This window comes from Schistocerca piceifrons, chromosome X, assembly GCF_021461385.2.
Source record: "Schistocerca piceifrons isolate TAMUIC-IGC-003096 chromosome X, iqSchPice1.1, whole genome shotgun sequence".
Classification (NCBI taxonomy): Eukaryota; Metazoa; Arthropoda; class Insecta; order Orthoptera; family Acrididae; genus Schistocerca; species Schistocerca piceifrons.
The window spans coordinates 427276512-427815220 of record NC_060149.1 but is presented as its reverse complement, the minus strand read 5'-3'; the positions used below and the strand labels follow the sequence as shown (position 1 = coordinate 427815220).

At 41.5% G+C, this 538709-nt stretch overlaps 1 protein-coding gene and 1 pseudogene across 1 annotated transcript; one reads left to right on the top strand and one right to left on the bottom strand.

Moving 5' to 3' along the window:
* Nucleotides 1-51393: 51393 nt before the first annotated feature.
* On the top strand, nt 51394-366594 carry LOC124722947 (spectrin beta chain, non-erythrocytic 2). Its single transcript, XM_047248111.1, has 68 exons — nt 51394-51525; nt 104859-105016; nt 145739-145906; nt 151284-151400; nt 151898-152006; nt 152086-152250; nt 152335-152447; nt 152942-153129; nt 155771-155996; nt 159911-160042; nt 162776-162997; nt 164292-164494; nt 166676-166853; nt 175063-175263; nt 179737-179949; nt 182367-182567; nt 193143-193365; nt 194773-194873; nt 195013-195162; nt 196742-196932; nt 197045-197236; nt 198791-198872; nt 198970-199047; nt 199130-199257; nt 199755-199992; nt 200529-200668; nt 200809-201079; nt 203792-204055; nt 204142-204272; nt 207645-207930; nt 219966-220184; nt 226043-226339; nt 229634-229779; nt 232282-232350; nt 241080-241311; nt 244363-244536; nt 246414-246614; nt 254450-254602; nt 256179-256469; nt 257369-257531; nt 270506-270693; nt 274925-275127; nt 275376-275604; nt 279569-279841; nt 289310-289555; nt 290702-290965; nt 292362-292646; nt 292822-293078; nt 293189-293375; nt 297289-297489; nt 297577-297807; nt 299807-300181; nt 300340-300522; nt 300824-301014; nt 301279-301447; nt 306876-306995; nt 307139-307321; nt 311395-311517; nt 312905-313002; nt 317732-317820; nt 322192-322413; nt 322500-322638; nt 335500-335635; nt 336039-336288; nt 336638-336757; nt 340548-340670; nt 358832-358863; nt 365938-366594. The coding sequence occupies exons 1-68, from the start codon at nt 51438-51440 to the stop codon at nt 366154-366156; spliced, it is 12438 nt and encodes a 4145-aa protein (XP_047104067.1). The 5' UTR covers nt 51394-51437; the 3' UTR covers nt 366157-366594.
* On the bottom strand, nt 223081-223198 carry LOC124723995 (annotated as a pseudogene).
* Nucleotides 366595-538709: the final 172115 nt, after the last annotated feature.

The window sequence follows — 538709 nt, the reverse complement described above, 5'->3', positions numbered from 1 at the left end:
TACAAAGAAATGTGTTGGATAAGGGATTCGGGTGGTGAGGGAGGAGGGTACGAGGAAATTAGTATTTAACGTGTATCATCGGCTAAGTTGTCATTTGACAGAGCGCACGCTCAAATTGGTCAAAAATGGGGAAGAAACTGGCCTGTCTATTTTAAAGGAATCGTCCCAACAATAATCTTAAGCGAATTAGGTAAACCAAAGGAATCTAGTTATGGGCGGTCAGACAGGGAGGTTAACCACACTCCCCCTCAGTGCGGGTCCAGTTGCTTAACTACTACTCATAACTTATGATGGAGGTGATTGGAGTTGAGTCATTGATTGTATCATTTCAGGAATATGCATGTTTTTGTTTCATTGATGGATGACTTTTAAGAACTGAGTCTTTTTGTGAATAATTTTTGAAGGGATGTTGATTTTGCGGTGGGATTGGGCTAGCTATGACAACGTCTCATACACAGAGCGTACTGAGACTGCTATGATGATGATTCCGGCAGAGTCGAGGCCGGTTCAGATGAGGGAGAAATTGAGGCTTGTTCGGAGATGACTGATGCAGAGGTGTCTGATGTTTCTGTTGGTTGATTTAGTCCAAGTGGTGCGCGTTATATGATGTACGCTGGTGTTTAAAGTAGCTTAAAATGAGAGGCTATCGAGTTTGATAGCAGCAAAGTTCTTGGGCGACAAACTGAAGGGATCATCATAACAGGGTAGATAGTAGGCCTTAGTAAACGCAATGAATAAGAGATAGAGAACTGGAATACAAATGAACAAAGACAACTGTTTATGTTGTGTTATTGGGAAAATCCGTGGCTAATGATGGCGACAACCAGCGTGTGAAGTGACAATGGAACAGTGGTCGATAATGTAGATGACACTGGTGGTGACTGAAGTGACAGCAGGAGAGATGGAGTGGTCTGTATGCAGGGAAGACTACTGAAGTATGACAAATGAAGAAAATGGTGACAAGGTAAGTGGTACATATTATGACACATAAAACAGTTCAGGTGCTCCGTAATGCTGTAGACGATGATAGACGTAGCGACAGTTGGCACTTTGAGTGCTTCCAGGCCCACTCTGCATTGTTGCCAGTTTCCGATGACGTCCTCGATGATGTCATGGATTATCGCCAAATTTCCTCCTTCCCCATCCTTTCTGACGTAGGCCAATTTCGAAATTAATAAAATGGCGGGAAATTAAAAAATTGGCAGAAAATTTAGAATTTGGTTAAAAGCCAAAAATAGCCTAATTATGCCTTACAGTTTTCCCCCATTCCTATGACATCACTGTGGAAATGGGGCTGTTGTCCTAAGTATAAATCAGTGGGAAACTGAAAAATCTAATATGGTGATTTCTTCTGTTGGTGTGACACAAAAAATTCAGTGTGACTGAGCAGGGATATTGGCCAAGCTCCAGGGCTTCAGAATTCATTATGGCTACATTTGCTTACTAGGACAAGAATGGCGATCTTGAGAAGTAATCTGTCTGAACTTGTCAGCTTTTTATAGCTAACCTACTTTCAGTGACATGAAAAACCACTAACATGTTCTCCGCCGGCCGCGGTGGTCTAGTGGTTCTAGGCGCTCAGTTCGGAACCACGGGACTGCTACGGTCGCAGGTTCGAATCCTGCCTCGGGCATGGATGTGTGTGGTGTCCTTAGGTTAGTTAGGTTTAAGTAGTTCTAAGTTCTAGGGTACTGATGACCACAGATGTTAAGTCCCATAGTGCTCAGAGCCATTTGAACATGTTCTCCTCGTGCGGCAGAAAACTATTATTCACTCAAATACGTAGGGACCTGTACGGCTGTTTATATTTATAGCAGACATGATTATCCGATCAATTTTTCTAAATATAGAATTCAAGATGACCACTAGATTATCTGCTGAAGTCACATATACGCTTGTCCGAAATTAAAGTCCATTAGTGATATGTATGAATTAAATTAGATTTAAAAATCTGAAGCCCACTCTTCCAAAGTTTAAAAATGTTGCTAGTACAGCTGTCCAAAGTTTAAACAATGTCCCCTCTTCGTTAAAGTTTAAGCAATTATCTCGCCACCCCTCTGACAGCATAGTTTGAACAATTATCACCCAAAGTTTGGAGCTGACTTGCCTTAAATCCACTTAGCACACCGCTTTTGCTTCACAGCCCGCAGCAAACATACATGTAGGAGACCGGCAGACCACCATTCAGGTACTCGGGGTGACATGGGCGGATGACAGCCGCAGCCGCCGTGTTCAGGGCTGAGCCATGCTGGCAGCACGAAGACCTACTTGCCCTGGAGTAGTGCCACGATACGCCTGTGAGAACTCTGTGCACAGAGACGTTGCACACATACCTTCAACTGCCTCACACAAGGTGCAAAGTAGTAGTACCCGTTTCCACCACTAGAATGCTGTTTTTGATGGCGCTACAGCTGCAGGCCAATGTGACCTAACTTAAAATGGCGGTGACAGTCTGAAAATACGCCAAAATTTAAAACGACCTTCAGCCCATTTATACATTCTAGAGAGAGAAATCAAAAAATAGGAGATGCACACTAGTCCTCATGAGGGGGGCGGGAGAGGGGGCGGGGGAGTCTTCTGCAGCAGCCCAGAAGCCTGAAAAAAGAAAGGTTGTAGGTTTATAAAATTCACCACATAAAAATCTGTGTCTGATGGATGACAACTATTACACCACCTGTAACCTACCCGACAACCACAGATACCTCAAACTCGTAGAGTCACATGCACTAGACAGGCAGTATCAGCATTTGAGACCTAAACGCGTTCATGTGAAGTGACAAGTTGAATTGCAACCATCAAAAACGCGACATATGCAGATGACGGGGAAGAACGATATTTTTTTATGAGAGTAAGGATCGATATACTACTTGTACGCCACATTTCGATACGAAATAACTTTTCCATCATTTGCAGGAGAGTGCAACACCATACAGTGCACAACAGCTGCAGTCGGAAGTTCCCTTCTAACAGAGGATGACGTGACAGAGTGCTACCCGCAAAGCGAGAGTATGCTGATGCAAGAGCCTAGGTAGCACCATTGCCGTCAGCCAGCCATCGAGCTAGAGGCCACTGCCGGCTCTCAGCGCAGGGCAGTCCAGCGCTTCTGATTTGCGGACGGTTTTCGTGGCCGCGCCCTTAACAGGTCGGCGGCAAGTGATAATTCTATTTGCTAGTAAGTTTGAATGTATGCAGTATAGAGCATACAGCTAATCATCGAAGTCTTACATCGATTTTATGCTTAAATCAACGAATATTGTACCGAAATTAACGAATATTGTATCTACATCACTGAGTTTTTCATCGGTGAATATAAAATCCGTTCATCATATGAATAAACCTGATGTAAACAAACATAAGCGCGATGATTGGTCAGAAGCCGTAGCACACATGCACTGGTGGTGTTAGGCTCTTGGAAGTACAGTAGGTCCTACTTATGTATTATTACTAAGTTACGTTAAATGAAACTTTAAGATAATCAAATGTAGTAACAGCCATCAACGTTATTCTTAATCACGCTTTAGCTACGAAGTTTTAATTTCAAAAATCATGTACACTCACAGCCTCTGCAGCGGTGTGCTCCGATTGACGGGCTGTTAATGTGCAGTATTAAAATGGCTGAGGCTGCTTTCTCTTCCGTGGTGAAACACCCATGTGCAATGCGCTTAAAAATTTGCCAAGAAATAGGCTGTTCTTAACGGTTTCCATAAATTTACGGCTTTGAAGTTTTCCCAGCTACTGTATGTAATACAATTGATAAATTACACACAACGTACAACTAGCACAGTCGGTACCGTAATGGAATGGGAACCAAGTGTAGTTTATTGTTCGCTGCTTAAAATCCATTCAGTAACGATTATTTTTCTTGTTCAGCTTATTATTTTTTATGAATAATGCATGTGTTCTTGTTTCTAATTGCATATTGGACACGAAATTCCTGTTTTCATTTCAAATATAACTTCTTAATTATCGATGGCTTTGAAAGACTGTTCATAAAAGTTACTTAAATTAAGAAAACATAACAATTTAATTTTTTAAGGCAAAAATGAGAACCCAAATCGTCTTTATTTGGACTGTGTTCATCGTTTTATACACTGAGGTAGATAAGTATGTAGAAACATGAGAAACAATCATTTTCACAGCATCGAGCACATTATACAAATGCTGCATTTTTACATTTGCTACCGTACCATTATAGTATGAACCCAACAGAAGTGATTTGGAGCCAAGTTGCGGTATTTGGTCCGTAAAGTACCAAGGCTATTAAGCTGCCAGACGTTCTAGAACTAACGTACGCAGCTTTTTCACACGTCACTGCCGAACGCTGGAGAGATATAGAACGGCTCGTCATGAGAGAAGAAGAGAAAATGCGGTGCGTGGTTGGTTTCGTGGATTCTGTTGTTGATAGGCTCGTTATCAACGTAGCAGGTGACACTTCCAGAACTGAAATGTATTTCTCGGATTCGGATAAGGAAGGCGCTAAGAGATTACCAGATGACTAACTGTAATAAATACCTTCAGTTGCTTCAGTATTAAACAGTACGGTGAATTCCCTGCAGTTTGCTTTTGCATTACTCACAGCTCGCTCAGAAATATTACACTATGTTTAAGTTAGTAATTTTCATCACTCTTGCTATCCTTTCTTTGAGGAATGCTAGTTCTGCAAGGTTCGCAGTAGAGCTTCTGTAAAGTCAGGAAGGTAGGAGACGAGGTATTGGCAGAAGTAAAGCTGTGGGTACGGGGCGTGAGTCGTGCTTGGGTAGCTCAGTTTTCGGTCAGAGAGCCGGTTGGCCTCTGTAATAAAAAACTGAGTGGATCAACCACCGAACTTGAACAGGATGTTTTGCGACGTCCGCAACGACCAAACACAACGATCAGTAGTTGGTAGAGCACTTGCTCGCGAAAGGCAAAGGTCCCGAGTTCGAGTCTCGGTCCGGCACACAGTTTTAATCTGCCAGGAAGTTTCATCACTCTTGTTTGTAATTAGAATACTATGTCAGGTGAGAACGAGTGCATTTTATGCTTCCGTCTGGTCACCTAAGAAGCGCGTGGTAGTGCTGGAGTATTATTTCATTCTCTTTAAAATTTAAACGACATTGGAAGCTATATTATTTCTTTGCTCGTCACTTTTTTACGTCTGAACTGCAACTGCTCACATTGCAAGTTAGTTGGATCAGCTGGCTGGCCAGTGCTGTTCGAGTTTAATGCGCCAGTAAAGCTGTTGCCCGCATTTCCGCACAGTCTATGGGCATGTAACACAGCATAAAACGTGACCTTATGATCATACTTGACTATACTGGTATACAGCTTGGCTTCCACTCCACGTAAAACGAAATCCAATGAGAGTCAAGCAAACGCGGAAGAATACATGGCGTAAGGTTTACATCAGGTTTATTCTTTTTATGATTAAACGAGTTTAGTACCAAAATCAATCAATTTTCTATGTAAATCATAAAATTTCTGCATCAAATCCACTCCCCTACCATTGAACACGTACGTTGAAGAATCTAATGTACAAGGTAATGCTGAAAACTATGACTCCTAATTTTTTAATGCGAAAACTCTTGAAGCTTCTTAAATGAAATAAATTTTATTAACATTTGAGATCTTTATTCTCCATGTTTACATATTTGCCGTCGTCTGCCGCTAGAGGGCTCCGAATTGTAGGGTGTAACATGACGGTGTGTAACGTAACTATGTCGGTGCGTGAGAAACAGCTTGCTGTAATCGAGTTTCTAATTCGAAGAGTTCGCCCACAAATGAAGCAACCTCTCCGTCAGCATGAAAACGCAAGCCCACACACGAGCACTGCGATATCCGCAACAATCGGACGCCTTTTGTTCGCTGCCATCTTCCACTCACTCCCGACTTGGTCCCATTCGATTTCCATTTGTTTGCATAGCTTGAAGAACGCCTTCAAGGACTTCACTTCGATAGTGAGGAAGCGGTGCAAGCAGAAGTGAGGCTGTCTCCGTCAGTCAAGTCAAACATTCTATAGTGTCGGATCAACAAACTAGACTGTCGTTGCGAGAAATACGTTCGTCGCCATGGTGACTATGTTGAGAAATAAATATGTAGATATGAAGAATAAAGATGTAGAATGTTAATAAAGCTTGTTTTATTTAAAAAGCGTTAAGAGTTTACACACAAAAAATTCGTACGCATTACTTTTCAGCACGGCCTCGTAGTTACTCATTCAGCAAACGGCACATGACAACAACCATGTCACAGAACGTTTACATCTAACTGCTCCTGCTTCAATACGTGTGTTTTATGTTGTGCCCATAATATCAGAGTTCTCCATACGATTTCTAGATTGAGATAGCTGACTGACATACAGAAAATCATTGAATTTTCACGTCAATTTTATGCTAAAATCGACTAATATTGTATTTAAAGCAATGAAATGTGTACATAAAGCTGTGAATTTTGCGTCAAACCTGGTCCATATAATTACATTTTCGTCTAGGCTATATATAACTGTTATGATCCTAGCAGGGTGTGTCTGATTTCGTTCGATATCTGTTGTCATGCATACTCCATAAGCACGCCAAACAAACCTCTGGTATGGATCGTACTAGCGCCTTCTGTGGCGTCTCCTTTACAGTACTGGCATTCTCTGAGAACCATTCGAACAAATTAAGTCGTTCATCCGTTTCTCCCGTTCTTTACGAAGTTAAAGGATGATTTCAGCGTAACTGCGAGAGGTTTACCGTCATCGTAACTGTAACGGTTTGATATGCTTTAAATAGTTTCACATATTTAGCGGTACATCATGACTCAAGTACATTTTGTTTACATGTTTAGGTGGTAATGTACCTTTCAATTATTTGGAACTCCAGAGTATGATGCTGTACAGGGTGTTCATGTATTTCAAATTTGATTCTTGTTTTAATAACTGCTTGCGATAAGATATCACCTTGTCATTTGTCACAGTTAATTATCAGTCGTACTGACAAAAAAGGACTATTAAAAGTAAATAGACAGAAACATTCGTGTGCAGGACAGCAGCATTTGAGGTCTGAACTCAAAAGAGTATGCTGCTGATGTTGTACAAATGTCCCTAACAGAACAGAACACGAGCTCACCCCAGTTACTCTCTGACAGTGACTGTCAAGCACGTAGTTAGGGAAATGTATCCATTGCTGTAAGACAGAACTCAGTTAATTACATTGGACTGTGCATATCCCCCACACCACAATATACGTAAATGACAGACAGACAGACACACCAAATGTCCCACAGGATTTCTAAATAATTTCTGGTGAATGTGGATCCAGTTCCTTCAACAACACGGCTTGCTCTGGAGGTCTTTTGCTGGCCAAGGTTTGAGATGGTCATAATAGACAAATGGCTCTGAGCACTATGGGACTTAACTTCTGAGGTCATCAGTCCCCTAGAACTTTGAACAACTTAAACCTAACTAACCTAAGGACATCACAAACATCCATGACCCAAGCAGGATTCGAACCTCCGACCGTAGCGGTCGCGCGGTTCCAGACTGTAGCGCCTAGAACCGCTCGCCCACTCATAATAGACAAGTTTATTGTTACGATTTACACTACATTCCACATGTAAGCTTACGATTGCAGGTACATCGAGCACATGCAGATGAGTCAGTTCTGCAGCGGTTTCCTCCTAAGGTATCTGACATTGTAGGTTCACACGCACCTCCCGTAAATTACAGGTGTACTGATGTCCAATAGCGTTTCAGATGCATTCAAATCAGATGAATTTGATCGCTAAGACATCAGTGTGAGTGTTCCTGAAACAACTATAGCACAGTTGAGTCTTAGCCTTATACCACAGTTAATTGTAAGGTTGCTTGTGTCTGAAAATGCACTGTAGTAGTAGTAGTAGTAGTAGTAGTAGTAGTAGTAATTCGTAACCATACGTTCTCTAGTTACTGTACCACAATGACTACAGACTCTTTTGATAGGTGGCAGTGTTATTCTTCAACTAACAGTGATTTTCGCTGTAGGTATGCGTTCGTGTGATAGAAATTTGATATCGATGTAGATTTAACGTTAGACTCCAGTCATGCTTCCTATTGATAGAAAGTGATCAAAGGCTGAGACAAGCAGTCCAGCATTGCATTTTAGGTGGTTAATCACATAAACTGAAAGTGTTTTACATTATACATAAGACATCTAAAATATTCAGCAGATTTCTAAATAGGTGACAGTTGAGGAATGGTGTGTGAAGCGTTCGTAATCGACTGGCAAGGTAGTGGGACTTCAATTAATGAGCTTACATGCTTCCATATGATTTAGAAATCATTTTCCGACAAACGGCTGTGTGATTCCTTCAACAAGGGCGCTTATGCAGAAGGTCCTTCTGCAGGTCACGATATTGGGTGTCAGGAGACGTGATGTGAAATAATCGTGTGTGTAATATTCGGGGAAATTCTACAAGTCTGCTAGGTTGTAGGATACTGAAATATTGTAAACTGTAGTGAAGTACTTCTGCCAGTTTTGAAACGTAAGTGTTATTCAAGGTAGTGAGGAGTTCTATTTTATGAAGGCTGCTCTGAAATACTTCGGACGAAGTTTGGGCTTTGAGTATTCCGTATGAAGCGAGAATATAAACGCCTTCTCCACTGTAAAAAATTACCTCAAAATTGCAACAAATTGATCCTAAACTGTATACAAGATGAGTTATTTTAATGCAGTCAAAATTGTTAGCAACGCAAGATAGCTACCCAGAGGGTACTGGTGCAGTCTGCATGGTTCTCAGTGTAGGATTCAAAATAATGATCCTTGATATCATCAGTTACATCAGAATCCAAGATGGAGATCCAAGGTGGTGAACCCCGAGGTAGGGATGTAGCCTGCATCGTTGTCAGTCCAAAATAGTTGTTCCAGTTTCTGAAGTGCTGCGATTGTTTACTCCCACCACACAGCGTCCAGGCGTACTCGCCATCAAACAAACCCGCCATTCGTGCTCTGTACACCAAAGTGAAAGGTTCATCATCATCATCATCATCATCATCATCATCATCATCATCATCATCATGTGTGGTAGAGACCTACCACTTCCAGACAGAAAATACTTCATCAGTTAGATGAAAGTATTAACCCATTCATCCGTCTCAGTATTATTATTATTATTATTATTATTATTATTATTATTCATTGTATTTGTTTTCGTGGATTCTCACTCAGTTCAATAGCTCCCGGACATATAAGATGCCGTGTCTTGTAGTATTACAGCTTATCGATGATGCTGGAACTGGCGCTTCGATAAAGATTCCTGCAGGCGCCATGAGCGACGTTTTGAACATCGCCACCAATAGGATGACCTGACCAATGAAGAATCTCCAGGCCACAGACCAATGAAGACCGTTAGGACGGTGTTATAGTTTGTGCCGAACGTTCCACCAAATAGCTCGGCCAGCAAACATCCAGTGTACATAGACGCATGCCCTTGTAGCTAGCCACAGCTGGCACAAGTTGTGAACAGTGTAGCACTTCCTCAGCAACAAGTTGCGTAAAGTATATTTATTTAAAGTGCACTTGTGTCAACTAATCTTTTACTTGCTGTCCGGATTTCTGTGCTAACAGATCGCTTTCGCCACCTTTCCACCCATTTATCATTCGCAATGAGGACATAACATTTGACTCCTCGTAAGATAACAGTTGCCAACTCGCATCATAACATGCCTGATACACATGAAAAGCAGCAGCAGCGGAAATCAAGCCAGCATTTAGACACACTCCCTGGTGCAGCTCCCGACGCGATGGGGTGGAAATCAAGTCAGCATGCAGAACTGTTTCCAGACTTTGAATTTCCGCTATATCCATCACTATCACCACTAAGTCAGCACACAAACAGGCGCTCTGATGGAGCACTTGATATACTTAAGTAGGACACAGAATTGCTTGCAGAGTTTGTGTTCCCACTACATGAAATGCCTGCACCACTTATCAAGCCTCAGCTAAGTTGTTTCAGAATGCTGTTATTAAACACTGCTCATCAAAATGGATCGAAGCTTGGTAATGTTGATTTGGTGCCTGACATAGACCTCGAAGCTAAGGCAGAAATAGAGAACGTCCGGTAAGGTACAAAGATGCAGTTCGGTAATACGGAGTGGGGTCAGATGAGCTGCAAGCTCTAATACGTATAGGACTGGATGACAGCCGAGTACAGTTTATTCCCTGGAGACATCAATATCTTGGGCACCAACAGCTTATCCATCGTCAACATGTTTGGGGGCTGATATGATGAAGTTAACATCTCAAAATCCAACACAGTGTGTACATTTGAAGCATCTAAGTGTCGCAAACTGGTGTAGCTTGTATAGCTTGTAGGATGCTGTAGTCTCACTACAGAGAGACTTAGTCTATGGTGAAAGTGTGTTAAACCGCTCTATGATGATACTGTCAAGTACGTATAGGAATCTAACGTTCACGATGAGGAGGAAGACTTAGATGTATATGTAGGTGTGTGTACGTGCCCTATACTTAAGTGTTAGTTTATTACTTCTGTAAACATAAATTCCATACAAACTAAGTTTACAGATGGCATTCCTAAATCTATTAGTGCTTAAATTATTTTGCATCAAATACATGCTTAACATAAAGCACATAAGAAACAGTTATTTCGAAAATACTGCAGCGATGAATAGGGTTTATGTAGGAAAAGCAATGACAATATCTTAATGATGGTGATATCATTTTCCGCGGTTCATTAAGTACCAAAATGTATATTATCATTATAAAAAATTGTATCAGCATTTAGAAATAATAATAAATAATATTTTACAAGTTGCAATATGTTTTATTCGATCATACATATATTCCATGAGACTTAGCAATTCAGCTGTTTGAGATGGAGTCGTAGTAGAGTCTTAGATTTACAGTGTCAGAATGACTTCACAGTCCACATGTCCCTGTGTAGAATATACTTAGCACATTTTACATGAGATGATACCTATCAGTTCAGCTGTTGCAGTGTCAGAGAGAGAGAGAGAGAGAGAGAGAGAGAGAGAGAGAGAGAGAGAGAGAGAGAGATGGTTGGTTGGTTGGTTGGTTGGTTGTTTGGGGAAGGAGAGAGAGAGAGAGAGAGAGAGAGAGAGATGGTTGGTTGGTTGTTTGGGGAAGGAGAGAGAGAGAGAGAGAGAGAGAGAGAGAGAGAGAGAGAGAGATGGTTGGTTGGTTGGTTGGTTGGGGAAGGAGACTAGACAGCGTGGTCATCGGTCTCATCGGATTAGGGAAGGATAAGGAAGGAAGTCGGCCGTGCCCTTTCAGAGGAACCATCCGGGCATTTGCCTGGAGTGATTTAGGGAAATCAAGGAAAACCTAAATCAGGATGGCCGGACGCGGGATTGAACCGTCGTCTTCCCGAATGCGAGAGAGAGAGAGAGAGAGAGAGAGAGAGAGAGAGAGAGACGTAATGATTCCAGAATGAGATTTTCACTCTGCAGCGGAGTGTGCGCTGATATGAAACTTCCTGGCAGATTAAAACTGTGTGCTGGACCGAGACTCGAACTCGGGACCTTTGTCTTTCGCGGGCAAGTGCTCTACCAACTGAGCCACCCAAGCACGACTCACGCCGAAGTATCCGTAACCTAACTTCGCTGCAGAGAGAAAATCTCATTCTGGAAACGTCACCCAGGCTGTGGCTAAGCCATGTCTCCGCAATATCCTTTCTTTCAGGACTGCTAGTTCTGCAAGGTTCGCAGGAGGGCTTCTGTAAAGTTTGGAAGATAGGAGACGAGATACTGGCAGAAGTAAAGCTTTGAGGACCGGGCGTGAGTCGTGCTTGGGTAGCTCAGTTGGTAGAGCACTTGCCCGCGAAAGGCAAAGGTCCCGAGTTCGAGTCTCGGTCCGGCACACAGTTTTAATCTGCCAAGAAGTTTCAGACTTAATGATGATTGCGGTGTTGTTGCTACATCGCTGGTACATATAACTCGACGAGTTTAACAGATTCGTCGTGGCTGGCTGGGTTACTGCCGCTGTTGTAGCTGCCTTCGATCCCACACACAATTTTTTTGTGGCGAATTATATAAACATGGGACCGTGGTTTTTTTTCCGGCTTTTGGGCCGCGGCACATGTATTCCCCCTCCCGAGTACAAGTTTGCATATCCCTATTTTTTGGACTCTCTCTCTAGTGTGGACTATAGGTCGTTTTACATTTGTTGAATTTTCAAATTTCCACCGATATTTTAACTTAGGTCACATTGGCCTACGGCTGCAGAGTCGTCATAAACAGCGTGCTCGGGTTGGAAAGCGGCACTTTGCGTTAGGCAGTTGAATTGACAGTATGCATGGAGCCTCTCTGTGCACAGAGCTGTCTCCGATGGATGGTGGGGCTACTCAAGGGCGAGTGGGTCTTGGTGTTCGTGGACCGAACCGGCCCGCGGCAGCTGCAGCTGTCTTCGGTCGATGGTGGCGCGACTCCAGAGCACCTGGATGGTGGTCTTCTAATGGTTCAAATGGCTCTGAGCACTATGGGACTTAACATCTGAGGTCATCAGTCCCCTAGACTGAGAACTACTTAAACCTAACTAACCTAAGGACATCACACTCATCCATGCCCGAGGCAGGATTCAAACCTGCGACCGTAGCAGCAGCGCGGTTCCTGACTAAAGCGCCTAGAACCGCTCGGCCACAGCTGCCGGCAATGGTGGTCTGCTGCAGACTCTGAGGCAGTGGTAATGTGCTGAGTGGAATGAGGGAAGTCAGTTCCGAACTTCGAGTGACAATTGTTCAAAGTTTGGACAGCTGGACTAGTGACATTTTTAAACTTATGGAAGATGGGCTTCCTATTTTTTAACTGAAGTGAATTTAAACATAGCGCTAATGAACTTTAACTTGGGACAGGCGGTATGTGTGACTTCAGTGGATAATCCAGTGGCCATATTGAATTCTGTACTTACAAGGGAACCTCCCCATCGTACCCTCCTCACATTAAGCGGTGAGATGGCCCACTGTATAGCCCATCAAAATCCGAACACAGACCAAGCATGCAAACAGGTAGAAAATGTACTGAACTGTGAAGAAAGAAGCAAAGTAGAAACAGTGAATTGTCCGAGCTCAATATATACAACATCGAACGAACTAGAAAAACCATAGCATTGTGGTTAAGTGGTAACGGTGTTGGATTGGCTCTGAGCCCTATGGGACTTAACAGCTATGGTCATCAGTCCCCTAGAACTTAGAACTAATTAAACCTAACTAACCTAAGGACAGCACACAACACCCAGTCATCACGAGGCAGAGAAAATCCCTGACCCCGCCGGTAATCGAACCCGGGAACCCGGGCGCGGGAAGCGAGAACGCTACCGCATGACCACGAGCTGCGGACGGTGTTGGATTGAAAAGCGGGACATCGGTGTTCAAATCCTACTCGTGCCCCCTATTTCGCACACTCCTCTATTAGCAGCAGAAAGGAAGTGGCCCTCGAATTGGAACCGCAAAGTTTGATGACAAGGCGACATGTCAACCGAATCTTCCACCGGAAAAACACGTCTGGTGTGTCATACAAGACATTGGTGACAGTATATTATGTGATCAAAAGTATCCGGACAGTCCCAAAGACATAAGTTTTTCATATTATGTGAATTGTGCTGCCACCTACTGCCAGATACTCCATATCAGCGGCCTCAGTAGTCATTAGACATCGTGAGAGAGCAGAATATGGCGCTCCGCGGAACTCACGGATATCTAACATGGTCAGGTGACTGGGTGTCACTTGAGTCATACGTCTGCACGCTTGATTTCCACACACCTAAACATCCCTAGGTCCACTGTTTCCGATGTGATAGTGAAGCGGAAACGTGAAGGGACACGTACAGCACAAAAAAGTACAGGCTGACCTCGTCTGTTGGCTGACAGAAACCACCGACAGTTGAAGAGGGTCGTAATGTGCATTAGGCAGGCATCTATCCAGACCATCACACAGGAACTCCAAACTGCATCAGGATCCACTGCAAGTACTATGACAGTTAGTAGGGAGGTGAGAAAACTTGGATATCATGGTCGAGCGGATGCTCAAAAGCCGCACATCACGCCGGTAAATGCCAAACGACGCCTCGCTTGGTGTAAGGGGCGTAAACATTGGACGATTGTACAGTGGAAAAACGTTGTGTGGGGTGGCGAATCATGGCACACAATGTGGCGATCTGATGGCAAGGTGTGAGTATGGCGAATGCCCGGTGAACGTCATCTGCCAGCGTGTGTAGTGCCAACAGTAAAATGCGTCGTGGTGGGGGCTTGCACCCCTTGTTGTTTTGCGTGGCACTATCACAGTACAGGCCTACATTGATGTTTAAAGCACTTTCTTGCTTCCCACTGTTGAAGACCAATTCAGGGATGGCGACTGCATCTTTCAATACGATAGAGTACCTGTTCATAATGCACAGCCTTTAGCGGAGTGGTTACACGACAGTAACATCCCTGTAATGGACGGGCCTGCACAGACTCCTGACCTGAATCCTTTAGGATACCTTTGGGATGTTTTGGAACCCCGGCTTCGTGCCAGGCCTCACCTACCGACATCGATACCTGTCCTCAGTGCAGCAGTCCGTGAAGAATGGGCTGCTATTCCACAAGAACCTGATTAAACGTATGCCTGCGAGAGTGGAAGCTGTCATCAAGGCTAAGGGTGGGCCAACATCAGATAGAATTCCAGCATTACTGAGAGAGGGCACCACAAACTTGTTAGGCATTTTCGGCTAGGTGTCCGGATACTTTTGATCACAAAGTGTATATGTGTCATACGATAGGAACCTCCTACCGACACACGTAACTTGTACGCATGGTGAGTGAGTGATATTTGACTCCTTGCCCGATTTAGGTTTCCTATGAATGTGAATGCGATCAGTCTCAAGTAAATGATGAAAACATTAGTTCCTCACATAAGCTGCAACAAAGGAACGCAGCAGTTTCATGATCACACAGTTTTCCGTGTGCTCTATCAAAACATACGTTTTTAACGTTTTTCGAGTTTTGACTTTTGAGCGCCTATGTTGTAACATATTATTTGTTGTTTTCATTTCTGTTAGCGGCGTTTCGCCTGATCTCGCTGTTGATCACATTTACTTCCAACGGTAACGTATACCCAATGTATATCATGATAATTGCTAAGACTACAGAAAGAGAACAGACACGTCTATGTCCGGACCGACGGGTCATATGTTTGTGGAAGAAATAAATAATGTGCACGAGGGAGTTTTGAACACGGATCTTCTGCTTCACAATCCAACGCCATTGCACTCCCATTTCGTTTGCGCAGAACGTATAGACCTTGGACTGTTCACTGTTTCTATTTTGCTTCTTTTTTCACAGTTCAGTACATCTTCTTGTTTTCATGCTTGATTTGTGTTCAGTTTTCGACGGGCTATCCAATGGGCCATCGTACCCCTAAACATGAGGGGAGTGCGATTGGTAGTTTCCGTTGTTAGAACAATTGTTCGTACAACCATGATCGCTATAAATAAAAACCCCTACAGTTCCGTACATCCATACAGACCCCTACAGCTCCGTATCTGCATGATGAATACATGTTAAGTGGTTTTTCGTACCACGAAAAGTGGGTCAGCTATAAACAGCAGGCAAATTCAGTCAGATCGTTTCTAAAACGCCATCCTTTCTTTGTTCTAGTAATCGAAGGTCACCAGTTTGGATTTTGATGTCATAGAGCTGCACCAATATCTCTGTTTAACATTCTTCGATTTTTGAATGTCCTGCCGATTTATGCTTACGACAACAGCCCTACTTCTACAATGATGTCATAGTAGCGGAGAAAAGAAACCACATAGCACAATTGGGCTGCTTTGAATATACCACCAAATTTCAAATTTCTTGAAAAATTCTGAATTTTTCGCCATTTTTTTATATTGGGCAATTGCAATATATCAGAGAGGAAAGGATGAGGAAACCTAGCAACAATGTAGAGTTGGCCAGGATGCACTCAGTCTACCTACTAACGATTGACGGATTGGCGGCGAGGGTGGAATCCTTATCATGACAGTAACATTAATCCCCACAATGTCTCAGGCTAGCTACTTTTCCGGCTCTCGGAAGATAAATTTACAATTTTTTTTGGGCATGTAATACTAAATTTTCTATCACATTAAAGAATCCAAACCAAAGTAGCCGGGCTGCTTTTTTTGTCATCCGGGAAACAGGTATAGTGGTAAACGAGACAGACAATTTTCTGAAGGAAGTTTGTTTCTTCAAACAGATATACTGTACATTGATTATACGTTCCGTAGAATCGAAGGACTAGTCTCACAGGAGCTACTAGTGCCATTTACCCTTTCTTTTTTATTGCATCTCAAGAAGTTACTGGTTTGTGATGAAGTTCCTGAAATGTAATTTACATTCCCACTTAGAGTGCAGAAATAACGTTGGGAAACTAACTTAAAATGAATGAACATGATAGTCACTAAGCCTGGCTCACGAGGATAATTGATTCAGTAATTTTTAGTGTAAAAAAGTATTAAAGAGTTATAGAAGTATACTCAGCGGAGCAGGAGACTAAATTTTAGACGTTCGCTGTAATTGAAGGTACTTAACCAAGTACTCGTAAGCTGTTCATTTTATAATGAGGTTATCATGTAAGTTGCCGTCTTCTGTTGTGTGTCGCAAACTCGCAGTATTTTGAACACTTATCTAATACTTAAAAAGAACGGATTTGCGGAAACTGTGTCACTGATCATATGAGTAATCAAGTGGCTGTTGTGAAATCAATACTGTAGCTCTGTTTGTGAAGTATGTGAAAGGTTCGCATCGAAATCAGATAGGGATGACGGCGAGAAACTAATACAAGGCTGGGGTTAGTGAGCTACTTGATTTGTGTGGCTGTTACACAAAATATGAAAGTAACATTATTGTGGTGGTGGTGGTGGTGGTGGTGGTGGTGGTAGTAGTAGTAGTTTTATTCCGGGGTGGATCAGTTTTAAAAAGTTTAGTTTCACAAGGGCAGGACAGGTAACTGGCCGCTTGGGTTTTACAAAAAGGATTAACATCTATATGCATATCGAATGATCCAGGTTAAGTGCACTCAGTGCTAGGTAAGATTTAGTCTCATAGGTAATTAGCGTAGAGAAGCGTTCATGGATTTCGCTGTTCACCATTTAGTTTATTATTATTATTATTGTTATTGTTGTTATTATTATTATCATTAATATAAATGTTATGCTACCTCTTTTTCCTACAGCCATCCAAGGGAAGATTAGGGTTTAACGTCCGTTCGACGACGGTGTCGTTAGAGATGTAGCTGAAGCTCCAATTAGGAAAGGATATCGGTCGTGTTTTCAAATGGAACAATCTCGGCATTTCCGTAAGCGATTTAGGGAAAACACAGAATTGACATATCTGGATGGACGACCGGGCATTTGAACCACTGTCCTCCCGAATGCGAGGCAGTGTCTTATCACAGCGCGACGTCGCTGTCTTACAGCCTGTCATTAGCGCAGCATTGATAGTTCCTTCCACTTGGCGTCTGCACTGATTTCATGTTGTATGATGGTCTTCTAGCATAATTCTTTCTTTGGAAGTTAGATTGGATGAATCTCGTCGTGCCTGTAGCACTCCTAAGCTACACGTATCTTTTGGGCGGTGCTAAATGACTATCACCATGAAGTCAGAAATAGTTGTATGTGAATGTCCGGTGTCTCGCGATTGGATGTTCTCAAGGTCGTCAGTCCGATTACTGTTAGTTAAAAATCAATTGTGCGACTTCTACGGAAACTAATGTATTACATAATAAAAATAAAAAGTTGTCGATATACTAAGACAAGTATTGGAGGTTAAGTGGAGATTATTTGCTGTGTATGATTCCAGTTCAGTGATCGGATGTTGATTACTTTTGAGTGCTGTTACACGGCAACTGGTCTTAAATTGCCGGTATGTTGAGGTAACTAACATTACTTCTTGCGTCAAAGCGAAGCTGACTGTTCTTTGTTTAAAAAAATTCGCAACTGTATGAGGTTAAGTTGAAACGCGTACACCAATAAAATGTTTCATTTGCCGACCGTGGCATAAATTCGGAATTTGCTAAAAGAGGAGGAAAACTATCATTACAAAGCGATTCACAAAGCCGGTGATGAACCTGGTTACGACATTTGTAGGACTTCAGTCAGATGTTAGAAAGCATCGAACATACTGTTGTGCCTTTATGAAACAAGTATGGGGAGTTGACAGTTTGCGACTATTGTAATTTTACTAGCCTTGCGTTCGATCTCGACATCAGTCGGTTATAGAAAACATGGATCAGCGAGGCAGACGTGCGTAAATATGCTGAAGTAACAGTCTCTAAAGACCTCGAAGTCGACGGGAAGTTAAAACCTAATTTTCTTTCGTTCCTTCCTTAGTAATCGATGCACCTAGTGAAGTAATGTTTGGCAATAGCTAAATGTAATAAAATCGTTGAGACCAAGAATACCTTATGGGATTCGCTGTATCGTAAGATTTTGAATCTGAGCAGGAGCATATCGTCACCATGTCTAATGAAATATCCGGATTGATTTTAGAAATCTTAAGTGAATCACACACACATAATTACGATTTTTACGAGTTACAGTTCAACAAATGGAATTTGTAGCCAAAAATTTAATTTAATTTTGTAGATAATGAAGTGATATTATAGACACAAAAAATTCTGCTGATGCACTCGTAACATGTTTCAGTGGAGAGATATTTACATTTGACGTTTGTATACAGAAGAAGAAGAAGAAGAAGAAGTTACCAACAAGTTCTCCATGTAACTTTGTCAGGACATTTATTTCTTGACGAGACGCATATGCTTTGTACGTACGGCCACGCGAATGATGGTGTACTTGAGGTCCCACGGCTTTTTGAAAATGCATTTCCAGGCGGAAGACAGCTGAATCATTCGACCTTTGCTGCTATTTATCGTAGTGTTACTGAGAAAGCGTCAGAAACACAACAAACGGCGAGCTGAGGAAGATCATAATTCTCTTGTGCCATTGGCCAAGAAGAATACATTCTGCTAGCTGAAGATGATCCCGGTATCGGTACTCGATACGTTGTTGTATCTTGCGTGATGCATCTCGTAGTACCGTATCGAAGGTACTTAGCAGGCAGTTCATGTACCCGCTTTGTCTTCGGCGTGAGCGGGGTCTTTTAGCTGCCGATCATCTAACTTTAGCCGATGGTTTGTTGCGCAAACAGAGGATCTATTATTTCTGTTTTCAGTCTTATGTGTACATTGGGTATCATTTGGGAAGGTGGACTAGCAAATTTCCACAGCGAACATGTTTGAGCGGACGAAATCCTCGTTTGTCATTTAAGGCTAGACATCACCAGTAGTACGCTGGAATTGTTGACGAATGTCTGGTAGGTCTCATATGTTCTCTAGGTACTTTTTAAAGATGCTGTCTACAAAATATGTATTCAGAAAATTACTTCAGACTTAGTACATTATGTGACGCTGCAAGCAAGAGGAACTACACTAGTGTCCAAAATTAAAGCAACACACGGAAGTTTTGCAAGGTTGTGTTTTGTTTTCCACAAAACAGTAAAACGGGTGATAGTAACGTAGGAACAATATAGAGGGTACAGAACGTAAACAATTGCAACATGCACAACGGTGGACAGAAATGTTCTTCGCTTTTGCCAACTTAACGGATTTGCACATACATTCCGACAAATGGTTAATGTGCTCAGTATGGAGTGTGACCAAATCTGGCTGCAGTACAGGGCTGACAACGACTGGACGTGTTGTGAATGTTGTCATCAATCTCATTTTGAGGCAATAAGCCCATTCTTCCTGCAGAGCTGCTCGCAAGGCTTCGAGAATTGTTGGTGTATGCTGACGTGATGCAACCAGTCTCCCTCGTGCATCCCAGACGTGCTCTATGGGATTCAAATCGGGATAACGAGCAGGCCACACCATGCGTGCATTATCTTCCGTTTCAAAGTAAACATCAACCACACGTGTCCTATGAGGTCGAGTATTGGCGTCCATCAGTGCGAAGTCTGGGTCCATAGCATCTCGCAACAACCACACATGAGGCCCCAAGATCTCGTCACGATACCTGACGGCAATTATACCTTGCCGATTCAGCCGTACAATTTCGTGTTCGAGTGGTCAACATAATACCTGCCCACACCATTAGGGATCCTCCTCGATACTGATCCCTTTCCACAATGTTTGGGTCCCTAAATCGTGTTCACGTTCCCTCAAGATACGAATCTATCGAGAATCACTCTCCAGACCAAATCAGGATTCACCTTTGAAAAGAACATTGACTCACTGTTCAACCGTCCCGGCGGCATGTTGACGCCTCCACTGTGGACGTTCCCTTCCGTGATGACGCGTCAGAAATATACATACAGCAGGTCTGTGACAATAAGGCCCACTTTTCCAAAGCTTTCTGTACCTTCTTGGCTTCGATACAACACGTCCAGTTGATGCTGCGAGGTCATATGCCAGTTGCCGTGCAGTACTAAAGCGGTCACACGTGGTCGGTCCTGCCCTGGTCTTTGGGATACTATTTCGGTCTTTATAAAGTGTTGCATCTGAGAAACAACAGAAGCACTCACATTCAGCCATCGAGCGACATCAGTTTCCCACTGTCCTACTTCCATTCTTCCTATGGCCCTCCACCGCAGTGTGTCTGGTAGGCGTCTTCTCTGTGCCATACTGCACCGTCTGTGACTGTGTACACAGCGATTGTGGATGTGAGACGAGCCGGCAAACACTATCCCGTTTCATAGGTACCGTGAAATCAGCGTTGATGTGGTTGTCCGTGGACCGGAATGCCATCTTCCGTGCCGAACACGATCGTACAAACATCTGATCGACAGTTTGTATGATTATATTGTGAATTAGGCACAGGACGGGGAAATAGCGGTTTGTTGCTTTCCTTTTGGACACCAGTTTAGATTAAGTTCTTAGGCAGGGCGACTCGCCACTATGCGATGACCGCAATGTACATCTCTCTGTACACAACGTTTTAGAGCGATGTATTTCATTTTCTCAGGGGCTGTAGATTTCAGGTTTCCATAAATCTCCCACTAATTTTGTCAGAGAAAGTGAGTTTTATAAAAGTGTTAAAATGTTGAGTCGGACATCCTAGCTAAATTATTATATGACAGATTTTAGCATGTAACAGTTCAATGGTGCATAATTTTTATCAAATGATCAGTCAGGAACATTTACTTTTCTTTTTATCTTGTTATGCCTTTATGTATTACTCAGGAGCGTATGTCTGCAAATGTGTACGAATAAATAAACTGAATTTTTTTAAAAAACTAAACATATCGAATATTGACAAAAGGGTCCTGTTAATGAAGTGGTATTTGAACATAGGTCATCCTCATAATGACCACTACCACCACCATCATCTATCCTTTGAGAGTGCTTAATATGCGCATAATTTGGTTCCGAATTTTTTATGTGAAAACCCTTAAAGTTTTTTAAATAAAACTTTATTAACATTCTACATCTCTATTCTTCGTGTCTACGTGTTTATTCCACAACGTAGTCACACTGACGACAAACACATTTCTTCCACCGAGAGACCAGTGGGTTGATGCCGTCACTGTAGAAGGTTTGCTTTGTTGACAGAGCCACAACCTTACATCTGTTTGCACCGCTACAGTACTATCAAAGCTAAGTCATCGAAGGCGTTCTTTAAGTTTCGGATACAGATGAAAATTTGATGGGGCCAAGACGGGAGGGCATGGTGGATGATCCATGACAATGAACCCAACGGATCGGATTGTTGCAGATGTCGCAACGCTTGTGTGGTCTGGCGTTGTTTGGGGGAGAAGACCAAACAGCGAGGTCATCGGATTAGGGAAGGATGGGTTAAAAGGAACCATCCCGGCATTTGCCTGAAGCGATTTAGGGAAAATCACGGAAAACCTAAACCATGATGGCCGGACTCGGGATTGGACTGTCGTCCTCCCGAATCCGAGTCCAGTGTGCTATCCACTGCGCCACCTCGCTCGGTTCTCTGGCGTTGTCATGCTGACGGAGAAGGTACTCCATGTGTGAACGAACTCTTCGAATTCGAAACTCGATTCCAGCACGCTGTTTCTCACGCACCGACATTGTTACGTTACATATCGCGCCATGTTACATGCTACAATCAGGAGCCCTTTAGCGGCAGAGGTTCAAATGGCTCTGAGCACTATAGGACTTAATTTCTGAGGTCATCAGTCCCTTAGAACTTAGAACTACTTAAACCTAACTAACCTAAGGACATCACACACGTCCATACCCGAGGCAGGATTCGAACCTGCGACCGTAGCGGTCGCGCGGTTCCAGACTGTAGCGCCTAGAACCGCTCGGCCACCACGACCGGCCAGTGGCAGAGGGCTGCAAATATGTAGACACGTAGAATAAAGATGCATAATGTTAATAACGCTTGTTTTATTTAAATAAAAAATGAAGAGTTTTCACACAAATTGCGAGGCATTACTTTTCAGCACGCACTAGTATAAGTAAGCAACGGAGTTTTCGTTTCTCGGCAGATACTGATTATGTTGTTCTTTTGCTTAATGAGGTGTGTCAATATTTACCTACAATAAAAATATATTTAAGCTTTTTGTTTTAGTGCTACAAGTAATACTAATTCCACAAAGTTAGAAAATTAATTCTCTGTAAGTAATCTCCAGTGTAGTTGAAATTTAGATTCATCCGCCATCTTTTCTTCCGTCGCCACATTCCTCCTCTTTGCGCTACACAATACCAGTTCTTCTAGCGTCTCATATGCCTAACATCAATGAAATTTGAAAATAACACAGGACTCCATCCGACAAGGCTGGAACGATCTTTGGGGCAGTCTTGAAACGTTCACAGCTATCCTCATGTCCAGTGGCATACCGTAATTGTAATTTGTTGGTCAAATACGTAGATTGATTAGTAACAAGAATGTCCATACCGCATAAAAAAAAATTAACGCTGACACAAGATACAGAATTAATGAGAAGTGACAAAGAAAATGGGCATTACATGTACATAAAAGGACATTAAGAAACCTTCGTGTGGTATGGATGCTGACCAAGAATGACACCCGATTACATTACCCCGCCCTACCACGAGGCCGCCTTTTAAGATATGCAGGTTATAACTGGTTCTCTGTTCTCTCCAGACAATCGTGTGCTGTGAGTCATTCTATAACCTGAATCAGAGTGGCCGAGAAGCAAGATAACGTCCCACGACGATTTTCTGCAGTCGATCGTAACTGCTTAATATCGCGCGTGTGCGAGGATCGGCTGACCTACCAACTGTATTCGGCTAACGGTAGACAGCTGTCCCTGAAATGCTTGGCCCTGATGCTGCTGCTAGTTTTGATCAAAGTTGCTGGACAACGTCTTGCCGTTAGTTACATAACGGTGCTGCTAAGGGTCGTGACCCTTGGCCAAACGGGTGTGGATCGTAGTCGGACATCTCCGTTTATTTAATACATGTCCCTGAGACTGGAGAAAACAGTCCAATGCACACGTAGCGCTGGTACTCTCTACGACTTCGTTCGCTCTATTTACGAATGTTCGAGGTCCTGACCTGCAACACAGAGTCATTATTATATCATTTTGACACCCCCTCCTCCCCAACAGCGTCGCGCGCGCGCGCCCACACACACACACACACACACACACACACACACACACACACCACAGATAACACGTTTGCACTCAGAGTGCCGCGCAGATGAAATGTGGTCTACTAACATCTGCTCCGTGTCGCTCGATGACTAAGTTGATGTCAAACAACTAATCCAAAGTTCCGGGACTAAATCCTCATTCCATCACAGAAAATTTTTGGGTGACGTGTTGCTTCTGTCAGCCCTGGCAGTGATTTGTGTATGTGACAAATGCCAAATTTCATTGTGCTTAGTAGCTCACGTTAAACCATTTCTCCCTATAACGGGCTGTGTAAGACATTTCATAGGTCGATGAAAGGCAAGGGTATGCCACCTTCAACAGCACCCTGCCGAGCGCTGTGACTTTTTCAACTAGTGACAGTTTTACCTTTTTCGACACCATTTCATCATACGAGCTACATCCAAATCGATTTGTACAAAGTACGAATACAACAGTAAAAACTACGGTTCTTCTCGGGAAAAACTTCGCACTGTATATTAATGATCATGAGAGAAGTTCAGACATCATGCTGATTACAAACGTAACGATGTCTAAGTTTCCTTAATATGGGACCTGCGGCATATATTATGTCACAGTAGGCTATTATGCAGATAATTAGTAGACAGTATGCTGTTTGATAAATTATTTTTGTATATATACTTATTTCGGCTTAATTGCCGTCTTCAGTACATGTCCTGACGTCTTAAACGGACATATGTCTGCTTTGATTAAAGTACTGCTGCTGTCAGTAATTGTTGGGTGCAATATTTTTTCAGTAACGTTTTAAAGTTGTTCGATGATTTGATGCTGCACGTGTATTATAATACTTTTTTATAATTTTGACAGTTATAGAAATTCAGGTTTGACAGTTCTTTACTCAAAAGTAGCAGACAGGTACCGATGGGTTGCGTAGATTCATATCTTTGAGTAAACAACTAGCTGTGAAACTTGTATTTCTAAGACATTCAAAATTATAAAAGAAACTTATTACAATACACTTGAAACATCAAATCATCGAACAACATTAAAACTTTACTGAAAAAATACGCCACTCAACAACGAAGGACAGCAACAGTAATTTACTCAAAGTTGATATATGCCCGTTGACAGCGTCAGGACATACACTAATAAGGGCAATAAAGCCGAGATAAGCTTGTGTACAAAAACAAAATATCAAGCAACATAGTGTATACTAATTCTCCGTAACGATGTACGCTTGTCTATTGACAATTTAAATAAAACAATCTCCCAAATACTTCGTGTTGAAGTTACCCTAATTTTATGAACAAATAACAGTTGGCCAGTTCAATAAATTATTTTGGTTTTGGCTTCTGGGATGGTCACATTCCGGCATATACACTCCTGGAAATGGAAAAAAGAACACATTGACACCGGTGTGTCAGACCCACCATACTTGCTCCGGACACTGCGAGAGGGCTGTACAAGCAATGATCACACGCACGGCACAGCGGACACACCAGGATCCGCGGTGTTGGCCGTCGAATGGCGCTAGCTGCGCAGCATTTGTGCACCGCCGCCGTCAGTGTCAGCCAGTTTGCCGTGGCATACGGAGCTCCATCGCAGTCTTTAACACTGGTAGCATGCCGCGACAGCGTGAACGTGAACCGTATGTGCAGTTGACGGACTTTGAGCGAGGGCGTATAGTGGGCATGCGGGAGGCCGGGTGGACGTACCGCCGAATTGCTCAACACGAGGGGCGTGAGGTCCCCACAGTACATCGATGTTGTCGCCAGTGGTCGGCGGAAGGTGCACGTGCCCGTCGACCTGGGACCGGACCGCAGCGACGCACGGATGCACGCCAATACCGTAGGATCCTACGCAGTGCCGTAGGGGACCGCACCGCCACTTCCCAGCAAATTAGGGACACTGTTGCTCCTGGGGCATCTGCGAGGACCATTCGCAACCGTCTCCATGAAGCTGGGCTACGGTCCCGCACACCGTTAGGCCGTCTTCCGCTCACGCCCCAACATCGTGCAGCCCGCCTCCAGTGGTGTCGCGACAGGCGTGAATGGAGGGACGAATGGAGACGTGTCGTCTTCAGCGATGAGAGTCGCTTCTGCCTTGGTGCCAATGATGGTCGTATGCGTGTTTGGCGCCGTGCAGGTGAGCGCCACAATCAGGACTGCATACGACCGAGGCACACAGGGCCAACACCCGGCATCATGGTGTGGGGAGCGATCCCCTACACTGGCCGTACACCACTGGTGATTGTCGAGGGGACACTGAATAGTGCACAGTACATCCAAACCGTCATCGAACCCATCGTTCTACCATTCCTAGACCGGCAAGGGAACTTGCTGTTCCAACAGGACAATGCACGTCCGCATGTATCCCGTGCCACCCAACGTGCTCTAGAAGGTGTAAGTCAACTACCCTGGCCAGCAAGATCTCCGGATCTGTCCCCCATTGAGCATGTTTGGGACTGGATGAAGCGTCGTCTCACACGGTCTGCACGTCCAGCACGAACGCTGGTTCAACTGAGGCGCCAGGTGGAAATGGCATGGCAAGCCGTTCCACAGGACTACATCCAGCATCTCTACGATCGTCTCCATGGGAGAATAGCAGCCTGCATTGCTGCGAAAGGTGGATATACACTGTACTAGTGCCGACATTGTGCATGCTCTGTTGCCTGTGTCTATGTGCCTGTGGTTCTGTCAGTGTGATCATGTGATGTATCTGACCCCAGGAATGTGTCAATAAAGTTTCCCCTTCCTGGGACAATGAATTCATGGTGTTCTTATTTCAATTTCCAGGAGTGTATTTCATAGAAATAAGTCAGCAGGCTCTTCATAATTTTATCCCTAGGGCATGGGTGTGTGTGTGTTGTCCTTAGAGTAAGTTAGTTTATGTTAGATTAACTAGGGACCGATGAGCTCAGCAGTTTGGTCCCATTAGACCTTACCACAAATTTCCAATTTTTCTTTATAGTTTTTTCGTGTATGTCTTATCGTATTTGATTACTGAGAGACAAGATATCGGGAAGATATGCACTCAAGCTGTCAAGATACTGGATTCTCGTATATTCTATTTCGGTATCCGAGCATAGTACTAGTAACCCTTGTCGCGTTCTTGTATAAATAACACATAATTTGACAGTAGCAGACAGGTACCGATAGGTTATGTAGATTCATATAGGTCGAAACTGTCGTATTTACTGAAGTGATAGTCGTGATCAGTCATCCAAGACAGCGTGGTGATCCTACTCATTTTTCATATTTTGTTCGTAACGCAGTTTGCCATGGATTATAAAATACAAGTGAAAAATAATGAAGACGTGTATTGATATTGTGTCGATGAATTACGTGTAAAATCTGTACAGGCTGAAATTAGATACTTACCAAGAAATATGAAAAACAGCACCTTGCGCGGCAGTTAGTTTCCACACCTGCGTCAGGACATAGCGAGACGAGAGCCAGAGAAAATCCCGACGTTCCTTGCTTACGATGTTAACTCTTCTGCCAAACCAGTGTACCGCGAAATGAGACCTTTTGGTAGTAAGCAACCGAATAAGAAGTAAAACATCGAATACCCTTAGGGTGTAATGCGTGAAAGCAACGTGATTACTCACTTAAGCATACATTAGTACACCCTGGCAGAAACGTTCTTTTTTAAAAAATATTGTGTATATAGCTTCGTACTGGTGCCCAAGTCACTTTGGCAATAAAAAGCATAGACAATATAGTCAAGCCATCTTTACTGCCATGTTAACTTAAAAAAAAGATTCATGATTAATCTCACGTCCCAGAATATAGTATTTTCTCTCTGAATCGCCCTTATAATAATCCCATTCAATCCGCTGACACACTAGTGCAGAGACAATTTATTTGGCACACCTTAAACATTAATCACTTTCAAATCATCATGCTGTAATCTCGTAGGATTTCTATCTGCGTGTTTGGAGCAGCGTGTTTGAATGAAATAACGGCGCAGTTCGCGAAGCAGTGGACAGGAATTACTCTTATTGCGTGTGTAACTCTTTAGGGATAACTGCTAAAATGCGGCATCTTTTATGTTACTTCTCCCAGATGCTTATAATAAGACAACACTTCTTACTTCTGCTGTAGAAGTCTTTATTCAAACACACAAAATGCCATCGCTGCAAAGAAGCATTTACATGCACACTTTTTCATGAAATATCGTATCCGTAAATAATAACTATGGTTCCGCGTGTTCTTGTTGGGGACTTTTTTTGACTTGTAGGCAGTTTCGTTAGGTTGTGGGAAGAATGTGGCTTAACTTTTCCATCAGGGCACAAATATTTTTTCTTTCTACTTCTACTTCTTCTTCTTCTTCTTCTTCTGCTGCTGCTGCTTCAAGAGAACCTCACTCAACATAGAGGAACACTGCCACCAACAGCTAGTATTTGATAATAACAAATGGCAAAGGTGTCAAGGGACTAATGTTAGGAGGAGATGCAACCACAATATTTTGGGAATATGAGGATCTTGTTTAGATCACCCTCTCTATGTATCAGTTCTCCACAGCAGTCCCTAATATAGGGCAGGCTGATTTGTCAATCAAACACTGCACTTCAGGAGAAAAGCTCTAGAAGTGGTGTTACGAAAGGTATTCAAAATTCGATAGCTTCCGGATGTACCGTAGAGATTGTTTATATTCAATGAGCACAAACTGGCTCGTCACTATAACAGAAACTTACATAGTCTTGAAAGGGCACGAAAAGTCTGCCAAACTGATGGAACATTTCATCTCAAAAGTTAGACGGACATTCAGCATTGAAGAATCCATGAGTTTGTGTTTGTGCAGGCAGCACGTACTGCTCAGAGTATTACTTTCCGTAGTGGCCACAATAGCAATTTTTGAAGACGGCTAAATGGTAATGGAAAAACTATCAAGAATAATACACTCCTGGAAATGGAAAAAAGAACACATTGACACCGGTGTGTCAGACCCACCATACTTGCTCCGGACACTGCGAGAGGGCTGTACAAGCAATGATCACACGCACGGCACAGCGGACACACCAGGAACCGCGGTGTTGGCCGTCGAATGGCGCTAGCTGCGCAGCATTTGTGCACCGCCGCCGTCAGTGTCAGCCAGTTTGCCGTGGCATACGGAGCTCCATCGCAGTCTTTAACACTGGTAGCATGCCGCGACAGCGTGGACGTGAACCGTATGTGCAGTTGACGGACTTTGAGCGAGGGCGTATAGTGGGCATGCGGGAGGCCGGGTGGACGTACCGCCGAATTGCTCAACACGTGGGGCGTGAGGTCTCCACAGTACATCGATGTTGTCGCCAGTGGTCGGCGGAAGGTGCACGTGCCCGTCGACCTGAGACCGGACCGCAGCGACGCACGGATGCACGCCAAGACCGTAGGATCCTACGCAGTGCCGTAGGGGACCGCACCGCCACTTCCCAGCAAATTAGGGACACTGTTGCTCCTGGGGCATCTGCGAGGACCATTCGCAACCGTCTCCATGAAGCTGGGCTACGGTCCCGCACACCGTTAGGCCGTCTTCCGCTCACGCCCCAACATCGTGCAGCCCGCCTCCAGTGGTGTCGCGACAGGCGTGAATGGAGGGACGAATGGAGACGTGTCGTCTTCAGCGATGAGAGTCGCTTCTGCCTTGGTGTCAATGATGGTCGTATGCGTGTTTGGCGCCTTGCAGGTGAGCGCCACAATCAGGACTGCATACGACCGAGGCACACAGGGCCAACACCCGGCATCATGGTGTGGGGAGCGATCTCCTACACTGGCCGTACACCACTGGTGATCGTCGAGGGGGCGCTGAATAGTGCACGGTACATCCAAACCGTCATCGAACCCATCGTTCTACCATTCCTAGACCGGCAAGGGAACTTGCTGTTCCAACAGGACAATGCACGTCCGCATGTATCCCGTGCCACCCAACGTGCTCTAGAAGGTGTAAGTCAACTACCCTGGCCAGCAAGATCTCCGGATCTGTCCCCCATTGAGCATGTTTGGGACTGGATGAAGCGTCGTCTCACGCGGTCTGCACGTCCAGCACGAACGCTGGTCCAACTGAGGCGCCAGGTGGAAATGGCATGGCAAGCCGTTCCACAGGACTACATCCAGCATCTCTACGATCGTCTCCATGGGAGAATAGCAGCCTGCATTGCTGCGAAAGGTGGATATACACTGTACTAGTGCCGACATCGTGCATGCTCTGTTGCCTGTGTCTATGTGCCTGTGGTTCTGTCAGTGTGATCATGTGATGTATCTGACCCCAGGAATGTGTCAATAAAGTTTCCCCTTCCTGGGGCAATGAATTCATGGTGTTCTTATTTCAATTTCCAGGAGTCTACATGGCACTTGAAAACTCAATCTGATTAACGTAACTTCACAATTTCATACATTACGCGTTCTCTAGCTTTCACCGCATACGTGAGCAAAAGCCGTAGCATAGCAAGCAGCTCATCTTCTAGACATGTGAAATTACTCATTGGGCCATAAAGGACTGCAACCAAATGGTTTGTCCAGACACGTTACCGGTTGCTTAGAAATGGTGTTCAGGTTGTAGTAGATAAATTTGGGAAGTAGAACTTAATTTAAAACGCCACTAGAGGCTAGTGTTGATTACTAGTGGTTTTTTGTGATTGATGGGTGCTTTGAAAATAGGCTAGGGAACTGTTTGTGCTCGTTAACGCAGTTACAGTATCTTGACTACGTTGGAATGTGCACGCTCAATGAACAAGGGATATTCATACATGACTGAATGAGCATTTCAAACGGTGGCTTCATCGCAATGTTAGTGCCATCCTAACGAACCCAATCGAACATAGTTGAGACGTGATGGTGCACTGTCCCACTTTGACTGCCCAGCGACGAAATCTTGGGTTACCGGACTCGTTGCCACTAATTTTACCTGACAACGCCTCATCGGCTGATTTAGTTTTACGTTTTATTCGTGAGGGTGGGTTTTATCATTTGATCTAAGTTTTAGCGCATGTCCTTTGTCCCTCTGTGTCCTCCCCCTAGTGCTTCTAGGGTGATGGTTTTAATGTGTTGCAGAGTGGCTGGCTTCTCCTTTTTTGTTCTCATGGTCCACCAGCCATGGTAATCTGCTTTGTTGTTCTAATTTCTTCATCTCGTTTCTTGCGTTTCTGTGGTTTTCTTGTCCCCTTCTGTCCATTTTCATGTTTGTTTCCCTTCATCGTTCTAGTGGTTTTTCCTTTCATTCCGTTGGAGTCGTCAGTCTCGCATGTTTTATTCTCACACTTGTGGCATTGTTTTATTCGGAACAAGGGACTGATGACCTAGTAGTTTGGTCCCTTTCCTCCTATTTTAATCCACCCAAATTCTATTCATATTTTATATTAGATCCATAAATGTAGTCTCACATATACGTGTGACTTCTTCTGTTTTGTGTGTAGAATACGGAGCTAGCTTAGGTGCTGCTCCTATTACTACCAGTGTGATCCACAAAGCTGTTAATTTGCCTGTTCCAAAGTGTCCTTTCTGTCCAGATAGTACATCATCGTTAGACAGCATAAAAACATCTGAGACGTGATTTTCGATAACCTCTTCTGAGTTGTTCAAAATTTCCATATAAACTTCATAAAGCTTGTAGCCTGGCAGGGGATGTGAAAGCAGGAGACGAAATTTGCCTTGGTGAAAGGTCTGGCCATATCCAGCCATTGTCAGTTCCAGCATAAATACTCTTTCTCTGCCTTTACAGTTTATCAGCATAAGTTTAGTCGTTGAGACATCGTTTGAATGCTTGTGTCATAAGAAGTGTAAGAATTTCATCATTAATAATTCTTCATGCCGGAAACCATCAAAACAGCTCATGATAAAATGATTTTTACAAGATATCTGGAAAGTCAACTCCATTAAGTGTGTGTGTGTGTGTGTGTGTGTGTGTGTGTGTGTGTTCGGGCGCTAAGCCACAACTGCGTTACATCTGTCGTAGAGGCAAATCATTCCGAAAATATGAACTGAGTAACAACCAAGTACGCCGTTATGTTACCCTGAAAAACTAATGATGTAGCCGAAAGCCCTAACGCCGATGTAGTCTAGCTCTTACTACATCGATGACTGACGGGCTACGAAACTTACTCTCTTTAGTGTTCTCATATTCTACAGTGAAAGGAGATACTGCATCAATGTGCTTCGCTTTCGTTGCAGTTGTGCTTGCTTAAAGTGTAGGCACGCGCCGGACAAGTAGGCCAGTTGGCAGAGGACACCCCTAGAGTCCTAGGGCCTGCCAGGAGGAGGTTATTTGCCACTGGATGCCTGCACGTAGGAAAACAGAGAAAGCCGGACGAAGGATGCTACGTAGAAGAGCATCTGTGGACTGCTGTCTGGTTATTATGTAGGAACTTTTTTCCAATCCTGTACCGCGAATGTTCACAACTCGATACTTTTAAAATAATCCGTGGTAAATAATACATTTATTCGTCCTGAAACTCATTAGATAGTCGTAAAATGCTTTAGGAAACAACACTGTTCCTTCGTCCTTGATGGCTTTAAAATGTGACAAACGTGAGCAATTAGAAACTAATGTTTCAAGTTTTCGGTTATTGTGCGTACCAGTTCCATAGAAATACATGCCTGATAATGGTTCTTAAAACACGGACAACAAAATAATAGGCTTAAAAATTAAAGATTTCCTTGTACTCTTTCTATAGTGGCGCAAGTCGTTGCTTATTTATACCATTTTGTTCGGTGGAACATGAGATGTTATGAGTTCTTCTAAACTCGAACAGTAAACGATATTTTAACCTTGGTGGACGAGAGACTTTCCTGATCTCAATGAACAGGATTAGGTAGCTTCACAGCATGCGTGCTAGAAGAATAGGAAATAATTAAAAGTTTAACGTCTCAAAATAATGAACATGCTCACACAGAATTGGTTTATAGATATTACTTTTGTTCTCCCTGAGAGCTTAGGCCCCACTGTAAACCACGAAATGGCTCCTCAAACCCTTTGCTGCTACCTTTGCTTGCACCGCTTCATCACTATTTAAAGTGAAGCCCACGAATGTGTTCCTTAAGTATTGCAAACAGATGAAAATCGGATGGGCCCAAATCGAGATTGTATGTAGGATGATCGATGACAGTGAACCTAAGGCGTCGGGTTGTTACAGATCTCGCAGTGCTCGTGTGTGGTCGGAGCCCCTCTAGCGGCAGAGGGCTGCAAATGTGTATGAAGAATGAAGATGTGGAATGTGAATAATCTTTGTTTTATTTAAGAAGCTTTCAGAGTTTTCACATAAAAGATTCGGAGGCGTTACTTTCCACACGACCTCGTACATTGTGCAGGAGGGGGGAAAAGCTTTTCAAAGGCCTGCGGCGTGATGTCGAAGCATCGTGACCCGCCGCGAACATAAGGATCATTTTAAAATAAGGCGTTCCTTTTTTTTATCTCCGTAGATGAAAACGAGACAGATTGAAAACTGTTTAATATTTCAAAAGTAATCACTATAACTGTCAATACATGAGACAAGACGGCCGGTGCCTTCATTGAAAAAAAATTGCCGTCATCTACGAAAACATGGTTGTACTCAGATATGCACCTCTTCGTCCGAAGTAAATCGAAGCCCACGAAAGACTTTCTTCAGGGTTCCAAAATTATGATAACAGCATGGGGAGAAATCGGGACTATACGGAGAATGTGTAAAGGCTTCCCAGCGGAACTTTCGCAACATACTCGAAACAACCCTGTCAACATGTGGGTGGGCCATTTTTCCATGAAGGCATTGTCCGTCCTGTCTCACAGTGGGATATATATGTATTAACAGTTATGCCGATTAATTTTGAAGTAATAAACAGTTTTCGTGCATCTTTTCCATTTTTCTCGTTTTCATTTGACTGCCCCCTTATATATACTGTGTGAACTAATTTTATATTTTTAAAATAATATATAGGTGTGTATATATAGGGTTGATAGATCACATTATGGACAGCAGCTTGCGTTAGAAAGAAAGCGTTCGCTGACGCTTCCCGGCGACACAAGGCGTTCTTTAGTATCCGCTGGCCCTGGGATGACGGGATTTCATGGAACTTGCAGCGTCTTCTAACCAGATGTACTGCATACTACCTAACCACTAAATTGATAGAATGATTTTCAACAAGAAATCCGTAAGAATAAGTGTCTCTTGGCAGAGAAAGATATTTTATTTAGAAGTGAACCTCCTTTCATATGGAACAGATGACTGGATTATAGACAACGCATAAGGCATTCGAATAGGACTTGCCAGGGCATTACCAATACAAAAGGACACCTACCGTCGGTAGGAAACGGCAGCGAACATATTGTCTCGATTAAAAGTAGTTAACCATGGCATGATCTATCACTCCTCGACGTTTAATGCAAAGACTATGAAGCACTCTGTGTCTATATTGTTCTAGTGAGTGTGTTCTCAGATATATAAAAGGTAAACTCTTTGAACGAAACTACCTATTTAATTGGTAGGTAGTCCAGATTTTGTGCTCCATGATGAATGGTTTGTTTTCGCGTTCTTGACGCACTATGTTCGATGGCACTGTGTACTGCAGATGCTAATTAAACTCAGAAATTAGTTTCGTGGCAGTGGTCGTATTATTAGTGACAACTTTCGTTAGAGTCTAGATGACATTAAAAAGGATTAAGTGGCCGCGCTGGATTAGCCGTCATGGACTCACATCGTGAGAGAGCAGAATGGGGCGCTCCGCGGGACTCACGGACTTTGAACGTGGTCAGGTGATTGGGTGTCACTTGTGTCACACTCTGTACGCGAGGTTTCCACACGCCTAAACATCCCTAGGTCCACTGTTTCCGATGTGATACTGAAGTGGACACGTGAAGGGACACGTACAGCACAAAAGCGTACAGACCGACCTCGTCTGTTGACTGACGGAGACCGCCGACAGTTGAAGAGGGTCTTAATGTGTAATAGGCAGACATCTATCCAGACCCTCACGCAGGAATTCCAAACTGCATCAGGACCCACTGCTAAAGTGCTATGGCAGTTAGGCGGGAGGTGAGAAAATTTGAATTTCATGGTCGAGCGGCTGCTCATAAACCGCACATCACGCCAGTAAATGCCGAACGACGCCTCGCTTGGTGTAAGGAGCGTAAACATTGGACGATTGAACAGTGGAAAAAAGTTGTGTGGAGTGACGAATCACGGTACACAATGTGGCGATCCGACGGCAAGTGTGGGTATGGCAAATGCCCGGTGAACGTCTGCCAGCGTGTGCAGTGCCAACAGTAAAATTCGGAGGCGTGTTTTTCATGGAGGGAGCTAGCACCCCTTGTTGTTTTGCGTGGCACTATCACAGCACAGCACAGGCCTACATTGATGTTTTAAGCACCTTCTTGCTTCCCAGTGTTGAAGAGCAATTCGGAGATGGCGACTGCATCTTTCTACACGATCGAGCACCTGTTCATAATGCACGGTCTGTGGAGGAGTGGTTTCACGACAATAATATCCCTTTAACGGACTGGCCTGCACAGAGTCTTGACCTGAATCCTATAGAACACATTTGGGATGTTATGGAACGTCGACTTCGTGTCCGGCCTCACCGACCGACATCGATACCTCTCCTCAGTGCAGCAATCCGTGAAGAATGGGCTTCCATTCCCCAAGAAACCTTCTGGCACCTGATTGAAGGAATGCCTGGGAGAATGGAAGCTGTCATCAAGGGTAAGAGTAGGCCAACACCATATTGAATTCCAGCATTACCGATGGATGGCGCCACGAACTTGTAAATCATTTTCAGCCAGGTGTCCGGATACTTTTGATCACATAGTGTATATTGCAGGACATCACTCTCAATATTGGCCATAAATTAATAAAATGTGGCCATTTTCGAGCTTGATCTCCTGCAATATATGTTAATGATATAAAATGGCATAAAAGGGCCAAATCCTGGTCGTAATTAAATAAACAATAATATAGTCAAATGACGATGTGTTCATTTAAAAATTATTGTATGATTCAAGAACTGTTTGCAAAGAAATTGTTGTTGTTACCATTGTGATATGAAAACTACATTTGGGTAGTTCTATTATCGCTCTCTCAGGAAATTTTGCTTGTATTTTTGTAGTCTGAAGTCGTTTGAGCAAAATCACAAGCCGTAAAACAGTGGTCCGAATACTGAAATAACTACTGCACGATTCAGTTGAAGAGTTGGATGTGACTATTGTCACCTCGTACAGCAGGCTAAAGTAATTGCGGTAACTCGGACTGATCGACGCTGTTTGTCATTTTTCGCGACGGTGAAGTGGAGGGGGGTGGAATGTTGGAGTAAGAGCATTGGTCATGCATCTGCCGTGTCCACGGCAGGCTAACGGTACAGAAAGGGGACTGAGCGCGCCGCCGCATTCTTGCATATAATTGCTCTTTAAGCACCGGCTTTCGGTGAACAGTCTGCTCGTTTCCTCCGGACAGGCAGCAGATTGTTACACCATAGCCGGTTGCCTTTTTTCCTCCCTATTGCGGAAAGCCAAACGCGATCGTAGTGCTAAGATTTTCATATTCCTGTTGCACATTCCTAGCGATGCCTATCTTATGAAAACGTATTTTAAATACTGCACCTAAAATTCGATTTGGAAAATAATATTTTTCGGCTGGGAAAACAGCATTTATGAAAGACGGCAACGTGGCTCGTATAGAAGTTATTACGGGCAGGTATTCAGCTGTCCCTGGTGGACCGCCCCACAGGAATTCACTGTTTGTTTACGCTCTGCAGGAGGCCCCTCCTCTGTTGACGTTACAGCATAGTCCGCCTCACCGGCACGGATCTGGAGGAAATGATGTTTTGTCGTCACGGTTAACGGCCCCCTGGTTTCATTATTTTTGTATCGTCTCTGCTGACTGAAGGAGTGCAGTACAAAAACTCCCAGTTTATATTTTTCTGGATTCGACTTCGTTTCCTTTCTTACGTTTGACCTTAAGTTTTCTGTCTAATCCAGAGGTAACTCTCCAAAGTTGATTGAACAAATACGGAAAGATTGCTTTCGCTGAAGTATGTAATGAACTGTATTTCAACTGGGGACCGCTTGTATCTGGGTATGTGGAAGTACGTTATATTTAAGGCTGAACATATCAAAAATGGCTCTGAGCACTATGGGACTTAACAGCTGTGGTCGTCAGTCCCGTAGAACTTAGAACTACTTAAACCTACCTAACCTAACGACACCACACACATCCATGCCCGAGGCAGGATTCGAACCTGCGACCGTAGCAGTCGCGCGGTTCCGGACTGCGCGCCTAGAACCGCGAGACCACCGCGGCCGGCGCTGAACATATCGCTGTGCAAATAATGAACTTTTTTAAAAGTGTTCCTGTGCTGTTGGTTACAGCTGCGGTAAAGAAACTAATTTCGTTAACGTTCACTGGACGAAAGCCTCAGCGTATATTGTGTCTGATATTGTTTCTTTGAATGATAGTTTAGTATTGTACTTCTGTCGGCACTACGTAAATTTAAGTTTCCGCCATTACGAACGTCGTCTGCGTCTCAAATAAATAATGATAATAATAATAATAATAATAATAATAATAATAATAATACTTCTAGCTGCTATGTGTAGAGTTTGATGTTATAGCTAAAGGGATAAACGTAACAGTACGTTATATCTTGTGCTTCTACGAAAGAAATCGGCAATCGTGGAACTTACATACGCTAAAATCCGTCCAACACGATGTAAGCGGTGATGGTAATTTTTAGCTCGCGAGTAGGAATTACCATGTTAAGGACTTTCCTCGGTACCAGTTGCTGTATTGATTGCGAGCATCATCACATTTAGATTCTGCAACCAAATTGACTACCTGTGTAGCCTTGAGAATGTAACAGAGCTCATTTTTGTCGACGTTGATGTTAATTGACGACTGTGTCTAGAGGAAGAAAAAAAAGATTAAACGGTTTCATTCCTCTGACTATTCTCTACAGGAGGCTTTCCAAGTACGTGTGGCAAGAGTAAGCTATTAATGCTTATTTTTCCGTGGGCAGCAGGTCAGGTGTTAGTGTGGATACGTGGACGCAGAACGGTTAGCGTGTGCTGACAGGCGTAGTCCACTTAGTTGTGCAATACGGCCGTGCAGAAAACATCAGGTGGTAAAGTTTGTGAAGTGTTGGTGGGAAGACCGTTTCACACAGAGAAAAAAACAACCAACACACTGGTGTGTGTATAAATTAAGGTACCACATATAAAAATATCTAGACTTGCACCCGTTGTACTCTGCATATTACCAAGTGTAATCAGACTGAGTGTTGTAGAAATGTGGAAGAGCTGGATTCAGAAGCCTTCTAAGTCCATGCTGACAAGTTTCCGTGTTTCCCTTGCAGCATTATTTTTGAGTGCCAGTATGACTCCTTGTTCATGGCTGTAGGCGAGCCTTTCTTCCGTTATTGTTCAAACTGCCCTAGTGCTCCGTCTCTGATGGCCTCGTTGTCCATAGTGCGGTAGGCGTTGGATAATGCTTGCCACGTCTGTGACATTCCTGCCGCTCGTGCCCCAGTGCGTGCGGCTGAACGACGGGCACGACGCAGCTCGCACTAGGTAACTCTGCGTTCTGCAGCGTATCGGCGAAACGTTTTGTGTTGCAGTGATCACAGAGTGAGAATCTTTGGACCCTCTTCTGGATAGCTAGAAAGATGGTAATTTGGACAAAACAGGAACTGAATATAAAGGTAAACAAAGCGATGGGTAAATGAGTGTAGTTAATGGAGAACTAATCATTAGCGTGCAGTCTTAGCTACTCATCGTGCCAAGGAGAAGTCTAAGGGTCAGCGTTCAAACACTCGCAGATACTTCGGTAGATCAGGAAGTACTAATTTCCAGCCGACGCAAAGAACACAGATGGGTAGCCCTGCTGCAGAATCACATCGAAAGTAGTTGATCAATGATTGTGACAGAAAGAATAATGCTTGCTTTAAGATATCAGCTGAGTGCCATCCTCCTACGTGCAGAAGAGGCTTGAAGGAGTAGTCAGCTCGAAATCAGTTACGTGGTAAGAAATGAAACATCCTCAGTACTCGTAGACACAAATCAGATTTCAAAGACTAAAGAACGGCGTAGTAGTTCGGTTTATAGCACAACTGCACAGCATTCTGAATTTTATCATGCAGCATTGTAATGGGGAAATAAATTACAGTGAAGTGATAGGTATCTGTGAAGGATGTAGTATGACGGGCGTAAAAAAATGACCATACCTTAACTGGTTAAAACTACTAGAGTTTTTTCTGCCTTTTAATACACTAGTATTCCCAGAATATGTTGCTGTACTGTTCCTTCGCTTCAAGATAGAACCATGCATTCTGAGTCCAATGAAAAACTTTTAATGCCGGTGATTCGGCCACAAGATACGGCCGCGCAGGAGGAAGGCAGCTTTTGGCAAATGGAACAATGTGCAATGTGTCGTGTACTTCGACGACATTAGTGTATAGCAAGTCAGGAAATCTTGGTAATTAAGTGAATATCCTATCTTCGTTCTTATGGATGACAATGCGCGTCCGCATCGAACAGCGAAGGTGGAGCAACTCTTGGTACGAGAGATTATTGGAGCAGCTCTTGGTACGAGAGACTGTTCGGTGAATGGATTGGCTTGCTCGTTCCCCGGACTTAAATCCCATCGAGCACGTCTGCGATGCGTCGGGGAGACGTATTGCAGACCTTCCAAATGCACCAACGACCATCTAACAGTTGTCAACCGCGCTGGAGGGGGAATGGAACGCCCTACCATAACTTATCATCATCCTTGTGGCCAGCGTGGGAGCACATAGTAGAGATGCATTGCCGTCCGTGGTGATCACACACCACGTTGACCGAGCGAGGCGGCGCAGTGGTTAGCACACTGGACTCGCATTCGGGAGGACGACGGTTCAATCCCGCGTCCGGCCATCCTGATTTAGGTTTTCCGTGATTTCCCTAAATCGCTTCAGACAAATGCCGGGATGGTTCCTTAGAAAGGGCACGGCCGATTTCCTTCCCCATCCTTCCCTAATCCGAGCTTGTGCTCCGTCTATAATGACCTCGTTGTCGACGGGACGTTAAACAGTAATCTCCTCCCTCCACACACCCCGTTCAGAATCACGTTCCCCTCTTTTCGTAATGCCCAGGGGACTGTCGCTAATCTCGATGACTTCAGTGTAATTATTGTCTTTGAATAAAAGTGTCATTTCTGTTCCTCTCGTTGCGTGTTTATTTCAATTACCTTCTGTACTATATTGTAGCAGTTCTTTCAATGTCTGGTTTAAGTTTCATCGAGCTGTATTATTTGGCAGTGACATATCATGCGGAAGTTACTTTCGTTCTTAAGTTTTGCACACCAGTGTACTACGGTAAAAGTGCATCAGCAGTAAATCTGGGTTTCTCCTATTGGCCGCCAGCAACAAGTATCAACTGTACCCAGCTTGTACTATCCTAACACCGAGAGAGAAAGAAACCTACCAGCGTGTTCTAATGTACGAAATCTCATGCAAAGAAAAGCCAGTGGCTTGGAAAAAATGATGCAAGTCTATTCCATCCCGGTAGCTGCGTTGAAATTCCGCAGCGTTTCGAGGAGTGTCACTCTCGTCGAAACGTCGCGGAATTTCAACGCAACCACACCCGGTTGGAAACCCGAGAAGATTTCGTCACCAGTATACGCCAGAAGAGTGAACATTCACATGAGGCCCAAGTCATCAAAGTGTTCTGTATTAGTTTTATGTGATGATGTAGATGAAGACTAATCCGCAGAGGATATGAATGTCTGTCTCGTAGAAGGAATAAAAATATTTCCGACTGAGCAGCCCAGTATCGCGGGCTTTGTATATTGGCGGGAATATAATACAAAGCACAGATAAGATCTTGCCCTGTAGCTCACATGCTAATGCCGAATGTATGACGGTTTTGGCTGACAGTGGATAAATTAAACGTCTAAGAAAAGGAATATCTTAACGATTACATGTACGTAATTCGTGCAGCTGGTGCTTGATGAGGTTCCAGATGTTTTCAGTTGGATGTATAACAGATGAATTTGTAGGCCAGGACGCCAACTTCAGATCATCAGTTGCGATTCAGATATATATTACTTTCAGGCTACAGATACACTAGTTTAGGTCCATATTAGAACCTCTTCAGATCTCTTGTAGTTGGAGAACAACCTCTCAGTTACATGTGTTCGATCAGCCTCCATGAGTCACTAAGCACTAAGTGTTCACTGTTGACTTACAGAGACTGAACACATCAAATGTAACTGACGGGTTGCTGTGCAACTAAAATAGATCTGAAGAGATTCTAAAATGGGGCAAAACCGGTAATAATTATAAACACAGATAGACTATAAACAAAAAATTTAAAAAATATTAAAATAGTAGTCGTTGCTGACATACATATCATTTGTCATCGTGCCAAGATTTCATAAACTTACGATTCTGACATTGACAAATATTCTGCTAGAAAATGTACTGTCCGATGGAGAAAACCAAATAAGTGCGAGTTACTAGCATCAACACTGACGCAGTGAATGCAGCACATCCCAGGAAGACAACATTAATGTTTCGGAGGGCATGCCACAGTGCTGTTGGAAGAAGAAAATAAATAAATAAATAACAAAAGAGAGAGCGAGCTCGGAAACTCAGAAATTCGTTTGCAGTATCTACTGCGTGAGAGGCTACTGAAGTCTACTTTACACCTGAACGAATGGAAGCGAGTGCGAGCGAACGAGCATTCACAGACAGTTCGCCAGTGTTCACTGCTATTCGCTTGTAGCTTTGAACACTCGTTTATATCTGAGAGAACTGAAGAAAATGCGTATTGAAGCGTGCTAGCCCTACGAATACTAAGTTATTTCCGGATGAAGTCATGGGCACAAGGGTTTCTTTCGATGCAACGCAAGTGACAGTCGCGATGCAAATCTAGTAGCATACAGCCAGGATTATTTTGCATGTCGGACAGATGTTGGTGAAGGAGCAAGCGAAACGGTGTAGGAAAAGAGAAATGTAGGTTTCCGAAGTTTTAGGCAAGCGTGAAACGCGTTGGTTAGTACTATGGTGTGTTAAAAAAAAAAACGCGTACGATTTCTTTGTATGAAAACACTTAAAGCTTTTTAAATAAAATAAACTTTATTAACATTCTACACCTCTATTCTTCATGTCTACGTATTTATTTCTCAACGTAGTCACCCTGGCGATGAACACATTTCTCCCAAAGAGAGACCAGTTTGTTGTTACCGTCACTTGACTTTGTTGACTGAGTCACAACCTCACCTCTGCTTGCGACACGTCATCGCTGTCAAAGGGAAGTCCTCGAAGGTGTTTTTTAAGTACTGAAAACAAATTAGAATCGAATGGAGGCGGAGTCGGAACTGATAGTGAACCCAAGGCATTGGATTGTTGCAGATATCGCAGTGTTCGTGTGTGGTCTGGCATTGTCAAGCTGAATGAGAGGTGCTCCATATGTGGACAAAATTTTCGAATTATTAACTCGATTACAGCAAAAATGGATCAAATGGCTCTGAGCATTATGGGACCTAACTTCTGAGGTCATCAGTCCCCTAGAACTTAGAACTACTTAAACCTAACTAACCTAAGGACATCACACACACCCATGCCCAAGGCAGAATTCGAACCTGCGACCGTAGCGGTCGCGCGGTTCCAGACTGTAGCGCCTAGAACCGCTCGGCCACCCCGGCCAGCCGATTACAGCACGCTGTTTGTCACTCACCGATATAGTTACGTTATTCAGCACGCGGTCGTACTTGTCCACGAATTACAGCTCGAGTCTTTCTAAGCTTTATTTCAAAACCTTGCACATATCGCGGTAGAATGGCCGGACACGGATTGAACCGTCGTCCTCGTGGGTGACGTTTAGCTTTTGGAGTGGTAAGTCTAAAATGCAGTGAACGAAACACGGATCCTCACATTTTATCATTTCGTCTCGATACGTCGCCGCGAATAGTGAACAAATATATTGATGACTCTTTTTTGTTTTTACGTAAGACATCGTGGATTTTCCGCTTTGATGTTTGCCTTTTCGATGAAAAGTTCTTTCTATTAAGTTGTATGAAAATGTCAGTTGAACGTTATTTATTAGGATAATCTTCTTGCTTTGTAAAAATGTAGTTAGTTCTTATTACAGATGGGTGAATAAATAAGATAAAACTTAGTAAACAACTTAATATTCGCTTACTCGACGGCTCCCGGTGTCTTATAGGAATTGAGTGTGGTGGCTGTTCAAAGGTTTCTGTTCCTCCTGTTAGCGCCGTGTAGAATACATCTACTCAGTAGATGTAGCGGAATGATGGGTATTTTTCCAATCGGATAACAGAACACATTGTAGATAGGTTCTAAGTTGGGATTATAACCATTTGTTTCCGAATTTTAATACTAGATACTGTTTCGTATTTCTTCAGTGCTTCCAGAAGTCTATTGTGTTGTAGTTGCGTCACACATGTCATTGTTCTTGCCTGCTTTGAAAGTTCTTCCTCGTGTTACAATGTAGAGTGTCCGTGAAAGGCTCCCACAATTATTTAAGACGTCTGCAGTTGAAAATCTCTCTTCCTGTCGTCACGCTGGTGCAACAGCTCAGTCCTTAGAACGCCGTCTGTGCTGCTAGAACGCCGGATGCGTTCGGACTGTAACGAAATCAGTTCTAGGGACAGACGATGTTATTGTAGTTGTAGAGCGCATTAATCATCATTCATTCATTATCGTCTCATTCGGCATCAACTGCTGTTTAAAGACCTCACCTGGATTAATGCGTGCATTACGTTCTTCAGCTATATGCATCCACGTTGCACATGCATGTTTGCTAATGTTGCGTACCCACTTTTATTTTGGGCGTTATCTCGGTACCTTCTCGTGTCATGATATTCCAAAAAGAACTATATTGCTTAAAGTACCACTGGTTTAGTTTACCAAAAGCATTCAAACCACTCTTCTGTATATTTAATTTGTTGTCCATCCAGTCGTTGTTTCAACAGCCCTTGAGTTTATTGGTATTTTTTTTCTTGTTGTAGAATGAAGTAACTCCCTTTTAGAAATATTTATACACTGAGGTGACGAAAGTATTGGGATACGTCCTATTATCATGTCGGACCTTCTTTTCCCTGGCGTAATACCTCGATATCGCATGGACTCAACAAGTCTTTGGAAGTCGCCTGCAGGAATATTGAGCCAGGTTGCCTCTATAGCCGCCCGTAATTGCGAAAGTTTGCCGGTACAGGATTTTGTGTACGTTACCATAAACTTGCTAACGTAAATGAAAGGGTTTATGCATGATTGTCTTAGGATTCGCATGGACTTCGCAATGAAGGTCTAATTCTTGACTTCAGAATATACCGAACTTTTGCCAGTATTTCCACCTTTCATTCAAAATTAAGACCTTTTCCTGATTCTTAGAATAGTTACGTCGTATGCGTATGCAGATCTACTAAATAAAGCACCGCATCATACGAGAACACAGGAATTGCAGAACGTGAATGTAGAAAAGTGTAGAAATGGCTCTGGGCACTATGGTGAAAAGTGTAGAAGTTTCTCAATAAAACAAAAGAGACATGTACACTAAATTATGTACACATTATCACTACTGAAAATGTTTGTTGATTATAACGACAGCTGTTTCGGAAGCTTTCCATTTTCAAGTACTTGTACGTTGTCCTGACGTATATTTAACGTTTGTTATGACTGTATCTGGTAACTGGTCTCGTTATATTTCACGTGAAATTCTAAAATATCGATTTCACGTCGATATTGTGCTGTTTTATACCGTGTGGCGTAATATTTTGGTATAATATTGTAGATATTTCCTGTAATTTTTTTTTGCCGTCCACACCATAGATGCTACGTATTTACATATTGGCATATTATATTTATATTTACATTTATTTGCATTTAACTTTATATTTACATATCAATAGTTTAGAATTTGACCTGAAATATAACAAGAACTGTTACCAGGTAAAGTCACACCACATGTTGTACTGTATATACGTCAGCTCAAAATAGACTCAATTGAAAATGGAAATCTTCCGAAACAGCCATCGTTATAACCAATGAATGTTTTAAGCAGTGATATTGGAACCTCACTTACAATGTCCTTTCAAGACATATATTTCATTGTAGACCCAATCATGAAGAAACTTCAGGTTTACCTTTTGAGGCGTCCGAATTTGGTAGTAATCCGTGATTCTAAGGGAACCATTACCAGTCGGCAGTCCAGTCCTGTTTTGTGGTAGACTATTAACTTTCCAAGTTAATTAATCACAGAAACAAAACATAATTTGGATAAGACTATTGGCAATTACTATCTAACGTCTTCGCGTTGTCGAAGTCATTGCGAGCAGTGCATAAGCTCTTGTTGGACAAGGATGGGGCAGTAAATTTGCCACGGTCATAAAGAAGGAATCATCCCGGCATTCACCTTCAGTTACTGTAACCACGGGAAACCTAAATCATATTTTATTGTAATGCCATGACCGATTTCGGGCCATCATTCCCATCTTCAGGTGGCTACACTTGTTTGACTACAGAATTATATTCATTGCCAGCACGTCGTCCACCCCTACACTGCATAAGAATGCATTTGCGTAGTTAGCGCCACTTCATGTGTCGTGTGAATTACTTTAATAACAAAGAAAAAAGTGCTAATGAACTACACTAGGTAACATATAAAGTGAATGAGTTATATGCATTTACATTTGTACTAATGAAAGTCGTGACAAAAAAAAGTAAAACTTTCCGAAAAGTAAGTTTTACAAGTGACGTTCTTATGAACAAAATAACATTTAAATCACAGTGACCGAACAAGGATTTTAACCACACTCTTCCCAAATACGAGTCCTGTCTATTTAACCACTGTGCCACTTCACTCGGTTTGATTTATGAGACTCAAGCTTCAGCATTTCAGAAAGAACTATCGCAGATTATTTTCGTACTTATTTAGTGTAATAGACGGGTAATGAGGACGTTTTTACTTACTACATCTTAATTCTACGTTTCTAAATGAGTAACTTAACACACGTTATTTGAAAATGCTCTAAATGTCCTTTAATGCACTTCATAACTACCATGTCTCAGAAAATAAGTGAACATTAAGAGATGACATGTGACAAGATTAGCGTCGTATATTAACTCAATTCTTCATTATCTTCGCATGGGAGACGTAGTCCGAAGAGGAGAGTAAATACCATCGTCCTAGGTCTCTATTAGCCACAGCCTATTTTATCAGCAAAGAGGAAGGAACACTAGGATACAATGTTCTATCGATGACGAGTTTAAGCTGCGAATGGACCAGGGTGAGATAGTTAGGCCATCGTATCCCTTTCAAAGGATTCACACTGATATTTGCCTTAGTAATAAAAGTAGGGAAAGCCCAGAAAATGTAAATTTGGATAGCCGCACGGGACTTTAACTCCGGTCCTCCCGTATGCGGATCTAGTAAATGAAGCACTGTGTCATACGAGAACAGAGGATTATTGCAGAACGTGAATGTAGAAAAGTGTAGAAGTTTCGCAATAAAACAAAAGAGATATGTGCACTAAATCTGTATTGCTAGTTATATATTCCGATAAAATAGTGTGTGATAATAAACTACCCTTATTACTGTAATGTTTTCTTTCTGTAAAAGAGATTTAACAACCACCTTTCGTAATTCTTCGAAATACTTACCTGACGCAGTCCGACAAGTTTGGCGGCTCAGTTATCAAGGACCACAGCCCGGTTTTAATCTTTCAGTTTTTCACTTTGAGAGGAACGATTAAACCAGATTGCAGTCCTTGTGGATGGAGTTGTAATTTTGAAACGCTTTGGACGGAAATCATAACGACCAAAGGTGTGTTAGACCATTATCTGATTTAATGTAAAAGTACTGTAACGGGACGCTCACGAAGAAATGTTAATTATTAATGTGTGTCAATATCGTAATGTTCACGGAGCTATTTATTTGGAACTAAGACTACTCTTAACTACTTTTTCGCATTTCATGTATTATGAGAGTTTTCTGTCGACTTCTCTAGTTCCCAAATAAGTAATTTGCCACGATCACAGGATGGGAATTTCTCATAGGCTCTCACAGGAAGTTGAACTAATATGTTCTCGGTCTTGTGCCCGAGTGAGTCTGGCGAAGTGTTGTCGCTTTTTTTTTAGATGACATTCACTTCCGTCATCCGGCGAAGTTTCTGTGAACTAAGTCTGTATTTGTTACATGTTTGTTACTATAAAACTGTATATAATAAAATACAGTCATTGTAGTGTTTTCCCTCCTTGCGAGCAGTTGGGTATGGTGATGAAAGGCAATGTCATCAAAATGTCGCTCCTACTCGTCGGTCCCTCAGTGCTGGGATCCAAATATCTTTGTGATGCAGGTACTGTACAGAACACAAATAAGTGTTGGGGATAACGCTTGAATGATACTATTGAATCACGTACATGGTTGTCCTGTCATGATATTTGGCGTCAAGAGGAAATTGTTACGACTCGCAACGGTTCAGTATTTATTGGCGCGTACTTTGTTTTCAGTAGGAATGGAAAAAAAAAGCTAACTCCGAAGGTGAAACGGTATCCAGCTAACAAAGTTGGTCAGAAGACTTATTCTGTCTGCTGCTCATAAAAATAAGATAAACCGACATTTAACTATTTTTATTATTTCCGTTGGGAGATACTTGTCGTCGTCTACTTGTGATTTATTAGCCTCCGTGCACTTCGAGTTGGTGGTTGTCCTACGCTACTCTTGATGAAAAAGAAAGCATTGTATTTTATTTCTGACATGAAGGTTCAGAAATTGTAAAGAAAGGAATGCACGCACACGTTCTAAACACAATTCAGTTCAACAACCTGAAAGTTTTAAGAGTGCCGAATAATTTATTACATATAGGTTCACTCTACTGTCTTGGTTGGTTTCCGTCTTGGAACCCTTCACCCTTCTCTCGTTGTCTTCTCTGTTGCTCTTCTGTCGAGGTTTGGCTCTGAGCACTATGGGACTTAACATCTGTGGTCATCAGTCCCCTAGAACTTAGAACTACTTAAACCTAACTAACCTAAGGACATCACACACATTCATGCCCGAGGCAAGATTCGAACCTGCGACCGTAGCAGCCGCGCGGCTCCGTACTGAGCGCCTAGAACCGCTAGACCACCGCGTGTCGAGGTTTATTAGTGTTTTCTACTCAGTACCCTGAGCGACTACTTAACTGTTCCCTTACATTACCTCTACCCGTCAACAGCAGCTAGTTATAATTAAAAAAGCGAGATTTGTTTAAGGAAAAGTGAGACAGCGGCAGTTGTTAGGCGGCCACAGCTTGTGGACCACTGTCGAAGCATTTCTCTGTAGCGTTCCTAGCGTGGGTCCCTTGCTTAGCACTTCTCGTAAGTACGTTGTGTGGTATGCGACAAGTAGCTCTAATAGTTCTACAAAGCCATTGTAGATTGCTGATTGATCTGGAACTCGAATTCGTAGGTCTTTATTGAAGAGAACTTCCGCACGCACTTGGCGAGTAGGCGAATTCATATTTCCACATTCATTTTTAACAAATGTTCAACTTTTGTCAGTTCTTCGTCTTGGCATGTACAATTTTACAGCTATTGGGGCAATAGACAAACATTACTCTGGCTAAAAGTAAGGGTGCCAATTTGTTGGGAGGCTTAGCTTGTGCGTGTTGCTCGATTATATGACAATTTGGAGGTTCTGGGCAATTAAAACTACGTCTCCATAATCTATAAAAATTCTTAATAATTAGATATATTGTTGTTTCAGTGTATAAAGCAAAATATCTCTCTTTCCTGTGATTGGACAAGGCTTAATGGACATGAGGTTACGCTGATTTCAAAAAAGTTGAACTAAAAGTTCAGAAGAGCTTCCATTGAAATAGCCACACCGTGTGGTTCGTGTGTTTTACTATTCCATACAAAAATATTAACTATATGAATGTTTATAAATTAGTGAATAGCCGCTCCAGTTGCTAATACGTTCTATAATTTAATTCTCGACCCTTTTAGGCTATTGTATTTAAGTCATTTTCTAGGGGATCTGAAAATCAGATCATTTGACGTTGCATCACCACAGCACAGTTTTCAGATTCACCAGTAAATGGGTTCAATATAAAGCCGGAACCGGCCGAGGAATAAATTAATGAACGTATTAGCAACCAGAGCGGCTTTTCATTAATTCTGTACGCGGTTGCATAGTAACAGCGCGCTCTAAACTCAGGGACACTAATAATGATGAAATGTCAGATGAAAACAGCATCTCATATGATCTGAAATTCATTTTCCTTCAAATTTTGACTCGAGAGATAGCAGTAACATCACCCTCTTTTCCTTCATGACGAGCATTCCTCTATGGAATATATAAATTTTTGTCGGGAAGTAGTCAAGCCTTGTGCATTGTTAATAAAGGAGCCAGCTTCCATTCAAGTCATAAAAGAGTTAAAAATTGTTAGGAACTCTTCATTTTTATTGCGTTTTGTAGACTCTGGGGCTGAAGCAGCTTAGGAACAGATTGAATTAATCCTTCCACAGCCAACGTTTGGACAGTTTTTGTATATTTATTCACATGTCCGGTTTAGAGAGTTTTGCTGATGGTATCATTTGATAAAGAAATTTAATTTCTCGAAACTAGCCACATGAATAAACAAACAAACCCAAGAAATTTATTTTAGTGGTTGTAAAATAATTGTTGTCATTTATGAGTTTTTTTTAAAGAAATAAAGTCTTTCTCACTATTGCTCGTGGATTTTACCTTCCGATGACTCTTTCATTTCGAGCTGAATGAGTGGATTTGCTAAGGCGAGGTATGGTCTGACGAGATTGTGGCGCATACCATACTTCGGTTGCAACAGTCATTTTATCGAGATCAAAGTTCAGAGATAAGATTATTTCGTGTAACGCCAGTAAACAGCTTCTTTTAAGATCGCGTTAAGTCTCACACCACAAAAGTATGTTAGCCGACAGATTACCTTTCAGAATTGTTCTCTAGGCTCTAATCAGATGTAAGTGAAAGTAGCACAATAACTCAACGAGGCAATCGTCCATAATCTTCAGATACGTATTCTGGGTTGAATTTGTGCAACGGGAGGAGGTTGCACTTACCTTTCAGTCGACGTTATATAATTAGAGACTAGATGGGTCAGAATTGGTAAGGAAGCGACCGTGATCTTGTTCAAGGAATAATTCTGAAATTCGCATGCAACGACTTACTACGGGAATCTCGAGGAGCCAACATTAGGACGACCGTATAGGCATCTAAACCTTGCTTCACCTTAACTGAATTCCAGCATTTTTGTAGTTTCTTCAAGTGCCTGACCCTATTAAAACAGCAGCACTCACGTGAGACATTAGCAGCAAAACGGCCTACGGTATGCATCTCAAGATAGCAATTGCCTCTTCTAAATAACTTGCAACTTTTATAGCCGCATCCGACGTTGTTTCTCTTGAAACCATTCGTAAAACCGCGAGTTGTAAATGCGCAATAACAACTATTTGCTACGCGAGTCACTTTTTATTTACTTCTGTTACGCGTTTCGATGATCGTGTCATAAGTACTAGGTGGGCTTGTTTGTGTTTTTCATTTAGGATTGCAGTTGTGACATGATGTGGTTTTTACAGACCGCGATGACGCACATCAGATGTGTTTGTTTCTAATGTAGTCTCAGATTTAAAATAGAAGAAAGTCCGCCTAATTTCGCCAATACACGAGTCACTAGAGTTTCACCATTGTCAGTGGGTTAATTTTATTTACTGCCGAATGACAGGTAAACATTTGCATGATGAAATATACAGTTTTGCGAGCACGGTCATCACACTAATAACATTGTAACAAAGTATATGCCTTAATAGCACATGTTGATATTTAGGTATCCGTCTGTCCGCAGTACATTTTCGTTCTGTTCAACTAATGTACAGCAGAGAATTCCTCATTGGTTGCAAATGACAAAATTTTGAAGGTACAAGATGTACTGCAGACGACAGATACGTAAATATCGGTATGTCCTGTTAAGGTATATGTTACGATAAAGTGTTAAGGATATAATGACTGTAATTCCGTAACTATGTATATTTCCATGCAAATTTTTCCACGTTATTCAACAGGAAACAAAATGAACCCACTGACGATGGTGAAACGTCACAGAAACGTGTATGGACGAAAAATTATATAGTTGCTTGAAGGAAGAATCCTTTCCGAAAACACATTTCTAGGTACGAAGTTATCATTACAAAAATGGTTCAAATGGCTCTGAGCACTATGGGACTCAACTGCTGTGGTCATCAGTCCCCTAGAACTTAGAACTACTTAAACCTAACTAACCTAAGGACATCACACACATCCATGCCCGAGGCAGGATTCGAACCTGCGACCGTAGCAGTCGCACGGTTCCGGACTGCGCGCCTAGAACCGCGAGACCACCGCGGCCGGCTTGTCATTACAGTTTTCGTTTTATGTCAGTCAATAATATATCTCCCTTACCGAATAATTCGGCAGAGCATTGGTACATAGTTGCAATAGTATAAATACATCAGTACACAAATTCGACGTCGTGTTCTTCGAGCACTATGTGCCCGCTTTCCGAGTCAGTTTTTCTGACTGATACGGGTATGAGAGAGGCTTTCCCGGCTCTACGTTACTCATTCAGGAATAGTTGAAAAGCAATTGGTGACGGCAGCTCTGGCGCCGCCGAAAGGGGAGTCAACATAGCCGAGGCGTTCCGGAGTTTGTCGAGCCTTATGTAAGGCCGGACCGGCAGCGGATTGCTACGGCCCACACTCCGCAAGTGCTGCCGCGGCTGGCACGGTCGCGACTGTGCCAGCGACGGCTATGTACGGGTTCGGTCTGCCGCTCGGCGTACGTGTGAAACGCACCTCATTGCTTATCAGTAGATAAGATAGGCCTTAGTAAGCAAGCGCCTCTCCGGTGTCACTCGCTAAGTGGGCAGCGTGCAGTCTGCTGGTGGCTGCGGGAGCGCAGCGATGGACACCTTACCGAGGACGAGGCGGGTCTCCAGCTACAGGGAGGAGCAGGAGGCAGTCATTCGCGCTGCTTCCATGCCTGTGCCTTGTAAGTTCTTAATGCTCTTAGTCACTACGTGTCACGGTGCATGTCGTCTCCCAGATGATATCACCCATTCTTGTTGAACAAAGATATGATGCGAGTCTGGTACAAAGTGTGATACTATTCGCAAGCACATAATTTTTTACTCTAGCAGTCCTCTCCTGAACTGCGACTTTTGCGCCTTATTGTTTAATGTTGACGTAATTTATCGGACGGTTACAATGGCGCAGTTATCTCTAGTGGTGTACCGCATTGAGCTTGCCTGAAAAAGGAGGTCACATTGCAGAAAAGTTAAATTTATTGCCGTTTCATCTTGTGTCTGCGCCTTCCCTCGATTTATGTGGGAAAACCGTGGTACTTTCGCTCGAAGGACTCCTAGTTCCTATCTCGTGTCGCTCAGAAGTGTCTAATCTCGCTAGCGGCAGATAAGTTGCATGCTACCAGCTTGATGTAATTTCACGTGATCCTGGTATCTGTTTTATCTTGAGATCGAGAGAAGTGTCTGAGATCGACAGCTCAATCTGCTTTCAGGTTGTAATGAAATTGAACTCACTTTCTCTGTAGAGCATAAAAAAGAAAATGATGCGCTCAGAGAGATTCGAAATATGCTATTCGTTGTTGCAGCCTTTAGTTGTTCTGTGCTATCGACTTCAGGCGTTCAGGGACAACGCCCACAAAGAGATAAGGATAACGGTCGTGAGAGATTCGTTGGGGAAAGTTCACACTAGTGGTAGCAAATTTGTCTTTCAGTATTTCAACCACTGTTCATAGTGTTCGGCTTACAGTTAACCAGCTGAAACTGTTAGTGTGGCCTTGCACTTTTACAATTGCAGGGATGGACGTTGTTGACCTCGTATTACTTCATATTAGATAATATTTGCTCGTTTATTACGCACTCTTCTCCTGTCCTTTTTCGCCACTGCAGTGCAGCTTGCAGGCGCTTCCTATCTACTGTACATGCTGTCATGTATCGTCTTCATTGGCAGTATACGGTTAAAGACTTCGCCAATTGCATTCTGAAACCTTGTCTTACACCTCGAGTTAGTGATGGTCTGTAGGAGGGAGAAGGGGGGAATACAAGAGGAGATAAAGCGAGTTTTCGGGAGTAACGTATCTTATTCGTGGCGGTAGCATCATGATACAAATCCACCAAAAAATTGACTAATAAGTGACTGATTTTCCGTGATAATGGAAGCGTGGTGTCACCATAAACAAAACAGCCTGTGTGTGACGGAGAGTATAAAGTTATTTTAATCTGATTTTTGACATTTCTCTAAGGGTATTCTGCAAACTTGCAACACAAATTCATTGAAATATTCGTTTCAGAAGTCTAATGGACACGGTAAAACTAATTTATAATCTTACACAGATTCCCAAATATTAGGGATACGATTTAGGTACTTACCGTATCCTAGCCACTAAGGACCAATGCCTAACTCTTCTTGTGGTAAGCAGTTCACACAAAAAAATATCCTGTCGAAGAAATATGTGTGTCAGCGCAAGAGTATAAAGATCGGCGAACTAAAAGAAAAATGTACCTGCAGTTTTGAAGTTACGTGTAAGTCTATGTATATCGTTTTATCTATTGTGCTGTAAACTATTTAGTTTATAGTAGATAAATCGATATACTCACACACTTACACGTACATAAAATAGTGTGTATCATCGCTAGTACTACATTCGAGAAAACATCGTGGCTAAAGTAACATTTGGCAAAAAATATACCGTCAGTCACCACCAAACTTTGAAGATCTATTGGCACATTACCGAGCAAGAAGACTCAGTCGTTAAGGCACTGGACTCATTCGGGAGGAGAAGGGTCCAGTCCCTGCTCGATCACACAGATTAAAGTTTCTGCGGTTTCCATAATTAAGATGAATGCTGGGATAGTGTCCTTGAAAAGGACATGTCCGATTTTGTTCCTCGTCCTTATCCTATCCGCGCTTGTGTACATAATCTAATGGTGTCATCAAGCGAGGCTGAGCAGTAATTTGCTTCCTTTTTAATTTGTACAGCACTCGCTGTCCTAGGCATGTTAGAGATTTCGAACGACCTCCGTATATAAAACTACTTATTTAGTGTCTTTGCAATTCCATTAAAAATAAGCATATGTCGTAATCATGTATACGGTTGTAAACATCGCACCCCGTACCAGATATGAACCTTGTGATATGGATGACGTTTGCCTGCAACAGTTTCAGTCCTAACGCTCATTGTATATTGTATCATCGGATACAGTTTCTAACTACATTTCAAAGTCGCATTTTTATTTTATTTATTTTTTTGCTATTTCAATCCTCAACTCACAAAAATAATGTAACGTTATGTCGTTAGAGTCGTATTGGTGGTTCGTGATGTTTAACCGTTAACCCCATGGCCGAAGAACTTTACCGCTGTAAAGGATTCTAATCATCATGGCCCTTTTTTCAATTCTATGCTACCAGCTACTTTTCTTTGCAAACGTGACAATTTTTAGTACTGTAACATAGTATTAAATGACACTGGAAGGAATGAAACGTATATGTTCAGTATTACGTATTTTGTTTGTCTTCGAAAGTGTAATTTTGAATAACAAATTAGGTCCAACTACATATTCTGGATTTATTTTATGTAGAGTCTAAACACATCTTTGTCTCGTCTTTCTCCTGAAGTCACTGGCTTTGCACATCACTGTATCACCCGTTTGGAAACGCGTATATCGTATTCTTTCAACATCAGTCTGAAACCCTGCTGGGAAGAAGTGCTTCGAAATGAACGTAGGTTGGAATAAAACTTTTAGTTGGAAACAGCCGACAGAAATTGTAATTTATGTAGGTGTAGTTTGTGTGGGAGTAGTGCGAATCAGAATCTGCGCTGGCTGTAACCGAACACTGGGCGGCTCATCACACGCCCGTTGAGTCAGCCGCGTTGCTGCACGGGCCATGACCGGCTTACGTCAAGCATAATTTCCGTCCTGACTTCCCGTCTGCAACCCATTTAGCCTTTGCTAATTAGCCAATGAATCTGCAAATAACAGACAGACTTTTCTTTGTGAGACAGTTGGCCTGATTGTTCCAGAAGTCCCTTGCAAAACGATGTTATTAAGCATTCAAACAATAGCTTAACGCTCGGGTGATAAAGACTCAGTGTTAAGCGATTTAGACTTCGTTACTCCTTCCTCAGACTTTGACAACATGTTTAATAAACACGTCGCTCACTGCGTTATTGCTAGTTAATTGTTAGACAGGTTCCGTAAGTGCAAGGTAGCATGAGGGAGCGTGTGATTTGTAGCACTTTTTGAGGGCTGTTAGCAATTCCCGCATAGGATTGGTTACAGTGTAGTAAGTACATTGCAGACCTACAAGGCCTTGTAACAAAGGAAATAAATACCTTCGTAATTAGGCTCAGCGCAACAGACAGGAAACTATTAAAAAGAATCGTTAGTTCTTACAACAGTATCACAGCCAAGAAAGTGAACTTTGAACCTTGTGCACGTCTACAGACACTGGACCAACGGATACAGCCTATTGGGATCTAAAAAAAAAAAAAAATTGTGGTACAGCTGCGCATTGCTCAACCTCACGTAAAGTACTTGGCAGGGAAAAGGTGATTTCATTGGGGCAAGGAGCATAAAATCCAAATAAAAACATGTGATATTTTCACTGTCCTCTACTGCAGGACGTGTTTACGATTAAAGAGAAGCATAAAATCAGATTATCTTCTTTCGGCTTTTAAGGTGCTCATATGATGGTTTTAAGACGGTTCTATCGCTACGCAGAGAAGAAATAACTCTTCGTAGTAACGTCTATAACAACGTTGTAGGTGATAATGTTCATTAAGAGGCGCAGGTATTGTCTCCAGCAGGAAATTACATTTCAAAAGGTGCTAAATACCCCGTTTACGAAGTTGAGAGTGTCAACAGGTGTGATGAGCACGAAAAATAAACAATACATCTTTGCTGGCTTTTATGTTCGCCACATTTTAATATGGCGCCATGGTAATGTGGAATCAGGAACTATTATGGGCACGTTACCCTTCTGCCCGCTCTGGTGGCCGAGCGGTTCTAGGCGCTTCAGTCTGGAACCGCGCGACCGCTACGGTCGCAGGTTCGAATCCTGCCTCGGGCATGGATGTATGTGATGTCCTTAGTTTAGTTAGGTTTAAGTAGTTCTAAGTTCTAGGCGACTGATGACCTGAGATGTTGAGTCCCATAGTGCTCAGCGCCATTTTTGAACCGTTGCCCTTCTCCAAATGGTTCAAATGGCTCTGAGCACTATGGGAGTCAACTGCTGAGGTCATTAGTCCCCTAGAACTTAGAACTAGTTAAACCTAACTAACCTAAGGACATCACAAACATCCATACCCGAGGCAGGATTCGAACCTGCGACCGTAGCGGTGTTGCGGTTCCAGACTGCAGCGCCTTTAACCGCACGGCCACTCCGGCCGGCTGCCCTTCTCTAGCACGCCACTCGAGTACTAGAGCAATTAGTGAGAGAAGAATGGAATCAAAATCCGTTGATTTCTATTCATAATTTATTTACATCCATCCCGAGGAGGTGTCAGGTTGTTCTGGATGTCGTAAGTGGCTCTGTATCGAATTAAGGTCCGACGTAACAATTACTGGACGTAGGGCAGCGCCACACCCATCACAGGCGTACTTGTTGCCCAGACGGTGCGCTGCACGCAAGTCATGAAAGTAGCGGTTATGAAAGATTATTCCTGTTATTTTAACCAGAGCATGGATAGCATTATCACAGTAAATTGAACTTCAATAAAACCGCAAACAGATTTATTCACACGCCTGGTTTCGCTGCGTTAAAACAGCATCTCCAAATGATACTACAAAGAAAGGAAACCATCCTTGTAATCTATATATACTTAAAAAAATTAAGGACAGCCAATAATAACAAACCTAAATAGAAGGTACCTACAGTAGTGTGACATAAATTAGCACGTCCCCAACGTTCGTAGTCACAGAATCCAACCCCATGAAGAATGGAAGTAGTCAACAAATAATAACCGGCAGAGCATTAGGGCGAATAGTGCAAGGAATGAGGCACTATAGCAAAAAGAACCATGGTTAATGTAATAAATGTGATGAAAAGTATTACAAGCAGCGTAAAATAAGATACTGTGATAGAACGTCTGTCTGAGAATAGATGCATGTGTAGGCCCAATAGCCAAATTAACTTCTTACGTCCCGATTTTTAGTCTTGCATAACGTTTTCCTTCTGGAGTTTTTTATCCGTGTAGTAATGGGGCTAATGGATTACGTTTCTTACACAGACGCTCTACTAGTGTATCTTATGCGTGTTGCATTACATTTTAATCATATTTATTACATGAACTACGGTTCTTTCCGCTGTAGTGTCTCATCCCCTGCACTATTCTTCGTATTGCTCTGCCAGTTATTTGCTGACTACTTCTCCTCTTCAAAGGGTTGAATCGTGTGACTACAAACTTTGGGAGCGTCTTCGTGTGCTAATCTATGTGACATTGCTGTAAGTACTTTACATTTAGGTTTACTTTTATTGGGAGTGCTTAATTTTTTAATTATATATCTTGCAAGGATGCTTTCCTTCCTGAAGATGATGCTTTGACGCAGGGAAAGCGGTCGTATGAGTAAGTCATCAATTAACAGTTGTTCAGGGTTTTATTCACGTCCAATTTACCATGAATTTCAACGGCTGTAGCCCGCCCTTGTTACAAAGTTGTATACTGTAATAACGTTGAGCGCTGCTTTCACAAGGAAAGAAGAAACTATGTATGTGTGGTTTAGCCATATCCGTCATTTAAATGTTGATTTCGTCTGTCTTATTTATCGGCATTCATTCCGTGATTTAGATTTTTTTCCCATCCAGTTTTAGTTTTAATACTATCGTGGTCTGAAGCCAGGCGATACGAGGCTAAAAGAGAAACAGAGAGAGGCGCTGGTGGGTGGGTGTGCGCTAACTTAGCTTGCACGACGTGTCCTTGGAAGAGCGAGCCCGTTGGCAGTTACTCCTGGGGAAAATCGGCTCGTCCGCAGTTTCTCTGCCATAGTTACGAAGAAAGTCTACGGCACGCCTTAAGTTTGCGTACTAGGCATCACAAGACAAAATAAAGTTTTTTCTTTGTGAAACTGTATTTTGCGGGTAATTGTTATAACAAAACTTCATTGGAGCAGTCAGGAGATTTTAACGGAGGAGTTTAAGACATCAGTTGCTAAAACTTAACTCGTGTTTAGTAAATCACATATCGAATGCGCAGTTTGTCTTCTGTTCTCCTTGTCCACTAACCTTATCATGCTTTTTCAGTTTTTGGAGGCTGACTGTAAGCTGTGAGCGTTTCTTGTAGGAGTCTACGTTTGTACTCTTCAAGCAACCTCGTAGCGTGTGGTGAAAGGTCCATCGTACGCCACTACATACCACCCCCCCTCCACCTGGCACGCCGATCCGTTCAATTAAAGAAGGGTGAGCTGCAAGCGTGGCTGCGGCAAGCCACGGTATAAGCTCGAATTACTCAGTCATTTCTTGAGATACTCGAATTAGTCGTATTTTATTAACGCGTTTTCCACTTTCATCGGTAATGTGGCACCTTATTTTAATTCGTTTGGATTTGCTGCATGCATTTATAAGGTATTCGTTTTCCAGTAATTGTAATCTCTGTGTTGTTGGGAGCGGTACGTTACATTTGAACGTGTTTTGCCGCGAAGGATTAATGAATCGTGTGAGGACAGTGGATGTGTGTTTACCGGCGCAGCCGCAGAATGCCGGGGTTCCCAGAAAGTGCGTGCAGGTTGGCGGGCGCGCCGAGCGAGTGAACCCATTCACCTTGGCCGAGTCTGGGGCCTGCCTTGGGTACTGCCGGCCACGGAGCGCCGTGCTTTTGCATTCTGCGCGCTCGGCCGCCTTCACAGCAAAAAGGCTCTGCCGCTGTCGTCAGCGGAAATGCTTCTCGCGAATCCCCAAGCTCGAAAGACGTTCCGTCCGGTGTTTCCGCGTGTGCAGGGAACCTGGCTTCCAGGGATGTTTCTCTTTGGAATTATTTATGGGATAACATACCGAAGCTGACCCTCTTGTCATTGTTTGCCCACTGTGCATGCCAGCGACTCTCGTAAGTATATCTGATCAGAATGAGGCGTCGCCGAAGTGAAAGCTACAGCTGTAGCACCGGTCTGGAAGCCGCGCCCAGGGACTAGCTGCCTGCCGTTGGAATTCTCGGCTGCTGTGCCACCGTTTCAGATGTGTACTGTACCTTTATACGGCGTGACACGGCAAACTACTGCCAAGTTTTTTGGACGAACTCCTTCCTGTAAGCAGTATTTTCTGGCAAGAATTCTGCCATCTCCAATTATTTACTATCCACATGTGCAAGACGTTTTAATCATGAAGCTTGCCGGCTCAACTACACTGATGGGGGAAAAAAATGCAACACTAAAAAATAATTAACTTAGAAAAATTTATTCCGGAAGTTTCAATACTCTAAGTAACATATGTAAGTGATTAACGTTGCAAGATCAAAGTTAATGTAAGCGGGAGAAAAGCCATTGCGAATGTGAAATGTTGGTACATTAATAACCGCTGTAACGGTCAGAATGTTGAATGCAAGCACGCAACATTAATGTATTGTGTTTTACAGGCGTCGGATGTCAGTTTGTGGGATGGAGTTCCATGCCTGTTGCACTTGGTTGGTCAATAGAGGAACGGTTAATGCTATTTGTGAATAACATTGGAGTGGATGATGTATATGTTCTCGACTGGAGACTTATCTGGTGATCGAACAGACCATGGCAACATGTCGACACTCTGTAGAGCATGTTGGGTTACAACAGACGTATGTGGATGAGCGTTATCCAGTTGGAAAAAACCACAGGAGTGATGTTCATGAACGGGAGCCCAATAGTTCGATCACCAGATTGATCTGCAGATTTGCAGTCATGGTGCTTGGGATAACCACGAGAGTGCTCCCGCTATGATACGAAATCGCACCCCATACCATAACTCCAGGAGTAAGTACAGTGTGTCCAGCATGCAAAAAGGTTGGTTGGAGGCCCTCAACTGGCGTTTCCTACCTACACGGCCATCACTGGCACAGAGGCAGAACCAACTTTCATCAGAAAACATAACAGACTTCCACGCTGTCCTTCTACTAGCTCTTGTCTAACACCACTGAAGTCGTAAACTGAGGTGGTTTGGGGTTAATGGAATGCACACACAGGGCGTCTGACCATGTGGCCGTCCGGAGACAGAGCTTCTTGCGCCCATATAATATTCTCTTGACCACCGCTGCCAGAAATCATGTTCAGTGGCTGCATTACTGCCAAGTCTTTCTGGAGTATTGCGGAAGGAACATTAAGCTTCTCGCAGCCCTGTTACGCGACCTCGTTCAAAACTCAGAGATGTTGATAATGGCGTCTTTGTCGCCTTAAAGGCATTCTTCACTTTCATCAACTCACCACGTCCAGTCTCAAAGGTAACTAACGCTCACGACTGTTACAACGTGTATTTAAAGCAAACTTGATTTGGATCCTTGTAGTGGCGCTACTAGCGCCACTCTTATGTGACTGGCGCGAAATTTGAATATACATCTTTCAGATGTAGAAACACGCCTACTAACTTTCGTTTATGTCGCACAGCTCCTTGGTGTTGCGGTTTTTTTCCGTTAGTGTAGAAGCCCAGGTGTCCTGAATCCTTGAAGTGAAGTGCTTTTCTGTAATACCGTGAATCTGTCTGCTCAAACGATTATAAGCGCAGCTTATTCGCAGGTATACTAACGTATTATGCATGCACTATAGAAGCAAATTAAGGTAAATTAGAGCATATACAGGTTCTGAGAGGGCAAAACACTTTTTCCACGCACAATCTGTGGATGTACGCCTAACACGAATACGGAAAATGATACTAGTGTCAAGTTCACATAGCATTTTTTTTAGTATTATTGTGAATTATGCGGAGCTTATGGAGTAAAAATTGGAGATTGTCTCATAGGCCAGTGGTTTCTAGCCCTAAATAATGTAGCTCTACGCGTTCGGCACCCTTGGGATACACGGAGTATCCTTAGAGCGTGAGAAAGCACACCACTTTAAGTGATCGGTTTATCTTCACGGTTTTTAGAGCTAGATAAAGATGCGCACCTTTTCATTACATAAAGTAGATCTCATAGTGTAAACAAGTGATTCCAAGATTCATTAGATACACTCGAAAAATATTCGAGAAGAATGTAACTTTCAGGTACAGATGATATTCAGATATGTGGATGTCATCTCCCAATTCCCCCTTCCCCTCAAGAAACAAATTACTAATCCCACAGAAACTATGAGCTATGAGAGAGCCTCAAGACGACAAATCTATTTACGTTACCGTAGAATATTATAAAATCGTATTGAGTGATGTGTGTAAGATGCCCTTTTCCCCGAGGAAATTCTTGCAGAAACATTAATTCCCTCCCGATGGACAACGTGCTTATAACTTCGATTAAAATTATGGAACCACAGCAAAGTCTATCACATGAATCACAGCATTAGCTGCGTCCCCCTAGCTAGTACGTAGTACCCACGCAGGCACTACAAATGAATTTGGTTCAAGTTCTCGTCTGTACCTAGCTAAATTCAACAAACTTGAAACATTTTATCGAAGACGCTAAACAGCATTTTTTATGCTCCTGTGACCTTGAGGTCTCACAGAAACATGACGTCAGTTACTTGAAGTTATTATACGAGAACGATGGAAAACAGAAATCAGGTAGCCTAAGAGCGATTTCCTTTCTGCTCTCGCGAATATCAATTCAGTGTATTAAATCACAGAATTATTTCACTGGGTGTGTTAGTAAATTCACAATAGGTAGTAGTGAGTGAACGAGAAAAATGTTCGTCGTACTGAGAACAGTACAATTCTCTATCTGGATTGTACATCTTTCTATTCAGTGAATAGTAGAGGTTGTTATAAGACGAAACAAATGCGAAACAATAAGAAAATCAAGAAGGTGGAAGGAAGAGTGTTCTCACATTATAGAGGAAGTTCTATAGATCCAAATCATCAAGAACCAGTCAAAGAATTAATATTAAAAAAAAACCTAATGAACTTAAATCTGTCAGCGTCTCAGCCGGGCTATTTGTGTATGGGGAATAATAAATGACCTGAAAAATCATTTTAAATAGGTGAATACATTTATACAATTAGTAAAGCACGTGGACACGTTAGAAAATTAGCAATTTGCTGCCTATAAAATAATTAACATTAAGGAATAAAAGCGAAGATTCATTAATGTTGATCAGTTACAGAAGACTCACAAAGGTTTAAAGAGCAAAGATGATCCAAAAATTCATAACTCGCAAAACCGATATAGTATATGGCTGCCTAATTACAGTAATTCAACTGGTAGTTTTCCTTGTAGGCTTTCGTGGCGCAATCGATAAGACGGCGTTCCTGTTATCCAAACGGTTCATCGTTATCATGTTTTGCACAATATTTCGACAGCTTCCATAATCGTCATCTTTAGGTACTGTGAGCGATCATCACTGTTTCGATTACAGTGCTTGAAGAAGACGATTCGCGAAATTCTCAAAACGGTATGCGAAACGTAGAATTGGTAAGCCACTGCTCACCCAGAAACTTCCGCAAACTCACATGTGATTTTTTTAAAAAGAAAATGAGTGGCTGTTCTAAAATATTAACATTATTATATCCGTGCAGTTTTTTATTATGTCTATCAGACTTAAAAGAACAAATTGCGATTTTGAAACGCACAAATAACGTAAAATTTATACAGTCGCTTATTATTGTGAGACTACAGATGTTTTTTCAGAGACTAAATACGTACCAGAAAAGAAAGTTAAGCAAACGAACTTCACTTTTGCGGTATTTTCAAATCAGGATACCCAAAAGAGAAACGTCTTTGTAAATACGTATCTCAAGGCTGAAGGTGAATGTTTTTTCTTGGGAGTGTAACCGTTCGGCTCGATTGATTTATGCTGGATGGCAGCGAAGTACACAGTTATGTTTCGTTATTTCCATGCCATGAGAACTTCGTATAGTTCGCTCAAATACTCCTCAATTGAGCACATCTGAGTACAGAGATGGTTTCTTAAAATTGTTGGTTGACTATTCTTGAGGACCTCATTATGACGAGATTTTAAATGATGACCGTGCTATTCCTAAAAATTGCAGATCAAATAGTAGGCCCTCCCCCGCTTTTCCCCCACTTCCAGGGGAATCTTTCGTAAGTACGTGCGTGGCGAGCATGGAGCTCCAAGCTATTGCAGCACCTACTTCCTTTCTTGTGCAGCAATCTCTCATTTCCGGCTATTCTTACTTCTCTTACTCTTCACCCTGTGGTGTGGCAGTCTTCGACGTTGGACCGGATTTATCTCTAGGTTCTGCTTTCTTTCGTTTACACAGTCAGCTATTTCCTTTACATCACGTTTCGACTGAAGTAATTTTTGGTTCCCCTTTGGGTTTGACATCTTCAAAAACTTTTTTGTATTGTGGACCGACTGGGAAGAACCTCTTAAACAGCGCCTACTGACTTCAGTGCTGAAGATCCTCTGCGCACTGTAACTACTTAGCTCCATATATATGCGATTAAAAGCCAACACGGTAGTCTAAGTAACTTGGTGGGGTTATGTACCCTTACGGTAAAGTCCACTGACAATATAGGGATTACACTTCTGTTTTCTAAGATACTAACTCCCTACACATGCCAAGGAGTAGATGCCATCTTCTTAGGGCATCGAGATTCCCGGCATAGGCCGTTTTGCCAGATGACTTTTGGTGCGGCTCGGTGGCGCCCGTGGGAAAAGCCCTTGATCGGCGTAGGTGGCATCAGACCGGAAGTTTCGCTCGTGAAACGTATCGAACTAAAACCTCGGAATGACCATACTGATCTGGCTGTTTCGACAGATTGGTAGCGATATTTCAAAGCTGAGAGTTACAATCTAACTGGTTTCTCTACCCTGATTATACCATGGGAAGAGGGATAAAGGTTCTGTGCGCTTCAGTCCGGAACCGCGCTGCTGCGGCGGTCGCAGATTCGAATCCTGCCTCGGGCATGGATGTGTGTGATGACCTTAGGTTGGTTAGGTTTAAGTAGTTCTAAGTCTATTGGAATGATGACCTCAGATGTTAAGTCCCATAGTGCTTAGAGCCATTTGAACCATTTTTGAAGAGGGATAAGCCAGGAGACTGGGAACGAGACAAGTTTTGAACACCTGTTGTATATTAGGACAATAGGGGTTACTTTTACAGCAACGAATCCATTATTTTTCGTAGAACAAATAGAAGATAAATCTGAAATGTGTGTGTATTGATTAAAGCCTCCTCTGCTGTGCCATCTGAAGCATTTGAGACTTGTGGAAGAGTGGGTGACAGACCAGTGACTAATTCTCCTACAGAGAACTTATTCTACAGACAAATGAAGAGCTACGGGCTAATCTAACACGGCGAGACGCAAATTTTGTCCTACGGGTACAAAAAGTTCCAAAAGATAACTGAGTAGATACGGACGCTTCTATCTTAGCTTTTGAAGGACATGTGCTTCCGGAAAAAGTTGAAGCTACGGTGTGCACATGTGACGTGAAACCTTACGTCCCACCGTCCATGCAATGTTTTCGATGCTTACGTTTAGGACTCTTGTCATTCTGCAGCACCCAAAATGAGGAAACTGTGGGAGATCGTTTCATAAATGTCATTGTTGCGAACAACCGCCTTCCTATGTAAACTGTATGAAACACCATTCCCCACGTTCATCAGTTTGCCCAGTATTTAAAAAAAGAAAAGAAAATACAAGAATATCAAACAGTGGACCGTCTGTCATATCTTCAGGCAAGGAAAAAATATGAAAACACATACAATCGACATGACGACCAATTATGCCAAAGTTGCGGCTAGCACCTCACCTACCTCAACTTTTCCAAAACCAGATCTATCACCCTCTATAAACCAAGAACATACAACCAAAACGAAAAATTATGTGCAAGCGAGGTCGCCACCCCTCTTGAATCCGTCTTAGAGCCAGCAGGAACCTCCCAGAGGATACAGCAGGAGACAGCACAAGAGAGAACGATTGACACTACAGCTTATTCCTGCCAAAATATCACAAATGTTCAGTCAGCTAATAGTAGTTAAAAGAGAGTAAGCCAGTGGGCCCAATAAATATCCTGTCGTCTCCTTACCAAGACCTACAATCGCAAAAATTACACGGAGGAAAACAGAAAAAGAGAAAAATAAGGAAAAGACAGGAAATGAGCAAAGCAAAGAACTAATTCGTCGATTCTGGCGGAACCTGAAATCTCCTTGACAGCACAATTCTATGGATACTACGCCGACCACACAGGAGCGATTGGAACACCCTGCAGATCAACATAAGTGACCTTCGTCTTCGGTGACCACGCCGATCCCTTTGTGTGAATTTGCAGTGGAACTGTAATGTCAACTGTCTCCACATGGAAGAAATTTTACAGTTAATCATAATATATCCCACAGTATGTGTAGCAATACAAGAATCAAAGTTTGTGGGAAGACCATCCGCCTGCTCCTAGATTATATAACGTATATGGCAAAAATAGGATGAATATCAAACGAGCATGTGAAGGTGTTTGCACACTAGTCAAATCAAACACCTTCAGTTAACAAATACCTATGTACACTACACCCAAGCAAAAGCATTAGAGTACAATTGAGCATGAAAACCTGTAATATGTACATTCCCCCGGACTGAGATATTTCCATGAGAAAAATGAGAGACTTTAATGCCCACAATCACATGGGACATCGGAGGGAGCTACTACTAGAGGGATTATTCTTAGACTTTAAACTCTGCTTAATAAATCAGGGAGCCCAAACACGTTTCAGCCGTAGCTTCTGTGGCTCACATTCTCGAAGCTATAATCCAATGAACCGTTGATGACGACCTTTACGATAGTAACCATAGCTCGATTATTGTATCAGTCCCAAATTTACACCAAACTTATTGATTATGACATTGGTCATTGCGAAGAGTCTGTTGGAATGCTTTCACCGCGAAAGCGCAAGTCACAATAAATACAGAAAAGAGTATCGACGAAGTAGTACAAGACTCAATAGAAACGACCATCCAAGCTGCAAACACTAAGATATCATTCTATTCAGTTCCTAGACGGAAACCTGTTCCATGGTGGTGCAGATAGAGTGCAGATCTCATCAGATAAGGATGGAGGGCTCGACAAAGACATAGACGCCACCCTCCTACAGAAAACTAGATTGTATTCAGAAGATCAAAGGGAAAAGCACGTTACTTATTCAAACAGAAGAAGAATGTTGAGATAGATATGTTTCTTCAGTGACAGTACATAACCAAGCTTCACTAGTGTAGTCCAAATTATGGCGGATTAATGGATTTCAAGCCCCTAATAGAACCTAAGGAGTCGTTGACTAAGGGAAAATTAACACCAATTCCTCTGATTTTCTGCAGTATATTATGCAGAAATGTTGACATCTAAAGATTGCCATCCAGCTTTCGCGCAACATCGCCCTTTAACAGAACGTAATAGCCTATCTTGTATCTCAACAATCTATGTGAAAATATTAAAAACTCTCTTCTAAAAAAAATTAACAAGATTCGGCAAGGCGGTGAATTTTCGTCGCATTGGAGAGAGTGTATTTAATGCCTATTATACTGAAACCAGGATTAGACCCAGAAAATAGAAATTTCTGCAGACTGATCAGCTTAACAAGCAAAATATTATAAATGATGTTACTGCGCGGCTTTGTAGGTGTTTGAAGTATAGAAATTCCCTTTGCCAATTCCATTGCATATTCCCAAGAACTCGAACTACTATTGATCATCTCGTACGGTTGGAGTTTGCGACTAGAGACCTTTGTACGCCACCGACATTTGATCGCATTATTTTTTGATTTACACAAGGCATATGATACAACGTGGCGGCGTCACAGTTTATCAGCATCGTACGAGTGGGGATTTTCGAGGAAATTTACCTGTTTCTATCCAAATTATTTTATCACTTTAACTGTTTAGACCCTTAGTAACGAATACGTGAAGGAAAATGGCGTCCCGCAAGGATCAGCTTTAAGTACCACCGTTAATGCAATTGAAATAAATGGCATAGTAGACGCGGTGCGATGTACAGTTACATCAGCATTATATGTCGATGACCTTAATGATACAGCAGAACGCCAACTACAGACAGCTATATAGCAGACACAAAAATGGGCTCAAAGCCATGGGTACCTTTTTCACACCAACTCAGTTACACGTCATGCACTACTGTAGAATACGGTCTGCCCTTCCTCATCCAGAATTATACCTTGAAACTCAGCTGCTGGAAATAATAGCCCAGCACCGTTTTGTAGGACTTATTTTTGACCATAAACTAACGTAGTTGCCACATATACGACAATTCAGGACTTAGCTGTCCTCGGAAACAGTTCCTGGGGTGCAAATCGAACTGTTTTGTTAGCATTGTATAAAACGCTCATTTTATCCCTTTTGGATTGTGGGAACATTGTCTATTGGTCAACAGCACTCTCCATACTAGAAATATTAGATCTTGTCCACCCACAATTCGTATGGCAACTGGAGCTCTCCGAACGAGCCGATAGCCTTGTTGCAGGAGCAGGAATATCACCACCGAAATTACGACACCAAAAAAATTATTTAACTAAGAAATATCGATTAATCAAATGCCAAACCATCCCCGTCATCCCATTTTATTCCGCAATCCAGCTTACTCATGAACCGTCTTCGAATAGAATGACCAGCAACAGTACTACTGGAAGACCTCCGACGAGAACTTCAACTTCCTCTAGTTACGTGTACGCAATACTTTCACTTGATAATGCCTCCACCGTATCTTCCCCAACCAGCAGTATGGCTAGACCTACAGTGTGCAATTTATTCAGTCATCCAAGAGTCGATTATGCATACCTACACAACCAGTTCGAGAACAACGTTGTCTGCCAACAGAATGCGGTATTTATATTGCAGAGTTAATAGAAACCCATAGAGCATTATAAACCATAATGACTTTCCCTCGACAGAATTTCATTATACGCAGCGACTCCTGAGTGATTTGCAAACAATAGACAAATGCTATCCAAAACATCAATTGGTTGCTGCCATACATGACCAACTGTATGCCTTCCACAATACCGGGATATCCATGGTTTTTCTCTAGACAAAAGTCGCTTGAGCATTCTAGGTAGTGAGCTGGCTGACAAGCTAGCCAGAGAAGCAAAGGGAATGGAAATACTAGATGTTCCAAGTGCTGACTTAAGGACACACGTTCGATGCTACATTGTGAAGAAATGGGAAGACAAATGTCAAGATACAGGGTGGAGGCAAATAAAAGTGGTCCGGACGAATGGATAGATTGGACGTGAATGTATGCGTATAACATCTCGTGACGCGCACACTGCGTGTACGCCGGTTCAGAGCGTAGAGCGGGCTGTGTCAGTATGAGTGGAACATTGCAAAGGGGATGATGCTACACACAGTGGAGCAGTGGGTATTCGTTGTAGAAAGTTACGTGGCAACAACATCGTGGAAACGATGTGGTCAGTTCTTTGCTGAGAGTTTAATGGTGTCAAAGTGCCAGTAAAGAATGCCATGCAGCGCTTAGTCCGAAAATTGCGTCAGACAATCTTTCTTGAACAAGTCAAAATACATTCCAAAACGTGCCCACACGTCAGAAAATTTTGCTGCAGTACACCAGAAAATGCTTCAGAGTCCTACCAAATCAACCCGATACGTGTCCTAAGATACCGGCATATCACGTCGATCACGCGGACGAATACTCCACCTGGACCTGCACGTGCGTCCCTACCGATGCCTGTTGTTCGTGCATTAAAATCAACAGATGCTCCTTAGCGCCTACAGTTTTGTGAGTCGCTGTTCAGATAATAATGAATGGCTTGGACATGGATCTATTTACGTCTGTGATGAAGCCTGGTTTCACCTGAGTGATTATATTAACTCTCAGAATCACAGGTTCTGGGCAGCGGAGAATCCTCATAACTTCTACAGAACACCAGTGCATGATGAGAAGGTTGGGTTTTGGTGTGCAGTGTCTGCACGCCGCATTATTGGTCCCATCTTCTTTCATCAACCGCTGTGTTCGTCGCGTTACACTGCCAACATTTAGAAACCATTTGTGGCAACATTAACGGAGGAGGCAAGGACCTACATTGACTTCCAACAGGATGGAACAAGTGCCCATACAGTCGGCCGAACCTTGGAGCACATTTACACAATCTTCACGCCTGACAGTTGTTAGCACAGGTCAGTCTGGTCGTGGTCGTAGCTGGCCACCCAGGTCATCTGATCTGCCAGTGTGCGATTACTTTGTGTAAGGAGCCCTCAAGTCTTAGGTGTATCGCAAAAACTCTCACAGTCTTCAACAGCCGCAGTGCAACATTTCGGATGAGATTGCAGCAATTCCAGCAGTCCAGCTTCGATCAGCCTTCCAGCAACTTGCTGACGAGGGCCCATACGTGCCAAGAGATGAATGGTGGCTACTTTCCGCATCTACTGTAGTCAGGTTAGGACCGTATTTCCTTTCCTCTGCTGTGTTTCTTTGTACCCTGTAACTCTGTTCTCCTGGCCACTTCCGTTTGCCCTACCCTGCAGTACACACTCCAATAAACTACTGATCAACAAACACTACACCAAGAAATGGCAGACTTCGCTACTAAGCTCAAGAAGGGAAGGCATTGCCTTATGCGGTCTCAGAATTGGAAATATCAAAATAACTTACAAATTTCTACTGCGACAAAAAGAACCCCCGCGGTGCTTCTATGGAAAAATATTAACGGTTCGTCACATCCTCGAAGATAGTGCGATTCCACAAAATCTGCGAAGTCCGATTAACCTAGGACACCACCTATCAGAGATTCTGGCGCATTGTGAAACAGTTACAAGCCATCTGCTACACGTCCTGCAAAGGAGTAGATACTGCAACAAGATTCAGAAGCTAACTACGTTAAATGTCGGCTTAGTGGGAGGGGGGGGGGGGGTCGTGGATGGGAGCGTGGGTCGATACCCGCCCATTTAGTCCCGAGGCATCACATCTCAACCTGCCATGGACAACCAAAAACTGTTTATCTATCTCTGAACGTAAGATCTAACTACAAATAGTAGGTTGCCATTTAAACTTTTGCGCATTTTGGATAGTTGAATTTTAGTAGGCTAGTTACTCATTCATGTGCCTCGGACAAAACTACCATGTTTTATTATTATTAAACAAAAAGGGGGACAAAAAAGAGCTCGTATCTGTTTCTTCGGACGTCAAAAGAGGACCGAGGCATTAATAACAACGAAGTTGAGCCTCTTTAAATTTACAATCTTCATCATTACATTAAGAACGCCAGTGATAACGGAGCAGGACTGCAGCAATTAAAACAAAATCTCATTTCAGGTATTGAGGTAGACTTCTGGCTGAACGATTAGCTTTTAATTATATCCTTGAACACAATGGTATCTGTTGAGAATGCCGTGATTCTCACAAGTGACACTCTAGGCACGTAGTGTGAAACACAGAGCTACTTAGTAGTGCAACTGTAACACTTAGAATATTAAACGAAAGCAGAGCACTTACTGTAGGAACGCAGTATACTCTTTTGGAAAAAGATAACATCCATATCCACCTTCGAAGAGAGAGAGTGTGAAATTAGTAAACTGTTACTGAATAATCCATTCAGTCGTTTTATTGATGATATTTAATTCACATGATCGATTTCGAAAGTATACAGTCTTGTTTTCAGACATGCTATAAACAAAACATACGACATAAAGAATATAAACTCATTACAACGCACCAACATAAAAGAATATCACCGCGTGTATGTGTGGAGAAACTGCAATGGGTAATATTTTGCTCACACACGTCTGGAGATGAAACTGTATAGTTCAAAAATCGCTTATGTGAGCTATATACTATTACTAAAACAGAGGAATGGGTTATACAGTAACAGTATGTTGATGAAATAAAACTGTATGCCCGTAGCGTTCCATCTGTAAAGATGAATCACACAGGGTGGGAGGTGATTAAAAGTAAAGATATCCATACGTAGAGATTACGTATATAAGTTGACATATCAACACACAGTGACTTCCTAACCAACTGTTTTTTGCACTTAAGGACCGTTAAGTAAGTTAATAAAATGTAAATACGGAGTAATATATAAAGAAAAATAAATACACCCAGGGATTCACAGACAAGCTGTGTCGAAACGGCCGCGAGATTCTAGCATTGCTTTTAATTTAAAAAGTTCTTAAAACTTCTGCAATATGTACTTTTTCCGAAAAGACTTAGTTTTTCAGGATTAGGCTTGGTAAACTGTTTCTTTCTTTAAGATAAGTTTATTTAGGATACGTTAATCAATCACTCATATTAACTTAATCAACTGGGCGTTAAAATTTAACCAAAACAGGAAAAAAGTGACATCTCGGTCATACGAAACCACTCCTATGCTCTTCTGGCTAATGCAGTCTGTTCTTGCTGTCTTGAGAGGGACCCTCCATAAAAAGTGGAATAAACTAGCTTATGTTAGTTTCATACTCAATGGTTCTGTGTTACGTCAACAGAAGGGAGCGATTCAGAAGAATGAAATCTATTGTTCTCTGCAACATGGTGTCAACGCAACAGGAATAGTGGTAGTTTAAAAAGCTTCTGTTACCCCTTTTAAGTGAGGCCTCCTCCCTCTCCTCTCCCTCCTCCCCCCACCCTCCTAAAAGGAAATTACCCTCTACACTAGCTACTGCATGGATCTATAACTCATTAAAAAAAATCTTCAATTGTCTTATGGCAGCTTGGCACATTCGTCGTATGACTCCTGAAGAAGCTCTGTACTTGCTGAAAACCATCGTTCTTCAGCTGAGTCCTTACATCTGCATATATCTATATCTGTACCCCGCAAGCTACTTTGTTGACCATTGTTTGACCGCTAATGTCGCTTCCCCTTGTGCGTCTTTCCAAGTGTGCATTCGACTCTGACTTCATTGTTATGACCGCATCGAACAGTGCAGGTTGAGCAGCTCTTGGAACGAAAGGATATTAGGTGAATGGACTTGCCTGCCCTTTCCCTCGACTTACATCCCATCAGTCACGTGTGGGATGCGATGGAGAGGCGTAATGCAGCACGTTCACATGTACCAACGACCATGCAGCAGCTATCAGCCGCGCTTGTGGACTTATGGAGGAATGGGACGCCCTCCCACAAGAACTCCTTACTATCCCGTTTTAGAGGATATATTGCCGTCTGTGCTGATCACACACCCAATTAATAACCATGTCCCCTCGTTTTTAATGTCCAGGGGATCACCATAAATAGCTATGACTTTAGTGTAATTATTGCCTTTGAATAAAATTGTCATTCCTGTTCGCCTTATTGCTTATTTTTACCGTTACCTTCTGTACTATACTGCAGCAGTTCTTTTTATGTATTGTGCAAATTTCATCAGGCTATGGTACATTTCAGTGTCCCATCATTCGTAAGTTGCTTTCGACCTTGAGTTCTAGACACCAGTGTACTTTCAGCGCGATGCTATCGAACACAATGCGGGTCATCAACCTACCAGCTGCCAGTTGGTCGAGGAGGTACGCATCTCACTATTATATTCTAAAACGAGGCATCAGCGCTGCGTGTCTCGCAGAGATTCGCGATGTGATTGCTACTGATCATGTTATCTTCAATGAGGCCACCGCAGGTAAACGTTGTTACTGTAGACTGGATTTCCATTTGTCGTTAGGAGTGTCGCCTTGTCTTAAATGCACCATAAATATGAGCTACTGTGTGTGAGCAGGTGAAAAGAAAAAGGAAGTCTGAGGACGTTGGACTTAAGCGTGAAGTTAAATAAACAAAGAAAGTTGCATGGCATATCTACCGCGAGTGTCTGATTCTGTCGCCTAATTCGGACCATTTTCTTTCTTTGTGCTTGTTTGTACATTTCCTTTGCAAGTTGTGAGAACTGCGCCGTAAGAATAAGTGCTGAGTGTAGGAGACTTTAATTGCATGCAAAGTCGCTACTTAACTGCCATTAGGGGTCAGTTGTTCAGTGAACTGTGTATCATGTGAGGTGAAAGGGCAGTATAAACATAACTGCGCGCTGTGTCGGTGACAATTTCAATTCGTTGGAATGGTTAAGGACACTTGATGCATTTCTGAGAAAGAGAATGTTAAGATGCTCTTGTCTACCGTCGAAGAACAGTGATGAATTTGAGAGACCCTTGTCTTGTGGAGTCGAGTGAAGAGATCTCATGAAATTCAAAATGTTCTCCAGGATCCCTGCCATATAGCCCGGTGCAGTCGAAGTGAGAGTATCACACAGACATACTCCTCCATTGAATAGGAATATTTTGAAGATAGTTTGCGTTGTCTGCACGGAAAGCTGGTCTTGATACTTTGACAAGTAGCACTGAAGATTGACTTGAATTAGACTTACTGCTATCTAGCTCTGACAGTGCTGAACACCAAGGACAAAGCTCAAATGCATCGTACAGTACGCTTCAGACTGATATATGCCGAGCAAAGATGTGAGGGAAGAGAAAGACCAGCCGTGGTTTGACAACCGTGTTAAAAACCTGCTACGAAAGCAGACAAGAGCTAAACTGCTAATTTAAACGTATCCTAAGCCTCACAGACAACCAAAATTGAACAAACCCAAAATTAGCATAAGCTTCACAGACAAACAGAAACTGAACGAACCCAAAATTAGGGCAAGTACAGCACTGCTTGAAACGTTCAACGAATTCGAAAGTAAAATTCTGTCTACCTACTTGACAGAAAATCCGAAGAAGTTTTTGTCTTGCGTTAATCAGTAAATGGATCGAAGTCTTCTGTCCAGACACTCTGTGACCATAACGGCATCGAAACAGAGAATAAAAGGGAGGAGATCGAACTATTAAACGTCATTTTCCAAAACTGTTTCACTGAGGAAGATCACACTTTATTCCCTCCATTAAGTCGTCGCACGAATGTCAAAATAACAGATACCGAAATACGTGTCTAAGTGGGATAGAAAAGCAACTGAAATAGCTCAACAGAGGAAAGGCCATTGAACCTGACAGGATACCAGTACGATTGTACATAGAGTATGTGAAAGAATATGCCACTCTTCTAGCAGCTGTGTACCGTTGATCTTTGAAGGAGCGAAGTGTTTTTGATGGTTGGGAAAAAAAACGCAGGTCATAACCGTTTTTAAGAAGGGTTGTCGAACAGACGCAAAAACCTTCAGGGCTATGTATCTGACATCGGTATGTCGTGTAATTTTGGAATATGTTTTATGATAGCGTATTGTGACATTTCTGGAGACCTTAAATCTCTGTAGGAATCAACATGGGTGCGAAAACAACGATCGTGTGAAACCCAGTTCGCTCCGTTCGTCCACGAGGCCCAGAGAGCAGTAGAGACTGGCGCCCAGGTAAATGCCGTGTTGCTTGTCATCTGGAAGTCGCCCGATACGGTTTCGCACTGTTGCATAAGGAACAAAATAACAGCGTACGAAATATCAGACCAGCTGTGTGATTGTATTGAATAGTTGCTAACAAGTAGAACAAAGCATGCCAGTCTCCACAAAGATAAATCTTCAGATGTAGCTTCGGGCATACCCCAAGGGAGTGGTTACAGGACCATTAGTTTCCACAATATACAGGGCGAATCAGGAGGAAATATACATGCTTTGAGGGGTGATAGTATTAGTGATTCTGAACAAAAAAGTCCATATGGACGTATGCCCTATTCCGAATTGTTTCCGAGATAGAACACATTTAATATCACGTTTGTACGTTTTTCTTGTATCTCAAAAACCGCACCCTCCAGCGAAAACGTGTCGCAGTACAAAATTAAACTATATTAAATTTTCCTACAGAAAAGGTCCTATTCTTTTTTTCTCTAGACCTAACGGTTTGTGCGAAGAGAGCGTGAGAATGTTGAAATACTCGCTCGACGCGCATGCGCTGTAGCTTACGTAGTTTTTGAATGCAAATTTGAGGTAGCATATTGAGGTAGCAAGTTGAGACGAACAGTTCGATATGGGATACTTGTGGTCTATCAAGTCGGGAAATTACCTCAAATTGTCCTACAAAAACTACGTAAGCTACAACGCATTCGCGTCGAGCGAGGTTTTGAACATTCTCGCGCTCTCTTCGCACAAACCATCAGTTCAGGAGAAAAAATGAATAGGACCTTCTTTGTAGGAAATTTAATAGTGTTTAATTTTGTACTGCAACACGTTTTCGCTGGAGGGTGCGGTTTTCGAGTTATTCAAGAAAAACGTATAAAAGTGATATTAAATGTGTTCTATTTCGGAAACTATTCGGAATAGGGCTTACGTCCATATGAAGTTTCTCGTTCAGAGTCACTAATACTATCACCCTTCAAAGCATGTACCTTTTCTCCTGACTCACCCTGTATATAAATAATCTACTGGGTAACGCCGGAAGTTCCATGAGGGTTTCCGCTGGTGATGCCGTTGCATACAGAGAAAATTGTAGCGAAAAGAAAGAAGAACTGCATAGGATAGACACTTGGTTCAGGGACTGCCAATTGACCCTCAACATAAACAAATATAAAGTATTGCGAATAGACAGACTGAAAGACGCTTTATTGTATGATTACACAATTGCAGAACAGTCGCTTGGAGGAGCTACTTCCATAAAATATCTGGAAGCATGCGTACGGACCGGTTTGAAGTAGGACGATCATATAAAATTAATCGCGAATAAGGCAGATGCCAGACTGAGATTCATTGGAAGAATCCTCAGGAAATGTAGTCCACCTGCAAAGCAGGTAGCTTACAAAACGACCAATACTTCAATACTGACCGTCAATTTGGGATCTGTACTAGGTAGGATTGATTGGGGAAGTAGCGAATATACAAATAAGAGCAGCGCGTTTCGCTACAGGTTCGTTTAGTAAGTGCGAAAGCGTCATGGAGAAGCTCGGCAACTCCAGTCGCAGACGCTGCAGGAGAGACGTTCTGCTTCATGTTGTGGTTCACTGCCAAAGTTCCGAGTGAGTACGTTCCTAGAAGATTGCACGGACTTTTCAAACTCCCCTCGTATAAAGTCTGAGAGATGGCACCATCGGCTCGTATCGAGGCCATGTTCAGTTAGTTAGCATCTTTGGAAAGAACGCACACCAAGTTTCAGCCATATTGGTCTATTTCTTTATGTTTGTCATTCGTGTGAATCAAGGAAGTCGAATGATTGTCAAAAAATGGACGAAAAAGAATTTCGTGTGGTGATTAAACATTACTTTATGAAAGGCAAAACGCCTCAGGAGACTAAAGAGAAGCTTGACAAACATTACGGTGACTCTGCACCTTCGATTAGAACAGTTTATAAGCAATTTGAAAATTTTCGGAATGGTCATATGGGCAAAAGTGCTGCTGAACGTTCTGGACGCCCTGTAGAGCTTACGACTCCAGAAATCATTGATAAAATCCATGATATGGTGATAGATGACAGAAGAGTTAAGGTGCGTGAGATTGCTAGGCTGTGGGCATCTCGAATGAACGGGTACATAATATTTTGCATAAATATTTGGACATGAGAAAGCTATCTGCAAGATGGGTTCCGCAATTGCTCACGCTTGACCAAAAACGGAATCGTGAGAAGTGTTGCTAGGATTGTTTGCAGCCGTTCAGGAAGAATCCGCAGGACTTTAAGCGTCGTTTCGTCACTGTGGATGAAACATGGATACATTACTATACTCCTGAGACCAAACAACAATCTAAGCAATTGGTTACCAAGGGGAAGCTGCACCAAAAAAGGCGAAGACCATTCCTTCGGCCGGAAAGGTTATGGCGACTGTCTTTTGGTATTCGCAAGGGATAAGCCTAATCGACTATCTGGAAAGGGGTAAAACTATTACAGGTGCATATTATTCATCGTTATTGGACCGTTTGAAAACCGAGCTGCAAGAAAAACGACAGCGATTGGACCGCAAAAAAGTCCTTTTCCATCACGACAATGCACCAACACACATTTCAGCAGTTGTGGTCGCAAAATTAATGGAAATAGGATTTCAACTCGTTTCACATCCCAATATTCTCCAGAATTGGCTCCCTCAGACTACTATTTGTTCCCAAGTTTGAAGAAATGGCTAGTGGGACAAAGATTTTATTCGAACTAGGAGGTGATTGCAGCAACTAATAGCTGTTTTGCAGACTTGGACAATTCCTATTATTCGGAAGGGATCAACAAATTAGAACAGCGTTGGACAAAGTGTATAAGTCTAAAAGGAGGCTATATCGAAAAAAGAAGAAATAAAAAAGGTTTACCTCCAACACATAAGTAGTTGTTATTTTTGCACGAACGTTCCCATCCTCTCTCAACGATTATGAGCGACTGACATAAATTTTGCATTGTTGTGGACCGTGACTAATGATATCAACCACTCAGTATACCGCCATGGCAGTTTTACTGTACTGTAGATCAGGGTTTATGTGGTTGCTGCCAGTAGGGTAGCTTTGTGCATATTCCTGCCCAACTGCCGGTGTGCAGCGGAAGTCTCTGTCAGCCGTGTTTAGAAATGAGACACGAACGCTCTCACATTACGACTGCCGCCATATTTTGTCTCCGGCTTGGGAACGGAGTTGGGTGCTGTTGCGCAAGGCCTTATTCTCTGAAGCGGGGAGACTGAGGTTCATTACTCTGGTCAGCCCGTCTGGATTATCATTTCATTAACCGTTCTGCGAATCTAGCCAGACTTAGCAATAAAAGCGGTGAGTCGAATCCGTCCAGAAGAACTCTAAGGGAAGTCTCACGTGCTCTCAGTGCTAGTATGTGTGTGTGTGTGTGTGTGTGTGTGTGTGTGTGTGTGTGTGTGTGTGTGTGTGTTTTCTTGCTTAAGTTGACTTAAAACATTAACTGGTCGTAGCTGTAATACGTTAGTGTTTCATCTTCACTGCCATCTAGCTAATTCTTTTCTTCCGGGGGTAAATCAGGCTTCTTCGGAATGAGCACGCAGTGGAATGCATTTATTCCTGTAGTCTGTTGTCGCGTGTGAACAGCACACAAACAGTGAGAGAGTGTGTGTCAGTAAGCTCCACTCGAACACCCTGCAGAATCGCGAAAACGCGAGATTACAAAAAAATGGCATACTGGACGGCAATAATTATAGCTGTGCTGCAAATACCAAACAGGCTTGTAAACACCAACATGTAATAATGTGATAAATGAAATCCACTGAAGGTGGAGAAACTTGTCCGAAACATGTATTGGTAGTAAAACAAGAAATCTGTGTTTGTTCAAGGCAGAACCACATTTCCTTATTTAGGAAGCAAACACGGACAAGAGCTTCGACCACAAAATGATTATTATAATGTTTTTGCTAGTGTCAGAAAATTTCGAGTCTGCAATAATAAAAAAATAGAGATTACTGTGTAACTCCCCCATCCCCCTCCTTGAATACAACGCGCAGAACGTTCATACTACCTCGCGTCACATTGGCTTGAATGTCGGTTATGTTGTCAAAGCGTTGCCTTTCGTGCGAATTTCTGCAACTTGGTGTTTTGTGGTAGATTGGTTTTGAAGAATATTTTGAATACCTCATTTAGAGATGTTGCTCCATTACGATGTGTGGCGGAATAACGCTGACGGACTACCGCCGCAGGTTCACTACTTCACACTGCCTGTTTACGGTAGATAGTTCAAGCTGCCACCTTCGTTACCGTGCCGACGCCACTTATACGTCAGGAAATAAAATCAATCACCGAACGTTTGTAATGGTCGTTGTATTTCACAGAAGTAGCATTCGGTGGCAGCTTCTGCCTGTTAATGTGTAACTTGCCTCTTTGCACACCCCAAAAGGCTACGCGATGTGTATCCTACTGCCGTTTGATGGTAAGGACTTTCCCAGTTGCAACAGGGAAGGAGACCACCTAACCAAAAAGCGTCCTTTGCTTTGCTGCGTATCGAAGGGTTGCCCTTCTGTTCTCGCGTTTCACAGTTTTAGTTCTGACCACATAACTCTCCAAGCTGTTGTTTTTACCTGAGATGTCACATTTGCTGATGATTATAATCATTTTTGGGAACAAAGTAATCTTGGCACTTAGCGTCCTGCTAATTCTTTAGATGTATTTGGTTAATAGTACGATATCTGGGAAATGCAATGTTTGACGCAGATATTTTTTAGGATGGTGATTAAAGAGGTTCTACTTTCGACGACTCGTACGTTGTTTGTTGATCACCCTTCTCATGCTCCTTTGAGAAAAAGTGAAGTCATATCTGGACACGTTGAGGTTGCTTATCGCTTGTACAGTATGCCCGAGAAGTTCTCGTAACCTTCTTGTCTTAGTAGATTTGTTTAAGAATATTTTTTTAAAAAAGAGAACATGAATGTACATTCTTATTTGGATATGGTGCAGTCGTGATTAATACCTCAGCTTGAAAACGACAACAACACGGAACTTCAGCATACTTTCCTCTTCAAATGCATGAGTTCATCGGTACAAAATTTCGAGGCTTCTCAGTATCTCCAGTGCAATTAAAATGGCCACCACTAAGCCCTGACCTTACCACAGAAGACAACTCAGTATAGGGAATAATCAAGTCTCTTGTGACTTAACGTCGGTACAAGACTAATGGAGAATAACGCAGAAGTGTTGAAGCTTGAGATGACTGTGATGTCAATGATGACATTTAGGTGCATAGATAAGAGTTAGCCATCGTGGTGTGCACACGCAGTGGATGAATAGTTTGTGTATAAGTAATCCAATATACTGTTTTGTTTTAATATAGGGGTACGGGTACTTCTCAGTCACACTGTATAATTGTAGGTTTGCTTTGTTAGGGACGCTGTTTCTGAATATATAAAAAAAATCTGTGGAAGACGCGTGTTTGTTTATTCTTACTGAAAGCAGGTGTTGACAGATGTGAAAATTACCGAACTATGAGTTTAATCAGTCATGGCTGCAAAACACTAACGCGAATTCTTTACAGACGAATGGAAAAACTGGTAGAAGCCCACCTCGGCGAAGATAAGTTTGGATTCCGTAGAAATGTTGGAACACGTGAGGCAATACTGACCCTAAGACTTATCTTAGAAGCTAGATTAAGGAAAGGCAATCCTACGTTTCTAGCATTTGTAGACTTAGAGAAAGCTTTTGACAATGGTGACTGGAATACTCTCTTTCAAGTTCTGAAGGTGGCAGGGGTAAAATACAGGAAGTGAAAGGCTATTTACAATTTGTACAGAAAGCAGATGGCAGTTATGAGTCGAGGGGTATGAAAGGGAAGCAGTGGTTGGGAAGGGAGTGAGACAGGGTTGTAGCCTCTCCCAGATGTTATTCAATCTATATATTGAGCAAGCAATAAAGGAAACGAAAGAAAAATTCGGAGTAGGTATTAAAATCCATGAAAGAGAAATAAAAACTTTGAGTTTCGGCGATGACATTGTAATTTTATCAGAGACAGCAAAGGACTTGGAAGAGCAGTTGAACGGAATGGACAGTCTCTTGAAAGGAGGAATAAGATGAACATCAACAAAAGCAAAACGAGGATAATGGAATGTAGTCGAATTAAATCGGGTGATGCTGAGGGAATTAGATTAGGAAATGAGACACTTAAAGTAGTAAAGGAGTTAAGCTATTTGGGGAGCAAAATAACTGATGTAGAGAGGATATAAAATGTAGACTGGCAATGGCAAGGAAAGCGTTTCTGAAGAAGAGAAATTTGTTAACATCGAGTATAGATTTAAGTGTCAGGAAGTCATTTCTGAAAGTATTTGTATGGAGTGTAGCCATGTATGGAAGTGAAACATGGACGATAAATAGTTTGGACAAGAAGAGAATAGAAGCTTTCGAAATGTGGTGCTACAGAAGAATGCTGAAGATTAGATGGGTATATCACATAACTAATGAGGAGGTATTGAATAGAATTGGGGAGAAGAGGAGCTTGTGGCACAACTTGACTAGAAGAAGGGATCGGTTGGTAGGACACGTTCTGAGACATCGAGGGATCACCAATTTAGTATTGGAGGGCAGCGTGGAGGGTAAAAATCGTAGAGGGAGACCAAGATATTAATACACTTAGCAGATTCAGAAGGATGTAGGTTGCAGTAGGTACTGGGAGATGAAGAAGGTTGCACAGGATAGAGTAGCATGGAGAGCTGCATCAAACCAGTCTCAGGACTGAAGACCACAACAACAACTGCCCGTTCGTTGCGATCCTAGCTTTGGATGAGAAACATGCTCTACACTAAGGAAAAGTACATCCACAAACAAACAAATACTTCAGTGGCAGCATTGTCGTGTAATTCCAGCACGAACATTGTGTAGTTGCCGACTGGTAAGGTGTAGTAAACAGCCAGTTACGTACTCATCTGTGGAATTCAGTGAGAGTATTTTCCGTGGCAGTGCTCATAACAGTGGTACGTGTGACGCATGGAGAACGAGTGAGAGAAAAGAAGTGGGGCGTGGTGTGGGTAGGCAGAGGCAGTCTTCGGCAGCGAGGAAGCTGCAAGCGCGGCGCGCCAGCAGGTGTGCCACGCCATGCCGTTTCCGCGTTCTCTGGCTGTCCCCCGTCTGGCCGCTACAACTGGTTTGTACCGTTGTCTCGCCTTGCCGTAGACGAGCCAACTCTTCTGCCTTCCCACGTAGCGCTCTCTGCTCCCTCACAGAACTTCGTTAACGTTCCACCAGCCTGCGTGGCCCGAAGCACGTCGGTCGTAGACCTTCCGGAACATTTCTGGAACGTCGTCCCGATCCTGGCGCCGGAGACAAACTGGTTACATAGATGGCCTTTTGCATCCAAATTCACCGGATCGAGACGAAGCTGATGACCGCAGGGTTTCGGCAATAAATGGGACGTCCGCTACTCAGTCTGTCCACTGTCCCCATGTCCATTACTCTTAGGAATTAAATGTGGATTTCACACCAGGAATAAGGGCACAAGTAACATAGTGGCTCTGGGGAAAGACTGTTGCAGAGATAATGACCACGTTAATTTTCTCAAATCGTTAGTCAATTAAGGATGATTCCAGCTGAAAACTTCCAACTACGTAAACGCGTCAGTTTTAAAGGTGTTTGCGGTACTTCAGAAACGAAGTTCGGGAACTCCTCATACAAAAAGAGCTGCTTGCTTCATTTTTGAATACCACTACTGAACGAAGTGGAACTGTGGGTGACACGTGACTCGTCTTCAGGGAAATTGGAGTTCAAAAGTCAGTCAGGCCATCTCGATTCAGATTTCCGTGCTTTCCCTAAATTACTTAAGTTTATCGTCATAGCTCCTTAACAGGCAACGGCCGGCATTCAAACTTTGGAACTGTGATATTAATTGTTGCGTGGAGTGTATAATTTATAATGAATTCACGGTGTCATATTAAATTAGGTTCGGCAGCATATACTTGGCTTGTAATTTTCCTTGGCGTTGTGTGTGATACATTCGATCACGGACGTTTTCCTTTCAAGGTCTTGTTTGTGCACTCTTGCTTCACTACCAGCTACATTACTACGTAAAATATCGTTATTTTGTGTGTGTGTGTGTGTGTGTGTGTGTGTGTGTGTGTGTGTGTGTGTGTGAAAATTAATTCTGGGAGCTGCTTGATAGGTCACATGAACAATTCCTTGGTGGGGATGGCTTGCGATAGCGTCTTCGAGCCCAACCGACAATTCTTAAAGTTTGTGCCATCGATGTATCTTGCTGTCACTTGAGATAGACTTTTTCCAACGTGAGGCACTCTAAAAGTGTGTTGGGCAGTTCAGAGAACTTCACTTAACAACCACGTAAGAAATGTGAGAATGGATTCATTTGAAACATCTTTGACGCATGCCTCTGTCGTAATTTCTGGCCCTTCAGGTCTGCACCTTACATATGTGTAATTCCGTCTTAATAGTATTGCGTTCGCAGAATTTACATGTTTTTTAAATTCTTTTAAACATAATTTGCTTTTTTGTTAATGTAGACGCAATAATGTTTTATTCATAGGTAAAACGTAAGTCTTTTCTGCTTGGTTGTCACTTGGTGCGAATTGCCAGAGGTAGAAGTTAAGAGCAGTATTTAAATATGTGTGGGTTTCGTTGATGGATATGTGTAAACTGATATTTGTTGATAACTGTGAACGTTGTTTTCGTTTTCATTGTTCTAATGTTTAGGTTCTGTATCACCAGTTCCTGTACACTGTGCTATTTTCATGCTAGCGAGTCGTACTGTGCCTAGGGTTGCAAAAAGTTAGTGTCGCAATTAAAATCTCTTAAACTATTTTTATTTGTATCACAAAAAACTTCTACACAGCTTTTTTCTGCAGCTGTTCTTGACTATTTCGTCATCTTCTGGCAGACTTAAAAGTTTAAAATGGTTGTACCATACGTCCATTATTGCAAAAGTATTGTAAATGTAGTTAGTGGATTATTTTTCAATCATGTGTATACGATATATAACATTTCAGACTACATGGTGAACTACTCGAAATTTGTTTCAGAAGAATAAAGTTCTATATCATCTTTTTGGTGGTATACGTAAAAGATCTTGTATCAAAGCTGTGGAGCATAACGTAAAGAATATTTAATCTCTTAAACTACTTGAGCTACATGAAAAAAAATTTTGGCTCAGCGACAGGTGAAGAATTCTGGAAGGGGGCCAACTTAAATCCAGCTGAAAAGATAACTTCAGCCTTGATCGTTATCGACCTGAAACCACTCGCAATGCTGCCGAACGGTTTATTCGATTTCATGATACTTTTTTCGTCTGTATTTGATCATCTGCGTCCATCTCATACGAACCTGAAACTCACATTGTACGTGACATTAATTTTATAAGTTAGTACTTAATTAAACAGCAATGCGTTTATTTTACTGTAAAAGATGTAAACTGTAACATTCACAAACTATCAAAAGAACATTTTCCGGAAGTGGAAAAATGGCAGCCTGCTTGTTGAAGCATTATGAACAGATAAAAGGTTGGCTGTAAAGCTTCCAAATGAAGAGAATTTCACACAAGATTAGCCTACGAAAGATACGTGAAAGAGAGACATGATCGATGATTATGTGTGATCCCCAGTTTCGTTAGAAGTGTGCGGGAAGCGTGCACTTTCCTTGGTGGTGCGTTAGTCGGTCAAGCCCCTAACGGGAGAAACAGCCGTAGACGTTCCGGTCTGCAGAAACTGGCATAACAGGATTTACATTTCAGATAGTCATACTTCTGTAAAAGAGTCACTTTTTTCTTCTCTCAAGGCAGAGCAGTCCTTTGCGCTTCGGCTATAAAAGTTCAGAAAGCTTTGCAACATACTTAGTTTCTTCATTTGCCAAACCGTATTTCGTTTGTTTAAATACATTGTTTCATAATCATATAAAGAAAACATATTTTGAGGATTTTTTCGTCACATTAAGTTTCCAGAGTGGGCTCCTACATAGCGATTATATCAGAATACATTTCACGTTAAAATTCTTTATTCGATGATATTATTGACTGAAGTTAAATTATCGAGTAGGGATACGCGTGAGTCACAGATATGAAAACAATCACAGCTGTTAATGTGAGCCTGCAAAGCGTTAAGTGTCACTTTCAGTTCCGAAGGCCACGGGGCCTTGAAACCGAACTGCCTATACGCTGGAAATTATAATAAACCTGTTCGTGAAGTTCTGGAATGCTGTGAACGAGAACATAGCTGGCGATCAGAAGTGTAGAGCAGCAGATACACAGTTAAGCAATATAATCCCGGATTTGGTTAAGGTTGCAATGTGTTAAACTCATTGTACAGCCGTTTACCGATGCTCGGCGCTTTCCCTTCGTTATACTTGCCGTCTACGACAACGAGAACCCGAAACTTTTTTCCTTCACGAAATATATTTCTGCATTCGACGTGTGATGAACTAAGAAAGATATCTGCTTTGAACTACATTTATGTGACAAGTTCTCATTAATGGATATAATTATTCCATTTAACTGCTAACCACCTTTAAGGACATTGCCCGGAGGACTAATATTGTCAGTATTACCCACTATCCAATGAAAATATAGTAAAAATTCAGAGCAGTCGTATCTCGAGTAGCATTTGTTTCAAAGAAATATTGGTTTCGCTCTTTGCGAAGACAAAACGACTGTTTACTGGGTTCCCTTTCATTCCCAGGTATACGTATGAGGAGGAATAAACGAGTATTTGATTGAAACAGAATACCTTTCGTTTCGTAAGCCAGTATCAGAAATAGATAATACTTGAGTATTAATTGAAACTTCCCCTTTAATGACGCCCCGCAGACATCTCGTTTGACCACCTGATTGCCACGTGTGTCTGATTTTAGTGACTAGACGAATGCAGGAAGAATTTAAGGAAAGTGTGCATGCTTCTGCTAACTTGGTAAGAACCGGAGCGATGACTTGTAGTACATAAACGGAGTAAACGGTCTCCGAATGATTATTATTTCGTCAGCTTTTAACGCTAAGTTCCAGGAGGAAAGAACAATAAATTTTTTCCCTCTTTAATGAACACGCCAGAAATGTCTTTAATTTTCTACGTATTTATTTCCTTTTATGCGTCCAAACAGTACGAATTTCACGCAGTAGGCAGTCAGAACAGAATTAGACTAATTATTGAGGAGCCTATATTGTGTAGTTAGTGATAATGCTTACTTGAAGTCTCATCAAGAGCAAAACTCTGGTGTACGAGAAACACTCTTATGAACGGTGTTTACTGAGACTGGAGCAGGGAGAAATTGGATGTTTCAACTGTGCGTCGACTGCCTAATTTCATTTTCTGCTCAGCACATTAGAATACTCAAAACACATTGTGATGCTGATTAAAATGCTGTCGGTGTGAAATATGTTTCATGTTCCGGGACAGTGAAAACGAAAACCAGTTTGATTTTGAAAGTTATCATTCGGTTCATATAATTCAGTACCAGAGCAGGGACAAGAAATGCATTACTTCATTTCTTACTCTGTCCTTTCGTATTGTATATGCGTCACCACCCTTGTGCATAATGTACAGCGAGCTGGGCGCAGCAGACAGCACAGGTCTTTCTTCATCATTCATCACACCGTGTACTGTGTGAAGATGTCCAGCAGAAGAACAGATTTCTGGTGTAGTCATTATATATTAATTGAAATAAAAGCATTTTGGTTGAGCCTGTCACCTTCAGATCTTCATGTTGTTCTTCAAGCATCATGTCCATCGACTTGTTGCGAACATGCCCATCTTCTCTTTAGTCCATCGACTGGACTGTACCCTCTAGTCTTATACCTGTAGATCGATTTTGGCAAACGTACATTCCTCATACGTTCTATATGAGACCTCCAGTTTAGACGCTGTTCTAAGATTTTAGGGCTTAAGCTACGTGTGAGCGCCGCATGCCTTCATTTCATTTCCTGTCTGTCTTTGTCATCCCCACAATCGATTGAAGAAATCTCATTTCAGGCTTAGATTTCACTTTTGTCGTTCCTAATGAAGATCCACGCTTCATCCCAATATATAAGTGCAGCTACCGCCATAGTCTTGTAAAACTTCAGCATTATTTCCCTCCTTATTTGATTTCTTAGCGTTCTCCTTATTGTACCACTTATTGTGTTATATTTTTTTCAATTTTCTTTCCAGTAGCAAATTATTCAAAAGGTGGGAGTGTGCAATCAAGGAAAGTAAATGGGCTGACCGATTTAAGGATTCGTTATTAATATTCAACGTGCAGCGGACTTGAAATGGATCACAAATCGTCACGGATTCAGTTTTGTGCAGCGAATTTCAATTTTTTTACTACTTCATTACTTTATTCAGTCGAAACAGAGCTCGCTGCGGAACTGTATATTTTCAGAATCTGGAACTGTTACGTGATTGTCGGGAAACAAGTGCGTCAGGACATAGCTGTGGCTATTTATGTCATTGTCAAATCCAAACTGTAGATGTTTTCCAGTCTAGAATGACAGCATCAGTTGATAAATTAAATAAAATTGAACATAAGACAAAGCTGCTCTTTGACGTCATGTTACTGGATTCTGAAAGAATTTGTCTTGGCCTCTGCATAACACGAGTTTTTCAGTACTTCTGTGAGATGATTGGGGATTCCCGTTCTGTCAGTGATGTTCCATAGCTTGTTTCTTAGTGTTCTTAAATGTTGGTGCTGCGGCTCCACTCTCTTTTTACCCCGTTATCTTTAAATACTGACAGTAATTTAAGTAAAGTCCAATTTTTCAACCATAGAAACATATTTCTGCCATTTCCGTTTAATGGTGTACTTCTAGTCCGTGAAATGATGGCACGTGACTCTGTGCCAATTAAATTGAAATGTCTTATGATTGCAAAAGCATCGGCTAGTCTCGGTAGTGAAAAACTGCCTTGACAGTTGTACGAAAGTAAGGATGTGGGGTCTAGAATATCTGTTTCTATAGAAAATAGTGACTGACAAATAAAACATGTTATTTTTGGATTGAGAAAATATCCAGTGTCAATTATCAACGAATTCGTCTCCTAAGATACAGGGATGTGATCTCATGACTAGCGCTATTGACTTCTGAGCAGTTGAATAAGACAGCTGAAATGTTTTCAGAAGGAAGTTTTATCACCACTACAAATTTCAAGAGCGAAAATTTGTTTAAGGTAACGTTGACCCCATATGTACGCATCGGTAGGAAACTTCGCGGTATCTTCAAAGCGAACCGTACACATACATGGAAACGAACTAGTTTTGCAATACATTGGAATGCTGTTCCTCTAGACTGAAAGCTTTCAAGGTAGGTTTGTTCTGCTTGCAGCTGTCGCCGCACTGTCCTGATTCCACTGAAATAATGAGTGATTGTTACTGGTACAATGCAAGCACAGTCAATTTTTGTTAATTCAAAACGACTGAGTTTCTTGTGACTGTTGTGCATTATCTTTGCGTGAGCTTATGTATAAGCAAAACCAAAGGAATTCCTCATGTTTAATCCAGCTGTTGTTACTGATAGGCGTAATGCTGCACATAAATCTGATGAAGGCTTGGAAGGATGAACGGAATAGCACTCTATCAGCAAAATATTCAGAGGAGTACTGACCACTCAGAAGAATTGGTATTTACCAGTGCAAACAAATACAGATGGATTAGAAAACAAACACTAGAAATAAGGTGCCTATAACGTTATGTTTGTAATGTTTTGCCCAGTTCTCATATCTTCTGCCATGTACAGTGCAGTGACTTGAGAGTGACGATGCAGAAACTGTAAAAACTTAAATTATACTTCTGCTGCGTGGACGTAGTTGAGTTTATAAATTCTTTTAATATACCCTAATTTACTGATTAGTTGTGTGACCAAATAAGCGTCACTGAATTGTCGTGTAGAGTAAGGTCTGTATATAAAGTAATAATAATACTAACCATGAATAATCACACATGCATAAAAAATATTGTCTACAGAAACGATGTGAATGAAGATGGGACAGTTTATAAGAGATATTTGTAGCTATTTGTTAAGATGATACCTTTTTGTGGCAGTAACTATTATGTAACAAGGATTTCTTAGTTAGAAATTGTCATTTGGTGTATCATTCAGCACGGATTCAAAAAATACCGTTCTTGTGAAACTCAACTAGCTCTTTTTGGTATGAAGTAATGAGTGATGTCGACCGGGGATATCAGAATGATTCAAAATTTCTGGATTTCCAGAAGGCTTTTGACGCCGTTCCTTAAATTACGTGCCTATGGAGTATCGTCTCAGTTGTGAACTGGATTCGTGATTTTCTGTCAGAAAGGTCACAGTTCGCAGTAATCGACAGAAAGTAATTGAGTAAAACAGAAGTGATATCTGGCGTTCCCCGAGGAAGAGTGACAGGCCCTCTGCTGTTCCTAATCTGTATCTGGAAACAATCTAAGAGGGCTGCACAGTTTGTCTCCCAGACAATCTGTGCAGTCCTGATGCTGTCATCTAGTAAACTCACCAGAAGATCAAAACCAATCGCAAAATGACTTAGATACGATATCTGTATTGTGCGGGCAGTGACACTTGACTCAAAGTAAGGGAAAATGTGAGATCATCCACATGAGTACTAAAAGGAATCCGTTAAATTTTGGTTACACGATAAATCACACAAATTTAAAGACTGTCAGTTCAGCTTAATACCTAAGATATACAGTTACAAATAACAAAGTGAAACGATCACAAAGATCTTGCGGGGAAGGCGAACCAAAGGCTGCGTTTTATTGGCAAATCACTTAAATGATGTAATATGTTTACTAAAGAGACTACCTTCACTTCCTTTTCAGGAGTGTTGCTGCGCAGTATACGATTCTTACCAGATAGGATTTAGGGAGGACATGGATAAATTCGAAGAAGGGCAGCTCGTTTTGCATTATCGCGAAATAGGGAAGAGTGTTATGGATTGTTGTTGTGGTCTTCAGTCCAGAGACTGGTTTGATGCAGCTCTCCATGTTCTCTATCCTGTGCAAGCTTCTTCATCTCCCAGTACCTATTGCAACCTACATCCTTCTGAATCTGTTTAGTGTATTCATCTCTTGGTCTCCCTCTACGATTTTTACCCACCACGCTGCCCTCCAATACTAAACTGGTGATCCCTTGATGCCTCAGAATATGCCCTACCAACCGATCCCTTCTTCTATTCAAGTTGTGCCACAAATTTCTCGTCTCTCCAATTCTATTCAATACCTCCTCACTAGCTATGTGATCTACCCATCTAATCTTCAACATTCTTCTGTAGCACCACATTTCGAAAGCTTTTATTTTCTTCTTGTCTGAACTATTTATCGTCCACGTTTCACTTCCATATATGGCTACACTCCATACAAATACTTTCAGAATCGACTTCCTGACACTTAAATCTATACTCGATGTTAACAAATTTCTCTTCTTCAGAAACGCTTTCCTTGCCATTGCCAGTCTACATTTTATATCCTCTCTACTTCGACCATCATCAGTTATTTTGCTCCCCAAATAGCAAAACTCATTTACTACTTTAAGCGTCTCATTTCCTAATCTAATTCCCGCAGCATCACACAAATTTAAAGACTGTCAGTTCAGCTTAATACCTAAGATATTTTTGTTGATGTTCATCTTATATCCTCCTTTCAAGACAATGTCCATTCCGTTCAACTGCTCTTCCAAGTCCTTTGCTGTGTCTGACAGAATTACATTGTCATCGGCGAACCTCAAAGTTTTTATTTCTTTTCCATGGGTTTTAATACTTACTCCGAATTTTTCTGTTGTTTCCTTTACTGCTTGCTCAATATACAGATTGAATAACTTCCCAACCACTGCTTCCCTTTCATGCCCCTCGACTCTTACAACTGCCATCTGGTTTCTGTACAAATTGTAAATAGCCTTTCGCTCGCTGTATTTTACCCCTGCTACCTTCAGAATTTGAAAGAGAGTATTCCAGAGTATCCAGTATGGATATGATACGCGAAATGGGGTGGCAATGATTAAAACAAAGGCATTTTCCGTTGCGGCGAGATCTTTTCGCGAAATTTCAGTCACCAACTTTCTCCTCTGAATGCGAAAATATTTTGACACCAGCCTGCATAGGAAGCAATGATCACCATAATAAAATAAATCAGAGCTCGTACAGAAAGATTTAAGGGTTCATTTTTCCTACGTGCTGTTCGAAATTGGAACGGTAGAGAAATAGTCTGAAGATAGACAATGAAACCTCTGCGAGGTACTTCAATGTCAGTTGCAGAGAAGTCATGCAGATGTTGACGAATGTCATCTTTCCCTCTTGACTTTTCTTAGCAATAGAACTGTAACACATGCCAAATGATAGCTATTGAAATATGAAGGACGTGTACTTTGTTACATCTTATAAAGCGACAGAAGCCACTTTACGACGTGTTCGCATATTATTAGTCTTGATTTTTCTCTGAGCTTTTTATTCATGCTTTATGTCAACACAGAGACTCCATTTCCCGTCACCGGTAACGATGCAGGATAGGACTGGTTTGTGTTGTTCACGAGCCAATTGATGACGAGTAAGCAGAGGTGCACATGCGGCCACCCGCTGATTTTTGTGACTTTGGCTTAGAGCATGCGATATCCATATACCCTAGTTTTAAACCTTCACAATTGCATGCAAATGACGCACTATAGTGGAATGTTCACAGTTAATCACATATTCCAGTTCTCAAGTACACTGACGTGGACATTTGCTTATTAATTCGTTTAAACGATCTTCATCAAACCCTGAAGATCTTCCTGAACGTGGAGAGTCACTAATGTCAAAACGATCCTCCTTAAAACGAGAAAATCATTTTCTTGGCGTGCTGTGGCTAATAGCGTTATTCCCAAATATGACGCAAATGTTTCTTGCCTGTTGTCAGCCGTCCATTGAACTCAGGCAGGAAACTACGTCGGAAATGTTCCGATTTCTCCTGTTGGCGCTAAATTTTCTAGCGTCCACAGGTCCACTCACTATCTCCAAATGACAATATCCGTGAAATCTGAGACGGGAGGGGTGACGGCGCTCTTAATGTGGTTTATTAAATAAAATTTTTAAAAGTTCTCTAACTAGTTGCGATTGCTATCTGCAACCATCTTCAGATTGTTCGAAATGAAGCATTGGAAAGTATCGTTAGCTGTAGTCATGCAACAACATACATTCGTAAATACCAAAACAATATCAGAATGTAGTTGGAAACGTCACTGTAGCAAGCCAGATTGTAGACGGTAAATTCGAATGTTGACGGTTATATAGGAAATTGTCCAGCTGCATGAGTAGAAGTTGGATCAAAAGCTCATTGCTTGCAATCCTCATTCTCCGCCTTTTCATATTTTGAACGCTCTGAAGGTGGTTGCAGATAGCAACAGAGACTAGTTATCGAACTTTGTGATAGGGAAACATACAAACCAAAAACCCTGTTAACTTATGCACTACCTAATCCCACCGCGCAGTTGTTGGAAGTTGAACGAAATCCCAACGCGAGCGTAGTGTCAAGAAAGTATTTAAAACGTCACCGTCACTAACACGACTGCCACGGTCTGGTGCGCCTGAAATGTAGGGAGGACGTACTGTCCGATCTTCTTCTGCCGCATAGAAGTGTGCACATATAATGAAGAAAATATGTGATAGTGCGGTTATTCAGTCTACACAATCGAGCGATATTGTGCATTGGTTAAGATACTGGATTTGTTGTTGAGTGGAACATAGTTCAAAGGTCAAGCCATCTCGACGTAAGTTCTTAGTGGTTTCACTCAATCGGTTGAGATGAATGCCGAAATGACTCCGACAAGGTCACAAATGCTTCCTTTTCTCTTTCGTATGCAGCGCCAGCTATTATTTCGTCTCTGCTGAATCCATGTCAGAGGGACGGTAAAACCTAACCTCCAGTTTTACAGAGAAAAGTATTGCAGTCATTAAATACTGGAGTCGTAGGCGGGAGGAACTGTTTCAGTTCACGACCTGGACATCCTCAATCCTTTAATAAAGTAGCCTTGACTGGATTCCGCATACTTACCTTTCTGATAGTATGTCTTTATAGAGGGAGGTAATATACCAATTTTCGATTGTTTTTCTCATCTTATAAATAGCTCTTGAATACGTTAAGTGCTCCATTGTAATCGATACTCGTATTTCACTAGCAACTCAGCTTCTCCAGTTTCATTGCGTTTCGATTTTTTGTTATGTAATTCCGCTGATAGAATCGTTCGCTGGCAGAATTTTGGCCCTTTCTCGCCACTAAGCGTCATTTTGGGTGACGTGAACTCCTGCTCTTACCTTAAAAAATAAGGTATGGCCTCGATAAACGACAATGTAATTCAATAACAACTCAATGTAGTGTTCAATGGAAAAATTGCTGCCCCCAGTAATGTTTTAACTTAATGTATTCACAGCTTGGGGACAGTCCTTTTTGTTTTTATCAAACTGGAATTCCCACGCAACTAGTGCAGCAATTCTAGACTTGTATTTATACTTCGAACGCTTCGAGGAAAGTACAGAGAAATATGGTGGCGCACTCACGGCATTGGGGACACCGTCTAGCATTCTGACTTACTCTTGCTGTTTTCTTAAGTTGGTTGGTTGGTTGGTTGGTTGGTTGGTTGGTTTGGGGAAGGAGACCAGACAGCGTGGTCATCGGTCTCATCGGATTAGGGAAGGATGGGGAAGGAAGTCGGCCGTGCCCTTTCAGAGGAACCATCCCGGCATGTGCCTAGAGTGATTTAGGGAAATCACGGAAAACCTAAATCAGGATGGCCGGACGCGGGATTGAACCGACGTCCTCCCGAATGCGAGTCCAGTGTCTAACCACTGCGCCACCTCGCTCGGTTTTTCTTAAGTCTTACGGCAAATTCTGTGATGGTTTCTTCAACAAGGCCATGTTTGGTTACCTGCCCATTCTTGTCCATTCTTCGTACCCAGTGACTGTAAATTTTTTAAGTTGTTCGAAATAGGTATCCTGATGAGAATACAAAGAGTAGAGAAATGGTGTTTAACTACGCTACTACGGACTGAAGAGTTGCCCAGCAGTATAAGGAGTAAAACAGTCTTTCATTTTACGCCATGGCCTACTTCTGATGATCGAATGGGTCAGATGATAATTTATGTTGTTATGGTTTAAGTCGACTCACTGAGAAGTCTATGGAAACGGAATTCATAGGGAATACATGCTCAATTGTGCCAACATTGAAGCCAGAAGAATCGGCCTCTCCCTACTGTAGATACAAAGTTCTATCTTTTTTATCTAGCCCATCGACATCTTTCTTGACCGGTAGATACACAAATAACCAGCTGGAAAGTTCTAGTTTACACGTGTTTCTGTTTGAATGGATCAGGGAGAGATAAGGAAGGTCAACCTGTGCTACTACGGCACTAGCGTTCTGGCGACATTTGTAAAGCTCATTGATGTTTGTTCGGCCTTCGTGCGTAATCGCTGAGTACAGACGCGGCCATCGCCCCCCCCCCCCCCCCCCCCCTGCAGCCTCCAACCGTCATTACTGTAGCGGTTGTGGCCACAATCTAGTCCTTGTTTAGTTGTTAGTACACGCCATTTATACAGAACTAAAACACTGGAAAAATCTTGTTTTGTTTGCGTGCTATGGAGTAAATGAATTTTAGACCAATTACAGTGATGTATAGCTGGTTTATCTTCTTCAGGGGATAGCACGTAACTGCGAATAGTTGATGTGAAGCTAAGACCTGTGCCAAATGTAGCGTAGCTACATGTACAACCTTCCATCCTCTGTCTCCTCGTGTTATAGTTCGGTGTGTATTAGCTCAGGCAAACTTCCCGATGGAAAACAAATAAGTGTAGGGGAACCATGTCTAAGACAGCGCAGTTAAGGAATAAACGAAGATATCTGGGTTATTATCAAAAGGAAACCAAAATCAATTTAGGTTTATATTTATTAACATAAAATCTACATATTCAGAAAACTACAGCAGGAGGGAGGTAATGCTTTCATCGAACTTTTCAAAAATACGAAAAAAGGGAAATGGGCACTCTTTCGTTCGCCTGCGCCTAAGAATACGCAAGACATGCCCAAAGAGTACGTATTTAGCAAATGTCACAAAACGCAATATCACCCTCAAATGAAGAGCACTGTTCGTAGCACCATCTCCCATAGTCAATGCACTGGATCCAGTCCTCTGGAAACGTCAAAATCTATGTTCTCTACTCACAGCTTTCAGTCTTTTCCTTAATGCAGTCTCCTTCGTACACCAAGAGCAGCGGCAATCATTGTTGTGTTCATTTACAATTCGTTGTCTGTCCTCATTGAGCAGCTCTTTAGTTTAGATGAGTCTCTTGTCTGATTTTCGTACTTAAGTTGAAGTCATTCAGAAACGATACTTATGCTTCGAACTTCACAACGCAAATTTGCAGTTGTGCCCTAAAGAGAGACCGAGAGAGATGGCGCAGTGGCTAGCACACTGGACTCGCATACGGAAGGACAACGGTTCATACCCGCGTCCGGTCACCCTGATTTAGGTTTTCCGTGATATTCCTAAGTCGCTTCAGGAAAATGTCGGGATGGTTCCTTTAAAAGGTTACGGCCGACTTCCTTCCCTAATCCGATGGGACCGATGACTTCTCTGTTCGGTCCCCTCCCCCAAATCAACCAATCCGAAACAGAAAGCTCGTACTCTTTGGCGACGTTATATGCGCACTCTTTCATACAGAAACAATGGATCCAACCAAAGTCAACAGATGGCAGCACACGTCACATTTGCAAAACATGTGGACGCAGTATGGTAGTTTCCAAGCCACCCTTTCAAAATGCAATTAAGAATTAAAGGCTATTGCTCGTATATTCTGTGTATAACTTATGCAACACATTACCAGAGCTACACCAAGAAAGCCGAAAAGTGATTCTTACCGGTTTCACTTCGGAAACACAGGATTTCTTCAAACAACTTCTACGAGGTGTTTCTGACACCAGTCTGAACACAACTACGTCAGTGACGAGCTGACGACTTTAGTCAACTGTAAGGAACACAAGCTGCGCGCTCTTTGGGACTGCGCACTCTCTCGTACATTTTCCCTATGTTTTGGGACGTTAATTGCAGCTAGCATCGACAGTAAATATCCACAACTTTCCAAACGATCCGCTTTACTTTGTACCGAAGGAAACAGACCAACTGGAACTGAATCACCATAACTAAACGAAAACATCGGCCTGTACATGTTCTGTAAGCGAACAGGTCTTGTACTGCTGTAGGCTTTGCTGTTCCGAGGTTTAGCACTGGACCCTGTTGCTTATGGTACAGGGGACTGAACTATAATCACTGAAAGGAAATGTCTGTGTGATGGGAATGAAATAGATTAAGATGCACTTATAAGAAATTATATCAGCGAAAATCGATCAGAAATGCTGAAGACGACATGTAATGAATATGTCTTGACTAACGAAAAATGTATGCCAGACCAGGACTCGAACACGACTTTCCTGCTGTTCACGAGCAGCCACCTTAATCGTTAAGCTGTCAGAGCACGGCTCCCACTTTCGTTGTCACATATGTTTCCACCTATGATTTCTGAACACTAATGCCAAAGATCTTCTCAGATAGCATCACTGGCGAATGATGTAGATGGAGTCATGGCTTATCCTGCTACAAGGAATCTATGCCAGTTGAATTAGATTCATTAAAATGAACTGATCGATTGATTTGGGACTGGTGGTAGAAAGGGGAGGGGGGGGGAGGAAAATGATGATGCAGTGACATAAATTATGCCAGCAAAATCCATTCAGTAATGTTTAACCTACGTTATTATGAAAGTTTTATGACAGTGTTCGAACACTTGTTTAGCACTAATTTTAATTGATCACGACGTGGGTTGTGTTGCTATTGTCTCGTGTGAGCATCTTGAAGTCGTGAGGTCACCGACATCGGCCGAAGCTGGGCGATCTTTTCAAACCAGTACGTTAGTACGTGTGCGGTCTATATCAACGCTCGAAAGAACAGACTTCGGAAGACGGTCGATGCAATTCATATCAGTTTGTTATCTTCGGTCGAGCTGGGCTACGTGAGAAATTTTTAAGTTAAGTACAAGAAAGGAGGAGTTTATGGCATCCTGAGGATGAGAAATATAACAAGGGTGTGTCTCGGAATCTGTGGTCTGAAATCGCTTCTTTATTGGAAACAACAAGTTACGAATAACTTAAAAATTTAACAATAATGAACTGAATTTACCTTGTATGAATTATTCATGTTCTGTGGTTTTCTAGCCATTTCAGCCTCATATCTACACTTAATGCCGCATGTCATCTGCCAACACAGACAAAATTCGTATCATAAATTTTACGCCTAGATTATAACCTAAAAAAATTGTGTGCGCGACTGAGAAAAATGGCGTATGTCAGTTTTGATTCTTAGTTACTGCAGTGGATCTTTTTTGGGTTTTTGTAGGTGTGCATTAACTGTTTACAAATAATTAGTAGGGTGATGGTTCCGTTATGAGGTGGATATATATTCTAAAATTCATGTTTGTCTTGGAGACAGGTGCTGAACGCCATTTATTGAAAGTGTGTGTTTTGCTAAATTTATTTGAAGTTGTGCAGAGTGTTTGTGGTCTTACTTTCTAAAGTTACCACGAATCATCTCGACTATGTAATAGAACGTTTGTCCTCTCATATCACAGATTCGTAAAACTTTTATAGTCATTCCAATAACTCAGGAAAGAGTGTGCAGTATTCGCAGCATTCTTTTCAAGAAAGATATAGCTCATTCACGTGGATTCGGCCTCCTTTTAATAGCAAAAGCCGCAATACAGCACTCGTCTCTAAGCATAAAGGCGTCGCGGCGTCTATCCCTCTCCCAAGGAGGTTAGAATGGATTCTAACCTTGATCCTGCCAAAAACTGTCGGAGATCAGACGCACTGCAAACAAGCGATCTGCCTATGTTGCCGGGCGACCTCTGGCGACAGCGTCTGGCGACTGTTGTCGGTGCCACAGTGACCGCAGCGTAAGGGTTGGAGAAAGTATTTAAGTAATGAACTGAACTGAAGGTAGTCTGAGATATAGCCAACGCTCATGGATTTTGGAACGTTTTCCTTGCTGCAAGAAGTTTTTATTACTAAAATTGCACTGGTCTGTTCATCTTATAAGAACGAAATATTCAGTATGAATAAATTCAAACAGAAGCGGAAAATAAAATGGACTTGAAAAAGACCCAAAAGAATTGAATTATGTTCTATTAAAACCGTTCTGACAGCAAGAGAGTAATATTTACAACAAAACAAGATACAAAACTATGAAGGATGGATCGCATTTAGACAGATTCGGATTCAATAATTCGAAGATTTCAAGTATAAACTGCGAATTGTATCACAAATTCAAGACACATAAACGAAGAAACTTTAGAATGAAACAATGAAAGATTTCGATATAAAGTGCGGGATATGTCGGAGATAACAAGATGATCAACCGAAATCAAATGTCATACGAGATTCGACAGTTGATAAATAAAATACAGTAGGTCGTACATAAAAAATTTATATAATGAAATAAAGAGAACTATTTAGAAACAAATAAACACAATTGGCAAAAATCAATGAGTGTGTAAATAATAATAATAATAATAATAATAATAATAATAATAATAATAATAATAATAATAATAAAACCCGTGAAGGCCCGGGAAAAGAATAGGCCTCCGGTATGTTCTGCCAGTCGTAAAAGGCGACGAAAAGAACAAACCACTAGTAGGGCTAACCCCCCTTTTAGTGTGATTAGTTGGTTTAGGACAGAACTAATGAAGCCTCGGACAAGCGCTGTCATGGTCGGGGACAACGCTTTAACCATATGCCCATCCACAATGGTAACTACACTGATAGGACCACGGAAAATGATTTAAATCCAAATAGAGGTGTTTTGCAGGATATGCTTCCTGCAACCACCCTAGAAGGAAAACAAAGACAGAGGATGAGATGGTCAGATCAAGTTGATCGACACCTCATGTTCTGCTATTACCAAGCAACAAACCTAGGAACCAACACAACTGGATACAGATCACAAGTATACACAACATTTATTATCAGATACCCAGAATTAAAATTTTTAACAGAACAACGACTAGCTGATCAGATCCGTGTAATAATCAAAAATAACGGGATACCCTAGTCAGAATTAGAAAACATCAAACAAGTACAACAAATACTTGAACAAAATAAGATGCAATCAGAAGAAGAAGAAAATACAGTAATGGACTCAAACATCCCAGAGCAAACAAACAAAGAACAACACGCACCAATTAAACAATCAGAGGAAAACGAAATCTTAAGACAGCCACCAGAACAAGCACAAATAGAACTCGAAGTAACACATGTTAGATATAGAAGAAAAATATCAGCTGACATATATAGAATACAAAGACACAAATACAGACATTAGACCATTCTTGCATAGACCGCTATAAACCCACAAGTCGAAACAACAATAAAAACTATCAACACAATCATACACAACAAAATAAATGAAAACACAACTATGGAAGAGTTACAACTACTGGTTTATATAGGAGCACTCACTACACTAAATATACACACTAGGCAGAGATCAGAACCAACCAACACACAGAAGAACCCACAAACCAGCATGGCAACACAGGCTCCAGATCAGAACAGAAATCTGAGAAAAGACATCGGACAGCTAACACAATTTATAGAAAATGAAATGTCAGAAAAAAGGTTAGGTAAAATCTCCATCAAGAAGCGATAGAGCAATTAGATGAAAAGAAGCAGAAATTAGAAGCATTGGCCAAACGACTTGTTGTTGTTGTTGTGGTCTTCAGTCCTGAGACTGGTTTGATGCAGCTCTCCATGCTACTCTGTCCTGTGCAAGCTTCTTCATCTCCCAGTACTTACTCCAACCTACATCCTTCCGAATCTGCTTAGTGTATTCATCTCTTGGTCTCCCTCTACGATTTTTACCCTCCACGCTGCCCTCCAATACTAAATTTGTGATCCCTTGATGCCTCAAAACATGTCCTACCAACCGATCCTTTCTTCTAGTCAAGTTGTGCCACAAACTTCTCTTCTCCCCAATCCTATTCAATACCTCCTCATTAGTTACGTGATCTACCCACCTTATTTTCAGCATTCTTCTGTAGCACCACATTTCGAAGGCTTCTATTCTCTTCTTGTCCAAACTAGTTATCGTCCATGTTTCACTTCCATACATGGCTACACTCCATACAAATACTTTCAGAAATGACTTCCTGACACTTAAATCCATATTCAATGTTAACAAATTTCTCTTCTTCAGAAACGCTTTCCTTGCCATTGCCAGTCTACATTTTATATCCTCTCTACTTCGACCATCATCAGTTATTTTGCTCCCCAAATAGCAAAACTCCTTTACTACTTTAAGTGTCTCGTTTCCTAATCTAATTCCCTCAGGATCACCCGATTTAATTTGACTACATTCCATTATCCTCGTTTTGCTTTTGTTGATGTTCATCTTATATCCTCCTTTCAAGACACTGTCCATTCCGTTCAACTGCTCTTCCAAGTCCTTTGCTGTCTCTGACAGAATTACAATGTCATCGGCGAACCTCAAAGTTTTTACTTCTTCTCCATGAATTTTAATACCTACTCCGAATTTTTCTTTTGTTTCCTTTACTGCTTGCCCAATATACAGATTGAATAACATCGGGGAGAGGCTACAACCCTGTCTCACTCCTTTCCCAACCACTGCTTCCCTTTCATGCCCCTCGACTCTTATAACTGCCATCTGGTTTCTGTACAAATTGTAAATAGCCTTTCGCTCCCTGTATTTTACCCCTGCCACCTTCAGAATTTGAAAGAGAGTATTCCAGTCAACATTGTCAAATGCTTTCTCTAAGTCTACAAATGCTAGAAACGTAGGCTTGCCTTTTCTTAATCTTTGTTCTAAGATAAGTCGTAAGGTTAGTATTGCCTCACGTGTTCCAATATTTCTACGGAATCCAAACTGATCTTCCCCGAGGTCCGCTTCTACCAGTTTTTCCATTCATCTGTAAAGAATTCGCGTTAGTATTTTGCAGCTGTGACTTATTAAACTGATAGTTCGGTAATTTTCACATCTGTCAACACCTGCTTTCTTTGGGATTGGAATTATTATATTCTTCTTGAAGTCTGAGGGTATTTCGCCTGTCTCGACTTAGAAGATAAAAAAAAGTGAAAATAGAAGAAAACAAAACCAAACATTCAACACAAACGAAAAAAAAATTTTACCAGACAATAGATAACACACACATTAAAATAGACAATCCACCAAACATAACAGACATGGAACACTTCTGGAGCAACATATGGTCAAACCCGGTACAACATAACAGGCATGCACGGTGGATACAAGCAGAAATAGATACATACAAGATGATACCACAAATGCCTGAAGTGATAATTTTGCAACATGAAGTCACCCAAGCAATTAATTCTACTCACAATTGGAAAGCCCCTGGAAAAGATAAAATAGCAAATTTCTGGCTAAAGAAGTTCACGTCAACACATTCACATCTAACTAAATTACTTAACAGTTACATTGCAGACCCATACACATTCCCTGATACACTTACACATGGAATAACATATCTGAAACCTAAAGATCAAGCAGACACAGCAAACCCAGCTAAATATCGCCCCATAACCTGCCTACCAATAATATACAAAATATTAACTTCAGTCATTACACAGAAATTAATGACACATACGACACAGAACAAAATTATAAATAAGAACAAAAAGGCTGTTGCAAAGGAGCACGAGGATGTAAAGAGCAACTGATAATAGATGCAGAGGTGACATACCAAGCTAAAACTAAACAAAGGTCGCTACACTACGCATACATTGATTACCAAAAAGCTTTTGATAGTGTACTCCACTCATGGTTACTACAAATATTGGAAATATACACAGTAGATCCTAAATTGATACAGTTCCTAAGCATAGTAATGAAAAATTGGAAAACCACACTTACTATCCAAACAAATTCAAATAATATCACATCACAGCCAATACAGATTAAGCGTGGAATATACCAAGGAGACTCAGTAAGCCCTTTCTGGTTCTGCCTTGCTCTGAACCCACTATCCAACATGCTAAATAATACAAATTATGGATACAGTATTACTGGAACATACCAACACAAAATCACACATTTGCTGTACATGGATGATCTAAAACTACTGGCAGCAACAAATCAACAACTCAACCAATTACTAAAGATAACAGAAATATTCAGCAATGATATAAATATGGCTTTTGGAACAGACAAATGTAAGAAAAATAGCATAGTCAAGGGAAAACACACTAAACAGGAAGATTACATATTGGATAACCACAGCGACTGCATAGAAGCAATGGAAAAAACAGATGCCTATAAATATCTAGGATCCAGACAAAAAATAGGAATAGATAATACAAATATTAAAGAAGAACTAAAAGAAAAATATAGACAAAGACTAACAAAAATACTGAAAACAGAATTGACATCAAGAAACAAGACAAAAGCTATAAATACTTATGCTATAGCAATATTGATCTACTCATTTGGAGTAATGAAATGGAGTAACACAGACCTAGAAGCACTCAATACACTTACACGATCACAATGCCACAAATATAGAATACATCACATACATTCAGCAGCAGAAAGATTCACATTAAGCAGAAAGGAAGGAGGAAGGGGATTTATCGACATAAAAAACCTACATTATGGACCGGTAGACAATTTAAGAAAATTCTTTATAGAACGAGCAGAAACTAGCAAAATACACAAAGCAATCACTCATATAAATACATCGGCTACACCACTGCAATTTCATAACCACTTCTACAACCCTTTAGATCACATAACATCAACAGATACGAAGAAAGTAAATTGGAAAAAGAAAACACTACATGGCAAGCACCCGTATCATCTAACACAGCCACACATCGATCGAGACGCATCCAACACATGGCTGGGACAGAAGGATTCATGATTGCAATACAGGATCAAACAATAAACACCAGATATTACAGCAAACGTATTATTAAAGATACCAAGACCACAACAGATAAATGCAGACTTTGCAAACAACAAATAGAAACAGATCACATCACAAGCGGATGTACAATACTAGCAAATACAGAATACCCCAGAAGACATGACAATGTAGCAAAAATAATACATCAACAGCTTGCCTTACAACATAAACTTATAAAACAACACGTTCCCATATACAAGTATGCACCACAAAATGTACTGGAGAATAATGAATACAAATTATGCTGGAACAGAACCATTATAACAGATAAAACACCACATAACAAACCTGACATCATACTCACCAATAAAAAGAAGAAATTAACAAAACTAATTGAAATATCCATACCCAATACAACAAATATACAAAAGAAAAAGGAGAAAAAATTGAAAAATACATCCAACTGGCTGACGAAGTCAAGGACATGTGGCATCAGGATAAAGTTGACATTATACCAATTATACTATCAACTACAGGAGTCATACCACACAATATCCACCAGTACATCAATGCAATACAGCTACATCCAAACTTATATATACAACTACAGAAATCCGTAATTATTGATACATGTTCAATTACCCGAAAGTTCCTAAATGCAATATAACATATACCGTACAGTTAAAAAAGGAAGTCACGCTTGATCAAGGTCCGCGTCACTTTCCATTTTTGACCAGACATAACGTCTGAGAAAAGAAAGAAATAATAATAATAATGGTGGTGGTAAAAAGTGCTTATGCTGGATGGTGGTCACATCCCATAGGTCAGAATGCCTCTGTTACGACCAACAAGAGACCATAGTAATTGTGTACTAAGAAATCTATAATACGTTGTGAAGTTCGTATAATGAGTTAAAAACTCGGTTACCACAACAGATTATGAAAACAAACGATTATCAGAAATTATATATAGCTTACAGCCATTCGATTTGTGGTCAAAGTTGAACACCTGGAAAGAACGGAGTTGAAAGTCAGTCCCTTACTCATCAATTAGCATTGTGGAAAATACCGAAGTCCCGCGTCACTATCTTGGACAAGGTCCTGGTGAATGTAATTGGCCATTGCCTTCCTCCGACATATTACGAGGTGTGTATGAATTACGTGGATCACTACGATGGGGTTCTTTGCAGCGTAGGCGTGTTTGATTTTATGGATCACTATGGAACGAAAAGAACCCGGTACCGACACATATCCTCTTTTCTTGGCTAAGGGGTCCGCCGAGATTATCATCATTTGAACGAATGGATTACCATCTGCAGTGTCGCATGTCATTACCCTCAATGAAACGACGGCGGCGGCAACGGGGACGACAAAAACCTATTGGTAGATGGATGGGAGACATCAGGAAACATGATTTAGATGATATATGGTTATAAATGATTAAAACGTATAATTACGTGCCAGTGCTCATTCTTCCGCTGGAATAAGGTTTGTTTTAAAAAAAATGGTTCAAATGGCTCTGAGCACTATGGGACTTAACATCTGAGGTCATCAGTCCCCTAGAACTTAGAACTACTTAAACCTAACTAACCTAAGGACATCACACATCCATGCCCGAGGCAGGATTCGAACCTGCGACCGTAGCAGTCCCGCGGTTCCGGACTGCAGCGCCTAGAACCGCACGGCCACCGCGGCCGGCAGGTTTGTTTTCAGTACAGCTTAGCAACTTTCATCATTTATATTTATATGGTATTCTCTTTACATTATAAATCACATTTCCTGTAAGCCTGGTAGGACCCTGATGCTGATCGGGCCACACTCTCATCACACTCACATATATTAATGCGCATGTCGTTTTGTACGTAAATTGGAAGATGCGAACCGAAACACCGTAGTATTTAGTTGTTGTGGAGAGTATCCGTGTCCACTGGCATTTTGTAAGATGGAAGTTTAAATCACCAGATTTAGGTTTTGCATGGAAGCCGTTAAGAAGGCAAAGAGCGGTATGGTGCCTTTGAAGAGCCCGAACGAATTCCTGTCCCAAGCTTCTGCTCCGTCTCAAACGATCTCGTTGTTCATGGTGCTTCAGGCTCCAGCCACGGGCATCAAAGCAGTAGTTTCGGAGAACTTTGCGAACTAGCAGGTACATGCTCTCCATGTGACGAGAAGAAATTATGAAAAACGCAACAGGTGGAGAGGAAATAGACAGAGGTTTGCCTTTATCTGGATAGCAGTACATCAGGCTAAGATATCTCGTTGGTCTGAGGGTAAAAGTATATGTACTTGGTTGTGTAAATATGGGCGGACATTTTGGTATGGATCTAATTCAGAACGAGAGAAAACAGGGAACTGGGTGTTGCTCTCTCTCTCTCCCTCCCTCCCTCCCTCCCTCCCTCCCTCCCTCCCCCCCTCCCCCCCTCCCCCCCTCCCTTCCCCCCCCTCTCCCCCCCCCCCCCACTGAAAATGTGTTATTTTTGAAAACATAAATTTGACGTGAAAAGTGAAAATCGAAATACGTAATATATGTCATATTATGTACTCTGCTCTAAATGTAGGACTGTTCCCGAATTTAGTGCTGTTATACTGGCGTTTTGTGTTCGTGGACGAACACGTAATTGATGAACAAAGAACAGGTGCTATAAAATAAGACCCTACTGTTTAAACGAATAACTTTTTTTTTAAAGACGATATCAACATTTCGTCGTACCTTCGGTGCTTTACAGCTGCTCATACAGTTAATGACGAAATTCGATACGTAGTCTGTGTTATTTTTTGAAGTCCAAGATTCTTAATTTGCTATATGAGGCGTTAATGACTCTACTGACATACTGCCTCTCCGATCATATGCTGGGTATCGAGATGTTAACGTACCATCCTGTACTGGAACAAAACACATACAGTCTGCTCTGTGTTGACGTTAATGAGCTGAATGATATTTATAAGAGTTTTCTGTTGGTTCCAATGATCCCTGTTTGGTAACGATTGTAACACTCTTCTAGGTGCAGCAACTTCCGTTTTTGCCATGAAAGTGATGTTTATCGGGCATGTTAATGTATTCTGTGAACTGAGGAACTGTGTCTTTTGTTACAGCCCAGTATGTGCACGACTACGACCCGCCACGAAACGCTATGACGCAGCGGGAGGACGTTATCAAATTCGAGCAGGGCCGCATTCGCGCCCTGCAGGAGGAGCGTCTTGCCATCCAGAAGAAGACTTTCACAAAATGGATGAACTCTTTCCTCCAAAAGGTACGTCATTTACGTTTTCTTCCGTGATAAATTTACCTGTGTCAGTATTTATAAAGAGTTTCTTTCGTCAAGTTTTCTTCTTATATGGGCCTCCAGTTATAATTTACGTTGCTTTTTCGGGGCCATGTGTGGCAGTTACATTTACAGTAGTAATTAAAGCTGGATGTATCAATTTTTCTTATTATCTTTGTAATTAACGTATGATAAAGATCACACAGACGGTTTATAGTGTCTCGTGCCATGCGTGGCCGAGCATTGTCCTAAAAAATGGCACTACGATACTGTCGCTTTAAGAGGTAACACAGGAGGACCCAGGATACCCGTTGACGTACCGTTGTGCCGTCAGAGTTGGTTGGTTGGTTGTTTGGGGAAGGAGACCAGACAGCGTGGTCATCGGTCTCATCGGATTAGGGAAGGATGGGGAAGGAAGTCGGCCGTGCCCTTTCAGAGGAACCATCCCGGCATTTGCCTGGAGTGATTTAGGGAAATCACGGAAAACCTAAATCAGGATGGCCGGACGCGGGATTGAACCGTCGTCCTACCAAATTCGAGTCCAGTGTCTAACCACTGCGCCACCTCGCTTGGTCTCGTCAGAGTTCCCTCTATCGCTACGAACCGTGACCTCAACTCATACCCGATGGTTCACCACACTGTGACGCCAAACACCACTTTGCCTCTCCAGTCACTACCATACTCGCTGGCGATGATAACCCAGGATAGTGCAGAACGGTTGTACGCAATGCAACGCCATTCGTCAGCAGGCCATGCTTCCTGGTCACGGTACCACTCCAAACGCAGCCTTTTGTGTTGTGGTATTAAAGGCAGCTTTAACATGGGACGGTAATTCCATTTCCGACTAGTAGCACGGGATAACACGACGGAATGTTTTAGGGAGCCCATTACTTCTTCTCAGGTGACAGGTTGTGGTGGTCGGAGGGAATCTTGACGAAGAGAGTCCGCAGCTCGTGGTCGTTCGGTAGCGTTCTCGCTTCCTACGCCCGGGTTCCCGGGTTCGATTCCCGGCGGGGTCAGGGATTTTCTCTGCCTCGTGATGACTGGGTGTTGTGTGATGTCCTTTGGTTAATTAGGTTTAAGTAGTTCTAAGTTCTAGGGGACTGATGACCTCAGATGTTAAGTCCCATAGTGCTCAGAGCCATTTGAACAGCACTAAACACAAACAACACTAACGTGCTCTAGTACCCGTTCTATCTGACGCTGAGAATTGTAACTATAAACATTTCCATACTTGCCTGTGGTGTACATGTGTACGAAGTTACATTGACATCTAACCATGTCTTCTGAGTGTTTCACTTTTTTGTCAGGCAGTGCATTATACAGAAAATACCATGACTACCGAAGGCTTTGTTTCCTTCTTGGAATTTACTACGACCAATACAGAGGAAGGCTGGGGACATGGCAGCTTAGATGTGAAACGAATCTGCGTGGGAAGGTCCTGCAGTATTCTTTGAGCGGTTCTAGAAACACTCTAAATATTTAGCCAGGGAGATTTTTTAGCCTTGCTGTAATTGTTTTTATCTCAAGGTTACGCGGCATTATCGGCGTCTTGACCAAAGAAGAGAGAGATTTTAAACGCGTATTTTATGAACTGCGAAGACCATAAAGGAATAACTGCAGAAATATCGACATTTATGCCACATGTAATGGCTTTACAGATAAATGAAACATCATATCACTAAACTCTCATTTCTGATACGCAGTTGGCCGGCCTCGGTGGTCTAGCGGTTCTAGGCGCTCAGTCCGGAACTGCGCGACTGCTACGGTCGCAGGTTCGAATCCTGCCTCGGGCATGGATGTGTGTGATGTCCTTAGGTTAGTTAGGTTTAAGTAGTTCTAAGTTCTAGGGGACTGATGACCACAGATGTTAAGTCCCATAGTGCTCAGAACCATTTGAACCATTTGACACGCAGTTGTCCGTACTTTATGAAGTTATGAGGAGCTGTATTTAGTTTGTACAGGTCATTCAAATGTGTTTGAATGGTGTTTCCGTCAATCTGTTCCGACATGAGTGAATAGTTTGTTGCTTCGAACTGCTGGAGGACGTTGACAGCGCACTCGTTTCCGTATAGCCAACATGTGGCCAGTCGGCGATGTGTGTCGCGAACACTCAGGCCACCGTTGAGGCGTGACGGGCAGTGTGAGGTCTGACGTTGCATAACGCAATAAAGGTGTTAAAGGAAAGATATTCGTGGAATTCGGAGCTGCGTGGGTGTCTCAGACTACAGATCGGAAGGTTTTTTGTGTATTTGGAGGGGAGGGGGGAGTGGCACTGTGATTGGCATTCCTCGTTACACCGTTAAGTCCCACTGTAACTGCGTAGTTCAGTTGACTGTCAGTTCGGAGAAAGGCAAGGGAATTCAGACAGTGGCTCTTGAAGCACTATGATGATCAAAGCAAACTTCATATTGTCGACATTTGTACTCTGAGTCTGAAATCTGCACCTTCTCATCATTGGAAGAAAGTGTTGAGAGCATGCATAATTCGGAAAAAGCCAAGATATGCACATGCCAAAGCGAATGTTGTGCATGGTGACGACTACCACACTAATGTTTGTATGTATGTGTGGTGTCCGTTCTTTCGGACATGTTTTTACTCTATTGTGTGTTTGCTGTCAAAACGGGGGTCTATCGGCAGACGTTATGTCTTTAACTTTGACACTCTGTAGCGTCGTTGGATGATGCTTTCCAACAGGGATCTTATCCGCAGTTTATCCTTAAAGACACCTGCTGCAATCCCTCGAAGTCTGTCGGTATCCTTTCCTTCCCCACTATGTGCTAAGGTTGCAGACCTAAGATGACACACCATTGAAGCAGACATTTCTCCAGCGTTTTGCAATCAATTTTCGAAAATAAAAATTTCTCCACCTTCATGGCATTGACATAATTGTCATCCCAGTGACCCTGTAGAACATCACATTTCATGAGTCATTATTGGACTTCTTTTTATCCGCCTATTTCTCTTCCATGTTCATGAGACGATAACGACTGTGAACCCACGTACTGTTAATAGTACCCATTAAAACTCTTTAAGGCATTTATTTCTATCTGACAGCCTGCCGATCGCTGACGGCGACGCACTTATTGGCCGTTCTGTAGCTCTGTTCCAGTTGACCATTCAGAGATGGATTTCCTCAGTAATGCGAATCCCAGGTGCATCACTACTAGTTCTCGTGTCACCGAGTGAGAAAACACTGCGTTTAAGACGTCGGAAGTTACTTGGGTTGTTGATTGGAATGGGGGGGGGGGGGGAGAGGGACGTAAATAGCTGTCACACCATCCTGGTCTAGGTTTTCAGTTTTCCATAAACACTGCTGGAGATTGGCAGAAGTTATCCGTAAAGGCAAAAACGTATTTTTTACTTGTTGAGCCATAGCGCCGTCACTAAAATCAAGGAGTCGATAATATACGAATTTCTATCCTATCTACCTTGCATTCTTCCTCTCACAAAGCTAGGCGGCGCCTTAGTAAAACACTTGATTTGCAGTCGGAAGGACAGTGGTTGAATTCCCCTCCACTCATGTAGATCAGCATTTTACGTCAACCAAAACATAAGGGGACGATCAAAAAGTTTCTTTGAGGGCGTTTCTGCGGCGTATATGCTACGCAGCACGACTTCCAAGCGGTAGTGCAGTATATGCATCGGACTTAGTGTGACATTCGTGTCTTTGTAATGTGCGTGCGCTAACTGCGGAAATGTGAACTACGACGACGTTATTAAAATATGCGTCCAAACAGGACCAACGTTTTGTCATCCTTTCTTGGCTGCCGAAGGAGAAACACCGGTAAACATTCATCGGTAAACGAAGACTGTATGGGGCAGTGTGTCTGTCGAAAACCAACGTTGGAAATGGTGCGCGTGCAATTAAGGCGAAACGTCCGGGAAAGCAGCGACAAGGGGTGCTGCTGCTTCATGACAACAAACGTCCCCATATCGCAGATGTCGTTAGGCAGAAGTTACGCCAAGTCAAGTGCGGGACACTCGAGCACCCGCCCTATAAATGTGATCTCTCCGCATGCGCTTGTTACGACTTCGGTCCCTTAAAAAGGCCTTGATGGGTCGACGATTCCTGTCGGACGAGGATGTGCAGCAGACTGTTATGGATACCTTAAACTTGTTGCGCCGATGGAATGATTGCCTTAGGGCTCACTGCGATTTTACCTGATTGGCATATCGATTCCAGACGTACGGTCTGCGAACGGATACTTTTTGATCGCCCCCTTATATCTTAAGGCCTTTCAAAAGGACACACTCTTCCCCCCAATCGGAGATTCTGCTCAATATCTAATGACCTCGTCGTCAACTGGACGTTAAACCCTAGTCTTCCTTCTTTCCTCTGTATGTTCTTTGTGCTCTATTATGTACCTGAAATTTCAGTCTGTTGTGATGTTATCTTCATGGCGCTGAAGTTCAAAAAATCAGCACAGTAATTGCTTTTCTCCTAATTTGACGAGAGAATGATGATGATATTGGTCTTTCATATTTCTGAAGTTGAAACAGGACGAGTCGGTTTTTACTGTGAGAAGAGACTGTGTTTTCAAGACTGGTCCGTTCCTCACTCTTGAAGAAGACATTGCGGCCGACAAGGCGATTTTAATGACTCCATCGTCTATGAAATTCGCATGATGCCAAAAATTGAAAAGAAAGAAATTCTTGTAGTATAAAAGAAATTGCAAGAGTTACTTAAATGTAATACGGATGCTCGTGCTGTTTTTGAACGATGACACAGTGTTACCTTTTCATTCAGTTGAGTAGAATACATATGTTATAGGCAGATTTTTGGTGAAAACTGAATAACAATAAGAACATTAAGAAATGTGATGTGTTTCAGAGAATGGGGGCCTTGGCTTCCCCATCTGAAGCCTTGGTGCTGATGAGGTGAATGGTTGTTGAAATAAATAAGTCGAGTTCACGTCCCAAGTCACTGATCTCTCCAGACTAACCCATTCTACTGTTTGTGCTACTCTACTGACAATAATGGTTATCATTCTAGGGAGTCTGATAGATAGCGTCAACTCTCATTGTACGTGCTGCAGCAGTTGAGGACTCTTGTTTTACTGTGCTCTTAAAGGTGCCTCAAATTCTCTTCAGACTACTTTTGTTTTACTCTCAATACTCCATATTTAATGCGCTGTTAAAATGTTCACACTTTATACTCTGTCAAAATGTTCACACTTTCTGTGGCACCTTTAGTACTTAATAATGAGAGGTTCGAAGAAATGTCTCATTTCTTAAAATGGACACCTTAGATGTTCGCGACGGAACACAAAAATTTTGGCGTTTCTCTGGGACCATCGTTAAGATCGGCGGTGGAAAGTGATGTGTTTCAGAGAATGGGGGCCTTGGCTTCCCCATCTGAAGCCTTGGTGCTGATGAGGTGAATGGTTGTTGAAATAAATAAGTCGAGTTCACGTCCCAAGTCACTGATCTCTCCAGACTAACCCATTCTACTGTTTCTGCTACTCTACTGACAATCCTCTCAGGGGACACCGCTTTGTTGTAGGCGGCTTTAGTGCCGGGCGGGAGCGTTTTTGTGTCTCAATGACGCTGAGAGCTATACCGGCGGTAGCGTAGTGACTGGCAGGGTCACCCAAGCCGGACAGGCCTCAGCGGAGGGGCCCCAACGAAGTGTGTCCACAACTTGGGAAGGGCGGGCTGTCTCTTTCCCAAGGGGCTCCACCAGCAGTGGTTGAGCACGAGTATGGTGACCTCGGGTTTCCCGATCTGTGGGGGAGGGTGGGGGTTACTGGCCAGTTTCGCCAACCTTTTCTGCCGTCAACTCATTTCGTAATGGAACACTTCTAGTTGAAACTGCCATGTCAAACCAAGTATTTAAGCTTATGGGATGCAAGACCTTATGCTTAAGTGACTACCCTGTTGAGACTGAGTTGCGTAACTTCCATAACTACTGTAAAGGCGTGAGGACTTGCTCCTATATAACGGAGATGGACCTTGAGGAGCTACATGAAGAATGGAAAATATGAGTGTCACTGAAGTGCAGAACTGCAACATTTATTCTAACGTCCAACACCCTGGAATTACCTGAATATATTCTTCCAGGCTTAAGGTTTGACAGTTTGTTCGCAAGTTAACTTAATGCTTGAAGTGTGGGATCATATCACTATAGCATGTAACTGGAGGGATAGAAGTTAAAATTGTGGAGGCTCAGGTCGCGAATCAGTCGACTCTCGTACACTTCCTCCGAAATGTATAAACTGCTGCAGGGATCATGCAGTATGGAACAAGATGTGACGGGTGTATAATGAAGAAAGGAAAATTTTGGAGTTGAAAGTTACGAGACACATGCCCTATGGTGAAGCTAAAAGAGCGTTCAAAGCTACGCAACCTCAAGTGTTTGCTACTTCTTGTGCATCGACGCTTAAGAAACCAGTCGCCAAGTGTGATACCTCTACAGAAACGCCGCCACAGATTCAAGAGCTAGTGCATGCATTTGTCAGTGTACCAGTGAGGGGAAAAGATACACTTGTACCCAAATCTACATCATTCAAACAGAAAAAAAAATCATTCAGAAACCGTCAACAACAGACTTGGAACCTCAGCCACAGACCATTGCACACCAACTGAAACCCACTAAGCCATCACCTCTGCCCATGCAAGCAACTCCTTCCATAAGTAAGGAAGAACGTCACACACAAAGTCTTTCGAAATCGAAGAAAGTGGCAGAAAAACCATTCGATCGGCGAACACTCTCCCTTCCTGATTGTGATTTTATGGTTGATGACACTGATATACACATGGGGGAACCGGAGAGCTGGGCAACCTCTCATGTTTTCCCTGACCATTCGGGTAAGTCACGACCACCGCGGGAGAAGGACAAGCTCAGCCATTGCTAGTCAATGGCTCCCACAGAGACTTCCCTGTCGCAGTGGAAATTAAATGGATACGAATCGTGTTTGGCATAATGACAGCTCCTGACCCAGAAGAGCCTATTCTACATTTGCTTACAAGAAACTCATTTTAAAGTCGCTGACACACCTTGATTAAGGGTTTACGATGGACGCTACTACTCTCCTGTCCTCCTTACCACGGCTATACAACTAGTTTCAGTTGAAGTTCTTACACAATTTAAAATCAGTGTTGTTTCACATCTTCCACTTCATGATCCGTTGGATATAGGTCCACTGATTGAACTCCTCGGCGCATCCCCCCACCCAGTCCTTCGGCGGGGCGGGGGGACTTCAGTGCACACAATGTGCTGTAGGTCTCGGCTTCCACTCGCTCCAGAGGTCGAATTATCGAGCGTCTCGTTCATTCAGAGAATATCTCCCATTTTAATTCTTATCAGATGAACACTTTTCTACAGTTACAAGGTCAACTTCAGCCACTGAACTTTGTTTTTACTCACCAGCTTTTGCAGACTCATTTCAGTGGGAAGTGGCCAAAGACTTGCATTCTAGTGACTGCTTTCCGGTGTAGATTAATCTGCTGACTCGGCCGGTGGTTGGCAGGAGACTACAAAGAAGGGCAAATTGCTAATGATACATTCAGCAGGCCATCTTCAAACAACATTATTGTACCTGGGGACGGTGGACCATATCACCTGTCTGATCTAGCGAGCTGCCACAGATTACAGTCCCAGTCTAGCAAGCACCTCAGACGACGGCCTGTTCCTTGGTGAAATGACGTATGTTGCTTGGCAATCAGAGATAGACGCTGAGCTTTGTGGAGATTAAAACACGATTCAACTACAGGAAATCTTCCGGTCTGCAAGAGCACAAGCGAGGCGAGCTATAGAAGAACGGGAGAGGAACTCCTGGAAGGAATTCGCGACTCCCATTAATCGGTCAACTTCCAGGTAGCCAGTTTGGGACCCATAAGGCGAATTTCAGGCAACGGCAGTACACCTTACCTTATGCCCTTGTTGAGAAATGGGGTCTTGGTGGACGCGCCGAAAGACATGGCTCAGGTTTTAGCTGAACACTTTTTTACCGCGACTGCGTTTCAGGCGTTCCGTAGTACTGTGAAGATGAGGAGGCAGTGCTTCATGTCGTCTGACGAGAAGGTCTACAGTCCTTCATCCTCCATGTGGAGTCTGTAATCGTGTCTGTCCGCTGCCAGAGACACTGCGTCAGGACTCGATCAGATTCATTATGCAGTGCTCCATCGTCTGTGCCCTCGAGCCAAAGGCAAGCTCCTATCTTGTTTCAATCGGATCTGGTTTGGAACAACAGTATCCTTCGATTGGGAAGGAGGCAATATTAATTCCTTTACGGAAACGAGGCAAGGATCGTACCGACCCTAAATCCGTCCTCATACGGGACGACACGGTTAACGTCGATGTGGACGCGAACACGACATCAGACCTCACTCCAGCGGCACACCGGACGAGCTGGTTAGCGTGATTTGTGCTCTCAGCACTGTCTAGTGGCCATTGTCGGCTTTATTTGGCTCGCAGACCACAAAATTTCTTTACGAAAATGGACGTGCGTAAAACAGCTGCAGTAGCTCTGTTCGGTATTGTCGAAGAAGAGCGGTGAAAATCGTGAAGATTCTTGACTCCTCGATGGATTGAACAGCAAATTGCTGGTAGAGGAACACTGCGTAATGTAAATTTAAATTGAATATAGTTATGGTATAGTGTCTAATGTCAATTTGCGCGTGCGTGATATCCATATTCTCGATGTTTCATTTACTACTAACATTCTGAAATAACGTACTTCATCATAAAGATTTCAAGATCGAGATTCGTTTCCTGATTTCACTCGAATGGAAGAAGAGCTGCTCATCATAATTGAAAAAGATATTTGTCGGCGAGATACAAACATGAGCCAGTCAGTTAATCTATATATATATATATATTTTACAGAAAGTTCGTAGGAGTAAAAACTTCCAGTGTGTAGCATGTATTCATTCTCAGACATAGACTGGCAGTCACGATAAGATTTCTGGTCACTGAGGAAACATTCCAATCGTTGGCCTTTGCAACAAGAATTGCAGCAAATACATAATTTATAATAAATAACATTGGCTTTTGAGATAATACTCTTATTAAATGAATAAGAAAGACCCAGAATATAATAGAAAAGAAAAGATGAAAAAAATTTGGAAGGCGGACGCGAACCTACACTACTTTGCTCTACGCAACTCAAGAGCCTATGATACTATGAACTGCGCGACATAGCTATTGCACATGCGTACATGGCGTACAGTGTCTTAAGATTGTAACTGCAAATCTCATTACTTAATATTTAAGATGCAAATTGTGCGGTAAAGACGCGCCTTTCATAGATTATCATTGCATTGTAGCATAGAAATTGTATACTTTCGTAGCACACAAGTTATAACACCAAAAATATCAACACAAGATGTCTTTACCTACCGATCTGCGGTTTCCTATCATTTTATTATAACAAATCGTAGCTAAAACGACGCATCTCTGAGAGTTCCTCACTTTCTGTGTGCTTTGAAACCATATCACGTACTCTATGAGAAAGAAAACCCAGCCGACCGTTGTGACCAAGCGGTTCTAGGCGCTTCAGTCTGGAACCGCGCTGCTGCAACGGTCGCAGGTTCGAATCCTGCATCGTTCATGGATGTGTGTGATGTCCTTAGGTTAGTTAGGTTTAAGTAGTTCTAAGTCCAGTGGACTGATGACCTCAGATGTTAAGTCCCAGAGTGCTTAGAGCCATTTGAACCAAAGAAAACCCACCAGATACGATGTTTAACACCATAAAATATGGCGGCTCGTATATTCTGCTTGTAACGTAAAACGATGTTGCATTTCGCTGTCCACGGTCCTCTCCACGAGGCAACAATCTAACGTGTCAGATTCTTTATTTCACGCTCTGCAGTGTAGTGAAACGTGGAATTCCACGCTATGATGTCACTAGCTCCTCGTCCACATGCGCTTTCGCTTAACGATTACCACGGTGTAGTCCTTACCAGTTGTATGAGTTAGACTCCAGAGCGCATGGTCAACTGCTGCCTCGTCTGGCTCCTCGAATCCCGAAGTCATCTTTGCAACTACGAGTGCGTTTTCAGGCGCTACTGTTCTCCCCTTGACAAGTTAATTCTGTTGGAGACGGCGATACAGGATTCCATCTTACGACGAAACCATTTGATTGGTGTCTTTTCTCATTTTGGAAAAGTGCAGGACACCGCTTGCAGATCCTTCTCCGTAATTGGGGCTTACGTGGACGTCTGCAACTTCTTATCCAGTCTTCCTGGTGGACCGGTTCTTTCAGTATCGCGTTTGTGTTGTTTAATTGCTATATTTGGGAGAAAGGGGTCTCCAAGCGAGTGCACTGAGTGTCAAACTGTTTGCAGTCGCTATCAATGGGATCTCCTCCGCAGTCGGGAGCCCTGTTAAATGCTCTCTGTTTATGGATGACTTCGCAGTCTTCTGTCCTTCCTCCGCTCTGCAATGATAACGACGCAGCTACACCTGCCCATCAGGAAATTGGAAGCTTGGGCCAATAAAACTGGTTTTAGGTTCTCACCACAGATTACTACGTGTGTCAGTTTTAACCATACTCATCAAAGTTTTAAACAACCAGAGCTCACGATGGGGACAATATTTTATATTTTAGGGTCAATGTGCGCTTTTCCAATCTTCTGTTTGACTCGAAATGAACTTGGCTGTCGCACCTGAAAGATCTCCGAACAAAGAGCTTCAGGTCCCGTCTCCTGGAGTTTTATGGGGCATGTGTCATATCGCGGTTAGATTACAGCAGCGTGGTTTGTGGATTAGCCCGTATTTCTTGCCTTAAGATGTTAGGTGGTGTCCACTGTGAGAGCATTCGGATATTGACTGGAGCCTTTCGGACTAGCCCAGTTCAGAGTCCGTTTGCGGAGGCTGGTGAACCACCACTCGGATTCGGCGGCGCCTCCTTCTGGCGCGATATGGTCCGAAAATCTCAAAGTTGCCTCAGTCGTTGGCATTTAGTGTTGAAGCCCACCCCAACTTCCCGCTGCAGTTCAGGTATCGACCCCATGCCAAAAAGCCGTTCGGATTACGTGCTACTGATGGTCTCAAGGATCTAGATATATCAGGCCTCTGAATACACAGCTATTGGTCAAAGGCCCAAAGTGACTTTAAGCTTGCCGCAATATAAGAAAACTTGTTCTGAAGATTACGTTTGTATAGCTTAGTTTTCTTCAATTTTAAGTGCACACCACAGTTTTATTGTTGTTTATATGGGCAGATCCCAGCAAGAGAACGCCCTTGCCTGTTTTTCCTGGTAGGGTTTTCAAAATTCACCTTACGGAACCGTTCACAAATTATGATGCGGAGTTATATGGCATAATGATGGAACTGGAGTGGCTTCACAGGCATCACAGTACAAGGTTTCTCGACTGACCTGACTCGCTCAGGGTACTACTTGTGGTCCATCAAATGTATGTGGTAGACCAATCTATACAGCTCATCCACGATTCCTTACAGCGGCTTCAACACCGTGGCAAGAGGGTGATATTTTGTTGGATACCTGGACATGTCGAGATATGAGGAAACTATATAATAATCGACAAAGCAGCCAAAGAAGAGTATCGGGATGGTGTTTTCATGTTGATTTGCCATTCCATTGCATGCGGTTTCCTCCTCCAGTAGGTGGATCTACCACTCCGTAAAGTTCACGGTGTGCCACTTCAGGTTCAGCATATTTTAGCAAGGTGTGTCTTATATACTGACATTTGGGCAGCCCTCAGTTTGGTTGGAGAGCTGCCCAAGATCTTCGCCGACACTGACACTAGGGTTACAGGGATTCTGAAATTTTGTGCACTGTCTGGCCTCGTCCATAAAGTGCTGGGGACGGGAGACACACTTAAATGTATTAGAAGGTTCTCCGCATGTGGGGGACAGCCGTCTCCGCCCCCCCCTCCCCCCTGAGAATGGCGTGCTGACTTGATCTGATGACCATGATGTTGAGCGCCCCACATTCATCATCATCTACTGACAACACAGTAATCCCCATCTCCTTGGCCCACTGCTCTTGACGTCTAATGCTAAGTTCTACATTTTATTGGGGTGTCCGGATACTTTTTATCAACTAAAGAGGGTTAATTTGGATAATTTGAAACATTTTAACGTTTTTCTTGAAATGAACGGAGGTATTTGCAAGTATTAATACATAGTGTTGCACATACATGTTTAAGGAAGCTCTAGAATTTTTATAAAAATAAAAATATCAACAATTTAACTCACAATTTAGCTAAACGATTTACCTCAAAAATTTTGCGAAGTGAAAAAATGTAGGGCAATTTGAATACATTGTGGGGGCAATATGAATAATAATAAACTGAAAATATTGTGTAAAATCTTAGTTTTACTACACATTTAGATAATTGCCTTCAAATAAGTTACATATAATTATGAGCATGAAACATATAGCAAATGTCAATTCTTTCTTTTGTCCCAACACAATGCTCGTTGTACTATGTTTTGCAACTTGGACACCGAATTTAATCCCCCATTTTGGAATACTGCAAAACCGACATTTACTGTCGTCTTCATTACTCTCAGGTCTTAGGTATCCTACCTCATTGTCGTTGAATTCTTCCATCATTAAGTTGAAAAACCGTTGACCACTAGTCCAGCTGATGCCATGGATTTCCAAGCCTCTGTGGAAAGTAGTCCAGACTGGAATTTAGTGATAGCAGACACAGGGTTCGGATGCGTCCAAGTGGAAGAGTCCTGATGGTAGTAATTCTTCAGAGCCTTAATAATCGCAGCGGTCAAGCAGCTGAGGGACATGGGTACAGTGGGAGGTAAGCTGACCAATTCAGTCCCGTGGTTCAAACGAAATTCATTGGCTGATATGGACGCATAGGAAGTGTGACCATCCACAATCAACAAAACTTTTCCTCGAACACAATATTTATTGAAGTGTTCAAGGAATTTCATGAATATGTCTTCATGTATATAGCTACTCTCACTCATGCATAGAAGTGACGCATTAGGTAGATTATTTGGCAGACCAGGCTTTCGTCGTACTCCTCTGAATATTACTAGCGGGATATGTAAGTGCCAATGGTGTTACAACATGCAAAAACACTAAATTTTTCGCCACGTTCAGCATTTGTAACGCTGACGATTCCCTTTTTCCCTTTCTCTGCTACTATTGTAGGTGGTCTGTTAGTTAGAGGAAGTCTACTCCTGTCGATATTGTAGATACATGTCGGACCGTTATTGAAATCGAATTCTGTCACAACATTTTCTAAAACATTGAAATAGGAATTGACTACTTCCTTGTTTAACCCTGCTGCTCTAGCTGTGTTTCCCTTACAAAAACTTAGGTACTAATCTTTGCCTGTTGTATTTTTTACTGAACATGATGCTGGTAACCCAGTGTTGCAACGTTTAGCATAGGAATACTTAGCAACACACGGTCCTCTCTGAGTTATTCCGAAATCCGTCTGCTAAAGTTTTCGCCAGATCTGCTCCTTATATTGATGGACGCCCAATATCACCAATCGGTTTTGGTGTATGAGGCACCAAATCATCCATTTGCAACATTCCCTCCTTTTTTACAGTACTCTTCTATATAAACTAGTCCAAGGAACAATTCTACAATATCGAAAACTGACATCTCGTTATATAGTAGCCTGTTCCGTGCTCTCCTTTGTGCATTAGAGAGCCTACATTCCTTTTTCTTGTAATTTCCTACCATCGGAAATTAGAAACTAACAAAGACTAGTTGTAAATAATCATTTATAAATTCCTACTAGGGTTTAAAATTTTGTTCAAATTGATCACAAAACACTATCCAATTTTCCCTGCGACACACTATCGAGATTTCCCCGCGAGTCGACAAACAATGGATGATTCGATCATAGCCCCCAGCTCAAACACTAGAATGGGCTACAGGTCCGGCTAGCAACTGGTAAGGCACCCGTGAATCGCTTGTATACCATGTGTTCTATAAAAACTTAAGTAAATGAAGCAAAATATTATAAGCTACTAATTAATATGGAGATTGCTACATACATTCCACCATAAGAAATTTTCCAGAGACGTCCAGTTCAGCTTCAGAGACCTGATTTATCGAAAGAGAGTTCACAAACCACTTACATCTCACTATGTATCACCTCTCCACATGGCGTCTCGCGTTTTGTCTTAATGTTGTCAACTTATTAGCATTATTCATATTGCCCCGCTCTCCAAATTACCCCTCTTCACTGTACTGAATGTGTAGGTACTGGGCTAAGAAGTCGTAATTATATGAAACTCTTTGCGAGCAGGTTAAATCCTTTAGCTGCAACATACAAATGTTGTTATTCAATTGATTAGAAAATAATGTGATTAATTTGAAACACTGTCTCCTACAATTTGCTCCAGGGACATCATCATACTGACGAAACTTAACACTTCGCTTCAAAAAGAAAAGCTGTGAATAAATTTCCCGTGATAGAGGAGAACGTTTCCCTGTTGACGATCAACAACTATTGCCACAGAACTTACAGAGAACGCTGTTCCTGCTTTTGAGCGTAGCAAATGTTCATCTCAAATGCTTCACAAAGTGTCCTAAATAAGGTGATCCGAAGATATTTTGTTATGTCGAAGTTTGTCTCTCTCAAAATAGACAGCAAGGGCTCTCTGTGCCAATATATTAAACAGATTAAAACGTGCAACTTCTGTTTTCTTTTAGTTGGGTTGTAAACCCCATTTTACGGAGGTATTAACTTGAGAAGGGCAGATGAAGAGTAAGATTCCTTCAGTTGTTTAGAATGTTTTGTTTTTGGTGGCTATTGCCCAATCATCCCTACAGCCAAGCTCTCTGGACTCTGTTGAAGGAATGTCAAATGAATATAACTTAAACAACAGCGAAGTGAGGACAGATCACTTCTTTGGGGCCGCTTGTGTTTATTCCTGTAGTTAATGTAAATTTCCTTCCAGCTAACATCTTGTCAATTAGTTTCGTTGCGCGTCTGCAGGGAATAAATTGAAATAATTTATAAAGCAGCCCGTGCATCCAAATTGTATTATAGGCTTTACTTAGATCTACGAAAGCAACTGATGGTTTTTACCTCATTTGATATTCTGCTTCAGTGAATATTATTAGTGATAAGACTTGATGAGTGCAGCTCCATCCTGGGCAGAATCCAGCTTGGGCAACAAGATGGTTCCGAAAGACCACTGGGGTAATGTAATTGTAGAGAATTACTTCAAGGAACTTGTAAATGATGTTCAGTAGTGCAACTGGACGATTGTTTTTTGGCTGGTATGCTGACTTGCAAGGTTTGAGTATTATGATTTTTAGATAGTTTCGGGTTTTGTGGATTGAACCAGATATCGAAACGCCAGCAAAGAATTCTGCTAGCTGTCTTTTTGTATACTTCCCACAGTGCAGAAGAAATTCGGGATGGATTCCATTACTTCATACTGATTTTCTAGCTTGCACGGTTTTAAGAGCAACTGAAATTTCAGAAACAGAGTTCTGAAAACTCAGATTGCTCAGTGACGTTCTTTTTAAGCGATATAAGTTTGCATCTGATGCACCTTGTATGAACTTTATCCCTTGGTGCTCTGGATGTAGACAGTAAATGTGGCATAATCCTATTAGCTGAAATATGGGTGTTGACCCATACTTTTGTTTCCACCTAATGTCATTAATAATGACTATGCTTCTCTACGTGATGTTTTAAAATGGAATGACATAGCAATCTCTGTCCGCCTTCGACGTCCGGCTGTATCAAGTTTATCATGTAGATTATCTGAATTTTAGTCACCACTTTTAGAAATTCGTCATACTGTTTCTCGGTACTATCATTTCAAACTGGAGCACGTTACTTGGGATAGCCCTGAGGAATTGCCTTGTTGCTGCACTTGCCATAGCTCCAACAAACCTCTTGTAGTCATTTGCTTTTGCAAAATCCATTCAATGTCCAAATTTTTAGTAAACAAATCCCTCTTTATTTTTCTAACGTTTCATCCATGCCGTGGGAGGATGAGACGAGTGGGATACTTGTCCTAATTTTAATAAAGATTGGTGGATTACTTTATTCGTGGCACCAAACACCAAATACAAGTTATCTTCTGCCTAACATACAAGGACTTCACAATTTTCATTAAACTTGCATTGAATGTGGTTACTGTTAAAATCTCAGAGGTAAATGGCGGAATGGCCTATGGAGGCCGAGAGATAACTGGAAGCTTGTATTTATTAATTACTGTTAGTTCATAAATGTTTACTGTAACTTAGTGGATGTCATAGAGATCAGATAAAGAGCATAGATATACATTCTTAATTGGCGATCGTATGTAAGTTGCCACCCCATAAGCACAATGGTACGTTACTCCTAGACGTCAACGGCAGGAGTTTTTGGTCTCTGATACATGTAATCTTCATTTTTAACAGGGGTTTCCCGTATCGCAACATCTTTCGTGATACATTTTGATAAAATCTTCCGTAAGATTTGACACTTAGATTTACTTACACCTTCAGTATTGATTTGACAGATCTTCATAACAGCTCCTAGGTTTATAACTGTAGGATCCTGAAAAGAACTATGGGAGTCCATGCCTTGTGACAGATTGTTTTTAGCCCGGAGATTTTTGTCATTAACTGGCCGCCTCTGCTTCTCGATTTTAGATATTTGCCTCGAAGTGACTCATTTAGTACCACCTAGAAGACACCTGTGGCTTAAGAAGTGGTTAGCGTTTCGGCACATCCCGCTCAACACAGGTACGATTGACCACGTTTATATTTTGTCGTATTGAGAGATTACGCAACCAAGCGGGGTAACGCGGTGTTTAGCACACTGGACTCGCATTCGGGAGGACGACGTTTCAAACCCTCGTCCAGCCATCCTGATTTAGGTTTTCCGCGTTTTCTCTAAATCGCCTAAGTCAAATGCCGGGATGGTTCCTTCGAAAGGGCACGGTCGCTTTCCTTCTCCATCCTTCCGTAATCAGAGCTTGTGCTTCGTCTCTAATGACATCGTTGTCGACTGGACATTAAGCTAAGAAAGATTACGCGTGGAGAAATCGCATTTGAATGTTGGTTGATAGTGAGAAGATAGCCGTTTCTCCTTCTCATTATAAAAGGCGTGTCGGAGTTCGACAACAGCATGATCGTGGCCCCTCGAGACTGCAGTTTGTGTATCGTTCTGCGATATTGCTGCTAGCCATAAGTTGGGGAACCCATGATTGTCAGACTAGAATGGAATGCGTGGGTTTAGGAGGGCCATACTCAACGCCATGCAGGATCTCAGTAGGCTGGTGACTAGCGCCGGAGAGGGCAGGCATATTGTTTACTCTGCCGTGCAGGATCCTACAGCCACGTCACTTGCCTTGAGCCAGGTACGGCACTTGTCTACAGAAAGCCAATGTCAACACCGACAGTGCATCAACATCTGGAGCACGACTGTCAGCTCGGCGACCATTGTTACCGTTTCCCTTAACGTGGCAGCAGAGTAGTACGTCGACATGGTACGACCAACAACATTAGTGGGCGCATGGGTGGCACCACGTCGTCTTTTCAGACGAGCCCTAGTTCCGCGTACAGCATCGCGAGGTGAATGAACATTGCCAGATTGCATTCGTCGTCGTCATACGCCCGCAGCACCTAGTGTGATAGTATGGGATGCCATTGGGTGTAAAACACTATCACTGCTGGCAAGATAACAAAAGACCACATGTTGCCCCTGCTGTCGTGACATGCCTCGATACAGAAGGTGTTCGAATATTACCCTAAACAGCACGTTTTCCGGATCTTTCACCCATTGAAAACATCTGGTCATGGGTTGCTAAGAGACTGACACGAGACCACTCGCCAGTCATTATGAGTGATGAACTCTGGGATAGAGATATAGCAGCATGGAATGACGTACCCGGATCTGTCATCAAAGCTCAGTGCGACATGCCCAACGTGAGTAAAGCCGTTGTTGCTGCCTTGGGTGGCAGCTTTGTGTACTGAACTACGTACAGTATATACTACCAAATCGTCTTCAGATTTATTCATCTATTCTTTCTACTATACTGTATACATAGAATCAGTAAAATTTAGTAATATTGGGAGTCTTTCAATCATAAGCCGGGCTGGTGACATTGCGGAAAGACGAGACATTTTGTAGACATCGTGTCACGTAATACTAGTTTATGCATATGACTATGAGGCACGGCATTTAAATTCGAAAACTGCTTAAAAACTGAGGATTATGGTGAGCTGTATTTTGGGAATTACTAGGAGTGACAGCAAAACAAAGAAATGCATCAGGGCGCAGACTCGAGTGGAAGTTGTGTTTAAAATAAACATGAGGTGGGCGTGACATGTAGCCAGACGAGAGTTCATGACAATGGTTGATGGTCCAAGGAAATTGTTTATTAGATTCAAAGACATAGTAAAAGATCTAAACGACGACCTAATCGAAACGGGGTAGACGGCATTAGAAAAAAAGTGCGGGAGCAACGTTGCTGTGTGTGACAGAGAATACTAATGTATGGAGAAACCTGTAGGCGGGTATTACAAGTGGGGAGTTTATGTGGTTGTTGATGATGATGATGATGATGATGATGATGATGATGATGATGTATGCAAATTGGACTACTGTTAAGCATTCTGAAGAATACGTATTAGCCTATTTATCTACTAAAGTTTATGTTGCTCATAACTCTGTGATACTTAACCCGTTCGCCTGAACGCTCCAACAATCTGGATCATCGCAGCGTCACCTCACATGTCACGCCCGAAAGAGCCGCAGCATATGAAAATCCACCCCAAGATTAACTGAGATTAGACGGTCGGCTATCTCTTGGCTAAGGGATTAACTCACAAGCTCCCTAAAACGGTCACAGGCGTTCCTTGGAGAGGAAGTTTTGCCGTTGAAGCACTGTTATCGCTTCTTTGCTATGTAAACGTTTGAGAGGGTGTAACCAGCGTTGGGCGTTACAGATACCGCGCGGCGTTATCTCAGGTTGGATGCCTCGCCATATGGAGCAATTTGTCCTACCAGTAATCTGTCACTGTCAGCCTAGCCGACAGTTAACGTCAAAATCTTAAGCTTTCAGGAATTCTGAGTATGGCATATCGATTAGGAAAAATACAAGCTGACATAAGCAACGCTTTGGAAATAAAAAGTAAAAAAAGCTTAAGGAATTTAACTTGGTTCGCGAATAGGGTCCTGTTGAGAGTCCAAATGAACTTAAAGAAAGCAGTGCTTGTGCTGGAGCACTTCGCCGTCGCGGCGTAAAGAAGCACTCGGCAGCGCGGAACGTTTCACATTACAAGTACAGCCTGCTTCAGCGTCTGCGCGCTTGCTTCTCTTTCCAGTGTTGGAGTATCGTGTGCAAGGTAGTTAGAGATACACATGCAGACAGGCCACAGTTTATAAATTAATGGCCGCTCAATATCCAGAACTATACCAGAAAGCAGGGTGGTTGTCAGAATATCTGTATGCAGAGTTGTGCAAACATAACAGTACTACAAATTTGAATTTTGCTAGTATGATGGTTCTAAGCCACGGGTAATGGGAAAAAATGATGCATTTGTCGTTCGCTCCATTGTTTACATCAGTATTGCAGATATTGCAAAAGATATGAAACATTTTGCATCTTATGTTAGGGGCCTCGTAGTGTAACAGGAAAAGACTGTTCAATCCCCAAGTATTATATATGTTCTTCATCATCTTCTTCTTCTTCTTCTTCTTCTTCTTCTTCTTCTTTGACAATTTTCAGTTTTATTGAAATACATTAATACATTAATTCAGTCTAAAACGTAAAATACTATGTCAAGTACGAAAAGAGTATGAAACAACATCAAGATTTAGCAAAAGCATATGGTATTTGTGCCATATGCTCGAAACGCAGAACTTTTCGTTGGTGAAAGCTCATGAATTTCCAGCTAGGCGGCACCAGTGAAATTCCGCAAGATTTCGACTGGCGTCATACCCGTTATCATTTCAGACTTCGCCAGAAAGTGATTAGTATGACACTCTTCGAAATATTGTGGAATTTAAAAGCTGACACGTGACCAGAACGGAGACAAATTTTTATCAGAAGTATACACAGCGAACGTCTTCATTTACAAAACTACAGTCTGACGATTCATTGTGCCAACATTCCACAGTTATGATTGTAATTACGTGCATTCTTGAACCGCTCTATACAAATAGGGAATAAATAATTAGTAACGCACTTTTAACTTCATTTTTTCCCTCCCATGTACATCATCAGTTAAGTTTATGACAAATTAATTATTGTAATTTGTACGTTTTAACGAAAATACAAGACAGTCACATTACTCCACTCCGTGAAATTTAAACAAGGCGTATTGTGAAAGCGATGGCAGAAGACTATAAAAAAGTAAAGGGATAGCTACTTGTTAAAGGTGAGCAGCATTAACTTTCGTCTTTAAATACGAGTGGTGTGAAGAAGTCCAGTCTGCAGCATTGGCTCTATTATTTCCAAGTAGTGTGTAAAGCAGTCGACATAGTTCCAGAAACCGACACTTGGGATGATAATGGATTTCGACGTTTCTAGAATTTTGTTCGTAACGTTCATGTGGGTGCTCTTGCGCCTTGCGAAACCTTGTGGGCGATCGAGAACAGTTCGCGGGCAACACGTGACTTGTGCTTTCTGTCAACGGAGGCATTATACAGGAGTAAGTCAGCGTGTAGGTGAGAACAAGCGTGCCAACATAAGCAACGGTTTGGAACCGATTAGTTGGGCAGTTGACTAATATAAAGGATGCCAAAATTAACACGTAACTTACACTGTCCAGTCACATTGTAACCACCTGTCAAAAACTTAAATATCCATCTTTTTACATCGCGGGCCGCTGCCTGACGTGCAGAAAGAGAGTCGACGAGGTTCTGGAAGTTACGAACAGGGATGTGGAACCATGTCGACTCTAGTGCCGTGACCAGCTGCGCTGGGTTTCCCACAGATTCCCGATTGGGTTTAAATCCGGGGAGTTTGGTGGCCAGGGGAGTACGATAAACTCGTTCTAGTGCTCTGCAAACCACGCACGTACACAGCGAGCTGTGACACGTTGCATTGTCGTGCTGGTGGATGCCATCATGCAGAGGAAACCTGCATATAGGGGTGGACATGGTCCCCAAAGATAGATGCATACTCGTGTTGATCTATTGTGTCTTCCAGAATGACAAGATAACCCAAGGAATGCCACGTAAGCATTCCCCAGACCATAAAGCTTCCGACGATTGTTGCAGCGTGTTTGCTTTCAGACGTTCCACGCCGTACACCCAAGCGGCCATCTATCTGATGGAGCGTAAAACGTGATTCATGTGAAAAGGCCACCAGTCGCCAATCAGTGGACGTCCAGTTGCGTTATTGGCGTGCATGTTGTTGCCTTCGTCGCCGGTGAGCAGCAGGCACCATGGGTGCATGAACCAGACGCTTGCTGCGGAGGCCCATCCGCAGCAACGTTGGCTGAGCGGTCATTGGGAAGACACTGTTGGTAGTCCCTTGGTTCATCTGGGCGATCAGTTGCTCAACAGTTGCACGTCTGTCTGCCCGTACATATATCCACAGCCGTCGTTCACCCCTGTCATCTATGGTCCATGGTCCACAACAGTTGCCTCGGAGCGAATTTTGGATTGCGCAATTTTGCCATGCACGGTACACTTTAACCACGGCGGCACGCGAACAGTTTACAGACTTAGCTGTTTCGGAAATGCTTTCACCCTTGCCCCCCCCCCCTTCCCCCGTCCTCATCGACACACTTTATATACCCTCCATTGCTAGTGCTGCAACCTGCCGTCTGTTAGTGGTTGTTGCACGTTGAAGTCTAACATTGGCGGTGGTCACATAAGTGCGACTGGACCGTGTATATATCTTGCCGGTGTTGTAAAGAATGTGCGAAAATAAACTGTTTTGTGTATTTTATTCGATATTATATTTGCTTTATAAATCTTTTCCGGGTAGTTACAAAATCATAATACGGAGGGAAATTAAAGATAAAATCATTCAAATATTTGAAACAGAATGTAAGAGATTGCCCAAAATATTACAGCAAGAATATATTCTCACAGCACAAAGTTCTCTTTCATCATTTTTGTGCGATTTTATTTCTTTGGCGCCACAGTATCCAAATACTTGGTATTATTCTAAGAAGAAGCCGATGATTTATTTCATACAGCGCAGCAAGAAAAGGCGGTTAGTAGAGAGGATATAAAATGTAAAACGCCAATGGCAAGGAAAGCGTTTCTGAAGAAGAGCAGTTTGTTGACATCTGATATAAATTTGAATGTTTACGAAGTATTTTCGGAATTTGTGTGGAAGCGAAACGTGGACGATAAGCGGTTCAGACAAAAAGAGAGTAGAAGCTTTTGAAATGTTGTGCAACAGCAGAACGCTGAAGACGAAATGAAATGTCGTGTGGCGAGGGCCTCCCAGCGGGTAGACACGATCGCCTGGCGCAGGTCTTTTGAGGTGACGCCACTTCGGCGACTTGCGCGTCGACGAGGATATGGGTTGATTGAATAACTTATGAGCAGGTATCGAATGGAACTGGAGAAGAAAGAAATTTATGGCACAACTTGACTAAAAGAAGGGACCGATTGATTAGTCACATCCTGAGGCATCAAAGAATGTTAGTTTGGCAAAGGAGGGAAATGTGAGGTTAAAAGTTGTAGAGGGAATCCAGTACTTAACGAGACGAACAGAGTTGTGCAGTATAGACTTGCTTGGAGAGCTGCATCAAACCAGTCTTCCGTCTGAAGACACCATCATCATTGTCTCCCTTAACTGTGATTAGCAACACGTAGGGACAGTCTTGCAGTGAACTGTATGAACTTGGCGTAACGCTAATCAACGAGCTAAGCGTAATTGGTCATTCAGAGCTGTGACATTTCATCTTCTTAACTAAACACACAAGGAACACGTAGCAAGGAAATCGAACGTAAATTAAAAGTAGCCAAAAAGTAAGCTTCATGACGGTGTGCAAGGGAGGAGGGGGGGTTGCTGGCTGCATGTCTATGTTGCATTGGTGACTGTTAAGTGTAATTGAGCCAAAATTTTTAGCCATTTTTTTTTATCGACCTCCGACTCAGGGCTCACCATCGCATTGAAAGTTCGAGAAAACGCCACATATTTAGTGTCGAGCATTCACGCCGTCAGGCAGTAAACGTCTGAACTTAGTTAAATGCTGGCAACGATGTTTCCACTTACATAACAAAGTGTGTTTCTGCCGCGTTTCAATGGAAGCAGCTGCATGTACTGCGCCTTCTGCGGCCGGCCTCGCGGTTCAAAGTGCTGCCACGCACTGATGACATTTTCTTCTGACCCCTTCGGCAGCCTTGGGGTAAACACACTAGTGATACTGTAAACACAGACTTCTCTGCGAGCTACTTTCATACCAGTAGCTGAACTGTGTGTGGTGTATTTATAATTCTGGGTGCAAAACCATCAAATCAACTTTTAACTACTGGAGCGTAGCTTCTTTAAAACTTTTTATTGTTTGTACACAGCTCAACAAACGTTTCGAATATCATAGAGTTTACTACAATGACTTTTTATAGTACACCCGTTGAGGTTTGTGCAATACCTTACGAACCAAATAATTCCTTCTGAAAACAAGAACGATTTTGGCTAGTTACAAAAAATCATTACAAAACAAAGCAGGCTCTCTCCTGTGTGTACACCCTGAAAACAAAGACAGTGAAAATCTTTATCTCATGATGATGATTATTGGTCTTGTATTGTATTGTATTGTATGTTAACCGGGGACCTAGAAACGACGGAGAGGCTCTGTACCCGCCGCAGCCGCAGTGGTCCACAACCCCACGACGACTACCGCAGTCCACGTCACCCCTCCGCCGCCCCACACCGAACCCAGGGTTATTGTGCGGTTCGGCCCCCGGTGGACCCCCCAGGGAACGTCTCATACCAGACGAGTGTAACCCCTATGTTTGCGTGGTAGAGTAATGGTGGTGTACGCGTACGTGGAGAACTTGTTTGCGCAGCAATCGCCGACATAGTGTAACTGAGGCGGAATAAAGGGAACCACCCCGCATTCGCCGAGGCAGATTGAAAACTGCCTAAAAACCATCCACAAACTGGCCGGTTCACCGGACCTCGATACAAATCCGCCGGGCGGATTCGTGCCGGGGACCAGGCGCTCCTTCCCGCCCGGAAAGCCGTGCGTTAGACCGTACGGCCAACTGGGCGGGCTTATTGGTCTTTAGTAGTATGTCCTCCCCGCACACGGTGTTCTTCCACTCTGCGACGGATGCTCTGGATGAGGCCATCAAGTTTGTCGTGCGGTATGGGGTCCCACTCGTCAATGGCAGCTTCATTGAGGTCCTGAAGATTGTCAGATGGGTTCGAACGCTGTGCGATGGCCACCTTCAACGGGTTCCATGCATGCTCAGTTGCATTCATGTCTAGTGACTGTGCTATCCAATGCATTCGGTTGATGTTGCATATTTGAAGAGACCGAGACACTGCTAGAATGTCTTCGGGGACCAGTCAAATTGCCATAGATCGGAATTAGAGGTGTCCGCCGTCCCATCATTATTGCCGCCTATAACATTATACTTCCACCCGCAAACGGATAAACTTTCTGAACGTATCGGCGTTCCTGGTTTCGTATAGGGCTTCTCCAAACCCTAACACGTCTATTGTCCAGTCGCAAACCAATCCTGGTCTCGTCAGCAAACGTGACATTACTCCATGCTGCAATGGTCCATTGCTGTTGGGCAAGAGCCCAGGTCCTTAGATTGTGTCGGTTCGGTTCGTTCGCCGGCCGCTGTGGCCGAGCGATTTTAAGCACTTCAGTCCGGAACCGCGCTGCTGCTACGGTCGCAGGTTCGAATCCTGCCTCGGGCATGGATGTGTGTGATGTCCTTAGGTTTAAGTAGTGCTAAGTCTAGAGGACTGATAACCTCAGATGTTAAGTCCCATAGTGCTTAGAGCCATTTGAACCATTTTTTTTTTTTTTTTTTTTTTTTTTTTTTTTTTTTTTTTTTTTCGATTCGTTCAGCGCAAAACTTCTCATTGGTCATCTGGAACGAAAACCACCATGATCCAATTTCCTTCGCATTTTTTGGCTGATACACGAATCCCTGTTGTCCGGGAGAAGTCATTTCCAATATTTCTGGCAGTTAATGTTGGACGCCTGCGAGCCGACAGTTGGAGGAAACGATCCTGCTATGGTGTTTTCATACGATGACTACTACTACGATGTCTGTCGTTCACATTTCCCGTCTCTCTGTACTTTCTCCACACCTAAGACACACCACTTTAAGTGACATGTAACCGATCAGCGACATCTCGCTCTGTATGATCTGCTGAAAGTAAAGCCACTATGCTGACTCGATCAAAGTTTTGTATGCCTCTACATGGTATGTTACTGCAGTACTGAAATAATGGGAATGAAGTTGTTGTTGATACTGGATTGCTCACGGTGTGCCGCTGAAGCAGCGGTATGTTTACATGACTGGGAAACAGCCGCAGACCATGCCAGTAGTAAACACAGTCCAGTATATGGGCTCCAGCTGAGTAATGCATGAAGTGCCTAGGTCAGTGAGACATCTAGTATTGTAGACTACATTTTACGGTAGTATACCAAAGTTTTGCTGAGTAGTGTAGCTGGGGTGCGAATGAGTGCAAAGGATGATTATGAGGAAAAGCGAATTCCGTTTTTTTTTTTTTTTTAGGTGGACTTCTGTTGTCGGACCGATGACCGTAGCAGTCTGGTCCTTTTAATCCCACAAACCAACCACTTCTGTTGTCTCTAGTCTACTAATGTCCAATCCTAATCTGTTTTAGTAGGAAAAGCGTCCGTACTTGGCATTTAAGTGGGTCTCGCACCAAGTTATGGGAAGTGATCAGAATAACCAGTTGATTCGACCAGTTACTAACATTTTTTTTTTTAAATAAAGTTACTTGTTTGTGTGCTTAAGCTTCCGTGGCCAGACCTGTTTTCACAAAATTCTTCTGGATTCATGAGACATGTAAAACGAACCAAAGCTTCGACCGCTATTGCAAGTAGCCTTAATCAGTGTATATGCTCGACGTTGACTCATTTTACAGCAGTAGGTGCTCACCATACCGATATAATTTAATGGAAAATGTTACTTTAGCTAGTATTTAATACCTATTCGTTATGCTTACATGTATATTACGTGACATAATGGAGCATATTACGCTGCATCTTTCGAAATCTAGCAGAACTGAAATTTTGATGGCGTAAGTAATAAGGCTGATTGAAAAAAAGTCATAAAGATTTAACAGTATCTTCTATAGAGTGGACACTAATCAAATCGTCACATGATCATATATTGCTGTGAAACTGATAGGATTTTAACTTGGTCGTCCGTGTCTGTGACGATTTGTATTGTCTGCGGCATCTTTGCGGGGCATTGAAACATAGAAACTCTTGAAACTTCCTGGCAGACTAAAACTGTTTGCCGGACCGAGACTCGAACTCGGGACCTTTGCATTTCGCGGGCAAGTGCTCTGCTAACTGAGCTATCCAAGCACGACTCACGCCCCGTCCTCACAGCTTTAATTCCGCCAATACCACAAAAAAATCATTCTATAGAAACTCTTATTTTACAAAATGAGATGTAAAAATCACATAAACTGCTCAAAGAATTTTACACCCTCCTCATGACGTGAATTTTTTGATGGTGTTTCTTTTTTTTGTTTTTTGTTTTTTAAAGAATCAGAAACTTCTCTCTCAATACTAATTAGAATATTAGAAATCGATACTTACAGCCAACTGTGCAAAAGAAAACAGGAATTCTCAATGCAGTTCAATAGAGCGCAATATCTCCATTCGTGGAAGGAAGAATGCGGTTTGCGTAGACTGTCCTGTCTGTAAACATGTCTGGAAGGATAACGTTAAGCTTAGACCGAGCGCGCGCGTTGTTACTCAACGGCAAGAAGAATTTTCAGCAAGGGAAGTTGCGTGTCAATGGGAATTCAAGCACATCAGAATGTGTGGGTTGGAGCAACACAGTATTTATCACGTTGACTAGCGCGAGGCCAGGCATGGGCGATCAATCGCTTCGTATATCGCACGTGTGTTGGCAAATCGCAACGATCGCTCGCTGATCGCACATAAATCCCAAGCAGTCTGTTGCATCGCACGTACAATATGGCGACCTGGCTGATAAGGAGCAATGTGTGGCAATGTGTGTCCGACTTTGTCTAGTTATTAAGCGTGGTTTTGTAGTTATCTTTCGTTTCGCTTTGCGCGCGGTAAGAAACTTACCTCAGAATTTATGGTTAGTCAGGAAACACGAACCGCTCTGGAAGTGAAATTGAGGCCGGAGTTTATATTAAAAAGTGATACAAAACTTACCTTCCGATTTTGCATTGATTAGAATTTTGAAGCATGTGCCGTAGATGTAGAGCTGATAGGAAATTCATAGTAACAGTCACGATACACTGGGGTTTGTGTATGATTTTGAGCTATTTATGAAACAGTTACATAATAAAAGTTTTAACCCTCTTAAAAGAATGACTTAATGTTACGTGGACATCTTGCTTTAAATGTTCTGGGCAAATCTTATTAAACAGATAGACTGAAGTCACTTGCCATTTCATATAATCTAAATCTCCCTCATACAGTTTAAAACAAGAGTTAGAGTAATCAGCAGTGCTGCTATTGACAACATTTCTGTAGACACATAGAGACGCCAAAGCGAACTGTAAAAGTACTCGCAGCTAAACTAGAAGACTAATGAGTGAAAAAGGGATTGAAGACTAATAATGATGCACAAAAGCCAGTTAGCGTCGGTGAAAAAATTAACATATTCTCTAAAGCAACACACAGTTGCCAAGAAAACCGTTTCAAAACAAGTTTAATAAATTCCAATCCCTATTTTTAAAATTTGTTTTTTTGCAAAATATTCATGGGGGTACGGAGATCGACACTGCAACTGCTACTAAACATAGTTCATTTTTCCATAGCAGAACTTCGCGACACAGAGGCGTTAGCAGTACTGGCTGAAATTGCTTGATATATCACGCGTGTGTGGTTAGGTCGAGGCAAGCGACCGATGGCAGGCGGTATCGCAACGATCCGTGCCTCGCTTGTGGCGCCCTTAACGCCAGACGCCGTGTGCCCGCCGGCGGCCACAGCGGAAGCTTACGTCGTAGCCCGGCGTGGCGGTGACACATCCATCACTTGGGTGAGGCGGTTAACATGTTAACGTTACCAAGCAGCAGACTCAGATTTCACATATCCCATTCTAACTGGGCCTAACCATCCTGAAATCAGAAAAAATATTGTAGAGCCGGCCCTCTGGTGGCCGAGCGGTTCTAGGCGCTTCAGTCTGGAACTGCGAGACCGCTACGGTCGCAGGTTCGAATCCTGCCTCGGGCATGGATGTGTGTGATGCCCTTAGGTTAGTTTGGTCTAAGTAGTTCTAAGTTCTAGGGGACTGATGACCTCAGATGTTAAGTCCCATAGTGCTCAGAGCCATTTGAACCATTTTTTTATTGTAGACATATATTAAAAATCTTGAATACTTGGTGCTCCGCAGCTTTTAGATTTTTATTAAAGGGCATCTTCTGAACACTGTGAGGTGCACTTTCAATGTTTATTAGCCAGACTGGTATTTGGGTGTACAACCCCTCGTCAGTGGCATCGGATACAGAGGAACTGACAACTGCAGGTACATCGATTTCCACAACATGGCGACTGTATATATAATAGGAGAAACATAAGTCTGCTAACATAAGATATCCATCTATCAATGACACGCACGTCAGTTACACATTATTTATAATGTTCAGCCATGAGGGTACCTAGAATCTAATTACAAACATGTATATGTTAATGTGATAAAATATGAGATCAGTCCTATCTTATAGTACACATGTTGTCGTGTATGTTACTGCTGTTAACTCTTTGGCAGTGGTAATTCTTGATGACGTCTGACATAACGGTCAGATAGTGTAAAATACCATGGTTGGACAATTGGTATATAAGAGTAAAATATACAGAAGGTATAAAATTACAAAATAATCCAACGCATCATGTCAAATTAGACAATTTTACATGCAGGATATGGAGAGACTCCAAACCAAACTTATTCGGTTAAAACTTGTTGAAATTTTGTATATACATCTGATTCCGAAGTACAGTCTGTTTATAAAGTATGTTGTCTGGATGGTTCGTCGTATGGGTATATTTCAGTTTATTCTGGAATGTCTGATAATCTGCCTTTTTCTGATTAATGGAGAATGGTTATGATTTTTTCATGGTCATTAACAGAATGCTTGTATTCCCCTTAATGAGCACGAATGCTGAGGGATTGGCTTTAGTAACATTAATATGTTCTCTAAATCTAGTTTTGGAGTTTCTCCCCCTTCGACCACCATAAAATTTATCACATTCACTACCTGTTATTTTACATGCACCCGGAATGCTATATTTTTTGCCTCTTGGCTGTAATGTGTATAAAATGATGTGATCTTACATTGTTCTCTGTCCTGAATCCAAGTTACATCCTTGTCTTTCAAAACAAACGACTGATTTCGTCGGAAATGTGACCCTACTATGGTAAGGTTATAAACTTATACTCATATACTTGCTTGCTTTTTGTCTTACATAATATGACGGTCATTGTTAGTGCGTTACTTCTGTTTTTTTTGTTAGATGCTACCTTTTCCAGTGTATGTGCACTACGTGATCAAAAGTATCCGGACACCCCCGAAAACATACGTTTTTCATATTAGGTGCATTGTGCTGCAACCTACTACCAAGAACTCCATATTAGCGGCCTGAAGAGTCATTAGACATCGTGAGAGAGCAGAATGGGGCACACTGCGGAAATCGCGGACTTCGTACGTAGTCAGGTGATTGGGTGTCTCTTGTGTCATACGTCTGTACGCGAGATTTCCACACTCCTGAACATGCGTAGGTCCACTGTTTCCGATGTGGTAGTGAAATGGAAACGTGAAGGGACACGTACAGCACAAAAGGGTACAGACCGACCTCGTCTGTTGACTTACGGAGACCGCCGACAGTTGAAGAGGGTCGTAATGTGTAATAGGCAGACATCTGTCCATACCCTCACACAGGAATTCCAAACTGCATCAGGACCCACTGCTAAAGTGCTATGGCAGTTAGGTGGGAGGTGAGAAAACTTGGACTTCATGGTCGAGCGGCTGCTGATAAGCCGCACAACACGCCGGTAAATGCCAAGCAACGCCTCGCTTGGTTTAAGGAGCGTAAACATTGGACGATTGAACAGTGGAAAACGTTGTGAGAAGTGACGAATCACGGTACACAATGTGGCGATCCGATGGCAGGTGTGGTTATGGCAAATGCCCAGTGAACATCTGCCGGCGTGTGTAGTGCCAACAGAAAAATTCGGAGGCGGTAGTGTTATGGTGTGGTCGTGTTTTTCGTGGAGGGAGCTTGCACCCCTTGTTGTTTTGCGTGGCACTATCACAGCACAGGCCTACATTGATGTTTTAAGCACCTTCTTGCTTCCCAGTGTGTAGAGCAATTCGGGGATGGTGATTGCAATTTTCTACACGATCGAGCATCTGTTCATAATGCACGGCCTGTGGCGGAGTGGTTACACGACAATAACATCCCTGTAATGGACTGGCCTGCACAGAGTCCTGACCTGAATCCTATAGAACACCTTTGGGGTGTTTTAGAATGCCGACTTCGTGCCAGGCCTCACCGACCGACATCGAGACCTCTCCTCAGTGCAGTACTCCGTGAAGAATGGGCTTCCATTCCCCAAGAAACCTTCCAGCACCTGATTGAATGTACGCCTGCAGGAGTGGAAGCTGTCATCAAGGTTTAGGGTGGGCCAACACCATATTGAATTCCAGCATTACCGATGGAGGGCGCTACGAACTTGTAGGTCATTTTCAACCAGATGTCCGGATACTTTTGATCACCTAGTGTAATTCAGCATTAATATTCGCCTGTTTAAAGGGTATTTGATTAACTTGTCAATCGCTGAGCAGAAATATGCCTCTTTACGGGACCGTGGATGATAAGAACTGCTATGAATTATGCAGTGAGCTGTAATGGGTTTCTGGAATATGTTGAAAAGATTGGTATCTCCTTCTCTTTTAACTTTCTGTCCAAAAAATTGATACTCCCTTTCTCTTCGTGTTTAATGGTGAAGATGATATTAACTGATTAAATTTTTGGTAACATCTATTAGCTTCGCCAATGGTGCCATCAAACTAGACTAGTGTATCATCTACATAACGGCGATAGTATGTGACGTTTTTAGTCATTTCATGGTAATTTAAAAAAATCGTTCTCGATATGATCAAAAAATATATTTCGGAGTGTTCCTGAAAGGCAGTTCCCTATAGCTAGGCCTCCTTTTTTTCGTATATGTGGCCATTGAAGGTAAAATGGCTCTGAGATGGAACTAATTCAGTGAGGTCACCTAATTCACCAGTTTCTGTTTGTCTCAGTTTACAAATCAGAAAAAGGCAGATTATTAAACATTATCGAAAAATTAAAATATACACCCATATGACGAAGAGTGCGGACAACATACTGAACGAAAAAATAGAGTTTCGGAGTGAGATGTATACACAAAATTTCAACAGTGTTTTCATCGAATAAGTTAAGTTTCGAGCCTCTCTCTATCTCGTCAGATTTGGACATGATTTGCTGTCTTATTTTGCGATTTTATGCACATCGTATATATTTTACCCTCATATACCAACTGTCCACATGCAGCATTTTACGTATGTGAGTAAGTGTCAGATGTATATAATTCGCATCATAGAAGTAACAAAACACGGGTTATGTAGACTCTTTTTGACTCTCAGTTCCAAGAAAGTGGTTCCATGTTTACAATATATAACAGTTACGTCAGACGTGATTAAGAACTGTCTCTGCCTAAGATTTGACAACAGTAGCATAAACAACCTGTGTACTATGACATAGGACGGGTATCATATCCTATCGTGTTACCCTAGATGTCGTCGTAACGTACCCACATTATTGTTTGCTTTCTAAATGCACATAAAGTTGAACATCATACAGTACGTATAACTGACATGCATTTCATTGATACAGAGATACATAAGTAGGCATACGTTTCTGCTATTATATGTACAGTTGTCATGTTGTTGAAATTTATGTACAGACAGTTGTTTGTTTCTTAATATCAGATGCCCCTTTTGTATTAAACTATAAAGTCTTTTAGCTCCTTTTGCTGCAACACTGAAAACGCTGTGATATTCATTCACCTGGTGTTGTATCGTGCTTCGCCGCCTTTAGACTTACTACTAAATTTGCAGTGACTGACAGATATGGCAGAACTGAGCAGCACGAACAAAGAAGGAAACACTTTTAAGGTTCTCGCACAGCAGATAGCCTTCTGTGAGCTTGGCAGTGACGTGCGGACCTTATGAGTAGAACGTCTTTTTCTGCACAGTGACGCGTGTGTGTGGCTGGAAGGCGGTGACAGAATACACAAGAAACAGAACGAATTACTCAGCGGTTGAGGCGATGGACTTAATTAGACGTAATAAGAATTCATTTCTCGGTTAGGCAATTCTCATTAATATTTCCACAGTGTTATTAAATCGGCTAAGGATGTAATTTTGCGTTCCGAGACCCGCTGACCGCAACTTGGGACATTCTGTAGAAAGTAATAACAATGGATAACACTTTGTTTACGGCTACCGTGTACACTTATGTAAGATATTAGGATCTTACACATTTGGTAACGCACTATACCTGTCAACATCAATTCAGAAATCGTTGTGGAAAAACGTCAGCCCCAATAATTCTTAATTGTTGGTGATTAATAACTTCCTGCTGTACACATAAATTTATTTATTTTTTTGTAAGTTTTTATGGGACCAAACTGCTGAGGTCATCGGTTCCTAAGCCTACACACTACTTAATCTAACTTAAATTAAATTACGCGAGGGACAACACACACACCCGTGACCGATTGAGGAGTCTAACATCCGACGCACGTACCGTGACAAGGCGTCTCAGACAGCTCGGCTACGCCGCGCGGCAATATTCGGTTTGTTGAAAATAATAATCATCACTGAATTTATCTTACACGCGGAACTGGGATCATATTTTAGGAATCCAAGTTAATCAAGTTAAATTTCAAAAGGTCCCTTGAAAATTCGTGCATTAGTTACCACAAAAAATCAACATCATTATTAGAAATGGGGAAATATGGAGCCAGGCTCGCTTGGACGTTCTTTATTTCGTGCTTGGAATGACGCGAAGTACAGAAGAGGAAGAACTGTATGGAAATTAATTTTTCCTATTTTTCATCACAAACGTTTCTGCCAAATGCGCCTGCATTTGTGAACGTAAAAATGCTAAGCAAGTTGAACTTCTCGGTAACTGGGATTGTGGCTGTTGCTGGTAATGCGACTTCGCGTTTGTAGCCGGTCCATATGCCCCATTTGCTGCTCGCACACTCCTATTTTATTTAACATTCAGACGCTGAACTAATGAGCCAAAACATTATGAATACCTGCTTAATAGAGTGCTGGTCCACCTTTGGAATGCAGTACAGCTACGGTCCTGGATTAGACAAGTCCTTGGTAGGTTTTCTGAGGTGCTTGGTACCAGATGTCTACGCACAGGTGACGCAAATCCCGTAAATTGCGGACCGTTGGTTCGTGCGCGCGGAGCTGACGCCCAATAGCGTCCCTGATGTGGTCCACTGGATTATGAGCAGACGAATCTGGTGGTCAATACATGAACAAAAGGCCGGCCGGAGTGGCCTTGCGGTTCTAGGCGGTACGGTCTGGAGCCGAGCGACCGCTACGGTCGCAGGTTCGAATCCTACCTGTGGCATGGATGTGTGTGATGTCCTTAGGTTTAATTAGTTCTAAGTTCTAGGCGACTGATGACCTCAGAAGTTAAGTCGTATAGTGCTCAGAGCCATTTGAACCATTTTTTGAACCTCAACAAGAGTTCTCTATCACGCTCCTCAAACCACTGTAGCACGATTCCAGCCGTGTGACGCGGACAATTATCCTACTGGGAGATGACATCGGCTTCAGGAAAGACATGAAGGGATGCAGCTGGCCTGCAGTAAAGTTCATGTCGTCCACAGTTGTCCTGATGCTATAGGTTACTACCCGAAGTCCCATGGAAGCCCATATAAATGTCTCCGTAAGCAATACTACCCCCATCGACCTCCGTCAAGCAATACTATCCCCATCGACCTCCGTCCGCGTCATGCATGTTTCGAGCAGCCTTTCTCCAAGATCGCTGTCTATCTTGCACTACAGAGCAGGCAAGCCTCCGACCTCCACTTTGTGTGATAAGGCGAGTACGTACAACATTTTGTCGCCTAGTCGTGGTTTCACCGCCCTTCAAACCACTTTCAGTAGAAGCTCGAGAGCACACGACTAGCCCACCAGCTTCGCCGGTTGTGAGATATTCCGGGCCATAGCAGTCTACCCGTTGTCAAAGTCGCGTATGTTGGTGGATTTCCCAATTTCCGGCCCATATCGTCCCTAGAACGGTTCTAAATTCGTCTCTGCTCCGCTTAAACGCGAGGGGCGTTCAATAAGTTATGCAACACATTTTTTTCTTGGCCAATTTCGGTTGAAAAAAATGCGGAATTTGTTGCGGGACATGGTTGAATATTCCCACTTCAGCCCCTCTAGTTTCATGAAGTTCAGATAGGTGGCGACGCTATACGTAGCCTTGAAGATGCCGTCTGAAACAGAGGTGCATTCCAACCAGAGAGCTGTCACTGAGTTTCTTTTGGCGGAAAACCAGAGCATTGCAGATATTCATAGACGCTTGCAGAATGTCTGCGGAGACCTGGCAATGAACAAAAGCAGGGCGAGTCGTTGGGCGAGGCCCGTCATCACGAACACAGGTCCCGCAAACCTGTCCGATTTGCCGCGTGCCGGCCGGCCGTACACAACTACAACTCCTGCAGTGTTGGAACGCGCGGACACACTCACTCGAGTCGAGGTGATTGACGGATCACAACTATCTCGCTGCAAACTAGGGGTCTCTGTTGGTAGTGCTGACGCACGCGAAGCAGCTCACTAAACCATTGGACTGTTCTCCCTCATCCACCCTGGAGCCCGGATCTCGCACTTTCCGACTTAATCTGTTTGACCCAATTAAGGATGCACTTTGCAGGAAGCAGTACGCGAGTGACGGGGAGGGTATTGATGCACCAAGACGGCTGCGACGTCGACTAGTAGAGTGATACCATGCAAGCATACAGGCCTTCCGGTAAGGTGGCGTAAGTCCATCCCATTAAACGGATATTATGTTGAAAAACAGGGTTTTATAGTCAAGGAGAGGTACATAATACGGTGTATTGGGATCCTGAATAAAATCAACCTGCTTTCAGAAAAAAAGTGTTGCATTGTATATTGAACGCCCCTCGTATTTTGCTTACCGCGTCACGTGACGCGCTGTGGTCGGTGGTCATAATGTTTCGGCGCATCGGTATAAATGATACACCTCAATTACAGAAATGCACTACTGCTGTAAAGTATGTTCATTCGCACACGGCACAGAAATCTTTCCTTGAGAATACTAAGGTTCTTGAAAATTATATCAAGGACAATATATGATTTAAATGAATTTCAAATCACAGATTAGGTACACGTCAATATAGAAATGACTGGCATTACGGTACGTGATCTTTGATTTCAAAAATGCAATATGTGGTGAACACTACGTGGTTCAACCATTGCGTCTAAACGCTGAGACATAGAATCATAGTAGGATATGTTCCTGAGGAACCCATTTCCACCCTGTTTGTACAGCAGTTCACAGAACATCAGCAGTGGTCATTGGGAACGGTGAAGAACAAGTTGCCGACCAGTTATGTCCCAGATAAGTCGGGAGAACGTGCGGACATGTAAATCAGCGAGGCACGTTGTGTCCTTATAAAAGCCGCCTCATGTAGCTGGGCAGTGTTCTATAGTAGAAACAGGGCATGCAGAGTTGCCTGAACGTGGGCTGGTATCTCGAGCTCTTAAACCAGCGTGATGCATCGATTTGTATTCAGATAGTCATTAATAAATATGGTTTACATGTTTTACACGTGAGTACTCCAAACTGCTATATTTGAGATTCTCAGTTACACGGCTAAAACATGCTGCCTGCAAGATTGCGGTCGTCGCGGAAGTAGATGGTGCCATCACTGCGGTACTTGTTAGAAAGTGCCACTCAGTACCTGGTGCCAGTTTCGACGTTCAAATGCCCATTGTAGTGTGAGCCGCTTGTTGTTTCTGGACACTGGAAATCGACCCCATGGCGTATATGTCACAAAAACGAAATCAGTAGACAGCGTGGACCCGTAGACGCCAACAGGTGTGCACTTTGAGCCTCCACTGGGGCCGGACGATCTGTGCTATCCCACACGGCGATGCGCGCTAGATGGTGGTTACTTACTGTCTGCTGTGGCCTCACTGTACGATCCAGTACTCGCTCATTGTTGCATATTACCCTCTTCCAACTGTTTTAGCGGCATTGACACTGCACCAACAAAAATGTCACAGTGTGACAAGATCATTTTCCCGAGTCCGATCATTTTGCATCGTTGGTAATCACAAGCCGATTTCATGAATAAAGCGAAGTCGATAGCACGTATTTATTGTAATGGCTGGTTCTGTCTGAATTAGGGTAGCTTAAAGTCTAAAATATGAGGGAGGTTATAGCTATCACCAGCACTAACTGGTGCACGTCATCTGAACGCTAATGTTGCGCTGTTTGTCGTCGATGAGAATTACTGGCATTTGCTTTCGTATTGTGACTTCGTTTGACGGTAATCTGCTTTTGAGCCGACATGTATGCTATCTTGCTATCTCTCTGCAGTCTTAATGATTAAATGTCGGAACAGTGTTCCAATCGCCCTGAATTGAATTCATTCCTTCAAGTTGTTGCAATTTTTACAAGTGATATAGCTTTTTAGGCCAGAAGCAGATTACGTCTATTGCATTATGAATTGTTGGTCAAGATGTGCTCGATGCTGCACTTGAGTGGAGCAATCAGGGCAGGAACACATGTGTTAGGCTGCCTGGATGTCACAGTTGTGGAATTTAGGTGGTACTGGATATCCCAGATTTAGGAGCTCTGCTTTGAACTTTATATTCCTGTTCGTGGTATGTTGAAGGATTTCCAGACTTCGTCCGTTTTGAGATGGCAGCCGCTAGTTACTCTGATAGTTCCAGCCAGTAATGATCATTTTGAAGTTGACGCCATTCCACTGAGTTTGATGTTCGTAGTCCACGGTTACTTTGCGGAAGCTATTTCTTTGTTTTAACCTTAGGGTAGCCGTATAGTGGGTGTTGTTCACAAGTGGACTGTTTCGCTCTCTATTGGTGGGCAGTTGTCTCCCGTGGAATTGTCGATGGAGCTATTCCAGCCAGGTGGTAAATACTATGTGGGAGGAAGTTTGAGGCAGCTGGTGATGACTCTGTATGTTTTGTCGTATGTGACGTAAACTTGGTTAGCGTTAGCGGATTTGTACCATCTGCGAAACGCTTATTCATAGCAAGAGTAGCAAATTGCCAAACCTGTTGCTTTTACCACTTGTAGTTGAGCATCCGAGTTTGAGCGGACAACTATTAGTGTCACTGGCTTTCCTGGTGTCGGCACATTGCTGCGTATGTGTCAGAGCCTTGCCCAGGATAATACCCAAGTTGTTTGAGTACGTACATTGCTCCTTTAAATGTGACTTGGATCGCTCTGTATGCGTATCTCTTTCGTCGATGAAAGACGCAAAACTGGGTTTTTGCGGTGTTAGAAGTTGGTTACACACTCAATAATGTTAGTCCCTCTCTTAGTGGGACATGTGTAACTTTGAGCCGTGCTACTTCATGATGATGGCCCGTTTAGACCTCTTCTTGTTCGGGCTCAATTTCACTCATGTCCGCAGGACTTAACATCGTTAATCAGTTTATAATTGTATGAAAAACACCTGTGCACCATTACACAGCTATAAGGTTCATTCGTTTACTGTGTCAGATCCAAAACTCTGTTGAATGTTGTTAATTGTTTCTGTTGCTCCGTGGTTCAGCTGAAACTCGTGAAGGAAAGGAGTTAGGTGTGATTAACACTCGTTCTCTGTGTGTATACTGTCAGATATCAGGCTAACAAACTCATATGTGACAGGGTTTCAGAACATGTATTTTACATCTTCCTGAAATCTGACATTTGTATGTGCAACAGAATAATAATGCGTGCATACACAGTGAAGTCCTTAACTTTGTCATGGCTTCCCATAAACAAGGACAGGATATTGCTGGGAACTCATTAACATCATCGAGGTGCTCTCAACCAAATTTTCCGGCAGGCACTTTACGTCTTCGCTTTCACGCCCTAAGTCAAGCGGCAGTTTCGCAAAGCATAAACACACTCTCGTTTCCATGCGTCTAGTGGTGTTGGCATTTATATGTTTTAAATTGACGTTCTTGGCTCATGTTCTCATGGAAAACTGAGATACTTCACGTGCTACGAACTGTAAATTTGATATTTTGCTTGTTTCCTCACCTGAAAGTAAACGACATTCAACAGTGCAGTGCGCTGGTATAAAAGTCAGCATCGGTAGATAATCAATTACTGTCATGAGTGGTGAACTGGCTGACTGACAAAAAGCAAGCTGCGCCATTACAGTCTAGGTAGATAGGCCACATCATATTGTCATGTTACATGGAGAGCTTTTCTTGAACTGCGTTATGGTAGGTCTACCTTCTGTCAAGCTACCCGCCTTGACACCGTGGCGGCGCGGCTGTTATGGTTCAAATGGCTCTGAGCACTATGGGACTTAACTTCTTAGGTCATCAGTCCCCTAGAACTTAGAACTACCTAAACCTAACTAACCTAAGGACATCACACACATCCATGCCCGAGGCAGGATTCGGACCTGCGACCGTAGTGGTCACGAGGCGGCTATTATGTATCGCAAGATTTCTGTTGGAGTGATGTATGGCTCTACGCCCCAACACTTCCGTAAGAATACCCATAACCCTGCTTGTGAAGTTTGAAAGTAGGTAAGAGGTACTGGCAGAAGTGAAATTGTGGGGGCGAGTGGTGTGTCGTGCGTTCACGGAAGACAGCTTCTAGGTTAGAGTCCCGCATCGACACACGGTTTTTATCTGCTAGGAAGTTTCAAAACAGCGTGCACTCCGCTGCAAAGTGAGATTCATTGTGGAAACAATTCCTTAACCTTTTGAATACCGGTGGTTTCCGCCTGAAACTACCATTTTATTAATTATTTTTTAAGTACCAGTGCCTTTCGTGTGAAACCACCGATGATACTGCGAGAGAGATGCATCTAGTGGTACAATGAGGTACTTCTACGTATGTAGTGAACGTATATAGTGAACTGAAGCAGCCACTCATAGCGTCCAGTGCAACAGTCGGCGCGGAGATGATGCTACTTGATTGTAGGAGATTGTGACATGTGATTTTTTAAAAAAATTTAATGATCGTTAAAACATGTATGTGTAAAGTTATTGTAATGTAAATTTGGGTGTGGAGGACTGCTGTTATTAGTGCTTTCGAAATGAAACCACTGGAACTGTATGTACTTTTGATATAAATTTATTAAATTTTAGGCCCAGTTTTGCTTGTTCTTTAGGACTAGAATTTGTTTAGGCATTATGAGTTCACAGCAGTTTCGAGCTGTGGGATTGTGTCAAGGAATAATGCGAAATGGCTTTCAAATATATCTCATGAAATGACGGGTGGTTGAAAACTTTGTCCGTGATTCTAGAGTGAAATCACAAATTTAAAACAACTGATTGTCGACTTTGTATCAATTTCACCTTCTATTCGTTGCTCATTAAGGTAATAAAGATAAATTTTGCGAAAAATTTTAAAATTAATTCTTTATGTTGACACACAGGGTTAAGCTGTGAATAACCTGTTCCTCTCCATATCCTTTCTGCCGGTAGTACTAGTTCCGAAACGTTGCAGAAGGACTTGGGTTGAGTTTTGAAAGTAGGAGAGAGGTAGAGGTATTAGCAGAAGTGAAGCAATGAGGGAGATCGTGAGTCGTGCCCGGATAATTCAGTCTGGAAGAGCCTTGCCGCGGATGGCAAGGTTTCGGGTTCGAGTCTCGGTCTGGATTGTAGATTTAATCTGCTAGGAAGTTGCAACACAGTGTTTTGATGTAGTCATATTCTGCGCTGCTCTTCAGAATCAACAAAATATTTGCAGCTATTACAAGGTTCTCTCTTATCCTTGCGAGTGAGACGGTATACAATGTAATACCCCATCCTGATCGCTTTGTCTTGCCTATCTCGTCACAAGTTCCAGTGTACGGGCGTACCATAGGTTAATGCTACCGTTTAGCGACATCAGCTGCTTTAAGTAAAAAAGCGCTAGCCTTCAGATAGCGTCAGTGCAGACACGCTTTTCAAACTAGCCTCTTGAAGTTTTAGTATCAGGAATACTGTCGTTTTCTATAGTTCTTTCAAGAGGGCTATATAATACACTGTAGCTATCTACACAAAAACTGTTCCTGTGGTATGTTCTTGTAAACAACCCTCAGTTTATTGTATAAGTTGAGAGTTTATTGATGCCAGGTTTGAAGTCAACCTGTTGTGAAGTGAGAAGAGATTCAGCTGTTACTGATAAAAGATTCGCAATCAGGGACTTAAATTTTACGTAGATGACTCAGCATACTTAGAGATTTCTGGATTATCTACGGCTTTACGTTGGAAGAGTACCTCCACCACACGTAAAATTTTATTTGTGATTTCCTAGTACCTTAATTCGTAGCAACCAATTGTGTCTCACTTGTAAACGCACGTGACTTTATATTTTATTTTTTTATAATAGCAGATGTGTGATTGTGTTTATTTTGTGACAGGCAAGAATGGAAGTGGACGATCTATTTACCGATTTGGCGGATGGGAAGAAGCTGCTGAAGTTGCTGGAAATAATCTCCGGTGAGAAGCTCGGCAAACCCAACAACGGCAAAATGCGCGTGCACAAAGTGGAGAACGTCAACAAATCTCTCGCCTTCTTGCACACGAAGGTGAGTTAACGCCGTACATAACATCCCAGCATCTCTCTCTCTCTCTCTCTCTCTCTCTCTCTCTCTCCCCCCCCCCCCTCCCTCCCTCCCCCTAACTATAGATTGATGTATACCACGATCAAATGCTTCTGGAGAAACATTTTACGCCGTGCACATACTGTATTTTCATCGCGATTTCAAATCATAAATCTATCTCTGTGGTCTCTCGTTATCAAGTGCGCACTCTGGGGAATTGCGAGTTATATATCCAGGATAACTATTATAGTTTCGCCACCGAAAATTTTGTGAAAATTGGACTGCACGTTAATAATTTGAACAGATACATAGGATACGTATTCACCAATACGAAGAAGCAGATACTTGGTACCGACAGACTACAGGGAAGTATACGCAATATTATTTTACATCGTGGTGAAAACAAAGAGGCTGTGCGCCATATATTTGCTGACGCTGACGTGATTCTAGTCGCAGAGACTCCATTAAACAATACGCAGTTTCCCGCCATGCCTTCGATAGTTACTTGCTTTCCTGACGAAGAAAAATTATAGTATTGCCATCAGGTTGGACTTTCATGTCAGCTAGACGTGATGAGTTCAGCGAGTACACTTTATAGAACCTGTATTTTGCATTCATACTCCGCACTTGGTTATGTGCTCTAACAAGTATATGTACCAGGTTAACCGCGTTTGCCGGAGGGGCACTCGCTTCCGTCTCTAGCTTCCGCAAGCACTTCTTTCTCATTGAAGTTAACCGAAGACATGTTACTGACAGACCGAACCAACGCTAGAACTGTGACTACCGAAAGAGGTCGCAGCTAGCTGCAGCTTTGCGTCGCTCTTGTTGGCGTGCTCGCAGGGACTGCCTGCGCGTAAAGGTGGAGATCCGGTTCCGACGCCACATCCTGCACGTTTTATTCAATGCAAAGGTTGAGTTCGGTGATTGGAACATTTCTGACGAAGAGTAGCGTCAGTGGGACGTTCCTCGAAACGCCTTTTAGGGATTTCTTTTAATGTAGGAAGCTCTGTTACTGTGCTGTCTTAATGAAAATAGTTGAATTGAACTACGTCTATTTTGATAAATGAAAGTTCGTTTTCACGAATTTACTGCCATTTACTGCTCCTTTAAGGTCAACTATTAAATCCGCATTCCATGTGCAGCAAAGTGAACATCTCTGCCGGCCGCAGTGGCCGTGCGATTCAAGGCGCTGCAGTCTGGAACCGCAAGACCGCTACGGTCGCAGGTTCGAATCCTGCCTCAGGCATGGATGTTTGTGATGTCCTTAGGTTAGTTAGGTTTAACTAGTTCTAAGCTCTAGGGGACTAATGACCTCAGCAGTTGAGTCCCATAGTGTTCAGAGCCATTTGAACCATTTTTTTTTTTTAACATCTCTGTTAGACAAGATTGACTGCTGGAAAGAAGACTACTCCTACGTGCACAGTTTATAATCTGCGAGTGATCTAACGGTAACAACGGATTCGGAAAAAATTTAGCCACAGGGTTAGAATTTTATCATTTACACTAAAAAAAATCACAAACAGAAATGATGATAGAAATAAAAACGTTACCCAAGGCCAGTGAAATGTTAGAGCGGGTTAATGGGTCTCGACAATACAGCTGGCACAAGGATATCACTAGTTATTTATAACTGGCAAAAAGACGATAAAGGTTGGTAATCATAATACAGTTAACACTAGAAATAAATTGGTAGATGGTTTACGAGCTGGGGCAGGCCAAAAAAGTATTTTTGTATGTTTAAAAAAAAATGAATTTGCGTGAACCCATTTGCAATAACGGGGCTCTGCCAGAGCTACTGTGGTTTCGCAACCAACGTGGATAATATGTCGCTGAAAGTAGACCCTCGCCGAGTCTCTTTCTCTAGCGTAGTTGCAAACACTGCTACAGCCTGCCTCGCGAATCCGAGTTCCAGTGCTTAGGCAACTCAGCTATCACGATTATACATTATTTTTTCCTCTGCACGTAGGAAAACATTCGTTTTGCCATGTGCCTTTTGGTGGATCTCTGCGAGGATTGGATTTGCGGTTCATATTATTCGTAGCTATCCCGAGAGCCTTAAGATCATAATTTGTTAGGCATGACTATGGAAGAAACACTTTCCACCAACGATGACCCGAGCAAGTAACTAAGGGCACATACTAACTGTATCCATATACGAGAACAGAGAAACTCACATGCCGTGCCCACAATGTTTTCGACGTTTTCGCGTTCTGTTAGGCAATACGGTACGTACTTACGAGGAAAAAAAAAATTCACTGTACCCCAGATAGCACATTAATGGCAAAGTGGTCCACAATGCTAGCTTAGAGTTTTAATGTCTAGTGATGACGGTTAACAGGGATGAGCCTTTATACGTCACAGCGGATTTTCACGCCGTTGTTGATCGTACGCTGTCGGAAATCTGATGAGAAAATGACGACTGCGTAAAGTATGTTTTTTGAAGAAGGAATTAATGTATTTGGTAACTAAAATTCATTGCGCGAATTTTCCAATGACGCAGTTGCATGTTAAACTACATTACGCATTAATAGTGTGTTTAAACAGTCATATGAACTGCATGCGCAATATTCCGAAGCACGTAATCGATGCATTTTACAACAGCCGTGACTTACCCTCTATAAACAAAAACTAATTGATGAGGACTAACACGAGCTGAAAAGCGTGGCTCCTGCATGCTGTCGTCAGTACCGTTTTAGGCGGGCGTTTGGGAGTGATCAGATGTGACCTTGACCGCAGAACAACGCTTCCCGCTTGCTGTGTCCTTCAAAACAAACGAGCCGCGCTTGTCCTTTTTCCCCCCCACGTTCTGAAATAAACTGAAAATCTTTTGAGGAACGTTACTGGAATGTTGAAGGAGCTCTGCGCATAATATTTTGTCATCCCACTGTTATATAGATGTATAAAATGTACATAAATATCTCCTGACGCAAGTCAGTGCAAAAAACTATGTACAGAAAAACAAATATGACTAACTTGTAAGGCTTGCATCAGGTTTACAGATTACGCAGCGGTTGTGCCAGAGAAATTAAGAAGGTTAATGTCATGAACTTCCTCATGTGTGTATGAAAACAGGATTGAACTGTACATTACATTTTAATCCTGTCTCTTCTCCACGAATGCCCTGGATGTTCTTATCGCAGAAATGAGCAAACTGTTTGGGATCTAAAACCACAGGACACTGATTCTTGTAGGACATCATCATCATCATCATCTGAAAACCCCTCACTGTACTTATCCTGTAACAATTCTATGTAATGATGGGATAAGTTGGCAATACATTCTTTGATGATCCTGTAATGGGCAATTCTGTTTACTTTCTGGATAATGAATGACATGATACTTAGTTTTTTAAATCATTTTCATGATTGTAATTAACATTCAGTCCCACAGTAACTGCTTGACATAAAATATTACTTACAGTGGAGATACTCTATCCCATACATGTTGTATAAATATCTTTGAGTAAATAACTAGCTGTCAAACTTTAATTTCAGCAACTGTCAGATAATAAAAAATATGTTATAATATACACGCAACAGCAAATTATCGAACAATTTTAAAATGTTGCTGAAAATAATCCAAGAGCTACAGACAGCAATAATGGTTTACTCAGGGTTGATATATGTACATCTACAACATCAGGACATGAGCACATCAAAAATGTAAAAAAAAATGCTATAATTTATATATTATGTAAAATAAATAAATGTGTGTGATTATTTGCAGACATACTGATGAATGCAGTAAAGTTGAAATTAGCTTGTATCCAAAAGTAAAATATCAAGCGCCATACTATCTTCCAGTTGTCTGCATAATTTCTTACTGTGACATAATATATGCTGCAAGCCCCATAATTAAGAAATTATTAAATTACTTACTACATTTCACATTATAATGATACAGATGGCATACACAAAAATTTCCCAGTGTGGTTAGTGGTAAAATATAAGCTGAACGTTATTTAGTTACTTTGCATATTCATTATACACAGAAGACGAGATACCAGAGGGGACAAACAAACATAGAAAGAAGGTACAAACAAACAGTGTTGTCAGTTATTTAGTAAATCAGGTCTACTTTAGAAGATATTTCAAACTCTTTAAAAGAGTGTAAAAAGTTTTTTTCTTTCAGACAATTTTGGGCCTTATTTTTAAAGACCTTAAGAGAGTCAGCATGTGCCTGCATAGATAATGTGTTGAAAAGCTTTATTTTTATATAATTAAAAAAAAAAAAGATTGAGTTGTAGGTATTTCTCTCTCTAATGCTTGATGAGTATTATGATTATGAACTGAATGGCTATGGTTATAACTGTTAAGGTTTTCTTTTATGTAAAATAATAATAATAATCTTACATGCTCCCAATAGTAGTGTGAGTTCTACTATTTTCAAGTATGAACTACTGTTCATTGTATCTCAGGGTAGCACACTGGACTTGCATTCAGGAGGACGACGGTTCAATCCCGCATCCGGCCATCCTGATTTAGGTTTTCTGTGATTTCTCTAAATCTCTTCAGGCAAATGCCGAGATGGTTCCTTTGAAAAGGGCGCGGCCGACTTCCTTCCCCATCCTTCCCTAATCCGATGAGACCAATGACCTCGCAGTTTGGTCTCCGAACCCCGTTGTATCACACTTCCACCAGGTCATTTAAAGATGAAGTTTAAAAGATTGAAAAAAAAGAAACAGAATAAGAAAAGTGTAGTTAATTCAACAACTAATCTGGTGGAATGGTGTAACTAGCATTAGAGAAGTATATAGTTGGGAAAATATTGTAGATAATTAATATAAAAGGATAGTGAAAGTGTTGTAACCATTTTAGTGCCAGATAGATAACAAACAAAGCAATAATGACAATATCCACAGAAGGCTACATTTACCAGCAATTAGATATTGCTGCCAGTTTCAGTATTTAATGTTAAGATACATGTGGTGTGGTTGTATTTCTAAACAGTACCAAGAGTTAACAAATTCAAATTATTATTAAATAAGTAAATAATTTGTAACTCTGTGGTGAAGTAAACAAGTGACATGTTAATTTAATAGTATGTGAAGCTTTTCATCACTTTCCTGATCTAATTTTAATATGAAAACATTTGAATTAGGAGCTGACGTGTGCATTTTACAATTCGCCCACAAAAAGACTGAAGGCAATTTCAGTGACATTTATTACCCAAATGACAACTTCCTGTGACCCCTTATTATTTGTCTAAACCAGTATCCATGAATTCTGATATATTATTTATTTATTTTGTTATAAACAGTTCTAACTGTGCAGCATATGGCACAACCTGGAGAGAAAAATTGTTATGTATGAAGTTTCTAGACTCAAAACATTCCTCTTTTTAATTTTTTGTTTTGTTTTAGGTTCGTTTAGAAAGTATTGGAGCAGAAGATATTGTCGATGGAAATCCCAGACTCATTCTTGGCCTGATCTGGACAATTATTCTTCGTTTCCAGATTCAAGAAATTGAAATAGATGTGGTATGTTAGATTTAATATTATATTTCTTATGTTTGTAATTAGTCACATTTAAGCTGGTAATGTTAATGAATGAGGATTAGATGTGTTGCATTTATCCTTTATTTGCCAGAAGTTAAGCTTGAAACCACATTTGCATAGCATCCTTGTAAAACTATTCTTGCATACTAGTCAAATGGTTTTTTTCATAGTTTAGTTATTAGAATTTGCTGTCCACCAGCTTAACTGATTGGTTAAATGCTTGCCCCTCATGTACTGGGCCCTGGTTCCATTCCTGGCCAGGCTGGAGATTTTCTCCGCTCGTGGGTGTTGTGTTGTCCTCTTCATGATTTCATGCTCATCACCAGCATGTAAGTCACCCAATGTGGCATCAACTGAAATAAGACTTGCATGCAGCGGCCAAACTTCCCTGGATGGGGCCTCCCAGCCAAGAATGCCACACGCTCATTTCATTTTTTAGAATTTGCTTACCTATTTTTGTTTTGTTGTTTCTTTGACAGGATGAAGAAAATGAGAGCAGTGAAAAGAAATCTGCAAAAGATGCACTACTCCTCTGGTGTCAAAGGAAGACTAGTGGTTACCCAGGTGTCAATATTCAAGACTTCACTGGTCAGTAAACAAATATTTCTTTTCAGATGCCTTGCCAAACATATATAAGTACCTAATATACAGTATTCTTAACTTACAGGTTCATGGCGAAGTGGGCTTGGTTTCAATGCACTGATTCATGCTCACAGACCAGATTTGATTGATTATGCTGCTCTACAGCCCCACAAGCACATAGACAACCTTAACAATGCGTTTGATGTTGCCAACACAGAGCTTGGTATTCCACGTCTGCTGGATGCTGAAGGTGACTTAAAATGAACTAAGACTAAATTATTGTAGATTGTGAGTGTTCCAAAGATTTACCACATTATCATTGTCTTTTCCTTAGATGTGGACCAGGCAAGGCCAGATGAAAAATCCATCATAACCTATGTAGCATCATACTACCACACATTTGCAAGAATGAAGAATGAAATGAAGAGTGGAAGACGAATAGCGAATGTGAGTTCTTGCTCAAGAGTAGTATTCACTATTCCATTTGTCACTAACCAGCATTCAGCATTTGATTGAATGTATTGGTACCAAACGCAACTGTTTTAGTTAATCTTCTTGATAAAGCTATCATTTTTTTTTTTTAAAAATTGTATGTTTTCCCCTTTTTTGGTTTTCCTAACAGAGATGCAATACTTTCAGATTATTGATATGAAGCATATGCATCCACAAGAGGTGCCATTAGCACGTACCCCCACCCCCTTTAATATAATCGGGAGTACAGTTTTTGTTCATTAAAGAATTACATTTCTGTTCTCTTGGCTATAATAAGATTTTTGTGACACCTATAAAATTTAGTTCTTGCAGCTTGATGTGTCTCAAACCTGACCAACTCATTTATATAAAGTACATATATGCTCACATTTTTATGACAATCTTTTTACTGATTATGATAAGAGACACACATGTATTAATCATACCTTGTATTATTTTATTGCTTACAGATTGTTGGGCAAATGATGGATGCCGATAAGAAAAAAGTGTTTTATGAGAAACTCACTACAGATTTACTAGAATGGATAAGACAGAAAGTAACAGAACTGGAAGATAGAAATTTTCCAAATTCTCTAGAAGGTATTCAGAAGGAGCTCTTGAGATTCAAACAGTATAGAACAGTTGAGAAACCACCAAAGTAAGCATTTAATAATTAAATTTTTTGAATATGTGCAAAAAGAATAAACTATTTCAATGAGAAAAATAGTATCAAAATAACTCAGCATCTTATGTATTATTAGTTGTATTTTATAATTTATTTATTCAATCAATTATGTAGAAAGAGATGCTAACAAGGAACAATTTTTACCTGTTTTTAAACATAATTCTGGTTTTTCAAAGATAAATTATTCTCTGGGGTAGATTTTGTCTGCTCCACACCTTACTGAATGAAAAGTAAATTTATTAGATAATGTAGAAAAGTAATTTTTCCTTCCACAGTATTTTTTGGTTATTACATTCTTAAATAGGAGTTTATTGTAGAAAATATATATAAAATTAGTTTAAAATCGAACAGTTGCTACTCAACACATAGCCAGTCTTTTTGTTGTGTCTGTCTGCGACTCAGTATTTTCTCTATATGGTGAGTAGCAACTATCCTTTTCATAATATTGTTATTAAATTAGTTTGCTTTTAGAATTCTCAATTGATTAAGAAATTGTCTGCAAGATGTATGTCTGTAAATACCATACAGATACTGATTACCTTCTTTTGTGAAGTAAATACTTTTTGTGTAAATGATCATTTAAACTGAAATATTGACGAAGAAAAATAGGTACAATTTAGTTTCTAATTTCTATATTCCAAAGATGTTGAAGTATACAAAAGTACCCAATCAAGATATTGTAGAAATTTTGGAGTGAATCTTTGAGTTTAACTTTTCATTGTCATGTAAGTCAAAACGTTGATTATACTACTATTTAATTTTTAAATTATTTTTTTGGTATCATAATGCAGTAAAATCATTTGTCTTGCATTACAAAAGAAGGCTATTTATGGGAAACCAGTTAAATACTTTTCTGAAGAAAAAAGGCATTTCCAATTTTCACTCTTTGTACTATTTTGTGTGGTTTGACAACATTGCAAACAGAAGAAAGGATCTATGATTGGTGTTTATTGAATTCATTCTTAAGTTCTTCTCATTGCAGATAGCTTGTTATGCAAATTAGATAAAGTGTGTTGCATGACATTGTGTTCTTTTTGTAAGTCGTAAGCTCATCATGTGTTACACAATTAATTCTTAAATCTTAATGTCTCTAGCTGCCTGTGCATATTATGTCACATCTGTTTTTTTTTTTTAATTAATCTCTGATTCAAATTCAAACTGTGACAGGCTGAATATCCTCCAGAAGTGGATAAAGTAACTTGCATATTAGTGTCTAAATACTTTAGAAAGATTAAAGTAAGACAAGGAATCATTTCAATTTCATATTTATGCCACGGTTTTCCACTTCTTTTCTTTTTCACTTTCTTAAAATAATAAAATCAAGGAAAAATTCATGTGTTATTTCATCTGATATGGATGTAATGGAACATTGTTAGATTAAATATGTAATTTCATTCCTGACAGGAAAGCAACTGCCAGTGGGGATCAACTGTGAATGGGATGTTCAAATGGAAATAACATAAAATAGTCTATTTCTCACCCATTCATGTGCTGTGCTACATGGTGACATATTTTGAATCTGGGACATCATGTGCATGGCATTGATAGTGTTGAAATACAGTTTCTACAGTACATAGTACTGGAGCTATCTAAGTAGGAATCCTACCACCCAAGATCTAGTGAGCTTGTATAAAGTAAGGGGGAAATGGGTAGGAATATATACTTTTTATTTCTATGGCCAGTGATAAAACAACTCATGGAATAAACTGACATTTGTGAAGAGAACATTTTACGCCATCAGTTTTCCTAAAGAGAATGTTATAGAAGCCTTTTCTCTCATACACACTAAATTAGTACTCTTCTTTAGCATATGTTAATGTATGTTAAAAATTTAGGTATTTTATAGTGTAGAAATTCTTGAAGTGTAAACTGAAAGAGGTGTAACAGTGGTAAGACTCTCGATTCTCATTCAGAAGAAGTGGCATTCAAATTCTCATCAGGTGAACCTGATTTATGTTTTGCATAGTTTCCCTAATCACATAATGTGAATGCCACGATGGTTCTTATTGAAAGGACAGAGCCTACTTTCCTCCTCATCCTTTCCCCACCAGAGCATAAGCTTGGTCTCTGATGACCTCATCATGGATGAGATGTTAAAATTTAATCATCCTTCTTCAAATTGTAAGAAGGAATTAATGATATGCTTCCGGATGTTAAGCTGAGTTCTTCTTTCCACTTTATGTACAATATTTTGACAGCTGGTCCATCTGTCTTCCTCAAGGGCTGAACTGTGTTTCTCATTGAAATTTTGTGTGTAAAATGGAAATAAAAACTTGGCAGAACATGGAGAAGTGTACCATTAATCAACCATGCTGTGACAACCTGAGATGTATAAGTAGGAAGACCATATGGGCACAGCTGAAGGAACACAGCAAGGCAACTGCATTAGTAGCAGTATCACCATTGTTAAACAATTATTTTGAGATGCTCTCAAAGAAAAGACTACTAATGCACATGTTATGGACCATAGCTTGTAAGAAATTTTTTGCTATTAATCGTTTGTCGCTATTGTTTTTCAGACCACTCTCGAAAATAGTAAATATTTTCAATTTGTTAATTGAATAGCAAAACAGCTGTAAATGTTATTCCAATAACTCTTGCTGGATTTTTTCAGGTACAAAGAACGCAGTGAAATTGAAGCTCTGTATTTCCACATCAATACCCAACTGAAATCTCTGAACCAGCCTGCATTTGCTCCTCAAGATGGGCAGCTGATACATGATTTGGAGCGTAGTTGGGAGGGTCTAGAGCATGCTGAGCATCGTAGGGAAGTTGCTCTGCGCCAGGAGCTCTTGCGGCAGGAGAGACTTGAGCAGCTCAGTTACAAGTTTGAACGAAAGGTTATTTTTCAGAAGATTTTTTTTATGTTTGTAAAATGCAAATGATACATAAATATGGATAAAATGGTTACATTCTATGCACCATGCAGTCAAGTACATGTCTGTTAATGTCACTGATGATACTAGCAAGAGACTTTCCAGGACAGTATAATTTTCAGTGCAATTTTCGAATACACAGATGCACTTTATACTCCATTTTTATGCACAATAATTAAATGATTGAGTTAGTCATCTTTAGGTGCTGTGAATGGTGGTGCTATAGGTGTGCCTGTTGCCTGTTGGTAGGTCATCACCTAAAAATGTGTCTTATTAGTTAATTGTAATTTTGGCATTCACCCAACCACAAGACCTTCATGAACCAGATGTGTTTTAGATTGTGTTGTTGGACATGCAGTAAAAAGAAGAGTATCTAAGCAAATCACAGCATTTGATACAATACTGGTAATGTCTCTGATATCTCTGATGCACTTGTTAAATGTAAAAGGTGTGACAGAAAATGTTTACTGCCCATGATGCTAACAAATATGGATGCGTTTTATTTGTCTATATGGTAACTCTGGATGAGAGTTCCAGGTCAGCACACAGTTTGAAATTTTAGGGACAATTCATTACAGTGAACACTTTGCTACAGTCTGAATGTTTGATTCTGTAATTCCATATAGTGTTTGCATTATGATTATGGCAAGAAATATTGCTGTCTGTTGACTACTATTACTCCTACAAAATGTCTTAAACCTAGTGCATTTTGAAGATGGAAAGAGGGTCAGCTTTAGAAATGTTGCAACTGTGCCCACTGATAAATTTCGAATGTTTGGAATACTGGAAAATCTTCGGTTTAAAGAAACATTAGAATGAGTAAAGGTAACTAATCATGATACAAAGATGACATTGAGAAGCAGGAAGGATTGCAAACAAGAAGTTGGATATAACAACTCAGCTTATGAACTGTCTTCCTCTTTTCTTCCTTCTCCTCCTCTTTGTCCCCTCCATCCCACCCCCTCCGCTTCCCCCTCATTCCCCTCCTACTCCATTCTTCTTCTTCTTCTTCTTCTTCTACTACTACTACTACTACTACTACTACTACTACTACTTCAGTGTGGACACAATGACACTGTGGTTTGACTAACCCAGTGAGGCTACAAAGTTGGGAAAATGCAGCTGTATGCCCTGCAGAAGAAAGCAGGTTCATAGTCTAACCTACTGAGTGTAAAGTTTTAATTGACACCTTGGAAAAAAAAAGTTCCAACCATGAAACTTAGCAGTATGTTACAATTACTCTGCTGACAGATTTTTTTCCCAGGGACTTGGCAGAGACCTTGGTTGTAAAAGTCTGCATTGTGGTTGTTCAGAAATTTTTCCACCTGGAAAATCACCTGACTGTCATTCTGGAAATATCTGACACTTGATGGTTTTTTTTCCCATTGGAGGAGAGAGTAAGAAGTGACTGGGAGTGATGTCAGGAGAATGAAGAATATAGGGCTGAGAGGCAATTTTTTGTACCCCAAAGAAGTAGCATGTGTGGCTATCCCGTGCGGAATGAGCTGGGGTGTTGTCAAGGAGCAAACACAGCCCCTTAGACAGCTTCATCTTGACAGTCTACCATAAACTTCACATGATATTTCAATAGTATGCTTCTGCGATGTTCCTATGAGCACACTCTGTTACCATCACAGCATGGCAGTCCCAATAAACACTCACCAACACTTGCCTGATGATAGTTAGCTGTTAACCGTCTTTGGTGGCGGTGTATCTGTATTTCCACTGCTTGCTTTGCTTCTTCCTCCCAGTGTCACAGTGATACACTCAGCACGTGTCCATAGGGATTGGATGCTTAACTCCTTAACATAAAACCCCGAGTTATCCCATTTTTATAATTTTGACAGAAACTTAAAGTCCCTAGTGTCTCAGACAACTTAGTAACAGGCCTTCAAAGAAAAACAAAATCCCGCTTGTGTGTGTTTCAACACTGATAGTTAAGTGCCCAACCAGATCATCTGGTCCAACATTTGTAGCCTGGCTGCCGTGTTGTGGTTGAGGTGATTGCCACTAGATATCATCTTTACTATTTGCAGCTTCAGATACTCAACATCAAAATGTGCACTTTCAGCTTCTCTCCTGTATTGTTGTTTAGGAAATGCATCCAAAAAGGTTGACTACAATAATCCTGTGTTTGATATGGAATTTAGCGACTCAGAAAGTGAAGAAGAGTTTGATCTTACTTCATTAGAGACTGAAGATTGAGACAGTTCATCAGTTGAGTGACATGCTAACCAGTGGTATGAGATAAATATATCCACTGTGCTCCATCCAGCTCCTCCGAGATTTATGTTCACAAGAAACTGTTGTGAAATATATAATTAGCCTTCATAACTTCACAGAAACTGAAAAATGACTTCAGTTTCAGGATATTTTAGTCAAGGTCCAGTGCATGACTATACTCGGGATTTTATTATTGGAGATCTTCAAAATTTTGTAATTCACCATTTTTATATGCAATGTCTTTTTTTTTTATTATTGGAGATCTTAAAAATTTTGTAATTCACCATTTTTATATGCAATGTCATTTTTTTTTGTTTTTCATTAATAAAAAAATTATTGTTTGGAACATAATTTTGGAAAAAAATCAATATGTTAAGGGGTTAAAGAAGTTGTCTGGATTGACCTGACACAGTTGCAACATTTCTGCTACACTCTTGGTTTGGTGGGCTTTTTCAGTGGGTATGAGTAGTCAAGAAATCTAGCTGTTTGTAACCTTCATCTAAAACTGATCACTGACAAAGTTTATGATGGTTCCTTTGAAAGAGCACGGCCGACTTCCTTCCCCATCTTTTCCTAATTCAGTGGGACTGATGACCTCGCTGTTTGGTCCCCTCCCCTGAATCGACCAATCAACCAACCAGAGAGATGGTGTGCCACTTCATTCTCTGTTATTGCTTTGTTTGAGGACGTTGGATGCATTTATGCCTTCCAGTCACCATGTCATATGATGATATAATGTCATACACTTCACCAACTGAGTATGGATTGTTGTGGAATTGTTCCCTTTCAAATGCAAAAAACCAATTACCAAACAATAAAGCAGAGAGGATTTACAATGCAGACTGGATATAGTAGGAAAAATATTACTGAAAAGAGGAATGTATTAACCTCAAATATAAATTTTAGTGTTAGGGAGTTTTAGCTGAAGGTATTTTTTCAGAGTGTAACCTTGTACAGAAGTGAAATGTGGATGATAAGCAGTTTAGACAAGAAGAGAATAGAAGCTTTTGAAATGAGATGCTACAGAAGGAGGCTGAAAATTAAATAGGAATATCAAATAACTAATGAGGTACTGAATCAGACTGGGGAAAATAGGAATTCAAAACACAATTTGACTGAAAGAAAGGAGTGATCAATAGGACATGTCCTGAGGCATGAAGGAATCATCACTTTGATATTGGAGAAGAAGAAGAAGAAGAAGAAGAAGAAGAAGAAGATGATGACGACTGCTACTACTACTACTACTACTACTACTACTACCACTACCACCACCAAACTACCATTGCACCACTAGGTTGCACCATTTTGTTTTAGTGTGCTGTGGTACTGTGGGGTAGAGATTTCAGTGTATACTAGAACTGCAGTCATGTATCTACAAACAAACAAAGAATTAATTACATAACTTCTATTTCTTCAAAGTGATAACTAAAACTTCGATTACTCCTTGAATTAAAGTTCTTATTTGTGTATCAGTTGATTACTCAACATCTGTGCTATATAGTGAGCAATAGTCAAAGGTCATTCCATTACTCATGCACAAATTTTTAAATCTGAAATTTATTATCCTTAGGAAGATAAATTTTATAACTCATTCTTTTAATTTGTGCTGTCATTAGACGTATTCATTTTAAATGAATTCTTTTTTGGTTTTATAGAGTGTGTTACGAGAAGGCTACTTGAAAGAAATGATCCAAGTTCTTTCTGACCCTCGCTATGGCAGTAATCTGGCTCAGGTGGATGCCACTGTTAAGAAGCATGAAGCCATCAGTGCTGATATCATGGCAAGGGTATGTTTCACAGTTTAAATGCTTATCTTCATTGGGAGTGATTACTTACAGGTGTAAGAGTACATCTCCTGTATAAAGCTGTTGTTGTGAAGTTTTATAGGAATATGATATGTTAGTTTTATACTGGCAGCAGATTTGTAAGAAAAAGGTGGTGTAAACGGCTCCATGACAAAATATTTTTACAATGTTTTTCATTTTGTTTCTCAGTTTATTGATGAAGTAGAATTAGAAATTTAGTGTATACAGCTACCTAAACCACAAGATTACAATTTTTTAAGGTCTATGCACCAACTATCTGAATAACTTGATTATTCAAGTGTTTTAAAAATTGTAGCATCCCAAATTTACATGAGACATTTCACATCAATGTAGTGTTATGAAAGACAGGAACTGTGAGAAATTTCGCAATATGTTTTCTCAAGATCGGTTAGTTAAGAGTCATTACTTTTAATAGCCCATCTCATTTCTGAAGCATACACTTTTAGTCTGTCTTTCTATTGTTTTAATATAAATATTCTTCCACTTAATAAACCACATAGCATAAATTTCTTTGTGTGTACTACTTTTCTTTTTCCTAGCCTAAAAGTTAGTCATATCAAGATATATTTTTCCTCATTCAGTCATTCACTTAATTTTCCTTTTCCTTGGGATGCATCCCATCATGGAAGTCAACTTCTCTGAAGACTCACAGAGATGGTGCAGTTTTCATTTACTGATTCAGATTTAGTTTTGACACGGTTTTCTCTAAATCTAACCATGTGAATGTTGAGAAGAATGCTTTTAATATGATACGTCTGCTTCTTTGCTAGGACTCCTTCCCCAAATGAACATTTAATTTGCCTCAAAATACTTCAATGTTGATCCTACTATAAATTCTTAGCATTTTGTTTTCCTATTGAAGTTTTTGTCAGGAACTAGGTACAAGGCTGGATATAGGAGGAGAAGTTAGAAATATATTGGATAGTGATGGAAATTTTTCAGATCTTGGTTGAACAATCATTTATTGCTGTATCAGAGGTGGAAAACTATGCATTATACTTAATTAAAAGTTACATCTACATATATACTCCACAAGCTGGCGTACGGTGTTTGGCGGAGGATACCCTGTACCACTGCTACTCATTTCCTTTCCTGTTCCATTCACAAATAGAGCAAGTGAAAAACAATTTTCTGTATGCCTCTTTATGAGCCCTAATTTCTCTTATCTTCATGGTCCATATGCAAAATGTATGTGGGCTGCAGTAGTCTTTCTGCAGTCAGCTTCATTTGTCAGTTCTCTAAAATTTCCCAATAATGTTGCCATCCAGGCATTCGCATATCAGTTCCTGAAGCATCTTCTTAATACTTTGTGTTGTTCAAACTTAATGGCAGCAGATCTAGCATCCTGCCTCTGAATTGCTTCCATGTTTTTCTTGGGGGGGGGGGGGATGACAAACCAGGGTGTGCCAAGTATTTTTAATATTTTGGAGGATGAAAGGTGACTTGTTAAGTAGCTATAATAAAGTTTCAGTTCCAACCTGTGTAATACTGACTTTTAAATCACATTTTTGAAAGACCTACACCTTTTTTTTCTTTTCCCTGAGAGCTGGAGAGAGAGAGGGGGGGGGGGGGAGAGAGAGAGAGAGAGAGAGAGAGAGAGAGAGAGAGAGAGAGAGAGAGAGAGAGAGAGAGAGAGAGAGAGAGAGAGAGGGGGGGGGGATGTGGTACTCAGTTGCCTCCAGGTATGTGTACCTTTGAAAGGGGTAAGATGTTAGTACTACCATTGCAGAATTTTGGTGTGGGGATTTCCAGAAAAAATTACAGTAGGAATTTTTTCTGAAATGAAAGAGGAAGTATTACCACTGCGGAATTTTGGTGTGGGGATTTCCAGAAAAAATTATAGTAGGAATGTTTTCTGAAATGAAAGCGGAAAAAGGAAAATTCACCGAGTAAAAGTATAAAATTATGAGAAGGAATGCTGGCAAGTACTTACATTCAGGTGCCAGAATGCTTAGTGCTGTCAACACACACATGGAAATACACCAAACTAATCTAGCTTTTGGAACTGTAAGGTGAGCTTATTCAGACCCAGAATGAGAGGGACCAACTGTGAGGACAAAGTGAGATACCACTTTAACTCACAGCCAATATTCTTTCCTAGAAACTTTTGATGCAGGAAAAGTACTGTTTATAATATACTATGCTGTGGTACTTTTGTTGTAGCATTTTAGTTCTGACAGATGTTTCACTAGATGTTAACCATATCTGAAGTTTATTATATCTCAACTCTCTGTACTCTATCCACTACTTATGGTCAGAATGAGTTATAAGTTGCACTTTGTATTCAGGTGGTCCTAGGTTATTTGCTAAAACATTACTATCAACAGTAACAAATGCCTTCAACAGGTCTAAAATACATATGTGCCACAATCATCCATGTCAAGAGCATCAAGTGCATTTTTGTAAATTCTACTAATTCTGATTCTCTATTTCTCCCACTTCAGAAAACAAACTGGCATGCACTTGTAAGATTATATTTATTCAGGTTATTCATTACTCTGTTTTTCTTAGTTGATTAGATTGTTCTTGAGAATGATGACTCAGAGAAATGGGCTTGTAGTGTTGTATGAGGCAGTGTTGTTGCCATTGTACCATGCCAAAACTACATGTGCTTTACAACTTTCACATTTTTTCCATTTAAGGGAAATGTATTAGTAATATTGTGTACAATAAAGTAACTTCTAATACTTGCAGGAGGAACGTTTTCATGATCTAACAAATATGAAAGAAGAACTTGTCCGTGAGAATTACCATGGTAAAGAACGAATAGAGCGACGTGAGAATGAAGTTCTACAGCACTGGCATGAATTGCTTGAATTACTTGACCGTCACAAAACAAATCTCACAACTATGTGTTCTCTCATGGCTCTGTTACGAGAGATTGACACTGTAATGGCAACTATAGAAGAACTGCAGGTATGTTAAAGTAGTTGTGTATTATGATGATAGCCACAAGGAAAAAAAGTTTAAGAGCTAATTCCAATTCATTCTTGGCTAAGTAGCCTAAATTTGATAGTAAAATTTACTTTAGTAGCTCATTTTAATGAATATTCATTGTCCATGGTTTATGTTTGAAATATAGTTTTGAATTGTGCTTATTGTTAGTCTTTTATGCAGATGATGTAACCAGTTAGGAAGTACTTAATACAATTGAGGAGAAAAGAAATTTGTTGTATAACATGACTATAAAAAGGGACTGATTGGATGAACACATTCTGAGACCTCAAGGGATCACCAGTTTTGTATTGGAGGGAAGTTTGGAGGGTAAAAATCATAGGAGGAGACCAAGTGATGAATGCAGCATGAATGTTCTTTGGGCTGAAGACCACAATAACAACAAAAAAGTTGTTTTGTAGATGAGAAATAATTAGCTAGCTTGTTTAAGTTGATTCTTTCATACAACAGAAGCAATGATATATGCCAAAGTTACAGTAACACCTTGGCTTGAGTAGTAGGAAGAAAAGTTTTGTATTTAAGCCAGAATGAGGAAAAAAGAGGAGAGGCACTTCACCAGAATGTGTGAGGAGGACGTAAACATTGCAACAAGAAACCCAATATGTATTTTATTACATTGACATGGTGCAAAAACAATCATCAGCACAGAAAATATTGGTAATACAGGGAGAATAAAATAATTTTCATGTATGAGAAAGTTCTCAGATACTGCACTTTATTGTAGTTCTGTAATATTATAGGTGTAGTATTGTAACAGATGCAGAATTGGAGAGATAATGTGAGCTTTTAATGTACAGAGAAGCAGAAAACTGTAGAAGAAAAAACAGGTAAAAAGAGGGAGACATGACATACAGACTGGTATATGATCTGTGTAGTAAATTATGGTTATACAAAAGGGCTAAATTAAAAGATAGATGAATGTAGATAACATGGAAAGAAAGGATAAGGAAAAAATTCAAGGAAAATGGAATGGAATTGAGAATCATGCCTCTTCACCTTTAAGTACTGCAAGTACTACTGGTTTAACTCTTTAATTTCATCATTTACCTTACTGGCTTGATTTTTCTTGTAAAATGTCTGATGTCTTTAATTTCACATTATTTCTTTGTTTGGTTCATCATAGCATACATGTAACTGTTAATATAAAATGTCAAGAATAGAATAGTTTACATGTTTCAGTTCAGCATTTGCAGTCTGCCTGTCAGTGATGGTACTGCTGTACATGTAAGTGTATGTATGAAATTATATCTTTCAGATGACTTTCCAGTCCGTTGATGTTGGTCCACATCTGATTGGTGTTGAAGACTTACTGCAGAAACACAGTCTAGCAGAACTGCAAGTCACCTCCTTAGGCGAAACACAGCGCCGATTAGGTAGACAAGGGCAGGCATTTCTCAGTCATAGAGAGGCCCCATTGCTGCGAGAACGTCTTAAAAGTCTCGACAGTGCTTATTTAAGGTGATTAAAATAAATGTATTTCTAAATATATATATATATATATATATGTGTGTGTGTGTGTGTGTGTGTGTGTGTGTGTGTGTGTGTGTGTGTGTGTGTGTGTTGCTACCTTATGCTTATACGCAATACTAGTAGACATATAGTGTTAACAGGGTTGTCACGGGTTCTGGAACTCTGGGAATATCAGGGAATTTCCAACATGTCGGGGAAATCAGAGAAATCTGAAGAAACACTGGAAAAATCTCATTTTTGTCTTAATAGATGAAATGGGTTGTTTACTGAGGTCTTATGCATCGTCACTGGCTGCTTGCATCTGAGTATGTTTGCCGCGTCGCCTGGGGTGGCCGAATGGTTCTAGGCGCTACAGTCTGGAACCGTGTGACCGCTACGCTCGCAGGTTCGAATCCTGCCTCGGGCATGGATGTGTGTGATGTCCTTAGGTTAGTTAGGTGTAAGTAGTTCTAAGTTCTAGGGGACTGGTGACCTCAGAAATTGAGTCCCATAGTGCTCAGAGCCATCATCATGTTTGCCGCTTCCCTACTGCCCTCATTACTACTGCTTCTCCCCTTCTTACCCCTCCCCCCATCAGCTTGCAATCAGTGCACTTCTTGTCGCTAGCTTAGCAGCTACCGACGAGAGGCAGGGAGGCATGAGGAGTGGTTGTTTGGATCTGATTCTCAGAGACTGTAGACACAGTGTCCGGAGATGGCGGTCATGTATGCACGAGTTGTGTCTAAATGATTGTGTAAATGTGTGTGTGCTCTTGTTTTCTGACAAAAGCTATGGCTGAAAACGTAGTTGTGAGAATGTGATTGTCTTTTATATGTGGCTGCCTGTAGCTCAGCAATCATCTTTACAGTGAGTTGCTACCTATCCTGAGTATTATTGATTCTCAGAGTATTTGAGCTACTTATCTGTTGCATGGATTGATTGCTATGGTCTCATTTCATCAACATGCTGTCTGTGGCTCGTGAATAACTGGCCACATGATTGGATTTCCGTGATGGGTCAAAACCGCAGGTCGTTTCTGCAGGTATCAGTAATGGAATGGGCCTGTCAATCTGAAGTCATTCGGTTCCCACTAATGTGCAGGTCCTGCCCAACGGATCTAGTCTCACCGATCTGCCTGCAAGCTGGGTCTGCTTGTGTGTGGAGTAATGCAGTGGATTTTCATGGTTTATCCATGACCCAGGACTGGGGTGCTCCTCAGCATGCCAGAGGCCATGGGCGATGGATTTCAGGAATCGTGACCATCTGGTTGCAAGATCATTGTACAGTGTGGCATTTTAGAGACATTTTATTTGTTCTAGTACATTTTAGCACTTCAAAAGTAGTTTATATGTTAAAAGTATGGACAATAAGAAGAAGAAAATTGTGACAGTCACTAGTGGTTTGTTCGCTATGTACTCATATATTTCTCGAAAGAAAAATCACGCAAAACTTGTAAAATAATAGATATAATGCAGTGAGTAATAACTGACAATAACAAACATAGTAGAACCAGTGTGTTATTGGCGGTCGCTGACAGTGTTGGTTTACACAATTCTTCCCCACCTTATACACTTCTTTCAAGAGGCCTACTTTTTTCTGATGTTATTTCTGAAATCAAACCCATATTTTAAATCAAGGTTGTGACTCCAAGGATATGCGTATTTTTGTCACCAAATGTGTTTTGTTGTATTGGAATAAAATGACGTCAGTGCTCATAATGAAACACACACACCATTTGGATTGCTTTCTCAATCTAAAAACAGTTCATTATAAAAGATGTTGATGTCAGTATTTAATATTTTTGCTCACATCAGGAAATGCTATCTGCTTGCTTGCAATTTTTTTTTTTTAGGTATTTCCTTGTTTGCACTATTATTTCTTGTACCATAGATGCAAAGACAGATTGTCGATTAATGTCTTAGCTTACCATTGAGATCTCAAAATTTGTCAAGGAAAAATGCTAAAACTTGTCTGGAAATCAGGGAATTTCACTTCGGGAAACTTGTGGCAACTCAGGTTATATAAATTTGTATAAAGGTAACTATAATGATAAAATAGTTTTCAAAGATTCAGTTACATGCAGTGTCTCCATTTGTAACTAAGGAACATCCAACACAATTTATTTTAGCCACTGTGGGACTGACAGCTGGGCATTAGAAACTTTTAAAGAATTTCTATTCTGTGTTTCAGCCTTGTGCAGAGCAGTGAAAATAGGAGGGCACGCCTTGAAGAAGCTAGAAACTTTTTTCAGTTTTTGCAAGACCATGAAGAGGAAGAATCATGGCTCATTGAGAAACAACGTATTTGCAAAGCTGGAATATCAGCAAAGGATTTACGAGCTGTCTTGAGCTTACAACAGAAGCATAAGGTATTGTATTCATATTAAACTTTAACAAGTTAACGTTTAAAGTGATCAAAAAAGTTTGCTTTGTCTGTGCTTTCAGTTAGTGGGCTCTCTGACACTGAAGGTACCTGGTAATTTAATATGTGCTGTGACCTGTGAGATGATTGTGTGTAGTGTTTTTATGCAATTTCTTTTTGGGTCTTCATTTTAAGATATCTAATAACTGAAAGATAAAAGCTCTACACCAGTGTTGCACTGTATTGAGAAAAACTTATTGATATTAATAGTTTTTCAAGAATTGAAGCTAGAAACAGCAACGTAATTAATAACTGTCAGTCAGGTACTTGTGATTGATTTTGGCTCATTTGATCATATTCTGAGAATCGATTTATAAATCAGAGCAGTTTTATATTTTTGAATCGGTTTTTGTACACACCTGCATACTTCTGCTGTGATTTATTTGAATTTTATGATGTATTTAATATCAGTTTTCTTCTCTAATTTGTGCAGTAATACTTTTTAAGAAAGAGAAATCAACATTGTTCAGATTTTTGACTTTGATTCATGCCATAAAGTTGTTAGCACAAATTTTCTTATGACACTTTAGGCAGTAAATCTATATTTATAACAGAGAAGCTGAATTTCAGAAATAAATTCAATTTAATGGTTTGGTTACACTTGTCATCTTCAACTAGGAAACTGAATTTTTGTCCTTGATATGTCGACTTCTTTCTCATTTCTTTATGGTAACTTCTGTAGATGACCTTTGCATTTTATGTAAACATTCCTTGACCATCAGTTTCTACATCATGAGTGGATAGTATTACACCATACTACCATCAGCATTGTTATAGCATCTTTTAGGGTGTGTTTCATTGAAAGCTTTAGTAACTAACAATAATGACAGACCTTTTTTTTTTTTTTTTTAGGCCATTACAATTTCCTGTTTGTTTGTCTTTCATTTAAAACTGATAACATAAATGTCGTGTGTTTGGGTACAAGAATCCAACTGTGGTGTTTTTAATCACTAATCCTTTTAAAGTAATTCAGCTCTGAGTAAATAGTTTGATTCCCAGTTCTTATAATTCAGTGAGGTTACTGGGTTTAATTTTTGTTTAAACGCATTTTTAAAATAAAAGGTTCTTTTGTGTGGTTGAATTTAATATATCAATATAGTGGTCATTAGAAATGACTGATTAAATGTGTTTCAGCTGCTATTCCCAAAAGAACTAAAAATGGTAGCTCAAAAATCTCTGGGTTCAGTTAAGTATATGAACAATTGACAATGAAATATCTGCAGTGTCTATTAACTGTTGTTTGTGATAAATGGTGTTTGCACAATAGTTCTACTCCAACACTGTCCTAAAGGGTATACACTCTTTGATTGATCATGTGACTGCAGGAGAACAATGGACACATGTCCTGTACAAAGCAAACTTTCCTTGTGATCAAGGGTGCCGCATATTTCATGGATGCAACATAATTAAAGTGAAAATGAAAAAAGAACATGAAACAAACTTTCATATATGTCAGTGGGGAACTTGTGCTCAGCTTGTCCCACACGATGCACAAAAGGAGAAACGGAATCCAGAAAATGCTTCTGTACTGTATGGTGACTCAATCTGCAGTGCTGTTGCTTTTTGATGACCAGCGCCCATGCACACTACACATGTTGTGAGAATTTCGTCTATAGATAAGTGCGCATGCTGGTGGATACCTGACACAGCTAGCTTGTCAGCCATAAGGAGCTTTGGTCTGTTTACACATTTGTGACACGACTGCCACACAGATTCCCCCTTGGAGAGTGGAGGTCTGTTCAAACATTTCTATGGCACAGACATCCCCTTAGAGAGCGGATCTTTGGCGCTGTGAGAAAGCGCGGGCATCCACCCTGCAGCTGACGTGTGTGATGGATGTTTAGGTTTTGCGCACTTCATTGTGAGGTCAACGTGAGCCGAATGGTGGCAGGCCGGTCAGCAATGAGTGGACAGTGGCACTTGACTCAGTGCATGGTTTCGGCTAGGTTCATGATGGGCATGTCCCTGTGCTGCTGGTGAGTTGCAGTTAATACACAATAATGAAATAAAATGTTCATGAAGTTGCACATTGTGTGGAACACTTTAAAATAACACGGGTGTTCCAGCAGTCATGAGCTGCACTATTCAGACTTCACAGACACTCTTTCGCAGTGGGACAGTGCGGGTTTTGATCTGGCCTCAATGCTTTGGCATGGCAGGGGCACAGAGACTATGTGAAGTGTCTATATTCGCACAAGAACCTTGTCATCCCAACTTGAATATGGCTGTGGAACTGTGATGGACAAGCCTGGCAGCACGGAGGTTAGTGTCTGGAGCTTGATATGAATCAAAATGGAAAACTGGCATGTAAATTAATCTGTCCTCAACACTTGACACTGTGAAATCACAGGGATGAGAATACGAGTTCAGGAGCTGTTACAAACAAGCTGCCAGTTATTTTGGAGGTGGTTTCTGGAGCTCAACTGGAGACAATGTGCTGATGATGTAGCCCACTGGAGACAGGGTGTCTACAGCAAACAGTGGCTGGGGTTTTATGATGCAGCATGGGCACTTGAAATGGACATGGTGGCCAGTGCATGTGACGTAGTCTGCTAGCAGCTTCCATAGTGGTGGGCCAGTTGCCTGTGGAAGGCACGGCCTGTGTGGCTGGCAAATGGTGTGGTGCTGAGGCACACATGGTGGCGTGATGATAGCTGGTGGCAGGCGTGCATCATTGGCGGCCACGGGTGCGGGCTCTGTCTGACTGATGGCAGAGGAAGCATAATCTGTTGACATGTATTCCGCTGGATCGAAGAAATGAACAGCAGCAAGAGTGGTCAAGACGTAAGCTGGCTTGACTCGATCTATGGACATCTCACTTGGCTTGATGTTGCATCCAATGTCGAGCACTCTCTCATAGTGTGGTTCGTAGTAGGTTGGGTGAAGTTGGGCGATATGTGTGAACAGTCCACAGTCAGACTGGTGGCTGCAGTCCATTGTGATGTGACTTGGGCAGTCAAAGTACACCATCGAGATGCCAACAAATGTGGTGGCGATGGTCTTGGCAGTGATTTCCGCTATGGGTCTCACCTCTGGTCAGCGAGTGAAGCAGTTCAGCATTGTCAGCAAGTGCCACAGGATGCAGGGACAGCATGTTGCATTAGGAAAGATGCCAGTAGGTGCATGGGTGTGACTCCTGATTTTGACATGCTGGCATGCAGTGCAGGTGTGTACTCATTGATGGCAGTCTTTCCAGAGTTCTGGGCAGATGAAATGCATTTCCATGAGCGGCACAGTGGAGTTTATGCAGGGATGTGACAGCCCATGGATGTGGTCAAAAACACTGCATCAAAATTTCTCTGGGAGAAATGAGCAGTATTTGTCTGTCGAAATGTTGCACAAAATCTTGCAGGCATAGCCTGCAATGGGAACTAGCGTGAGTTGTAGGCTGCTAGAGGTGGAGTGGCTGAGGCTGTCCAGCTGTGTGTCATCCTCCTGTTCTTTGACGACAGCCCCAAAGTTAACAGGAGAAGAGATAAAGGCACAAGTGCAGGGCAAGCAGTCAGTGACAATATTGTCAGTTCCAGAAATATGCCGGATGTACAGGAAAATCTGGACATATACTCCAGCTGCTGGAATTAGTGCAGCATACACTTGCACTATTTTTCTGAAATGCTTGAGTTAGGGGCTTGTGCATCGTGGAAACAATGAAGGAAAGGGCTTCTACAAGTGGGCAGAAGTATTTCACTGCCTCAGACACCACAAGCAATTCACGGTTGTAAGCACTCCAGGCATGTTGCGACTCTGATAGCTTTTGTGAGAAGAAGCCAAGTGGCTGCCAGCTACTACTGATACGTTGAAACACTGCACCTATGGCAGTCCACAACAATGGCCAGTTAAGCATTGTGCAGTAGGTGAATGACCAGCATTGCTTCTGCGAGTATCTACTGGAACACAATAAAGCTTTTCTCTGTTGCGTCTGTCCACATAATAGAAGTCCTTATCTTCGACGTGGGGCCACATGGCACCACAATCAGAGATTCCAGCATTGCAGCAGCATTAGGCAGTTGGTGCCGATAAAAAAATTTCTGATACCAAGGTAGCAGCGTAAGTCTCTGTGTGTTTGTGGGTGCAGCATGTTCAATATTGCCTGTACCTTGTGTGGTAGTGGCATGGATCTGCTAGGGGCGATTAATGCTCTAGAAACTCGATTTCTGTGATCCCAAATATACTCTACTCTTAAAGGGGTCAATGATGATGCTGGCATAGCTCAGGTGCCGAAATGTGGGTGGTGGTGGTGGTGGTGGTGGTGCTGGTGCTGGTGGAGGTGGAGTAGTAGTATGGGGGAGTTTGAAAAGACCAGGATGTCATTGAGATGTGCAAATCAACATGGTAAACCTCATAAGATACCATTCAGGAAACACTACCAGCTCTGGGCAGCATTACGAAGGCCAAAAATCATGTACAAGCTCTCAAAAAGGGCATGATAATTGCCATTTTTGGAATGTCTTAAGGTGCCCCAGGAGCCTTCTTGAAAGCCTTCGCATAATTAATTTTGCTAAACATAACTGAGCCTGCAAACATGTGACTGAAATCCTGCGGGTGCGATTCCAGATATCAGTTCAACACTATTTGTGAATTTAAGCCACGATAGTCCCTGCATGGTCGCCATGAATTGTTTTTCAGGATGCCTTTTTGCAGCATAGCATTGAACTCGGCCTTTTCTACTGTGAGTCTATTTGCCATGAGTTGATGCAGACAGCATGAGGTGGGTGGGCCGGGCATTTAACAGTTTGGTGGACCGTCAAATGTTTGATGTGCATCAGGAGAGAGAGAGAGAGAGAGAGAGAGAGAGAGAGAGAGAGAAGCTTACAGTCACATCCACACACTATGTCCAGGATATAGGCTATGGCGGTGGTGTGGTACTGCGAATTGAGGAGGTACATGTTTGCCATAAATATTTATTTTACACGAAAGCGTGTATGAACAATTGACAGTGAAATGTTTGCAATGTCTATTAGCTGGTGATTGTGGTAAACAGTGTTTGTCCAATAGTTCCACTTGAACACTGTCTTGGAAGATACACATTCTTCAGTGACAAGCACATCAACTGATCGGATGACTTCAGGAGAACAACAGAAATGTGTTCAGAACAAAGTGAACTTTCCATGTGATCACGGAGCACTGGTATTTTATGGATATGATGAAATGGAAGTGAAAATGAATGGAGAGTGCAAAACAAACTTCTGTACGCATCAGTGGGGAACTCGCTCTCAGCTGATCCTATGTGGTGCATGGGTTGGAGAAATGGAATCTAGAAAACACTTCTGTACTGTATGGTGGCTCAGCTCGCACTGCTGTTGCTTTTTGCTGACCCATACTTGTGTGCACCACACACGTTTCCTGAATTTTGCTGATTAGTAAGTGTGTGTGCAGGTGGAACCTGACTCAGTTAGCTTGTGCGAGTCATGAGAAGCTATGGTCCATTCAGACATTTCTGCAGTGCGGCTGCGACACACACTGTCTCAGCTTGAATGAACTTGAACATTGTATTGATTAGGAAACCTACATTACTCATAAATGTATGTGTAAATAGATCATTTTGAGATCATAACCTACTTAAAGTGTCATACGTAATGAGACTTGAAAAAGAGCCTGTCTGTGATCTTAAAAAGTATTGGTAATATTCTGTAGCAATTTTTTTTCTCCGTGATACTCTTTTTATAAGGACTTAGCTCTTAAATTGACATTGATGTGCTGTTAGTTATTGGACTGGTTTTACAATGGCTATTATGCTATCATTGTTAAATGAATGTGGCAATTAATGTTTTATTGGCACTTATATATTCAGACATCACATTTTTATAGGTGGAAGTAACTGAATTGAGTGTTCAAGTAATCATCAGCTTGACTACTTAAGAAGCCCTGTTCATTTAAAATGCATTGCACTATAATTCTGGAGTGCACTTTATCATAGTACAGTTACATAATGACAAATAAAAAGAAAAAAGAACATTATTTTTATGGATCATATTGCAGGATCCAATGTCAAAGATATTCGTGTAAGCAAAGGCAAATGCAAAAAAAAAAAAAAAACAATCATGGAATAGTTTTATTTCTGTTTCAGTTCCTTAAATTCCAGAGACAATTCAAATAATAGAAAGACATTCACTGAAAAACAGGCTAACCCTCAGATGTAAAAGCCACCTGTTGCTGGATATGGGAACTATCAAAATTGACATTAGTCTTACCCCTGCGTGATATTTAGGGGTGAGAACAATATCAATTTTGATAGTTCCCATACCCAGCAACGGATGACAAGCTTATCTCTAAGTTTCACGTTTGAGGGTTAGCCCATTTTTTTCTGTGCATGTCTTCATATATTCTGTAGCATTTAGGTGCCCTAATTCATATATCACAATGTGAAAGGAATATCGTTTTGGCATATTTTATGTATTACAGGAATTTAGGAAAACAGTACCACTGATTCAGCAGCGTAGCTTTTTAAGAGACTGAGTATCACTCAGTGATGTGTTCTACATGACACTATGTATCTTTTGTATAGCTTCTTGGAATAAATGAAACTACACAAAATTTTTATTTGTGATTCCCATATTTTTTGGAATGTGTGTTTGATTCCCATATTTTTTGGAATGTGTGTTTAAGCAGTATCATTTTCCCTTTCCAGTAAAAGCACAGACATCATTTACCTTGGGGTCTGTATTTAGTTTTTGCTTGATGAAGAAATGAGAGTAGCAAGGAGCAAAACTTTATTTGGAGGGAGATCTCCTCCTAGTGTTGCTAAAACATTATAAGTCTTAAGTGACACTGACTTCAGTGATATTATCAATGAAAAAGACAAGCCAATTTTATTGGAGGACCGAAATTAATTACTTTTGAAAAAGTGGCTACAAAATATCTATTAACTCCACTATTCTTTCATTAACCCTTTCATTGCTACATGTGTGTTCTCTGCGTTTCATGTTGAACGTGACTTTGTGATAATTGTTCTGCTTGCCTAATGCTGCTACCTGTGCTAGGAGATGGCGTTCCAGCCACTATAAAATACTTACCATTTGATTAAAGAAATGTTTGGTGAAAAGATTTGATATCTGGACATATTCCCTTGATAAACGATTGAATTTCTTTTCATTATTTGCCATAGTTCCTGTACTGCATCAAATTAAGTAAAACATTGCATGGAATTTTAAAGAGTTTGCAGAAGTAAAAATACATTGCGTAAACTTTGTATATGCTTAATTTTCACTCATACAACACTATGTATGAAATGTACTTAAGATATTGAAACATTATTTAAAATTGACAGCAAAAAAATATCTAATTCATTCTTGAGTTATTGGTTTTTATATCCAGCAGAAGGTCATGCATGGTATGCCCTATTCAGTCCTAGCACATTAGGATTCATGTGGTCATAACAATCATCATATTTCCTATACAGTTCAAGATACTGAAATAGTATTTTCTGCAAATGATGGTGCCAAAGAGGCATGTGTGTTGTGTGATAAACACTCAAAACTTTTTAATTTAACAAGGTAAGGAAGTAACATATCCCCAGCAATGAGAGGGTCTGTGGAATGGGATGTGTAAATTCATCAATAATGATTAAGAAAAACCCAGAGACCCCATTTAAACACTTCCTCAGCACCAGGGGAATGGCAGAGCATCACAGTTTAACTCGTTCACAGCAAGCAAAGAGTTGAAGGAAATTGTAAGATCTTTCTATTAGGGAAGAGATGGCTTTTGCAGTTTTAAAGTACATGAGATTTTTTTGCCTTTGTTTAACATCAAACTAATTTCTTAGCATAAATGTCTTCCAGGTATTTTGTAATGTCATGTTGTAATAAAATAACTAATTTAAATTAAATAAATTAAAAATTTGAAATATGATGTGGCAGTATACCCTGGAAACCTTTGTTAAATGATTCTGGCTGTAGAGGCTAACACATTTGCGATTTCATAGCAGTTTTTTGTCTTGAAACATTGCCCCAACTCTGCAGTATTCAGTTTCAGATGAAATGAATATGAATGCCACTTCTCAAAATCAGACCTATATGTATGCATTTATTATTAAATTTAAAAATGTATAAAAATTCCATAATTTATATTTGGTATTTTTCTTTTGTAGTTCTGATGTTATTTAGACATCTTTGACACTGTTATTATTAATCTTAAGAATATTGATAAACAAATTACAGGTTCTTCAAGATGAGATGAAAGCACGTAGACCAAAGTCAGAGCAGTTGTGTGAAGCAGGTCGACGCCTGATTGAAACAAAGCACCCTTCATCAAGCGAAATTCAAGTCCGCATTGATAGCCTTCAAGAACACTGGAAGATGTTACAGGAACTGGCAGCTTTACGAAAGAAGCAGCTAGAAGATGCTGCAGAAGCCTATCAGGTACATCTATTGATATATGTCACGTTACGAAGTGTGAAACATTTCAATAATTATCAACAGTAATTTTGTCTGGTGTGTCATCTTTTAGCTAATATTAATTACTGAAGCATTTCTGTGATGATAATTTTTAAACAGATTATGAGATTATGAGCATTTGAATAATTGCAGACATATTACTAAACACAACAATCATTCCAGTTGATTATACGTGTGCAACAGAAATTTGGAAAACTTACTAAAAGAGGACTCATTGGTTTATAGATAAAATTACTATCGAGCCCCATGCTATAACCAACCTCCCTCTTCCCACCTATCCAGCCTTCCAGCAGAACCACACCTGCATCCTCTTCCACATTTCACTCCTGTAAGTCTGCTAAAAATATCAACTATTTTGATGGATTTGAGAGGTATTTTGGTCTATTTGAACTACTTTATTTTTGATTACCATTAGCACTACTTGTAAGTCTCCTCAGTAGATTACTGGGATTTTCTAGCAGTTCACCCTACATTACATGATTTAATGTGGATGCCCTGGGTAGAAATAGCTACATAATAGCCTCCAAAGACACACCTAATATACAATGAGGTGACAAAAGTCATGGGAATTCTTCTAATATCCTGTTGGATCTCCTTTTGCCTGCACAGTGCAGCGACTCGACATGGCATGGACTCAAGAAGTCATTGGAAGTCCCCTACAGAAATACTAAGCTGTGCTGCCTCTACAGCTGCCCATAATTGCGAAAGTGTTGCCAGTGCAGGATTTTGTGCATGAACTGACCCATCAATTGTGTCCCACAAATGTTCGATGGGATTCACGTTGGGAGATTTGGGTGGTCAAATCGTTCACTCGAATTGTCCATAATGTTCTTCAAACCAGATGTGAACAGTTGTGGCCTGGTGGCATGGCGCATTGTCATCCGTAAATTGTTTTGGAACATGAAGTCCATGAATGGCTGCACATGATCTCCAAGTAGCCAAACATAAGCACCTCCAGCCAATGATTGGTTCAGTTGGACCAGGGGATTGAAGTCTTTTCCATGTAAACACAGCCCACACCATTATGAAGCCACCACCAGCTTACACAGTGCCTTGTTGACAAGTTGGGTCTACGGCTTTGTGGGGTCTGCGCTGCACTAGAACCCTACCATCAGCTCTTAGCAACTGAAATTGGGACTCATCTGACCAAGGTACAGTTTTCAAATTGTCTAGGGTCCAACAGATATGGCCATGAGCACAGGAGAGGTGCTGGAGGCGATGTCATGTTGTTAGCAAATGCACTCACATCAGCCGTCTGCTACCATACCTCATTAACACGAAACTTTGCCGACTGTCCTAATGGATACATTTGTCACATGTCCCACATTGATTTTTGCAGTTATTTCATGCAGTGTTGTTTGTCTCTTACCACAGACAACTTTATGCATATGCCACTACTCTCAATTGTTAAGTGAAGGACATTGGCTACTGTATTGTCCATGGTGAGAGGTAAAGCCTGAAATATGGTATTCTCATCACTCTCTTGACATTGTGTTTCTTGGAATATTGAATCCCCAAACAATTTCTGATGTGGAATGCCCCATATGTCTAGCTCCAACTACCATTCCATGCTCAAAGTCTGTTAGTTCCCTTTGTATGGCCATAATAAAGTCAAGAAACCTTTCAACATGAACCATGTGAGTACAAATGACAGCTCTCCCAATGCACTGCCCTTTTATACCTAGTGTACATGATACTACTGCCATCTGTATATGTGCATATAGCTATCCCTTGACATTTGTCACTTCGGTGTACACTCTTAAATGCACAAAAAATTGCCATCGGCAGTTACAGCCAGATTCAGTCAAGGTGCCATACATGTTCACGGATAAATGCTATGTCTTGGTCATTTGATACACTTATGGATGTGCGATACATAGATTCCCACGCAATATGCTTGACAAAGAATCCATGGGGGTTGAAACTGTTTACAATAGGAGAAAAGCAATAAATACAGCTGCTCTTGCATAAAACAATAAAAAAGGGTATAAACAGTATTTATTCCATAGTGGTAATTTTGGCACCTGATGTCACCACCTCTTCCATTGCTGTGGAGGCAACAAAATCGAGGGAGAAAGAATTACTGATGGCTTGCGAACTTTTTAGATAGTTCCGTGCAGTTGTTTAATAATAATAATAATAATAATAATGATGATGACAAGAAAGATAATTTATTGTTAAAGAAATACCTTAGAAAATTATGGACATTAAAATAACCATCTGTTACCAGAATGTGAACATTGTACATTGCAATCATGTATGTTCAGTTTCCTCTTGTCGGTCTACATGAATACACTAGGAGAGGCTAAGCTTCCTTGTAGGATTACTTGAAATAAAGTAAAACATCATTCAGGAGTAATCTTCTTGTAAAATAACGTCTCTCACATTAGACATTATCCAACATGTGGTGGCAGTATTCTGCTGCATATCCTAATGCAATTAGTTATATTTACGTGTTCATCATTCACTGTGTAATAGCCAATGAGAGTACACAATTTGAAGTAAGACAGCTGCATCACCACACTTTGAATCCAGCCACTGTATTCATGAGCCCTGTATCACTGTCAGCAGGTTATTCTTGACCCGTGTGGAGGAAACGAGTTTGGTGTTGTAGGCGGGGACATGATGTAGTGGTTCCGAGCACATTGTGCAATGATGGATAAGGTGATATCAAGGTATTGAAGAATCCATTGGTACTATGAGTGCTGGATGTTTGGCATGTAAGACCACCACATCATGACAATGAACTTGTGAATACATTACAATAAAATCCATTTTTGAAGGAGGTGCAGCTGAAACATACCACTGTGTTTCTTGATCAGTGGGTATGGCTCAGCAGTAACTTTAGGACTATGGACTGCAAAATACATGTGCAACCATTGAAGGAGAGTCTCCATGATGAAAATTGACCCTGCTGATTAGCATTTGCCAAGGACAGTATCAACCATGACTGCCAGAATGTAACATTTTTTTGACAAATCAGTATTTGAGATTGTTGATTTTCCCAAAATATACTATTGATCCAATTTGATCCATTATAAATGGTCTGTGATAGCCTGCAACTGTGAAAACAATGGGTTTGTTTATAAATAACTTTTCTGCTACCAGTCATGATTTTCTTTTATTTATATTTTACACAATGACTTTCAGGAAATGATTTCTGTTTTCAAGTACGTTTTTCTCTGTGAAATGTGTCATTTTTACATAATGTTTTTATGTGTTAGATTCTGCTTAATTCTGTTGACTTTACTGCATTATGTAAAAGTCACATAATTTTTACTTGGTTATTGGTCTTTATATGTAGTTTGTGGTGAAATTTGGAAACTGTATGGTTCATTTGTGCAGAGTCTAACATGTGTGAGACTTAAGTTATATTCAACATTATGATCCTGAAGGATTAATTAGTTTCCCACGGGATGAGTCAGTAATTATGCAGAAGTGTTTTGCAGAACGGAATGAGAGGTTTGTTCTTAACTATAACATACAAGCAGAGCCAAAATTCCTTGCACAAGAAAACTGGTTCATTCTGTTAAATTCATATTTTCTGTGGGTTAAATTTAATTAAGAATGACCGAAGCAGTACAAAAAATTACTTTAATTGGGATCCAAACTGAATCATCCTGCCATGTGGTTGCTTTCCAGCATGTTTACCATGCCACCCTGTTATCAAGACTTCATAGTGATTACTGTGAAATTGCAGTAATTCTTACAGGTGTTCTGCCCTTGACTCCATCTCATGATATCAACTGCATTTCCTATGTCTGTAGTCCCCTGAATGACATGGTGCAGTTTTCTTCATTTTAAAGATTATGTCTTTATGATGAGTATCAAGAAGCTGTTAAACCTTCAGTTATTTCAATAACACCCACAAGTAAAAGTTCCTATACTTTAATGAACAGTACTGTATGCCCTCTAACGTGATTCTCCTGCATAATGTCACGTGTAGTTAAGATGTTAGCTATACGGAAAGACTGAACTTTTTCCCAAACACACACACACACACACACACACACACACACACACACACACACACACACACACACACACGAGAAAGTAATCTGTAAGAAACTAAATGTACCTTTTAAATAATGGTCAGAGACACTCTCTTTTTGAAAGATTTCTAGTCCTATTTAACAGATCTTTACCATTTAAATTATGGTCAGAGACACTGTCAAAAAGATTTATAGTTCTTTTTAACAGGTCTGTTTGAATGTCCTCATCTGAAGCTTAGAGTTTCTTTTGAATCAGAGCAAGCTGAAATAAGCACATTCAACTTTTTTGAAATCCACACCTTTATTGTAAGTCAACTAATAATGACCAAGAACAGTTTGACATGAAACTTTAAGGTACATGACACACAGTTTTCCCCCCTATATGTAGCATCATAGGTTTACATTTTGAAATACTGAAAAGCCTTCTTAATATTGTATTTGCTAGTTCTACACTGACGCAAATGAAGCTGAATCTTGGTTAAATGAGAAGATGGCTCTTGTTGCATCCACTGACTTTGGTGAAGATGAACCCAGTGCTCAGGCTCTGCTGCAGAGGCATCGTGATTTGCAAGGAGAGCTATATGCATACAAAGGTGACATCCAGAGTCTCAACACACAAGCAGAGAAGCTTGTGAAAGCAGGAATATCTACACTTGAGGTAAGAAGAAAGCAGTGTTCTTAATACCTAAATTAAATGTTGATTAAATTTGATACTTTGACTAACTAAAATTCTGTTAAGTGATTCTATTTTCTTTTTCTTCAACATAGTTTTTACCATTTTGATTTAATTTCTCTGTTAGTTGCCATCTCTTCTTAAGATCTAAAATAGCCTTCCATTTCATTTCTACTCCTACACTACTTTGCTTCTGGATATTGATTCTGTTTTAGCTTGCAATAAATGAATGATGTACGTTGAGTACGCTCATTTTTTTCTCTGTGTTATACGAGGTCTGTTCAAAAGATTCCAGAACATTTGTAATTTTGCACCAGTGGTGTGTTGGAGCAAAATGCGGTTGGCATCCCTGCACACACCTGTGTTTATTGTGCAATTGCTGGAAGTATCATTGTTGTTTATCTGTTGGTTATTGTTCAGTGCTATATTGGGTAGAATGTTGTGTCTCACAGTTTGTGAATTTCAAGATGGCAGAGTTAGAGGAGCAATGCGTCTGCATTAAAGTTTGTGTGAAACTCAAGGAAACGTTTACAGAGACATATGACATGATGCAGGAAGCCTACAGTGATGTGTGCTTAACCCATACTTGGTGTTAGGAATGGTTCACATGGTTTACAAATGATCGGACAGAAGTTAAAAATGAACGTCATTCTGGACGCCTTTCGACATCTACCAACGACGCTCATGTCAGGAATGTCAATGAAACTGTGCATTCCAGTTGAAGACTGACTGAGAGAGTGCAGAAGAATGTAACATTTCAGTTGGATCATGTCATGAAATCCTGACGCAGTATTTTGGAATGCATTGCGTTGCTGCCAAATTCGTCTAACAGCTCATAAGTCGAGACCAGAAAGACCTATTCCTTGCAATCTGTGAAGAACTTTTGGACTGCACAAATGAGAAAGAAATATTCCTTAAGAGAATCCTAACTGGTGATGAGATGTGGGTCTAAATGAATGATATACGTCGAGTATGCTCATTTTTTTCTCTGTGTTATATGAGGTCTGTATGATGTTGAGACCAAAGTTCAGTCTTCACAGTGGATTGAGAAAGGTTCTCAAAGACCAAAAAGAGCTCGTCACATCAGGTCAAATGTCAAAGCCATGCTGATAGTTTTCTCTGACTTTGAAGGATTAGTCCATCATTAATTCATGCCACAGGCACAAACTGTTAATTGATGGCACTGTCAGGACACATTGTGGTGCCTACAAGAAAATGTCAGAAGGAAATAGCCTGAAGCGTGGTGAGACAATTCATGTCTCTTGCATCACCATAACGCACCCACACATTTATCGTAGTTACTGTGTGACTACTGCACAAAAATCGAAGTCACTGTGCTGCCTCATCCTCCGTACTCTCCAAACGTGGTCCCTCCAGACATTTTTTTTTAAATTTCCGAAGTTGAAAACACCATTGAAAGGATGAAGGTTTGCAATGATAGATGATATAAAAGAAAGTTTGCAGACAACACTTGGTGTGATCCATGTACCAAGATTGCTTCTAGAAGTGAAAACGGTGTTGGGAGCAGTGTATCAATTGTGGACGAGAGTATTTCGAAGGAGACCATAGACAATAAGTAAAAGCTAAGAGTAGAAAAATTTTTTGGTCAAAACTCTGGAATTTTTTGAACACATCTACCCAAAATAAGGTAATTTTGTGATTTTTCATGCTGCGTAATTTGCCTAAATGTTGATGCCATGATAGGGCTAGCAAGTAGTAATTAATAATATTCTATTGTGTTCTCAAAAGATCCCTCTATTACACTATCTGATTCTTGTTCACGTTATCAGTGTCTTTTTGTCGCGGGGGAAAGGGGAAGGTGTAAATCTTGAATGTAGCATCTGAGTGATCTCTATAAAGTCCAGTTGGGCAACAGTATAGCAAAACAGTCAATTTATTTCTATTGCACAGATTTCAGGTGTTTAGGGAATTTTTGTTTACCTAGCAGTATAGTTGGTTATTTAAAATTTTCTGAGAATTGCAGTTTCATTTTTTAAAGAAAAATTGATATTCGAAGGCGTTTTTTAAATTATTTGTGAAGCACACAAAATGGGACATAGTGATCACAACTGCTCAACACCTTAGTGCAGTGCAGATTATGAAAGAATTTGTTTGTCAACAAATATTACACACAAAACAACAGCCATTGCTTTCTTTCTCTTATTTCCACAACTAAAAAATATTAGTTACATAATTCATGAATGTTAATCACCAGTTTAACAATGAAATTTTTATTTAAAATTTCAGTAAACAATAAATGAAACAACTGATACATTTTAATTTTTGGTTTGTAGTATTCAGAGTAGTTCTCTTTTCAAAAGTGTTGTAAATTGTAGGACATAGGTCACAGTTTGTAGCCACATGACACCACAGTAAACTGAATATTTTTTCTTGCTTTACAGCTGTCGAGTGAACCAGAAATTGCACCCGAACTGGAACAAGAGGAGTGGGTGGATGAAATGCGCCTCGTACCACAGGAGTACTGGGATGAAGAACCTGTTGAGCGTGTTGAGGAGAGAGTAGTAGTAGAGGAAAGAGCAATTCCACAAGTCATGGGTATATATGACTTCAGTGGCCAAGGCATGCATATGAAGAAGAAAGAGGTAAAAGTCCTTTTACCAAGTAATGTATAGCTCCTGTAAAATAATTTAGACTTATAACTGACAGCCATACTGTTGTAGAGATCCATGAAGGCATTAGAAGAATCTTCCACTCATCATGCCTTTGGAAATGTTTGATATTTCAGCCTTATTTGATCTATATTTTTCTCTCTTTCCTCATTTTTGGATGCTATATGGGCTGCCTCACACCATGTTGCTGAAGGACAGTGAAGAAATCACAACAAAATATGAGTATGGCACAGATATTTGAGATGTGAGAGGATTGGAGGAAACTTAGAAGTGGAGTGGTAACACAGAACTTAACAAACACACAAGACAAGGCTGAAAGGATAACAGATGCCTTTTTGGGCTGTTGAATGTTGATGGAAGCCATTGAAAATTTCTGTTGCACCTTTTAGCAGATTACATTATGGAAGTCAAAAATGAAATGCTTTCTAAAGTGGTGTCTAGCAGGACTCTTTAGCACGGTGAATGTAATTTCCTAAACAATTTCCCGTGTGGTATGTTAAAATGAGGAGCAATGATGAGTAGGTAAAAATATAGCAGAATTTATGGAGCAAATATTTTACTGGCAAAGGCAAATAATAATACAAAGAAATTATCAGTATGGGATCAATAAATTCACATTGCACTATAAACGACTTAAGTTGCGTAGCAACACAGCCATGTAATAATAATAATAATAATAATAATAATAATAATAAATAGGAACAAAATTATAAATGAAGAACAAAAAGGCTGTTGCAAAGGAGCACGAGGATGCAAAGAGCAACTGATAATAGATGCAGAGGTGACATATCGAGCTAAAACTAAACAAAGGTCGCTACACTATGCATACATTGATTACCAAAAAGCTTTTGATAGTGTACCCCACTCATGGTTACTACAAATATTGGAAATATACAAAGTAGATCCTAAATTGATACAGTTCCTAAACATAGTAATGAAAAATTGGAAAACCACACTTAATATCCAAACAAATTCAAATAATATCACATCACAGCCAATACAGATTAAGTGTGGAATATACCAAGGAGACTCATTAAGTCCTTTCTGGTTCTGCCTTGCTCTGAACCCACTATCCAACATGCTAAATAATACAAATTATGGATACAATATTACTGGAACATACCCACACAAAATCACACATCTGCTATACGTGGATGATCTAAAACTACTGACAGCAACAAATCAACAACTCAACCAATTACTAAAGATAACAGTAGTATTCAGCAATGATATAAATATGGCTTTTGGAACAGACCAATGTAAGAAAAATAGCATAGTCAAGGGATAACACACTAAACAGGAAGATTACATATTGGATAACCACAGTGACTGCATAGAAGCGATGGAAAAAACAGATGCCTATAAATATCTAGGATACAGACAAAAAATAGGAATAGATAATACAAATATTAAAGAAGAACTAAAAGAAAAATATAGACAAAGACTAACAAAAATACTGAAAACAGAATTGACATCAAGAAACAAGACAAAAGCTATAAATACTTATGCTATACCAATATTGACCTACTCATTTGGAGTAGTGAAATGGAGTAACACAGACCTAGAAGCACTCAATACACTTACACGATCACAATGCCACAAATATAGAATACATCACATACATTCAGCAACTGAAAGATTCACATTAAGCAGAAAGGGAGGAGGAAGGGGATTTATCGACATAAAAAGCCTACATTATGGACAGGTAGACAATTTAAGAAAATTCTTTATAGAACGAGCAGAAACTAGCAAAATACACAAAGCAATCACTCATATAAATACATCGGCTACACCACTGCAATTTCATAACCATTTCTACAACCCTTTAGATCACATAACATCAACAGATACGAAGAAAGTAAATTGGAAAAAGAAAACACTACATGGCAAGCACCCGTATCATCTAACACAGCCACACATCGATCAAGACGCATCCAAGACATGGCTAAGAAAAGGCAATATATACAGTGAGACAGAAGGATTCATGATTGCAATACAGGATCAAACAATAAACACCAGATATTACAGCAAGCATATTATTAAAGATTCCAATACCACAACAGATAAATGCAGACTTTGCAATCAACAAATAGAAACAGTAGATCACATCACAAGCGGATGTACAATACTAGCAAATACAGAATACCCCAGAAGACATGACAATGTAGCAAAAATAATACATCAACAGCTTGCCTTACAACATAAACTTATAAAACAACATGTTCCCACATACAAGTATGCACCACAAAATGTACTGGAGAACGATGAATACAAATTATACTGGAACAGAACCATTATAACAGATAAAACAACACCACATAACAAACCTGACATCATACTCACCAATAAAAAGAAGAAATTAACACAACTAATCGAAATATCCATACCCAATACAACAAATATACAGATGAAAACAGGAGAAAAATTGAAAAATACATCCAACTGGCTGAGGAAGTCAAGGACATGTGGCATCAGGATAAAGTTGACATTATACCAATTATACTATCAACTACAGGAGTCATACCACACAATATCCACCAGTACATCAATGCAATACAGCTACATCCAAACTTATATATACAACTACAGAAATCTGTAATTATTGACACTTGTTCAATTACCTGAAAGTTCCTAAATGCAATGTAACATATACCGTACAGTTAAAAGGAAGTCACGCTTGATCAAGGTCCGTGTCACCTGCCATTTTTAACCAGACATAACGTCTGAGACAAGAAATAAATAAATAGGAAATAATAATAAAAGGAAATGCAATGTAACATATACCGTACAGTTAAAAGGAAGTCAGGCTTGATCAAGGTCCACGTCACTTTCCATTTTTAACCAGGCGTAATGTCTGAGAAAGGAAAGAAATAATAATAATATACATCTAAAAGAAACAATATTTTATGCAGTTCAAGTGAGAGATGTTGTAAACCACTTTTATCCAAATCCACTGGGAGAGAATCGTGGATCAACATACTAGTAACCACACTTTGTACCTGGCTAGTCATCGACATTATAGATGAAAGAGCAAGGCAAAAAAACATACATCTTTTCTACAAAAAAGATTGGTGGTAACAAGGAAAGGAAATAATCATGGGGCATCTGTAGATTCCCTGAGGTAATTACTGTTAATGGGTATAAATTAAAGCTCACAAAGATGAGACCCAGTGGTAGTCCATACTGTGGTGCCCTCTCATTTTCCATTACGATGCACCAACATACTTGATAGGTTGTAGGGGCCAGGTTGGAATGGCCACATAAACCAAAAGAGTTGCTTACAGATTACCATGTTTCCTTGGATGTTCCATGTTAAACAGAACCTTGGCTAAAAATGTCAAGGAACCTGCAAACGATTATCTCCAGTAGCTGAAGTATGACCCTTTCAAGTATAAGTGTTATCACCATTGTGTAAAATTGCTCATCATGGATCAGTGTAAAATTAAATTAATAATGCTTCACTTTCAGCTGCTGCAGATTTAGGAAAAATAAAAGGTACTGCCATAACACAACTTGCGTTACGATACATATTGTATTTTGATGGGAGTTTTTGTGATTTGAGTAGATAAATACTGTGCACTGTGCTAGAAGTAGTTGAAGCTAGTGCTGAATTTAAGGATCTGTTTAGTAAATACATAATTATACAAAAACATATGAAGTGAGTAGTAACACCAAAACAGTATTTAGAAACAAAGTTAAAGAGGAAAAATGTAAGATTCTTTTGTTTTAGAGAATGTGTACCATACTTTGTTTTTGATAAAATCTTCTCGGGTTAACAGCCGAGTCAGTGTCTTGTTCTCAAGCAACATTTCAGCAAGTATCTTACTTGCCATCTTCAGGCAAAGTGTCGGGTTCACGTCTCATCTGGATCTTTATAGCTGGTGTACCACGGGATTCTCTGCATCCTCAGCGCTGGTCAGGCCAATCAGGCACAAGCGGAATCGGTGCAGCAGCGTGTGGGGAAAGGGGGGGGGGGGGGAGCCGTGGGTGCCGGGTCCTGGCGTCTCATCTCAGTGCGGCCTGTTTATTCCATCTGCCACCACCAACCTGTCTCCATCGGTTCGCTCTCGTCTCATTCTTTATAATGTTGTGTTCCACGAAGAATGAGACAAGAGCACTCTGATGGAGGCAGGTCGGTGGTGGTAGATGGAATAAATAGGCCACACCGAGACAAGACGCCAAGACCTGGCACCTGCAGCTCCACCCCCTGCGGGTCCGGGGTAAGAATAGGCCCGAGGTATTCCTGCCTGTCGTAAGAGGCGACTAAAAGGAGTTCCAACCGTTTCGACCTTCCATGTGATGGTCCCCCTTGGGGTTTGACCTCCATTTTTCAAAATTCTACAGAAGTACGAGCCTTTTGGGGAAGGACGCCTTATGTGGTGTACCACTGGTCCTCAGTGCACTAAAACCTTTGCACTCAGCATTGTACCGGCGTTGTAACCATACCCACTATTCCTCAAATTGGTCCTAAACGCCTGATGGGTTGTACAAGTTACGCCAATAGTGCGTCCCCATCTCCACCTACGATCATGATGGACTTACCATGGCACCAGAAATCCAGCACGGTAGCCAGCCCGTTGTGGTGGGGTCGTCATGTACCCTCTAGGTTGTAGCCCCCTGACAACACAGGGATCGTACTGCCGATACCTGAGCTGCACCCTCCCCACGTCTGCCAAGGAGTAGATGCCCGTCTCCTTGGGGCATCAGGACTCCCGGCAACGGTCATCCTGCCAGGTGGCCCTTGCTGAGGCTGGGTGGCGCCCGTGGGGAGAGCCCCTGGTCGGAGTGGGTGGTATCGGGGCGGACGTTTCGCAGATGAAACGTCAACACGTATCAGGTCGCTCTGCGGCCGAGTCTTTCAAAAGGAAAGGTACTGTTTCTAGTTCTGGTTCTCCTGCCCTTTCCCCCTTGGCCACTCCCTGGGAGGAGGGACAGGCCCGCCGGCTTGGGGCGAAGTACTTCCCCCGCTATTTGGTGTGTTCTCGAACCGATGGGGGGGACGTTCGCCACCTCCAAGCCCATGTTTTTTGTTCAGCACATTGAGGACATCTTCGGGGAAATCGAGGCTCTCAGTAAGATGCGTTCGGGGTCCGTTCTAATAAAGACCACCTCCGCGACACAGTCGGCGGCGCTCCAGGCGTGCAACCACCTAGGGGACATCCCAGTGTCCATTGTCCTGCATCTGGCACTAAATAGGATACAGGGGGTTATTTTTCATCGTGACCTCCTGCTACATTCTGATGAGGAGCTCAGGGCCAACCTGGAGCGCCGAGGCGTGCATTTCGCCCGGTGAGTCCAGTGCGGCCCCAAAGACCATCGCATCGACACCGGGCCCTTTATCCTCGCCTTCGAGGGGGACGTTCTCCCGGAGAAGGTACAGGTGATGTGCTACCGGTGCGACGTGTGACCTTACGTCCCGCCTCCTATGCACTGTTTTCGGTGTTTGCACTTTGGGCACATGTCATCACGGTGTGAGGCTGAGCCCCTTTGTGGCGATTGTGGACGTCCTCTTTGTGAGGAACATACATGCACCCCACCACCTCGGTGCGTTAATTGTCCTGGCATCCACTCGCCTAGATCCTCAGACTGCCCCGCATATCAGAAGGAGAAGAAGATACAAGAACTCAAAACTTTGGATCGGCTCTCTTATTCTGAGGCCAGGAAGAAGCATGACTGCCTCCATCCCGTGCCGTTGACCACTTCGTTTGCCTCAGTTGCGTCCACTCCTTCCGCGGTATCCTCACCCCCCACCCCCCCCCCCCCCCCCCCACCACCTGAGAAGCGATCCTCTTCTCAGGCGTCCATCGGGGAAACGTTCTGGCATTCCAAAACGGACTCCGCGCGTGAGGACCTTCTTCGGGTCCAGCCCACCATCCCTGTGCCTCCTCGGACTTCTAAGAAGGCCTCCAAGAAGAAGTCTCTATCCCCCTCTCCACCCCGGCGCGTTTCGTCTGACGCTCCATCCGCGAGTCGCTGCTCCCGGCCGTCCTCAGTTTCGCCGGGACGCTCTGCTGCCAGGCGCTCATCTGGCCTCTCGTCGGCAAATGATGCTGCCCCTCCTACACAACCAGGGACAGCGGCCGCAGCTGGTGACGACTCGATGGAACAGGATCCGCCTCCCACCGGTTGTAGCGTTGTTCCCGCGAAACCTGGCCCTCTGCGGCCGTCGAGGTGACCAGCTCTTCCCACGTCTCGTTCCCCCTCTTTTTTGACTAGCGATGGCCTTGTTACATTGGAACATAAGAGGTATTCGATCTAATCGGGAGGAATTACAACTGCTCCTCCGCCTGCACTGTCAGCTCGTCCTTGGTCTCCAGGAAACCAAGTTGCGCCCGACTGACCGTATTGCCTTTACCCACTATACCTCGGAGCGGTATGACCTCACCCCTGTGGACGGTATCCCAGCTCATGGTGGGGTCATGTTGCTCGTTCGGGACGATGTCTATTACCATCCCATCCCATTGACCACCCCACTCCAAGCAATAGCTGTCCGTATTACTCTTTCTGCTTTTACTTTTTCAGTTTGTACCATCTACTCTCCATCGTCATCTGCTGTTAGTCAGGCTGACATGATGCACCTGATCGTTCAGCTTCCCCCGCCATTTTTATTGTTTGGCGACTTCAATGCCCATCATCCCCTCTGGGGCTCTCCTGCATCCTGTCAAAGAGGCTCACTCTTGGCGGATGTCTTCAACCATCTCAATCTTGTCTGCCTCAATACTGGCGCCCCGACTTTCCTCTCGGACTCTACTCATACCTACTCCCACTTGGACCTCTCGATCTGTTCTACCACTCTTGCCCGTCGGTTCGAGTGGTATGTTCTTTCTGACACCTATTTGAGCAACCACTTCCCCTGTGTCGTTCGTCTCCTGCACCACACCCCATCCCCACGTCCTTCGAGCTGGAACATACCGAAAGCTGACTGGGGACTTTACTTCTCCCTGGCAACCTTTCCGGACCACGATTTTCTCAGTTGTGACAGTCAGGTCGAATACCTCACGGCTGTTATCATCAATGCTGCCGAACGTTCCATTCCTCGTACTACCTCTTCTTCACGTCGCGTTTCCGTCCCCTGGTGGAACGAGGCTTGTCGAGATGCTATCCGTGCTCGACGACGTGCTTTACGCACCTTTCGCCGCCATCCTACATTGGCGAATTGTATTGGATACAAACGACTCCGAGCGCAATGCCGTAGAGTCATCAAAGACAGCAAAAAAGCTTGTTGGGCCTCTTTCACCAGCTCCTTTAACAGTTTTACTCCCTCTTCTGTCGTATGGGGTGGCCTGCGCCGGCTGTCGGGCATTAAGGCCCACTCCTCGGTACCTGGCCTGACCTCAGGTAATGAGGTCCTCGTTGATCCTGTGGCTGTCTTCAACGCCTTCGGCCGGTTTTTCGCGGAGGTTTCAAGCTCCGCCCATTACCACCCTGCCTTCCTTCCCAGGAAAGAGGCAGAAGAGTCTCGGCGACCTTCCTTCCACTCGCTGAATCTGGAAACTTATAATGCCCCCTTTACTATGCGGGAACTCAAATGTGCGCCTGCACTGTCCCGGTCCTCTGCTCCGGGGCCAGATGCCATTCACATTCAGATGCTGGCACACCTTTCTCCGGCGGGCAAAAGCTTCCTTCTTCGTACCTACAATCGCGTCTGGACCGAAGGTCAGGTCCCCATGCGTTGGCGTGACGCCTTCGTTGTTCCTATACCCAAACCCGGGAAGGATAGACACCTTCCTTCTAGTTACTGCCCCATTTCTCTTACAAGCTGTGTCTGTAAGGTGATGGAGCGCATGGTTAATGCTTGGTTAGTCTGGATTCTTGAATCTCGACGGCTACTTACCAATGTCCAATGTGACTTTCGTCGCCGCCGCTCCGCTGTTGACCACCTTGTGACCTTGTCGACATTCATCATGAACAACTTTTTTCGAAGGCGCCAAACGGTAGCCGTGTTCTTCGATTTGGAGAAGGCTTATGATACCTGTTGGAGAGGAGGTATCCTCCGCACTATGCACAGGTGGGACCTACACGGTCGCCTGCCCCTTTTTATTGATTCCTTTTTAACGGATCGAAAGTTTAGGGTACGTGTGGGTTCCGTATTGTCCGACGTCTTCCTCCAGGAGAACGGAGTGCCTAAGGGCTCTGTCTTGAGCGTAGCCCTTTTTGCCATCGCGATCAATCCAATTATGGATTGCATTCCACCTAATGTCTCAGGCTCTCTCTTTGTCAATGACTTCACGATCTACTGCAGTGCCCAGAGAACATGCCTCCTGGAGCGCTGCCTTCAGCGTTGTCTAGGCAGCCTATACTCATGGAGTGTGGCAAATGGCTTCCGGTTCTCTGAAGAGAAGACGGTTTGTATCAACTTTTGGCGATATAAAGCGTTCCTTCCGCCATCCTTACATCTCGGTCCCGTTGTTCTCCCATTTGTGGAAACAACTAAGTTTCTAGGGCTCACGTTGGATGGGAAACTGTGTTGGTCTCCGCATGTCTCTTATTTGGCGGCCTGTTGTACACGTTCCCTTAATGTCTTCAGAGTTCTTAGTAGTTCATCTTGGGGAGCGGATCGCACTGTCCTGCTTCGCTTGTATCGGTCCATAGTCTGATCGAAGCTGGATTATGGGAGCTTTGTCTACTCATCTGCTCGCCCATCCCTCTTACGCCGTCTCAACTCCAACCACCATCGGGGGTTACGTCTTGCGACCGGAGCCTTCTACACTAGTCCTGTGGAGAGTCTTTATGCTGAAGCTGCTGAATTACCATTGACCTACTGGCGCGACATACTGCTGTGTCGGTATGCCTGCCGGCTGTTGTCTATGCCCGACCGCCCCTCTTACCAGTCCATCGCCGATTCTCTCGACCATCAGTACGGGTTGTATGTGTCTGCCCTGCTGCCCCCCGGAGTCCGCTTCCGTTGCCTGCTTCGACAATTGGATTTTGCCCTCCCTACCACCTTCAGAGAGGGTGAGAGCCCGACACCACCTTGGCTCCAGGCTCCGGTTCATATTTATCTCGACCTCAGCTCACTCCCGAAGGAGGGTACTCCGGCTGCAGTGTATTGCTCACGGTTTGTCGAACTTTGTGCTCGGCTTGCCGGTCACACCTTTATTTACACCTATGGCTCCAAAACTGACATTGGTGTCGGCTGTGCCTTTGTTGTTGGGGCGCCACCTTTAAATACCGGCTCCTCGACCAATGTTCGAGCTTTACGGCCGAGCTTTTTGCTCTCCATCAGGCCGTTCAGTATGCCCGCCGCCATTGCCATTCATCGTATGTACTCTGCTCTGACTCACTCAGTGCTCTTCAGAGCCTTGGAGCTCCCTATCCGGTCCATCCCTTGATTCAACGGATACAGCAGTCCCTCTATTCTTTCGCTGATAATGGTTCTCCTGTCAGCTTTCTGTGGGTTCCCGGACATGTAAGAGTGCCTGGGAATGAGGCTGCGGATGCTGCAGCCAAGGCTGCAGTTCTCCTGCCTTGGCCAGCCTCCCATTGTGTCCCGTCATCTGACGTTCATGGGGATGTTTGTAAGAGGCTTGTGTCGTTGTGGTGGGATGCTTGGTCATCCCTCCAAGGAAACAAGCTCCGGGCAGTAAAACCGCTCCCAACAGCTTGGACAACCTCCTCCCGACCATCTCGGCGAGAGGAGGTCCTTCTGGCCAGGTTGCGGATTGGGCATTGCCGGTTTAGCCACCGCTACCTGCTCTCCGGTGACCCAGCCCCGCAGTGCCCTTGTGGTCAGGCATTAACAGTGCGCCATGTTTTATTGTCGTGTCCCCGCTTTAGTCAATCTCGTGTTGTCCTGTCCCTGCCATCTACTTTACCGGATATTTTAGCTGATGACACTCGAGCAGCTGCTCGTGTTCTGCGTTTTATAACTTTAACTAGCTTGTCCAAAGACTTCTAACCTTTTTATTTCTTTTATCTGCATCTTTGTCAGGTCTTTCTGGTGTCCCCCCCTCCCCTTGAGTTTTACTAGATTCCATGTACTCTAACAACAGTGACTGGTCGCTAATGACCTCAGTAGTTGAGCTCCCTTCAACCCCACACAAAAAAAAAAGAAGAAGAAGAAAACCTGCAGCCCCCCCCCCCCCCCACGCCGCCGCGCAAATTCTGCTCACGCCTGATTGACCCGACCGGCACCAAGGATGCAGAGAAGCCCGTGTTCCAGTGGCTATAAAGATCTGGATGAGACATGAACCCGACACTTCACCTGAAGATGGAAAGTAAGAAACTTGCTGAAGCGCTGCTGGATAACAACATATTGACTCGGCTGTCAACTCGAGAAGATTTTATCATCGAGATTTGCCGAGAAAGCCTGCATTCTCATATACTTTGTTTTAGTGTCATTCTGTAGAACTTGTAATTATTAAAGTGGCATTGCCTTCTGTAAGAGCATTTACTTACCTAGCAAACATTTAGTTTGTTGTATTACTCAAGAGGAAATCTGGTTGATTATTGTGATTCTGTAGTTTTTTCTTCTCAATTCCTCTCCATACCACATTACTTTGGAAAGGAAATTAATTTTCTTTTCATGACACGTGTTTTCCATTTTAGGTTCTTCTCTTGTTAAATAAGACCAATTCAGATTGGTGGAATGTCCGAAGGGAAGATGGCACAGATGGTTTTGTACCTGCCAATTATGTTCGTGAAATTGAGCCAAAAGTGGTCAAAGTGCAAGTACGCAGGCCTGAAAAAGTACGTGAAATGCGCCGTGTCAAGAAAACTCGAATGGTCAAACAAGTTGTACCTGTGCGGAAAACGCAACAGAAGTCTCCATGTAAGCAATTTTTTTTGTCTATAGGGACAGCTTAGAGTACACAAAACATATGAACTGCCATTTCCATGGAAGTTCCATTACTCTCACGTTACAATAAATACTCATATTCCTTTAATGGTAAAATTATATAGAAATGTGCATTCTTTATTTGAAAGTTTTATTATTCTAGCAGCTGTGCATGTAAAGAGAGAAACTGTCTGAAGATCCTTCACAACTTGTTGGCGAGAGAATGTTGTGATGAGAACTGCATGCAATTTACATTTGAAGTTGGTCACCTTACAAGACGCCATTGCTCACACAGTCACATAAAGACAACAGTAAAGTCCATTGGGCTGACTGCTTTTCTGATTGTGGTATCCATCAACTACAAGCCTTCCCAATATGTATACTGTCATGTCGAAAACTTCAAGATTTCCACTGACGCAATTCCAAGAGTACTCATGGTGTACTAATAAGAAAATCACTGAATTGGTGCAGTGGTTAAGATATTGGGTTCACATTCAAGAGGATGGTAGTTAAAATCCCCATTTGACCATCCATATTTAGATTTTCCACGGCTTCCATAAATTGCTTAAGGTAAATGGTGGGGTGATTCATCTGGAAAGGACAAGGCTGGTTTCTTTCTCAGTCCTTCCCCAATATCAAGTTTGGTTCAGGCTCTAATGACATCATTGTTGATGGGTCATTAAAGGATTATTTTCCTTTTGCTAGACAGAAAAGTCGATGTTCTCTTCAGTTATTCTTTAGACAAGAGACTATTTTCTCCCAGTAGCAGTTGTTTCTGTGCATGCAGACTGGCCTTATCCTTAAAGGTAATTCATTTGTGTCTGAATTCACTGACAAAATATGACCATAAAGATGAAAGAAGAGCCCATACCACGTTCAGTCACTCTAGGCACTAATTGACATTCAAATCCACTTTGAAGTCATGGAATTGTGCATAAAATTTCAAGTTTCATTTCCGTGGCTGACAGTAATTGAATATCATATGGAATACAACAGTGGAGATCTTTTTTTATTGCTTCTAACAGTTGTGTGTTGTTGAATATTGCAGCTGAGGCTTAGATAGCATGTTGCTTATTGTATGAATTTATTAGTAGTAGAAGAAAGGCCAAGAACCCAGAAATTGACATTCTCAACATTGCCTCTATGAACCTTGCACATATCCAGTGATTCTTTTACACACTCATAATGCGAGTAGGATGCAGCTCATGATATATATGTAATCAGTTTCTTATATTACCTGTGCCTTTGCCTGTTTTTGACTGATTTAAGAGGAAGGATGGTTCTCTATTTCTTATTGTGGTTGAAGGAAGCAAACTGACAGACAGAACAAATGTGCTAGTAGCAGTGACTGGTAATATTAACTTTTGTTTACCTTATTAAATTCAGATGTTTTATTTCCAGCAAAACCCCTGAAGCGTAAGTTGACAGATGGAAATGATAATGTGGAGAAGAGACAAAAAAAGATCAATGCTACTTACAACCAGCTGTTAGATTTAGCTCAGGTAAAGAGGAAGTTAATTAATGTTTGTGTGTTGTTATTTGACTTTAGTTGCATATAAAGTAGATATCTGTTGCAAAATTACTGTTTTCTTTGTTTTCTTAAAACACCTGTTTTTACTCTTATTATTTTTAATGTTGCAGAAAAGGCATGCCCTCCTTGAGGATGCCATCAGACTGTTTGGATTCTATCGTGAGTGTGATGACTTTGAAAAATGGATCAAAGACAAGGAACGCATGTTGAGAGCTGATGACTCAAATGAAAATGTTGAGTCAGCTAAACGTAAATATGAGGTAAATTTTGTGTTTTTGCTGTAGCTTTTCTCCATATTTGAAAAAAAAATTATTAAAATAAATAGATTATGTGCATACTCTTTTAAAATATACAGAGCACACATTATCATTGTCGGCCAACATAAAGGTTTAATTAATTTGATTTTCATAACTTTTTAACAATTTAACCTAACTGTGCATTGATTTAATCCAGTATTAATGCATTCAGCAGGTAAAAAACCTGAACTTAGTGTAAGTAATGGGAGTTTTAATTGTTAAGTAACAACATCCTTTTTTCTTTTCCCCACCTTTTTTCCACTTCATACTCGGTATGTAGAAAATCCTTTGAGTCCTGTATCCAATATGCCCACTCTAACAACCGGGAAAATACATGTCAAGTCATTCTCCTACACAAGCACCATAATGGGGTAGCGCCCCAGGCTGTTGAATATACGAAAGAAATGTCACATCTTTGTTGAGAACCATTTTCATTCTAACATGTTCATGCGTCTTTACATGGTGTATTGTGAGGTACTTTGTTAATTATTGTAGCATCAGAACTAAATAACACATGCAAATTTTTTTTCCTTATATAATTCACAAAATCACCTTTCTTAGTTTACTTGAATGTATGCTCCTGTTGTGGCATGCACAACTCTAGCCTGATTCCAGCTACATTCACAAGCAGTAAAACATGCTTGTATCAACTGTGAAGGTTGTATGATTGATCTAGCAATTCAAGTAATCATGGCTTATGGAAAACTTGATGTAGTCAAACCACCATAGAGAAAATGAAAGTACATAATATCTGGTGAGTTACGTTTTCATGTTAATGCTGAAAAATATACCCAGCAAAGTGATTTTGTTGTGGCTTGTCTGTCCAATTTTCTGAAAATGCCTGGGAGACCGTCTTGCACAATCCTGGCCCAATCTTGTGGTGCACCATCTTGGTGGGAGCTAACTGTTGGTTGATTGTTGTAAAGCACATTGTGTAATTACTGTGAATCACAGAGCTACACAATTTGAAGATAACTAATAGAATAAAGTTGTTCAAAGAAAAAAGCATGGTCTAATAAACCAGTCATTCATCTGATGACACCAAACATTGTCTTTCGGCATATCACATACCACATCCCTTACAGTTCAGTGATTGCATGTGTCGCAAAAGCATGAATTATGTTACGTTATTGTAACATGTATGGCATGTTAAAGGTGGATTAGTGAGAAAATGCAACATTGCTAAGGAAATCCCTGTTTTCATTTAAATGTTAAAGTATGTCCACAGTAAAATGATTTTATTGTTTCTTGGCAGTAGTTTTCTACAGTTGTGATAGTTACGGAGGCAAATGGAAAAATTCCGTACATGTTTCCTGGGATAGAGGATAAGTGAAACAGTCAGCTGGTGAACAATGCACAATAAAGTTTTTGAACTTACAAATATTTTTTGTGGGAGATGATCAGAAAAAGGGAGAGAAAGAAAGAACTCCTACATTAACAAAGAAAAATCTGTGAATTATTGTGGTTTCATATCCCTGAAATCACTGCTTTGATAAGTGTTTGTGGAAATACTATAATTTCTACTTTGTATGTCATGTTTCAGAAATTCCTAACTGATCTCTCTGCCAGTAGCAAGCGAGTGGAGGCTCTTGATGCTGCAGTAGATGAATTTGTACGTCAAGGTCACAGTCAACTGGACAAAGTTAGAGCACGTCAGAGGCACATTCATCAACTGTGGGATAATCTAAATCGGCTGAAGGCCCAAAAAGAGCGCAGTTTGGAAGGTGCCTCCAGGTAGTTTGTGCAAGATTTTCCTTTTTGTAATCACTGTAAAAAATAATAATTATTTAAATGGATGAGTCTGCTTATAGATGATGTGATTATGATCTTGAAAGTATTATTTCAGCGTGGAACTTTTCAATCGAACATGTGAAGAAGCTCGTGACTGGATGTTGGAGAAAATGATGCAGTTGGATACTGCAGAGCTGGGGCCTGACCTAAAAACTGTGCAGGCATTACAGAGGCGACACCAACAGCTTGAACGAGAACTTGCCCCTGTTGAGGAGAAAGTGAAACGTGTAAATCTGCTGGCGGCATCGTAAGTACTAGATCCACTTCTTTTAAAGCCTGTTGACCATACTACCTTATCTCTTTCTCTTACCTTCAAGTGATTATTACTTGTTAACATAGTTGAATTTAGCTATAAAATGAGAAGTAAATGTGCATCAAAATGTATGTTGAAGGAAGAAGGCTGTGAACTAATTGTATTCCATCTATAAAGAATAATGTTTGTATGAAGGAAGGGTAACTGTTTACTTTCTGATAACTGCTTGTGATTAATGTCTAATGAAACTCTGCTGCCCTTGTGTTTACTCTTGAGAAGATAGTTTGTTATATCTGTCACAAGATTGTTTTATAAGTTTTTAAAGTTGAGGTTTATTAATAGCAGAGTTATATAGCTGTCTGTTTTCCTCATTGTTAAGAGCCCCATAAAGTCAGTTAAACTATATTAATACAACCCTCAGCCACCTTCCCAATCACTTTCCTCCAGTGCCAAACTGACAGTCCTATATACCTCAGGGTGTGTACTGTCAACAAATCCCTTCTTTTTGTCAAGTTGTCATAAATTTATTTTCTCTGCAGTTCACTCCAGTACCTCTTCATTAATTATCTGATCTACCTAGCTAAACTTCTGTGGCACAGATGTATCCAATTCATTTCACTCCTTCCATTTCCATTCATAGATGGCACATTGGAAGAAAGGTTATTGATACTACTCTTTATATGCCTAAATATCAGTAATTTTACTTTTGTGGTCATTATGTGGGGATATAAGTTGATGAAAGTAATGTTCCTTGACACACATCGGTTCACAGGATCTTGGAATTTTGGCACTAAGGTTTGGTGCAATGTACAGCATCTTTCTGAAGCATCTCCAATTGGAAATTGTTGAGCATTTCCGTGGTGATGCAAAAAGCTTTTCTGTGAACCTTCTCTCACTTGCTAGTTGGTCTGCAACCCTTACAGATACTCGTATGTTGGTTGAATGAGAGTTTTGTAAATTTATGGGTGAGTACACTCTCTTAGCACTTCTCCAGTAAATCTGTCTGACATCTGTTTTTCCCTGACTATCATGGCACAGACCTCCCCCTCCCCCCCCCCCCCCCCCCCCTGAACTATCTGTGCTCTTTCTGGAAGATACTCATGTTATTAATTTCCAGTTTTCCATACCTCAATTTGGAGCTTATAACCAATGCCCTCCAACTACTGGGGCAACTTCCTATTCCCATCTTTGAATACTGCTACCCATTTAGACCAATGCAGGCCTAGAAAACCCTGCCAGTCTCTTATAGCACTGTGGCCTTGCTTTTCTGACTGACTGCACCACCATGCTAGAGAATCTTTTGCAACCTTTCATAGAAATCAGAACTAAATCGAACATGTAACTTCATTTCAACCTATTCTCAAAGAACCGTAATCTGGCAGATGTTGTCCAATCTAAATGCTTCAGTTTTGGTCCCACACAAAAATATTACCATCCAACTTGGGGACCAGAAGAACCAGGCATCTCCCATTTCATGTTTTTGTTCAGCTGTTACTTTCTGGTTCCCAATTGTGTTACAATGTAATGATTGTGACATTTGAATTTCAGGGTTCAGGCATCATATCCTAATGAAAGGTCAAATGTGAATGAACGTCAAAGAGAGATTCAGGATTTATGGCAGAAAGTGAAGGTACATAAACAAATTTGTATCATTCCTGTATGTATGGGAATTATGATTTGCATTAAATTTTGGTGTTATGTGCAGTAATATTGCTTTATTTCCTTAGGCAAAAGCAGCAGAACGCCGCTCCAGGCTTGAGGATGCTGTAGGTTTACAAATCTTTATGAACAGTTCAAAAAATTTGGTATGTATACTTACAATTAAAGCAACTTTTAGTTACTTTTTTTCTGAGTTTGTGGATATAATATTTTGTATTGATTTTACAGCTGGGGTGGGTTGCTTCAGTCAAACAAGCTCTAAATGCATTTGAGAGTGCACGTGATGTTGCAACTGCTCAAAACTTAATAAAGAACCATCAGGAACTGGGAGATGACATTAGAGCACATGAAGACGAGTAAGTTTATACATTTGGAAGCCACTGTTTTTAACTGTACCTGAGTGAGTGATTGAAGGTTGCATTTTTTTTTAAATTTTGTAGCTGATGTTTTTAGTCCTATATATATTTTGAAAAAAATCAGTAATTTTCACTAAATCGTTTTAAGTCTGTATTTGTGTCCTATTCCACTACACTATATTGTTTCTGAATGTGTATTCTCTTTAATTAAAAGCTTATCTTTGCATAATATGTTAGCTCTCACCTGAACCATTAATTTTTGGGAAGTTATCTATCTATTTACCTTTTTTTCTTTGTAGACATTAATATTTTCTGATTCACTGCACTTCAGAAATTTGTAGAGGTTGTAATTGAGTTGTATAATATATTAAAGTCTAAGTAATAAGGCATAATATTGTTTTAAAGAAAATAGTAATTACTATGTAGTATTGATGACAGAGATAGGGATAGCAATGATATTAGGAGCAAATTTGTGACATGATTTATCCTTGGCACAGGTTTCATGAATTGGCTTTGCTGGGTCAGCAGCTGTTGCAACGGAACCCTAATCAGCCAGATGTGGAAGAGCTGTTGGCTCGTCTGGAACAGGAACATGAAGCAGTTATTCGTGGATGGGATGAAAAGGGAGACTGGCTCAGGCAGTGTCTTGATCTGCAGTTACTGAATCGGGAAGCAGACCAAATTGATGCTACTACTTCCAGTCATGAAGTATTCCTGGCAAACACTGAACTTGGAGTGAGTTTTGTATATAGATGTAGATAAGAATTTTTGTCCATAATAATTTTGATACATTTCTGCTTTACACTGTAAATACATGCCTCTTTCTTGACTGGTCCATTGTCCATGTTTTGCCTATCAGCATAGATTGTGTAAGCCACTTCAGGGAACTTTTGGGCTAATTTTCTTGCAATAATTATAGGTTATTCCTTTATGTATAAATCTCAAAAAGTTTCAGCTCTAATGACCTGTCATCTAATTTAATGTTAGATTATCTGCCAGCCATCTGTACCATTGATAAACTAGTTAGCATATGGATGCCTGTTATTCATACGTAAGTATACAGTTTTAGATGCACCTGCTAGAGAGGGAGCAGTCATTTTAACTGATATAAATTTTAAGGAATAGTGTGTTTCAAAATTTTGTCTTTCTGTAAAGAAAACATTCCCTTTCTGTAATGTGCTGGTTAGATTTTTTGAAGTGAGTATTATATTTTTAAGTAACATTTTATTGCATTAAATATCATTTTATTATTGATATCACTTTTCATGCAGGGTTCACTGGATGATGTTGAAGCCCTAATCAAAAGACATGATGACTTTGAAAATACTTTGTTTGCACAAGATGAACGTCTCAAAGCATTTAGTGAAATGGCAGATAAGCTAATTCATGCTGGCCACTATGACAGCAAGCAGTAAGGATCATGATAATTCATTTTAGTTGTTAAGCACACTGAAGTCAATAGAATTTTGAGTTTTAGAATTAGTGATATTATGATCTCATATAATTATGAGTTTGTGTTTCTTATAAAGCATGGTGCATGTCCTCTCTCAGTATAGATGAGCGTCGGAACCAAGTAATTGCTCGACGACAGGCTGTAAAAGAGGCAGCTCAAGTACGAAGAGCAGCCCTCGTAGCATCTCGTGATTTTCAAGATTTTTCTGCTGATGTTCATGACCTACAAGGATGGCTCAGTGACAAGATGCGAACAGCTTCAGATGAATCATATCGTGATCTTTCAAATCTTGAAAGAAAACTGCAGAAACATGAAGCATTTGAAAGAGAATTGAGGGCAAATGAAGGCCAATTACGTGCAGTCAACAAGGTAGGCAACCTTTTGACATGTTTAATATTTTTTAGCAATATTTAGCCATAAGGGCAAGTATTTATGACAGTATAAATAAAATAAATTTTTATCTTTTAAATGATTTTTTTTATGTATATGATTTGTAAGACTTTAATTTTTTATCCCAGCGTTCCTTGTGCTGACATTCAATTTGTCATGGGTAACTACTGACACTCATGTATTATGCTATTTTGCTGTTTCATTAAAAAAATTTATGCTGAGGAATGTGATGAGTAATGTGGAAGTGCTACTGTGCTGCAAAAAGAGTAGTGTTGAGAAAACATTTTTTAGAATAGTGGCTCTTACAAGCAGGTTTCTGTCAAGTTATGTCTGCTGTGGTGTAGTAAAGTACAGTTAGTTGTGAGTTGCAGTTGCCTGGTTCACATAGTCAATATTCCTTGCATACATGTATTGTAGTGTTGTGGTTGATACCATTGTCAATTGACTAAATGTAATTTTTATTTTGTGGAACAAGTTAAATGATTGTGACACTAGAGTGCATCTGAAATTAAAATGGTAAAGCAATCTTACCAAGTACACATTGGGCATTTCAAGAAGAAATTTGGGGCACTGATGAAATTAAGTGATCAGTAAAATGAATTGAAAGCAGTCGTACTGCAAAGATAAGTATGATACAGTTTTAAAGAATAGTTTGTGTGATGTAGCCAATGGCCTTGTCGCAGTGGCATCACCAGTTCTGTCAGATCACTGAAGTTAAACATTGTCAGGCTTGGCTAGCACTTGGATGTGCGACTGTTCAGGTCTGCCAAGTGCTGTTAGCAAGCGGGGTGCACTCAGCCCCTGTGAGACCAATTGAAAGGCTACTTGAATAAGAAGTGGGGGCTCCGGTCATGAAAGCTGACAGTGGCCAGGAGAGTGCTGTGCTGACCCCGTGTCCCTCCATATCCACATCCAGTAATGCCTATCGGCTGAGAATGACACAACGGTCAGTTGGAACCTGTGGGCCTTCTGAGGCCTGTTCGGATGGAGTTATGTGATGTACTTGCTGGAAACATTTTCACTTTAGTGTTGATGTATACCACAGACAAGTAAAAGAAAGGGGAAAACATTATACTTCAGCCAAGTTTTATAACACTATGCCAACTTGTTTGAATTCTAACAGCACTTTGTTAGGGAATCAGTGTTGTTTGTTTCAAATACAGATTCCATTGACATTTTGCAACCTGGTTATTGAAATTTAGAATCTGACCAACATTATTCGGTACATAATTCTGTTGTTCAATAATCCCAAGATAGACATCTCATTTTGAGTTTTGTCATTAATAGTGTTGCAACTTCAGTGAACTAGTGTATGTGATGTCCAGGGCACCAGTACCTCTACCACTTATCTAGAAGAAACTGTTTATGGAATAATACTGTCAATAATATTTTGAACAGGTAAGTTAGGGAAACTAGGTAACATATAATCATCATCATATTGCAACAGACTAGATAAATAACACCAGGAAGAGGAAATAATTATGTAGAAGACTTGATGCTTATGGCACACAATCACACAACAAAAATCAAATACAGTAAAATTAAATTGAAAAATTACACTTAAGTTATCCTAACATGTCAGAGAAAACCTTTTTACTCAACATTGTAGGTTTTTCTGTCTGTAAATAATAATTATAATTATCTGAAACATACGAATGACAGTTTAATTTTTCATTTTTAAGTTAAGCTTCATAATTTATCCAAAAATCAGAATATTTGCTTGCTTAGTGATAATTTATATTCTGGTGTCAGATTCATATTCAATTTCCTTGAAAATATATTAACTGGATTTCATTTTTGAGTCAGTATAAAAAATTTCAGCACTTATCATGCACATTGTCCGGTTCATCTTTGAGACTGTCATGATCCGTATCTACTGCAACAATATGCAATATGTCTCATATTGAGTATTTCTGTAGTACACACTGACAAACATGTACTTTGTATTGAGTTTGTGATTATAAACAGGTTTACCACCTGTCATTCATTTAATAAACATTCTCATGGCATTTGAATGGTTTGTTATATATTTGTGATGAAACTGACATAGCCTTGAGGCACTTAGCACCCACAAGTGCCCCCCCCCCCCCCCCCACCCCACCCACACTCCACATTCTTCATGCAACAATCCTATATTATCTTTGCCAACACTTTCACTGTATCACATATGCTTAGCAGGTAGTTGCAATAAATAATCAAATGTCCAATTTACCTTTAGAAGTAAAGCAATCACTCAACTTAGCAATAGTTGGTACACTTCAGAATTAATTGAGACGCAGTATATCCAGGGAGTCTTTAATATTTATTCTTTTGTATTCCTTTTCTGGAATTTAGTTTAAACAGGACAGTAAAAATATATGCTCATTGTTTATTTTTAATTTGGCTTGAGTTAACTAATAACTACATCTCTGTTCCCCTCTGAGGCACTACAGGACAAATTTCTGTGCTCATTTCCAGTCACACCCCTCATTCAAGCCATGCTATAAACCTACTTTATCACTTCAAAGTTCTGTTATGATAGAATTTGTTTTTGGTTGTGAGGAATATCAAGTAAAACACATTCTGGATAAAGCTGTTACTTGGCCACTCTTTGCTACCTGGTGCAGGACTGAATCTCGTTTGTGAAGTTTTAAAAGTTACACACTATTGTTGGAGATTTCTTGTAAATTTATTTTCTATTTTTTTTTCCAGAGAGGTATGGGCCTGATCTCAGAAGGAAATTACAGAGCTCCGGAAGTACAGGCAATGCTTGAAGACCTTAATACAACTTGGGAGCGTCTTGTAGATCTTTCTTTGGATAAAGGTCGGCGGTTGCGTCAGGCTGCAGCCCAACACACATATAATCGCACTGTTGATGATGCAAGACTGAAGCTTGACGAGATTGATGCTAGTTTGCAGAGCAAAGAGCTAGGATCAGATCTGCGGCACTGTAAAGAGATGCTTAACAAGCATCAGGTATGTTAAAGTTTTTGAGTTGTTTGCTGAGTTGTGTGATAAAGTATATGATATTTGTGTCTCTAAAGGCATTTTCTTTGTAATAGGCTTTGGAGGCTGACATGAAGCAGTGGAATCAAAGAATTAATGATCTGGTAATGATGGGAGAAGAAATGGCTCATGAAGGACACTTTGATGCTGATAATATTTTGAAGGCCAGCAGGAATTGCCAAGAAAAGTATGTTGTTTGTGACATTTTCTGTTGTGATGTAGGCTTTATATGCCATTCATGGTATTGTGTGTGATGTAGCTCCTGTGTAGCTGTATTATAAATGTGTATGATATGTTTTTTAATTTCATGTGAAGCTAATTTATTGTAAGAAATAATGAGGCTGGTTATGTCTTTGTATTCTCAGTCATACCTGCACTTTTCAGATTTATTAGGCTACATGCAAATTTTGGTGAATGATGTTTACTGAGTGCCAGAAAGGCATAGAAAGAAATGAGACCATCACAAATGCTTTCATAGATTGTCCACTTGTGGGTACCCATAAACATAGGCAAGAATTTGAACATTCAGTTACCTGTCTTAGCAGGGTCAGTCGACAGGAACAAACTTTTATGCGTTAAACACAAGAAGGTGAGCATTTCAGGGGTAACAAGTTAAGGCTTTCTGAGTTGGGTTGTAATAAAGATGAACTGTAAAGGGGAGAAACACATTGTATAGTATTATCATTAGTTGAACTTCGTGGGAAAAGGAGGTGGGGATGGGAGGAAGGACTTGCTTCAGTAGTGAGCAGTATTTTACTGACATACATTTTAGAACACTATATATAATCGCGTGCATCTTCATGTTTTCACAGTGTAAAGACAGTTCCATAAAACTTCGGGCATGCAGCTGCGTAAATTCAGTTTTTTCTGCTAATATTTCGGCTGAATAGTGCCCAGCAATCTTCAGAGTCAGCTCCAACACTTGTTCCGTTTGGTTAAACCAAACACAAGTATATTTTTGTGTGCAGTTAAAAGTGCAGGTTCTTCCTTAATGACTGAAATGGGGTTGTTTTATATATTTTATGTCAAGGTCTCCATTTTGTGGATAAATCTAACACACAGATACTCTTGTTGGCGCTCTACATCCATTCAATATAGGTGTACCTGTTGTTCTTCTAAGCTGATAAAAGCAAGAAATAATGAAAGGAGAAGAAGTTACAAATCACCATGTAGTTGGGGTGTTTAAAAGTTGATAGTCACATAAACTCAGCTGATAAATGTTAAGCTTTCACACGACATACTTCTTCAGAGCTCAAAAATACAGAACCGCTCCCCCCCCACACACACATTCGTACAATTTCTCTTATTTTTCTCTATTGGTAAATACTGAAAGACATTGCTTGGCAGCTTAACAACTTTTTCAGATGTGTGTGTGTGTGTGTGTGTGTGTGTGTGTGTGTGTGTGTGTGTGTGTGTGTGTGTGTCGACCACTTAATTCCTAACCTGTATGGTGAATTGTTACTGTTACTCATTCCATGATATGTATTCTACATAGGACTTTCCATCATCACTAGAGCAACAGATAAATAACCTGATTGATGAGTACCAGACAGACTTGTGGGAGAGTCAATCATATGAAGAACAGATACTGAATCAGGAGGCAGTATTAAAGACCTGCTGCTGCAAAATATGACTTTCACGTTTTAGGTTTTTGAGAGTGACTTGGGATAAAGAGATTGTGTCTGATTTGTTAGAAGATCTGGGAAATAATTTGCTAACTGTTGCAAATTTAACAAAAAAAAAAAATCTTTATGAAATCTCTATTGCTTTTGAGACTCATGCAGGTGTTCTACAAGAAAATAGGCTTTCATGTCTTCTGTTTAACTTAAAACTAAACGAAGTTATCAGAAAATCAGAAGAAGGCATCAAAGATATAATCTTTGATTAAAAATTACTGTTAAATGCTTTAATTTTTTCAGGCTGGTGAAGTAGTATGTCTGCATTTATATAAATTTGGATACCTGTATTATCTCATCTCTAACAACTACAACAGTAAAGGGAACTGATTAGGAAAATAGTTTTTCCAATACAGACTATATTAAACACTTAGTGCTCTGTTCATTATTAAGACTTAAGAATGAAGCAATTACACTAGAGAAAATGTATAGAAGATAATGTCAAAGGTTTGTCTTTAAATATTGATGAAGAAGGTGTGTTAGATGGACAATCTACATCAGTAGAACTGGATAGTTTCATTGGAACTAGAGTATAAAATGATTTTACAGGTATCGTCCTTCAAATACCTCGGAGAGTTTATACTGCCATCAGGATTATACTGTGGTGTCAGCTTAGAAAGACTAATGTAACTCCAAAAGACTTTCAAACTAAGGGAAATAACATCAATGAAAAAGCAGTGTGGTGAAACGAAGAATTAGATAATTTCAAGACAATTTTGTTAAAATCTCCATTAGAAATGATGCATGCTGGGAGTCACCAAGTTCCAGAAAATGAAGAACCGAGGCAGAAGGATGATGATGATGATGATGATGATAACAGTTGGAAGTTGACAGGATATTTACAGAGTTTGCAACAGAAGACTATCCAAATAATTAAGATCATCAGTTACAAATAATCAAACATTAACCGGCTAGAAGATATAAAAGAAGATTTTTCAAGATTTTCTTCTAATGGCATCGTAAGAAATGGTTTAGCCTTTGGAACAGAAGTAACAAAGTACAGATTCACTCAAAAACTTAACCTGAAAAGTTGCAGTAAATGGTCAGAAGAGTAGAAAAGACACGGCATAGTGATTTCATGAAGAGAGTTTGGGAGAATAAGCAGTGTGAAAAATGTCATTACAGGAGTTGGGGGAAACAGCAGGATATACTTAGTAAAATATTGTGATGTTGAAGTGTCATTCAACACTGATGACACTTGTGTTGTTGATAGTATTACAGACTTACATGAGTGGAGTACATAGGATAATATAATACCATCAATTTCAGTATTTTTATAAGGGTAGCAGATTTGACAATTGTGCTTGTACGAGGAACTGAATAATTTCTGTACTGAAAACAAGAAAAACATTACAAAAGCTCTAAGACAAAAAGGAATGAAATGGGCACACCCAGGAGATATGATGATGAATTTTAGCAGATTAAAAATTAAGACAAAACACTTTAATTCTGACTTCTAGAACAAAAGTTTTTCTTCTACAGAAAAACAAAACAAGAAAATTATATGTTTGAGGGGAGGGGGTGGGAAGATTGGCAAAATGATGTAACTCAAATCTTTAGAGAAACTTGTTAAAAGAAGGAAGAGAAATTAACGTATTGCTCTGTGTTTAATCTTTTTAGTACTTTTGGTGAATTTAACCATCTTGTCTGTCAGTACTCATTTTGATGACTTGAAGAACTGAATAAATAGGTCTATAATAAACATTCTACTCCAGCTTGGTGAAAGATGGTGGTGGTTGTCATTGCTCTATGCACAGCTTTATTTCTGATTTATTTTTTCATTTCATTTTGTCATTTGACACTTATATACAACTCACAGTATGTGAAGACTCTTAAATTTAAGCCTCTGATTACCAGTCTAAGAAATAATTTTGGCTGCATAGGTTTTCTGCACTTCGTGAGCCTGCTAGACTCCGCCGAGAAGCCCTAGAGGAATCTCTACGTTTCCATAAATTTGGTTTTGAGTTGGATGCAGAGATGCAATGGATTAGGGAGCATCTGCCACTGGCAGCTTCTGAAGCTTTAGGACAGAATTTGCACCAAGCTCAGTCCCTGCACAAGAAACATAGAAAACTGGAAGAGGAGATAGCTGGGCACCAGCCAATGATTGATCGTACCATGGCCTCCGGCCAAGCTCTTATTGAACAAAAGCATCCTGAAACTAAGCAGGTAATTATTTTTAAATTGTACAAATTAAGCATCAAAGTGAAATTTCAGTCTGTACTTATGAAATGAGCATTGAGGAGATCATTGTGGGAAATACCACATTGTCATTGTGGCGAGGTCCTAGTGAAAGTGGTTTGCCATTGCATTCTTCTGACATTATATGTGAAGCCAAATTACTGAGCATAATGTCTCCATCTAGTGAATGGATCACCATGAAGAGAACATATAATTACACTCAATGAAAAACTGTGGGGATCCATAGGATATTACCCGGGGCATTGGTGCAAGGTTTGGTGATCAAGAACTGTACTCCCTTGCTGACACATACTGGCGATGAAAATTTCTTCCCATACATGAACGCATGTCACAAGCAATGGAAAAAAAACTCACTCTCTCTCTCTCTCTCTCTCTCTCTCTCTCTCTCTCTAAGAAAGTGAAGGTGTGCAGAGAATGTTGTGTTTTACAAAAGGGCTGCAGTCGTCTGTAGTATATCTTCAGCAGTATAACCTAATTATGAAGTTGCTCAGAATAACTAATGAATCTGAATCCAGTAGGCCAAAACTAAGACACACTGTCATTACTTATGAGTCTTGACGACTATGACTCGTATTGTGATGCTTGAGGTATTCAGTAATCAAGCTTCACTAATAAAATGAAATTATACTTCCCCTCCTCTTCTCTAGTACAATTAAATATGTGTGTAAAGCAAAGGAAAAGTTATGCAAGGAATGATGGCTTAAATGCATTGAAGGTAAGAGGGAAGCTGATGATAATATTCTTTTCAAAAACATTTGGTGCCCTGATTGCTGCATGCAGTGCATTTAGTTAATCATTGCATGAAGTAGTCTTATTTTTAACACAAAATCAAGCACTGGCCTGTGATAATGTGAAATGCAAAAAATTAGAGAGAGAGAGAGAGAGAGAGAGAGAGAGAGAGAGAGAGAGAGAGAGAGAGAGAGGAAAATAATTAACCTTTGCAACTTAACACTGTAGAAAGGTGATGTGTTATTTTGTGAATTACTGACAGCATAGCTACCAATAAAAGAAAGATTACTGGTAAAAACCAAAGGGCACCTTAAAGTGAGGAATATGTGAAAATATTGCTGAAGACATCATTCTATATTTTTTCATTTTCTTTAAATAGATTTGAAATGTTACTCTACTTCACTCACTATGAAAATTTGAATTTCCTGATCAGGAATGCATGGAGGAATTAACTAAAGTTCTTTAATGTAGTTGAAGTAATTGTGATTGGTCTGCTGATATTTGTTTGTGATAGACATTTTGTATCAGGAAATTTATTATCTTTGTGTTCAATATGTCTGTTAAAGCATACCTCGTGTTGATATCATTGACCTACAATGATTTTTAGAAAAAAATGTTTATTGCAGGTGTATTTTATCTATTTTAGTTCTTGCTATCTAATTATTGCTTTTTCCCTAGATGGCTCTCATATTACTCCTGGGAATAATCATGGCATAAGGTAAAAATGGTGAATTTGCACGTTCACAGAAGCATGATTTTATTTTTGTTAGCAGCATGAATTTTGTGTTTATTTTAAATGTTAATTTTTTAATTCAAAACAAAGCGAGCAGTTATTAGAGGAATAGCTCTTAATAGTAGCTAAATTTTTTGTCCTTAAGCACTACATCTGACGGCTGTCATTGTGGCATTAAGTATCTTTTCTGTATTGTTCCCAAACAGGTGTTTAACATTTGTTGATTTTACCATTTCCTTATTCCTGTTGTCACAGAATAGTGTGTATTTCATGGCTTTGGGTTAAATGTGCTTAGTTTCAGGACTTATATATGAAACACTGATCTGGTTTGCAGCTTTTGTCCAGTTACCTGTCTTTCTTTGTATACTAATGAAAATGCTTACTCACGACATCTCTCTCTCTCTCTCTCTCTCTCTCTCTCTCTTTCTGTGTGTGTGTGTGTGTGTGTGTGTGTGTGTGTGTGTGTGTGTGTGTTTCATCCTTCTTCTTCTTCTTCTTCTCCTCCTCCTCCTCCTCCTCCTCCTCCTTTTTCTTCTTTGACCCTCTTGATCCCTTGATATGTGTACTTCATGTGCTACTTTGAGCATCTAATCTGTAATCTCTTTTTTACCCACTCATGATCCAACACACCTTCATTGTGGTCTACAGTTCACAGACATCTTTGAATTTGGTAAATGCGTTATGAAACACACCCAAAGAGTAGTAGTCTCTGGGTCTCAGGGAAGCCAGGAAATAGGTCAACCTATACTGATCTAATATGTTGGAAAAGTGTTGTTCAAGATATGAGTGTTGATGATTAGCTAATTTAGGGGCACATAAGGGTATACTATCCCAACAACTGTCTTCTGAAAAAAGTAAGGTCAGATAACATGATTTATCATGAGACAATGCCGCACAATAAAGTTTATGGTAACATCCATAACATGCCATGTAGAATGGAGGATTCTTAAGGACAAAAGGCATGTGGGTGCGCGCGCGCGCCCACACACACACACACACACACATGGAGTTGATTTGTCAGGAAATACCACCTTCATTGACAAATGTTCATTTCACTCCAAAAGTTGAACAATCTGCTTGATATATAGTGTACATTTCATTCTATCTTCTGGTATAAATGCCTGCAGCAGCTGCTGTAATCATCGGTACAGCTTCAAGTTGTTTTGGAGTGCTATATATGGTCATATAAGGGACACAGTTCATATGCTTCAGTGATGAATGCTAGAATTCTGGTCAAGTACATTTGATATCTTCATCCTTTTCAAGGTACAACTCTAAGAAGCTTCATATCCAAACAACTTGTATCAATAAAGCTATTGTACTGCTTTTTTATTGATGATTTTGGGAATAGTTCTTTGCCATGTTGTGTAATGAAATTCCTCTGTACTTTGTGTTTAATCTGGTTTCAATAAGCTGCTTCAAACAATGAGCTTTTTAAAAAGTCTCTTGAAGAGATATGAATTTTCACCTCCTGCTCTTTTCATCTGTTGTACTTTGGACAAAGTAATATGTTGTCTGACTCCTCTTGAAATCTACTCTATCAGAATTTTAACAGTTAATTTCTCCATGATGCACAACACCTTTCTTACAATACCTGACACAGGAGTTCAGTGAAGATCTCCATGATGAAACCCACTTTGAAAATGTGACCCTCTTCTGTAGATACATACCAATCTCTTTCAGTGCTACCTGGTAAGGGTCCCTGACTGATAACCACTGCTCAAGTAAGTGTTTACATAAGCTGTATCTTCTGGGCGAATTATGTTTCCTTAGGATTCTTCCAATGAATCTGTCTGGTATCTGCTTTTCCTACAACTAGTTTTATGTGGTTAGTCCAAGATATTTTGTGATGTTACTGTTTCCAGAAATTTATCACCAATTGTATAATAGAATAATAATAAATGTTTCCACCTGTTTACACACAATATGTTTTCATTTATGTAAAGGCTCAACAACCGGTCCTTCCTCAGTGTTGATCCTCTGCAGATCTTCTTACATTTCAGTCCAATATTGTGGCATTGCAACTTCCTATATACAATAGCATCTTCCACAAACAGCCTTGAGGAGCTTCTAGCCAGATCATTTATGTGTACAGTCATGTAACACTTCCTTAGGGTATTTCTGAAATTACTTTACCAGACAGTTTTGGCCTGTTAATGACTACTTGTTGAGTTTTGTCTGGTTGGAAGCCCTGAATCCAGTCACAAAGTTGGTCCAGTAATCAGCAGACTTGTATTTTGTTAACTAAGTGGCACAGTAAAACTGTATAGAATGGTTTTTGGAATGCGAGGAACATGACATCAACCTGGACTTGCTGTCCAACTTCTGGATCTCATGAATGAACATAGTCAGTTGAATTTAATGACAACACTGCAGAATACATGGTTTTCATTATCCACAACAGATCAAGTGAATGTGGACAAGATTCCGTAATTGTACAACAGGAAGACTTAAGTGATTTGAGCCTATAATTATGTCTATAAGTCTGATGAGCCTTCTATAAAATGGGAATGCCCTGCAACTTTTGTCAGTTACTTACAACACTTCATTGCTCCAGTAACTTACAATAAACTGCTGCTAGAAAGAAAGGAATGTGTTCTGCTTAATCTCCATCGAATATTACAGGTACCTGTACTTTGAAAATGGATAGGGACTGCAACTGCTGTGTTTGGATGCAGGCTGAGTTGGCATCCCTTCGCGCCCAGCTTCAGGCAGTGTTGGCTTCGGTCACACAGCTTGAGGCAGTTGCCAATGGGCATCACCGTGGGGGTCCGGATGGGGGTTTGTCGGGGACGGCCAGCTCGTCCCACGCATCCCCCGATCGGACTACGACTGTGGTTGCCCGGGATACTGCCCGCATTGAGGCTGATCACTCACCTGTGGTAGAGTGGGAGGTCGTCTCAAGGTGTGGCAGGGGGCGAAAGACATTCCGGAGGGCTGAACGGAAGGCCTCTCCAGTTTGTCTGACGAACCGGTTTCAGGCTCTGTCTCAGGCTGATACTGATCTTCGGCCTGACATGGCTGCTTGTCCTGTTCCAGAGGTTGCCCCTCAGTCTGCAAGATCTGGGCGGTCACAGAGGGTGGGCTTACTGGTAGTTGGGAGGTCCAACGTCAGGCGTGTAATGGGGCCCCTTACGGATGTGGCAGCAAGAGAGGGGAAGAAAACCAATGTGCACTCCGTGTGCGTACCGGGGGGAGTCATTCCAGATGTGGAAAGGGTCCTTCCGGATGCCATGAAGGGTACAGGGTGCACCCATCTGCAGGTGGTCGCTCATGTCGGCACCAATGATGTGTGTTGCTATGGATCGGAGGAATTCCTCTCTGGCTTCCGGCTGCTATCTGATTTAGTGAAGACTGCCAGTCTCGGTAGCGGGATGAAAGCATAGCTCACCATCTGCAGCATCGTCGACAGGACTGACTGCGGACCTTTGGTACAGAGCCGAGTGGAGGGTCTGAATCAGAGGCTGAGACGGTTCTGCGACAGTGTGGGCTGCAGATTCCTCGACTTGCGTCATAGGGTGGTGGTGTTTCGGGTTCCGCTGGATAGGTCAGGAGTCCACTACACGCAACAAGTGGCTACACGGGTAGCAGGGGTTGTGTGGCGTGGGCTGGGCGGTTTTTTAGGTTAGATGGCCTTGACCAAGTACAGAAACGGCAACAGCCTCAACGGGTGCGGGGCAAAGTCAGGACATGAGGGGACCAAGCAGCAATCGGTATTGCAATTGTAAACTGTCGAAGCTGCGTTGGTAAAGTACCGGAACTTCAAGCTCTGATAGAAAGCACCGAAGCTGAAATCGTTATAGGTACAGAAAGTTGGCTGAAGCTAGAGATAAATTCTGCCGAAATTTTTACAAAGGCACAGATGGTGTTTAGAAAGGATAGATTGCATGCAACCGGTGGTGGAGTGTTCGTCGCTGTTAATAGTAGTTTATCCTGTAGTGAAGTAGAAGTGGATAGTTCCTGTGAATTATTATGGGTGGAGGTTACACTCAACAACCGAGCTAGGTTAATAATTGGCTCCTTTTACCGACCTCCCAACTCAGCATCATTAGTGGCAGAACAACTGAGAGAAAATTTGGAATACATTTCACATAAATTTTCTCAGCATGTTATAGTCTTAGGTGGAGATTTCAATTTACCAGATATAGACTGGGACACTCAGATGTTTAGGACGGGTGGTAGGGACAGAGCATCGAGTGACATTATACTGAGTGCACTATCCGAAAATTACCTCGAGCAATTAAACAGAGAACTGACTCGTGGAGATAACATCTTGGACCTACTGATAACAAACAGACCCGAACTTTTCGACTCTGTATGTACGGAACAGGGAATCAGTGATCATAAGGCCGTTGCAGCTTCCGTTAATATGGAAGTTAATAGGAATATAAAAAAAGGGAGGAAAGTTTATCTGTTTAGCAAGAGTAATAGAAGGCAGATTTCAGACTACCTAACAGATCAAAATGAAAATTTCTGTTCCAACACTGACAATGTTGAGTGTTTATGGAAAAAGTTCAAGGCAATCGTAAAATGCGTTTTAGACAGGTACGTGCCGAGTAAAACTGTGAGGGACGGGAAAAACCCACCGTGGTACAACAACAAAGTTAGGAAACTACTGCGAAAGCAAAGAGAGCTTCACTCCAAGTTTAAACGCAGCCAAAACCTCTCAGACAAACAGAAGCTAAACGATGTCATAGTTAGCGTAAGGAGGGCTATGCGTGAAGTGTTCAGTGAATTCGAAAGTAAAATTCTATGTACCGACTTGACAGAAAATCCTCGGAAGTTGTGGTCTTACGTTAAATCAGTAAGTGGCTCGAAACAGCATATCCAGACACTCCGGGATGATGATGGCATTGAAACAGAGGATGACACGTTTAAAGCTGAAATACTAAACACCTTTTTCCAAAGCTGTTTCACAGAGGAAGACCGCACTGCAGTTCCTTCTCTTAAATCCTCGCACAGACGAAAAACTGGCTGACATCGAAATAAGTGTCCAAGGAATAGAAAAGCAACTGGAATCACTCAACAGAGGAAAGTCCACTGGACCTGACGGGATACCAATTCGATTCTACACAGAGTACGTGAAAGAACTTGCCCCCTTCTAACAGCCGTGTACCGCAAGTCTCTAGAGGAACGGAAGGTTCCAAATGATTGGAAAAGAGCACAGGTAGTCCCAGTCTTCAAGAAGGGTCATCGAGCAGATGCGCAAAACTATAGACCTATATCTCTGACGTCGATCTGTTGTAGAATATTAGAACATGTTTTTTGCTCGAGTATCATGTCGTTTTTGGAAACCCAGAATCTACTATGTAGGAATCAACACGGATTCCGGAAACAGCGATCGTGAGAGACCCAACTCACTTTATTTGTTCATGAGACCCAGAAAATATTAGATACAGGCTCCCAGGTAGATGCTATTTTTCTTGACTTCCGGAAGGCGTTCGATACAGTTCCGCACTGTCGCCTGATAAACAAAGTAAGAGCCTACGGAATATCAGACCAGCTGTGTGGCTGGATTGAAGAGTTTTTAGCAAACAGAACACAGCATGGTGTTATCAATGGAGAGACGTCTACAGACATTAAAGTAACCTCTGGCGTGCCACAGGGGAGTGTTATGGGACCATTGCTTTTCACAATATATATAAATGACCTAGTAGATAGTGTCGGAAGTTCCATGCGGCTTTTCGCCGATGATGCTGTAGTATACAGAGAAGTTGCAGCATTAGAAAATTGTAGCGAAATGCAGGAAGATCTGCAGCGGATAGGCACTTGGTGCAAGGAGTGGCAACTGACCCTTAACATAGATAAATGTAATGTATTGCGAATACATAGAAAGAAGGATCCTTTATTGTATGATTATATGATAGCGGAACAAACACTGGTAGCAGTTACTTCTGTAAAATATCTGGGAGTATGCGTGCGAAACGATTTGAAGTGGAATGATCATATAAAATTAGTTGTTGGTAAGGCGGGTACCAGGTTGAGATTCATTGGGAGAGTCCTTAGAAAATGTAGTCCATCAACAAAGGAGGTGGCTTACAAAACACTCGTTCGACCTATACTTGAGTATTGCTCATCAGTGTGGGATCCGTACCAGATCGGGTTGATGGAGGAGATAGAGAAGATCCAAAGAAGAGCGGCGCGTTTCATCACAGGGTTATTTGGTAACCGTGATAGCGTTAACGGAGATGTTTAACAAACTCAAGTGGCAGACTCTGCAAGAGAGGCGCTCTGCATCGCGGTGTAGCTTGCTCGCCAGGTTTCGAGAGGGTACGTTTCTGGATGAGGTATCGAATATATTGCTTCCCCCTACTTATACCTCCCGAGGAGATCACGAATGTAAAATTAGAGAGATTAGAGCGCGCACGGAGGCTTTCAGACAGTCGTTCTTCCCGCAAACCATACGCGACTGGAACAGGAAAGGGAGGTAATGACAGTGGCACATAAAGTGCCCTCCGCCACACACCGTTGGGTGGCTTGCGGAGTATAAATGTAGATGTAGATGTACCTAATCAGTTCCAGTTGCCTTTTGCTGTCAAATGATTTTGTTGACTTCCTATTTCACAATCACTTCTATCAATATCTGGCATTTTGGCATTCATGAGATGACTGAAAGGAAGGAAGCATATGTATATTATTCCACAGTGAAGCAATTTTGGATGACTGTGTTCAATTTTTGGGCCTTCCCTCTCATTTATTGTTTTGGTTCAGAATGATCTGTGAGTGACTGTGTAAGTGATTTTGAACCAGTTATGGTCTTTGTGCAAAACTAAAACTTCTTAGAATTTTATGTAATAACATAATATCTTTTAAAAATCATTCTGCCACTACAGCTTATGAGGCATGTGAGCCTTAAAAATGACAGATGTATATGTTTCACCCACCTCTGATGCTTACCTGTCACATTCAGGATCTGCAGTAACATCACTAGATACTTTGACGTTCTTTCTGGCAATAAATATACCACTGCCATTGGTGCCCATCCTGACCTTGTAAGATAGTTTCCCATCAAAATATGAGATTTTGCTGTTATTCACTTCTGGTTTCATCAAGCTTTGTTTTATTGTCCTATGTGGCCACATTAAATGTTCAGAAGTGTAAGTCATTCTGGGAATTTGTCATGGAAGCTCTTGTAGTAAACTGTTACAATATTATCAAATTTGTCTTTCTGATCTGCAAGGATTATGTTGTAGCAGTTTTCACTGTGCTGAGACCCCAGTTTGACTGGGCTGAGGGGTTGTGTCATTGGGAGTGGGCAAAGGAAGTTAGAAGGTGTGGAGATGAAGGGAGAGTTGTGGAGTGGCTGATGGCTGGGAAAATTAGAGACAGCAGGTGCATGGGATAGGTATGTGACTCCAGTGTGCTTACTGTGGCCACAATGAATTGGGATGGGGAGATAGAATAGAGGAACAAGGAGATTATGGGGAAGAGGATGTTAGAGCAGGATAAGTGAAGTTGGGATCATGGGGCAGGGGTGGTTGTGGTGTGGAATAGGGGATAGCAGTGATTTAATCCAGAAGGATTATAGGATTTAATACTATGTTGCAAGAACAACTTCTTTGTATAAAATTCAGAGAAGCTGGTGAAGAATCCAGATGCCCCAGGTTGTGAAGCAGCTACTGAAATAGTGTCTGTTGTGCTCAGAAGTGTATTACAAAATCATCAACAGTGCCCTTGGCCACAATTTGGCAGTTGTTGTTCATTCAGGTGAACAGCTGACTGGTGGTGATGCCCTCATAAAATGCTGTGCAGGAGAGCTGGTATATGATAGGACTACTTTCACTGGTGGCTTGTCCTCTGATAGGATATATCTGAATTAGAATACACAGTGGGGATACCATGAACAGGTCTCACAGTTGTGTCTTCCACAGGGACATGATCATGCACCAAAGGGTCAGTGGTAGGTGTGACATAATGATGGACTTGGATATTTTGTAGATTATATGGGTGGGATAGTAAATCAGAAAACTTGAATGTTGCATCTAGAGTGCTCTTCTAGATGCTGGAGGGCAAATCTCTCAATTTGGGAGATAGTATTTGGTTCAGGTATGGCTGCACAGTAACTGAATCTTACGAAGGTAGCAAATGTGGTTCAGGGGATACCTGTGCCATGGGAAGACATTTCCCTAATATGATGCTGAGGGATAGGGATTGGTGTACTCTGAAGATCTGAAGGTAATTCTGAAAGTATGGGTGGCATCAAGAAAGGAGAATTTTTAAGGTTGGGTCTTTGGAGAGGGATGGAGGAGGGGAGGGGGGAGGGTGCTGATTCTATGGGCTAGGCAGCATTTAATGAGCAGGGTGTGGGACTGACCTTTATCTAGAAATGGGATACATTACTGAACTTATGTAGATAGATGAAATAGGGGTCCATGATAATGGGGACAATGTGAGGGTGAATAGATTTGGAGGTAAAATAAGGTAATTTTCTATTTAAGTAATAAATGAAAAACGCTAGTTTGCTTTTGTTCTGCAGTATTAGTTTTTGTTCTGTCAACCAGTTTTTGGCTTAAAAGGCTATCATCAGACATTTATTGACTCAATAAATGTCTAATGATGGCCTTGTAAGCCAAAAACTGGTTAACACAATAAATTACTACTATAGAACAAAAGCAGTCTAGCACTTTTCATTTAGTATAATGTTATTCTACCAAGAACTGACAGAAGATTCATTTAATATTTTTGAATAATGTTTAACTGTAATATAGTAACCTGAAGGTAGAGTACATAGGTGAATTATGTCTGCTACATTTAAAGCAGCCGCGACTTGTGCTGTAGGTTGCTGCAAAAGTCCAGTATGGCTATCCTGGTTGAGGGTGGTAATGTGCAGAGAAGCTAGAAGGTAGACATATAGAAATAGATGAATTGAGTATAAGAATGAGAGAAAGCAGATATAGATTGCAAGATAGTAACAAAGGCTGGATGGTATGAAGCATAGGACAGAAGAGAGCCATGTGTTGATAAAAATATAGTCATGAAAATTCATTGATGGAATATAAATTATGGGAGTAAAGGTAAAAAGTCACTGTATAGTTCAGACATTTAGTTGTCAATAGGCACAAAAAAAAAAAAAAAAAAAAAAAAGACTGAGAACTATGCTAAGCTTTCACATGGATCCTTCACAGCCAATAAAATACAAATGAATATAAACATATGTACTTGGATGACTATGTTGTTCTGGCTGACTACATTGTGCTAGCTCAACTGAAATGAGTGATTTTGTCCAGTTGAGCAGGCAAGCGAAGGAAGGAGGTGGGGAATGGGAGGAAGGGTGTTCTATAGTGGGGACGGAGAGGCATCAGGTGCAGGAGTTACAGGACAGCTGGTATGTGATACAACTGCTTTCACAGGTGGCCATGACTAGGTTAGGATAGGACAGGATATGTTTGCTATAAGACTGGAGTGGGACATGTAAAAGCAAAACATGCAACATTTTCAACAAATGTGAATAGTTAGAGAAAATTGAGCACTGCTAATAATTTTGGAGCTAGGAAGAAACTGCCTTTGAGAACATAAATTTGTGTTTATGTCATTCCAGTATGTGGCATATTTGTTAGTATGTATGATATTGTTGACATTGTTATAATAGAGAGACTGACAGTATGATTCACATTTGTAGGATTTCCATTGCTTCTCTTACATATTATCTTTCATATTTAATGCCCCACATCTCACTTTTTTTTAGTCTAAACATTGTTTCTGTAGTAGATTTTAAATTTTTTGTGTGTGCATGTTTTTAATTTTCTTCAGTAACAGATGCGTGAACAGAAAATACATATCTTTTATTTTCCTAATTTTGAAGTGTCTGACAAGGTACTATTGTAATTATAGGAGTTATGAAATGTTTGTAGAACTTCATGGTCATTCTGTTCAGTACTTAATAATTATGGTCAAGTCTTGATCACATTTTCATGTACTTGACAAATGTTGTACTGCAATTATTAAAGAGGTGAACAGAATGATTGGTGTCTTATGTTTTTAGAATTTATTTACAGAAACACTTTTTCTCTTTCTTCAAAGGACTTCCTCCGCTTGAAATCAATTTAAGTGGTTGAATATGCAGTGATATCCCTTTATTTTTCAGGCTGTTCACATTGTAATACTTTGGCTCTTACAATATTGTGTTCATCTTTATAAATTTTAAGATAAAATCTACATAAATAGCATTAGAACTCTTCAGATGATCATCTTGTCTTCATTACTATAAGTTACTGACGTAAGCACTTCTGTTGCAAAATATCTTTGAGATGTAACTTGAATCTTATGTATAACAACTGAATACTCTCTACCTATTTCTCGTGTCATCATTATTGCTTGTAGAATCCAAAATAAAATGAAAATTCAATATAAGCATTGGTATTAAACTGCTGTATTTATTAATTGATTTCTTTACCTATTTTTTGTGTAGTGATAAACAGCTTCAGCATTACAAATTGCACCAACAGCTGAGTAACTTTCTCAGTTCTCATTTTGTTGAAGCAATTACTGTGCAAACAAAATAATTACAATGCAAAACTTAATTTCTCAAATGTCATTACAGATCAGGAAACTGTGTGATACATTAAGTGAGGCATGGCAAGACTTGCAAGATAAAGCACAAGAACGCAGTAGGAAACTAGATTTGTCACTCAAAGCACAAGAATTCTTCTTTGAGGCAGGTGAAGTTGAAAGCTGGATGGGTGAAAAGAATGATGTTCTCAGCTCAACAGATTATGGACGTGATAGAGATGCTGCAACCAAGTTATTGACCAAACATAAGGTTAGTCCTTCATATGTATGTTTCTTGCTAACACACACAAAAAAATTTAAATCATGACACACAGTATTAGACTGAAATATTACAGTCAAGTGAAGTCTTTTTTATGGTTTTTATTTGTTACTAAACTTTCATTGTGTGGCTGTTAAAACCTTTTTCTTCTTGGTTTGTTTTAGAGCCAGTCTATACAGCAAACATTAAAATAATGAAACAGAGATATGACAGTAAAAAGAAAAATCTGTTTTTTTTTTTGTTCACACTTAATGGCTTTCGTATTAAACATTTTCTAGTCTTTGAATAAAGTAAAATCAGTATTCTGTATGGGTAATTTTATAATCAACAGAAAAAGAGAGATGGAATAATGTCATTAGAGAAACTGTAACAACAGAAAGACTGAAAACTGTTTTTCACTCTGCGCTGTTGTGCGATATGTCAAGAAATTTCCTGAGAGATTAAAACTGTGTGCCAGACCAGGACCTGAACATTGTCCTTGGCCTTTCATGGCCGGTGCTCGTACTGACTGGGTTACCCAAACCCAAGTCACAACCTGTCCTTGCAGGTTTAATTCTGCTGGTACCTCTTCTTACTTCCCAAGCTTAATTGCATTGTCTGAAAAAAAGCAAGAGCTCAGGCTGAATCCTGATCTGGTGCAGTTTTAATCCATAGCAAAGTTTCAAAAGCAAAGGCAGTAATATTATGGTCAGTGTCCATAAGACAACAGAAAGAACTATTGAAATTTTTCACTGCAGTTGTAATGATAACATAATTATAACAACTCTGTACATTATGTGGGAATATATTGGGAGTCCTATATCTTCTTGTATTTTTTTTATTTATAAGCTATTCACACTTCCTTGTCTGCCTCTTATCACTCTAATTATTATAATAATACATGTCCACTGCATGAATGAATCATGGTTGTAATGAAAGGGACGGGAGGCATCAATGATTTATTGGCAGGCAGTTTGAGTATCATGAGAGTATCATACTGAAGAGAAGAACTGGAAAATGGTAGAATGATATGTGGAAACATTTATGAAATTGAGGGAGCACAGTCTGATGATTTAAAGTAACAGACCAAAATTTCTACAGTTTTAATTATGTCACTTGAAATTAAAGACTCTGGGCAGAGTAGAGTTCGTCAATTCAATAGTAATGAGTCTAATTTCTAGTGAGTATTGCTTGAGTGTTTTGGCAACTGATGGAGCTATATCCAGTAGTTCCCTTGGTAGCTATCTCAATTTTTTTTCAGAATTAACTTTATAAAAGAAAACAATGTAAGAAATGGAAATGTGTAGGATATAGCATGATATTGTATGTAACCATGTAGTTTTCACAGCAGGAATCAATATTTCATACCTTACAAATACAATTAGCATGGGAAAAGTAAACATGGCTTTTTGTATCTAAGATATCTTAAATTCAAATACAGGAATAATTTTTCATTAAAGAAGGTGTTAAATGGATGCTAAAACACTCCATGATGAATGTCGTAAACCTAAAAAACTGAAAGTAGTTAAAGGGAATCCAATCTCAATAATATTAATTATAATATTGGTGGAACATACATATAGTGAGAATGTGAGAATTGTTGTCCACATTTTTTTAGTTTCCTTTAATTATGGGAGGCTTTGGGATGGTTCACAATTCTCCATACATCCGTGTCGGAATTGAGCTCATGTGTTGATATTGCCACAACATTAAATCTAAACTGAAAAAGAAAGATGAGATAATATTTATGGACTATTCCATTGGTTCTTGGAAGAACATAGAAACATTAAAAACTTGAATACACAGTATTAATGTTCCACAATAATAGTTATTTGACAGTTCATTATGAACCAGCTCTCAGCTTCTTAGGCCATTGTCAAATAGCTTTATACTAACAAGGTAGTAAAAAAAACTTCAGCCAGAGTTCACAGCTGTACAAAGATTGTTTTTCAAAGATATGTGACATTTTATGACTATATCGATACAATTCAAGCATAATGTAATTCCTAAATAGGCTCCAAACAAATAAATCTTGTATTCCAGCATATTGAAAGATTAAAAGTATATGAATGTGTAAGACAGATATGTTGTACAAGTGAGTAGTGACACAGACTACCATTTTATGTGGACAAATGGGTGAATGTGATGAATAGGACGAAAGAAAGAGAGGGGGAAGAGAGGAAAAAAGAAGTCCATGAAGTGTGGGTGTAGGACAGTTATAACAAGCATATTATCTAATGGTGAGAGTAATATTAACTGGCTGCAGCTACTTTAGTAATGATGAGTAATGGAACTATGTTTGGTCATTAAGGACCAGTTCAAGATTCTTTGATTGGTGTTTATTAATGGCCAGAATTTCTAGTAATGTTAGTTTCCTGCAGTTGGTTTCTCTATGGAGAACATCACATTTACTGTCAAATAAATGACATACATTCAGAGTATGTTTAGCAAAGATGAAATCTTTCTTCTGCAGTTTCCAATTCCTTCCACAGTCAGTCAGTCTAGTAGTTATATTAACCTACTGAACATCCTCTGAATAAGTATCATTTATATAATATTAAATGTGAAGTTCTCCATAGAGAAAACAAATGCAAAAAACTAACGTTACAACAATTCTGGCCATTAAGAAACATCAGTCAGTCATAGAATCCTAATCTGGTCCTTAATGACCAAATAAAGTTCCATTAAAAACTAAAACTAAACTCCTCCCACACAGGCCCAAAGGTACCGACTGGTTGCCGTGTCATCCTCAGCCCACAGGCGTCACTGAATGCGGATATGGAGGGGCATGTGGTCAGCACACCGCTCTCCTGGCCGTATGTCAGTTTCCGATACCGAAGCTGCTAGCTGCTACTTCTCAATCAAGTAGCTCCTCAGTTTGCCTCACAAGGGCTGAGGGCACCCCACTTGCCAACAGCGCTTGGCAGACCGGATGGTCACCCATCCAAGTGCTAGCCCAGTCCGACAGCACTTAACTTCGGTGATCTGATGGGAACCGGTGTTACCACTGCGACAAGGCCGTTGGCATACAGCTCCATTACTCACCCTTAATAAAGTAGCAGCTGCCAGTTAATATTTATCTCACCATTATGTAATATGAAACAATGGAAAATGTAACAATATTATGAGAAGGAAAGTTGCTACTCACTATATAATGGAGATGTGCTACTCACTATATAACGGAGATGCTGAGTCGCAGATAGGCACAACAAAAAGATTCTCACAATTATAGCTTTTGGCCGTTAAAGCCTTCGTCAACAATAGACACACACACACACACACACACACACACACACACACACACACACACACAGTCTCAGGCAACTGAAACCGCACCAGTGCATGATGGGAATGGTGACAGGGTGGGGGTAAGGAGGAGGCCGGAGCAGTGAGGAGGAGGGATAGTGTGGTGAGGGTGGTGGACATCAAAGTGCTCCGGGTTAGACTGAGGGCAGGGGAGAGTTGGGGGGGGGGGGGGGGGGGCGTGCGGAAGGGGGAAGTAGCAGAAAAGGAGAGAAATAAAAAGACTGGATGTGGTGGTGGAGTGAAGGCTGCATAGTGCTGGAATGGGAACAGGGAAGGGGCTGGATGGATGAGGACAGTGACTAATGAAGGTTGAGGCCAGCAGGGTTACAGGAACGTAGGATGTACTGCAGGGAAAGTTCCCATCTGCACAATTCAGAGAAGCTGGTGTTGGCGGGAAAGATCCATATGACACAGGCTGTGAAGCAGTCATGGAAATGAAGGTTATCATGTTTGGCAGTGTGTTCAGCATCAGGGTGCTCCACTTGTTTCTTGGCCACAGTTTGTCATTGGCCATTCATGCAGACAAACAGCTTGTTGGTTGTCATGCCTACATAGAATGCAGCACAGTGGTTGCAGCTTACCTTGTAGACCACATGATTGGTTTCACAGATAGCCCTGCCTTTGATGGGTTAGGTGGTGTCAGTGACCTGACTGGAGTAGGTGGTGGTGGGAGGATTTTTGGGACAGGTCTTGCTTCTAGGTCTATTACAGGGGTGTGAGGCATGAGGTAAGGGATTGGGAGCAGGGGTTGCATAAGGGTTTACGAGTATATTGTGTAGGTTCGGAATACCACTGTTGGAGGGGTGGGAAGGATAGTGGACAGGACATTTCTCATTTCAGGGCACGACAAGAGGTAATGAAAACCCTGGCAGAGAATGTAATTCAGTTGCTCCAGTCCTGAGTGGTACTGAGTTATGAGGGGAATGCTCCTATGTGGCTGGACAGTGGGACTTTGGGAGGTGGTGGGAGACTGGAAAGATAAGGCACGGGAGATTTATTTTTGTACAGGGTTGGGAGGATAATTACAGTCAGTGACAACTTCAGTAAGACCCTTGATATATGTCGAGAGGGACTGCTCGCCACTGTAGATGCAGTGACCATGGGTGGCTACACTGTATGGAAGGAACTTCTTGGCATGGAACAGGTGGCAGCTTCAAAGTGGAGGTTTGCCAGTGGTTAGTAGGTTTGATATGGATGGAGGTACTGATGTAGCCATCTTTGAGGTGGAGGTCAACACCTAGGAAGGTGGTTTTTTGGGTTGAGTAGGACCAGGTGAAGCAAATGGGGGAGAAGTTGTTGTTGATTCTGGAGGAATGTGTGCAGGGTGTCCCCACCTTTGATCCAGATAGCAAAGATGTCATCAATGAATCTGAGCCAGATGAGGGGTTTAGGATTCTGGGTTTTTAGGAATGATTCATGTAGATGTCTCATGAATAGCTTGGCATAGGATGGTGCCATGCGGGTGCCCATAGCTGTACCCCGGGTTTGTTTGTAGGTAATGACTTCAAAGGAAAAGTAATTGTGGGTAAGGATATAGATAGTCATGGTGACTAGGAAGGAGGTTGTTGGTTTGGATTCTGTCGGGCATTGGGAAAGGTAGTGTTCAATAGTGGTAACGCCATAGGCATTAGGGATGTTAGTCTACAGGGAGGTGGCATCAATAATGATGAGCAGGCACTGTGTGGTAAAGGCAGAGGAACTGTGGAGAGTCTGTGGAGGAAATGGTTGGTATCTCTTACAACGGTGGTTTGAAAAGTTTTCAGAATCACCACAAGAGGTCAACACTAGCACGACGAGTTGTTCATGTGATATTCATTGGACTGTTGCCTGTAAACTCGTGCCACGTCAGTGCTCTTGGAAGAGAGTTATGGCGGTGACGTGGCTCTGTTGTTTTTTTGTCCTGTTCATCATATTCACCAGTTTGTCCAGATAATGTGGTAGTATGTGCCACTAGTTGTAAAACACATTTGGCATATACATTCATAGGCTTTTAATCTTTGAATATGCTGGAATATAAGATTTATTTGTATTTTTTTTTTTTTTTTTTTTTTTTTTGTATTGATATAATAATAAAAAACATACGTCTTTGAAAAACAATCTTTGAATAGCTGTGAACTCTTGCTGAAGTTGTGTGGAGTATCTGCTTAATATTAAGCTATTTCTCAATGGCCTAGGAATCCAAAAGCTGGTTCATAACGAACTAGTAAATAAATATTAGTATACAACGTGAATGTTGTATTAAAGTTTTTAGTTAAGAGAGAGTTATTCTTTATTGAAAGTGCCAATTATCATTGATTGAGTGTCCAACTCTACAAGTAAACCATTTTTAATTTCTGACATGCTTCATTATTCAATGTGTTGATAATAATAGAGCTTAGGCTTGACACAGTTTGAAAATTGTATTTATTAACACAGTATTTGGATGAGGCATATCTAAATAGCAGATATGACCAGAGAACCTGCATACAGTCATAGTGATGTTTGCTAATGTATTTGGTACACCACGTGGAAATGTATCTAGTACTGTATAACAGTATTGTATTTGAAATTGGTTTCTGTTTCAGGCTCTGGAGCTAGAAATTGATACGTATGGAGGCATAGTGAATGAAATGGGTCGAACAGCAACAGCTATGGTTAATTCACAGCATCCCGACTCCAAGGCAATTGCTAGTAAGCAACAAGCCTTACAGCAACAAATGAGAACACTGCAGCGCCTGGCTGCTACGCGACAGCAGCGCTTGATGGAGTCAATGTATCGCCACGAGTACTTCTTGGAGAGTGCTGCACTTGAGCAATGGATTCATGAGCAGGAGCAGACAGCATCTTCAGAAGATTATGGCCAGGATTATGAGCATTTGCTGGTTTGTGCATATTGTGTACTGTTCCCAATAATTTATAATGATATTGCTGGACATTATTAGAAGTGACTTTGAAAGATTTTGGTGTGTGTCTTGAGGGACAAACTGAGGATGTCTGTAAATCTGTCCATCAACACTACAGAGCATTGAAGTTATGGGGGGCCTAAGGCTAGGACTCACTTCAGCAGCAAACAAGTGCTTTTACACTGACATGTCTGCTACCACTGTGTAAAACAATCTCTGCGTTGGTGTTGCAACAAGTGTGGATGCATTCAGTGGCCTGTAATGGCCTCGTACACTGTCAGTTCTGTTGTGTAAAGTTCCACTTGTGGTACTTCAGTACACACACTTAATATATACTGCTGAAAGGGATGCCTAGCCATAGATCTTGTTGGCCTGTATAACTTCAACAATTCGTAGTGTGTCACTCTATGACATTTCCAGACATTGGTTCCTATCTTCAACTAGTTATGCAAAACACATTCTACATCTGTATCTCCATGCAGTTGATAAGAAGAACGATTGTTTATAAGCCTCCGTGTGAGCTTCAGTATCTCCAGTTAACTTCATGGTTTTTTCACAAGATATCCATCAGAAGAACCAATATATTGGTTGACTCTTCTAGGAACGTACATTTTTGGACTTTTAATAGTAAACCACACTGTGGTGTAGAATGTCTGTCTTGCAGTATCTGACACTGAATTTGGCTGAACATCTCCATGATGCTTTTGCTTATTCTAAATGAACCTGTACCAAAGTACACTGATTTTCTTTACATCATCTTTATTTCCTCCATCAATCCTATGTGGTATCTATCCCAGATTGATGAACAAGACTCAAGTATTGGTTGAATGAAGATTTTGTATGCTACCTGCTTTCTGGGTAGACTAAACTTTCTGAGGATTCTTCCAATGAATCTGTCTGGCACATGCAATTAGTTTCATGTGGTCACTCTACTTTGAATTGCTCTGTGTGCATACTCCTAGATATATTATGGATGTGACTGCTTCCAGTGATTGTTCTACAATCATGTAATCATAATGTAATGGGTCTTTCTGCCTATTTACGTGCAGTGTGCTAAATTTCTAAATTTATTTATGTTGAGGGTCAACTGCCAATACCTGCCCCTAATGTTAGTGTTGTGCAGGTCTTCCTGAATTTCACTACAGTTTTTTAACATTGCAAATTGTCTGTATGGAACAGCATCATCCACACAAAGCCTTGTGGAACTTCGATAATATGTACTAGGTCATTTAAATATATTGTGAAAGGTTATGGTCCTGTAACACTCCTTTTGTTCATGATTTTATATTATGGATGAATAGAGTGAACTGGATTTCACACAGCAGTTATTCTTGCAACCCATGTTGATTCCTACAGAGGAGATTTTTGGTCTCCAGAAATGTCATAATATGTGAGCATAAAACGTGTTCCAGAATTGTACAACAGACTGAAATCAAAGATATATGTCTATAGTTTTATGCTTCTGTTTGATGATCCACCTTGAAAATGGGGATGACGTGTGCTTTTTTTTTCCAATCACTAGGAATGTTTGTTCCTCCAGCAACTTAAGGTACACTGCTGCTAGAAGAGGAGCTAGTTCTTTCACATACTCTTAATTAGAATTGCATTGGTATTGGGACAGGTTCAGTGACCTCCTTCTGTTGAACGATTTCAGTTGCTTCTCTATCCCATGGTCAGTTACTTTTATATCTGTCATTGTGACATTTATGTGATGCTTTAAACTAAGACGTATGTTGTGATCCTCCTCAGTGAAACAGTTTTGGAAAAAGATATTTAGTATTTAGATCTTCTCTCGGTCATCATCAGTTTCAGTGCCATTATGCTCAATGTTTCTGGAAAGATGTCATTAATCCATTTTCTGATTTAACATAAGACCAGAACATTCTTAGAATGTTCTGTCAAGTTTGTTGATAGTATTTCTTTCAAATGCATTGAATGTATTGTGTATGGCTCTTGTAATGTTAATTTTGGCTTTGTTCAATTCTTGTTTGTCTGTGATGCTTTACCTTCGTTTACATTGCCGTGGGACACTCTTTGCTTTTGTAGTAGCATTCCAGCATGATTTTCAAACTATGGTGGATCTTTCCCATCCCTTTGCTTGGCACATACCAATATAACACATGTTGTGCAATACTGTTAATGTTGTTCATTGATGCTCATCATTGTCAGTGCTGGAGGTGAAATTTTTATGTTGACTGCTCAGTTAATCTGAAATTTGTTTCTTGACACTCTTGCTAAGCACAAATATCTTCCTACATTTCTTTGTATTCTTGTGTACATCCTTATACAGTGATGCTATAATGGTTTAATGATCAGCGATTCCCTGTTCTATGCTGGGTCAAAAAATTCACACATGTTGGTGACCAGGAGAACTAATATGTTATTTTCATGAGTGGATCCTCTTTTTAGCTGCTCAAGCTAATTTTCATATCAGACATTCAGAACTATTTCATTTGATTCTGTCCTTACTACGTACATTACTCACTTGAGTGTCTCAGTCTATAGCTGGTAAATTGAAATCTCCACATACCACATGGCCAAGAAATTTACATGAAATATTCTCCAAGTTTCCTCACAAATGTTCCAGCATTACTGCTCCTGAAAATGTTCTTGAAAATATTTTAAAAAAATAATGTGTCGGGTTAAAAGCTGTTCAGTTTTTGTCTGTGTAATCCAAAGATAAAATATCTTAGAAATGGGCATGTTACCCAAAGACTGTCAAATCATCCTCAGTTCAAGAAATAATTTTGAGTTTCATACACTATTAACACTGAAGACTTCAAAATTTCCAGTTACAGTACTTAACATAGATATTTTCATAAACCGTTTAAAAGTTTATACCTGAAAAATGTTGGTAAAGGAATTAAAATGTAAAAGATAAATTAAAAGAAAGGAAAATACTGAATTCACAGAGTTAATCGCTGTACAAAATTTTTATTGAAGTAGTACTGACAACCTGTAGAATAAATAATAGGAGACAGCTTTACAGTTTGGATAATGTAACTGTTGTGTAATGATATGTGAAATAAACTATAAGTGGCTCTGCATTAATTTCATCAATGTATGTAAACTAATGCAAATAATATGTAAAATAGTTTTCAGTATACATTGACATACGTACTGTGCATCAAATCAAGAGATACAAAAACTGTATGAAATGAGATAGATCACATTTCACAAAATTCGCATTTACAGATACTTGAATTCTTCTGCTACTTTCTGTACTGGTAATTAATTTTCCTTCACTACTAATTGAAGAACATTATTTTGTAGCTACTACAAAACAAGTTTGATGACTTCAAACACCGGATTGAGGCTGGGTCAGAAAGATTTAACCAGTGTGAAGAACTAGCAAGAAAACTTATTGTGAATGAAAGTCCATATATTGGTGATATTGAGAAACAGCTGGAGCATCTAGGGTATGTTTTCAAGTTTAATTTATTTCCCCCACTCTTCCCTTCTTGCTACCCACTATTCTTTCTCAGTACTTGTATGAGCAACAGCTGTATTACTTTAACTCTTTACTTATGATTTAGGTAGAAAGGTGACTATTTTTTAAAATTTTGTAGTTTGTTGCACATAAAACTCTTAACTATCTTGTAACTGCTCAAGAACCTGTACAAAAAATGCAGTTCTTACTGATTCATTTTGCAATTGTATATGTGACTGTGCAGTATTCACCATTCAATTCATTAAAAGAAACATCTTTCTCCTTTTGCTATGTAGAAATGTTGTGGATGGGGATGGTGCATCCAGATTCTTGAATATAGTAGTTATTTCTGATTTTATCATACTGTATATTCACTGTACATAGCATGCCATGGTGTAGTAGGTATAGAATTGATGTCATACTTGTAAATAAGCACAAAAAGTGTTTCATTTTAACTTAGTGAATTAACTTTACAAGGTTTAGAATGTGTGCTCATCACTTGTATTGTATTCAGGAATGTCCCATTTTTAATTTTAAAAGGACTGACATAAACCAAAATATGCTGCACTGTTTCATATACCTAAATTGATTTCATGTTTATTTATCACAGTAGTGAAAATATCAATACTTCTAGAATTAGTCCTTCACTCTGTAGTGGACTGTGTGCTGATGGGGAAACTTTCTGGTAGACTGACATTGTGAATGATGAATGAATGTGCGAGATGTACTGAAAGAAGTAAAGTTGAGAGAGCAGGTTGTGCGTAGTGTCTGTATAACTCAGTTGGTAAGAGCATTGTCTGTGAAAGGCAAGAGTCTGGGTGTAAGTCCCAGTCAGGGACACAGTTTTACTTTGGCAGGAAGTTTCATATTTATGCTTTTAATAACATGTGGAGTACACATTTGGAGATTTTTCTGTTATGATCACAGTTGCTCGTAAATGTAATTAGCTAATTACACAACTACCTTTGCATGTGCTTTAGGGAAAGATAGACAACAGTGTATGAACTGCAACATAGAGCTGTTTTATACTTGTATCTTCCTGCTTATACTGTAGTGAATTGAATTGAATTGAATTCAATTAGTGAATTGATTTCAATTGGAAATGGGAAAAGAACAGTTATCTGTTAGTTCTTCTATATAAAAGTAATAAAGTTTTTTCTCTCAAATAAATCAAACACAACTATTGAAAAGTATTAGCCATGAAAGTGCCCAGTCTGCCCCATCAGAGAATTAGAATCACGTTAAATGTGGCACCTGAATGACTTCATGTACACTCATGTGTAGTTTACTGAATGATAATTGCTTTGTGGGGACAGTGTGCTCCTGCTGCTGTGATGACTGAAATAGTTTGTTATGAACAGGATGGTGTCAGATCTGCTATTGGCAATCAGCATGACAATCAAACACACAATGGGGCTAGAGTGCAATATTAGTGTATCTAATCATGAGTTCTCAGTGGTTGTGCTACTCACGTGTAAAATTCCACAAAGATAACAGAACTTGCAAAAGGAAAAATAAGCAGTATTAGTGTATGTATGATTGACTTCATTGTAACTGATAAAGTTTTTGATACTATAGTTACCTATAAAATTATCGAAGTGAAGAAGTATTACTTTAATTTGGGCAGTTACAGTCATTTATAGCATTTCTGTACTTAAGGACAAAAGAAGAAGATTTTTTTTTATTGGTGTTAGGTACAGTATCTCTCAGATGTGTTGGGAAGACAGGAACTCTTTTTCCAATTTTTGAGTAAATCTTTATTGTGATAACCTTTATTGTAAACATAATTGAAGGAAAGGATATTACATGAAAAGTTCCTCACTCATTTCTGAAAATGAACTACAGCAGTTTAATAGACTACACATATACAGAGTAATTTAATCAGTCTGTCAATGAGTTGCATTAATTGTGATTCTTACCATGGTGATAAATATGTTGGTAAGAAATTAATTAAGTCTAGGCTTGTTACTGCCTTTGCCTTTCACTAATCAAGTAAATAATTATAAATATTTTTTTTTAATTTCTCTCCTTTCCACCCCCTTGGTAATTGTCTTACAATGATCTTCAGAAATGTGTGAGATTTGAAGGACATATTGTGTATTTACTAATTTTAGAGACTGAATGTGCTTGTGTATGTGCCTCTATCTCCTCATCTCATTACACCAGCGCATTCATTTGTTATGTGGTGTTATAAAGTATACTATTTCTTATTTTTCTATATATTTGTAGAAATCCACTCTAAATAGCATTATAATTGTGGAAAAAGCTTGTGTAGGTGGCTAAAGGCATTTATGTCCTCCTGCATTTATCTTGCCTTTCAATAAGGCAAGTTCATGCAATATGCACATGAAATGACTTTCTTGCATGATGTTTCAGATTTTGAATATTCTAATCTCATAAGTTTTCATACTTACTAACATATGTGTGTTGGTATGTGGTTGTTAGGTGGTTGTGGGTTTGCACTAACTTTGCATTAATATTTGTATAACAGTCAGACTGATGGTGGTAAGGGCCAGGATGACCCGGTGATGGAAGTGACAAGAAGGCATGCACATATTCGGTAAGGGGTGAAAATGTATAATTTTTCTTTTATAAATGTTTAGTTGTAGTATTGTAATCAGTGTATGAGAAGAATTGAAGGAATGTGGCTCTCAGAAGGTCCATCAAAAACCAGTTGTCAGTCATTTACATGATAACACTGAAGCTTAAGATGGTGAGTGAAATCAGTTGTGTCTTTTGTTGTAATTATTATGCCGCTTTTTGATTTCCTCAACAGCAGTTTGTTGTTTGGCGTACATTGTCTTTCAGTTGGAATGTCACTCAGTTTCTGTTGTTTTCTCTGGTACTAATTATTTTTATTTATCTGTTGCCTGTCCCTCATATCTTACTTTGAATTTGAAATTTCTTTTCCGTTGTGGTTTTTACTGCACTGCAAGTAAGTTATTGTTGCTGCATATATCAGTCTGATTACTTAATCTGATTTCTGTGTGTCTGTTAGACCATAATATAATCACTGTGATAGTGTCGTGTATCCCCTGGCAATGTATAAAGTCCTCTTGGGTGATTCTGAAATAATGTGTTTTTGAATACCAGATCTTTTTCTTTGCAGAAGTCAGTGTGTCTTCATCTTTAATTTCTAGTTCCTTATTCGTACCTTTCTGTCACTCCATCTTCTTGTATATCTGCTATCACATCATTCCAGTCATCCATAATATTAAGATCCTGTCAGTATTTCACATATTGCAGAATGACCTCAAGTTGGTAATAGACTACTTCAGTTTCATCATCACTAAGTCCAGATGTTGGCCCACATCCTTGGATGACAACTAAATTTACTGGTTATGCTTTCAGTTTAATTAGCATTATCCCATCACTGTACAGAAAGTAGGTTTTGACTCCCTCCCGCTCCCCAATTCCTTGGACAATACAACACCTACTCTAGTTATTTTGTTTTCATTGTCTGACTACATTACATGGAAACTGCCACTCTAGAAATCATCTTCCTGCTTAAATTTGCTCATTCCTAATATAACAACTTGTAGCCTACCTATTTAATGTCTTCTAGTTTGCCACAAACTCCCAGTGATTTAACATTTCACATTGCCACTTTCTTCTGGAGTTTATTCACTTTAATTTTATTCTTTTATCGGTAACTATTATTAATCCCTTCCGAGACTGTCCCTGCACAGGGATCAGAGTGAGAACTGTTTTACTCCAGAAAATTTAGTTCCAGAAGGATACATCACAGATGCAAATGATTTGCTGCAGTGAGATGGTTTATGTGGTTGCTTCCCCTTGCTTTCCACATTGCAGTGGGACAACCAAGTTGATGGTTTCCATCTGTGATTGGGTGTTTTTGCTCTGTAGCGGTTCAGACTTTGTCTTCACTTATAGTTAATACTAAAAGTGTTACTCTGTATTTGTAGGCTTGTTTATTTAAGGTTCTCCCTGAGTATTTCATTCCCTTATTACCACCCGTATTAGGGAGGTATTCTCATATCCACCACCAGGGAAGGTGCCTGATAGATGAGAAAACTAGGAAAACCCTACACAGGTAATTTTCTTTTTTTAAATTTTCTAACGTATTGTAACATCTCACAGTTAGATCCATTAACATGAAGAGAGCTCTTCATCTTTGCACTTCTCTTCATTATTGTATTTATGGCTGCTGCACATCCCCCAGTAATTCATTGTATGTTTTGATTAACTCCATTCCTATGAGATTCCAAAAGCAACCATAAAATTCTTTGGAGGAGCCATCTAAACAAGCTGATTTTTCTCTTAGCTGGTTTTTAAATTGTAGTATACACTGAGGTGACAAACGTCATGCAGTAGTGATACGTACATATGCAGATGGCAGTGCATTGGTGGAGCTATCATTTGCACTCAGTTGATTAATGTGAAAAGATTTCTGATGTAATAATGGTTGCCCAACTGGAATTAACAGACTGTGAACTTGGGGTGATAGTTTCAGCTAGATGCATAGGACATTCCATTTTGGAAATTGTTAAGGAATTGCATGCTCAAAGATCCACGGTGTCAAGAGCATGCCAAGAATACCAAATTTCAGTCATTCTCTCTCACCACAGACAATGTAGTGGCTGCAGCCTTCACTTAGTAGCTGAGAGGAGTGGCATTTGTATAGAGTTGTCAGTGCTAAAAAGCAACACTGTATGAAATAACTGCAGAAATCAATCTGGGACATAGCACAAATGTATCCATTAGGGCAGTATGACAATATTTGGCCTTAATGGGCTATGGCAACAGATGATCAAGGCGAATGTGTTGCTAACAGCATGATATTGCCTGCAGAGCCTGTTCTGGGCTCGTGACCATATCAGTTGGACCTTAGATGACTGAAAAACTGTGATCTGGTCAGATGAGTCCCGATTTCAGTTGGTGAGAGCTGATGGTAGGGTTAGAGTGAGGTCCATACCACACAAAGCCATGGACCCAAGTTGTCAACAAGGCACTGTGCAAACTGGTGGTGGCTCTGTAGTGATGTGGACTGTGTTTACATGGTCCATCTGAACTGAATATTGGCTGGAAATAGTTATGTTCACCTACTTGGAAACTCTTATCACTGACTCATGGACTTCATGTTCCTAAACAATGATGCAATTTTTTGAATGACAATGCACCATGTCACTAGGCCACAATTGTTTGCAATTGCTTTGAAGAACATTCTGGACAATTCGGGTGAATTATTTAATCACTCGTCAAACATTTGTGGGACATAATCGAGAAGTCGGTTCATGCACAAAATCCTGCACCAGCAACACTTTCACGGATATGGACAGCTGTAGAGGCAACATGACTCAATATTTGTGCATGGAACTTACAGCACCTTATTGAGTCCAGGCCACATCAAGCTGCTGCACTATGCTGGGCAAAAGGAGGAAGGTCCAACATGATATAGGAGGTATTCCATGACTTTTGTCACCTCAGTGTACATTTCTTCATCAGTAATGTTGGCTACGATGTCAGTGTTGTCATTCAGACTGACCATGAGTTGAATAGAAGGTAAAAGGACTCCACTTGTTGTCAAAACAGTTGCTGGCTCAGCATAAAAAGCTGTATAATACTGCACCATATACTTTTTGTGGCAGCTTGTTCATTGTATTCTTGGTCCCATTTGTCTTTGAGAGTAAGTAGTAACTTTTGTTTGCCTCTCTTGTCTTCTGATTATGTGGTATACAGATGTATTTTCTGCACAAGTTCAGTCAGAGAATGCACTTGAACTTTTGTTCCTTCTAGAGATTCTCACTAGGGCTGTGATTTTTCCTTCAGTATGTTTTATTCTAGAGCTGTATGCTATTGATCCCATGGAGTCATTTTGTAGTTTGCAGAGGCATAAAAAGTGATAGTGTAAGGTATGTTTTCTCCAAGATGCATTCATACAGTCATGTTGCATGATGCATATTTTTATGTGGGGTTTTGCAAACTGGTAGACATTACAATTCTTTATCCTTCAAAAGTGATGTTTAGTTGCCAAAGTAAGCTGGTATGGTTATATGGAATTCAAAGTTATCCAAGAAGTAAGAAAGCCAAATTTCAAAATCAGTTACATTGTGTATAGCCTTTTGTTACATACACCTTGTCTAATCTGCTTGTTGAAATACTGAATACATATGTGTATCCTTGAGCATGTGGATGGAGGTGGCACCAGGTATCTATTAAAGTTAAGAATTAGAACTCTGATATTCTTGAGGTAATATGCAGTTAAGATCACCACCTAAAATTACCTTCAAATGAGCATCCAGTATTAACTTGACAGTTTCATCATGGAACAGGTTGCTTTTCTCATTTTTCTTGATGGTTCTGGCGGAAGCATATACATTCGCAAGAAGCAGATCATATGTTTTTGCAGTTATTTCTCTTCTGGATTCAAAGATAATTTGTGCTGTACATGGCATGCCTTATTTGAACAATATTCCCATTCCATTCTTCACTAGATTGCATCATATCTGACTATATCCACTATTTTTGCCATACCTTTTTCTTGTATCATTGCTACGTCAATGTTGGCAGCAGGTAAATAGTCCTTTAAACATTGTAACTTTTTGTGGGGAAACAATCCTGTTTACATTTAGCATCACAGTTTTATGCACTTGTATTCTTCTACTCACACTTACCATCTTCAGACCATGCAGTCACCTTATCAGAAACATGGGATCCCCTGTTTCCATTGGTTCTTGGACTGGGGAGGTTAGTTTCTTATCTATGTTCATGTGTACACCTTTATGCAGCTTTTGAATGTCCCTCTTTCTAACTTCAGTCCCTGCAAACTTTCTGCTTCAGTCTTTTTTGAGAATCTTCTTGATGTGTTAAAGTTTTTGCTCTAGCTCCTGAATCTCTTCAGGGTTCTGTTTAAGTGTTTGCCATTTAGATTTCTCTGGCAGCTGCCTGAGTCTGTCTTTCTTGGTCACTCTGCAGTTATCATAATAGTGTGGTTTTCTGACTCAGTTTTTCAGTCTTCATCTATATCCACATGGCTACTGTGCAAATCACACTTAAGTGCCCTGGCAGATGGTTCATCGAACCATTCTATTGTTCCACTCACAAGCAACATATGGAAAAAACAAACACCTATATCTTACTGTGCAAGCTCTGATTACCATTATTTTATTATTATGATTGTTTCTACCTATTTTAAGTCAGTGTCAACAAAATATTTTTACATTCAGAGGATAAAGTTGGTGATTGAAAATTTGTGAGAAAATCTCACTGCAACGAGAAATGCCTGTGTTTTAATGATTCCTACCCTAAATGATGTATCATATCCTTGACATTATCTCCCCTATTTCTTGATAATACAATATGTGCTGCCCTTTGAACTTTCTCAATGTACTCCATTAATCCTATGTGGTGAGGATTCCACACCACACAGCAGTATTCCAAAAGAGGACAGACAAGCATAGTGTAGGCAGTATCTTTACTAGATCTATTGCATTTTCCAAGTGTTTTGCCAGTTAAGTGCAGTCTATGGTTTACCTTCCCTACAACATTTTCGATATATCCTTTCCAATTTAAATTGTTTGTAGTTGTAATTCCTAGGTACTTAGCTGAATTTACAGCTTTAAATCTTAATGATTTATCATGTAACTGAAGTTTAACAGATTCCTTTTAGCACTCACATGGATGACCTTGCACTTTTCATTATTTATGGTCAATTGCCAATTTTTCCACCATACAGATATATTATCTAAATAATTTTGCAGTTGGTTTTGATCTTCTGATGACTGTACTAGAAGATAAAGGACAGCACCATCTGCAAACAACCACAGATGGCTGCTCATATTGTTTCCTAAATCATTTTCATAGATAAGGGACAGCAGAGGGCCTGTAACACTACCTTGGCGAATGCAAAAAATCACTTCTGTTTTACTCTGTGACTTTCTGTAAATTAATACCAACTGTGATCTCTCTTGACAGGAAATCATCCGTCCAGTCGCATAACTGAGACGATATTCCATAAGCACGCAATCTGTTTACGAGCTGCTAGTTAGGTACAGTGTCAAAAGCCTTCTGGAAATCTGCAAATGTGGAATCAATTTGAAATTCCTTGTCGATACATTCGGCACTTCATGTGAGTTAAGAAGTAGTTATGTTTGACAAGAACAGTGTCTTCTAAATTTGTGTCGACAGTGTGTCAATAGACTGTTCTCTTTGAGGTAATTTACGAGGTTATTCATAATGGTCGAACACAATATGTGTTCCAAAATCTCTTGCTGTTATTAGAGGTTGTTTTCATGTAAGGAATTAGTTTGCTTTTAGTTTTATTGTTCTGGACTGGTTCTTGTGTAGTATCAGACTCACCTGCAGGAGAATTGGTTAGATTCTCATTATCTTTTGGAATCTGATGAGCTGAAACCATTGTGGTTGTCACAATTTCATTAGGTTCAGATGGCCTTAATTCTTTTGCATCGGTGATGACTGTATGGACTTCTTCATGGTTTGTAGGATTGTCCATATTTGTGTTGGCGCTGTGGGATCAGAACTTGTTAACTGCAGGCAGCCGCAGTGTAACTCACTGGTAGTGCATTCAGAGATCTTACTAGTCAGCAGCTGGGCCATGTGCCTCTGTAAATGTTCTATGTTGATATGGTTGGAAGATTCACATGCTACTAGGTCTGTGGCTGTCTGTTGTAATGATGTGTTTATAACTTCAGGTACTGATGTACAATGGCATATGCTTGTGCAAATTGACCTTTAATCATCTCATTGCATTTAGCACATGGGTTTATGTGCATTAAATCACCATTCAGTAATGTTACAGATAATTTTTCTGAGCAGGCTATCACTGCATGTCTCTCTTCCACTGTTACTTCGAATGGCAGTTTGAATGTCTTGATCCTCTGTATTCCAAACCTTGCATGGGCAGTGGTAACTTTACCCAAGTTTCCACCACAGTGGTTAAACCTCATAACTTCCCCATAAGACTCAAATATTTTTTCATGTAAGTCAGAATTCTTCAATTTGACAAAACAACGCTATTCAGTACTGAAAAGTGTCTTCCAGTAACATTCTTGAACTCATGTTTTACTACTTCCTCTAATCAACCTTCAATTACAGGTGCCTTGGGTTGGGCATAATTTTCATCAAATGAGAACTTAAGAATATCTATCGTGCTCAAGTGAGCTGTGGACCATCACTATATCATATTTCAAAATTCAGTTAACATAGAAGTTGCTGCAACACTGCAATAAGCTCTGCAAATTACCATGCTGAAACACGGTGGACTGCTGTGCACAGAAACCACTACACCTCTCCACAGCACTGAACCACCAAGCTGCCTAGTCATTACAGCCAAATAAAGAAAAGTGACATCATTGAATAATTTTGTTCAGGCTTTGGATCCCAGTTCGAAGAAATTATCACATATTATTTTCTAACTTTTATTGCATTTGCATGGAATTTGTAAGGGCCTTCGTATGTACTTTCACCAATTTTTTTCTCTTTTCTTTTTGTACTGTGTCTGAGCTTGCACTTTCAGAAATGTATAGAGTTACCGTCCTTCCCAAAATTTCCTGTGCTGTCCTTATTTCTTGACAAATTGTCCTGATATCTCCAAACATTCGCTGAGGATGGCGAAATGCCCCTCATTTCCATCTTATGTTATATGCTATTCATTTTCTTATATTTTATTTTTTTAGTTTATTTTTAACCTATCATGTGGCAGTATTATTAAAAGGATAGATTACTTTTTACCATATAGAAGAGACATTGAGTCACAGACAGGCGCAATGAAAAGGCTGCTATATTTTCAAGCTTACAGCCAAAAGACACACACACACACACACACACACACACACACACACACACACACACACACACGAGATAATGACCATGACTACTGTCTCTGGCTGCTGACACTGGACTGTGGACTGCAAGTGCGTCTGATGGGAGAATCAGTCAGTTGCAGTCCACAGTCCAGCATAAGTGGCCAGAGACAGTAGTTGTGGTCATGGTCTTGTGTGTATGTTTTGGCTGAAAGCTTAAATGCATAGCAGTCTTTTCATTGTGCCTTTCTTTAACTTAACATCTCCACTATACATTGAGTAGCATCATATCCTTTTCATAATATTGTTGTTTCCCCATTTTTGACTTTCCATTGTTTGATTTTAACTAATCATCTGACAGTACAGAAATGGATGCATGCAGTTTATGTATTAAACTGTAGCAATACGCACCACTATGTATTGTTACAGTTTAGTGCATTTTTAGTTCCAGTATTTGCAGCTTCAGTTTTGATGAATTGCATTTTAGTTTCTCCCATTAGGCTATGGGAAAATGAAAGGGCAAAGTAGGCAATCATTGTGGTCCAAAATTTGCCATTTGACACTGAAGACACAGCTTTCTTAACTCATACAATGTTAAAAAAATGTGAACTTGTTCAAAATAAATCATTGAAGACTTAAAATTGGTAACTACCTGTTGGTTAAAACAATTGCAGACATGCAAAAACAATTTTCAGGGCAGGTTTGCGTATTGCATTGTAATGCACAACTGGTGTTTTATGTTGGTGGATTGCACCACTTATACAATTAAAACACTATTCAGCCACAAATATCCATGCACTCAAACTAAATAAAATCAGTTATCATGTATGTAATTGTGCCACTGCCTATAAAAGAATTATTAATCCATGGACTAAAAGAAGCAAACTTTATTTCACATTTTTCTGGCCACACAGACTTCAGGCCAGTTCTTTATGGTATTGTAGTTCCTGCCATAAACATTCATCATCCACTTCTCTTCAAAACTTCTAATAATTGTGTTGATGTATAGGTTGCTGCCCCAGTAATGTTGTTAGTCTCCTCTTTTGTCCAAATAATTTAGCAGTGTCAGTTTATTTAAAAATTCATTCATATCCTAATTTCTCCCCATTTGTCTTTGATTTCTATGCAGTATCTGATAAGTCTTGATGTGCAGAAAGGGTGTGGGAGGGGTTGAAGTGTAACACTAATTTTGTTATGCACTTTTTTAAATGTTGAACCAAAGAGAGAAACTGGACATTAAGTATTTGTACAAAACCACATGGTGCTTTTTTTTACATGGTAACATAGATTCTATTATATTTGTAACATGCACTGACTGTGTCTATAATTAACTGTTGGTAAACAAACCTTGAACCAGTGAAACAAATGTAATTAGTAAAACAGTAATACCTGTGTAAATTATTCTGCGGCTATTGATTCGAAACACATTGCACCAAGTGATTGTATTCAAGCAGTGCATGAGTTGCACTTTGTTGCTATCTACAGCTCCACATAAATGTGTTGGCAGGGAATGCTGGCAGCACTTAATGGCACTTATTGAAAACCGTGAGCAGAGATTGCAGGCCGCAGGTGAGATCCATCGCTTCCATCGGGATGTGGCAGAGGCATTGTCAAGAATACAGGAGAAGAATGCTGCCTTGCCTGATGATCTTGGTAGAGATCTCAATTCTGTATTAGCACTTATTCGCAGGCATGAGAGTTTTGAGAATGATCTAGTAGCACTGGAAGCACAGTTGCAGGTTTGTTGCCTTAATATTTTTATAATGCTATGGTTGTAATGAGGTACTTTAGTTCTTTTGCTGATATTTTTATGGATTATATATATATTCTTACTTCTAAATATCACTAATTGTTATGCCTAGGTATCAGTAATTAATAAGAGAGAGAAATGAAAACTGAAATCCATGGAACTAACATGTATAATAATTATTTTTAAAAAAAATAATCATGTGATGGTGGTTATCTATTGTACCTCATATTATTGAACAGACTAACAATGTTTGTGTATGAAGAAGTGCAAAATACAGTATAAGGGAAAAAATGCGCCATGAAGGAATTACCTGAGTGGGATGAAAGTCAGTAGATGTGATGTAGATGTACAGAAAAACAAATGTTTACAATGTCAGAAGCATTGATTGATAGATTTGTTGGTCATCTTCCTGAGGGATATTGTGCCAGATTCTCTCCAATTAGCAAGTTAGATTGTCAAAATCCTGATGTGGTTGAAGGGCCCTGTCCATAAAGCTGGAAAATTTCTCAAATGAGAAGACATCTGGTGACGTTGCTGGTCAAGGTAGGGTCTTGCAATCACAAAGACAAGCAGTGCAAACTCTTGCATGTGTGGGTGAGCATTATCTTGGTGTAATGTAAGTCAATGATGGCATGCCATGAAGGGCAACAGAATGAGGTGTTGAATGTCATGAACTCTGTAATGGAGCCATGAATGACAACCAAAGGGGTCCTCCTACGATATGAAGTGGCACCCAGATCATCACTTCTGGTTGTTGGGCCACATGGCAGGTGACAGTTGGGGTTGGTATCCCACCGCTGTCCTGGATGTCTCCATATATGTCTTTGCTGCTCACTGGGCTTCAGTTTGAAGCAAGGCTCATCACTGAGGACAATTCTACTCCAGTCAATGAGATACCAAGACCCGATCACCAGCTAAGACATGTCTAGAGATATACCCTAGACCATGCTGGGACACCAACTTGTTACCTGAAATACAGCCCTACAACCAGGAGTGATGGATGGTATGAAGTGCCATTTCATTTCATATCAGAACCCCTTTGGTTGTTATCCATGACACCCTTATAGCACAGCAGTATTTCAATGAAGTTCTACATGCCATTTTGTTGTCCTTTATGGCAAGTTGTCATGGGCTTACATTTCAACAAGACAATGACCTTCCACACATGGTAAGAGTTTCTACTGCTTGTCTTCATGCTTTCCAAACCCTATCTTGGCCAGCAAGGTTCCTGGCTTTCTCCCTAATAGGGAATGTTTGGAGCACAATGGGCAGGGTCCTCCAACCAGCTCGGGATTTTGACAATCTAACACGCTGATTGGACAGAATTTGGCTCTGTATCCCTCAGGAGGACATCCAACAACTCTATCAATCAATGCCAAGCCAAATAACTGGTTGCACAAGGGCCAGAGGTGGACCAATACATTACTGACTTTCTCAATTTACAAAGCTCTTTCTGTTGACTAAATCATCCAATTTTTTTTGAAATTGTAAACATTTGTTTGTCTGCATGCAGACATCACATCTTCAGATTTCTGTCCCATTAACATATTCCTTTGTGGTGCATTTTTTTCCCTTAGGGGATATGTGTTAACACCTGGTATGTGAGTAATGCATTATAAAGTATTTGAAAGAAACAGCAGACATAATGGGAAGGCCTAGCATAGAAGCCGGCCGGTGTGGCCATGCGGTTATAGGCGCTTCAGTCTGGAACTGCGTGACCGATACAGTCGCAGGTTCGAATCCTGCCTTGGGCATGGATGTGTGTGCTGTCCTTAGGTTAGTTAGGTTTAAGTAGTTCTAAGTTCTAGGGGACTGATGACCACAGATGTTAAGTCCCATAGTACTCAGAGCCATTTGAACCATTTTGAACCTAGCATAGACTCAAGAATTTCTGATTCATGTAAACAAATAGGAAATTCTACACTGTTGGTGTAAACCTTATGTACACTTACTAGGTTCATATCATGGAAATATGAGCTTTAATAATTTAAAGAAAAATGGAAACCAAAGTAAAATTAAATTGATAAATACTGGTGAAAGCGTAACGAGAATAATTACCATGTCTCAATCCTACCATCAGGGAAGATGGATGGTTGGATAGGCTGGAATTGAACTGTACCTTATAGAGAGTGCTTGCTTACACTATTTATTATAATAATGGTGACGATTGCTTGGAAAATCTGCCAATTGTTAGATCACCTATAACGAGAAAAATACAACCATGTCAGTTGGTGTGTACTGCTAACTGGACACAGATATGTTGTCACCCTATGAAACTGAGATGATACATCAGATTGTGTTGGAATTTTTATGGCTATTACCAGGTGCATATGTTTATCACAGTAATGAAAAGCTATGAGTGAACAGGATTAACACAGTGCCCAACCGATTTTAGGTTATTGTGTAGCTGTTGTCATTGAATGGACAACATAAGAAATGTTTCAAACGAGCTACCGTCCAAGTACTAGCAGTGAAAATGTTTCCACCACCAGAATTAAAACTGCCCACTTCAGAGTTGGAGTACTGCCACATAAGCATGTGTTACTTACCTCTGCTGTGGTGCCAGGTCTCTTAAAATTCACTCTTGGTCATTTGTTTGTCTCTTAGACACTTCTGATTCATTACATTTAATGTTTATTTCGCCCTGTTTACAATTTTCCTTGGCCATTTCTTTTTCTTCTGCTTGCTGTCCCATAATCTGCTGCAGGAGAAGTGTATCATGGATGGTACACTCATTAATAATATAGTCCATGTATTACCAATAACTTGAAATGAAACTTCAAATGAAGCTCTCTTCTAGCTGCCTGTAACAACCCTCTGTTTTGCTGTTACCATCATCACCAGTAATCTGAACTATCTAGGTCAATTAGATAAGTTTGTTTTGACAAATACCCCTCTCTTTTCTTAATTTATAGTATAGGGAGCTTTATTGGAAAGGACAGTTCATTCTGAACAGAGACGAGAATGTTATGTTTCATATGAAATAGGCTTGTCTTTTATGCTGCAACTCTGATGAAAACAAATTGTCATATGATTTTAGGTGCTGGTTGAGGATGCAGTTAGATTACAAGCAGCTTATCCAGGACAAAATGCTGCACATATAGCACAGCAACAGGCTGTGGTAATAAGCTGTTGGACAGCATTGCAAGAGCGTGCAACCAGCCGCACCCAGGAGCTACATGCCAGCTGTGACCTACACAAGTTCCTTGCACAGGTATTTATGTAGAAGAAACCTCTAAGTGATTTCCCTGCAATTTTTTACAAAATTTGTATATTCTGCTCTTATTAGAATGCTAGAATGCCACACTGCTCTGAGTTCATGTTGGTGAAATAAACTAAGTTTGTTATTGCAGTGCTAAGTGAAAGACTTAAATTTTGGCTTACAAGGTTGTGGGAAACATTCAACAGTTCAGCTCTGGATGAAATTAGTAAAATTTGCATTATCTGCAAGAAAATACACAAATTATAATATTAACTGAAGAAGAAGAAGAAGAAGAAGACAAAACACTTGTGCTGCGATATCACAACCTGGAGGCACACTGTTTTTGTAGATCTTTTCAGGTATCAGCAAGAGCTGAGAAATATGCTCAGTGTGCAGTTTACTGTTGCTAAAGACATCCAATTTATTGATGATTTAACATACAATTAAAAATTCATCATAATATAATTTCTACTGACTTTTTCCATCAGGCTGTTTGTTAAATCAATACTTCATTAAGCACTAATAGTGAGTTTTGAGTGTGTGTGGATTCTAAAGTGCACATGCTTGGAAATAGCTAGTACTGCTTAATAAAAAGTATTCATTCAATTAACAGCCTAGTGGAAATAACAATGACCCCCAAATAATGCATTTGGAGTTTTGCATTTGTGTGTAAATTGTCTGGTATCATGATACAGTCAATAGATGGTGTGTTTTCAACAGCCATGTGCATTCAGAGAACAGGTGTTGGCTGTAAATCTGTGTTACTTTGGACGTTAGATGTAATAGTCTTGAAATGAGTTGTGGAGGAATAAAAGGAAACAACTGATTGACTCTTGCAGTCCCCAACCTCTTTCCATAAGTTACAGAGTTCTCATAGATCAATCACATTTGGAATATTGCTCAGTATTGCCCTCTCTCCATAACTATTTCATCTCTGGCATATAGTCTCTTATATTTATCTTTCCTAACCTTGTTGAAGTAGAGTCTAAGGATATCACAATTTAACTATCACGAAGGTTCTACAAATGTTTTAAACAAACAGTGTTCCACATGGTTCATAATATGTCAATATTTTGTTTCTGGCTTTTACACCAGCTAAGAACTAGGAAACACCCTACCGAGGAATGGTTAGAACATGGGTTTGCATTCTATGTGGTTATGGCCAACAACGAAGTATCCACCTCCCTGAATGGCCACTGTCAAACTGTGACCAGAAGTCGACTGTACAACACAATTGTAGAAAATGTAGTGCAACACAATATCTTTAATTTCTATCGCTACTTTACAGCTCATGTTGTTTTCATTGTACAAACTAACTCTCCACTCCTCACCCTGTTTCCAACACATTCATCCATTGTGGCTCCCACACCAGCCTGTTACTTGCTCCACATATTGCTTTTCTGTCTCAACATAGCTCTCATGCTGGAAAATTTCCTCATATATTTCTCCTCTTTTCTCACAGTTTCTCTAAATATTTCTCCCAGTTATTCTCAACCTAACACAGCACAGACTTGTCTGTGTCAGTACAATGTTTTTGCTACCCAATCCCCACCCACCCAGACCTATCTCTCTCTCTCTCTCTCTCTCTCTCTCTCTCTCTCTCTCTCTCTCTCTCTCTCATTAAACATAACATTGGACAATTAGTGTAAACAGACCATGTGAATTTTTTTCCAGCAAGTGTTTTAGACTAATTCTAGTTTCATATCAGCTTTGTTCTACCTGCATTTCCTGACATATCTTAGTTATCTATTTGCATTGTCATTTACATCTAATCTAGATGTTCTACATAGTGTAGCTAAATGAGATGAAATGCTAAATAAATCAACCATATTTTGATGTTAATTTGTAGTTTACTAATAACCATTAACAACTTCTTTCTGTGATACTAGGTGCGTGACCTAATAAACTGGGCATCAGGTCTTAGAGCCACAATGATGACAGAAGAGAAAGTACGTGATGCTGCAAGTGCTCAGACTTTGAAGGCCGAACATGAAGCACTTAAAGCAGAAATAGAGGCCCGTGAGGAAAATTTCCAGGCTGTGGTGGAGCTAGGAGAAAGCATGGTGCAGGATGGACACTATGCTGCACAGGTGTGTTACTTCATTACATAACCTGTTCAAGTGTGGTATAGGGACCACACATTTTTGGTGTAAGTCAAGGTACAAGAATTTTCTAGTATTTCTTATGTTCTTCAATCAATTTAATGTGTATTGTTCCCTGTGGTTCATTTCATATCTGGTTTCAAATTATGAGGAGTGATTACAAATTAGCCAATCACTGGCTGCAATTTTAAATAAATATACCTAGGAGAACTGTTTTTTTTTTTCTTTTTTTAAAAAAGATCTCCTTTAAATATCTCTTCAGATACTTCTTTCAAAGTTTTTTTTTTCTTTTCTCAGAGTGTTTGTGAAAAATGTATTTTGAAGTTGTCTCAAGCTGTTGCTTCACATTTCCTTTAATTTACAAAAGTTCTTGAACCATTTCCGATTAAGATTTGTTTTCTGTTTGGAGAACAGCCAACAGTTGCATATTCTGGACTGACATTGGGGTCCTGAATCTTTGCTGATAGACGTTTTTCCAAAAGCATATAAGGTGTGCTTTGCAAGTTGGTATGTTAGCGGAATGTGAAAACTAGTTCTCATTCAGTCAAATCCGAGGGGTCTCTCTTCCTCCTATGTATCTAAAATTAGATGGAACTCCTGAAGAGCTAACTTTATTCAAGTTATCTCCCTCTGGAACATATTCGTGATGGATAACACCTTGATAGGAACATAGTCAAGCATATGATCTGTGTTGTCTACTTGGCAAATGTAGTTTCTTCAAGCTGAGTGTCAAGTATGAGGGACATGTACTATGTAAAGATGGACTGACACCCCTGCAGGATCAAGTGGACTCAATCACTAACTTAATGGCTCCTAAGAATCTCAAAGAATTACAGCCATTCCTCAGAAAAGTACACTATTATGCGAAGTTTATTCCAAATTCAAGCCAGATTTCCCACCTTCTTAATAATTTGCAAAAAAGTTGTTAAATTTGTGTGGTTGGAGGCATGCTACAAAGCTTCCTTGGAACTTAAGAAGCACCTTAGGTTGGCTTCTTGTTTATCAAAGTTCCATCAAAATAAAAGCTTGATGGTTACCACTGATTCATTGGATTGTTGCATCAGTGCACTCCTGTTATATAAACAGTGCCATCTGTACCAACCAGCACAATGTTTTTGTATCTAAAACATTAATTACACAGTCCAGTCACATTAATGTGACCACCTGCCAAAAACTTTGAATAATCACCTATTGCAGTGTGGGCTTTTAGGAAGAGAGTCTGTGAGATTCTGGAAGGTACTGAGAGAGGTGTGAAGCCATGCCGACTCCAGCGCCATGGCCAGATGTGCTAGATTTCTAGGTTGAGGATCCATGGCATGAACAGTCTGAGCGAGGTGGTCCCATAAATTTTTGATTGGGTTCAAATCTGGGGAGTTTGGTAAACTCACCCTGGTACTCTACAAACCATGCATGTACAATGGAAGCTATGTGGCATGTTGCATTGTCTTGCTGGTAGATGATGCCATCATGCCAAGGAAAAGCAGACAGCATGTAGGGGTGAACATGGTTCTCAGGGATAGATGCATGCTTGTATTGGTCCATTGTACCTTCCAGAATGACAAGACCACCCAGGGAATGCCACAAGAACATTACCCAGACCGTAACACTCCCTCTTTCAGCCGGGACCCTTTTGATGATTGTTGCAGGGCAATACACAACAATGGCCATCTGTTCAGTGGGGCATAAAATGTGATTCATTTGAAAAGTCCATCTGTCACCACACAGTGGATCACTAGTTGTGGTACTGGTGTGCAAATTTCAGCCTTTGTTGCTGAGGAACAACAGTCAGCATGGGTGCATGAACCAGGCGCCTGCTGTGGAGGCCCAATACAAAGCAACAATCACAGAATGGTCATTGAGAAGACACTGGTGGTAGCCTGTTGGTTCATCTGGGCAATCAGTTACTCAACAGTTGCAAGTCTCTTCTCCTGTACACATTTCCGCAACCATCATTCACCTCTGTCATCAATGGCCTGTGGTGTGCCACTGTTGTCTCAGTGCCAGTTTTGGATTGTATCATTTTGCCATGCATGGTATACTTTAATCACTGGGGCACGCAAACTGTTTAGAAACTTAGCCATTTCAGAAATACTTCCACCCTTGGCCCGGAAGCCAGTGCTCATGCCTTGTTGGACATAAGATAAATTACTCCATTTCTTCATTACAGGAACAACTTCACTGTTTCCCACATCCCCTTTGACATGATTTATTTACCCTCCACTGCTAGTCTTGCCACCTGTCACCTGTGAGTGGTAATTGCACACTGAGTTCAAATATAGGTGGTGGTCACAGTAATACAACAGGACCACATGTTTGCAGATTTAGAAAGAAGCATATTCAGTCTCAAGAAATTCCACATCAATCTCAATAGTACCAATTTTCACCTGATCACTGGTCACAGACCTCTCATTTTATTTTAAAGACCCCCCTTTCAAAACTTACTCATAAGACAGCACAGGGGTTGTAACAGCCGATGTTATTTGTTAGTAACTGTACCTACAAGTTCCATTATCAATCTACCATGCAGCTATCCAATGCAGGTGCATTTTTCCACTTGCTTTGCAGCCCAGATGCTGATTTCAACAGGCATGAAGCACTGTGTCATGTTTTTATCCATTTCTCCACTAAAGCATCAGAGAAACTGGTGTAGGCGTGTGTATTAAAATACAGAGATACGTACACAGGCAGAATACGGCACTGCAGTTGGCAACAAATGTCTGGCACAGTTCTTAGATTAGTTACTAGTGCTACAATGGGAGGTTATCATGAATGAGTGAGTTTGAATGTGGTGTTATGGTCAGCATGCGAGTGATGGGGCACAGCATTTCCGAAGTAATGAAGAAGTGGGGATTTTCCCATATGACAATGTCAAGAGTCTACTATGTATATCAGGAATCTGGTAAAGCATCAAATCTCTTACAGGGCTGCAGCTGGTAAAAGACCCTGCAAGAATGAGTCCAATGACAACTGAAGAGAATCGTTTAACATGACAGAAGTGCAACCCCTCTGCAGATTGCTGCAGATTGCTGCAGATTTCAATGCTGGGCCATCAACAAGTGTCAACGTGTGAACTATTAAATGAAACATCATCGATATGGGCTTTCACACCCACTTGTGTACCCTTGATGACTGCATGACACAAAGCGTTACGCCTCGCCTGGGCCCGTCAACACCGACACTGGATTGTGTTGATGGACTGGGAACATGTTGCCTGGTCAGCCGAATCTCATTTCAAATTGTATCGAGCTGATGGATGCATCCGAGTATGCAGACAACCTCATGAATCCATGGACCCTGCATGTCAGCAGATGACTGTTCAAGTTGGTGGAGGCTCTGTAATGGTGTGGGGCATATGCAGTTGGAGTGATATGGGACTCCTGATACGTGTAGATACAACTCTGTGTGGTGATACATACTTAAGCATCCTGTGTGACTGACTGATCACCTGCATCCATTCATATCCATTGTGCATTCTGACTGACATGGGCAATTCCAGCAGGACAATGTGACACCCCACACATCCAGAATTGCAACAGAGGCGTTCCAGGAACACTCTTCTGAGTTTAAACACTTCCGCTGGCCACCAAACACCCCAATATGAACATTATTGATTATATCTGGGATGCCTTGCAATGTGCTGTTCAGAAGAGATCTCCACCCCCTCATACTCTTGCAGCCCTGCAGGATTCATGGCATCAGTTCCCTCCAGCACTACTTCAGACATTAGTCGAGTCCATGCCATGTCATGTTGCGGCACTTCTATGTATTGTGGGGGCCCTACATGATATTAGGCAGGTGTACCAGTTTCTTTGCCTCTTCAGTGTACATCTACATAGATACTCTGCTAATCACACTTAAGTGCCTGGCACTGGCACTGGCACTGGCACTGGCCAGTGTGGTTTCAGCTGCCAAAGCATGCAGTCATGTGTCTGTGAGTTGTGTGTGTGTGTGTGTGTGTGTGTGTGTGTGTGTGTGTGAGGTCTATTTTTGACAAAGAGGTTGTTAGCCGAGAGCTTATTTTGTAATAGTTTTTTTGTTGTGCCTATCTGCAACTCAGTATCTCTGCTACGTGGTGAGTAGCAGGTACCCTTTTCATAATACTGTTACATTCCATCCTGGAGTTTCCATTGTTAGTGTTTAAATGAATTCTTCATAGAGGGAGCAGAGGTGGATATCGAGTAGCCAGAGTATCGTAGTGAAGTAAATCTCTTTAGATTTCACCAAGGAGCTAGATATCTCAAAGCTTTAAAAAAGTTTTGGTAAATGATGTAGAAAATGTTGTACTACCATTAAAAAACGAAAACTCGACTGGGTGGGATAGGATCCCCACTAAAGTGATTAATGTTGTGTATCACATAATAGAACTCCACTATTTAAAATAGTCAACTAATGTATTGAATATGGATGCATTCCTGATGTTTTGAAGTGTGTAGAAGTCAGATGTCTGTTCAAGAGAGGGTCAATGGAACACATGGGAAAGATCTCCCTATTTATATTTTGTCATTCCTGTCAGAAATGTCTGAGAAAGTAGCAGCAATCCAGATTCAAAATTTTATTGTAAAACATATTGTCCTAAGTAGTCAATAGAGATTCCAACAGGGAAAAGAAAGTCAACTTTGTTGAAAAGGTATGCAAAGCATGAGATCAGAGTAGTAAAGTTTTAAGTGTCTTCTGCAGTCTTCAAAAAACCTTTAACTCAGTGAACCATGTCTTGTTTATCTAGTAATTATAAGGGTCAGTAAAAAAGTTCCTGTTGGAAAGCCATACAGTCCTGAATCAGTATGCCAACAAGGCAAAATCACTGTGAGTGTTGTGGCAATCATCTTACCAATGCACCAGGTTGAAGATACCTGTTTGGTAAAACATCATGTCCTTCTGCGTGAAGAAGTCGATAACTGCCTGCTGTACATTCTTATCCAACAGAAATTTTCGACCTTTCATGGCAATTTTTGAGGGACTGAATGTGTGGTAATTACATGGCAGGACTATAGGGTGGGTGCTAGAGTGTCTCCCACTTGAGTTGATGTAACTTCTGTGCTACAGCTTTTGTGATATGGGGACATAAGTTATCATGAAGCAGTAGCACTCAGCATGGAATGTAGTGCACCACTCCACAATGGTGGTTTACAACAGACATGCTACCTCAAACACAGTCTTCATTCTCTGCTGGATATCTATCATTGTTTATCCTTCAGCATCCAGGAAAAGAATAACAGCACATTGATCCTATTTGGATGCATATGATAATAACATCACCACAATTCACATTTCTGCATTTACTACATACTTGTCAGAAAGATGCGAATGACGCACTAATCCCTTGCCTACATGTTGGTGCTTATATACCCACATCATAGTTGTGCTGCATTTCATATGCACTGGAGCATTGGCCTCAAATTTAAATTTTTAATTGCCCCTTATAGATAAATAAGGGATAAAGGTCAGTGCTCTGCAGTAGCTTACGTGATACTTCCAGAACAAAAAACAGAGTCTCTGGTTTCAATTAAAGCTGATGATGCAGGAAAAATTTGGAGTTTTATTGTGAGTACCCTGGATACCCTCAAAAACTGGTTCCATTTAAATAGGTTGAAACTGAACATTGCAAAAACCCATATGGTACATTTCAAAACCAGACATTAAAAGTGTGTGGAGCCTAAAACACAGCATAACAATAATGTTATTGAAGAAGTTGACACAATGAAATTCCTTTTACTAAATGTGGACAAAAACTTAAGGTCTAATACTCTATCAAATAAACTGAGCAGTTTTGCATTTGCAGTGCAAATACTGGTAAATGCTTCTCACATGGTTAGACAAAAAATATCATATCATAGTTAGGTATGGTGTAGTTTTCTGGGGAAGGTCACATAGTGTATCACAAATACTGACGTTGCAAATGGGAATTTTGAGGTACATGCGTACTGCACACAAAAAAGAATCTCGCCACACCTTATTACAGAAACTAAGAAACCTAACTGTTTCTTTCACTGTAAATTTGCAAAATTATAATCTTCTTGCAGAACAGGCAAACATTACTCAAGGAGAATGTTTTTAGCCTCACTTTTAACATTTGACAAGCAAAGAGAATATTATTATGCTTCCTATACACCAATTGAAATTACATGCACAGACTCCACACTATGTAGGGATGAAAATACAGTATATAATAAATGAATAGTCGAAACCATACTTACCCCTTTGGCTGCTGCAGGTGTGTATGCCACATGCCAAGCTGAGTGCTGTGTCATTATCATCTAATGCTTCTATTTGTGATAGAAGCATTGCTACTACCTGGGCTGGGATTTGTGAAGCAGCCAGTCTTGTCTTGTGCTGAATATTTTTAGAGTGCTTCCTATGATGTCTCCTTTTGTCTCTCTGATTTAGATTCTCACTTTGAAGCTTCTCTCCAAATTTATGATTGTTACAAACCTGCAGAGATGTAAAAATGGCTTTTCATTCAATAGATTTGGATCCAATTTTTGTAACCCATTCTGAAAGTCACTGTCACTTTCAGTCTTCGAATTTGTAAGCCCTATGAATTACATATGTTTTTGCAACAGTTGACTGTAGTCTTATGCCTGCTGTTGTAAGTGGCTGTTGCTTTCAAAATCTGTGCAGGGATTATCACTTACATATACATCAAATAATTCATCATCAAGGTTGCTTTTCCTATCTCCATGGTATCTTCCTCAGTGCATACATTAAACCTTGTCCTTTCCTTTGTAGAATAGATTGTGAGAAGTCACTGTCATTCCAATCCTGATGAACAGTATGATGTAAAGTGAAGCTGAAAACGATACCACAAAAGTTATAGTACCTGAATACAACTTAGCAGAAATAATTGTGAATAGCTACTGAGGTATGGTACATAAATTCTGCTATACACTTCAGCTCATAAACAGAACTTAGGTACTTGAGTGTTGGCACATTTTTACACATTATTACTGCTCAGGGGTCAGCAAAGTGGCCTGAGATAATTTGTCTGTAGTGCTGAAGGAAGATCCAGAGACTGCACTTGTCAACAGCACCTAGGAGATGGTGGAGCAGGATGAGTTAATTGATCAACAGCAGTGAAAGGTTTTATATGATGCTAAATATCTTAAATCAAACAATGGAAAATCCATGGTGGAATGCAACAATATTATGAGAAGGAAAGTTGCCACTCACCATATAGCAGAGATTTCTTAGTTGCAGATAGGCACAACAAAAAGACTCAGCATCTGTGGTAAATATCTTAAATGTGTGTCTGCGGCAGATTCTGTGGGAGAAATGTTATTATTCAGTAGAAGAATTGATGAAGGATGAAATGATAACTTGAGCAATTAATATGTTGATACATGTCTTCTGTACCTTAAACAAATGATTTAGATTACGTATATTATGAGACTAATAAAGCATAATTCACTAGGTGCATTGAATTGGGTTGTGTTAAATAGTGCATCACAAAGCTACGATAGCTGACAATAATAAATTTGAGATGTCTATTTGTGTTCTACTACATTGTTATTTGTACAAGCTACACAAACATTTTTAAGTTACTGATTGTCACTTAAAGGAAAACACCAGTTATTTATACATTTAAATACAAAAGAAATTAATTCAGTATAATAGTATAAAATGAATTTGTAACTGATGTACAGTTGAAATGTTTCAACTGTTAGAATAATTCTTTGTTATTTTATTGAGTTCTAACAAATACTATCAGTAGGTTACAGACTTTTTTCTCTGGTATAATCAAAAGTGAGCAAGTTCTTGTTGCTGATTGTAAATTTATAGCTGTTGTATAAAGACTTACATTAAAGTAGATGCTTGTTTTCCTTCAGGAAATACAAGAACGGTATGAACAGTTGTTAGAAGAGAGACAGAGGCTTCACACGGCTTGGCAGCATAAGAAGGTTCATCTTGACCAGCTGATTGACCTGCACTTCTTTCTCAGAGATGCAAAGCAAATTGATACAATTAGTAGTACACAAGAGGTAAGCTATTTTACTGGGGGTCAAAGCTTATTTATATTCTAAGAGTAATAAAAGCCTTAAATCACTCTGCTGCTGTTACATCCAAATGCAACAGAAGTAGTTCTTGATATTTAAAAAGTGTACAATAGAAGCTGTTGGTACTATCTGCTGAGAATTTTTGAATTCACTCACACACTCACTCAGTATTCTACTAATGTACTGTGGCTTTTTCCAGTCTATTTCCTGTGACAAATAGTGTATGCATATGCATGTTTGTGTCTGTGTGTGCTCACATGCACGTGCATTTGCTAAGATTTTCAATTATAATTTTATTGGGTCTTATAGTTTTGTATAACACTACTTTTCAAATCAAGTGTTGTTTTACAAAGGATAATGCTGGTAGAGTTTCTCTTCTGTTTTTAATTTTCAATGATATTCTTCGTGTATATATAAAATATGGAGCTGTTACCAGTGCTTGTAACTGCTGAGATAGGTATATCTAGATGAGATTTGTACAAGTGAATTCCAGCTTCCTGTGTTGTGTTACTCTATCCAAGTTTGTCGATGGTTTTAGGTCAGTTTGAAACAATTCTACATTTTATGCTCCACTCCCAGATATACTTCTTTCTAGCACTTGTGATTCTGAAATATAGACTATTCTTTATGGTTTTAACTTTAATCAGTGTAATAGCAATCTTATTCTAGAGATACTGAATCTCTGGTTGGTTGGCCTATTTTCAGTCATTCTGTATATGTGTCAGAAATTTGTCAGTCTCCTCCTCCTCCTCCTCCTCCTTCTTCTTCTTCTTCTTCTCCTCCTCCTCCTCCTCCTCCTCCTCCTCCTCCTCCTCACCTTTGAAATTCTCTTCAGTACTTGCTGAATGTTCTGTTGCTTACAAATTTACAACCACCTTCATTCTACATAAACATGTGGTTTTGTTCCCTTAAGTTTTTCCTTTCCAAGATTGGAATGCCCTATCTGTGTGTTAAGATATTTTGGCATGAGTTTGTTATTCGTCATAAATTTTAATCTTTCTTGCTGAGATTCTGAGCACTGTTTGTCTCTTTCAAGCAGTTCAGTTCAAGGATTATTTCTTATGCCATTGTGAGTCCCAAGGCTGAGGCATCATTTAGCAAGATATTGGTCAAGTTGAGGGGGGTGGTAACACACTAGCTTCTCCTGGCTCAATTAGCCCATAGATGGTAGCACCATGTGGGAAGTCCTGCTTAGGATTACGTGTGAAACTTGCTCAAAGGTCTTGACAGCAGAAAAGGTATCCTAATTCCCAATAGCAGGGAAAGCAGAATAATCTTGTTAGGTAAAACAACAACAACAATAATAATAATAATAGTAACATGACAATTTTAGGCAGTGGTGTTATTTTATTTGTAGAAATTAAAATACCAATGGAATCATCTTATCAAGGGTGAGCTGTGCCTTAAAATGGAATAAAATCCTGTTGTGTCATAGAGTATATTTTTTTCCGACCATGGTGGCACTAGATCTTAGCATAACATTTACTGTTAGTTATGCTCAATAATTTCTCATCACAGTTGCAAAGTTCCATTGCTTTGACTATTAATTTGTAAATTTCAGGCAGCTTTGGCTAGTACAGACTTTGGAAGCACAGTAGAAGAGGTGGATGCCCAGTTGAAAAAACATGATGCTTTTGAGAAGCTTCTTATTGCTCAGGAAGAGAAGGTTTTGGCATTGCAAGAACATGGTGACAAGCTGCTGGCACAAAATCACTTTGAAAGTGGTACCATTGCCAAACGACTTCGTGATGTGGTAGCGAGGCGAGCTCGTGTAAGAGATCTTTGTGCTGCTCGACGACATAGGCTAGAAGAAGCCCTGCTCCATGCTCAGTTTATTCGTGATGTCGCTGAGGTTAGTACATATACTACTTTCACTGTAGCTTTTGTTCAGTGTTAGAGAGGTTATGATGATGTAAAAACATAAAAAACAACTAAGTTTTAAGGCTTGAGCATTTTAAATCAAAGATTTCTTTCTAAAAAAAAACTCTAAGAAGAGAAGGAACAACAAAAATTGGAGTGAAAGTAAAGGGAAGTGACTCAGATGAAGCCAAGTTACAAAGTGAAACAAGAAGTGTCTAAATTCTTTTATTTTATGTCTTGCACAGTGAGATTTTATTTTGACCACCACAATATGCCCTTCACATTCTTCCCATTTCCCACCCAACTCCACATAGACTCCTTTCAAACATTTGATCAGCAATATTTTCTAAATCAATCATTTTGAAATGTTAGAGGTTTTGCACTTTTTCTCCAGTTATATTGGCACTGTACAAGTTGTTGCAGCAAAATAGGTAATATTTTTAGATGTGCTAGTATGATATAAATTTCTCGTGAATGTGTGTTCACTTTCGGTGGTTATGGAAGTTTAGCTATTAGGAGGTGAATGCTGTAGTATGATTTGCATGTAAGTATAAAACAAATGACATATTTTTTCAAGTATGTTGTTTTAATGCAGTTTTAATCTGCAGTTGGTTCTGGTATGATAAAAGTGCAGCATATCATTAAAGATGCAAAATATACCAGTCATGTATTCATTTATGGGTTTATTGTTCACATTCTCATATAGTAACCCTTTCAGTCTTCCTGTGGGTAGTGCTTCATTTTTTATGTGAACAGGTGTAGTTATTTGCCAGTTAATAGAAAGGTCTGTGCATTCCAAATCTTTGTGATAAAGATGAAATTCACATTCATTTTCCAGTTTGTTTTGGGAATATGTATTTTCAATTTTTCTTATATTATTTTTGTTAAAAGGCTGAATCATGGATTGGTGAGAAACAGAAGAAACTTGAAGCTGAAGTAAGCAAGGGTGAAGTTAACAGCATTGAAGACAAAATTAAGAAATTGCAAAAACATCAAGCTTTCCAAGCTGAATTGGTTGCACATGAGACAATGATCCAGCAAATAAGAGAGAAGGGTAAGAGGACAGTCATTTCCACTCCTTTGGTATGGTTGTTGCACATCATTAATTTTTATTAATTTGATTCAGTTTTTATCTTGATGATATTATGAAGTATTTGGTATTCTGTGGTATAAGAATATCTGTTCTGTAGTTGGACATTCATTGTAAATTATTTCAGTTCTATTTTAGTTGATTTTCTGCCTTACATTCCATTTGGCCTGTTAAGTCTCTTAATTCGTTATTAAAGTGTGTCTGACTAGGGGAAAACAGTAAAATAAAGGGGCTTCAGATGTAGTCCATTAACAGATATTCTTTTTGGTTGCCCCAGTTTAAGGACCTGAACACTTCTTTTAGAAGTGCTTAAAATAGTTTTGGTGTTATGGTATCCCCTTTCCTGGCACTCCTTTCAGTTCACTGTAAAGACGATACATTGAGTTGGAGACAGGCACAACAGACAAACTCTTACACATTAGCTTTTGGCCAAAGCCTTTTTCAGAATAGGAAAGACACACACACACACACACACACACACACACACACACACACACACACACACACACACACCGTCACGTACATATGACTGCTACTCCAGCATTGTGGTCCCAGCTGCTGAAGAAGGTAGTCATGTGTGCATGAGATGTGCTTGCTCGTGTGAACAAATGTGTTTGCTTCCATTTCTGAAGAGGGCTTCGGATGAAAGCTAATGTGTAAGTGTCTTTTTATTGTGCTTGTCTACAACCCAATGTGTCCTCTTAATGATGTGTTGCAGTCTGTCTTGTCCGTGTATTTGTGATATTCCAACCTGGAGTTCCCTCTTTCAGTTCTTAATTTCTCATTATTGTCACAGAATTTGATGGAAGCTGTAGCATTAAATTACATGTTCTTCAGTATCCTAACACAGGCCGAGTCACTGCATTGTTTGTCAAAGGCTATTAGTATGGAAATTGATTCAAAAGCTTTCTCAGAATTCATGCGTTCCAGACAAAGTTGTACTTAATAATTATTGCTCCATTCTATGCTCCAATTTGATTAGCCAATGGTTGGTAGTGATAAGTCTGCTTCTAAAGCCAGTTTATTTCTTTTTGTCATCAAAATCTAATGTTTTTGAGTGCAGTTGGCAATAATTTTGGTGAATTTCCTGTCATGAATATGAGGCTGTATTTTTATAGTTCCTTGTATCTTGTTTGTCTCCTTTCTTGTGAAGAAGAAAAATATCAGAATTATTCCACGTTTGGGAAACTGTCCTACTCCACAGACATGCTGATTATTTTGCTTCCAACTTTAACTATTTCTATTAAAACTGTTGTCTCAAGGTTCCTTTCCTTTAATCATATGGCAAATCACTTTGCACTCCTTATCTAGTATTATCTCTGAAATGTTGCTGTTTTCATTATTAACTATTTTTTCATGCTTGAACAATACAAACATCTAAAGGAACACTTCGAATTCATGTGCTATTTGTTTTTGTTGATTGTAACTGTATTATCTGCCATCTTAACTTATGAAATGTGATGTCCATCCAATGAAAGTTTCTATTTTGTTTTGTTCATAAGCCCATTGTTGACACTTGTTCCTATAATCAACTTTTCATTCTATCTTGTTTCATTTACGGTTTGCTCATAACTATTGCCTTGCCTTTGAGAGTTGTCTTGTTCAGATTCTGATTTTCTTTGCTTTTGTTTCTTTTATATTTGCTCTTTATGGAAGAACATTTGTTGAACAATTGTTCCTTTTATCTCTCTCTGTATAATTTTTGTTTTTTATGGTGCTGACTTTGTTGCATGATCTGATCTGTTATACCACCTTAATTTTTAATAAATTCTTAGAATATACATTTATTACTTCTACCTGATGAATCTTTCTTTCCAACTTTGTACTTACTTTCTTTTAATTTGCTCATTGTTAGCCTAAAATTACTTTAGAATGTAAAGTGGGATTTTCCCAGCAGATTCTACTTGTGCATAAGCTATGTCCATAATATTCCAATAAAGAGAACTATTCTTGTAAGATTTTCTGTCATTTATGAACTTACACGAATCTTTGTGGAAATCCTACACATCATCTCAGAATGGGAGCAGATTGATGCATTTCCCTGGAAAATTTTGTTTATCTTTAATTTAAGTGTTACTATTCTGTCAGAGATTCCTTAAATAAGTGTAATAGTGTTAATTAATTTTGTATTCCTAAATCCCCCCTTCTCTCTTCTTTAATAGGAAATGTGTACAGATTTTCATTCTGTATGGTCTTCATTTATTCTCTGCAGCTGTTCTCATATGAGTGCAGTAGAACCAGTTGTGTTTCTAAGATCTGTGTAGCCAAACTTAGTGATAAAGGTGAACAGACATAAGTAGCTTGGTGTCCCACGTAGCCTGTCTGCCACTTTAAGTTTTCTTGCATTTGGGTGATAATACTGTCATAACAGGAACCTGCACGTGGTATTACAATCATCACTAGCCCTTCTAATAGTACAATTGCCTTCCAGGACCCAAAGAGTTTGGCTGCACAGAGGGCTCACAACTCTTTTGTGTCTTTTGTGAGTATGTGTGTGGTGAACATGGGCCCCAAGCCATTTCAGTACTACTTCTTTTCTTGTGCTACAGTTTTGCTCTATGACTATATCTTTTCTCTAATCTATTCTTTAAGACAGATTCCCCAATGATAAACAGCATCATTAATGGGCTGTCAATTCTGGCCTCTCCTACTTCATTCCCTTTATTTTGCACCACATATTTTGCTCAACTTACATTCGACCCCTTCATCTGGGTTTGTCCTTCACCTTTCACAATTTTTTTACAGATTATGCATGCCATGTGGGGAAGGTCTTCCACTACCCAGCATGACAGTCAGTGGAGGGTCATCAGGTACCCGTATGATGCTAGCACCCAGACCATGCAGGGTCACACTGTGGAGGATCAAAATGTCACCTCTCCATGCATACTGAGGGGGCACCAGGGCTCCAGGCACTGGTGCCCTTTTTCTCTGACTGAGTGTAGCCCATTGGGAGAGCCCTCCTTTGGTAGGCAGCATCATGGCAGTTATTTGGCATCATTAAGTGACTGAAATGATCTGTCTATGGCTGCAAGGCCTGGCATTCTCTTCAGACTGACCGTAATTTAGTGCTGATCATGAAGACCATGGAAGCTTTCCCTCCTAGCCACACCATGGGAGCAAAATAAAGTAGAGCAATTTGTGGATAGTTATTTCCACAGGTCTTTGTTTACCATCTAGACAGATGGAGTTCTTTGTCTCTACCAAACTATTGTTTCTTGTGGAGAATATTGCGAACACATTTGGTGAACACTCTTCCTTTAACAAATTGCAATGTGATTCCATCTTAAGACAAGGAATGCTACTCAGTCCTGAGCATTATTCGTTTGCAAACAACTTGGTGATGTGTCTGTTACTATTACATCCCTGTAAAAATCTCAACATGGTTCAGGGATTAATTTTTCACTGGGACCTAATGCTGCAGATGAAGAACCATGCAAACACCTAGGATGACAAAGGTTCCACGTCATACATCATGTACACCAAGGCCCACCAGGCAACAAGGTAGACACCAGTGCATTCACCCTTGCTTTTGAGGCGCATTCACTTGCAGGAAACGTCAAAATCATGTGCGACTGTTTTGATGGGTAACTCCATGTTTCTCACCCCTGATGTGGTGTTTCAAATGCCAGCATTTTGGGATATGGCTTCCCAGTGTACATACATTTGTGGAGACAGTGGCGACCACTTCACAAAATCTTACCATGTACACTACCACTTGCCTATGTCATTTGTGGCAATGACCACCCTCCTCAAATTCTGAAGTGTGCTAACCTACTCAAGGAATGCAAAATTCAGGAACTGAAGGTCACAGATTGTGTGTCATTTTTGGAAACTCAGAAAAAATGTCTGTCTGTATCCAGTGTAAATAAAAGTGACCTTTGCCACTACTGTGGCCGAATCATCAGCAGTACTAGGTGTATTTAGTCCCAGGACATTGACACCTAGCAGTTGCACAAGTAAGCTTGATGATGGGAGTGATAGGCTCTCCATTCTCATGGTTCTTGCACCATGATCTTCAGGAACCACTCCTCACATCCAGCTGGAGCAGCAGCTTTCTCATCCAGTCTATACTGGTAACAGAGTTCTCTCTCAGGAACCCTCTCAAGGGAAATCCACAGATTGAGCCCCAACACCAGCCAGTGGCTGAAGAAGCCACAGACTGTGCGTCCCAAGGCTGCCCATTCTTTTTCTGTTCCTACACTCACAGCAGATAAGACCTTGCAATAAGAATAAGAAGGAGTAGGAGAAGCAGAAGAAGGCTACTGCAGTGATCCAGGAGGCACTAGATGCCTACCGAGCGAGGTGGCGCAGTGGTTAGACACTGGACTCGCATTCGGGAGGACGACAGTTCAATCCTGCGTCCGGCCATCCTGATTTAGGTTTTCCGTGATTTCCCTAAATCACTCCAGGTAAATGCCGGGATGGTTCCTCTGAAAGGGCACGGCCGACTTCCTTCCCCATCCTTCCCTAATCCGATGAGACCGATGACCTCGCTGTCTGGTCTGCTTCCCCAAAACAACCAAACAACCAACCTCTAGATGCCCTCCTACACTGTTGGACTCTGAACTGATGTATGTTGGAATTGTTTCACTTCCACATGTGACACAGTGATACTGTGTTGTGATCTGTCCTCCTGGCTCCCTCATTCTAACCAGGACATCCTCAACACGATGATCCAGTGCATCCCCAATGGATGTTGCTGTCCACATGCCAGAACAACAAAAACAACAACAACAACGGCAGCAGCAAAATTCTGTAAGTCTGTCTTTGTACAAGATGGCTGAGAAACCACAGCTGACCACCATCTGGTTGGGTTGGGAACAACAATCTGACAGGCTCTCTCTAAACTCCAATACCAAATTGTGGTCTTTTTTGATCTCTATTGGTATACGACACTGCTTGATGCCATCACATTTTACTTACCCTCCATGACTGGGGCATTCGAGGTTCCTACACATTTCAGTTCATTGGTTTGTATTCCTCAGATAGTTTTGAATTAGAGTTGGTACATTGCTGAGCTCCAAAAGAACATCCCACAAGACTCCATGCAATGTGTTCCACTCTTCCTCATTGTCATCAATGGACTTGTGACATATGTTGGACCACTACCCCTACACTGTATGTTGACAACATTTGCATTTAGTGTAGCTCCCAGTATAAAGCCTTGGCTGAACACCAGCTCCAAGGTACCACTTGAATTGCTTCCGCTTCCAATTGTCTGCTGCATAAACTCAAATTATGTATTTCTATCATCACACCATGGCCCATCATGATGCAAAACTCTGTTTGGGTCCCCGTCACTTGGATTTTGTTTCCTTCAAGACTAGTGCCACAGACCAGACTATTCCTTGCTGAGGTCGGGGTCTTCCCTTGTGTGGGATTACCATTGGAATGTACCAAGAGTCCCTCTTCCAGGATCTGACCTAACATCCTTTGAATGTATTCCCTGTGATTTCCTGTGCATGCATCCTTGTTTAGTACCCAGACCATGAATTAGGATGATCTATTAGAAGGACCTAAAGTTTCATTCATTCCCATGGACTTCCAGTGTCTGTTCCTCTCAGATCTTCAGGTTTATCGGGGAACTACCATCATTTACAGTGATGGCTTTAAAACCAAGGATGGGAAAAGATATGCTTTTAACTCTCCCACCAATCAGGAATAACAATTGTTACTAGGAATGTGTAACGTTTTTTGTGGCAGAGTTGATAGCCATTAATAGAGCCCTATATTTTTACTAAACAGTTCTTCCTCAGTCATGTTTTAATGTGTAGTGACACGACAAGCAGTCTCCAGGTTATTGACTGATGTTATCTTGTCAACTCATGATATCTGTCATTCATGACTTTATCTTTGACCTGAGTCACACTGCCTGCTTAGTTGTCTTTACATGGATCTGTTAAGTCATGTGGATATCCCAGGGAATGAATTGACAGACAGTTTGGCTAGAGAAGCAATTACATGCCTAATATTCATTCTGATGATCCCAGGTATGCCTTTGCAGGTGAAAATAAGACCTCTCCTCACTCAAAGGTGGAACATCATCTGGAGGGCTACTGCTTCCTTTGATAACCTCTGCACTATGAGGGAGACCACTGCTAAATAGAAATCCTCCGGGAATGAATCCACTGTCCTATATGCCCTCCTCATTGATCATAACAGATTAACCCATAGTTGCGTTTTATGTAATAAACCACCACCCTGTTCTGGTTGCAAAGGCTTACAGTCATTAGATCCTGATTTAATGCCCCTCATCCTGGCTTTCGATGCAAAGCACAGTGTTCACTTTCTTTGCCTCTGATACTGATATACAGCTTGTGGACAGTGAAACTGGTTCTCTCTTTTCTCTGTGAAAGTGGTATTTATTCTCAGATATAACATTTTAAACTACATAAGGGGTGGGGGCAGGGTGGTTGGGGTTGGGGTATCTCCCATTATGTACTGGATCTGGGGGACCCACTATCCTACCTCATTTGCCAGCCAGCTGATCGGTGTGATGAATAAGGGATGCTGTTTCCCTCCCTGCCGTCGTTGGATAAGCAGCTGCAGCAGCAAGTCATATACTCCTAGCTCACTCATTTGTTACATAGTTTAATTCTTAATTTCTTTGCGTGTTTTTGGTACTTGCATTGTTTAATTCATAAATTTTGGGCGTATTATAGTATTTGAGAGTTGTAGCGTCGCGTTTTAGTACCTGAATAGTGTAAAATCACGTAGTCTCCTTCCGCCGCCGAGCAGTGTGTCAGCAGTGCGCAAGTAGCAGCATTACTGCATTTACTAGGCAATCTTGTATTTTAATAACCGTTTAAATTTTGTGTCGATTTGTTTGTGCTCTCTGTAGATTAGTTCAGACGTTCTTTGCACAACAGTTTTTAGCATGGATAGGGACTGCAACTGCTGTGTTCGGATGCAGGCTGAGTTGGCATCCCTTCGCTCCCAGCTTCAGGCAGTGTTGGCTTCGGTCACACAGCTTGAGGCTGTTGCCAATGGGCATCACTGTGGGGTTCTGGATGGGGGTTTGTCGGGGACGGCCAGCTCGTCCCACGCATCCCCCGATCGGACTACGACTGTGGTTGCCCGGGATACTGCCCGCATTGAGGCTGATCCCTCACCTGTGGTAGAGTGGGAGGTCATCTCAAGGTGTGGCAGGGGGCGAAAGACATTCCGGAGGGCTGAACGGAAGGCCTCTCCAGTTTGTCTGACGAACCGGTTTCAGGCTCTGTCTCAGGCTGATACTGATCTTTGGCCTGACATGGCTGCTTGTCCTGTTCCAGAGGTTGCCCCTCAGTCTGCAAGATCCGGGCGGTCGCAGAGAGTGGGCTTACTGGTAGTTGGGAGGTCCAACGTCAGGCGCGTAATGGGGCCCCTTAGGGATATGGCAGCAAGAGAGGCGAAGAAAACCAATGTGCACTCCGTCTGCATACCGGGGGGAGTCATTCCAGACGTGGAAAGGGTCCTTCCGGATGCCATGAAGGGTACAGGGTGCACCCATCTGCAGGTGGTCGCTCATGTCGGCACCAATGATGTGTGTCGCTATGGATCCGAGGAAATCCTCTCTGGCTTCCGGCGGCTATCTGATTTGGTGAAGACTGCCAGTCTCGCTAGCGGGATGAAAGCAGAGCTCACCATCTGCAGCATCGTCGACAGGACTGACTGCGGACCTTTGGTACAGAGCCGAGTGGAGGGTCTGAATCAGAGGCTGAGACGGTTCTGCGACTGTGTGGGCTGCAGATTCCTCGACTTGCGTCATAGGGTGGTGGGGTTTCGGGTTCCGCTGGATAGGTCAGGAGTCCACTACATGCAACAAGCGGCTACACGGGTAGCAGGGGTTGTGTGGCGTGGGCTGGGCAGTTTTTTAGGTTAGATGGCCTTGAGCAAGTACAGAAAGGGCAACAGCCTCAACGGGTGCAGGGCAAAGTCAGGACATGCGGGGACCAAGCAGCAATCGGTATTGTAATTATAAACTGTCGAAGCTGCGTTGGTAAAGTACCGGAACTTCAAGCGCTGATAGAAAGCACCGAAGCCGAAATTGTTATAGGTACAGAAAGCTGGTTGAAGCCAGAGATAAATTCTGCCGAAATTTTTACAAAGGTACAGACGGTGTTTAGAAAGGATAGATTGCATGCAACCGGTGGTGGAGTGTTCGTCGCTGTTAGTAGTAGTTTATCCTGTAGTGAAATAGAAGTGGATAGTTCCTGTGAATTATTATGGGTGGAGGTTACACTCAACAACCGAGCTAGGTTAATAATTGGCTCCTTTTACCAACCTCTCGACTCAGCAGCATTACTGGCAGAACAACTGAGAGAAAATTTGGAATACATTTCACATAAATTTTCTCAGCATGTTATAGTCTTAGGTGGAGATTTCAATTTACCAGATATAGACTGGGACACTCAGATGTTTAGGACGGGTGGTAGGGTCAGAGCATCGAGTGACATTATACTGAGTGCACTATCCGAAAATTACCTCGAGCAATTAAACAGAGAACCGACTCGTGGAGATAACATCTTGGACCTACTGATAACAAACAGACCCGAACTTTTCGACTCTGTATGTACGGAACAGGGAATCAGTGATCATAAGGCCGTTGCAGCATCCCTTAATATAGAAGTTAATAGGAATATAAAAAAAGGGAGGAAGGTTTATCTGTTTAGCAAGAGTAATAGAAGGCAGATTTCAGACTACCTAACAGATCAAAATGAAAATTTCTGTTTCGACACTGACAATGTTGAGTGTTTATGGAAAAAGTTCAAGGCAATCGTAAAATGCGTTTTAGGCAGGAACGTGCCGAGTAAAACTGTAAGGGACGGGAAAAACCCACCGTGGTACAACAACAAAGTTAGGAAACTACTGCGAAAGCAAAGAGAGCTTCACTCTAAGTTTAAACGCAGCCAAAACCTCTCAGACAAACAGAAGCTAAACGATGTCATAGTTAGCGTAAGGAGGGCTATGCATGAAGCGTTCAGTGAATTCGAAAGTAAAATTCTATATACCGACTTGACAGAAAATCCTAGGAAGTTGTGGTCTTACGTTAAATCAGTAAGTGGCTCGAAACAGCATATCCAGACACTCCGGGATGATGATGGCATTGAAACAGAGGATGACACGCGTAAAGCTGAAATACTAAACACCTTTTTCCAAAGCTGTTTCACAGAGGAAGACCGCACTGCAGTTCCTTCTCTTAAATCCTCGCACAAACGAAAAACTGGCTGACATCGAAATAAGTGTCCAAGGAATAGAAAAGCAACTGGAACCACTCAACAGAGGAAAGTCCACTGGACCTGATGGGATACCAATTCGATTCTACACAGAGTACGCGAAAGAACTTGCCCCCCTTCTAACAGCCGTGTACCACAAGTCTCTAGAGGAACGGAAGGTTCCAAATGAGTGGAAAAGAGCACAGGTAGTCCCAGTCTTCAAGAAGGGTCATCGAGCAGATGCGCAAAACTATAGACCTATATCTCTGACATCGATCTGTTGTAGAATTTTAGAACATGTTTTTTGCTCGAGTATCATTTCGATTTTGGAAACCCAGAATCTACTATGTAGGAATCGACATGGATTCCGGAAACAGCGATCGTGTGAGACCCAACTCGCTTTATTTGTTCATGAGACCCAGAAAATATTAGATACAGGCTCCCAGGTAGATGCTATTTTTCTTGACTTCCGGAAGGCGTTCGATACAGTTCCGCACTGTCGCCTGATAAACAAAGTAAGAGCCTACAGAATATAAGACCAGCTGTGTGGCTGGATTGAAGAGATTTTAGCAAACAGAACACACCATGTTGTTATCAATGGAGAGACATCTACAGACGTTAAAGTAACCTCTGGCGTGCCACAGGGGAGTGTTATGGGACCATTGCTTTTCACAATATATATAAATGACCTAGTAGATAGTGTTGGAAGTCCCATGCGGCTTTTTGCGGATGATGCTGTAGTATACAGAGAAGTTGCAGCATTAGAAAATTGTAGCGAAATGCAGGAAGATCTGCAGCGGATAGGCACTTGATGCAGGGAGTGGCACCTAACCCTTAACATAGACAAATGTAATGTATTGCGAATACATAGAAAGAAGGATCCTTTACTATATGATTATATGATAGAGGAACAAACACTGGTAGCAGTTACTTCTGTAAAATATCTGGGAGTATGCGTGCGGAACGATTTGAAGTGGAATGATCATATAAAATTAATTGTTGGTAAGGCGGGTACCAGGTTGAGATTCATTGGGAGTATCCTTAGAAAATGTAGTCCACCAACAAAGGAGGTGGCTTACAAAACACTCGTTCGACCTATACTTGAGTATTGCTCGTCAGTGTGGGATCCATACCAGATCGGGTTGACGGAGGAGATAGAGAAGATCCAAAGAAGAGTGGCGCGTTTTGTCACAGGGTTATTTGGTAACCGTGATAGTGTTACGGAGATGTTTAACAAACTCAAGTGGCAGACTCTGCAAGAGAGGCGCTCTGCATCGCAGTGTAGCTTTCCCCAGGTTTCGAGAGGGTGCGTTTCTGGATGAGGTATCGAATATATTGCTTCCCCCTACTTATACCTCCCGAGGAGATCACGAATGTAAAATTTGAGAGATTAGAGCGCGCACGGAGGCTTTCAGACAGTCGTTCTTCCCACGAACTATACGCGACTGGAACAGGAAAGGGAGGTAATGACAGTGGCACGTAAAGTGCCCTCTGCCACACGCCGTTGGGTGGCTTGCGGAGTATAAATGTAGATGTAGATGTAGACTGTAATGGACTGGGGTAGGGATGGCTGTGGGAGAGATTGCCTCTGTCACATGCACAGTCCCAGGTGACACACACATGGCCCCACACATCTATACTGACCTGATTATTTCCCTCACCTTGTTTTATTATTGTTGGTCTGGCTGATGCCCATTACTTTTTTATCCTTCTCGATTTTTTAATATGCATCTCTTGGCTAGAAGGCATTCTCTACACTCTAATTGTCTTTGCCTTTAATTGGGTTGGTGTGGAAGTTCTGCTCAAAACTCTCTCCTGACATAGATGAGCCTCATCTGCTCTGACCTATGTACTGGTCTGACCAAACTACTTTCACTTATCTTTAAATTATATCTCAGCTATGGCATCAATATTGCTTTCAAGGCCTCATTTTTATCACTCCTGCATACTCTAATTTGATCAAATTTGTGGCGGATGTCGCTAACTCCAGATAAATTACCTCTTGATCTAGGGTCTTGTGACCTCACTGTCTAGTCCTTTAACTCCAACAAAAAAAAAAAAAAAAAAAAAAAAAAAAAAAAAAAAAAAAAAAAAAAAAAAACCAAACAACCACCAAACAGTTTAGTTACAAGTGTGGAAAGTGATAAATCTCTTGCGAGAGATGCTTGCTGCAGTATTGGCTAAATCCTAGGTGCTTCTAAATCTCATAGACAGGAATAAATGTGCTGTTTCCCATGATGCTCACATGCTACCAAGAAACTCAAGTCAATATTGATGTTTAGCACTTTTCGTATGTTCCTCTGAACCACAACCCATTTAATCAAAACAGTAACAAACTTTGACTTTGCATGCTGTCTACAGTATGGGTTGGTGAGCAACCCTTTTTTATTTATGGTCTCACACATAGTGACTTCAGAAAGTAAATTACACATTTGATCTCATAACAAAACCATTGTGCAACAAGAGTGGCACATCAGAGTACATGTTCTGGATTTCCTGCAGACATAAATTCTGGAAACAGTATGGATAGCAGGTCCATCACAGTGTGAGACTGAAGTGGTGAAGCAACTGGAAGTGTACTAAAAAATTGAAGTATCTGGTACAGAACGAGTCTTATGGGAAAACTGTCTAAATTTCACAAAGATTCACTACGAAATTCTGGTGGTGTAGGGACCAAATGCAATGTTGCATCCAGTCATAGTGAAATGATGCAACATTGTGATGAAGGCTGCACATATGTGGGCGATGATGATCCTGAAGGAAGATCTTGCATCAAGTGGTTTCCATCTTTTTACGAAGGTGTTGTTGCGCAGGGGTGGGGGGAGGGGGGGATAGATTATTGAGTGATGAAGACATTCACATAGTGGTCATTGCATGGCTCCATAACCAAGGAGCGGATGTACTTTGTTGTGGAACTGAATGATTGAATGAATGTTCAGACAGTTGTTTATAGAGACTTGGGGTCTGTATTGAAAAATATTGTAATGTATCTGAGAAGTGTACTGCAGCATTAAATAAAAATTACTTGGTGTGCCATAATAATGTGTAACTTTTATTTTGAAATCCCCTCATAGTGTTAACAGCTGAATGGCATGAATGTCTGTCTAAATGGCTGTTTCCCTTAACCCTCACCAAGATGTAATTAATGACTCTTTCTTGCTCTTAAATTACCTATTGCAGACAAAAGAGAGTTTTTACATGAAATATGTGTTGTCTTTCAGGAAATAATATGTAAGACATTGTGGAATCACAGTTGATATCTACCCTTAGCAGTTTCAAAGATGTTTTTATATTTAAAGAATATCTCTTCAGGAAGTGAAAGTTCAAAGTTGTTACTAGTGACACAGTGCTACTGTCTGGTAGGGAAACTTGTTCATAATCTATGTTTATTGCATAATTGCTGTAGGTAATAGATGTAAGGTGTCTCTATTCACCAAATTGGAGAGAACTCAAATTAACATAACACAGCTAGATATTGTGCTTGAGCTACTACCAGAAGTAAATTGTTTGCTTTGGCAGCAATAAATAAATAAATAAATAAAATAAATATTTGCCCATCAGCATCATTGTGTTTTGCGGTTATGATGCAACAGAGTGGTTTTGAAAGCCTCTTTGTAATAGATGACTCAGAATTTTGCCATTTGCTGTTCAAGAAAAAAGTTCCACATGTTCATAGTTAATTACAATGAATAACAACTATGATGTGAGTTAGAAATACATAACAGGTTTTCTTACAATCAGGTGAAATGCTGCTTGCGAAGAAACACAAAGCATCACGTGAAATTCGTTCCCAGCTTGAACATCTGCTCGCAGCATGGCGTCAGCTTTTGAAAGACTCAAATAATCATGGTCAAGGGTTGGAAGAAGCCCAAGATATTTTGGAGTTCAACAACCAAGTGGAAAAGATTGAGTCGTGGATAAGAGACAAGGTAATATATTTAATGAAGTATCTGAAGTACAGGAATAAATTTTGTTTCTGGGTTCGAATTTGGTGTATAACAGTTGAACAGTATAACAGTATTTATTCATTTATTGAATTACTGCATTGATGTACAGTATATTTTCAGTGGTAAGGAGTGTTATATGTTAGAACATACAACTTGTAATAGATAATTAGACTACTTTACAGAAATGTTTTGCCTTCTGAAAGAGAGAAATTATTGTAAAAACTCAATCTTTCTTTTAGACAGATGTTTATCATCCTCAGCTTCTGCTGGAAATTAGTTTAAATTGAAGTTGGCCTGAAATGCGCATGCATGCAGAGTATAAGGACTATGAGAACTATTTTCATTCACTTGGGTTAAATAGTGTGAGCAGTCAGAAGTAATTGAGAAATGGATGAGAATGATTTTCTCACCTAAATTGATGGTATCTCTCTCAAATTGGTTGGCTTTTGAAGAAGCACCAAATAAAATATATCCTCTATCTTGACCAAGAGCAGGATTCATCAGATCAGCAGAGGTCACACTGGTTGGAAGTTATTCTGAATGAGGAATGGTGGAACAGTCTGTACATTAGCCTGGCTTAACTCCCGATGTTGACTAACTTCTCAGAGGCTGTGCGCCAGCCTAGGTACTGCCAATGCGGAGCGTGGGCTATTTCCAGGAACATGACTTGTAGAGGGAAATAGCACCTCCTGTTGATGTTTGGAACACTGTTAGGTGACAAGAATAGTGCCTACAATGTTAGCGTCCAGAGTTCCTGGCGATAGCAAGTTGTGTTGTAATTGTTGCTGTTGTGCTGGATTGTTACCCGTAACTGTTATTACTGAACTGGTGTGCAGGTCTTGGTAGAATATGGATGTTGCCTGAGGCTAGAGCACCCATGAGATGTGACTGTGCAATGGTTGCTGTCTGGTCGTATTATAGGTGTGGACACTGCATCTCATATTCCTTGTGAGAAAGGTGCTAGAGCCACCTTGCAAGCAGCTGGAAGATCCAAATGGTGAGATTATTGGTCCCAGAGGATTGGGGAAGGATGGGGAAGGAAATTGGTTATGCCCTGTGAATGGAACCATCGCAGCATTTGCCTGGAGCGATTAAGGGAAATCGTGGAAAACCTAAATCAGGATGGCCGGACACGGGTTTGAACTGTCATCCTCCTGAATGCAGGTCCAGTGTGCTACCCACAGCACCACCTCACTCAGTCCATTCCCATTTGGAGAAAGATATGTCAAAGCCATCGAGTTTTTGCCGCAGAGCCTGTACTCAATCACTCCCACACGGAGAGAGACAGTGGAGCCCACCAGATTCTGAAAGGAGCAGCATTGATAGGTGACCCCAAAGGGAGCAGTGCCTTCCCTGGGTCATGTAGATGACTACTTGTGGCTGGAGAGGAATTAACCACTGCAGTCCAGACCCCAGAACTGTCATCCAAGGATGAGAGATGTTTCCATGCAGATGTCGCACTAGCAATGGTGAACAGTGTGGGTGGTGCAAGAATGGCGTGACTGAAACAATAAACAGATTAAAGATAGGTCATTGCATCAGGACTGTTGGTGTAGAGTGGCAAGGAAAGAACATGGAAATGGAAAAGGACAGAGCAGTGGAAGAATCCATTGAGCACAAAACTGCCAGAGAATCCAGTGTAGAGAGCAGCACTGCAGGAAGAGGCAGAGCACTTGAAAGATTGGTATGTTGAGTGCTTGCCACTGGATTATGCATAAGATCATGGAAAGGAAATGTAGGCCTTGGGTAAAGAATGGTGAATGGAGGGTTGCATTGAGCCAAGGAGGCTGGCAGGAGGAGGAGTGGCGCACCGAAGGTGGTTGCTCCTTGGAGCCCAGAAGACCCTGGAGACACAGATAGGTTTGTTACATGGGGCCAGTGGTGGTGCTGCCAGACAGTTATCAGTGCCCTCAAGAAGGACATCACCCATCACTGCCTCACCCCATCAAATGGACAGAGTGACTGTTGCAGCATCGTCAGGTGTGGATGGAGGAGGGCGGAGACCAGGCAACAGATGAGGTTCACTGCAGTGGAATGGAACTGGAGTCCCATGGGGAACAGACATCTCAAGCAAGGCCATCCTCAGAAGAAGGCCTGCTGTGGCTGCAACATGCAGATGCAGCAGGAAGCAGCATCAGATGGTGGAGGAGTGTGGTGGTTGGGCGGCAGATGGGGCTCAATGCTGCTGGTACATACTATAGTCCTCTCACCCAGAAATTGGAAAAAGGCCCGAGTATCAGGCAAGAAGACCATACAGAAAAGGCATGATATAATAGAGGTCACATTAAGTCCAGGGCAGAAAATGAGAGATGGAACCAAAGGCAAAATGGAAAGCCTCATGCTAATGACAGGATAAGAACCAAAAAGGTTGGGCACTAGAGCTATATTGGCAAAGTTGGCAGACCTAATCAGCAAGTAGAAACAACTTTGAGCTTGACGGAGGGCAAAAATGTCGCATGTTGTCACTAAACCTGGTATGTCATGAGATTGAGATAATTGTTGCTTATCTGTTAAAGAGATGAGTAACAATGCAAAGAAATTGGTAACTTTAGGTGGTAACAATGACAATGGACATAACAATATCGAGAACTGTGTCACCAATGACAGAAAGGGATGTTGCAAAATGTGAAATGGTGTTGCTAATGACAGAAATGGACATTGACAGGAAGAGTTGTACCCTCATCACCAGTCCGTTGCCCAAAGCATTGTCATCCTTGGGAAATGCCCGTCATGCTGCACTGTGGGGAAGCAACAGGAATTAGCATTGGCAGAACTGGAGGGAGCAGCAAATGGGAAGAAATTGCTGTATGGTCGAAACTATCCTTGTCTCCAATCTGTTATGTTGGGATTTGGTACATACAGATAAAACAACAGTCAAGTAGACTAGAAGTAACAACACATTTGCTGAGTGTACTGTTACAGGAAGAAATAACACTATCAGGCATTTGTGCAGACTGTGAGGGTTACAGGAAGACATACCACTTAGAATGTAACTACCTAGGGAGTTACTAGAGGAGATATCACCAAGCTGATAACTCCATTGAACGTGTGCGATGGAGCCAACTCCATTGAACTTGTGTGATGGAGCCCTAACAGTGAGGTGGAGTTAAAGGCCTATATCAGTGAATCAGTCTCCACTGAGAGGAGGATTTGTCAGATCAGCAGAGATCAGTGTTGGCCGAGAGTTACTCCAATTGAGTAACTGTGGAGCATTTGATGCAACTGCGTGATGCAGTTCCTGTTGATGAATGGCTTCTTGGAGGCCACGTGCTGGGCTAAATACTACCAAGACGGAGGTATACAGCACGAATTATTTCCGAGTATGTTACGAGTGAAGACAGATAGTCCTACAATGGCTGTGCCTTCTATCATGACTTGGAATGCTGGCACGTGGCAAGAATAGTGCCTGCAGTAGTAGCATCCTGATTTCCTGGTAATAACAAGCTGCTTTATACCACTACCTAGAACTGTTACTGTTGTGCTGGCTTGTAGACATCTGTGCAGGAAACGGATCATGCCTGAGGGTGGGCCACTTGTGAGACATGGGTATGTTGCAGTTGCCATTCAGTAGGAGAGCAGGTGCAGACACCACACTATTAATTAAACTGGACACAATTTGGAGGAGAGAGATTGGTCAAAAGTTGTTAGTTTTGTGCTTGTCTTCTTTCTTGTGAAAAGCAATTGTTATCGAGGTTTTCAGTGATTGTGGGGAAACTCCATTAGTGGTCATATTCACAACACTCTTACAATTTTATTAACAAATTTTGCTCTGACTGGTACTAAATTGGAAGGAATTTCTTGCACTTGTAATAATTATGAAAATTTTCTTCAAAGTTACTGACACTAAAAAGAGCGGGTGGGGCACACACACACACACACACACACACACACAATATGTGTATATTGGTGTATGCATATGTGGATGCGATATTTTCTTATTACCTGTGTGAAGTTGCCAGATGTAAGTATTCAGTAGAACATGTGACCAAGAAAAGAGAGATGGAAAAGAGAACATTGAGAACTAAGTGTCTCAAAACAGGATGATGATTGTGCAATGGAGAGGAAACACAAAGAAATGAAAACCAAAATACTTGGTGTCTAATGCTAAACCTTTGTATATTTTCTGTCTCTGTATTTTCTCTTTGTTGTTTACAATACATTTTGTCTTCTTGGTTCATTTATGTTTTTTCCCCTTTTTTTGTTACATCTGTAGGAAATGATGGTTCAAGCTGGTGACACTGGCCGTGACTATGAGCACTGCTTGGAGCTTCAACGTAAACTTGATGATGTTGATTCAGATATGCGAGTTGATGACTCTCGTATGAAGTCAATCAATGTTCTGGCAGAAAAGTTGATTAGGCAAGGTCGTAGTGATACCCGTAGCGTACACCAGCGCCGAGATGACTTGAACAGCAAGTAAGATTTTCAGCTAAAATTTGGGATTTTTAGGTCATCACACTATTTACAAACATTTTATAACATATCATTTATCTATTTTATAACGTAGCAATTATCTAGCTTGATACAGATGTTGTATAAAATATTACTGCCATTTTGGCATATAGGAATAAAAGAAATATAATATTCTCACTGGAATTAATTTATTGGATTTGAAGTAGAAAGTAAAAGTATGATCATAATGGGGAACTTCTTCCTTGTCTCAGATGGCGTGCTCTACAGGGTTCTTTGAGTAAATATAGGGAAAAATTAGCTGGAGCTCTGGAAGTACATGCATTCAATCGTGATGTGGATGATACAAGTCAGAGAGTTGCAGAAAAGGCAGTTGCAATGAGCTCAGAGGATGTAGGACGTGATCTATCAGCTGTAGAGCAGTTGCAGAGGAAGCACGAAGAACTTGAAAGGGATATGATTGCTATTGAAGACAAGCTGAAGGTACGTGCTAAATTTTGTACCCGATGTGTTACTCAAAGGCCGTTAACATTGTGTAAAGTAATATACTTCCATAAATGATGGTGAACTATTATTTATACACTATGTGATCAAAAGTATCCAGACACCCCCAAACACATATGTTTTTCCTATTTGGTGCAATGTGCTGGCACCTAATGCCAGGTACTCCATATCAGCAACCTCAGTAGTCATTAGACATCATGAAAGAGAGACATCATGAAAGAGCAGAATGGGGCACTCCATGGAACTTATGGACACTGAACATGGTCAGGTGATTGGGTGTCACTTGTGTCATATGTCTGTATGCAAGATTTCCACACTCCTAAACATTCCTTCGTCAACTGTTTCCAATGTGATAGTAAAGTGGAAATGTGATGGGACATGTACAGCACAAAAGCGTATGAGCACACCTTGTCTGTTGGTTGACAGAGACCGCCGACAGTTGAAGAGGGTCATAATGTGTAATAGGCAGACATTTATCCAGACCATCACCCAGGAATTCCAAACTGCATCTGTACCCACTGCAAGTACTATGACAGTTAGGCAGTAGATGAGAAAAACTTGGATTTCATGGTTGAGCAGCTGCTGATAAGCCACACATCACACCGGTTAATGCCAAATGACACATCGCTTGGTGTAAGGAGCGTAAACATTGTATGATTGAACAGTGGAAAAACATTGTGTGGAGTGACAAATCACAGTACACAATTTGGCAATCCAATGGCAGGGTGTGCGTATGGTGAATGCCCGGTGAATGTTATCTGCCAGTGTATGTAGTGCCAGTGCCAACAATAAAATTCGGAGGCGGGAGTGTTATGGTGTGGCCGTGTTTTTCATGGCGGGGGCTTGCACCGCTTGTTGTTTTGTGTGGCACTACCACAGCACAGGCCTACATTGATGTTTTAAGCACCTTCTTGCTTCCCACTGTTTAAGAGCAATTCGGGGATGGCGATTGCATCTTTTCAACATGATTGAGCACCTGTTCATAATGCAAGGCCTGTGGCGGAGTGGTTACACAACAGTAACATCCCTGTAATGGACTGGCCTGCACACAGTCCTGACCTGAATCCTACAGACAACCTTGGGGATGTTTAGGAACGCTGACTTCGTGCCAGGCCTCACCGACCGACAACGATACCTCTCCTCAGTGCAGCACTCCGTGAAGAATGGTCTTTCATTCCCCAAGAAACCTTCCAGTACCTGATTGAACTTATGTCTGCGAGAGTCATCAAGGCAAGGTGTGGACCAACACCATATTTAATTCCAGCATTAGCGATAGAGGGTGCCAAGAACTTGTAAGTCATTGTCAGCCAGGTGTGGGGATACTTTTGATCACATAGTGTATGTAAGATACAGTTTCCGGCAATTGTTGCAGAAATTCAAGTAACAGTTGTGAATAATTTTTGCTTCAGTTGCTTTTAAGCATTCAGTTCTCAATTTTAGTGGAGTATTTTTTTCTGGATGCTCCGTTAGAATAATATGTAGCTCCTTGTGATTAGTAGCTTTTATGCACAATTTCACAATGATTCCCATTGGTAGCAAAATTTTATGAGCAAAAGGATTATTTTAGCACAAAATTAAACACTATGTTACAACACTGATATCTCTACCACTAGATGCTGATCATGCTTGGTACAATCATGTATTCATTATATACTATTAATTAATATCCACATTGTTTTGTGTAACTGTTCTGCATAGTGTTTGCTATTGGACTGGAGAGTTGGTATCAGTGTCCTGGCTATGAATGGAGAAGAGGATTGATATGATGCCTTAGATACATTATCTTAGCACACTGTATTCTGAATATTGATGATTCATTTGGGTATAAATTAAGTGTTCCTGCAATGTCTTAATTAACACTTTTGTTCTGTTCATGACTGGTAGCTGTGCCTATAATATTTTCCTCACTTTTTAATATGCTATGTTGATTTTTAAGAGAACAAGGACAGCACAATTTCCTTTCCCCCATTAGTTCTTCATAACCATTCTAAAGAGATAATACCAGTTTAACATCCTGTTCTTCATGAAGGGAATCCCTCCAACTGTGATTACCAATAATTTTCAGTCACTGTGACAATCTCTGTAACTGCACTTTTCATGACCAGCTGACTGAATGAGTGTTAACATATCTAACAAAAACAGGTAGTAAGAGAGAGCAAGTAGCAGAAACATAATTTCTTTTGCTTTGTTGCCACACACTTTTATATCATCTGTGCACACAGGTACTGTTTGTCCTTCCCTGTCCCACCTGAATAATGGAGGCAGTGATGGTTACTACTTACCATATAAATGAAGCACTTAACTGGCAACAGGTACATAAACAAAGCTGAATAATTAGGGGGAGAGAGAGAGAGAGAGGGGGGGGGGGAGGGGGGAGAGAGAGTGTCCGATTGCGGTAGTCCCCCAGATTCTTGATTGGGTTTAAATTTAGGGAGTATGGTAAACCCATCCTGGTGCTCTTTGAACTATGCATTTACACTGCAAGCTGTGTCACATGTTGCATTTTCCTTCTGGTAGATGCCATTGTGCTGAGGAAAAACAAATGTACGTAAGGGTGGACATTGTCTCCTAGTATAAATGCAGACTTTTGTTGATCCATTGTGCCTTCCAGAATGATGAGATCTTCCAGGGAATGCTACAAAAACACTCCTTCAGCCTGGATCCTTCTGACAATTGTTGCAGGGTGTTTGCTTTCAGACGCTTCACACCATGCACCCCACTGTTCATCTGTCTGATGGAGCATTAGACATGAGTCATATGTAAAGATGAAGTCTCATTGGAAGTCCATTTGCAGTTCTGGTGTGCAAATTCTAGCCATCATTGCTGATGAACAGCAGTCAGCTTGGATGCATGGACCAGGTGCCTGCTGTGAAGGCCCATATGCAGCAGTGTTCACTGAATGGTCATTTATGAGATACTGTTGGTAACCCCTTGGTTCATCTGGGTGGTCAGTTGCTCGTCTATTCACCCACACACATCTCTTCAGCCATCATTCACCTCTGTCATCTATGGTGTGTGGTGCACAACAGTTGCGTCAGCACTGGTTTTGGGTAGCGCCATTTTGCCATGCGCAGTAGACTTTAAACTCAGTAGCAAAAGAACAGTTTACAAACTTAGCTTTTCAGAAATGCTTCCACTCTGGGCCTGAAAGCCAATAATCATGTCCTTTTGGACATCAGATAAGTCGCTCCATTTCTGCATTACAAAAGTGACTGCACAGTTTTCCACATCCCCTACCCCCCAACATGCTTTGTTTACCCTCCAGTGCTAGTGCTGCCACCCACCACCTGCTGTCTGTGTGTTGTTATTGCATTTTGAACATAGGTGATGTTCACATTAATGTGACAGTACCATGCGTCTCTGACAGTTGTAGCTTCAGATTTTAAAAATTACCAGTTTTTAGTATGTCATATTTGGCTTGCTAGTTATGTGCTACAATGTTGCTTTTGGCACATTCTCCTGGGTGACTTTCTTACCTAATCCTTGAATAATCATTATTCTTAAAGCTCGGTCTTCTTTTATGCTTATTGAAGGAACTTCTAGATCTGAAACTTTTTGTTTGACTTTGTCACTCATGTATATCTGCTACCATGTAGTATGCAGAAGTTTTTTTTTTTTTTTTTTTTTTTTGTATCCTTATTTGATTGTTGTAACAGCCACAGGCCAGTGGGTTTGTGACTATATCATTCCAAATGCAGAAGACCATACAACTCTCTTTTCAAGATAATAGTTTTGAAATTCTCCAAAATTTGGAGGGTTGTTAAGTCACTTGTCTTTTATTGCTATTTAGCCACCACAAGCCACAACCTGTGCGTATGTTGCAGTAAAACTGGAAAAATCTGTGATTCACATGGAGCTGAATCTTAGCTGAAAAATAAAATATAAATTAAGTGTGAATGTCAAGTAAATTATGCAGTGTTGTAAATTCTTGTTTGTGTTATAGGATCATGAGCATGAAGCACGCCGCTTGATGCAAAAACATCCAGACATTCGTGGCAAATTGGCCGAGTTGGCAGAAAGCTGGCGTGCTCTTCAGCAGCTTGCTCATCAGAGACGGAAAGCATTATCTGCTGCTCACACATTACACAAATTTCATGCAGATTTGCATGAACTTGAACTGTGGGTTGCTGATACGATTAAACGTATAGATTCGTCAGAGCTGCCAGCCGCAATTGCTGAAGCAGAGGCTATGCTTGAATTACACCATGAAAGAAAGGTAAGCAAAATAAATTTTATTAATATGTGGCATTAGGTAAAATTTTGGTAATGTTGACGATATTTTGTGGCTAATAAAGACAAAAATGATTTTTCTGTTGACCCATTTGCAGCTAGATTTACTTTGCTTGACTGCTTATAAGGAGCCCAACATACCATTCTTTTTATAAAAAAAAAATTTCTGTTTGGTAACATAAGTAGTGTGATGTTGCAAGACCATAGGAATGTGTAGAGAGTAAATGAATATATTTAAATTAATGACTGCAAAGTAGCTCCACCCACCAATAAGAACTTTATGAAGTCAGTAAATGGTTTTGGCATTTAAATCTGTCCATTTTGTGGGATTTTGTACTGTAGAGAAACACAAATGCTTTTGTACAGCAGTTAAAATGGCCTGATATAAAGGCTGAAACTGATCATGGACTTAATAAAGTTCTTAGTAGCAACTGGAGCAGATTTTCATTAATAGAACATACAGCTGCAAAATCAGCACACTCTGAATATGGGGAAACTAATTGATTTAAATTGTGCAGCAGGAATTTTAAAACACTTGAAATTGTTAAAAATATTTTCCAGTTTGTCCTGCTATGCAATGTGCAAGTGTCATGGTGTATTATGTGAAAGCTATCATCTGAGAGCATCTCACAAGGACCCTGAGATCCAGCCCTATAAAATGTTCTTGCCTCTCAAGGTATCAGCAACATGGGTTATACTGTGGGAACAGGTATTGTTTATTCTTCTGAAATGAAGTTGGGCCTCTTGTGTCATGGGAAAGTTGAACATACCCCTTCAGTAGTTCAGAAAAATTCTGTTATCCTGTGACTTCTTCTCCTGTAAAATTGTACAGTGGTGACTTTGATTGTGATATCTTTCCATGCTATTACAAGACATTGACTTAGCTGCTTACTAAAAGTTGTAGTAACATGTTCCACAGTTTATGAAGAGGCCGATGGAACAACTGTTCTCTGAAATTCTTAATAGGATTTACAGTGATGTTAACAGAAACCGGAAAGTCAGTTATGTTACACACTAGAATGTTTCCAAAAAAGTGTGATATGTCGAACGCTAATCAGATTGCTAGATGCCAAAACTATGAATATGATTAGGCTGACAGAACTACCGGTATGAAAAAATTGATGTGTAGTATTAGTCTCTGAGAGATAAAGCTACCTACTTGGTTAGCTAGGGAGAGAAGGGCAAGTGGGAGAAACAACGATCCATTAAGCATAAGAAATTTTGTATGTTATAAAATGGGACAGAATGTGGACGGTTGGTCAGGATCAGTTTGCTAGGAAGTTTCTAAAGTGTTGTTGGAGAAAGGCAATTGATCTGTTCACAGTGATATTTCTAAGAAATGACGTACTGAATAATAGAAAATGAAACAGAAAGACTGACAAATTCCCAGTGAAAATATCCCACCCAGAGTGAGCATGAGGACAGGAGAAAATTGTCTGTCATCTCTAATACCTTTCTAATACTGATGGAAGTCTGATGGAGCTGTATCAGGTGAATAAGGCAAGTGTGGCAACAATTCATACCTTAGTTCCTGTAATTTTGCCATGATGATGGCATGTGTGCTGATGCTCATTGTCTTGATGGCGGCACCCATCTTGCAGATAATTTTTTTCATTTTTAGTTCTTCAGTTAAAATGTGATATACCCTTTCAGATGACATCTGGCAACCATGATGAGCAATTTCACACATTTTCAATCAGTGATCCTCCATGACCATTTGTGCACTTTTGCAATGATTTCTGGAATAGTGACACATCTTGGCCGACCACTGCGCGGGTCATCATCTAAGCACTCCTGACCAAATTTAAATTCATTTGTCTACTTGGCAACAGTTGAATATGAAGAAGCAGAGTCCCCCAGTGTATTCTGGAAATCGGCATGAATGTCCTTTGGTTTCATACCTTTCTTTAAGAAGTACATAATCACTGCTCAAATCTCAGTTTTTTCCATCATCGCAAATCACTACCCGGGAACAACATCATCACCACTACAGCTCTCTTCCAAGAGCACTGACGTGGCACGTGTTTACAGGCAACAGTCCAATGAATATCAAATCAGTTTGTTATCTTCTGCTGTGACCCCATGAGGATTGAAACCACATCAGGCTCTATAATGTGCTACTTTAAGTAGATTATCTCAAAATCCAAAGCTAGGAAATCTAAACAATGAATAGTATCATAATTGTTGTCTACTCGAGGAGGTACTTTCATCCAGAACTGGGTGTTGTGATGGCCTGACCCCACCGAGCTTACAACATTTCCTCCTACTGTGCTTATGGCAACATTTCCTCCTACTCTGCTTAAAGTACAGAAAGGCAGATCCATACTACCAGACCTAAAGAACCAGTGACTAACAACTGACACTTGTGCACCCTGTTTCGAATAAACATTTCCCTTTCTACTCCACTATTATATTGGTTACACAAAAGTTTGTAAATGACATTGCACACTGCTGACCAGTGGCTGTGTTTACCAGAAGCACTGCCCAGTGGTTCCAGCACTTAAGCATTTGTTTCATACATGCATGTTGCTGTGTGGTCTAGCACATGTCAGCCTTTGCTGTTCTCTACATTCTCTCTCTTGGTAGCCATTTGGCCTTAATTCTCACACAGTGGCACATTGCAATCCTGACCTGTAAGCCCTGGCCAGCAACAGTGATAGCATGTCATTTTGGATTTGAACACATTTCTTGACTCTCGTGACTGCATGTCCTACCTCACCCACTTCTGTGCTGTGTGCTCTCTGATAAGCTGTGTCCACACTGGCTGTGCCACACACAAACATGTGGTGCAGAGCAGTGTGGACCAGCACAGAGCAGCACAGAATGAAGCAGGGTCTTTTTAGGTGTGCCGCAATGTTCCAGTGTGTATGCATGCACGTCTGCGCATCAATAACAATGGAAAATGAGAAACACTATCCAGCTGCAGCTGCACATAAATGAACCATTCCCTTTGATGCACCAAAACTGCATAGAACTTGTTTGTTTTTGTGCAGAGAGGCACAGTTTGATGTCCACGCCAGACATGCCACACTGCACGAAACCTCTTTTTGTTTGTTTTGTGCAGCACAGTGTGGTGCGGCTGGTGTGGCTGCAGCTATATGGTGTACATTTTCTTATTGTCTTTGTGAACATAGTCCATAAATTCCTTGTGCCCTTTCTCGTGCCCTATAGAGATGTTAGTTAAGTAGTTCCCTCTGGAGCTTATTAGTACTTTTGATTGACAGCATTCATGCAGTCTAGCTTCTGTATCGCCAGAAGTTTACATGTGACAGATTCTCATAACGCATTGTAATCTTGCACATTGTCTGTCAGTTTTAACCCTACTGGACTCAGGAATTGGTTCACTGACCACTTACCCAAGGTCACTCTAGTGCTCAAATTCTCAAGAAAAGCTCAATTTTCATCCTTGGGCCCCCTTCCACCCCCCCCCCCCTCCCCTCTCACAAGTCAGTCTGATCAAAGCAGACACAGCAAAGGACAATAGTAGGGCAGATAGATGAAGTGGTGATGGGGATTCCACTCTTCTGGATGTCCTCAACTTGTTCTGTTCGTGAGTCAAAATAAAGTCGTCTTCGCACAACTGTGCAACCTGATTCAGAATATGATGAAGCATCTCTTATGTGGTAAATTTCTCACCCAACTACATCTAGTAACAACCGGTTATTAAGGATACAGAGAGGGGAAGCACTGGTTGCAAGTACTGCCAACACTCACCCACCAATACACTATGGTCCACACTGCTGGCATTGATTGGACAGCAATATTGCACGAGCTGGAGTCATGTTTCTTCACACCAGTCAAACCAGTGAGGTAGCGGTAAAGTGGAGAAAACTGCCCAGAGCAGTCCAGTCAAAGCCAATCATCACCAGCTGTACTGCTGTGTTGTCAGGATGTCATAATATCAGGTGGGTGGTACAGGGTCTTACATCAGGGGTTCCTTGGCAGAGGCAGCCACTGCAAATTGTAAATGCATGGCGGCAGCATTGGCAGTGATGATGTTTGTAGCTGTGGTTTAACTAATTAGTGTTAGGTTTGATGACTGACTCCCGTGAATAGTCAGTGTGGGAGAAACGTGTCAGGACTGTTGGTCGGTGTTTCTTTGGGGCAATTGCAGCAGGGATGTGAGTAAAGTAACAGTTGAGGCTCTCCCATGGAGTTCTAGATTATGAAGTCTTCAGTGAATATCTGTGGGGGAATGGCAGCCTGTTCTTCCTCAAGGGATGAAAACAGAGAAGGTATTGATGTAGGGGTCTTAAATGAAGTTGATGTTCAAACGTATTCCAAACGTGTTCCATTAGATTCAGATAGGGACTGGGAAAGCCAGTCCATTGCAGGAATGTTATTTTCCACTAGTACTGCCTCACAGATAGTGCATTATGGCAGTGCCTGATCATTCTGATACGAACAATTGTCATCTCTGAACTGTTTCCACTCGTCCACTGTCCAGTAGTCTCTCTCTTTACACCATTTCTAATGTCACTTACCATTGACTACAGAAATGTGTGGCTTATGAGGAGGTGCTTACTATTTTACCTCAGTCTCTTAACTCCCTATGCACATTCATTGTGGTATATGATCTGCTAGTAGCTCTGTGGAGATCATGAGTGATAACATCTGCTGATTTAACGCAATTTTTTTTACAACCACCCTCCACAATGCTCAACGGTCCCTGTCCACATTCATTGTGGTATATGATCTGCTAGTAGCTCTGTGGAGGTCATGAGTGATAACATCTGCTGATTTAACGCAATTTTTTTTACAACCACTCTCCACAATGCTCAACGGTCCCTGTCCACCAATACATGAGGTCTTCCTGGTCTTGGTTTAGTTGTGGTCGTTCTTCTGCATTTACACTTCAGTCACATCACCAACAGTCAACATGGACAGTTTTAGATGGGCTGAAATAACCATGATAGATTTGTGATTCAGGTAACATCCAATGAGTAGTCCACATTTGAAGTAGCTGAGCTCTTGTGACCAACTCATTCTGCTGTAACTGCTTCTCTGCTAGCAACACAATGTTCCCTACTTCATTTTATACTGGTGGGTCCACATCTTGTGCAGCTAGTGGTCAATTCCACATTACACAGAGGTGTCCAGATACTTTCCATTGGGTAGTGTATGTGGAAAGAGATGCTACTGTAAAATTAAATGTATTCAATAAGACCAAAACAAGTCAATTTCTGAAATTATTTGCATTCTACAAAAATTACTGTTATATTTTAAGAAATGGCAGTTAAGTCCAGAAATGAGTGTATCATGCAGAAATTAATAAAGCAGATAGTAAGATTAAGAGCATGGGTTACAGTGAAACAAGTGACAGGACAACTAGTGAGTGTGGAAGATACAGTAACAGGTAAACTAAATGACAATGTTGTGACTGATATTTTGCAAGTTGTGAATATTTTTTCGCAGTGACTTTCTAAATGTAGCACCAAAAATAGGATTAAATGGTTCATTTTTACACAAAACTTTTAGCAGTTAGGAGTAGCACCAGTGTCCTTCACTGAAATTAATCAAATTAGAAAAGTTCTAAGAATCAGTAGCTCCTGTGGTGGTGATGAAATTTGAAACAGAATCCTGAAGAGTTGTTCTAACTTGTAAGTACTTGTAATATCCTTAAGTGACCTGTGTAATGCAACACTCAGAAATGGAATTTTTATGAGTAGTCATACCATTGTTAAATCTCTTAATAAGAAAGATGACAAGAAAACTAATTATTATTGTTGTCCAGTTCCCTTATTGATGTCCGTTTTTTCAAGATATTCAAAAAATTAATGTACTCAATAGTAGTCTCACATTTGAGTAGAAACAATTTAGTAAGCATGTATGTCACAGTTTAAATTCCAGAAGGGTTGCTCAACTGAGATTGTTATTTATTTATTCATTCACTCACCAAGTGCTACAAGCCTTAAATAATAAAATATCACCAGTCGTTATTTTTGTGAACTTTACAAGTTGTCTGGTTGTGTTACTCTCATAGAAAAACTTGGCTTTGCAAACAACTGATTTGAATCATAATGAATGAACACAACACAAAAAGCTTTGCTGTATAATCCAAACAATGTTGGAAGGAGGAAAAGTTTAGTTACTGCAGGAAAATCAAAGCCTTCCTATTGCTGATATATGTGAATGACCTTCCATTTAGCATTAATCATACAGAATTTGTTCTTTCGTCAGACAATACTAGTGTTGTAATAAATCTCATTAAAAAGACCTACACACAAGAAATTTTTAATGATATTTTCAAAGGGTGATTAAATGGTTTTCTGAAAATGGACTCACCCCAAAATTTGAGAAAATACACACCATATTTAGTTCTATATGACAAATGGTCACATTGACAATTAATACTGCACATGAACTATAGTCAGGAAATGTGGTAGCATAGTCCATATTTTTGGTGTGCTTATTGATGAAAACTGAAATAAGCCTATTACTGAACTGCTCAAACATTTCAGTTCACATACTTTTGTTTTTTGTATAACTGTTGATGTTGGAATCAGACAAATGAGCCTGCTAGTGTATTTTGCATATTTCCATTCAATAATGTTTTATGGAATAATTTTCTGGGGTATTTCCTCATTTAGAAAGAAAATATTGATTGCACAAAAGCTGGATGTAAGAATATTATTTGGTATTCATCCAGTCACCTTTTAGTTACCTCATCAAGGTATTTGCTGATGGAATTTGTCATAAGTAATCCATCACAGTTTGAGAAGAATGGTGGTTTCCATACCTACAACACTAGAAACTAAGAGTGACTTTTATTACACCTTCATTAAAGTTATAACTGGGTCAAAAAGGATTCCATTATGTAGCAACAAAATGTTTGGATCATTTGCTGAAGAACATAAAATTTCTGACAGCTAGCAAAGCAAAATTTAAATCTAAACTAAAATCTTTTCTTCTTTACAACTTCTTCAGGTCTGAAGACAGATTTTATCTAAAAGGTGGTAGTGTGTTAAAAAGCTTTATAGTGTAGTTGCATGAGTAGGACTGTAAAAAATAAATAAATAAATAAATAAATAAATATTTGTTAATGTTAAAGATAATCGTGTTTACATATATTATAAACTAACACATTCCACATCACTTCAATTAAGTAGCTAACTACTTACTAACAATGAGAACTTTAATGCATTTATTATGGGATTACTTCCAATACAGTTCACATCAAAGACAAGTTTAACAGTGGTCAAAACCTAGAAACCAAGGTGTCCATAGTGTGCAGTACTTCAAACCAACCAAGTGCTCAGTCCAAAGTGAACATATTAAACCATCCACTGAGTAATTCTATGTCTTGGCAGTAGCTCTTACTCATCTAAAATTTGGCTAAGCCCAGATCTGCTGCACAGACCACAATCATTTTTTGTAAACCCGCGATGCAAGCATCAAATCAAATTGCCAAATCCACAAAATGTATTTTTAAGTTCAACTGCATGTGAAATTACAACAGCTACTGGATGCACTAAAATGGACACAACTCACACTTGATAGCTGAGCAGCTGAAATGCCATGGAGAATGATGTAGACATTGCATTGAATGGACCACAGCATTAGATACTGGTCCACACATCCAACTCCTTTAATCTTTTTGTGACATGTTATTCATTTATATTGACAGAATTGCTTTGGTGTGTTGATTAAGAAGGTCTTAATACAAATTTGTTTAGCTAATATTAAGGAAAAACTAATAAAGCAGTGGAAAATTCAGGATGGAATGTAACAATACTAGTTGCTACTCACCATATAGTGCAGATGCTGAGTTGCAGATAGGCACAACGAAAAGATTCTCACAAAATAACTTCACACACACACACACACACACACACACACTTGTGCCTATCTGTGACTCAGCATCTCTGCTATATAGTGAGTAGCAACTGTCCTTTTATATTGGAAAAACTAATAAGCTACATTGCCATTTTTATAACTAGGTAGATTTTACCTAAAATATGCAATTCATCTTCAAGGGGAACAGTTTCCTATTTTCACTGGTGTAGTTATTTTTATTTAATACTAATCAAATTCAAATGACAGCCAATTAACTGATACATTAATTAATTACTGGTAAAAATATAAATAAATAAATTAAAATCACTATCCTAAATACACTGAGGTATAGCGTGTTTCTAAATGTTCACAAGCACTAGCTTCGTAACTGTTAAGTGTGACTGTATTGTATTCAACAATAATTCATTTTTAATTAATGTATATAAAATGCATCATGTAAATGCCTAGATGTGCCTTGCCGAGCTCTTTAATTTGGTGTGTCCATCATTTTTGTATATTAAACTTATGAGCTCTAATGAATTTTATTCTAAACAACCATTACATAAAGCATTTCTGAACTATGGTGTTAAACTTAGACATACAGATTTGTTGAGAGTCTCATCACATTCAATGCACAGGACTCTTTCTGCTAGTGCATCTCATTTCCCTGAATTTCACTTGGAAGCCATGGTACAAAAACACATGGAGCCAGCTGTGTGCTGTGAGTTAAATCCACAACACGAAATTACTTCTGTTAGTAGCTACTTTCGACAAGCCATACAGTGCCTATCTGCCATGTGTGAACCTCTGCTCAGCTTGGCACTGACAGTTAGTAGCAGCCATGCATCTAATACTTCATCTTGCAATCCCTCCAGTCAGTTCTCCATACAAGTGGTAACCATGGAAAAGTAATTAGACATCATACCAGAATTGCAACTGGTAGAAAACTGTTTTCCATAGTAAACAAATGTAACATTTTGGGAATGGACTAGGTCAGTATGTGCAACATTATTATTGAGAAGCAAATATTACTTATTTAATATGACACTAAGAAAACATCTTTGTTTATGTCAGCGTGACTATTCGATTTACAGTTTTTTCCACATCTTATGGGGGGATGTTTGTCCTTCTATATTTCATCTTAATCATTTTAAGAAAAAATTCAATCAGTGATTAAACAAACAATTAGTTAAATCTGAAAGCAATATGACTTAGTCTCACTAAGGTTGAAACTTTTAGACCTCACTTTTCAATACATTGACATTCATGGTTGTAGTGCAACAGAGGTATCACTATTTGTTGCTTTGATATTTATGGATAATAAACACTCAAAGAATTTTACACTTACTGTTGCCACAGCAGCTCACATCCTCCTTCCTGGATCTTCACCATACAACCAGCAGTGCTGTATGGTGCCATTGCCCTTGCCAGCCTAACAAAGGCCTCTAACAAAGAAACAGTGGTTCAACCATTAATGACAGTAATGGGATATCTGGTGAATCTGCTAGCCGCTCTGCATGTAGTTGAGTTGACACTAAGGAATTTGTCCACAAGATAAAATACACACATGTAACTGTTACTCTACTCAAATGTATGCTGTGAGAGTCATTGCTTTTGTTTTCTTGAGTTGATAGTCATCCATTTAAATGACACTGATCACATTTTATTAACTTTGCAGGCAGAAATAGATGGCCGCCAAGAAACATTCCGTGCTTTAAAAGAGAGTGGCATAGCATTGGGAGCAGATGTTGAGAATAGTTTAGCACACCTGGAAGAATTACGTCGGACTCTTGGAGCTGCTTGGGATGACAGACGTCAGAAACTGAACCAGGCACTTGAACTGCAGCAGTTCCGTGCTCAGGCTGATCAAGTGGACAGCTGGTTGGCCACGAAAGAGGCATTCCTAAACAATGACGACTTGGGGGTAAGAAAGTAGTATGTAATGAATTGAACATTTGAGAATTGTTATAAATTATGTAAAGATGTGGACTATGATAGGAATAAAGATGTGTCATTCATGAGTTCAAGGCATGAATAAACATGACACTGGATGGAGGTTGCAGGCTACAAAATAATTTGTTATAATTTTTGTGAAGATAATAGGTGGCAATACTACATGGACCGGCTGTGGTTTGTTTTGAAGCTCTGAGTACATTCTTGCTCCCTGTCTCTCTTTGTAGGGCCATGTTACTTGACAGTCTTCTGTAAATTTTCTGCTTGACCCCATTCATTCCCTTTTGTTTGTATATATAATAAATTTTGAGTCATTACTTATACTGTTACCTTGCTGATACAAAAATACAGGTATGCAGTTTGTCACATTACAGTTATGCTCTACAAACATAAATTACTTTTAAATTAATCATAAGGTATTTGTGATATAAACTGATTAAATATAAAATGAGTATTAATAGTAGACATCAGTCTTGTGTAATATTTGAAAATCGTAGCAACAAAGAATTGAAAGTATCTTAGAAAATGTAAAGCAAATTTTAGACAGGAAAAAAAATTATAGATGTCATCACAGCAATATAGCTAAGACAAACACCTGGTAGTATTTCCAATAAAGAAAATAAAGTGTGATGTTTAATGAGTTGTGAATAATATATGTCAGTGGGAAGTGGGCAACCATCTAAACATTCTGTCCTTATCTTTACCAGCAAGTTGAAACTAATTCAAAGTACTCTGGAGTCCAATGAATTATGCAGCTGAGCACTCATACACTTTGTATTATATCTAGCCATAACATTAGGTTGCACTTATGTTCGTAAGTCACGCTTGATACAGCCTATTGGTTGTTATATTTGTTAGTGTTACATGTAACTTACATTATAGGCTGAACTATGAACATATAAGCGAAAAAGTGAAATGCATTTTTACAGTAGACTGTATTAGTTCTAACAAGACAGAATTATTATTCGATTATTGGTCCATCCAGTGGCTCAGGAAATGTGAAAATTCTTTAATGCCTAGAAACTTTTTATTTTCTGTATTTATTTATTTTTATTCTATATAACAAGAGGAATCCCAGTTTCCTTTTTGTGTGTATATAAACAATGTTCTCTTCCAGGATTCTCTGACCAGTGTAGAAGCTCTGTTGCGAAAACACGAAGCATTTGAAAAGACCCTAGCAGCACAAGCAGGCCGTGTTGAAGAACTAGAGCGGTTTGCACATGAACTAGTTGCTGAACATCACTATGATAGTGCAGGTGTTTCGCAACGTCTCGGCGCTGTGTGTACACGCTGGAATCGACTCAGGGAAAGCGCTGCAAACAGGCGATGCAGACTCCAGGAATCTCGACAACTGCAACAGTTTCTTCGCAATATGTATGAGGTAATATTAATAAATTCAGCATCTGAGTTGTTTCTGTTTAAATTTCCTTTCTATTCCTTTCATATTTACTTCTTGATGTTCATACAACATTGGAAAATTCTATGTGGAATACAAACAATGGGTAACAGAAGGTAATCACTCAGGAGCAGAGGATGGATACATAAATAGTGACTGATACATATGAAGGAAATGGTGGAAATCAGAGGGACAAAATCAGGGGAATGAGGTGATGGATCCAAAAATTCATAATTTCAATCACTATGGCTATCCTGTTATTGAAGCACCTCTCATTGTTTTGATAAAATGTGTATCCTTTTGTAGTCTTAGGCCCACTCCTCTGTATTTTATATTTCAATTAGCACAGAAGACTTTTGAAGTTTTCACCAGTTGTTTTGGTCTTCAAAATGTTGTCAGTAAGGTACTATTTGCGATCCAAAAATCGTTGACCATAATCATTCCATCTGATGAAGTGGACTTCATCTTTGTTGGTTCAGGGCCACTGCCATGATTGCAGTATCATTTATATTGTGAAGTGATGAACACATCTCTATAACAGTAACAAACTGGCAAAAAGTGTCATTTACATTCTTTGTAAAATGCTTCAAATATTGCTCAGAACACCCATTTTAATTTTTTCTATTGGGTAACATCAACAGTTGTGATGAACATGTTGCCCCAACATTTCTCACAATTAATTGTCAATGCAAGATGTACTGTACTATTTCTTACAATATGCCTTTTAGTGTTATCTGTTTTGTTCACCATTACTCACTTATCACCCAACCGGGCAGTTTCTCAATGTTTTCATATGTGATTATTGTTTTGTGATATCCTTCAGCTGGATTACATTCAAGAGAAGTTTGGATTCATTTGTCCATATTTAAAACATTGAAAATGAAGGAAATTTTAAATGAATTTGTGATAGCAAGTAAACCACTCAAAACATAAAATTTTATGATGGCGTGAAATTGAAGCCAATTTATTTGAACTTAATGCTGGTAATATGACCACTTAAAAGAGCAATATATATAAAACTTGAAATGCACTAATTGTTGTAGTCAGAGCAATTGCAGTATTCGTGTTTTAAATCTTCCGTTTGACAAAGGGTCACTATATCTCTGTAAAATAATGACTTCAACATTTTGTTATGTCTGGTGCATAGTCTATGCATTCTTTGAATAGTTTGTTAGGACACTAACTACCAAATGATCAGGACTACATGGTAATTTTTGCTTTAACCTTTTATTGCATTATAACACAGACAACAATTGAGCAAATTTTCTTAACACTTTATTTATCTGATCTTATACCATAACTGAGACAGATACTGACAGTGCTTTTAATGTGTTGGATCCAGACAAATTTTCCATAATATTTTTTTCACCTTCTTTCTCAGGTGGAAGGGTGGATCCATCAGAAAATGCAGACAGCTAGTGATGAAAACTACCGTGATCAGTCAAATCTTCAGAGCAAGATACAGAAACATGCAGCCTTTGAGTCTGAGCTCTCTGCAAATCGTGGTCGCGTAGCTGCTGTGTCTGATGAAGGAGAGACACTAATTGGTGCAGGGCACTTTGCAAGCATGGAGATTAGAACCAGACTTGATGAGTTAGATACTGCATGGAGGCAGCTGCAAGAAAAGTCACACCTCAAGAGGGAGAGACTGAATGATGCCTACCAGGTAATCTTCAAAAATTTCAAGTCTGATTACAAACTGTGTGACAGTTGGATCTTAGTCATGTATTGTTATTGTAATAAGTTGAAAAAATATCAAAAGGTAATTCCTTTTACCTTCATTTCCACTTTCCTCATATTTATACTAGCGCATTTTTAGAATACTTCTTTCTCTTTTACAGGCTTTATTGTTTGGCCGCACTTTAGATGAATTAGACACTTGGATGGATGAAATTGAATTGCAGCTACAATCAGAGGACCATGGAAGAGACTTGGCAAGTGTCACTCATCTATTAAAGAGACATTCACTGTTGGAAAATGATGTGCATAGCCATGCTGAGACAGTGGAACAAGTGAAGGATCAGGCTGCTGCTTTTAAACGCTCCAACCATTTCATGTGTGATGAAATCCAAGAACATGCAACTGCTGTTATTAAGAGGTAAATTTTGCAAATTATTTGTTATAATATATTGGGGGCTATTATTCAGGTTTTGCTTTTGTTCTTATTTATGACAATGAAAATTAACAAGGAAATGTCATGATGTCTAGGTATCATTCCCTTCAAGAGCCAATGCAAATAAGGAGAGAGAATTTGGAAGATGCGTTACTCCTGCAGCAATTCCTAAGAGATACAGAAGATGAACTGCAATGGATAGCAGAAAAAGAGCCATTGGCTGCATCTACGGATTTGGGAAACAGTCTGATAGCAGTTCAAAGCCTTCAGAAAAAGCATCAGGTGAGACATTTGCAGTACTTAGGACTGATATGAAAGTTTTTTATTTTGCAAGTGCATTTGCATAAAAGTGGCCTTTATATTCATTTTAATCTATGTTTCTGATGGCCTGTGCAATCTATTGAGACTCATATCAAACACCAGTTATGGATATTTGGCACAATTAAAGATAGCAACAGGGAAGATATGGCTCTACGTGAACAAGTTTTTGATTAGGCTAGTCCTCTGTTGGTTCTTCATTATCTTTAAAATGGTTATGGTTATATGAATTTGGTATAAAACGCCTGTTGTCCTTTTTTACTATTGTAATGCAAAGTAATTTTGAAATGCAGTCCTAGAATTTGAAAATAAAGTAAAATCCTTCTTTTCTTTAATTACAATGGCTTGGAACATTCTCTCAGTGTGTTCTTAGATTCTGGAGCACTACCAAATGCAGAATACAAAGTATTTGCACCCAGGTGACAAAATTCATGGGATATCTCCTATATTGTGTTGGACCACCTTTTTCCCAGTGTAGTGCAGCAGCTCGATGTGGCATGGACTCAAAAACTCATTGCAAGTCCCCTGTAGAAATATTGAGCCATGCTACCTCTACAGCTGTCCATTACTGCGAAAGTGTTGCTTGTGCAGGATGTTTTGCACAAACTGATCTCTTGATTATGTCCATAAATGTTCAGTGGGGTTCATTTTGGGTAATTTGGGTAGCCAAATCATTCACTTGAATTGTTAAACACAGCCCACACCTTTAGGGAGCCACCTTCAGCTTGCTCAGTGCCTTGTTGAGAACATGCGTCCATGGCACCATGGGCTTTGCACCACACGTGAGCCCTACCATCAGCTCTTACCAACTGAAATTAGACCTCATGTGACCAGGCCACAGTTTTCCAGTCATATAGGATTCATCTGATATATTTACGAGCCTAGGAGAGGCACTGCAGGCAGTGTCATGTTGTTAGCAAAGCCACACATGTCGGTTGTCTGCTGCTTATTTCACACTGTGTCGCCTGTTTGTTGACACTGATGGCTTTACGCAAACACCACTGCTCTCCGTCGTTAAGTGAAGGTCTCAACCACTGTGTTGTCCATGGCTAGAGGTAATGCCTAAAATTTGATGTTCTTTGCACACTCTTGACAGTGTGAAGCAGCCAGCTACGGTGGCCGAGCGTTTCTGGGTTCTTCAGCCTGGAACCACGCGACTGCTATGCTCGCAGGTTTGAATCCTGCCTCAGGCATGGATGTGTATGCTGTCCTTAGGTTAGTTAGGTTTAAGTAGTTCTAAGTTCTAGGGGACTGATGACCTCAGATATTAAGTCCCATAGTGCTCAGAGCCATTTGAACCAACAGTGTGGAGCTCAGAATATTGAATTTCCTAACAATGTCCAAAATTAAGTGACCCATGCATCTAGCTTCAACTACCATTCCGCATTCAGAACCTGTTACTTCCCATTGTGCTGCCATAATCACATCAGAAACATTTTCACATGATTCACCCAAGTACAAATGACAACTTCAACAATGGACTGCCCTTTTATACAACACTGACAGAGAAAGTTGTACGAATCCCTTATTTTCCGAAAACTAATGTAATTTATTCTGAAAAACTGTATGCAAAGTTGTATACATCAAGTAATCTCTAAAACCACATAGCATAAACTCTGTGACATGCCTCCTTGAGGAGGTTATTGAGGAGCCATTCATAGGCAGACATGACTACTTTCAGGATCACAATAAAATGACCACAGATGAATTTTAACTGTTTAGAAGAGAGGAAACTCATACAGGACCATATCTGAGATATTAAGACAATTTTGTAGTTTCTAGATTTTGACCCCTCCAGGAAATGTTTGTTATTTGCCTGGCCTGTGACCAGACATATCATATGACTTAAACATGAGTCGATACAGGTAATAGACTGAGTTCTACCTTAAAGAGAGTTACCATTAAGTCTTAACTAATTAGGCCAACACAATATCCTTGGTATGGAGGAGAAGTATTGGCACGTGTTAATTACATTGGCTCGGAATACTTATTCACTCACAAACACAGATAAACATATTTAAAATCACATGTGAATATTCATATTTAAACTCCATGGATGGCAGCATCATAGTTACACTTTTAATTATATTGGCAGCATTATGTAGTGTTAACCCAAGTGGACTTGGAAGAGCAGTTGAATGGAATGGACAGTGTCTTGAAAGGAGGATATAAGATGAACATCAACAAAAGCAAAACAAGGATAATGGAATGTAGTCGAATTAAGTCAGGTGATACTGAGGGAATTAGATTAGGAAAGGAGGCACTTAAAGTAGTAAAGGAGTTTTGCTATTTGGGGAGCAAAATAACTGATGATGGTCGAAGTAGAGAGGATATAAAATGTAGGCTGGCAATGGCAAGGAAAGCGTTTCTGAAGAAGAGAAATTTGTTAACATCCAGTATTGATTTAAGTGTCAGGAAGTCATTTCTGAAAGTATTCGTATGGAGTGTAGCCATGTATGGAAGTGAAACATGGACGATAAATAGTTTGGACAAGAAGAGAATAGAAGCTTTCGAAATGTGGTGCTACAGAAGAATGCTGAAGATTAGATGGGTAGATCACATAACTAATGAGGAAGTATTGAATAGGATTGGGGAGAAGAGAAGTTTGTGGCACAACTTGACCAGAAGAAGGGATCGGTTGGTAGGACATGTTCTGAGGCATCAAGGGATCACCAATTTAGTATTGGAGGGCAGCGTGGAGGGTAAAAATCATAGAGGGAGACCAAGAGATGAATACACTAAGCAGATTCAGAAGGATGTAGGTTGCAGTAGGTACTGGGAGATGAAGAAGCTTGCACAGGATAGAGTAGCATGGAGAGCTGCATCAAACCAGTCTCAGGACTGAAGACCACAACAACAACAACAACCCAAGTGGAGTATGGAGAATCAGGTGTGGACTTGTCAGGGTGGCTGTTTCAACCTTCTCATCCTGAATGTGCCCTTTCACTAGTTGGGACTCTTGTACAGAGTACAGCCATACTCCAGACCCACGTCCAGCAGGCAGGGGTTGGGGGCTGAAGTTTGCTCCACTGAACTCTCGTTCCTTGGCTGTATGCTATCTGCTGTCAGGATCCTGACCCGATCTTTAGGCAGCATAGTGTGGCAAAGAGCGGAGCATTCTTTCTTGGCAGGCACTGTAGTCCAATACATGAACTGGAATCCAGCCGGCGGTGTCTGGTGACAGAAGTCTCTAAATGGTCGATGGCCAATAGCATTCTTTTTTAACACTCAGCTCTATTTGTGTTAGGTGCAGAAATGTATGGCAAGTTATTAAATTGGACGATGCTGACTGATGTTGATGGCTGCACCAGCTTATGGGTATTGAGGGACAATGCTGCTCTAAACCACATGACAGTGGCCTGCTTCACAATGGTCACAGATTCATTGCCCTTCACTGGCAGGGTGCATATGTGTATGCACCCTGACGTAGTGTTCATGTGGATGCCACAGGTGTTACAGACACACTCTCATAATGCTGAAATGACATACCGGATTTTGATAACATACCTGGTTGCTGAATGGTGGCTGTAACAATGCATGGGGGCCAGAGAGGGTGGTTTAATGGTGAAACAGATGCTTGCAACAATCTATGGCTGTTGTGTTGTCATCAGATGATGACCTGCAAGAGGTGGCTTATGATGATACATAGCATAAACTTCCAACTCTAACTGATATGTTATGAATGGACCCAAAAATTCATGTAAATGTTGAACCCACATAAATTGCCAATCACAAATGCAAGAGGTATACATTTGATTACTGCTGCCAAATGAAGGAAAGTATTTTTACTGTTGTGTGACTGTTAGATGATAGTTTCAATTAAATCTGATCTTGGATAAATAGTTTAGAGTATTCTCATTTGTTTTTGTTTTTATAGGCACTGGAGGCTGAACTTGCAACAAGAGAGCCTGTTGTTGCTAGTCTTTCCAGTAGAGCACAACAAATGATTCGCAGTGGCCACTTTGCCTCAGCAAGAATAGAGAACTGCAGCTCAGAACTTGTTGAACGGTTTGCTCATTTGAGAGATTTGGCAAGTGTGAGAAGACTGAGACTATTGGATGCAGTTGAATCACAAATGGTATATACTATTGCAGCAATCTGAATAACACTGTAAACCTAGAGAAGGAAAAGTACATTACCTGACATATTGTAACTTTGTTTTCAGTTTTATGCAGAGGCTAATGAGGCAGAAACATGGCTTAGAGAAAAGAAACCCTTTGCAACATCTACAGATTCTGGAAAAGACGAGGATTCAGTGCAGTCGCTGATGAAGAAGCTGGAAGGTCTTGAACGTGATCTTAAGTCATTTGAAAACAATATTATACGTCTTTCTAAATTAGCAAAAGGATTAGTAGAAAGGGGACACTTTGATAGTCAGAATATCAAGGAAAAACAAGTAAGTACTAGTGCCTTAAACCCCTCTTCTCTGTGGAAGGGTAGTTACATGTATGTGTGTGAATATTGCTGAACCTAGACATTTTATTTCAGTAGCCCTAATTGTGTATATTGCATTTAATGCTAATTTTTCCCCATCTTCAGCAAGTACTTCTTTGCATCCTGTTGTACATTTATGTAACTGCATATGAACTGAAGTATTACTGTTGCCATTACATTAAATTTCTGGTTTGTAGGACAATTTCTCATATAGTAAAGGGTTTTGTTAAATCCCCATCTGAGCTTCACTATTGATTCTTAAACATGTATAACAGTATTTTTTAGGGTTGTGTCGATCAGTAAAAACGGAACCCATGTAGGATCACTTTGTTCTCTCTCTCTCTCTCTCTCTCTCTCTCTCTCTCTCTCTCTCTCTCTCTCTCTCTCTCCCTCTCCCTCTCTCCCCCTCCTCCCACTTTCAATTGTCTGGTTTTTGAAAATAATGTCCAGAAAGGTACTACATGATACTGGAATACACATAGCTTGATGTCATAGATTATGTACGTGATGATACACGAATTATGAGAATTACAAAACCGTAAATGATTTTTTACTTCACTGAATCTGAGAGGTTTTCACACCACACTGAATTCTGAGCCTCTAAATGTCATGTTTTGAAATCGAAGGTTCTGGATATGTTCCTGGGGAATCCTGTCACCCTCCTCACCACCCCAGCTCTCCACAAAATATGTGTGCAAATCTAAGAAGCACTTAAGTTGATGGTAACCATAGTGACAAAGTTACCAATCAACCAAATCCTCCAGATATGTTCATAGGAAAATATGGCAGGTGAATTTTCAGGCAGGAAAACGATAGCAACAGTCATACTTTAACAAAAGCTCATGCATTCCTTGTCATGTGTGGCCAGGTATTGTCCCACAGAAATATGACATGTTGAGTTACCTGAAGATAGGCAGTGCCTTGGGCACTGCCCTCAGTATTTAAGACTCATGATCGTATGTTCTACTTAATGGCAACCCAAATCTTCACATTTGGCTTTGTCAACTTTGCTGCTCAACAATGCAAAATGGCTGAATGAGATCACCACAATAGCTTCCAGTACACCTGCAGACACCACTGTAAGATAACTGAAGCAAGATTCATATGAAAGCTTTATATTTTGTCACTCAGTGTGTCAGTTTTCTTTTTCTGTCCATTGCAGTCAGAGATGTGTGTAGGTTTCTGGACAATGGAAACTGATGCAATGGCATGCATTCAGTCCATCTCAGAGCAGTGTCAAACCATTGTCATAGACAATCCACAGTCATGCAGTGCTTCACTGTGAAGTTAATGCTGTAGGTGGAATATTACAGTTCTTACAGGTACATAGGCAAGGTGCCTGACATCCTGTGCAGTAGTCACACTCCATGGCCTGTGTGTAACTCTCTAGCACCGACTCAAAAGTGCATAATTGTCCTAGCAGTATGTGTGAACTGAAAAGTAACAGTATGCCCTGGACATCAGTAATTCTCTACAACTGGAATTCCCTCACATTAAGATATTGCATCCTTCGATACTTGCAAAGCATTCTGGCACTTACCTCTGTGTATACGTGTGGACAACTCTTCAGTAACCCAACTTGATGTAATGCTAACCTTTCTGGTCAGACAAAACAGGATGCTGCTGGTTTGGATTCATTTGGGCCATTTTGTTGTGGATTTCACATTTTCCACAATGTTTACTGTGTGAATACCCACTACAGAGACTAAAAGCACCCATCAGGAAGGTAAAGATCCAATAAATGTAGATACAGAACAATAGAAATTGTATTATGATGCCCTATGTGCACATTTACTTACATATGTTATAAAAATAAAAATTAGACACAAATGAAACTCTTGCTTGTGCAATGTTTTGGAGTATAACTGAATATATGTGTGTGATCTGCAAAGCCGAACCAGAGTACCCTAATAATTTTCTTCTTCTTCTTCTTCTTCTTCTTCTTCCTCTTGTTTATACAGGCCGAGATTGAAGCACAGTTCAAAGAGCTCCAACAATTATGTGAGCAGCGTATGATGCGATTACAAGAGTCGCAGAAGTTTTTCAGATTTCTTCGTGAAGCTGATGAGGTTTCAGAATGGATTGGTGACCAGACAGTTCTGGCTGCATCTGAGGATTATGGTCGTGATGTGGAACACGTTGAACTACTTATTCAGACTTTTGAATCCTTCCTTTCTGGATTAGCTGCCAGTGAAAATCGTGTTATTTCCTGCTTAGATACTGGCAGAGCTCTTATCGCTGAGGAAAATGCAGAGGCAGAACGTATCCGTGTTAAACTTGATGACACCCAGCAGCAGTGGGAAGACTTAAAGGAGCTGGCCCATGCACGTCAGGAGGTTATTGCTATTATTTAATTATCTTTAAATTAATAAGACAACTACAGTAAATGTGGTCACTTTAAAAATTGCATGACAAATTAACAGCAGTATCTCATGTTCATTATTAGTACTGGTGTTTATGTTAAAATAATGGAAAATTAATTTTATTTTCTTAGGCCTTAGCTGGAGCAAAGCAGGTACATGTTTTTGATCGTACTGCTGATGAAACTATTGCATGGATCCAAGAAAAGGAAGCAAATTTATCAACAGAAAGCTATGGGCAAGATCTTGAAACCATCCAGGTTCTGGTTCGCAAGCATCAGGGATTTGAGACGGATTTGGCAGCTGTGAAAGAGCAGGTATATATATATATATCTCTGTCTGTCTGTCTCTCTCTCTCTCTCTCTCTCTCTCTCTCTCTTCTTTACTTCCCTTCCTTACTCCTCTCTCAGCCATTCTCTGTTCTCTCTCTCACATCTTCAATCTAGCCATTAATTCTTTAATCTTTTTGCCCCCCCCCCCCCCCTTCTTCCTCTTTTGTCCCTTCCTCATTACTCTCTCCTTCTTTCTGTCCATCAATATGCCTATCATTAGTACCTGCTGCTGATAATTATTATTATTTCTATCTGAGGTATGCCATATTTGTGCTAATATTTCTAGGTTGAAATGGTGGGCGAGGAAGCTAGCAGACTTGCAGATTTGTTCCCTGATGCCAGGGATCACATTGAAGTGAAACATGAAGATACCTTAGAGGCATGGAATGACTTGCTGGAAAAGGCTGCTCAGAGGAAGGACAAATTGCACCAGGCAGCAGAACTTCAGGCTTACTTTGATGAATATCGAGATCTAATGTAAGTATATTTGAGATTTTCTATAATATTTAGATTTACATAGTACTGAGTATAGGGGAAGCTTTACTATACTCAGGGCAGTTTTAGGCAACATTCAGTGGTATATACAGAAGCGTTCATTCAATTTTTGATTGTATAATATTATAAATTTTAAGATTAGTTTAGTGTAATACTTCATGATATCCTAGGTAACAAACTTAATAATTTTATTAAAAATTATAAAAGAGTATAACACACTGTTAATGCATTTAATTTTGTTTTTAGGGCATGGATTAATGAGATGATTGCTAAGCTTACAGCTCCAGAACTGGCTCAAGATGTTGCAGGTGCTGAAGCTCTCATTAACAGGCATGAGGAGTACAATCAAGAAATACTTGCACGAACTGATTCTTTCACAAATTTCTACAATAAAGGGGATGATCTGATAAGGAAGGTAAAGCAGCTGTCTCTCTCTCCCCCCACTCTCCATCCCCCTACCGTGTGTGTGTGTGTGTGTGTGTGTGTGTGTGTGTGTGTGTGTGTGTGTGTGTGTGTGTGTGTCCTAAGAAACTCAAGACTCTCAAGGGCACAACTACTGTGTGTTTGTATCTGTTGGATTTGTCTAGTGATATTCAACATACTGATCTTGTTATTGGAATTGTCAATTTTGCTAATATAGTGCAGACATCAATTATAATAAGACCGAATAATTCGAAAAACATGATTTGTATAGCCAGCCTGGGAAACATAATTGTTCATTCCCAATGATTTTAGAAGCAGCAAAAATTTAATACATTGTCAATGGTTTTTTTAATGTTTACTGCTTTTAGGTGGTGAGATAAATCAATGGTAACAAGTGAAAATTTGTGCCAGACCAGGACTCGAACCACCTGCTACCATTGATTCATTTCAGTGCCCAAATGTGGCTAACATCATTAAAATTGTTGGCAATGTATTTGCATGGCCACTGGATCAAGTAAGGTGTCTGTTGAAACTTCCTGGCAGATTAAAACTGTGTGCCAGATTGAGACTCGAACTCGGGACCTTCGCCTTTCACGGGCAAGTGCTCTACCAACTGAGCTACCCAAGCACGACTCACACCCCGTCCTCACAGCTTTACTTTCGCCAGTACCTTGTCCCCTACATTCCAAACTTTACAGAAGCTCTCCTGCAAACCTTGCAGAACTAGCACTCCTGAAAGAAAGGATATTGTGAAGACGTCACTGGTGTAAAACTTTTAATTGGCCCTCTAATATGGTTGGCTAGTCAGACATCGATAGTATGTGATAAATAGAAGCACCTATCCCCATGCTAAACCAGTCGTGCCCTGAGGAAGGCCATTGCAATTCGGCCAAAACGTCTCGGTTTTAGTTTATTATTATTGTTGTTAGTTTTTAGCAATGACGTGGCGTAATACCCAGAAGAATTTTAATCACTATGACACCAGCCGCGGAAGCCTACGTTCTCATATCAGTGACCTGTACGGGTAGGAAATCTACCAACACATATGAAAACTGGAGCTGCTGTGGAAGAAGAAGGTGAAACTACTGAATGATTTGGCGTTCCTTAAAAGGGCCAAGATCTTCATGTCATTCCGAAATTCATCAGGGTACGACCACAAATCGATATGAGAAGAGCAAGAACCATTTACTATCGGGCCAGCCATTGCATTATTAAGGGAGAGAATACAACACCTCTGGAGCTTCATAGACTACAACAACAGGTAACTGTACAGCATGTATTTATGGCTGTCAACTACGTTATCAACGAAGGACTGGGATAACATCAACCGAATAACCCACACAGGCCTGCATGGAGGAGGACCTGGTTAGCAGTCGACAGAAAAAGAAATTTGAGGAGCTAACAGGAAACAAGTCTGGATACAGCTCGTACTGTGGTTAACATATCGACACAGACCATCAGTGAGGCAGCGACGTCAGTTCTGTCCAAAGGATTAAACTTCACAGTTACGCCCACAAAGATTCCCACAGAAGAGATCATTCAATCTGTGGAGGCGTCACTCCACCAAGTACCACATGTCGAAGCAGAAAAGATAAGGCAGGAAACTGTAAGATTTTACAAACAGAAAAACCACCCAGAGCTAATATCACATGTGAAGAAAGACTGGCCATGAAGGAGCTCAGGAGTAACAAGGATATTGTAGTCCTACATGCGGACAAAGGAAACACTACGGTCCTGATGGACACTTCTGAATATGAGAAGAAGATGGACGAACTGCTAAGCGATCCCATTTACAGAGTACTAAGGAGTGACCCGACGGCGAGGATAGGCAGAAATACAAAGGCCCTCGTAAAGACTCGAGAATTGATCCTGACACAGCCAAGAGACTAATCACCAAGGTGCCTGTTCCTCCTGGAATCTACGGAGTACCTAAGCTCCATGAGGAGGGTTATCCGCTGAGGCCCATAGTGAACAGAATAGATTCACCTACGTATTACGTTGCGAAACATCTGGCACCTAAGTTACACTGTCTTGTGGGACAAACAGACTCCTACATGAAAGACTCTTCACACATCATACACCGAGCGAGGTGGCGCAGTGGTTAGACACTGGACTCGCATTCGGGAGGACGACTGTTCAATCCCGCGTCCGGCCATCCTGATTTAGGTTTTCCGTGATTTCCCTAAATCATTCCAGGCAAATGCCGGGATGGTTCCTCTGAAAGGGCACGGCCGACTTCCTTCCCTAATCCGATGAGACCGATGACCACGCTGTCTGGTCTCCTTCCCCAACCAACCCCCAACACTTCATACAACTGATTAGGGAATAGCGAATAATGTCCTCAGACGTTACAGTCAGTTTTGACATCAAGTCTCTCTTCACTAATGTACCTATTGAAGAGACTATGCGCATTTTACAGGATCGTATCCCACCAGATATCTGCAATCTGGTGCACTTATGCCTGTCATCTGTGTATTTCACCTGACGGGGAAAATATTATGAACAGTTAGATGGAGTGTCAATGGGTACCCCGCTCTCCCCTGTAGCTGTGGACATCTTCATGGAAGCCTTTGAGCAAACGGCCCTAGCTTCTGCTCCATTACGTTCCAGTTGTTGGCTACAATATGTGGACGACACATTCGTTATCTGGCCCCACGGTGAAGCGGAATTTGGAAACTTCTTCCAGCACTTAAATAGCCTGCACAAAAATATAAAGTTCACACATGAGCTGAAAACAATGATACCTTGCCATTTCTGGATGTGGAAGTAAACAGAGCTGCCGTAGGTAAACTGGGACACAAAGTGTACTGAAAACCAATGCACACAAATTGGTACCTGCACGCGGAGAGCTACCACCACCCAGCTCAAAAGTATTCTGTCCTGCATATGTTAACTGCCCGAGCCTACCGGATAAGTGATGAAAATAACATCAAAGAAGAATTAAAGGAGTTACAACACATGTGTCATCCACATATTGTGGGCAACGGCTATGATGACATCATCATAAGAAAGGTCGCTAAAACCAAAGGGAGCAGAACACGTGAAGAAGGCAAAGAAGAGAAGCTTCCACTGGTACACTTACCATATGTAAAAGGCGTCAGTGAACGGCTAGGCAATGTCCTCTGCCAATGAGGTTTCAAACTGATTTTTCGAAGCAGTCACAGGAGTCATGAAATGATAGGTTCCACCTAGGATGTAGTCAACAATCTTAACACCGCAGGTGTTTATGAACTACGGTGTGAGTACGGAGCTGCCTACATAGGAGAAACAGGGAGACCTGTCAGCTTATAAGTAGCAGAACACGAACGCTATGTACGATTACAACAGCATAACAAATCGGCGATAGCGGAACACCACCGTGACTGTGGACAACCTATCAGGTTCCAGGGAGCCTGAGTACTGGTGAAAGAATCGTGGATGCGAGAATGCAAAATACGGGAGGCGATCGAAATTATTAAGCAGCCTGACAACATCAACAGAGAAGATGGCCACAAACTCCCGGCATCCTGGCTGCCGGTCATCCCAGCCCAACGGGCTGCGATCGGTCGTGGGGCAGAAGCTACACGGGACATGGATGTATCTGCACAAACAGCTGTAGAGCAACTGTCAGTCCACTTCCGCGCACACCAGGAGGAAAACTTGCCGACCAGAAGCCGAATGCTGATTGGCGGACATCCACAAATAGCCTCTTTCCTTCCATCTTCCCTTACGTCATGTCTAGCCAATCATATTAGAGGGTGTGACGTATAATTTTATATATATAAATTTTCAGTGCCTACAGTGTCACGTCTTTCAGTGTCACACACATTTTTATTTTTAAAGAGGATCACTTAAGACTATTTCCATGGGTTCGCCCCTCAAATTTCTCCCTCGTATCACAAAATTGTCATCTGATGTAGTAAAAACTGACAAAATAAATTCCTTTTAAAGCACAGTTTCGTATATAATTTATATTCAAAACCTTACACCTGTGTCACAGAACAAATCCTACATCAAGAATACTTTACACAAGTTTAAGGGAAGAAATGCTTCCGATATTTATTACAGTATTTAAAGAACATCAAAATATGAACTGGCTGAAATGAACAAACAGTACATGAGACTATGTTAATCAATTCAACTGGAAAAAGCTAAGGAGCATATTATTAGCAAAATGAGAAATATGCAAAAGTGAAATGCCAAAATGAGAACTTCTCAATTGGGAGTAAATGAAAACAATCAGAATGGCTGAAAGAGAGCACAATAACATGAGCCATAAATGAATAAGAGCTAAGCACATAAGAGAGTAGGCAAAAATGAGATGCCAACAAAATGAGAGCTGGCTGAACTCCGTCAGCACTTATATACTGTTGCGCTCGTGGTGGCACCTCGCAGCTCGTACGCAACACGCGCGCCTGCGATCGCGATGCACTCTTAGCGCTCGTGGCGGCGTCTAGTAGCCCATACGCAAGTTGTGCGATTGCTGTCGCAGGTCGACCCTTAATCTGTGATTTTACAAGGGCCAATTAAAAGTTTTACAACAGTGACGCAGACATCGATAGTCTGTAATAAAAAGCAGCACCTATCCCCATGCAAAACCGGTTGTGCCCTGATGAAGGCCGTTGCAATTCAGCTGAAATGTTGGTTTTAGTTTATTATTGTTGTTAGTTTCTAGCAATGACGCGGTATAATACACAGAAGAATTTTATCACTATGAACACAGTATGTCCCAGCCAATCCTCTAATCTCTTTAACATCAATTGCATCATCTGCTGCAATTGTCCACATACAAATAGTAATCTGTTGGCCTCCTTATCATGGATGTTATGCTGTTGATGATGACACTTCAGCATGAGGCCTCGCACATTTATGCAAAATGGTCTAATAATACTAACCCAATTTGGTGCCCAAAAAATGCTGAAACGAGGGTACTATAAAGATACAAAACATCAACAGAAGCTCCATTGTTGGAGTTGTCCAAGGTTATTGTGCCTGCTGTTGGTATAGTAACCTTTCTTAAGTTCGGCTAAGACTCCTGATGTGTGTTGCATGCGTAGAAAAGGGAGATGAGATGAATGTACCTGTTTGATATAATTTTAAGAATAAGGTAATTGCTTAGCCATGTAGGCACCACCTATCTACATCATTCTCCTACTTTTTGTATCTGGCATCACAGATGTTCAAGTTCATTATGCCATTTCTGTAGCCTCTGAATTTTTACCAAGTTTCCTTCATTTGTGTGCCACTCCAATCATCTCTACAGCATCTGCTGTTGTCCTGATCCATTCTTCTTACTACGCTTGCTAGCCTTGCAGTTTTCCTATGTTTGGACACAAACTGACTACACTGTTATATGTGGAGGTGCGAAGAAACTACCTCTTTTGGCTATAAGTAATCACTGATTCTTTTGTACTTCATTAAACTGTTGGAAACTTTTTCAGGGACATTTCTTGGCCAATGAAATTGAAGAAAAAATAAATGTCCTGAAACAGCGAGAAAGGTTATTGCATGAAACCTGGAGGGAGCGACACAATCTTTACAAACTTAATCTTGATACGCAGGTAAGTACTTCAGACTATAAATTTAAACTTTCAAAATCTCGTCATGTCATAAATATTTGTGAAAGTATCCCAGTTGCTTCATAAAAACTATTAATTCTAATAATGCAAGTATTTAATCAGTTACTTTTTCACCATTCAATTAGCAATTCAAAAGAGAAGCTGATCAACTGGAATCATGGATAGTATCGCGTGAACCAATTTTGCTTGATGGGAAGCTTGGTGATACTATTGCTCAAGTAGAAGATCTAATTCGAAAACACGATGATTTTGAGAAGACAATTGAAGCTCAAGAAGACAAATTCAATGCACTGCATCGCAGAACACTGGTGAGTGATCTGGTCAAGCTCCAAGTTGAGAAAACTGCATTTATGTCACATCAGACATTAGTTTCAATTTTGACGTGGCTGATGCATGAAAGTTTTCCTTTTTTAGTCTTAGCTCAGGGCAGGGACTGGTAACTGCTGTAATTATCACCAGTGGATTGTTGTGAGACATGTGGCAAAAAAGTAAGTTTTGTCACTTTCAAAACTTGCTATCTTCTCATCTCACTTTTGTGAAGGAAACAGCAATATCTAGAGCTGTATTTCAGTTATCCCAAGGGTTATATCCACCACCATCATTTTCAAGTTTGTTTTTGCCACAACATTGACATCCTGTAAATTTTATGTGCTTGATCTTGTCACTTGTTAGTACAAAGTTAGTACAAGTCTGTAAGTCTTGCCACTTGACCAACTCAAGCCCCTACACTCAAAATAAAAAAAAATCTGCTGAGTCATAAAGTACCATCAGTTTCCATCTGCTGAGTCATAAAGTACCATCAGTTTCCATCTGTGTTACTTACAACATGATTGGTAGACCTGAAACACATCTCTGTGTGTCTCCATAATTATGTGCCAAACGTGCTTCAGTTACTCACCCTGGATATTTCATAATGAAGTACTGTCACAGTTCTTTGTTACCGAGTGGGTACAATGTTGATACACATTTGCACAGTGTATCAGTTGATTTGTTGATGACTTGAGTGCAGAAGACAAATTGTAGAAAAAGTTTGTTATCTAATAAGCATTTTTGCAAGAAATCATGTTAAAGTTTCCTATTACATACGGTAAATTGATTGATTAATTAAAGTGATTGTCCCATAGACCAGTTAAGTACGTAATTGTACAGTCATAGGATAGTGGGCTGTTTCACTGAGTGAGCAATGGCTGTAAGTTTATCAGATCAGTTGTTTCAAATTATCAACAGTGCATCTTGAAAACTAAATCACAACTCACAAAAAAAGACTAAACTACATATCTTTCAGCCATTCTCCCATTGAAAGTGACACTATAAATAGTGGTGTGTGGCTTACTGGCACTCGGACATGTATTTCGTGCTTGTCTTGAGCTATTTTCTTAACTATTAGGCTGTCTCAGCATGCATGGTAGGGTGTCCTATTAAACATTACTAAATGCCTTCTCTGAAAACTATCTAGAACAGAGATAAAAAAAATCAGTAGTGTTGTTTCTCCGTGAGGAACTTGAAACTTTCAGCACAGGGCAGGTGCATGTAGAGGAACTGTGGCTTAAGTTGAAAACAAAGTTAACAATGCACTGGTTTGATATGTACCCCGTAGGGCAGTTCATAATGGGAGGGAACCTCCATTGTATACAGTCACTGTGAAAAAACTTCTAAGGAAACAGAGATTACTGCACAACAGGTGTAAAACAAAGTGTAGGGCTATAGATAGAGAGATGCTGAATGAAACGTGTTTGGCTGTCAAGAGAGGAGTGCATGATGCCTTCAGTGACTACCATAACAGAATATTGTCAAATGATATTTCACAAAAGCCAAAGAAATTTTGGTCATATGTAAAGGCAGTTAGTAGCACCAACTTTAGTGTCAGGTCCCTAGCAAATGAGATAGGAACTGAAGTTGATGGTAGCAAAGCAAAATCTTGAAATGCTTAAATCCATCTTCAAGTGTTCCTTTGCAAAGGAAACCCCAGGAGAAATGACCCAGTTTAACCCTCATACCACTGAAAAGGTGAATGAGGTAAGTATTTGTGTCAATGGTACTAAGTAACAGCTGAAGTCATTGAAATTGAACAAAGCTCCAGGGGCCGATGGAATCCCTGTCAATTCTATACTGAATTTGCCACTGAGTTAGTGCCACTTCTAACCATAGTCGATCATAGATCACTTGAGCAAAAAAGTTCTTGGAAAAAAGCATAGGTCACATCAGTCTACAAGAAGGGTAGTAGAAGTGATCCACAAAATTACTGTCCACCATCCTTGATATCGATTTGTTATAGAATCTAAGAACATATACTGAGCTCAAATACAGTGAAGTATCTTGAACAGAATGACCTTTTCAATGCCAACTAGCATGGATTCTGAAAACATTGATCATGTGAAACTGAACTCGCACTTTTCTCATATGACGTACTGAAGGCTTTGGGTCAAGGCAGTCAGGTAGATGCACTATTTCTTGATTTCCAAAAAGCATTTGACTCAGTACCACACCTACGCCTATTGTCAAAAGTTTAGTTATGTGGGCTATCAAGCGAAACTTGTGATTGGGTTGAGGACCTTCTGGTAGGGAGGACACAGTATGTTGTCTTTTAAGGGGAGTCATCGTCAGATGTAAAACTAACTTCAGGTATGCCCTAGTGAAGTGTGTTGTATATTAATGACCTTGCGGACAATATTAATAGTAATAATAGTAACATCAGGCCTTTGCAAATAATGCAGTTATCTATAATGAAGTACTATCTGAAACCAGCTGCATAAATATTCAGTGAGATCTTGATAAGATTTCAAAGTGGTGCAAAGATTGGGAATCTGCAGAAATGTAAAACTGTGCATTCCAGAAAACCAAGAAATGTAGTTTCCTGTGACTATAATGTCAATGAGTGGCTGTTGGAATTGGCCAACTCATACAAATACCTGGGTGTAACACTTTGTAGGGATATGAAATGGAATGATCACATGGACTCACTGTGATTAAAGCAGGTGGTAGACTGGTTTATTGGTAGACTACTGGGGAGGTGCAATCAGTCTGCAAAGGGGATTGCTTACTAACCACTTGTGCAACTGATTCTAGAATATTGTCAAGTGTATCGGACCCATATCAAATAGAACTAACAAGATGTTGAACGTATACAGAGAAGGGCATCACAAATGGTTACAGGTGTGTTTGCTCCATGGGAGTGTGTCATAGAGATACTGAAGAAACTGAACTGGCAGACTCTTGAAGATAGATGTAAACTATCATGAGAAAGTATATTAACAAAGCTTGAAGAACTGGCTTTAAATGATCATTCTAGGGATATACTACAATTTCCTACATATTGCTCACATAGGTATCATGAGGATGAGATTAGAATAATTACTGCACACACAGAGGCATTCAGTCAATCATTGTTCACATGCTACATATGTGAATGAAATGGGAAGAAACCCTAATAACTGGAACAGTGGGACATACCATCTGCCATGGACCTCATTGTGGTTTGCAGAATGTAGGTGTAGATCTCTTTAATTCTAACTCAGACCTTCCTTATCACAGATATTTCACCATTACATACTCATTTCTTCTCTTCCATTCCAGGGGTACTATTTCCACATTCCCTATGGGAGAATCTCTCCCAGTGGCGAGCACACAAATTTCACAGACAGTCTATTGAAAGAAAACTGCCTGAAAAAACATGAATCCAGGTTCAAATCATTGTTCATTAACCATTATTTACCTGTTATGGATGATCATGTAGTGCACACTCCCAAAGGAGAGACAAATTTCGGTCCAACACAAGATCTGTGTTTTATATCTTCTGGTAGTGAAACTGTATATTCTGATGCATATGCAAATAAAGATATCTATGTTATCAGCTCCTAACAGTATTACTGTGTTCCATATCACCCCATATTTCCCCATAGAGCAAATAACTTTTTATATTTACCCCTCCTGCCAGCACGTATGAGATCAGTTAACCCCATGGAGGAGGTCAATTTTCTTAGCTGCTTTCATGTAGCCATCACAGCCAGAACATACATGTGCACTCTGTCCACCCAACAGGTGTTGTCTCATATACTAAGAAGCTCAGCTATATACATGCAGCTTGCAGAGTCTGTTTGATGTTAAATATTGTTTCACAAAATTATAGAGACTCATATTTTTGGTTGTTAACAAAAAAGAGTTATCCAAAAGAGTGTTATATTGTGTTCCAATTGTTGAAATGTAAATGTCTCTAACTTGTGTGATATGCCCTATGGTTCATAGTACACTGAAACATTCAGCATTAGCGACAATGTAACAAGTAAAAAATTTATTTATTTATTTATTTGCCAGTATATTTCTTTATCATTTCATGCTGCTGATATTTCTGTCCATGTGATTCAACTAATAATTTCCTTTACAGCTGGAAGAAGAATTCCAAAAGCAACAAGAGAAAGAACAAGCTGCTCGCATGGCTGAGAGGGAACGCATTGAAAGAGAACGGCTGGAGGCTCGTAAGAGGAGAGAGGTTCAACGTATCACTGATGTAAGTTCCACAAGCTAGAAAAGAATGTGCTGCCTTACTTTGGCGCTTGTGAATCTTTGCCCGTGAGACATCTGACACAGTTTCAGGTGACATACATTGTAAGGGATCAACATACTCCTTTGATGGAAGACACTATGCTTCTGATTACCTGTTAACAAATGCGCTGTCATGTAATGAAAGATACCAACACATGTTATTGCAAAATCATTAAGTAAACAGCCACAGCCGGTTATTAATCTGTGTCCAATCATGTAGTCTAACTTCTCAATTAGATTTTGTTGTTTTCTAAAGTCATAGGGTAATGATAAATCTTTCTTACAGTAAAACATCTCTAAAAGACACACACAGACATTAACTATTAAGTGGACTATTTTGCAAGGTCTAACATTTTAATATGTTTCTATGGCAATTAGGTTCTTTTAAAATGAAATGTGAATCTGAAACAGTTTTTCTTGCCCTGGAACAGTGATCAGTACCTGTCTCAACACTTTCTGCAAGTTAATATGCTGTAATAGCCCCCTTTCCACATTGTATCACCTGTCTGTGAGAATGGTTTGCAAAAAGGCAAAAGTAATGTTCTAGATATTCACACTGACTGATAAAGTTAAGGCAGCAATATATGGTGTAATCTAGTTTCTATAGAAGCCACTATAGAAACTAGATTACACCATATATTGCTGCCTTAACTTTATCAGTCAGTGTGAATATCTAGAACATTACTTTTGCCTTTTTGCAAACCATTCTCACAGACAGGTGATACAATGTGGAAAGAAGCCACGTCCGCCCCGGTAGCTGAGTGGTCAGCGTGACAGACTGTCAATCCTAAGGGCCCGGGTTCGATTCCCGGTTGGGTCGGAGATTTTCTCCGCTCAGGGACTGGGTGTTGTATTGTCCTAATCATCATCATTTCATCCCCCTCGACGCGCAGGTCGCCGAAGTGGCGTCAAATCGAAAGACCTGCACCAGGCGAACGGTCTACCCGATGGGAGGCACTAGCCACACGACATTTCCATTTATTTTATAGAAGCCACAACTGTATCAACTTCGGCTTTGTTTCAAGTTTCTTTAGTGGACTTCCTCCTTCCATCGCATATTGCTATCCTTCTGGATCCCATTTCTTTTGTTCAACTGAATGGAAAAGTTAGTGGGTCTCATTGTGAGTTACTTGTTTAGTGTGAAGTTCTGTCAGGTATTTGGCTTTCTACCTGAGACTTAATCTTCCGAGAAAAGTGTTTAATACAGTTTATATTAAATGTTTTATTTTGACTCTGATTGTAGTATTAGATAGTACAGGTTTCTTGTAAAGCCATTTTTTTGCTGCAATCCTGTATGCTTTATAAAGCGCAATTTCCAGGAAAGTCATGTTCATATATTTTAATATTTTTAGGAAAGGCGAAAGGAAGATGAGAGGAGACGTACTCAGGAGTTAAGACCTTTGAGGGATGAAATGAGTGGAATATCCAACCAGATGGATCACACATCAAGGTAAATTCTTTTAAAGACCTATAGAAATAATACAGTTTTCAGTTTATAGATAGCTCTCTTTCTGTATAATATGGGGGCTTGCTGGAAAGTAATCTCTCTGAACTTTTTATGTGAAGACTCTTACAGCTTTTTAAATGTAACAAATGTTATTAACATTGTAAATCTTCATTCTTCGTGTCTACATATTAGCAGCCTTCTGCCCCTAAAGGACTCCAAATTGTAGCATGTAACATGGTGGTGTGTAACATAACTATGTCAATGTGTGAAAGGCAGCATGCTGTAACAGTGTTTCAAATTTCAATAGTGTGTCCACACATGGGGGCACCCTCTCTGCCAGTATGACAATGCCAGACCACACAAGAGCACCGTGACATCTGCAACAATTGGACGCCTTGGGTTCACTGTTGTCGATCATCCTCCAAACAGTCCCGACTAGGTCCTATCTGATTTTCATCTGTTTCCAAAACTTGATAGTGATGAAGCAATGCAAACTGAGGTGAGGTTGTCTCTTTATCAACATAGTCGAACATTCTACAGTGATGGCATCAAGAAACTGGTCTCTGGTTGGGAGAAATGTGTGTGTGTGTCACCAGGATGACTACGTTGAGAAATAAGTATGTACACATGAAGAATGAAGATGTAGAATGTTAGTAACATTTGTTCTATTTAAAAAGCTTCAAGAGTTTTCACACAAAAAATAGAGGCATTACTTTTCAGCACGTCCTCGTAAATATCTGGATGTAATTGAACTACCTTTTCAATTCTCTTACTTCACCCTGGTTGCAGTCGTTTCTCAAACTTCCTGATAATGCCATCAAAATTGTAAAATACACTATTATAGCACCTAACAATTAATATTTACTTGACACACAGTGAGTGTATTTGTTATGCGCTGGAATGGTTTTATTGTGTTTGCTATTTTACATTCCATTTGTGCTTTGGCTTCCATTCCTCCATAATAGGTCGCTTCTCCATAACAGTCATAATATGCTAACAACAGATCCAGAATCCAGAACTTCCTACACTCACTGATAATTTTCCACCTGTGTGGTATTTGCTTATGCACACCCTAATATTTTAAAATTGCAATATGAAGGGTATATGTATGATGAAGTGAAATTAGTTCCACAAATTAGCTGCATGACTGTAGACTATAGACTACACATGATATGTGACTTTGAGAATTCGGTATGGTGTGAAACCCAGACATGTTGCAGTCAAAACCTTTAAATGTCTTCACATCCTGCCAAGGGAAGAAAGAGGGACTGGATACATTAACAAAGAATCTATTTCCAAGCAGTTTGTAGGCAGCTCTGCAAAGCATCAACAGTTGTTGCTGGAGGCCCATGGCAAACAAGTTGCTGCCCAACTATATCCATGCACGCCTGATGGGAGGCATATTAGGTGAAAATGCATTCCAGGAAAGAGACAGTACTTTGAAGTCAATTTGCTCAAATTCTTCCTACTTGTGACTAGTCACTGTCCTGCTGAAATGTGGCATGGCTAGTTGCCTGGAAAGCTATTGTTGTTTAGTGTGTCCTCTATCAGTACAAATCATGACTGCTTGTTGTATCCAGTGGCACCCTGTACTGTCACACCTGTCCTTTTTCTATTATATTATTTAACTACACAGACTGCCAGAATACTGTAACCTGAGCAAAATGCAACACTCATCTGATATTCATGTGGAAGAGATTGTAGTGGGACTCATCCAAAACAATAAATTTTGCCATTGTCTGGCAGTGTCAGTGTTTATATACCCACTGTAGACTGAGATGTTGGTTGTTTCTCAGCAGTGGAAACCTGCAAGAGAATATGGGTGCTGCCAGACCAGTCCACAGCTGGCAGTGTCAAACTGTTAACACAGACAAGTCCACGCCTCTGAAAAAAAAAGAGAGATTTTTGTTAACATCAGATATGAAGTTTTTTCTGAGGGTTTTTGTCTGGAGTGTAGCCTTGTATGGAAGTGAAACGTGGACTATAAGCATTCCAGCCATGAAGAGAATAGAAACTTTAGAAATGTTGTGCTGTGGAAGAATGTAATTATGCAAAGATGAGGAGACATTGACAGGATAGACTAGCATGGGGAGCTGCATAAATCAGTCTTCAGACCGAAGATAATGACAATGACAACAACAGTATTTACTTTCTATATCTGCTTTACAAAACTCATTAGTAAAGTCATTGTCAATGAAATTGGTGAATATTTATTGATAACTACAGTGTGCAGGCTGCCACTTTTCCTTACTGTCACATATTATCAATAGTATTACTCCAAAAGAAATTTAAGCCACAGTTTTCTATGTTCCACAAAACACTTTTATTATACACTATTTTCATTGAATAATAATAATGCTGTTACCTAAAACTGCTTGTTCTCTTAAATATTTAGCTGCACTATAAAAACTAAGCAAAATTATACTGTTATTTACTTTTATGCTGTGTCAGTAGCATTTCTAAAGTTCCATTTCTCATAATTTTGCTTGTATTGGGTTTTTGATTTGTTACTTCTTGCTTTAATTGTACATATAAATCACAAGCACCACACCATCAAAATTAAAGGAACAAATGGAAATTAATGTGTTCATAAGAGAAAAAAAAATAGTTTCTTAATTAAATTTCTGCCACAGTTGAGCGTAGTTTATATTGGTGATGAGTTTCCAACATAGCCTTTCATTTTCAAACCAGACCTGTCTTAAAAATGCTTATCAAAACAAAATTCCCCTGAGAAACTGGGGTGACATCCATGCAACACATAATCATACAACAGATATGGAGTGATCTTATCATGTGCATGATATATGCAACAGATGAAACTGTTGCTGGACCTTCCCCAACAAAATGTTGGAACTACATAAAAAAATAGTGTTCCAGATCATTTGCTGGAGTTGTGTGAATATAAAGATACAGTGAAGCCTCCAGAGATGATTGTGTCAACATTCTCAGTTAGTATCTACAACATTTGTGGAAGAGGATATATGGCAAGGGGACAAAGAAGATGGGGAGTGGGAAACAGGTTTTGGAGCAGAGTGGTGGGGCCTCAGGACTGAGTGGTAGCCAGGAGGTGCACAGGATAGGAATGTGTGAGGGAGACGCAGCAGGTGTATGGGATAGGAATATGGGAGGGGGAAGTAGCAGATCCACAGGATACGAATACGACATGAGAACCTCCACCCTGCCACAGGACCCTGATTTCACACATCCAGCAACCATACCGTCTTCCCCACAGTCTCCCTCCCCCTCCTCTGTCCTGTCATCCCCTCCCAGTCAACTCCTCTGCGTTATTATGCACTTCATGAGCTCACTGGTGTCTGTGTCACATTCCTCTCCTGTGTAGGGGCTGCTTCTTCCTCTTGCATTCCTAACACGTGAATCTGCTGCCTTCCTCCTACTTATCAGCCACTCTTCCCCAGCCCTCCCACTCTGTTCCTCATTTCTCCTGTCATTCACTCCAGCTGACAAAATACCTCACACTAAAGAGGATACTTCTGAAAGGTAGAAAAGTCTTGTCTTTTTTTATGTGCCTGTTGATGACTCAGTGCCACTAATATTTGGTAAGATTTTACCTTCACTCCTAAATTATTTACATTCTACAAGGACTTTCTTTTGTGTTGTTTAAGTTATGTAAGATCAGTGTTTATTCGGGTTCGGTTTGACTTGAAATGCCTTAACAATCACAGAAACTATATCAGTCATCAGTGACCAAAGTTTAAAGACCATGTCATAATGTCTGATTACCATTATTTGGTCTCTAGTTTCCAAAGTACATACCAGTGCAATTGATCAGACCAATAATCACAAAAAGCCATTGATCCATCAATCCATTCATTCATTCACATTGTTTTCCATAGACCCATCATGGAGCTTCCAGGTATATGGAACTAGTAAAATTATGCACCACCGTGCTAAATATACAGTGAGACAACATAGTTGCAATTGCCTAATGCCATTCATTCATTATTTTATATTGGAATGTGCATAAATGACATTTTGTCAAATCTCCTTCATTTGAACTAGCTTTTTGTTCCTTAATTTCAACTAGCTTTTTGTTCCTTAATTTATGATATACAGTGTTATCTGTACCTCATTACTCTGCTTTGTGCATGCTTCCTATCTCTGAAGACATTTTATATATTTCTGTTAAATTAGCTTATTCTGCATAACTATGCTGCATTTTTTGTTGAATTTTTTTCACCCTGCTCTGTAACAAAATCTACCTCTAAAACATTAGTTTTGACTTGCTGGGTAAAGTGTGATTAACAATGCATGTTGTTGCTTGAATCCTGTAGTGGCTTCCCATTATATGGTTCCTCATCCAGGTATAGGATGGGTGTGGGATCTTACCAGCCTGGAAAGTCTGCTGATCGATACAGGTAAATAACAAGAATATATGGAAACCTATTTGATGTGATGTAAAGAAATAATTACTTATCATGTTAACAATTTATGCAAACTATGTTAACATGTAACTAATAATGATATTTGTTTGGAATGCAACTGAAAGGTATAATAAGTGAACTGTTGTTTGTAATGTTAACACTCCATAGTTGTAAATAACATGTCTAATTTGTGGTGGGGAGGTGGGAGATGGTAACAGATAAAAGCTGTTTCAGATGATAATTATTATTGAAGGATCCTGATAGTTTATCATTACATATACTGTATTTTTGCTTTAGTTTGTTATCACGGTAGTATTTTAAGTTTTGAGTGAAATCTCTTTTTTTCACAGCCCACACATGATCACTCTACAGCCACCAGAAACAACTGGTTTACCAAAGACGGGTACTCCTCAAATCCTTGTAGATCAGCAGAGACGAGGTATATAGTACATGTAAACAATATTTTTGCTGCAACATGTTCTATAGTCATGATAAACTTCTTGAAAGAAATTCATTTCCCACAGTGGCTATTCTTTATATCCATTTTATTTTTATTTTGTATACTATAGCATTTCAGCAGTGTAGCTGTTTTCAAGAAAATGCAGTGTTAAACCCATTAAACACACACATTTAGGATTACAGTCACATAATTTGCCACGAAGTGTCTCTACACATAGTTCTTTGTCCCCACACACTAATAAATGGCTTGGCTGTGTGCTGCTATTTGTACAGAACTAGATATCGTGGCTGTAGCTCTCAAGCCCAGCCAACCATGCACTGACCATGAAATTATATGTCTGACAAAACCTGTGTGTTTTTACTAGCACTGTAGTTGCTAGAAAAAGGCTACACAGCCAAAATGTCAGAGAATACAAAATAAAAATAAAATAGATATAAATAAACAGCAAACAACTTTCATATATATTGTTTTAATTGTTAGTGCATGGTTTGCAAACCTAAAACCATCTGTCTAGAGCTGAGGGGGCACTTTCATGTGGGAGCAAAATCACATATTGCTGCTGTTCAAATAGTTGCTATAGGAAGATGGGGGTGCACTTCGCATGGCTTACACCTGAATAGGAGGGGTAAAGACAAGTTAGCATATATACTAGCAAAAGATATAAGGGTAAGGGGGGGGGGGGGGGGCAGCACACACAGAGAAATTGTTGCGGTCACTGGGCTCAGGAGTGGCACTGACTTTAGGTCAACTTCAGAATTCAGATAGACAGTATTAATTGAAGCAAATTAAACTGACAGAGATTTGCTGCTCATCTTATTATAATAGAGAGAAAAGTGAAATCAACTTGTTTTATCAGAATAGTGACAGATGGGGTGGTAGGGGAAAAAAATAAAGCACAAGAGTTGTCAGTGTGAACACCATATAACCAAAGGGATAGAAAATCTTACTTTAAGTAGTTATAAGTTAGCTGCATATTAATACTGATCCAGTATGGATGAAGGAAGAGTTTTCACATAAAAAATATATAAATACAAAAATGTAGAAATAAGTAAATCATGTACAGGTAACGATGTGAAAGTACAGGCCTGCGAGTTAATATTGGGAAAAGCTAATTCTTCTGATTTTTACAGTATACAGGTCTCCAGTGGGTAACTAGGAAATTCTCATGAAAAATTTTGATGGTTTATTGTGCTCTTAGTTACACAAAAGGAATGACTATTAATTTGTGATGATTTTAATGTAAATTTCTTGAAGGAATCTCACAGGAAAAGTGATCTAGAAGCACTTTTAGCCACTTATAATCTGGTGTCAGTAATACGTTTCCCTACACAGGTTTATCAAGATAGTAGTACCATTACAGATAATGTGTTCATTCAACAGTCGTAAGTTACAGAGACACATGCATATCCAGTGGTAAATAGATTGTCAGATCATGATGCACAGTTAGTCGCATTATATAATTTAGTTCCACGTGCAATTCAAAAACACTCTTAGAGAACAGAGAAGTTTACAAAAATTTGGCTGGTGTGAAGTTTACAAGGAACATATTTCTTAATGAGTTTGTATCCATTTTTAAAAGCAGTTTTCCTAAGCATATAATTAAATTTAATAACTGGAATTTATTAAAGAAACCTTGGATCAATACAGGTATTAGTCTCTTCACAACAGTACTGCAACATAAGTTGCAAAAAATCCAGGAGTTTGCATATCTTGTCTGAAACTGACAGATCAGACAAAGTCAAATCAGTATGGAACAGGGAAAGAAGCCATAAAAGATGACATTATTTCAGTTATAGAGAATACGAGAATTGTAAAAAACTGTTAATGTGTAGAAGATATTTTTAATAATTATATGTGAAATACTGGTGTAAAAATTGCAAATAGTTCAAATGAGAAAGCAAAACAGTACACCAAAGAAACAATACAGAGGGTATTTAGTGAAGTAAAAATTAGCCTCACATCCCAAACAGAAATAAGTAAGATCATCATCCCCCCCCCCACCCCCCCCTCCCTAAAAAATAAAAGTTCATGTAGGGTGGATAATTTGTCCAATGAAACATTAAAAAGTTGTGATCTTGTGATATGTAATGTTTGTAGTTGCTTACACAATGCATCATTAATTCAAGCTGTTTTTCCTAACAGATTAAAATTACCATTGTTAGACTGCTCTGTAAGAAGGATGACTCCAGAGGCATCAATTACTACTTCCCAATGTAACTCCTTACGCTATTTTCTAAAGTTTTTGAGAAGGTAATTTACTCCAGGATAATCATCCACCTATGCAGTAATGGGGTACTCAGCCAATTGCAGTTTGTATTTCAAAAGGTCCACTCTAGTGAGTCAGTTATTTAGCACATAATAAAATTTTTAAATGAAAACTTGATATCTTATTGACCTACTGAAGGCATTTGATTCTGTCAGTCATAATATTCTGTTGGAGAAGTTAAGTATTTAAAGAATATGAAATTCAGCACATGCCTGGTTTCATTCGGATGTTCAAATAATACAAAGAGGGATGCCACACTATCTGAATGGGGGAAATGACAGTGGAAGTCACATGAAGTTTGATTATTGTCCCACAACTGTTCTTGCTGTATGTTAATGATCTACTGTTTTATTTTAGGAGGAGGAGAAGGAGATTAGTGTTTAACGCCGTGTCAACTACGAGGTCATTAGAGACAGATCACAAGCTTGGATAAGTAAGGGTGGAGAAGGAAAGCGACCATGCCCTTTCAAAGCAACCATCCCAGCACTTGGCTTAAGCAGTTTAGGAAAATTGCAGAAAACCTGTATCAGGATGGCTGGATGATGGTTTGAACCAGTGTCCTCCTAAATGCGAGTCCAGTGTGCTAACCACTGTGGTACCACACTTGCACATTTTATTTGAAACAAGAGACAGACTTACTACTATTTGCAGATGATATAAGCATTGTTGTGAAGCTGAGCAAAGAAATCTCAACACAGGAAATAGTAAATGATGTTTGTATGGAAATTATTCACTGGTTTTGGACAAGTGGGTTAGCTTTACACTTTGAAAAACACAGCTGATCCAGTTTTGTCCAATCAAAAAATGCACCACCTCCCAATAATCTAGTATACCAACAAGAAATAATAAACAGTGTAAAAAAATTCTAAATGCTTATGTGTGCATATTGAAGAAAACTTAAAGTGGAACAACCATATAGTATACCTGCTAAAACATTTAGGATCAGCTATTTATGGCATAAGAATAATTGCTAATTTTGGGGACAAAAAAGTTACTTCGTTAACATATTTTGTTTATTTTCTTTCATTGATGTCTTGTGGGATAATATTCTGGAGTAACTCCTGACTTGGACAAAAAGTATTCATGAAAGAAAGTAATTAGAATTATGTATGGGATTCACTCGCTTACCTCTTGCACGTGTATCTTTGAGCAACGGGGAATGTTAACCACAGTAACACCGTACATTTATTCAGTTATGAAATTTGTTATCAACAATCCATCTGAGATTGTGAGTAACAGAACTATTCACGAGTACAACACTAGAAGTAAATATGATCTGCATTACACTTTAATGACTATCTTTTGCACAGCAAGGGGTGAAATATGCAGCTATAAAACTTTTGGACGATCTGCCCTTTGAATGAAATGCGTGACAGATAGCAAAACTATTTTCAAATGTATATTAAAGATGTTTCCCCTTAACAACTCCTTTACCACAGAGAAATTCTTGAATAGAAATAATACATCATTTTGACAAAAAAAACCTGCAAGTGTGTTATAAATCTAACCACACAAATAATTTTTCATTTTTTGAATATACATTGTGGTCAGAAATCTGAAAAGATTGGCAGTGTTTTGCAGGGTAGGTTGTGCTGAGAAATAATTGTTAAAAAACCATTTGATATAGTGTGACATTTTTGAGTTAATTAGCATTTAAATTAGCGAATCAGGTGTTGCACATGCAAATTTAAGTGGCCTGCCAGCTACAGTTAGTGTGAGTTGTTCTCATAATGCAGATGATAGTGCATGAGATGTTTGACTACACCGTCTGTGGCAGGCTGCTTGAATTTTCATGTGCAATGGCCTGACTTCTAACTTCAATGCTAATTAACTCTTTTTTTTTTCCTTAAAAATTCTCTCTCAGCACAACCTACCCTGCAACAGCCTTACAAGCTTTCTCAGACTGTTTCTAATCACCTTATATATCTGCGTTCTATGTAAGTTCCATTGAAACATTCCACATCATAACATTTATCATGAATATAACCTGTCTAACAAGTAACTAAAAAATCTCAGTGAAACATTTTTTTATCCCTTTTACAAATTTATTTTTGCATTTTAAATATGTGATTGGATTTGTTTAGATATAAAACGGGCTGAGAGTATGAAAATAGAAACAAAGAAACCAAAGCGCACTCCGAGCTTTACAACACGAAGACGTACTCAAAGCTTCCGCAAACTACAAAGAATGGAACAGCCTGAACATCTTCCACCAGTAGAAATTAAAGGAATGCTTGATCGTAAACATGAGCTGCAGAGTGGAGGGAAAAAGGCTCCAGTTAGGTCGTGGAAAGCATTTTATACAGGTACTTAAAATTTTTTTGTATTGTTACTTATTCTTATTTTACTGTTCAAGTCCAATGGGTATTAAAGAAGGAGTTTTATGTTGCAGTTCTTTGTGGTCAACTTCTCTGTTTCTTCAAAGATAGTGAAGATTTTCTTGCAAGCAAGGCAGCTACCTCACCCGTTAATATATTAAATGCACGCTGTGAAAAAGCTGGAGATTATACAAAAAGAAAACATGTTTTCAGGTAAATTTTGTTTTTCAAATTTACATTTATGTGTTGGATTAATGATTCTGAAGCTGAAATTTTAAAATTTTAAGACATCAATCACATATAGATGATGATTCAGACATTTCCTCAATTATAATGTCAGTGATACATGTGAAAAGAATCCGCCTTTACAAACTTCCAGAATGCTGGAGTAATGTGGATCAGCAACTTCTGTTAATCAATAGAACAAAAAACCAGTCCAAGTTGAAAATACTTTATTTTTCATTCAGTTACTAGTTTTGGACTGAGACCCATTTTCCAAAAATGTTCAAATGTGTGTGAAATCTTATGGGACTTAACTGCTAAGGTCATCAGTCCCTAAGCTTACACACTACGTAACTTAAATTATCCTAAGGACAAACACACACACCCATGCCCAAGGGAGGACTCGAACCTCTGGTGGGACCAGCTGCACAGCCCATGACTGCAGTGCCCTAGACCGCTTGGCTAATCCCATGCGGCAGACACATTTTCAAATCAGCATAACAAAGCCAAAAATGGCATTTCCAAAGATTTCAACAAAATGTGTAATGTAAATTCACAGTGTTTTACAGATAATTAAACAGTTTTGTTGAGATCTTCAGAAATGTTATTTGTGACTTTGTATGTTGATTTGAAAATGGGTCTTAGTCCAAAACTAGTCATTGAATGGAAAACAAAATATTTGCAACTTGGAATGGTTTTTTGTTCTAGACCTTTGTTATAGATATGGCTACTGTTCTTGCTAATTTAATTGGATGAACATCTTCTATTGCTAATTTAATTGGATGAACATCTTCTGATATATTTACAGGCTGAATGGAATATTTTCAGAATGGAAAGGTATGCTGTCTCCTGTTCACAGGGTGATAATAGGTGTTATTATTAAGGAGAGATGTTTTTATGTAATTTGCCAAGTTCTGCACATGATTTATTGAGATGGAAGTAGGAGCACAATAATGGAGGGATTTTATAGTAGAGAAATGCAAGTATCCCTGTCATACAAAATACTTGATAATAATTTCCTGTCAGTATGCCAATTACACCGAAACATTCTTAGCACTTGTAAAAATGTGAGAAATTTTATGGAGTAGATTTTCTCAGGTATTTGTGTGAATTGTCATTACAACAATGAAACAGCAGGGTGACTGGGTTAGTTACTGAATTATTGACCCTGCAGTAGTCACAGTATGTTTAGTACCATTAGTAGTCACTGCGGGCAGTCAGTCCGCATGGCAATAAATACAGATTGATAAGTAAAAATCAAGAAAGTGATTGAGAATATACAGTTTACTATGTTTGATTTTAATGTGCTAAGTACTACCTATTATAAAGTTATAAATTCTGTCCAGTTCCACTGAAATTGTAAGTTTCCAGATACAATATTTATTTATGGATATGAAAAATATGTATAATAATATCATAAACTTATGAAAGGCACACATTGGTTACAACAGTTCTTCACTTCACGTAGTTCAATCACAGTCTTCCATTTTTAAACTTTCTGAACAAATAACTCTTGCATGTTCCAAACGCAGATATTTACTACATTTGCAGCAGCTGTACTGGGTAGGTCCCTTCTTTCTCCTCTCACAGTATGCACAATGTCCTCTCTGTTTGTTAGGATAGTCAGTGGGCCTTGCTTTTGTTTCAGTTTGGAAAATCTCACAAATCCTTGAAGGAATAGTAGACAGTATGTTACTCATGGCAGTTTGAACTTGCACATGTTCTGTAACAAGCTCATAAGACAACTGGTGCAGAAAATCTCTTCTTGGAGTCCAGTTGGGTGGGTTTTTAGCAGCATGAATCACTAAAGAATTTGAGATGTTTATATTTTTCCACCTCCGCATTGCAAATGTTTTGAGTGAAATGCCCAGTTGATGCGCTGTTGTTTTCACGTCAATTCTACCAACATTGAGAGTTGTTTAGTTCTCGGGGTTTTGTAAAATTCCTGGATTCATGTCTCGTCGCTGTGCAGCCTATGAAAAGGATTGCGGAAGACTCCCAAATAAATTCCAAAGTACAGTCCAGTTTTAATACCAATATATTTCCAGGACTGTGGTGTCCAAGCCTGGTGAACTGTACCGGTTACATCACATGTACCCAAAGTTGACATCAAACGACACAGTGTTCACAACAATCAACAAATGAGTGAGCCTACAATACATTTGCTCGCAACCCTAGCCAAAAAACGAGTGCCCCAAGGCACCTGCGTGACCTCTATTTATACTTTTGTTAACAATTACCTACAATGAAAATTACAATTTTATATAACATCACAATTAAATGTTAAACCAAATATGAGATACACATTGCTAAAAAATTACAATCTCAGTGCTGAACAAGGTGCACCTATTTTCAACTTAGTTAATATAACATTTTCTGACCAATTATGTTACAGGTAACAATTACATTTCTAAATTTGTTTATAACAAATCAACTAGTGCCTGTATTTTAGTGCTAACATATATATCGGAGATTCAATTAATGTGCTTTATTTATATGTTCTATTTAATTTGCTGTAGTAATTTTATAATGATAGGTTTACTGGTACATCCTGACCATGTGTTACATTTCTTTCGATTAGTTACAGTATTAATTTCATATTTGTATTATGTTTCTCACATAAGAACAATGTTGATCAGCAAAGCATCATTTTTGAATTATATGTATACTGAAATAGTGGTTATTTTTGTATGTAATTTGGAAACAGGTCACTTTACAATAGGACAATTAGGACTGGTGTATATCTTTAATGCTCTCCAAGGGGTTCTGATAGGTAGCAATGAGATAGAGTAATATTTCAAATTGATCCCTCCAACATTGAGTAACAAACAAAATATGACCAGGCTATTGGCAAATGTGTTTTGCGCAACTGTAGGGAGCATGCAACTTGTTACACATGTCTATGCCTCCTTTCATCTATCGTGTTATACATGACTATCATTTGTTTTACCTGTCATCAGCACTGTCATCATGGTGAAGACTGGATACCAATACAACATTTTTGTCTTTCTTAGGAATATATTATACAAGAGTGCAAGATTTTCTGAAGGCAAGCATTTTTGAACCCACTTGATGCTTACTTGACTTCTTGAATTTAAGTGGCATTTCTTTTGGTTTTTTCACATAGTTCATAATAAAGTTAGCTGAAAATCATTTTTAAGTGTTTCAACCAACTGAAGACTGGTAAACCAGTTATCCACTCAGATATTCCTGCCAGTTCCTTTGATGGGGATACAGTGTCTCTGAACTACAGCAGCTGGAATATTACTTACATAATATGGCCCCTCTGGTTACATTCCAGCACACACTTCCATATCAGTAGTATAATACATCCTGACATCACAAAGAGCAAATATTTTTACTCAATATTTGTTCAGCTTGCTAGGTATATACTGTCTAAACTGACAATTCCTCAAAGTGCGTCTGACTCTTCATCGATTGTGAGGTATTTGAAGGGAGTGTACGCTGTTTTGCAATTCTGGACAAAAATGTCAAAAATGTTTCTTATTGGAGCTAAATTGTCATTTTTCACTCTTTCTTCTCTTGTGAACTTGTTGCCAAATTGGAGATGTCTTAGAGGAAGCAAAATCTAGACAGTGACGTGGAGAGCCTGAAAATTTCTACCCCTGTGCCACCAGTCTTCCATAGATCGTCTGCATTTAGATGGTTGGCCTTCATGATCCCAGCCAAATACAGTACACCTATTAGAGCTTAAATTTCACTTGCATTTATAGTGTTGAAGTCCGTTTCGCTGGAAAATTTACCTCTCTGAGAATTGATAAACAGATTTGTTTTTTCCGCTATTGTGCTGATATCGTCAGTAAAAATGTACATCCAAATTTCAGTTGGCACTTTCAGATGTTTGAGACTAGGCTTTACATAAGGAAGATGGGTTATTAAATTTTCAGGCCTGGTTCTAACATTTTTTAGAGGTATGTGTTTATTCCATTTCATAACATGATCTTTTCCGACATTCACTGGGCCATTTGCAATATTGTCAATAGTGTTTTCACCATCTGTGCTGTATCAGAATTTTCAAGTGAACTTAACGAAGCACTGTAACTAATAGAAGGTAACACTGCAGTAATAAGAAATCACTTGAGAATTAACAGTAGTATGGCAATAAAGGTTTATCTTTTACTATTACTCCTAAAACCAACACAAAATTACATGGAACGCCATTGCTCATGCGAGACTGAGAGTCTGCAATTGTTGAGCATTCCACCACCAATGCTCCAGTCCAAACAAAATAATTGAGTAATTTAGAATTGCTGATTGTAAGAAGGTAAACGGTCATGTGATTCCTAGGTTCAACAAGATTAAAAGGAAGGAAAAAAATTCATCCATGTGGACTGTCAGTCAATGTGTGACTATTGCGGGGTTAACAAGAGAAAATTCATATGGATCTCCTAGGAGCTATACAATCTGCAATGCACAGTGATAAGAGAATGACATTAAAAGGGAATAGTATCTGTATTAAAAGATTTCTCTAAAGCGTCTAGAAATATATAACACATTAACATAACATCTCACTTTCATATTATTTGCTATTGTTTACTTTCTCCAACAATTTGTTAATGAATCATGCAATTAACTCTTTCCAGTAAGAAACAATGAAAGGTGGTGTTATAAGAACTCAACACTGGCATTTGTCTGTCAATATTATCTCGTGTAGCTTGGGACAAGGAAAAATCTTTCAGTTTTTGCCAAACAAAATCAGTGTTATGTTTTGATAATATTGGGGGTCTTTTTTGATGGCTTGTTTTTCAATTATGTTCTGCATGTTTGCCTTATTTCATTGTTTTTCAGTGTTAACAATGAAAATATACCTATCATTTTTATTGATACCACCCATAAATTACTTCCATCATGAAAAAAAAGAACCTTTGCATTAAACATTAAAAAACTAATCAATTTAAGAACAAATAACTGTACATCCAAACAATGTTGACTGCTTTTCAAAAGAGAGCATTGTATAACTTCCTGGTTCTCTTCCAAGACATTGTGCCATGCAACACTGTGAATGTCTACACTACTGAGACCTGTCATTCCAGGTATAAATAACAGGCTCCCTCCCATTTCGTTAATATAGTTCATAATCATTGCCCCAGGGTTCAAAACGAGAACATAGGGATGTGAACACGGACAGCCATAAGAGTTGGCGGCTTAGTTTGAAGGTGCAACCAGTGCATTTCATTGTTTCGTGCACCTTTGCTTTAAGTATCAGTATTAATGTTTTTCAACATTTTGCTAGTTTCATAATTAAAAATTCATTCTCCCATGACAGATTCTTTATGTTAAAACCATTTTAACTTGGAATAGAGGTAACAATTTTTATCTGCTGATGTCACATTTCTGTGCATTTTGGCTCATAAAATCATCAAAAAACCAATGCATTTTAGAGAGATTCTTAATGTGGCACATCAATTAGACTGCATCTTTTCGTATTATACAACTATACATAGGAAAACCATGCAATGCAGCACTTTAGCTTCAGAAATACATAAATAAAAATGGCTTCTTGGTTTGAGTCTATCAACAAACCACAACACAGGACATATGACATCATGCAAACATGTTTTTTGTAGTATAACAGTACACCGAGGATGTGCTTTTTCCCCTTCAGTATTTACTGAATACTATTTTAAAAAATAGTCTGTGGGGTCCAACTGATCAGTAGCATAACCCGTATTTTGATTGCTTGATAGTTGCAAATCAAAATGGCATCATGTTAATTAACGTGTTTGCAAAGCTAAAGTGCTGTGTTTGTTTTTTTTTTTGTATTTATACCTGCATACCATAAAAATTTACAGTTTAATTGATGCACTAAATTAAAGATCATTCCAAAACACGTTGTTTTTGGTATGATTTGTTTTACAAAAGGGTTGGGGAATTTGTCTTCACATCTAGTTTATAAGATCTAATTTCAACATTAAATAACTATCAATTACCAATATTAATAAAGTGCTGCCTCCAGATTTACAACTTTTTTTTTTACTGAGGAATAGGGAAAATGCCAAATTTTGAAATGTCATGTAAAAATGTTTTATTGGCTCTTGCCAAGGCTTTCACAAACCATAAATATCTTTCCAAATCTTCTCAAAGAAACAGAATGTAGTGTCCAAGAGATCTTGCACTCCGTAAGCACCAGATAGTGAGAAACAAGAGTGCATTCTCTGTCGGTCAGTGTCACCCAGAACTGGTGTAACTAAATCATTTTCTCCATTAGGGCTTCAGCTATCTCTTGCCATGACCTGAAATATGGAATATCAGCCCGAAGTCCTTCCCACCTATCCTAAAGTGGGAGTCCACTGCCCACCTAAACTATGCAATATCGTGGTCCATCTCTGTTTCATTGTTCCAAATTCCTTGATACCATGGATAATCTCTCTCCAGAAAAGCGAAGTGCAAAACTATCCACTTGCATTAATGGTGACAACTAAACTGCGGTCAAAGGACATCTAGACAACCCTGTTGCTGAGCACGATACACAGCACACTGTGGTTGACTTCAACGGTTGCTTTGTAATCTATGCTATTTGGTTCCTCCCCACTACAGTCTCATTGCAGCAAATTGTTTCCTGCCCCCAGGGGCTCAGCATTCATTTGCTGGGTACGGGCTTGGTGAACCCGGGGTTCCTGAGCTGGGGACTGGTAAGCGCCGCCCGTCCCCTGTCACCGTAACCTCTGAGCATACTTCAGTGACCACCGTGCGGCGCGGCGGTGGAGCGTTGTGTGTCTCAGGGAATGGGGATCTTGGCTTGACCGCCCGGATTGCGAGGATGGAATAAACCTCTATAAAAAAAACCTCAATCTCAAGGTGTGCTGCGCGCTGATGAGCTGCATGGCTGTTGAGGTGGAACAGTCGATAGCGGGCAACCTCTGGGGAACCTGCCGCACCTCAGTTGTATAAGGCTTACCTAGGCACGCGTGGCTCTGTCTAGGTGGACTTCTAGTTCCCTAGCTGCTCATGGGACCGCGATGGATCCTTCGAAATCCTCTTTTCTTCCTCCCAGCGGAAAGGGTGGGCCGCTGGAAGGTTCTAACACCCAGTCTCTTAAGAGGGCCCGTGCAGTCAGTCCCCCTGACTCCGACGCTTCTTTAACAAGTCCAGTCTTAGGTAACAGAATGCATTCTGGTAATCCGAATGTGTTTCTCATTGTGAAATGGAAGGAGGGTAGTTTTGAGAAGGTTTCGCCCTTCTATATACACAAGGGATTGGAGGGAATCTGTGGCTCCTTAAAATCGGTGAAGCGCTTACGTAATGGGACCTTGCTAGTGGAAACTTCCACTTCCCAGCAAGCAACTAACCTCCAATCTGCTAAATGCCTTGGAGAGTATGCCATAGACACTGAACTGCACAGCACATTGAACTACAGCAAAGGTGTTGTGACATGCCGGGATCTAGTTGATATTCCCAAGGAAGAACTGCAACGTGAGTCGGCTCCAGAAGGTATCGTTGATGTCCAACACATCATGAAGAGGGTTGATGGCACTCTTGTCAAATCTGACTCCTTTATTCTAACCTTCAGTAGCACAAAACTTCCTGAACATGTTAAAGCTGGCTTCCTTCGCCTTAGTGTGAGGCCTTATTTCCCGGCCCCGATGCGCTGTTTCAAATGCCAGCGTTTTGGGCATACCGCCCTCGGCTGTAAAGGCGAAGCGACTTGTGGAAACTGTGGTCAGGCTGCTCATGAAGGAGTTGGTTGCTCGTCTCCGGCTAAATGTATTAATTGCTCTGGGAACCACCCTGTTTGGAGTCGGGACTGCCGCATATTTTTAGAGGAAAGCAAGGTCCAGGAAATAAAAACAACTAAGCGTATCCCCTATGGTGAGGCCAAGAAGATTTATAAGTTGATGCAACCTCCCACATTTGCTACATCTTTTGCATCCCTGGTACAGAAGCCTACTCCAAAAGTCGATGCCTCGACGCAGACTGAGGTGGTGAGTGTTGGCACTAACACCTGCAGCTGTCAGTGCACTTGCACCGCAGCCGGTGTTTCAGAGCCAGTAGCCCCTACTCGAACGGCAGACAAGGGTACAGTGGCGAACTTGGTCCAGCCCCTCACGCCTCCAACAGCTGAGGTTGTCCCCAAGCCCAGTGCGCCAATTACCACTCCCACATCAGCTCCCTCAAAGTCCACCAAACCACAGAAAGCTACTGTACAGCAGCAACAGCGGGTCAAATCCCGTGGTAAACTATCTGACATTGCGGATGTTGTTTTACGCGAGGCTTCATCTGACTCTTCCCCAGAGTTGATGGAATACGATGTACGTGTGGGGCACTCATCTCGTCCCACACCTGCCCCTCCACCTGCTGCGGTCTCCTCGCCCCGTCGGAGAGACAGGATGAAGGTGCTACCCCCAACATAGATGGCTCCCATACTCCAGTGGAACTTGCAAGGGTTCAGGACGTATGTGGAGGAGCTTCGTCTACTTTCTCAGGGTAGACCACTGTGTCTCTTGTCTCCAGGAGACGTATTTCCATCCATCATACTCCCCTGAGATACGAGGCTATACACTCCACAAAAAGGACGACCTGCGTGGAGAGAGAGCGAGAGGAGGCATAGGTATTTTCGTCAGGACAGACTACCTCTCCTCGCCTCTCTCACTTACGACGACTCTACAGGCCGTCGCTGTGTCCGTGCACGTGCACGTGCACGTGCACGTGCGTCATCCATTGACTGTATGTTCACTTTACTTGCCCCCACATGATGCTCTTGATGAAGCGGCCCTCACCGACCTTCTTACACAGCTCCCCCAGCCATTCATTATTTGTGGTGATTTTAATGCCCACAATGTGCTTTGGGGCTCTGCAATTACCTGCCCCAGGGGTAGAGCAATTGAGAGGCTTCTCCTGTCATCCTGTGCCTACTTGCTCAATGGAGGACAGAGTACTCATTTCTGCACGGCGACTGGGTCGTTCTCTGCCATTGATCTCTCGCTTTGCTCTCCAGCTCTTGCTGCCAGTGCTCACTGGGAAGTGGTTGCTGACTTGCACGGCAGTGATCATTTCCCAATCTGGATTCACCTGCCAGATGGCGTGGGCCCCGAAAGGCGACCACCACGATGGGTGCTCAGTGGAGCTGACTGGACACTTTATAGCCAGTTGGCCCAATTCGAACACTGTGCGAATGTTGAGATGTGGGTGGATCATATTACCAACATGGTCCACCACGCCGCTGCAGCATCCATTCCACAGTCCACAGGCCACCGGAAAAGGCCACCTGTGCCTTGGTGGAGTGCCGACTGCCGCTCTGCAATCAGGACCAGGCGTGCGGCTCTGCGTCGGCTCAAGTGTCGGCCGACTGCTGAGAATCTTGCAGCCTTTCGGGTGGCGAGGGCAAGATGTCGCCACATTATTCGTGAGAGCAAGAAGAGGTCGTGGCAAACGTTCCTGAACACCATTAATCGTTCCACCAAAAGTTCCATTGTGTGGGAGACCATCCGGAGAATTTCTGGCAGAGGAGGGAGATGCCCCATAGCTGCTGTAATGTCTAACGGCACTCTCCACACGGATCCGCGAGACATTGCCCAGACTATGGCAGCATATTTTGCCACAGTTGCTGCAACAACCAGTCAGGATCCAGGTTTCCAGCGCCATAGAGCGGTTGCTGAGAGATGTAGTCTGAACTTCCAGTCCACCTCTCATGAAGTTTACAACTGCCTATTCTCTATGTGGGAGCTGGATTCTGCATTGTCTGGAGCTCGTGACACATCCCCTGGTCACGACAGGATCCATTACAGTATGCTATGGCACCTCACAATGCGCAACAGAGAACTCCTTCTCGCACTTTTTAATGACATTTGGGCGTCGGGTAACTTTCCTGATGCGTGGCGTGAGGCAGTTTTAATCCCTTTTTTAAAACCTGGGAAAGACCGCACGAGCCCAAGTAGCTACCGTAGTATTGCCCTCACTAGTTGCATAGGGAAGACCTTGGAGCGGATGGTCAACTGCTGCCTTGTCTGGATGTTAGAATCCCGGCAACTCCTTAGTCGCTTTCAGTGTGGGTTCAGGAGGTTTCGTTCCACCTTCGATAACCTTGCCCTCCTGGAGGCGGCTATACAACAAGCTTTCCTCCACCGTCATCACCTTCTAGGTGTATTTTTCGACATCGAGAAGGGCTACGATACCACTTGGAGGCGTCTCATCCTGGCGCAGCTTCATGAATGGGGTTTTCGTGGTTGTCTTCCTCTTTTTATTCAGTCTTTCCTCTCGCCACTATATTTTAGATACCGAATTGGTGACGTCCTGTCTGATCGCTTTGAGCAGGAGAATGGTGTCCCTCAGGGTAGTGTTTTAAGTGTGACTCTGTTTGCCATCGCTATTAATAGCATTACGTCCATAGTGAAAAGTCCTGTCCAGTGTTCTTTGTTTGTGGATGATTTCTCTTTGTTCTGCTCTTCTTCAAGCCTTGCAACGACAACTCGTCAGTTGCAACTTACGATTAGGCGTTTGGATGCCTGGGCGCAGAAGAGTGGATTTAAGTTTTCCACCGAGAAGTCTGTATGTGTTCTTTTTAACCGTTCTCGTTCGATTTTAACCTTTCCTGAGTTGCGCTTGAGGGACACTATTCTTACTTTTCAAGACACGGTGAGATTTCTGGGGCTCATTTTTGACTCGAGGCTCACGTGGTTACCTCATCTTAAAGACCTGAAATGGTGGTCGCTTCAGGCTTTAAGTATTTTAAAATGTCTTAGCCACAGTACATGGGGAGCTGACAGGACTTGTCTGCTCCAGTTTTACAGGGCGTTTGTGCGATCTCGGCTCGATTATGGGTGCACGGTGTATGGGTCTGCGAGGCCTTCGTACTTAAAGATTTTGGACGTTGTCCACCATGAAGGGCTTCGGTTAGCCACTGGGGCATTCCGAACTAGCCCCATACCAAGCCTCTGTGCAGAGGCAGGTGAACCGCCACTTCATACGCGGCGACGGCTACTTACGGTACGCCAGGCGTATAAAACTTTGTCCACACCCTACACACCTGCATACCATACCGTTGCTCAGCCTCCTCTGGCACAGTTATTTCATAACTGGCAACGTGCGACACAGCCCTATGGGATTCACGCACAGGATTGCCTCGCTGCGATGTCTGTGGCTGGTCTTCGTGTTTTACGTCGCGGTTGGTGCAGATATCCACCTTGGCTCCTCCGGCGTCCCAAACTTATTTTAGATTTGACTCGTTTTAAGAAGGATGGCACGCCAGATTTTACATTCCAGTCACTGTTTTTTAACATTTTAGATGTGCATCACGGTTTCACTGTCGTTTACACTGATGGCTCCAAACAGGAGAATTTCCTTGGCTGTTCTGTGGTGTTCCCTGATCATGTTACCCGGATTCGCCTCCCTGCTAAATATACCATTTTCGCAGCGGAGCTCCACGCGATCCTGAAGGCACTGGAGCAGATGCATCGTGTTCGGGGCGATCGATTTTTTTTCTCTGCTCCGATTCTCTTAGTGCCTTACAATCACTGCAGAACCTATACCCGACTGAGGAGATGGTCCAGCTGATACATGACCAACTGTACTTGCGCCAACAGCGGGGTAAAGAGGTATCCTCCTGCTGGGTGCCTGGTCATGTCGGCATATGGGGGCAATGAACAGGCTGATCGGGCTGCCAAGGAGGCCTGCAGAGAGCAGGATGTGGTCCAGTGTCCTATCCCCTTGCAGTCAGTCATCGCTGCACTCCACAGGAAGTGCATGGAGTTGTGGGAGGACGAATGGCTGGCGGTGACGGCCAATAAACTGCGGTCGGTAAAGTCAACCACTCGGCCGTGGCGTTCCTCCTGCCGGTTGCTTAGGCGGGAAGAGGTGGCCCTCACACGTCTTCGGATCGGGCACTGTCCTCTCACACATAGCTTTTTATTACGGCGGGAGGATCCTCCATTTTGTGATGCTTGTGGTGTGCACATCTCTGTCCGGCACATTTTAACAGACTGCATTTTATACCGTGATGCACGGACGGAAGCACAAGTTGATGGGGATCTACCTTGTGTTTTAGCTAACGATGAGGCGTGTGTGTCTAGGGTTTTTAAGTTTTGTGATGTGTCTGGACTCTGGCCTAAACTTTTAGGCTGGAGGTTTTAGTGTGTTGCAGAGTGGCTGACTCCTCCCTTTTTTCCTTGCGGTCAGCCAGCCACTTCCATCTGCTACATTGTTTTAGCTCCCTCTACCATTTTCTTCCTGTGTTGTCCATGTTTTACTGCTGACGCCCTGCTTCATCCCACGCTTCGGTGTGGGTGAGCACATTTTTTTAATGATTGTTCCCCGTGTTTTATGTTCCGTTTTATGTCAATGTTCTGAGGTTTTTTTTTCTTGACACCCGTCTCACCATGATACTGCACGGGCACTGAAGACCTTGCTGTCGTGCGCCCACAAACCCCTCTACTACTACTACTAAATTGTTTCCTAACATCACACCTCACCCATTCCTCCTCCTCCTCCTCCTCCTCCTCCCTCCATGTGTCCCCACCACTCTGAAAGGAAGCACAACAGCAGATATGCATAATATGGCAGTTGGAGAGAATCTCTTGTTCATTTTTTACTGCAAATATAGTAACTTACATCACAATTGTAACCAATTAATATTACCAAAATGGAAATTACTGTTATACAATATTTTTATGAAGTGTAGGACACATTTTGCAATAGAGACTGGTGGTTTCCTTGCACAAATTTGAAAGATTGTTTGAACTGACTGCATAATATCATCAAAAACTCTGTGTGCTTTCTGTACTGATGTTACTGATAAACTTCTTAATGACCTAAACTCATCGAATGTCCTGACAAGTAAAATTATTAAATGTCTTAAAGCTTTTAATTTAAACTGCAAATGTCTCTTTCTTAATCCAGGCTCTGTCTTACTGATGGCTCTGAGTACCTGTTCTTGGCCAGTACAGAGGAAGAAATGGAAGACTGGGTGAACAAAATATCTTTCCATGCAAACCTGCAGCCTCAGTTTCAGCTTCTGAGCTATGATTCTCAAAAGGTAGAGGACATTTTCTATTCTCTCAATAAATATGCAAAAGTTTGTCTGCTGGAGCTTGGAACAAAGGCTTACGTCTTGTTCTGTGCACATAATTATGGCCATAGTAAAAAATGTTAAAATACATATTTTTCAGACAGTTTCTTTTGAAAGCATGCACAAGTGTTAAATTGTTAAATAATTTAAACACATCTTTAATAAAACATACACAACATTTTTTATAATGCAGAAAGGTAAACTAGCTTTCATATGATTATACAGAAGGCTTCAATAAGAGTAGTTTTCTGTCAGCATAATATTTCACTAAAATAAGCTTATGCTACAATAGTATGCCACCTCAAGAACATGCATGAATATTGTCCAATCCAAAAACAGAGAAGTTGTTTTAATAGTGACCTATTTTCAGAGCCCAGCAAGCCAAGAGAGGCTGTCAGCATTTGGTGCAGATGATGCAGATGGGGATGGAAGCTCTGTCTCTAGTCATGCATCTACTCCAGAATTTCCACGGCGGTCAGAACCAGTGCCCACACAAACACAGATCCTGCAGCAAATGCAGCAGTCGAGGCCACCTGTCCCACCTCGTGGTGCCCCACCCCCTGTGCCTGCCCGTTCACCTAGCACTGAGGCCGTTACCCTTAGGCCAAAACCTATGCCTGGTCAGTAACTTTTTTTTTTTTTTCCAATTTTTCTTTCATATAGTATTGATGTTTACTCTTTCTTTTTGACTTTTTGTTCCATTTTGCAAACCTAGGAATTCTTAAGTGTTTGTTTTTGCTTTATTAGTTACATATATTACTTCCTAACCACAGTTCACTCTGCCTTTTTCCTTGTTCCTTCCTCATTCCATCCTCCTTCCCTTTCTCTCACCCCTCACATTGTCTCTCCCCATTCTACCCACTCTTATTTGTGCTTTACTCTACACTTCTGCTTCTATTTTCTCCAACTCCAGTAAAGTAAAACTTTTGCTCCTGTTAAACTGGCTTACATACATATTTGGTTGGCCAGGTGTAATGGACACAGGCCGACCACATTCGTATCAACCAACATCACGTGAAGAGCAGCTTCATCAGAATGGTGTTCCTCCAGCAGATTCGTGGCGTCGCAGTCATCCTGACAGCCAGTTAGGTATGTATTGCATATCAGCTGTGTGGTTTTTCTTTTGTGAGATATTATGATTTGAGATACAGCTGGCTTGTTGAAGTTGTTTAAAATTGCTTGATAATTTGGTAGGTAAGTAAAACTGTCAGATTACTTGTGACAGAGATACCTTTTTAGATATTGATTCATTAGTCTGGTTGATTTTTTTCATTGAGCTGAAGGAATCTGTCATAAACAAATAACTACTGTCCACCATTCTGTGCAAGGACATTTGAAAGGCTGTAACCTTTAACAAAAAGCAATTCAGCAAACATGTGACTACAGGATAAGAAAATTCATCCAGAAATTTCCTCATATGCTGTGGTCTAGCCATTATTTGCTACATATATTTTCTCAGGACTGCAAGTGTTGCTTGATTAAGAGGAAAGTGTTTGAAAAGTTCAGAAGAAGAGGGTTGTGCTTGTGTGCCTGGTGTGGGGTTGGGTGTTGGTGGATTTAACTTGGGAAGCAAATCTGTACGAGGCCTTCTTGTGCACCCAAAATGGTTCCTCATAGAGGAGAAGGGTTGAAAGAAAAGCCATGTCAAAGCAGGAAACCATAAAATATTAAGAGGCTGAAGAGAATAAATTTCTGTTCAGGTAAAGCTGCTAAATCTTACTGTCTGCTGTTGTGAGTGAAATAATAGCAGTTGTGTTACAATGGTATTTGTATGAGGATGTGTACAAAAGTAATGCCCCTGAATGTAACATTCAAGATATTCATTCCTCATGTCTACTTGTTTGCAGAGCTCTGCTGCTGTAGGGCTCCAAATAGTAATTGGTAACATAACTATGTCAGTGTGTGAGGAACAGTGTGCTGTAGTTGATTTTCAAATTCAAAGAGTTCGTCAACCATGGAACACATACTCCTTCAACATGAAAATGCCAGACATACCTGATCACAGTGACATCTGCAACATTCCGACGCCTTGGATTCACTGTCATCGATCATCCTCCATCCAGTTCCGCCTTGACCCCATCCAATTTTCATGTTTTCAAAACTTCAAAAACACCTTTAAAGGCTTCACTTTGATAGTGATGAAGCAGTGCAAGCATAGATGAGGTTATGGCTCTGTCAACGAAGTCAAACATGCAAAGGGACGGTATCAACAAACTGCTCTCTGGTTGGGAGAAATGTGTTTGTCATCCAGGTGACTATGTTTAGAAATAAATATGTAGACATGAATAAATATGGAGAATATTAATAATATTTGTTTCATTTAAAAAGTGTTCACATGAAAAATTTGGAGGCATTACCTTTCAATATGCCATGGTACCTAATATCATTATATTTTGAAGTTAGGTATAGAGAGCTTGCATGCTACTGAAATTGATTTGATATGTGTCAAAGCACTCCTGCAAGGTCCCAGGGACTTATTATCTGATAGCGTTCAGTGAGCTCAACTGATAGTGAAAATTATAGCATTTTCTTAACAGCAACAGAGGTGGTGGGTTCACTTATATATCTTACAGTGAAGAGTGTTCCATGCCATGCATTTATTAGCAGTTTCTCTATTTTCAACCCTTCAACCTTGCAGTTAAAACTTGACTCATAAGATATTGGAGTTATGGATGGATAGAAAATACTAATTTTAAGTCATTTCCTGAGAATATGTCAGTATGTCAAGTATGGTGTATTGAACTTTGATTGAGACGCAACAATCGGTAAGGCACTCTGTAGAGTAGCCATACATGTTGCTTGCTGTTATAGAGATTTCTTTGTTAGAATGAGAGCTCTATCATGATGTTATTGGTTACAGACACTCAGGGTGGAGTTTTGAAGTAAAAAATTGTAAAAGTTCAAGTGCCAAATACAAATGTCTTGACTAACAATAATTGTTTTCTGAGTGGTTGCATTCTTCACAACAAACCTAAGCTTTATACATATAGTGGAAGAACAGAAACAAATTATGACTGCAAGAAGGAACTTTCTCTGTCTAGTACAGATGTAACATTGATACCAATGAAATTTGGCTTTTGTTACATTGGTGCATGATGCAGAATAACATAAACCAAGTTTCATTTGAGCCATTAATTAGTTTTGATATTGTGGCTGTTCAAAGTAGTAACACTGTGTGTGTTTGGTTCATGTGTCACGAAGAAATTATTGTTTTGGATGATTTACCACCTACAAAAATTCATGTAAAGATTTGTTAGGAATCTGCTGCTAAATTTTCAGCTGTTAAGAAAGAGGCAGCTAAATTCAGATGCAGCTATAGCTCTTTCGAATGTATCCTATGTGCAGAACTTCCCAGAACTGCAACATAGATGAAAACACCAAGAAAAGAAACTGCAAAATATGATACTGGATGACTGGCAGTTAAATCTGTGAGAGTTACCTGATACTGTAGGTATAACAGAAAAATTAAATGGTACATTTCACATGAAAGATTACTTAGAGATAGGTTTGTGCAACATGCATGCCACATTTGTTACATGCTGGCCAATAGTAATTGTAAAAATGAATAGCAATATTTTTGTATGTTGTAATGGATTTGCGGAATATTTCATGGGGGTGTGAAAGGGATTCCTCTTGTTGATTACCTTGTTAAGCATCCAATATTAATTGATGACAATTGTGCAAATTTTTTCTACCAACTTGATGAAAAAAAAAATCTGGTGTCTTCTGGATTGCAAACGGAAAAAAAATCCTCTGTAAGGATAATGAACCTTCCCTCGAAGGTGCTTTAACAGTGAGAACAATGAGGAATCTGAAGTGTGTGTTGTTGGAGCATCCCCATTTTTTGCCAGAAAATATTTATGATTTTAGTAAAGAGATTATGGCACCTGTAGATGGGTATTTTGAGCAGCCCTTTTAAAATTTTGCTTGCGGTGGGGAGGGGGGGACGACGACATTACATACAGTGCATTGACCTAAAAATTTAAAAGAAATTATGTATTCTGGCCATGGCTTCACAATTTTTGGCTACCATGAAGGAATATTTTCTTCTTGATTTCATGTTACTACAAGTGATTGCTGTGTGTAGTTGCTTGCTTAAACACACAACTTCTGTTTGGAGATGGACTGTGGCAACAAGCTGTTGACAGAAATCAGTGTGTCCTGAAAGTCCTAAATATTTACAGAAACTCAAATCTAAATTTAAAACATTTTTGGTAGCTTTCAACATATACTCCTTAACAAAACCCTTCATGAAAAATAATTTTTGTGCGATAGCTTTTCTAGAATTTCACTTTAACAAAAGTAGAACCTCTAAATTAGATGGATATCCAATATTCAAGAGCAAAGTACTGAAGAGGATCGTGAGGAAATACTACAGATTAGGCCATAAGATTTGTAGCAACAGGATTGTTATCTTTCGCTCAAACTTTGAACTTGTAAGATTCGTTTGCTATTGCTACAATGTCCGTATGAAATTGATGTGTTAATAAATGCTAATTTCCCAGACTATTCATCTAACCGTAAATTTTGTCGAATTGTTATGGTTACCTACAGTCTTGAAATGTTGAGTCTTCCCATTATGGAGTGATGATGGGGTGTAAATCCTAACAATATAATGATCACTTTTGTTCCAGGAAACATCAAAGTAGATTAGGACATTAATATTAAACTAAAAAATATCTTTGATAATCTGCATACAAAACCTAAAATAATTTGCTTTAATCTATTAATAAATGATTGGTTCCATAATAGCACTGACATGTCAGCTTTTTGCTTTTTCTTTTGTGTGTCTTGTTGTTATCTGTTTATCCGTAGGTGCAAATAATTTCATGCTTTTGTGTTGTTGCATGTTGTGTGATGTGTTGTATTTGTCTTGTAGAGCTACCTCCCCCTCTGCCCTCCTCTGCACCCCCACATAGGACATTTTTGTCAACTTCAGCTGGACGTGGAGAGATTCCCCAGGATCATTGGCAACAGGAGCACACAGGTTTCCACCACCAGGGTTAGTACACTTATTGGACCATATCCTGACCCCTGTATAAATTGTCCATGTGGTTCTTAGTGTTTACTGTCAATGTATAGTGTATTTTGAAAGCTTAAAGGTGTAATGAATGTACTAATTTTAAATCAGTATGTACTAATGTAATCAGTATCAGCTACAACTGACTGAAGCAGTAACAAGATTAAGTATTACATGACATCTCCCAGTTGTCTTAATAAACCTGGCGGCATTGTCTTGATTGAATCTGGTAATGAGGCAGAGCTGGTCATTCATGTTGATGGTATTTGTTTATGTATTTGTTATGTGTTAAGCATTGGTGAATACACAGCATGTTTCAGGACCTCACTGGTAAAATTTGAGAAAAAATTAGGTCACATATGGGAGATTATTTTCTGTTAAGAAACGTAATCTTTTTTCAACCCATCGCTCAGGAGTTGTGCATGTGATGCATGAGTGGGAGTCTGAGAAAGAGTTACAACAATTGTACACAAACTACTTTATATTCAGGACAAGTTTGAATGAATTTGTAACTAGTAGTCTAAAAGTCTGTCCTGGACAGAATGAGGTGGTATGATGGTTAAGACACAGGACGTACATTTTGAAGGAGTGGGATTCAAACCCACATCTGGCCTTCAGATTTAGATTTTCATAAAATCTCTAAATTGTTTGATACATATGCCAGGATGATTCCTTTTAAAAAGAGATTGCCCACTTTCCTTCCCCATCCATGTCCAATGTTTATCCAAAGTGTAATCATCTTGTTGCTGATGAAATGTGAAGTCGTAACTGTCCTGCATTAGAGTACTCTGTGCCTCATTTCATGCTCGATATGTTTGCAGTAATTATTACCAAAAAGTGTTGACCTGGACGGGATTCTGTTTTACATCATGAAATAAATCACTAACTTCAGAAATCAGCTCAGCTCTAATGGCAGTAGCTGCTACATAAACCACCCATTTGACACGCCTCAAATATAAAATCGAGAGGGTGTTAAAATTGGTGAGAACTAACTGCACAACACTCCCTGATTGGCATATACAAAGTTTCCCAAATTTAAAAGTTATCTGTGCATGTATAACAACTCTGAAATGCTCTCTATCATGTCGGAATCAGAGGTTGTTGGACACAGTATCCAGAAATCCATAAATGTTGTGCGTAGAATCTTGTGGAAAGCTGCTAGCAGAAATACAGGTATCCAGCATACAGCCTCCATTTAAACAATGTTTAACAGAAAGTAATCAGAAACTGCCAGTTCATCACCACCAAAGCAGTTATAATCTCATTAGTATGCAGTATCAGTTTTATTCCGGGACTCAGGAATAAAGTTGATGAACTACTCATTTGTATTGATGAAATGAATTCATCTAACCAAATTGACATAATCTGCCCCTCTGAACATCAAGTGATGACTGGTATAGATATGTTAGACATTTCAGGATTTAATGCAATCTTCCAGTAAACATTTACTGCAGTTAGTAATGTTGTCTTTCAATCTAACTCACACTGTCAACTTTCCAACTAGATCACTAAATCCTCAAGGACAGCCATTGATAACATTTTTATAGACAAATGAAATGAACAAAATAATATCATAAAACCTGTAATAAATGGACTTGTTTTAGTTGTAAATTCTAAGCAGATTATCAAGACCGCTAGATCGGAGTACAGGAGAGTAGTCACTCAACCAAAAATTGAGTGTTTTAGAAAACTGCTCAAAGATATGAACTGGAAAGATGTTTATAGTGCTCATGACATGAATGAACAATGTCAGTACCATGTTTGAAAACTGTTTTCCTCTAAAAGTTACTCAAATTAAACAGAAGTCTATAATAAAACCATGGAATACACAAGGAATAAAGATTTCCTGTAAGGCAAAAAGGAAAATGTATCTGTCGACCAAGACTAGCTCCAATGGTGATGATTTAGCTAAATACAAGGAATACTGTAAAATATTAACAAAAGTAATTCAGACATCTAAACAAATGCACTACGAGAAGAAGATAGCAATGTCAGGGAATAAAATAAAAACAATATGCGATATAGTGAAAGAGGAGACTGGTAGAATCAGAAAGGAACAGGAGCAAATAGCATTAAGGGTAGATGACATGTTAGTAACCGATGGGCATAGTGTGGCAAATCTATTTAACAAGTACTTTATATCTGTTGCTGATAGAATGGGATTGTCAGGATCAGTAAATAATGCCTTTGAATATCTGAAACTAGCCTTTACAAATAGCTTCAGGTACATGAGTATGTCACTCACTTCACCAAAAGAAATAACTTTCATAATAAAATCTTTAAAAACAAAGCATTCTAGTGGTTACGATGAAATATCAACAAAGTTAATTAAGGCATGTTCTTGTGAATTTAGTACAATTTTAAGTTACTTGTGTAACCAGTCAATTATAACTGGGACATTTCCTGACTGGCTAAAATATGCAGATGTTAAGCCTCTATTCAAGAAAGGGGATAAAGAGATACCACCGAACTACAGACCAATTTCACTTTTGCCAGCATTCTCAAAAATTTTAGAAAAAGTAATGTACAGGCAGCTTCTCAACTGTCTGACCACAAATAACATATTATCAAGAACACAGTTTGGATTTCTGAAGGGTTCTGATATCAAGAAGGCTATTTACACCTGCAGTGAAAATGTACTTAATTAATTAAATAACAAATTACAATCAGCAGGTATTTTCTGTGATTTGTCAAAGGCATTTGATTGTGTGAACCACATCCTTTGAAATAAATTAGAATTCTATGGTATCACAGGCAGTGCTGCAAAATGGTTCAAGTCATACCTCACGAACAGGAAACAAAGGGTGTCAGTGCAAGGGACTAGTGAATTAAGTCATCAGTCATCATCAGAATGGGAAGAAATTACATGTGGAGTCCCACAAGGATCCATCTTAGGGCCATTGCTTTTTCTCGTGTACATTAATGATCTCTCATCAGTTACACTGCCAGAAGCAGAGTTCGTTTTGTTTGCAGATGACACAAGTATTGCAATAAATAGCATGTCGAGTGTAGTTCTAGAAAGATCTGCTAATGATATTTTCATGGATATTAATAAATAGTTTAAAGCCAACTCACTGACACTAAACTTTGAAAAGACTCACTATATACAAATCAGAACCTGTAAGAAGTTTCCATCCAGCATATGCATAAAGTATGAAGTAGAGCAGATAGAAAAGGTAGATAGTTTTAAATTCCTGGGATTGCAACTTGATAATAAATTCAGTTGGGAGGAGCACACCACAGAACTGCAGAAACGCCTTAACAAATCTGTATTTGCAATTCAAGTGTTAGCAGACATAGATGACTTAAAAATGAAAAAGCTTGCATACTTTGCCTACTTCCATTCCATAATGTCATATGGTATGATATTTTGAGGTAACTCTTCAAGTCAAACAAAAGTTTTCAGAGTCCAAAAGTGTGTAATACGTATTATTTGTGGAGTAAATTCACAGATGTCCTGCAGAAATCTCTTCAAAGAACTGGGTATACTAACTACTGCCTCTCAGTATATTTATTCCTTAATGACATTTGTCCTAAATAATATATCTCTTGTTCCAACACACAGCTCAGTTCATACATACAACACCAGGAACAAAAATTATGTGCACAAGGACTTAAAAGCACTTACTTTAGTTCAAAAAGGGGTCCACTACTCAGGAACACTTATCTTCAGTAATTTGCCAGCAAACATATAAAAATGTAGTTGCAAATAAAGATCAGTTTAAAAGGAGCCTGAAAGACTTACTAGTGGCCAACTCCTTCTACTCCATTGATGAATTTTTTAATAGAAACTAATGATGTATTGTATATATTCGTACAATACTGTATTGTATATATTCGTACTATTAGTATTGTTATTTCAGCTTAAAAAATGACATGTTCCACATCCACGAGGATCTCCTCAGCACGGATCTATGGAACGAAAAACTAATCTAATCCAGAAATTCCATAAATATTGTCATAGATTCTATGGAAAGTTGCTAGGAGAAGTACAAGACCTGGAAGACTTTTAACCACTATTCCTGCATACACATTCATGGGAAAACTTTTTCGTGAAATCTAACAGCAATGTGTGTTAATTCTCATAGTTCCATAAGTGACTTCAATTGTTACTATAATTTGCTTGTGTGAGATAGGCCTTATATGTGTGTAAGGCAGTGTCAGTAGTGTTTCCATGAAGAAAGCACTACACAAATTCAATATTAGGTGCCAAGTTAAGGGATGTCCTATTGAATGCAGCTTTTGAAGGTAGCACAGTTATTGTAGGTTATAGTATTGCAATACCCTTCGAACAGCTAATGATGTGTGATGGTACCATGTTCAACAACACACACATTGCTAAACCTCTCTGTAATATAATCCTAAAAACCTTGTGTTTGTACTTCACACATTGCATCACTCGGCCACTATAATGATCAGTACCAAGAACCCTGGTATGTCAGTGGCATCTAAAATCTTTCAGTATTACTGTGATTTGAAAGTCTCTGCATAGGTAATTGATATTGTTGTCAATTTTTTTACTATAACACAGATATATGCCACAGAGCATAAAGAATTCATAGCCTACAATAGATCCACAAACTCATGTGTAAACAACTATTATTAGTAATGTAACCTGAAGGCTTAAAAGGAGGCCAACTAACTAACTAAATAACTTATTTACATACTTACTGATTAACTATGTAATCACAAAGTGGTTACAGTCCACTGCATACTATGGCCAATATGCTTCATTCATGTGCATAACTGACAATCAGTGGCTTTGAAAGGATGTGTTCCCTAATAAAAAGTGCCCCCATGTGTGACCTATTGTCCCTTACAGTTTGCCATTGAGATCCTGAAACCCTGTACAAATTCTATAAACATATTTTAATAAATGTGGAGGATTCGCATATTAGAGATTGATCATTTTTGCATGAGGTATTCAGTATTACCACTCAGCAACAAATTCCCCTGATATAAGAATGAATGAAAATATGACTACAGATATTTCTATTATAATACCAGTAAATTATTTTGCCCTGTAAGCTGATGAGTCTATTATTTATTTTCCTTGTCCTTGATCATAACGTCTGCCGTGGTCATCCACATGTGCGCAAATATATCACTAAAGATGTTTAATGATAACTTGAAATGAAGTAATAATTCATCTGAAGTTTTGAGTATTTGTGAACTTTGTTATAGAAAGTTACATAATAAACAAAGACCGTGACGGATCGTCAGTATACATTCTGAGTGTTCACAGATTTTTAAATACAGACAATTTTGAGAGTGTGAAATTAATAGCATCAGCTGTAGAACAGTTATGCTTATCAACAAGTTTATCCAGCTACACCCACTGTCAATAATTATAATAACAACAACAACAACAACAGTAGTAGTAGCAGTAGTGGTTGTTGTTGTTGTTGTTGTTGTAGTAATAATAATAATAATAATAATAATAATAATAATAATAATATGCATAACTTATATGACAAAAGAAAGAATTGTTTTCATGAATTTTGTTGTTTTGTACATAATTAAGTACAGCTTAGGCCAATAAAGAAATAATTTGTAAGCTTTCACAACTCTCCAGTTTGCATTTTTGTGTAAGAGGGAGTTTTCATGATTTTCCATTTTTTCAGACAAATGTACAAGATCCCTAACAGATGTATTAGTTCATGAATTTACTTCTGGGCTGAAAATCAGATATTCTCATGCTGCACCCACACAATTTGTGCTAACTGTACACTTCCGTGTTAAATGTTCGCCAATAGTCACACTTATTTGATTTCATAACTCTGTCAATCAAAGGATCTGTTCTTGGAGGCCCTAGTTCTTCTGCAGATAACTTTTCCTGGTAATCTACTTTTCTGTTCCCAGAGTGAGATTTTCGCTCTGCAGCAGTGTGTGCACTGATATGAAATTTCCTGGCAGATTAAAGCTGTGTGCTGGACCGAGATTTGAACTTGGGACCTTTGCCTTTCATGGGAAAGTGCTCTACCGACTGAGCTACCCAAGCACAACTCACGACCATTCCTCAAAGCTATATTTTTGCGTTAGCATTTAAAATAGATTCAACGTAGTTCAGGTTTACGCTGCACATGAAAACCGATTTTTGCACAGTAAACAACCAACTCCAAACACAAAGTGCCATTTGTGGAAATGATTAAATTCGAGTAGTAATGTCTACCAACATGGTCACTTGACTAGAATACAAATCAGGTGCTGAGATCCATAAGGGCCTAAAGCACACTGCTGTTGATCCCACATTTAAGTGAATATCAGAGAAACCAGTAAGACAGCTTGTCATGACTTTTCGTATATACAATGTGGGCCTACTGCACATATAAACCTGACTCACCATAATTTCAACTGATTTCAGAAGCATGAATAAATGCTACAGTCTAACAGTCGACAGTGATATACTTTAGGCCCTTATGATTCTCAGCGCCTCAAATGGATTACCATGTGATAAAATTCATAACTTAGTATACTGTAACTCATTCAGAAACCCACAAAATAGGTTTACTGTCAGTACAACTTTAACATATGCTGATGTCCAATCTAATTTTACTACAGTATATAGTGAGTGAATTAGCATATCTTGCGAGTGTGCTGTCATCTAGCAGAATGTATGCCAAGCAAACAGGGATAGAACTGTGCCGGTGTGCTACCACCTGCTGGCACTGACGTAAACTTCTAGTTGAGTAGTGACAAGGGCTAGCTGTTCATGCCATGAACTGTGCACATTATGTTATCAAATCCATATGTATTTGGCCCATAAGGCAATTACATCATGTGAGTTTGCACATATCCGAAAGCTCCTTAAAACATGCACAAATGAAGGTGTGCTTGCGACCCTGATGCCAAGTTTCACGGAGTCTAGAGGAGCAGTAGCGCGGAAGATTTACGTACTGTATCTTTCAGGTGCAGCATCTGTGTTATGTTTAACAGCATTCAAAGAAAAATAATCAATAAATCCACAAGGTATTGAAAGTAAGTGTGTTCACATGCTCTTGTGCTCTTACACAGCAGCCACCATTGAATAAAGGTTAAACTGAATGAGGTATCGAAGCTTTCTGTTTTTATTTCTGTTGAAACATACTGGCAGATTAAAACTGTGTGCCAGACTGGGCCTCAAACCTGGGATTTTTGCCTGTATACCTCAATTGTTGGATGTTTGTGTTAACAATGTGTATCATTTGTTGTTGTTGTTGTTGCATTTTCACATAGCTGTCAAAGTACGTGTTGTAATTTACTTTTAGTATGGTTGTATGTTGGCTCCTATTTTGTGTTTTTCCTACCCATTATGATGTACTAAATTTATGCTCATTGATATTGCCAGAGAGAGAGAGAGAGAGAGAGAGAGAGAGAGAGAGAGAGAGAGAGAGAGAGAGAGATTGAGTTGTTGCGTTTACTCCTTAAATCATTTGTATACCACGAAGAATACTTTATCATATTTATACTGTCTAAATATTTTGCTCACTAAATCCTTCATGCAAATATACCACAATAGCTCTTCTGATGGGCCTTCAGCATTATTAGCTATTTCATATATATCTTCAATTCTCAATCAATCAACAACTGTTTGTGTCCTTTTATCTTTGATTACAGTTTTCGGATGCATTGTATGTGTACTAGCTCCAAGAGATATGTGAGTGCAGACTTTCTCAGCATATTCCAATGATAAAATCTTCTTGAGTGATCAGCTCAGTGGTGGCGATGTCTTGTTGCAATGTTTCAATGAGTTTTATACTTGTCATCTACAGGTGAAGAAGAGTCAGGGTGCTGTGTGCCACTTATGTATATAGTCGCTGGACTGCTGACTTCTTCTGTGGCTGGGCCAAACATATGCTTCTGGAAGAGGGCAGTGCACCGGTGGTTTGGGCACGAAGGCCCAGTGTCTGTCCGTTCTGTCTGCGAACACTGCTGCCTTCATAATAGACCATTCTTGTTTTAGTGTTGCAATTGCAGAATCCCACACTGTGCTGAATTGAACCTCGATATCCCAGATTATTAGGTTGTTGTTGGGACATATTTCTATCACCTTTTTGACAATCGAGTGTCAGAATGTGTTGGCACTGCAGTTATTCAAAATCGAAGTTGTGTTCCTGACATGGAGAGAGCTGGATGTGCCAACAGTTTCTGTGCTGTCGAAAGGCCTAAATGTTGCTCCAGTTTGAATAACAATACTGAAACATGACATCATCAGCAGTGTCAAGCAAGTCGTTTGTGGACACCCATTGGAGGCCACTGGAAAAGTGAGAAGGGAGACGTGCACAGCCCCTGAAAAAGTAAGAATACTGAAGAACATCATTTCAGCAGTGGAACACAGGGCACTATGGGCGCTACTGTCCCTACATGATGACAAGGATATAGTGGTCTTCGCAGCATACAAAGGTAATGTAACTGTGTTACTGAAGTCAGAAGATTACAGGCAGAAGATTGACACTTTATTGCAAGATCTGGCATTCAACAACTGGGGAAGGATGCAACAACATATATGGCATGGAAGACAATCGATCTGCTCAGGAATTCAGGACTGAACAGGATCACCTTCAGATGACTTTAAGCCAGGGTACCAGCGCCACCACAACTGTATGCCCTTCCAAAAATACTCAAGAAGGGAGTTCCACTGCAGCCCGTAATAAACGCCATAAACTTGCTGACATATGGGACAGCCAAACATCTAGCACAGCTGCTAACATCTCTCATGGGTCACTGTCCACACCACGTTGAGAACTCAACAGAATTTGTGAAAGTGCTCCAAGGATTACTTGTGGATGAGGAGGAGTCACTAGTCAGCATTTATATTGCATCACGTTTCACCAGTGTACCACTGGAAGATTCCTTAGTTTTACTTGAGGACCAGTTTGATGAGGACAGTCAAAATCTTTTGATATGTACTAGCCATCGCCTTTTTCAGATGTGGTGGAAAATCCTATGAGCAAATAGATAGGGTTGCTATGGGTACCCCATTAGCTCCAGGTATGGCTAATCTATACATGAGACACTTAAAGGATGTAGTACTCAATACTGCCTGCCTAGAACCAAAGGAATTCTACAGATATGTAAATGACATATTTGTGGTGTGGCCAAAGGCAGAGTGAACTTGTAAGAGTTCCTGTGTCATCACAGTGATATACACAACAGCATCAAATTCACTATGATGACAGAAGAGAATCTAAGCCTACTCTTCTTAGATATTTTGTCAAGAGAAGACTGGACGCCACATTGAGACACTTGCTCTGCAGGAAAAAGACTCACACAGACCTTTTCCTTAATGCTCTGAGTTGCTACAACCCAACACAATGCAACTCGAAAGTAACCATGTCAGTACATAGAGCCAGGCCCATCTGCAACAGGAAGAGGTTGCCTGCAGGAAACTTGGCACCAATAAGATGTGCCTTACAGACTGAGAAGAGGGGGGAGGACAAACTACCAGAAGAAGAACCAAAACATGTGGCATTCTGGCCATATGCAGGCACAGACAGCCAAGATCATGAGAATAATGGGGAAGCGTCAAATGAAGACCATTGTTCATGCAACGTGGAAAATTAAGAACACGCTTTGCTTGACCAAAGACTGGTTAGGGCTGGGTATTTACAGTATTGAGTCAAATGTAGGATGCAGTACATCAGATGGACATGATGATGTACCTCATAACACTGTACGGAACACATTAGCAGCGTTCAACGAGGGCAGACAGACAAGTCCACAGTGGCAGAGTATAGAATCAGTGGGGAACACACCTTTGATTTTGAATGACTGAAGAAGCTATGAAACACTAACAGATTCTGGGATGCAGTTGTCAAAGAGGTGACAGAAATAGGTCTGCCCAACAACCTAATAAACCAGGATAGTGGGTTTCAACTCAGCACAATGTGAAATTCTGCAGATGTGAAAATATGACAGAAAAACTCTGTTCTGAAGGTGTCATTATCTGTGGACAGCATGTACAGACATTGGGACTCGACGCCCACACCACAACTGCACCTTGTTCCCCCACCACGAGCTGCACTGCATTCCCCAACCACAGGTGAGGCACACTCTTCAGGAAGCACGCGATTGGCCTGGCTGCAGAAGAGGTCAGCAGTCCAATGGCTATATAAGGAACTCGGAACACACCATTCCATCACTTCATCTCAAGATAATGGGTATGAAACTCCCTGAAACAATGCGACAAGACGAGGCCACCACTTGGCTGATCATGTGAGAGAAGATATTATTAGCTTCAAGAGAATTATAGTAAGTTTCAAATTGACCACATATTCCTTAACAGTTCAGAATTCCCCCTTGAACAATTTTCTGATGGCAGTAATTCATGTGGAACAAAGAATTTTATGATTGAATGGTATTCCAGTTTGTCCATTTGAACGACATGTACTGCATGACAGCTATAAAATGCAGATCAAATTGGCACTTCAAACAGCACAACATGCTAAAAAGTTTTGTATATCAGTGTCATTTCTCTGCAAGGCTGTTTAATTTTTGCCTTCTACTCATACAGTTAATATTTCAATCTCTGCTTGTCACCTCATACTATACTAGTTTGTAGCTGACCTCTGACTCTCTCTGTCAGTGAAAACTATATTTTGTTACTAGTGGCATTTCTGAATATAAGACTCAATGCCTTCCCTCTCCTAAGACCACCCAACTTCATTACTGAAAGATGCTAATGTTAAACACAATTGTTTCAGATATACATGATCATATCAGAATTTTATTTCATATGTCTTTTCTGTTTCTTGTAATTCAGTAAAACATTACATTGTTGATACATACTCATTTTGACAATTCAGGTACATTAAAAACTTTATTTTTAGAGATAGATGATTGAGTAGTCTTATGAGAGTAAATAGTATATAATATCAAGTTGACATCCCTTTATCAAACTCTGTCTAAGATGACAAGATTAATGACTTAACTATGTTTCAATATAATAATTTATTACCTGACAGTCACTTAAACTGGCAATATGTCCATTTTTAAAGAAATGTGTTCAGTTGTGGCTCTGCTCAGGAGGATGTCATCAGGAGAAACGAAAGTGGCATTCTACGGATTGGAGTGTGGAATTTCAGATCCCTTAATTGGGGCATTAGGTTAGAAAATTGGAAAAGTGAAATGGATGGTGGTGGTTGTTGGGATGTTTAAGGGGGACTAAAAGTGAAATGGATAGGTTGAAGTTAGATAGAGTGTAAATAAGTGAAGTTTGGTGGCAGGAGGAACGGGAGTTCTGGTCAGGTGGTACAGGATTATAAATACAAAGTCAAACAGGGTAATGCAGACGTGGGTTTAGTAATGAATAGAAAATAGTAATGCGGGTAAGAAACTATGAACAGCATAGTGAATGCATAATCATAGCAAAGGTATACACAAAGCCCACACCTACCACAGTAGTAAAAGTTTACATGCCAACTTGCTCCACAGATGAAGAGGAGGCTGAAGATATGTATGATGAGGTAAAAGAAATTATTCGGGTAGTTGAAGGAGATGAAAATTCAATTGTTATGGCGGACTGAAATTCAATAATAGGAAAAGAAAGAGAAGGAAAAATAGTAGGTGAATGTGTACTTGGGGAAAGGAATGAAAGAGGAAGCTGCCTGGTAGAGTTTTGCACAGGGCATAATTTTATCATTGCTAACAGTTGGTTTAAGAACCATAAAGGAGGTTGTATACATGAAAGAGATCTGGAGACACTGGAAGGTTTCAGATTAATTATATAATGTGTAAATAGAGATTTAGGAACCAGATTCAGATGTGGACTCTGGCCATAATTTATTGATTATGAACTGTAGATTAAAATTGAAGACATTGGAAAAAGGTAGGAAATTAAGGAGATGAGACCTGGAAAAGTTGAAAGAACCAGAGGTTGTTGAGAGCTTCAGGACGGAGCATCAGGCAAAGGTTGGCTAGAACAACAGAAAGGAATACGATAGAAGGTGAATTGGTAGCTTTAACAGATGAAATAGTGAAGGAAGCAGAAGATCAAATAGGTAAAAAGACAAGGACTAGTATGAATCCGTGGATAACATAAGAGATACTGACTTTAATTGATGAAAGGAGAAAATTATGCAGCAAATAAAGCAGGTGAAAGGGAATACAAGCATCTAAAAAAAGAGATCGACAGGAAGTGCAAAATTGCTAAGCAGGAATGACTAGAGGACAAGTGTAAGGATTTAGAAGCATATTTCCCTAGAGGAAAGATATATACCACCTACAGGAAAATTAAAGATACCTTTGGGCAAAAGAGAAGCACCTGTATGAATATCAAGAGCTCAGATGGTAAACCAGTCCCAAGCAAATAAGAGCGAGCTGAAAGGTGGAAGGAGTATACAGAGGATCTATACAAGGGAGATGAACTTGAAAGCAATATTATAGAAATGGAAGAGGGCGTAGAAGAGAATGAGATGGGAGATAGGAGGCTGCGAGAAGAATTCGACAAGGCTCTGAAAGATCTAAATTGAAACACGGCCCTGGTAGTAGACAACATACTGTCAGAGCTACTGATAGCCTTAAGAAAGCCAGCCATGACAAAACTCCCCCATCTGGTGTGCAAGATGTTTGAGACAGTCAAAATACCCTCAGGCTTCAAGGAGAATGTAGTAATTCCAATTCCAAAGAAAGCAGTTACTGACAGGTGTGAAAACTACTGATCTATCAGTTTAATAAGTCATGGTTGCAAGATACTAACAAGAGTTCTGTACAGATGAATGGAAAAACTGGTAGAAGCAGACCTCAGGGAAGATCAATTTAGATTTCGGAGAAATATAGGAACACGTGAGTCAATACTGACTCTACGACTTACCTTAGAAGACAGGTTAAGGAAAGGCAAACCTACATTTATAGCATTTGTAGCCTTGTAGAAAGCTTTTGACAGTGTTGACTGGAATACTCTCTTTGAAATCCTGAAGGTAGCAGCGGTAAAATACAGGGAATGAAAGGATGTTTACAACTTGTACAGTAACCAAAGGGCAGTAATAAGAGTCAAAGGGCATGAAAGGGAAGCAGTGGGTAAGAAGGGAGTGAGACAGGGCTGTAGCCTATCCCCAATGCTATTCAATGTGTACATTGAACAAGGAGTAAAGGAAACCAAAGAAAAATTTGGAGTAGGGCTTAAAGTTCAGGGAGAAGAAATACAAGTGTTGAGGTTTGCCAATGACATTGCAATTCTGTCAGAGACAGCAAAGAACTCGGAAGAGCAATTGAACAGAATGGACACTGTTTTGAAAGGAGGGTATAAGATGATCATCAACAAAAGCAAAATCAGGTGATGCTAAGGGAATCAGATTAGGAAACAAGTCACCTAAAGTAGTAGAAGAGTTTTGTTATTGCACAAAAAAATAAATGATGATGACTGAAGTACAGAGGATATAAAATGTAGACTGGCAATGGCAAGAAAAGCATTTCTGAAGAAGAGAAAGCTGTTGACATCAAATGTAGATTTAAGTGTTAGGAAATCTTTTTTGAAGGTATTTGTCTGTGGTGTAGCCACGTAAGGAGGTGAAACGTGGATGATCAACAGTTTAGATAAAAAGAGAATAGAAGCTGTCGAAATGTGGTGCTACAGAAGAATGCTGAAGATTAGATGGGTCGATCATGTAACTAATGAGGATGTACTGAGTAGAACTGGGGAAATTTGTGGCACAATTTGACCAAAGGAAGGGATCTGTTGGTAGGGCACATTCTGAGGCATCAAGGGATCACCAATTTAGTATTGGAGGGCAGTGTGAGGGGTAAAAATTGTAGAGGGAGACAAAGAGATGAATACAGTAAGCAGCAGAAAGATGTAGGTTGCAGCAGTTATTCGGAGATGAAGAGGCTCTCACAGGATAGAGTAGCATGGAATGGAGAGCTGCATCAAAAAAGTCTTCAGACTGAAGACCACAAAAAGAAGTCGCTCTCCTGAAGAAATATATGCCCAGTAATATCAGTAGCATCTAACTTGAATATGATGATGTGCTACATTTACATCAGTACTCCACAAACCATCTGACAGTGTGTGCTAGAGGGTACTGCTGGTACCACTAACTGATCTCCCCCCCCCCCCCCCCCCTTTCCCTGTTCCAGTCATGAGTGATGTATGGGAAGAATGATTGTTGGTAAGTCTCTGTATTAGCAGTACTTTCTCAACTTTTCTCATCACGATCTTTTCCCGAGATGTATTTGGGAGGGAGTAATATGGTATCTGACTCTCTCTCAAAATTTCAATGATAAACCACTCCATGATTCCCAACATCTCTTTCGTAGCATATGCCACTGGTGTTTGCTGAGTATCTCTGTAACACTCTCACACTGAGTAAATCTCTCTCTCTCTCCCTCTCTCCTCCCCCCCCCCCCCCCTCCACCACCACCACCACCACCACCACCATCACCACTACTCCTACCTGGGAAGGGTCCCAGATTTGTGAACAACACTCAAGCATCTGTTGAACAAACACCTTGTAAGCCACTTCTTTCATGGATGAGTTACATTTCCTTACGATTCTTCCTATGAATCTGTCTGGCATCAGCTTTTCCTACTATTTGTTTTATATGTTAATTCCACTTAAGATTGCTCTGAATAGTTACTCCTGGATATTTGATGGTAGATACTGTTTCCAACAATTTTCATCAATAGTGTCATTGTACAGTAGTGGATTTATTTTCTTATGTATGTGCAATATGTTACATTTATTCATCAACCCTCTGCAGATCATTCTGCAAATCAGTACAGTCTTAAAGGGCATCTTACTAGAGCATTTGTATATCATAAACAGTAACAGTAATATCACACTTCCTTGGGATACTGCAGAAATTAACTTTAAATCTGTAAATCTTTTTCATTAAGAGTGCCATATAGAGTTCTATGTATAAGTACATCCTGGATCCAGTTGCAAGTCTGGCCCGATACTTGGTAGCTCATAGTTTTTTCACTAGATGGCAGTGTGGGACAGTGTCAAATGCCTTCCTGAAGTCAAGGAACAGAGCATCAACCTGAGCTACAGCACTATGGATCTCATGGAGGAACAGAGCAAGCTGAGTTTTGCAAGATCTCTGTGGAATCCATGTTGATTTTTATAGAGGAGATTTTTCTTCTCCAAAGGCACTACAACAGGTTGACATCAACAGTACAGGCCTCTAATTATGTGCATCTGCCCTATGGCCCTTTGTAAACATGGGGATGACCTGCACTTTTTTTTCCAGTTTTAAGTACCCATCGTTGCTCGAAAAAACTACAACAAACTGCTGCTGGAAGGGGAGCAAGTTCTTTCGTATAATCTTTGCAGAATCTTACAGGTATCTGGTCCTGATGTCTTTCCACTATTAAGCACTTGTACTTGATCTTCTATTCGTCAGTTGGTTACCTCAATATCTGCCATTTTGACATTCATATGATGATTGAAAGAGGAACCATATTGTGATTGTCTGCAGTGAAACAATCTTGGAAGACTGAATTCTGAATTTTGGCCTTCTCTCTATCATCTTCCATTTTGCTGTCAGTAAGGTCACTGAGTGACTGAATAGATGATTTTGAACTGCTTACTGAATTTATATAAGACAAAAGCCTCTTAAAAATGTTAGTCAGATCAGTTGACAAAATTTTACTTCTAAAGTCATTGAACACTTGTCTCATCGGTTCACATTTTTGTTGGGCAGCTAGGTTTTGATTTGTCTTGAATCTGTGATGAAGCTCTCTTTGTTTATGTAGCAGTTTTGTAACATGATCATTAAACCACAGTGGATCTTTCCAATCCCTTGTGACCGTGCTCAGAACATACTTGTCTAAGGCATATTGAATGAGGCTTTTGAATTTTTTTCAGTTCGTGTTCCACAGCTTCATCCTCAGCACTGAATATTTTATGTTGACTACTTAGATACTATGCAATTTGTATCCTGTCACTCTTGCTAAGAAAAAATATTTTCCTGTCTTTCTTAATATTCCTCGTAATAATTTTAACTAACATAGTAAGAAGGCAAGAGTGATACTAGCTGTTTTTACTGATTCCTTTTCATACACATAGTCATAGTCATAGCCACTATCATGGCCTTATCATCACTGATACCTTGCTCTATGTTATCTGATTTGCTAAGTTCAGGTCTGTCTTTTGCAACTAGGTCTAGGACATTACCTTCACAACTTGGTTCCCTTATTATCTGGTTGAAGTAAATCTCAGATAAGACATTCAGAATAATGTCACACAAATCCCTGTCTCTGGCACCTGTCTGGATAGAATTATTTTCTCAGTCTAGGCCTTGCAAGTTGAAGTCACCCCTATTATAAGAGAATGATCAGGAAAATTATTAACGATGTTCTGCAAATTGTCTCTGAAGTCCTGTGCCGCTAAATTTCCTGGCCCAGGTGATCTGTAAGAGCATCTGATTACCATTTTTGACTGACCTTTGATGCTTAACTTCACCTAGATTAATCTGCATTCATAATCCGTTGTAACCTTGCTACATAGTATTGAATTCTTTACTGCAATAAATATTCTGCCATCATTGGTGACTAACCTATCCTTGCCATAAATATTACAATCTGGCCTTACAATTACATTGCCATTCACTTCCGGTTTCAACCAACTTTCTGTTCCTAATACTATGTGGGCATTATAACCTTCAATAAACAATATTAATTCTGGGACCTTTCCTTGGATGCTCCTGCGTTTTACTAATACCATATTAGCCTTTTCTATATCCAGTACGTGAGGACAAGCATTTCCTGAGAGCATTCTGGCCGATGTCTCTTTGAGTTTGGCTGGCTATTCGTCACACATACTCCACTACCAAAATATCCATTTGCTGCATGTAGTGCATGCCTGACCTGTTAAGGAAATTCCTGCAGTTCTCCACTCGATAGAGGAGATTGAGAAATTAGCACCTGATACTGCTGCAGAGTCATCTGAGCCTCTGGCTTAGACCTTTCGTCCTACTCCAAACCAGAGGACCACGATCAGACTTGGGTGCAATACTACAAATAGTGAACCTAGCCTGCACCCCACATGATGCTAGTTACCTTCACCAAATCAGCCTTCTGCTCACATGTGCCATTATTTGCAGCTGGTTGCACCCAGTGTGCTCGATAGCCACCGTCAGAGCTTCTTCCACATCTCAGACAAGGCCCCCACGGCAAACATTGTGAGTTTGCAATGTCATTCTTTCCCACCCTGCCTGCTATTTCCCCAAGAGGCTTAGTTAGCCACCTAATGTTGGAGCTCTCAGTGTTTAACATGTTTGCCCTTTGCCCTTCTCCAGATTGGGCAGGAAAATTAGAGGGGGGGGGGGGGGGGGGGGGGGAGAGCATATTAAAGGCAAAATGTTGTAAGAAACAGAATTTGTGGCTAATCTTTTAAGCTTTTTGTTCACTTTTTAAGGGAAATTAGTGAATCTCTTTGCCTTATCATTGAATAGTCCACCTCCTTCATGTAGAGTAAGTTGGTGTATACAGTCTTCCGTTATTTTTTGGGACAGTTTAAGGCAATAACTAAACAAAATATTACATTAATGCATAATGTGTGTAGCCTTTTACCAGTTTTCAAAACTACAGCTAATGTAAGTATTATTTAATAGTCTGATTTTTTTTTTTTTTTTTTTTTTACTGCCTCAGATTTGATATGTAGCTGGGGACTCATTAATTGTGCAGGAATTAAGTAATTTAAAATTTGACACATTATTTATTTTTTGTATTGTCATTGCCTACTTCATCAGGTTACCTGTCTCAAATTTAGATATTTGGTGCATAGCCTTAAAAAAAAATGAAAAATTTTCCAGCATAAAATATTGAATGGAAAAAGATCTTTTTCCGCAAAGTAGAAATAGCCTTGTAACAGATGTTGAGCATAAGGTTAATGGGGCAGTTTAGTACATGAAACAGAGAAACAAACTGAATTAGCAATCTTAATGGTGCCACCCACAAAACTGTATTACTGTGAAATGGAAATCCGAAATACAAAGAAAACAAAACTTAAAAATACAGTTGATAAACTGGAACTCCTAAAAAGGGCATGCAGGCTAAGTGTAATATATGAAGTAAGAATAATTCAGATTAATTTCAAAATAGTTAGTTATTTTGTTTTTATAGAATGTTATTTTTCATAATATAATGGAGGACCACTTGATTGATGTTTCTATGTTGCGTCATTTGTGTTCTTATTCTTACAATATTTTTCTTTTTGTTTCAGTTTATGGGAACATCACACCACAAGCTAGACAGGTAATATGACTGCTCAAGATAATATACACTGCCTGACAAAGAAAGTGAAGCTCCCTGAAGGGGAGGGATAAATGAAATGTTGAAGGTTGATAGAGCAGGCATTGTTATTTCAGGGATTACAAAATTGAGTCAAATTTATAAAGAACTTGGCAGTATGAGCTCATTTGTTAGTACGACATGGCGCCACCTCTGGGCTGGATGCATGCACTAATTTTGCTGGGAAGGGTGTCGTAAAGCCATTGTACCCACTCCTGAGACAAGCTGCTCCACCACTCTAGTAACAGGTCCTTGATATCCCGGATGCTAGCACTGGGACGGAGTTGATGTCTGTGCTTGTCCCACATAGGTTCTATTGGGGACAGAATGGGGATCTTGCTGACCATGGGAGTATCTCAACATCACGCAGACAGTTCATAGCCATGTGTGAATGAGCATTGTCCTGTTGAAGAATGACCATGATACTGTCACATGAGAGGTAACACATGAGGGCGCAGGATGTCCATGATGTACTGTGTTGCCAGGATTCCCTCACTCACTACCCACCCTGATCTCTGATAGATCCCCACATCATGACATGAGGAGTAACACTGTTGTGCCTCTTGAAAACAGTGAGAGAATGGGACCCTTCATCAAGCTGTCTCAGTACTCACTGATGATGTTCATCCAGTGTAGAGCAGAACCGCAATTGATGGCTGAACACGCCGCAATATCACCAGCAGTCCATGCTTTCTGTTCACAGCACCAGTTCAAATACAGCCATTTGTATTGTGTTGTTAACGACCACCTACCCCACGGTTCCATAATGCTCTAGTCTGACTGCTGGTAGTATCTGGCAAATGGTGCAGGATGACACAGACTCTTGCAATGTTGTCCTCAGATGTCAGGTGCAGATGCCAAGGGGCTATGATGTGTTTGGTGCACAGTGCAGTGCTCCTCTCTTGTGATGGTCAGGTGTGGCCGATCAGTATCTGGAAGATGAGTGTGCCTGCTCTCACATCCCCATGCAGTGTAACATCGCACCACTGTCACATCCAGATACTCCACAAAGCTGAATATTGTGCAATTTGATCAGCTGGCCAGATTGAGACCCAGAGTGAGACCCTCTTCAACTCTCTCAGGTGTTGATAATTCTGTCTTGTATGAGTAAGTGGGATCTCCATCTTTTGCAGTAATCACTCAGTATCTGATGTTGTTCACAACCCTTCTATACCCTACCAGGCACAGTAGCAACAATAATGTACTCTGGTGGCCATTCTACCTGTCACAGAGAATTGCAACTGTAATTATTTACATACCCACTGACTGACTGTACGTGTACAATATGTGACCAAGTCTTCTGGGTGCATCACTTTTTTTGCAGGCAGTGCAGGTGTACCATTAAAAATGAATAAATCACTTAAAATACTTTGCTCTATTTCGTGGGTGTTACTTTTGCAGTGACTTTTTGCAGTGAACCTCATAAATTTAGTGGTACATGTTAAGAAACAAATATAAGAATTGCAGACAAACCTTGATACAAAATATTAAATGTTTTGCTCTAATACACTGACAGAAAAAAAATTATCGCATTGCCAAGGAGGAGTTGTGCGACACGGTTGAAAGTTTGTAGGTATGTTCCTACATCCGAAAGATGATGTCATTTCAAATTTTGCACCAGTCACATAAGAGTGATGCTAGTAGTGCCACTATGAGGATGTAAATCAAGTTTGCTGTAAACACATGCTGTAATGGTCATCAGTGTTAGTTACCTTTGAGATTGGAGATGAGATGATGATAGTCAACAATGCCTTTAAGGCAGCAAAGACACCATCATCAACACCTCAACGGGTTTGAACGAGATCAAATAATAGGGTGACAAGAAGCTGGATCCCTCTGCAATATTGCAGAAAGACATGACAGGAATGTAGCCACTGTACATGACTGCTGGCGGTCATGATCAAAATAATGTATGGTCACAAGAAGAGTCTGCTCTGGATGGCCACATTGTTGTACCGAGAGGGAAGACCATTGTGTTCAGCGTATGGCTGTGGCATATCATTCTGCATCTGCAGTAGCAATTTCGGTAGCAGCAGTCACCACAGTGACAAAACAAACTGTTACAAATCGGTTTCTTAAAGGACAGGTCTGAGCTCAGATGCTCTGTAGTGTGCATTCTACGGACCCCAAACCGCCACCATTTGCGATGTAAGTGATGTCAAGGGAGAGCTTGTTAGAGGGCAGGGTGGAGGTCAGTTGGGTTTTCTGATGAAAGCAGGTTTTGCCTCGGTGCCAGTGATGGCTGTGTGTTGGCTAGGAGGAGGCCAGTTGAGACCTGCAACTGACCTGTCATTGTGCTAGACACACTGGACCTGCACCTGTAGGTATGGTCTGGGGTGTGATTTCGCATGATAGCAGGAGCACTCTAGTGGTTATCCCATGCACCCTGACTGAAAATTTGTGCATCAGTCTAGTGATTCAACCTGTTGTACTGCCATTCATGAACAGCATTCCGGGGGATATTTTCAAACAGGATAACGCTTGCTCACATACCACTGTTCTAATCCAACATGCTCTACAGTGTGTCAACATGTTGCCTTGGCCTGCTCAATCACCAGATCTGTCTCCAAGGGAGCACATATGGGACATCATTGGACGACGACTCCAGCATCATCAGCAAACAGCATTAACCATCCCTGTATTGCCCCACCAAGAGCAACAGGCATGGAACTCCATCCCACAAACTGACATCCACACCTGTACAATATCTGTGCAATACAATGCATACATGTTTGCATTCTTGCATTATTAATGTACCAACATTACACATTTGTGACGGCTTATCTCGAACTTGCATTACCTGTGATCTTGCTGTGTTAATCACTTAAATATGTTACCCAGACAAACGTATTCCCAAAATTTCATTATTCTACATTAATTATTTTTTGGTATCATGATATTTTTTTCTGTCAGTGTATATTCAGTATGTGTCTGACTACAAACCCAAGCATTAGCGTTTTTTAGTCATTTATCACATCTTTCACTTCTGGCAGTGATTTGTTAATGTGAAAAATTATAAGTTGCACCATCATTTGGAATTCACAATCCACATTAAAATATATGTCCTCTATAATTGTTTGAGCCAAGTAGATCAAAGTCAGAAGTCAAAGTCACACTATCTCCCATAGGACAGTAAAGCACTGTTGCTTTCAACATGTGTCTGTGGCACATTGTACTGCAACTGCAGCAGTAATCTGAGCAGCAGTTGGCATCACAGTGTTCAGGGCAGATTCACTCATTTACATTTAACAGAATATTAACATCATTGCTATATTGTTTATTTTTGTTAAAGAAATTTCGACAATTGACTCTAGATTTGTATTTATTATGATATACATTCAAATAGCATAAATTTCTTTCAAAAAGTTTTGCGTGACTGTGGTCCCTCATGAGGGAAAAATATGAAAATCAAATGGTGTTTTCACATCAAGGCAAATCCTCAAATCCTACATTTTTTCTTGCAGGCTTGAATCGAGCAAAAAGTGTGTAATAATTCTTAGGTTGGAAGCTTTATAATTCAGACTGCCAGTGATAAATGGAAAAAAATTATCATATCTGTGTAGATTTTATCAGAAAGTAATTGATTTTTGGCAAAAAAAAAAAAAAAAAAATAAAAAAAAAAAAAAATAAAATAGTACTGGAATAGTTTTGTGTAATAACTGGAAAAAATTCACTTTTCATCTTGAGGGTTGGAGAAAAAAGAAAGCTTATCCTGTTAAGAGACATTTGAAAAATGCAGGAATGTTGTTCTGAAATTGGTCTTAATAGCTTAAGAAACAAGCATGCATTCAAAAGGAGAACTGGCTTACTCATTGTAGCTTTTGATATGGTTCCAGTATCACTGCAAAATGTGCTAGACTGTTGGTTGAGACAGACTGGCTGTTTAGGCATTTAGGAAGGTTACCATACCAAAGCACACTCAACGCCATTACTTGAAGTGGCACTATATCAGAATAGCATTTTGTGGGGAATAGGATGTTGTAGAGTTAAGTGAAAAATCTAATTGTTGGTTCATTGGCACAAGAAAAAGGCTGTTGGAAGATCTTAATTAATATGATCTGATGCAGACTATGTTCTTTTGCAACCAGAGTGCAGGGGAACAGTAGCACAACTATAGATAATATTTTTATTCATTCTTCATTACTAGATGGGCATTCTGTTAGTAAAAGGGTGACTGGCCTTTCAGACAGTGATGCACAAATTTTAACACTAAAAGGTGTTTGTACTTGAACAAATGTTATATATAATTATAGACTATGTAGAAAAGCTAATCCAACAGCAGTAGAGGGTTTTTTAAAACCTCGTTAATGAACAATAGTGGCAGGATGTTTATAGTGCCAATAATATAGATGACAAATATGCCTTCCTTAACACATTTCTCGTGCTCTTTAAAAGTTGCTTTCCATTAGAACATTCTAAACAGGGTACTAGCAGTAAGCGGCAGCCTGGGTGTCTGACTAGTGGGACAAGGATATTGTGTAGAACAAAGTGGAAATTATATCAGAATGTTAGAAGTAGTCACACTTGAGCTAGAGTAACAGTATTGTAAAGTGCTTAAAATGTTGTTATGAAGGCAAAGAGCATGTGGTACACAAATAGAATAGCTAATTCACAGGATAAAATTAAAACCATATGGTCAGTCTTGAAGGAAGTGTCTGGTCAGCAGCACAAGGTCAACGATGTAAAGTCGGTTCTTAGTAACTTGTACAAACTAAGTTTTTATTTAATTCACCAGCAATGCTCAGAAAGTGATCGTTAAATACTGTACATATATATGACTGATCAGTAACTTTAATAACAGACAGCAGAAGGTCATTCTGCACAGTGTTGACAGTGGCTGTGATGTGGGGTCTGAGTGGGACCAGTTAAATGGGGGGGGGGGGGGGGGGGGTTTGCCCCAGGGTCAGTGCTGGAGCTGCTCCTGTTCCTTACTTATATAAATTTGAGGGATAAAGGGACCAAACTACAGGGTCATCAGTCCCACAAAATAGCAAAAACAATATTGAGGAAATACTGAAATAAACATTCTCAGTGTTCTGTTGTACCACTAGAAATACATTTGCATGGTCATATTCAGGTGTCCTGTGCAGTGATTTGGTGATAAAAGTAAACCCAGCAGGCCCCATGTTGATTTACTTGTATGTGAAGATAAAGTGCCACATTTGGTGGATTTCATATTTGTGTTTGTGTAATATTAGAGAGACTTACAGAGAAAAGAGAAGGTGTTGTATGAGTATCAAGAGTTCAGTGGCAAGCCACTACTAAGCAAAGAAGGGAAAGCTGAAAAGTGGAAAGAATATGTAGAACATCTATATACATAAAACAAACTTGAGAACAATATAATAGAAAGAGAAGAGGAGATGTGTGAAAACGAAGTGGCAGGTGTGGTACTCTGAGAGAGACATAAATGGAAACAAGGCTCTATGAGTAGATAACATTCCTCCAGAATTATTGAGATCCTTGTGAGAACCAGCCATGACAATGTTATTCAATCTGGTGTGTGAGATCTTAGACAGACTTCAGGAAGAATGTAATAATTCCAATTCCAAAGGAGGCAGGTGCTGATAGGTGTGATAATATCAAGTCATCAGTGTAATAAGCCATGGATGCAAAATATTGACATGAATTACTTACAGGAGAATGGAAAAACTGGTAGAAGCCTACCTCGCGAAAGAGTCCTAAGACTTGTCCTCGAAGATACATTGAAGAAAGGCAAACATACATATAGAGAAAAGTTTGGGCAATGTTTATTGGACTACACTCTTTGAAATTTTGAAGGTAACAGAGATAACAAACAGGAAGTGAAGGATTGTTTTTAACTTGTACAGAAACGAGACTTTAGTTTAAAGAATTGAAGTACCTGAAAGGAACGCCATAGTTCAGGAGGGAGTGAGGCATGGTTGTACTCTATCCTTGATGTTATTCGGTCTGTACAGTGAGCAAGCTGCGATGAAAACTGAGGAGAAATTTGAAAAGGGAATTACAATTAAGGGAGAAGGAAATAAAAATTTCAGGGTTTGCCAGTGATATTGTAATTCTGGCAGAGATGGCAAATGACTAGGAAGAGCAGTTGAATGGAGTGACTAGAATCTTGAGAACAGATTATATTATGAGCATCAGTAATGCTAAAAGAAGGGTAATGGAATGTAATTAGATTAAATAAGGCAATGTTGAGGGCATTAGATGAAGAAATGAGACACTAAAAGTATATTACATGAGTTTTTCTGTTTGGGTGGCAAACTAACTGATGGTGCCTCAAGTGCAAAGGATATAAAAAGAAGACAGGCAACAGTGAGAAAAGCATTTTTAAACGAGAGGAAATTGTAATCTAATATTTTTAGTGTCACAAAGTATTCTCTTGAGTTATTTGTCTGAAGAATAGCCTTTAACGGAAGTGAAACATTGCTGATAAGCAGTACAAAGAAGGAGAGAATAGACACTTTTGAAATATGATGCAGAATCCTGACAGTTAGATGGGTAGATTGAATAACAAATCAGGTGGTGCAGATCAAATTAGGGAAAAAAGAAATTTATGCCACGATTTAACTAAAAGAAGGATCAGTTGATAGGACACATCCTGAGCCATAAATTAATTTTTAAATTTGATAGTAGAAGGAAATATATGCATTGAGGATGATGGGAGAGAAGGGGCGGAGGGGGCGGGGGTGGTGGTATATATCATATAATTTTAACCTTATATGTGAAAGATTAATTTCAGAGCTTATTTCATGTGTTCTATTATATACCCTTTGTTGTATTCCTGCTTTTACTACATATTCTTCCTGTGCTTCATTGGTATGTTTTTTTTTTTAATTCTGTGAAAATACTAAGTTCGTTTTGTTACATGGATAATTGTAGGCTCACTGACACTACCTGGAGGATGTAGTTAGAAAGTAAGAGGAAGTAAAGAACTTAACACCTGCATTTGGACAATTATTCCTCTGCTGAATTGTTGAAACCAAAATGTTTATTTATTACTTTTCTGTACTGTCATTATATGCTACAGGTGGACATGACTAATGTGTATCTTTTCTGCAGGCATCACTGCCACCAGACTACAGTTCTCGACTATCATCTTTATCAGCATACAGTGCCAGTTCTGGGCCTGGAGGAGCTGGTGGATTGGAGGGTCAACGTCCTAGTGAGAGCTCGTCTGAGAGTGAACAGCATGCACCGAGTACACGCAAGGATAAAGACAAACGAACCAGTAATGTCCTCAGCAAACTGTTCCGTCAGAAACGTGCTACACATCTTTGAGTGTTATTTGTGGTGAAGTGCACTGCCAGTTTCCATGTGGACGGCTTAAGCCGAGGCAAACTTAATAGTAGTGTTATGGAGAAAAGTGCAGCTATGGTCTCATTAGTATGGCTAATGTGACTTAATATTTTAACAGTGACCTTTATTTTGATATTTATCATGTTACCTTCACAGGTGTTAGGTCAACAAATGTCTCTCCTAAATTGTAAATAGAAGTGAGTGCAGCTACTGGTAAAAAATGGAAAGAGGCAATCATACACCCCCCTCAACATATTGCAAACAGTGGGCAAACGTGGTGCTTTATTATTTTAATATGTTGAGGAAAGATTTATATACATAAGAAAATTTCAGTTGGCTAGAAGTAGTGTCATACTTTCTTCTGTCATTCTATTTCTGTAATAAAAATAAATTATGAATGTGTTCATAACTTAAATCTTAGCTACATCCCTCTTTCACTACGTGATGGGAAAGTATTTTTGTAAGCACCTCTTTTGTTTCTGGGAAAGTCAACATCACAGAGTCCTACAAGGTAATCTTCATTGGGACCTGTATAATTACAGTTGCAAACTGGACTTGCTAAAATATTTATTATCAAATGATCTGTAATTTCTTTTTATCTAAATTTTATGGCATGTGATTTTCTGATACCACTTTTCAAGCAGAACTGAGTACTTCTGTGATAATGTTACATATTTTTCTTGCCCTCTTTCTTTCCTTAAACTCTCTGAGGTAACAGACAGTTTACAAAAAGTTATAGGTGATGTAATTAAATATTTGTAAGAAAAATGTAATCACTGCAAATACATTTTTTATTTCTTAGGATTGTCTTGACAGTATTGACACATTATTGACATTTGTAATGCCGTAGTAAGGACTTGAAAAGAACCACCATGAAATAACAAAATATGTTTACCAAAAACTCTATGTAAATAAGAAATGGTAACCTTAATATATGCCATTTGCTACATTATCTCTGTTACGCGTAACCATGCCCCACCCATCTTTCCCCCCAATCCCCTTAGAGTACTTATAGATACAGCATTTTGGCAGCTCGCACAATGATTGAATGCTAATTTTGTAAAATATGTTCTTAAGTGCTCCTCATTGATACAAAGTGACATTTTTTCCAATAACTCTGTTGTATGCTGCCTCCTGAATCAATGAGACTGGAAAAAATGAAACTGAGTTTGCAATAATTATCTTGTCCTTTCTCACCAACTGCATACCTGGCTGAAAAAAGGAGGCTAACCTGGCATTTGAATAATTCTCGTCAGACACTGCTGTCATAGATGCATTTTAATTAATATGCTGAGACTCAGATACTGTACTAATACAAAATATTTTTCAATAAGACCAAGTTTCAACTAAAATAGAGTGAAAAACAGAAATCATAACAATGTTGTCATTAGTTTATTTACAAAACATATAATGGGACTGTATGTGTAGTGCAATATCATTTGAAAGATCAGTATTGGTATGGAAAACTGAATATGAGAAATCCAGTTTATGCTGATTGTCTAAATCAACTACTGTGAGCAGTGGTCACAGCCAGATTTCACAGATTATAACAGTGTATAAACAGCAAACAACACAGCAGATCCTACACCAGTTCAGTGCTGCACAACAACAACTTGTTTGCAGCCATGTAACTCAGAGGTCCTACACCTCACTACAAGGTACAGGTGCTTCTGCCGCACATGTATTCCCTTGCTCACTGCATGTGACAGGTCACAGAACTATAGACTGTTTGCATAGTACTGAAAAAGGGCACCTGGACTGACAAGTCTTGGCACACGTTGGTAAATGATGATGGCAGGGAATAAGTATGCCAAAAAGGCAGTAGCAGTTGATCAGAGGAGGCAAATGTGATCAAGCTCCCTCACTTTTCTGTGGTAGAAGCGACAGTAGTAGTAGCAATAATTGTTTTTACAATAAACCATTATGCACATTTGTCAGAGAGAGCAAAAGAAGTTAATTTGTGTTGTTTTTTCTGAACTCCATAATTAGAGAGCAAATCAAAGTGTGAAAGCTTAACTCTAACCTGAGACAGCCAGAGGTGCGAAGCATATGGCAAGGAGGCCAGTCATGTGCTAGGCCACCTGTAAATGCTTGGTTGCCGTGGTAACCTAACATTATTACTACTAGGGACAGAAGAAGGGGCGAAAGGGGGGGGGGGGGGCGTTACAGACTGCCTTAGCCATGTTGCTGTGCACATCAGTGGTACAGGAGGCCAGCAGCTGTAGAGCTCTCTCTCTAGGTTTCTCTTACATTAGTTGTCTTGTGTGCAGTGAATTTGGATGATGCCCTACCTTGTCCAAGGACTAATGTAATGCTTTCAAGTGAGGACATCATTTTTTCCTTGTAGGGGCTTTCATTTTCAAGGAGATGTGAAACTGAACGACATCAAATTTTGAAGAAAGAATGTCTAACACCGGCACCACACTTTCTTCTGAAAAATAAGTTCAAAACATGTATATTCAAAAGTTAACAGTCTGGGCAGTACAAGTTATGTGCTAACCCTATGAAAGGAAAACTATTCTGCTGGCCAGGTTTGCTCTTAAGTATAAGAAAAAGCTACATGGTTTGCTGAGGGTTTTGATGATGTGAAGAATCTGTCCAGAGGTTTAGCATTGCATGCTTATTCCAGAGATAGACTAAGTAGTTTTATTTCATTTTAAGAACTATGCAAACAAGCATTTATTATTTCAGAGCTACTTAATGAATACTACAAACAACAAAGTGAATGCTAACAGAGAGATTGTGAAAATTCTAATTGATGTTGCAAGTCTTGCGTAAACAGGAGCTAGTTTTCAGAAGTCATGGAGAGACAGAAGACTCACTGAATCCTGGAAATTTCAGAGCCATCTTTAAACTTTTTTCTAAACAGAAATGAAGATTTGAAAGCAAACTGGAAGAAAATGGGCTATTTATGGGGATTTTCAAAAACTCTGCAGAATGAACTGAGTGAATGTATAAATGAGATGATTTGTGAATGTATGCATTAGAGTTTGGATAGAACCTCATTTTGTGCCTCCAGTTTGAACAAAGGAACAGACGTTTCAAAGTCACAGTGCTCTAGGGTTTTGGGACTAGTGGAATCATATGGTGACATTCAAGAACATTTCTTTGTTTTTCATGATGTTAGCCTAGCTAGAACTTCTGCTGCTTCATTCGCTGTACTCAATGGTATGTTTTGGAATTATGATATGAAGAACAAAGTGGTGGGCCAAACCTACGATGGTGCTTCTGTTCTGGCAGGAGAATTAAATGGCCAGCAAACTAAGGTCTGTGAAATAGCCCCTGAAGCTCTCTTTACTTACTGTTTTGCTCAATGTTCAGGATTTTTTTCATCCATGCTTCATGATGTTCCTGCTTTCTGTCACCAGTCTTCCAAATGTGCAGCAGTTCTCAACAGTCTTGTTGGTAAATGCATTCCTTCAAACAGCAAAACAAGTGGGAACTGTAACGCCAAAATAAAATCTGCCATGCACAAAATCATCTGGTGCTAACTGAGGTTTTAAATGAAGTAACTGAAGTCCAGATGCTAGTACAATGACTATGAAAGAAGCCTGTGGATTTCAAAAATAGCCTCCTAGACATTAACTTTGTTTCTTTTCTATCTGTTTCTCAAAGTATTTTTAAAAACTTAACTACTTTATTATTCAGAAAAAAAAACCAGTGATGCACAATTTTGTAACAATGCTGTCTCAGAATGCATAGCTTACTTGAAAAACTTAAGAAATGAAGATAAATTGATCGACTTTTTAAATTCCTTGAAATGCTCTATTAATTCGCAACCTGAAGCTTCCATGAATACAGCTGAAATGTTGGATCAATGCATCGGTAATCGATTGATGTCAGAATATAAACAGGCGTACTTCGAGGTAATGGATAATATTATAACATAGCTGAAAACAAGATTTGCACATCATGATAAACTGCTGTTTTATAAGTGAGGCGATGGTACTCAGCTTGGCAGTTATGCTCAGTGTTTCCCTGTACACAGTTTGGATTTGTTATCGTGCATCCTTCAGTTGCTTTTTTTTACATTTAGAACTCGAGACTGTCTTTTCTTCCCAGCATTAGGAAACATTTCACTCTCCCTGTTTGGGATACATTATCAAAAGAATGATTGAGAATGGAATGACCAAATTCTTCCAGAAGCCTTCAGACTATTTTGTCTAGCTACCACAATTCCTGCAACAAATGTTTCAGTTGAAGAGAGTTTTCAGAATGAAATTTTCACTCTGCAACAGAGTGTGCACTGATATGAAACTTCCTGGAAGATTAAAACTGTGTGGCAGACTGAGACTTGAACTCAGGACCTTTACCTTTCGTGGGCAAGTGCTCTACCATCTGAGCTACCCAAGTACGACTCATGACCCATCCTCACAGCTTTAATTCCGCCAGTACCTCATCTCCTACCTTCCAAACTTCACCGAAGCTCTCCTGCATTTCTTAACAATGTAGAAAAAGATGGATTGCTATCTACCTTAAAGACGATATGTTAAGTTGCAGACAGGCACAATTAAAAGACACTCACACATAAGCTTTTGGCCACAGCCTTCATCAGAAAGAGAGAGAGAAATGCACACCATTAATTTACGCAAGCAAGCACACCTCATGCACACACGACAGCCATTTCTGGCAGCTCAGACCAGAATGCCAGCGAATAGTATTCTGGTTCTAGTCCAAGCTGCAGGAGTTGGCAGTCATGAGTGTATGAGGTGTGATTGCTTGCTTGCATGAACGAACGGTGTGTGTGTGTGGGGGGGGGGGGGGGGGTCTGCAACTTTACATGTAATTTTTATGGTAAGTAGCAGTCTGTCTTTCCCTACATTGTCGATATTCCAACTTGCAGTTTCCATTGTTCGATTTTCCTTGTCTTAAATGCATAAAAACATATCTGAAGATCACTTATCAGCTCTTGCTTATACCTTAGTTGAAATACTAGCACTACGAATACTCGAAAGCTTATACACACGGTATGGCAGAGTCATTGAAAAAGTCAGGAAAGAGGAGTATCATCAAGTTACAAGTAACAACTCTCAAATACCCCAACTACCAGTTCATTTGTAAATAAAAGCGATTGTAGTAGTAGTAGTAGTAGTAGTAGTAGTAGTAGTAGTTGTTGTTGTTGTTGTTGTTAACAGTAGTAGTGGTATTTGTCGTAGTAGTAGTAGTAGTAGTAGTAGTAGTAGTAGTAGTAGTACTACTACTACTACTACTGCTACTGCTACTGCTACTGCTACTGTTACTCAGCAACACTAGGTATGTGTACATTACGAGTGAAGGATAGGGGATTTTCGAATACATTTCTTGGCCTCAGAATATAGCCCCTTGATCCATCACTGCAACAAGACATCATTTAAGCAAGTGATGTATATATTCATCTGTGGAGGACATTTATGTAGGATGAAATGTGGTACCTGGTAAGTCAGCCATTGTCTCTCACCAGTAAACATTACAAGCATGTACTGTCCAGTCATGTGCATCCATTTATATTGCTTCAGCACCTCATAGGTGATTTGTATCTTAGGTAAAACAATTTCCCACACCATCACACTCACATTCTGCCTTAATAAGTTGAGGAACACTAAAGGGACATAAAGATGCTTTTTTTCTAGATCACCAGCTTTTCCATGCACCAGAGTACTGCAATCCTGCATATATATGAAATATATTCCTACACCCACACTGCACCTGCCAACTTTGTTCATTTTACATCACATTCCTTTACACTGATGTACCATATATGATCACATTTTCTCATCCCAGAATGTAAAGAAGTGCTTTACATGACAAAGTAACATTTGTTGTACTAATATAAAGCTCTCATGTTACCCCAAGTGAGTTTGTTGAAATGGTATGACGTCACCAGAAGGGTGATGGGTGTGACACTCTTTGAAATGTGTGCCATTTTGATGAAACTATTTGACTGGAGACACAAGAGTTTTATATTAGTCAAACTCACCTAGAAAGGCCACAAGATCATATTATTTATTGCTCACCATTCTTATTCCTTTTTATTACCCACGATTCCTATTTTGTCTAACATTATAATTTTTGTTATCAATGTTATTGAAATCTTCTATTGATTTAATAGTCTTGCACTACTTAGCCAGATCATTGTCTTTGTTTTCAAATGTCATCTTGCCACAATCACCCATAAAGTAATTCTCTTCTGATGCATCCTGCTTCCTCCCTTCCCGGCTGGCCGCGTACTGAACAAAATAATGAGAAAAGGAAATGAAACATTCAGTCTCTCTCTCTCTCTCTCTCTCTCTCTCTCTCTCTCTCTCTCTTGCTCTCTATCTGTGTGTGTGTTTTCTTTCATTTTGCTCCTCCCTCCATAAACTAAAAAGGATAAATCAACAGATTGTAAACAGATGAGTATCAGTATTTTGTGACTAGGGTCATCTAAAATCATGTTTGTATGTCTATCTCCTGCTAAACACTTGGAAAATAGTGATTTTTTTTAACAGCGCTTTGTTAGGACATTTAGGAAATATGTTGAATTTATGTACACAATTCCACATAAACTCTTCTTCATAGATTAACATAGGATGATAAAAAGAGATACAGTCAAGGCAGTATTGTGCAGTGATGCAGTGAGAAGAGTAGTGATTACAACAGGCAACAATTCATGATCTACATGTTTTTGACACAGTTTTCTGTGAGGCTGGTTGGCAAATATGCTGGTATGTTTGATTATTGCCTCCTGAAGAATGGACATCTCTCTTTGAAATATTGGTGCGTGCTCTATGGAATTCAGATCTAGTAAATATCCAAGCTTCTCCAGTTGTCTATTGTCATCACTTTTCAGTGTTTTGCTAGGGTAGAATGTTCCGTGTGAAATTTTCTGCTCCCTACACCACAGAACACTGTAACCTTTCTCACCAGTATCTAAGTAAAATACTGTCTCCCAGTGATTGACATAACTGCAAATATACGGAGGAGTATTTGTGGGTCTGAGGCACTCAAAATTGTGGTTGTTTGCTCTCATATTTCTTACTGGACATGAGAGTCTACACCACATAAAAGGCTTAAACTTGATGCACCTTTTAATTCTAGCAAGATTACATGTCTGCAGAGTTACTACATTCTTCTTCATTACTAGAAAAAAATTGAACACACAGATTTTTTCCTAAAGATTTTCAGATAAAAATGTTATAAAAACCATAGTAGTTAATACACACTTACATAGTGCAGTACATTGTGAAACCTTAATTTGATTATTATTTTAACTAAGATTTCTCAGCTTGTGTACAAACAAGGCAACATTTTGCTTGTCATCACTGAATGGAGTAAGGTAACAAGTTCTTTTTTACTCCAGTATTTTTGGCACTTCTTGCAGGGACTTTTTGCCCATCCAAGGTTTTACAGTTCACTTTTATGTTAGTTGTATGCTCATATGCTTCCTGTGAACACAATCATCAGTTACCATAAGATAAGAAAGTTATGTGGACCCTGTCTGTGAATTGTGTGCACTTTGTTCTGTTTGTATGTTTTCAAAATTCTTTTTCGGTTACATATCTGAAGAGGAGATTGGGAATCAGTCGGGTATTTTCTTCCCCAGATTTGGAAAACTGCCTACAGACTATGCTCAAGCTGGCCATCATACTACATCAACAGCCATTATTCTCATCTGCATGTCATGTCTCTCTTTGTCTGATAAGTCAGTGTGCTGCATGGTTTCACTGATGAAGAATTACTGAGGGTGATGGAAGAATCAGATTTTGGGGCCTGTGATCCTCCAGTGTTGAAGTTTTCGTATGAAGAAGGTGCAGGTGTGGATGCAACTGGCAGTGACAGCAGTGGCAATGACAATGACAATGATAATGATAGTGTTGATATTGGTGATGGCAATGGATTTCAAGAAATCTACAACTAGTAGAACTGTAAGAAGCCACAACTACGGGCAAAGCTAAACTGAAGCTTGCCAACCCAAGATTGCATTTACAGGGCACATTCGTCCAAAGCAGTTTCATCAACAATCTGCTTGTAACTGTATTTGTGTTACAAATACACCACCCAAAGATATAATGTACTTAACAGAGTGGAGCTTGTGGCTGCCAGGGGGCATGTGGTGTCAGATGAGAGGCTCTGCTGAAACCACTTGAGAATATTCAGTTCCATGTTCTCAGAAGAAAAAGTCTCCAAAAACCAAATGGAAGATAATATGCTATACACCCACCTGGAAGTGTATTCAGGATTGGAAAGTGGTATAGGCTTGTAATTAATATACATACTCTGGTTCAGAAAAGGAAAAAAAAAATATCACTTTATTTCGTCATTGGAATTACATAGTGAAAAATGCAAATGGCATGAGAGAAGATAACTCCAATAGCCCCAGACCCATCATGGAGGAGAAGGGAAATGCAAAGGTAAAGAAGACTAAGCCATTTAATGTCTGCTCTGGAACAGAAGAGAGATTCTTCAGCCATGGCTCTGAGAGCCCTCAGTTCCACAAGTTCTGTGAGCCTGCAGTGTGTTTTGATTGGAAAGACAGCTTTGCTGATGATAATCCAACCTATTCCAGTATGAACCAGTCAATTGTTGACACATCAATGGAAATTTGATGAACAAAAAGGGTGATCTCTTTGCAAAATTGAAATAACAAAAATATCTCACATTTGGTCCCTTGGACACCTTTCACATTTCCTCCCCTCTCCATGAAGGAAGTCATCACAGAAGAAGTCATCTACCTCAATGGGACCTTAAATCTAGTGATAACTAAATTTATTTTCATTTAACAATTTATAAATGTGAGTCCAATCATTAAGTCTCTGTGGAGTGCCTACAGTTGGCATTACATTTTGTGATCCATTTTTACTATTGACCATCTTTAGAAAGCAGCTGTTGCTTTATGATGCATAATAGCCATCTGTGTTTTGATCACTATCAAGTTGCTTGCAAGTCTTTCGAATGTATCGCTCATCTTAAGTGTGATAGAGGTAAAAAATCTTGATACATCCATCATGTTATTCGTGTCTACAGCTGCATGATAAGACGTCACATTCTTTCCTATGAGGTTAGCTAAAATCTTTCTTTATATCTTCCTTGAGGGTAACTGAAGATCATATTACATTGAATGTCTTCTTGTGTTCAACACTAGTGTCACTAGGTGAACACGCAGTTTTAACTGCTTGCATAAGGGCCAGAGGTGGACCAATCTGTTATTGACTTCCTCAATTTGTGAAGCTCTTTCTCTTGAATATATCGTCCAATCTTTCTGAAATTGTGATCATTTGTTTGTCTGTACAGTACATCATATCTACCAATTCCCATGCCATTTGGATAATTTATTTGTGGTGTTTTTTTATTTTTTAAATATAGTGTATTTATTCAAATTATACTGTGGTCAGTTTTGGAATCATTAAGTTTCCATCTCCTGAAATCCATAAAGGCTGCTCTTATTTATTGAAACTGTACAAATTAGTTGCTAGAAGAATATTTTATAATTAAAGATCTACACACCACTCTGAATTGTAGTAAAGGAGTAGTCAACAGCAGGAACAACAACAGGAACTGGACAATGAAAGTGTGACTGAGATTAGAAATGTAATGAAAATAATAAATGGAAGACAGCATTCTTTATTCTGAATTAAATTTACTGAAATTGCCAGAGTATGTTGTAGCAGGTTTCATTCTTATGAAGACCTAACTGTTTGTGATACTTCAAATGACATTTTGAGTGAACTACAGTTGGATACCGCAAAGAGCAGGCAATATGAGGTAGATATTGTTTGGGCATTCATGATGGAAATACTCCACCCATATATATGAACTGCTCCCAAAAACATCAGGTCTGGAACATATCCAGTCTTTATAGAGGAGAAAACAGGAAATTTGTCACCCAACATATCACATACTCGGAGGCAAAAAATACATTTAAAGCTATTCAGTTGCCTGCCTTTATGAAGCCATTTGCTTAGGCAATGAAGCGGCCTCTACTTGTGACCAGTGTTGGTTCCCAGACAGTGGCAGCCAATGAAAGCCCAACAACCTGCACCTGTCAATGTAGCTGCAAACCTATGTTGATGACGAAGGCAACAAGTATGTGCAGATGAACATATTTTTGAGAAAACCAATGCGCTGTCATGCGAGGGAGAAAAGCAGTACTGAATAATACACTCCTGGAAATGGAAAAAAGAACACATTGACACCGGTGTGTCAGACCCACCACACTTGCTCCGGACACTGCGAGAGGGCTGTACAAGCAATGATCACACGCACGGCACAGCGGACACACCAGGAACCGCGGTGTTGGCCGTCGAATGGCGCTAGCTGCGCAGCATTTGTGCACCGCCACCGTCAGTGTCAGCCAGTTTGCCGTGGCATACGGAGCTCCATCGCAGTCTTTAACACTGGTAGCATGCCGCGACAGTGTGGACGTGAACCGTATGTGCAGTTGACGGACTTTGAGCGAGGGCGTATAGTGGGCATGCGGGAGGCCGGGTGGACGTACCGCCGAATTGCTCAACACGTGGGGCGTGAGGTCTCCACAGTACATCGATGTTGTCGCCAGTGGTCGGCGGAAGGTGCACGTGCCCGTCGACCTGGGACTGGACCGCAGCGACGCACGCATGCACGCATGCACGCCAAGACCGTAGGATCCTACGCAGTGCCGTAGGGGACCGCACCGCCACTTCCCAGCAAATTAGGGACACTGTTGCTCCTGGGGTATCAGCGAGGACCATTCGCAACCGTCTCCATGAAGCTGGGCTACGGTCCCGCACACCGTTAGGCCATCTTCCGCTCACGCCCCAACATCGTGCAGCCCGCCTCCAGTGGTGTCGCGACAGGCGTGAATGGAGGGACGAATGGAGACGTGTCATCTTCAGCGATGAGAGTCGCTTCTGCCTTGGTGCCAATGATGGTCGTATGCGTGTTTGGCGCCATGCAGGTGAGCGCCACAATCAGGACTGCATACGACCGAGGCACACAGGGCCAACACCCGGCATCATGGTGTGGGGAGCGATCTCCTACACTGGCTGTACACCACTGGTGATCATCGAGGGGACACTGAATAGTGCACGGTACATCCAAACCGTCATCGAACCCATCGTTCTACCATTCCTAGACCGGCAAGGGAACTTGCTGTTCCAACAGGACAATGCACGTCCGCATGTATTCCGTGCCACCCAACGTGCTCTAGAAGGTGTAAGTCAACTACCCTGGCCAGCAAGATCTCCGGATCTGTCCCCCATTGAGCATGTTTGGGACTGGATGAAGCGTCGTCTCACGCGGTCTGCACGTCTAGCACGAACGCTGGTCCAACTGAGGCGCCAGGTGGAAATGGCATGGCAAGCCGTTCCACAGGACTACATCCAGCATCTCTACAATCGTCTCCATGGGAGAATAGCAGCCTGCATTGCTGCGAAAGGTGGATATACACTGTACTAGTGCCGACATTGTGCATGTTCTGTTGCCTGTGTCTATGTGCCTGTGGTTCTGTCAGTGTGATCATGTGATGTATCTGACCCCAGGAATGTGTCGATAAAGTTTCCCCTTCCTGGGACAATGAATTCACGGTGTTCTTATTTCAATTTCCAGGAGTGTAGTTCCAGTGAAACAGTTGCACCAATATCTCCAAAATTCAAGCAAGGGGCTGAGAACAACAGGTCCGATATGAAATCATTAGACCACGCAACCGGTGCCTTGTCTGATGTATTAGTTGTGGAATATTTGTAAAACAATATTAAATGGATGTCGTTGTGTGCCTGAAGAGACCAGCAAGCTCCTAAACAAGGTGAAACTTACCTATTTTGGAGGAGGGACAGAGGGAAAGAAAGATAGTTCCCATGCTAAATTGGTACAAGAATAGGATCAGGACTTGGAGAGGAACCACAGCTTCTACCATATGCAGGATGTGTCACAATTCCTATTACAGGCAGCTATAGGCTGTAAAGTGGACTTAGTAGATCAAGTTTTGACAAGGAACACATGTGCAGAAATGTATTGCTTGACTATTCAACCACTTTCAAATATCCTTCTCTACAGTGTGGTACATATTGGTAAATGTGCACAATCCATGTACTGAGAATGTTTTCTGGATCACGTCACTCCATGAGACACCGTTTTTGTCTGAATGCAACAATGGCTTTGCAATTACAAGGGTTAACTGTGGTGCTCCACAGATGTGCACCAGGGTTTGTGGACCATGTGTATGACATCATGCACTGCAGATACATAATGTGTAACAAATAGCAAGGTTGTCATGTGTAACAGCTCCTGTAGAGCACACAAGTCATTGTTTCTGTTCCTGGTGTACCATGAAGCAGTAGATTTGAAACTGAGCCAATCTTAAAACTTATTTTACATCGAGAGTGTACCTTTACAGGCATGGGCCCTTTATCAAAACTTTATCTACTAAGTCACCTTTACACCCACTGAAAGACTGTAATAAGAATTGTGAAGCACCCTGAATGTATGTGATGTTTCAGATAAGGTGTTTTTCTATGTAACTTACAACAGAATAAGTAAAAGGAATGTGTATTTAGACGGGTAAATGTAAGAAACATTCCTCTTACCACAGAGTTATGAACATAGTTTATTTAGCTATTTTTCAGAGAATTACAGCAACACACTACTGTATAATATTTCAAATAGAGCATTATTGTTTTCTATAATGTAGCTGCTGCATTTAAACAATCTGAGTACAAGTTAATTGAAATCAAATTTCTATCAATGTTAGATAGGGAGCTAAAAATGTTCAAAGTTGTAAGGATAGCCACAACATGTACATAATTGGTTGTGTGCAAATGAATGTTCCTGAAAGTGAGGTGTTGAAATGGGTGCCCGTTTTCCTGGATGCACAACTCATTGCACCATAGGACGATATGTAAAGTTACTGGTGTCACACAGCAACAAGCTACCTTGATGAAGTAATTTGGAGTTGTGGGTTTGGTGACACAAAAACAGGTCTTTAGAGATCACCACCTCATCTCTATCATAGAATTCAGACAGCTCCCTAGTCGCTGTGTGATTTCCACCTTAGACAGCATGGCCCTTCTGGAAGAAGCTATGGAATAGGTTTTCCTGTGCAGGAAATTTTTTCTGACTTTTAAATCTGAAAGAGGTTATCAGATACTACTTGGAGGGATAATATTCTCAGACAGCTCCATGAAAAGGGCTTGTAAGTTTGTCTTCCTCTCCCCATGTTATTTTAAATATTGAGTTGGTGACATCCTTTTTGACTGTTTTGAACAAGAGAAAAGTGTTCTTCAAGGTATTATTATTGTGTGTGTGTGTGTGTGTGAGCTATTAACAGTACATATGTGACAATAAGAAGTCCTGTCCAGAATTCGTTGAGGTTAAGTCCTCCAGCTTTACAACAATAATCTGTCAATTGTGGCTGAAAATGAGAAGGTTAGAGGAATGGGTGGAAGAAGAAAGGTTTTAGTGTTACACATATCCTTTTTAACTACCAGGGCCCACATTCTGTTTTTAAGTTTTCTGATTTTTAGGATGTGAGACACTATTCTTAATTTTAAAGAAATGGTGTGGCGTATGGTTGCCACATACTGGGAACCTGAAGAAGACATAATCCCTAAAAGCTTTAAATATTTGAAACTGTGTACTCATAGTTCATGGGGAGCAGACTGAAACTTTATTTTTCAGTTTTACAGAGCCACTGTGCAATCTTGGCTTAATCATGGATTCTTGGTGCATCAGTCTACAGCGTTCTTCTATATAAAAATGTTGGATGTGGCGCAGTTTGAGGGAACCAGGCTGGCTACTTGGGGGGAGGGCAGCTTAGAACCAGTCCTGTCAAGCTTCTATACTGAGACTGATGAGCAGTCACTTGACATCAACTGATAATGCTTCATGGCACAGCAAGCTTATAAAACAATATCACTGTTACAGATGCTTGCATGACATACTGGTTCTCTTCCATAAATGCAACAACTTTTCAATAATGAACAGCAAGAAGTGAAGCCTTTTGGAATCCACTGAAGTAACTGCCTTTCAGCAATGAGTGTAACTCATTGCAGTGTTTTGTGTCTAGGATGGAGCAGATTCCCACATTTTCTTCTTGGAACTCCAAGAGGTATTTTAAATTTAACAACTTTTAAGAAGGAAGCACTCCCAGTTCAACTAGTCACTCTTTTATAGCATTTTAGATAGGCATAACAATTGTAATGTAGTATTCAGTGCTGTGACACCACCTAAAGGTTTTCTACTCTTATAAACAACATCCCATATGAGCAAACCAGTTGTGACTTTACCTGATGTTGCTTGAACCATAGATAGTTGGATAGTGCATGGCTCTGTTTAAAAGAAATAAAAGAAAAAGCTCAGTGTAATCACAGGGTAAAACCGTGCATGTCTGCTTTCGTACCCAGCAGCTAACTTGCTGCAAATAATAATCTGTAGCTGTGGTCCTGCAATCAAATAGTCTATGCATTGTCTAGAATTGCAAATTAACAAAATATCCAGAAATATAAAATAAAAGATAAACAAATAATTTAATAAATAAAGGTTCTATTCTAAAATCTGTAATTGACATGGAAGACAGAGAATTATGTTGAATAATGTTTATTCAAGACAGGATATCTCAAATAAATGGAAAGTGGTCCTATGATATCAATTAAAATACAGACAGAAAATATCCTTACCAAATGCAATAACATTACACACAGAGCATTACAGGAGTGGTAGCAAAATCCCCAAACTAAATAGTCATCAAAGATACATAAAAACTAAGTTAATTTCTTGATCACAATGCACACAATATTCACCAGGTCAAAATAGTTCAGAGTTCAACATGATATTTTACAAATTAACACAAACAAGATCACAAATAGGAAGTCATACTCTGTCTATGCTCAGTTCCATAATGCAAGTGGAAAAAATTGGGAGTCCTACACTGGAGCACATTCAGACATCTCAAAATATAAGGTCCCTTCAGAAGTAGAAGTACAGTAGTGGCCATTCACCTCCCAGGATCAATCACCTACACAATCAAAAAACATCTGTTACCACAGGCAGGCCTGTCTTCTTCCAAAACTCATATAAAAAGGTCCAAAATTGCTCCCTTGAGTGCTTCACTTGTAAAGTTTCTGTCTCCACTTGACTCCCACAGTGTTCCGTTGGCTGAAGGCCATCCCTCCCCTCCCCTCCCTCCCCCCTCCCCCCCCTGTCCCCCCCCCCCCCCAAAAAAATCGTTCTTACATTCTACAGACATCATTTGGCTCTCTTGACCACTTTCCAGAATAAACTAATATATTACACCAATATTTAAATAAAGAATTGTTACAAACCACGCACAATAAATGTAAGTAAAGGTTTGTTGATAAATAAATGAGCCAGCATTCTTGTGTGAGTAAGCTTACGTTAACTGACAACAGGTAGTTGCTAAATATTGTTTAAACAATTATTTATGCCTCTGTGGCAAAAGCGTTTTTGCCACTCTTTTTTAATAGTGATGTCAGCTAACACAAGGGATTGACTTCTTCTCAAATTACCATAATTTTGTATTATCAATTTTAATTCCAAGTGGCTGATTAGCTCGCCTACGTATGCATAATGTTACAGCACTGACCTGCATCATCTCCTGAAAGCCCTGGTAAAGGTTTCTCATCTGTCATGATCCCCTTTGTGTCCTTCGTATGTTATAGTAAATGAACCCAGCAGAAAATGTATCATTCCCTTGAATGCTGTCATCTCAATGTTGAGTCAGAGAGCTGTGCAGTTGTAGAAGGCAGGAGTATCTGCAAGTGAGGGAGAACAAGCTGTGGTTGGTGAACCCAAACTTTTGGCTGTGGTGTACCTCATGCTGGTCATTCCAATGGGGAGAAGCTCTTTTGACACACCTCTGAATAGAACACAGTCCATTAACTTGCCTTTATGCTGCAATTCCACAGGGGGACCCCTCAGTCTGTGACCACATTTGACCTGGTCGCATTCTATGTTTTGATGAAAGGGCAGAAGCAAATCTAAGTAGGGGACTTCCCCCTCTTTCAGGTGCTGACGAGATGAATGTTGTAATACTATTAAATTTTATTTTCATGTCTAGATTTCAGCCTAAGCTCTTAGACTGGAGAGTTTGGATATTGCATAATACATGGCCCAGCCTTTTCTTTTTCAGTGGTCAGCCACTCACACTGATTTGTCATAGTATTATACATCATTCATTCAAAATTCTCTTTTTTTATCATAAGTATAAGAAGTGACTATATATATATATATATATATATATATATATATATATATATATATATATATATATATATATATATATATATATATATATATAGTTTTAGTATTTCTGTGTGTGCATGTGGTTGTGCATATACCAGATATGTAGTTTTAGTGTATTGCTGTATTTTTGTTTTTGTTGATTTTTACTCTTTTAACACATTTAACCTCACTAGCCTATAAAATATAATAGCACAGGTGATGAAGACTTGGCTTTATTCACATCATCATATCTAATGAGATTCTGCCACTGTTCTGGGACCTTGTGATATTATTCATCTCCGCATGTGACATTACAGGCTCTAAGCCATGCCTTAAGTGAATGCTGAAATGCAGTTAGTGGTTGGGACAGGTGGTTTTTCTGAGGGGGTATGAAAGGAATTGCTCAGGTTCATGAAGGTAGGGCATTGGTACTGTGTGACTGGCAGTGGCTGAGGTAGTTGCAGGTCTTGCATGACTGGCAAGTAGGCCATACTTAATCAAAATGTATTTAACGTGATTCATTGTTAGTAGAAGGTGTAGTTTAAGCTGTTATATGCAGACTTCTGCATTGTCATTGTGTAGTGGCTGCATGAGTCTGAGCCAATAGATTAAAACTGACTTTGGAGGGTGTAATAAAGGCTTGTTTTTAACCTAAAAACTTATGTTTGCCTTTGTCATTTTGTAACTGTGCCTGTCTGTAACTGTTTCACTTATATTGTATGTCAACCAGTGAAAGGAAGCTGATGAAATGATTGGATTTTGTGCTGTTCTGTTTTCACCAATTCAGAAGCTGCTCACAGAGAATTTAGAAAGAATCAATATTTCCTGCCACCTGAGCAAGCAAATCAAATGAATCATTCATTACAATGAAGAGGACTATACTCAGTCTGAATCATGTTAAAAAAACAGCTAGGAATTTAAATGTGTGTTGTGGTGCACAGTATAACACTCCTAGTTAGCTCTTGCAGGTCATCACCAGGTGACTGTATAACCACTGCAGACAGCTGCAAGCAGCTACTTCAGCATTATGCCACTCATCAAGCCCCAGCACTTCAGTGCAACCACTGTTGGGCAGCCAGTGGTATTATCAAAATTTCAGATGCAACCTCAGCATTAAGATAGAGTGACTGTGTAATGTCTGGGGCATCTACATGGTGACACACAGGGTCAGGGCATGTATAAATAGCGCTCTCCTAGCCAGCAAAGGATGTTGAGTCAGTGACCATTGATGAGTTGGTTACTGCTATGGGGTCTGAAGAGGGAACATCGTTCAATCACTACCTGCTGGTGCAGCCATCAGTGCTAGTCAGCATCATTCAACAGGACCCCTTATCATACAGTCATGCATGTAGCAGCAATGGATCCTGAGGGTCACATGGGGTCCCTACTAACCACCATCAGTTTAACAACCTGCCAGCAAAGTGTCAGGGGCCAGAGTTGACTTCCTGAATGACACTGTCTTCATAGTAAACCACAGCTAGCGACACCACCCACCTATGAGTGGTCTTCAGGTACAGCTGCTTTGCCAGCACAGGCTTAGCGGTCAGGAGCTGTTGGGCTACTTTGTCAGCAAGAATACCATGCTCCAAATCATGCTATGCTGTTTACAGGGCTGTGGATTTGATACCCACCCTGCCTGCTGGACATGGACCTGGAGCATTGCTGAACTATATTCAAGACAAACAAATGAGCTTGGTTGCAACATAAGCATTGCTGAATTTGCTCCTGCTTGTCACTAAAGAATCCACAAGCTCATGGAAGGAGCTCAGAACAGTCACCCAGAGAAGCCTACATCTGCTCCCCATTACCCAACACAGTTGACACTACCTAATGCTGCTGACTCCATTGTAATTTGGTGTTGGAAGAGTTAGTGGGGTCCATGCTGACATTAGGGGCACCAGTGGAACTTCAATTCTGGCACATTATCTTACACTGTGGGACATCACATCCTGGTGAGCAGCAAACAACTTACATTAGTCCCACTTGAAACTGATCTGTGTATTTTTCATGGTAATTGTCAGAAAACTAATGGGGGACTGTGAGTGGTGAGGTGTTTGCAATGTAATTTAATTACGCACAATCCTCTCTGTGTGCTCAGTCATTACATGTAATAGGCCACAAGTTTAATTTATCAGGCCACAACACTAGGGACTGCAGAATGTGTGCACAGCTAGAAATAAGAGAAAGGTGTAAATGGATGTGATGTGATGTGATGTGAATAGAGACACAATTGGTCTTTGGGTATTCCTTTTTATTCTGATTTCTTGTTGTCTTAGTACATAGGTTTTGCAATATGTGGTACAGATGGTGAGAGTGCACAGATAAAATGGCTCAAATGTGTGTGGGTAATATTAAGTGGAGCAAGCAATTATGTTTGTTAAGGGAGGGGAGATCAGAGCAGTCCTCACCTAGTGTTTCGATACTAGATGCCAGATGCTCCTTTTTACAGTTAAGTTATGGTAGGATTTTCAGGCACTTGTAGACACCCTTTACTGTAGGGCAGAGGGTGGGGGGTTCGTTGGATGAGAAATTGCTCCAGACAGATGATCTGTTTAAGTTACACAGGTGTTGCTAAAGTGTATGTCATGGGTCACGAGAAGCTGAGGGTTGCCAAAAATGCCTGAGGATGTGGGGTGGCTCATCTGAATGTTACAGGAGAAAGAATACAATGGTACAGTTGGAATACAATACATCAGAAGTAAGGGGAAACAATAGGCAGTTCCCAAGAGAGAATTAGGAAGTTCAATGCTAATACCTACAAGATAATGGATAATGGCAGTGCTAATAAGGTCCTCTTACATGAGGCAGAGCAGAGTGCATTAGATGCCTTCCTAAGGAGACTGCCACCTGAAGTGTTGAGGAAAGTGAGAACCAAGTTTGCAAAGACTCTTGTGAAGCTGTAACAACCACAAGGGCATCAGCTGAAATTGATGCAGTAACCTGACAAAAGAACATGGAGGAAGTTTTTGATTGCAAAACCACATGTTAATGGTGTGGTTGACCAACCTCATATGGCAGGAATCCAGGGCACGACAGGTCAAGAAGTGTGGGCACATAGGGCAATGGCAATGGGGGTTTCTCCAAGGATCTATGAGAGCATGAAGCTGGAAGCTGGTAGAGACACTCCTCTCTTAAACTTAAATGGGGGCTCTGTGGGCACCGCACAACACTCCATGTAATTGTGAGGAGAAGTAAACCGTGTGCAACAGTGGCAGTAGTTTGCTTTACCAGCTTAGTGGGGAAAAGGAAGCATGCATTTTTATTGGATATAGAACACATGTGTCCATGGAGAGTGTGGACATTAATGAGGTTACATAATAGATACTGTCACATCACAGATCAAGTGGGGTAGGCAGGATGGTGCATTCACCGGGATCAGCAGTTCTGAGATATATAACAGTTTCTAGTTGGTCTGAGTGTTTATTGACCTTGCAGCAGTTCTTGTTGACATTGCAAGTTGGTTGACAGGCCAGGAGGTACATTAAACCAGGTGACTGGCCACAATAGATTTACAGAATCAGTGAGAGAATGATAACCAGTTTATTTATTTATAATCAGTACAGCAGTTAATGATGTCATCTTGCTTCTGTCAGTGCCCAGTGGCATGGCTGACCATGGACAGTGGTGTTTGCTAGATCAGCATCACAGCAAGTGGGAGTCAGTGCACAGAGTTGCCAGGCTAGACAGTCATACCGCAGAAGAAATGAAGTCAGCACCCCAGCGAGTCCAGAGCTGCATCAGGACTTGGCATGAAACAGGCACATTGTTGTAGTTAACTTTGATGTAAGTTGGTCACACCATTTGATGCAAATGTGTGATCAGCTAACAGCCTGTGGTGGGCCCACTGCAGCAGGCACCAGAGTGCAGCGGCAAACCAAGGCCCCTGACATAGCATTCAGCATCAGCGGCCCAGAGACACAAGCTTACAGCAGACAGCAGCAGAGTGTGTACATCTAGAGTGGTAAGCCAGGTGTGGGTGGCACCTGAGTATGGGTTGTGAACCATGGACCCCTGAGTAGGTGCACTGAAGTGGGTGTAAGTCAGTCAGGAGTTGACTCTCAGCTGGGAGGCACCAGTTCAGCTCCCAGCAGCATCGGGATGAGGCGTATCCCTTAGATCCATAGCTAGATGTGGCAGCATCTAGCAGTACTTGAGGCTGGATGATGCTCATGAGGTCAGCTGGTGTGGAGCACTTCTCAGAGCTGGCTTTGGATGATGACAGACACTGCATTGCTGGAGGGGAAGGTATGTATGGCCACTTGAGCTGCCCTGTTGTGATGGGACATAATTTTTGATCACGGAGACCATGGAAGTGGTACATTGCCAGGGTCAGACATGGTGTAATTCAGGTTACCACTGTGATGGTCTGACCACCATAGTATGATGCATCAACAATGTTACAGCCTTGGCAGCAGGTAGTAGGACTAGTCATGTGACAACCAGACTCACTTTAGTGCTGGGGAGAGACTTCTGTCATAGAGTTAGATAGGAATTGGGTCCGTTGTGACACATAATTTTGGAGCCATAGACATGGCTATTTTAGAAGTTTTATGGGAAGAAGATTTGGAAAGGGGAGTTTGAGTCCTAAACTGAAGCAATCTACCAGTTTCACCATATTACAAGGAAAAGTAGCTCATTTAGAGGGAGTGGATAGAAAAGACACAAAGGAATTCCTGATAGAATACAAAGAATTGTTTCATGTGCCTGAGGCCTTGCCAGCACAACTCAAATAACGTAGCACAGAATCTGAAGTGGGAATGAATTGCCTGAATATTATAAATTTTATCAGGTACTCAGTCACTTTCAACATGTGATGGAGCAGTTCTTCAACCAATAATTACAAGATGGGATCATTGAAGAAAAGACTGGTAGTAGTTGTATCAAAATAGAGCACTACCTGAATGATTGACCTATAGTGACAAGAAGGTCTGGCCCAAAGTAACACCACATTGCCTTAATACTGCATTGGTCAATGTTTAATATTAACTTGTTCTTATTACCCAAAGGGTAAGACAAAGAAAAATTTTACACTCAGCACATGCGCCTCTTTGGGTCACTCAGATGAGCCAACTCATTAATGTTAAATTGCAACTCCTCACTTCCACCACAGTGGAGCACGTAGGGCATGTGCGAGACTTTAGAGGCACTACCACTGTTATTGATGGCTGTCCTCAAAGGGGGGAGGAGGGGATAAACAAAAAGTTGGCAGATCAGTAGTGCCCCCCTACAAGCATCAATACTTAGTAATAGGCCAGCATAGCAGGGAGAAGAGGGTAATTTCACTTTCCTCCTTCTCCAGATCATAAAGAGATGACAGACAATGGCACCACCTGGTATGGAATATGTAGAACTACAAGGTGCTAGACTGCTACTAAAAGGCACTTTTTTCAACCTTTTGGCCTGTCATTCCAGCTACCTGCACTGATAACAGGGACTACAATCATTTGCTGTACATACTGAATCTAACATTTGTGTTCTATGTGCCAAAAACCTGACCTCTCTAACTACCACCCTAAGGCCACCCTGCTCATCTTGCTCAAAATGGCCACATCAGTATCAGGTGATTTATTCAGCACATACACCAGCATCGGGATGACTAATGACTCTGCGTCGTGATTATGGGTACCGCTACCTGGGTCAACTTATTGGTTCTTATTGGTATGTTTGTACAATCCTACTATGTGAATGATTTCTTAAACTTGAAATTTAAAACTTTATATTTCCTTTTGCTGTCTTTTGTTGCCATATGAGACTGATCAGCGAGTGAATGGATAGAAGCCTTGGACTGGCTTAGTGATTTTACGTATGACCAAAATTTTCTCAAGTTCTCAGCAAGAGCTTTTGCTGAGGTATATGTATGACAGTGGAAGTTATTGTATCCTTCAAACATTGATCCTCTTCCGGGCAGAAGAATTTCTACAACTTTTGTCTGTCAACATTTGTGTGCTCGTTTTTGAACCAAATGTGCAACGACCTCTTTTTTCCTCAGCATTTTCCGAGTTTGAATATTAAACCACGGAGGGACCTTCTCTAACTGTCATTGTTACAATGACATCATGATCACTGTACTTGTCTTTAAACTGACACTGTTGATAAGGTCAGGCCTCTTTGCAGCTACGAGGTCTAAAATGCTTTCATTGCATGTGTCTGTGTAACTAGTTGTTGAAGGCAGTTTTCGGAAAACATGCTAAAAAGTACTTCACAAGACTGTATATCCATACCACCTGCAGTGAATCCATAGATGTCCCTGTCTATATTCAGTAGATTAAAGTCACCTCAAATTAATACTGCATGATCCTAGTATTTTCCTGCTACTGAGTGTAGACCTCCCTTGACTGATATTACAACTATATAATGTACTATAGAAACGTTCAGCAATGACTCATTTTGGGAATGGACCCGATTAGTCACCTGCACTATTAAATTCAACCAACGATGGCTGAAGGAATATATTGAGATTAACATAAAAAAGATGGCTTTCATGATGTGTGCTTTGAAAAGAGTTTTTAGACTTGTGAACAATGCACCTTATGGCAAAATAATTGAGAGTGTTAGAAAGGACCACAAAATTCATTTAACAACGAAATGGGACATGTTCTGGCGTAACCACAAGTGCCGGAATGAAGATGAAGAATGCAAGAGAAGAGAAGGCTGTGAGATGACGTCAGCCAATAGTACGCTGACCAGGACATCACCACGATAGGGTGAAACATCTAGCTGAAGTGATTATAAGCGCCACTCCTGCCAGCCTTGGCCCAGGCGATCATCATAGGCTGCACCACCCGCTCCTTCCACCTCCATGATTTTTACCTTATCATTTATGGCCGTCCTATCCACCTCACTCCTACCCTCAAACACCTTGGCCTCACACTCGACCACCACCTCACCTGGACTTCCCATCTCCTTACCATCCAAAACAAAGCTCACAATCACCTCCGCCACCTGAAACTCCTGTCCGGCCGGACGTGGGGTCTGCATCGTTCCACCATCCTTCACACCTACAAATCCTTGATCTGCCCCATCCTCTGTTATGCCAGCATAGCTTGGATTTCCGCCCCTCCCCGGTGCTATAAAGCCCTCCAAAACCTCGAACACCATGCGCTCCACCTCGCCTTCCGCATCCACCTTCCGTCCCTCATGCGCATCCTCTACGACCTTCCCCACCTTCTCCTTCTCCTTTTCCTTGAACACATCCGCACACTACATATTGTCCGCTGCCTTGATCCCCCTCAGCCCCTGGTGTCTCCATTCCTCTCCACCGCAACCAGTTGCCGCGCCTTTACCCTTGTGTCCCACCCTCTCTCCATCTCCACACCCTCCATCTCCTTTCCCAACGCAACTTCCACCATCTACCCCTCCCGGACATCTACCCTTCCTGCATCCTCCTCAGGGCTCCCTCTCCTCCCCTTCCCTCCTCCTGAGCGGCTTTCCCCTCCTACTCCCCCTCCATCTCTTGTGCCTCCTTTCAGTGTCTCTGCACTCCCTCCTGCCCTGTCTTCCCTCTTCATCTCCCGCCCCACGTGTCTCCTGCCTCTTTGTGTACCCACTGATGCCCCTCCTCTCTTCATCCCGCCGCTTCCCCTGCTGCCCCTTGCTCTCCCCTCCTTTTCCATCCTCTCTGCCCTTTCCCTCGGCAGGTCCCGCCTGGCAGTTTTATTCTTTGTTGGGTATGCTCCAAGTGGGTTTTAAGTGTGTTGTTCTGGAGTGCTTTTACTACTGTGGCCGACTTTTAACCTGTGCATGTCCATTCAGTGTCTTCTCTGAGATTTGAAGAATCGCCAACTGTGTTTTTTTTTAACTTTCTGGTGACTTTTTTTTTAACTGTTCTCCATGAACGTCTCTGTGTTAGTCTATTTTTTACCTCCATTTTCTCCCATTATTCTGTTTTAAGTTCCCCTTTATCGCCTTATGTGTGTAAAATTTTATTCTTATTTTAAATTGCCATGTCACTCGGCTGAAGAGCGGCGGATTGTGCCGCTGACAGCCCTCCCCTGCCCATATGGGACAGGGGAATGAAATCACAATAAAGAAAAAAAACAACAGCCTTGGCCGGACGTTAGTGGACAGCATTTGCAGAGGACTAGGCTTGACCTAGCAGAGAATGCTACTATGACATTTATTAGCGATCCACAAACTGTGTGTCGAACTTGCATGAACATTGTACATAGCAAAGGACTCGGATTTATGATGCATGTCGCCCATCACTTGTGACACTATTGTATATTCCAAGTTAAGTATTGTCAGTCTTCTTATTTGTAATAAAAACTATTAATGTTATTTGGTTGAACTGTTGTATAGCATTCCGAGAACGCAGCATCCTTTAGGCACACTATATGCGACGAGTGAGCAAGACCCCACTTTTGGTGACGGGTATCCACCTAACCCAGTACCTGGCGGCCCCGGTGTGTTCATTTATATTGTGCTGGTGCCTTAATACTCTCTTTGTCCTTAATTTGCAGGGGCGCTTATTGCTTTAACAGTTTCTTGTCGTTTTTGCTAATCAGTGTTTTCAGGTTGGCGTTGCAGAAATTTTCTTTGCTTGTGTCCTAATTTTATTAGCTTGCCTTGTCTGTTTGCTGCATTTGTGTCTTCCAAAAGATCACGAACCCGAGCGCTTACCGCTGCGCCACGACGCTGTGGAAAATTATTAATCTTAGAGAGTATTTCACCGCAACGGTTTCTTTTAACTGTCGATTTTCTCGATAATGGCTGAGAAGTGCATCTTGGTGCTTTGCCACATTACACATCTGGCCATGAGCTTTTACTATGCGCAGTATGAGTCGAATCTGAATTTCACAATTGGCGGCCTCCCCTTGTTAGTAAAGGATTAAAAGCCTTTGCAGTCCTTGTTTCATCCGACGAAATCGGTTCCTGTACGAACTGCTCAAAAATTGCAAAGATGGGCTTTGTTGTTATCTCAATACCAGTACGTGGTTGTGTATCGTCAAACGGGTCAACATGGTAATGCGGATTCACTTTCATGTCTTCCGATTGGCCCGGGTACAGACTTCGACGCTTCTGCTGAATCTTCTTGTCACATCGATACTCAGGTTTCTCAATTGCTTCAGTCTTTTCCGCTAAATTATCGGGAAATTGCACAGGCCACGGAAGCTGATCCAGATTTGAACATTTTGCTGACATAAATTCGCAGATATTGGCCTCGCTCATTGAATAGTACAAAGCAGTCTGTAGTGCGCCGATACTTTGGCCGTCGGCATAGCCTCGCTGTACAGAAGGGTGTAATTCTTGTTCAAAATGATAATGGGCAGTCACGTGTGTTGATCCCTAAAACTTTGCAAAAAGAAGTGTATACTTCGTACGAAACAGTTAGCGCGTCGACACTATACTTGACAGGGTATGGGCACCCAAATAGAACAGATGATGTCACAGTGTCACGCATGTGTGGAAAATGAGTCCGCCCTGTCACAAAAATTCTCTGCTTGGCTAAGTCGCAGACGCCATGGCAATGTGTGCACATAGACTTTGCGGGACCTTCTAGGAACACTCGTTTGTTGATTGTGGGTGATTCGTATAGCAAGTTTCCTTTTGCTGTGCCGTTGAACTCGATAATGCCACATAGCACAAATCAGGTGTTGTCATCGATTTTTTACCTGGAAGGTTTACTTGAAGTAATAGTGTCAGAAAACGGCCCTCAGTTCACATCAAATGATTTTGAAACATTCTGTGAATGCATTGGCATGCGGCATCTAACTAGTGCACCGTTCCATCCACAGTCAAACTGCGAAGTGGAATTTTTTGTCAGAACTTTCAAGCAGCAGATGACCAAATTTCGCTCCGCATACACCAGGGATCAAGCATTGCAACTGTTTCTCGCCTCCTATCGTTCGCATCCACGAGATGGACACTTGCCGGCGGAATTGCTTCACGGCCGCCGCCATCGCACACCGCTCCACGTGCTCCACCCTCCTCAGCATCCGACGCCGAAGGAAGACCGCAAGTATCGCTTCGCGCAGCATGATATTATTTTTGACAGGGTTTTTAGCGTCAGCAGACGGTGGGCGCGAGCGAGATCGTCCGTAGACTTGGCGCTTGCGTGTATCTTCTTTCAGGTTCATCAAAATCAACTTCGCCTCTGTCATGTACACGATGATCTTTCAGTCTCTCTTCCCCCAAATTCGCAGACCCAGAAGACACGGCGGCTACAGCAGCTGCCAGAGGGTGACATCACGAAACCGCGGGACGACCCCATGGAGACGGAGCCTTCGTCTGCTCCACCTCCTTCGCCTCCTTTCGTCCTACCGATGCAGCTGGACCCGCCCACGCCTTCTTCATCTGGTTCATGGCAGCAGGAGGTGGACACGTACCCTTTTGGTCGTTTTCCGGGGGATGTTTCCGCCCGAGAGCAGGCCGGATGGCGGGGTGTGGCCGGAAGCGTGTCATTCCCAGCAACCACAGCTTCTGGCCCAGCGATGAGCCCACACTCCTGCCTCTCCCGCCGTGTTCACACTCACTATACAACGACGGTCCGTCACTTTGCGGGAGAAGAATGTTGTGGCGTAACCACAAGCGCCGGAACAAAGATGAAGAATGCAAGAGAAGGCTGTGAGACGACATCGGCCAATAGCGTGCTGACGTGGATGTCACCATGACAGGAGCTGCATCTAGCTGAAGTGAATATAGGCGCCGCTCCTGCCAGCCCACGCCGGACATTAGTCGACAGTATTCGCACAGGACTAGACGCACTCTAGCAGAGAACGCTACAATAGCAGTTATTAGTGATCCACAACTGTGCGTCAAACTTGCATGAACATTGTTTATAGCAAAGGACTCGGATTTATGATGCATGTCGCCCATCGTTTGCGACACCATTGTATATTCTAAGTTAAGTATTGTCAATCTTCTTATTTGTAATAAAAACTATTAATGTTATTTGCTTGAATTGTTGTATAGCATTCCGAGAATGCAGCATCCTTTAGGCACCCTATACGCGACAAGTGGGCAGGACCCCACAGGACAATTGTTATGGCACAAGAAGTTATACCCACAGGACAAATTTTAAATGGGCCACAATCTTGAGTCAAGAAATCGTCGCTCTGAAGATGACAAAGCTTTCGGTAGAGCTCACAAAATCTGTTTATTTAGGAATATGTATATTGGACGTATTCAAACTTCAGCCTGATGCATTCTACATATCTGGAAATGCAGCCAATAATCCTTGTGGTGTAACTCCTGGAAACAACAATATTATTGGCCTAATGACAGATTAGGTGAATGACTCACAGTTTGAGGAGGCCGTAGGTCTTAGATTAAAATTGTACCCATACTATACAGCGACAGGTGCCACCCAAATGCAGACTAAGTGTGCATCTTGCAGGCTCAATGGCTCATGGTTGAAGACTAGCTGAGGTTGTGGCTCTGACAATGCTCCACCTCCCCCTACATATATGGTATAGCAAGTTACTTTTCAATCATGAGACCACATGGTGCATAAGATATTGAAAATGGAAATTGGCCTGTTGCCTCATGGCGATAAGCGAATCAAGTACTGACGAGATTGAAACCCTACTGTATGCAAACTGTTCATTTGGATGATAGGAGAGTGTGGATGTATTTAAATTGCAAACAACACGTGTGTGCATGTAAATATACAGGATATAGTATGATCTGTTTATTTTGTGTGTATTTTAGATGCAAAAATCCATGGCATTCATTTTTGTGTCATAAATCATAGATGGGTTGTGGTGGGAAGTGACATACGGCAATTGGATAATAAATTATAGAGGAGGCATGACGAAAGTGATGTACACTATTTTGGGACAAATCTGGCAACCATGCAACTGTGCTAACTTTCCAGACCAATAGAAACATCAGTTTTGAATTTTCCACCATTTATGCATCACCCAGTTGGCTTAAAACGGAGGGGAATGGAGTGGAGTGGAGGGGGAGGGAAGAGATCTGGCAACAATGTAGAGTGTGCTGAAAGTGGCTATGTTCCATTACTGATGATGCAATCTGGCACTATTTGTTCTCTTCTGAGCCTCCCCACATAGATACGTGCATCATGATGCTGTGCATAGAACTAATACTCGTTTAAAATGACGCTGTGATGATGCTTCTGTGTACAGTGTTGGATGCATCACTGTCGTTGCGCCTCCCTCTTCTGCCACGCCAAGGTAGGCCACGACAATGGTCACCGTGCTGACAGTCTGTGGTACTGTCGCGTTTTCGCACTGTTTGTGTGGATACTTGTCTTGCTGCAAAGAAGCCTATTTCTTCACTCAAGGTATGTGACTTGGCTGTGTGGGACTAAAGGACCAGTGAAAAATATGTCTGTTCTCTCGAGCGCTTGTCACTTGGGGCCTTGGGATCATAAACGGTGTTGAGTATGGCCTTCCTGAACCCATCAATTCCATGTTCCCACGACAGTTGTGGGATCCAGTGCAGACAGCTGTACCACTGAAAGATGAACTGTTGCCTCAAAAGGCCATGATCATTGTGCTGTCAGAGTCCAACACGCGCTTGTAGATGTTTCTCTTCTCACGAACAACGAAATTTCAAATATGGGTACTGAATGAGAAATCTAGTGCATAAGCTTTCCTTACATGCGGAATGTAGATGACGTTACTCCTATCCGTTTTGCGCGGTTGCTCTCAAATTTACGTCATTTGCAACACTAGCGTGTAATACACAGTTTACGCCAATTTGATGTTTGTCGCTGCCATCTTAATGGTGTTGCAGTTTTGATTGTTAGAAGTGTATAAAAAGAATTCAAACTCATTTCAAACAGCACCATTGCTGATCTCAAATAAATATATTCACATAAAATAGCATTGAAAAATAAAACTCGTTGAGGTGTCGCTGCTTAACTAAAACAATTGGCGGGGGAGAGCATGGTTAAAGTTTAAAATTACAATAGGGCCTAAGTATGGAGAAAAATATTTTATTTTTTGCGAAGTATAATACACGAAAACTGACAATTTTTGTTCTTTTAAATGAAAAAAGAGCACCAGGTTGCTTTTCCTTCTATTGAAACAATGAAATCGCTGAATTCATCCGTGTCATCTTTGAAGTTTTCACTATATGTGATGAAAAGTTATCGGGTTGACACAGAGATGGCGTTAATAGGAATGAAATTCTGTTTTTGTTATACTGGTACACGTCATGCAAAAATGTAATTCACGTGTTAATTTAATCTGCTCAGTATTCTCATGTACGGTAGCCTTTTGTGTAAGTTTCGTACAGATGTATAAATAAGAATACTGCCTCTTCGTAAAAATTCTTTGTTTTGAGCGGTTAATGAGCATCAGAAATTCGTCCAAAAACTGATAAAAGTTTATGAGGAAATGGCTCTTTCATTTTAATCTGTGAAGATGTAGCAGGCGGCTAATTTCAGATATGGCTGTACAGTTTTTGAAGCGTGTGTGAAGGACATCCCGAAGTTATTACAGCAGCTAAAAACGAGAAAATGCTTACTGTGGTACTGAATGATCGGCATTTAAGAGTATGGAATGATGACACCAGGGGTACATCAAAAGAAAGAGTGTGGCGCCTTTTACATGAAGAATTAAGTGTGCGAAAGCTTTGTGCAAGCCGGTGGCCATGCACGAAAAAGGCGAAGACGATTTAATCTGTAGGAAAGTTCAGGCCAGTGCTTTCTGGAAAACATGCGGGATTCTTCGTATTGATTACCTTGGAATAGGGGCAGCAACAGCTGGCGAGCACCACGAAAAGCTTCGGGGCCCCTTGGATGACGGAAAGCGAGAACAGACAACGAATGCAAGCAAGCTGAAAGGGCATTCAGAGCTGCTTTGGCACTGGGAAAATTTAGGGATGGAATCTACTCACTGGCAAATTTTGGCTAAAGTGCACCAATGTAAAAGAGACTAATTAGAAAATTTAACTGCATTTTTGATAAATTTGATTCATTTCATCTCTAGTTGTTAGCCAAGTTATAGCATCGTCTTGACACAACATTACGATGAGTTTCTTGTTCGTTATCTTCAGATTAAGAACAGTTTTACCAGTGAGATTGAGGCGTGCCAGTATGCAATGATATCGTTCTTTTTCAATTGTGCCAACCACAAAGTTGAGCGTCACACACACACACACACACACACACACACACACACACACACACACACACAATTTCTTTAGGCTTCCGTAAGATGCAAAACTGAATAGGAATTTGTTCTAAATAGATTCCTCGCTATTCTTCATGCTCTTGAAAGTGTATAGCTAAACATGCACTTTTGTGCATACTGACTTGTAAACAAGCATGGTTCTAGTAAATATAGCCTTAAGGAGAAAACATAGTCTCTTTTGCTACATGCGGTACAGACATCTCGCCTCCTGGTATAGGTACTGCATGCAGGAAGTTTAATATGTAATCTACCACACTAAGTAACTTTTAATGATAACTCCCTCAATGTTACAGCCTATGTGAATACATTAAAAGTTATAGGCGATGTTGAAACAATCAACGCCATGAACGCAGTATTACTGAATTATCTGTAGCAGTGTCAAGAGTTTCCGCTATTTACAGCGTGGAATGTTTGAGACAACCCTTTTGTTTTTTGGGAGTGTGATACGTCATACAGTCCTTGATTAGATAGTACAGGGGGTTTTGCGCGACGTTCCTTTCCTTTCCTCTTTCCCTTCCCTGTTGCATGTGTATCCTCCGATTGGAGAAACGAGGTGGGTAACGAAAGCAAATATTTATTTAAAAAAAAAATCATCTCTTGTCAAAGTTGTTAGTTCAACAAGTGTCATAAGTTTATTCGTCATGCCGACCGTCCTTAACTAAAGCTGTTGGTGCTCGTCATCTACAGGTCTATCACTAACTACTATCAAACAGGTAAACCAGGAAATGTTGGCACAGAAAGCACTTGCAGTCGTTACACCGAAGACGTGGTTAGCTCACTGTAGCCTCTAGGCTCGTAAACCATTCTCTCTTCTATGAGAATCCTGTTTGTCCTCTTAGAACATTATGAGGTTCTCAGTGGAGCTGTGATGGCACTGATCGAAAGAGACTGTTACAGAGGACGCCACGAGATGGAATCTTCAGTTTGTGTTGGTAAGGTGGGGAACGAGAAACTGCATTTAGGCGCAAGAGATTAATGAGGCTTCGGGCAACTAACGCCGAAGTTTCTTTCGACAACTCATCCTGGATGAAGTCACATTTCTACAGCGTATGGCTCAACGACAAACAACTGGGCCTGCTGACATGCAATCCTTTGTTGGTCAGAGTGCGTCTGTTTCGTACAAGGTGGCAGATGCTCGATACAAAAGCTTTTCATCGATGTCTGTGTCTCCGCCCTGCGGGATTTGCTCCCCCATTGACACAAGAAGTGATACAAGCAGCTATATATTCAGTCTTCTTCTGTCGGCACTCACGTCTTGTACCCCTGGCTACAGCCTGTTCTGAATTTGTGAGTATATATTTTTTTCTCACTTTGTTTTGATTCCAAATTTTATCTGTTGGTAACGTGGTCTCATGTGTGATTCTCAGAAGACTGGAAGTGTATCTGGAGTGCGATGTTTCCTGTTGGTTACCATAACATCGTAGCTAAACGGGAACGTGAGACTTAAGTTTTGCAAAGGACAGGTGGAAATAATGGGAAAGTGTTAGTGATCAGAACACACCACAGGGTTAATCTACAATTGATTGATCGAAACGACGAAACACGTAATTCAGGAAGACCTGATGAGCATGTACATTTTCGTTGAATTCATTTATCCTTGACCACCCTTTGTTATAAGGAATAGAAGAAAATTAGTGAAAAGTGATCATTGAGTTTCAGAGGGGGACTGATGAAAACTTCGGGTTGCTTCACATTTTACTCTTGTATAATGTGTGATTTCGTAAGCGTCGAGTACATCAAACGTCAATGAGAACACAGAGTTGGAACTTTCTTCTTGCGACAGTACTTTTTTTTCCGTACTATATAAGTTGTCCTAGGAGAAATGGTCAGTATTCAGAAATACGACAGGAACGATCATTCGAAGTAAAAAAGTCTAGTAAATGTCGGCTATAAAGTGCAAACTTTAAGAGCTGTGAGAACTTTCGCATCATCACTACCGTGAAAAAAGAAATCTACTTTTAAGCTATGCATTTTAGAGCCTGTGTATACTACACAATCTTTTCTTGTTTTGGTCCACACTGAATCTCCCAAAATATGGAAAACAAAGGGCTTGCAGTAGAAGTGATTTGTTTCATAGCTCGTACGGTACGCATTTTAGAGCCCATATTTACTAGACTCTTTCGCTTCGAAAGATCGTTTTTGTCATATCACTGAATACTGACCATACCGTCAGGGACATCCTGTACATTGATTGCATCGTTATGAACCAGTATGGACTGGACAATAAAACGCACGGATATATCTGTTTGTATTATATTTCTAACACGCACCAACATTTGAAAAAAATGGGAGTCCGGTTCAGTGCTATCTCCAGATGATTGTAAATTCGTATCTTTCAAGTTATTTACACTTCCGTGGGATCTGCTTTGTGCAGACACGCCAGAATCTCATGTGTTTTCTTTCCAGCACCCATCGTGACCAAACTGCGAGTTTCATTTCTTTATTATTTCAGTGAGTTAGCATTTGCAAAGGGGTCATGTATTGCAGGCCGTAACTCCAGCACAATGTGTAAGGTAAAAGTAAAACAGTCCTCAACCTGGAGGCTGGTTTGATCACCACAGTGCTTTATTAGGCATGGTTCTGTTGAAGGTGGTATGTCGTAAGCGACAGGGTCGACTGAGGGTTGAATTCCAGACTTCTGGATATTTAGTCTGAGACTCTGTGAGCCATCGAAGCTGTTGGAACACTGGGATATGTATATGAACTTAGTATTCATCTAACAAGCCTTTTAAAAAGTACTGTAGCTTTATACCACTGATAACAATGGCTGGGTTAGTGGTATCAATAAAGTGTTATTATGAATAAAGTCAGTAGGTTTTTCAAGAGTTAGTCTGTAACAGAAAAGTGGAACTCACTGATTGTAGAAAAAAAAAGTAATTCCGGCTGGATATAGTGTAGGTCGCCAATTAGTAGCGTTAACGTTTTGCAACCGTGACTATGATGCAACATCGAATCGTCTATAGATAGTAACTTCTACTAGCATGCGTAGAATCCTTTCTCGATCACAGAGGATAGTTTCAACCCGTCACCCAGATATATGCCCCATGATAACTGGATCACTAGTTCCTTGCATTCTTCAGAACAAAATTCCGAACTCAGCGAGGCGACTAAGCGGCAAGATTTTCGACCTTCGGTCTTAGAGCACATGGTACCAAACCTTATTCGATCAGTCTGATTTCTCTAAGACATTCGAGATCAAGACTTAAGTATTTCTTCATTCAAGGCCCAGAGCGATAACTAAAATTCTTATCCTCTGCAGACATGTCCCATCCAATGCCTATACTGTCAATAAGACATCAACGAAAAAAACAAAACTACTCCTTTAAGAACCTAATCTGGCCAGGGTAAATGAGCGATACATGAATGAAAATTAAATAAATATTATCCTTGGAACTCATCAGTAGCCTTTTAAAGAAATGGAGCGAGCCTCGAGAAATAATTTAACAGCAGCACCAGAATGAACATTTCTTGAACTCTGAATACAAATGCTCATCAGCTGCTTTCCTGGTGTACTAAAATCGTTCTATAGCGTAGACATACATATTTTTACATAACAAAGATAACGTATAAGAATATACACTGGTATGCAAAACTTAAGGACGAAAGTAACTTTCGCATGACGCGTCACTGCAAAGTACCATAACTCGATGAAACTTGAACTGTACGTAGAAAGAACTGCTACAGTATAGTGGAGACAGTAACTGAGGTAACTGAAAGGTATAAGCAATGAGACGAACGGAAGTGACACTTTTATTCAAAGACAATAATTACTCTGAAGTCACCACGATTTATGACGGTCCATGGACATTATAAAAGGCGGGACATGGTTCTTAATAAGGTGTGAGATCGCCACGGGTGGCAGTGAATCCTCTCCAACGTACTTCCATACTGGCCACGAGTTTGGTAAGGAGTGCTTATGATAAGGTGTTTCAGTCCTCCACCGGCGCGGCTGGATCGTCGTTGGTGCACGGGAACGCCCTGCAGTACGTTTCCCCAACGCATCCCACTCGAGGTCGATGGGGTTTAAGGGACGCCAGAAGAGCACGTGACTCCATTTCTCGTTGGTCCAGTCCCAACCCTCTTGGCAACATCTAACCGGTGCCGCCGATGTGCGGATGTCAACGGAACGCAACGTACTGGTTTTCGGGCGAAGACAACACCCCCAAACCGTCGCCGTGTCACTTTGGAGCGCGAGACTGCCCGCCTTGTAGTCCTGTTAAACATTGTTGCGATTGCACTCACTGTTTGACGTGGTTAACTTCTTACCTGTTGCACAATGCGACGGTCTTCTGCTGCTGTAGTTGATCTTGGTCGGCTACCTCATCTCCTTTGGGCAGAAATGTCTGTAGTTCGGAACGCTCCCCATGCACGTGAAACAATGCTGTGAGCAATACTTAACTCCTGGGGTACAGCCGGCCGCTGTGGCCGAGCGGTTCTAGGCGCTTCAGCCCGGAAACGCGCTGCTTCTACGGTCGCAGATTCGAATCCTGCCTCGGGCATGGATGTGTGTGATGTCCTTAGGTTTAAGTAGTTCTAAGTCTAGGGGACTGATGACCTCAGATGTTAAGTCCCATAGTGCTCAGAGCCATTTTTGAACCTGGGGTACACTCGTCATACATCGCCGTTCTTGCAGTTTCACGATGATTCTTCCCAGTGTGAAGTAATCTAAACGTTGTCTCCGGTCCGTGTTGTAATGACGAACACCACAAAAGTGTACTGGAACTGCTAGCTGATTGACACAGACACTCCTTTCCCGCTTCTCCAACTGCCTCGTGTTGTGGGACCAGTCACGTTTGATGCTGTAGACCCGTTGACATCACGCCATGTTATGTCTAGCCTTCTGTGCGCGACTGGAAGAACTTTGGGAACATGCTCTCGCACTTTCATTAATTTCTTAATATGTTACTTTATCTACCTCGCCCATTTTTTTGAGCAGTATATAAATGTTTAGATTTAATAACTATCTTATTTAAAATAATTGTACTGTAATTAAAGCTTAGAAAGACTAAGCTAAACAAGTTAAGCTGAAAAAAAAAAAGAAATAGAAAATGGAGACAAGGAGTTAAAACGTGTCTAAGATGTTGGGTAACAACACTGAGACTTCATATGTTGTATTTGTATGAACAAAGCGAGATGTAAAGGGGAGCTACTATTATTTTAAAACCGGAAAAATTTGTAGCTTCTATGTTGTTACGAACAGGGTTTTTCATAGTCGAATTCTTGCAAAACTGGTAGTGTTTATCAGGCTATCTCACACGACTTAGGCTTCATAATGTGAGTCGCATGATAACTTGTTCAAGTCCTGATGGGAGCTTGGAGTTTTACTGACCGTTAACATGAAATCCAACATCCTCCAGCTCTTGTTTTGGATTCCATTGATAATTTTCAACCCCGCGTTTTTCCATTATATCGTTAAAGAGCTTCTAAAGTGGAGGAAGACAATAGCTCACCACCTACTTTATGACTGGCTAGCCGGCCGAAGTGGCCGTGCGGTTAAAGGCGCTGCAGTCTGGAACCGCAAGACCGCTACGGTAGCAGGTTCGAATCCTGCCTCGGGCATGGATGTTTGTGATGTCCTTAGGTTAGTTAGGTTTAACTAGTTCTAAGTTCTAGGGGACTAATGACCTCAGCAGCTGCGTCCCATAGTGCTCAGAGCTATTTGATCCATTTGACTGGCTAATAAAGCACTGTGATGGTCAAATTACCATTCAGACTGAAGACCATTTTTCTTTAGCTGTGATTGCTGTGTCGTCCGAAGAAGACACGGCCAGGGCAAAAGCGCCACAGGCCCAAAGATGCAAGCTGGTGCCAGTGCCATAGAGACTCGCCACTTGCGCGAGTTCTACTAGCGCCACGAGCGAAGCTGAGGATGAAGATATCGACTTCACCTCGGCCAATTGCCGCCCGAATACAATCCTCCAATGACCGGACGACAACGGACAGAAGCCTACTCGGAAGACAGAAGAGCAGCTCTCGCCCACTTGGTTATAGATCATCGTCCAGGGAACGTCATTCAGTGATCTCTTAGAAATGAACAGACAGTTGTTGTAAATTGAATTTGCTATGTACTGTGAAGTTGACCAACGATTATTTGCACTTGGTCATTGAGGGCCTTTTTTGTGTCATATTACATGCAGTGTAGCAAACTTCATTATCCGACATGCCACAAAGATAAGTAAACATTTTAAACTCTTTTGGGTGACTTTGTTACTCATTTGTTGGTGCGTTGTAGAACCTTCGTGCCGGCCGGGGTGCTCAAGCGGTTAAAGGCGCTACAGTCTGGAACCGCGCGACCGCTACGGTCGCAGGTTCGAATCCTGCCTCGGGCATGGATGTGTGTGATGTCCTTAGGTTAGTTAGGTTTAAGTAGTTCTAAGTCCTAGGGGACTGATGACCGTAGAAGTTAAGTCCCATAGTGCTCAGAGCCATTTGAGCCAGAACCTTCGTTTTCCTATCCTGTTACCTGACCCTAGGGCACAGCTGTATAATAGTGGCAGGGAGAAATTGTCTTAGCGATGTACTGCACCAGAGGCCGTTTCACGAACTCACAAACTTAGCGTGCCGTAACAACAATGGCAACTCGGGCTCCACAGCAGGAGCGACGAGGCTTACGCAATACTGGCGACGAGGGCTTACAAAAATGATGATTCCAGTTTGGTGTTTCTACTTTCACTTTGTTCCTAGCTACTGGTGTTGATATCTGACACACTGCAATTTCCCATATGGTGCTCACTGAGTGATGCCCTGGCATGGATGCAACCCACTTAGCTATCGACTGTATAACATTGCAGACATTTCATACTCTTGGCTTGTGTACTAGAAGAAACAAGGAGGAATCCCAGTAATATCTTTTTAAGGTCTTTGCTGGAATCACTTGAATATTTTTGTCCCTTCCCTCTCCTCACTCTTCTTCATTCAATGAATTACTAGTGTTTCGAATGCTACAGGAGCTTTGTAATCGATTCGTTGGAAATCTATAACTAAGTGTAGAAATTCTAGTGATATCATCTTATGCTTGATTATTAGTAACGGAATTATGAACAGTCACTCTACAAGAGATATGCACTTCAAAAAAACATCGTAAAAAGGGATTAACAGCTCCGTACTGCATATTTCCTTAATGAATATTTTTCCTTAGATAACATTTCTCCGCACATATGTGAAAGTAAGCAGTTACAATAAACGTTCAGACATGCTCTGTCTGTCATTACAAGTCAAGTATTTATCTACGATTCGAATGAATGACAGTGGTGGACCTCAAAATGTGACCAGTTGGATTCTGATTCTAAGGTTTTTTATTTGATCTCTTCATTTTGTTTTTCAGTATCCGCTGTCTGTCGCCAAAGTCTATCTGCAGTCCATTACTATTATTATTATTATTATTATTATTATTGTTGTTGTTGTTGGTCTGTTATTCCGGGTTTACCCGTTTAAGTCTTTCTAACGTTTTTGTATGGTGAAGATGATGATGAAGAAGTTGTCGCACTAACAATGACATACTGGTATTTGTATGGAGGTCATAACTGGAAGGAAAATGAGCATGTGTCCTGTCGCTCACTCAGCACAATAACTGGCCATGTGGCAGCCATTTGTTGAAGTCAGGTGTGTAGATATTTTTGTTTGCATCTAGACGAAAAGAATATTTTTTCGGCACACTTCAGTAAAATCACAGAGATAGCTTGCACAATCATGCACAAGTTAACTTGAGATGGTACTGTGACTTATAAATCAGCATTGACAGTAGTGAGGTTACGCTATAGTGACACATTTATTGTCATTGGAGAATTCGCAGCAACCACGTGGGCCCATCAGATGTGCTACGACTACGCGGAGGCACACCTCAGACGCAATGGAACCAAATGACGAATAAATTTCAAGTAAAGTCCTTCAGAAGCCGTAAATGGCGAAAGGACTGGGACAATAAGGGTACAGACCGTATTATTTACAAATTGCCCCCGAATATTCGTGGTAGAAGGAAACTGCAACGTATTGAGCCAAGTAGTCATGGACCACTTCTGAAGAGGATGTGGACCGTTACGTCTGTGAAAAAATCTGCAAAAGACAGTCAGGTAGATGCAGATGACTGGAGATCGGTACCCCATAACACGTTTAAATACAATGTCTAAATAATAGTATTAGAGGCAACAACGTCCCAGAAGCGGTCTTTCGCTTTGCATTAGCAAAGTGTGGCATCTGGACTGCAATAAATGACCAATGTACCACAGGGAGCTGCTAACGTTCTGGGTCATGAAGTGTTAAGCACTTCCCAGGTTACCGAGCGAGGTGGCGCAGTGGTAAGACACTGGACTCGCATTCGGATGGACGACGGTTCAATCCCGCGTCCGGCCATCCTGATTTAGGTTTTCCGTGATTTCCCTAAATCGCTCCAGGCAAATGCCGGGATGGTTCCTTTCAAAGGGCACAGCCGACTTCCTTCCCCGTCCTTCCCTAATCCGATGAGACCGATGACCTCGCTGTCTGGTCTCCTTCCCCAAAAACAACCCAACCCAACTTCCCAGGTTACCTCGGTCGTATACATTTCCTGACAAAAAAAGGGAAGCATCCAGAAGACATGTTCGGATGTCAACGTAATCACATAGACACATCACTGGCGGGTATGTTAATGATTAGAAAAGCACTTCTCTGTGACAAGCAGAACGGCCACCTAGCTCATTAGCGTTGTTCGAGTTTAGTGTTGATACCAAGCCTGCTGGGGCATATAGGGTGGATATTAATAAAACCGACAAACTGCAGTGACGGATTTCTGACTGTAAGCGGAGGAAAAAAGATCCTATGAACATGTGTCCGGAAATGGACGGTGTGCGCGCAATGTCGATAAAGCGTCCCAGAACACAGTACAGAGCTGCATCGCATCTATGTCATAACAGGTGTTCAACGTGGCCTCCACGGAATGGCAGCTGGTAGAAATAGTAGGAGTTGTCATGCAGGATACACATAATCGTACTTTGGCTCACACCATGTTGGTGGACCACTTGCCTGGAACTTATACTAGCTTTCGTCTCAATAAGCTGTAGAACCCGGCCCTCCAAATCTGGTGTACACGCAGTGCACCGCCTCCATTCACGTTCGTCTGTCTGAGAGAATCCATGACCACACAAATGTCCAAAAAGGGCTTGAAATGTTGTGTGATGTGGTTGGTGTCTGTGTGGGTACTTCTTTTAGTATATCCAAGTTGCCTCTCGACCGTTTCCACCTTCTTGGCCGTACACGAACAACACCTCAGCTTGTTCCCGATATGAATACCGGACTATTTCTGCTGCTTACCGTACGCTGGGTCAATCACACAGCCTGCAACACAAGGAGCACACGGCACGTGGTCGGAGGAACTGTCATTCGTCTGCGCCATCTACCGTGACAACGATGCATTTCCGGATACATGTTCATAGAACCTTTATTCCTCCATTTCCCGTCAAGAATCCGTCCCTGCAGTTTGTCGGTTTTATTAAGGCTCAACCTGTATAATTTGCGTGAACAGCGTCAGATTTCGAGTAATTACTGAGAAGGTCACGGGGAAACCACGTACTCGTGTGAGTCAGCATTATCAGCTTCTGACAGAATTCGGAAGGGGTCTCATTGTGGGTCGCCATTTGGACTCCTACTCGAATAGTGCGATAATCAGATTTGTGGGAAATGCTGTTGTGACAATGGCCCTATGTTGAACTGTATAGGAACGTGAGGGGCAAGCATACTCGTCGTCAAGTCTCTGGTCGAATATATCTGACCTCCACAAGGGAGGATCACGATATTGTGAACCAAACACATCGTCACCTCCTCACATCTGCCCCAGCCATCCAAGAACAAGTAATGGGCTTCCAACAACATTCACTATCATCCCACACCATTGGTTGGAGACTAGCAGTAGCCAGATTAAGAAATTACCGTGCTTTACTTAGGCTGCCATTAACACCACAACACAAACGGGGTGGCGTGACCAGGAAACATCGACTGCATGGCGTCGCATTGTGTTCAGCGATGAATCATGGGTCTGCACTATTCCGGATGTCCATCGTCGGCGCGTATGGAGGCAGCTTGGACGCAGGTTCCATTCTTCCAATGTTTTGGAGAGGAACAGCAATGTTACTCCTGGCATTAAAGCGTGAGAGCCATTCGTTAAGACACCAGATCATGGCTGGTAGTGATTGAGGAAACTCTGACGGCACAACGGTACATCAAGGTTATCTGTTTATGCATCTGCATCATACTCCACAAGCCACGTAATGGTGTGTGACGGAGGGTACTTCGAGTACCCTTAACTGATTCCACCTACGCTGCTCCACTCGTGAACGGCGCGTGGGAAGAATAACTATCGGTAAACCTTTGTATTAGTTCTTATTTCTCTAACTTTCTCGTTGTCGTCATTACGGGAGATGTATGTGGGAGGAGGCAATATGTTGTCCTGGCCTTCTAGGAAAATGTCCTCTCAAAGTGTGGGCAGTAAACCTCTCTGTGTTGCACAACGCCTCTCTTGTAACGTCTGCTCATGGAGTTCGTTGTGCATCTCGGTAACGCTCTCTCACCGAATAAACGATCCCGAGCCGAAACGCACTGCTCTTTGTTGGATCTTGTCTATCTCTTCTATCAGTCCTATTTGTTAAGGATGACACACTGATGAAAACTACTCAAGAATCGGTCGAACAAGGGCCTTATAAGCCACTTCCTTCTTGGATGAGTTAAATTTTCTTTATATTCTGCTTATAAATATCAGCCTGGCATATCCTTTCCCTGCTGTTTGTTTTATGTAGTCATTCCACTCAAGGTCGCTCTGGATAGTTACTCCCAGATATTTTAATGTAGATAATGTTCCTAGTAGTTTCTCATCAATAGTGTAGTTGTCCAGTAGTGGCTTTCTTTCCCTTTTTATGCGCAGTATGTTACATTTATTTACGTTCAGGGTCAATTGTCAGAGCCTGCACCATTCACCAATCCCCTGCAGATCATTCTGTATTCTGGCGTTGCTACTTTGTTATAGACAACCACATCATCTGCGAGCAGTCTTAAAGAGCCTTCAACGCTTTCTGCTGGATCATTTATATGCATTGTAAACAATAACGGTCCTTTCACATTTCCTTGGAGTACTCCATAAATTACCTCTACATCTGTCGATTTTGTTCCGATGTGTTGAGTTCTGTCTGGAAAGAAGTCCTGAATGCAGTCGCAAATCTGGTCCGACACTCGATAAGCTCGTCTTCTGTTACGATACGGTAGTGCGGAATGGTGTCAAATTTCTTCCTGAAGTCAAGGAAGACGGCATCAAACTGAGCGCCGTTGTACACAGTTCCGAGATCTCTCTAATAAACTTCGCTTTGAATGTAGTATTAATTAATGTTTCCTGGACTAACTTCCTGGTTTTGTTGTCCATTTTCATTTCTTCCAGTGTGTTAAAGAGTGTTTCCCTTGTCTATGGAGCCGTAGGCCTTCTTGAAATCGACGAATGTTGTTGTGGTGTTCATGGACTTTCTTGTTGTCAGTATTGTTCTGGGGCGCCAGGTCTGTTCACTGCATGATATTCCCTTCCTGAACCCTCCTTGGTATTCTCCTACCTGCGGGTCTATTTGAGGCTCTAGCCGATTTAACAGGGCTTTTGATAAAAAAAATTTTATGTCACAAGCGGTACTGAAATTCCTCTGTAATTACTAGGGTCTGTTGTGTTTCCTTTCTTATAGAGGGGGTGTATTATTGCTGACTTTCATTCTTCCGGTACCTTTTCTGTTTCCCAGATATTTTTGATGATTCTGTGTATTTTGGGTGTTATGTATTCGTGGTCTAATTTCCAGGTTCCCGCAATCAGCCCGTCTTCTCCAGGTGCCCTGTCATTTTTCAGTGATTTCATTATTTTCACGATCTCCTCGTGTGTCGGCGGTTTGGAAACGAGGTTGGGTTCTGGTTTATCACAATTTAGTAGTGTGTAAAAGTATTGCACTAGTACTTCACAGTTGTTTTCGGGGTTGTCTCCAGTTTTCCGTCTTGTCTTTTGAAGAATATGCTAGGTGGTTGGTATCCTGTCATATTTTCTCTGAATGTTCTATAAAACTTTCGTGTGTTGCTTTTGTTGAAGTCCTCTTCTGTTTCTTTCAATCAGTTGTTTCCATAACTTCTTTTTTTCTCTGCGGATTATTTTCGAAGTGGTCTTCTGTATCCTGTTGAATTCTTCCAATTTCTCTGAAGTTCTATGACTCTTAAATTTTCTCCATACTTTTATTCTGTCTTCTATGGCTCTGTCGCATGTCATGTTCCACCATCTGTGTTTCCTTTTTCTCGGTGGTTGTCCCAGTTTTATCAGTTATTTAACCTTTTCTGACAATTCTGTCCAGTCGTTACTGTCGATTTTCTTAATTTTTTTCTGTTATTTCTTTCTTGTTCAATTGTAGGTACGCTGGGTCTGTGCGGAAATTTCTGTTGGTTCTCTTGATTTGTCTAATGGGTATAAATTTCACTTTAATTTGGATTAGGTGCTGATGGGATTTGAAAAACCTTTCCTTGTTCTTACAGTTGCAATTTATCTGGTGTTTTTCGTGGATATCGCAATGTGATCTATCTGTAATCTCCTAGGGCGTTGCTGGGGATTTCCAAGTTTGCGGTTTCTTGTGTGGTTTCTGGAATTGCGTAGATACGATTTTGAGGTCGAAATTCCTGCAAAAGTTTATCAGGTTCTCTCCATTCTTGTTTGCCCGCTTGTGTACCGTGTATTTTCCTGTTGTGTCTTCGAATTTTCTTCCCCTGCCTAATTGGGCATTAAAATCCCATAGAAAAACTTTCGTATGCTTCGTGGGGATTTTGTTGGCGGTTTCTTCCAGATGTTCCCAGAAATCTTCTATCATTTGTGGGTTTTTCTTGTTGTAATTGTTTGTGGGGGGTATGTGCATTGATTAGTGTATAGGCCTTGTTTCCAGATCGTATCGTGAGTGTTGATGTTTATTCCGATTTTGAAGTGAAATCTATTACAGGGTCCAGTATCGATTTGTGTAATACAAATCGCGTTCCGAAGAGTTTGAGATTTCTTCCTGGAATAGTTATGGCTGATTTCCCCTTGTATAATCCATAGTTTTCCGAGTCAAAGTGGTTCTCATCTGAGAATCTTGGCCGGCCGGTGTGACTGAGCGGTTCTAGCGCTTCAGTCTGGAACCACCCGACCGCTCCGGTCGCAGGTTCGAATTCTGCCCCGGGCATGGATGTGTGTGATGCCGTTAGGCTAGTTAGATTTAAGTAGTTCCAAGTTCTAGGGGACTGATGACCTCAGATGTTAAGTCCCATAGTGCTCAGAGCCATTTGAACCATTTTTTCGAGAATCTTGTTTCCCGTATTGCCAGAATTTTGATATTGAATTTATCCATGGTGTTTGTGATTTGTTTCAGTTTACCTGGTTTCGTTAGTGTGTTCGTGTTGGGTGTTCCCATGTAAAATATTTTCTTAGTTTTGAGGGTTTTTGAGAATCTCCGATTCTTCTCTTCATGACATACCCTAGTATCTGATGATCAGGTCCATTACCCAGCCTTATTGACTGGGGCCCAGGGTAGTGAATTCTTTCCCTTTGTTCTGCCATGACTATTGGTTTGTGTTGAGATTTTGGTGGTGAAATCCCAAAGGATCTCACGTAATTTCGACTGGAGTTTTGAGGTCCAGATGATTCAATCACAGCCGAGATCAGAGACGAACAGACGCTGACGAGAGTACCAGTGGCTACCACACAGACGTGTTTGGATTTTGGAGTTTCACCTGTACCCCTAGGCAGGGGCCCTCACAGGATGCTACCATCCGGAGCCTGATGGACCCAGTTTTTTTTTTTTTTTAACGTGGTTGTTACTTCTCCCCCTACTCCTTCCTCATCACCTGCAAGATGAGGCCCTGGGTTTGGGACCGGCAATGGCGGATTTTTATACTATTTTTATCACTATTGTTGTTGTTGTATTAAGCTTAAAGAGATCATAAAATTTGTCGATGTATTTAAGTTGTAGTACTATGGAAACAGAAAGACGTATATCAACGACCTGTTGTGGGCAACAAGCAAACAATTCACGTAATTTGACAGAATAAATGTAAAAAAAAACTACGTTATGATTACATTTAAGGTTGTTTGCCTTTGGTTCTGAAACGGCGCTCTTTTACTCGACGTAGCTATCTCTACGTTTACACACTGTCAGTCTCAGGGCAGAGCAAAGGTTATTTCTTGTTCCATTCAATAATGTGGGCATGGGAAGAATGATGGCCTTTATGCCTCTATGTGTACCTTTTTCAGTTTGCTTTTACCTTCACGATCAATGGAGCAGTTCACAGGCTGCTAATGAATATTCGCGGTTTCCGCCTTGAAATACTTTTTAGAGTTAGTGAAAAGAATTACTTGGAAATTACATTTATCAGACAGCGGGGGCCATAATATAACGTTGGTTTTTTGTGCCTAGGTGGGGTCGCTTCAGAGATATGAAGGCCAACTTTGTCTTTTTAAATGGTTTCAAAATGGTTCAAATGGCTCTGAGCACTATGCGACTCAACTTCTGAGATCATCAGTCCCCTAGAACTTAGAACTACTTAAACCTAACTAACCTAAGGACATCACACACATACATGCCCGAGGCAGGATTCGAACCTGCGACCGTAGCAGTCTTGCGGTTCCAGACTGTAACGCCTAGAACCGCACGGCCACTCATGCCGGCTTTTAAATGGGATGCTATAGTTTGGTACTTATTTTCTGATAGCGGCTATCGAGACCAATCCAATGATGTGTAACAGTAAGGTCTTTGAAGGTCAACGAAGGTCACAAAGGTGGCATGAATGTCTATTTACAGTAGGTGTTCGAAGTGATGACCATTGGTATCAGTGCAGTGCTGCAATCTTCTTATCACGGACTGAGTGGTTCAAATGGCTCTGAGCGCTATGGGACTTAACATCTATGGTCATCAGTCCCCTAGAACTTAGAACTACTTAAACCTAACCAACCTATGGACAGCACACAACTCCCAGTCATCACGAGGCAGAGAAAATCCCTGTCCCCTCCGGGAATCGATCCCGGAAACCCGGGCATGGGAAGCGAGAACGCTACCGCACGACCACGAGATGCGGGCAGGACTGAGTGGTATTCCTTATTACATCAGCACTCACCGAAGCACATGCTCTGACAATTCTCTCTCGTATATCTTCAGGTGTCGTTGGCACGTCAATTTAAACGATGTCTTTTACGAATCACCACAAATAAAAATCCAGAGGCGTCAAGTATGGCAAACGAGCCGGCCACGACAAATCTCCTCCGCGTCCAATCCAACGATTTGGGAATTGTCTCTGCAACTCATTTCTAGCCATCAGCGTAAAATGTGCTGGACACGCATCGTGTTGATACCACATTCTGTTCCTTGTTCCTAAAGGTATTTCTTCCAATAAGAGACCTAATGTTTCTTTCAGGAATATGGTGTACTTCCTACCATTAAGATTTCCTTCGATGAAATAGGGGCCTATAATTCTGTCCTCCGGAACCCCACACCATACAGTCACCGACCACGGTTTTTGGTGTGCAACTTGCCGCAGCCAACATGGATTTTCAGTTGCCCAATAATGCATGTTATACAAATTAACATTTCCATGGTTCGTGGATGTAGTCTTGTTAGTAAATAAAATCAAATTAGTAAATGTGTCATCCCTCTGAATCTGAAGTTGAGCCCATCGGCAGAATTCAATGCGATGCATACAATCCGTACCAGTTAAATCTTGGTGGAGACTGATATGGTAAGGAAGATATTTATGGCAATGCAGAACACGAACAATACTACTCTGGCTCATGCCAGATTCCCTTGCGGTTTGACGCGAACTAACACAAGAATCTCGAACCACAGTGGCAAGATTACCTATTTCCGTTTCCTCGTTAGTAACTTTCCTATGTCGGATATGTTTCCGATGTGTTAAAGATCTAGTTGTCCTCAATTTATCATACACATATGTAAATGCACGACGTGTATGGTGAGTACGTTGAGAATATTTTTCGGCGTATGTCTCTAGCTCTCACTGAATTTCGTTGGCATTCTCCGTAAATGTTAAGCATATCGACTTGTTCTTCGAAGGAATACATCATTCACATTCGCTTGATTCGACGATACTAGTCTTACCGTTCCTATTAGTGTAGTACTGCGAAACCGTCGAATGGTGTTTACATGTCAATGGCACGTTAGAAGGATACGCCATATACGGCGAATATTTACTATTTGCACGATATACGAGAGAGAATTGTCAGAGCATGTGCTTCTATAAGTGCCGATGTGATAAGGAATACCACACAATCCGTGATAAGAAGATTGCAGCACTGCATTGATACCAATGGTCATCACTCCGAACACCTTCTGTAAATGAACGTTCATGCCACCTTTGTGGTCGTCGTTGACCTTCAAAGACGTTACTGTTACACATCATTGGATTGGTCTCGATAGCCGCTATCAGAAAATAAGTACCAAACTATAGCATCACATTTATAACAAAACAAAGTTGACCTTCATATCTCTGAAGCGACCCCACATAGCAACAAAAAACCAACGTCATATTATGGCCCCCGCTGTCCCCTGCAACATTTGTCCCACAAACGTTTCAGCTTGTATCATACTTTCGGAGTTATTCTAGGTGGCAATAGTTAGTGAGTCATCCTGTATATCACGAACTATAAGAAACCTACCACATCCCATGGGGTACGCCTAAACTTATCTCAGCCACCATGGAAGACTCTACACTTGCGACAATGTGAGCGTTTTGTCCACCAATAAGTTTCCATCCAGTCCAGTAGCAAGCACGAACGTATTTCATTTAGAAGGCATCGGTCTGTTGCTATTTTCTTTTGAGATCGCAGAGACAGAAAAGTAATGAAAAGAGAAATACAGTATTAACATAGTCAACATGCCAGTCTGGCTTCCACGGCTGTGACTCACGGGAACCATCTTTACTGGTGTCGGGCTGGTACAGTTTGGTACCGTAATACGCTTCGTAATATGTTTCGCATCAACACAACTATATACACTGAAGAGCCAAAGAAACTGGTACACCCGCGTAATATCGTGTAGGGCCCCGAGAGCACGCAGAAGTGCCGAAGCACGACGTGGCATGGATTTGACTAATGTCTGAAGTAGTGCTGGAGGGAACTGACACCATGAATCCTGAAGGGCTGTCGATAATCCATAAGTGTGGAGATCTCTTCTGAACAGCACGTTGCAAGGCATCCCAGATGTGCTCAATAATGTTCATGTCTGGGGAGTTTGGTGGCCAGCGGAAGCGTTTAAACTGAGAAGAGTATCCCTGGACCCATTCTGTAGCAATTCTGGACGTCTGCTGGAATTGCCCAAGTCCGTCGGAATGCACAATTCACATAAATGATGCAGGTGATTAGACAGGATGCTTACGTATGTGTCATCTGTCACAGTCGTATCTATACGAATCAGGGGTCCGAGATCACTCCAACTGCACACGCCCCACACCATTACAGAGCCTACACCAGTCCGAACAGCCCCCTGCTGATAAGCAGGGTCCATGGATTCACGAGGTTGTCTCCATACCCATACACGTGCATACGCCCGATACAATTTGAAACGAGACTCGTCCGACCATGCAACATGTTTCTAGTTATCAACTGTCCAATGGCGGCGTTCACTGGTAGTCGTCAAGGGTATACGAGTGGGCCTTCGGCTCCGAAAGCCCATATCGATGGTGTTACGTTGAATGGCTGACACTTGTTGATGGCCCAGCATTGAAATCTGCTGCAAATTGAGGAAGGTTCAAAAATGGTTCAAATGGCTCTGAGCACTATGGGACTCAACTGCTGAGGTCATTAGTCCCCTAGAACTTAGAACTAGTTAAACCTAACTAACCTAAGGACATCACAAACATCCATGCCCGAGGCAGGATTCGAACCTGCGACCGTAGCGGTATTGCGGTTCCAGACTACAGCGCCTTTAACCGCACGGCCACTTCGGCCGGCAAATTGAGGAAGGATTGCACATCCGTCAGGTTGAACGTTTCTCTTTAGTCGTCGTTGCTCCCGTTCTTTCAGGCTCTCTTTCCGGCCGCAGCGATGTCGGAGATTTGATGTTTTACCGGATTCCTGGTATTCACGGTACACTCGTGAAATGGTCGTACGGGAAAATCCCCACTTCATCGCTACCTCGGATTGGCTGTGTCCCATCGCTCGTGCGCCGACTATTACACCACGTCCAGACTCACTCAAATCTTGATAACCTGCCATTGTAGCGGCAGTAATCGATCTAACAACTGCGCCAGACACTTGTTGTCTTATATACGCTTTGGCGACCGCAGCACCGTATTCTGCGTGTTTACATATCTCTGTGTTTGAATATGCATGCCTATGCCAGTTTCTTTGGCGTTTCAGTGTACAATACAACCCACCTTGCACGTTCTGCTGACTTACGAATCTTCGCTAGTTCTATTGAAAACAACGCGCAAATGTGGTCAGTGATAACATTCCAGCAAGATGCTATAGTCCGGAACATAGACGTTTCATTATCATTATGATAACTTTGTGTACCTTTTGAAGCTACACTCCTGGAAATGGAAAAAAGAACACATTGACACCGGTGTGTCAGACCCACCATACTTGCTCCGGATACTGCGAGAGGGCTGTACAAGCAATGATCACACGCACGGCACAGCGGACACACCAGGAACCGCGGCGTTGGCCGTCGAATGGCGCTAGCTGCGCAGCATTTGTGCACCGTCGCCGTCAGTGTCAGCCAGTTTGCCGTGGCATACGGAGCTCCATCGCAGTCTTTAACACTGGTAGCATGCCGCGACAGCGTGGACGTGAACCGTATGTGCAGTTGACGGACTTTGAGCGAGGGCGTATAGTGGGCATGCGGGAGGCCGGGTGGACGTACCGCCGAATTGCTCAGCACGTGGGGCGTGAGGTCTCCACAGTACATCGATGTTGTCGCCAGTGGTCGGCGGAAGGTGTACGTGCCCGTCGAACTGGGACCGGACCGCAGTGACGCACGGATGCACGCCAAGACCGTAGGATCCTACGCAGTGCCGTAGGGGACCGCACCGCCACTTCCCAGCAAATTAGGGACACTGTTGCTCCTGGGGTATCGGCGAGGACCATTCGCAACCGTCTCCATGAAGCTGGGCTACGGTCCCGCACACCGTTAGGCCGTCTTCCGCTCACGCCCCAACATCGTGCAGCCCGCCTCCAGTGGTGTCGCGACAGGCGTGAATGGAGGGACGAATGGAGACGTGTCGTCTTCAGCGATGAGAGTCGCTTCTGCCTTGGTGCCAATGATGGTCGTATGCGCGTTTGGCGCCGTGCAGGTGAGCGCCTCTGTCAGGACTGCATACGACCGAGGCACACAGGGCCAACACCCGGCATCATGGTGTGGGGAGCGATCTCCTACACTGGCCGTACACCACTGGTGATCGTCGAGGGGACACTGAATAGTGCACGGTACATCCAAACCGTCATCGAACCCATCGTTCTACCATTCCTAGACCGGCAAGGGAACTTGCTGTTCCAACAGGACAATGCACGTCCGCATGTATCCCGTGCCACCCAACGTGCTCTAGAAGGTGTAAGTCAACTACCCTGGCCAGCAGGATCTCCGGATCTGTCCCCCATTGAGCATGTTTGGGACTGGATGAAGCGTCGTCTCACGCGGTCTGCACGTCCAGCACGAACGCTGGTCCAACTGAGGCGCCAGGTGGAAATGGCATGGCAAGCCGTTCCACAGGACTACATCCAGCATCTCTACGATCGTTTCCATGGGAGAATAGCAGCCTGCATTGCTGCGAAAGGTGGATATACACTGTACTAGTGCCGACATTGTGCATGCTCTGTTGCCTGTGTCTATGTGCCTGTGGTTCTGTCAGTGTGATCATGTGATGTATCTGACCCCAGGAATGTGTCAATAAAGTTTCCCCTTCCTGGGACAATGAATTCACGGTGTTCTTATTTCAATTTCCAGGAGTGTATATGCCTGCCAGTGTGGCCGTGCGGTTCTAGGCGCTTAAGTCTGGAACCGAGTGACCGCTACGGTCGCAGGTTCGAATCCTGCCTCTGGCGTGAATGTGTGTGTTGTCCTTGGGTTAGTTAGGTTTAAGTAGTTCTAAGTTCTAGGGGACTGATGACCTAATGTGTTAAGTCCCATAGTGCTCAGAGCCATTTGAACCATTTTTTGAAGCTATATGAACAGCACAAGGCAAAAATGATGATAGTCACTTTTTTTTAACTTTTCAGGACGACTAACTTTCTACTCTAGTCTCTCATATATCATAAACGTTCACTTCAACGAAAATTAGGGGTCGCTATGATTTTGCGTTTGGTGCGTATTACACCATATGTTGCTGCGTATGAAATTTAGCTAACATGTTGAATTTCCGTTTAAACTTGGGAGGAGGTCTCTATCTGCCTCCGATCTCGAGAAAATGGATTCTATGTAGGGCGCTCACTTCCGATCCTATGCCCGCGAGAATGAAATACTCTCAACATCTCTCGTGTCTCCTAAACCGCTCGAGACATCTAAACGAAAGTTTGGCGAATTATAGCACACAAGGAGGAGAGTGTTTTGCCAATTATTAAACACACGGAACTTTCTTATCTATGGCGATATATCAATATCAGTACTTCCCTTTTTATTTATTTCACTCCAGTGACTGTAATTTTTTAAGATTTATCGACAGCTAGCGAAACAGGAGCTTCCTAGTATGAAAATAAACATGACATTTCTTCTTTTATGTTACTGCAAACCGATACTGTAAGGTTTTTCGTAAGCTATTGAGCTCTGTGATTGCCAATTACTTGTTTAATGAGGCCCTCCGTTTCGGAATTCTGTCTCAATAGCTGCTGTGAGACGAGTTTGGCAAATTACATTGTGACAAAGGAAGTACAATTAAACCAGTCACCAAGAGAAAAGTGGCCTTTACTTATAAATGGTGATGCTTCTTCGAATGTGAAAAGGTTAACAACTCGCACAAAAACAGATTGGCAATTCTGTTGGAATTTTGGTGGAATCCCCGTAACCCATCGTATTTTTACACTGAGCTACTGGAATGGAAACTTACCAAAGGATTTTATTCCTTCTCTTGATCTGAGCAGTATTAAAATAATGACGAGCGTTCCTTCAGGCGGAATGATAGGCACATGCGAGATACTGTTTACCCACCTAGGGCTTGCCAAACTGACAATGCGTGACCACGAATAAAATAGTTGTTATTGAGAAAAATAAACAATTGATCTGTCGCACAACACAATGGTCAGTGTATCGTCAGCAGCGAAGGATACTGCGCGCGACAGGAATGCACAAGCTAGCCATGTGTGCCTTGTGAGATGGAGTTCGAAAAACATTGTCATGAAAGCAGATCTGCCTTTGTCAGCAGCACATTTCAACAATTAAATATATCTAATGATAACACTCTCTTAGGATATTCCTAGTTTCGTAATAATACCGACCATTTTCTTCATTTGTGTAGCCTGTTGTTGTATAATTAGTTTATTAATGCTGATAATGTCCATGCAACAATTGAAATGCTTTTTCTCATCACAGCGAACCAATTAAAACATTGTTATTTGTGACCTTTTCGACTGTTTCTAGCTAGCAGTAGAAATATATTGTTCACATGCATGTAGTTCAAAAAAATGGCTCTGAGCACTATGGGACTCAACTGCTGATGTCATTAGTCCCCTAGAACTTAGAACTAGTTAAACCTAACTAACCTAAGGACATCACAAACATCCATGCCCGAGGCAGGATTCGAACCTGCGACCGTAGTGGTCTTGTGGTTCCAGACTGCAGCGCCTTTAACCGCACGGTCACTTCGGCCGGCCCATGCATGTAGTACAGTGTGTTGTATTACATTATTACATCCATATCAGAGTAATCACAGTGAAACTTCTATACTTCAGATCGTGGACGCTTTTTACCACAAGGACAAAGGGATCACACCTGTAGAGATTATCTCTTTCTAAATTTTTGTAACAGATCGTACAGATACGCTAGCTTACTAGGCAGCGAGAATATAACCTTGCTTTACTTTCCTGCCTTGATTCTTAATCACATGATTTTATAATATTCCTTGCTTCCTTATTCACTACCCTCTGTCCCTTCTTGCGAGCCGGCCGCGGTGGTCTAGCGGTTCTAGGCACTCAGTCCGGAACCGCGCGACTGCTACGGTCGCAGGTTCGAATCCTGCCTCGGGCATGGATGTGTGTGATGTCCTTAGGTTAGTTAGGTTTAAGTAGTTCTAAGTTCCAGGGGACTGATGACCACAGATGTTAAGTCCCATAGTGCTCAGAGCCATTTGAGCCTTCTTGCGATCTGAAAACATCGCGGAGGCATGTGGTGCAATTCCAGCGGCCAATGGCTCATCAGTTACTGACGTATACATTTTTCTTGACAGAAGAAAAACAAAACAAAACTATGCAGATATAAATAACAGAAAAGTATATCGTGCTAACGAAGAAAGCTGGAGCGTTTAAATGGCGAAAAACGAAACACTACCCAAAGGCAATAAAATTCAGTACACAGTAAGGCAAAATTTATCGTATTGGCAATACTACCAATGCTGAAATGCGCCGTTCCGATGTGAGCATATGGCCGGGCTACTTTTGCGCTCCCGGTGCTAGCGAGGCCATCGCGACGCGCGGCGCCAGAAACTGTGCCTCAACCACAACGCCGCGCGACCTGGCGCAGGCGCGTGTCGCGTCCCAGTCGCGTCGCGTCGCAATTTGCGCGGTCCCATTTGAACCTGTGAAGTTACAAAAACTTGCGCTGCGCTGCGTCGCCGCCACACGCGCTATACGCGTCTCAATTTGCGCCTAGCCTAAAGGTAGTCATCAATAAACGCTTTCGAAGACTTAGAGTGGCCCATGACGATCGTGTGAATATGGGAATCCTGGTACCCGATCTTCCGGGATCTAGAGTGGAACTTAATTGGTCCAGACAAGCACGTCACTGGCACTGCAGCATATGCTAATTACTTGTGGTCATCTTTGTCAGTATAAGAATCATGTTCAAAATAAGAACCTTTAGCAGTTGCAACAATGGTGCTTGGCAAATAAACTCACTGCTACTGCAAACGAAACAATTAAAATAATGTTAAAATGACAGGCGAAACCACGTGGAGCATATGCACCTGACTGCAGACAAATCAACTTTTAAGTAACATAGAAGTTGGGCCTTTAAAGCCCCAGTGAATTCAGACCATAGCTTTGCGCAGTGAGAGCGCAACGCATTGTTATCTTCCAATCTATAACGAACTTTACAGCCAGCATAAGAACACATCATTTCTCTTGTGCTGAAAATAGTAGCTGTGAAGCAGAGACGGGTAGGCAAGCGAAGGAGAGTATGTGGTCCGGGCACCAGTGGAATTACTGTCATTGGTGCTTGTAACATAACCGATAGATCCGACTATCAAGTATATGGCTGCAACGTATAGGCTGAAGGCTGAAGACGAGCGACCTCGACAAAGTCTAATCATAAACCAATAAGAAGCTCCAACTTAAAAACTGGCAGTTGAGTACATAACAAATTGAGTAACGAAATCGAAGAGTGCAGTCAGAGTAACGGCTAAACCTGCAGGACCAGATGAGAGCAACTGAGTTAGGCAGAGGACCACAAGATGGCAAGACCCATTTTTTTTTTTTTACTCTTAGTATCCCTCTAGTCAATAAGTACTCATCATTTGGACTTGCTGCTCTTGCATTTGTCGTGTTTGCAGTTAAAATTATGCAAAACACAGTTTTTTTTTCATATGACCCACACATGTTTCAGTACGTCTGTGCCATAACCAGGGGTTCTTTTTTTATTTAAAAAAAATGTTCAAATGTGTGTGAAATCTTATGGGACTTAACTGCTAAGGTCATCGGTCCGTAAGCTTATATACTACTTAACCTAAATTATCTTAAGGACAAACACACACACCCATGCCCGAGGGAGGACTCGAACCTCCGCCGGGACCAACCGCACAGTCCATGACTGCAGCGCCTGAGACCGCTCGGCTAATCCCGCGTGGCTTTTAATTCAAATCTTAATTTTACATTATACGGTTATGCAGTACCATTTGTACATTATGATTTGCTGCGAGCTCACCTCGTTTTGCTTTGTCAGATCATTCTTCTTTTGCGTAACCACACACACATACTACATATACTTCGCAGAATTTTGTTTATCCTGGGATGGGACACACAATAATAACATTTACATTGTGTTTTGGCGAAGCAAAAAGTGTTCCTTACAAACAAAATTCTGCAACATATGTGTAGGATTTGTGTGTGGTTCCCAATAACTTATGAGAACGCAAAAGAAAGAGGATCTGCCAAAGCAAAACATGGCAACGTAAGAGTACATGATAATGTACAAATGGTCCTGCATAACCATATAATACAAAATTAAGATTTGCACAATGACATCAATTTAGATCAAACCCACTATTGCACCCAGAGACCCATGACGGACAATTAGAACAATGATGTCGCTCACCAGGTTTCAGTTTCACACCTCATTACCATGCAGGCCGCCTCCGGTGGCATAACTAAAGAAGCAACCTGAATGATCGATGGTGCAAAGTTGTGTCTGGTGATTAGAGCAGATTATGACTTGCCGTCGGAGTTGGTAGTTAACAAGTGCGCTATTGGCCAGGAGAGGGGCAACTATCGGGATGTATCAAGCAGTGGCCTATAAGACTTACTTCCAGCGCTATAATGTAGGCAGCTATACACCTTCAGTGACCAGTGTAACACGCCTTTCCAATAATAAGTAACTGTCATGACGTCTTTACTTCATGGATTTTCGTCATTTGTAAGTGTAATCGAAAGGCGAGTCCACGATTTTCAATTAAAGGTTTGTTACTTAGCTGATTCTATTGCTGGCCGCCTTCTCTTCTTTTCAGGGGTATGACTATGGTCTCCGGATTACACTGCACAAAGAACTATACTATTTCTATGTTTCTCGGGTTGTTAGTTTGCTCGCTACCAAATAAAATAGTTTCTTCATTGAATCATCTGCATCAAAATTTCGTAGATGATTGGTTCACAAAATATGTCTCACGAAAGGTTACACATGACTCTTCTTTCAGCAACTAAATGTGGCTACTCTTTACAACTATCTTTTTCAACACCCGATAATACAACTACTCTTCTTTACAAGTGCGAACAAGAAGGACACATTCGAGAATTATATATGAAACCCAAAGAATTTTAAGACTATCACAGATGTTCACTAGCCGGTTATTGTGGCCGAGCGGTTCTAGGCGCTTCAGTCCGGAACCGCGTGACTGCTACGGTCGCAGCTTCGAATCGTGCGTCGGGCATGGATGTGTGTGATGTCCTTAGGTTAGCTGGGTTTAATTAGTTCTCCAAGTTCTAGGGGACTGATGACCTCAGATGTTAAGTCCCATAGTGCTCAGAGCCATTTGATTAAATATTCAATATAAACGTTTAAATTTGTTCTTACATAAATTGACATTTAAATGAAATAATGATTGCGTAAATATTTACTCAAATGGATTTACTAAATTATCATACTTATGTCTTAGATAATTTTAATGGCACGAATCTTAAATATGTATCCAGTGAAATGATAGTTCACAAACTATGAAGATCAATTATTTTATAGAAAATTTCTGTTTAAATTTAAGTAAAGAGATCGGTACCTGCTGGCATCGTAGGTTCTATAATATGTATTAGGCTCGATGACATCATACCATCCATCTCTACAATTTGTTGAGGGAACCCTTAACAGTAAGTAATACATCCAGAATATCATCCAGCCCACTCTGTTGGCCTTTCTACGGCGTACAGGGGGTAAGCTTATGCTGCAGGGTAATGCCATCCAGACACTTATCGCACACGTCCCTGCACTCCCTCTCCTTTCCAAAGTGTTCGTCGACGCCCTTGATCAACACGATCACCGTACCATTGAGCTTGCGGATTGACAAGACGAAATAGCATCCTACACTATGTGATCAAAAGTATTCGTACCCCCCAAAAACATTCGTTTTTCATATTGGTGCATTGTGCTGCCACCTACGGGCAGGTACTACATAGCAGCAACCTCAGTAGTCATTAGACATCGTGAAAGAGCAGAATGGGGCGCTCCGTGGAACTCACGGACTTCGAACGTGGTCAGGTTATTGGGTGTCATTTGTGACATACGTCTGTAAGCGAGATTTTCACACTTTTAAACATCTCTAGATGCACTGTTTCCGATGTTATAATGAAATGGAAACGTGAAGGGATACATAGAGCACGAAAGCGTACAGGGCGACCTCGTCTGTTGAGTGACAGAGACCGCCGAAGGTTGAAGAAAGTCGTAATGTGTAATACATCTACATCTACATTTATACTCCGCAAGCCACCCAACGGTGTGTGGCGGAGGGCACTTTACGTGCCACTGTCATTACCTCCCTTTTCTGTTCCAGTCGCGTATGGTTCGCGGGAAGAACGACCGTCTGAAAGCCTCCGTGCGCACTCGAATCTCTCTAATTTTACATTCGTGATCTCCTCGGGAGGTATAAGTATGGGGAAGCAATATATTCGATACGTCATCCAGAAACGCACCCTCTCGAAACCTGGCGAGCAAGCTACACCGCGATGCAGACCGCCTCTCTTGCAGAGTCTGCCACTTGAGTTTGCTAAACATCTCCGTAACGCTATCACGGTTACCAAATAACCCTGTGACGAAACGCGCCGCTATTCTTTGGATCTTCTCTATCTCCTCCGTCAACCCGATCTGGTACGGATCGCACACTGATGAGCAATACTGAAGTATAGGTCGAACGAGTGTTTTGTAGGCCACCTCCTTTGTTGATGGACTACAGTTTCTAAGGACTCTCCCAATGAATCTCAACCTGGTACCCGCCTTACCAACAATTAATTTTATATGATCATTCCACTTCAAATCGTTCCGCACGCATACTCCCAGATATTTTACAGAAGTAACCGCTACCAGTGTTTGTTCCGCTATCATATAATCATACAATAAAGGATCCTTCTTTCTATGTATTCGCAATACATTACATTTGTCTATGTTAAGGGTCAGTTGCCACTCCCTGCACCAAGTGCCTATCCGCTGCAGATCTTCCTGCATTTCGCTTCAATTGACTAATGTTGCAACTTCTCTGTATACTAAACCGTCATCCGCGAAAAGCCGAATGGAACTTCCGACACTATCTACTAGGTCATTTATATATATTGTAAAAAGCTATGGTCCCATAACACTCCCCTGTGGCACGCCAGAGGTTACTTTAACGTCTGTAGACGTCTCTCCATTGATAACAACATGCTGTGTTCTGTTTGCTAAAAACTCTTCAATCCAGCCACACAGCTGGTCTGATATTCCGTAGGCTCTTACTTTGTTTATCAGGCGACAGTGCGGAATTGTATCGAACGCCTTCCGGAAGTCAAGGAAAATGGCATCTACCTGGGAGCCTGTATCTAATATTTTCTGAGTCTCATGAACAAATAAAGCGAGTTGGGTCTCACACGATCGCTGTTTCCGGAATCCATGTTGATTCCTACATAGTAGATTCTGGGTTTCCAAAAACGACATGATACTCGGGCAAAAAACATGTTCTAAAATTCTACAACAGATCGACGTCAGAGATATAGGTCTATAGTTTTGCGCATCTGCTCGACTACCCTTCTTGAAGACTGGGACTACCTGTGCTCTTTTCCAATCATTTGGAACCTTCTGTTCCTCTAGAAACTTGCGGTACACGGCTGTTAGAAGGGGGGCACGTTCTTTCGCATACTCTGTGTAGAATCGAATTGGTATCCTGTCAGGTCCAGTGGACTTTCCTCTGTTGAGTGATTCCAGTTGCTTTTCTATTCCTTGGAACTTATTTCGATGTCAGCTATTTTTTCGTTTGTGCGAGGATTTAGAGAAGGAACTGCAGTGCGATCTTCCTCTGTGAAACAACTTTGGAAAAAGGTGTTTAGTATTTCAGCTTTACGCGTGTCATCCTCTGTTTCAATGCCATCATCATCCCGCAGTGTCTGGATATGCTGTTTCGAGCCACTTACTGATTTAACGTAAGACCAGAACTTCCTAGGATTTTCTGTCAAGTCGGTACATAGAATTTTACTTTCGAATTCACTGAACGCTTCACGCATAGCCCTCCTTACGCTAACTTTGACATCGTTTAGCTTCTGTTTGTCTGAGAGGTTCTGGCTGCGTTTAAACTTGGAGTGAAGCTCTCTTTGCTTTCGCAGTAGTTTCCTAACTTTGTTGTTGTACCACGGTGGGTTTTTCCCGTCCCTCACAGTTTTACTCAGCACGTACCTGTCTAAAACGCATTTTACGATTGCCTTTAACTTTTTCCATAAAAACTCAACATTGTCAGTGTCGGAACAGAAATTTTCGTTTTGATCTTTTAGGTAGTCTGAAATCTGCCTTCTATTACTCTTGCTAAACAGATAAACCTTCCTCCCTTTTTGTATATTCCTATTAACTTCCATATTCAGGGATGCTGCAACGGCCTTATGATCACTGATTCCCTGTTCTGCACTTACAGAGTCGAAAAGTTCCGGTCTGTTTGTTATCAGTAGGTCCAAGATGTTATCTCCACGAGTCGGTTCTCTGTTTAATTGGCTCAAATGGCTCTGAGCACTATGGGACTTAACAGCTATGATCATCAGTCCCCTAGAACTTAGAACTACTTAAACCTAACTAACCTAAGGACATCACACAACACCCAGTCATCACGAGGCAGAGAAAATCTCTGACCCCGCCGGGAATCGAACCCGGGAACCCGGGCGCGGGAAGCGAGAACGCTACCGCGCGACCACGAGCTGCGGACTCTCTGTTTAATTGCTCGATGTAATTTTCGTATAGTGACTTAGTATAATGTCACTCAATGCTCTGTCCCTACCACCCGTCCTAAACATCTGAGTGTCCCAGTCTATATCTGGTAAATTGAAATCTCCACCTAAGACTATAGCATGCTGAGAAAATTTATGTGAAATGTATTCCAAATTTTCTCTCAGTTGTTCTGCCACTAATGCTGCTGAGTCGGGAGGTCGGTAAAAGGAGCCAATTATTAACCTAGCTCGGTTGTTGAGTGTAACCTCCACCTATAATAATTCACAGGAATTATCCACTTCTACTTCACTACAGGATAAACTACTGCTAACAGCGACAAACACGCCACCACCGGTTGCATGCAATCTATCCTTTCTAAACACCGTCTGTGCCTTTGTAAAAATTTCGGCAGAATTTATCTCTGGCTTCAGCCAACTTTCTGTACCTATAACGATTTCAGCTTCGGTGCTTTCTATCAGCGCTTGAAGTTCCGGTACTTTACTAATGCAGCTTCGACAGTTTACAATTACAATACCGATTGCTGCTTGGTCCCCGCATGTTCTGACTTTGCCCCGCACCCTTTGAGGCTGTTGCCCTTTCTGTACTTGCCTGAGGCCATCTAACCTAAAAAACCGCCCAGTCCACGCCACACAACCCCTGCTACCCGTGTAGCCGCTTGCTGCGTGTAGTGGACTCCTGACCTATCCAGCGGAACCCGAAACCCCACCACCCTATGGCGCAAGTCGAGGAATCTGCAGCCCACACGGTCGCAGAACCGTCTCAGGCTCTGATTCAGACCCTCCACTCGGCTCTGTACCAAAGGTCCGCGGTCAGTCCTGTCGACGATGCTGCAGTGGTGAGCTCTGCTTTCATCCCGCTAGCGAGACTGGCAGTCTTCACCAAATCAGATAGCCGCCGGAAGCCAGAGAGGATTTCCTCGGATCCATAGCGACACACATCATTGGTGCCGACATGAGCGACCACCTGCAGATGGGTGCACCCTGTATCCTTCATGGCATCCGGAAGGACCCTTTCCACATCTGGAATGACTCCCCCCGGTATGCACACGGAGTGCACATTGGTTTTCTTCCCATCTCTTGCTGCCATATCCCTAAGGGGCCCCATTACGCGCCTGACGTTGGAGCTCCCAACTACCAGTAAGCCCATCCTCTGCGACCGCCCGGATCTTGCAGACTGAGGGGCAACGTCTGGAACAGGACAAGCAGCCATGTCCGGCCGAAGATCAGTATCAGCCTGAGACAGAGCCAGAAACCGGTTCGTCAGACAACCTGGAGAGGCCTTCCGTTCACCGCTCTGGAATGTCTTTCGCCCCCTGCCACACCTCGAGACGACCTCCCACTCTACCACAGGTGAGGGATCAGCCTCAATGCGGGCAGTATCCCGGGCAGCCACAGTCGTAGTCCGATCGGGGGATGCGTCGGACGAGATGGCCGTCCCCGACAAACCCCCATCCGGATCCCCACAGTGATGCCCGTTGGCAACAGCCTCAAGCTGTGTGACCGAAGCCAACACTGCCTGAAGCTGACATTTATCCAGACATTTATCCAGACCTTCACACAGGAATTCCAAACTGCATCAGGATCCGCTGCAAGTACGATGAAGTACTATAACAGTTAGGCAGGAGGTGAGAAAACTTGGATTTCATGGTCGAGCGGCTGCTCATAAGCCACACATCACGCCGGTAAATGCCAAACGACGGCTCGCGGAGTGTAAACATTGGACGATTGAACAGTGGAAAAACGTTGTGTGGAGTGACGAATCGCCGTACACAATGTGGCGATACGATGGCAGGGTGTGGGTATGGCGAATGCCCGATGAACGTCGTCTGCCAGCGTGTGTAGCGCCAACAGTAAAATTCGGAGGCGGTGGTGTTATGGTATGGTCACGTTTTTCATGGAGGGGGCTTGCACCCCTTGTTGTTTTGCGTGGCACTATCACAGCACAGGCCTACTTTGATGTTTTATGCATCTTCTTGCTTCCCACTGTTGAAGAGCAATTCGGGGGTGGCGATTGCATCTTTCAACACGATTGAGCACCTGTTCATAATGCACGGCCTGTGGCGGAGTGGTTACACGACAATAACATCCCTGTAATGGACTGGTCTGCACAGAATCCTGACCTGAATCCTATAGAACACCTTTAGGATGTTTTGGAACGCAGACTTCGTGCCAAGCCTCACCGACCGACATCGATACCTCTCCTCAGTGCAGCACTCCGTGAAGAATAGACTGTCATTCCCCAAGAAACCTTCCAGCACCGGATTGAACGTATGCCTGCGAGAGTGGAAGCTTTCATCAAGGCTAAGGGTGGGCCAACACCATACTGAATTCTAGCATTAGCGATGGAGGGTGCCACAAAGTTGTAAGTCATTTTCAGCAAGGTATCCGGATACTTTTGATCACATAATGTATGTAGCCTGGTCAGCATTACCGGCACTATTTGCGACAATGGGTGGAAATTGCATCGATTTCTGCCTCCCAAGACGACATTCACCACGTCTGTAATAGTCTCTATGGACGATTGTATACTGCATTGTAGTTACAGGAGCAAATTAAAAACTCTGAAATTGTCGTTGAAGACGATATATCCGTATGAAATAAGCCTGTGCTTACCATCATATACACCATACAGCTTGGACTGCATGTGAATAAAGCTTAATTCTTTTATAACTACTGCTTAAGCGTGTTTATTATCCATTACGAGTACTTCGAGTAGCGCAGCATCCGATGGATACAGTGGTCGTTATCACTCACAACGTATACCTATTATTTGCATTAATAATGTAAATAACATGATACGAAAATTTCAGCAGTTTGTGACAAATGTATATGTTTAATCATTTAAGTAGGCACATCAAAATATCTCGAGAAGAATGCACCCCTCGAAAAAATAGTACGAACCCAATTCACATGGATGCCAAAGTCCAATCTACGAGATGGCGGTGATGGCAGAAACAACTGCATTTTTCAAACTAAGTATCTTTATTTTTAACTGTATATCACTAATCCGTGAAGAACAGAATAACTTCGCACTGAACCGTTTTTTTAACGAGGCATGAAAGCGAATACTGGCTTATTGTGTGTTGATCCTACTGAGTTTATTGTCATTCAGTCTTATGGAACAATATCATACTGTAGGTAGACTTTTATTACGGGCCTTCCTCTTGTAAATACCTGTAAATAAAGAGCGTTGTTCAGTGTTTATATTTAGTCTGTGTAATACAGCAACACCATACAGCAGACTTTCATTAGAACTTTCTGCTGTTTTTCATATGTGAATTGTTCTTGACAGGTTCAAATGGCTCTGAGCACTATGGGACTTAACATCTGAGGTCATCAGTCCCCTAGAACTTAGAACTCCTTAAACTTAACTAACGTAAGGACATCACACACATCCATGCCCGAGGCAGGATACGAACCTGCAACCGTAGCGGTCGCGCGGTTCCAGACTGAAGCGCCTAGAACTGCTCGGTCACTCCGGCCGGCGTTCTTGACAGGAATCGGTAGTATAAGTAGTGAGTGAAATGAAGTATTCTGTTGAATTATTTTCTGTGGCTGTTGAATTATTTTCTGTGACCAGAATGCTTGTATGTTTCCCTGCAATAAATTACGAACTGAAACATTTAGAGTCACCACAAAAAAGAGAAAAAAAGAAATCACTTAAGTAAGAGAACTAGTCCACACATGCTACAGACATACCGTATCACGAAAATTGCAGATTTACTAGTGAACACGGCATTCAGTTTCCTCAACTGCACTTCAAGATACATTTTTACTCCGATTTCACTACATCCGCTCTTTGTTTCCAGTTGCCATACCTATATGAGTAAGTGTAGAATGTAAACCTAACGTTTGATAAGTAATAGAACATTTTTTTTTCTCGGCCAGTTTCGATTGAAAAAATTGCCGGGTTTGTTGTGGGATATAGTGGAATGTTTTCGGTCCAGCCCCGATAGTTTTAGTAAAGTTCCGACAGGTGGCGACGCTATACGTGGCCTTTAAAATGGCGTCTGTAGAGCCCCCTCCCCCCTTTCGACACTCGAACATTTTGGCCAACAAATATCTAACTCTGAACCCAACATGTTGTCATGTTGTGCGTGGTCCACACACTGCCGAGCTTCAGACCGAGCTACAGACCGAGCATGTTGATACAGCGTCATTTGTGCAATGGGTTTTAAATCGGCTGCAGTTGTGTGTGGTGGTGTTTCTTGCCTAAGTAAAAGGAAGAAAAGAAAACCACCTCGCTTGTGGGCTACAGTAGAGTCTGCTCTGCATCAACACTGGCAGATGTGTCTCGTGTCTCTCAAGAAGTCGTCAATAATGTCAATACGTCGTTACACTGCAGGTGAAAAAAAAAACCGTATGAATCACTTTATTAAAATGTCATCCATTCTATGCCAGTTAGAAAATTAAAAAAGATATGTATTCCGTGAATACTACCGCTATTATAATATGTATGGGATAAGGGAAATCAAAGCTTAACTTTAATTTGAAAAAGATATGTTTTCGTAAATACTACCACTATTATAATATGTATGGGATGAGGGAATTCAAAGCTTAACTTTGCATAATGTGCACTAAATCGTATGAATCCCTGATTTATTCCAGCGGTACATATTTACTTAATATTCATGAAGTACTTTTAGCTCAATGTATATTTATAGTATTTTTTGAACTAGCTATTCATGCCCACATGTGCTGTGCCTCAGTCTTGTTAAATGGAAAAGAAAGAAAACAGTAAGCACACGTTTCTAACATGTATAGGAATTGGATATATGTCAGAATCTCCTTCTCTGTCTCTGTCCATCTCCTCCGCCTTCCCCCTCTCTCTGACCATCACCTCCTCTCCCCTTTTTCTGTCTATCTCCTCATCCCTCCGCTCTCTCCATCTTCTCCTGCCCCCTCTCTCTGTACATCTTCTCCTCCCTCCTCTCTTCTCATCTCCTTCTTCCCCATTCTTTCAGTCCACCACCTCCACCTCCTCACTTTCCGTTTCCTCTTGCCTCCGTCTTTGTCCATCTCCTCTACTTACTATCTCCATCTCCTCTTCTCCCCTCTCTCTAGCATTGAGCTTTATTTGTTGTTAGTGCATATTCAGTTTCTGTATTCTGTAGTAGTATTCTAATCATAAGCCGATAAAGTTACACAACTTTCCATTGATCGTAACCGGGCCAAATATCTCAAAAATAAGCACCAAACGAAAAAAACTACATAGAACGAAACTCGTCTAGCTTGAAGGGGGAAACCAGATGGCGCTATGGTTGGCTCGCTAGATGGTGCTGCCATAGGTCAAACGGATATCAACTGCGTTTTTTTAAAAATAGGAACCCACATTTTTTATTACATATTCGTGTAGTACGTAAAGAAATATGAATGTTTTGGGTGGACCACTTTTTTCGCTTTGTGATAGATGGTGCTGTAATAGTCACAAACATATGGCTCACAATTGTAGACGAACAGTTGGTAACAGGTAGATTTTTTGAATTAAAATACAGAACGTAGGTACGTTTGGACATTTTATTTCGGTTGCTCCAATGTGATACATGTACCTTTGTGAACTTATCATTTCTGAGAACGCATGCTATTACAGCGTGATTACCTGTAAATACTACATTAATGCAATAAATGCTCAAAATGATGTCCGTCAACCTCAATGCACTTGGCAATACGTGTAACGACATTCCTCTCAACAGCGAGTAGTTCGCCTTCCGTAATGTTCGCACATGCATTGACAATGCGCTGACGCATGTTGTCAGGCGTCGTCGGTGGATAACAATGGCAAATATTCTTCAACTTTCCCCACAGAAAGAAATCCGGGGACGTCAGATCCGGTGAACGTGCGGGCCATGGTATGGTACTTCGACGACCAATTAATCTGTCATGAATTATGCTATTCAATACCGCTTCAACCGCACGCGAGCTATGTGCCGGACATCCATCATGTTGGAAGTACATCGCCATTCTGTCATGCAGTGAAACATTTTGTAATAATATCGGTAGAACATTACGTAGGAAATCAGCATGCCGGCCGCGGTGGTTTCGTGGTTCTAGGCGCTCAGTCCGGAACCGCGCGACTGCTACGGTCGCAGGTTCGAATCCTGCCTCGGGCATGGATGTGTGTGATGTCCTTAGGTTAGTTAGGTTCAAGTAGTTCTAAGTTCTTGGGGACTGATGACCACAGATGTTAAGTCCCATAATGCTCAGAGCCATTTTTTTGAAATCAGCATACATTGCACCATTTACATTGCCATCGATAAAATTGGGGCCAATTATCCTTCCTCCCATAATGCCGCACCATACATTAACCCGCCAAGGTCGCTGATGTTCCACTTGTCGGAGCCATCGTGGATTTTCCGTTGCCCAATAGTGCATATTATGCCGATTTACGTTACCGCTGTTGGTGAATGACGCTTCGTCGCTAAATAGAACGCGTGCAAAAAATCTGTCATCGTCCCGTAATTTCTCTTGTGCCCAGTGGCAGAACTGTAAACGACGTTCAAAGTCGTCGCCATGCATTTCCTGGTGCATAGAAATATGGTACGGGTGCAATCGATGTTGATGTAGCGTTCTCAACACCGACGTTTTTGAGAATCCCGATTCTCGGGTAATTTGTCTGCTACTGATGTGCGGATTAGCCGTGACAGCAGCTAAAACACCTACTTGGGCATCATCATTTGTTGCTGGTCGTGGTTGACGTTTCACATTTGGCTGAACACTTCCTGTTTCCTTAAATAACGTAACTAGCCGGCGAACGCTCCGGACACTTGGATGATGATGCCCAGGATACCGAGTAGCATACATAGCATACGCCCGTTGGGCATTTTGATCACAATAGCCATACATCAACACGATATCGACCTTTTGCGCAATTGGTAAACGGTCCATTTTAACACAGGTAATGTATCACGAAGCAAAGTCCGTTCGCACTGGCGGAATGTTACGTGATACAACGTACTTATACGTTTGTGACTATTACAGCGCCATCTATCAGAAAGCGAAAAAAGTGGTCCAACTAAAACATTCATATTTCTTTACGTACTACACGAATATGTAATAAAAATGGGGTTCCTGTTTTAAAAAACGCAGTTGATATCCGTTTGACCTATGGCAGGGCCATCTAGCGGGCCAACCATGGCGCTATCTCGTTTCGCCCTTCAAACTGGACAAGTTTCGTTCTTTGTAGTTTTTTCGTTTGACGCTTATTTCGTGAGATATTTGGGCCGGTCACTATCAATGGACCACTATATATAGCCTCTGTCCATCTGAATGCTCATTAGAGTAGTTTGCAACAATTTAAAGAAAATTGATCAAGAACGTGTGTGTGTATTATATATTATATACATATTATACACATTAAAAAAATGTGTATATTCGACGGTAACCTTGCGTAAAAATTTCAAAGCTATTGGTCAAGAGCTTGCAGAGATTTAGATTTAAGATTCTGAACACACAAATATTTACATTTTTATTATACGGACGTAAATGTTCGTTTGTACAAAATTGTAAATCTCCGAAAGTTCTTCGCAAATTGCTTTGAAATTTTGTGACAACATTGCACTCAAGTACATGGTTTTTTTATTTACCTACTCGATATATATGAGAGTGACAAGTCTGGTAAAAAAAAGCAAGAAAAAATGTTTGATTCATAAACAACTCACCTAACTTCTCTACATAGTCTCCTTTGAGAGACATAGAGTTCCTCCAGCGATTATGCAGCTTTTATATATACAGGGTCTACATGAAGTCCGGGAACACTTTCAATTATTTATTGCTCATGAGCCAAACACTGAACAGGTATCACAGACATGTAATTTTGAAGAGAAACCCTGAAAGTTTTTTTTTTCATGTATACCTCCACAGCGTCGTTTGGTAATTTGCCGACAGTCAGCGCTAGTCGCAAACATGGTGAGCCCAGGTGCGGAGCGAGCTTTGTGTGTGGTCGAGTTCGAAATGGCCTCCCCGATCACCAGATCTCACTCCGTGTGACTTTTTTCTGTGGGGACACATTAAAGATCTGGCCTAATTACCGCCTCAACCACGAGATGAAGCAGAGCTCCGGGAGAGAATACGGGAAGCGAGTGCCACAGTCGACGATGCCATTCTGGGACTGGTATGGCAAGAATTCTATTACCGTATTGACGTCTGCCGGGTCACTCATGGTTCACATATAGAATGTTTATAAATAAACTTTCAGAGTTTCTCTTCAAAATACAATATGTATGACATCTGTAAAATGTTTAGTTCTTGTGCAATAAAGAATTGAAAGTGTTCCCGTAATTTATGTGCAACCGTATATATACAGGGTGAGTCACCTAACGTTACCGCTGGATATATTTCGTAAACCACATCAAATACTGACGTACCGATTCCACAGACCGAACGTGAGGAGAGGGGCTAGTGTAACTGGTTAATACAAACCATAAAAAAATGCACGGAAGTATGTTTTTTAACACAAACCTACGTTTTTTAAAATGGAACCACGTTAGTTTTGTTAGCATATCTGAACATATAAACAAATACGTATTCAGTGCCGTTTGTTGCATTGTAAAATGTTAATTACATCCGAAGATATTGTAACCTAAAGTTGACGCTTGAGTACCACTCCTCCGCTGTTCGATCGTGTGTATCGGAGAGCACCGAATTACGTAGGGATCCAAAGGTCACCGCTTTCACCCGTTTCATGTGTCGCTACATCAGCAATCACATGGTGATGACTTTAATCATTGAGTGCAATTCTGTCAATGGGCATTAACAGAGAATGCGTTGCAGTTCTACCTGTTTACCGATGAAGCGGGTTTCACAAACCATGGGGCAGTGAATCTACGGAACATGCACTACTGGTCCGTGGACAATCCTCACTGGCTCAGACAGGTAGAGCGACAGCGACCGTGGACTGTAAATGTATGGTGCGGAATCATTGGCGACCACCTCATTGGTCCTCACTTCATTGCAGGGGCCCAAACAGCTGCAACATACATCGCGTTTCTACAGAATGATCTGCCAACGCTGCTCGAAAATGTCCCACTGGAAACGCGTCGATGTATGTGGTGTCAGCATGATGGTGCACCTGCACATTCCGCAATTAACACTAGGCTGACCCTTGACAGGATGTTCGACGGGCGTTTCATAGGACGTGGAGGACGCATAAATTGGCCAGCCCGTTCTCCTGATCTTACACCTCTGGACTTCTTTCTGTGGGATACGTTAAAGGAGAATGTGTACCGTGATGTGCCTAGAACCCCAGAGGATATGAAACAACGTATTGTGGCAGCCTGCGGCGACATTACACCAGATGTACTGCGGCGTGTACGACATTCATTACGCCAGAGATTGCGATTGTTTGCAGCAAATGATGGCCACCACATTGAACATCTATTGGCCTGACATGTCGGGACACACTCTATTCCACTCCGTAATAGAAAACGGAAACCACGTGTGTACGTGTACCTCACCCCTCATGTTAATGTACATGTGCGTCAGTGAAAAAGACCAATAAAAAGGTGTTAGCATGTGGACGTAATGTGCTGTTCCAGTCTCTTCTGTACCTAAGGTCGATCACCGGTCCCTTTGGATCCCTACGTAATTCGGTGCTCTCCGATACACACGGGCGCTGAAGACCTTGCTGTCGTGCGCCCACAAACCCCTCTACTACTACTACTCCAATACACACGATCGAACAGCGGAGGAGTGGTACTCAAGCGTCAACTTTAGGTTACAATATCTCCGGATGTAATTAACATTTTACAATGCAACAAACGGCACTGATTACGTTTTTGTTTATTTGTTCAGATGTGCTAACAAAACTAACGGGGTTCCATTAAAAAAAACGTAGGTTTGTGTTAAAAAACATACTTCAGTGCATTTTTTTTATGGTTTGTATTAACCAATTACACTAGCCCCTCTCCTCACGTTCGGCCTGTTGAATCGATTCGTCAGTATTTGATGTGGTTTACGAAATACATCTAGCGGTAATGTTAGGTGACTCACCCTGTATACGCAGGGTGTTACAAAAAGGTATGGCCAAACTTTCAGGAAACATTCCTCACACACAAAGAAAGAAAATATGTTATGTGGACATGTGTCCGGAAACGCTTACTTTCCATGTTAGAGCTCATTTTATTACTTCTCTTCAAATCACATTAATCATGGAATGGAAACACACAGCAACAGAACGTACCAACGTGACTTCAAACACTTTGTTACAGGAAATGTTCAAAATGTCCTCCGTTAGCGAGGATACATGGCATCCACCCTCCGTCGCATGGAATTCCTGATGCGCTGATGCAGCCCTGGAGAATGGCGTATTGTATCACAGCCGTCCACAATACGAGTACGAAAGGTCTCTACATTTGGTACCGGGGTTGCGTAGACAAGAGCTTTCAAATGCCCTTATAAATGAAAGTCAAGAGAGTTGAGGTCAGGAGAGCGTGGAGGCCATGGAATTGATCCGCCTCTACCAATCCATCGGTCACCGAATCTGTTGTTGCGAAGCGTGCGAACACTTGGACTGAAATGTGCAGGAGCTCCATCGTGCATGAACCACATGCTGTGTCGTACTTGTAAAGGCACATGTTCTAGCAGTACTGGTAGAGTATCCCGTATGAAATCATGATAACGTGCTCCATTGAGCGTAGGTGGAAGAACATGGGGCCCAATCAAGACATCACCAACAATGCCTGCCCAAACGTTCACAGAAAATCTGTGTTGATGACGTGATTGCACAATTGCGTGCGGATTCTCGTCAGCCCACACATGTTGATTGTGAAAATTTACAATTTGATCACGTTGGAATGAAGCCTCATCCGTAAAGAGAACATTTGCACTGAAATGAGGATGGACACATTGTTGGATGAACCATTCGCAGAAGTGTACCCGTGGAGGCCAATCAGCTGCTGATAGTGCCTGCACACGCTGTACATGGTACGGAAACAACTTGTTCTCCCGTAGCACTCTCCATACAGTGACGTGGTCAATGTTACCTTGTACAGCAGCAACTTCTCTGACGCTGGCATTAGGGTTATCGTCAACTGCACGAAGAATTGCCTCGTCCATAGCAGGTGTCCTCGTCGTTCTAGGTCTTCCCCAGTCCCGAGTCATAGGCTAGAATGTTCCGTGCTCCATAAGACGCCGATCAATTGCTTCGAACGTCTTCCTGTCGGGACACCTTCGTTCTGGAAATCTGTCTCGATACAAACGTACCGCGCCACAGCTATTGCCCCGTGCTAATCCATTCATCAAATGGGCATCTGCCAACTCCGCATTTGTAAACATTGCACTGACTGCAAAACCACGTTCGTGATGAACACTAACCTGTTGATGCTACGTACTGATGTGCTTGATGCTAGTACTGTAGAGCAATGAGTCGCATGTCAACACAAGCACCGAAGTCAACATTACCTTCCTTCAATTGGGCCAACTGGCGGTGAATCGAGGAAGTACAGTACATACTGACGAAACTAAAATGAGCTCTAACATGGAAATTAAGCGTTTCTGGACACATGTCCACATAGCATCTTTTCTTTATTTGTGTATGAGGAATGTTTCAGGAAAGTTTGGCCGTACCTTTTTGTAACACCCTGTCTTTATTACTACAGCTTTTATGTTTACATCCCACAATGCACATTACTCTCGATACAGTTCAATGAATTCACTTCAGAATGCCTGGTTGTCATTAAAGGACATTTTGATACGTTAAATGCGGAAAAAGGACAGAAACGTGCACTGATGAAAACGAGACAGGCTGAGGCCGTGCCAGGCGAGCCGCTCGATGGTTAAAAATCTACATCCCAACATACTGGGCGTTGGATTCGTGTTGGACATAGCTGTCAATCCGAGTGCCCAACCTGAAAAATCAGTTGAGCAAGTTGCAAGCGAGCCCATCCACAGTCAAACATGTTGGATGAGCCACTCAGAGCCAACATGTTGGCCAAAATATTCGGCAGTCGATGGGGGGGCTTAACAGAGGTGCGTTCCAAGTAGAGAGATGTCATTGACTTTCTTTTGTCGGAAAATCAGTGCATCGCAGATAATCATAGGTGCTTGCAGAATGTCTATGGAGACCTGGCATTGAACAAAAACACAGTGAGTCATCATCGCAACAAGGTCACGCAAACCTATCTGATCTCTCGCTATCCGGCCAGCCGCACACAGCTATGACTCCTACATTGTTGGAATGTGCAGACACACTCATTCGAGGTGATCGGTGGATCACAATCAAACACATTGCAGCACGACTGGACATCTCTTCTGCTAGTGCTGACACACTCGTCCATCGCCGTCCGGAGTGGCCGAGCGGTTCTAGACGCTTCAGTCTGGAACCGCGCGACCGCTACGGTCGCAGGCTCGCATCCTGCCTCGGGCATGGATTTGTGTGATGTCCTCAGGTTAGTTAGGTTGTAGTAGTTCTAAGTTCTAGGGGACTGATGACCTCAGAAGTTAAGTCCCATAGTGCTCAGAGCCATATGAACCATTTGAGCACTCGTCCATCTGTACCCAAAGGTGTTTGTTCACTGGGTTCCTCGCTGCCTAAAAGAAGACCGTAAAGAGCAACCAGTTTGGCCCAATGAAGGATAAACTCCGTGGGAAGCAGTACGTGGATGATGGAGAGGTTATTGATGCTGCAGGACGTTGACTATGACGTCGACTGGTAGAGTGGTACCATGCCGGTATACAGGCCGTCCTAGTAAGGTGGTGTAAGGTCGTAGCATTGAACAGAGATCTTGTTGAAAAATAGGGTCTTGTAGCCAAAGGAGTGGGGAATAATATGGTGTGTTGGAATCCTGAATAAAACCAATCTGCTTTAGAAAAAGTGTTGCTTTACTTACTGAACACTCCTCGTACTTCCCTTTCATCAAAATAAATTGATTTTAATTTTTTGTTTGTGCTTGTTCGCCTGCTTAGCTGAGTGGTAACGTGTTGGTCTATCATGCAGCGGGCCCTGAATCGAATCCCGGCCGGGCTGGAGATTTTCTCCGCTCGTGGACTGGGTATTGTATTGTCCTCACCATCATCTCATCATCACCGACACGCAAGTCGCCCAGAGTGGCATCACCTGAAATAAGACTTGCAACACGGCGGCCGAACTTCCCCTGACGGGGGCCTCCCGGCCGTCAATGCCACTGATCTTACTTTTTTTATTTGTGCGAAGTAATAAAATGAACGCTACGTTGCTTGCTACGTGATTTCTATTCGTAACGTTTTGAGTATATTTTCCTTTTCAGCTAATGGTGAATGTTAAATGAATATTTGAAATTTTTGATTCTCAGTGACTCTTGATATTTCACAAAGCCATCGTTTGGACAAAACAATGCAATATTAAACAGGAAATACTTCCCTGATTCTCTGTAGAATTTTGCAGAACATCGGGAAAATGTTTACTGTTTAATATAGTTTTCACATTACGTCGAGCCGCGCCGTGAAATTAGTTATATTGTAACGATTGATGAGAAGCCATACTATCACCTCCATCGGAGACTATTGGTTGTAAGAGAATCGCGACACACAACTAGAAACCTTGAGATATTCACAGGGACGCGACACGCCTTATTTTCAGTGTGGCGCTGTGCCCACCAGTGCTAAGTACGGGTTCTTGCTGACACGTGTGTACAGCGATACGGAAAGTATCGTGCATGCGGCGACGGTCGTGTCTAGGGCCTGGAAACTCCTGGGTCGCTCCATTGAGGTTCTCTGCACTCGTTGAAGAACGAATTTATGAACAAACGTCTCGCATGCGCTATTCAAACGAATTTTGCACGAACGGTAAATAAAATATCAGAAAGTGCTTTCTCGTTTCATAGGTGCATACAACGTATTTACATAGGTGACATTCATTTTATATATTACTTGCCTCGAGCTCTTTTGACTGAATTCGCGTTGCAGAACCGTCGACTAAGATGCTGTTGAATTCAGCTTGCAATAAGATTAGACTCGCCTTCTTGAAATTATAATTTTCTGTGTCGTTACCCCAACGCCACTATCGCCCCATTCCGCCAAACCTAGTATACTTGTTACTAATTCTCCAAAAATATGTCGAGTCTCTTCTGTAAACGACGCGTCTGCTTATTATCGATTGTGGATCTATAAGAAGTAGATTTTAAAAATCACTATTGTTTTAAAAGTGTTTATTTTCTGCTCGTACTTCATTACATCCAATCAGATACCTTCACTGATTTACATAGGCATCTCTGTATGAATGTCACACTGGCCACTGCAAACAGAGGTAAGTGATCTTGTCAGCCACAGACATTTAAATGAGCTCTGTTGTTCTGTCTTGTAGCTTCGTGTAGAAATGCTGCAAGGCGGGACACAAATTTTACAACGTAGTATGCTGGCGGGGTAACAGGGAATTCGTCAGTTGTTCTTATTTTACTCACATGGAGAACACGGCAAATGCGATAACCCGATTTCTTAGAAACTTCGCTCAGTGGCAGAGGATTCACGCGAACTCGTGTCTCGTGTTATCCACAGACACTCGGCCTTTTCTGAGAAAACGACAGTCAAAGTTTTCAAGGAAACTATATGCGGATTTGAGGTCGTTACTCATTCAGCTGAAGTGCTAGCACAGCGGCTGGCGCCACAGATTCACAATAAATGAATGAGAGAAATTTGAAATTGTTTTCAGTGACATTCCTATTGTGTGTCCTGTCAGGAATATTGGTTGTGGTTCGTACTTGTTCCCGTGAAGTGTGATTCGGTCGGCCAGCAGTTATACTCGTTTATTTCAGTGGCCTGCAAGGATCGTTTTGTATTTAATCGACTCTGAGCTGCCCAGTTGGTTTGGTCCGCTTCACGGAATCAGTAAAGGAAACACATCAGTGCCAGATTAGATCTCAAAGTGAACAGACAGCAATGGGGTATAAACAAATATGTTATATAATAAATTCACTTATTGTGAAACCCTGTTGCAATTTTACAATTAATATAACACCCTCTTATCATCTTACTTGATAAGAAAAATTTGTATGTAAACTTCTACAGGCATTGGTAGAGAAATAAAAAATGAAAATTAATAAAAACAATAATCGGGTTTCGTACACGGGTCGCAAACTTGATGAAGCCGCAATGCTCTCAGCTGTGCCAACGCTTCAATTGAACCTGCCGCCCCAGAAAAGGCATCTAAATTGCACTGAAAACTTTAACAATTGTTTTCCCAGAAACAGTCCAGTATCTGCAGATAATCCGTGATGTGTTCACTTATTTTGACCCCTTCCACTAAACGAAGTTTCTGGGAAATCGGTTTATGGTATTTGCCGTGTTCTCCTTAACGGTGTTAATTCCGTCTAGTACGGGGTCCGGCGTATTCGAGTCTTAGCAAATACAATGGAGGGAAATCGCTTACGCCACCTGTCTGCGAATTGTGGAAACATCGTTCTGTGTGTGATAGTATTTTAGCTGTTTGCCTAATGTATTTTCTGAGACGGAAATTGGGAACCAGTCCAGCATTGGCCTAAACGAGGGTGGAAAACCACCTAAATCCCGCACTCAGGCTGTCCGGTGTTCCAGCCACGGTCGTTAATCCGCCACGCCGATTCGATCTTTGTCTGGTTCACCTTCCTCTCTCTCAAGCTAGTGCACTGCGCATTAAGTACGGGCAGGTCAGCACGCTTTAGTTAATAGCATGGCAAAACTTTGCTAGATACGCTACAAACCCAAAGTGAATACAAGTAGCTAACAACTGTAACTAGCGCCTGGGGGAAACTTCGACATTGCTCCTCTCTTTCGCTGGCGACATCCCACAAATTTTTGTTTAATCTTCATCGATACTTACACTGTTTATTTCCTTACTGAGATCAACGCGAATTTTCAATGAAGTAAATTTTACGCATTTCAATAATTAACTTTGCAGGATGTGTTTCAAGTCGAGGAACAACACAAAGTTGCAAAACACTTTGCTTGTAACAATAACGCGATTTCTTTCTCATTGTTTCATTACTAACCAATGTCCTCCTATCCATTCTCTTCTTCTTCTTCTCCTCCTCCTCCATCTCCTCCTATGCCTACTCCTACTCCACTCTTTCCCTGCTCTTTCTCCTTCTCATTTTTTCGTGAGAAAACAGCGCACCCGAGGGAAAGCGCCTGGGCCACGCACCCCAGCTGCACCACAGTTGCTCCACTTCCATCAACAATCTGCCGAGGTGATTCTGCACTCCTGGCAGTGTGAGATAACGTTATCTAACATATGTGCCACAGTCGACTTTTTTTCCTTTTTTGTTGCTGAGAGGACCGACCTGTCGAATATTGCTTGAAAAACAATTGATACTATGATTCGGATGTTTCTGATGAAGAAAGCTCAAAATATGACACCATCACTGCAAGTTACAGCGAATACTTTGATGAATAGTCTCTTCGGCGAAATTAACAAGTGAATATTTAAGAGAGCTGAAATTGGGAGATGTGACACATGCTATTTGATATTACTCTTGAAATTACGAAAATTTTAAATTATATCTGTGAAATCTGTCTCAAAAGCTATGTGTAGCTTTGGTGATTTTCGTGAATTTTGGAGTTTTTCATATGACCGCAGGTGCTGGCCAGCCACACCGTATGCCATTGATCGAAAAAGATGATAGTCAGAAGGAACAATGTTTGTAAAATACGGCGGGTGGGTTAGGAGTTCTCATTTCAACGTTTCCAAGCATGCGACATAATGTCGAGCATTACCATTTTTCAAATTTCATGTCTGTCGCTGTATTGTGGCCGTTTGTCTTTCAGTGCTCTCTCAAACGCATCAGTTGCTGTCGATAATGATCGCTCGTGATTGTTTCCGTCAGTTTCAGTACATTCGAAAACATTCTCTCTTCCACCGCGATGCCGGTCTGATACGCCAAAACCACCATCTTCGAGCGCTGAAACCATCTCTGAACGTTCTATCACTAATAGTTAGTTGCCTTACCATAGATCTTACCCAGTGTTTTACAAGTCCCAGTTGCAGATTTCATCATGTTAAAGTAGAAAATTAAAACTTCCGGCAAATGACGAGAATTGGGCTAGTAATTTGACGCATCAGGTCGAGAGTAACTTTATGATGCAATCTAAAGTCGACTAAAAATTTGATGGCGTTGTATTTACAAATGCCTAAGACTACTGTATGACCCGCACCACCATTTGCCGCTACTGGCGTCTATTGCAAAACGGCGGAAGCAAAGTGTAGAGCAAATAACTGAATAAGCTGCTGTCGATGAATCTGCAAGTGACGACAGGAAATCAGCTGTAAGATTCGAGAGTATGAAATGGGCAGGGGGATAAAGACTGGATCATGAAAACGAGACGTGGAACTTGCGGAATGTTCAGTTTAACTGCAACCGTTTTCTCAAAAGTAAACATCACAGAGGAAGTGGCCACTTCTCTTTGTGACGCCAAATTGCGGTAAAGTGGACATGTCGGGAAAAGTGATCATTGCATATCTTTTGTTCTAAATAGTGCTGCTGCCTGCGGAGAAGCGATCAAAGTAGTTCTAATATACACCATCATTGTTGTTAGAGAGTTTGACAGAGGAAGTTTTCTGATTTTCAGTCGCGTGATGTAAGTTAAGTCATTCAAATGATTCTGGGTACCTAATTTATACATAGAGTAATACTTTTTGACAATATCAGTGTTTAAAAAAAACGTTTTTTGGCTTACAAATGTAGTTACTTCTTTTCTCTTCGGATATGATAGTTTCGTCTGTGGATCACTAGTGCCGACTTGGCGTCCTATCGAGAGAAGTGACCACACTACTCGTCGGGAAAGTGGCCAACGCCTTTAGCCTAACAATGATTACTTCCCTGCATCACGCATAATACTACAATTTATATTGGCTTCTAAACTCATTTATATACAAAGCTTTTCAACAGTCATTCTGTTCTTTTGTGACTATTTTTAAAAAATTAATTTATATTATTTAAAACCGTCTCTGTTATGTTACATCTGGGCTAAAACAAAAATGCGATTGAAATCAGAACCACAAACATGGGAACCTGTTGCGACGGCACTGGTCATATTAATCCCTTAGGCAGCGAAAGGTGGCCACTAAAATGCCTTCAGAAAAATTGATATAGTTCCTATATATTATTTTTTAAAAATAAAAACAGTTGGGGGGATACAACAAGTAGGTTCAAAATGTAAAAGCGGCAAGCTTCTAACTTATCAATAACCATCGTTTTCACTTAGAGTGACAAGTTTACCCCTCTATGCCCTACTGCGGCACCATCAGTATCTTGTGTTTCAGAAATGTTCTTTTTCTGAGTTTCGTAGTTATACCTTTATCTATCAAGAAATGCAGAATGTCGTCTGGATGATAGCAATACGAATAAACAGAATAAACAAGAGTCATCAGAGAGAACTGTAAGTGATGTATTCTTAAAAATACCTGAGTTGCTTTCTCCAAGTAAGCCTTCGCTAAACTTCGAAAATGAACACTCTTTTTTGCTTGGAGATATTCAGCAGCCAGCCACTTCTTATAGCTTTATTTACGCCAAAACGACTATCGGGTGTAATACAGTTATATCTTCGTTACTTCAACGTTTTTATCGACTGCATTCTGAACGATGCAGACGCCCTGTGCAAAATAACAGTTTGTTCAACTATCACGTTTTCAGAATTGTATTCTTTCGTTTAACTAATAGTTAGATGTAGTTAAATTTGTTCTGTAGCTTCCAGCTCCTTTTTTCCACCTCCATACACAGAGCACAAACATTTTTAAATTCACTGATACATAAAAGGGCGAAAAAGGAGCTACATGTTTCAGAACAAAATTAAGGACATATGACTACCAACTGGACGTAAATGTACAACTCTGGAAGCTTAGTATACGCTGAAGAAGAGTTTCAATTACATAAAACTCGCCAGCGGGAGAACAGAAAGTGTCATAGCGTGCTTTAACTAGGTGCATCACACGGAGTACGTAACAAAGGCGCAGCTGTCGCGTGACATTCTGCAGCAAGAAGCAGAGCATGTCATCAAGGATGATGCGCAGGCCTTGACACCCTAGCATCCTTTCTGCCACGTACGAGTTTTACACTGACTTTCTTAGCGTCCCATGCGTTAAACGGGCTTTTCATTGCTACCTAGTATCGTTTTTAGGGTTATGAGCCCCAATCGATAAAAACGAAACCCTTATAGGATCATTTCTTTTTCTACTGTTTTTCTACCCTTTTCTCAGAAACGGGTAGATGTGCAAAGTTGAAATTTATGTCAAATACTAACTTGGTGGTGTAAAAAAATTAAGCTTCTAAGTCAATGCAATCAAAAGATGTTGTGGTCTTCAGCCCAAAGACTGATTTGAAGCAGCTCTCCATGCTACTCTATCCTGTGCAAGCCCCTTCGTCTTCGACTAACTACTGCAACCTACGTCCTTCTGAATCTGCTTAGTGTATTCACCTCTTCGTCTCCCTCTAGGATTTTTACCCCCCATACTTCCCTCCAATACTAAATTGATGATCCCTTGATGCCTCAGAACATGTCCTAACAACCGATCCTTTCTTCTAGTCAGGTTGTGCCACAAATTCCTCTTCTCCCCAATTCTATTCAGTACCTCCTCATTAGTTATGTGATCTACCCATCTAATCTTCAAAATTCTTCTGTAGCACCACATTTCGAAAGCTTCTATTCTCTTCTTGTCTAAAGTATTTATCGTCCATGTTTCACTTCCATACATGGCTACACTCCATACAAATACTTTCAAAAAAGACTTCCTGACACTTAAATCTGTACTCATTGTTAACAAATTTCTCTTCTTCAGAAACGTTTTCCTTGCCATTGCCAGTCTACATTTTTTTTATCCTCTCTACTTCGACCATCATCAGTTATTTTGTTCCCCAAATAGCAAAACTCATCTACTACTTTAAGTGTCTAAAAAAAAAATGTTGAAATGTTTGTGAAATCTTATGGAACTTAACAGCTAAGGTCATCAGTCCCTAAGCTTACACACTACTTAACCTAAATTATCCGAAGGACAAACACACACACCCATGCCCGAGGGAGGACTCGAACCTCTGCCGGGACCAGCCGTCCATGACTACAGCGCCTTAGACCGCATTCTTTTTGCATTTCTGTTCGTTGTTTATCGTTGGGTTTGGTCGTTGCGGACGTCACATGACATCTGTTAAAGTTCGTTTGTTGATCCTTCCACTCAGTTTTTTTATTATAGAGGCCAACCAGCTCTCTGACCGAGCAGGCTGAGCTGCCGTGCCGGCGTCGGCAAATCCCGCGCAGCTAAGTGTCTCATTTCCTAATCTAATTCCTTCAGCATCACCCGATTTAATTTGACTACTTTCCATTATCCTCGTTTTGCTTTTGTTGATGTTCATCTTATATCCTCCTTTCAAGACACTGTCCATTCCGTTCAACTGCTCTTCCACGTCCTTTGCTGTCTCTGACAGAATTATAATGTCATCGGCAAACCTCAAAGTTTTTATTTCTTGTAATTGTATTTTAATTCCCTCTCAAAATTTTTCTTTTGTTTCCTTTACTGTTTGCTCAATATACAGATTGAATAACGTCGGGGAGATGCTACAATCCTGTCTGATTCCCTTCTCAACCACAGCTTCTCTTTCGTGCCCCTTGACTCTTATAACTGCCATCTGGTTTCTGTACAAATTGTAAATAGCCTTTCGCTCTCTGTATTTTAGCCCTGCTACCTTCAGAATTTGAAAGAGAGTATTGCGGTCAACATCGTCAAAAGCTTTCTCTAAGTCTATAAATGCTACACTCCTGGAAATTGAAATAAGAACACCGTGAATTCATTGTCCCAGGAAGGGGAAACTTTATTGACACATTCCTGGGGTCAGATACATCACATGATCACACTGACAGAACCACAGGCACATAGACACAGGCAACAGAGTATGCACAATGTCGGCACTAGTACAGTGTATATCCACCTTTCGCAGCAATGCAGGCTGCTATTCTCCCATGGAGACGATCGTAGAGATGCTGGATGTAGTCCTGTGGAACGGCTTGCCATGCCATTTCCACCTGGCGCCTCAGTTGGACCAGCGTTCGTGCTGGACGTGCAGACCGCGTGAGACGACGCTTCATCCAGTCCCAAACATGCTCAATGGGGGACAGATCCGGAGATCTTGCTGGCCAGGGTAGTTGACTTACACCTTCTAGAGCACGTTGGGTGGCACGGGATACATGCGGACGTGCATTGTCCTGTTGGAACAGCAAGTTCCCTTGCCGGTCTAGGAATGGTAGAACGATGGGTTCGATGACGGTTTGGATGTACCGTGCACTATTCAGTGTCCCTTCGACGATCACCAGTGGTGTACGGCCAGTGTAGGAGATCGCTCCCCACACCATGATGCCGGGTGTTGGCCCTGTGTGCCTCGGTCGTATGCAGTCCTGATTGTGGCGCTCACCTGCACGGCGCCAAACACGCATACGACCATCATTGGCACCAAGGCAGAAGCGACTCTCATCGCTGAAGACGACACGTCTCCATTCGTCCCTCCATTCACGCCTGTCGCGACACCACTGGAGGCGGGCTGCACGATGTTGGGGCGTGAGCGGAAGACGGCCTAAAGGTGTGCGGGACCGTAGCCCAGCTTCATGGAGACGGTTGCGAATGGTCCTCGCCGATACCCCAGGAGCAACAGTGTCCCTAATTTGCTGGGAAGTGGCGGTGCGGTCCCCTACGGCACTGCGTAGGATCCTACGGTTTTGGCGTGCATCCGTGCGTCGCTGCGGTCCGGTCCCAGGTCGACGGGCACGTGCACCTTCCGCCGACCACTGGCGACAACATCGATGTACTGTGGAGACCTCACGCCCCACGTGTTGAGCAATTCGGCGGTACGTCCACCCGGCCTCCCGCATGCCCACTATACGCCCTCGCTCAAAGTCCGTCAACTGCACATACGGTTCACGTCCACGCTGTCGCGGCATGCTACCAGTGTTAAAGACTGCGATGGAGCTCCGTATGCCACGGCAAACTGGCTGACACTGACGGCGGCGGTGCACAAATGCTGCGCAGCTAGCGCCATTCGACGGCCAACACCGCGGTTCCTGGTGTGTCCGCTGTGCCGTGCGTGTGATCATTGCTTGTACAGCCCTCTCGCAGTGTCCGGAGCAAGTATGGTGGGTCTGACACACCGGTGTCAATGTGTTCTTTTTTCCATTTCCAGGAGTGTATAAATATAGGTTTTCCTTTTCTTAACCTGTCTAGGATCAGTATTGCCTCACGTGTCCAACATTTCTACGGAATCCAAACTGATCTTCCTCGAGGTCGGCTTCTACCAGTTTTTGCACTGGTCTGTAAGGAATTCGTGTTAGTATTTGGCAACCGTGACACATTAAACTGATAGTTCTGTAATTTTCACACCTGGCAGCAGCTGCTTTCTTTGGAATTGGAAATATTATATTCATCTCGAAGTCTGAGGGTATTTTGCCTGTCTCATCTTGCTCACCAGATGGAACATTTTTGTCATGGCTGGCTCTCACAAGACTAACAGTAGTTCTAACGGAATGTTGTCTACTCTTTGGTACTTCTTTCGAGTTAGGTTTTTCAGTGCTCTGTTAAATTTTTCACACAGTATCATATCTCCCATCTCATGTTATTCTACGTCCTCTTCCATTTCCGTAATGTGGCCCTAAGTACATCGCCCTTGTGTAGACCCTCTATGTACTCCTTCCACCTTTCTGCTTTCCCTTCTTTGTTAGGACTGGTTTTCCATCTGAGCTCTTGATATTCACACGGGTGGTTCTCTTTTCTCCAAACGTCTCTTTTATTTTCCTGTATGAGGCATCTGTCTTACCCTCAGTGATATATGCTTCTACGTCTTCACATTGGTCCTCTAGCCTTTCCTGCTTATCCAATTTGCTCTTCCTGCCGATCTTATTTTGAGATGTTTCTATTCCTTTTCGTCTGCTTATTTACTGAATTTTAAATTTAATCGTTTCATCAATTAAATTCAATATCTCTTGTGATACCCAAATATTTCTCCTAGCTCTCTTCTTTTTACCTACCTGATCCTCTGCTGCCTTCACTATATCATCTCTCGAAGCTACCCATTCTCCTTCTACTGTATTCCTTTCCACTGTTCTTCTCAATCGTTCGCTAATGCTCTGTATGAAACTATCTACAACCTCTGGTTCTTTCAGTTTATCCAGGTCCCATCTCCTTAAATTCCCACCTTTTTTCGTTTTTTTCAGTTTTAATCTGCAGTTCATAACCAGTAGATTATGGTCAGGGTCCACATCTGCCGCCGGCCAGTGTGGCCGTGCGGTTCTAGGCGCTTCAGTCTGGAACCGCGTGACCGCTACGGTCGCAGGTTCGAATCCTGCCTCGGGCATGGATGTGTGTGATGTCCTTAGGTTAGTTAGGTTTAAGTAGTTCTAAGTTCTAGGGGACTCATGACCTCAGATGTTAAATCCCATAGTGCTCAGAGCCATTTGAACCATTTGAACCACATCTGTCCCTGGAAATGTCTTACAATTTAAAACCGGGTTCCTAGTCTCTGTCTCACCATTATATAATCTATCTGAAACCTTTTGGTGTCTCCAGGGTTCTTCCACGTATACAACCTTCTTTCATGATGCTTAAACCAAATGTTAGCCATGATTAAGTGACGCTCTGTGCAGAGTTCTACCAGGCGACTTCCTCTTTGCTGCCTTACCCCCCAGTCCATAATCACCTACTACTTTTCCTTCTCTTCCTTTTCCTCCTGTCGAATTCCAGTCCCCCATGACTATCAAATTTTTTATCCGCCTTAACTATCTTAATAATTTCTTTTTTTGCCTCATACATTTCTTCAATCTCTTCATCATCTGTGGTGCTAGTTTGGCATATAAATCTGTACTACTGTGGCGCACATGGGCTTCGTGTCTATCTTGGCTACAATTATTCGTTCACTATGCACTTCGTAGTAGCTTATCTGCGTTCCTATTTTTTTATTCATTATTAAACCTACTCCTGCATTACCCCCATTTGATTTTGTATTAAAAATCCTGTATTCACCTGACCAGAAGTCTTGTTCCTCTTGCCACCGAACTTCGCTGATTTACACTATACATAACTTTATTCTATCCATTTACCTTTTAAATTTTCTAACCTACCTACCCGATTAAGGGATCTGACATTCCACACTCCGATCCATAGAACGCCAGTTTTGCTTTATCTAATAACTACATCCTCCTGAGTAGTCCCCGCCCGGAGATGTGAATAGGGGACTCTTTTACCTCGGGAATATTTTACCCAAGAGGATGCCATAATCATGCAGTCATACAGTAGAGCTGCATGCCACCGGGAAAGATTGCGGCTGTAGTTTCCTCTTGCTTTCAGCCGTTCTCAGTACCAGCACAGCAATGCTGTTTTGGTTGCTGAATCAATCATCCAGACTGTTACCCCTGCAACTACTGAAAAGACTGCTGCCTCCCTCAGGAACCACACGTTTGTCTGGCCTCTCAATAGATACCCCTCCATTGTGGTTGCACCTACGGCACGGCCATCTGTATCGCTGAGGAACGCAAGCCCCCTCACCAACGGCAAGATACATGGTTCATGGGAGGGGGGGAGATACAATCATTTATTAATCAATGAAAAGAAAGCTTCAGTTGCTCTCTAGAACTTTAATTAATTAACTACAGAGCAACTGGAGCGGCCATTTCATTAATTAATCAAACAGTTGCAGAGCGTATGGAGAAACTAATAACGGCCACTTATGTCATACATTTTAACACACGCATACCTGCTCATCAGAAACTATGTACAGGGTCTAATGACTGTAAGTGTTGACATTTTTATATGTGTTACTTTAATGTGTATACACATCAGCGTGTTGGCTGCTTTATCTCTGCGTCGAACAGTCTTTCCTCAAACACGTCAGAAACTTAACGACCCTGGTCTGTTCAGAATGGTTCAAATGGCTCTGAGCGCTATGGGACTTAACTTCTGAGGTCATCAGTCCCCTAGAACTTAGAACTACTTAAACCTAACTAACTTAAGTACATCACACACATCCATGCCCAAGGCAGGATTCGAACCTGCAACCGTAGCGGTCGCGCGGTTCCAGCCTGTAGCGCCTAGGACCGCTAGGCCACCCCGGCCGGCAAATGGACTGTGCCTGTTCGGTATAGACTTACCGTTTTGCGTCCACCTGCCCCCACTTCAACAGCTGACCTGCTACCCAGGAGAAAATAAGCATTAATGGCTTGCTCTTTTCATCTGTACTTATAATTATTGGTTCTCAAATGGCGTAAATACTGATGTAATGTTGTTCAGTACAATGTAACCGATAGAAATATCTGCACTCAGCCAAAATATGATGATTACCTCCTTAATAGCTTGTTTGTCAGTCTTTGGAAAGAAATACATCACTGATTCTGCGTGTCAGAGATCAGACATTTTGTTGGCACGTATATTGCCTTTCTACTCCTGTGTCTACAGAAGTAGACACCATTAAATATATTGCCTTTCTACTTCTGTGTCTACTTCTGTTTGTAAATTTCCAAACAGAAGTAGACACCATTAAATATATTGCATATAACTGAATTAGTTGACAAAATCCTGCACAAGAAACTAATAAGGAAAATCTTGCCCTACATTTATGCCCCCTCTGCAATAACAACCACACCAAAAACTAACTGGTGTAGCCAAAACACTGAAATCCCAAAACTATAAAACATCATTTTATGTAAGAGGCATTACAGCTAATGTCCTATTCAACAGCAAGGACAAAACAGATAAACTAAACAACATTGGGGTCTACAAAATAACCTGCACTGACTGCAATAAGCTCTACATTGGTCAAACGGGCAGGGCCGTATCAACAAGGCTGACTGAACATGAAAGCAGCTGGAGATTAAGTAAATCAGACTCCACCTTTGCTGAAAATGTGCTCAAAGAAGGACACAAATATCTAACACGCACAGAAGTGCTACAAATAACGAACAAAGGCAGAAAACTCAGCCTACTAGAAGCACTTGAAACTAACAAACACTTAGCCCTAAATCCCCAGCTGGTTCTAAATGACCAATTGCAATTGAGCAGCCACAAAGTGTCCCAATAGCAAACAAATTCACACCCCAATATAATGTAATATCCTTTATGTGTTTACATTCCTAACTGTAACTCAACTGTAACAATGTAGTATTTGGTATTTATTAATGCACAATTTTTCTAATAACAAAATGTAACCCCCAAAGAAAACATCGCTGTTGTACAACCAACAATTAGTGTCCAGTGCAACTGTCCACAACAAATACTAAAAATTTGTAATTTTGTAATAATGTGTATTCTAAATAATTCTAATTGTTGTCATACATGGTATTGACAAACCATAAAATGTGATTTATTATGTTAAAGAACAGTTTGACAGAACAAAAATTCAAACGACCCGTTTGACAATTCCAAAGACAATACCACAACTGGGGATCGTATGTAAGTGCGTTGTATCTTAGTCCAGAATGTTTGGTTCGTAAGAACACAAGCTCCTTGTAAACTATAGCCAGTAGTTATCTGAAGATGGCCTAATAAGCCAAAAACTAGTTCATACAAATAAAAATCAGTAGAACAAAAAACCGTCTAAGTGTCATTCAACCCTCAATCTTTATTAATTTATTTCGCTCTACCTCCAGAGACTAAAAATATTCTCGTGCTGTCACTATTTTCGGGCATGGATGTGTGTGATGTCCTTAGGTTAGTTAGGTTTAAGTAGTTCTAAGTTCTAGGGGACTGATGACCTCAGATGTTAAGTCCCATAGTGCTCAGAGCCATTTAAACCATTTTTTGTCACTATTTTCTTGTGTGGTAAGTTATTGTATTACGTCCATATTACGTAGCACAGTCTGTCAAATAATGACATGAATTTTGAGTTTACATTTGAGATCCCTAAACTATGGAAATGGTTTACACTCAGTTCAGAATCGTAGATATTTTTTCGTACAAGGAATGCTGTTATCCGTTGAGAGACTTTTTTCATTATAATCAGTACATTGTGTAACTCTAGATTGATGGCAGCCAACCTTATACCGTGTTAGTCTGGAGTAACGCTATTGCAAATAACTTTCGATAGTACGCTTGTGACATAGCGACCCACGGCAAGTACATTGTGGCCTTTAATGTGTGTATCGAGTTGGATGATTGGATGAGTCGTTCTCACAACAACTCGTAACTATTCGGGCATGCATTTCTTTCGCGCTAGAGCTATCAACTGCAATAAACAGGCTGTAAACAGGAATTTATACTCTCAACCTGCCTTCGATCACCATCTACCAAGCGACTTGTCGCTGGCTTCACTGCAGATTTGATGACAAATAATGCAGCACCTTCTCATCTGAACATACAATGAGGTGACAAAAGTCATGTTAAATCTCCTTTTGCCTTGCGAAATACAGCAGCTCGACATGGCGTTGACTCAACAAGTCGTTGGAAGTCCCCTGCAGAAACATTGAGCCATGCTGCCGCTACAGCCGTCCATAATTGCGAAAGTGTTACAGATGCAGGATTTTGTGCACGAACTGACGTATCGATTAAGCCCCATAAATATTCGATGGGAGTCATATTGCTATAATTGTCCAGAATGTTCTTGAAACGAGTCGCGAGTAATTGTGGCTCGGTGACGTGGGGCACTGTCATCGATAAAAATTCCATCGAAGCCAATGAGTGGCTGCAAATGGTATCCAAGTAGCCGAAAATAACCATTTACAGTCAATGATTTGTTCAATTGGACCAGAGCACCCAGTTCATTCCATGTAAACACAGCCCACACCATTATCGAGCCACCACTAGCTTACACAGTACCTTGTTGACAACTTGAGTCCATGGCTTCGTCGGGTCTACGCCACATTCGAACCCTACCATCAGCCTCCTATACCTTGTGTACACGATACTAGTGCCATCTATATAAGTGCATATAACTGTTCCGTGACTTTTGTCGCCTGAGTGTAAGTGTGTGTACTTATGTCCGTCATTATAGCACTATTAAATGTTAGTGAAAGGCTGAAACGTCGATGATATTTCATGTTTTTGCTTCTCTGTGTTTATGATGTAGTTGCCTTCAAAGATGTCCGAATGTGTGGTTTCATATTAGTAAAAAATTAATCTAAAATTTTTTATTCTATTATCCAAAGTTTTCTGGTTCATTAAACGTATTTTGTTACGATATTGGCGTAGAACAGTATCAAAAAGTCAGACGGATGAAAAAAGACACTCCTGGTCATAAATTTCAATTGGTAAGAGGGTGCCAAGGAAGGGGGGGAGGGAAGGGAAGCGCAGTTTGTTGATATGTTTCAAGTACATGATTCTGGTCCCGCAGGATTATGGCAAAAGCTTTATTATTCAGTTTTACTGTCACAAACTAAGTCGAATATCTGACAGTTTAAATAATGATACAAGATAAAATATTTATTTTTTATAATGAAGACAAAAATAAAAAATGGAAGTCGCAAGGAAATGTAACAGAGGACCTCATTTGATGCGAGTGCTGTGGAAGAACCATTACGCAAACAGGAAGACGTGCACAAAACTTCCACCTGGCACAGTCACAACCGTTTTTCAACGACTTGTGCCATGAAGACGTCGTAAAATGTCAGGTTAACTTGTCTTATCGGCGGAAAAGGAGAAAATCTGAATTCTTGCATGTTTCTGGTGTGACAAGATGTCCTGCCCGTGTTGCATGACTTACAACAGTTTGGTTTATCTGCTCTGAGTTGAAGCGAGGTACTCGTAGTTTTACTAGTTTTGTCACAATTATTATAACGGCCAGAAACTGCTTGCCTTAATTATTCCAAAGATCGTTAACACGGCAGTCTCACCATAGAACAAGCCATTTCTCATTCATTTTGTCAGTTTATTCACATTGGTTCACATGCTAGCTAATTTTGCCCCTGTAAAAAAATGGACTCACTGATATAAATAATTCATAAAAATATTTGTCTTAAGACTGAGTATTTGACAAAACAGTTTTGGAACACAAGCACGTCTCCAGCGCTTCGTCTTTAACACCACAACGAAGGAGATGGCGCTGTGGATAAAGCACTCGGTTGAGAAATTCACATACACTATCTGATAAAAATTATCCGACACCTATTAATGAACATTAATATGGGGTGTGCCCAGACTCCGCATTTATGATAACTTGAACTCTGTTGGGATCACTTTAAATGATCTATCTGAATGTGTACGGAGGACCTTAAGCCCATTCTTCGTCAAGAGCAGAAACCAGAGACGGTGATGATGTTGGACGTTAGGGTCTGGAGCGAAGGCGAAGTTATAACTCATCCCAAAGATGTTTCATTGCCTTCAGGCCGGGACTCCAGGCAGGCCAGTCCATTTCAGGAGTGTTATTGTCCACTAATCATTGCCTCACAGATACTTCTTAATGGTAGGGTGCATTGTTATGCTGATACAAGCCATCGTCGTCTTCAGACTGTTCCTCTACTGTTCGCACTACACAGTGCTATAACATGTGCCAGTTGGCGTTTTCTTAAACGCAATAAGGAGACCACATACTAACCACGAAAAGACCCCATACCGGAACATCCCCCTCCCCCCCCCCCCACACAATCGCCGTACTTCACTACACGTGACGCACGTAACGTTGTCCAGGCATGTACCAAACGCAAACCCTTCCATCGTATTGCCACAGAGTATAGCGGAATTAATCACTAAACATTATACGTTTCCATGCATACGACGTCCAGTGGCGTCGCTTTTTACACCTCCTCAAGTGTCACTTGGCACTTACTGCAATATATATTGTATATGAAAAGCTGCGCGACCATTGTAACCCATCATTTTTAACTTCCTATGCACAGTAACTGTGTTCACTTTGGAGCTTCCGAGTGATACCTTCTGCTGATTTAATATGATTTTTTACAATCCCATCCGTCAGTGCGTAATGTCTGTTTGGTTTTGGGTTAGCTGTGGTTCCCCCTTCGCATTTCCAGTTCATCACTGTATCACCAACGGACGAATTATGCGTGTTTAGAAGGGCTGAAATGTCCCTCATCAGATCTGTTACTAGGCGCTACAGTCTGGAACCGTGCGACCGCTACGGTCGCAGGTTCGAATCCTGCCTCGGGCATGGATGTTTGTGATGTCCTTAGGTTAGTTAGGTTTAAGTAGTTCTAAGTTCTAGGGGACTGATGACCTCAGAAGGTAAGTCCCATAGTGCTCAGAGCCATTTGAACCATTTTTTGATCTGTTAGTCAGTTAATAGCCAACGACTGGTCAACATTACAAGTCACTGAGCTCTCCTGGTCGACCCATTCTGATGATACTCCTCTCTACGGACAACACAGTATTCCCTATCTCCTTTTATACTGTTGCATACGCCTCTCGTGGCATATGGTGGTCAATTCCGCATTATATAGGGGGTGTCCGGATACTTTTGATCAGATAGCACTCATCTCCGGTCATCCAGATTTATGTCTTCCATGCAAATAAACAAACACCGTCCGAACAGGCCTTGAAGACCCAACGGTACCGACCGGCCGCCGTGTCATCCTCAGCCCTTTGGCGTCACCGGATGCGGATACGGAGGGGCACGTGGTCAGCACACCGCTCTTCTCACCGTTGGCAGTTTTCGTGGCCACTACCGCTACTTCTCAGTCAAGTAGCTCCTCAATTGGCCTCACAAGGGCTGAGTGCATCCCGCCTGGCAACAGCATTCGACAGACCCGGACGGTGACCCATTCAAGTGCTAGCCAAGCCCGACAGTGCTTAACTTCGGTGGCCTCACGGGAACCGTTGTTATCACTGGGGCATGGCTGTTGGCCTTAGGTGTTCCATGGTTTCACGAAATCGACTGATATGAATCCCGGAATCGTTTTTTTTTAAAGGAATCGTCTGGTTTTCTTCCTCATTCTGGTTCACACCGAGCTTCCGCTCCGTGTCTAATGTTCTCATTGACAGGGCGTTAATCACTGACTTATTCAGGTCCTAGCGACACTCTTTTGTTTTACAAATAACTTACCTGGGGAGCTACGTCCTCTGCCAGTGACTAAGAGTGCAGACAGTTAATTGTTATAGATCATTTTGGATACATCTTGAAGCACACAACATATCAAATATCCTACAGGTACATCTACTTTAGCCTGCAGCCGCCTTATCTGGGACATAAAGTCTGTTCAGGCAGAGATTTTCGTTGTGGTTTTCAGTCCGAAGACTGGCCTGATGAAGCTCCCCATGACAGTCTACCTTGTGGAAGCCTTTTCATCCCTTAATATTTACTGGAACCTATATCAATCTCAACACGTTAACTATATTCGTACCTTGCTCTCCATCTGCAGTTTTTACCACTCCCATTTTCCTCCATTCTCCACTTCGATTCAGTGCCTCCTCATTAGTTATTCGATCTACTCATCTGATCTTCAGCATTCTTCCGTAGCACCCCATTTCAGGAGCTTCTGTTCTCTTCTTATCTGAACTGCTTATTGTTCACGTTTCACGTACGTACAAGGCTACGCTCCAGACAAATGCCTTCAGAAAATACTTCGTAACCCTTACATTTTTATTAGATGTTAACAAATTACTATTTTTCAGAAAGTCTTTTCTTGTTCTTGCCAGTCTGAATTTTGTTTTCTTTCTACTTCGGCCATGCCTAGTTTCTTTCCTTTTACTATGACCTTCGGACATTATGCTTTCAGCCAGCCTCCAATACATGATTCGTTACAAGTTAGAGGTAGGTACCTGTTGTCCACTAGGTACTAAGCACTGCAGCAGCTCGGTTGTCACGTGGTACCGCAGTGGGCTACCGAGAACGATGTGGTCGATATCTTCCTCCGTGCCACAATCACATAGGGGTGAGTCAATCAGATGTAGGCGATAGACGTTCCGTCGGAACCTTCCGTGGTTAAAGCGGAGGCGTAGCATGATGATTAAGAACTTTCTATGGTACATACCAAGAGAGAACCACGTGCAGGCATATGTGGCAGTATAGTTCCATAATGGCTCAAATGGCTCTGAGCGCTATGGGACTTAACATCTATGGTCATCAGTCCCCTAGAACTTAGAACTGCTTAAACCTAACTAACCTAAGGACAGCACACAACACCCAGCCATCACGAGGCAGAGAAAATCCCCGACCCCGCCGGGAATCGATCCCGGGAACCCGGGCGTGGGAAGCGAGAACGCTACCGCACGACCACGAGATACGGGCAGTTCCATAATGCCTTTCTCTTTGTTTGTACGATAGGCGCCACTTATTGGTCCACAAGGTTCTGATTTGCGTCGCACGTCTTGCAGAAGGTCTGTGTAAGGAGCATGTTCGTACAGCCTTGTCCCACGGTGGGTGGCCATCATCAGTTATTTTGCTGCCCAAATTGCGGAACTCAACCTCTTTTCAACGCATTACCCGCTTCGTTCAATTGATCTCCCAAGTCGTTCGCTGTCGACGTCATCGGCAAAAATACACTCCTGGAAATGGAAAAAAGAACACATTGACACCTGTGTGTCAGACCCACCATACTTGCTCCGGACACTGCGAGAGGGCTGTACAAGCAATGATCACACGCACGGCACAGCGGACACACCAGGAACCGCGGTGTTGGCCGTCGAATGGCGCTAGCTGCGCAGCATTTGTGCACCGCCGCCGTCAGTGTCAGCCAGTTTGCCGTGGCATACGGAGCTCCATCGCAGTCTTTAACACTGGTAGCATGCCGCGACAGCGTGGACGTGAACCGTATGTGTAGTTGACGGACTTTGAGCGAGGGCGTATAGTGGGCCTGCGGGAGGCCGGGTGGACGTACCGCCGAATTGCTCAACACGTGGGGCGTGAGGTCTCCACAGTACATCGATGTTGTCGCCAGTGGTCGGCGGAAGGTGCACGTGCCCGTCGACCTGGGACCGGACCGCAGCGACGCACGGATGCACGCCAAGACCGTAGGATCCTACGCAGTGCCGTAGGGGACCGCACCGCCACTTCCCAGCAAATTAGCGACACTGTTGCTCCTGGGGTATCGGCGAGGACCATTCGCAACCGTCTCCATGAAGCTGGGCTACGATCCCGCACACCGTTAGGCCGTCTTCCGCTCACGCCCCAACATCGTGCAGCCCGCCTCCAGTGGTGTCGCGACAGGCGTGAATGGAGGGACGAATGGAGACGTGTCGTCTTCAGCGATGAGAGTCGCTTCTGCCTTGGTGCCAATGATGGTCGTATGCGTGTTTGGCGCCGTGCAGGTGAGCGCCACAATCAGGACTGCATACGACCGAGGCACACAGGGCCAACACCCGGCATCATGGTGTGGGGAGCGATCTCCTACACTGGCCGTACACCACTGGTGATCGTCGAGGGGACACTGAATAGTGCACGGTACATCCAAACCGTCATCGAACCCATCGTTCTACCATTCCTAGACCGGCAAGGGAACTTGCTGTTCCAACAGGACAATGCACGTCCGCATGTATCCCGTGCCACCCAACGTGCTCTAGAAGGTGTAAGTCAACTACCCTGGCCAGCAAGATCTCCGGATCTGTCCCCCATTGAGCATGTTTGGGACTGGATGAAGCGTCGTCTCACGCGGTCTGCACGTCCAGCACGAACGCTGGTCCAACTGAGGCGCCAGGTGGAAATGGCATGGCAAGCCGTTCCACAGGACTACATCCAGCATCTCTACGATCGTCTCCATGGGAGAATAGCAGCCTGCATTGCTGCGAAAGGTGGATATACACTGTACTAGTGCCGACATTGTGCATGCTCTGTTGCCTGTGTCTATGTGCCTGTGGTTCTGTCAGTGTGATCATGTGATGTATCTGACCCCAGGAATGTGTCAATAAAGTTTCCCCTTCCTGGGACAATGAATTCACGGTGTTCTTATTTCAATTTCCAGGAGTGTATTTCTTCTCCCTGAACTTTAATTCCCTTTCGAAATTTCTCCTAGGTTTTCTTTACAGCTTGATATCATTCTATAACTAACACCAGCGAATAGAATGGTAGCAGTCGACAGTTACTCCTGTATTTGCAGGAACTCAAAATCTTATTAAATGTTATCGAGGCAACATTAGATGAGGGCATTCTTGTTTATCTTTTTTATGGGAGAAGAAATTTAAGGTCTTTTGGGCATGCAATGTAACAAAACCGACTGACACTAGTGGCACGTTCTGAAATTTTAAATTTCATCTTTAAGAAACCATTCACGCAGAAGGATCGTACAAATACATCATCGTTCGACCATCGCACAGGCACTCGTATGGAAGACATAGGAATATGCATCCACGGTGTAGAGAAGCAGCTGAAAGAGTTGACAACAAATAAGTCGCCAGGTGTGGATGGAATCCCAACTCGGTTTTACAGAGAGCATACTTCGGCGTTGACGCCTTACTTAGCTTGCATTTATCGCGAATCTCTAGCTGAGATCAAAGTCCCAAACAGCTGGTAAAAGCGCAGGTGACTCCTCTATATAAGAAGGGTAAAAGAACAGAACCGCAAAATTATAGACCAATAACGTCAACATCCGTTTGCTACAGAATTCTTGAACATATTCTCAGTTCGATATAACAAATTTCCTTCAGACAGAAAAGCTTCTGTCCACAAATGAGCATGGCTTCGCTCGCGGAAACTCAACTTTCCTCTTTCGCACCTGATATCCTGCGAACCCAAGATGAAAGGCAACAGCCTTAGATTTCCGAAAAGTGTTGCACACGGTGCCCCACCGCCGACTGTTAACGAAGGTCCGAATATACGGATTAGGTTCCGAAATGTATGAGCTGCTCGAAGACATCCAAGAAAAAGAACTCAGGACGTTGTCCTCGACGACGAGTGTTCATTAGAGACGAAGGTATCATCAAGAATGCCCCAGGGTAGTGCGACATGATCACTCTTACTCTTTACAAGTATGAGCATATAAGGTGCAGTCAGATGAAAACGCGAAAGATGCTCTAGGGGACTAACATGAAGCGCGGTGACAAAATTGTAATCAGCGTCTTTGAATAAAAGTGTCGTTTTATTAGTCTCAATGCGTATTTGTTTGTTACCTTCTTTACAATACTGTAGAAGTTCTTTGTACGTATACCTCAAGTTTCATCGAGCTATCTTACTTGGCAGTGACAGATAATCGAAAGTTACTAAAAGTCTTATGATTTGCACGCCAGTGTATAACACGGAAGTAAGTTGCAACGCAAAGTGGTGAGACAAAATGGATACGAAGAGTCCAGAAATCTGTTCGTCTGTAAGGATTAGATTTTTCACAATTTCCTTCGACCATTTTATTCGAATACCAGGAACATTGTTACAAGGAAGGCACTCTCCATTTACAGTTCACTTCCCGCTATAATGACCTCGATGTTTAACACTGCCCGTTCTTCTCAGAGTACCTATAACTGGATTCATACTACCTCTGACTGTCATAAAAGAAGACTATAAAAATATGTTGTACCAAGTGACCTACACGAACCAGTACAAGAATTCGAGATTACCAAACGATATAAAATAACTTGTATAACTTTGCAACAAATCCGGAGGAACAGTAGATCTCACGGTTAGTAAAATTTTTACCATTAAAACGGTGTCCTCCACGGCGTCATTCTTGAGTTATGAACGTCTGAAACGTACAATGCAGGCAGGGTAGGTGTACTTGTTCGTGTGGTAAAGTCAAAACAGTTCACATTCGTTTACGTTTACCGCACCGAGTCAAGAGACGACGCCTTTCCTTCTACACTATCCTACACCACTTTACGTTGCTGGCTGCGTAAGCTGTTGCCAGCAACCATCTTCGTGTGTGGGTGTACACGGTTTGTATACGCTATCTAACATAATAATGAATTATTGAGAAGTTATAATGAAAGGATATGTAGATATTTATGTTTACTGTAACCTTTTTCTGCCATCATCACACGACATCACACCTTTGCCGAGGATCAAGTTGACGTCATACTCAGCAGCGACAGTGTTGTACCTTGGAACACTTTTCAGACTTTTGTCTCTGGCCAGCCTTGTAATAGAAGTTTAATATACTTTCTTTTTCCTTTCTGAAAGTATAGTATTAATTTTATGTGTGTTGCAGTCTTTGTCTTAAATTACAAAAATTGCTCTGGAAAAGTAAGTTTTCTCCAAAAGAGAAGAACTGTTCCAAGTTACAGCATGGTCATGTACCTATGAACAAATATTGTACTCAAAGTGTTGTAATCGAACAAATCTTGTCAGTAATGTATTTAATAGTCTATGTGTTACATTATTACTCTATCTCTGTCCAATAATCAGTAATAGCATACAAATTACGAAGAAGTATTATCAAAAACCAGCGACAAGGTAAAAATATTTTGAAATATAAGTTACCAGCAAATAACATAACTTTCAATTTCAGAGACAAAGGTCATCGAAGAAACTCAGTTAATTTACAAATATCACCTGTTCCATAGTGGGAGACATCCCGTTTCAAGGTACGAGATGATGCGCTCCTGACGAAGTGGCTTACCCGCCCACAAGCTATGAAATTATTATTAAAACTTTATTGGGTTGGTGCATAAGTTCGTAGCGTTTTTTCATAATTTTAATAAACACAACAGATACATATAACAGAGACTTCAGTCATCAATAATATATTCTCATTCAGTATTTACAACAGGCTGCCAACGCTGGGGTAACTTTTCGATTCCGCGACTGTAGAAATCACGTAGTTTTGAGACGAAAAACATTTTGAGTCATGTTCGCAGCTCACTTTCATTTGGAAACAAAGTTCCTTGAAGGTTGTTCGATATAGAGCGGGAAAGATGAAGACCTAAGAGCGTAAGATCAGGTGAATAAGGTGGGTGTAGAATCAATTCCCAACCCAATTGATGTATAGTGTTTTCTTGTCAATCGAACAGAAAAGGAGGGGGCGTTGCGTGGAGTAGCATCACTTCATGCAGTCTTCCCATTCATGGACTGCGTCTGCAAGAAGTCTCAGTTGTTGACAATAAATGTCAGCATTGACGGTTACACCTCGGGTAAGCAATTCATTGTACTCCATACCGTCACTGTCAATTCGTAGTGCATCACACCGTCGCTGTTCCACCAGATGCGTGACATTATCTTTTATGGAGGCGCGCAGGTCTTTGTACGGGATGTTGCTGCTTTGTTTAAGCTCTACCATTCCTTTCTTTTCCTTGCATTATCATAAAGGTACCATTGCTCGTCACCAGTAAGGACACAGGAGAGAAATGGTCAGTGTTGTTCACCAGCCAATCTATGACGAGCAAGCAGATATGGCCGGCCGTTGTGGCTGAACGGTTCTAGGCGCTTCAGTCTGGAACCGCGCGACCGCTACGGTCGCAGGCTCGAATCCTGCCTCGGGCATGGATGTGTGTGATGTCCTTAGGTTAGTTAGGTTTAAATAGTTCTAGATTCTAGGGGACTGATGACCTCAGACGTTAAGTTCCATAGTGCTCAGAGCCATTTGAATCATATGAGCCAAGCAGATATGCACATGGCTTGCATATGGCTTCCCGCTGATTTTTGTGATTTTGACTTAAAGCATCCGGTACCCTACACCCGATTTTTGAACCTTCCCCATTGTATGCAAATGTCGCACGGTGGTGGAATGACCACAGTCATCACATTTGCCAGTGTCGAGTACATTTACGTGGCTCATTGTGGATTAATGCGTCTAGACGATCTTCATAAAAACCCCGAAGGTCTTCCTGAACGTGGAGAGTCACTTATGTCAAAACGATCTTCCTTAAAACGAGAAAACCACTTTCTTGCTGTGTTCTGTACAATGCCATTGTCCCCATACACGGCGCAAATGTTAGACTTCCTCCGCCGCTGTCGCCCCTCTATTGAACTCAGGTAGAAGAATATCTCGAGCCGGCCGAGGTGGCCGAGCTGTTATAGGTGCTACAGTCTGGAACCGCGCGACCGCTACGGTCGCAGGCTCGAATCCTGCCTCGGGCATAGATGTGTGTGATGTTCTTAGGTTAGTTAGGTTTAAGTAATTCTAAGTTCTATGGGACTGATGACCTCATAAATTGAGTCCCATAGTGCTCAGAGCCATTTGAACCAAGAATATCTCGAAAATGTTCCGATTTCTTCACTTGGCGCTTCATTTTCTAGCGTTCACAATTCCATTCACTATCTCCAAATGACAAAATAAAAAAATGTGGACTCAAATAGCAACAGTGAACTACAACTAAAAAATGACAATCGATAAATAAACCCACAGCAACCGGTATACTAACATGCAAAACAAAAACGCCACGAACTTATGCACAAACCACATACGTCAGATTAACTGAGCATGGAAGGCCCCATCCGGGGAAGTTCGGTCGCCAAGGGCAAGTCTTATTTCAGTCGACGCCGCATTGGGCGACGTGTGAGGGTGAAATGATGATGAGAACAACACAAAACACAGTCCCTGAGCGGACAAAATTTCCCATCCAACCGGGAATCGAACCCGAGCCTCCTTGCATGGGGGGCGAGAACGTTACCACACGGCTAAGGAGGTGGACTTTATTGACCGTCAAATTGTGTAGCTGATGAACAAACAATATCCTCCAAACAGCTTTAATATGTTACACAGCACTTATGTATGTAGAACTCGTAATATTTACAAACGCTGAACAAAACACAGCCTTATATCTCACAACAACAAAAACGATAAAAAAATGCCAGAAACTGCTTGTGGCAGTCTCTAGTGAGCATTCATTCATGTGATTCTAAAATAGGTTACTAGAGTAAAACACCGATCAAGATATATCACGCGTTCCTAGGTACTCCATCATCCTGGTACAACGCTCTCCCCTACACTGATGGATGACAGAGCAACGTGACGACGTCCAAGCTGATTAAGAGGGACTTGAGAGATTCGTAACGAGCCATAAACCATCAACTTCTCCGATACCCCTCCTGAATTGTTCTTGTGTTCAGAACACACTTCTGTTACTTATGACGAATGGACGAAGGATATACAATATAATAGAAATAGCAGGTACAAATATCCACTTTTGCAATTTCTCTGTACGCTGCGTATGATGTACCGGCTTCTATTTCTTTCCTTTGTCTTATTGTTTTCCCTGGCCTTATCACAAGTTCTGCATGTTAATCTCCATTTGGCAGTGCTTGTGGTGAGGGTGGCCAGATGTTCCTTCCTGTCACCGCCCCGACCCCGGGATGGAATTTGCGTATCCCCTCTCTTTGTATCTAGTACTATCCCATGTGCAAGTGTCTGGACGTTTTCGATACCTAGTCAAATGTGGGAAGCCGCCCAAAACCAGCCGGCACACCACATCGGAGCCGGCCGGTGTGGCCGTGCGGTTAAAGGCGCTTCAGTCTGGAACCGCGTGCCGCTGCGGTCACAGGTTCGAATCCTGCCTCGGGCATGGATGTGTGTGATGTCCTTAGGTTAGTTAGGTTTAATTAGTTCTAAGTTCTAGACGACTGATGACCTCAGAAGTTAAGTTGCATAGTGCTCAGAGCCATTTGAACCATTTGAACCACATCGGAGTCGGCCCATCACCCCGAATCACAGCGTTGTAACGCGCGAAGCTATCCGGGCGGCTCTCCTTCTTCCCTTTGTGAATGAACGAATTAGATCCCTACTGTACATCTTTTGATGCCTATTGCACCTCTTGCTGGGAATGCAGAATTTTTGTTTGCTGCCACCAGATACTTAGTATCTTTTACAGAATGTTCAGTTTTTTTAAATTTTCTCCTAGTTCTGAATGTTTTCTGAAAACTGTGATTAATACTGGCTTTTAGTATTGTTTTCCTTATAAGGTAAAGGGAGGTATGTTCGTGACAGCTCTACATTCACCACATTTTTTCAATCTCTAACATGAAATCATTTCATCCTGTCACATTTATCATATTAACAGGATCACCTACAAACAAAAATGTAACAATTTCTACGTTACAAGTGTAAGTGGAATTTTAAATGATGATCAAGTGACACGGACATTGGTAGGCAATTTCGTAATATGTGTAGGTAATTTCGTGATAAGTGTAAGGTAATTTCGTGACAGGTACAAAATGTTTAGTAGAGTGAAGCTAGCTCAACATCTGCCAACAACGATGTACTAAGAGAATACAAGCTGAAGTGGCGCGTTGTCCCTCCAACACGTGTGGTCGCAGTGAGTTAACAAAAAATATAACGAAATTACCTGTATCACGAAAATACCTACCTTTACCCTACTCCTTCGTCAGTGGTAAAAATTTATACAGGCACGCTAGTCGACACTTCTCTGATATTTTCTATATTTTGTCTTTTTTGGCATAATCTGATCAGAAATACAAAGAAATACTTTGAGGCAGGTAATTTCATGATATGGTGAAACGAAAAAAAATATTTACATGCACATGAAGCTAATTGTATAGTCAATCAATTCTGGTTAATACGTTATATTCATAAAGTACAAAGAAACCGAGCTATAGCGAAAAACAGTGGACGGTGCGTAAACCTCACCTTTAAGAACGCTAAGAAGCCAACATTTTTCTTCCAAAACTTAAGCTGCAGCTTTTGTCACGTAAATTACAAAACTAAGGCGATACGTAAAGAATTAACATTTTTGGCTAAGAAATATGTAGTTTTTTCCTTTACTTTGATTGATTATCTCAAATTTTCAGAAATCGTGGACATACTGCTGCAAAGTTTGAATCTTACGGTGATCAACTACACAATTACTAATGTTTTTCTTTCTCGACTGAGCGCTTGCTGCAAGGTAACAATATCTTGTGCTGCTCACAGTGATGTCCCAAGAAACGGCAAGCCGCACTCACGTGTTGCCCTCCAACAGGTGAAATCGCAGTAAGTTAGCAAAAACATCACGAAATTAGCTGTATCACGAAAATGCCTTCCTATATCTTATTTAAAACGAATCGTTTATCTGTGTGAGTAAAATACTGTAACTATAACAAATGCGTTTGTTACAGCTACATGTACATCAATATTCTGCAAGGCACCAGTGTGTGGTGTATATTTCCTCACCTTTCCTGTTCCACCCGTGAATGGCGCGAAGGAAGAAAGATTGTCGGTCAATCTCTGTTTTCTCGTTGTGACGTATGTGAGGTTCAAATGGCTCTGAGCACTATGAGACTGAACATCTGAGGTCATCAATCCCCTAGAACTTAGAACTACTTACACCTAACTAACCTAGGGACATCACACACATCCAAGCCCGAGGCAGGATTCGAACCTGCGACCGTAGCAGTTCGCGGTTACGGACTGAAATTTTCAAATGTATGTGAAATCTTATGGGACTTAACTGCTAAGGTCATCAGTCCCTAAGGTTACACACTACAGAACCTAAATTATCCTAAGGACAAACACACACACCCATGCCCGAGGAAGGACTCGAACCTCCGCCGGGACCAGCTACACACTTTATCTCACACACTGACATAGTTACGTTACAAACCACCATTTTACACACTAAAATTTTAAGTCCTCTAGCGACAGAGTGCTGTAAATATGTAGACATCAAGAATAAATATGTAGAACGTTAATAACGTTTGTTTTATGTAAAGAGCTTGAAGAGTTTTCACATAGAGAATTCGGAGGCGTTACTTTTCAGTACGCTATCATAATATGTTGTCCATCTCTTCCCGGAACCCACCCTCAGAATTTCAGTAGTAAACCTCTCCGTGATGCACAACACTTCTGTTGAAGCGCCTGTTACTGGTGTTCGTTGAGTGTCTCCGTAACGCTCTCGAGCCGACTAAACGATCCCGTGACGAAACGCGCGGCTATTCGTCGGATCTTCTCTATCTCTTCTATTAATCTACCCTGGTAAGAGTCGCAGACTAACGAACAGTACTCAAGAATCGGTCGAACAAGTGTTCTGTAAGTTACCGGGTGATCAAAAGTCAGTACAAATTTGCAAACTTAATAAATCACGGAATAATGTAGATAGAGAGGTAAAAATTGACACACATTCTTGGAATGACATGGGGTTTTATTAGAACAAAAAAAAGTATTGCTAGACTCGTGAAAAATCTCTTGCGCACGTCGTTTGGTGATGATCGTATGCTCAGCCGCTACTTTCGTCATGCTTGGCCTCCCAGGTCCCCAGACCTCAGTCCGTGCGATTATTGGCTTTGGGATTACCTGAAGTCGCAAGTGTATCGTGATGGACCGACATCTCTAGGGATGCTGAAAGACAACATCCGACGCCAGTGCCTCACCATAACTCCGGACATGCTTTACGGTGCTGTTCACAACTTTATTCCTCGACTACAGCTATTGTTGAGGAATGATGCTGGACATTTTGAGCATTTCCTGTAAAGAACATCATCTTTGCTTTCTCTTACTGTGTTATGCTAATTATTGCTATTCTGATCAGATGAAGCGCCATCTGTCGGGCATTTTTTGAACGTTTGTATTTTTTTGGTTCTAATAAAACCTCATGTTATTCTAAGCGTGTGTGTCAATTTGTACCTCTCTATCCACATTATTCCGTGATTTATTCAGTTTTCAAATTTATACTGACTTTTTGATCACCCGGTACTTCAAATGGCTCTGAGCACTATGGGACTTAACTTCTGAGGTCATCAGTCCCCTAGAACTTAGAACTACTTAAACCTAACTAACCTGAGAACATCACACACATCCATACCCGAGGCAGGATTCGAACCTGCGACCGCAGCGGTCGCGCAGTTCCAGGCTGTAGCGCCTAGAACCGCTCGGCCACCCGGCCGGCTCACCTGGTACTTCTTTCGTAGATAAATTACATTTTCTTGATTCTTTCGATGAATATCAGCCTGCTAACTGCTTTTCTTACAATTTATTTTATGTGGTCATTCCATTTAAGATCGCTCTAAATGGTTAGTTTTAGGTATTTTACGATAGTTACTCTTTCCAATGATTGTTCGCCAAAAGTGTAGACGAACAGTAGTGGATTTCTTCGACAGTATATGTGCATTACGTTACATTGATTCATGTGCAGGGTCAGCTGCCAGCCCCTGCGCTGAATTTCAGTTTCATTATTTTGCTACTTGGGAGAGATTAATTTAAAAAAGTGTCCAAATTCAGTCTCCAGAGCGCTTTTCTTTATTTCCATATGACAGGTTCCGGGCCAGCTGCGCATCTTCAGATCATTTGTTACAGATACAGTTTTAGAAGTAATGATCACGCTAACGCCATCAAGACGAATATGTCTAATTTTGATATTCTAATTTAAGCTTCCGTTTACTGCAAAACTGCTCTGGTAGTATTTGCGGGAAGATAAAATTAATCACCGTCTATGAGACGTTATAGTGATCCAACCAAATATTCTGCCGAGAGTGCTGAAGATAATCTCGAGAAACGAGACAGCGGTGAAGCGTTGCTCGCGTGGGAGAATAACCCGTACAGTGCCCCCACGGGATCTTCTTATCGAGCGCTGGCCGAACCGCGCCAGGAAGCAGAGTAGAAGCCAACGCTTCGCCGCCACTTCATGAGACGCGCTACGTACCACTTTTGTGTCAACCCGACCTCTTCATCTCCCACGCTTCCTGTGGTTCTCTTGAAACTTGATTATCGAATGAACTGAAAGGTACGGGTCAGATTATTAGTCTGTCGCAGAGGAAGCCGCTGCAGCCTGTTCTGTCGTAAGAACAGGCGCGTAATCAGGGACCGGAGGTGGTCATGGGAGACATGATCTACCCTCCCTACAAAGAACATTTTACTGCAAGCATTTATGCAGGGTATTCAGAAAGTTGCTCTGCAGTTACAACATATGTTGGAAATGACGTCCACAAGCATCTATACAACTCTGGACCCGCTTAATTGTATTGGAAAACACTTCCTGCAGATCTGATTATGATGTACTTCTCAAATACGCAGTTATTTCAGCTTTTAAGTTACAAAGAGTGCGTGGCCGAGTGCGATTCGCTACGGATGTTGATGCTTTCCAAAGAAAAAGTCTGGTGGAGCTAGACCCGGCGATCGAGGGCGCCATAAGAATTTTTAGATGACGCGGTCGCCACAAAACCTTTTCAGACGCATGGTATTGACGGCTTTGTTTCAGTTACGCCGCGTTTTTGAAACCACGAGCAACTAATTTCATCTTCCTTTAGCTGGCCAATGAAATAGTTGAATATTAAACGATAATGCTCGTTGTTCACGGTTTCTTTAGAAAGGTAAAGGTCCAATAACGTACCGTTTGGATACTGCTACCCACATTCCAATTTTCTTATCATGCAATGGCGTTTCAAACACCGCACAAGGTGTGTTGACATGACCACAGAGTTGGAACCGACCCTGTCTATATAGAAGGTGAAATCAAGAATATCAGTAGTGTTCCTCTGAATAAAAGATTTAAACCATTTGCACTAGCTAAGCCACATCTTTCAATTCTCGCACTGCTGCCAATTTATATGGAGACAATTTAAATGTTTGCTTATCCGCTTTATGCGTGGCTGCAAGCCCCATATCTTTTTCTTGTGCCATATTGCGCAATGATTTTGCTGGGCTCAGCTTCATAGGGTCATAAATATACAACAACTTCCATTCGTTTAGTTTAGGTGGTCTTTCAGTTCCCTCGATATCCAACACTGAGCCTGTCTCTCGAAATTTCTCAATAAATCGACGAATCACATTACGATGATGTACAGCTGTTTCTGGGAATTTTTCAGCAGATACTTCCTGCAATAAATCTGTGTATTTATGGCTTTGTCGAAACACACTTTCAACAAGAAAAATACGTTCCTCAGTTGAAAGCACCTTAATTTAAAAGCAAATTGAACATCTAAATACTATACATCGCATTTAATAGCTTTATCAACTGAATCAAACAGTTAAATGTTACGCAGTAGTAGAAGAAATTACAAAACAATCGCATAGCTACGAAAAAACAATTCTATGAACTTTCCTTCAAACTTTCAACGTAAACTACAGCCGTTGTCCGTAGACCAGTGCACGGTGACTTTACGAACGCACTGTATTTTTACGAAGAAAAAGTAAGTAAACTGTTTATTATTTCAAAAGTAATCGACGTAGCAGTTAATACATTTATCCCCCGGTCAGAGAAGGCGATCAATACCTTCATAGAAAAATATTTGCTGCTGCCTACGGAGCCATGATAGTACACAGGCCTGCACTTCTTCCTCCAAAGCAAATTGACGGCCGCGAATGTCTTTCTTCAGGGCTCCAAAAATATGGAAATCGCATGCGGAGCAATCACGACTATGTGAAGGATGTGTAAGGGCTTCCCAGCAAAAATTCTGGAGCGTAGTCGAAACAACCTGCCAACAAAATTCCTGCCCACGTGTTGCTATAGTTGGTTCGACTACGCTGAAGAAGTTTCGCTGGGTGGCTCTTACACATCCTCCATCCAGTCGCGATCTCTCTCCATGCGATTTCCATATTTTTGGAGCCCTGAAGAAAGCCATTTGCGGCCATCGAGTGCTTCGGATGAAGAGATAAACGCCTGGGTACAATCTTGGTTCCGTAGGCAACGGCTAACATTTTTCCATGAACGCCCTGACCATCTTGCCTCACAATAGGATAAATGTATTTACAGTTATGGCCATTATTTTAGAAATAATTATCAGTTTACTTACTTTTTTTTCATCGGTCTCGTTTCCATTTGACTGCCTCTTTTATATTAATTTCCAAATTTTGCAACTAACGTTCGGAGAATAAAGTACTATGAAAGCTAAGCGTTCTTGAAATGGTAATAAATTCCAGAAATTCACGAACTTAGTTCACCACACGATATTTTTCACTTGCTTTCCTGAGAGCTATCCCACAATGAATGGCGCGTGGCTTGACCAGCTGGGGCCAGGGAGAGAGGGAGAGACACATATTCTCAGACTGATCATACCTATATCCAACAACATACGAGGTACGGCTAGAAAAAAACCGGACTGATGCTGGAAAAAACATTTATTTACAATTATTTACAATTTCATGTTATCTCCTTCAATGTACTCTCCTCCTCGGTCTCTACACCGCTCCATACGAATTTTCCACTGTTCATAGCAATGCTGCAGATCATTTTCGGTAAGTCCATACATTACTTCCGTCGCTTTTTCTTTTACTGCTTCAACAGTCTCAAATCTAGTTCCTTTCAAAGCTGACTTTACTTTAGGGAAAAGAAAAAAGTCACAGGGGGCCAAATCAGGTGAGTAGGGTGGATGATCTAAGATGGGAATGTTGTGTTTTGCCAAAAACGTCATCACTGACAACGCACTGTGAGCTGGGGCATTGTCTTGGTGAAGGATCCATGACTTTTTTCTCCACAAATCGTTCCGTTTTCTCCGTACTCGCTCACGTAGGGTAGCCAGGACGCTAATGTAGTAATGCTGATTCACTGTTTGTCCCTCTGGTACCCAATCAATGTGCACAATCCCTTTGATGTCAAAAAAAACAATCATCATTGCCTTGAATTTCGATTTTGACATTCGTGCTTTTTTTTGTCGTGGAGAACCAGGAGTTTTCCAATGCATCGATTGGCGTTTAGTTTCGGGATCGTAAGTAAAAAACCACGATTCATCGCAAGTAATAACATTTTGTAATAAGGTGGGATCACTTTGAATGTTTTCCAGGATGTCAGAACAAATCATTCTTCGGCGTTCCTTCTGTTGAATTGTGAGACACTTTGGAACCATTTTTGAACACACTTTGTTCACGTTGAAACTTTCATGAAGAATCTGCCTAACACTTTCCTTGTCAACTCCTGTTAACTCAGACACTGCTCTGATTGTTAAACGGCGATCTTGTCGAACAAGTTTACCGATTTTTTCAATTTTTGCTGACAATGGTCTGCCAGTGCGAGTGTCATCACTGGTGTCTTCGCGGCCATCTTTAAATCGTTTAAACCACTCAAACACTTGTGTTCGCGATAAACAATCATCGCCGTACACTTGTTGTAACATTACAAACGTTTCACTTGCAGATTTTCCTAGTTTGAAACAAAATTTGATGTTAACACGCTGTTCTTTCTGTACACTCAACATTTTCCGACGCACAGACAAAACGTCAACTACTTAAAACAGACGCCACAGGCAGACTGAGTGCAGGAGGCAGATGAAACTCGAGCAGTAGGCGGAGCGAGAGTCACGTGACAGGCCACGCGACTTTCAGCCTTATTGCATTCGTTTTATTGTTTCACCAGTACTAGTCCGGTTTTTTTCTAGCCACACCTCGTATTCTCACAGGTCGTGATGAGTCCAAAGTTAGAACCGACAAGCTGCAGTAAGTTTACAATGGCAAGACGGAAGGTGAATAATTTCCCGAACGTCTGCAGAAACGACTGCAAGAGACAGCATTTACACTCTTGCATAACCATAATCTGTAGACGTGTGTTCACAATCTTAGTGCTAAGTGCAATAATGATATTGTGGAGGTAACAGTCAATTTTCACCATATAAATTATGAAATTGTCAAAGTTGTGAAAATCTGTTGCTATTATAGCTCTGAAATAACGTGCGTGACGTACTTCTCAAGGTTTAGGACAAATGAAAAAAAAAAAAATGTTAAGCACCTACACCGAAGCGCCAAAGAATGTGGAATAGGCATGCGCATTCAAATACAGACAGAATACGGAGCTGCGGTCGAAAACGCCTATATAAGACAACACGTGCCTGGCGAAGTTGTTAGATCGGTCACTGCTGCTACAATGGCAAGTTATGAAGATTTAAGTGAGTCTGAACATGGTGTAGCAGTCGGCGCACGAGCGATGGGACACAGTATCTCCGAGGTGGCGATGAAGTGGGGAAAATTCCCGGACGACCATTTCACGAGTGTACTATGAATATCAGGAATCCGGTAAAACATCAAATCTCCGACATCGCTGCGGATGGAAAGAGATCCTGCAAGAAGGGGACTAACGACGACTGAAGAGAATCGTTCAACGTGACAGAAGTGCGATCCTTCCGCAAATTGCTGCAGATTTAAATGCTGGGTCATCAACAAGTCTCAGTGTGCGAACCATTCAACGAAACATCATCGATATGGGCTTTCGGAGACGAAGGCCCACTCATGTACCCTTGATGACTGCACGACACAAAGCTTTACTCTTCGCCTGGGCCCGTCAACACCGACATTGGATTGTTGATTACTGGAAACATGTTGCCTGGTCGGACGAGTCTCATTTCAAATTGTATAGAGCGGGTGGACGTGTACGAGTATGAAGACAACCTCATGAATCCATGGACCCTGCATGTCAGCAGGCGACTGTTCAAGCTGGTGGAGGCTCCGTAATGGTGTGGGGCGTGTGCAGTTGGAGTGATATGGGACTCCTGATACGTCTAGATACGACTCTAATAGGTGACACGTACGTAAACATCCTGTCTGATCACTTGCATCCATTCATGCCCATTGTGCATTTGGATGGACTTGCGACACCTCACACGTCCAGAATTTCTACGTAGTGGCTCCAGAAACAGTCTTCTGAGTATAAACACTTCCGCAGGCCACCAAACTCCCCAGACATGAACATTATTGTGCGTATCTGTGATGCCTTGCAACGTGCTGTTCAGAAGAGATCTCCACCCCCTAGTACCCTTACAGGTTTATGGACAGGCCTGCAGGATTCATGGTGTCAACTCCCTCCAGCACTACTTCAGACATTAGTCGAGCCAATGTCATATCGTGCTGCGGCACTTCTGCGTGGTCGCGGCGACCCTAGACGATATTAGGCAGGTGTACCAGTTTCTTTAGCTCTTCAGTGTAGAAGGGGAGGAGGAAATAATGTGAAACTTCATGGGTTGAGAAGCGTTGTGATGTTACTTCAGTGATTACAGAATCGATTCAAATTTACAAAGAACGTAGCAGTGTGAGCCCATTTGTCGGTATGACGTTGCACCGCTTCTTGCCTGGATGCATTCACTGGTTTGACTGGAAAGGGTGTCATAAGCCGTCGTACCCTTTCCTGAGGCAAGCTGGCCCACAACTTGTGTAAATGGTCCTTGATATCCTGGATGCTGGCACTGGGACGGAGTTGATGTCCGAGCTGGTCCAACACATGAACTGTCGGAAAGATCTGGGGCGTCCTGCTGGCCATCCGAGTACCTCAGCACCACGCAGATAGTTCATAGACACACGTGCCATGTGTGGTCGAGCATTGTACCATTAAAAACGGCACCACGATACTGTCACGTGACAAGTAACAAAAGAGCACACGCAATCTCCGTGACGTACCGTTGTGTCGTTGTAACCTCAGTGGCTACTAGCATTGACCTGAAGTCACGCCTTACGACTCCCTGCAGTATGATGTCAGAAGCAACACCGCTGGACCTCTCCAAAACATTGTAAGAATGAGTCCTCTCTCCAGGTAGTCGCCATACTTGTCGACGACGATCGTTCAGTGTAGTGGGAAACCGCGATTCATCGCTGAGCACAATGCAACGCCATCAATCAGCAGTCCATGTTCCCCGGTCATACTACCACCCCAAACACAGCAATTTGTGTTGCAATATGGAAATGAAATGTTGGTATTGCATTATTGGCTGAGAGACCACGTCTGGGGTTATTCGGCCATCTACTGCAAGTCTTTTTATTTGTCGCCACTCAAAGATCATTTGCTTCAATTATTCCTTTGCCGCGCGGGATTAGCCAAGCGGTCTGAGGCGCTGCAGTCATGGACTGTGCGGCTGGTCCCGGCGGAGGTTCAAGTCTTCCCCCGGGCATGGATGTGTGTGTGTCCGGATAATTTAGGTTAAGTAGTGTGTCAGCTTATGGACTGATGACCCTAGCAGTTAAGTCCCATAGGATTTCAAACACATTTGAACAATTATTTCTTTATTATTAACAAATACTGTTTCTGACACCATATTAATTACTGGTATTTGCCTCTCTTTACATTTCTTAATTCGTACTGAGGTTTCTAAGCGAATCTCATATTTTATTTTATCAAGATTTTTGTTAGGGTTTTAAGGTTCTGTAGCCTGATCATCAATTTTTTTTATTTTATTTTTCACTGGAAAATTGAAGTTTTTCTTCAGTAGAAGTTTTATTTTATTTAAATTGAAGCGAGTAATCTTAAATTAAAACTCTATATGCTTGGTGGAGCATGTGTGCTCATCCTGCTTCTGCTGCAATCAGTGAAAGAAGAACGACCTAACGTTAAATGTGGCCGCTGTACACAATCGACGACGCTGACACAGCTAAGCACTATTTAATAATATAAGAGGTTATGTTTATCCTACTTCACCAGGAAACTCTATAAGACAAGTTAAGGGTCTTGTAATAAAAGTCAAATTTGCTTTTAACAACTTTTTTATTTCTTATAGAGTTGAGTTAAGAAGTTATTTATGTTTAACACCATTTTTAGTTTTACTTTTTATGAGATAATTACAATAAGTCTGCTCTTAGCAGAACCTAGCACCCTCGGCGCCGCTCGCCAGCACACAAAAGGCGGTAGTGTGGGGCGTTCAGACAGACATCAAAGTTGGGTGGCACCCAAGGGGGTATGGTTGAAGCAGTAAGATTTATCGATCTGTCGCTAGAATAGAATCATTAGCCTACCCTGTGACCGCCAGCCAGCTGTCAAAGTTTTCTCTTCCAACACACAATCCACAGACTAACAACTAAGAATGGAAAAAATGAATCGATATTGCATAGCAATATGTGACAGTCATGTCACATCACACCATGGCTCTTCTCTCCTCCCGCCCCTCCCTCTCCCAAAAACAAACTTTCAAGCCTTAGTCCCATTTAGTAAAATGTGCATGGAATCCCAGGAAAGTTACCAACCCACCCAGTCTTTGAATCTATAAAACACAAAGTCTTCATTTATGATAAGGGTTGTTGCTCGATTGGTACTTAATTATTAGACAACATGTGAAGATGTAATAAACATAGCTTGTTTGTTAGTTGTGGTGTGCGTACTGTAAGACCTTCGGTACACACACCATCAGATTATTTGACTTGTCGCTCTAACGAAGTAGGCGAGTATCAGCAATATGTCTCGTGGTCTTATCGTGGCGTGTTTATCTTCTGCCGTTAGGTCAGAGGATAGAAATGCCACTTGGACGCTTAGAGTAGCAGAGTGACGGTGACCAACTTTAAACAGAATTTGATTAATTTTCACACACATTTATTAAAATAATAACAAGCATAAAAATTACTTAACTTGGTTCTGGATGCTATTTACAATTGACAATCTGAAGTTCCTTTGGTATTGGTACGTTAATCTTATTCTCACATATAACTCTGATACTTGACAAAAGTGTCTATACATTTATCTTCATGGCTATGTACAGGAATATGATAATATTATTAGGCGCCGACTGAAACTTGACTATAGACTAATGCAGACTAACTAATCGGAGGTCTGTACACTCGTTATAAGACCTCGCGCGTTCAGGTATCACTGCGGGAGTGTGATCTGCAAGGAGAAAAGGTTCTACGTTAAGCCGGCCGCGGTGGTCTAGCGGTTCAGGCGCTCAGTCCGGAACCGCGCGACTACTACGGTCGCAGGTTCGAATCCTGCCTCGGGCGTGGATGTGTGTGATGTCCATAGGTTAGTTAGGTTTAAGTAGTTCTAAGTTCTAGGGGACTGATGACCACAGATGTTAAGTCCCATAGTGCTCAGAGCCATTTTTTTCTACGTTAGCAGCAATCTCATTGGCTGCGTTACATATTAATACGCGGATCGGCGGAAGCAGAATTTGGTCCGTCTCTAAGACAGCGCCATCTCGTAGTGCGGAGACGGACGGGCACTTCGCCTCCGCTGTTGTGCTTAAGTCGCTTCAGGTGGGAAAGTTGTGTACGCGATGACTACGCGGAAGTATGTACACTACATTAGTAAAAGTTGCCCATTCATGATACGAATTTGTGTTCCTGAAAGTAGTATTGCGGCTGATAAATGTTACTGTAGCCTCAGTACAAGGCAGGGTTTATTTGGTGCACTTAATAAAATAATATTACGTGTTCCCTAAAGGGACATGTGTTTGAGACAAAAGAATTTATGAGAAATTGACATGTCAACACCTTTTGTTTATCTTAAAGAAAGATTTAATGGTAAGCATCTGTTCTGAGAACTATAATTACAAGAGACGAACATCGCAACTAAAAAGGGCTTGACAACGGGGAGTTAGGTTTCTCTCGGAGGAATGGCTCAGTTACAAAAAGTTGTCGGCACAACGTAGTTCCCTCGCCGTGGCGGCTTCCCGAGTGACCATAGCTTCTCCAAACTTCTAGCCTGCGGGGCGCCTGTGCGCCTCTGAGCAACACTCTGTGTACCGTACACACCACCGACCCTGTTTGAAGCAACCTGTCCACATACACATGCCGTGTCACTCCGGGTGGGCAGAGGCCATTCCAGTCATTCCCTTCGACTCATATTCCTGTAAAAAGCGAAATGTTCAATGAATTTTGCGTCCGTGTAACCTGTTTAACACAGCGCAGACTAACCCTGTCTTGGCAAAAGATATTAACTGTGAGACCATGGTATCTTTACATTAAGATAATTTTGAATGCACGCAAAAAAAACACCGTCTCCACAGAAAAAGTTTGTTTCATGTTCTGACAGGAATCAAATCAGCTCTCATCGTCGCCATTCTAAACATTATGTTCCTGCAAATGGTCTTAACCCAACAAAAAATCAACATCATACGACTAGTTAGGATAGTGAACACACACTTAAAGAAATGAGACTGAGGAGGACACATCACTTAATACGCCCATAGTCAGGATCGCTCAGCGCACACTCAGCGAAACTGGCGTCCAGAAATCCCTATCACCGAGGCAATACCGCAAGGCAGTTTAACCAACTTCGATAGGCCGAAAAGCTAAGTAACATCTAAAGTGCGTAGTATCCACGCAGAACCACAGAAAAACTGTATTTCCTCATGTCACACTCAAAATTCGCCAAAACTTTATGACATACCGCTAAACTCAAAGACGAGGACAGAAACACAAAGGTTTTTTATTTAAATGGAAAAAAATTATAACCTCACCACTTAAGTTAAAATTACTAGTACATGTACCAGGTGTCAAAAACAGCGATACGAGATATTACACAAAAGGAACAATCTCGGAAGAACGATACAATACTTTGTTACCTTGCCGGCCGCTGTGGCCGAGCGGCTCTAGCCGCTTCAGTCTGGAACCACGCGACCACTACGATCGCAGGTTCGAATCCTGCCTCGGGCATGGATGTGTGTGATGTCCTTATGTCAGTTAGGTTTAAGTAGTTCTAAGTCTAGCGGACTGATGACCTCAGATGTTAAGTCCCATAGCGCTTTGAGCCATTTGAACCATTTTGTTACCTTCCATAAGAGCTTCTAAACCAATTTACAAAGTCCTTAACTTCACGTAGAAATACTTTCATAATAGAGGCAAGCCACCGTTCAGATTTGGCACAGCTATGAAATATAGAAAAGTCTTGATCGTACAATTCTTTATGAATCGTTACGCATTTCGAAATTTCATCGTCAGATTATAGCTGTGGAATGAAGTGTACAAGAAATTAACTGGAAATTTGTGGTAAGTTCCTATGGGAGCAAATTGCTGAAGTAATCGGTCCCTAGGCTTACACACTACTTAATCTAACGTAAACTAACTTACACTAAGGACAACACACACACACACACCCATCCCCGAGGGAGGACTCGAACCTCCGACGGGGAGAGCCGCGCGAACAATGGCAAGGGGCCTTAGACCGCGTGGCTGCCGCGCGGGCAAGAAACTGATGACAGAAAATATACACAAGTGTGCATTTAAGTATTTCAATATGCGGAAACTTCAAATAGTGTCTTACTTACATAAAAGTCAAATTTTGGTATATAGCTCACGAAAGTGAGCACATATACTGAATATAACACAAATCTCATCTCACGTAGGCATATTTGACAGTGCTGTCGTCTATCGAATAGAACCACTGCCAGACTGAGTGTGGCGACTGAACTATCAAAGAGGTAAACGATGGTCAGTAGGTGGTGCTAGCGCTGACCATAGAAAGCAAGTTAAAGAGTAACCTTACAAACTTCCTACGCTGCGATTAAGTACATGTTAGCACCTCGTGAAAAAAAATAGACGAAAACATTTTTGCTACTTTTATACAAAAGGAACTCATACGAACAGCATGAAAAGTGCGTCGTTCAGTTTATCGTAAAAACGCGTTACAGTGGTAGTCTTTAGTTTATAATCAAAACAGAAAACAATTGTAACCAATAACTGGTGTGGTACAATACAAACATAAAACCAATATTAGTAACAAGTAAAATGTAGGTGTGAAGGAATAAGTTCACAACCATCACAAAATAAATGTACATAAGTATCACAAACGTAGCCAATTTATTAAATGTTCATCTATTGTAATTTGACCACATTTGTGGTACTTATTCCTTCATACTTACATTTTACTTATTACTCATACTGGTTGTATGTTTATATTGTACCACGCCAGTTATTGGTTACAATTGTCTTCTGTTTTGATTATTGACTAAAGCCTACCTCTGTAACCTTTTTTTTTTTTTTTTTTTTTTTTACGATGTTACCTAACGGCGCACTGTCCATGCTCTTAGTATGACTTCCTTTTCTATAAAACTAGCAAAAATGTTTTCGTCTAATTTTTTCATGAGGTGTTTAACATGTACTTAATCGCAGTGTACAGAAGTTTATAAGGTTACTCTTTGACTTGCTTTCTATGGTCAACGCTAGCACCACCTACTGGCCATCGTTTACCTCTTTGATAGTTCAGTCGCCACACTCAGTCTGGCAGTGGTTCTATTCGATAAACGACAGCACTGTTAAAATATGTCTACGTGAGATGAGATTTGTATTGTATTCAGTTTACGTGCCCACTTTCGTGAGCTATGTACTAAAATTCGACCTTTATGTAAGTACGACACTATTTGAAGTTTCCGCATATTGAAATGCTCAGATGCACACTTCTGTATATTTTCTGTCATTAATTTCTTGTACACTTTATTTCATAGCTCCAGCCTGACGAAGATGATGATGATGATGATGATGATGATGATGGTTTGCAGGGCGCTCAACATCGTGTCATCAGCGCCAGTTCAAGCTCCAATCTTTCGTTTCCAGTCTCGCCACTACCTGAATGATGATGAGATAATGAGGGCAACACAAACACCTAGTCCCCTCCAGTCTGACGATGAAATTTTGAAGCGCTTAACGCTTAATTAAGAATTCTGCAATCCAGACTTTTCTATATTTCAGAGGTGTACAAAATGTACAAAGTATTTCCCGTCAGGATCCACCGATACTTCTCACTGACGAAGACAGCATCACCTCCCTAGAACATTGGTCAGGTAGGTGTTATGGTCACACAGTGTAATACTGACGCGCCAAGTGGTTCTGACTTACAAAAACACAACAACTGCACCTGGCTCGCCACAGATAATGCTACGAAGATCTGCATACAGAGATGGTAACCCAAGAAGATAGGTCAACACACCAGAAAGAGAAACAACGTAAGCTTAACGCTAACCACAAGCAAGGACTTACAGATAAGGGGCGTATAATTAATTTGTATACGTAGCAGGCACGTGTTGCTCGCTATGAACTAAAGTTGAGGCGAACATTCTGTAATCGATATACACTCCTGGAAATGGAAAAAAGAACACATTGACACCGGTGAGTCAGACCCACCATACTTGCTCCGGACACTGCGAGAGGGCTGTACAAGCAATGATCACACGCACGGCACAGCGGACACACCAGGAACCGCGGTGTTGGCCGTCGAATGGCGCTAGCTGCGCAGCATTTGTGCACCGCCGCCGTCAGTGTCAGCCAGTTTGCCGTGGCATACGGAGCTCCATCGCAGTCTTTAACACTGGTAGCATGCCGCGACAGCGTGGACGTGAACCGTATGTGCAGTTGACGGACTTTGAGCGAGGGCGTATAGTGGGCATGCGGGAGGCCGGGTGGACGTACCGCCGAATTGCTCAACACGTGGGGCGTGAGGTCTCCACAGTACATCGATGTTGTCGCCAGTGGTCGGCGGAAGGTGCACGTGCCCGTCGACCTGGGACCGGACCGCAGCGACGCACGGATGCACGCCAAGACCGTAGGATCCTACGCAGTGCCGTAGGGGACCTCACCGCTACTTCCCAGCAAATTAGGGACACTGTTGCTCCTGGGGTATCGGCGAGGAACATTCGCAACCGTCTCCATGAAGCTGGGCTACGGTCCCGCACACCGTTAGGCCGTCTTCCGCTCACGCCCCAACATCGTGCAGCCCGCCTCCAGTGGTGTCGCGACAGGCGTGAATGGAGGGACGAATGGAGACGTGTCGTCTTCAGCGATGAGAGTTGCATCTGCCTTGGTGCCAATGATGGTCGTATGCGTGTTTGGCGCCGTGCAGGTGAGCGCCACAATCAGGACTGCATACGACCGAGGCACACAGGGCCAACACCCGGCATCATGGTGTGGGGAGCGATCTCCTACACTGGCCGTACACCACTGGTGATCGTCGAGGGGACACTGAATAGTGCACGGTACATCCAAACCGTCATCGAACCCATCGTTCTACCATTCCTAGACCGGCAAGGGAACTTGCTGTTCCAACAGGACAATGCACGTCCGCATGTATCCCGTGCCACCCAACGTGCTCTAGAAGGTGTAAGTCAACTACCCTGGCCAGCAAGATCTCCGGATCTGTCCCCCATTGAGCATGTTTGGGACTGGATGAAGCGTCGTCTCACGTGGTCTGCACGTCCAGCACGAACGCTGGTCCAACTGAGGCGCCAGGTGGAAATGGCATGGCAAGCCGTTCAACAGGACTACATCCAGCATCTCTACGATCGTCTCCATGGGAGAATAGCAGCCTGCATTGCTGCGAAAGGTGGATATACACTGTACTAGTGCCGACATTGTGCATGCTCTGTTGCCTGTGTCTATGTGCCTGTGGTTCTGTCAGTGTGATCATGTGATGTATCTGACCCCAGGAATGTGTCAATAAAGTTTCCCCTTCCTGGGACAATGAATTCACGGTGTTCTTTTTTCAATTTCCAGGAGTGTACTTAGTTATAAAACTTCTTCGCTGAGTGCGGTTTCTAGGTCCTGAACAAACGTACATGAAGATCTGTTTCAGGCACAATGTTTGTGTTTAATTGGTGTTAGTCGAGCACCAGCCTGATAGAACCATCTTTTTTTCGGACAATATGGAGAGAACTCTTGCAACTACTGCTTGCCCTTTCAGTAACTCCCTCCTCCAGCATCTCCTTAATTTGCTGTTCCACCTGCTCTCCATAGGTCAGAGGGATGCTGTATGGCCTAGTGAAGAATTTATCATGGAACTTAATCCTAAACTTAACGTTATTGAAGGTACCTGTTTCAATATTTAACACTTCCGCATGATCTACCAAAGTGTTCATGAGCTCGTGATTGTCTTGTCTGGAATATCCCGTATTTTGGAGATCTTGTGCTTGATTACACGAATAATTTCCTCCTGCTCTGCTACATTTAGTTCGCGCCCTCCTGCAGTCTCTTGTGACGGAAGTGTTGCTGCATGGCTGGCCATTTTTCATGCCAACGCCGTAATTGTTAAACAGTGTGTGAAAACATCACTGCTAGGCATTGTCCTGTTGAAGTAGAGCACAGAGTTTTCCTGTCCTGCAGGAAGGGAAATCTCTCCTTTTCCTACATCAATTATTGCGGCATGTTATCGCATAAATCTCACCCCTAAATTTACTTCAGCCGTCAACTGTGGGGTAATCACCACATTAACGACGAATGGTGATTCCTGGCACTTGAAAGAAAACAGTACTGGCTTTTTGACTTCTACTGACGTGCCTTTGATCGCTCCCCTTATATGTGTGCTTTGCAGAGGGGATGCCGCCATAATTTTTCTGCGTGCTCACATGCCAAGAATGTGGCCTTTGAGATGCCATTCACAAGGCTGCCCGTATCGAGTGTCGCGGAAGATTCTCTGTTGACAATTTAATAGTTATGACGGGATGTTATGCCTCCTTTGCACTAGTGTCGATCTCGGCCAGGAGGTCATCTCTTGTTTCCTCGTACTTTATTATACTGAGAGGGAAAACATGGCCCTTGTTTGTGCTATCTTCTTGTTACCTTGTTAATCACGCTGACTACGATCGGGGACCAGTTTTCTTGCTTAAATAATTTCTGCTCCCATGTTTTTCCACTCTGTAGTAAGTCTTTGTACATCATTTCCCAGATGGGACCTATCCTCTTAGTGACCTAGGCTCTAATTGTTCCAGTTACTATTCTGTTCTTGTGACCAGCTGCCGTTACTGTCCTTCCAAATGTACCCATTCCTATTCTTCCGTGAGTTTCCTTACTGATTCCTACTGGAAGCAGGGCTCGCCCTTCTATGCTCACATATGTATTCATCGAGATTGCTTAATACCAGCTTAAACACCTCCAGTTCACTCTTATCAGTGCAAAACAATGATGAGTTGGCAGTGGACTGATGTAAACTTGGATAAATTCTTCCGGACCGTATGGGTGGTCGAGATGCTGATTGCTTTTCAAGATCTCATCAAAATACTAAGAACAGGACTGGAAGTATGTTTTGCGCAGAGGTGGGGCTTTTATTATACTTATTCGCATCCTGTTTTGTCCTGCAGCCGACCAATATATTTTCATGGTTTCTTCTTCGAATTCCGCATAAATAGGACATTTTATGGCGATAGATAACGCTTTCACTATGAATTCCCCACTCATATGACTATTACGAATCCAATTTTCTTTGGATTGGCCAAAAATTCAGCACACTGTCTTCAATGTTACTGACTAGGTTCTGATGTGTAAGTATCCGCCTGTGAAATAGGTGGGGAAAATCCTCAGTGATAAAAACGCTTATCATCAAAGATCTGTTCCATGTCATAAATGGATCTCGCTGACTGACACGACTTTCTCGTGATCGCTGTGGTCCGTGTCGCTGACTTGATTCTGAATTCACACAATTGTGCCGCTCATTGTCCGTGCTTAACTTATACCCTGCCAGAGGCATTAATGGTTCCATGGCTCGCGACCACACTAGTTCTTTTCTGATATTGTTGAAACTGTGCTTAAGTGACACAAAATCTACAATTTAGGAGAATCGTACTGACTCCGTATTCTCAGACTCATGTCGTTCCTCCGCAGCCTGCATCCTCCCGGAAAGTGAGGTGTTTCCCCTCTTATACTTTTTAAAAATTTTCTCAGACTGGACCAGCCTGATCACGTTGCTTTCGATTATCTTTGACATCTCATTCACCTTTTCGTCAACAGATTTAGTTCTGTCAACTTCTCAGCGCAGCACCACCATCTATTCTCCCACTCTCCCTGTCTGTTTCTTCGGCGGCTGCGGTGGCCGAGCGGTTCTAGGCGCTCCAGTCCGGAACCACGCGGCTGCTACGGATGGATGTGTGTGATGTCCTTAGGTTAGTTAGGTGTACGTAGTTTAGGGGACTGATGACCTCAGATGTCAAGTCCCAAAGTGCTTAGAGCCATGTTGTCTGCTTCTTCCTTTTCGTCTCTGTTTCCAGCCTTTTGTCTCTTTTTTCTGCACATCATTTGCTTTGCCCATAGGGCAACACTTCCCACGTTTCCAAAATTCGTTCTGCCCTGTGGCACTGACGATTCTGTCTCGTAAATTTCGCTACCTCCGCTAAATTCGACTGTCGCTTCGGTATCCTGGGTTTCAGGCAATGCAGATGTTGCGGACACCTCTCCTACAGAAAATTCCGATGTGGACTGTTCCGATTTCATACAATGTCGTTGCTCTGAAACATTTCTTTTCCGTCTCGAGCGCACCCGACTGGTTCTCTCCATTTACATAAGATTTGAAATAAAAACTACCGTACAAAATTCAACGGAAACAAATGAACGTATACACAAAAGAAATGTCTCAACATGCAAGGCAATGAATCATCACACGAACCCACAGATAAAATCTTCACTTCGTTAATTATCTATACAAACCTCAAAAATACGTGTACACACACAAATAATTTACACAAAATACACATGCGCTGGGTTTTTTTGATTTGTGGCTGCAGGCTGGTGGTCATTCACAAGATGCGATACACTGCTCTCTGTTTTATACTCCAAGAGGCTCTTCGCTTTGGTGTGCTCCAAAACACTTGTGTCTGCGCCAGCAAGGTACTCTGTCGCCAGATCTGCCACAGGTCGCCGCCTATCCTGCTTTAGAGAGCGGGCCAGCCTCCTGTCCCTGTGTTCTCTGATGAGGTATGGACGTCCAGCTTCTTGTCGCCTACTCGTGGATTCAGCATTCTTCAACCACTTTCCACAGATGCTCACGACAGTAGCACACGAACAGCCGACCAGCTTCACCGTTTCGGAGATGCTCGCTCCCAGGCAATGGGCCACAACAACCTGACTTTGCCGGCCGCGGTGGTCTAGCGGTTCAGGCGCTCAGTCCGGAACCGCGCGACTGCTACGGTCGCAGGTTCGAATCCTGCCTCGGGCATGGATGTGTGTGATGTCTTTAGGTTAGTTAGGTTTAAGTAGTTCTAAGTTCTAGGGGACTGATGACCAGAGATGTTAAGTCCCATAGTGCTCAGAGCCATTTGAACCATTTTGAACCAACCTGACTTTTGTCAAGTCGCATTTGCGCCACTTATCGTCTCTAGAATGATTTCCCACTCGTCTCTCCTCCTCTCATATGCTTCTCTTACCGCATCACGTGCCCTCAGCGCTACCAGGCAGCACACAACCTCGCGGTGGGCAGTGGTCATAATGTTTTGGCTCATCACTGTATGTATCGTCGTAGTCGATAGCTTGTTGTCTTCTTCTTTTTGTATCCCTTCTGGATAGGCGGAGCGTGGGTCTGCTCCTGTAAACTGAAATGTAGGCCGAATGTAGGAAGCGAGTAGGAGCAGGTGAGGTAAAAATCTCGGTACTGCTTTTAACGTAAATGATATTTGCTCTAGGTAAGACAATGAATACAGGGTTAACATAACTTTGGCTATGATGAGCACGTAGGTGCGAAGCCGGATGTATCAAAGCTAACACAGGTAAAATCTGTAGTGGCTCGCCTACTATGAAAATGAAACAATGTTGGTTGGCCGTCTGCTCGGAATCAAATGGGCAGAATCTCGAGCGGCGCTCGTAGAGCTGCACAGCGCTGGCTAGAGGGCGCTGTCGTCTGTGTCGGTGTCGTAGTGCCAACCTAAGAACTTGTACCTACACTGTGGCATCGTAGCTATCGATACTACACTTCTCGTGTCGTCAGTCTTTTACGTGGCACCCCACTTCAGCATTTATAGCGTGCTACACAAATTACGTACATTTACGATGACACTGACTGTCACCAACTGTTACTGAATTTTGCATAATTTTAAACCATAAAAATTGTCAAATCACTTTCATAGTTCCTCCTGTACATGTTCACTACTAAACAAAGTTATATGTTTCATATATTACATTGTACTCTTTACAGCTATTCTTAATTATCACTGTAGGCCCGATGGGACACACTGTTCCATGGTTTACTGCCATAAATTCACTGTTTCAACTTCTTTATTGTTCACACTCAATAAAATCTTTCACTGTCACAGTCACTCAGAATCATCCCTGAAAGGGATCCCATGTACTGCAAATACACTCCGAATGAGACATGCTACAGTAGCTGGTTGTAACAGACAGACCGTACATGTGAGGGTTGTCATTGGAGATGCATAACATGAGGCACATCTTGCGAATGTTCTAATTCTCTTACCTCCAGTCCTCTAAAGATGTCTCTCTCACTGCAGAAAATAACGTGGCTTCGTGTATAATGTGGTGCTTCAAAGACGAGAATCTTCCGAAACTCTGTGCATAAAATTTGTTCCAAAGGATACCTTCTTCAATTCTCACTGTACTCTTTCACATAGCACTGTTAACTTTACACACGAGGTATTAAACAACATGTAGCACTTCACAATCGTGAATAATAATAACAAGATAATACCACTTTACTCTCACTAATCATGCGCAACCACACTCGGTTCCGGACTGCACCTGATTTTTTCCGATAAAAATTGAGCAGAATTTTAAAAATTAACTATCCAGCGACTTAACATTTGCAATGCCCTTGGCTGGGGCCTGCGCCCAACTCTTCCTGCGGGCTCAAGAGAGATTCTGTCTCGAGCATTTCAACCAATCAGAACCCGAAAGTTTCGTGCTGACTTAACGGTGTCGAACATTGCTCAGAGAACAGCGAGCGAGGACACAATTTCCAGGTGGGTTGCGACGCCATAACACGTTACCTAGACGCCACCCTTGTCCTCCACCCACACTGTAGGTCTTGTACCGTAACACAGTTTACTCGATACGGATTTAATATAAGTGTGCACCTTAAAGTTTAAAAAACACCAAGAAGCTAGCAAAACATTAAACAATACACATCTCTCTCTCTCTCTCTCTCTCTCTCTCTCTCTCTCTCTCTCTCTCTAGAGGGTGAGTCAGGAGGAAAGGTACATGCTTTGTGGGGTAATAGTGATTCTGAACAAAAAACTTCATATGGACGTATGCTATATTCCGAATGGTTTCCGAGATAGAACACATGTCATGTCACTTTTGTACGTTTCTCTTGAGTAACTCGAAACCGTACCCTCCAGCGAAAACGTGTCGCAGTACAACATTAAACTATATTAAATTTCCTACAAACAAGGTTCTATTCGTTTTTTTTTCTCTAGAACTAATGGTTTGTGGGAAGAGAGCGCGAGAATGTTGGAAAACTCGCTCGACGCGCATGCGCTGTAGCTTACGTAGTTCTTGTAGGCCAGTTTGAGGTAGTTTCCCGACTTGACAGATCACGTGTCCCGTGTCAAACTGTTCGTCCCAGCTTGCTACCTCAATATGCTACGCGCGCTCGTACACACACACACACACACACACACACACACACACACACACACACTCGCGCGCGCGCACAACAAATTGACGAACTAGTAATCGGCAGACGTAGCTTGTAAAAATGAGCATAAAATACTGTGAAAAACACTCGTAAGATCCTATCAAAACTATAGATTATACAGGTGGCCAAGTTATAGCTGAAGAGAGCGCAGAGGTATCTTGGCTCTTGTCTGCTATCACAATACTTCAACATTAAAATGACTTACTGCTGATAATACCTCTCCAAATCATTTGAATAATTATGCGACTCAAAAGGCTGAATTTGTTTGAACTATTACGAAATGCTGGACGCATCTGTACCACGCTCTGTACAAGTTATGTCGTAAGCACATGTACACCCACATTGTAGAAAAATATAACACAGCAACTCTGCATGTAGGAACCAGCATCAAAACTTACCTTTATACCTGAAACTTATATTTTCGGAGAGCGGGATATGTATCACTATTAATGTGGGAAAACTGTAAACGAACGGAGTGTTTCATTATCTGCAATGCTTGTAAACAGTGAGTTGATAAGAAGGGCATGCGTGCTACAGCTGCGCTGAAGGTGGCGTCAGACAAGGAATGCATCATAATTTCGCGTAAATATTCAAATGATTTAGGAAAGCGGAAATGAGTAAAAGCAAGTTCAAATAAGTTACCAATATTGCCTTCAAATCTAGCAATTGACAAGCCACGTGGAACTTACAAACACGTGAGACTTGAGTCGAAATGCTAGCAATTACAATATTCAAGTTTTGTATACTCAGTTTCCACCAATGCATACAACAGTCTGAAGTGTGGGAGGGAGTGATGAAGTTGAGTGCATAACACTTTGGACTGAAACACTACAATACGATTCTATAATCAGCTTCCCACTTACTCGACTGCGACAACTTTTCGCTCCACGCCAAGGAACCATGTATTTCGAACTTCCTCGCAAGCATGGCCCAAAACTAGCCACGACATCTGTTGATTTCCTGGAAGTGTCGGGAACTCATTAAAGGTTAACACGCTGTTCTGCAGTGTCTCAGAGTCACAACTCAAACCGTCCACACTGTATATTGATACTGGCTTCGAAAAGTCTTTGCGAAAATCTGCAAACTCTAGACAAAACTGTAGACAAAAGAAAAAAACTGAAAGTGACTTTTAACATGCAACTTTGAACCTCCTTGACAGCAGACAGAATCTAAAAAGATTTATACCACTCGCCTCATCTTTAAGGTTTAATAACAAGTACAATGTTTCTGTTCAGTAGCCGCGCGGGGTAGCTACGCGGTCTGGGGCGTCTTGTCACGGTCCGCGTGGCTTACCCCGTTGGAGGTTGGAATCCTCCCTCGGGTATGGGTGTGTGTATCGTCCTTAGCATAAGTTAGTTTAAGTTAGATTAAGTAGTGTGTAAGCTTAGGGACCGATGACCTCCGCGGTTTGGTCCCATAAGACCTTAGCACATATTTCCAAATTTCTGTTCAGTAGAACAAAAACAGTGTACTTATTACTCAGCTTTAAATATGAAATTGTTCTATCAAGGAGTAACGGAAGAGGGCAAGCCGCCTTACCTCTGCTCTCTGATCCGAACGTAAATGAACTCTATTAAAAAGTGGCGCGTGTGAGTCGTACGCCACAGGAATCACAGACGGGGGTGATCTTTCCGCTGAGTAGAAAGCCATGCATTAATTTACGAGTTCGAGGCGGAAAATGGAAACAGCATAGTCGGTCTCATAAACGACCTAAATATCATACCCAGGGTGGCAGAGGATCTCATTACCGATATTTAGCACGGCTAGCTGATTCATAAAAGGGCTGTAGTAGTTTCCCGCACTAGGAACCAACTGTTTACAGCAGTCGCTCAGATCAATAGTAGAACATATCTATTGGTGGCAAATGATAATTCATGACGCGATGTCACTGTAAATTGCATTTCATCTCACAGTTTATACAGACGGTATATCGAGGAAAATGGACGGCTGGTCCCGGCGCAGGTTCGAGTCCTCCCTCGGGCATGGGTGGGTGTGTTTGTCCTTAGAATAATTTAGGTTAAGTAGTGTGTAAGCTTAGGGACTGATGACCTTAGCAGTTAAGTTCCATGAGATTTCACACACATTTGAACATTTTTTGAGGAAAATGGAAATTTGTCGTAAGTTCCTAAGGGACCAAACTGCTGAGATCATTGGTCCCTAGGCTTACACGCTACTTAATCTAACTTAAACTAACTTAAGCTAAGGATAACACACACACACACACACACACACACACACACACACACCCATGACCGAGGGAGGACTCGAGCCTCCGACGGGGGGAGCCGCTCGAACCGTGGCAAGGCGCCTAAAGTATTCGAGGTATATCGAGGTATTGGGCACCTACACACCTTTGTACTTTCAGCAGTTGTTATAGTATCGTCTGTTATAATTTTAGCCGGCCGCTGTGGTCGAGCGATTCTAGGCGCTTCAGTCCGGAACCGTGCTGCTGCTACGGTGGCAGGTTCGCATCCTGCCTCGGGCATGGATGTGTGTGATGTCCTTAGGTTAGTTAGATTTATGTAGTTCTGTGTCTTGGGATCTGATGACCTCACATGTTAAGTCCCATAGTGCTTAGAGCCAGTTGAACAATTTTGTTATCATTGGTGACGTTGAGACGTTCGGTGTTCTCGAGATGCACATTGGGCGGCGTCTGGAGTTACTGATCAAAAATATCGGGACACTACTATATGACGCGGAATTGACCACTAAGTGTCACGAGAGGCGGATCCGCAGTGTGTAAGGAGGTGGATGATACTGTGTCGTCAGTAGGGAAGCAGCAACAACAACAGAATAGGTCGGTCAGGAGAGCTTAGTTACTTTGAACGTGGACTATTCACTGGATGTCACCTGATTAAAAAACCCATCAGGGACATTGAAAAACGTTTTGTTGCTGCTCAGGTCGTCTGTTGGCGGCTTGATTGTGAAGTGGAAACGCGAAAGAACAGACCAAGATAAGGTAGACCTCATGTAGTGAGGGACAGGGACCGTCGAGCATTGCGGAGGGTGGTCGTAAAAAAATAGCATGAAACCAGCCGAAGGAATCACTCGTGAGTTAAAAGTGCTACCAGCAGTCCAGCTAGCACAGTGACTGTGCTCAGGGAGTTAAAAAGAATGGGGTACAATAGTCGAGCAGCTCCTCGTACGCCATAAATTTACGTAGTCAATGATAAGCGACACTTGAGATGGTGTGAAGAGTGGCGCTACTGGACAGTGGATCGCTCGTTTGGAGTGATGAATCACAGTACACCCTGTGGTAATCCGATGGAGAGGTTTGAGTTTGGAGCATGTCTGGAGAACGTCACTTGCCGTATGTGCAGCGCCGACATTGAAGTAAGTAGGGCCGGCCGAAGTGGCCGAGCGGTTCTAGGCGCTTCAGTCTGGAACCGCAAGACCGCTACGGTCGCAGGTTCGAATCCTGCCTCGGGCATGGATGTTTCTAGGGGACTAATGACCTCAGCAGTTGAGTCCCATAGTGCTCAGAGCCATTTGAACCATTTGAAGTAAGTAGGAGGCCCACGCCACCCGTGTAGCCGTTTCCTGTTTGTAGTGGCCTCTTGACCTATTAAGCGGAACCCGGAAACCCACCACCTGATGTCGCAAGTCAAGGAATCTGCAGCCTACACGGTCATAGAACTGCCTGAGCCTCCGATTCAGACCCTCCACTCCGGCTCTGCACCAAAGGACCACAGTCGGTTCTATCGACGATGCTGCAGATGGTGAGCTCCGCCTTAATCTCGCAAGCAAGACTGGCAGTCTTTACCAATTCATCATGAGAACGCACTCTGTCATAAAGCATCATCTGCGAGGAAATGGTTTGTGGACAATAATATTCTTGAACTGCCCAGAGTCCCGTATTGAAGACAATGGGACACATTTGGGGTAAGTTAGAACGTCGATTTCTCTCTAGACCCTAGCGTCCTACATCATTTTCTTCTCTGGTTTCGGCTGTTGAGGGAGAATGGGCTGCCGTTCATCAATAGACATTTAGACACCCAGTTGAAAGTGTCCCCAGCAGATCTCAAGCCACCATAAGGGAGAAGGGTGGATATAACTCATGTCTATGTCCACTAATAGGAGTCCGGATTCTTTTGATTAGACAGTACAGCTGTCTTGCACTCTAAACATAAGATCATTATCATTACCCAAATGTACCGTGCGTTTGCGTGTTAGCTGCTGACCTGTAAGGGAATAAATTCCAGAGCGTGAAATCTTCATACGTGGTAGTTTTATAAATTTTTTCTGTTGTCTCTGTCAAAGTAGCTCAGCAACCTTTTTCCTCTACTATGGCTGCACCTAAAGCCTTTAATCATTGTCTCCTAAATCTTCTGTAAGCTGAAGTGTCGAGACGTGGTCGAACAGTAAGCTACTTGGTTTCGCGGTGGCTGGAGAATGTGAGGTCAGCTGATGCTACCATGAAAAGTAAAGGGCTCCTGACGTGACACAGAAACTAACAAGTGAGGAGCGCGAAGTTCAGTACGTGCTGCTGAGCCTTTGGCGTCCTGATTATCCCTGCTGGCAACGACATATTCCATACAATACTGCGTCGCTGCCAGAACTTTAATTTTGCACCCTCTACTATGCTCTATATTTAATTTTTTGTAGTTGAAGTTCCACGCAAGGACTAGAAACAGTGCGACACTTACCAGAACGAGGACTTTTGGTTTCAAAACTACGCAGTACGATTGTGTTTACCAGAATTTAAAGGTGGAAAGGAAACGCTGTCATTGTCAAAAGTATTGTAAAACCAGATTCTTGTTAATGCGGACTGTTCAGTAATTACAAGTTTTGCGTGTGAGTTTAGTCTGTAGCTTTCAGCAGCTCGGGAAATTAAACATATCTCTCGATCAGAATGCACAGTTTCGCGAATACCGAAAACAAACAGACCAGAATGGTTGGGTTTGTTCTGTGTTGTTTCCTACAGTCATTTACGTAAATGTTGAACAACCATCAACAACCGCCTCCGTCAATCCGTTCACCGACGTTACACCTGTGTTCGCACTTGGTTATCGATTATTGTACGTGGAATGCCGTATCTGTTAGTGAAACTAAAATGAACCGTAACTCGGCGATATTAAACACAATATGAAAGTGCCATAAATTTAAGACACAGTAGATATTTGCCACTATTCGTGACTGAAAAACAAACAAAGGTATTAAGTGCGCAATCAGGTCTGAAGACCACGAGATATCGACCGGCCGTCGTTTCATCCTCTCCCATGTGGCGGCATGCATAGGTGGAAATGGAAGGAGAAAGGAAAACTGGAGTTCAAAAGTCTCGTCGACAGCGCGGTCATTAGGGACGGAGCACAAGCTTGGATTACGAAAGGATGGGGAAGGAAACCGGCTGTGCCCTATCACGTTTACGTCTATACTCCACAAGCCACGTCGCGGCGTGTGGCGGAGAGTACTTTGTGCACCACTGTCACTTCACCCCTACCCTATTTTTCCTGTTCCAGTCGCGAACAGTTCACGGGAAGAACGATTGCTGGTAAGCCTCCGTGTGGGCTCGAATCTCTTAAATTTTATCTTCATGATCTTTTCGAGAGATATACGCAGGAGGAAGCAATATATTTGTTGACAATTCTAGGAACGTGCTCTCTCGGAACTTTAACAGTAGACCACACCGCGCTGCAGAACGCGTCTCTTGCAGCGCCTGCTACTAGAGTTGGTTGATCATCTCTGTCACGCTTTTGTGATTACTAAATGACCCTGTAACGAAGCGTGCTGCTCTTCTTTGGATCTTTTCTGTTTCCTCTATCACTTCTATCTGGTGCGGTGCTCATAATGACGAGCAATATTCAAGTACTGGACGAACGAGTGTTTCGTTGATGGACTACATTCCTAAGGATTCTTCCAATGTATATCAGTCGTGCATGTGCCTTAGTCTAGATTAATTTCATGTGGTCGTTCCATTTCAAATCGATCCACATGCATACTCATAGATATTTTATAGAACTACTTCGAGCGATTGTTCTGCAATTGTGTGATTATACAACAAAGAGTCTTTCTGTCTATGTATTAGCAATACGTTACATTTCTTCATGTTGAAGGTCAATTGCCACTCACTGCATCAAGCGTCGATCCTGTGGAGGTCTTCCTGCATTTCGCTACAATTTTCTAGCGTCGCGGTTTCTTAGCGCACAACAGCATCTTCTATGAAAAGCCTCATGTAACTTCAGAAGTTATCTAGTAGTTCATTTATATAATGAAAAGTAATGGTCCTAGAACACACCTCTGGGGCATACCAGAAGTTACTTTTACATCTGAAAACTTCTTGCCGTTCAGAATGGCATACTATATTCTGTTTGATAGAAATTCTTCAAGCCAATCACACAACTGGTCTGATATTCCGTATGCTCGTATTTTCTTCATTAGGCAGCAGTGAGGAACTATATCGAATGCCTTCCGGAAGTGAAGGGACACGGCATCTACTTGACTGCCTGTATGAACTGCTTTTAGGTCTCATGCACGAACAGAGCGAGCTGAGTTTCACACAATCGTTGCTTTCGAAACCCATAATGGTTCCTACAGAGGAGATTTTTGGCCTCCAGAAATATCATAATACGTGAGCATAAAACATGTTCAAAATTATATGTAGGTCTATAGTTTTGTGCATTCGTTTTGACGGTCCTTCTTGAAAACGGGAACGACCTGCGCTTTTTTCCAGTCATCAGAAACGCTTTTCTCCTCCAAATACCTACGGTACACTGCTGTCAGAAGAGAGGCAAGTTCTTTCGCATGCTCAATGTACAGTCGTACTGGTATCCCATCAGGTCCAGTGACTTTTCCCCTGTTAAGCGATTTCAGTTGCTTTTCTATTGCATGGTCACTTATTTCGGTATCTGTCATTTTGTCGTTCGTGGGACAAATTGAAGGAGGCACTACATCGCGATCTTCCCCTGTGAAACTTTTTCAGTGTCGTCCTCCGTTTTACTGTCATTGTGGTCACAGACTGTCTGGACAGATGGCTTCGATCCATATACCGATGTAACATACGACCAAAACTTAGGATTTTGTGACATGTCGGTAGATATAAATTTACTTTCGAATTCGTTGAAAGCTTCGCGCATGTCTCTCTATACACTAATTTCAGCCTCATTTAATTTTTGTTTGTGTGCGACGCTTTGGCTACGTTTAAATTTGCAGTGAATCTCTCTTTGCTTTCGTGGCAATTTTCTAACTTGGCTTGCGAACGAAGGCGGGTCTTTTCCAGCGCTGACAACTGTATTCGGCACGTAACTATCTAAAGCGTATTGTTCAATGCTCTTGAACTTTATCCATTGATAGTTCACGTTATAAGTGCTGGAGATGAAATTTTCGAGCTGTCTGCTTAGATAATCTGAAATCTGTTTATCGTCGCTCTTGCTAAGCAAAAAGAGCTTTCTGCCTTTTTTTTATCCCTGTTTACAACCGTATTCAGCGAAGCTGTAACGCTCTGATGATCACTGATTGCCTGTTTCACGCTCATTCAGTCGAAATGTCTGGTCTGTTTGTACTAGTTGGTGTAAAATGTTACCATCACGAATCGGTTGTGCGATTAAGAACTTAAGATAAGTTTCGGATAAAACACTTTGAACAACTTCACACGATTCTCTGCCTCTACTACCCTCCGAATTACTCGAATCGCCTAATCTATATCTGGTAATTTAAATCTGCGCTTAAAACTATATCACGACCAGGGAACTTAAGCGAAATATTCTCTAAGTTTCTCCTCAATTGTTCCGCTACTACTGTTGCTGAGGCAGGAGGTCTATAAAAGCATCCGATGACCATATTTGATTGTCTTTTAATATTTGTCTTCACCCAAATTATTTCGCATTCGGAATCTGTGCTAATATCACTAGATGTTATGGTATTTTTTATGGCTATAACACGTCTCCGTACACAGAATTCATCCTATATTTGCGATATAAATTCTAGCAGGAATATAGAATTTCATTGCTATTGAGATTTGGTTTCAACCAACTCTCTCTCCTTAGTACTACGTGGACACTGGACCGTTTATAAGCGAGATGACCATTTGGGACCTTTCCATAGACGCTCCTGCGGTTAATTGATACTGTATTATCACTTTCGTTCTCCGATCTGCTATGACGAATGCTACTCTGTCTGGACTCAGAAAGCACCTCATCAGATCTGCGGAGGGATATCTCTGTCCTAAAAAACCACCATGTGCACACCATACTCCACTACACCAGTAACCATTTCCTGCATGAAGTACACGTCTGCCCTATCAAGGAGAACCCTGCGGTTCTCTACCGATAGCGGAGGTCGCGAATTCTCATTCTATTGCATCGCAGACTCTTGTGAGGCTATTTTAGACCTTCCACTCTGCTCCAGACTAGACACCCACGATCGGTTCTGGGAACGATGCTGCAAAACAACAGGTCTGCTCCCACCTTGCGGGTGACGCTAGCTGTCTTGACCAAATCAGCCAGATGCCTGCAGGAACCTATGATGAACCCAGGAGGTAGGCACCAATCGCGCCTATATGAGCCACGAATTGCAGCTGGGTGCACCTAGTGCGCTCAATCACTGCTGGCAGAGCCTCCTCCACATCTCGAACGAGACCTCCGGAACGCAAACAGAGAGGACGCTAGCTTTCTTTCCCGACCTGCCCGCTATCTTCGTAAGGGGCTCCTTCACCCACCTAACATTGAAGCTCCTAATGACAAGCAATCACACGCTCTGCGCGTGTTCGGACCTCTCAGGAAGATCGGTCACAGCCCCAAGAGGCGAGGCGTCCCATGCTAGCTCAGACGTACTCTCAGTAGCAGGCAATATCTGTCTGAGGTTGAAATTTTTGTCACGTACTAAGGTCTTCGGTCCCTCAGTGGTGTACAAAATATAAGCTTCTAAGTCAATACATTCAAAAGATACGGCCTGTTTTTAGTACTTAAGGGGGCAGCCGTGCAGCCGGTACCCACTTTCGCCATCAGCCGAGAGATTCTCGACGCCGCCACTGGTCGCCAATCACAGTCAGGTAAATGTCGAGCGGGCGGGACCTGTGAATCTGAAGGAGCAGCGTTATTAGGGATCTCACGCCAAGCTGTAGGCTCAAGAGGTGCCAAAGCATTCTTCTCAGATGCCCCGACGCCACAGCAGCCCAGGGCAGCAACTTGAAGCCTGTCGACCATGGCCAACACAGTTTCCAGTTCTTTACCCACAGTGGTCAATTTCACCTGCATCCATACACAATACGCGCAGTCCTTATCCATCTTTAATCAGTTATTGTCTGAACTACAGGTAATGCAACACTGACAATCAAAACTGAGCTTACTTAACACAAGCAATAGAAAAATATGTAATCTCTTCAGACAGAAGTAAATAGCACTACTGAAAACAGCTAAATATTCAGCTACTGTTCACTTCCACTCAGAAATAAGTTAGAATATCACCAAATTAAATCATGTATACAATATGTGTACAAACGATAAGCTGCTGCTGCCGTTGACTCCACTCTGCTAGGAGGCAGGAGCTAGATCCATGCTGGCATTTGATGGGTGTTATTTAGGGAAATCACTGAAGGCCTAAACCTAGATGACCAGACGGTGTTCTGAACTGTCGTCCTCCCGAAAGCGAGTCCAGTGTGCTAACTACTGCACTACCTCACTCGGTGTGGTAATGAAGGGGTGTGGGGTGATCACACTTCTCCTCCGGCCGTTGTAGAGTTTTCAGATCTTGGAGTCGTTACTTATCTTTCAAGTAGGTTCCCAGTTGAAACTACCTGCCGAATTACAACTGTGTCTCGGGCCAGGACTCGAATAGGGGACCTCGCCTTGCGCAGGCGCACGACTCACAACCTGCACTCACAGCTTTACTTTCGTCAGTACCTCATCTCCTACATTCCAAACTTCACAGAAGTTTTATTCATTCTGGAAATATTGTCTCAGGCTGTGGCTTAGCTATGTCTCCGTAATATCCTTTCTTCCAGGGATGATAGTCCCCATAGGTATGAAGGAGAGCTTCTGTGAAGTTTGGAAGAAAGGCGAGGCACTGGCGGTAGTTTATGCTTTGAAAGTCGTTTATGAGTCGTGCTTGGATAGCTCAATCGATTGCCGGCACGGTAGCTCAGCGTGCTCGGTCAGAGGGTTAGCTACCCTCTGTAATAAAAAAAACTGAGTGAACGGATCAACACAGGACCTGAACGGGTGTCATCGGACATCCGACCCGAACAAATTCAACGAACAATATAGAACAAAATGAGATCTAAAAAAAAAAAAAAAATCAGCAGAGCGCTTACCTGAGAAAGGCAACGGTCCCAGGTTCAAGTCCCAGTCCGGTACACAGTTTTAATCTCCCATGAAATTTCAAAGCAATACGCACTCCCCTGTGGAGTGAAAATTAATTCTCGAAAACTCCTTATTTTCCTCAATTGGCATCACGAGGTTGAATACATCCCATTCCAGTCCTCCTACCAAGGAAAATACCTGGAAGTACCGGGAATTGATCTTGGGTCCTCTGCATGAGAACTAGACGTACTGATCATTCGGCTATGGAGACGGACAAGAAATTATCAAATTCTTCAAAATGTTTTTTGCTTTTGTGAATGCCACATTAAGGAATTATTTTAAAGCTCATAAACAGGGATATCCGTTAGGTAAAGCACTCGTTATTAAGAATCGGGAAGTGTCGTATAAGCTATCCATTTTTTTCTGCTAGTTTTGGCTCAGAGGGCTTCACATTTTCACATTCCAGCAAGGCATTAAAACGCCTTTTCTGCTGATCAATGTAGACCTCTAAACTCATAATTACTTACGTATTTAAGTGAAGTAACTGTTAGCATCCACTGCTACATTAATCAACACGATTGAATAGTGAGTAATTCTAACACTTCGCCAAAAAATCATCGACTTCATCATCATTATCTCCGGATGAAGACTCTGATGTGAACTGTGTATTGGGGCCTCTTTAGCAGCTGGGAGACTAGCAGTGATTATCACATGGTACTGATTTCTTGTCAATAGTACAGGTGCACTTTCAGATGAATGGCACGTGCTGTTCGGTTGCTGCGGTGTGTCTACCTATCACATTCCTGGTTTTATCAAATGACTATTCGCTGATAAACAGCATATACACTCCTGGAAATTGAAATAAGAACACCGTGAATTCATTGTCCCAGGAAGGGGAAACTTTATTGACACATTCCTGGGGTCAGATACATCACATGATCACACTGACAGAACCACAGGCACATAGACACAGGCAACAGAGCATGCACAATGTCGGCACTAGTACAGTGTATATCCACCTTTCGCAGCAATGCAGGCTGCTATTCTCCCATGGAGACAATCGTAGAGATGCTGGATGTAGTCCTGTGGAACGGCTTGCCATGCCATTTCCACCTGGCGCCTCAGTTGGACCAGCGTTCGTGCTGGACGTGCAGACCGCGTGAGACGACGCTTCATCCAGTCCCAAACATGCTCAATGGGGGACAGATCCGGAGATCTTGCTGGCCAGGGTAGTTGACTTACACCTTCTAGAGCACGTTGGGTGGCACGGGATGCATGCGGACGTGCATTGTCCTGTTGGAACAGCAAGTTCCCTTGCCGGTCTAGGAATGGTAGAACGATGGGTTCGATGACGGTTTGGATGTACCGTGCACTATTCAGTGTCCCCTCGACGATCACCAGTGGTGTACGGCCAGTGTAGGAGATCGCTCCCCACACCATGATGCCGGGTGTTGGCCCTGTGTGCCTCGGTCGTATGCAGTCCCGATTGTGGCGCTCACCTGCACGGCGCCAAACACGCATACGACCATCATTGGCACCAAGGCAGAAGCGACTCTCATCGCTGAAGACGACACGTCTCCATTCGTCCCTCCATTCACGCCTGTCGCGACACCACTGGAGGCGGGCTGCACGATGTTGGGGCGTGAGCGGAAGACGGCCTAACGGTGTGCGGGACCGTAGCCCAGCTTCATGGAGACGGTTGCGAATGGTCCTCGCCGATACCCCAGGAGCAACAGTGTCCCTAATTTGCTGGGAAGTGGCGGTGCGGTCCTCTACGGCACTGCGTAGGATCCTACGGTCTTGGCGTGCATCCGTGCGTCGCTGCGGTCCGGTCCCAGGTCGACGGGCACGTGCACCTGCCGCCGACCACTGGCGACAACATCGATGTACTGTGGAGACCTCACGCCCCACGTGTTGAGCAATTCGGCGGTACGTCCACCTGGCCTCCCGCATGCCCACTATACGCCCTCGCTCAAAGTCCGTCAACTTCACATACGGGTCACTTCCACGCTGTCGCGGCATGCTGCCAGTGTTAAAGACTGCGATGGAGCTCCGTATGCCACGGCAAACTGGCTGACACTGACGGCGGCGGTGCACAAATGCTGCGCAGCTAGCGCCATTCGACGGCCAACACCGCGGTTTCTGGTGTGTCCGCTGTGCCGTGCGTGTGATCATTGCTTGTACAGCCCTCTCGCAGTGTCCGGAGCAAGTATGGTGGGTCTGACACACCGGTGTCTATGTGTTCTTTTTTCCATTTCCAGGAGTGTATTTTAAAAAGTGATATGATTCTTGTTATACATTTTCTTTAATTACGATCTTTTTTATTGAATTGCGCAGATACTTGAGGATAATTTATGCAAACGGAACTTGTAGTAACCATAAAGAATTTTCGCACAAAGCTTTGTCAATGTTACATTATAATTACTGAAAAATTCTTAAATCTGAAAACTGTCTTCTCCTCAAAATAAAACATGATATAGTCTACTCAAGAGCTAATGAACTAGAGGCACCCAGAAAGATGCATGTAGCACTCTGTTTCGTTCATACTACGGCGGCTGCATGTCTTGGCACGAAGTCCACGAGACACAGAAACCTCTGTGGCGCCATTCTGATTCACTTAACATTAAACTGCCTTCAAAACTAACGGTTTGTGATCGGAACTGAATCCAGTACATGTACATCTGATCCAATGTTTTACCCAATTTGCTCGCTAAGATTGGAAAAACAAATCAACTGACTCACCCCAGCGTCTCAAAGTCTCATGATTTCTACCTGGGATTCCGTAACCATTGGCACGTAACCAACTTCCAGAACCTTTTAGGACAGGGGTGGCCAAGAATTCGGCTCGTGAGCCGTGCCCTGACCCGAGTGTCACAGTGTTCGGTAAGGCTGCACAACTCCCCCACTGCCACAGCACGCTGTCTGAGAAGGTGGAGGGGGAAGAGGGGGAAACTGGGAACACATGGCAAATGCGGTCGCACTACGTAAGACTTATTTATTTTCATTTGAAGTTCCGTAGGACCAATCTGAGGAGCAACTCTCCAAGGTCTCGGAACGTGTCAGCACATGAAATTACTACATAAAAGTAATAACAGATAAAAATAAAATGTTTATGAACCCGGAAAAAGTCAAGCCTTAAGTTCAAGCAAATGCAAGCAACAATACAATAAGAATCAGCTTAATTTTTCAAGGAACTCCTCGACGGAATAGAAGGAGTGACCCATGAGAAAACTCCTTAGTTTTGATTTGAAAGCGCGTGGATTACTGTTAAGTTTTTCGAATTCTAGTTGTAGCTTATTGAAAATGAATGCAGCAGTATACTGCACACCTTTCTGCACAAGAGTTAAGGAAGTCCGATCCAAATGCAGGTTTGATTTCTGCCGAGAATTAACTGAGTGAAAACTGATTATTCTTGGGAATAAGCTAATATTGTTAACAAGAAATGACATTAAGGAATATATTGAGAGACCAATGTCAAAATACCCAGACTCGTGAACAGGGGTCGACAAGAGGTTCGTGAACTTACACCACTTACTGCCCGAACCTACAGTTTCTGAGCCAAAAATATCCTTTTAGAACGGGAAGAGTTACCCCAAAATACACACACCAAAAAAAGTTTTGCATCACCTCGGTTCCAGAACCTGTACTGAAAATTGGAGTTGAGATAAACGTAAACATAATTTCCGCCCTTTTTATTGCTCATGAAAACCACACATTTCATGTTGTACCACCATACAGCGAGACCTTCAGAGGTGGTGGTCGAGATTGCTGTACACGCCGGTACCTCTAATACCCATTATACCGTCGCAGTGAACAGAGATTAAGTTGAAAAAAAAGGTTTTTTGGCCAAAAGAGTGGGGAATAATATGGTGTACTGGAATCCTACCTACTTTCAGAAAAGATGTGTTGCATTACTTATTGAACGCCCTTCGAATATAAAGTCTCCATACTCTTTGTTCAGTTCCTTCGAAAACTGTTACAACTGACAGTGGGATAATGCGTGCGACTTCAGAAGTTTTACTGTTCGTACAACCAATTTCTTCATGGGTTACATGCCTGCAAATTTAGCCCTAGGTACTTCTTGATGTACAGAATAATGGATGTCGCCTGCCAATCGTAATTTTTTGCTCTTTAGTTGCCAACTAAATCTTTAAATTGTTCCTGCATGGTACTTCAACGTCCTTTCATAGCAAATCTATAGTACCCGTCGATATGCGATTCCATAGTAGATACTGAGGATTCTCATACCTCTCTTCTGTCATTCCCATTCAGTTTTAAAGCCTTATGGTGATAGATCGCTAAACTTCCCTTATTTGTGCAAACAGCCACAGGACCTGTGAATGCCCTTCATATTACGAACAAATAGCGAAAGGCAAACAGCGCGACATCGCGATTCTTCTGGACAGAGAAGAGTTGTGCTGACCGAAAAATGCCACCCCCTTGTACTGAATGAAATGTCACGCTGTACAGATTTCTTCGAGGATTGAGCAAAGCCGAGACAGGTCGAGCCTCGGGTTGCACGCGGCTCTTCTTGCTTGTTTGCGGTTTGACACGCTGGGGCCGCCCCTGTTCTGGGACATCAGTGATTTTACAGTCACTGGAAATGAGCTGCTTATATCGATATTTAGTAAGCTTATCGATAACGGCACCATTACAAAATGAACTATTCCATTTGCCTTCCTCTCTCTCTCTCTCTCTCTCTCTCTCTCTCTCTCTCTCTGTATGTATGTATGTGTGTGTGTGTGTGTGTGTGTGTGTGTGTCTGTGTGTGTGTGTGTGTGTGTGTGTGTTTGTGTTTTTCTTCTATATACACTTAAAAACTACAGGATGTGGCAAATAAAAGTGTCCCGCAGAACAGAGTTCCAGGGTAAAAGAAACATAGCAGATGTAAGGAAATACAGTACTAACCTGACTATAGCAGATGTTGAAAAAGACTACCATTCCTCTCTTGACATTTTTGGGCCCTCGTCAACAAGCTGCTGAAGGCAGATCGAAGCTGGACTGCTGGAACTCTGCAATCTCATCCGAAATGTTGTTCTGCAGTTCTTGAAGACTATGAGGATTGTCGCGAGATGCCTTAGACCTGAGATCTCCCCACACAAGGTAATCGCACACTGACAGAACAGGTGACCTGGGTTGCCAGCTAGGGCAGCGACCAGAATGACCTCTGTTAAGAACTCGATTAGGCGTGAAGACTGTGCAAATGTATTCCTAGATTCGGCTGGCTGTATGGACAGTTTCTCCATCCTGTTGGAAGTAACTGTAGGTCTTTTCCTTCTCCGTCAATGCTGCCACAAATTTACGTCCAATCGTATCCACTCATCTGGGCCACTTTTATTTGCCCCACACTATATATGAGTTCTCTATTATTGACATTTAAGTACTTGGCAGAGGGTTCAAAGACACAACTTTCAAACTACATCTCTACCGTTTCACTTTCGAATAGTGTTTGGGAAGAAATGAAAACCTAAATAATTCTGTGTGAGCTGAAATACCTTTCACTTTATCACGATGGTAATCCGTTCCCATCTAAGTGGGAGCAGCAAAACAGTTTGAAAATCGGAGGAGAAAGTTTTGATTGGAAGACCACAGTGAAAAACTCCTTCCTTTTAATGACTGCCATCCCAACTCGCTTATCACATCTGTGATACTGTCACCCCTATTTCGCATTAACAAAAAACGAGTCGCTCTTCTTCGAACGCTTCCGATGTCATCTGCCAATTCCATCTACATCTGCCTAGTATCGTATAGGGCCCCAGCGAGCATGCACAAGTGTCGCAACACGACGCGGCATGGACTCGACTAATGTCTGAAGTAGTGGTGGAGGTAATTGGCACCTTGAATCCTGCAGGGCTGCCCATAAATCCATAAGAATACGAGGGGGTGGAGATCTCTTCTTAACAGCACGTTGCAAGGCATCCAAGATATATTCAGTAATGTCCAAGTCTGGGGAGTATTTAAACACAGAATATTGTTTCTGGAGCCACTCTGAAGCATTCAAAAAATGGCTCTGAGCACTATGGGACTTTACATCTGAGGTCATCAGACCCCTAGAACTTAGAACTACTTAAACGTAACTAACATAAGGACATCACATACATCCATACCCGAGACAGGATTGAAACCTGCGACCGTAGCGGTCGCGCCGTTCCAGACAGAAGCGCCTAGAACCGCTCGGCCACACTGGCCGGCAATATACATTCGTCCACAAGTAATTTTCATATTTTTCTTCCAACTGCACGGCCAGTTCCCATACAACTGATTCCTTACTTATGTATAGGAGTGTATATCCGTCGTACCGAGTTATATTGACACCGTCCATCTTCGTCTGGAAATAGCCAGTTAAATTCCTCCTGAAATTGACATTTCATGTACCTCTAGATCATACCTCATTTGCACGTTCATGTAGACCTAGACGTACAGCGAAATTTATGTATACATAAGTTTATCTGAAATGCCTGTCGCGATACTTCTAAACCTTGATAAACTTAAGATTGTCACTATGCTTGGCACAAGCCCGAATCACTCTAATTTAACCGACTTCGCTATTAGGGGAGATGTATATGACAAGAAACAGCGTGTATCTTGACTCGTTTGGGAAAGTAGGTTCTCGGAATGTGTGCCGGAAGTCTTTAAGTGAAGGGCAAAAAATGGCTCTGAGCATTATGGGACTTAACTGCTGAGGTCATCAGTCCCCTAGAACTTAGAACTACTTAAACCTAACTAACCTAAGGACATCACACACATCCATGCCCGAAGCAGGATTAGAACCTGCGACCGTAGCGGTCGCGCGGTCCAGACTGTAGCGCCTAGAACCGCTCGGCCACTCCGGCCGGCTAAGTGAAGGGTAACGTCAGTACTCTAACGCCTGTCACTGACAGATGTAAAGCTCTCAGTGCGACAAAACGGACGAAGGGTGAATCACTAACTACACTCTTGGAAATGGAAAAAAGAACACATTGACACCGGTGTGTCAGACCCACCATACTTGCTCCGGACACTGCGAGAGGGCTGTACAAGCAATGATCACACGCACGGCACAGCGGACACACCAGGAACCGCGGTGTTGGCCGTCGAATGGCGCTAGCTGTGCAGCATTTGTGCACCGCCGCCGTCAGTGTCAGCCAGTTTGCCGTGGCATACGGAGCTCCATCGCAGTCTTTAACACTGGTAGCATGCCGCGACAGCGTGGACGTGAACCGTATGTGCAGTTGACGGACTTTGAGCGAGGGCGTATAGTGGGCATGCGGGAGGCCGGGTGGACGTACCGCCGAATTGCTCAACACGTGGGGCGTGAGGTCTCTACAGTACATCGATGTTGTCGCCAGTGGTCGGCGGAAGGTGCACGTGCCCGTCGACCTGGGACCGGACCGCAGCGACGCACGGATGCACGCCAGGACCGTAGGATCCTACGCAGTGCCGTAGGGGACCGCACCGCCACTTCCCAGTAAATTAGGGACACTGTTGCTCCTGGGGTATCGGCGAGGACCATTCGCAACCGTCTCCATGAAGCTGGGCTACGGTCCCGCACACCGTTAGGCCGTCTTCCGCTCACGCCCCAACATCGTGCAGCCCGCCTCCAGTGGTGTCGCGACAGGCGTGAATGGAGGGACGAATGGAGACGTGTCGTCTTCAGCGATGAGAGTCGCATCTGTCTTGGTGCCAATGATGGTCGTATGCGTGTTTGGCGCCGTGCAGGTGAGCGCCACAATCAGGACTGCATACGACCGAGGCACACAGGGCCAACACCCGGCATCATGGTGTGGGGAGCGATCTCCTACACTGGCCGTACACCACTGGTGATCGTCGAGGGGACACTGAATAGTGCACGGTACATCCAAACCGTCATCGAACCCATCGTTCTACCATTCCTAGACCGGCAAGGGAACTTGCTGTTCCAACAGGACAATGCACGTCCGCATGTATCCCGTGCCACCCAACGTGCTCTAGAAGGTGTAAGTCAACTACCCTGGCCAGCAAGATCTCCGGATCTGTCCCCCATTGAGCATGTTTGGGACTGGATGAAGCGTCGTCTCACGCGGTCTGCACGTCCAGCACGAACGCTGGTCCAACTGAGGCGCCAGGTGGAAATGGCATGGCAAGCCGTTCCACAGGACTACATCCAGCATCTCTACGATTGTCTCCATGGGAGAATAGCAGCCTGCATTGCTGCGAAAGGTGGATATACACTGTACTAGTGCCGACATTGTGCATGCTCTGTTGCCTGTGTCTATGTGCCTGTGGTTCTGTCAGTGTGATCATGTGATGTATCTGACCCCAGGAATGTGTCAATAAAGTTTCCCCTTCCTGGGACAATGAATTCACAGTGTTCTTATTTCAATTTCCAGGAGTGTATTTCCACCAAGACTAACTCCGAAAGTATGATAGAAGCTGAAAAGTTTGTGGGAAAAAAGTAGCAAGTAGCAGGGGACAACGGGGGCCATAATATGACGCTGTTTTTTTGTTGCTAGATGGGTTCGCTTTAGAGATATGAACGTCAACTTCGTTTTTTAAAAATGGGATGCTATAGTTTGTTACCTATTTTCTGATAGCGGCTATCGAGACGAATCCAGTGATGATTAACAGTAAGGTCTTTGAAGGTCAAAGAAGGTCACAAAGGTGGCGTGAACGTCCATTTACAGGTGTTCGAAGTGATGAGCATTGGTATCAACTATTGGCTGAAGCATGGCGATTATTAAAAAGGTGCATTGCGTGATCATTTCCTGGAGTATTCCGAGATACACTAAAGAAAAAAAAAAAAAAAAAAAAAAAAGAAACCGACACGCCAAGAAGGAATGATGGAATGTAAAACGGTAAAAATGTGATTGATGTACATGTATAGAAAAACAAATGATTAGAATTTCGAAAGAATTGGATGATTTATTCAAGAGAAAGTGATTTACAACTTGAGCAAGTCAATAACACATTAGTCCACCCCTGCCCCTTATGCAAAGGGATGGCATGTTAGATCTTCACGTCAAAATCTCGAGCTGATTAGAGGGCACTGACCATAATACACAAAACGCTCTCAATCGGGAAGAGGCCGGCAACCTTGCTGGCCAAGGTGGGGTTTGGCAAGCACGGAGGCAAGCAGGAGAAACACTCACCGTGTGCGGGCGGGCCTTGTCTGGCTGAAGGGATGGCCTGCCACAGAGGGCAGCAAAACGGGGCGTAGAATATCGTCGACGGTCCGCTCTGCTGTAAGAGAGCCGCGGATGACAACCAAAAGGGTCCTGCTATGGAATGAAGTGTCACCTCAGACAATCACTCCTGGTTAGTTACTGCGTCCAACAAGAGCAGTGAGAGTGAATATAAAATTTAAATATCATTTCGGAACGCCATAACAAAGTGTGGGAGCAATCGGTACAACACTTATTCGGAACAGCAGCGTGAGTGAGCTGCTCTCAGCTTCGCTGTGATGGTGTCTGTCGTGGAATTACTCGACATGCTGCCTATGTGGCGTGTGACGATCGAGTCAAGGCAGACTCCTGAAGCAGCTCGTACGCACTCACCACTGTGCGCTCACGTTGTCTTCGCTTCTGGACGTCGTAATTCTGAATCGGGAGAAGTAGGAAGACATCGGGACGGCATCGTTTAGTGTCCATAGAATGCACAAGCATTGTAGTCAATTAAGTAAAGTTTCTGAACTTTGAAACACCTGTATTCACTAACATCTGCACACACTGCCTACTAACAATAGATCCTCTGCCTTCACCTGTATTGCAAAAACACACTATTTCCATTTACAATGGCTCTTCCGCTGTCCGTATCACACCACGTTCCCGTCAAGACTGTCGATAATAGTCGATGGCACATCTTCGAAATAATTAATAAAATGAATATACAGAAATTAAATAAAATGGTTCAACATTAATTCAGGTATGTATAATATGAAACAACAAATTATTTATGATTATGTATGTATGTGAAGTTATTTATATCCAGCTGTAGATATCGATACCCAGCGGTATCATACTTTTTTATTGTTGCATTGGCTTTCTTACATTGCAATACTTAATTGTAGCAGTACGTTTCATTATGGAAAATGTCAACATTAATGCTATTTCAGATTCAGTTTTGCTTTCACAAAACATTTACTTGTTCGTTGGTTTCTCCGTGCTGCTCCTGTAGCCGAGATAAGCTATGTACAAGTCTAGGTTTGCTTCTTTTGCTGTCTGCAACTCCTGTGAACAGGTGAAACTGCATTCCTAATAACTGCAGCCATTTTGCCTCAGTCGCTACTTTCGTTAAGCTTTATCATACAGATAATTAAGAGTTTCGTCTTTTCCAACTGATTGCTTTATTCGTGCCTACCACAGTTTCGTCTATTTATGTGAGGTATCATCAGTGGGAATTAGTGAAGTTCGGTGGCAGGAGGAACAAGACTTCTGGTCAGGTGACTACAGGGTTATAAACACAAAATCAAATAGGGGTAATGCAGGAGTAGGTTTAATAATGAATAGGAAAATAGGAATGCGGGTAAGCTACTACAAACAGCATAGTGAACGCATTATTGTGGCCAAGATAGATACGAAGCCCACGCCTACTACAGTAGTACAAGTTTATATGCCAACTAGCTCTGCAGATGACGAAGAAATTGAAGAAATGTATGATGAAATAAAAGAAATTATTCAGATTGTGAAGGGAGACGAAAATTTAATAGTCATGGGTGACTGGAATTCGAGTGTAGGAAAAGGGAGAGAAGGAAACATAGTAGGTGAATATGGATTGGGGGACAGAAATGAAAGAGGAAGCCGCCTGGTCGAATTTTGCACAGAGCACAACATAATCATAACTAACACTTGGTTTAAGAATCATGAAAGAAGGTTGTATACATGGAAGAACCCTGAAGATACTAAAAGGTATCAGATAGATTATATAATGGTAAGACAGAGATTTAGGAACCAGGTTTTAAATTGTAAGACATTTCCAGGGGCAGATGTGGACTCTGACCACAATCTATTGGTTATGACCTGTAGATTAAAACTGAAGAAACTGCAAAAAGGTGGGAATTTAAGGAGATGGGACCTGGATAAACTAAAAGAACCAGAGGTTGTACAGAGATTCAGGGAGAGCATAATGGAGCAATTGACAGGAATGGGGGAAATAAATACAGTAGAAGAAGAATGGGTAGCTTTGAGGGATGAAGTAGTGAAGGCAGCAGAGGATCAAGTAGGTAAAAAGACGAGGGCTAGTAGAAATCCTTGGGTAACAGAAGAAATATTGAATTTAATTGATGAAAGTAGAAAATATAAAAATGCAGTAAGTGAAACAGGCAAAAAGGAATACAAACGTCTCAAAAATGAGATCGACAGGAAGTGCAAAATGGCTAAGCAGGGATGGCTAGAGGACAAATGTAAGGATGTAGAGGCCTATCTCACTAGGGGTAAGATAGATACCGCCTACAGGAAAATTAAAGAGACCTTTGGAGATAAGAGAACGACTTGTATGAATATCAAGAGCTCAGATGGAAACCCAGTTCTAAGCAAAGAAGGGAAAGCAGAAAGGTGGAAGGAGTATATAGAGGGTCTATACAAGGGCGATGTACTTGAGGACAATATTATGGAAATGGAAGAGGATGTAGATGAAGATGAAATGGGAGATATGATACTGCGTGAAGAGTTTGACAGAGCACTGAAAGACCTGAGTCGAAACAAGGCCCCCGGAGTAGACAATATTTCATTGGAACTACTGACGGCCGTGGGAGAGCCAGTCCTGACAAAACTCTACCATCTGGTGAGCAAGATGTATGAAACAGGCGAAATACCCTCAGACTTCAAGAAGAATATAATAATTCCAATCCCAAAGAAAGCAGGTGTTGACAGATGTGAAAATTACCGAACTATCAGCTTAATAAGTCACAGCTGCAAAATACTAACACGAATTCTTTACAGACGAATGGAAAAACTAGTAGAAGCCAACCTCGGGGAAGATCAGTTTGGATTCCGTAGAAACACTGGAACACGTGAGGCAATACTGACCTTACGACTTATCTTAGAAGAAAGATTAAGGAAAGGCAAACCTACGTTTCTAGCATTTGCAGACTTAGAGAAAGCTTTTGACAATGTTGACTGGAATACTCTCTTTCAAATTCTAAAGGTGGCAGGGGTAAAATACAGGGAGCGAAAGGCTATTTACAATTTGAGCAGAAACCAGGTGGCAGTTATAAGAGTCGAGGGACATGAAAGGGAAGCAGTGGTTGGGAAGGGAGTAAGACAGGGTCGTAGCCTCTCCCCGATGTTGTTCAATCTGTATATTGAGCAAGCAGTAAAGGAAACAAAAGAAAAATTCGGAGTAGGTATTAAAATTCATGGAGAAGAAATAAAAACTTTGAGGTTCGCCGATGACATTGTAATTCTGTCAGAGACAGCAAAGGACTTGGAAGAGCAGTTGAATGGAATGGACAGTGTCTTGAAAGGAGGATATAAGATGAACATCAACAAAAGCAAAACAAGGATAATGGAATGTAGTCTAATTAAGTCGGGTGATGCTGAGGGAATTAGATTAGGAAATGAGGCACTTAAAGTAGTAAAGGAGTTTTGCTATTTGGGGAGCAAAATAACTGATGATGGTCGAAGTAGAGAGGATATAAAATGTAGGCTGGCAATGGCAAGGAAAGCGTTTCTGAAGAAGAGAAATTTGTTAACATCCAGTATTGATTTAAGTGTCAGGAAGTCATTTCTGAGAGTATTCGTATGGAGTGTAGCCATGTATGGAAGTGAAACATGGACGATAAATAGTTTGGACAAGAAGAGAATAGAAGCTTTCGAAATGTGGTGCTACAGAAGAATGCTGAAGATTAGATGGGTGGATCACATAACTAATGAGGAAGTATTGAATAGGATTGGGGAGATGAGAAGTTTGTGGCACAACTTGACCAGAAGAAGGGATCAGTTGGTAGGACATGTTCTGAGGCATCAAGGGATCACCAATTTAGTATTGGAGGGCAGCGTGGAGGGTAAAAATCGTAGAGGGAGACCAAGAGATGAATACACTAAGCAGATTCAGAAGGATGTAGGTTGCAGTAGGTACTGGGAGATGAAAAAGCTTGCACAGGATAGAGTAGCATGGAGAGCTGCATCAAACCAGTCTCAGGACTGAAGACCACAACAACAACAATCATCAGTGGTCTATAATTCAAAGAAAATTATTTAATTATACACATTTTGGTAGAAACTCTGTAGTGATTCTTGACAGCTCGTTTAAATTTTCTAACTATTTACAAACATACAGTTGTATTTTTTTAGTTACATACGTTTTTATATCCTTTTCATGTACTACGTGTTTCTCAGTACTAGATGCATATGTTTTAGGTTTGCAGCTGATAGGTCGCATTTTATCATTTCACTGCACATAATCTATGCTGTAACACACTGCACATGGTCTTGCTCACATGCTATAGGGCTGACTGAGGGAACATGGCAGGTGAAGAGGATGAGTGGGGTGTTGGTGTGAGGATGCAGGGAGGGTGGGTGGCGGGCCATTGTGTGTGTGTGTGTGTGTGTGTGTGTGTGTGTGTGTGTGTGTGTGTGTGTGTATGTGTGTGTCTGTCTTTGGGTAATGACAATTCAAGCAAATGATTTGGCCACCCAGATCGCCCGACATGAATCCCATAGAACATTTATGGGACATAATCGAGAGGTCAGTTGGTGCACAAAATCCTGCACCAGCAACGCTTTCGCAATTATGGACGGATGTAGAGGTAGTATGGATCAATACTTCTGCAGGGAACTTCCGACGACTTGTTGAGTCCACCCGGCCGCGGTGGTCTCGCGGTTAAGGCGCTCAGTCCGGAACCGCGCGACTGCTACGGTCGCAGGTTCGAATCCTGCCTCGGGCATGGATGTGTGTGATGTCCTTAGGTTGGTTAGGTTTAAGTAGTTCTAAGTTCTACGGGACTGATGACCACAGAAGTTAAGTCCCATAGTGCTCAGAGCCGTTTTTGTTGAGTCCAGCCGGCCGCTGTGGCCGAGCGGTTCTAGGCACTTCAGTACGGAACCGAGCTGCTGCTACGGTCGCAGGTTCGAATCGTGCCTCGGGCATGGATGTGTGTGATGTCCTTAGGTTAGTTGGGTTGAAGTAGTTCTAAGTCTAGGGGACTGATGACCTCAGATGTTAAATCCCATAGTGTTTAGAGCCATTTGAACCATTTTTTGTTGAGTCCCTGCCACATCGTGTTGGTGCACTACGGAGGACAATAGGAGGCCCGGCACGATACTAAGTGGTGTCCAATGACTTTTGTCATTTCAGTGGATGTCACCATCTCTTTCCTCATTGTAATCTATATCTGTAGTGATCAACCTGGTTCCTACCGACCACTAGTGGGCGTTCCAGCTTTCATGGTAGGCGGTAGGGATTTTAGAAACATTCTCATTAGGTGTTCATAAAATACCCCATGATAATTTATATTTCAGAAAATATACCATTTGTATCGCCTGCACGTTAGTTTAGTTCATGTTACGGAAGAGAAACTAAATTGCGCTATAGTGCGACTGCAAAGAAAAGAACATCGCCCCAGAACAGCTCGCGCAATCTAATTCACGATGCGCTTGAGGCATGTGGAGGCATGCGCATACGACTACATATGCCACAGGCTCTTTTGTTTGCAAATGCAAATGCGCTGTGAGATTAGTGAGAGTGAACGAGTGCCTATACTTGTAGCTTCAAACAAAATATAGTGAGCCCACGTCCAAAAAAACAAGAGTGGTTCATTGCTATTGTGGATCTGTTGCTTATCTGTGGGAAGAAGTGTCAGATGTTTTATGTATTTACCGTGTGGCGCACACACAACGTCTAGTAGGAAAACATCGAAGTGCAAGTCTCCATTCATCATTAAATATAATAACTGGAGCACTGCACAAGATCAAATCGAGTTAAAAAAATGGTAGAATATCTCGATAGCTTTGCCGGGTCAGCAATAAAGATTTTACAATATTATTTTACGCACAGGAATTCGTTGACCGTCAAAGGGAACATCTTTAACTCTTTTTGCAGCATTGTATGATAGTGTCATACAATTTTTTTTATTGTAATAATGAGACAAATCTGTGTCAACAGCCAAAAGCAGTAAAGAATGGTGCGTTTTACTTGGCAGACATTTTCAAGAGATTTAATAATGTCAGATTCAGTGGCCCAATAAAACTGTTATAGCTTGCCATAGCAACGTATTTAGTGACAAACTTTAACTACTTCATTATAATCTATTGAAGAGAGAATATTATCAGTTTCCTTAATTATCATCTAGAGAAGACGATGTAACTCATGACCACAGTCCGCAGCTCGTGGTCGTGCGGCAGCGTTCTCGCTTCCCACGCCCGGGTTCCCGGGTTCGATTCCCGGCGGGGTCAGGGATTTTCTCTGCCTCGTGCTGACTGGGTGTTGTGTGATGTCCTTAGGTTAGTTAGGTTTAAGTAGTTCTAAGTTCTAGGGAACTGATGACCATAGCTGTTAAGTCCCATAGTGCTCAGAGCCATTTGAATCATGACCACAAATACTGAAGAGGCTGATACAACTTGCCAAGAAGAACTGTTAGAAATTAAGTATAATGAAGAAAGTAAAAAAATAAATTCTGTATTGGTGGATATGAAGCCCTGTGGCAAAGTAAAGAAATGCCTACCTTATTTTCAAATATATGGAAAACGATATTCAGGTTATTGATACTTTTCCCTGCGTCATATCTTGTGCAAACAGGTTTTAGTGCTGTTAAACATATAACGACCAAAGAAAAAAACTGTCAGATTATTTCTGAAAAGACCTTCGTTTGTTCCTTGCAAAAATTGAGCCAAATACCAAGTATTCAGTTTCGTAGCATCAGCTTCGCGGGACTCACTAACAATGTAATAATCTAAATGTAATTTCATCATACTTCATGCTTCCGTGTATGCAGAGTACAATAAGGTGAAAAAGTCATGGCATAACTCCTAACATCGTGTCGGACCCCTTTTTGTTGAGCGCACTGCATCAACTCAACGTGGCATAGACTAAAAAAGTCGTTGCAAGTCCCCTGCAGAAATACTGAACCATGCTGCCTCTATAGTGCAGGCGTTGTTTTGCTATTAGCAAAGGCATTCGCGTCGCTCGTATACTGCTTCAGTCCACTATTGTCAAATTTAGCTGCACCATCCTAAAGGATACGTTTGTCGTATGTCCAACATTGATTTCTTCGGTTACTTCACATAGTGTTGGTTGTCTGTTAACATTGACAATTGTACGCAAACGCCGCCACACATGATCTGTAAGTGAAGGCCGTCGGCCATTGAATTGCCTTTGGTGGGAGGTAATACGTGAAATTTGGTATTCTTGGCACACGCTTGACGGTGCGTATCTTGGACTATTGAATTCCCTAATGATTTCCGAAATGGGATGTCCCACGCAGCTAGCTCCAATTACCATTCTGCATTTAGAGTCTCTTAATTCTCATCGTGAGGCAATAATCACGTCGGAAACCTTTTCACATGTATCATCCGAGTACAAATGAGAGCTCCGCCAATGCACTGCCATTTTCCACCTCGTGTATGCGATACTACGCCCTCTGTATATGCGCATATCGCTATCCCATGACTTTTGTCACTTCAGTGTAGTGTTCCACGGCTCTTTACTGAGTGAAGACGTCTTACATTAAATCACAAATTTCTTTGTGTATGCCGGCCGGGGTGGCCGAGCGGTTCTAAGCGCTACAGCCTGGAATCGCGCCACCGCTACGGTCGCAGGTTCGAATCCCGCCTCGGTCATGGATGTGTGTGATGTCCTTAGGTTTAAGCAGTTCTAAGTCTAGGGGACTGATGACCTCAGAAGTTAAGTACCATAGTGCTCAGAGCCATTTTTTTTCTCTGTGTGTGACGCTACTGTCGGCACTCAGTTCGCAAGCGCTCATTAGTCATCCATACAATACGATTACACTTCGCTCGCAGATCAGAGGAATGCAGGGGGTAAACCAGCTCTATAAAGACCTCTTCTCACAGAGCGTGCAGGAATCTCAGGTTGTCCCTAACCCTTGCTGATGCGTGCGTGATGTTTAACTGACTAACTTCAGAATTCGTACTGTATTAAGTTCCTGCATGTAACTCTGTGGCCGGAGGCACTCCTAGTGTAACAGTGCTTTCCTTACCACAGGTTAATCTGAAAAGAGAAAGGGGGAAACAGAAGAGTGGGAGATTTGAGTGCCACCTAATTTGAAGATATCTTGTATCTCACTTTAAGTCTGACCTATCCTTTTTACTGTTTGTGTATCCATTATATGTCTGAGTTGAAGATGGGGAGCTGTCCCTGCCTTTCACTTTATTCATCTGGTATAAACCACCTGAAATCTACATTTAGACAGACCGTTGTGTCAGCAAAGATGATGATGTTTGGTCTGTGCGGCGCTCAACTGCGCGGTTATCAGCGCACGTACGATTTCCCAACCTTTGCTCAGTCCAGTCTCGCCACTTTCATGAATGATCATGAAATGATGAGGACAACACAAACACCCAGTCATCTCGAGGCAGGTGGAAATCCCTGACCCCGCCGAAAATCAAACTCGGGACCTCGTGCTCGAGAAGCGAGAACGCGACCGCGAGACCACGAGCTGCGGACGTCAGCAAAGACATTACCATTGATGTAGTGACATATATACAATTAACACTTGAGGGAGGACGAGTCACTCTCTCACTATTTTCCATTTTCGAGGCTCCCTTTAATGTTGATTTTACACCCAAGATTTTTGTGAGACGACAGAAAGTTATCAATATGAGCAGGCGTTGATGGGAACACGTACGATGTTAACACATGAGTGATCTTTCTCTCCTTCTCTGATTTCTCTCCTTCAAATGGTACGTTTCTGGAGTTGAGAAATAGTAGGCAGTTTGGTCATTTAACAGAGAATCTTGCAGTGGATGTTTGGGGCTTGGATGCCACGTGTAACTATTAGGGAAAGGAAAATCTTGAAGCACTTACCGGGGACAGAAAGGTGGTCCCAAGAATTTCTCGCACCAGTGTACAGACAATGTTTTCGGCCGAAGAGGCGGAAAACTACCTACTTGGACTTACCTGTTGGTGCCTGGCAGGGGTAGGTGTGCGAAAGAAATCTAATTCGCCTGGCCAGGGCATTGTGATAGTGTCGCAAATGCCCTTTGTGAACAGGGAAGGCAGCCATAAAAATTCGCGAGTGGACTTCGAAACAATTTTAGAATGAACGAAACATTTATGACGGCTCTGAAATGGTTATGTTTGGACACAAAAGCACTTCTCTCAGTTTAAACAAGGCCCCTGGTCAGACACACTATATCGTTCGGGTCGTCCAGATAATGATCTCCATGATAAATGTGTTGTTCACTTTAGACGTTAACGTAAACTCAAAACCAAGCAGGGAGCACAATGTCTTCTCCTCTCTGCGTGGGAATTTGCGAGTCATGGATTGCCTGCATCTCCAGAAAAGACAAGAATATTGTTAACTTTGATTAGGATTGGCCAAAGGGTAGAGCAGGTGAGTTGTAGGGGAGACATGGAACTCGTGGAGTGTTGTGACTGACACAAAACCCTTGTGTGGGCAGTAACGTTAGTGCTTTTATGGAGTTTACTGAGATTTGATGGAAAGCGAGGGGAGGAGAAACTTGGGCTTCTGATTCAGACTCTGGTCTGGACAGGATTCTGTTCTTGACTCTTGTTATGAGGGGGTTGCACACGGGACACTTGTCTTGAGCGTGACTTTGCACTAGCACTGTGCTTGACAGGGGAGTCTGTGGTGAGGACCTTGCTGTACCGACGGTTTACTCCTGTCATCACTGACAACTCGCTGCGCCGCCAAGTCTTATTAGTGACAGGTCTGCCGCTTTGACATTCGATCTCCTTGAGTACACTGAGTCGAACTGATCCGTGGTATAACCAGCGAACAGGAGTGTCGCATACTGGAATATGCCAAGATTTTAGGGCTCCATTAGAGAGTAATTGCGATCTGTCTAATAGATGGCCAGCCGCGACTTTGCATGTTTCGTGCCCGTGATAACGAAGTACAGGCGCCGCACATCGCTGCTCTGCAGATGCCTGAACCACGACCGACACCTGAGACAGTGCTGCACATCGAGAAAGGGGTACGATATTGCTGCTCCGGCTTGTTAGGGCAAATAGAATCACAGTCTCGCCACTTGTTTTCAGCTGTACAACGTAGTATAACTTCTGCGTAGAATAAATCCATCGAAGTATATTCTGTCTTTCAGACTGCATTATCCATGTTCTGAGGCCGCGCAGAGTGGCTGCGTGGTTTGAGGTGCCATATCACGGATTGCGCGGCCCCTCCCGCCGGACATTCGAGTCCTCCCTCGGGAATGGGTGTGTGTGTTCTTCTTAGCATAAGTTCGTTTAGGTTAGTTTAAGTAGAGTGTGAGTCTAGGGACCGATGATCTCAACAGTTTGGCCCCTTTTCCAACCAGTCGCCACTCAGTGGACTGTGAACTGTTTGCTGTGTCAGTTTCTGTTGCCAGCAGTTCATGTTTTATTTGTCATCACGCTTAACATCTACTGTTTGTGATATTCTTTAATCAATAAACATGTGCCATATCTTTCGTAAAAGATCAAATCTGTGTTGATATGTTAATCACCCGTCAACAATTGACTAAAATAATGACATAGCTATGATTTCATTAACATCATTTCAGCACCCAAACTCATTTAGATTTTGATAAATGTAATAAGCTCTAATGCAAGGTAACAACATCAAACACAGTCAAAGGGCAAAATCAATTTTGCAGACGCATGGGCCAGGTAGTCAAATGGAAGGCTTACCAGTTAAAGTGATTGCTGACAGGGTGTGAACTCATAGTCGCCTGTAGGCTTTCAAATCAAAGCACAGGTTCAGTGTAGTCTTGCACACTTTCTGGCAAAAAAGCTTTGATAGAAAATCCTGTATCTCGTCAGGATAACAACATCAATTCCTTCACAGAAGCTACCGTATTGCATCAAAGAGGTTGTGGGGCATAGTAACTCAGGATAGGCGGTAGTCCCGGTGAGTCACCTGGTACTGTCACCAAGAGGACAGAATGCCTTTATAAGCAGCTGCAGGAGCTCCACTGACACCAGTATCCGATTGAACACAGCTGACATCTTCCTCATGACGCGCTACTGGAACCTGGCTGCCCTCTACTGGACTGGACTGCGGATTGCTATACAGACTATCAATTGCTACGCTGTTAACAACTTTGCCAGGGCTTACGGTACTTTTTGGTAGTATTCTTCCATCATCAAGTTACTCGCTCAGACCGACCCAGCTCGTTCAGACTTTGTGGACTTTAACTTTGTTCTGTGGTTGTTTAATTGTGAATTAATAAAATATGTGCACGTTGATACACAGGGACCAAACAAGTGTCTACAAAAGAAAAGGTGCTAAATTTAAACGTCTACATGATGTAGAGTGAAAGCCTTCCCTACTAGCCCTTTTTAGGTCCAAGAAATGACTATGACTCTGGTATTAATATCCTTGAAATATTCTTCTTTTTATAAGATTTGACCTGTGAATGAGTGAAAACGCAATCTGACTACTGTTAATGAAATTGTGATGAAATAAGACACAACTGTATCTACGTTCTTCAAGTTTCTTATATAAAAGACACGTGCAGTTCACGTGCCCAATGCCTAATAGCAAAAGACTGAATTGCGAGACTTACCCTCATTGGGCTGAAAATTGGCTGGATAAGTATTAAATATTACATGTGGTGAAGGCAGCTTATAGTGGCTTGCATTTTGCTGAAAGAAGATCGTTTATAGCGAATTTCACACGTACCTGTTACTATTCAAAGCACATGTGCCACTGACTAATATTTCGTAAACTTAAGGATGATTTCAGAAGAAAATAATTCATTAGAGATTTGAAAGTTAATTTCAATTATTATTCAAAATAAACACGGAAATTCCTGAACCAAAGATGCATATGTCGACAATCGGCCCACGTGATTGTACAAATACCACACATTCACAAAAGCAGATAAGAACCCAATATAATTTCAGATCCCAGTAATCTAATTAAATGAGTGGTGAAGTAACGTGAAATTTGACCTATATCCACGGATGACCCAATGAAAGACCTATATTGAGCCTTTCATATTTGGACAAAGCGCTAATAGAAATAAAGAAACCTAACATTGTGCACATTGATACACAACTGCACCTGAAAAGCCATATAAAATGCAATCACGCCAAGGCAGAGCAAGTATACAACATTCTCGCTAAAATTATTGGCATCTCCAGCTCTGAGTGTAGCGAAGAATGAACAAAGAGTAAGTGAGATTTGTCTGCGTACACGAGGGCCAAGCAAACTCACATATAACAGCCTAGCATCTTGATTGGTTTACAAGATTATGCTTTCTCAAGGTACTGCTTGCATATGTGCTGCCTAAACAAAGATACGACAGTGCTAGCAGACGAAAGCATGGAGGATGTAGTTTTTCCATCATGCGAGTGACTCGCAACTTGCGGAATGATACATAATGTGAAAGACGTTTATAACCGACAACTTTCAAGAGGCCATATGGTACAGAGCACTAGATTTGCTGGAGAAAAATGGGTAAGGAAATAAGTCATGGATTTTTTGAAAAAGCACGTTCCGTCGTCCTTTATATCGATATAGATAATAGAAGGAAAACTTAAATCTATATGGATGGTAGGGGATGTGAACTCTACTCCAGAATGCAAGTCTAATGTCTGTACCACTACATTATCTCACTTGGTAGGAAGCTTTGGCAGCATAGCTGACGCTCATTATGGTATATCAGTACCTTTTATTGAATCTTTCATGGTAATCAAATGTTTTGCATTTAGTAATGTTTGTTCTTCCTGTGACATCGGTTTAGACACCGTGCAGATAAACTACACACGTGGTTTGGTAACAATGTAGCAAATATTGATTAATATGTCAGATCAAGTCTGCCAAAGGCTTATTTTGATGGAGTTAAGAAGAGATTGTGTGTTCTCTATGAAAGAACTTAGAATTATAAAGAGCTTTCCAAAAGCAGTGAGAAAGAATTCAAAAGTAGTACGGCCAAAGTCGCCTAAAAAAATACGATTAACATGTACTGTAACGATGAAAATACTATGTGAGATTAACGAATGACAGTTGGGAGAAGCACCAAAGATATCGGAGCTGACAGTTCGTGGCGAGTAAGATGAGCGCATGAGGAAGTTGCCAGAATCTGGAGGGAGCAATCGCACAGGACCTTGGATGCTGTGATTCTACGCATGTGTACTGACATTAAGCTCGCTACTTGGTGTGCACGCTCCGTAGCTGTTCAGAGAACTGTTCGAGGGAAATAGCTATACTACTCTCCCTCGTTCAACTGTGATCCAATTACATTTATATGTGAGCGGGTTGTGTGGTGGAGCAAGTGGACTACAGTATCAGCGATAACTCAAGATATGCTACAGGTCATCATCAGCTTCAAGGAATGTTCCTATTTTTGATTGAACTGACTGTGGTTGCGGTACGTGTTGTATTGCACGTAATGCCATTACAGAACACAGGGATCGAAAAATGTGAATTTAAGCGTAATGTCTGTAATACTTTGTATGTTTTTAGAATGCTTGAAATACAAATCGTTACTAGCTCGCTAAAGCACACGCATAGTGCCATTTGCAGCTTTCAGTGGCACTATATTAGGACATGGGCCAGTGAAATTATTAATTACGTCAATACGACTATTAAATTTAAATATAAGCAACTTTATTTCGTCTAAAGAATGGAATTTAAAATGAAATGCTTCATAAAGGAACAAAGTTTCATATTAAAAACAATTAATTTACAAAACTATAGTTTATAGTTGTCAATAATTCTCAATATTGCGGTTACTGAAAATTAAACTAAACATTCAAAGCCGTTCTAAGGTTTTATTTAATCTCAGTATGCAAACATTCGCTCTGAATATGAAGTTTTACATTAATTGTTTGAATGTATAAAATTGGATTCTTTATTCCTGTCCCGCGCCCGGGTTGCCGGCTTCGATTCCCGGCGGGGTCAGGGATTTTCTCTGCCTCGTGATGACTGGGTGTTGTGTGATGTCCTTAGGTTAGTTAGGTTTAAGTAGTTCTAAGTTCTAGGGGACTGATGACCGTAGATGTTAAGTCCCATAGTGCTCAGAGCTATTTGAACCATTTTTTATTCCTGTGCATTGTTTATAGAAACAGGGTTGCAATGAGAGAAGTTAGTATTTAAACGTTTTAGGAAATGTTTATGGAAAGATGTGTTCGGTTCTAAGTACACAGAAGTGATGTGTTTGTTGAAGTACACGTTAATATGAGGTAACGTGGTTCAAGTCATACCTAAAATGATTTGATGATTAATTTCTCTTTTCTTACTACGCAATGTTTAATTCAATTCGAGATTCATAGTTTCAGTTCATGTTGTGGCAGTGCACGATCACTGAGAAATTAAAAAAGTTTTCGCATAGGAGTTCGTTGTTTTAATCACAATCTTCCCGATGGAGAAGACTAAAATTTACACTTGTAACCAGCTGGTTTGAAATACATGTGCTTTAGCTGACTGGTAACTATTTGTATTTCAAGCACTCTAAAAACATACAAGGCATTAAAGATATTACGCCTAAATTCGCATCATTTCCATCCTTGTTTTCCGTAATGGCATTATGTCCAATAAGTCACGTATCACATCCACGATCAAGTCCATCAAAAATAGGAACGTAGCAGTTGTTGACGTGTTACAGCATTACGTCACATTTACCGCTCTCTGACAACAGAAGTTACACTTGACAACGCGTAACAAGAATTGTTTAACATATGCCAAAGTTCTTCCCCCATGAACCATGGACCTTGCCGTTGGTGGGGAGGCTTGCGTGCCTCAGCGATACAGATGGCCGTACCGTAGGTGCATCCACAACGGAGGGGTATCTGTTGAGAGGCCAGACAAACATGTGGTTCCTGAAGAGGGGCAGCAGCCTATTCAGTAGTTGCAGGGGCAACACTCTGGATGATTGACTGATCTGGCCTTGTAACATTAACCAAAACGGCCTTGCTGTGCTGGTACTGCGAACGGCTGAAAGCAAGGGGAAACTACAGCCGTAATTTTTCCCGAGGACATGCAGCTTTACTGTATGATTAAATGATGATGGCGTCCTCTTGGGTAAAATATTCCGGAGGTAAAATAGTCCCTCATTCGGATCTCCGGGCGGGGACTACTCAAGAGGACGTCGTTATCAGGAGAAAGAAAACTGGCATTCTACGTATCGGAGCGTGGAATGTCAGATCCCTTAATCGGGCAGGTAGGTTAGAAAATTTAAAAAGGGAAATGGATAGGTTAAAGTTAGATATAGTGGGAATTAGTGAAGTTCGGTGGCAGGAGGAACAAGACTTTTGGTCAGGTGATTACAGGGTTATAAATACAAAATCAAATAGGGGTAATGCAGGAGTCAGTTTAATAATGAATAAAAAAATAGGAGTTCGGGTTAGCTACTACAAACAGCATAGTGAACGCATTATTGTGGCCAAGATAGACACAAAGCCCCTGCCTACTACAGTAGTACAAGTTTATATGCCAACTAGCTCTGCAGATGATGAAGCAATTGATGAAATGTATGACGAGATAAAAGAAATTATTCAGGTAGTGAAGGGAGACGAAAATTTAATAGTCATGGGTGACTGGAATTCGTCAGTAGGAAAAGGGAGAGAAGGAAACATAGTAGGTGAATATGGATTGGGGGACAGAAATGAAAGAGGAAGCCGCCTGGTCGAATTTTGCACAGAGCACAACATAATCATAACTAACACTTGGTTTAAGAATCATGAAAGAAGGTTGTATACATGGAAGAACCCTGAAGATACTAAAAGGTATCAGATAGATTATATAATGGTAAGACAGAGATTTAGGAACCAGGTTTTAAATTGTAAGACATTTCCAGGGGCAGATGTGGACTCTGACCACAATCTATTGGTTATGACCTGTAGATTAAAACTGAAGAAACTGCAAAAATGTGGGAATTTAAGGAGATGGGACCTGGATAAACTGAAAGAACCAGAGGTTGTACAGAGTTTCAGGGAGAGCATAAGGGAACAATTGACAGGAATGGGGGAAAGAAATACAGTGGAAGAAGAATGGGTAGCTCTGAGGGATGAAGTAGTGAAGGCAGCAGAGGATCAAGTAGGTAAAAAGACGAGGGCTAATAGAAATCCTTGGGTAACAGAAGAAATATTGAATTTAATTGATGAAAGGAGAAAATATAAAAATGCAGTAAATGAAGCAGGCAAAATGGAATACAAACAGAAAGTGCAAAATGGCTAAGCAGGGATGGCTAGAGGACAAATGTAAGGATGTAGAGGCTTGTCTCACTAGGGGTAAGATAGATACTGCCTACAGGAAAATTAAAGAGACCTTTGGAGAAAAGAGAACCACTTGTATGAATATCAAGAGCTCAGATGGCAACCCAGTTCTAAGCAAAGAAGGGAAGGCAGAAAGGTGGAAGGAGTATATAGAGGGTTTATACAAGGGCGATGTACTTGAGGACAATATTATGGAAATGGAAGAGGATGTAGATGAAGATGAAATGGGAGATAAGATACTGCGTGAAGAGTTTGACAGAGCACTGAAAGACCTGAGTCGAAACAAGACCCCGGGAGTAGACAACATTCCATTAGAACTACTGATGGCCTTGGGAGAGCCAGTCATGACAAAACTCTACCATCTGGTGAGAAAGATGTATGAGACAGGCGAAATACCCACAGACTTCAAGAAGAATATAATAATTCCAATCCCAAAGAAAGCAGGAGATGACAGATGTGAAAATTTAATAAGTCACAGCTGCAAAATACTAACGCGAATTCTTTACAGACGAATGGAAAAACTGGTAGAAGCGGACCTCGGGGAAGATCAGTTTGGATTCCGTAGAAATGTTGGAATACGTGAGGCAATACTAACCTTACGACTTACCTTAGAAGAAAGATTAAGAAAAGGCAAACCTACGTTTCTAGCATTTGTAGACTTAGAGAAAGCTTTTGACAACGTTAACTGGAATACTCTCTTTCAAATTCTGAAGGTGGCAGGGCTAAAATACAAGGAGCGAAAGGCTATTTACAATTTGTACAGAAACCAGATGGCTGTTATAAGAGTCGAGGGGCATGAAAGGGAAGCAGTGGTTGGGAAAGGAGTGAGACAAGGTTGTAGCCTCTCCCCGATGTTATTCAATCTGTATATCGAGCAAGCAGTAAAGGAAACAAAAGAAAAATTTGGAGTAGGTATTAAAATTCATGGAGAAGAAGTAAAAACTTTGAGGTTCGCCGATGACATTGTAATTCTGTCAGAGACAGCAAAGGACTTGGAAGAGCAGTTGAACGGAATGGACAGTGTCTGGAAAGGAGGATATAAGATGAACATCAACAAAAGCAAAACGAGGATAATGGAATGTAGTCAAATTAAATCGGGTGATGCTGAGGGGATTAGATTAGGAAATGAGACACTTAAAGCAGTAAAGGAGTTTTGCTATTTAGGGAGTAAAATAACTGATGATGGTCGAAGTAGAGAGGATATAAAATGTAGACTGGCAATGGCAAGGAAATCGTTTCTGAAGAAGAGAAATTTGTTAACATTGAGTACAGATTTAAGTGTCAGGAAGTCGTTTCTGAAAGTATTTGTATGGAGTGCAGCCATGTATGGAAGTGAAACATGGACGATAACCAGTTTGGACAAGAAGAGAATAGAAGCTTTCGAAATGTGGTGCTACAGAAGAATGCTGAAGATAAGGTGGGTAGATCACGTAACTAATGAGGAGGTATTGAATAGGATTGGGGAGAAGAGAAGTTTGTGGCACAACTTGACTAGAAGAAGGGATCGGTTGGTAGGACATGTTTTGAGGCATCAAGGGATCACAAATTTAGCATTGGAGGGCAGCGTGGAGGGTAAAAATCGTAGAGGGAGACCAAGAGATCAATACACTAAGCAGATTCAGAAGGATGTAGGTTGCAGTAGGTACTGGGAGATGAAGAAGCTTGCACAGGATAGAGTAGCATGGAGAGCTGCATCAAACCAGTCTCATGACTGAAGACCACAACAACAACAACAACATGCCAAAGTTCTTTTTTGTTTATTGTTATTTTATTCCCCAAATGGATGTGACTGGCTGCTGCTAAGTGTCTGCTGTGCAGCCATGCAAGTGCTAGTCACATGAAGTTACATACAAAAATACAAAAGGTGGTAAAAAGTTGCGAATTTCATGAGATATGCTGAGAATTATTTATATGGCGATGGATGTATGCGGTAGTAATGGAGTTGAAGCTGCAATGTTACTGACGATGTTGGACCTGTTGCTGTTCGACTGAAGACCGTCTTCAGTGGCTTCATTACCAGCTCTGGATGAAAAAAAAATCTATGATGGAATGAAATTTAGCGTTGGAAAAAAAGAGGAAGAATGTGGATGGGAGCTGGCGTGAGAGGATGGATTGGGGAAGTGAATCTTTTAATAATGTGTTGCGAAGATTGGGGTAATGGAATAGGATCTCTCCGTGCTAATGACAGGTAGTGAATTTAGGAGGACAGAGATACTGCGCAGAGCAGGATGTGATTTGGATTAGATAAGAGTGTTTAGACATGTGAACGTGAAATGCGATTGATTCTAAGTGTGTGTGACTGGGGCATTAAGTGAAGTATAGAATGGGCTTACAGTGTAAAACGTTGGAGGTTATGATGTCACTCAAACAGATCCATGTTTTGGAGAATAGTCGTTATGAAACGGTTTGTATTCTCGGTGGTGAGCGAGTGACTTAATGAACTGTTTGCATGTAGTGGTGCATCGATAGTGCGGATGACGATTCTTTATTCATATTCGATGAAAAGATGCTAAGATTTGCATTGATAGGAGTAGGTTAGATGGGATAATTTGTGTTACACAGAGGTGGGGATCGTATATTCGAACATTGTTTCTGGAGATAATTGACTTTTTAGTGAGATAAAGCGGTTGGAGATCCGCGTGAAGAGTGACAACTGGGGGCTGTACACTAGCTAATGCTACTGATGATGAGGCTGATGGAGATGACAGAGCTCTAGTTGTGTTACTGCTGGCAGTGTTGCTATGTAAGGTGGTGGAGTAGGGGCTGAAAAACAGAAGGCTGGCTTGCTTATTGGTTGTGGAGTTATCTACATCTACATTTATACTCCGCAAGCCACCCAACGGTGTGTGGCGGAGGGCACTTTACGTGCCACTGTCATTACCTCCCTTTCCTGTTCCAGTCGCGTATGGTTCGCGGGAAGAACGACTGTCTGAAAGCCTCAGTGCGCGCTCTAAACTCTCTAATTTTACATTCGTGATTTCCTCGGGAGGTATAAGTAGGGGGAAGCAATATATTCAATACCTCATCCAGAAACGCACCCTCTCGAAACCTGGACAGCTACACCGCGATGCAGAGTGCCTCTCTTGCAGAGTCTGTCACTTGAGTTTGTTAAACATCTCCGTAACGCTATCACGGTTACCAAATAACCCTGTGACGAAACGTGCCGCTCTTCTTTGGATCTTCTCTATCTCCTCCGTCAACCCGATCTGGTACGGATCCCACACTGATGAGCAATACTCAAGTATAGGTCGATCGAGTGTTTTGTAAGCCACCTCCTTTGTTGATGGACTACATTTTCTAAGGACTCTCCCAATGAATCTTAACCTGGTACCCGCCTTACCAACAATTGATTTTATATGATCATTCCACTTCAAATCGTTCCGCACGCATACTCCCAGATATTTTTCAGAAGTAGCTGCTACCAGTGTTTGTTCCGCTATCATATAATCATACAATAAAGGATCCTTCTTTCTATGTATTCGCAATACATTACATTTGTCTATGTTAAGGGTCAGTCGCCACACCCTGCACCAAGTGCCTATCCGCTGCAGATCTTCCTGCATTTCGCTACAATTTTCTAATGCTGCAACTTCTCTGTATACTACAGCATCATCCGCGAAAAGCCGAATGGAACTTCCGACACTATCTACTAGGTCATTTATATATATTGTGAAAAGCAATGGTCCCAAAACACTTCCCTGTGTCACGCCAGAGGTTACTTTAACGTCTGTAGACGTCTCTCCATTGGTAACAACATGCTGTGTTATGACGGGGAGGGGGGGGGGGGGCGGACGAGAGGTAAAAGGTGGGAAAGGTGGGAAGAACCGGCAGGCACAATGAGTATTGGGTAAAGGTATATGTGTTGTTGAAGTGAGACGATGGAGGCACGAAGACAGAGATATGAAAATTGTGACAGCGGTAACAGGCAATGGCGCCAGAAGGCGAAGATAATGAATGTGGCTACGACAAAGGGGGCTAGCGGCAAGGATGACGATGGCGAGGAGAGTTTTTTCCACGTCATGGATGCAACGCTGAGAGTAGTCAAGCGCTTGCTTTTCGGACAGAAGAGGAGGATTTCATCCCTCCGCTGGCAGCTAATGAGTTAGCATTATAGTTGCTCTATCTAGTCCAGTCAACAACCGCAACTTTACAAGTAGGCATCGAGATACACTCGTAGCTGGTTGAGGCATACAGTTGTGATGCGTACAAGTGTGTACGGTTGTTCACCCAGTTGATGGAGATTAAGTTCTATCCCTCTCTCTCACTCTCTTCCCCCCCCTCCCCCCCCCTCCCCCCCACACACAGACACTACTACTGCACATTGCGGCGAAGAATGTGCAAGCCTTCTTCGCAGAACGACAAGCGTCACTATTTTCCTTGTCTGCACATTCACCTAATACGTCGGCCACTGAGCATCTGGACTGTAGTTAGTCGGCAATTTCTTCGTCACACGGTCCTCCAGGAACTACTGTAGATCATTTGCGGTCTCTCGTAGAAACAACGAGAAGGGAGAATTCTCAAGAATATACTCAGGCATGCTTTCAGTCGCAGTAACGACGTCTAGAGGCTTTGACTTCAACGTGGGGAGCTTCATACTGTGTGAGTTTTTTTCACTACATAATATGTGATATAAAGTCTTTTTTAGCCACATTTATCGCTTTCGGTGATGTATCTTCCACAAGCATCGATAAAAATAACTACTACATTAGGAAACACACTTGTGCTTATGTTTCCCAGTTTATTACGTTACACTACCTCTGTTTCGGGTTACAAGTCCATTTTCTTAGAAAGAGTATGACGTGGATTCTATCTAGCTTGTGACGTGCGAAATTTCTTCAAAACTAAAATATTCAACATCGCGCAAATATAAAATTCATTATAGGAACTGCATTCCATCTGTTTATACATACAGCAAAATCTTTTTATGTCACCTTATGCACACACATTTTTCCACACACTTATGCCACCAGTGAGGTCATCTTTTATTGAGTTTTTAATCGCCAGATGTTAGGCTTTGGAGGATCTTCAGTATCTAGTCAGACAGTTTGTGACAGTATGTGTCGTTTTCATGCCTCTCTCTTAGACGCAGGAAAAAATCAGTTCCCGTAATTTGTTCTGCAGTCATGGCTGCGATTAGAGCATCATAAACCAAAGGATGAAACTAATTTTGGGGTGTGTACCGTTCACAGAAATTCGTCTAAAGGTGGTGACGGTTTATGAGAAAACCTATCCGATTGTATAAGCAATTTACTAAATGGGAGGTTGAATTGAATTGAAGGCATACTTGCCTTAAAGATAATACTCACGAAGGGCATTCGAATACTGCAACCACAGACGTAAACATTGAGAGAGAGAGAGCGGAATAGCTTATTGGACGATCGGAGAGTTGAGATGCGTGGAACAGCTCTCTTCAGGCACAAATTAAAGAAAGTGTATGGTGTAATATAAATGAAGAACTGACTATGAGAAGTCTATGTGTAAGATGGTTGCGCACTGGTTGAGCGTTGATCAAAACGAAATGCGGCAACGAACTGCTCAGCAGTGGCTGGACCATTTTAAAAAGAATCCAGTCGATTGGGTGCGCTCAGTTGTTGCAGTGGGCGATACCTGGGTCCACCACGGCATTGCCGTCGATGCAGTGAATGATCACCTACTGGAAATGTTATGGATAGTATTTTATAATATAAAAAAGCGATTCTCGACATGTACTCTGCGCCAACTGACAAAAATTACGTAAGGTATGGATCACAAATGGAGAAAAAAAATCATGTTGCTTCATGGTAACTCATCAGCTCTCAGAGGTGCTTTGGAATGGAAAATTCAGAGATTTGTAGTACGAGTTGTTCAAACAACCATCCTATTCACCAAACATGACACTCTGATTGGCATTTATTACATTTATAAGATGTTTATAGTCGCTTATGACGGCTGTAGAAGCGAATTTGGCAGAGTTGAATCGCAGTTTAGAAACAAGATTTATTGACTGAAGAAAACAATTTGAATGAAATTGCGATTTGTCAAAACAAAACTGCATTTCTTGTCTAGAAAGCACAGTCTTTACTAAAATGACCACAAGGTTTCACTTTTCTCCCACCGAGCGAGGTGGCGCAGTGGTTAGCACACTGGACTCACATTCGTGAGGACGACGGTTCAAAACCCGCGTTCCGCCATCCTGATTTAGGTTTTCCGTGATTACCCTAAATCGCTTCAGACAAATGCGCAGTATGGATCCTTTGAATGGCACGGCCGACTTCCTTCCCGATCCTTCCCTAATCCGATGGGATCGATGACCTCGCTGTTTGGTCCCCTCCCCCATATCTACCAACCAACCAACTTTTCTCCTGTAAATGGAGCCATTTCGATTATTTGGCTTCTACAGAACGAAAAAAACTGGGTTAATCATTTTTCCGACGAAGTTAACTGCGGATTACTCATCCGGCCATTAAAATTACTGTTATATGTGTGATGTCTGTCCTTTCGAAGTATCCGAAAGAGTAGACAACACACAATCATGATTCCGCGGCTGTGTATACACGGTGAACATGAATAAAACCGACAAACTGCAGGGACGGATTCCTGACTGGAAATGGAGGAAAAATGGTTCTATGAACATGTGTCTGGAACGACAACAAATCAACCTGGAACACAGTACAGAACCGCATCGTACCCATGTCACAACAGATGGTCAAAGTGGCCTCCATGGGATGCAAATGCACGCATTCACACGTCTCATCATGGACTGCCGCACTCTTTCGCACGTTCCGGCCTATGTCCGTATAGCGTCACAGGCGTCGTGAAGACGCTGTTGGAAATGCCGTGTGGTTAGGGCCTCCCGTCGGGTAGACCGTTCGCCTGGTGCAAGTCTTTCGAGTGGACGCCACTTCGGCGACTTGCATGTCGATGGGGATGAAATGGTGATGATAAGGACAACACAACACCCAGTCCCTGCGGGGAGAAAATCTCCGACCCAGCCGGGAATCGAATTCGGGCCGTTAGGTACGACATTCCGTCGCGCTGACCACTCAGCTACCAGGGGCGGACAAGACGCTGTTGAAGTGGCTGCACATCAGGAACTGATTCAGCATACACAACGCTTTCCAGATGCCTCCAGAGGTAAAAATCCAAAGTGTTTAAGTCCTGTGATGTAGCAGATGCTACAAGTCGTCCGCCTTCTATCGATCGTCCGGTGAAGATGTTGAGATGTCGGCGAGCTGTAATGCTGAAGTGGGGTGGTGCTCTGTTATGCAGAAGCCACATAGCCTGTTGTATTGCCAAAGGCACATTCAAAAGCAGTGCAGGCAGAGTATTCCGTAGGAAGTACAGTACGTGCCTCCGTCGAGGCGTTGTTGAATAATAATCGTCAAAAAATTTGGTTGCCGCCTATCCCTGTCCTATGCTGAACCGATGCCTCAACCATTGCCCGAGGATTGTCTGTAGTCCACAGATGACGATTATGCAGATTTATGATGCCAGTTCTGGTAAAGGTTGCTTCGTCGGAAAAAGGGGACTGATGACAGAAATCCCATAATTGTGATGTTCTGGTGAAATAACCACTGACAAAATCCTTTCCCATAGAGGGAAATCCGCTGCTGATAATCCTTGCACTTGTTGCAGGGGATAGTAATAGTAGAGGTCGCCAATGCACGGTACGCATTATCGGACTTAGGCTTACACCACGTTGGCGGGCCACTTGTCTGGAGCTTGTATTAGGGTTCGTCTTAATATTCCGTAGACCCGGTCCTCCAAATCTGGTGTAGGGTCAGTCCACAGCCTCCCTTCACGTTCGTCCGTCTCAAAGGACCCATGATCATACACACGCCCAAAAAGGTCTTGAAATATTGTGTGATGTGGATGGCGTCTGTGAGGGTACTCATTTGGTACAGCCATGCTGCATCTCGACCATTTCCATATACTTAGCCATACGCAAACACCATCTTGGCTTGTTTCTGACATGAATGCCGGACCATTCTGCTGCTTGCAGAACGCTACGTCAGTCACACGGCCTACAACAAACAAGGTACACATGGCACGTCGTCAGAGGAACCGTCATTCGTCAGCGCTATCTACCGTGGGAACGACGTGTTTCTGGACACATTTTCATAAGACCTTTTTTCCTCCATTTCCGGTAAGGAATTCGTCCCTGCAGTTTGTCGGTTTTATTAATGTTCGCCCTGTATACACGATGAAAGAGAATTACCGATACCAGCCGCACGAAAGCAATGAAATAATTAAACGGCGACAAGTAAAAATTTGCGTCGGACCGGTACTCGAAACCGGATTTCCTGCTTTATGCGAACGGTCTTCTCAATGCTTTAGCTATCCGAGCACACCTCACGTCCAACGCAAATTCCCAACCTGTCGCACACCTCTTATGTAGCACTCCCTATTCACTATCCTCATTGCTCGCAGAATTAGTAGGATTCCTGCAAGAAGTCGGACCTAGGGTGCGTCCACACTGAGGATATATTATGAAATGTAGTCAAGGTGTATGAGCTGTAATCATTGCGGATGCACCCTAGGTCCGACCTCTTGCAGGAATCGTGCTAAATGCTGCGAGCAATGAGGATGGTTGACAGCCGGCGCTACTTAAGTAGTGTGCGACAGGTTGGGAATTTGCGTTGGACGTGAGGAGTGCACAGACAGCCGAAGCGTTAAGCCGACAGCTTTAGGCGGGCCGTGGCCCTGCTTGATAGGCAGTAGGCCTATGTGAATTTATTACTATTAATATATCTCTAACAAACCCGTGAAGAAAGCCAATATCCCTAGACGTCCGTACTACTTACGATCATACATCCGGTACGGCAGGCAATACCTTCGGGTAATATACAGCACTGAAACGACCAACAGGAGCAACATATTCAGAAGAAGCTTTCGAGCTGTCATTTGTACTCAGGTGATTCATGTGCAAAGGTTTCCGAATTGATTATGGCCGCAAGACGGGAATTAACAACTTTGAACGCGGAATGGTAGCTGCCGTCCGCAGTGGCCGAGCGGTTCTAGGCGCTTCAGTCTGGAACCGCGCGACCGCTACGGTCGCAGGTTCGAATCCTTCCTCGGGCATGGATGTCTGTGATGTCCTTAGGTTAGTTAGGTTTAAGTAGTTCTAAGTTCAAGGGGACTGATGACCTCAGATGTTAAGTCCCATAGTACTCAGAGCTATTTGAACCATTTGGATGGTAGCTGGAACTAGAAGCATGGAACATTCCATTTGGGAAATCGTTAGGGAATTCAGCATTCCGAAATCGACAGTGTAAAGAGTGTGCCGAGAATATAAATTTTCAGACATTACCTCCCACCACGGACAAGGCAGTGGCGCCGGCCTTCACTTAACGACCGAGAGCAGCGGCGTTTGCGTACAGTTGTCAGTGCTAACAGATAAGCAACACTGCGTGAAATAATTGCGGAAATCGATGTGCGATGTACGACGAACGTATCCGTTAGGACAGTGCGGCGAAACTTGGCGCTGATGGGCTATGGCAGCAGACGAAGGATGCTAGTGCCTTCACTAATAGCACAACATCGCCTACAGCGCCTCTCCTGAGCTCGTGATCACATCTTTTGGACCCTAAACCAATGGAAAACCGTGATCTAGTCGGATGAGTCCCGATTTCAGTTGGTAAGAGCTGGTGGTAGGGTTCAAGTATGCGTAGACCCTACGAAGCCATGGACCCAAGTTGTCAACAACACACTGTGCAAGCTGGTGGTGGCTCCATACTGATGTGGGCTGCGTTTACATGTGATGGACTGCGTCCTCTGGTTCAGCTGAACCGACTGGACTGGAAATGGTTATGTTCGGCGGTTTGGAGACAATTTGCAGCCATTCGTGGATTACATATTCCCACACATCGATAAAATTTTTATGAATTACAATGCACCATGTCACCGAGCCACAATTGTTCGCAATTGGTTTGAAGAACATTGTGGACAATTTGGATGAATGATTTTGCTACCCAGATCGCCCGACATGAATCCAACCCGTCAGGTTAGCAGAGAGCGCTAATGCGCTGCTTCCTGGACTCGGGTAGGCGCGCCGGCCCCGGATCGAATCCACGCGGCGGATTAACGACGTGGTCGGGTGTGTCGGCCAGCCTGGATGTGGTTTTTAGGCGATTTCCACATCCCGCCTCAGTTACACGACACGCAGACATTTGTAACACTCCCGCACTATTTCATGGTTTACACTCGACGCAGAGAGCTGGGGTACACTGATTCCGTTCTGGGGGCTACGGGGTGGCGGCAGGAAGGGCATCCGGCCACCCCTTTAAATTAACTTTGCCATATCCGTTGTGACCACGCCGACCCTGCGGCCATTGCGGGACCAAGGCGCACGTGAAAGAAAGAAAGATCGCCCGACATGAATCCCATCGAACATTTGTGGGACATAATGGGGAGATCAGTTCGTGCACAAAATCCTGCACCGGCAAGACTTTCGCAGTTATGGACAACTACAGAGGCTGCACGGCTCAATATTTCTGCAGGGGATTTCCAACGACTTGTTGAGTCCTTGCCACGTCGAGTTGCTGCACTCCGCCGGGCAAAAGGGGGTCCGACATGATATTAGGAGGCATCCCATAACTATTGTGACAGCGTGTACACACAATGAATAAAATTTCGTTATTTGCTATATTTCCTAGTCTTGTAGTTGTAATGGGCATCAGTGCAGAAGCGAGGCCGCGTGAAGGTACCGTCGGAGTTGCGCGTAAACACAGCGGTAAGCGAGCATTTGCGGGTCGCGACTAATTGTGCGGCAGCACTAGCGCGAGCCGTAATCAGCCGCGGCCGGTACGTGACTGCGACAGATAAGCGACGCGGCGGTGGGTAGCGGCGCGCCCGGCGTCAGTCAGCACGCCGGCCTATCATGGATTACTTGCTGAGGCGGGTGAGTCGCGGACCCCCGCCGCACGCTTTTGCCAGCGCTCCCGCTCTGTCAAGCCGCAGGCCGGAAGCAGCTTCCGCCTCTCTTTCCTGCCTTCTCTTTCCCTTTGACAAGAATCTGAGGTCAACGTGCCAGCTTTCTTCCTATCTGTCGACAGACGACGGCTGTGTTCGGTGTCGACGAATCGGGCGCTCAGCGTCCTGTCGCGTACCGTGAATACGCATTCGTTCGGTTCCGTCAGAGTGGTCGGATGTGTAGAAGAGGCGTCGCGTTAGCGACCTATTTTTTCTGACGACGGTAAGATTATTGTACAAATGCTGAACAATGTGACGTACGAAAGCACTGGAGGAAAGGCAAGAAGTGCGTTACGATAATTCACTGCGAAAACTTGAAGAGTCGACTTCTAATGTCGCTTCCGAGAATATTCCTCATATTTCAGCTGCTGGTTGCAGTGATTCCCCCGTCAGTACAAAATAAGTTCTCCGACCTCTGTGTCAGTTGAAAGTGCCTTTTTTGTGGTGATGTTACGGTGTCCATTCCAATGGCTGATATCATGCAGCTCTTCACGGAAGTCTGTTCGGTGCAAGTCTTTTCATTTGTGAGTAACTACTGCAACTTATAATTGTATACGAAAAAGTGTATTAAAATGTGATTGTGCAAAATCCACCGATATCATCTAATTACAAAGCCGTCAATGTTTTCAACTATATTATGTACGTTACTCGATAAATTCTCAAAAAAGACCACTGATTAGCTTTTTGTTCACATGTATGTCAGCCAGCATATTACGATATCTGAGGTCATGTGAATGATTTCTCTGTTTTGGGGTTACTATGACCACTGGTCATTGTTACCCAGGATTACAGATACACAATTTATTAAACAGTGTTGACGCCAATGACCTTGCGGAACTAAGGTATACGAACATTAGCCATCGATGTAGAGATGAAGGCTAATTTTTAGTTGTTAATGTGCCTACAACTAAGGAAAACAAATGTCTGTCACAGATTGCTCAAATTGCAAGCTGTTGTGGTTCAGGCAGTGTTTCAGGTATAACACATAATATCAAATATCTCTGGAAATAAGGAATGAAGTTTGCCTGGCTACAAGTGCCAGATATTGACTCAGTAAATGAAGAATGGATAACCTTAGTTCTAACTGCACCAGATGTTCTGAAACGAGGATTTAGGTTAAAGATGAATGAAATGTAAGGTATTATGTTCAACTAAATTTGGAGCTTTGTGTGTAGTACTCAGTCTTAGTACCTTTCACTAAATTTATAATTTTTATGATGGATCATACTGTTTGATTTATGTACTGTACTACGTTATTTTCTGTTATGAGGAAGTTTAAGTGTTTCCGGAATACCGACCACAAATGTAATGGTAGTTGACGGTTTTGGTGAAGTGCAGGCCGATCAGTGCATCCCCAGATCCATGCTAACGTTGACCACCTACAATTTTTTCCATTACTTCCTCTGCATTTTAGAAAATGTATTGTACTAATTAGTATATAATTATTTGACACAAGCCCCTATGTTCGCTAGCATAAATATCATAGAAGTTAAAAAATAGTCGTGAGAATCACATTTGACTCTGAAAATCGGTCAAAATAGTCCCTGTTTACTGTATGTTACAAAAAGAAAATAAATACAAAATGCCCTTTTTCATACCCTATAATGACAGTTTTACAGCTCAAAATGTTATTGGAAAAGGAGCCATTGTTTATTTTATGCACTAGTTACACATTATTACAATTATTACAACTCTAAGAGTATTTTACACATAGATTGTGTAGAAAGCCTTCTGCTTTAGACACTATTATTACAATCCAAGCAAGACTAGATTGGTATTTCTTCCGCGGTCACCCAAGAACTCATCCTCCTACTGCTCATTTTCTGCTTCAAAGTCTGGGTCTACAGCACTGTCATCTGTACACATAACATTATCTTCGTCAAGAAAATATTCCTCTTCATTCAAGTCTGCACTGTCTGTGTCTTTAGCAGCTTCTTCAAGCGATTTATCCCATATGTTAGTGTCGAAGTCAAATTCAGCTCCGCCTATGTTGTGCTAATTTCAGTAGCAAAAGACGAGATTAGCACTGAAGGCGACCAGTGTGATATAAACTAACACTCTTCTGACTGTGAATCTTTTACAGTTCACCTAATATGCATTGAGATGTATTCTAAGCCACAAAACAAAGATGCCGACTATTAGAAAACAGGCACATCATTTTTAAACACTTGTAATATTTACGACAAGAGCATCAGTGTCAGCAAACCATTGGAGTCAGGCAATAAATGTGTCAGGCATTGTTAACAACAATGTTTGCCATAAATGTACTCAAGAGCACGTGTTGCTCAACTCTCAAGTGTCCAGATTGGCTGGAACCGTGAAGAAATACCAACTGCAATCGTAAATTTTACGAGAGGTTAGTAATCTAGTGTTCATTAAGTTGTGCCACAAATTTCTTTTCTCTCTTATTCGAATCAGTACCGTTACATTTAGTTATGAGACCTAGCCCTCCAAACGTCAGCATTATTCTGAATAACAACATTGGCTCTGAGCACTATGGGACTTAACATCTGAGGTCATAAGTCCCCTAGAACTTAGAACTACTTAAACCTAACTAACCTAAGGACATCACACACATCCATGCCCGAGGCAGGATTCGAACCTGCGACCGTAGCATTTGCAAAAATATGAACAACCATCGGCTGTGTAATGGAAAGACGACATTGAAAATTTGTGTCAGATCGGTACTCGAACACATATTTCCTGCTTATCGCGAGCGATCGTCTTACCATTAGACTATCCGAGCACGACTCACGGTCAGAACCAAGTTTCCATATGTCGTCATCCATGTGTCTACAACCTCCACTCGTACATTCGTTATGCATATTCCCGTACAGAGGAGACATTTTAATTGAAAGTCACTTGCCCGGTGTCGGCGGATAAATACTATATTGCAGTGCATGTGTTGTTCAGAAGTACGATGCAAAGTTCCTTGAGACAGGCACGCATGTCCAAAGGAACAGGCACTGCGGCGACTACATGCATGTCTGAAGGAACTTCGTATCGTACGACTGAACAACAAAGGCACTGCGGCCTGAGTGGCAGTGCGGTTCTAGGCGCTACAGTCTGGATCCGAGCGACCGCTACGGTCGCAAGTTCGAATCCTGCCTCGGGCATGGATGTGTGTGATGTCCTTAGGTTAGTTAGGTTTAATTAGTTCTAAGTTCTAAGCGACTGATGACCTCAGAAGTTAAGTCGCATAGTGCTCAGAGCCATTTGAACAAAGGCACTGCATTATCGTTGACACCGGACAAGCGACTATCAGTTAAAATGTTTCCCCTGTATGGGAATAAGTATACAGAATGTACGAGCGCAGGATATAGCCACATGGCTGACGACATATGGAAGTTAGTGTCTGGCCATGAGTCGTGCTTGTATAGCCGAATCGATAGGCTACCACTCGGCTAAGCGGGAAATTCGCTACCGAGCGAGGTGACGCAGTGGTTAGTCCTGATTTAGATTTTCCGTGATTTCTCTAAATTGTTTCAGGCAAATGCTGGGATGGTTCCTTTGAAAGGGCACCGTCGATTTCCTTTCCAATCTTTCCCTAATCCGAACTTGTGCTCCGTCACTAACGGCCTCGTTGTCGACGGGACGTTAAACACTAATCTCCTCCTCCGGGAAATTCGGATTCTAGTCCCGGTCTGGTAAAAATTGTCATTGTGGTCATTCCATTATTCAGCTGATGGTTGTTCATACATTTCACGTATTTCATAACGGCTGTAATCGCCGCAGTGCCTGTTTCTTCGGACATGCATGCACAGGCACTGCAATATCATATGTGATGTGAAGTGTCCTTCTCAAGACTGTAAGTCTATTTTTCTCCAGTGTGTCATTGCTGGGGCATGCGCAAGAGCGGTTAGAAATTTCACGGTTACTTAGTCTTCTCCCCAATACATTGTGGCCAGTGGATAGTGAACTGGTGAACTTGGTCAAGTCATGTTGACCCTACACTTCAAGAAGCAAGATATCAAACATTTTTCGAATGTTGAGACGAAATTATTACCAAACATACCCACACATCTGCTATTCATTACTTTTCATCGTGACACTTCGTACTACCCTCTCGAAATAAGACATTGAAAGACAGTGAATAATTGTGCAGCTGCAAATGCTAGAAAAGCCTGCAACATCTAAACACAATAAGCCGAAATTTTGATCAGATCTTCATTTTCGAGAAGTGAGCTCCAACACCTTGGGTGAAAAAGCCGAGCCTTTGTCTCTCAACAGTATAAAGGATATTCATGAATACGTTTAGGATGGTTCTCTGCCCAGGAACGGTACTCAAACAACTGGTTCTTCATATCGCGAAAGGTAACAAAGTGGTTGAAACATCTGTCTCACGGTCGGGAGGTGCAGTGTTCAAATTCTCTTCTGGTCCTTATGCGGCCATC

What these genes read in the sequence shown, in the direction of transcription:
- LOC124722947 (XM_047248111.1), top strand. Translation starts at nt 51,438, where the DNA reads ATGGACACCTTACCGAGGACGAGGCGGGTCTCCAGCTACAGGGAGGAG. An exon ending in TAAACAATGACGACTTGGGG is followed by an intron (nt 289,556 to 290,701) that starts GTAAGAAAGTAG and finishes GTTCTCTTCCAG; the next exon opens with GATTCTCTGACCAGTGTAGA. An exon ending in GGGATGATCTGATAAGGAAG is followed by an intron (nt 301,448 to 306,875) that starts GTAAAGCAGCTG and finishes AAACTTTTTCAG; the next exon opens with GGACATTTCTTGGCCAATGA.